This window comes from Nycticebus coucang, chromosome 1, assembly GCF_027406575.1.
Source record: "Nycticebus coucang isolate mNycCou1 chromosome 1, mNycCou1.pri, whole genome shotgun sequence".
Taxonomy (NCBI): domain Eukaryota; kingdom Metazoa; phylum Chordata; class Mammalia; order Primates; family Lorisidae; genus Nycticebus; species Nycticebus coucang.
In genome coordinates, this window is record NC_069780.1 from 188805780 (window position 1) to 189382495 (window position 576716).

At 42.1% G+C, this 576716-nt stretch overlaps 1 protein-coding gene, 1 long non-coding RNA gene and 2 other non-coding genes across 5 annotated transcripts; 2 read left to right on the forward strand and 2 right to left on the reverse strand.

Annotated features, from left to right (window-relative positions):
• Positions 1-4974: 4974 nt before the first annotated feature.
• LOC128589842 (uncharacterized) lies at positions 4975-8034 on the reverse strand. Its single transcript, XR_008381139.1, has 2 exons — positions 7739-8034; positions 4975-5160 (listed from the first exon to the last, which is right to left on the reverse strand). It is a non-coding gene; the product is annotated as an uncharacterized LOC128589842 (long non-coding RNA).
• Positions 5240-5309, reverse strand: LOC128593447 (small nucleolar RNA SNORD123). The gene has a single exon (XR_008382357.1). It is a non-coding gene; the product is annotated as a small nucleolar RNA SNORD123 (small nucleolar RNA).
• Positions 8035-8199: 165 nt separating the features above from the next.
• SEMA5A (semaphorin 5A) lies at positions 8200-483731 on the forward strand. Of its 2 annotated transcripts, none has more exons than XM_053593046.1 (23): positions 8200-8641; positions 134367-134465; positions 189820-190019; positions 235966-236065; positions 250196-250241; positions 319277-319339; positions 328916-329014; positions 331669-331882; positions 343937-344222; positions 348911-349046; positions 354582-354786; positions 383662-383869; positions 398855-398972; positions 409056-409237; positions 412483-412626; positions 419937-420084; positions 451904-452129; positions 453745-453963; positions 462029-462199; positions 464464-464619; positions 466499-466546; positions 473108-473319; positions 475993-483731. In XM_053593046.1, exons 3-23 carry the CDS (start codon positions 189896-189898, stop codon positions 476110-476112), a joined length of 3225 nt encoding a protein of 1074 aa, XP_053449021.1. In that variant the 5' UTR covers positions 8200-8641; positions 134367-134465; positions 189820-189895; the 3' UTR covers positions 476113-483731. The 2 variants fall into 2 exon arrangements, with proteins under 2 accessions (XP_053449021.1, XP_053449030.1); XM_053593055.1 differs by lacking the exon at positions 8200-8641 and adding an exon at positions 8739-8758.
• Positions 209495-209601, forward strand: LOC128592484 (U6 spliceosomal RNA). Its single transcript, XR_008381883.1, has one exon. It is a non-coding gene; the product is annotated as a U6 spliceosomal RNA (small nuclear RNA).
• Positions 483732-576716: the final 92985 nt, after the last annotated feature.

A 576716-nucleotide genomic window follows, 5' to 3' on the forward strand; every position in this document is an offset into this window, starting at 1 on the left:
ATCTTAGCATTTCTCAATACTTGCTTCATATTTCGCTTTTTATTTTAATGGAAAACAGAACTTGCAGGTGATGTTGGCGGCCCCGTCGAGCTTCCCACAGTCCTCTTCTGCACTCCTTCCTCACATATCTAAAACATGAATTTAGTATTTATCATTTCTGTGCTATCTTACTACTGTGCATGTAGCCATAATTTAGATAGTTTTTTTTTTGTTTAAGTATCTTACATAAGTTGTCACGTCCCTTCTGCAACCTTGTCAGCAAGGCTGTACGAAACGTACATTTTCAACATTGCAAGAGTGACCAAAATGCTTTCCCAAGTGATTGCATCAATTTACACCTCTAAGGTTTCCCTTGCCAAATTTTGAGAACAGTTGGTGTTGTCATCAGACTTTTTCATTATTGCCAATCTGATTGGTATGAAATGAGGCACCCTGTTTTAATAGAATGTCCATGACCATTAGGGAGGCTATGCTGCATTATTGTGCCTGTGGGCCTTAGAACTCCCCGTTTCACTTGCACATTTTTTGCTGTGTCCCTTTCCAAAAGATTTGTAGGCCTTTGAAAATACATTCTGCCTACCATCCTTGTTCATTTATAGGGACTAAACATCCTCCTAGCCATGGCTTGCTTCTAAGTTGTATATCATCGCATGAACGTTATAAACTTCAATGTTGTTTATTGTATTGATTTTTTTTTTTCTTTATGGCAGGTCTTTGTATCTTATTTTAAGAACTGCTTACTCCACCCAGAGGTCATATAGACGGCTTCTTACATGTTTTCCTAAGTGTTTTAATGTTCTGTTTCTCACTTTTGCTTTGATATGCTTTTAAGTTATATCTATGAAGGGCTTGAGGGAGTACCTCCTTCAGGGTCTTTACCTATGTAGTCAGTTGTCTGAGGGGCATTCATTAGGCGACCTCTCTCCCCAAAGAGCCACCAGGCCAACTTTGTCCCATGTCCAGAGGGGGGTCCATGTGGGTCTGATGAGGGATCTGGTTATGCTGTGCTCTTTGTCTCCCTCTGGGCCACTATCTCAATGCCATTTTTTCTATAGCTTTATGAACAATATTGACATGATGCCTTCCACCCTTGCTCACAATCTATAGAAATTCCTCAGCACGCCTGTGGAAATTTGCTTTTGCTTTGCTTATACATTTTAAGATCTTCTTAAGTTCCATAAAAAGGCAGATGAGATTTCGATTAGATCAGCATTGTATTGAAGGATGAGTTTGGGGAGCATGGATATTTCTGAGTGAGTATTTTATATTCACTTATAGACTGACTATATATATATATAGACTGAATATATATATTCACTTTATGATTCACTTATAGACTGAATCATCTCATGCATAAACGTGGAATAGTACAATTTATTTAGGTCTTCTTTATGGTAATTAAATCTAGTGTTATATATTTTTTACAAAAATCTTTTGAAACTATCCCTTCATTCTGATTATCTGTAAATTTTCTTTTTTTTTTTTATTGTTGGGGATTCATTGAGGGTACAATAAGCCAGGTTACACTATCTGTAAATTTTCTTAAGTGTTTTCCATGGAAGACAGTTACATAATCTGAAATTCACAGTTAGTTTTCCCCTTTTTAATCATTGTTTCAGTGCTGATGTATCTAAAGGAGAATGCTCATCCTAATCTTCTCTTTCACTTAAATGCCTACAACTTTTCATCATTAAATGTTAAGTTCCTTATTGATTTTTCGGATAGTCTATCAAATTAGGCAGATATGCTTCTATTGCTAATTAGCTAGGAGGTTTTAAAAATGACACATACATATTTAATTTTACCAAAGCATATCCTACAACTGTTGAAATGATCATAGATTTTTTTTCCTTAAATCTGTTGATGCAAGGAGATTTTTATTAGTATCTTTTGTAATGAGAAAGTGTCCTTGAATTTTTCAGATTTTTGGCCTATGATTTTTGCATTCAGTGAAATATCTTTCATAAAATAAGGATTAATTGTGCCTCGACTATTTGGTATACTTTTTCTAGAAAACCATGTGGGCCTGTTTCCTTGTGTATTTATTTGGTTATTTACTGATTCAATTTCTTTGGTGATTGTAAGTTTATCTGGGTTTTCATTACATCTTTAGTTTCTAAAGCTAAGATTTTCTAGAAAATTATGTACCTTGCCAGTGGCATGTCTGTTTTATTACTACATATATTTTTAAAAAATGAAAGATATGGTATTGTTAGTTCTATTGTATCCTTATGGCCTATTCTGTTAATATGTGATATTAACTATGTTATTTCCTTTTGCTCTTTTTCTGACTTTTTGAGTTATACAATTAGCTCATCAATTTCAGTTCTTTCTTCCTCTCGTCTCCTCCACTCATCCTCCAATGCCATTTTTACAACGACGCCTCTCCTGATGACCCAGACTAAATCACACACCTCTGTAATTTGCCTTCATAGCACTGATCATGGCTAGTAGTTACATTTCTGTGTGATCCATAATTGATCCCTACATCCACAAAAGACTCTTGAAAAAAGGCAGGGATGGCCTTGGAGTGGCTCTTCATCCTATCCTTAATGTGTGGCCATGTGCCTGGCACGTGATGTGCAACCCACTTGGTGGCCAGTGGAAACTCAGTGGGGGAGGGAAAGAGCAGGTGGGCTGCTGGAGCCATGATGTTGAGGGGTGAGCCTGCAGGAAAGCCACAGGGGAGCAGCTTCATACCAGTTGGTCAGGAAGTGCATTCTCCTGCTAAAAACAAAGCAGAAATGATGAGCGATAAGGCAAAAGGGTAAGTTTCTTTCTTTTTTTTTTTTTTTTTCTGGTCTTCTGAAATCTGGGATTAGGCAATTCAGGGCTGAGGTGGGAACTCTACAGAGTCACCAGGGATTTAGACTACTTTTTATCGCCACCATCCTTGGGTCATGGCTTATATTCTCAAGGTTACTTTAGGGTTTAAGGTAGTGGCTGGAATTTCAGCCACCAGAATTAAGCTTGAGGTGGGAGAAAAGGGCAAGGAAGACCAAGCCAGTGAGCTATCTGCTTGCTTTTACATAGCCTTTCATGAAATCCCACCTAATGTATATCTTATTGGTCACAGTTGAGTTTCATGGCCTCATCTAGCTGCAAGAAAGATTTTATTACCGAGTCGGGTAGTTTGCAATTCAAATAAACCATGTCTGCGTTATTAAGGATGATGTAGTGGGAAGAAGTGATGCTGTTTGGGGAAAGACATGGGAGGCAGGGAGACAAGTAAGGGGAGGTGTTGGTATTTTGGGTGAGAAATGCTAATACTGTGAATTATGTCACTCAGAAGGGAGATTTGATGGAGCGCTGACAAGAGCCATGGGGCTCTGCTTCCTACTGATTTGCTTCAGCAAATATTTTGCCTATTTTGCCTTGGTTTAATTTCACTTAGTAGATAACCTTCACAGAGCTCAAGGTCATTCTGGGTTAATCTCCCTGGTAAATGATGAAATAAACCAAGACAGAGTAATTTTTGTTTCTAAATCTAAGCAGGATGAATATTACTTTTGTTTGCAGGAGGAACTTATTTTCCTCCAAAGCTCCATTTTCCAAGGCAGAAGGGTTTAGAGGACATTGATTAATACATATCGAACATATCTTTTAATAAAGTACAGCCGTTCTTTTCTTATAGATACTCGAGATTCATATAAAGCTCAATGTCAGAAGATGACATTCAGGAGACCATACGGAGGCTTTATCTCGTGCCACAAACCATCTGCATCTCCTTTTAGGTATTCCAAAAATCTCTTAAGCTTAGCATTTTTCACTTTCCCATACCATACTTACGAAAGAGACTTGGGCTGCATTAAGCACACTCATTTTATTTTAAGGAAATTGGGTTGCTAGAAAATGCATCTAGAAATTTAACCAAAAAGACAAGGCAAAACACTTCCAGATTTGTAGAACATTTTGGTTTTTCTGAATTTATAGCTGAGGTAAAATGCAGCGTCTTATTAAAGGCCTTTACTGACAGAAGAATCACGAAAGTCTTATAAGGAAAAAAACTATTGCACTGTCCCTCCCCCAGTTATATCTGGTTGAATATATGCTCTGGCTGGTGTACCCCTGAGTTACTGCTGTGGCTACCGGGCATTACTTAGGATATTCCCTTGAATATGACTGTGAAGTGGGGAAATGTGGGTCTTCCTCTAGGGATGAATTCAAGAGAGCTCAAAGGTGAGTAGAGCTCACCTGGGCGGGGAGGGCTAGGTCCTTCTGTGTCAACCTCTGTGGACCAGCTGGCAGTGGCAAAGTACAAGCCTCTGACCAGACATGGCAGCGTGAGGAAGCCTGGGGTGCACTTGGTGGAAACTTAGCCTGCAGAGAAGGAAGCTTGATGAGTCCCTAGGGTCCTACCTGGCAGGCAGGGTAGATTGCTCTGGTCCTTCAGGAAACTGTTCTTTGTACCATGCCCATTTATGCTCTATTTCCCACGCCATAACTATTTCCTTTGTACGTTTCTGGGCTGCTCTTTTAAAAATAAAACTGGTCTGCTTAACTCTACCAGGAAAGTTGGCTGCCATGCTAAAGAGCATTGAGTGTTTCTTGGGGTAAAATAACCCCAAAGATGTTATGGTGAAGCTCAAGAGCTGATAATCCCCTGAAATCTTTTCACTTAGAGATTCTTCATCTGTGAAGACTTTGGGAAGCATCGCAGCATTGCCTGTGGACATAATCTTGGGTCTTCCAAATACTTGAAAAGTCTGGGAGGAATTTGAACCAAAAAGACAATCTTAGCCAGACATCAAACCTCACACCTCTGCACCAGTGATTAGCCATGTTAAGAAAAAAGACGATGGGAGTCAGCAGGTGAACTGGCAGTTTGTCAGTTCTTAAATGCCATGGATTTAAAATAAGGAAAACAGAGGAATAAAAAGAACATTTGAAGATGATGACCGTTATGTGTCACCTGGCTCATGGGTAGGAAAATCTAGGTAAGATACAAATGTCAAGAGGCTCAGATTTCCAGACTGAGGTTTTCCATAATTTTAATACAATCGATCACATTTTAAGGACCACAGAAATCTAGATTTCCCCTGAAGGTCATGCGTGACCCACAGCCAAACCCTGGTCTCTTCTAGGGTAACTTCCTCCTCAGCCACCTCCTGATCCTCTGGTCTGAGATGCCAGTTTAGCCAAGTTGCTGAAATTCAAGTGCTAGGAAGGAAGTAAAGACAAGACAAAACTGGTTAGTTAGAGACATAAGAGATCCTTTCTATTTCTGGGCGGAAATTGAGGCGAATCAGGAAATGGATGGCGTTTTTCAAGTCACATGAATCAGCGCCCCAGAATTCATCATTTTCACCAAGCGTTTCATGTTTTTACATTGTGAGCACAACTCACCCTCAAACAGTTTAGAGACAGCTGTACTTTTAGTTTGAAAAGAAGTAAACATTTTGATCACCTTCGTTTTACAATGTGATGAGAAGCAGTTGAACGCGGTTAGCTCTTTAGTGAGCAAGGAAAAAACCACAGAAATTTCATTTAGGAAAAGGAAATTCATGTGGCTTCATTAAAATAATCCTATTGACAGAGAGCCTCTCCTGTGCTGGCCCTGCCTGTGGACTTTACACACGTCACCATCTCACCCTGTTAAAGTTTACAACTGACTTCCGTGCAAGGCAGGTTTGTTTAAGTTCTAGATGAAGTTGATTGTAGCTCAGAAAAGTTCAGGAACTTTCCTTAGATCAAAAGGTGAAATTATGTCAATGTATGTTCATTTGGCTTTAAACTAAAGATATGCTGTACATAATACGTTGGTTTCTTTCCCTGATTATTAGCAATGTGTAACTCATTATCACTCAAATATCTATCTTCAATGGTACTTTGGTATAGTCTGTAAACAAGAAAATTGAACACCCCTCCCCGGATACACACACAGTTACATAATTTATCAAGTTAAAGCTTACTCTATCAGCCTCCTTGGCAGCGGTTCTCAACCTGTGGGTGGCGACCCCTCTGTAACAATGAAAATACATCCTGCATTATCAGATATTTACATTGAGATTCATAACAGTAACAAAATTAGTTATGAAGTAGCAACGAAAGTAATTTTATGGTTGGGGGTTACCACAACATGAGGAACTATATTAAAGGGTCATGGCATTAGGAAGGTTGAGAACCACTGGGTTATGGTATAGAAAGCTATCTTCCTCCCCCCAGCTTAGCTCTATATGCTAAAAGATTTAAAAAAATGTTTTTAAGTGTTACTTGCCTTTAACTGCAGTGTTGAGAGGCAAGAACAAGAATTAGTTGACTACATTTGGGTTCTAGTTTCTGTTTTCCTTACCCTGGCTACACAAGCTCTGCAGGTCCATCCAGGGGCCACAGGGTTCAAGCGTAATAAGGCAGCCCCCCCTCAATAAAACTAGAAGCAGCCAGGCAAGACCTTGGCCAGCCTCTTGCTTCTAGAAGGTGCCCTTAGGTTTCTAAGCCACGTAGGCAAGGGAATTAGAATGGCAGGGATGGAGCTAGGGGCCCGCGTGCCAAGCCCGGGAAGGCAGAAGTGATGGGCTTTTCATTCAAGTTCCCCTAGGCTGGCAGCTGCCATCACCAGGCCCGGAGACCCTCCATCCCCCACAATTCACGGAGGAATGTTGGCCAGGCCCGACCAACTCCTGACACTTCCTCCCAGACCTCTTAAAGGAAATCTGAGGAAAGCCTGAGTACCCGAGCCTCACCCGTGGGAGAGAGTGGACACGTGGGGATGGGCTGAGCTTCCAGGGAAACCTTTAGAATTGTTTTCACATAGTTATTTTATTTATAGAAAAGGTGTAGAAAATAAAGACAAACTGATGGCAATCTGTATTTCCATCGTCCTCGATCTGTGTGGCTTCTGTATGAGCTATGGCACACTCCAGCCAGTGATGAGTTCTTTGTCTTACGCATGAGCTCAATGGAACTGTTCCGGACGCAATGGACCCTTGGCAGTGTCACTGAGTCACACCAACAACCCTCACTGGCTGCAGAAGCCCTTGTGCCACTGTGGGCTGCAGGGGCAGCCTTAAGTCTCTGAGGTTAAAAGGAAGCATTCGGGCGTTTCCTTAGGCAAGGGCATCTTAAAGCCTCCCTCTGAGGTGCAGATAGAGAAAGGAGGGCCCAAAGAGACTGTCCGCCACCGCCATTCAGAGGGAGAGGGGCAGGCATGGCCTTCAGGGCTCTGAACCCAAGTTTTACGCATGACTTATACTCCCGTAACTTTACCATTCTCTCTTTTCGCAGTGTTTGAAAACCAATGAGGCTGACCCCTTTCCAACCCTTCTTGCCTTTTTAGAAGTTGAAGAGTTACAACCAAGTATGAGGATATACGTATCTTCAAAGGAATTTTATTTGCTTTCCAGTTATAAACTTTTCACCTGAGTGCAAAAGCGCAACAAGTAATATTTGCCCCAGAATTAGACCCGCCGACTTTGTCTAGATGGGCGTCCTCTGTTAACGCTCAGCGCGTCTACTTGGGAACCCCTTCACCTGCCTCCCTGGTGGGGGAGACGCGTTAGTTTCCCTGATTTTACACGGCTGACATCGACCCGACCTAGCCGGGAGGCCCACCCCCAAATCACTCCTCTAAGAACCCGCAGCGACTCTCTGGGGTGGGGTCTTCTTTCAAGGAGTTTCCCTGTCAGCACGCAGGAGATTGTCACAGAAAAGGAACAAAATCACAAACTTCGAGTTCCGGAGGACCAGACGACCCCCAGCCCTCTCCCAGGCCAGATTCAGCCGCCGGACGCGCACGTACCTGGAGCTGCGGCCGGCACGGCGGGAGCGCCACGTCTCGGGTCCGGCCCGCGCAGCCTCCGGCCTTTTATACCCGCCCCCCAGAACAGCCACGTCCGAGCCTCGGGACGCGGGCAGGGGGCATAAGAACGTCTCTGCGAGGCGGGGAGGGGAGTCCGTGAAATGTCGACGCTCCGGCGAACTCGGGTTAGGGAGGCGGGGGCCAGGCTCCTGGGGTGCGGTGGGGCGCTGGGGGAGCCGGGCCGGGGGTCAGAGAAGGGGCGGGGCTGGGGGTGTGGCCCTGGGAGGTCAGCGCGGGGTGGGGCGCTCCGGTCTCACCCCGGCCGGGAGGAGGAGGAGGAGGAGGCGCGGCGGCGGGGGCGGGGCGCGGGCGGGGCTAGGCGGCCCCGCGTTCCCCGCCCGGCGCTCCGCGCTCGCTCGCCCCGCGCCGCTCTACTAGCCGGGAAGGCGGCGCCGGCGGCGGCTGCTCTGGCTGCGCCCACTCCTGCGCTCTGTACTCCCGCAGCCGGTGGGCTACGCAGCCCCAGGGCGGCCGCGGCCCTCCATCTCCAGTCCGGAGAGGGGCGGCCCGGCCCGTGGGGCTCATCTCGGGTCGCTCCCCTCTCCCACCCGCGGTTCCCTGCGTAGCTAGCTCCAGCACCTAACTTTGCCACCTTGCCCTTCGTCCCTGCTGGGCGCAAATCTGCCCACCCGCTGGCTGGTCGCGCGTCCAGGGACTGTGCGCCTATCAGCGGAGTCGAGCTCCCATCCCGGAGCGCTGCTGCTAGGGGCGACTCCGGGGAAGTGGCCGGGGTAACAGCGGCTGCTGCCTCGACTTCCCTAGCCAGCTGCAGAGGAGGATCCTCGGAGCTGCTTGGGCTCCTAGCCGCTGAATGACTGCCACGGGGAGCGTGCCCCGCACCTGGTGAGCGACCCCCTGCCCCACTCCTGTGTGGCTGTGGTTGGAACCCCTGACCGAGCTGCGCCTCTGGTTGGGACCCCCGGACGGCAGAGGTCGACTTGTGGGTGATGTTGATCTTGGGTGCGTAAGCACCTGGGCGGGGGTTGCGCGTGAGGTATTAGTACCATCATCAGTGCGGGGGCGCCCACAGTTTAGCTAGTGCTGGGGTTGGAAGTTTCTGTCCCCGCCTTTGTTGAGGTCTGAGCCTGAGGTAAGGAGCCGGAGTGTCTCGGTGGGCTGGACGGGACCGCTGCCCCACACCTCGGAAAGGTGCGCAGAGGAGATCCGTGCGCGCACTCGGCGCGCCTCCAGGCTCGCGTTGTCGAGAGCCAGGAGACCCCGCGGCCTGGGCTTGATACTCGGGGAGCAGTCACCCCGCAGCTCCGTCCGCCTGGGCAGGTTTTCCTGCTCTTAATACAGGGGAACCGGGAGGCAATGGGACTTGAGCTCAACTCCGCCAAGCGTTTTGGTTAATGAAGGAGACCAAGGCGGAGGATGCAGAGACCTGGGGAACCTCCTGCCGTGGGGGCTGCAGCCAGCCGAGCCTCTTGCCATTAGCATCTCTCTCGTGCTCCACGGATTTTGCTTACCCTGACGCAGGGTTTGGGGGCTGGAGGCAGATCGAGCTCTCAGGATGTGCGGGGGAGCAGTCGCGGAGGAGCGATGCCCCCGATCGCTCCCCGCGGCGCCGGATCCCTGGCCTAGCACAGCCTATTTCCGATTCCCCGGGCTTTGGCGGGAAGCGGGCTCACCTCCTCACCCTTGCTTTGTACCTGGATGAGCTGCCTGGAGTTGGGATTTAACTTTCCTGCGCCTGCGGCGTCCCGGGGATGCCCGGCAGGGGGCGCTGAGAGCGAGCGCTGGAAGAGGGTGATAGGATGTTGCAGGCAGCTGCTCTGTCCCGGGTGAGTGGTTGGTGGTCCCAGCTAACACACAGCAGGACCTGGCGGATCTGGCAGTAATTTCAGAGCGGAGACAGGGTAGGAGGAGAGCTGATCTGTTGACCACATAGAACTGTAAGCCTTGCCTGAAGAACAGACAGGAGAGTCTCTAACCAGAAAGGTCCCTTCCAGACACGAACGTAACTGTGCAGACTCTGCCTGTCTGCGCATCCTCCTTCCCTTCGCGACCATTGTATTTACAGAGAAAGAAAGCGAAATTAAGCGGGAACGATGCGAGTTACGCTTTTTGGGAGCACATTAGTTAAAGCAGCAGGAGCTACAAATGACTGTTGCAGCTTATTTTTAAGTAAGACAATCGCATGCCACAGCTTACACAGAACTCTGCCGACATGGCTGAGTTTGGAAACAACAGATATGTTACTAATTATAGAGTTGATCTTTTTGTAAGGACACAGAAAGAGAAAACCAGTCTTTAATAAGACAGATGTTTCAAGACCTAATTAGGATTGCTCAATGTATTGCTAATTAATGACAATTTCATTAGGCAGTAGAGGCTAAAGTTTATCATGCATGTGCTGTTTTGAGTGGACGTTCACAACGTAAGTTATACATTATGTTACTGAAGTAACTTTTCTTGTCCATGCCTGTGTTTATCTCAAAAGAAACATGGACTTTTTTCCTTTTAAGCTTTCTTTTTTCCATGATTGTTTTACATGGAAGAGCAGTGCTAAATGTCATTGTTTGGTACACTTGAAACTCAATTTTTTCCCTTAAGTTTCTTTCTCATAAAAACTTTGGGGAAAGCAGCTCATTCATAATGTTGCAGTCACACTGAGAATTTCTATACTCATCAAACTGTGGAGTTGATGAACTGGCACCTACTTTTACATGCTTCTAGCCAATAAATACTTTTTTTTAACAGGGAGGAGATGGATGATGCTAATCATTTTATGCCTTTTACTATTGTACTAACTTATTTTACTATTTTATGCCTTTACTGTTCACTAACTTATTTGGTTATTTTTAATGGCAAACAGCTGTGAGATCCCTGCTGCGAGCAAAGGCTTTGGTCTCCTGGGTGGTAAAGCTTGTCTTTGTCCAAAGGAAGTTTTTGAAATGTTCAGAATTTGGTAAAAATAAATCTGTGTTCTTCACTGCTGTTTCCCTTTCAAGTAATGTTTTCACCATGTCTGGAGAGAATGAAACATAGAAACTTAACAGCACAGAGGCTGGTAAAACTTGATGGCCATGGGAACCATAATGAACACACGCACATTCAAACACAATTTTTGTAAAGTTTTAGAGGATTAAGGGCTTTCTGGAGCCCCATCCATTTCATCCAGCAAGAAATTTTGCTTCACGATCACTTCAACTTCTTGCTGGGAGACAGAAGTTAAAATTTAAAAAGTTTTCCTTCCTCTGTGTGGTAGTTGCTCAAGATAAAAACTGCCATCTCCTTGGGGACTATGTCAACTGCTCCTGATATTGGAGAGAGCTGCCTATCTGAATCATTACATAATTTTAATTAACTTGGTTATTATTTTTAAGAGTCCTGAATGCCCCCCTTTTTGACAATAAAGTGATTGAAATAGAGACTTTGCATCTGATATACACTCAGGAATACGTGGGAGGGGGAGCAGAAGACGTTTGCTCGCAGCATCCAACCAAAAGTGTAAAGGCATTTCATGATGTGGACAAGGGATCGTGAGCTCTAGAATTACCTAAGATCAGAAACTAATCCCAAGGAACAGGTTTGAATTACAAATCAGATGGTGTGCAAGATAGAACAAATCAATTTATAATATATGTCAGTCAAGGAATCTTTTGTTGTAGGATATGTGCAACTATTTGAAAAAAGCAGTCCTATATCCTACATTAAATCCTCTCTAATTCTTTATTCTAAAATTATATCAACTTTGTATTTAAAAATGCTTCTGAAATTGTTGCTATAGTTACCCAGACAAATTGCTTAGGGCATAATTATAATACCAAGGTGACAAGTTTTTATGTTCAGCATTAACTAATGTTTAAAATGTAAATTGTGGTGTCAAACAAATTGAGTTACAACAAAGTACAAAGTGTCTAACATGAAACCTTGCACATTTCTGCTCACCTGGGTCTATTTGCCAACTTTTATAGAGAAAGTTAACTGTTTTCTTGAATCCTAACCATGAGTGTGTGTAAGATCTTGAAGTTGCTTATACTGTCTTGAGTACTGTTATTTACAAAATAGACAGATTCACATCTGTTCTCAGCATCCTTTTCAAATTGAGATGCAGAAGTTTGGTTGAAAATTACTGTTTTTTTTTGATAGCCTACTTTTGATTTCTGCCCCGCAGAAATGATCTACCATAGATTAGGAGCCGTCTGCTGTTTCTAATTCCTGCACAGATCAGGGGCACACAGGGCATAAATTCAGTAGGTGAAGAGTGGTTCCTGAGTGGTAAAGTTAACTATTATGTTTCTGATGAATCTTTCAGGTACTGGTCATCCAGATGTACAAAATCAATTTCTGATATTAAGAAAATAAGGAAGAAGCAAACTTACAGTAAGGTAGAATATACACACAGTTTCACTTTCAGGAGCCTACTCCAGCCTTGCTTTGATTCAGAATTAAGCCAAACAGAACAAAATGAATGAAAACTTGACCCAAGAGAAGGTACTAGATATTAAGTAAGTTGTTTTAACAAACTGGTAGTGACAGAACTAATCTTTGCCATCTGAAAGATTCTAGGGCTACGGAAACCTGGCTCTCCATTTCACAGAGTCTTTTGAAGCCAGGCATCTTCAATGACAAGTTATATTTCACCTTGTCCATGACATTTGAAATAGGATTAACGCAACAGTGGGCTCAAGAAAACAGAAAGTTTTCCCAGAGGAATTGTTCTTGTCTTCTTGTTCTTCTCTTTCTTTTTTTGTCCAAGATTAATGGTTGTCTGACAAGAGCAAAGACAAGCATATTTTATTTCCCTGTCCTGAGTTGTAAAATACATTGGCATAGTAGGGCAAGTTGCATTTGGAAAAAGTAAAATCATTCCATGTTTTAAACTTTTTTCCTCTTGCATATTAGAATTTGTCCTGATTAACACGGAAATAAAAAAAAATAAACTACTATAAGAGAGAATGAGAGTATTTAGAAGATGTACTTCTTTTATTTTTGGAAGGTCATGAACCCGCTAATCTTTTATCTTCTCATGTCCCATTCATTATTTGTCCCTGTGTTTCTGTGGAATTAGCTAACGTAGAGTTCCTGGAGAGTGATGAGGAAGTGTAATTCACTGGAACAATTTTACTTTATGTTGCATTTTTATGTACATTTGGGAGTAAATCACACTACTGCAATAGGTAATCCAATTACAGATATATATGATAAATAACCAGGAGAACAATGCTATCAGAAGCCGACTCTATTGGAGAAATAATACTGTATTTGCTGAGATGTGAAATTAAATAAGTTATAGGCGAGTGACAATCAGGATTGCACAAGGACAAATTGTTCACAGAAAATAGAGCCTCTTTCAATCAGTTCAAATTTACCCAGTGTTTGGCAGCGATGTTTGATGGGCCCAGGGAAACACAAGCAGAGTCAAAGAAAGTAATTAAGAAAAAATGTGCTAAGCAGTTTCTTTGGATTTGTCTGCAAAATCATAAAACTGAAACTTCTATTCACCCAAATCACAGGAGAGGTGGATTCCTCACAAACTGATTCTAAATAAAATTCCACACAAAGAGCTTCTCTTTCCATTAAAACACACTCATGCACATACACACACGCACACATACATACATGTAACAGCTGGGCGAGATGGCTCAGGCAGGTAATCCTAGTGTTCTGGGAAGCCAAGGTGGCAGGATCACTGGAGACTGAGAGTTTTAGACCAGCCTGGCAAATATAGCAAGACCCAATCTCTGCAAAAACTAAAAAATATCTGGGCATGGTGGCGCCTGCCTGTAGTCCTAGCTACTTGGGAGGCTGTGGCAGGAGGATTGCTTGAGCTCAGGAGTCTGAGGTTGCAGTGAGCTAGGCTGACACCAGGGCATTGTAGCCCAGGCAACAGAGTGAGACTCTGTTTCCAAAAAAAGAAAGAAAAGAAACCACCAACAACCGCCCTAAAAGCTGTAGATGTGACCCATCTTGGAGAGAGCTCCCAAAGCTGTTTTGAGCCAGATACCAAGGATGCAGCTGCCCTCCTGCCTGCATCCCCAGTCTCACTGTGGAAAGAGTGGGCTGGGGATGTTCATGGTCAGGCACCCTGCATAACCAAATGGATTTTAGAATCAAAACTGGTTTACGTGACTTCTTTTACAGGACTGAGAGTTTTAGATTTGCTGTAAAACTTTACTGATTATAAAGTTGAGAACAGTGTTTGTAACTGGTGGCATAAAGCAAAAATAATTGCTCTGGTGGTTAAATTTTCCTTGTCCAGCAGGTATTATAATTAAGCCATTGTTCATGCTGTCTGACATATGAATATAAACTGAATAAAGATTTGCCTCTAAACATCTGTCATTTAAATTTCTGTGTGCTCTAGCTGTGGACTTGACATTAGGAAGAAAGTTTGACTTCTAGAAAAACAGGATGGGAAAATTAACCAAACCCATTGTTTAGGAGAGACGCTTGCCTGATTGGGCAGGGCAGTCAGTGGGAGAAGCCGCCACCTTGACTTAAGTACATACTAGCGGGGACGGGTGCTGAGGGAACCTCCCCGACTGTGCTGGAGAGATGTAAGCAGTGGTGAGCAGGTCCCTGGCCAGAGAGGCTGGCAGCTGGAGATGGGTGGGAAGGGTGGGACACTTGACAGGGGTATAATTGTCCCTGTGTGACTCATGGGGTTAGAAGCTCTGTGAGGACCCTAAGTGGAGTGCTGTGTGTTATCCACATGGACTTGACCATGGGCAAGAGCCAGTGGTGGGTCAGAATCCTACATCCTCATTGGGTCTGTGGCTCCTCACAGAGCCGGGTCCTCAGCGAATGAAAAGGGGAGGTGAAGATGGCAAGGGAGGGCAGACTTCTCTGAAAGACTGAGTGTGTGGTTCCCAGGGAGGGTCCTTGGGAAGGAAGAGGCAGGATGCATTAGCAGAACTAGGCAGGAGGTGGAGACCTGCCAGACAGAGCAAGACAGAGGTCCAGGAGTTTGGATGCAAGCCACAGGACCCAGCGGTGCGACTGGCTGCCTGCTGAGGGGGTCCTCAGTTGGCCGTTTGCGCTGTTCACCTGTTCAGGGTGGATTTGCAGCGGCGACCTTCAGTGGGGGGGGGGATGGGATGCTTCAGTTGGGGGAGGCTGGGAAATAGAGAAGGTACCGTGTGATCACAGCTCCGGGGCCAGCCTTCACCACTGCCCCTGTCCTCGCTCCTGACTGCAGGCCAGTCCACCTTCCCTCCATCCGCCTGGCCTTTTCACGTTGTCTCCTGCTCGCAATGCTTTCCAGTCACTATTTGGGGACGCTCGCTGCATTCAGGTCGTACCTTTTTGAGGTCCCTGCTGTAGTGTCCCCTCTTCAGAAAGGCATCTCCAAATAGTGCTACCTAAAATAGCATCCCCTCTCCTTCCTCCCTCTTTTTCCTCCATGGCGTTTTGTACAACCTTCAGCATCGTATTTATTTCTTTAAGTCTTTTACCAATAGAGAATGTGAGAGTAGGAGGCAGATGAGACTTTTGTTCATAGCTGTGTCACCAGTGGGGTCTAGAGTAGTACCCGGCACACACAAGGCTCTCAGGCCACAGTGGGGGAGCGAGTGAGTATATGTCCTTACGTATTGCACATGTAGGACAGGTGGCAATAGAGTATCCTAGGGAAAGGACCGTGGCTTAAACAAGACTTCTAGGGAATAATCATAGATACTAAACACTATTTTTATGATTAATTCAGATAAAAATGTCTCATATACCTCTAAACTGATTTTTTAGCAGTTTTGAAATACAAATATTTTCCTAAGCTGGGGAAGGGGGCAGGCTGTGTATTTCCTGTATCCTAATACAAGGCTATTTGCATAGTAAATAGATGGTTGTTGAATGAATTGATGACCTTGCTTGACTTAGGAATTAGCACAAATGTGTGTAGATGGATTATTTCTAATCCCAAAATCTAAACTCTGAAATGCTGCAAAATCTAAAACTTTTTGAGTGCTGTCACTTAAAGGAAATATTCATGTACCATCCCCAATCTGAAACACTTCTGGTCTCAAGCGTTTTGGATAACAGATGTCCAACCTGGATTAAAACATAGTAAAATTAAAATTCAGGGAGTTCTTCACTTTTTAAAAACAGCACTCCCCTCCACAAATTCCAAGGAACATATTGTATCCTTATTACATATTTTCACACATTAATGAGATTTTAGGCAGTCTAGAATTTTGGAAATATGGCAGGTTTTCTTGTTTTATTTCTGAGATTAGGCTAATAAGCCTTGTCACTTAGCTGGATTTATAGGTTTAATAAGCAGAGACAGAAGAATGGATAAAGAAAATGTGATGTATCAGTACAGTGGACTACTACTCAGCAATAAAACAAATGAACTCTTGATATGTGCTGTAATATGTGTGAGCCTCACATTATGCCAAGTGAAAAAAGCCAGTCACAAAAGGCCATATTCCTGAAGATTCCGTTTCTAGAAATGTCCAGGAAAGGCAAACCCATGAAGTCTGCTAGCAGATTAGTGGGTTAGACTGCAGGTGACTGCTAATGGCCAGGCTGGGTCTTTTTGGAATGATAAAAATGGTCAAAAACTGGATTGTAGAGATTGTTGTACAACTCTGTAAATGGACTAGAAATTGTTGAATTTTGTTTTTATAATGAGTAGATCTTATGGTATGTAATTTCAACCCAATAAAACTGTTAGAGAAAAAAAGAAAATACTGGATATCACCTCTTAAATTAGAATAAATTAGGCTGCCAGGGGCCTAAACACAAATCCTGCTGCGTTTACTGGGAAATGCATTCTGTGTGTCCATTACTTTCACAAAGTTTTGTGCCAGGGCCACTGACACTTGGTGGGCAGCATTTCTTTGATGCTAAGGCACTTTCTTCTGGGAAGCATATCTGAGCTATGATTTCTCTTATGACAACGAGCAATCTCAGGTTGCTTCTGTATGAAACCTCATAACCAGAGTAAATCAATACATTAAACTGATCAGCCAGCCTAGCGACTAATTGCTTGGTTCACCCCAATTCCAGTCATGTGTTAGAGTTTGTTTTTCAGCTGGTTTTATTGTCTGGTCGGCATAGCTCAGGGGAACCTCTCTGACAACAGAGTTGGTGGTCTCATTAGAGCCGCCGAGTCTGAACTCCAGCATACGGCTGGGCTTGACAAATGAGCCCGCTTTTCTTTGATGGGGACAAGTTCACAATGCCGGCTTCTGTGTCCTGGCACAGTTTCTTAGCAAGGCATTTGCTTAGGCTGGTGAGTTAGGTAACTCCTAACAGCCAGACCCAGTAGCAGAATGCAGATTTTTAAATGCTCAGAGCCTGAATACTCAAAGGTGAGTATGCGTTTTTTCCATCTTAGAAAGAGAAGAGTCATAGAATTGCTTCTGGCTTTTTCTGCTCTGCGTTGGCATGCTTTGCTGTTACAGTGCAAAGCTGCAAATAGGTTATGGGGAGAGATACATTCAAATTGTCTGTAATTTCCTTGCTCTTGGATTGTTGTCTCTGGGTGGTAGCGAATGTCTTCAGCTTTCCCCTCTTGTTTATTGCGACTTCCATCTGTTTGCTGTGTTGGAACCCTCTCTGCCTCCTGCCATGGGGCTTCCTCAGCTCTCTCCTGGGCACCTTGCTTTCCCCGCACCAGTTGGCTGCCACGGGGTGGCTTTCCGTGGGCGTGTTTACTTTGGCACAGGTGGGTCCTGCTTTCAGGATCTGGCCCAGGCTGGGCAGCCTTCCGAGCTTGTGGGCAGCTCTCCGTTAGTAATAGAGGATATTTATCCCTCCCGGTGATGTTTGGGGGAAGCATTTTCAGTCCTTGCAGTTAGGAGTGTGCAAAACTGAGATGGGAGGTTCTAACCTAATGCAGTAATGTCCTTGTCATCCTGGCAGCGGCACTTCTAACTAGCTCCTGGTTTGCCTCTTCCCAAACATGCAGCTCAGCCTAGAAGCACAGTAAGAGTAACACTTATAAAATGATCATGTTTTTCTATTGCTAATCCTAAATGATTAGTCACTCTCAGGGGGGATATAGGAGAGAGCATTAATATTTCTGTCTCCTCATTAGGTGGCAAAGGAATGGGTGATTTTTATTTTTGATATCACTTTTGATGGTTTTAGTTGATCAATAAAACCCTGTTCAGGTACTTTTTGTTGTTTGGTTTTGTTTTCTTTCATTTCCAATAAGCTTCTGTTCTCCAGATTTTAAGGTTATCTAGTTAGTTTTCTCTTACACAGACTGGTTACATGATGGGGAAATTTCTGTGTTGCTAGGACAGATATTTTAGTTTTGAAACAGAAGGAATGGGAAAGCACTGCAATTTTCTCTTGTTTGAAAATCTCCTTTAGAGTAATCATAGGTTTGTATTGATTCTGATAGCCTGAGTTGATCATAATTAAAGCAGCTCATGGTGTTATATACAGAATTATGTCAAGATGTTTTTGTAAGTGGGGAAAATGTATTAGACCATTACTTTTGATGATTTCAACTTTTTTTTTATAACTATTTAGTTTTTTGAAAAGCTTCCAAATGTTAGCATCCAATATTGATTTTGGACACTCTAAAATGTATAGGATTTTAATTTTATTCTGGCAGGCTGGGATATAGGGAAGGGCCTTCACTGTTCTCTTCCCAGCTGGGAGGGTGAATATGTTTGGCTTTTGCACCTGTGGGTACCTTCCTTTCTTCTGTCACTGTTCTGAACTTTAAAACCAAAATGTCTTTGCCAATGTGTCAATAAAGAAAAATCTTATTAAAGTTTGAGCTAGGAGTTAAAGGTAGGAATTTTATTTATATGTTTAATATTTACCAGCTGTTAATGTAAAAGGAAAATTATGTTTTAGAGAGCAGACATCTAGAAATACAGAGCCTTTGTCCAAGGCCAGACAAGCTAAGCTGGAGAGGAGGGCTCTGGACTGCGGTTTCCTGTCTTTTAGTTTGGGCTGTTCCCCAAGTGTCTTCAGCGACTGTTTTCCCCTTTTTCAGAGGGATCCTCTTTTTTCCCCTCTCCTTATCATTGTCCTCAGCTAACCCAGCAGAACTGTAATTATTATCCCCCTTCTTCACCAGAAAGTTTTGGGCCAAGCCATGCTCCCCTCAGCCCACGGAAAAGGGGACTTCTCTGATTTTGCCCCTCTGTCTGTTGTCTCCAGCATCTGGCTCCCTTGCTGGGGGGTCTAGGGGCTGCTGTGACAGGGAGAAATAGTGACACATTCTTTGGCTCACAGTCACATCCTGGGCTGCTTCATGTTGGCTCATATCCATCAGACCTTATCTACTGCGTCAGTTATGAGTATGACAGGAATGTGATGGCCACTCGGTCACATCCGGACTTCTGCGTCTCATGCAATGGTGTTCTGGAACTGGGAAAAACCAGTGTCTGCTCTTCAGGTAACTCCTTCTTCCCTCGCTGCAGGGCAATAGACACTCCCTCCTGCTCCTTAGTCCCACTTCCTAGTGGGAAAGACCTGGGGCCTCAGGCCATCCTGAGGGAGCCACCGTCCTCCACCTGGGAGCCACTCACTTCTGCCTCTGCTGGGCAGGTGGGCAGACCTGAACCCAGGTGGTTGAGTTGAAATTATTCCCACTCTATCCTATTTTTTTAAGGCATTTTTAAAAGTGAAACCATAGCTGTGTACATTAATGCAATCATGGGGTACAATGTGCTGGTTTTATATACGATTTGAAATATTTTCATCGAACTGGTTACCATAGCCTTCATGGCATTTTCTTAGTTATTGTGTTTTTAAACCAGCATTTTTCTAAAGCTTTCTACACCTAAGAATGCCACCCCAAAGGAAAGTTGTGTGGTGGTTGTGGGTGTGGCTCTTGAGTTTGGGAAGAGGGGCATCCTAAAGCTAGCGGTGCAGGTCCAGGCTGGCGCTGCTTTCCAAGCAGACTCCCAAGTCAGGCCTGGAGCCAAATGTACTTTCTGCCTGCCAGCAGCGATGGAATTCCTAGGTTCCAGCACCAGCTTGTGAAAAGAAATCATTCAGGAAACTGCAAGCTGGCGAGTAAGAATTGCAGAGATTCATTCACTTGAAAGCTTATGCCTGTAAATGTTATTTAACTTTGAACTATTTCTGTAGGCCACCTGCTGAGTTTCCACCTCCTGGAGGTGTGTCTTGGTACAGAGAAGAGCCAGTCAGGGCTTACAGCAGGGAACTTACCACATGGCTGACAGGTGGGAACAGCGTAAGGGCCTTCAAAGAAGCCCCCCATCTCAGCCCTGACCCAAGAATCTCTGCCCTCAGGTTCACTTTCTAGAACTTCCTGGAGGAAGCTAAAAGCGTGGACTTTCCTTCCTGACTCTGTAAACAGACAAGTCAGGACAGCAGTCACTTTTCACTGTGGTCATGCACCCTCTCCGTTAAAATACCTGGAAGACATTTTTAAAGGCATGTTTATTGACAAACTCCTTGTTTGTTGAGGTCGGCTGGGAGAAATTAATGCTTTGAACTTGGACCAGAGCTGAGGGAAGATTGACTGGCCCAACCCAGGGACGAGAATCCACAGGGCATGGCACATCCTAAGTTTTTGATGAGGGATAAAGGTATTTCCCAATTTCTACATCATATTTAAAAGGGATGGTTTTCCTCGTATGTAGAAATTAATTATAAGAGAAAACCAAACACTCCAGATTCAAAGACTGTTCTGAGGTTTATTTGATGTGTTTGCTTTGTTTCATGGAGGGAAGCAGGAGGGGTTTAGAGCGTGTCTGAGAAAGGGAAGGCCTGGTGATTCTTCATTTGATCTTTGTGACCTGGAGAGCTTGATATTCCAGCAAAGTCTCAGTCTTTCTCCTAGTGGTTGATTACTGGGTTCCTGTCTCTCTGGAAAGGAAAGAGGCCTCATGGCTCTCAGGCTTGGAGGGCAGACACAGGACGGGGCAGGTCTTTCTCTGCTGTTCTCCAGAGTGTCAGTTCATGCACCACTGAGGTCTCCAGCTGCTCAGCTCGCTGGGTCTCTCCCTTCATGGGGAGAAGGAGAAAGGGACATGGAAAGGGGGGGGATCTCCCTGAATTAAAGAGGGTCCCCCTGAGTGTTACCTCCCTCCTAAGGAGTCCTCATTGGTTTTCCTGTTCCTCCTCCTGAGATGGCTTGTGACCTACTGAAGAGCCAGGAAACATTACATTCCAGTTTGGCAGGGGGACACAGCTGGGGAACGCCAGCCTGCCCCTTTGAGTGGGCTCCACTGTGGCCCCCATGGTGTCCCCTCATGATCTGTTACTAAGAGCCCCTTTCATTAGCAGTGGTCTTAAGTGAACTTTAATGTGGTTTTGAATTTGTTGCTAAGTGCCTTTCAATAGGCTTTTAAATTTTTGTTTTTTAATTAAAAGTATACATTCTCTGAAAACCTGGCTTTTCGGCCCAAACTTCCTGCCTCCCGGTTGTTGGAGATGGCTCTGAGAACAAGGCTGGCAGCTTGGCGGAATCACCTTAGGAGCCTGACAAAGGGACAATTAGTGAATTGCTCCTAATGGGGACTCATGTGGGACACCCTCAGGGCCAAGAGGCCTTTGTGGATGCTTCTTTAATTGCACTTTTGAGGGAACACAGAATTGGCTAAGGGGTTTAATTAAGCCTGCAGGGCTAAACCATGAAAACAAATCAAAAGCATGTTAGGGAAGGCTGCTTTCTTGAAAGTTTGTGGGATTGCTTGCTTATATCTACTCTTTTTCAGGCTAGTGTGTCTTTTTTTTCCCCTGGGATTAATATAAGAGTACATACAAGTAGTTTGCTTTGTTTGCGTCCATAAGGAAAAGTCCCAGTGGTAGCTGAGTGTGTCTTTTTAAACCCAGCTATGGGGCTGGCTGTGACTTCTTTCTGCTAGTTGGCCCTTTGGCTTGATAATTGCCATGTGACCCAAATATGTTCCAGTTCATGCCAGATATTTAAAAACTTGGTGGAGGGGGGCATGAGTGCCCCCTAAGTTCTTCTTTTGTGTCTTTCCTATATGTGGGAAGAAATAGGTTTTTGTAGATGTATTTATATAAAATAATGTGGCCTTAGACTTTTAAGAATTGGTAGCAGGCTAATGGAATTCCTTTAAAGACATAATTAGAGGTACGTATGAAACTTGTAAAGTATATGTGTTTGAAATGCTTTGCTTTTCTGAGCAATTGGGAGTTTATTAGCTATTTCCTTTTCTCATATTAACTTCCAAATGATTAATTGAATGTGTTTAATTCTAGGCTCCATAGTCAAGTAGAGTGAAGACCCAGGGAGTATTCTGAAAATAATTATCGGTTGTTTCATATTGAATTTTTTAGATGGATATTTTATACCTAAAATATACAACATGGTCTGTTTATACTTATAGAAAAGACATTAAAGCCTGTATTAATAATCTTTTACTATTTACCCTTCAGTTCTAAAGTGAACAATCTATTTTAAAAATCTTACGGCCTCCCCAATTCCGTATCATGAAATTCTACCGCTTTCCTGTATTCCAGAGGAACCAGCCAGTTTTGTCACTAGAAGCACTTCTCTGTTGATGCCATAGTAAGTTTAAATGTTTGCAGGGGTAGCCAGGCTATTTTTATCAAGTTCAAATGTGTCCTGTGGTGGACTGTTTCCAATAATCCAAAATTAGTACTGGTATCTTGGACACCAAAGTGTCATGGCCTAAGACAAGTGGGCACATTCAACCTCTTCGAATTGTCAACCTACTTCTAACACTAAGATTGATGGCTTCGTTCAAACACTTCATTCTTTGGAGAAAACAAAAGGACAGCCTGTAATTATGAACAAAGAGGTCAGAGGGTTTGGAATTAGGTGCTCAGCCCAACGTGGATGGCTGTATAAAGGTGGGAGAAGTTTCGGACGATCCTCTGGGTAGTGAGGAGCCTTCCTACCTAACAGTGACATTTTTATCATGTTGGTAGGGGACAGGAAGGGGAACAGCTGAGAGTATTTTCCTCTTCTGTTTTGTTTACATGAAAAAGGGCCAAAGGAGAAGCCTGGTGGAGAAAGAGCTTGGTTTTCACAGCAGCTTTTCATCTGCAGGGAAAGTGAAGATACAGTTACCCTCTGTGATACAGATACATGTGTGGCCCCCAATCATCCCAGAGACAAATGGCTGTTTGTCTTTGAACGAATTATGTTTGCATTTCCCCTCGTTTGGAGAAATCTTCATTATTAAACACACATGCAGGACACAGCTGTCCCTCTGCAGCGTCCATTGACTGCTGTTTTTCCCTAAGTTTTTTTTTTGTTGTTGTTGTTCACTTGTAAGTAATCCATAATTTATAAAAGGATAGGCTATTTTTAATAGCTTTATTCTGATAAATCTTTTCTGTTGTGCTAATTCAGACTGACATGGTGGATGGGGGTAGGGTTGAGTCTAGGGAAGGGAAAAGCATTTGGTTGAATTACTGTTCCTCACTCCTGAGCGTCGATGGCTTTCCGGTTGGCAGGACCCTGCCACGGGATTCTGGAGTCTGGGAGGCGCTGCTGGGTGGTCCAGTTTATCTTCTTGTCTCCAGGTAGTTTGTCTCCAGGTGTTTCCTCGGCCTTCACAGACACCTGGTGACCTGGTGTGTTCTTCTGGAGGGGCTGACCCTGAGTCCGGCTCTAAGCGGGACAGTCCTTTGTCGTCTTGTTGTCTAGCTCTAATGTAGCATTTGGAACTCAGGTCCTGCCCTGGGAAGACAGTGTTTAGGCCCAGAGGCGGTTTTGTTCTCTTGGTGTCTGTTTTCTAGTCTGGTGTCCCCTGTCCTGTCCTGACTATGACTTTCCTTAATGTTCCTTGAGAGTCTGAACTGATGCTGCAGGTTTAATCAGACATGGAGGCTTCCTGGGAACCTCCCGCAGGGGTGCAGCAGGGAGGGAGAGAACTGGGTGTGGAGACGGGGAAAGACAGAAACAGACCTCTGCATCTACCTGCCCGGACAGGGCTTCCTCGCTTGCTCGGGCTGGAGGGAGCTTTGCTGATTTAGAAGGTGCATGCCCAGCCACAGGGATCCACTGTTGATTCCCACCGAGAACCGTGGAGTGACCGTCCTTCTAAGGGTATCCTGATGTGTCCATCAGGCCATATGTAGCCAGCCCGTGGTGTCTGCAGATGGAGTTCTCTGCAAGTATAGGTGGCCTGAAAATCAGAAGTGGCTTCTAGATTGCTCAAAAAAAGATAGAGCTACTCCCAGGCTTCCTTCTCCGGATCACAGACAAGTTCAGAGCCGGCTGCTTCTCTGAGACGTTGCCCTGGGGGCCCTTTCTTTAGAGTGCTGGACTTAGAGCCCTGGGTCTCTGACATGCTCAGGATCTCTGAGGTGCACAAGGTCCCATATGTACGACATGTTTTCTGGTGTTTTTCAGGGACAAAACCCACCTTATCCACCTTCGTTGTAGAATGGTCTTTTCTTGTGTCTAAAATACTTTGCAGTTGGGATAAAGAAGGGGAAGCCGACCTTCCCAGAAATGGAAGAGCCTCAGGACGTGAAAAAGAAAATTGGAGCTGGAGAGTTAGATAACTAAGCCACTTACCACCGGCTTCTGAGGAGCCTCCCCGGGGGACAGGCAGCGCTCCAGCTCCCTCTCTTTCTGGCTTCAGAGCTCCTCAGCAAGGACTGTGGATTTCTTGGAAAGCTCCTTTTTAAAGTGATTCCAGTGTGTTGATCAAGATTCCCTGATTAGACTCTGTGCTCTGGAGAAGGATCATTTCTCTCTCCTGTAAGACCCCTGAATAGCCTAAGTGCTGCTCTTACCTGAGATGAGTGATCAGAATGCAAAAGATTTTTTACATTTCTCAAGCTGCCAGCAAATTCAGTCCATTACTCACTCCTCATCATATAGGCGTTGGTGAAACAGAAGAATTAGCTAACTCCCATTCCATTTTCTTCCTTTAGTCCTTTTATGTAAACTTGAAAAAGTAGCACCTTGTTCATTTGGGGATGCGTTTTGCCAAATGTGAAGAAAAGGATATTAAAGGAGTTTGTTTTTGTTTTCTTTTTGGGTCAGTGTGTTGAGACCAGAAGAGCTTATAAATTATGCATCTGTTTTCTTTTTTCTTTTTGAATGTTTAATTTGGATAAATGTATTTATACTGTAATTATCCATCAAGTTAAGTGCAACCTCAAAAAACTCTACACGTGCAAACTGCATGTCAGTCTACATGGAAATGCTTGAACTCTCCTCCAGTCACCAGCAGCCGTGTGTGAACGTGAGTTTTACTTATTTAACATATGACCTGTCCCTTCATGACATAACCCAGAACAGCAAAGAATTGCTGGCTTTGCTTCTGATATACAACTGTGGAAATGTTTGATTCTATTATGAGATCTAGTATGGTAAACAACTCTACCCCATGTGAGCAAAAAACACAAAGTAGGGGGTGGGGGAAGACGGGAAAAGGTTTGGGGACCTCTCACCTAATGAGCACAATGTAGGGTATCTGGCCCACCTCCTGGGTGCGGGACACAACTGCAACTTGAACTTTACCTTGAACAAATGCAAACAATGTAACCTAAAAATTTGTACTCTCATATTAATCTGAACTAAAAAAAAAAAAAAAAAAATTAGAAGGCCCAGAGAAGGTAGCCATCCAGAGCAGCATGGGGGGTTATGAATAAATGCCTGACACTAGCGAAACCCCTGCACCCTCCTTGACTTTGCCCTGCAGAGGCCGCACTGGGTATTAAGCCTTGTTGGATAGTAGTGAGTGAGTCTTTTTGAACGGGACACTGTTTGCATTTTCTGGCACTTAGGTTTCAGATGACCACTCTGAAGGCTATAGTTCTACATGGTGCAAGGGGGAGTAAAGTGGGGAATGTGTGTATTAAAGCACAGAAAGACAATTTAGCAGTAGCTCAGGTTACCAAGAAGAACTTTTATTCCACATTTCCTGTGCCCCCCACCTGACCTCTTGCTGAGGAGCTTTGAAGAGAATGAATGAATGATGGGAAGCTGAGTTCATAGTTACTTTCAAAAGCAGCTATGGAATTTTATAAGGATTTGAATCCTAGGGAGAAGCAAGTGTATGAAAGCATGTTACTAGTTTATAATGGGAAAGAAGAAAAAAATTTCTGGCCCCGGTTCAGAAGATGTCTTAATACTCTTGGCAGAGGCCTATAGGTCAATGTCTGAAATATTCCTGGCATAAAAACATTACATATTTTTATTTTGTTTTAATTGAAATTTATTAGTGGTAATTTCGGTTCAGTGCTCAGCATGACATAAAGGCCACAGTCCAGTATCCGGAAGCTGCTAGGAGGAGCTGTGCAGCTGGTGGTGACCAGGCAGGGGTGAGCTGCCCTCAGCTTCCCGGGCAGGGGCAAGCTGCCCACCAGGGCTGGCCAAGTGGGATCCTGACCTCTTGGGAAGATGCTGACAAGCCAGAGAGAAGGCCGGGTGGAGGGTGGCTTTTGCTTCAGTCATGCAGGGTGGAAATGGCATGAGGCAGAGCTGGCGGGAGGAGGAGGTGGGAAGCCCTTCTCACTGAGCCTGGCCACCATCCCTAGAACACACGGTTGCAGGGAGGCGGTGGTTCCTCAGACCTTTGATGGAGCTGACAGCTGGTGGTGCTTTCAGAACTGGAAGGGATGACTTGTAATAACCAGAACCATCTGGATGTAGAGCTCCCACGGGCTGGGAATTCAGAAAAGGCAGCTCTTCTGCTTAGTCCTAGGGATTTTTTTCTAAGTACCAAGTCCTGCAAATAAAATCACTGTGTCCTAAGAACAACTTAACTATGGAGCCAAGTTTTTCTCAAACTTTCTAGTAATGGTGTCCAACCTTTTTTACTTTTCTGCCACGTACTGGGAGAGTTGTCTCAGGGCACACATTTAATACAGAAGGACTTCAAAGACTAACAAAAGCAAAAAAAAAAAAAAAAGTTCTGTGCATAGTTTTCGTGATATTTGACACCATGGATAAGCAAAAAGTCCTCATAAAATCAGCCGGTCAGCAGGTGGACTGTGGGGTGCAGACTGGACACCCCTGTTCCTGGATTCTGGGTGAAATTAATTTTTTTTACCTGGGAATGTAAGCAAACAATGTGGTTCTCTTACTTCCAGCTTAGGGCTCTCTTTTCTCTCTCGTCAAAAGAAAAAGACATTCAATCAGTAAACTTGTTTGTTCTGTGGATTTCTTTTTACACAGAAAATTATCCCATAATTTAGTGACTCTAAACCACAATTTGCTGTGTTCCACCATTCGTTGGGTGGACTGGGCTCAGCTGGGTGGTTCTCCTTGGGACTGTCTTGCAGCTGTAGTCATGTGGTGTCCACCGTGAAACCTCACTCATATAAATACATGAGCTTCAAGAGACGGGAAATGAAAATTTCCAGGCCACTTTACACCTGTGTCCAGAACTGGTACAGAACCATTTCCACTGTGTTCTATCCAGAAGAGAAGTCCTAGGACATACCTGGATTTGCAGGGTTGGACAAATGGTGGGCTTGCCTTAGGGCAAGTGGCAAGGCACACTGCAGGAGAATTCATGGGAGGGGAGGCTATGTTGCAGTCATCTGTAGAAAGTACCACCTGCTGCACCATTCCTCGTGTTCCGGGTGCGTGGGAACTAACAAAATGAATGTGTGATCACTTGCCTAAGTCAATCCTACTCTATTTCTATGAAGAAGGAGCTTGGAAACACACATGTGGGCACTTGTGCAAATGCGACATGCAAATGTCAAAGGTAGACATTACAAAACGGGCGATCCTTTTCACTCAAGTGAACTTTGTTACTCCATGAAGATCAGTTGTGGGATTTTTTTTTTAAATATCAAGGTCTTCTAGACCTTTTCATTATAATTTACAAGTCAGCGTAAGGAGTATGGTGGTTATGAGAGTAGCTTACGGAGTTAGATCCTGCCAATTCCTAATTGCAAGGACTTGAGCAACACCCTCCATCCCTCTGTGCCTCCCTTTCCTCAGTTCTGAAGTCATCAGAGCAGTCCCTGCGCATTAGGAGTTTTATGCGTGTTAGAAACTGTCAATGCAGATGGACTGCGTGTTTCGTGGTGAACAGTCTGTGATGTTAGCAGGCATTACTGTTGCGATGATTCAATGCATAGACATTCCCATTGTGAACTGAGGTGTGGTTTGGTCTGTACTCAGAAGCGCTTTGCAGGGTGCAGTTGGAACGCCTCCTCTGTTTGGTCACCTGCATGGGAATGGCCTATGCGGAGAGGGAATAGAGGTGGAAAGACAAAGCAGAAAGCACTGAAAATGAAGCCAGGGCTGAGAAGTTGTTCCACTTTGCATAAGAGCAGCTATCTCTTCATGGTAGGAAAAGCTAAAGAGAGGTTAGTGATGTCCTGTCTGTGTATGCTGGGCGTCTTCTGCTTGTCCTGTCAGATCCTCCGGAGCCTTCTCCAGGCTCTGGATGGCATCAAAGCTTTGCTAGCCTCCTGCTTCTGCTTGGCTTTGCCCCTGGGGTCTGTGGATAGGATGGGAGGCAGGAGGGCTGTGCCCTGGGGATTCTCTAAGGCCAGCAACCTCCTTCCACCCAAGGCCTCAGCATGCCCTGGACCCACAAATGCTCCCTCCTTCTGTCCCATCAGGCCTGGAGGGGGTAGCTGAGTCCACTGTGACCAGCCCTGGCTCTGTGCTCCCCATTAGCCTCCTCTGTCCACTGTGACCAGCCCCGGCCCTGTGCTCCCCATTAGCCTCCTCTGTCCACTGTGACCAGCCCCGGCCCTGCGCTCCCCCTTGGCCTCCTCTGTCCACTGTGACCAGCCCCGGCCCTGCGCTCCCCCTTGGCCTCCTCTGTCCACTGTGACCAGCCCCGGCCCTGCGCTCCCCCTTGGCCTCCTCTGTCCACTGTGACCAGCCCCGGCCCTGCGCTCCCCCTTGGCCTCCTCTGTCCACTGTGACCAGCCCTGGCCCTGCGCTCCCCCTTGGCCTCTGCTCTCAGGGTGACACTCTCTTTACCTCACCTACATAGAGTATCCCGTCCACCTTACAGGTCCCTGACAGATGCCTGTCCCCAGGATGATCAGCAATAATGTTGACTTTCAGTTAATTTTGTGATGGCAAAGCAGAAGAATGTGAGACATCAAAATCCACTGTGTCTTTTTACTAATGCATTATTTTGTCTAACACAGATAAGGCCATATGGGGGATAGCTTCTCTGATTTGGGGGTGGTCATCTAAAGTTCAGGTGGGGGAAGCAGATCATGTGACTATGAGTGCTGACACTGGGACCAGAATCCTGGCCCTCTGGCTGCTCCCTGCAGGCCCTGTCTCACCAGCCACCAGCAAGGAGTGAAGCAGGGACATGAACTTGTAGCCTGAAGCCAAGCTGTCATCCCAGGGCTCTCGTGACTGTAAGTTACTGAAAAGATCAGGGGAAGAAATCCCTGCAGTGTAACTAAGTCTCAACACCTTTACAATCTCAGGAGCAGCTGTCTTCTAGGTCAGCCTCTCTGAGTAGGTAAATTCTTATTTTTTAAGCTAAAGTCTTTAGTGGGCAGGAGACGGGTGGTTTACATAATTAACGTCTCCTGCTAATTATTATGGTTTTGATAAAATCAATAAACTATATTCCCCTATCATAGCCCTCATAGATGTGGCTGAAGAGACACCTAATCTCAGGCATATAAACATGCAAATCTCTATTTAGCTATCGGTTTATACACAATACATCCTGTTTGGCTTTCTAGCTTAATCCTAAACTTAAATGTTTATTATTACCAGTTTTAATAAAATGCTTTTGGATAACTGAAGTGAATGGAAAAGAAGGAGGGTCCTCCTGATTCAGGCAAGTTCTCCTCTGCCTTCTATATTTATATATCCCTGGGAAGCATTTGGTAGCAGGAACTTTGCAGGTCAGTGACAATGGAAGCTTTATAGCAGGTCATGATTTGGATGTAATGTGTGGCTTATTAATGAAGAAGATTACTTTTCTTTTGATTACTTTTCTATTTGATAATAACCCCAAAGGGGTTCCCAATTCTCTGGAACTCTATAATATTTTCAAATTGAATTACTGCAATCATTGGAGTAATTATTCCTCATGATACAACCCTGGAAAGGGCCACAAGGACAGATATTTTAATACAGTTTTTAGCTCAAGACTCAATTATTTCATGTCTATCAGAAATTAATTTTCTTAATATACCACTTTTATCATACTGTTCACACATCCCTCTATTGATTGATGCTTAAAGAAGAAACATATACTATTTACTCAGTCTGGTGTTCAAAGAATTGTGATCTCTCTGAAACCTTATCAAACACTTTTCATTCCAGCTCTGCTTCCTGTGAGGCTCCGGCAGGGACAGGGCCTGGACTCGAGGGGGTGCGTGTGGTTGTCCTAGTGGTGAGGTATTCCCGGCATTTGGGGCCAGAGGCCACCACAGCCGTTCTCATGGTCTTTCTCCCTTTTGGCCTTGGCTTGGAGAAACATTTACCCATCAGAACCCAGCTTCTCTCTAAGTCCCAGGTTGTGTCTGAGCTGTCTGATGGACACAGAGGTCAGGACGCTTTTTTCCCCCTGATTTGCCTGCTTCTGAAATCTGGCTGCCAGTCATTTGATACTGTGTGAAATTAGAGATCAGCAAAGTTTTTCTGTGAAGAGCCAGATAGCAAAGTTTTAGGCACAGAGGGCTGCGTGGGCTCTGCTGTGACTACTCAGGCCTGCTGTTGTGGTGTGACTGCAGCTCCCTAGAGACTGACTACACACGTGTAGGCTTGGCCACCTGCCAGTAACGTTGTATTTACACAGACAAGCAGTCGGCCGGATTTAGCTGTAGTTTTCTTTTTTTTTTTTGCAGTTTTTGGCCGGGGCTGGGTTTGAACCCACCACCTCTGACATATGGGGCCGGCGCTTTATTCCTTTGAACCCCAGGCGCTGCCCTTAGCTGTAATTTTCAACCCTTGACCTAAACCATATGAAATAGCTGTGTTTGGAAGTTCAAAAATAGTCAACTATTGGTGATTTTGTCTGATTAAACAAATACATTGTCTACTTGGTTATAAATGTCAGTATCGTGTGAAATGTATCACATCTATCTGGGAAAACATCTGAATGTAAAATGTAGAGCTTCTTCCTCTACATTTTATTAACTGGTTTTAGCCTCCCATGGTGTCTAGTTCAAAGTGTTGAATATTTTGGGGCATCCAATAAATAAATATTTAGTATATAACTGACAGGTAGAACCCTAAGCTCAAATCTCTTCACGAGAAGGGGCTTCATTAAGTATTTGCCAGGGTGCCCCAAGAAGTATGTGTGTGGGTGTATATATATATATGTAACATACATACATATAATAGACAACTTTTAATTGCACAGGAACTTTATGGACACCCTGTATATATATGTATTTATTTATAATTGCATTAATAATGGTTGTGAATTAAGTCCTTACACTGTGACCAAGGGGATTTTCATTACCATAGTTGTGGTCATTGTTACCATCTACATCTAACGAATTACTACCTGAGAAATTTAGTCTTGAAGTTCTGGAGCTCAGAAGTCCAAAATCAAGGTGTTTGTGGGTTGGGTTCTTCTGCACAAGGCTCTGACAGACAGTCTGCGCCAGGCCTCTCTCCTGGCTTCTGGTAGCTGCTGGCAGCCCTTGGCATTCCTTGGCTTGTGGAAGCATCATTCCCGCATCCACCTCAGGGGTCACACAGGGTTCTCTCTCTGTGTCTCTGTATTTTCCCTTGAACTTCTTTTAAGGACATCAGTCATTGGATTAGGGTCCACGCTAATCCAGTATGACCTTGATTTAACTATTTGCATCTGCAAAAGCCCTATTTCCAAATAACATAACATTGTGCAGTTTCGAGTAGACATGAACTTTTGGGGGACACTATTTGACCCAGTACACTATCGATAAGGGAGTGGGGTACAGAGCCTGAACCTAGAGGTGGCACCAAGCTGGCAGAGGCCTTTTCTGCCCTGAGGAATCTGCCTCCTTATTTGCACTGGAGCCCTACAGAGAGCTCAGGTAGATGGAGCATGTTAAATGCTCAAGAAGAATTTGCAGAGTTTTGTTTGCCTTGTGTCTCCCCCTCCAGACCAACTGTTGATAAAAGAGAGTTCACCCAGAAGGGTGATTCTTATGTGGTGATGGATTACTCGCTGCTGTGACACACAGTCCCACTGCCTTCCCTCTGGTCCCTCTTTATATCTTTTTATACATTTTATGATAATTTAGGGACACTTAGATTGTGTTTATTGTTTAGATTTTTGAGCTTTTGTAAGCAATTTTATACAATATGGAGTGGTTGCAATTTTAGCTCAAATGGGAAAAGCTATATTTTTTACCTTAAATGCTTTTTTTTACTTTTACTTTTTACCATTCCTGCATTTTTATAGGATTCACGAGCTTCATTAAGTTCGTCATTTTAGAAACTGAAATCACCCCCTTCTACGGGAGACCAGGTGCTTACCTCTCTACCAGGACTGGGAGAAGACGGTGCTCTGCAGAAGAAGGTGGAAATTTAAACATTTAGAGGGAAGCATGGCCTGTGTGGTTTTGTTCAGTTTCTTTACTGGAATGACACTGTCCTCCTATGTATGTTTTCTTTCTTGATTTCATTTTTGTCTTGATTGGGTGAATAAATTCTCATTTTTCTCTAAATAAAGAACAGATTTCCTCAGTTGATATTAGGTACCACTTTTAAATACTCTCATTATCTATGCAAATCAAATCACCTTTATCACTTGCTAATTGCTTTATTTAAAATAAAAAAGAAACCACTAAAACTCAAAATATGCATGTGCATAGTCATCTGGAAAAGAAAAGAGTGATCCCAGAGACAGGGTTTAAATAACATTAGGAAAAGCTCTGAGAAGGGAGGCCACATCTATCCCTGTGTGTAAAAGGCTGTGTGGGATCGATTTCAGCTGAAGACCATGTCCTCCAGGAGCTGAGGGTCCACAGCTAAGACATAAATGGGAGGTGCAGAATCATACTTCTTGGAGACCAAATTTATGAAATTTTAATTTCCAATAGGTATTAGTTCCATAGTCATCATGGCCCTTAAAGACTTGGTTTAAATTTCTAGGTTAAAATGGTTTATTTCTAAAGGTGTGGAATTAAAAATATTCAGGAGTGAAGAATCATTCTCTTCACATCTTTTATTTGCAGTTGTCTCCTTGACTTTTGGTCCTTTTCTTTCTCAGATGTACAAGCCAACTGCTCCTGAGGGGTGAGGTCATTTTGCATTAGCCCAGTCTTGTCTTTCTTTGTGGATGCTGGAAGTTGTCAGTGTCTTTTGTTGAGGAATCTGTGGGTATTGGTGCTGGGTTAGGCTGCAGAGATGGCAAAGGAGGGAGGACGAGAGGCCCGATGAGCAGTTCAGTTCATACAGAGGGTCCTCTTTGATGGGGAGGCTGCCTAGGGCCCTGTCTGGAGGTCAGGATGGTCGGAGCGCTTAGGAAGCAGAGAGCCAGTGAGGGAGGTACCAGGGACAGGTGTGGCAGGCAGCCCACTGGAGCATCTCCTCAGATCTGTGGCCTGTGTGTATACCAGGCAGGTGCTGTCACCTCTGACCCTTCTCCTTGACAGTTGTTCAGGCCACCAGCCTGGAGACACACCGTGGACACTCAAGGCCATGCAGGTTGTGGGTGAGGGAGGCTCAGAACCCAGCACAGAGCATGCTTCAGGAGAGCCCTCTGTGAGGGCTTCTGGGTCTGTTATCCAGACTGTTTCCTTGCGGGACTGTTGGCCAGACTGTTTCCTGGTAGTCTGTGGGCCTAGAGGAAAGGACTAGAGCCGATGGGGGAAACACAATTATTTGGAGTCTCGAAGAAGTGAAATGTCTGTCTGGAGGGCCCAATCGATTTGGTAACCCACTCAGCAGGGGTGGAGGGGGAGTGTTAAATCCTCAACTCTTCACCTCTCACCTGGTTTCACATCCATTTTTCTTGTTTGTCTACTGTAATTTTATTTCAGAGCCATTATTTCTAGACAGAAAACTTTTCAATCTTTTTAACAAAATATTCTAAAAACATTTTAGACTAGCCTGTCTTACTTGTCGAGTTCCTGCACGCCTGTGCCCAGACTCCCATTGCTGACTCCAGGTATTAGCGGGGCACATTTGCATGGTTACTGATTAAAGGCCTTCTCCCTAAGACTTTCTCAGTTTTTCCTTCATGCCCCTTTTCTGTTCCCAGACCCCACTGGAGACACCTCATTGCATTTAGCTGTCCTGTCTACTTAGGCTCCTCTTGGCTCTAACAGTTTTCTCCTTGTTTTTGATGACCTTGAAGTTTTGAGGGGGTTCAGCATGTACTTTATAGAATGTGACTCAACTTGTATTTGTTCAAGTCTTTTTTTATGACTAGAGTGGAGTTATGGTTTCCTGGAGGAAGACACAGGAGTTAAAAGCCATCATCATCTGGTCATATCAAGGGTGTGTGCTGTTGGCAGGGCTTGCCTTGATGGTGTTGACCTTGACCATCTAGCTGGGGCAGCTACAATACAGAATAGCGGATGGATCCCACATTTTCAGCACTCTGTGAGCCCTGCTCTCTCCCCTCTCTGCTGTGATCTCTTGTCCCTTCCCCACCTCACAAAGCCCCTTTGGCTCCGCCCTCATCAGCGCTTGTCCCCAGTGTCCGTCTGGGGAGGCTGTCATTGCCCGTCTCAGCCACCTTTCCCAGGCTGTTCCCACAGCCCCTTCCTCCTCTGTTCTCTGTATCTGAGTCTACTTACCTGTTCAGTTGTTTGCTTCCTCCCCAGTGTATAGGCCCCAGGAGGGCTGAGCCTTTCCAGGACAGTGCCTAGCACATAATAGGTGCTCAAAAAATACTGAGGGGAAAAAAAAATACTGAGGAAATGAATGAGTTGCAAGAGGAAAGGTCACAGCATTTGGAGCATTGCTATGTACATCTGAGGTTATGATTCCAGTGAGGCAGGGGCTTTCCTGAGGTGGCACAGTGGGGACCTACCACTGGGCTCTGTTCAGCCATGTTTCTCACACATTTACATTGTGAGACTTGTGAGGTTCAGTGACACTCTGTTTTCTGCTTTTCTAAATAAAGACCTAAAACTTCCAGTGGTTGTATTTGTTGTGACATTTTTGCAGAAGCACACTAAATAGGCTCAGAAAGATGCATCTGGATTCATCAGAAACATGCCCTTATCACAGAAGGGAGGGGAGGCTGATGCTGTGAGGGAGTGGACTGAGACACAGTGTGATGCTGGCCTGACAAAGCGTCTGTGGCGGGCTTAGCTGTCCTGGCTGTGCTGGTGTGAGTGCTCAAGTGTGTGGGTTTTGTAATGGTTTGTAGATACAGCTTCCTGGTTCCTGGCTTTAGCACAGGCATGGGGATGGAAACACAGCTAAGGAATTTTTCCTTGTGCTAAGGCCTAGAGTGCTCAGTGGCAAGCCTGTGAAGGACTTCCTTCAGCATTAATTAGGTGGTTAGAGAAAATGAATGAGCAAATTAGAGAATTAGCACCAAATTAAAACAAAGCTAGAATGAATGCAGCAGCCAGTTCAGATAGTTTTTGCATTTTGGTGATGAAAAGCTTATTCTTGTTTTGTAAACTCAGAGTTCAATAATGGAAAGCTTAGGGATATTCTTCTCTTCTGATGTCACATTAAGAAAATAGTAATAAACTTAAAGTTTTCTTTAATCTTGGTCAATCTGTCAATGATGTGCTATGTGTAAAGTACCATTTAATTTTGAAAAAGGTTTTAGAATTTTTTTTTTTTTAGATTCTAGTTCAAAGTGGGATATTAAAAAAAAAGTCATAACTAGGATGGCTTGGCAAACATCAGCTTTTATTTCCAGTGTCAATGAACAATAACCCATAATGATTAGTAGTGACATATTTTACAGAGAAAGGAAGAAAACCAACACAAACACACAGGATGAAACAAAAACTAACATAAATATGCTAGGAAGAGTGGAGCTCAAAATTACATTTAAAGCTTTATAATATGCCAGAGTTATTAATTTAACCCTGAGAGTAGTAATTGAAGTAGTAGTTATCCCCAAATGAGCCTTCACTTGTCAAGCTTAAAATATATTTTCTTCTGTAGCTTGGAATGAAAAAAAAATAGGTGAAAGATAAACGTGGCCTTCTGGGCTCTAAAAATATCCTTGAGCCCTTCTGACTCTACAGAGCACTGGAGCAAGTCATACTTGAACTGCCAGCAGACCCCTGCTATCTAGTTGCTAGAGACCTTTTGAACTCTCCCACTTGAGACTGGGTGCTGACTGGGACAATTGATTTGGAACTCTTGACCTGAGCCAATCACCTGAGGACCATCCAAGGTGGTACCATGGTTGTGTTGTTGTGGGAAGGTTTGATTTTCCTTTTCCAGTTGTTGCTTGTGGGGAACAGGGCGTCTTAGTTGGTGGTATTTCTCCATAGCTGAGAGTTACTGATTCACTAGGATTGGAAAGAGACCAGCTGAAAACAAGACAGAGCCACTTAGCCCCACCACACCAAGCAGGTCCCCAGTGTCTCAGGCTGCAGTACTGTACGGGTCCTTTGCAAAACTGTAGGGGAAAACCTGCAGTCACCAGTACCAGCTCTTGGGCACAGGGCTGGTTAATCTTTACTCCAGGAGCCCCCAACCCAATTTTACATTATCTGCTTATCTAGCCAAATGGTGAAAAATAATCATGGGGCAGAATCAAGGGAAAAACTCTGGCAACATGAATAATCAGAGTAGATCAACTCTCCCAAGGAACAACAAGGCGAATATACCAGAAGATCCCATTCATAAACAAATGGCCAATATGTCAGAAATTGAATTCAGAATTTGGATTGCAAATAGGATTAACAGAATGGGGGTAAAGTTGGAATTAGAAATTCAAGGAGCATTTCAAAAGTTGTCCTAAGAATTCAATAAATTCCAAGACAAAATCACCAAAGATTTTGACCCATTGAGGCAAGAACTTGCAGCCCTCAACGATCTGAGAAATACAGTAGAATCCCTTAGTAACAGAATGGAACAGGCTGAAGAAAGGATTTCAGACATTGGAGACAAAGCTTTTGAATGCTCCCAAATGCTCAAGAGGAAGAGAAGTGGAGAGCAAAAACAGATCATTCTCTCAGAGAAATCTGGGATAATTCAAAGAAACTAATATTTACTATATAGCAATTCCTGAAGGCAATGAGGTTGCTTCAAAAGGTCCTGATGTTCTACTCACAGAGATAATGGAGGAGAACTTCCCAAACAAGGCAAGAGATTCTGAAATTTATATAGCAGACAGTTTCAGAACACTAGCATGACTCAACCCAAACAAACCATCTCCCAGACACGTTATAATTAACTTCGCCAAAGTTAATATGAAGGAGAAAATTCTAAAAGCAGCAAGACATAAGAAAACCATACCTACAAGGAGAAGAATATTAGAATGACTGCAGACCTCCCTGCTGAAAACTTTCAAGCTAGATGAGGGAGATCATCGACCTTTAACCTCCTAAAACAAAATAAGTTCCTACCCAGGGTCCTGTATCCATCTAAACTGAGTTTCATTTATGATGGAGAAATTAAATAGTTTAATGACATTCACATGTTGAAGAAATTTGCCATAACTAAACCAGCTCTCCAGGATATTCTCAGAACTATCCTCCATAATGACCAGCACAATCCTCTACCACCAAAGTAAACTCACTCAGAAACTTTTGATCAAATTGCAATTTACACAGTGGCAAAAGGAATAAAAATGTCCATTGGACGTTTGAAAAACTTGATACCCAAAATACTACCAGGTTTATCAATATTCTCTATTAATGTGATTGGCTTAAATTGTCCTCTAAAGAGGCACAGGTTGGCTGACTGGATACAAAAACACAGGCCAGATATCTGCTACATACAAGAATCTCATATTACGTTAAAAGATTAATATAGACTCAGGGTGGAATGGGCATCTGTAATCTAGGCAAATGGAAATCAGGCAAAAACAGTTGTTGCAATTTTATTCACAGATACAATAAGCTTTATTTATTTTTTATTTTATTTTTTTATTATTACATCATAGCTGTGTACATTAATGCAATCATGGGGCACCATACCTGGTTTTATAGACCGTTTCATACATTTTCATCACACTGGTTAACATAGCCTTCCTGGCATTTTCTTAGTTATTGTTTTAAGACATTTACATTCTACATTTCCTAAGTTTCACATATACCATTGTAAGATGCACCACAGGTGTAATCCCACGAATCACCTTCCCTCCGCCCAACTCCCCCCTCACTCCCCTTCCTCTCCCCCTTCCCCTTATTCTTAGGTTATAACTGGGTTATAGCTTTCATATGAAAGCCAGAAATTAGTTTCATGGTAGGGCTGAGTACATTGGATACTTTTCCTTCCATTCTTGAGACACTTTACTGAGAAGAATATGTTCCAGCTCCATCCATGTAAACATGAAAGAGGTAAAGTCTCCATCTTTCTTTAAGGCTGCATAATATTCTATGGTGTACATATACCACAATTTATTAATCCATTCGTGGATTGATGGGCTTTTTCCATGAATTACCAATTATGAATGGGTTGCAATAAACACTCTGGTACAAATACCTTTGTTATGGTGTGATTTTTGGACTTCTGGGTATATACATAATAGAGGAATTATAGGATTAAAAGGCAGATCTATTTTTAGATCTCTAAGTGTTCTCCAACCATCTTTCCAAAAGGAATGTATTAATTTGCATTCCCACCAGCAGTGTAGAAGTGTTCCCATTTCTCCACATTCACTCCAACATCTCTGGTCTTGGGATTTTGTGATATGGGCTAATCTTACTGGAGTTAGATGATATCTCAAAGTAGTTTTGATTTGCATTTTTCTGATGATTAAGGGTGATGAGCATTTTTTTCATATGTCTGTAGGCCATGCACCTGTCTTCTTCAGAGAAGTTTCTCTTCGAGTCCCTTTCCCAGCCTGCGATGGGATCCCTTGTTCTTTTCTTGCTTATACGTTTGAGTTCTCTGTGGAATCTGGTTATTAAACTTTTGTCAGATTCATAACCTGCAAATATCTTCTCCCATTCTGAGGGCTATTTGCTTGCTTTACTTACTGTGTTCTTGGCTGTGCAGAAGCTTTTTAGTTTGATCAGGTCCCAGTAGTGTATTTTAGAAGCTGCTTCAATTGCCCGGGGAGTCCTCCTCATAAAATACTCACCCAGACCGATTTCTTCAAGGGTTTTTCCTGCCCTCTCCTCTAGTATTTTTATAGTTGCATGTCTTAAGTTTAAGTCTTTAATCCAGTGAGAGTCTATCTTAGTTAATGGTGACAGGTGTGGGTCGAGTTTCAGTCTTCTACAGGTTGCAAGCCAGTTCACCCAGCACCATTTGTTAAATAGGGAATCATTTCCCCACTGAATGTTTTTAATTGGCTTGTCAAAGATCAAATAATGGTAAGTTGCTGGATCCATCTTTTGGTTCCCTATTCTGTTTCAGACATCTACTTCTCTGTTTTTGTGCCAGTACCATGCTGTTTTGATCACTATTTATTTGTAGTATAGTCTGAGGTCTGGTAGCGGATTCCTCCTGCTTTGTTTTTATTTCTGAGTAATGTCTTGGCTATTCGAGTTTTTTTCTGATTCCATATAAAACGGAGTATTGTTTTTTCAAGATCTTTAAAGTATGACAGTGGAGCTCTAGTAGGGGTTTCATTAAAATTGTATATTGCTTTGGGTAGTATGGACATTTTAACAATGTTGATTCTTCCCTGACATAAGCATGGCATATGTTTACATTTGTTAACATTTTCAGCTATTTCTTTTCTTAGAGTTTCATAGTTCTCATTATAGAGATCTTTCACGTCCTTTGTTAGATAAACTCCCAAATATTTCATCTTCTTTGGCACTAATGTGAATGGAATAGAGTCCTTAACTGTTATTGCAGCTTGACCATTGTTGGTATATATAATGGCTACTGATTTATGAATGTTGGTTTTTTAACCTTGGAGGCTGCTGTATTGCATGATCACTTTTAAAAGTTATGTGGTAGAATCTCTGGTGTTTTCCAGATATACAGTCATATCATCTGCAAAGAGCAAAAGTTTGATCTCTTCTGACCCTATATGGATACCCTTGATCACCTTTTCTTCCCTAATTTGGTGGCTAAAACTTCCATTACAATGTTAAAGAGCAGTGGGGACAATAGGCAGCCTTGTCTGGTTCCTGATATTAGTGGAAATGATTCCAATTTAACTCCATTCAGTATGATATTGGCTGTGGGTTTGCTGCAGATGGCCTCTATCAGTTTAAGAAATGTCCCTTCTATACCAATTTTCTTAAGTGTTCTCATCATGAAGGGATGCTGGATATTATCAAAAGCTTTTCCATCATCAATTGAAAGAATCATATGGTCTTTGTTTTTTAATTTGTTTATGTGCTGAATTATACTTATAGATTTATGTATATTGAACCAGCCTTGAGACAATGGTATAAAACCGACTTGATCATGATGTATAATTTGTTTGATGTGTTGCTGGATTCTGTTTGTTAGGACCTTGTTGAATATTTTTGCATCTATATTCATTAGTGATATTGGTCTATAATTTTCTTTTCTTGTTGGTTCTTTTCCTGGTTTGGGGATCAGGGTGATGTTTGCTTCATAGAACGTGTTGGGTAGACTACCTTCTTTTTCTACATTTTGGAACAGGTTGAGTATTATGGGTACTAATTCCTCTTTAAAGGTTTGGTAGAATTCTGATGTGAAGCCATCTGGTCCCGGGCTTTTCTTTTTAAGGAGATTTTGTATGGTTGATGCTATTTCAGAACTTGATATTGGCCTGTTCAACATTGCTACTTGATTCTGGCTAAGTCTTGGAAGGTGATGTGCTTCCAAGTATTGGTTAATTTCCTTCAGATTTTCATATTTCTGAGAATAAATTTTCTTGTAATATTCATTAAGGATTTTTTGAATTTCTGAGGAGTCTGTTGTTATTCATTTTTTTTTTTCTGATTGGTAAAATTAGAGATTTTCTCTTTTTTCCTGGTTAGGTTAGCCAAAGGTTTATCTATTTTATTGACCTTTTCAAACAATCAACTTTTTGATTTATTGATCTGTTGTATAATTCTTTTGTTTTCAATTTCATTTAATTCTGTTCTAATTTTCGTTATTGCTTTTCTTCTACTGGGTTTGATGTTGGAATGTTTTTCCTTTTCCAGTTGCTTCAGATGTCCCATTAAATTGTTAACTTCCTTTCTTTCCATTTTCTTGAGGAAGGCTTACAGTGCTATAAATTTCCCTCTTAGGACTGCCATTCCAGTATCCCAGAGGTTCTGATAATTCATGTCTTTATTGTCCTTCTTTTCCAACAATTTGGCAATTTCCTTCATAATCTCATCTCGGACCCAGCTAGCATTCAGCATAAAGTTATTTAACTTCCATGTTTTTGTATGAGTATACAGATTCCTGTTGTTACCGAGTTCAACTTTTATTACATGGTGGTCTGAGAGGATGAAAGGAATAATTACTATTCCTTTAAATTTACTGAGGTTAGGCTTGCGACCTAAGATGTGATCGATTTTGGAGTATGTTCCGTGGGCTGATGAGAAGTATGTGTATTCACTTTTGTTGGGATGAGATGTTCTGTACATGTCTGCTAAATCCAAATGTTGGATGGTTATGTTTAAATCTAAAATTTCTTTGCTCAGCTTCTTATTGGAGGATCTATCCAACACTGCCAAAGGAGTTTTAAAATCTCTAGCTATTATAGAGCTGGAGGAAATCAAGTTACTCATGTCTGTTAGAGTTTCTCTTATAAATTGAGGTGCATTCTGGTTGGGTGCATAAATATTAATAATTGAAATCTCTTAATTTGAGTATTACCCTTAATAAATATGAAGTGACTATTCTTATCCTTCCTTACTTTTGTTGGTTTAAAGCCTATTGTATCTGCAATTAGAATTGCAGCACCTACTTTTTTCTGATTACCATTTGCCTGCAATATGGATGACTATCCTTTCACCCTGAGTCTATATTTATCTTTTAAGGTAAGATGTGACTCTTGTATGCAGCAAATATCTGGCCCTATTTTTTATATCCAGTCAGCTAACCTGTGCCTCTTTAGAGGACAGTTTAAGCTGTTCACATTAATGGAGAATATTGATAAGTCTGGTAAAATTTTGGGTATCAAGTTTTTTGAAAGTCCAATGGACATTTTTAATCCTTTTACCACCATGGAAGTTGGAGTTTGATCAAAAGTTTCTGAGTGCGTTTACTTTTTGTGGTAGAGCATTGGGTTGGTCATTATGGAGGATAGGTCTGAGAATATCCTGAAGAGCTGGTTTGGTTATGGCAAATTTCTTCAACATATGAATGTCATTAAAGTATTTAATTTCCCCATCATAAATTAAACTCAGTTTAGCTGGATACAAGATCCGGGGTTGAAAGTTATTTTGCTTTAGGAGATTAAATGTCCATGACCACCCGCTTCTGGCTTAAAAAGTTTTAGGTGAGAGATCTGCAGTCATTCTAATATTCTTCCCTTTGTAGGTAATGGATTTCTTACATCTGGCTGCTTTCAGAATTTTCTCCTTCATATTAACTTTAGTGGAGTTAATTATGATATGCCTGGGAGATGTCTTATTCAGATTGAGTTGTGCTGGGTTTCTAAAACTGTCTTCTATCTGAATTTCAGAATTTCTTGGCATGTCTGGAAAATTCTATTTCATAATTTCATGGAGAAGGACCTCTGAGCCTTGCAAGGCCACTTCATCACTTTCAGGGATTCCAATGAGGTGGATATTACCCTTCTTCGAATTATCCCACAGCTCTCTGAGAGAATGATCCATTTTTGGTCTCCATTTCTCTTCCTCTTTGAGTTTTGGGAGCATTCAAAGGCTTTGTCTTCAATGTCAGAAGTCCTTTCTTCTGCTTGCTCCACTCTGTTACTGAGGGATTGTACTGTATTTTTCAGATCTTTGAGGGCTACAAATTCTTGCTCCAGTTCGTCAAAATCTTTGGTGGTTTTGTCTTTAAATTTATTAAATTCTTGAGACAACTTTTAAATTTCTCCTCGAATTTCTAATTCTGGCTTTTGAATTGCTCCTTGAATTTCTAATTCCAAATTTTCCTTCATTCGATTAATCTTGTTTGCAATCCAAATTCTGAATTTGATTTCTTACATCTCGGCCATCTGTTTATGAATGGGATCTTCAGTTACATCTGCCATATCTTTCTTGGGGGGTGTTGATCTATTCTGGTTATTCATGTTACCAGAGTTTTTCTGCTGGTTCCACTGCATGATTGTTTTACATCATTTGATTTTTGCCCTGGAGATTTATCAAGGACCTGTACAGTGCTATGGCCTGAAAAACTGGGGACATGTTTGGTGTGGTGGGGCTGTGGTTCTGTCTTGTTTTCAGCTTGTCTCTGTTCAACCCTAGTGAAATAGTTACTCTGTGTTGAAGTCTCAGTTGTGGAGAAATACCAGCAATTAAGTCACCCTGCCCCCCACAGGCAACCATTGGAAAAGGAAAATGAAACCTTTCTTGAACCACACACCCCGGGCACCACCTGAATAGTCCTCAGGTGATTGGCTCTGTTCAAAATGTCCAAATCGATGGTCTCAGTTAGTACCTGTCTCAGGTGGGAGAGTTTAAAAGGTCTCTGGCAACTGGATCACAGGTGTCTGGTGACTACTCAGATATGGGTTGCTCCGGTGCTCCGTGGAGTTAGGACGACGCACTTAGCAAATAGATCGGTCTGGGAAGATTGATGCCTTCTTCCCCACCTTGCACCTCTGTTACACCTAGTCACTGATAGCGCAGTGGGGCTCTGACCCAGTTGCCCGTAGTGAACAGATACTCCAGGGGTTTACACCTGCCTGAATCACAAGGAAATCTATTTCTGCTCAGCCATGCCGCTGTGCTCTGCCTCTATCTAGCAAGGGGTGGTGAGGCCTGAATACGTCGGGCGCTTGATGGAGGCTGGGGTGTGTTCACTCAGTTCTAGCCCTGCCCCGATTGATGTTACTAACAGAACAGAACAGAACAACTTCGCGGGAATTTGTTTCTGTCCCTGCTAAATTCCCCTGCAGAAGAGAAGCTGTTTTGAGTTCCCCAAGCCTGCGCCTAAGGCCCTGTGTTTGCCCCTGCAGGTTTGCATTCAGTTACCTGTCAGTTCTAGCCTCCTGTCTTCCTTTGTCTATAGGCTAATGATCCCCGGAGGGCCGGGTGCATCTTAGGCTCAGTAAAACAGTCCTCTGGGTCAGCCCCTTCCTGGTAACTTCTTGGCTCTGCACGTGCATTTCTAGTCCCCACGCTTCACTCAGGCTGGTACCGCCTTAGGCAAACCCTTTACTCACGGGGCCTTCGTTTCAGTCCCAGATCTGTTCCGTGGTGGTTGCCACCTGAGTACATGCCTGGCCTCCTCTGGTTGCCCAGGGAGACGGGGTGTGGCTTCGAAATATCCTGGAGTGAGCCCTATTGTTGCCAAAAGACAGCTGCTGCTCGTGCCTCGGGACACCGCCACTCTGGCATGGTTCCCTGTCAGTCGACTGTCCTCTCCTCACTCCCATGCCACAGAGTCAGCAGTGACCAGCTGCAGTTTAGCCCTTGTCCACACCCCTCAAGAAATCATGCAAGAATCTGGACTCCTGGGAGACAGGCCTGTAGACCTCAGAGTGAGAGTGGAGGGGAGTGCTGGGAGCTCAGAGTTGTAGGTAGATAATATATACAGTTTTATACAGTTTTATGCCTGGCAGTAGAATGCTGTAGCACCCTAGTAGGGGAGGTATGTTCAGGTTTTATAGGGTCTGTCCTATGGAGTGTAGTTGGACAACCTTTGAACTCTGCTCATGTGTTTGTGGGGCGCTCCGAGCCATTCTCATGGTGGTGGGTTCTCCCGTCCGCTTAGTGATGGATTTTGTACCTTTTGTTTGTATCCTCGGGGTCACAGCTCACCTCAGCGGGGTTGATGTGCATTCTTCAACCTTCTCTCATGGTGCAGTTCTACTCCACCAGGTTACTTGCTAAATTTCTGAACTTTAACTCTTCCTCTGGATGGGAGCCTCTGTGGAAAGCTGGCTTCAGTCAGCCATCTTTTCTCCACCCCATCCATCGATACAATAGGCTTTAAATCAACAAAAGTAAGGAAAGATAAAGATGGTCACTTCATATTTGTTAAAGGTAACACTCAACATGATGATATTTCAATTATTAACATTTATGCACCCAACCAGAATGCACCTCAATTTATAAGAGAGACTCTAACATGAGCAACTTGATTTCTTCCAGTACCATAGTAGTCGGAGATGTTAACACCCCTTTTGCAGTGTTGGATAGATCCTCCAGTAAGAAACTAAGCAAAGAAATGTCAGACTTAATCTCAACCATTCAACAATTGGATTTAACAGACATGTATAGAACATTTCATCCTAACAAAGCAGAATACACATTCCTCTCATCAGCCCATGGAACATCCTTCAAAATTGATTACATCTTAGGTCACAACTCTAACCTCAGCAAATTTGAATAGAAATTATTCCTTGTATCTTCTCGGATCATCATGGAATAAAAGTTGAACTCAGTAACAATAAGAATCTTCATACTCATACAAAAAACATGGAAACTAAATAATCATGCTGAATGATAGCTGAGTCATAGACGAGATTAATAAGGAAAGTACCAAATTTTTGGAACAAATGATAATGAAGACTTGAATTACCAGAACCTCTGGAATACCACAACGGCAGTCCTAATAGAGACATTTATTGCATTACAAACCTTCCTCAAGAGAATGGAAAGAGAAGAAGTTAGTAACATAATGGGACATTTCAAGCAATTGGAAAAGGAAGGACATTCCAATCCCAAACCCAGCAGAAGAATAGAAATAACCAAAATTAGAGCAGAAATAAATAAAATTGAAAAAAAAAAAAGAGGATTATACAATAGATCAATAAATCAAAAAGTTGGTTTTTTGAAAAGGTCAATAAAGTAGATAAACCTTTGGCTAACCTAAACAGGAATAAAATAGTAAAATCTCTAATCTCATCAATCCAAAATGGCAAAGACAAAATAACAACACAATTCTCAGAAATTCAAAAAATCCTTAATGAATATTATGAGAGACTCTATTCTCAGAAATACGAAAATCTGAAGGAACTAGAAATACTTGGAAGCATGCCACCTTCCTATAATTAGCCAAAATGAAGTAGAAATGTTGAACAGGCCTATATCAAGTTCTGAAATAGCATCAACTCTACAAAATCTCCCCAGAAAGAAAACCCCAGGACCAGATGGCTTCACATTAGAATTCTACCAAACCTTTAAAGAGGAACTAGGACCTATATTACTAAACCTCTTCCAAAATGTAGGAAAAAGAAGGAATACTACTCAACACATTCTGTGAAGCAAATATAACCTTGATCCTCAAACCAGGAAAAGACCCAACAAGAAAAGAAAATTATAGACCAATATCACTAATGAATATTGATGCAAAAATATTCAATAAGATTCTAGCAAACAGAATCCAGCAACACATCAAACAAATTATACATTATGACCAAGTGGGTTTTATCCTAGGGTCTCAAGGTTGGTTCAATATACGTAAATTTATAAATATAATTCTTTGCATAAACAAATTTAAAAACAAAGACCATATGATTCTCTCAGTTGATGCAGAAATAGCTTTTGATAATATCCAGCATTCCTTCATGATCAGAACACTTAAGAAAATTGGTATAGAAGGGACATTTCTTAAACTAATAGAGGCCATCTACAGCAAACCTACAGCCAATATTGTATTGAATAGAGTTAAAGTGAAATCATTTCCACTCAAATCAGGAACCAGGCAAGGTTGCCCATTGTCTCCACTGCTTTTTAACATGTAATGGAAGTGTTAGCCATCACAATCATGCAAGAAAAAGCGATCAAGGGTATCCATATAGGGTCATAGGAGATCAAACTTTCAGTCTTTGCAGACAAAATGATTATATATCTGTAAAACCCTCGTGATTCTACTACAAAACTCTTAGAAGGGATCAAGGAATATAGCAGCATCTCAGGTTACAAAATCAACTCTCATAAATCTGTAGCCATTATATATACCAACAATAGTCAAGTTGAAAAAACAGCCAAGGACTGTATTCTTTTCACAGTAGTGCCAAAGAAGATGAAATATTTGGGAGTTTACCAAAGAAAGGATGTGAAAGGTCTCTAAAAACAAAACTATGAATTGAAAACATAGAGAAACATTATTTAGTCACAGAGGAACCAAAAAGATTAATGGTAAGCTTTTCTTCAATATGCTTTGACTATCTTACAAACCAACAGAGTAAAAGTGAAAAAAACAAAGACAATTTCATCACTCCAATATAAGGCAGTAAAGAGAGGTGGAAGGAAGAAAAAAGGAAAGAATATGAAGCTGAATATATAAAAGAAGAAATTGCAATAATTTCAAATATAAGAACTTCATTCTTTTTTTTTTTTTAGAGACAAAGTCTTACTTTGTCACCCCCCCCATCAGAGTGCCATGACATCACAGCTCACAACAACCTCCAGCTCTTGGGCTTAGGTGATTCTCTTGCCTCAGCCTCCCGAGTAGGTGGGAACACAGGTGCCTGCCACAACGCCTGGGTATTTTTTGTTGTTGCAGTTTGGCCGGGGCCACGTTCGAACCCACCACCCTCAGTATATGGGGGCAGCACCCTACCCACTAAGCCACAGGAGCTGCCCCTTTTCATTCATTCTATTGTGCATTTTTAGCATGTTATGCTGAGCTGCATATCTATTTACCAACTATTTTTACTGAAGTATGATAAATAGCTCTGAGTACATATTTTAAGTGTACATCTTGATTTTTACAAATTAAGCATATGTGTACTTGTACTCAGATCAAGATATAGAATATCATCAGCACCTTAGAAACCTCCCTTATGTCCGCTGTCCTACATAGTTTTCTGTCAAGATAACCACTCTTCTGACTTTTATAATATAGAGTTTTATCTGGTTTTAAAATTTCAGATAAGTAGACTCATACAGTGTCTGGCCTCTGTTGGTTAGTGTTATATGCCTGCAAATTTGATCCATTTTATCATATAAACTACAGTTAATTTTTTTCAGTACTATATAGAATTCCATTATAAAAATATATCACAACCAATTGGATCCATTAGACTGTTGCTTAATATTTGGAAGGGGTTCCAAGTTGGGCTATTATAAATAATCCTCTTATGAATGTTCTTGCAGTGCCTTTTAGTAAACATACTTATATATTTTTGTGAATATATACCTAGACGTGGATTTGTACACATTCCTTCAGCTTTAGTAGAAAGTGCTGAATGACTTCCCAGTCTGGTTCTATCACTGTGCACTCTGTCCAGAAACATCTGAAAGTTTCAGTTGTTTCTTTTCCTTCTCAGCACTTGGTGTTGTCACCATTTTTATTTTGGCCATTCTAGTGGATATCCTGTAAGTTTTATGTGCAACTTACTGGTGAACAGTGTGTAACAAATTTCATAATGCTTGTTGGCTTTTGGACATATCTTTTATGAAATGCCTATTCTGTCTTCCCACTTAAAAATGGAATGCGTTAGTTTTTCTTACTGTCTTGGAGAAGATTTTTCAAATAGATTTTGGATATAAATCCTTTGTTAGACACATGTATTAAAAATATTTTCTAGAAAAAAGAAAAAAAAAGAAAACTGTGAAACTCTAAAAAAGATATAGCTGAAGATGTTAACAAATGGAAAAACATACCATGGCTTCGAAGAATCAACATTGTTAAAAATGTCCATGCTACCCAAAGCAATATACAATTTTAATGCACTCCCTATTAAAGCACCACTATCATACTTTAAAGGTCTCAAAAAAATATAGTTCATTTTATATGGAATCAGAAAAAAACCTCGAATAACCAAGATATTACTCAGAAATAAAGACAAATCAGGAGGAATTACGCTACCAGACCTCAGACTATACTATAAATCGATAGTGATCAAAACTGCATGGTACTTATACAAAAATAGAGAGGTAGATGTATGGAACATAATAGAGAACTAAGAGATGAACCCAGCTACCTACTGTCATTTGATCTTCGATAAATCAATTAAAAACATTCAGTGGGAGGGCGGCGCCTGTGGCTCAGTGAGTAGGGCGTCGGCCCCATATGCCGAGGGTGGCGGGTTCAAACCCAGCCCCGGCCAAACTGCAACAAAAAAATAGCCGGGCGTTGTGGCGGGCGCCTGTAGTCCCAGCTGCTCGGGAGGCTGAGGCAAGAGAATCGCGTAAGCCCAAAAGTTAGAGGTTGCTGTGAGCTGTGTGATGCCACGGCACTCTACCCGAGGGCGGTACAGTGAGACTCTGTCTCTACAAAAAAAAAAAAAAAAAAAAAAAAAAACATTCAGTGGGAAAAAGATTCCCTATTTAACAAATGGTGCTGGGTGAACTGGCTGGCAACTTGTAGAAGACTGGAACTGGACCCACACCTTTCACCATTAACTAAGATAGACTCTCACTGGATTCAAGATTTAAACTGAAGACGTGAAACTATAAAAATACTAGAAGAAAGTGCAGGGAAAACACTTGAAGAAATCGGCCTGGGCAAATATTTTATGAGGAGGACCCCGTGGGCCATTGAAGCAACACCAAAAATACATAAGTGGGATCTGATCAAACTAAGCTTCTGCACAGCCGAGAACACAGTAAGTAAAGCAAGCAGACAGCCCTCAGAATGGGAAAGGATATTTGCAAAGGTTTAATAATCAGAATCCACAGTGAACTCAAACATGTTAGCAAGAAAAGAACAAGTGATCCCATCTCAGGCTGGGCAAGGGATTTGAAGAGAAACTTCTCTGAAGAGGACAGGTGCACAGCCTACAGACATGAAAAATTGCTCATTATCCTTAATCATCAGAGAAATGCAAATCAAAACTACTTTGAGATATCATCTAACTCCAGTAAGATTAGCCCATATCACAAAATCCTAAGACCAGAGATGTTGGCATGGATGCAGAGAAAAGGGAACACTTCTTCACTGCTGGTGGGCATGCAAACTAATGCATCTTTCCTTTAGGAAAGAGGTTTGGAGATCACGTAGAGATCTAAAAATAGACCTACCGTTCAATCCTTCAATTCCTCTACTAGGTATATACCCAGAAGACCAAAAATCACATTATAACAAAGATATTTGTACCAGAATGTTTATTGCAGCCCAATTCATAATTGCTAAGTCATGGAAGAAGCCCAAGTGCCCATCAACCCATGAATGGATTAATAAATTGTGGTACATGTACACCATGGAATATTATGCAGCCTTAAAGAAAGATGGAGACTTCACCTCTTTCACGTTTACATGGATGGAGCTGGAACATATTTTTCTTAGCAAAGTATCTGAAGAATGGAAGAAAAAGTATCCAATGTACTCAGCCCTACTATGAAACCAATTTATAAACACCCACACTTTCATATGAAAGCTATAACCCAACTATAGCCCAAGAAGATGGGGAAATAGGAGAGGGAGGGGAGGGGGAAGGATGGCTGGATGGAGGGTAATTTGTGGGACCACACCTATGTTGCATTTTACAAGGGTACAAGTTAAATATACTAAGTGTAGAATATAAATGTCTTAAAACAATAACTAAGAAAACGCAGTGAAGGCTATGTTAACCAGTGTGATGGAAGTATTTCAAATTGCATATAAAACCAGCACATTGTACCCCATAATTGCATTAATGTATACATCTATGATTTAATGAAAATAAATTTAAAAATTGCATATAAAACCAGCACATTGTACCCCATAACTGCATTAATGTATACATGTATGATTTAATGAAAATAAATAAAAAAAATCCTTGAGATCTGTATTTTTTTTTTTTTAAGAGACAGAGCCTCACTTTATTGCCCTTGGTAGAGTGCCTTGGCATCACAGCTCACAGCAACCTCCAACTCCCGGGCTTAGGTGATTCTCTTAGGCAATTCTCAGCCTCCTGAGTAGCTGGGACCATAGGCATCTATCACAGCGCCCAGCTATTTTTTTTGTTCCAGTTTGGCTGGGGCCAGGTTTGAACCCTTCACCCTTGGTATATGGGACTGGCACCCTACTCATGGAGCCAGTGGTGCCACCCCAGATTCATATTTTTAAAACAATTCTTTGCTCCTTTCTGTTATATCTTCTGTTTTTAAAACAAAGCAGTCATTTTCTCATTTTCTCTTTATGGATCTCTGTTAAGCATGAAGCAGCTCATGAGCTTGTCTGAAGGAAGTGATGTCTGATGTGAAGCCAGGGAGTGACGATGGCCTCAAAGGCTAAGCAGCAGAGTGCACAGGGAAGCCACTTACTGTAGCAGAGGTGGGAGGGATGCTCTGGGGAGCGAGTAGGTCGACATCAGTTGAAGTTTTCCTGCTTTCCTTCTCTCTGTAAATAACCTGTACATTTATCTTGGTCTTTACCCAGGAAATCTAGAGGCCCAACTTAATAAACATGCAATTGCCAGGATCCTTAAGATCATTTTCATGTTCCTTAGGTATAAGTTAAATATTTTAGAAATTCCTCAAAAGCATGTGCTTAGGCCGGCTCAAGCGAGAACCCGTTTTATCATCAGAACACATGAAAATGTGGGTTTAAATTCAGTCACACTTAAATACCCCAATTGTGAAAACATGTAATTTAAATCAAATGATTTATGGTGGTGCCTGAGTAAACACTTATGTTACTGTCTTCTGTACATTCAGCTATTCCTGGGAAACGTTTGGGTGGATTTGCCCATAGTTAATTTTTTTTTTTTTTGTGGGTAAAACAGAGTTGCTCTGCCCTCTGTAAATTGCAAGTTATTTTTGAAAATTTTGTCTGGTTTCCATAGTTACTTCTTAAGCTTTTGGAAGAGATAGCAAATATGTCTTTTTAATGCAATGAAGGAAATCATTGCTTCTCTTTGGTCTTTTTCACCTGTTGCTGCCATAAACCATTACCCAAAGGGGGAAGAATTGTTTATGTTAGTTTTCTGCTTTTTTTGCATTCTAAGCCTAGAGATTAAGTTTCTATGGTTACAGGAAACCAGATTGAAGGATATCAGTTCATTGGCAAGGTGCAGCCCTTAGATTCTTTTGTGACATTATTTCTCTCATAATTAGCTAGGAAAATAATCTTCATAAACTTTATAGGTATAGTGATGCACAAAAAATGACCATTTCATGGATTAATTATATTTATGTTAAAAACCCATCTGTTAAGGGCCAAGGAAGGGGAAGGAAGGGGGGAGGTTTTGGTGGAGGGAGGGTAATGGATGGGGCCACATCTATGGTGCATCTTAATGTACACAGCTATGATTTAACAATAAAAATAAATAAATTAAAGAAAACCCATCTGTTAGGCAAGGAATTCCAAATCATTTCTAGTTGCATTAATCATTGAGATTAATTATGATCAATAGTTTGAAAAGGTGAACATTAAGTAATTTTTTTTTGGGGGGGATCTTATTTTCATTTCTTCTGTTTGTCCCATGCTTCTCCCACCTAAAGATACAGAGCCTCTGGGCAGTCTGAAAACGCAGGTCCTGACTCAGTGGGCCTTGGGTATGACCCCAAATGCTGCATTTCTAGTCAGTTTCCAGGTGATGCTGGTGTTGCTGCTCTGCGGCCCCACTTTGAGTTGCCCGGATTGAATCTCCCCAAAGTTTCCCAGCAGCTAAAACCTTAAGGTTATTTTTCTTTTCTTCCTACATAGACCTTTAGTGAATGGACTTCAGAAAATTTAGATTAAATCTCTGGTTCTTATGAGGGAAGATGTGGTTATTAGCAGGCTTCTGAGAACCAGCTTCTCCATTAGAGTTTTGCTTGCTAAATGGTCACCCCATAATGGGCTGTCTTCCCATTCCCCTCCTCTCCAGACTGGAATTTTTGTTTGTTTGTTTTGGAAAGGAGAGATTGTACTTTCTTTCTATGGATGTTCCTGTTAATGTCACTGAGAAGGAAGTAAGTACTCTGGAATTGATATGACCGTCATGAAGTGAGCTGTTTACATTGACATTTTCTCTACTTCTTTCCAAAGATGCCAGTGTGACAGCACAGGGTTTGGTGGGACTGAGAGCTTCTTCTCAGCATAGGGGTGTTACTTTGTCACCGTTGGGGTGGGATGCATGTTGCAGAGTATAATGGGGTGTGTTTACCAGGATGTCCATGCGCAGGTCCTAAATGCATCTCAGGGCTTCCTGTGTGTCCTGGAAGGGACTGCCCAGTGTGGCTCCATGATAGCCCATGTCCCCTGCTTTTCTGACTCTCATTGCCTCTGCCTTTGCATTTGTCCTGGGTGGGGAGTCAGACTTCTCTCACCCAGCCTGACCGCCACACTCCCCATGGGTTTTCCCCTTGTGGGGCTCCAGGATGCTTTGAGGAGGCAACGTCTTAGGAAATGGCTCATTCCTTTTAGATGGTGACTCATCTCTCCAAACCTGCCTTTCTCACATTGGGGGTACTGGGGTGGGATGAGAGGGGATTCTCTTTGTCATACTAAAGTAAAGACAGTTTTCTAAATTTTAAAAGTTTTCCAATGGGGACTATCACATACACAACCGAGCAGGCGGGCTGATCGCCGTGAGAGGGTGTGGAAACGATGAATGAGAGGAGTCTCCTTTCCTAGAGAGTAGAAGTGTTGGCCCCAGGCTGTGGTGCTCCAACATCTCCTGCATGTGTAAGCAGGTGTCGTGGGTGGCACGGTGTGGTGAGGGGTGTGTGTGTGGTGTGTATGTGTGCAGGTGTATTGTGCAAGTGAGTGCCTGTGTATGTGTGTGCGTGTCTGAATGTATGGGTGTGACACGTGGTACCTGTGTGTGCTGTGTGTGTATACACATCTGCACACGTCTTTAAGCACAGGGTTCATGGAGAACTCAGCTTTACATCCTCTGCAGTGCCCTGCATGATGCTGTACACATAGTAGGCACTCAGGAAATTCACTCAATTAAACAGAACTGAGTGCCTGAGTACTATGCTGCATTTATTCAGTCAAGCAGAAGCGATTGCTTTCATACTGATTTCATAAATGTCGGATGACTGTATTCAGAAGTGAGCAAATGATTTACTAGGTGACAAGAGCTCCTGCCACCAGCTCCCTTGAGGTACCATGTGGATTGCAGTCCATGCAGCAGTGGGCCGTGCAGGTCCCCACCTCTGCTCCAGGGAACACAGCTGGAGCCTTAGCATTTTTTTAGAGGCTGAAAAACTAAAATCACGTAATTCAGTAAATCTCAGATTTTAGAGTGACGTTACTTTATTTTCTTTGCCCTCTCTATCATGTAAGCTGCTCCTGAGGAGCTGGATCTGAAAAGTGGCAATACCTCCCTGACAGCTGCTACTCCCGGGTGCTGTCAGCTCAGCTGCATCACACCTCTCGTTGGCCAGGGCTGCGATAGGCATATCTGTCGTTTGTCAGCACCTGTGACCTCTTCTGCTGTGTAGTTCTTCGATGGTCTAAAACTAACAGGGAACGTTCCACACTCTCCCAGGCTATCTGCTAAGACTTTTTTTTTGCTATCACCATACAGGGCATACATGTTTGCACCTGCTCACATTTTAAGGCTCCTAACCCAAGTTTTCTAATGTAATATAAACTGTCCTCTATCAACTTTTTAAGCAATTTCTAATGTTCAGTTGTATGATGGACAACATTATTATTGTTGACTTTACCATGGTGGAAAATGATATGTATTCAGTAGAAACCATACTTTGAATTTTGAATTGTGGTCTTTTCCTGGGTGAGTGACACCTGGCAGGTGCTGTGTTGTGATGCTGGGCAGGGGCTGGACGCACGGCTCTGTCAGTGACGAGATCACAGGGCACACGACTGATGCTCCACAGGGGACTGGACTGCCAGGGGATTTCCCCATTGCAGCCAAATGGATGTGTCCCGAGCAAGTTTAAAATAGGCTCAGCTCTGCTCCGATGCTGAGCCCTACTAAGTGCTGTCATAGAAATGTGACTCGAAACTTTCTAAGGCATATGACTTTAAACTTTTTAATAACTCTGTTGGGAGAATGAAAGAATCCTGGGTTCTCATCCTGTAATTTTTGAAATTTCGTAATTTCTTTCTCTAAAAGGTTCATCATGCATAGAGTTAAGGTTTAAATTTAAGTAGAATACATACTAATCAAAAAATTTTCAAGAAACTGATCTTTTGGAAGGAATTAGAGAAAGCATATTTTCATTTGCAAAGTGATTTTGAAATATGGTGAGTCCTTCAAATCCATGGATTCCACATGCCTGGATTCAACCAACTGCAGATAAAAAGTATTTTGGAAAAAAATAGTTTTGTCTGTACTGAACACATGTGGATTGTTTGTTTCCCCCCATCATTATTCCCTAAAAAATATGGTATAAGAAACTCTTTGCATAGCATTTATATTGTATTAGGTAGTGTAAGTGAACTAGAGATGATTTAAAGTATTTGGAAGGACAGGTATAGATTATTTACAAATATTAAGCTGTTTTATATCAGGGATTTGGAATGTGCACGGATTTTGGTATGGGAGGGCCCCAAGGAACAACTCGGATTCTAAGCGACTAACAGTAAGAAGTCACTTACTCTGCTTTTGTGGAGGGCAGAAAAATGGCCCATGTGACTCTGTGATTTTTTTCTTTTAAATTCTCTTTTATTTTCCTAAAAGGTTTTAGTGGGAGAATTCACATCATAACTTTGCACTTACTTTAATCCTCAGTTTGCGTCTTTTTCTTTTCATGTCTTCCCAGTGCAGAAAGGCAGAGCAGTGTTACGACTTGGATTTGGCTCCTTTTCATTCTCCATATTCATTAACGCGTTTCTTGCTTTGGCACAGCACAGTATTTGCTTCCCAACACTCTAGGGAAAAAAGGCTTCATTAATGAAAAACTTTGAAATGCTGGAAGAAAATGCAGGGGAACATATTTGTTCCAGTTAAGTTTATATGACTCTCAAAAATAGAGAAAAATAATCTGCAGCTAAACCAAATTAGTGTTTTCATTGAAAAGATTTGGGTGTCAGTGGGACAGAAAGAGATGGTACCTAAGGCTTCCTTTAATTTAAAATGCTTTAAAAGGAAAAGCAGGGTGAATAACAGAGCTTCTGCTGGCTTAGGGTCAGGCTCTGCTTGAGATCTTTCCAAAACACTCCGCACGGTGCGGCAGAACTGAACACGGATGTGACTTTTCAAACCACTCTGTGTGCGTTTAGGGGTTCCCTCAGTTACTGCGAACACCTAATTTTAAGAAAAAGGAAAACGGAAAAGACAGAAAGATGACTCTGGATTATGAATTAGAATTTCTGCCTTGAGCCTCACTTCTTCCCACTCACATACCATCATAGGAGTCTCCTCTGTGCCCTGAGCTTCAATTTCTTCATTAGGAAAACAGTAATACCTACTTTGTTTCCCCTTCACAGGGTTTTGGAGGATCTAGAGATTAGAGGTATGGAAACAGTAAAATATGTATAAGTAGGAAATGCTGAATTACAAAGATATTTTGATTATTGCTGAAGTTCTAGAAAAGTAAACTTGCACACTTATTCCTTTTCTGGGTGAGGGTGAAAAAAGTCAGCTCTGCTCACACATTGTAAAAGAAAGGGGTGAATCAGGGCTGTGCCAGTTCCTCTGTCCTCCAGGAGCCACAGATGTGATTTCGTTAACCGTCAACCTCAGGAACATGACACTCGTGAATACTTTGCTACTTTTATTTATCCCTAAACTGCAAAAGATATTTGCAAGAGTCTTCCTCTTTATTCTCTGGGCAAGAGAGGATGAGATTTCCGTACAAAAAGGAGACAGTTTTCTCAGGATAGTATTGTCTTCACTGATGTTGCAGACCATTTTACAAAACTTTCCCCCAATTATTTGTTTCCAGGTTATTCACAGGGTAATTTAGCATGTTTTAATTTTATTTATTATTTGAAATTGATGAATGAAGAGTGTGTATATTGATGGTAAACAGCACAATTTTGGGTGATGTATGTGTACTTTGTGGGATGGCTAACTTCATAATTAACATTGGCATTACCTCAGATACTTATATTTTGTAGAGGAAGCACTTAAAATTTATTGTGTTAGCAATTTTCAATTGTGCAACAAATTATTGGTAACTGTCTTCACCATGTTATAGAATGTACCTGGGACACGAGTACTGAACAAATCAGACTGGAATATTGCAGGTCAGAGAGGTCTTTTAAGAGAGGGAGAGATGCTCTTGGGTCCCCTCATCAAGACTTTTGCCTTCAGGGTATCAGGATATCTCCCTTGGATTCTGAGTAATATGGAATGATACTGCCTAAGAAATGACTGCTCTGGTTAATTTTTAGCCTCATAATTTCCTCCTGAATTAGCCATATGAAAAAATTAGACTCTGTCATAAAAAGAATATATCTCTTTACCTTAAGGCAATTTAAGCTGGGAATAGGACATATTCCTGTTCCATAATGAGTAAGAGAGATAACAGGAACATTCTATTACCACTTCATGACATCTCTTGAAGGTGACATGCTTGTGACAAGCTCAGAAGGGCTATGTTTTGCACAGAAGGATGGTCCCTATAAAAGTCATCCCTCTAAGAGTTGAAGAATACATTGTAATTATTCATTATGAAGGAATTCTGTAAAAGTTACCGGGAGAATTCAGAAAGTTTCTAAGTCTTAAGACTTCAGATGCCAGGAAACACAATATTTGATACTCATGGGCATAGAATGTAGACTCATGTTCTAATGACCTAAGACAACAGAGACTTTTCATCAGGGTCTGTTGGGATTGGTGTGGTAGAAAAGGTGATCGTGATTCGGGGGATTGTGAAATTGTGATGATTTTGTGTCTAATTATTATCACCAAAAATATGCTACAAACTTGTTAAACTAAGTTCCTTGAATTGTTATCTGAAAGTGTATTTTAAAGCAGTTCTCTCCTGAGGGATTGGAAAGATAGTATTTGATTGAAATCCTTCTACTCTGGAAGTAGATGGAGGGAATTCTAATATATACTAATACATTCAGTTGTAAAACTTGCATTAACTTGGGAGAAAGATAAGACTATACCTTATTTTAAGAATTTATTAACTTCTGGGCGGCGCCTGTGGCTCAGTGAGTAGGGCGCCAGCCCCATATGCCGAGGGTGGCGGGTTCAAGCCCAGCCCCGGCCAAACTACAACCAAAAAATAGCCGGGCGTTGTGGTGGGCGCCTGTAGTCCCAGCTACTCGGGAGGCTGAGGCAAGAGAATCGCGTAAGCCCAAGAGTTAAGAGGTTGCTGTGAGCTGTGTGACGCGCCACGGCACTCTACCCAAGGGCGGTACAGTGAGACTCTGTCTCTACAAAAAAAAAAAAAAAAAGAATTTATTAACTTCTACTATTTTCTTTTACTATTAGCTTTAAATGGAATAATATTAACAAGAAATTTCTTAAAAAGATTTCTATAACTCAGATCTGAAACTCCTTTGCAACTAAAAATACTAATATCTTAGATTGATAGGTAATAAAACATGTCATTTATCTCCCAAGAGTGTGTATTTACCAATCCAGGAAAAAAAAAGTCTATGAGTCATATGAAAGTGCCATTTTGTAGATCAAAATCTATCAAATATGAGAGGTTTTAAATTTACACTAACTCTCCCAGTCCAGCAATACACATTTGTTCTATTTTCTTACTTTTGACCCCAGTGCCAGGTGTCCCATACACCTCAGTGATCCTTTATGGAAGGAATGAATGAGATTGTAAAGGAACAGAAAATTGAAAGAGTGAAGGGATGATACTTCTAGGCTGGGAATTGTACCAGATGCCCTGGGGATTAAAATGGCTTGGGTTTCAATCTTAAACATTTTTTTTTTAATACTCTTTCCAGCTTCCCTGGAATTAATTTTCTTATTATCTGGCCCCTGGAGGCTGCTCATCAGAGCCCTTCCCTGGGGCATGCTATCTGAAACAATGCAAATGTGTTGCTTCGTCTTCCGCCTATGGTTTCTTCCTGCCTGTTATCATTATTTGGAGTAATCTGAGTGTGCTTTCTAGTTTATATGTTGTTTCTTTTCTGTGTTCTCCTATAACGTCCATGAGTAGTGGAACCTTGTCTTGTTCAATAATGTCTCCCCAGTTCCTAGAAGAGAGAGTGGCCTATGGTAGGTTTTTAATAAATATTTCTTGCATGAATGAATGGTTTGTAGAGTGTCTAGTGAGATTAGCTTATTTGTCAGTGGTCTAACCCAGAATTAAGATAAAATTCTGAGACTTCTTATAGAGTCTAGAATATTAGAATGATATAACTTCCAGCCCATGAGGCTGAGCTGACACCACAATGTTATGAGGACTCCAAAGCTGTAGAAATAAGATTCATTCATTCCATAATTTCACGTTGAATGTTTACTAAGTATGGGACAGGGGGTACTTAGTGGGTCATAGAAGAAATGCGCAGGTGAAGTTCTCAAGTCCTGTCCCCCCGTCCCATTGCTCCCGTCCTCAGTCCACACGCTCTCCTACCTTCCCTTTGTAGTAACGTTGTCCTGGAGAGTGGTAGCAAGCTTGCTTCACCTGGCACTCACTATATCCTTGACTTGTCTAGAATTGGTCACTGGTTGCAAATTACACAGGCTGTCTTCTCTTTCTGAGGCATTGCTTTGTGAAACACTCTACTTTCTCTGTTAGACCTGGCAAGCTCTGTTAAGTATCCTTAAAGTTGCCTCATTGCACATGTGTCCCCTGCTGAGGACTTACTTCTCATTGATCGTGTTTTGAAGTGTTTCTCTGTAACATTATTGGTAGTGGGAATGCAGTTATGGACAAGACAGACATGGCTGCTGAGCTCACAGAGCTGCGATTGTGTTGAGGAAGATGGGTCCTTGCAAAATAACTGTGGTGAAGTGGGAAGAGGGTTGAGGAAGGGAAGATGGAGAGGAGAAGGCTCTGGGCTCACGGCAGCGAGTTCTCAAAAGGTCTTACAAAGGAGACCCTTCTCTGCACCCCTGAGAAAGAGAGAAGCCTATCTCTAGAGGGAGATACATTTTGGAAGGCTGAAGGACTGGAAACGCTGTGTCTGGCTCGTGTCTGTGCTGCAGTGGCTGTCATGCACTGATGGGAATTTTATAAACTACTTTTTCTGTAGTGTGGATGTTGGATGGGAGGAAGGCAAGATCAGGTGCAGGGAGAGCAGTCTGGTGGTGGTGTTATATGAGCAGTAGTAGGGGGGTGAGGGCGCGAGGCCCCCCAACAGGTAGATAGAAGGCTTGCCTGATCCTCAGAACAATGGGCTCTGTAGTCTCCAAGGCGAGAAACAGCAGTGAAGGCAAATGTGGGTGAGGGTGCTGGGGTGTGGGGAGATAGATTGAGATCTCTGAGTCTTGAGAATCAACCCACTCGCTGTGACTCATCTGTCCCCAGTGGCTTCGATCCTGATGATCATGTTCTGGAAGCACTTCCCTGTGTTGTCTTCCTGAAGCGCCTATTCGTCGGAAGCGTGCTTTCACAGAGCACCTTCTAGGGGAGAACTTGAGATCTGCTGGGTCACTGTTTGGCATTTGCAGATGCCTGTGTCCATCCCTCCTACACGGACTGAGAATTTGTCTCAAAGGCCTTAGAGGAGACTACATCAAATATGGAAGCTGAGACACAAGGAGAGACCTCAGGAGTACAGTATAGCCTGTAAGGAGTAATAAGCATTTAGAACCATATTGTGTAGAAACCATGGAAAAGCTAGTTTGACAAGAGAGCCAATTTATTCCTGAAGAAGGTGATTAAGGCATGTGTGGGGAAAACAAAATGATGACATTCAGATAAACTGTTAACGAGAAGTCATACTGCACCAGATGGCGTATTCTTTTAAGACTGCTCACATCCCCTCTCTCTAAGGAACTAGTTAACATGTAAATCTGCATCACATATTCTGGGAAGGTTTTAACCTGAAAGTGACTTGAAGATAATGGAGACAGAGACCTGTGACTTCAGGGCAAGGTGAAAACTCAATCGCTGCTTCCATGGGAGCCCAAGTACTCCTTTATGACACAGATAAAATGTGATTAGATCTAACTGTGAAGGAACGCACCCAAGTAATTTATTAAAATTATTTGATTTCTAGTAAAATAATATCTATGCTACCCTCCTAATTTCATATCTTTTTCTAACAAGACTAAACATTGTTTTGTGAGGAATTGATGGCCATTTGATTTTATTATGGGTTGAAGAAAACTTCAAAGAAGATCAGATTTTGATAAATACTGGGTCATTATTTAATTTTAAAAGTCATGTTGGCACAAGCTCACCCTTCCTGGTGGTTACAGAGCAGGGCTCCACATGAGAAGCGCAGTGATGCTGGGCTGGCACGTGGAGGGAGGTATGGCTTCAGTGTGAGAACAGATTCCTGGGGGCTGGTGATGGTTGTGCTCCGGGACCTACTCTGGCCTGTGCTCTTCTGGAAGCTCCCATTGGCCTTGACTTTCAAAGACTTTGTTTTGATAGATTACATCTCCTCTCAATGTGTCCACTTGCCATTTTTGGCCACAATTGGTAAGAGGTGGAATGAAGTCACACAGAAATGCCCCACCCCTGTGAGCTTCTTATCCCTTATTTTGATGGTGCAAGAGACCCATCTCTTTTCCTTTCAACCCTACCCCCAGGGGATACATTTAATGGTTCATTAAACATGGCTTCCTACTTAAGTGAGATCATTAGCAGCAGTCTCCCTGAACTTATAAACTAACTGTCTGGACAGTTATTTGCAGCCAAAACTAATTTTTTTTTTTAATAAAAAAGATGCCTTACATTATTTTTTTAAAAAACTTTGGAGTCACTTTGACAATTCAAGCTGTTTAACAAGTATGTATGAATACATTTTATAGGAGCTAAATGTAGACATGAACAAACTAAACAATCAGGTAACTAACCAATGGTTTGAAGTTAAAGCAATCTTCATAGCCTGCTAAAACAGTATGCCCATTTTAGCTAATGTAAAATTAAATTTTTATAACTAAATTGGCCCTTGTCTGATGCTAAATCAATCTTCAAACAATTCTAAGTGGAAGCCTGAATTATCTGGTCCTTTCTATTTTTTAGCTGTCTGCAGTCATCATGGAAATGATTCTGGGCAGATGTGTTTTTTTTTTTTTTTTTGCAGTTTTTGGCTGGGGCTAGATTTGAACCCACCACCTCTGGCATATGGGGCTGGCGCCCTACTCCTTTGAGCCACAGGTAGATGTGGGCAGATGTGTTAATTTCATTATCCTTGAAGGCTCCTCATGGGGTTGATGACTGCCAGGTGTCCAGGGTGCTGTTTCTCTTGATATCTCTACTCCCTCTTTCTGGTTTTATTTTCTACATATTTCATCTGTCTCTGTTTTTGGTGAATGTAGAGAAAATCTGCTTGGGCGACAGTTCACCGACTGGGACCATTGTTCTGATTGTTCACTTTGAGACAGTTCTTATCATTGATCATGGAAATTATATGCTAGGAAATCAAAGACAATGAAGACAAAGCATGCTACTGATCCATGGGTCTGTGCTGTGGTTAGAAATACATCACTGTCTTAGCTGTAGAAATCTGGTCTTCCTCCTGAGAAAGGCTGTAGGTGCCACCTGCTGAGGGTCTCGTTCAACAGAGTTCTTAGGTCTTAGGGACTGGGGTGATTGTGTTGAAGCCTTGGTGCTCCCCTGCTCTCCTTTCTGGAAGAGAGAGATTAACTTTCCTCAACCTGCTGCAGGGATGTCACAGGGGCTAGAGGTGGTCTAACAACTTCTGTGCAATCAGAACGCCTTCTGATTGACAATCTGTGGAGCTGTCCCTGAAAGGAAGACGAGGAGGCCACAATCCAGCAGACTGTTTGCTGCTCCCCAAAGCATCTGGGCTGTGTCTGAGATCACCCACTGGTAATTAGTGAAAATAACTGGTGAAATATGGGTGTGGCTCAAAATTTGGAGTCATAGACATGTGAAGCATGCTTTTAAAAACGTGAAACTAAATGGATTTCCTCATTGGATAAACTAAATCCAAATGAGCTCTGTGTTGAAAGCAAAATGCTTCTGCCCTTTGCCTTCTGTGAATGAATAAAATAAAGGTTAGATCCAGGGGGAGGAAATTGGGCATCATACCCTTGGCCTCCTCAATCGTAATCGGTTAATCCTCACAGTATTAATACTAGGTGTTTGCAGAACACTTTTTGTTTCACAAGTTATATTTTTCTGCCCAAATGGAAAATAACTAATGTAATTGAATTACACTTTCAATTCTCCAGGGTTCTTGAACTTTGTTGCAATTTTGGTCAGGAGAAATTATTTCAGTTAAAGATAGAGTTGTAGGACTGCTAAAGATGATTGGTCAGCATCTGTTAGACCAGGCACAGGTGATTATAAAACAGGATAAACTGACAAGTGAGGATGTGATTTAAAGGGAATCTTGTGCATGACCCCTCATCATTCAGTTGGCATCAGGGGGTAATGTGGTCGTCGGTGTGATTTGGTCACCTGATGTCATCAGTGTCCATGTGGTGTCTCTGCTCCTGGGATCCCCTGTGCCAGCCACCCCCTAACCTGGCCTGGTCCCTTCATTGCTCTGGTTGCTGTTTTCTCCCATGCACCAGTCCTCCTGCCATAGTCCCAGCCACACTCTTCCTTGAGCAGCCAGGCGTGGCCTTGGCACATGCCCTCCATGGTTTAGCTCTTTCTCAGGAGTGTTCCTGTGCTAACGCCATCCCCTTAGGGGCAGCTCTGCTGACCACCCCGTCTAAAGCCCTTCCAAGCATCCCTCTGTGCCACTCAGGATGCTGTGTTCTTCATAGCACTCACTGTCACCTGCTGTTATGTTACAGAACTCTGTACCCAGTGCCGTGTTCTCTGTCCCCTCCCCCGAGTCTATTCTGAGAGAGTGGGGACCTTGTTCTGCTCCCTACGGCATCTCTAGAGCTTGCAGAAGTTTCTGAAAAATAACGGATGCTCAATATTTGCTAAATATTTTAATGGAAAGAATTCAGGTTGTCTTTTGTGTAAACTGAATTTGTAAAAATAAACATTTGTGTTTTCTTGGTTGCATAACATCAGCAAGGAGAAGATTGCAATTCACAATATGTTACCAGTGACACATCTCTAATGATAATTAAGGAGAATGGTGAATGTCAGCCTCCATTTATTAAAGCACTCTTTCTGTGCCAGGCATAATTCTGAACACGTACATCTTAAGTGATGCCAAGTGTTTGGCTTTTAAAGAAATCTATGACTAAAAATTAATCTTTTTCTCATTACAAGAAGAAGTTTATAATATACTCAGTTTTGGGGAAGGGAGCTCCATGAACTCCGCTGTCTGTAAGGAGTGAAAGTGTTTACAATGTTGACCTTCTTCTGTGACATGGTGTCCCATGTTAGATGTGCTGTCTAAATTTTGAACACAGCTTTCAGATGCTGTGTGAAATACATGGAGAGGGTCCCATGCAAATTTCAAGCCATCCAAGGTCTACCCCAGTGTATGGATGAGTCTGCTCAGGAGCACGTGGTCATGGAGTGAGCATAGGTGTTGTGACCCCAGGCTCCTGTGTTTGGCTCTGAAGTTCACTCAGTGGGAGCTGTTCATGGAAACACAGTCTCAGCCCCGTACCCCATTTATGGAGTGGGCTGTACCTATCACTCTGCTGTGAGTGTCCATCAAGCTCCATGAGTCTAGGGGTTCTTTTAGATTTCTCTTCTCCGCTGAAGTGTAAACTGAGCGTCCACCCCTCTGTGTTAGTCCATTTTGTGTTGCTTGTGGAGGCACAGCTGAGGCTGGGTCATGCCTAACGAAAAGAGGTTTATGTGTCTCACAGTTTTGCAGGGTGTCTAAGAAGAAGGGCCCCAGCATCTGCTTTTGGTGAGGTTCTCAGGAAGCCTCCACTTTGGAGGGAGGATAGAGAGAGAGCAGATGTGTCACAGAGCCAGAGAGAGAGCAAGAGGGAGAGAGAGGAGGGCTGCCACACTGTTAACAGCCAGCTTTCTGAGGAGCTTACAGAGAGAGAACTCGCTCCTTACCACAGGGAGGGCAGGGAGCCATTCCTGAAGGATCTGCCGTTATGACCCAACCACCTCCCAACAGGCCCCTCCTCCAACTCCTGGAATCAAATTTCAGCATGAGGTTTGGAGGGGACAAGTATCCAGACTACAATCACAGTCTAAGTTTCTAAGAAAAAAACAGAAGTGTCTTCCATACTGTGAGTGAAGATTAAAAGTGCCCCCTTACGCGTACCTATCCCTACAAATGAGCGAGTGTGTTCGGAGGATATCTTGAATTCAATCTCTCTCCCTCTCTCTCTCCGCTCTTTTTCTTTGTTTCAGTGCTAGAGAGGCCGGTGGTGACTCTGTTCCCCTCACTGACAGCTTTATCCCTGTTATTCACGTATCCCCATGCTATCATTATGTAAGCACAGTGCAACATCATTAAGAAAATACCTTCTCTAGAATAAAACTTTGTAGCCCTTGTTGAGTCAGATTTACTGTTCTAGTGTTTCTTTGGGAAAACATGCAGGAAATCGAAGAATGGAACAAAACTTGCTGCGCGTGACCCTCCCTTCCCATCTCTGCTTTCCTTCTCTCCTTCCATCTCCTTCCCCCTGTCCTCGCACTTAGAGCCCTTTGGGAGAGGATATTTCATTGTAGGGTGGCTTCTGTGTTCTCTGGCATTTGCCTCTGATGGGCTTTGAAGGCTTGTTCTTCTCCTTGAAGTTGAGGGCCTCCCGCCAGGACCATGCTCTGGTTTCGCTGGGAGGCTGCCAGGTGCCAAGTGACAAGCTGGGCGCGTGTTTCCTTGGGTGAGAGTAGGCTGGCTGACACTTGAGGAAGCCCATGCAACCCTGTAAGCCCGAGCTGCAGGATGTTCAGAGATACCACAGCTGAAAGTGACCCCAGACCCCAGATTTCTGCTATCTCTGGCATGAATGTTTGCTGGACTACTGTAGTCTTGTCAGAGATGTGTCGGTTACTTCAAATCACAGGTGCTCAAAATGTGACTGTCAGAGCCCAGCATTCTTACCATGGGCCAAATGGTGCCTCTGCTATGTACATATATCAGCAAACTGATTCTTTCAGTGTAGTCAGGGCAGCTTGGTTCATGTTGCAACTGGGAGGCTGTTTCTTCTTTTGTTTAAATTCCAACTATGTGCAGAATTTTTCCTGTCCTTTATCTTAACTACTACAGAGCAATAAACTCTGCCCTCAAGGATAAATAATTCATGTTGAATTCAGGAACGTGTTATATTTCCTCAGTTTATTTTTAAAGTTTTTTTAAATATGTATTTTCGAGATAGGGTATTGCTCTGTTGTTCAGGCTGGAGGGTGGTGGCACAATCAGTCACTGTAGCCTCCAACTCCTGGGCCGAAGTAATCTTCCTGCTTCAGCCTACTGACTAACTGCAGGAATGTGCCACCACGCCCAGCTCATTTTACAAATGTTTTTGTAGGGATGGGTTTTCTGTGTTACTCAGACTGGTCATGAACTCTTGGTCTCAAGCGATTCTCCCACCTTGGCCTCCCTAAGTACTGGGATTCTAGGTGTGAGCCCCTGCGCCCGGCCAGTGTCTCCTCAATCCCAAACCTGATCCTTTAGCTGCTTCCCCAGCATTGTTTTTATTTTTAGAAAATGTTTATGGATAAAGAATCAGATTCAGAATTGATTCAGAATGGTCAATATCAGGTATTTGTCTACTTTGGTTTCTTTGATAGCTTTGATCAATTTGAATTTTATCCCTATGCCATACAAAGACATACATACATCTCAATTCCATTTTACAGTAATGACAAAGGAACAATTCAAGACATTGGATGAGTTACATTTTCCACAGGTGCATTCATAGATAGTTCTGAATTTCCCATTTTGTAACTGTTAGGGCACTGTGCTGCTGCATTTACATGAAAACTCAGTTTATGACAGATTAGCCAAGTGAGACCTGTGTTCTCATGCATTCAGAGTCCGTGGGGCACCGTTGGGGTGACAGAGCCCAGGATCCTTTCCTGTTTGGCTCGGTCATCTTTGGTGTGTGGCTTTTGTATTCATGCTCACCAATTAGAAGGTGTGAGATGGCTGTTCCCCCTGCAACCCAGAGCCCCTACTCCTGCAGGAAGAGGATAGGGCAGCAGATGAGAGGTTGTGCAATCCCTGCCTTCCTCCTCTTGCGTGGGGAGAAGGGGTTTTGAGGAGGCAGCATTGGTGTCTGCTCCAGGTCTCCGAACTCTTCAAATTGCTGACTTAGCTTTGGTGCTTTCTCTTGTCCACTAATATTCTACTTTCAATCTGTACTTAGTAATAAGAACAGAAGAATGTATGTGTGTACATTTTTGTATAGATACTTAGTATTTTATACATGTACACATAGAGACACACGTGTGTATGTTTTGATATTTGATTTTAGAGTAAAGGTAATTCATTGGCAATTTAGGTTCTCTTATCTCATTCAATAAGAGGTTAGAGATTAAATTGTGTTAGCCGCCATTTTGAAAGTTGTTATGAAATAGCTAATCACAAGATATTGTGATTCAAGCACATTTTAATTGGAGAAAAGCTTTCTTATGAATACTGTTAATTCTTCCCATAGTCTTTCGATTAAATCATTACAAATACCAAGAAAATAAGCAACCTGGCCTGGGCCAAACTGCAACAAAAAAAAGCTGGGCATTGTGGTGGGCGTCTATAGTCAGCTACTCCGGAGGCTGAGGCAAGAGAATCGCCTAAGCCCAGGAATTGGAGGTTGCTGTGAGCTGTGATGCCACAGCACTCTACCAAGGGTGATAAAGTGAGACTCTGTCTCTAAAAAAAAAAAATAAAAATAAATGATTTAAGTAAAAAGAAAATAAGCAAAAGAACTTCTAGCCTCACACAGTGATCGTTAATTATGTCTAGATTTCTTTTTCCTGTTAACTGCAGGGACAGTTAATTCTTTCACCAGGGTATTAATTTAGTTTCATCTTTAATTAACAGTTTAGTTCTGAAGGTACCAATGAGAGACTTTTAGGGAGTAAAGGCCCAGTTTAGAAGGGATGTATTGGCAAGCTCCAGTAAGGCAAGAGGGAGCAGGTGCACTTGGAGCGCCATCATAAACATACTTGTCTCCTAAAACAAATCCAGTGTGGATGGTGCCCAGGTACAGAGCACAGCCTGGAGCTCTGCATGGAGGCTTGCTGGAGGTAGCAAATTCTTTAGGATAAGTATATGCCATGTACATTGCATGGTATATAGTTACAGTTTATAGTTTATCGTAAATGCAAATTGAACCTGTATTTTATCTGTATGCCCTATTTGCATAGCATCTCTATGTGGGCCATTAAGCCACCTCAGCCTGGATCAGTCAGCTCAGGGTGGGCCTTGGTGATGGAGGGGGATGACATCTGGGTCAGTCAGGAGAAAGTGAGCATCTTGGCTGTATCACAGGACACTCTTCCATTAAAAATGCACACATCAGGAGATAACGTGTTGAAAACCTTTGGAAGGTTTGGTGTTTTGTCAGACATTTTTTATTTATTTATTTATTTTTAATTTTCTTTTTTTTTTTTTATTGTTGGGGATTCATTGAGGGTACAATAAGCCAGGTTACACTGATTGCAATTGTTAGGTAAAGTCCCTCTTTTTAAACATGTTTCTTATGACCAGAAGTTTTCTTGTCATTTAGAGAGAATCTTGCTTCTGAGGCCCCATGGGGGTGACATCCGGCCACTGTCATGATCGATATATGGTGGATTTATGAACAAGTCCAAATTATGCTCTGCATTTAACAATGCATTATAACAACATAAAGTGATCTAGGGATTAATCAAAACTTTATAAACTGCTGCTACATTGACTTAGCAATTTACATCTGGCTCTGTGTGGTCAGCCTGTTGACAATAACTTATCTACAAAAAATTGCACAGCCATTTCTTCATAATTACACAGGCTGCACTGTAGAATGACACATGAGCAGCAGACAGATGCTGGCTAATGGAGCTTCAGAGCCCATATATTTCCTTATTGCTTTCTGTTTATTTATAAATCTATTTCTGTTTCTCGGGGCAGCCCCAGCTTCAGACTTCTTTGAAATACCTTTTTTTTTTATTTTCTTATTGCCATGTAACCGTGCTCTCTAATCCATGCAGGGGTGGTTTGTTTGTTTGTTTTAAGTTAGTGGATGGAAGTTAATGATAAGCAACCAGTTTTGGACCCTCGGAAGGGAATGGAAGTAGTTGGGTAGTGAAGATTGTGCTTTTGCTGTTTATCTCCCTGGCATCGTCTCCTTGTCCTGATAACAGAGTGATAACAGAGGAGTGAAATTCTGAAGAACTGAAATGTTCCTTTCTGGCCCCTGAGAAAAGGTGCTGATCATCAACCTTTTCGCTCCTGCATCAGCTTACCGATGGAGCCTCCTCTGTATGTTCGGCACTGGCTTGTGGTCAGACGTAGAAGATGTTGCTCTGGCTTCAGATAGCTGGCAGTGTAATGAATGAGGAAGACATATATACAAATAGGTCAGTGAAGCATCCATCGTGTTCATGGGACACTGGCCTTCTTTGTACCATCATTAATAGCGCAAAACCTGGGACTCTGGCGTGCATTCATTACCAAGTACACCCGTCATCCTTAGCCATTCATTCCTTGCTTTTTATGTTATTTGGCATTTGGTGGCACTTCAAAATACGGGGGTATTGACTTAGCTGGGGGTAGAAAGAAAATAAAGACATCAAGCTATTGGATGCTTGCCCTTAACTTAAAGCATTGTTTTCTCCAACACTCCATAAAGGTTTGTGAAGTTGTAGCCGCACGATGCTTTAGCTTCTTGTGAAATCTTCCTGGGCTGGGGCGGGGTGGGGGGCGTGCAGAGCAGTCTGTTTTTGGTACCCATAGCTACTGGCTCCCTCCTTGCACTGGGTGGCACCACAAAGAGGCCTGGGCCTCCTCCTCACTACGGGGACATGGGGACGAGGGGACCGCGCTGCGCCTGTATTTACAGGTGCTCTGCCTTTGCTCATTTAGCTGTGGCATTACCATAATTGCTGTGTGCATGCATTTCCCTTCAGTTCCTTATAGCTCCCGGTAACTAATGTATCTGTGTGATAGAGTGAATTCTACCCTTGCTAATTATATACACAGAACAAATAAAATAAATACAGATGAGAACACATGCTAACCATTCCAAACCCAAGCCAGCCCAGACCGCGCGGAACGTTGCCTTATATGTGCATGGTGTGGGTTTCACTCCGGGCATCCAGTCCTGAGTCATGATGCCCCAGGCATTATAGGTTACTGGGTCAGGGCTGAGTATTGTGGTGCTTGGATGACATACCTGCGGGAGGCAAGCAAGTAGAGAGAGCGTGTGCTGAGAATTTGTGATCGGGGGCTCATCTGCGCTTCCATGCTGTTCCCTGCTGGGCTGGGAGGTGGACCTTGGGGACCATCCCTCCCACCCCCATTTGGACGTGCCTCAGTGGCAAAGCACCTTCCATGTAGAATCCATACAGTAATCTGAGCAAGTCGAAGAATAGCTACCACTTTGTCTTTTTAAAAATGTTGCAGCTTCCAGAAATTTGCATTTCTAAAGTTTCTAAAATGTGTTTCTGAACAGAAATCAAATATTACAAAGTTTGGTATAATTTTCTCCAAAGAGGTGGATGGGTGGTGAGTGAAAGTCTTATTGCCTCTTGGTAAGTTGCCCCCTGCAGACTCTTTGTGTTCATACATGACGGTGGTATTCTCAGGTATGTATTGTCAGAACACGGTTATTCTAGGAGCTCGCGTTTGTACTATAGGTCTTTGAGCATGGACCTAGAGCAGGCATCCTCAAATGTTTTAAACAGGGCGCCGATTCACTGTCCCTCAGACCGTTGGAGGGCCAGACTATAGTTTAAAAAAAAAAAACTATGAACAAATTCCTATGCACACTGCACATATCTTATTTTGAAGTAAAAAACAAAACGGGAACAAATACAATTCACACATCCGCATGTGGCCTGCAGGCTGTAGTTTGAGGACCCCTGACCTAGAGTCTCTGTGAGCTATGATTGCACCCAATCTTAGCAAATGCTTTCCTAATTCTGGACAGATGGATAAGGTATTTCATCAGGGCTAATTTCGTATTGACCATTTTCAGGTGTGCAGGTTGACAGCTCACCACTTAGGAACACCTGACTCCCTTCCTGAGCCTCTGCCATCTTGCAGGTTCTGGGGGGAAATAAGGCCACAGAGCCAAGGGTGAGTCCAGGCAGAGCATTTGGCTGGGCCTATGCCCCCTTCTCAATGTAGCCTCCACACTTCTGTCTCCAAACCCTGCATTTATTCTCTTTCCTTCCTTCATCCCCAGCAGGAATAAGGCAGGATCACCCGGAGAAAGATCTGATGGGAGGCCAGGGACTCAATCCCAAAGTAGGCTAGGCTTCCTTCTTTCCTCATGACCCTGAAAACCTCTGCCTGAATCTTGACCTGAACCCTTCATTGTGGAGGGGAGGAAGACTCAGAAAATGGGACCCCAGCGTACGTGAAAGATGCAAAAGATGTAACAGACAAGCTGGCAGCTCCCCAATGCCCAGGTCTCCTCTGGCTTAGGGCTGGTGCCAGGCTTCCCAGGCTGGCGTCTGCCTCTGTTCAGAGAGGAACCCACCCAGAGCTGGTGGCCTGGCCCTCTCCCTGGCAGATGCTGTCCCCTTGTCTCCCCGGGCCCCTCTCTTCATGACCCAAGGGAGGAGAAGCACTTCACAGAACATAGCCTGGCATCGATTTCCTGGGGTCACACCTGGGAACCCGAGTGCTCCTGAGCAGACTTGGGTCAGTGCAGGCAGAGAGTCCCCAGCCAGCGTCCCTCATCTCCATCTAGCCTCAGCCCTTTCCTGACTGAGCAGTCAGGACAAAGGGCATCCAGGAGAGCCCACTGCACTTATGAGGCAACTATGAATCTCCTGTGACAGCATAATGGTGAAAATGGTTCTCCCTGGCTGTTCTAGTTACACACTGCTGTGGTTTGAATGTGTTCCCTCCAATATTCAGGTGTTGCCAATGATAGTATTAAAAAGGGAGATTTTTAAGAGGCCACTTGTCCAGGAGGGTGGCTCCCTCCTTAATGGGACTAAAGCCCTTTTAAAAGAAGTTTTCTGCCCAGTTTGGCCACCTTCTTCTCTGCACTTCTGCCACACAAGGCACAATGTTTGTTCCTTTTGGCCTTCCACCAACCCCACATGCAGGCACCGCGAGAAGGCCCTCACTCGATACCAGACGCGAGTGTCTTATCTAGGACTTCCCAGCCTCCAGGACCGGGAGGAGTAAATTTCCGTTCTTCGTAAATTGTTCAGTTTGTGGCATTCTGTTATAGCAGCCCAAATGGTCAAAGGTGCACATCAACATTAAAAAATACAATGTTGGTCTGGGTGTGGTGGCTCACGCCTGTAGCCCAGCACTCTGGGAGGCCAGAGCGGATGGATTGCCTGAGCTCAGGAGTTCCGGACCAGCCTGAACAAGAGCAAGACCCCATCTCTAAAACTAGCTGGGCATTGTGGTGGGCGCCTGTACTACCAGCCACTTGGGAGGCCGAAGCAAGAGGATTCCTTGAGCCCAGAGTTTGAGGTTGCTGTGAGCTATGTCACCCCTGCACTCTATTGAAGGTAACTAAGTGTGACTCTGCATCCCCCCCAAAAAAAATTATATATATATGAGTATATATATAATGTCAACAGAAAAGCATTTTTAGGCAGTAGTAATATATTAAAGACCCAGAAGTTATTTTCAGTTACTCGCCAAGTTTAAAATCAGCTATCATCTTTCAGCTGAGGATAATAAACAGGCATTTCAATAGCTCCTTTCACGTGGAGTTTAAAGGGACCCGAGTGTCTTGTATTCTTTTATGAGATGGTCAGTCAGGCATGGTTGCAAAAGGAGACACAGCAGCAGCTCAGGAAAAAGTGTATTATACTGACAGGTCCTCTATACAGGAGACAGGGCCTGCTGGGCAGGGCCCAGGGCAACGAGCCCTGTGGTCAGCAGGAGCTAGAGGGGACACAGGGGAGGGTTTAGGCCACGGCCTGCTTTGGGGGTTCCCAAAGGGAAATGTGAACAGTTTATGAGTGGCTAATTTAAATAATTTCAACAGGCTCTGGGTTGTAGGGCTGGTCTCCATGTGCCTGGTGCCTAGCCTTGGGAAGATCCCAGTGAGGCTCCTGGGCTGCACGGACCAGGTGGAGGAGGTGTGGCTGTGGATTGCTTATTTGCATGTCTGAGAAGCCTTCAGGTTGGGCCTTTTGTTATTTTAAAAGAAGTTGACTAGCCCAGGGAGGAGCAATCTCTCCCCAGCCAGAAAGGTTTTTTTTTTTTGCAGTTTTTGGCGGGGCCTGAGTTTGAATCTGCCACCTCCGGCATATGGGGCCCGTGCCCCACTCCTTTGAGCTACAGGTGCCTCCCCAGAAAGGGTTTTTAAGATATCAAGAATGGAAGAAAAAGTACCCAATGTACTCACACTTATTATGAAACTAATGTAGGACCTTCACATGAAAGCGATAACCCAGTTACAACCTAAGAATAGGGAGAAGGGGGAAAGGGAGGGGAGGGAGGGGGGAGGTAGGTGGAGGGAGGAGGATTAATGGGATTACACCTGTGGTGCATCTTACAAGGGTATATGTGAATCTTAGTAAATGTGGAATGTAAAGGTCTTAGCAAAATAACTAAGAAAATGCCAGGAAAACTATGTTAACTAGTGTGAGGAAAATGTGCCAAACAGTCTTTGAACCAAGTGTATGGTGCCCCATGATCATACTAATGTATACAGCTATGATTTAATAAAAAAATTAAAAAAAAGGGAGAAAGCTAAGCCAGGTTAAATTTATGTCTTGGTTGGGTGTATATAAACTACCGATGCTATAGAATTTATATCCTGATTGCTTTTCTGCGTGATTTGCTTCTCTCCTATGAGAGTAATAAAACAGTTTCTATATGAAAAAAAACATCAAAATATCATAATATACAGAAAATTTACAAGTATTTCCAATACACGCTGTTCCATGCAGGGTCAGGTAGAATGCCTTAGGGTTAACTTGGCTCTTTGTGTCTATCTCTGCACACAGCTTTACACGTCTCTAGGGAGTTATACCTCATTTACCAACTTAGAATATGAGAATGTGCCTCTGGCTCTACGTGCCAGCCACAGGCCCAGCCGCAGAGCCGGCAGAGGATAAGGACAGAGACGAATGTGCAGTGTGCGGTTACAGGGAGGGATGAATGCAGGCAGGTCAGGCAGCCAGCGTGGTTACGAGCAGGGGCTTCATGGCCGAGTCCCTGCTCCACTGCTCACTGGCCGTGCTGCCTCGGGCACAGGGACTGACATCTCTGTGTCTCAGACTCCTCATCTGTAAAATGAAGATAACAACAATACTTCCTCATCAGTTTGTTTGGAAGATGAACCGTTGCTGGGTGTGATGTGCTTAGATGCCCTGCATTTTGAAGTATAGGCTAAATATTTGCAAACACAGTCTTTAATTTGTGCCTGTCTAGCACCATTCGACATCAGGGTCTCAAACATTGTAAGGCGTCTTTCCTTACAGAGATTTGCTGCAGAACAAGTATCTGAAGCTACGGCTCCTTCCTCCACCCTCACCACTGTGTGGTCTCTAGTCTAGGGAAGGGGTCTGAGCATGGTAGACTCTGTACTAGAAAATGTCCTGGAAAGGCAGTGGGCACACACACAAAGGAATGGATTTTTTTTTTGCAGTTTTTGGCCGGGACCGAGTTTGAACCCACCACCTCTGGTATATGGGGCCAGCGCCCTACTCCCTTGAGCCACAGGCACTGCCCAGAAATGGATTTTTTTAAATAAAAAGATTCTTGAGCATCATTTCTGATGTGGTGTGAGCAGTGGAGATACTTTTATTGAGAAGGTGCTGATGTTGTATGTAGGCCAATTACCCAAAGAAACTCATCATTCCCTGTCAACTGTGAAAGCTGATCGTCTCCGTGTCACTGTGCCTTCACTGGCTCCCAAGTGTTTCCAAGAGAAATATCAAGTCCTGTAAATAAGTCTCTAAAACACTCAACCACAGGGAGAAAGCCCAATGCTATAACATGATACTTTGTCTAATAGGCATTGCATTTGGAAGACCACACCAGATTAACCAATTTAAAAGATAAATATTGGCTTCATATGCAAGGCTATTTTAAGGCCTTTTTATTCATGCATATTAAAACACAAATGAACGGTGATTATCTCAAATAGCCTGTTCAGAGCTTTGTTCCTCCTGGTAGCTGGTAGCAAGTTATACGTGTGGTTTTATGGGCTTTAAAAATATTCTTATAGAATATAAATTGAGGAAATGTATACCTAAAAATTAAAAAGTGAATAATCAAGGCATGTGTTATAAGAGCCCAGCCTTCCTTAGGTCATTGATTGAGTCCTCCAGGACAAAGACTGTTCCTTGAGAGCAGGCAGGCAGGCTGGGGACTGAGTGGGCAGACCTTACACCTTACATCCCACCAACTACGAATTCTATATTTTGACCCTGCCACGTATTAGCTGGGTTAAACTAGGCATATTTTCTGATGTGAGAAATGGCCATGGCAAACTTTCTTTTGGCTTTATTGCTGTGACTTTGTTAGTGGTAGCTGCTTTAAAACATTTTCATGGCTTTTGCGGACTGTCTTGGTGGAAGTTTCTTTTGCTTCCTTATGACATAAACCTCTATTAGTGTATCATCCTTGAGCTTCATCTAAAATGCATTTTACTGGGTTATCCAATTGTACATTCTTCATTAATTGATCTTAGTCAAATGCTTATCCAAGAAATATTGAGTGGCCACTGTGTTCCAGGCATGCTGGGGATAGAACAGTGACAAAAGGTCTCTTTTCTTATGAAGTTTACATTTCAGAGTGAGTGGATTGGGGAGGAGCAGATCATAATGTGTAAACAGACAGGTATTCAGTCTATCAGGTAGAAACAAATTCTAAGAAAACAATTAAGCAGGCTAAACGAACACCCCTTCCTCTCCCCGCACCTATGACAGCAGCACCTTAGAAAACCCTGTGCTCCAACCTGTCATCCTATTGAGGTGAAAACTGGCATGGGACAGTTAATAAAATGCATTCTGGATGTTTTTGGCGGAAGAACATACAGGAGTAACTCTGTAAGCTGACCACTCGAGGGACTGTAGCAAACTGGTCAACGTGAGGAGGTGGTTTTCATAAGGAACGTGTGGTGCATGTCCAGTCTAGGAACAGTAGATCAACTTCAGGAGGTGGTCAGTGTGGGGAGGTGGTCAGCTACGGGGGTTCTACTATATTTCTATCGTGTAGGGTGAGAGTCATCACGTTTTATGTCTGCCTCTACAGGACTCACGGGGTTTATTATTAGGCAGATATTAGGGCATGTTAAGCAAACCTGACGTCAAAGTTTTCTTTTGCCTTGAACATTATAAAAGGATGAAATTATGGAGCTGCGTAGTCTTCACATATAGTTTACTTTTAACACAATGATAGTTTGTCTCTGGCTAAAACATCTTCCACATAATGTTACAGATCTCGTTTATACATTTTCACCTCAAACTTTCTTTTACCAAATTTGCTATGGCTTAAAATCTGAGAAATTTGCATGTTGAGCCAATTTGCAGGGTGAGCAGGTGGGAAGGGACACGTTTGGATTGAGCTGGGTGGCATTTCATCACGTGGTACCAGGAGGGTTCAGTCTCTGTCCTCACAACCGTGTGCTGAAAGGTCGAGGGGGCTTTGTGTGGGGCAGAATCCCAGACCTGTGAATCACCGAGCCCCTAACGGAGTGATGACTTGCTCTTAACTCCTTGTTCTTTTCTTTTGAGGATGTTTCTGTGGCCATGACTCGTAGAGGGGCTGTGTGGATCAGAGAGACACTAGAGACGCAGTCCAAGGACACCCTTACAGTGTTCTCTTTTGAAAGCCTATAATCTCTTAGGAAGCCCCAGCCACTCTAGAAGATAGTCATGTACGTGTATAAGATGGATGAGTCTGTCCAATGCCCTCTGCCATTCTTACACAAAAGCTCTCTTCCTTTAAACCAGATGGATTCTTTTGGTATAAAGAAAAAGTGGTGCTTTGATATATAAACCGGCACACTGTGGGGGAAAACATTTGAAACTAGTTGTGCAGCTCTAGCATTTCAGTGCAAAAACCAGGAATATTTTCCAAGCACCCACGTTATTTCATTTTTGAGTATCAATGGGGGATATGTTGAGTTCCAAGTGAACACCAAACAGAGGGAGGCTTGGCGTTTGTTGCCCACAAGCGGCTGTTTTGCCAACCATAGTTCTCTGCATCTACGCAGCATATTGTTGTGCCCAGAAGAAGGGAGAAATGATTTTTTTCAACCTGTTTCTCTTCCCTTTTCAGGAATTTTACATCCCTTAGCAAATATTGTGTGCTAAAACTCTTAGGTAACATCAGTGAAAAATAATGACTCAAACATGCTTTATCGTTCAGCGGGTGGAGAAGTGATTTGAATTAGAATCCCAATACGGGCATGCCTCTGCATTTCCAGACCACCAAAATAAAGCAAATATCACAGTCAAGGAAGTCACACTTTTTTTTTTTTTTTTTTTGTTTCTCAGTGCATATAAATTTTGTGTTTATAATATACTATAGTCTAATTAATGTGCAATAGAATTAAATCTAAAAAATGTACTTGCTTTAATTAAAAATACTTAATTGCTGAAAAAGTGCTAATGATTATTTGAGCTTTCAGGTGTAATCTCTGTGCTGGTGGAAGGCCTTGTCTCAATGTTGGTGGCTTCTGACTGGTTGGGAAGGTGGCTAATGAAGGTTGGGAGGCTTTGGCAGTTTCTTGAGATGGAATAATAATGAAGTTTGCTGCATTGATTGTGTTTTTCACTAAAGATTTCTCTGCAGCATGCAATGTTGCTTGGTACCATTTTACCTACAGTAGAATTTTTTTTAAAAACTGGAATCAATCCTCTCAAACTCTGATCCTGCTTTATGAACTCAGTTTATGTAATATTCGAATCCTTTGTTGCCATTTCTGCAGTGTTCATCGCGTCTTTGTTAGAAGTAGATTTTATCTCAATAAACCACTTTCTTTGTGAAAAAAGCAGCAGCTCATCTCAGTTACATCTTCAGGCTTCAAGTCTAATTCTAGTTCTCTGGTTGTTTTCACCACATCTCATCCTCTTCCACTCAAGTATTGAACCCCTCAAAATCATCCAGGAGGGTTGGAATCAACTTCTTTCAAACTCCAGTTAAATTTTTACCTCCTCCTATGAATCACAGCATTCTTAATGGGATCTAGAATGGTGAACTCATTACAGAAGGTTTTCAGTTTACTTTGCCCAGATCCAGGAGAGGAATCACTCTCTATGACAGCTATAATCTTACAAAATGTATTTCTTAAATAATAAGACTTGAAAATTGAAATGACTTCTTGATCCATGGGCTGTAGAAGGCATGTTGTGCTGGCCGGCATGAAAACAGCATTAAGTTTGTTGTACGTCCCCATCACAGCTTTTGGGTGATCAGGTGCGTTGTCAATAAGCACTAATATTTTGAATGAATCTTTTTTTTTCCTGAGCTGTAGGTCTCAACAGTGGGCTTGACGTATTCAGTAAACCACGCTACAAACAGATGTGCTGTCAATCTGGGCTTTGTTCCATGTACAGATCACAGGCAGAATAGATTTAGCATAATTCTTAAGGACCCTAGGATTTTTGGAATAGTAAATGAGGATTGGCTTCAACTAAAAGTCACCAGCTGCATTAGCCCCTACCATGGCCATCAGCCTGTCTTCTGAAACTTTGAAGCCAGGCGTTGAGTTTTTCTGTCTAGCTATGAAAGCCCTAGATAGCATCTTCTTCCAAAAAATGCAAAAGACAAAGGCCTCTGATGCCATTTCTGCAGCGGCCTGTCCGCCGTGGTCCTGAGGTGGGCAGAACACGGAATAAATGCATGTGTGTCACGTGTTTCTACATTCACATTTTAAATGCATTTCTCTCATTTTTACTCTGAGAACATATTTTCAGTGAAAACTATTCATAAAAATCTTTGCAACTTGAATTTATACTGCTTTTGAAATGTCGAGGTGGAAATTTTCAGTAGGAACAATTACTACATTTCAATGACCAAATAACAAGTCACATGTCTTTTACCCATTAACTGAAGAGCTACAAGATTATATTCAGAAATGCAAATTGAGATAATTACATTCAAAGTTTATTTTCTAGTTCTTATAAGTAAGAGTTTAAGTAAAAGGAACAAATTGCTAAGCTGAAAGAATTAAACATGAACTACAGGAGACTGACTCATTATTTACACATTACTGCCCACTTTTAAACGTAAAACAAATGAGTTGTCTTGTGAAGAGCTGCTTTAAAAACCCATGACCATCCTTTGAATGTCCGGGCATGGGTGGTCCCCATGGTCCTGCCGTCACCTCATGCACAGGCCCCTCATGTTGATGGTACCTTGTCTCACTGGAGCAATGTTGAAGGGCTGATGTCAACTCCGTCACTGTCGGGCTCAGCCATGTTCCAGGGCTTGATCCAGGGCCTGGCACTTCATAGTGCTTAAATAAATGTATATTTAGCAATGGAACAGACAGATTCTATTTCCAAACATGGTCCTTACTACAAGCAAAGAAGCAAGTCTTCTTCCCTGCACGGGGCTTATGGAGTTAGGAGGGGCCTACAATGGTCAGCTTCTCACGCTCAGAACATCTCCAGCTCCAGGTCATCTGGTTGCTTTCTCTCCCATGAGTGCTCTTCTCTGGTTGCTCCTGAATTCACTGCTCAGTGATGTTGATATTCAGACTTTGCCTACCTGTTGACGCCAGTGTTGGCGGTTTAACCCCAGACTGGCTGGGTCATCTGTCATCTAGGAGGCACCCAAGTGCACTCCAGATAAGACTGATGACATCAAAGCCTCCTAGTTTAAAGGGAACACAGATTTGTTTTATCTAACATAATGGCACTGACCAGGTAGGGCACCCCCAACTCCATAAGCCCTTAAGAAGAAGACTTGGTTCTTTGTTTGCAGTAAGGACCTGTCTAGAAATTGAAAGGAAGAAAAAATAGATTTTAAACACTCTGACATATATCCTACCTCTACTTTGGTTTTGAAATTGGTTCATGTATATAGGTACAAATAAAGCTTTCTTCCTAATATTTCTAGTTTTAACTTTAGAATGAATATTTTCAACTATACGGTTGAGTCACATGAATTTTAAAATAAAACAAAATGCCGAAGAGTACATTTGTTATTTCTTAGCAAGAACCTTGAACATTTTAACTGGGTACTTTGGGAAGTATGACTTTCTGTATGTGAATCAAGGCCACTAATAACATGCTGCTCTAAAGGATAAGATGCTTGTTTTGGAAATATCACTGGCCTGGTATGTAAATTTGACATGTCACACAGCCTGTGTTTTCATCTAAAAGATGGCAGTAATGACCTTGCCCTGGATGAAAAGTTAGGAGTATCAAGGGCATTTTACAAACTGTAAACAGCTATGCAGATAATAGGTAGGTGGGGAGCATTGAAGAAGATGGAATTGTCAGAAGCCGGCTGGTCAGTGACACACTAGATCACAAGGCCAGAGGCTGGGAGCTGGGCACAGTGTGGTCAGAAAGCGTTCCTCCCACCTGCTTCTGATGAGCAGCTCAGTTAGGGAGCCACTGACCCCGGGCTCTCCGTGTGAGTCCTGAAGAGATTCTGTTGTGATCAATTGTCTGATCTTTGGAAACTCATCTGAAAAGCAGAGATTATGTTCAGAAGTAAAAGCAGATCTACTTCTGTTATTATTTACCTTGTCCATTTTTGCATGAATATTATACTGCCCTGAAGTTATAATTCTACGTCTAGAGCAGTGGTTCTCAAGCTTCCTAATGCTGCAGCCCTTTAATACAATTCCTGTTGGTCACGACCCACAGGTTGCGAACTGCTGGTCTAGAGTTTGAGAGTTAAAAGATTGATTAACTTTGTTGTGTCTTTTTGGTCTCTCCCTTCACCCCCATAAAAAAGCACCTTGAGGGGGTGGTGCCTGTGGCTCAAAGGAGTAGGGCGCTGGCCTCATATATTGGAGATGGTGGGTTCAAACCCAGCCCTGGCAAAAAAACTGCAAAAACAAAAAAGCACCTTGAGATCAGAATCTATATCCCAAATTTATAAAATTTTGTTATTCCCATAACCCCTGGCTAATTATACGCAAATAGCTCTATGAATAGTTGCTGATTTAATTTGGTTTTATTAAAAAAAAATAATTAAGCTCAGTCTGTATAGAGGACATTGGAAATAAAGAACCAGGTAAGAACATGGCCCACTATATAAAAATGTACTTTTAAAAATTCAACTAAAAATATGCATAATAATTATAGAGGCTAGAAATATTATAGATACTACTTGTTAAGGGTATAGTAACCTCATTTCTGTTGCTTTGAACCTGGGCATGTTAAGATATAGAATCAAACAGATAATTTGTTGGCTCATGGCTGGAAAACATTCTTTCAAAACTTTCCATTTCTAGAAAGGTCAGTTTTGAGGGGCTGCTTATGTGTACCAGCTTGCATCTTGTGGATAGAGTGTTGGAGAAACCATATTGGTTTCTTGGGCGCCACAGAGAGTATAGGGTAGAGCATGTTACCTACAGGGACATCGCATGCTTTTCCAAGAAGAGAAAGCACCACAATCTTGACTTGACTTTGCATGTTTGTAGTCAGCAGGAAAGTCACTTTAATCCCATTATCAAAGGCTGTCAGGCCCTAATTAGACTTTTCTCTTCTTGTTCCCTTGTTCCTTGGCTTTCATTTCTGGTTTCTAAATAGATAGACTGTACTGACATTCTCTCCACAGAAAGACGTAAGTTAACAGTTAATAATTCATGTGACCAGGGCACCATTCTTGAGGAGTCTTGCAGTAATCAAACAAGGCATGGGTAAGAAAGATAGAGGGAAGCCATTTTGACAAAAGTTGAACTGTAGGATTTTGTAACCTTTAATAAACACCAATACTGTGATGATGGCATATGATGTTATGTGTGTATTTATATTATTTATTAACTAATAGGCTTTACTTTTTAGAACATTTTTAGGTTCACAGCAAAATTGAGCAGAAGGGTACAGGGGGTTCCCACATACCCTACGCAGCATCCCCCACTAGAGTGGTGCATTTGTTACAAGTGACCAACCTACGCTGATTCTCATTACCACCCCAAGTCTGCAGATTTACAGTAGAGCTTCCTCTTGGTATCGTATATTCTATAGTCTTGGATGAATGTCTGGTGACATCTATCCACCTTGGAGGTGTCCTGCAGAGGAGTTTAACTGCCCTAAACATCCTGTGTGCTCTGCCTGTTCATCCACCCTCCTCTCAAGCCCTGCAGCCGCTGACCTTTGTCCTGTTCCTGTGGTTTTACATTTTCTAGGATGTCATGGAGGTAGGATCATATCGCAGGCAGCCTTTTAGACTGGCTTCTTCCACTTGGTGTTTCTGGCTGGTGAGCACATGTCTTCTGAAGCACTGAGTGATGGCCCATGGGCTGGTGCACCTTGGTTTAGTCCTTCACCTACCAAAAGGCACCCTGGTTGTTCTCAGATATTGGCAGTTATGGATAAGACAGTGTGCTTTTAAATCACATTTCTTTTATGCTATTTTATTAAAAATAAAAGCTTTCTGTAAAAATGAGAAGCAAGTGGAATTGGACTCATGCAGACACCAAGATGAGGAGGAGCGTGGGTCTGGTGAGGGCAGTGGGTGTCCTGCTGCCTCATGTCCAGTCCTTAGGTGCTAATTTCCTGCTCAGGCTATAGTGTGTTGAGGACCTGGGTCCCCCGTTCTCCTGGGATTGTTCCAGTCTAATCAGGTAATGACTAGACAAACTCTCTCTATGGTGACACACCTATGTTAGCATGTCCCAATCCTGTGTGCTTAAGCAAGTTGCTTGATCTTCTTAGCGTCAATTTTTTCTTCTGGAAAAGGGGACAGAGATACTTTATTGGCAATGTGTGTTTTTCTGGTGCAGAAAAAATTGTCAACAAGTGAACACGTTCTCTTTACCACTTTCTGTCTTATTAGTACATTTACGTATGAGTGTTGTGGTTTGTCTTTCTTTCCTTACAAAAAATATGAACTTCTAGAGATATGTTTATCTGAGTGACCTACCAGTGGATCCCCAGTGCCTAGGAAAGTGGCTGACACACAACAGGAACTTGGTAAACAGCTGTTGAGTGAGTGAATGAACATTCTACGTGAACTGACAGATTTTACAAAAGCTGTTGTTTGCCTTCTGTCTATATTGCAGGAAGATTGACCACAGATTTGCCAAGGAAGAGTGAAAATAGTAGCAAGTAGTGTTTATCTCTGGGTGACCACTACTGGGGAATCAGTCAAGTTCATCTGAGGGTCCTTCTTTTGGTGTGTGTATTGGATAAGGATGTCCACTCACGACTGTGGAAACACCATTTAATCCCCAAGGTGTTAGGGCACCATGTCTCTTTCTGATGGGTAAAATGGCTATAAAAGATTTTTGCTTTTTAATTATTATTTTTGTATTTATTTATTTTCTTCTTTCTATTTTAACATTATTTTGGTAGTGGCAATTTAAAGTGATCTGATTAAATCAAACATTAAAGTTGATGATGGAAATCTAAGCCTGACTATAACTGGCACATTTGCTAATGCTTGTGGCCTGTTACAAACTTTTACCTCCTTAAGTGTTTTGGCCGCCCTTGCATCTGTTGCTGTGTTGGAGTTGTGTCCAAGCACAGTGTGTAGAGGTAAAGTAACTAAAAGCTGCTGGTGCTGGTTGGGTAGGGTGTTGTTGAGGGGCTGGCGCTAAGAGCCACTCAGAGGCCATAGCTGTCCGATGAGGTCTAGTGGAGGAAACTGAGGCAAAGGGGTAGTGTCATGTGAGTATGGCCTCCTGTGTCCACAGCTGAACTTGAAGACACTTGCTGGCTATGCACCATAGGAATCCAAGGAGGAAGCCTGTCACCGTGGGCAGCAACTCCTTGTTGCCAATCTGCTGATCTGCCACTGGGTTGGGATAACTTTGTGGCTTAGTAACCCCTTGAAGAGGCTCAAAAGGAAGAACAGGTGGAGTGTCTGATGTAGTCTCTTTGTGTGTCTAGAAGGAGACACAGTGGGGAGGCAGGCTGTGTGTGTCCCTGGGGATAACCCAAGCATTGATCAACTGCCATTGTACCAGCCCTGAGTTAATTTTTAAAAAATAAGTCAGATTTGAGGCTTCCAGGAGGGCAAGGTCACTGCCAAGGACACTGTTCTCCTGGGCAGGTCCCTTTAGACCTCCCTAAGTAGGTTCCTTCCAAGAAGCCTCAGGGGTCTGTCCTGGGAAGAGGGCCACATTCTCAGGGTGAGATGTGGGATTAAGCATTAGCATCAGAGCTTTGCAGATCAGTTATTTGAGGAGCTACACATGATCCTCCAACTAGCTCGTGTGAGTACAGTCACTAGATACTGCCCCGAGAGAGGAGTACACTTATTTATTTATCATGTATCCACTTTAACATGTGCTTTTGATATCATAGGAAATAAAATACTGATGGCTGAGGCATAATTTTAGTGTAAGAATTATTTTAGAAGGTTCTTTTCCTAATACAGAGAAAAATAAATAATGGATTCTATGAAAGAGAAACATGATCTTCCATATTCCTCCTTCTCTTTTCTAAACACCTGATTTGTAGTCTCCAAAAGCTGCTGTGTGAGGATGGGTTATGCCCAAAGCTCATGTCAATTTAAATAAGATATATTATGCTCACCTGAAATTCTCTTTTCTGCCATGTGAGGCCTTTAATGAATTCAAATTGGGCTTTTTAAAGTGTTCTTAAGTTGTAAACGCTGCTCTTTATCTTTATTTTTAAACAAAGGTGAGAGGAGGGAAGTTGACCCTCTTATTTGTTAAATACTTTTATTTGGAAGAAATTTGCTCAGACATTTTGCATTATTTTTTGATTATATTGCCTACAGTCTCACTGAGGAATACTTTGGGGAGCAGATGAGAATCTTTCCTTTCTTTAGTTACACATCCCTGTGTATTTATTTCAGATAGCCTGCCAATTGGTTTACTTATGTATGTTTTCCATGATCACATAGCAGGAAGAGAAACACCGACAACAGTTTGGGGCCACAGGCACGGGAGGGTAATGTGGGGCCAAAGAAAATTCAACATCACATAGATAAAAATAAGAAATTTTGAGTGATACTTGAAGGCCGTTGTACTTAAAGCAAATACTCACTCGGGTAACCTATTAGATGGAAATTTGCACTTTGAGTGGAATGGTTGATAATGTTAGAAATAATCTCTTTGCTGATAAAGACGTTTATAATAGCCATTCCCTTCTAGAGCCTCCGCCAAGCCTCATTTCAAGAACACTTTTGTTTCTGAAGTGTTAAATACCTACTTTGCTTTTAAAAATTCTATTTGAATCATTTTGACAATGGTATTTGAAGAATGATTTTTTAAAAAGATTTCTGATACTTAAAGTGAGTATTACAGATCAGACATTTCACCACATAATCTACAACTTCTGAGTCCATCCAGTTGTGGCAAATACAGTTACGACCATTTCCTTGGACTCGCTGCCTACTTCACAGTCCTAGCCTGATGAGGCCTGTCTCCTTGGAGAGATTCCCAAGATACATGTTTTATGGAAAGGCTGACTAACATCTTGTTCCCTGTTGTCCAATTTTAATTAGAAGTAAAAACCCCTCATACCTAGAAGTAGCACAGTACCTGACATTTACTAAACCTTCTGAAAACTGGTTGAGAAAAGCTAATATTTTGTTCTATTTTCAACAACTTTGACTAATGCTAAGGGAACTCCCCGTCAGCTCAGTTACGTTTCTTCTATTGGGCTGACCCTGCTGGAGGACGCTCTTTGGGTATGAACAACCCTGTGTGTCAACCTGCCTGTCGGAATGTTAAAAAAGCCTTTGAGAAAATATTGTGTGAATCTGGCTCATGATTTCAGGTTGTTCAAAGAGGCCTGATAGTCATGAAAATGTTAAGGCATTTCTCCCTAGAGCCAACCATGAAGTAAATAAGTAACAACCAGAAACCAAATCAATCAAACCAATCTCCCAACATTTCAAAAGATACATTTGAGAAGAAGATTGTGTTAATGTAAAATGCAGAATAACACAGGAAAAGAATTCATACTAAAATTTACTCAATTCGGAAGGAATTTCATAGATTTCCATTCTCTTGTTCAAACTTTTTAAACCTGATGGTGGACTTCAAGTAGACCTAACTACCAGTCTGTTTTGAGAAATGACCTGAAATGGGAAAAATGTATTCTAGCATACAAAAAGTAAAGGATGTAAGTAAATACTTGTGATAGGGGAGCACAATATGCTCCCATGTAAGAGAGCATAGGCCATGTCAGTTAGGAATTAATTAACTTGAGGACAAAGTCTAGTGTAGTTGTGTGGCAGATATATGCCTCACGCAGCTATGACAGCGAGCAGATACAGGGTTGAGATTACTCATTGATTTTCCTGACCCGAGGACAGTAATGAATAATATGCTTGTAGACAGATAGTAGAATGGAGTGACATTAGAATACGACAGGTCAAAATGAATGTTCTGAGTTCTTTCACAAAAGCTGTACTTGTGGAAGGCACCATCTTTTGCATCTGGAGTCATTTTATAAATGCCACTTAGACACTAAGCAAGATGTAAAATGCCAGAGGTGTGATCTAAGAGAGTGGTCACTCTGACCTCGTCTCAGGTCATGTGCAGATGGACATGCTGATCTAGGCAGATTTCGTCTGTCCAAGGATGGATGAAAGACCTGGTGATTCAACCTGAAACTCAGCCCCCCGCCTCCCAGCCAAGGCAGGAATGGGGTTGCTTCATAGGCAAGCACTGGTGTTCAGCAGCTCCTGTAATACCTGCCAAGGTAGAACATGAACCACTCCAGGTCCCCTGGGAAATGTATGGGGTAACCAATTTCTTCCCCTTAAAGGTGGGAAAAAGTTAATAAGGAGTTATTATTAATCAGCTACCCCAGCATGATTTAATTCAATTGGATAAAAAAGGAAATAATAAAATATGCATGTTGAAATGGAAAATAGTAAAATTATTCTGCATTTTGGCCTTCAAAACACAAGACAATTACAAGCACTAGAAGAAATAGGAGTTTAGGCTGGGCACTGTGGCTCATGAATATAATCCTAGCATACTGGGAGGCCGAGGCAGGTGGATAGCTTGAGCTCACAGTTCGAAACCAGCCTAAGCAAAAAGTGAGACCCTATCTCTACTAAAAACAGAAAAACAGAGGCAAGAGGATAGCTTGAGCCCAAGAGTTGGAGATTATTGTGAGCTATGACACCATGGCACTCTACCCAGGGCAACCGCTTGAGACTTTGTCTCAAAAAAAAGAAAAAGAGAAAAAGAAATAAGGGTTTAATAAGGTTATGAGTTAAAAAAATAAATGTGCAGAAGTCAGCATTTTTCTATTTACCATCGATTGTTGGTCGATGACAGCGCAGTGTGACACTAATGGCAGCAGAAATACTAAATACCTAAGAATTCTGGTGAGTGGCGTCAAAAAAGACAGGAATAAGTGGAGGGATGTCCTGTGTGATTTGGAAATTGTATATTCCATTTCTATGTTAGAGATAACACTTAACACATGTTTATGGTGAATTTCACCCTCTTTATCCACATGTGGAATTGTTATTGAATTCTACCCCTAAGCAAAACAAGAACGTTTCTCTTCCAATTTCATTGCTCTTACTCTTTCCCAGCACCCTTCACCCTTCTGCCTATAGACAGCTGAACTCAGTGGTTGCCTGGAGTCTTGGGAAGCAGATATCCAAGGTCAATGTCTTGCCTCAGCCCATAGCTTCTTACTTCTATGACTTTCACTGAGGTTCTAATTTTCCAAGCTTCAGTTTCTCAATCTATGTAATGGTGATAACAACAATAGTAAATGCATCTTTGGGTGATTGTGAAGATTAAATGAACTAACATGTAGACAGAGAAAGAACTCAGGACAATGCCTGCTGCAAAGTGATCACAGCAAATGTTAGCTTATTATTTTTCAGGGGTTTAATTCCAGACTGTTATTGCTTGATTTGCAATTATCCATAGCTTAGCCTTAAATAAAAGTTTTCCTGGTTTACCTATTTTTGTTACTTTTGTATGTTACAGTACTTATAAGACTGGTTTGTTTCACTTGTGTAATTTTCTAGTAGTTTTATTTTTTTCAGAGAAGATTTATGGTTGACAAATTCGATGAATACTTGTGTATCTTAAAATCTTCCATTTGAATGCCAGTATGTGGAATAAGGGTTTGTAGGGTGAAAGTCAGATAATTTTTCCTTCAAAAATTTGAAAAATGACTCTTTCAGCTTTCAGGGTGGCCAATGAGAAGTGAGAAGGGAAGTAGAATATTGTTCTTTGTAGGTAAAGTTTTCTCCTCTCCCCCTTTTTAGATCATTTTTCAAATCTTCTCAGGATTTCATTACTTTTCCTGTAGTTTTTTCATGCACTCTGCCTACCCTGTTGTAGTCTAAAGCCTCCATTCTATGTATTCTATTTTTTTCCATTTCTTCTGTTTTTTTCCTTGAGTATTGTCTCCACAGATTATCTTTGTTTTCCACTCTGGAGCTTTTACTCAGTGGTGTCTGAAGCTTACACTTCTTTCCCGTCTCCTTGTCTAGATTCTGTCTTCCAACTGATCAATTTATCTTTGTTTGTTTGTTTTTGAGACAGAGTCTCATTTTGTTGCCCTGGGTAGAGTGCTGTGGCATCATAGCTCACAGCAACCTCGATTTCTTGGGTTTAAGCAGTTGTCTTTGCCTCAGCCTCCCAAGTAGCTGGGACTGTACATGCCTGCCGCCACGCCCAGCTGTTTTTAGATGCGGGATCTCGCTCTGGCTCAGGCTGGTCTCGAACTCCTGAGCTCAGGCAATCCATCCACCTGGGCCTCCCAGAGTGCTAGGGTTACAGGTGTGAGCCACTGCGTCCGGCCATCAATTTATCATTCAGCTGCCTTCATTTTGCTATTTAACCTATGGGGTTTAGTTTCAATTGCCAATAATTTTTTTCCTCAGATTTTCCTCCACTGCAGCTTGTAACCTTTTTCTTATACGATATGATACTGTGAACCTCTAAGGATATTAATTTCACCATTTTCAGAGTTTGACAGTGGCTGCCGTAACTCTATTTCCCTATGCATCAGCTTTCTGGTGCTTCTTTGTCTTCACATGTGTTTTCCTAAGATTCTTGTTATCTTGAGAGTCTGTGATCTCCCGTCTGTGGCTGCAGCTTTGCCTCTCACATAGCTGGGTTCACTGCCTGAGGATGCTGGAGCTGATGCCTGCAGAGTGTCAGTGGTCACTGGGCATCTCCCTGCAGCTTCAGCCCACTCATATGGTGGCCCGGTCCTGACAGCCATGCCTCCCGCTGCTTGCTCCAGGATGGGTGGACAGGCGTCTTTGCTTAGTGTTTCTGCATGTGGTTCCCCAGGGAATCGTAACTTCTCTCTCTTGCTCACTGAGCTGATTGCCTCTGAACTTGGAGGAGTCCTTGTACACTTCCCAGCAACCTCTTTAGTTGAGCTATCTTTTTCTTTCAGGGATTTCTCAAGATTTTTGACCCTTATGACACTTCCTCTTGGTCATCTGTCACTTTCGTGAATCTTTTCTTTTAAGTGGGTCCATTCTTTGTGTCATTTTGGGGGCCCACGGGTGGGAGAAAAACAGGTACATGTGGTCTGAGGGCTATTATGGTCCCACTCAGGGATAGATGTCTGAACTATTTAAGGGCACACACAAGCTCCTCCTGGGTAGAGTTGCCAGATAAAACACAGGGCATTCAGTTAAATTTAAACTTCACATAAACAATGAATAGTTGTGTTAGTATAAAGCTGACCTGTCTCTGTGCTAAAAACTTGTGAGTACATTATCTTCTGTTTATCTGAAATTTACATGTGACAAAACTCCCCCTGTTGTTTATATCTTGCATTTTTATTTGTTAAATCTGGGAACCCCACCCCTGGGTGTCTGTTGAGCAGACGCTGCACTGACTGTGGGGTGCTTGTGTGGTGGAAGGTAGAAATGAGGGGAAAGGAACTAAACATTTTGGACTCAGAGGCACAAAACTCTGTAGAACCCCAACACTGCAGACCCATTTGATACCTTCCACCCTGAGAATGGATCAAATGAAATCCTTCTTCAATGGAGACTGACTTGCCTGGTATCAATTGGGCTCTTTCTTAATTAACATTTTAAAATTAACTATATAAACAATCAAAGTCAGCAGTTCTCAACCTGTGGGTCATGACCCACAGGAACTGTCTTAAAGGGTCACGGCATTAGGAAGGTTGAGAACCACTGATCTAAGTAATAATAACTGTGAATGAATTGCTATATGGTCTATATATAAATGACATTTCAAATATGCTACTGTAAAGTCTACCAGGTTGTTTCTGATACTTTCCTTGAAATGTAAAACACTTTCTCACTAGCATTATTAAACCGTGATCTGTAATTACACTTCTAGCATTTCCATTTAGTATCACTGACTTCAAAGATGTTGAATGTTGTCTGTGACAGCCAGCTAACTATTTGCCCACAGCCTTCTGATGACATGCTAAATAAGATTCAGTGTACAGAGATAGCATAAGGAATAGTTTTTAGAGTATTCTGACCATGGGAGGCCAATGAAATCATATTAACAGCTAATCATTGTCGACATATTTGTCAAATGATGGCAAGAACTATGAACACAGCTTTCATTTTTATTTAGCAGAGGAATGGAGAACACATGCTTTCTTTACCTTAATCTCTGGAATTGAAGTTCTTTACAAAGTTGTCTACATTTTAATGGTTTCAAGTTGGAAATCTGCTTTTTATCTTTTGAAAAATCTGTAGATATCAATAATTCATTTTCCCCTTTCTTAGTTATTGTCAGGTGACAGAATTTGATTTAATACTTCCGAAGACCCCTGTCGTTTAGAATATGATTCTGCAAATAAAGAATTAGCTCCTAGTGGCCATCTGATTTGGAGTCAGATTGCTTCCTATCTGTTTATTCACATATTGGCCACACTGCCTGTGTCAGGCAGAAGGAAGGAATCAGCTTTGATGTTATCTGTATCTTTAATGGGTTTTTATTCATTGTGTAATCCATTCAAACAGCTGCTTTTTTTCTTCTACTCCAAGGCTTTGTGTATTTATTTATTTTAAAATTGCACTCATTTTGTAACATAAACTATCTAAATCTTTGGATCTAACTTACTTTTCTTTTCTGGACCTTTTGATATATAAGAATGTGTGATTCAAGGGCTTGGCTGGCACATGTACCAGGGTGAAGGGAAACCAAAGAAAAGAGAATTACAACTCAGAATTTTTACTGCAGGATTTTTCTGCTGGTTAGTAATTTACTTCCTGGATCTATATGTCCCTTTTGGGACATAACATGAAGTCCGTATGGGTGATGCGTGGTGCCCTAATGTGCATGCAGATTCACATGAATAAATGTGAATCTGTTCAGGCTTTTATTAGGGTAGGTATCTTGTTGTGCCCCTTCCTGTCAGCTCCAAGATCTGGTACATTACTCTTTTAGAACATGATTGGAAACCAGCACCTGGAGCTGCCAGGTATCTGGTGCAGGTAGGACTAGAAATCTTGGCCTCACTGAGAGAAGAGTGAGGAAGAGGTGGAGGGCAGAGGTGGAGGTGGAGGGCAGGAGGAGAGGAGTTGAGAGTTATATATAGAGAGACTGGAGAAAAAAGATGGAGAAAAGATGGAGAGAGATACGTGGTGGGAGAAAACGGAGAGAGATGGAGTGACAGGGGCAGTGAGGGGAGACGGAGAATGAGGAGCTGAAAATCTTTGTCAATAAATGCCCGTAACAGGAAACCACTTCGTCACTGGAGCAGTTCTGAATCTCAGTTATTGGCATGATGATTTCATGCAATACTTAACACAGTGGGGTCATAATGGGAGAAAAAATGAATAGTTCTTCGATGTCTGGATTTAAGTCACTATGTACTTTTCATGAATTTTTAAATTCCTGGGAATGTCATAAGCAGAATTGGGAGAGAGAAAGGAAGGAAGCTTTACTCAGTTTCCCAGAAACAATGACCAGTAAAGCCCCACGATGTCGAGATGAAAGCCCCCGACAGGGAAAATGTCCCAGTGTAGGAAGAGGGTCTGCAGGGCCCAGGCCAGGCCTTTGCCAAGGCTGCTTCCTGCGGGAGCTGTTCTCTCATCTTGAGAGACCCAGTTATGTGTGTCTCTCCCCAAGTCCATGTTCCGTTTTCAGTAACATCCTGCTGGTAGCTTGGAGTCGGCAATAAATTGTGGGAACATTTACACCGTGGGAATTGGCAAACCCTACAAACCAGGGCCTGCCCTCCCTTTCCCAGAGAACTGATCACTAAATGTGGAGCAGCACACCACTTCCAGCCTGCAATCCCTTCCAGGGACCTGTTACTGGATGATCACAAGGGACTGTTTCCCCTCCCACCTTCACCCACCCAGGGCATTGGCCTCTAGGGCTACCTGTTCTAGGTAATGTCTTGTGTTTTTGATTTTTCTCTTCCCCTCAATCAAAATGTATTTGGCCTGAGTTCCATTCCTGTAAGCTGCTCTCTGCCTCCACTCCCGTAATAGTGACCCCAGGATTGTGCTGAATTAATGGGATGTGTTTTCTCCATGCCGCATTTGAACACGTGCCATAGATCTCCTGGGTCTTCTGCAATGACGCAGATCCATGACTTAACTGGTGGGACGTCAGGCAGCGTTCAGCCCTCCGCCCACAGTGTGTTCACTGGTGTCCCACTCTCTACATTAAACCAAAGCCACATTAAAAGAGAAAAGGAAAAGTATGTTTGGATTGAAAAAGATCACTTTTAGGGTCAGTGAAATTTCCTGGGGAGCTGAGACTCTTCCCCTCGGTTTAATTTCAGTAAAAATAAAAGAGGACTGGAGATGTGATTTCCACTCTGTGCTCTCTTTGGTGGAACTTGACTGGCCCCATGTCTCCAGGGAGGCAGAAATAGGTGTGTGTGCTTTATAATTCCTTCTCCCTGTGGTGAGGACATGCCAGTGAGAAGGGGCATCCTCTCCCCAGAATCTTGGCAGGGCCCTTTCTGTGGGGTCCTGGAAAGCCTCAGAGCTCGCAGCCACCTCTAATCATTCTAAATTCTGGCCTCAAACAAGCGAATGGAACCAAAAGATAAAAAGGACAGAGAGACAGGAAAAGGAAGTGAAATATAGATTAAAATGGAAGAGCTAAGGTTATAAATGACTAAGGAAAAAAATCTCTAACAGCTTGCTTAGCTAGAAATCTCTAGAATTTTGAATGATTTGTTCCACTGAGCAGAAGAACTAGGTAGGTTGAGATATTCTTAGAAGTGATGCTTTTTTATTTTCAATTCCAATTTGGTCATCATTATCTGTGGGTTACAAGTTGACTCCCTGTTGGCCACCAAAGGGTGACATGGACACTTTACGTTGTGATCTGGGCCAAAATAAGCCACCAAAATAGGTCTACTGCAGGGACACACAGCAGATTCCGTAATTGTGAGCAAAGTCTAACTAGGAAAAGTCTTGTATCTGCGACACCGGACATTGTCTTGCACCGAATTTTCCAGTCTCTCTGTGGTTAAGATAGGCTGGTCACTAACGACAATAAACTGTGCATGCGCACGCCAGAGGCTCTAAATTTTACCGACCCGATTCATCCCTGTCTGGCTCTGGATTGTGGTTGGAAAGTGAGATGGGAGAGGAGTAGCCAGGCCCGAGGCTAATTTACACACCATCCGGTCCACGCCGCGCTAAGCTGCGAGTCTGCTGCGCCCCCAGCGGCTCCCTGGGGAAAGGCAGCAAGCGCAGATTTGCCACGTACAATTTTCCTGATTAATTGAAGAATACACGTGATTGTTCATGCTCGCAAAAGCAGGGCTGCCACCAAAAACGGATCTAATTGGGCAGATAAATAACTCTGGGGTCTCATTGCTCGCAGCTTTCCCTTTATTGAATTATTAATGCGCCCTCCCCTCCAGAGCAGCGGCGGCTAATGCCCAGTTTGACTCAGGCGGTTAATATTCTCCAATCCGTTGTAAATTGCCCTGAGGAGTTACTTCGCTAACTTCCAGCTTATATTATTGGCTCAACTTTCAAAACAGTTTTGGATTCAGGAACTTGGTAAACATTAAGCTATTTTCAGCACAACTTTTTTTTTTTTAATAAAGAAAAAAATTGGGGTTTCCTATAGTTTGCATCAGTGGCGTTTAACTGGGGCCTCCTTTGTCCTCTGATGGACATTTGGCACCGTCTAGAGACAGTTTTAGTTGTCACAGCTCGCAGGCGTATGTGCTATTGGGGCTCAGTGCGCAGAGACCACGGATGCTGTCAGTCCCCCTACCGCGCCCCACACTGCCCCAACGACAGAAGTACCCGGCTACAAATGCCAGTAAGGCTGTGGCTGAGAACTTCTGGCTTAAGCTGACTCTAAAGGGGAATAAAAAGAGTATTTATCGGGGAGCTTCTTGGCTGGGCATCTCATGCATTCTTTTATTCAAGAAGTATTTTGTGCATCACTGTTACACTTACCCGTGGCCTCCACTCCCAGGGAGGTGTTGACCCTGGCTCTTGCAGCTCACTTGTCAGCCATGTGGTGGCGCTAGTGAGGGAGTGGCCTTTCCCCTTCCTGCCCCACTTCCTGAGGAGGGAGGAGAGGAACAGGTTGTCTTAATGATTCATGGTAGGGAAATAAACATTCCTCTGGTTTTGAATTCCCAGTGTGAATTGTGAGAAGTAATATCTGAAGAAGGATTCTGCTCCCTACGAGGAATGCCCCGCCTCATTGCCAACAATAACCACTTCCGTTTTTGGACTATATTAAAGATCAGGACACTGTATGTAGATATTTTCTACCCACAAAACCCTTCCGTGGGTTGGTGTTTTGTGGGTAGGCTCAGCAAGGGTAAGCCCTCATCTGGCACTCGGAGCTGAATGCAAAGACTGCCCTGCCCCCCACCAGGCCCCACATCTGCAGCTCTGCAGCATCCTCCACACTAACCCAAGAGCAGCTTTGCTCTTTCTAATGACAATGAGCGTTTTGATTTTTGTCTGACTAGCTGTTGTTATAAAAAAAAGTGATAAGTATATCAACTGAAACCATGAACTTGCGTAAAAGAAAATAAAGCATGTTGTCCAGAAGCAAGGTCAGGGATGAGTTAGGCCAGAGAGGCCACGCTTAGAGGGGCTGGGACTCTGCACGCTTGAGGGCCCTGACCCCCTCTGCTACAGCTCGAGGCGCTGTCAGTCTGCTCCGTGCCTGGCGTGGGGGCCTCAGTCTGCCTTAGCTTTTATCAAGAAATACAGGAGCCGGCTCACCACATGAAAAGCTGTTTGGTTGCATTCAGAATGGAAGAAATTTAAGCTACAAACTATTTTTCACCTATCGAATTGGCCTAGATTGGAAAACAGGTGGAAACCCCCATGCGTGCCGGGGATGCCGGGTGGATGGGAATGGAACAGCCTTGAGTGCATTTGAAAGTCCCTAGCACCTTAACTGACCTGCCCATCTCATGTCTAGGAATTTACCCTGGGAGTTTGTCTGCTTAACTGTGTCGTTGAAGATGCTCAGTGCTTTATTCTTTATTTTTAACAGTGGAAAAAGTCCTAAATGCCCAAAGAAGGGACCTGGTTAAATGAAGCATGGTGTAATATACTGCCTTTAAAAAGAATGGGATGTATCTATTTTTGCAAACCTGGAAATGTAGTTATGTTCTACTGACTGAATGAGGAAAGTTACAAAACAGTATGTCTAGCCTAACACCTTGCATATGTGTTTTCCGTCATAAATGCATGGAAAATATCTGACAGAGTATACATCTACTTGTTTTCTGGATTCTTCTATAAAAAGTTGTACTGGAATGATGAATGGGAGATTTCCTCCTCACCTTGTATAATTGCTTTAAAGAGAACTGCCATATATTAATTTAAAATAGAAGAAAATTTTAATTGAAAGTGCATTTATTGAGCACCTATTAATTGCCAGGTGCTATACTTAGCATGAATAATACAAACACAAATGAAAGAGTTTTGTTTTTTGTTTTTTTTTTTTTCTATGAGAAAGTCATATCTAGTCAAACTTTTGCAAATACCTCTTGGCCAAAGTAACTACATTTTCCACTTTTGGGTCTTTAATTACTTTGTTCCTCAAGACCATTATTAGGTTAAAATAGAAATAATGTCATTGGGTACTGTGCAGATGAATTATTCTTGTATATTTATATGAATGAAAAATTTATTTTAGAAGGTACATTTTTCATTAAAACTCATTCAGTGCATATGCTGGTCTGATATGTTGAAACTGGAGAATGGATTCACAGACACCGACTATGTGATATACACCTGGGACTAATAAGTCCCTGGTCCTTTCTTTGGAAAGTCTATTTGAGGAAATAGAAAACAAATATGGAAATAAAAACATGAATATATAATTAAACTTGAGATAAGGGCTTAGGGGACGTCAGGTTTATAAGAAGATGGGAATGCTATTTAACTTGAGAAGTTGAGGCAGGAGGATTGCTTGTGCTCAGAAGTTGGAGACTAGCATGAGCAACGTAACGAGACCCCTCCTCAAGAAAATAATAATAATGATCAAATGAAAATGTGTGTAAAGAGTAAAGAAGAACAAAAAGTATGAGAATGGGGGCAAGTTCCAGTGTGTGACATCTCAGAGGCCAGAAAAGGCTTACAAATTTAAGACATCGTGAGTGGTGATAGTTGGCTGGAGGGAGGCAGTGTAGCCAGAGCTATTGGGGTCAGAGAAGGCACAAGAGGTAGGCAGGGCCTGGTGGCACAGGGCGTGGGATGGCGGGACCCTCCTCTGTGTTCATGTGCAGGCGGCCGTTTCTCCCCTGGTGCTGCAAACAATTCTGGGATCACAGGCAAACTCCAGTTTACCCTGAGGTGGAGGAACACACAGGCCACAGTGCCTGCACGTGGTGGATAGTCCTCTTTCTTTTTTTTTTTGGAGTTACAGACACATTTATTACAGATACTGACCTCTAACCTTATTTTATTTTTTTTATTGTTGAGGATTCATTGAGGGTACAATAAGCCAGGTTACACTGATTGCAATTGTTAGGTAAAGTCCCTCTTGCAATCATGTCTTGCCCCCATAAAGTGTGACACACACCAAGGCCCCACCCACCTCCCTCCGTCCCTCTTTCTGTTCCCCCCCCATAACCATAATTGTCATTAATTGTCCTCATATCAAAATTGAGTACATAGGATTCATGCTTCTCCATTCTTGTGATGCTTTACTAAGAATAATGTCTTCCACGTCCATCCAGGTTAATACGAAGGATGTAAAGTCTCCATTTTTTTTAATGGCTGAATAGTATTCCATGGTATACATATACCACAGCTTGTTAATCCATTCCTGGGTTGGTGGGCATTTAGGCTGTTTCCACATTTTGGCGATTGTAAATTGAGCTGCAATAAACAGTCTAGTACAAGTGTCCTTATGATAAAAGGATTTTTTTCCTTCTGGGTAGATGCCCAGTAATGGGATTGCAGGATCAAATGGGAGGTCTAGCTTGAGTGCTTTGAGGTTTCTCCATACTTCCTTCCAGAAAGGTTGTACTAGTTTGCAGTCCCACCAGCAGTGTAAAAGTGTTCCCTTCTCTCCACATCCACGCCAGCATCTGCAGTTTTGAGATTTTGTGATGTGGGCCATTCTCACTGGGGTTAGATGATATCTCAGGGTTGTTTTGATTTGCATTTCTCTAATATATAGAGATGATGAACATTTTTTCATGTGTTTGTTAGCCATTCGTCTGTCGTCTTTAGAGAAAGTTCTATTCATGTCTCTTGCCCATTGATATAAGGGATTGTTGGCTTTTTTCATGTGGATTAATTTGAGTTCTCTATAGATCCTAGTTATCAAGCTTTTGTCTGATTGAAAATATGCAAATATCCTTTCCCATTGTGTAGGTTGTCTCTTTGCTTTGGTTATTGTCTCCTTAGCTGTACAGAAGCTTTTCAGTTTAATGAAGTCCCATTTGTTTATTTTTGTTGTTGTTGCAATTGCCATGGCAGTCTTCTTCATGAAGTCTTTCCCCAGGCCGATATCTTCCATTGTTTTTCCTGTGCTTTCTTGGAGGATTTTTATTGTTTCATGCCTTAAATTTAAGTCCTTTATCCATCTTGAATCAATTTTTGTGAGTGGGGAAAGGTGTGGGTCCAGTTTCAGTCTTTTCCATGTAGACATCCAGTTCTCCCAACACCATTTATTGAATAGGGAGTCTTTCCCCCAAGGTATATTCTTGTTTGGTTTATCAAAGATTAGGTGGTTGTAAGATGTTAGTTTCATTTCTTGGTTTTCAATTCAATTCCAAGTGTCTATGTTTCTGTTTTTGTGCCAGTACCATGCTGTCTTGAGCACTATGGCTTTGTAGTACAGACTAAAATCTGGTATGCTGATGCCCCCAGCTTTATTTTTATTACTAAGAAGTGCGAGTGAGTAATTCTTTGAAACATATGTGGATCCTCAGATGAAATACCACAATGTCCCAAACAAAACAAAACGAAACTAAACAAAACGTGATTCTCAGATTGCCCATTTCCTTCTGCGTCTTTTTCAAGCCAGACTCCTGTGTCCTGGTGGGAAGGCTCAGTCCTTGACTTTGATTCATGTGTGTCCCAGCTGGTGTGTCCCAGCTGGTGTCCCCAAGTGTGTGTCTGACTCCTCCGGGAGCCCCTGTAACCCCGCAGATGTTTTGGTTTAGCCTTGGCTTCAGACTCAGTCCCCTCCACGTGACATGTTCAAACTTGGCCTCAGACAGATGTGGGATGTCCAGGGCAGCTGTTCCCGGGATATTCTGCCTCAGTGTAAGGGGCCTTCTCACAGCGCAGCCCTTATCAGCTCCCCCTTTACCACGTTCTCTTTTAACTTTCTGGAGTTAAATCTCTGTGCCGCTGTTTTGGGGGTGGCCGTCTCTGATCTATGTTTTGCGTGCTGCATAACAAATAGCGGCATATTGCATGGAGTGGCCTTCGCCCTTCTGTTGAATGACCTTGCTATCTGCTGGCACCTTTGGACTCCATTGTCTTTTATTTATTTATTTATTTATTTTATTTTTTTTTATTAAATCATAGCTGTGTACATTGATATGATCATGGGGCATCATACACTCACTTCATAGACCATTTGACACATTTTCATCACAATGGTTAACATAGCCTTCCTGGCATTATCTCAGTTACTGTGCCAAGACATTTACATTCTACATTTACCAAGTTTCACAAATACCCCTGTAAGATGCAACATGGGTATAATCCCACCAATCCCCTTCCTCTACTCACCACCCTCCTCCCTCCCCTCCCTTTCCCACTTCCCCCTATTGTTAGGTTGTAACTGGGTTACAGCTTTCATGTGAAAGCCCCAAATTAGTTTCATAGTAGGGCTGAGTACATTGGGTACTTTTTCTTCCATTCTTGAGATACTTTACTAAGAAGAATATGTTCCATTGTCTTTTAGTCACCTGTTCCCAACTCTGCTCTTCAGCTCTTGACATCTGGACCCTGCCCTGCTAATCTGACACCTTCCCTCCAGCTCAGGAGAGCATGTCAGGTCTCCAGCACTTGGGGGTTGATGTCCCAGTACCCCTGTGACCCTCTCTGGCAGGCTGCAGGCCGGGCTTTTCCCAGGAGTTCTTTTGTGAGCCCATGAAAGCCCTACAGGCCGTCTGCTCCCCGCCCATCTCCCTGCTCTTCCTTCTCCTCCAGTCCTGTCCTGCCTGACTCTCTCTCCTCATTTCCTCCTCACTCTTCTCTCTAGTTAATATATTGAGCCCTAGGTGTGGTCAGAATTTGGGGGTAAAATCTTTATGCCCCGCCTGCTCCCTTTCTTGCTTGGCGACCCGGTCTGGCAGCCTGGTCTGATCCCTGAGTCCCTGCAGAGTTTAAACCTGGTCACAGCGCCCTACTGTTCTAATGGTTTCACTGGCTTATTGGCCAGGTGGTGGTCCTTAGTGTTGCCAGTGACTTCCGCATTCAGCCAATTGGGTGTATTAATTAAAGCTGTATAATTTACGGGCAAAACCGTGTTAAAATAGAAGTTAAAATTTTCTTTAATTATTTTAAGTTATTCACATGATAAGGTGATGGGGCAGTCCCTTCTCCTGCTGACTGTTACAGTTCTCGTTTATCGTGGAAATTGACAAAAGACAGAAAAAAATGCACAGTTTAAATTCAGAGTCAAGAAATGACACCAGCCGGGACACGGTGGGATGAATAGTGCTGTATCCGTAACACGAACACCAGGCAGATGTTAGAAGTTCTGCTTTTAGAGGATTTCACTTCACATGCCTGAAAATGTATCCTCAACATATCTTAGTCAACATAATTCTATATCAATGTTTGTATTTTATGTTTGTGTATAGACTTCTAAAATAATTATATAGAGATAGAAAACTGCAAAGATGCATAAAATAATACTGATTTTCTCCTGGTGGTCAGATTGTGAATGATTTTATTTTTACTTTATTTTATTTTTCTATATTTTCTGTAGTGGCCATATGCAGCCCACCCGATGAACAAAAATAGAACTATGAAAATAATGATAAAAATATCTGGACGTGAACAGAAATCAATGTTCTGCAGCTTTCTCTGGCTGATCTCCTCCTCTCCTCCCAACACTTGTATCCCCCCTCAGGATCTGATGTTTGAAACAGTTTGTTTGGCTGTTGCCCCAGACTGGGCTCAGGATTGTTTCTGTGACTATAGAGCAAAACTGGGAAAAATCCAAAACAGCCTCTGTAGAACTCTGTTCTTTGAACACAGAGCGGGAACGTTTCATTCCACACCTCACTCTCCCAGCATAGAATTGATTTCCAAAGTCACGTAATGCTATCGGGGGTGCGGTAAAAGAACAAAAATCAAAACAGAAGTCTTCCAGAGCTCTATATGATGTCTTTTCTACGTTCAAAACTGTCGAGAGGCAGATAGAAGGAAACAAAAGCAAAAACAAAACCACACACTGCCAGGCTTTTAGAGAAAAAGTGGAGGGAAAAATTTCCCACAGGACAAATGCCTTTAGTAAACATGACCAACTGTATATATTTTGAGAGAGAAAAGCAGTGGGTTGATAGTCAATGGCTTCTTTTATTTAAAAAATGGATAGCCCTGTTTTTAATAATTTGCATTCTAGATCTTACACCATAAAGAGCATCCATTTTAATAAGAGTAGCAGGTTGTTAGTTTTTCTACTTTTCTGCATTCTTTCATCAAACAAAATTGGAAATAAAACATACCACAGAGGATTTAATTTTGAGTAAATGACTTTGCTTGTAACTATTTCGTTCAGCTAGATATTTAATGAATCTTGTTAAAAGGGGACACATACAGACTCACTGGGTGAGAAGACTGTTAATAGCAATATTATTCAACATAATAAGCAGGGACCTGTAAAACTTAGTTATGATGCAGGTTTTGGATCTTAAAATAAATCTCCTTTGGTTATTTTTCTAATCAAATCAAAGACTGGTTTACTTTGGCAACAATCTCTTTGAATTTTCCTTAAGTCATTATCTGGTCCTAAGTCAAGTATTCTTTTTTCTACTGATGTTATACTGAAGAATCTTCAGTCTTTCTGGTGGGTTCTGGCTGTTATGATGTTTTGTTGAAGCCACCTCATTCTTTTCCTGAGTCAGTTGGTGATACAGAAACCTCTGGAAGGGGGTGTGTGGATACTGGGCAGGAGTGATTCTGTTCTGTCTCTGTGCAGTAATCCCTGGTAAGATTTCTCCCCAGATGCCCACCTGAACAATAATGCAGGGCGATGCACAGGTCCTGCAGGGACCAAGATGCCAGCCCCGTCATTTTGAGATCCCATTACTCATTTGTCCTCAATGCACTCATATCCTTCCTTGTGGATTTAAGGCTGTGATAAATGGATGTGAGGGGAATTGTGTTCTCCTAATTCCTACATCAGACATGGCCTCACTGAGGCCCTAACATTATCCAAGGGAGAAAGAAGAGTCTTTCCCCAGAGGGTTTACAACAAAGTTTCCACTTTCAACTTCCCATTGCCTTTTTCTTAGCCACCCATTAGAATTAAAGATGCCCTCATCATAGCAATTGCTATTAATGTTACGTTCAAAAACCGAGATCTCTTTTCCTCCTCTACTGAACTAGGCTGTTAAATTACTCATGATAATATCTGCATCATTCCCATGGGTCAGGTTGCAGGGACACCCCCTGCATTTCCTTGCTTTGAACCACAAATGTCTGTTTCTCATTCATGTTTCAGGTGCATCGGGGGTGGCTGGAGGCAGTGTTCTGAGTAATTCTCACTCTGGGTGGCAGGCTGATTGAATTCTGGGGCCGCTGTCACCTTTGATGTTGGGGGTCCTTGTGTTAGGAGGAAGAGAGCAAAGTAGATGGCCATTGACAGGCTTTCACTCGGAGGGGGCCGGGTCCTTCCTACTCACTTCTCATTGGTCAGAGAAGCCACATGGCTATGGCCAACCTCAAAGAGATGAATTGGAGGAAGTTGGAGGAAGATGTTGAACAGCACACACAATTACTATAATTCTAATTAGCTTCTTTGTATTTTATGTGACGGGCGTTGTTATGTTTGCTTTTACGTAGGAGGTTGAACAATTAAGTTGGCAAACTCATCCTAGAAAATGTGCCGTATGCCTCATTGCTGAATATCACTAGAATCACCTTCACAGTACCCCGTCAATAAGCTACGCATGGAAGCCAGGGCCTAGTCCACCCTTCAAAGCAGCTTTGGAACTCTTTTCCTGGAATGGTCATCAGAACTGTCATCATGCAAAGTCTGACAATTAAGTTTGTGAACTCATCCTAGAAAAATTGCTTTGATGGGTGGACTAAGCATTGGAGTCAGTGCACAGCTTCCCAAGGGGAGTATTTTAAGATGACTTTCATGTTATTCACAATGAAATATGTAGTGCTTTTTGTAGGATGAGTTCACGAACTTATTGTCTGGCCTGCTATGTAGTATTGTTGCATTTACTTCTCACAGCAGGTGGGAGCTGTGGTGATCCTTTTGTAATGCACGTGACTTAGAGAAGGTGCGTGCACACGGCTGTGTGATGGTACCTACCGTGCAGAATTGTGTGTGGAATCTAGATCTGTGTTTCTCCAGGGCCGAAGTTCTCAGCCCTCGCCCAGTATTGTTGCATGGTTCTTTTGAGACACACACCACAGGGACAAGGAATTTGCCACTCCTGAAATTTCATTTTTTTATGTCTCTCTGGGTCATGTAGCCCAAGAAAGTACCCTAAAGAGAAAAGAGTTTCCAGTGTGGAAGCTAGATCACTTCCTGTCTCCTGCATCAAATACTGGAGAATTCTCCTAACATGGCCATCTTAAAAGCTGCTGTGGCTGGGGATTTTCCATGTTCAGATGTTGGGATAAACCCTCTTCAGCCACTGTCTCCTTCAATCCTAATGCTCCTTCATTTCCCACAGGTGCAGTGGGCTTGCCATTTGGCGCTTGCCCAAAGTCATACACACCCCATGTTGCACAGTCAGGACTAAAAGCTACGACTCCGTGGCTCCGAGCTTGCCCTCTTAACCATCTGTGTTTCAGGATTTAAATAGCAGTACCCTACATACCCGAGGTGCTTACAGAGGATTTTCAATACACATTTGTTGGGAACTCATTACACGATGAAGGTTGCTTTAGATCAAGCATCACAAACTTTTATGCAATTGGTAATTTGGAAGAATAGGAAGGGAAAGAGTAATGAACAAAAAGTTGTCTACTCTGCTCAAGGTCCCCAGCACTTTTAGAATTCCCACTTATATCCCCATGGGATGGAGCAGACAGCTGAGGGCAGCATCCTGGTTCCATCACTTATGAATAATGATTTTGGCAAGTTGGTAAATCTCTCTGGGCCTCATTTTTCTCAGATGTGGAGTGGGGGCACCTACCTTGCTGGGACCTTCTACATGAGTTATTTGTAACAGTTGCTTAATGGATGGTGAAGGCTCTTTTTCTTTATTCCCTGGTAGGCCTCACCAGCTTCCCCAAGTAAACATTCCACCTAAGTAAAATTTATGCGTCCTTTAAACTTGGCTTTATGCCAAATACACTAGCCATAAATTACAACCTGTTACTGCTCTGAAGCCCCACCAATGTAGAAATGTTGGAAGGGTCAGAGAAATTAATCTCTTTAAGCAGGTAAAAGGGAGAAATTGATAGAATATTCTGGAGAACAATGAGGCAGGATGCATGAAAAGCTTTAAATATGTATGACCCATTGACTCCATGATTTGTCTTCTAAAAATTTGAAATACCCAGAAAGATGTATGAGCAGGAATATTTATCTGGTGTTGTGAACAGTAATTGGAAACCACTGAACGATCCAGTGGCTGGAGATGGGCTGAGTGAATGAATATCGCCTTTGGATGGATTGCTATGTAGCCATTTAAACCAGATTTTTAAGTAGTATTCAAGGATTTGCATGAAAATGGAGTGCTCCCAATTTTATGTGATATGAATTTTTTACATACATAAAGTTTACATGGAGGACATGCCTCCAAGGTCACCAGAAATCACAAATAATACACTAACGAGATATAATTCACTATCACTTGCTTTGTACTTTTTTGTACTTTCTAAAATTTCTTCACATGCATGCATAGTTTGAAAAACATTATTACTATTTTTTTTTAGTTTAAAGAAGGATAAGAAAACCCTCTGAGGAATGTTTAGTACCCATACTGACAGTTTTTAGGTTACCCTAGAAAGCTGTAGAACGCAGGAGCCATTCCCAAGGAGGACCCCTGGGAAGCTGGTCCAACTCGGAATGAGATTTGTCAACATCTCCAGTCTACATGCTATTAGGGGAGGAGTCCTCTTAACATCTTAAGTCAGACATTTCTAAATTTGCAAAATTACTGTCATTTACTGCTATTACAGCTACCAGAAGAGACAATGCCTGTCACTTTCCCAAGTTCTGCTCTGAATACTGAGTCTTTCCCTGACCTTCCCCATGGTTTCAGGGGCAGGGTGAGTCAGTGGGGCAAGGGGCAGCCTGCCTTTCTAAGTCTGGACTTGGTAGTTACCTCGATGTGAGTAACACCCATCTCCGAAAGCCCCAGCAAAGCTGCTTACCTAGCTCTGCTCTCCTCGTAATGGGGATAATAATACTGATTTGCTTACCTAGCTCACTGGGGTGTTGTAAAGATTAGTTAGACTTTGCTAGTCAAAGGTCTTTGAAGTTTTAGTGCCCTGAATGGTGTTATTACTAAGAAACCTGTGAAACTTTCATCTGCACCGCTGCCTTATTTGTACCATTTAAAACTTCAGTGCGGGGAGCCAGTCTCCCACTGCGCCCGGACGGGCTCAGGCCTGCCCAGACCTTCCGCCCACCCCTGCTCCCACCTTGAGGCGCAGAGCTGCCTCGGCCTGCTCCCTGCCTCAGCCTGACTCTGCCTTGTGCCTCCCGGTGCTCATTCATGAAATTGTGCCAAGGCAGAAAGACACCCTTACGTTGCTGACAGTCTTCTGGCCTGTGCTAGGAAACAAAGCCATTTTTTTTCTAGCTGTGGCCACTCGGGCAGCCATGGGGTTTCTCAGCATGACATGGCCAAACAGAAGCTTGGAGACCTCTGGCCCATGCCCCAAAGTTCCCACCCTTTGGAAGTAGAAAGTGCCCAGAGTCACGGCCTGTGAATAAGTAACTGCTCCCCTGGCTGAGAGCAGGTCACACGGCTCCTCTCACTGTTCCCAGCACCTGGATTGTTTTGCTATTACAGGATTAGAAAGGCTGAGCCTTTGAGGAAGAACACTGACTTGGACAATTATTTATGAGGAGGCCTTTGCTATCTTCTACTGCTTACTAAGAATAATGAAGCTTGGGCGTCGCCTGTGGCTCAAGGCGCCGGTCCCATATACCCGGGGTGGCGGGTTCAAGCTTGGCCCCGGCCAAAAAACTGCAAAAAAAAAAAAAAAAAGAAAAAAAAATGAAGCTCATCTCTGCCTTGTTACTGCAGAGGCTCTCCTTGTCCCTCACACCTGCCCACTCCTGTGATAAATCTGAGACACACGGGTACGAAAAGGCATCTCTCCTTTGGCAGTGACTGTGAATAGTAGTTTAGAAATGTTTATTGGGAGTGGATGCCAAGTATTTAATGCTGAGTGGGAAGAGGAAGAATGAGAAAAATCAGCCAACTACTCAAATGAAACCAAGCCCAGGTCATTAGCACCGAAATATTTATCAGAAATATTGAAAATAAGAACTTCATAGCAATGTGGGACATACTGTCTTCATCCCGTGACTGTCAGGCAGTAGGATTTCCTTATCTAAAAATACATTTACCTCTTTCCCAAGTTAGAAATTTCAGAATCAGGCCTAACAGGCAGTGTACCTTCTTCAAACCCATGGAATATCCCCTAAAAATCATTTACTGTACCCCTAGAATCACCCACATTTCTCCATCTCCCTTCCCCTAAATAGCAGGGTATTTAGCTATTTACCTCATTGGGATATTGGGCACTCACTCAGGGATTCTCTCCTATGTGCTAATAAATTTGTCAGCCTTTTCTCTTATTATAAAATAAAAACCAAAATAAAATAGTGTCTTAATATTAAAAAAAATCCAGAATCATTTTAAATTCTAATTTCTTTCAGAATCCGTTTCTAATAGTCAGCTCCCAAATTCTCTGTTGTAAGCATCCCCCAATGTGAAACAGCTTTTTAAAATTTTTATTTATTTTGTTTTTTTTTTCAGTCATATACACATAGATCATGAATACATTTATGCATATGTGGGGTACAATGTATTGATTTGTTTATACAATTTGGAGTGCTTCCATCAAACTAATTAATATAGCTTTCGCCTCATTTACTTGATTATTGTGTTAAGACATTTATGTTCTATACTTGATAGATTTGACTTGTACCCTTGCAGTATGCTCCGTAGGAACAGCTTTTTTATCCAGTCTTTTCAGCCACCTTGACGGTGTGAGGCGCACTTTCCTCAATGGCCTGGTGACTCCTCTCACTCCTCTGGTTTAATTCTGCTTCCCAGTGTTCCCTATTTGGGTACCCCGCTTTCAGATCTGACTGGCTTCACATTGCCCTTGATGTAAAGTAAGAAATAGACTTTACTTATATGCAGATTCTTTCTATAGTGTCAAAGAAAAATTGCACTGGGCGAGTCAACAGGTAAGGGAGACAGTGAAGACTATTACAGTAGGGCTGGGGACATTGCCACGGGTGGGGGTGGAGGGAGACTGAGCTCAGCTGTGCTCAGAGCACAAGCAGGAGGCTTCTAAGCACTGTGCTGCGCAGGGGAAAAGTGCTGGGGGGTGTCAGGGGAGGCTGGCCAGTGTGATTAGGCCATCTGCCTTTGCTAATTGATGCTTATCAAAATTAGGCTCTGTCTTAGTCCATTTTCTGTGATTATAACAGAATACCAAAGATGGAGTCATTTATAAAGTAAAGGCATTTATTTTTAACAGTCAGGGAGGCTGGGAAGTTCCGGGTTGGGGGGCTGCATCTGGTGGTGGTCTTCATACTGCATGATAATGTGGTGACACGGCAAGAGCTGCCCCACCTCCAAATACATAGACACCTGAAATTTGGGGGACACACGCAGGCCACAGCAAGCTCTGGGCCTCCTACAGAGACTAGGAGATGGGGTGGAGGGATCTTTCTTGATCATTACATCTCACAGGGCTGGCTCCCACATCCTTGAGAAAGACAGAACTGGGGTGTCAAATTGGCAAGAGGCTGGGGGGCGATTCACATCTCAAAGGGGCAGAGGAAGAATTATGTTCTTACCCTCTCCCTTCAGGGCCCTGCATAGTCCTCTGCATGCTTTGAGATGTCACCTTGCCATTCCAGACAGTGAACAGTTCTTTTGCCGAAGGACCCCAATTGTTGTAAAGCAATGAAATACCTATGTGGCAGTCAACCCCGTGGACTATAATGAGCATACAGGGGTGGGGAAACTTTTCATGTTGGAATCCATGTTAATTTAGCTGTGGTTGAACAAGGTGACTTCAAGAAACTTCAATCAGATATACTTAAAAATGTACATTATTTTGTAAAAATCTAACTACAACTTAATAATTAAGAAAAGAAGAACTGTTAGTTAATTTTAAAGTTTACTACCCTTTTAATGACTTTGTCTTGTCTGCTTTTTGTCGGAAAACACTTGAATATTTGTTTGCAGCATGGAGCTGGGCAGTTTCAGCTGATCCTCTATAAGGGTGTCAGTCATCAGTGACCCTGAGGGTGTCTTGATTTGGGTTAGGAAGGAAAAGGTAGATTCACAGCAGTAAGTGGTTGAAAAGCAAGAAAGCATTTTGGGAGCATGTTGTGGAAAGTGGGATATTCTGCTGCATTTGTCCATATTTCAAAATTCGATCTTTTCGTTATCAAACAATGAGTTTAAAATGTCATCTACTGACAGTCAAGTTCATCTGTAGTTCTTTAGGTGCCTTGGTCATATGAACAGATGAGGCTGAAATGCTAATTAGAATGTGATGTTATGATTCTCAAAGTCATTGAAACTTTTATTGCATTCTCCAATTAATAGTTCTATGACAGCTGTGTACCCTTGAAATGATTCACATATATCATCCTGCTTATCAATGACCTTTGCTACCTGAAAAAAATGTTCATCCAAAATTTCCTTTTGAAGAAATGTTCTACGTTTTTTTCAAAATGCTAATTTTTTTTGCCACATTCATATGTAGACTTAGTTTACCTTGCAAAGAAACATTCAAGTTGTTTTGACTTGACATGACATCACACAGAAATACTGTGTTTTTATAGAAATCTTTCAGTAATTCACATTGCTGATTCTGCTCTCTTAAAACTTAATGATCTGTTTTCACAGAGGTAAAATATGGCTAACACACCTGTCCCTGTGATAGACAACACACTTCAGAAGATACAGCAGATCCACCCTGAGTATGTCACCCTTCAACTTTAGAATGTTACCAAACTGACGGTGCATGTTGCATTTGGAAGAATATAGTTAACAATACTTACAACTTATTACAAAGTGTCCCTTAAAACAGTAGCACAGAGGTTTTGCTGATGCAGGATAGAATGAAAAGAGCATCTGGTTCTATTCATACTTTTTTATCTGTGCAATAAACCCTTCATATTTTCCTGTCATGGAAGGTGCACTGCCTGTACATATACTCACTAAATTTACTGAATTTAATCCAACTTTCATGTCATTTATCTTAAAAGTTATTGAATATAACCTGTTTCCTGTGTTTTGCTTGCTAGAGTGCTCAAAGTGAGTAACTCTCTGTAGTAAAGAAAATCTTCTGTTATGACCCAAATGAAGAATAAAACATGCTCTGAGTCAGTAGTATCAGTAGATTCATCAAGAACAGTCAGGTCATATGTATTTTCCTTTTGGAGTATTGCATGAAGTTGTTTTAAGGTGAAGGCTAATTCATGTCACCGATCAGTTGTGGTTCTCCTTGAAAGAGGCAGTTGTTTGTACTTTGAAATGTTGTCGGAGTCTAAGCTTCCCAGACTTCAACAGTGCATTCTTTCACAATTTCTACAAAAAGAAATGTCTTCCCTTTTTCCCCTGCATATAAACTACTTTATAAGTTGCCTCAGTGGTATTATTTCCAGGTCTTATTGCTGCTTGAAAGAATTGTCTTTGCTTTTGCTTATCATCTTTTAATTTCTACAATACAACCTTTCAAGCTTCTGCCCCTAATTTAAAGTATTTGTGGTCCTTGTGAGTTTTGTAATGCTGGTGAGCATTGAATTTCTTTAATGTTGATATCGGAGTGTCACAAAGCAAGCAAATCATCTTAGCTTTAGCAGAAACAAGGTAATACTGTAATTCCCTGTCCTCATTAAAATATCTGTTCTCTTCCTTCAGTATTCCCCTGATCTTTGACATGAAGGGCTGGCTGTTAAGCAGATGGAATTAGAAAATACTGTTGAGCTGTGCAACTTTTCACAGATTCCACTTCAAACCAAGACAAAGTGTCCCACTGTCAAAGTTGATAGTGGACCTGCACCCTTGACTCCCATAAACTCTCACTAGCCAGCCTCCTGTAGTAGGCACCAGTTGGGAGGAGAAAGTTGGAACTACATCATGAGCTTAGTGGCCGTCAATTTAGCCCTTATAGCTGACTAATGTTCTAATTGGGCTGGTCAATCTGGAAGGATTATTTCATTAAAACTTATTTTATTCTTTTGTATTTTATTTTATTTTAGATAGGTATTATTTTTATTTTTTATTAGGTCATAAGCACATAGATCATGTATACATTAATGCATTTATGGGGTACAATGTGCTGATTTTAAATACAATTTGGAATGCTTACATCAAACTAGTTAGTATAGCCTTCACCTCATTTACTTAATTATTGTGTTAAGACATTTATAGTCTATGCTTAATAGATTTGACATGTACCCTTGCAAAATGCACCATAGAAAAATGTCCATTTAAAAAATAAAAGTATATAAAGAACAAAAATGTATTAATAAGAATAAAAGGATTTGTTATGTAAAATTTGGATTCAGCCAATAGGGTACATTTAAGGATCTAGGGCCCCTATCACCCCGGAGTATACAGTTGTCCCCTGAGTATCTGCGGGGTTAGTTCCAGGAGTCCATAAATACTGAAATCCATGCATGCTCAAGTCCCTCAAATAAAATGGAGTAGCATTTGCTTATGACATTCACACATCCTCTCCTGTACTTTAAACAATCTCTAGTTTCCTTACGAAATTGAATCCAATGCCTGTATATCACTCTGTTGGAATGGATTCAACGTCATGCTCGCTATGTGACAAATTTAAGTTTTGCTTTTTGAAACTTTGTAGAATTTTCTCCCTGCATCCCACCCCGCAACAGTTTTGAGCCATGCATGGTTGGTTAAATCCATGCCTGTGGAACCCGGGGATTATAGAGTATATCCCTGACTGTGTTCAGCATATTGTGGCATATCACGGGTGCTTAAAACACTCCTTTTTGGTTTCTCCCAATAGTTTCAAGGTTGACATATGTGGTCATTTTTCTGAAAATTGTCTAAATTTTAACCCTTATGAGAATCATATATTTTACATAAGATTATGATTTTAATGTGAAAATTAAAAAACAATTCAAATGCAGACTCACAGATAAGCTAGAAGTTTCATAGGAATCATCTGGTCACATGTTAAGACTATAACTCTGAGGTCCTGACTTAGGAAGCCCAGGGCAGGTCCAGGACCCTGCTTTTTGATATTTTTTAGTGATTCTGGTGGGGAACCAGGACCCAGAACTAAATGACCTGGTGTCATACGTGTATAGTTTCATAGCTTGTGCTGATGACTGGAAGTGGGGCTCCTCAAATCAGCAATGCGAGGAAGCATTGTTAGGGGATGACTAGAAAATAGGTGTGGGGGAAGAATGCAGCAAAACTCCCACCACGGGTGGTGTAGGCAACATAGGACTTGCTGGCAGCTGTGAAAGGAAACCCAAGTGCATTTAGGACTAATGATGTTGTTACAGGGCTAGAAGATCACACAGGGAGCAATCATGTGAGCACTTTCATCACTTTCTCACATTTTCTCCTTGTTCCCACTTCAGAGAGGGTATGATTGTTAATTGGCTTCAATGCCAGGGTCAAGGCTGCTGCCGGCCAGGATGCCATTGGTGCCTGGGTCCCAGCTCCCTCAGTTTGCGGTTTGGAGATCCCCATTTGAACTCTGATTTGACTAGCCAGCAAAACAAAACATATAGTTTTTGTAAAATATATTGATCACTTTTAAAAGTAAAGAAAGTTTAACAATTTTTAAACATGATTGAAACAGAGTGCACGGATTTGGTAAACAGTTCAGACAGGGGAAGTGTGTGAATGTTGACGCCCTCCCCAGTGGCCAGCACTGTTAGCAGGGTCTTATTGTTTCTCTACAGAACTTTTCCAAGCAGATGGAAACATCTATGTAAGTATATATGCTCCGTATAAGAAATGGGAGCTTAGACCCTGCTGTGGCTCCTGCTTTATCATGTAACTATCTTCCAAGTAGTTGTAGGGCAGCAAATGGATTTACCCTACACTTTTCAAGGCCTGCGTGAAAGTTACTGTTACCTGGATCTAGTCCAGATGTTCTCTATCAGGGCAATTTCATTTCCTTGGGGATATTTGACAATTTCCCATATTTGAAATGATGTTTTGTTGTCACAATTCAGTGCAGGGCCTCTCTAGAGAGTAGAGGCCAGGGACGCTGCTAGGCACCCTGCAAAACAGAAGAAGGACGGCTTCACAACAGAGAATTATTTGTCCTCAAGTATCAGCAATGATTAGTAGGGAAATCTGATAGAGCATTATAGATTTTGAAAGACTCCTATGATTTTGCTTTTAGAATGTAGCTTATTAACCAATAACAACATAGGTAATATTCTTCCAAAGCCACAAAATGTGCCCATTAAAAACACCTTTTGGTGGGGAGTGAACTCCTTTTCCAGCAGAGTTACGTGGTGAGCATATTCCTGTCCACTCTGATTGTTGCAGCTCTTGCTTTGGAAACAGTTTGGTGATCTCACTATTTCCTCCCATAATATTCACTACCCCTCGCCATTTCCTACCGCTCAGCTTCCTTGGACGAGATGGAGCCGTTTGGGACAGAGGAAAATCGTGTTGGCAGCGAAGGCCTCAGTGGGCCGGAGCACCTGCAGAACCTATAATTTTGCAGCAAAATAAAGAGTATCCATTTTTAGCACCAGAGGGTTTTTTTTCCTTACGGTTTTGATTTAGGCGTCTTTATTTTCGTAGTCAGTCCTCTGTGTTTACTCAGGCCCAGAAAAAAGTCTGCTCTTTTTAAAATAGAGTGATTGCAACTGACAAAGTTTAGCAAAACAAAAACTGGAAAAATCATACTTAATTTTTAAAGACCTTGTCCTGACCTCCTGCCCTTTCCTGGAGAGGCCATGGACAGGCAGCTTTCAGAAGTCAGGTGATGCTCGAACAGGATGTTGGGTCTTGTTTCTTTCTATATCTGACACAAGTCTGTCAAACACAGTTTTTCACAAAATTCCCCTCTTCCCTTCGATTGTTTCCCTGCCCTTTACTTGGCACTGTTGGCTGTCAGAAGCTGCACTTGGCTCTTGAGACTCCCCTGTCTGTTATGTTTTCAGACTACGTCATTCCCAAATATGACTTTCTTGTTCTGAGTATAGAGGTCCCATGAGCTGCGTCTTCCTGAGAGTGTCCATCTAAGGTGCATCCTTATTTTTCCAGACGTGGTTTTGGGGAAGATTTGCTGAGCATGTCATTCAGACTGGGGGTGCAGGTGCTCTGAGTCCTAGAATTGGGGAAAGTGTGAGGGCTAATGGGGGTCATAGCTGCCTTCACTATGTAAGCCCAGGTTGTAGGTGGTGATGCCTCCTTTCTCACGATGGGAGCACATAGGGCAGTGACCAAGACATTTGTGTGTTTTGTCTCTTATGTTTGCAGTCCCTAACGCCCGAGCTGTGGTCAGTACTGGTCTGAGGGCTGTTAGGAACTGGGTCCCACAGCAGGAAGCGAGGCAGGCGAGCCAGTGAATCTTCTTCTGTGTGTGTAGCCCAGGCGTCCTCAAACTTTTTCAACAGGGGGCCAATTCACTGTCCCTCAGACCGTTGGCGGGCCGGACTATAGTTTAAAACAAAAAACTATGAACAAATTCCTATGCACACTGCACATATCTTATTTTGAAGTAAAAAACAAAACGGGAACAAATACAATTCGCACGGCGTCATGTGGCCTGCGGGCTGCAGTTTGAGGATGTCTGGATAGCCCCTGCTGATGGCTCCCACCCGCCTGAGCTCCGCCTCCTGTCAGACCAGCAGCAGCATTAGATTAAGGGCAAAGCCTACTAAAAACCACGCACAGGAGGGATCCAGGTGGCGTGCTCCTGATGAGAATCTAGTGCCTGGTGAGCCGAGGTGGAGCTGAGGTGGTGACGCTGGCGCTAGGGAGCAACTCTAAGTATAGGTGACCATTAGCAGAGAGGTGGGACTGCACAGAGGCCACAGTAAATCAATTGCTTGCACAGTTATATCAAAACCAACCACCCCTACCTTCCTCTCTCCCACCATGGAAAAATTATCTTTCATGACACTGGTCCCTGGTACCAAAAGGTTGGGGACAAATGGTGTCCCAGTTCCAGTGTCTCTTTGATTCCTGCTTTTCTGGGTAGGAAGGCTGACAGAATGGAAGGCTCCCTGTTTCCTCCGTAACAGTTGTGTAGTGAGGTATCTCTTACTATACCACTGCCTGGAGATGCTTGTTCGGGGGCGGGAGGGAGCAAGGTGTGCTGGGGGATGCCGAGGGGTGTTTCTGAACAGGTGTTCGTGACCCCGGGTTTGATCCTGCCATACAAGCCAGGTAGCAGTGGGTCTCTAGTTGGAACACTATCATTCTCTGCGCCCTTCTACTGTCAAGCCCACCATTACTTGGCAGCCAGGAATTGATTTTTCAGATTCTAACTAAAGACCTTGTCTTCCCTGGGCCATTAGTAATGACATGGACAGGCTGAGGTTTGCACGCAGCTGGAGGCGGCTGCTGTAAGCCTTTCCCTTTGATGTGAACTACATCTGAGCTCTGAGCTGGCTCTGACCTTTGCTTTGTTGTAAATGGGAATTTTACTACCTCCCAGGCCTCCCAGATACTCTGAAAGATTCAGTGAGGATTCTCCTGTGACCCTCGAGGAGAACAAAATCAAGTCTATAGGAATATCTGGGATTCAGCCTTCCCATCTTCCTGCTTTACCAAAATAGTTTCCTAACTGATCTTTACCAGGAGCTTCTAGCCATCATTTCTGTACTAGGAAATCTCTACCCTGAATGCACGTATGGGAGAAGCCAGGGACTAAGGAAAGAGGCATTTCCATGAATGATGTAAATTACAGTGGGAGTATCTGTAATCAGTTTTCTTAGCCATTTGGGGGGTAAGGTCCTAAGAGAAGCCATATGGTACTTGCTAAGCAAGGTTTAGGGAAATTTAAGTAACAAATTGAGGAAAAAATTGGCAGCTTGCCCGTTATAAAAATGGCAAAGTAGATACTAGGTTAACCGAATGTAAGTCCGAAGGTAACAAATAAGCTGACAAATTTTAAAACCTAATGACAAAGGTTATCATAGTTTCTTCTCAATACATGCCTTTTATGGAATATTTATTTTCGTGTGATTATATTATATACTATCATTAAAGGAGAATGGATTTTATGAGACAGCAATTCCTTAATATTTGGGAATTACAAAATGGAAATCTAGAACATTTAGCTCAGTTTCGAGTTGATAAGCATGTCAGAACATGGAAACATTTTTCTCTACCCACAGAGAGTAGTGAGTGAAACATTTGGCTTTGTGTAGCAGAATTTTTCTAGTTAGATATCTAAGCAGATTATATTTTATTATATGCATTTTTAAATCTTTAACAACAGACAAAGTGAAGTAATTTATTTAAACATATCAATCATATTTAAATTAACTCATAAACATACTTTCAAAATATGCTTTAATACCCACATAGACATTTTCATGTTTGGGGGATGTATTTTTTAATCTATAGGATGTATGGAAATAGATTGCTGCATCTTTGCTCAAATATATTGCTTTGTTAAAAATGTTTTGTTCTCTGTAAAAACAAAGAGCCGATATTCATGGTGATAGTAACGTATTTTCTGGTGAATTTATTGATAATCATTCTATTCCATGAGCTGCTAATAGCACACAATTTAGCAATGTGGTAGTTTACTCAGGCCTGGTCCAGATTTTTCATTTATATTATTGACAAAAATCTCAATAAACATCTTCTTGAGTGTTCTCAGGATGGTTTATGTGAATTCTCAGAATTCTGAAGTTAAACATTAGCAGTACCTGCTGTGGTACTGTGTAATCATCACGGGTCAGAAGGGAACTCTTTGTTGTTGGAAACTAACGATAAAATGTCTCGATCTTATGTTATTTTGTGTCTTATGTGATTGAGGCCTTCATGTCTTTAGAATTATTGCAGAATTGTGAATGGAAAAAGACTCAGTTTTGTGCTGTAATTAAAAAGTAATCTTACTAAAATCAGGCATTTAAGATACATATATAATATATATCATTTATAATAGAACAGTTTCATTGAATAAACTATTATAAAGGAAATTACTGTTACTCTACATTTAACAACTTGAGATTTAATAGCCGTATCAGTTACCTATGAATATATAAAAATATAACAAACTTAGTGGCTTGAAAGAACGTATGTTTACCCCCTCACCATTTCTGTGGTTTGGGTGTCTGGACATGGTTTAGCTGGGTTCCCCGCAGGGCTGCAATTACAGGCACTTGGCTGGGGCTGGGGTCTCATGTGAGTGCCTGGCTGGGGAAGACTTCATGGTTCATTTGTGTTACTGGCAGAATTTGTCTCCTTGTCGTCAGAGGATCCAGGGCTAGTTTTCTTGCTGGAAGATTCAGCTTCTAGAACGTTCCCACAGTTCCTAGTCATGCCGACTTTTATGACAAGGCCATTTGATTCCAAAAGCCAGACAGGGAGGAAGAGACTCTGGAAAGCTCGTTGCTGCAATGGACTCTAATGTCATCTATAATCGTGCCTGTGTGTTTTCTTTGCTTTGTTCTGTAGGTAGAAGTGAGTCACAGGTCCCACGTACTCTCGAGGAGCTGGGTTATGCTAGGGCGTGAGTACAAGGAGCAGGTATCAGGGAAGACACCTTAAAGTCTGCCTGAGACATGGTCCAGTGATGGCTTTTCAAGAAACATTGCTAGTTTTTCAGGAAAACAGTGTAATTATGTACACATTTTTAAAAATGTAAGAGTGGACATTAGCTATTAACTTTATGTATCGTACATAGTATGTAACATACATTTTTTTGCTACTGGGATTGATAAAAATCTTCCTGGTTCACATTTGCTTGCAAAAACAGATCAGAGCAATGGCTAAGCCTTCTTAGACTTCTTGTATCAGTTTTCATCCAACACAGGTTACCTTTTTCTAACTAGAGCTCTTAAGTCTTCTATGGGGGCTTTAAAGATTGTCATTTGATACAAATCTGATCATAAAATGTGTAGGTCTTCGAGACTCCTTCCTGGGAGCCTCTCTGCTTCTCTCTGCCTGTTAGGTTCCTGAAACATTGATGTTCCCATAAGCTCTGTGGAGTTGACACTGCTATTCATGGCAATTCAGGGACTCCGGTGATTCATTTCACAGCAAACTTGCCTTCAGACATGGAGACTGGCTCTCAGCAGGATCTCCTCACCTGCCCTGGGAGCCTCAGTGCCTGACTCCTCAGGAAGGCCCCAGGGCAGTCTGCAGCCGCCTTCCTGGGCTTGGTGGTGGCAGTCTGACCACGAGCCACCTGTGTCTCCTCAACTGGTTTATTCCTCACATACTTCCAGGGTGGAGCAGCTTAGAGTCTGAGGAAAGGGCATCCTTGGCAAACGCTGGTCTTAGTTTCAGGTTTATACTTTCTAAATTATTTTGAAAGGTGGAGAAGGAGTGCAAAATTGGATTACGTTTTAGAGGTGAGCAGACCTGGAGATTTAGATGAGAACCAAACCACTGTTACAGGGCAAAAAAGGGGACTATTTGTCATCTGCTCTTTGTGGCTTTAGATTTTGTGGTACGTAACTGCTTTGCGCCAACTACAAATAAAAGGAAAACTGTTGATTATTTGAGAATAAATTTTCTTTCCTTTTGTACCTCATATGAAAATCTGCCCTGTGACCTTTTCATAGCATGTGGCTCCAAAAGGTATCAAATTGATGTATTTAATGTTTTTGTTTGAAAAATTGCTGGGAGAAAAAAAATGTGTCCCTGAAAGGAATTGTATGAGTCTTTGCCATTCAAATCAAATCCCTAGATAACTAGATATTCTAGACATGAAATAGGCATTAAAAAAAAATCTTACAGGGTTCATTTTTTATATTAGGCTGTGAGGCCCTGGGAGGTAAAGTGTTGGATACAAGCTCAGAGAGTGGATAACTCCAGCCCTCTTGGCTGTCAGGCCTTTGGAGTCTGAAGCAATTTTGCCTGCTATAATGATAGTAATATTGAAGAAACCTTCAATGAGAGCGACTTTGAGCCAGGAACTTGGCACATACATTTTTGAAACCTCAATATGTACTACAACCTGGTTGCCCTCTATTGCAGAAAAGAAATCCAGAAAAGTTAAAAAAGAAAAAAAAAAAAAAAAAAACAACCCATTAATGTGAAAAGCAAACATGTTCTCTCTACACAGGTAGAAAGTGGTGGGTTGCCGTGACATTTCTGCTCCTCAGTGAAGGACGTGTCCTGGGCTTTTAAAAGTATTTTGGGAGGTTCTGGGCTATACTTTGTAAATTCAGGAATTGAATTTAAAAGCAGTAGGGTTTTTAGTACAGACAGGGAGACCAATTATTTCCTAAAAGCTCTGAAATAGACACACACTTGGGTTAATTTGATGGGTGTGTCCAACCTGTGGCCCACATGCAGATGTTTTGCTTATCTGTAGCAGCAGGTGTCACGAAAATATGTATAGGTTTTTTCTTTGTTTTGGTCGTCAGGTTTCCTTAGTGTCTGTGCATTTAATCTTTGGCTCTAGACAACTCATTCTTCCAGTGTGAGGCAGAGAAGCCAAATGATGGCGGTGGTGGTGGGGTCGTGGCGTGACCGTGCTAGGCTCCTGGGGGCTTTGAGACACCTCAGGATGGAGGAAGTTTTCCTGGAGAGGTGAAAGTTCCTTCACAGAAGGGTCCGATCAGGGGGGGGGCCCTTCTGACGCTTCTCTGCAGGCCTCTCGGGCATCATTTAAACCCTTCATGAATGGCGATTTCCAAATGGTTTTTCAAAATGATGTCTGGTAAGATCCAATGCTTCTTGAAGTTTTCCCCAGTGCACTGAGTGCCCCCCCACCCCCCGCCTTGAATCAGTGTTTATTTTTAAAAGCTTTTGTGGTTCCAGCCTTCTGCCTCTGTTATTGCAGCTGGATGGACTCAGACTTCCCTTTTCTCCTCAGCCCCTTTGTGGTTTGGGGTCCCGTGGGCTGCCTGAGGACTGGACTGAAGGGGTGGAGTCCAAGACCAGGGACGCACATGCTTTCAGTTAGTGCCTAGAGTCACAGGTGACCTTGACTGCACGCTGCCTGCTCAATGAAACCTCCCTCTCTTCTCCGCATCCTGCCTCTCTGTAGTCCCCTCGAATTTCCTGGAAGGTGAGGGGGCATTTTGTTCTCTGCTTCTTATCGCCCTTCCCCTTCTCTAGCCAAATCCTGATTCTCACCCACACTGTGAGCCTGACACTGTCTTTTCAGAAGTGGCCCAGTGCAGAAGACAGGTTAAACTTCCCAGGAAGGCAGGCATGCGACTGCCACACACAGTTCCCTCCCTGGCCTGGCTGGGCACACAGCAGCTGTATGTCCAGCTGTGCAGCCAAGAGCTAAGGCCCCCTGAAAGATGAAGCTGGGGAGTGGAGATTCTGTAGGGAACCCAGGAGGACTTACTTGGGTTAGAATTTCTGTCCCAATGCAAGTCCTATAAATGCAGGCCTCTCGGAAACAAAGAGCTGGCCCTATGGTCACTGCCAGAGACTTGGTTCTTTTTACACCCCTCGTCTGCATTGTCCTACAACTGTACTGATCACTTTCTCCTTTTGATGGAGGGGAGGCTTTGGAGGCTCTCAGATAACTTGTCTCCTGATTCCTGGATGGAAGGATCTTCTATAAGTTTTAGTCAAATCTCAACCATTTTTTGGTTTTCAGTTCAAAATTTCAATAGGGCTGAAGCCTTGCTTTCATGTTGACACTGGATCTCTTTAGAGAGCCCAGTTTACTTAATTGCACACACATCCTTATTTTCACATCAAATATTCTGAGCAATCGGGGAATTTTTAGAATCACATTTGGCCAAAATGACACTTAATGGTACAGTCATTGAAAAAAATGACACTAAATGGCAGTCATTGAAAAATAATCACAATTTCTTACTATAGGATCACTTGATTCCAGTTTGAAACCCTAATCTGTTCTGGCGCATTCATAAAGGCACACTGCTTCCAAGTTTCGATGTTTTCTCCAGAAATAAACTGTCATATGTCAGCTAACTGGGAAACTGAGAGAGATGTGGTTAGTTTACGACCCCTCAGCTTCAGGGACGGCCCATCTGATGTGCTGGAATGATGAGACCAGAGACTGAATCCTGCTTTTAACTGTTGAGTTTAGTTTTTCCCTCATCCACGTTATTTTGATTTTCTTTATGAATGCATTTACGCAGCCCACCAACTTACAGTTTTGTGATCATGATAGAAACTGCTGTTTCTTGAATTTGGAAAATAGTATGCGCAATCCTTTATTAACACACCTTCTTAATCTGAGGATGAACTGATTCTCTTAGTTTTGTTCACTTTCTTTTGACAACTGACAATATGGAAGTAGAGCTGGTGAGAGAGAGACTCAGTATTTTTCTTTTATCATAAAGGGAGGAGCATGATCTAGAAGGAAGGCGATTCCATTCCAAAGGATGATGCTTACAGTTCTTAGGATTATAATTCAGCGGGAGACGCTGCAAGCTGAGAAGAGCGTAAGGTTGTCAGGAAGCAACAGAGCAAGGGCTTTGGACCTTAGTCCATGACATTTAAGAATTGTCTTGTCCCAGCTACTCGGGAGGCTGAGGCAAGAGAATCACTTAAGCTCAGGAGTTGGAGGTTGCTGTGAGCTGTGTGACGCCACGGCACTCTACCGAGGGCCATAAAGGGAGACTCTGTCTCTACAAAAAAAAAAAAAAAAGTATATGAAGAATTGTCTTGCTTTTTTTTTTCAATGTTAAAGATCTCAGAGGAGTATTAAAAGTGACTCAATTAAATTAAGATACCTTTCTGGACTAAAAAAGTAAAAATAATAATAATAAAATAAATCAGTACTGGTTGTTCTGTACAGTTTAACTTTTTTCTCCTTTGCATGTTTTACAGCAAGAAAACCTTTTACAATTCAAACTTAACAGATGAGCTTAACAGATGAGACTGCATCGAAGGGGCCACTACTGAGTGTGCTGGCGTTTGTTTAGGGTTCAAGTTAATAGCCTGGATCAGATAGCCGGGTCGTCAGGAATATATTAGCACAAGTGTAACGAGACACAGTCAGCTCTTCAGGCTGTAACTGTCCCTTGGGTCTGGAGAGCAAAGGTCACTGCCTGATGAGAAGACGGGGATCTGGTTCCCATTATAGAATGAGGCCAGTAATGGGTCTGGGAGACCAAGGAGAGCCGCCGATCAGGGGCTGACCTTGGCCACCAGCCTATTGCCCTGATACCCATTCATTGTCCAGCTATCTGTTTCAGTTTCTGAGGGGTCTAATTTTCACTCTAGGGGGACTTCAGAAAGGTCTCTGCCCATAGTAGTTAGTGCTAGACAGTCAGGCACCAGGGGCTCCCCGCTTGCAGTTAGCAGGATGAGTTATGTGCACGGCCAGGCGTTTGCTGTCAGGAATAACTAGATAGCTTGCCAGTTCCTATTGGCTGACCCCAGATCTCCTTCTGTGGAGCTGGTTCCTCTGCTGAGTGACCCTCATGCTGCTTGCCCATTGTCCTTCAGGTCAGCCCTGATGTCCCCATGTTGAGCCAGGAACCCTGTGAAGGTATGTCTGATGCTAATGTACTTGAGTATTTTAATCTGTTCTCCTTTTCCTCTACAGCGGGGGTGTCCAACTTGTGGCCCATGTGGCACATGCTGACAAGACTGCATCAAAGGGGCACTCTGCATCGATGGCACTCTTTTACTATTATTATTTGTGCTGTTCCTTTGTTAGGGTTTGTGGTATTTAATGTCTGGCCCAAGGCAACTCTTATTCTTTCAATTTGTGGCATGGAGGAAAAAAGGTTGGCCACCTCTGCTCTCAAGCAGGTGGCACAGTGCTCTGTAAAGTCCCCGCACACGCTGATTAGTGACCCTGAGCCCCGGCTCCTAGTGGAAATGTGGGCTTCAGTTCCTGTGAGCCTCTGGCCCCAGTGCTTCTGTTAGCTGGTCAATAACTTTGTTTTATGTGAGTTTTTGTTAAAAAGCACCTCATTCGATATGTACGTTGGTTCGTTAGCATTGAACTATGGTCAGTAGCACTGTCACGGATGCCTGAAAGCACATTGAACACACACCTGTCCCCAGGAGGCGCATTACAGCCTCCCTGCACTTGGAACCAGTGGATAGCACTCCAGCCCTCTGCGTGGGGCCACTGTAGACAGAGAAGTCACCACCAAAAAGTACAGAAATGCAAATATGTAGCAGTAAACAGATTGCGTGGCACTTATTTACAATAGGACAGCTGAGACAAGAAGGCAGAGAAGGGCCGTGCTGGACCCCAGCTGGGAATGGACACGCGGGAGGCTCACATTTCCACTGGTCTGCACGTGTCTGCACACGAGTGACTGGGAAGTCTCGGTTTTGAGGTTTCAGATGCCCTTTAGCTAGTAGGTGAATTTGCCAATATGGCATCTGTGGGTAATGAGGACCAACTGTCTTTTCTTTCTCTTTTGTGAATCTCAATGAGCATCCAAAAGAAATAATGTCCAGCTTTATCTGACTCCTTTTATACTGCGAATCCCTCGGTGTAAAGCAGTGTTTGGACGTAGGATGAGGCAGGACTTCCAGCCCGTATCAGTAAGTTTCCTGGTGACTGCGACATCGTTGGTGGGCACCATGGAGGTGTCGCCCTCTGACTGACCACCCCTCTGCAGGACCCTCTGACTGTCTTTTTCTCTAATAATGAATCGGACGTCTGTGGGAACCTTAAAGTGAGCTTTCCTGCCTGTTCTGGTGGCATTATTGCCCCCAGACTTCACTGCTTCCCCATTGACCTGGAAAAGAATGGGGATTTTGGAGCTTTCATGATAAATGGCAGTTTGAACAACAAATTGGGTAAGGAAACCAAGATTGCTGCTATTTTGCTTTAACACTGCTTCTCATTTTTGTTTTATTTTGTTTGGGGAGAATGTAGCTAGAAGCTTAAAAGAAAATTTTGTTTGGTCTAGGTTAAACCCTATTTGTGAGAGTCACTGTGAGTTTTATCTTAACATGACCTTGAAACTTCTTTCCCAAACACAATGGCAGCCTCTGTGCCCTGGTAGGAGCAGTCAGGGACAGGGTTGAGATACTCTGATGGGGGCTGCACTGTGCTTGGGAGACCGTGCACTGCCAAGTGACAGGGGATGCTGGCTGTGACTCCCCAGTCAGTTCCTCCCCAAGCGGTGACTTCTGTTGACTAGGCCAGGACAGCTTTGGCAGCCTGTGCACACCTAGCTCTGGGTAGCAAGTCACTTCTTGACAGCCAGGTGTCTGTCAAAGCAAATTGGAATGGAGGAGAAGGGGGCTCCTTCTGTTGACTGCAGCCAGAATGAAGATGTCATCTGAGCCATGACAGCTTTCGGAATGGGTGTCATCTGGGAATAAAGCACATGTCACTGTCCCTTCTCTGCTCTTCCTCTCTTTAAAGGTCTGTCATGGCATTAGGAGACACAGTCAGGCCAATCTTGAGCTGTAGGGCTGAAAAATGGAAGAAATATGGTGGAGAAGGTGAAGGAAGGGTGCGAAGGGAAGAGTCTGTTTCTACATCGGAGTCTACCATGCAATGCTGGGTGGATTGGGATGGAGCTCAAAGCGTTTCATTATTCAGATCTCCTTCATGATTGTTTGCCATTTCCTCTTCTCCTGGGTGGCATCGATGGAACTGTTGTCTTACTTGCTGTTCACACTTTGTTAGGTGGACGTGCCCTGTCTGCTGAGGACTGGTGCCATCTGTAATCCTCGGCCAAGGGAAGAAAGATGCTGAGGAAGCTGGTATTTCCCCCAGTTCATAGCAGAGGGAAATCAGGAAACCGGGCCGTTTCTCACCCTCCTCCTCCTGTCAGGGAAGTGAGGATCAATTTGGATCTTTTTAGTTTCTAGTAAAAGAGCCGCATGTACTCCAGAATATGGATACTGGAGAGACCTAATGTGAAGGGGTAGGTGGTAGGTTTTTTTTTTTTCCCATCAGAGAATGGCAGTAAAAACACCATATTATTGCATCAAGTTGTGGTTCGGTGGCTTACCTTAGGAGTCTTTGAGATAAGCAGTTGTCACAAACATTTCATGCCACTGTTCTGACTACAGCTCTTTGACAACATTTAGACATGGGGCGTGACTTGTGAAATTGTCTGTAAGGAATGAATAGCTTGTCCCTTATTCCAGTGCAATCTGTGGTAAGGGAAGAAGCAAACGGCAAAGAGGCAAGGCGTTTTGTCCCAGGTCTTGTCGCCTGGCCTCACAACGCTATCAGCTTCCCATTTGAACGAGGTCGTGCTTGTTGTTTAATTTCCCCAGCGTTTGCAGAGGCTGCCACGTTGATAGGACATGAGAGGAGAGAGAGAGAGACAGACTTTATATTTTATATACTGAGCTGGGCTAGATGTCTTCTAGGCCGAGAGAGGGCACGGACGAGATGTTTAAGGTGACAAGAGCTTCGTTTTAATGCTTCAGACTGTAGAGTTTGGGGAAACATTCCCAAAGCAAGGATGGGCACTGCTATCGTTTGACTTGATTTCTGCATCGCTCTTTCGTCACGTTCAGAGTTAAACGCGCCTCTTTAAAGTCTGGATTCGGCCACTAGGCTTATTACTCGTGTGGGGTACCCTCATTTCTGTAGACCTGAGAAGCAGTTGATGAGAATTCTGTGAACTAACCAAGTAAAACCCATAATAAAGTTGAAATTAAAATGCACATTTTGAAGTCAAGCACGAAATGCCACTGAGAATATATTGACTTTCGGGCGCTGAATTCACTAAAACGCTCTCAAGTGTTTTTCAATGCGGCCGATCAATCTCGCCATTATTCCAGTTTTATTTTAGCCAGAGCACATTCATGTTTTCTGGTCTTGTGAAAAACAGAAAACTGGGCAGCAAGAAGGGAGATCCCTCTAACTTTTCTTTCTTCTGTGGCTAACTGGGGAGACAGGACCGAGGGGTCCAAGGGGAGGGTGTGGGCAGGACGGGCAGCCAGCCCAGCCCCAAAGGGCTCAGGGCCTGGGTGTGTGAAGGGGCCTGAGGCCTGAGATTACAGAAGGAGAACAGAAGCCCAGGAAGCAAGAAGAAAGACGTTGTTTTAATCAGTGACGGCAGAATTTTTAAATGGTAAATACTGTGGTTGGACTGAACATTATTAATTTGGTGCTGAATTAATTTTTACTTTGGAAGTGTCCTGGTATCTGTGAAAAGTGGGTTTCCTTAAGATAGTAACAGTTAAAAGCATGCAATTTACAAAGATAATCCTTACATGTGGGGTTATTATGAAAAATTTGAGATACACGGAAGTCAAGAAACAAAATCCATGAGGATGGAGACTAACGAAGCCTCCCAGCGACACTGACGAGCTGGGAGAGCTGGGACTCGCAGGGGTGAGTCAGAAAGGCCGCTGCCCACTGTGTTTTGTGGAAGTGAAATAAAGGACCATGACACAGTCTGTCTCAGAACTTTCGCAGTGACCTGTGCATTACTCTCTGATCCCTGGTGGACACTGGGTCAGCCTTCTTCTCCCCGCTTGACAGTGTGAACACCTCCTCTCCCCTGGCGACATCTCAGGGGAAGAGACTGGCTCTCCATGGCAGTGGAGGCATCTTCTCCAAGGCAATCTGTAGAGGGTCCAGGTCCAGGTGAGTCAGCTTAATGGATGAGAAGAGGGGAGAGAAACAGTGGGACATTTGGGTAGGGTTGTCTGTGCAAAGTTGGGATTTTGTGAGTGTAAAGAGGATGACCAGCCAAGAACTTGTAATACGGGGGGTGGGGGTGGGGTATTAGCCCTGCATGAAAACCTCAGAGAGCTTCTTCGGAAACTTGCAAACCTTCTAAGGAGGGGTGGAAACAGGATTTTATTTTGAGCAAAGATGGGGCTAAGGGAGGCCTAGAGCTCCTGGCTGGGAAGCTGTGATTTTTCTTCCCTCCTTATAAGTGGCTGCCATCTGCACTGTCATCCACCATTTCCTAGTCACCTGCTATGGGAGGGGCGTCTTCTAGACCTGCGTGAGGATTGGACCATCTCTAGGCTCCACCCAGGCTAACTTTCCCTGTACTTCTTGGTGATTTTCACTGATGTCAGAAAGTCAGAGCTAGGATCGGATGAGATGACATCAAATCAGAAGAGAACCTCCAGAGGCTGAGGTTAGGGACGACATAGCCCTGCTCTGTCACTGTGCACGCACACCCTGAGGTAAAGATGAGAATTTTCATCAAACTGTCATTCTTGAATATGCTCTGTTACTTAGGCCTGTCCTCAGGGATTCAGAGTTGGCTGGGACAGGTGCCTGCCCTTGATGGAGAGTCAGACAAGTAAACAGCAGAGCATGACTGGAGAGAAAAGACAAGTAGCACGTGTCACAGAGGAGAGGCAGCTACACTACTGGACCACGGGGTGAGGGTTTCAGAGAGCCTGCAGGAAGGACCGTTGGGATTGACAGCTTCAGTGATGACACCCAGCCAATAAGATGGAATTAAAAGTCATGACACACAGACTTACGGATTTTGATTCATAAACAAACTTAATAGGTACCTCCAGGTAGGGGAATTACTGTCTCAGTGGCATGTCGATTAAAAGGTGAAAAACAAACCAATATCAGTGGCCAGCTTAATACTGCTCATTCCAGAAAGGAGGGGGGACTTGCCTTGACTGCTCATGAAGAGAAAATGTCAACCCAACCACACTATTGGGGTTGGGATGAGGGGCCAGCCAACCCTCCCCGGGAGTTCCCATTGGCCAGGCACTGCCCTGAGTACTTTCAGTGGAAAATAATGAAGCATCGTTTGTAAAGCAGGGTCTGCATGCCTGGCTGGTCCTGTCTGTGTCCCATTTAGCTCTGCAGAGTGACCGTTATTGAATGTGATCGTTAGCGATTGGCTGTGGCTCCTTTATGAATGAGTGGACTCAGAAATTTCCTGAGATTACTCATGGTTCCTCTTCCAAGTGATATTTTAGGTTTTCCTTGTAGCTCATCAAGGTTGGGGAGAGGTACAAAGGTCCAGGCACTTGAGTTCCTGGGCTGAAGTTTTGAGGGTGTGTGTTGACAAAAAAATGGAAGAAGCCTCATAACTCCCATGAAGCTGTTTCTATTTCCCCAGCAGTGTCACATGAGGACGTGCCCAGCCTTCTGGCTCTGGGATGTGCGAGTGGACCGGGTCAGATGGGCTCCTGGATGGAGGCTGCACAGTGGGCGGGGTGACATCGTGACTAATCAGAGGCAGCTAAGACGGGTGACTTTACACATTAGTGGGGATGTGCAGTGTCTTCATGAGGATGAGGTTTCAGTACAGTTCGTGCTGAAATGGGTGACATGAGTCATTGCCACATGTAAAAAAGGTCTGCTTATTCCCACCCCCGTGTGTAAACGCTCTAAACACAGCAGGGTTTATGGGAAGGTAAGACACCATCTGGTCTGCTGCATAGTAGCTTATTTTTCTTATTTTTATCATTAATTTATATTGAAAGGATGACAAATAGAATAGAATTAGATTTGGGGTTATGCAACACACTCAGGGATTCATAGAGTGTTAATTCCTCTGTCAAACACCAAACACACGCTTAGGTGGCTGACTCATTCCCAAGCTTCCCAAGCAAGTTACCTCCAAGCAGAGATGTGAAAATTAGATGCCTTTTTCTTCTGCAGGCCCCGGTGCCCTCCTCTGATGACATGAGATCCAACAGGTCATCGGGACTGATTTCAGTCTTGTGTTTTTCATGTCTTCAGAGAGAGGAACATTTTGAAATGACTTTAGCGCATTTTCTGGATGTAAGCCAGCATGCAACACCACAGCCTGTCTTTTAAGGCAAAACGTAATTTTCCTGGCCCACATCATTGTGTTCTATGTAAAAACAGAAACATCAGGGTTTTAGGCACATAAAATAAATAAAAGCCCAGGCAGTTCAAAACTGACATGGTCCAATATGCCCGAACTTGTACTAACCTTCTTCCCCTTACTGAGTGGATGGGGAGCATATTTTTATTTCCCTTCACTAAATTTTTAGCTAGAAACTTCTAAAAAATTCTACTTATTCTATTTTTAAGAAAATATTTTTTTCCGAATGATTTAACCAGTTGCAGTTTCATTATCAATTCATTGTGAATGTCACAGACAGGACATTTTTCAGGGATAAATAAGCCCCCTCCTTCTTGACCCTCCTGTAACAGACCTGTCTGCCTTCACTCAGCCCTGTTCTAAGGGAGTGTTGTCCCAATTACGGTTTAATATGAGGCAGACATGTCCTTCTTGTCCTTTCTGCTTTAACAGAGAAAATTAAGTAACTGCAGTAGTTAAATAATTTTCTTAGAGTTAAATCTTGATCTTAGAATTAAATCTTGAATTTATATCTGGAGTTAAACTTTGAATCTCCTTTGTGTGGGCAAACGACTGCTTATAGGGTAAGTCTTGTTACAAGTGTTACCCTGGATGAGTGAGAATTCAGAGACCACATTTTCCAAAGGGCCTCAGACCCCCTTCTCTCTCTGGGGACTGAGATTGTCGTCTAGAAAGGATGGATCGATTTAGCTGTCAGAATGAAAGCTGAGAGGCCAATTAACCACTTGTGTAAGCTCTTCGAAATTGCCTGCATGAAAGGCAAGCTTGCCATTGGAAGATTTGGCTCACGGTGGCCCAAATAAGAAAGTATTCACTATTCTGAGAGCGTGGGGAGCTGATTTGGGGAACTGCTCATTTTAGGCAGTTCCATAGTTTTTGGCAACCTATTTGCTTTAATGACGAAGTCGTTTCTGCCCCTTTCTTCTCAGCCTCCCAGGCCTCTTTGCAGCTCAGACACGTCACTGTCTCCTGTGGGAGTAATGGCACAGCAAGCATTTCTCTCCAGCTCTATTCAGTTCTGGGGGCAACATACTGGTCTTGGGGTCAGCAATTCTGACTGGCTTCAAGTATCCACTGGAGGACAATCTGCATGAGGACTAAATGGAAAACAACTGGATTTCTTTCTTCCCGAAGTCGTTAGGATTAGTCAACACTTTGAGAAAAGGAATTCTCTTGTCCTTTGGTTTCCTATCTTTAATGTTCTAGACCATCACATTTCGGTGACTAATACCTGGTGGAAAGAAGGATGGGAGGCCCAATTTGGGCATAGGGACTCCTCGGGGGAGGCTGATTTCTCTTCCATATGGGTCTCACTCTTTGAATACAACTTTTAGAAGTGTCTCTCTTCTGCACAGTGAAGTAGGATTTGTCCCTGACGGTCTCAGAGCCAGCTGTTTGCATCAGTAAGTGACCCACGTGTGAGGTCATTGTAAAGTCTTTGCAAGGGACATGTTATCCAGGAGGACTTGGCCATCTTTGGGGCTGGTCTCCAGGTGTTCCTTTGGTCCTAAGAGAGCCAGAAATTTAAGGAAGAGAAATCTCAAGACCTGATTTTTTTTAAGGATTATGAGATGATTATCAAAGAGATTCTTAATGATGTGGACAGTAAGGCAGAGTGTTTATTTGCTTTTTGGGTTATGACATTATTGTGTTGTTACAACTTTTGAGATCAGGTTTTAAATGTTTTTTCCTGCCTTACATACTTGCTGTATCACACATTTTTTGTGTATGATGTCTAACTTTCTACAGCCATAGCTGTTTGCATCGAGCTTGTCCCTGGGGAAACACCGCTTCGTCCAGATGCTGTTTGTCAGTACTGAGCTTGACTGGCGTCCTGCTCAAATCCCACAGGCTAGAAAACCTTGAAGTGCGGGGAAACCTTTAAGAAGGAAAACACGTAAAGAATTTTTATTCTTTAGGACATGGGCCCACCACATTTCATCCTTCCTAAGTCTGCTGTCCTCATGTAAAGCTCACAGTGTCAAGCAGTGTTCAAGGTTTAGGTAATGAAGTTGAACCAAATCCAGAGATCTAGCTTTAAAAAAAATACTTTGTCTTTCACGTAAGTACAGACCCTTACTTGAATGTAAAGTGGTCCACAGTCTGGTATTTGGGAGTCCAAATGAGCTTGCTCTTTGGACGCCCCTGCGCCCGGCCGGCAGAGGGAGGGCGTGTGGTGCTCCTCCAGCACCGTCGTCCTTCATCCTCAAGCTTTCCACGCATTTTGCTTTTCTTTCTCAAATTGTGTTCTGGAATACCTGCTCAGGGATGTGGGGACAGGCGGCAGCTGAGGTTCCGCGGGGGGAACGAAGAGCCTGGAGCTGCCCTTCGTCCCCCCAACCTGAGCCCCGCCTGCCTGCGCTCACCTGCTTATGTCCTTTGGAGAGCTGGAATGCACACGTGGGAACTCTAGTGACAATTGTACAGGATTTTGGATTTGGATTAAGGAAGGAGATTTTGGTTGCTCTTGTCACACAAAAAAGTGACTTTGTGACATGATAAATACGCTATTTCGCGTCACTATAGTAACCATTTTACTATCCACGTGTACCCCATAACAATAGTCTGTAAACCTCAAATAGACATGAAGCATATTAAAGCAAAGTGAAACAATGAAGGTATATTTTATAACGGTAAAGTATACACCATGTTTGTAAAGGCTGTACCTTTTCGAGTATCCAGCCATCTCTGCTGCACCTGAGTTCCCGCCCTCCTCTTTCTTTTCGCACGTTCTTCCTTCCCCACCTTGCACTTTTGCTTCTCTGTGCTGCCCACACTTTCTGTTGTCGAACGTCTGCGGATGACTCCCAGCTCACGTGCACTGCCTGTGGTGTGCAGACCCCACCATTCCTAGCCGGCATGGCCAGTGTTGATTTAGGGACTGACAGAGACCGTTGGAAGTGACAGCCTTAAACCATATCGCTCCCATAGACTATCTTCATGACCTATAGCTCCAGAAAAGCAGACTCTCATCAGGCAGGACATCCCAAGGGCTTAGAGGTGACCTCCAGCAACTGGGACCTAGAGGTGACCTCCAGCAATGGGGCTAGGGCCTGTCTTTTCCTTGGGATGGACGAGGTTAATCCTTTACTACACATCTCCTTGGAATTAGAGTTCCCTGGTGACAGCTTCTTGCCCCACTTTCTGTCCTCCTTATGCGTCCCCTGTAGAGCTGCCCCATCGATCCCCTGAGCACTCCACTCATCCTGACGTCCTACTGAACCTTCGGCACCTCTCCCCTCCTTTGGGTGAAGTCCCATCTCTTTCTCATGTTCCCCACGTTCTGTGTGTCATCACTCAGCTGCCTGGAGTGGCTCCTTCCAGCCTGCCAGGCCTTTGGCCTTCCTGGGAGAGGCCTTGTGAGCAGGCCCTCTGATACATGCCCCTGGATTCTTCTGCTTGGAAGTGACCTTGCTTCCCTCCAGTTTCAAAATATTCACTAAACTACGAGGCGGAAACATCACACACTATCTTGTGTGAGCTCCTGAGAGTTTAATTGGTTCTTGTTTGTCTTCTAAGCACCCAGCACGTGTGTGTGTGTAGAGGTTAAGGGACAGACTGGTGGTGAGATAGAGGCTGGCTGTGAAACTCCGTGGCCACCTGAAAACCCTGGCCCAATAGCGTATAGGTTTCTCCACCCTACATCTGGTGGGGCTTCTTTCCATTCCTAAACTTTATAATGCCAGGTGGTCTCGTTTGTGTCATTTTATTTCCAATGTATGTTCACTGTGGACAGTCTCCAGGTTGACCCTTAAGATCAGCCTGACGTGTTAACTTCTTGCCTGTATCTGTGGGTGAAGACTCCCCTTCAGGTGGCCTGTGATCTCTGCAAGAATGTTCAGATCCACAGATCACTTCATATTGGGCCACCAGAAATCGCAGATTTTAGCAGAAAACCATGTGCTGAAGGGCACTAAATAAGTTTTAATGCTTTAATCTTACCCCTTGGTTTCTATTTAGAGATAACTCGAACATCCCATGAAAGTGACTTCAGGGTAAAACTTCTGGGAAAAGTGTATTGTTTATAAGTTGAAAGTGTCCTAGTGACAGTTCCATACATATAAAGGACGTTTTTAAAATGGGTATACATTTTTTTGGCAGCCTCTGTATGTATGTTCATGGTGGCAGTTTTTCTGGAGAAGAACTCTGAGAATTATGACATCAAAGATTTGGGAGGTTGTTTGTACCAAGGTTAATGCTAAGCTAAAAGAGGGAAGAATAAGGTTAATATGGAATTGGGTCAAACAGGGAAATTTATATGTTAATAAAACATAAGCAGTTACTTACTAAATGGGTAGTTAAACATCCGCTTTAAAATTTTCCCACTTCCAGTCTGGATTGAGCCTCTGGGGCTTTGTAGTTTCTTTCCCTTTGACTTTCTTCACAGTTTTCTAGGGAATGGGGCAGTGATTTATGATTTAAATAGCAGCTGATTGATGACCTCACGGAGGCAGGACAGGAGAGCCCGGGTCTGGGCCTGCAGGAGACTTCTTCTGTTCTTTTGGCTTAAAGTGTCTACCTGTGGCTGTGGTTTCCGCCCTTGGGTCTGCTCCTGGGCACACGGGGATGTCCCCTTGAATGGCCTGTCTTCCTGAAGAGGGCGGAGCTCCTACTCAGGCAGAGCTGACTCTCTCTACTCTCAGGAGTAGAAAGTCTTGTCAAGTGCAGGCTGGTAAAAAAAAACCATTTTTTGGACTGTTGATGTAAACACAGGCATAGTCAAGACCCTTTAGGATGCCCCAAACCCTGCTGCTGGGATTGCTTTCCTATTTAGACATCAAATTCTACCAAGCTGTGTTCCCCCCGGGACACACGGTGTGAGCGCTGCCTTTTTGGAAGGGAGGGGCTGGGATTTGAAGGCTGGGGGTTGGGCTGGTACTGTCCAGCTGTCCGGCTGCGGGCTGTTCTTGCTGCACTGGTCAGGGATGCTCCCTCCTGCAGGTTGTGCTCTCTGGTTGCACTGACCCTGAACTCTGAGGGTTGTTTTTTGGCACCTGTCTCCTCTGCCAGGTGAGAGGATGGCCCTGTGCTGCAGGTGTGGCTTGGATGTCCATCTGAGCGGCTATTTCAACTAACTGGTGACCTCACTAGGATAGAAGACCCATCAGCCCTGATTTTAATTTAATTCTGACCTGTGGGGGTTCCTAGACATATCCAGGCATTCATGGCATCCAGTAGTGGTTCTGTCCAACTTCATTACCTAAGTTTCAACAAAGATCTAAAAAGTGACCAGGAAATTTTAGTAATAATGGTTGTAAAGCAGATTTCAGGGTTCAAGAGAGGAAACTACCTCATGTATTTAAAACTACCATGAAGTAAAGAAGTTTTTTTTTCCTTTTTCTTTTTTTTATTAAATCATAGCTGTGTACATTAATGCAATTATGGAGTCCAGTGTGCTGGTTTTATATACAATTTGAAATACTTTCGTGAAACTGGTTAACATAGCCTTCACCACATTTTCTTATTGTGTTGAGACATTTATGTTCTACACTTAGTAGATTTAACATGTACCTTTGTAAAATGCACCATAAGTGTGGTCCCACCAATTATCCTCCCTCCACCTATCCTTCCCCCACCCCTCCCCGCCCTAATTCGTGTGTCCTGTTGCCACGTCCAGGGTGATCTGTTATGAGTTTTGTGAAAAAGAAACTGGCCGCTCTTAGGAACATTGCTCAGCCTGAATGGACTTCCCTGGCTCCTCTTTTGGCCTCAAGGATTTGCATCTGTACCTCACCCTTTCCAAAGGATGATGTCATGAACTTCCAAAGACTCAGCAGGGATGGGAGAATTGGCAACGATGCCCAGCCTGGGCGCACCTGCGCTCCACGGTGGGCGCTTCCAAGCGGGGCACCTTGGATGGCCCCTTGCTTCTCAGTGACCCACAGAAGGCTCTTTCTGGAGGTGGGATACCGCACAGAGGCAGCCTCACCTTGTTCTACTCCATGGCCCCTGGCCCCTGGGCCCAAGGACTTCCGTTAGGACTGATAGAAAATTTTCATACATTTTCAGCTGCTGGAATTTAGTTATTTTCTGAAGGCAGATGGTCTTTAGATCATTACTGAAGTGGACCCTGTGGGGATCATTGCCCAGAGGAAGAGCTGGAATGTTCTGGAAAGTTCTTTCTGTTTTCTGGTCTTTGTTCTCAATGCTCCCTGAGAGCAGGGGTGGGGATGTAGAACATCAGGGCGTTTCAGATTCACAGCGGCCAGAGGAGCAGAGTGGGAAGGGAGGAAGGAGAGGACCCAGAAGAAAAGGCAGGAGCTCTGAACTGCGGTGTTTGAAGCCACAGGCGCCCTTCACTGACAATGGCCACGTTTCTCGTGCTGATAACACAGAAAGTCACCTGGTTTTTCAAGTTCCAGCATACGTGTTTCTATCCACTGATAGCATCAAGACTTTGGAATTGTTATATTTAAAATTGAATGAAGAGATGGGGCAGGTTTGTGTGGTTTTGGTAAAGTGATTTTTTTTAAATTATAATATAATTCTTTTTCCCATAAATTCTCACAGGGCTCGGTGCCTGTAGCACAGTGGTTATGGCGCCAGCCACATGCACCCATAAATTCTCACAATTGTAGTAGACCTAATAAATTCATAGGCAAATAAAAATACAAACTCAAATTTCTGGTGTAGTTTATTGTACATGTACTGCCTTTTTCTCCTGTTTTTGAAATGTTTCCCTGATGGTATTCTGCATTCCAAAAAATGAAACGGAAGGGCTGTCACCCACTGGGTATATTCACACAATCAACCTGAACTTGAGTTTCAGGCTGTTTAAAGTGATCCTGGTGGGTTTAAAATAATAGTGCTTTTGGATTCTTCTGAGAGTAGTTTTCCTCTGTTAATAGCATTTGAGGTTCTAATTCCTCTTTTTCTGAAGAAGGCAGGGTGTATGTGATAGTAAGATAGAGCTCTGCGATTTGTGGTTACCAAGCCGGCCTGTAGCACTATGCTCTGAGCCTGGCACCGCGAACGCAGCTTTCCCTGGTTCTTCAGGGTATTACTGAAACTTTCTAGAATTGATGAGCAATGAGCCCATCCTCTTTCAAAATGGGTTAACAAGATTTCTCTCTTCTGTTTCTTTTGTGAAGCATTGGTGTGTGAGAACCGGGCTGGAGAGCCCACGCGGCTGAGGAGTCTAAGCGAGATTCATGACTGAGGAAACGCAGCCTCTGCCTCATCTCTCCTTGGTAAGTGTGACATCTATATAGGAAGAGAGGAAATAAAAAAAATTATATATTGAGACACTTTGATAGCTTAGAGCTTTACTTATTTCTGCTGCTAAAAATGGCAGTGAATGAGTAAGCTTTCAGAAAGAGAAACGTTAAGAACTCTTCACGAAGGAAAGACTGTTCGGAGCTAACCCTGCTGAGCACCACCGAGGAACCCAGAGACATGAGACAGGGCCGCTGAGTCTCGGCATCTTCCCGCCCCCATGTGGTTGCCCCTGGTGTCAGCTTTGTCCCTCTGCAGTCCCACCTGGGCGCTGCCCGGAGTTATTTGCAGTACACCCTACTGTCACCCCCTTTGTTGTTTGGGGGGTTTCTGCAGGCCCCCACACCTGCTGGGTGAGCCCTAAACTCCTTTGATTGCCCTAAGGGATCCTCCTGGTCAGGCCTCCACATATTTTCATAATTCCTTTGGCTCTTGGATGAACAGGGACCCATTTGCTCTGCTCCCGCCTGAAGGCTGGCTGAGCTGTGCTGCTTCTGCCAGGTCCTTAAGCATCTTAGGGCACCTCAGACTGAGGTGTTATATTCCTCTCTTGTGGCACCTGTTGCCAGCTTTTGGAGGGACTGGAAGAGAGAGAGGGGCTGAAGAGGATCGGGGTGGGGCGTGGTGGGAGGGACGCGTGGCTGAGAAAGTGAGAGGGACAGAGCTCGTTACATCCGCTAGTCACTGAAAACACACAATGTTATTTCACTCACTTATTTTTCTCCCTAACTAAATTACCATCTTGTCACAGGCAGGGTTATGTTTGTGCTTGGTGATTATAGGTAATCCAGAGATATTTTCTGTATAATGGATGACTGTTCCAGCCCTGGGATTTTTGAGTTCCCAGCCCCCCATTTTCTTTTACTCGGAAGGCGCTAAATGAATTTTGTAGTCAGCCATGCTCAGCTGAGATGGGAGGTTCTTCCACCGAGCCCTTACATTTCACAGAAGAAGACATGGAGGGTCTCCATTTTATGTCTTTCTTTAGCCCACATAGATTCAGGGTCACACTGTGACTGAACTAGTGCTGCACTAGCCCTGGGGGGCTCTGTCCACCCGGCCCTGGTGGGGGCTCTGTCCACCTGGCCCTGGTGGGGGCTCTGTCCACCCAACCCTGGTGGGGGCTCTGTCCATCCAGCCCTGATAGGCTCTGTCCACCCAGCCCTGGTGGGGGCTCTGTCCACCCAGCCCTGGGGGGCTCTCTCCACCCGGCCCTGGTGGGGGCTCTGTCCACCCAGCCCTGGTGAGGGCTCTGTCCACCCGGCTCTGGTGGGGACTCTGTCCACCCGGCCCTGGTGGGGGGCTCTGTCCACCCGGCCCTGGTGGGGGCTCTGTCCACCCGGCCCTGGGGGGCTCTGTCCACCCGGCCCTGGTGGAGGCTCTGTCCACCCGGCCCTGGGGGGCTCTGTCCACCCAGCCCTGGTGGGGCTCTATCCATCCGGCCCTGGTGGGCTCTATCCACCCGGCCCTGGTGGGCGCTCTGTCCACCCGGCTCTGGTGGGGGCTCTGTCCACCCAGCCCTGGTGGGGGCTCTGTCTACCCAGCCCCGGGCGGGGGAGGCTCTGTCCACCCAGCCCTGGTGGGGACTCTGTCCACCCAGCCCTGATGGGCCTCTGTCCACCCAGCCCTGGTGAGGCTCTGTCCACCCAGCCCTGGTTGCGGCTCTGTCCACCCAGCCCTGGTGGGCCTCTGTCCACCCAGCTCGGTGGGCCTTTGTCCACCCAGTCCTGGTGGGGGCTCTGTCCACCCAGCCCCGGGGAGGCTCTGTCCACCCAGCCCCTATGGGCCTCTGTCCACCCAGCCCCGGTGGGCCTCTGTCCACCCAGCCCCTATGGGCCTCTGTCCACCCAGCCCCGGTGGGGCTCTGTCCACCCAGCCCTGGTGGGGGCTCTGTCCACCCAGCCCTGGTGGGCCTCTGTCCACTCAGCCTTGGTGGGGCTCTGTCTCCTGAATCTGAGGGCTGGAAGGCACGGGAAAGACCACAGGAAGCCTGTGCTGGCTTGGCCATTGTCATATGAGAAGAAAGGTATTAGCTCGGTCATTTCTCACTGTGTAATAGGCCCTGTGCTGAGGGATATATGTTCAATCCCTATAATAACTCTTTGAGGTAGGTGCTACTATAATCCCTACTTTATAGATGAGGAAACTGAGTCATAGAGAGCTTAAGTAAATCCACCCAAGATTCCCAAGTAGTTGGAAGCAGAGCTGAGACTTGAATCTATTTTATTAACTGAAGCACAATACTACCTCTTAGACCTAGGAATACATTTCTAGAATAAGAAAAGACATGCACTATTTTTCTGCCTTAATGGAAATACTCAGGTCCTTTAAGAAAACTCAGAATTAATATTAAGAAACCAGTTTTTCACTTAGTAATATAAATCTGGAAATAGTAAGCTATTTCTCAATGTGAAGGAGTGAATATTTTAGAATTTGCAGGCCACAGAGTCTCTATCGAATCAGTTTACCTCTGCCATTGCAGCAAGAAAGCAGCTTCAGACAATTTGTAAACAAGTGAGTGTGCTCGTGTTATAATAAAATTTTATTTACAAAGACAGGTGGCAGGTTGGATTTGGCCTGCAGGATGTAGCTTGCTGAAGACGGATCTACACGATCCTTGGCATGCTCAAAGATCCCATTGTGTAAGGATGGGTGTATAATCTTTTTTTGTTTTTTTCCTGTTGCACATTGGGAAAAGAATTGTCTTGGGTCACACATTAAAAACACAAACACTAATGAAAGCTGATGAACAGCAACAACAAAAAAAGAGGTGCATGTTTGTGATATCAGGCACACAGATAAGCAAAACAGGCTTCAAATAATCTCCATGTGCCCATGTGCTGCAGGTTGGACATCCCTGGACTGCAGTGTGTGGGTGTGTTTCAATACACAGTGCATAATAAGTATGGGTCCCTTAACAACTACTGGCCTGGATGCTCGGGATTTAGTCATCAATTTTCATGATGTCTTATTTGATGTACACACAGTGTATACATCCCAGGTGCATTAGCCCTGGTGCCCAGACTAAAGCTTTGCCCAATGGAGGGCCTGATGTATACGTATTATTCCCTCAGTTAGCCTCGTTAATAGAAGGTGTGGCCCATTTATGAAGTAAGCTCAGATTGTATTTCCTCCTCCTTCCCTGTTCATATACTGTAGCTGCTAAGTGTGACAGCGTTAGTTTGTCTCCTTATACAAACTGCTCCTTGTACACATCAGGGCAAGTATGCACTTAAGTTGGGTCATTTGACCCATGTGACCCAAAGTGGCCCAACTATTTTGTTCAACGGAATATTCTGGTGTCAAATATTCCTTCTTTATTATAAGCAAAGATAAAGGTTTGACCAGGATTGACATAATTTATGAGACCACGTAACGATACCCTTTGCTACATACACCAAATGAGGTGTGGTTTTTCTTTTCTTGTATTTTATTTTTTTCTTAAAAAAGGATAATTCTGATACTCCACATCCTATGTGGGTCTGCACTATACATCTTAAGATGGGCCAAGAAAATCTGAACACTAATAAATACGTGTTTCCTTGGGGGAGCTGAAGCAGGAAGCTGTTCCGCTCATCCTTCCGTCTCAGGAACCTGACCTGCAGACACGCCTCTTCCAGGGGCTACTGGTCCTGAGGTACTATTCCATGCATAATGGAAAACTGTTCTTCACTTTGACAGCAAAGACTTAAACAGAAAATTCTTATTATAAAAGTAATGGAAAGCTATCTGTGGTACCTTATGAATTGAAAAAAGAAAATTACCAAACAGTATATTTAATGTAATCTCATTCCTCTTCAAAATACATAGGCACACATATTCTCTACACGATTTCATGTCTGTTAAAAAGCCTACCAGGATGTATATTAAGATATATAAATCTCTGAACAGACATTGTCTCTGGGGTTGAGGGTGTTTGCATTTTACTGGCCACGCATTCACTAAAATTTCCAGCAGATTGTTATTTTTGCGATTTAAAAAATAAGAAAAAACAAGTTCATGTAGTGAATGCTCATTATTGAAATACGTAAAAGAAGGGAAATCACCCACAAGGCCTCCACTTAAACAACTGCTGTTGGCGTTTAATGTGGTCTTTTTCTTTGCATAGTATATTCTTGATATGCAATTTGTGTAGTTAAAATAATGCCAGACGTAAACTTTTTCATTCTGCTTTTTCACGTGGTGCAGTGTACATGCCTCCTCAGATTGTTGTAAATCCTAAATAAGCTGCATTTTAATGCCCATGCAATATTCCGTCATGGAAAGGCACTGAATGCAATTTACTGCTCTCTTTTGCTGGACATATATAGATTTTTTCTGTAACAGAAATCATAGACTGAATGCAAATTAACACGATGAGAGGATGTGGCAGGCATTTTACACAGCTGGGTTCCAATCCCACTTTCCTGCTTTGTGCAATCCCAGGATCACCCCTGTCTTGTAAAGAGGGGAGATCTGGTGCATGAAGTACATGTTTCCCAGACGGTAGCAGCTGTTATCATGAAGCATGCTTTTCTTTTAATTGAGAGTTTATTCATTAGATTAGAATAACTATGGTTGATTTACTGTGGAACATATTCTTCTTAGTGAAGTATCTCAAGAATGGAAGAAAAAGTATCCAATGTACTCAGCCCTACTATGAAACTAATTTATGGCTTTCATATGAAAACTATAACCCAGTTATAACCTAAGAATAGGGGGAAGGGGGAGAGGGAGGGGAGGGAGGGGGGAGGATGAGCGGAGGGAGGGTGATTGGTGGGATTACACCTACTGTGCATCTTACGAGGGTACATGTGAAACTTAGTAAATGTAGAATATAATTGTCTTAACACAATAACTAAGAAAATGCCAGGAAGGCGATATTAACCAGTGTGATGAAAATGTGTCAAACGGTCTATAAAACCAGTGTGTGGTGCCCATGATCGCATTAATGTACACAGCTATGATTTAATAATAATAATAAAAAAACTGAAACCGAAGAGTCTTTGATGAGACTGCCAGCTGGCTTTATAACAGCGTAGGTATTTATACTTTACTGATAGTATGTTGGAAAGTTTGTTTTGCTAAAACCTCATTTTCATTGAGTATTGTTTTTAGCTTTTTGGCAATTTGATAACATCCATTCTTTCTCATATATTTTATTCTTGATTCATTACCTGATTAATTTTTTTCAAGTGATAATTAGTCATTACTCTGAGAAGAGGGAGGGAGAAGGGGAGAGGGGGAGAGGACGGAGGGAAGGAAGAGAGAGAGACACCGAGAAAGGGAATGAGACCTAGGTGTGTGAGAATTATTCATCCAGATTTTGCAACTGTTTAGCTACTGGGACTCAGATTTTACGACTTGATTTTTAAGGCTATTAACTCTTTCTTGTCATTGTAGTTTCTCTTAATTTGTTTATTAAACATTATCCTTCTGAAAAGCTTTATTTTAGTGCTCGGATTTTTTTCTCACAATTATTTTAATCGGTGTTAGAATTTTTCCCTTTACTTTCTTCTTAACTGATTGAAATATTTAACTCTCTAATTCAGGGACCAGATATTTAAAAATAGATGTTGCTTTTCAAATTGTTCTCAATGTATTAGTCTGCCTCTCTCCTTTTTTACTGATAAAAAGTAATGCCCAATTTTAATTTAATAGGGATATTCAGACAAATAAAGTATTTGTATAAATGGGACATAAATCCTGGCTGCACATTACTTCTTCCCACAAACAGAGACTTAGTTTACAGCAAGACAACTGAAATCCTGTTGTTTTATTATTCATTTCTCTTGGTTAGAGAAAGGGTAATGTTTTAGATGTGCTACAACCTATTTTTTTTAACAACTATAGTTTAGATTTTCTTAAATTTGAGGGCGGTCAACCCATCCTGTTAAACATCATTAACTTGTTATCACAGTGCTTTAATTCTGTCTCCTTGTTCCTACTGTGTGGTGTTTACATCAAATGTTGAGTGGTAGGTTTGGGAGACCCAGCTAAGTCTGGGAAAATCACATAATTGCAGGCTGACGCTCACATCGTGGAGTTTAGAGAACTCACCTAAAATATTAATTTGTTGCGATGTGCATACAATAATCTTTTCATGAGTTTGTAAGTCCCCAAAAATAGAATCTAGATCTCTTTTTCCCAGATCCAGGTTAACCTGGCTGTGAACAGATTGCCCCAAGACTCAGTGCTCAATCTTTTCTTGTTTTTGAAAGGTTCCTATATTGTAAAGTAAGGAAAATGAGAGGACATAGATTTGGGAGTGATTTTGGGTAACTGGGTTTAAACTAGACTGAGTTTCTGGAGACAAAGAGACTAACTCTGATGGGCAAAATGCTTGCTGAGTGGCTGACAGTGTCTCTTTTGGGCCACTGCCCTGATAGGAATCTTATTTTGTGACATTTGCAGTCTGTTTCTGTGCATGTTATTGACACAAGGTACACACTTGCTTAAACTTGCTGAGTGGTAGTATCTGGGGAGAAAGATTTAGCCTGTCCATCTTGGGAATGTCAGAAATACTAAAGCTGTGGATTCCGCTCCTTGCTCCTGCCCCATCGTCTGGTCAGGCTGACGGAACAATCTCTGGGAGGCCATCCGGAAAGGCCCGTGTGGGCCCGATCTGTTTGTTACATGCACTTTACTCCGCTTCCCCGAGTCCACTTTCGGGAGAGTTGTCTGCTTCCATTATCCACTTTACAGGGCTTTGGCCTTCGTGTCCTGGAGCTTGGGAAATCCTGCCTCTGCCTCTGCTCTCTTCTGTTTGGGGCTTGGGCTTGTCCCCTTTTTTGTTTAGGTGAGTGTCTGCCAACATGTTATCTCTCCAAAGGTCGCCAGCTTTATGACGACTATAAATATTTGTGAAACACAGATGTGTGGTGAGGTTCATTTTCTTTGCTTAGTTTTGTGTTTGAGTCAGGCTGGGGAGGGCGAACGTGTGTTGTTTATTCCCAGACACCCATTAGCGGGGCCGATGTGTGTGGGGTTAACTGCTTGGATTTGAAGGTTTCCATGTGCATGGCAGGATACCGCGCCCTTGATTAAACTGTGTGTATGATTATTCTTGGCAGAACTTTGCCGAGGGCATAAAAATGACCCTGTGTTTGGATCTTTGGATGTCGTGGGACTTGGATTTGGTTTCCCTGTGTCCTGGTCTCCAGATGAGAGTCTCGGAGAGGCCCCTCTAGCTGAGGGCTGCAAACTTAATCAGTTCATGCTTTATCCACCAGAGATTTTCATGGGGATTTCATGTGTGTTTGTGTCTCTTTTAGCCTCCCAGGCCTCAAAGACATCAGAGTCATTTTGCTTCATTTGCTTTTGTTTGAAGCCTGAGCAGTAACCATGATTGGTTAAACCAAAGGAAAAAAAGAGTAAAGGTTGGAAAGATGGTTTGGAGATTCTGGGAAGTAAATACCATGCCTTGTTTTCATATAATAATATCTAAGAATAGTGAGTAGCTCTTCCATTTTTAGTGCTGAGGAATTAGATGGGTGGATCTAAGTCACTTGGCATAGCTCAGATTTTCTTTTTTTCTTTCCTTTTTTTTTTTTTAAAATCATATTTGTGTACATTAATGCAATCATGGGGTACCATGTGTTGGTTTTATATACAATTTGAAATATTTTCATTGCACTGGTTAACATAGCCTTCCTGGGCGCGGAAGTGCAGGGAATTTTGTGCACAAAAATCCCTAACATGATTTTATTTTATTTTATTTTATTTTTTTTATTGTTGGGGATTCATTGAGGGTACAATAAGCCAGGTTACACTGATTGCAATTGTTAGGTAAAGTCCCTCTTGCAATCATGTCTTGCCCCCATAAAGTGTGACACACACCAAGGCCCCACCCCCCTCCCTCCTTCACATGATTTTATTTTTAATACATATGAATTGGAGTTCATGCCCTGGTCAGAGCTCAGGACCCACATACCTTTTGAGAACTGCTCCTCCTCCTTTCCTGATAGGCCACCTCCTTGCTGCAGTGATGGCCTGAAGGTGAGGCTGCTGCCCAAGCTGGCCAGTGACAGCATCCTACCTGGCGGCCACTCTGATTAGTTCTGGTTGAGGCCTGTGACCTAAGCCTGAACCCTGACCTTTTCCCTCTTGCATCATCAATTTTTCTTTTCCTCTTGCTGCTGTGTTCTGTAATAAGCATAGAAATGCCTTCCATCTTAGGAAGAAATTGACCTGTGCACCCTACTTACCCCTCCAGCTACATCCTGTTTCTCTCTCCGTTGCAGAAAAACTACTTACAAGGGCCCATATCAGTTACCCTCAATCCCTGTCTTTCTGTTTCCTCTGTTTCCTCCTCTGATCACTCATTCCTTAGTTCTGCCTGTCAAGTCACCAGTCACCACTATGTGGCTAAATCCAGTCGTGGAGCCTCAGTTGTCATCATATTTAACGTCAGCAGGATTTGAAGGACTTCTCCATCTGGATTTAGGACATCTGTTCTCCTGGCCTGACTGCTGTACCTCTGGCCATTCCGTCTTAGCCTCAGTAGCTCAGTGCCCTGCATCCGCCCACTCGTTTCCCACTGGAGGGTTCAGTGCCTGGGCCTGGGGTCTTTTCCCGCCATTCCTACCATTTGGGAGTCTCCTCTGCTCTCCGGCCTTTGCACCATTTACACACTGATCACTCCCACGTGTCTATCCCTAGAATTATATATTCAACTTCTTATTGGAGTTCACGATTTGGATGTCTAATTTGTCTTTGAATTAACATGTCCATGTGGTTCCTCTCTCCCCTCCAATCCCTAAGGATGCCCTTCTGTAGAGTTCCCCATTTTATTAATGGCAAGTTCATTCATCAACTTGCTCAGGCTGAAGCAGTTTAAATAATACTTGAGTTTTCTCCTTTTCTGTCAATCTACTTTCCAGCTGTCAATAAATCTGTTCTTTCCCCAAATCTATTCAAAGTCTCAGCACCTTCACTGGCACCTGCCTGGTCTGAATGCCTGGTGTCTTGGCCTCCACGACTGCTGGTCTCCTGACCACCTCCCAGTGTAATCCTTGTGCCCCTCCGGCCTGTTCCCTACACAGTGGCCAGAGGGCTCCTGCTCACACTGCCCTGGGGGCTGCCATCTCATGCAGATGGAAAGCCAGCATCCTCTGTGGACTGGAAGGCACCCTCTTCGTCTTCATCTCTCCTTGTTCACATCACTTGCTCCAGATAAAGTGGCCTTCTCACGCTCCCTGGAGTAGAGCAGGGGCACTCCGGTCACCGTGCTTCACAGCAACTCCTTTCTGGGCCTGCTGCCCCCTTTTCTCCCATCCCCGACCAGAGCTTCGCACACTTGCTATAATTTCCCCACATTGTCCAGCAGGTGGGTATTTGCCTGTTCTCTTCTCCATCTCCCAGCTCGTCTTCCCTCTCCATGACCAGATGAAATCATTTGCATCTCCAGTCTCTGCACTTCTGTGCACATCCGTTCAAAGGCAGTCTGGGGTGGATTCACTGCAGCATTTGGTGTGTGCGCATTGTCCACCCTCTTCAACCATAGGAGCTGGCTTGCTGGCCGTATTCGCCTTCCCAGTGCTCAGCGCTGGCGTGTAATAAGCACGGTACATGCATGTGCTTCCTAATGGAGTGATTCACATTGAAATCTTGTAAAATATAACTTCTCTAATGGTTCTGAAGAATGTGATAAAAGTGAGCTCCTTTAGCCTTCTGATTGTGCTAATTTAATGTGAGATGTTTATTGCATAATTTTATAATTTAATTAAATAATTATATTTGCTGTAGTTATAGTCCATCTCCACATTGTCCAGCTAGGCCATTCATTTTCCTGCCTTCTCAGACAGCCTCTGCTGTTCCTAGTATACGGGAACATCAGCTATAGTCTGTCAAAGAAGGGAAAGGCTCTGAGATGTTTCTCACACATGGTTGTCTATGAGTTGGGAAGAGAACCACAAAGACAGTGAAGTGTTCAGATAGCGCGTAGAACAAAACCAGCATGGCCCCCTTCCTGCACGGTGGGCTCCAGTGTCGACTCCTTCCTGGAATTTAACCTTTCCTAAGTTGGGCATTTGGATGACTGTCAGCCAGCATCACAGTGGAATTCCATCAGTATCATCTTCAAGGAGTACATTTCATTAAAGATAGCAAGAGCACAGCACAGCGTGACTGTTACATCATGGGGGCAGTCAGGCTCAGACCCCTGAAGTTGTATTTCCTGTAACATAGTTATCTGGATATATATGTTCTCTGGTCAGCTAAATAAAAAGATAGATAAATGTATAGAGTTGAATATATATATATATATCTTATATTGCAGACAGAATTGAACAGACTGATCAAAAGCCAGAGTGATCAGACTGATCAAAAGCTAGATATTATATTATATTGTAGACAGACTGATCAAAAGCTAGAGTGTCTATCTATATAAGAATTGTTGACTATTTATAACATAGAGATGGGTAGGGAGATACAGGTATAGCTAGATGGGATGTCTGAGTGCACTGGGACAAGGGTACAATCAGTGAAGTAAATGTCTCAACTATGTCCTAAGGTCCAGCTATGCATTAACTATGAATTTGTTGGTTATTAGTTTAGAGGCTGTGGAAGGATGTACCTGATAGGGGAGCACTACAGCTATGTAGCATCTTTTCAATAAATCTATCTTACTTGGTGCTATGTCCACACACACACTATGGACAATTGCTCATCTTTACCAGCCTTCCTGGGACGTGTAACTGCCTTGCTGCTGACAGTGTTTATGGCTGTGAGCTGCAATGTGTCCGCCAACCTGGAACACACAGGTACCACCCAGGGTGGAAGCACATAGCGGAGCGTGTGAACCACAGCACGTTTCCTGTATTTTTAGTGCCCACTCGGAAGCATTGCTACTGAACCCAGCATATGTTTAGGTAGGCAGGTCTATTTCTTTTCTTCCCAATACCTATCCCTTTTCTATGTTTGTCTGGAATTCCTTTCTCCTTAATTTGGTGTGCAATTATATACTTGCCAGCTTTATCATTCTGCTGCCGTGTTTTCTAGAAATTGGCTTAATTTGTTTCATAAGTTTCTATTTAATGTTCTGTGTTATATTCTCTTAATTTTATTTTATAATCAAGGTGTAAAAAAGGTCTCTATGAAGGTCTCAGAAGTCTCTTCTGGGAGGCCATAATAATAACAACAATAAAAAAGTGAATTACGATAGTCAGATTCAGTTCTGTGGTTATAATTTGAAGGGTTTTGTATGTTTTCTAACTTTGATTCTTATTATCTTGTTCATTTTCTGTCTTTGTAGAAGATCATGTACAAAGTAGTTATAGTTTTTTTGAAAAAAAAAATCCTAAATGATCAGGCATACCTCAAATTACTATAATATTTCTAATAACATGTGTGTGGTTTGTGAATATTATTGCTACCCCTCTGAGGATAGAGAACAGATATTCCTTGCTCACCTCCACCTGCCTGCAATGGTCAGCTACAGTTGAATCCCAGGAAAACTTGGACAAAATCACCAATGAACGCCATTGAATAACCCTTTGTAATGTAGTAATGATGATGCAAGTTTATTAAGGATTTTCCAACACTTCAAAATCTGAAACATTTTATAAACCACTAATGATAATCTGGTAATAATTCATAATCATAGCTCAAATTATCTGAACATCCCTACATGCCAGGATGCTAGGCACTAGTGAATTTGCTTTACTGGCATGATTTCATCTTCTCAACAGGCACAGAGCAAATTCTGACATTTTCCCAGTTTAAAGGCGATTGAACCGAGGTGTGGAGAGGTTAAGAAACTCACCCAGGTCACCCCGGGGTCTCCTGCAGGGCTGAGCCCTGTGGATAATATACAACTTCTTCATCCAGAATGCGTTTCTCCCTCTTTATTTTCCAAAGTCCCCCAAGGGAGCCCCCATGGCAGAATATGACAGACAAGAATAATAAAGCAATAAAACCCATCTATTTTAAATTTTATTGTGAAACAAAGCAGCTATAGGTTTCCTCAAATAGTCTTGGTTTTATTTCACTGAACTAGCAAATATTCTGAGGGTTGGAACCCACCCTCACTGTGTAATTTCCTTGTAGAAAACACATGATTGGTGGTTGATCTCAGACAAAAATCCCTCAAGGACGAACATCTGTATAAACAAATGGAGCCTCTGAAGCAGCATCTCTTCCTAAACATGGGGGTCACCAAGGACTAACGGGTATCTCAATGTCTGCTTGGAAATCATGGTTCTATTATTGGCACAATACAATAACCACTTGTCTTGAAAATTGCAGTCAAAGTGACAGTGAGAAATAACCTGTATTCTCCTATCTCCCTAAATGGATATTTATTGAGCACCTGCAGCATGTGTGGCTCTATTTTTGACACTGGGATATGCTGGTGAACAAGATGTGTTGGTCCTAAGTCTCGTGGAGCAGATGATTTCTGTGGCAGAGCTGGGCCAGAAGCAGTAATTACATTCACAATAAATAAGAAAAGTGTCATGCAGTTGGTAAGTGCCCTGTAGGCAAGTCACGGAGTCCCATGATGGAGAGGAACTGGGGATGACGGTGGGTAGGCTGTGTGTAGGGGGGAAGCGGACAGGGGCATGGATGGAGACTGCAGAGGTGGGCAGGAGTTAGCACATGTGTGGCTGTGTAAGCCTGGGCACAAAACTGCAACGTGTATTATGGGTGTCGGGAAGCCTTGGAGAAGCAGCAGGGGACTGAATTTTCATCTTCAAATTGCTATTTAAATGTTTGTGGTCACCGCTGGTGATGGGATGAGTTGTGATGGTGGCACAGATGTGGTGTCATTAGTAGAGAAGGAGCAAAGTGGACGGATTTGACAATCTTTTTTTATTTTTATGTTTTATGAGACTGGATCTCTATCTCTGTTGCCCAGGCTAAGTGCAATAGCCTCATCATAGCTCACTGAAGCCTCAAACTCCTGGCCTTAAGTGGTTCTCCTGCCTCAGCCTCCCAAATAGCTGGGCCTACAGGTGTGAGCTACCACTTCTGACACATTTTCAAGTGTTTTGCAGAGACAGGGTTTTGCTCTTGCTCAGGCTGGTCCCGAACTCCTGGCTTCAAGTGATGCTCTTAGATCTGCTATCTTACTATTTGGGTTTACAGGATTGAGTCACCCTGCTCAGCTTGGATTTAACACTTTTGGGGCAGAGTCTGTGGTGCTCTGAAAAATGGGCACTAGGGGAGAGCGGAAGAAAGAGAAGAATGAATTGGGATGAGTAAATGAGTGGACGGGGGACAATTTGCTGAGACAAAGAGGCCAGGCACTGGAAGAAAGAATGGAAGAAAGAATAAGAATCTTCTAAGGCCCTGTTAATTTTGAGTTGAAGGAGTCCATTGGTCATCCAGGTAGAGGTGTTGGAGGTCAGGCATATGAGTTTGAACCCTCAGAAGTGATGGCAGCTAGAGCGATGTATTCAGGAGTCATTGCCACATTGCCAGTGTTTGAAGCCAGGACCTCTTATCTAGGAGGGGAGTGGGGAGCCCAAGATGGAAGGCTGGCCTGTCTGGGGGAGGGGATGGCATCTGCTGGAACTCTTCATAATATTGAATTTGATACACTACTGCTTTGATACTTCAGAAGGGAAAGTCTCAAAGTTGATTCTCCTCTTGAGGGATTTTATTCTGCACTTCAGTAGCAAAGTTCTCCCCTGTTGAAGTGTAAAGGCTACAGAGAATTAAGGTCAGACTCTGATGGTGAGGTATTCCAACTGAGTTCCTTTCATTGTTTATTTTGCTTTTTTCTCCCAACCAGCAGTTCAGGATCTGATTCTCTTCCAAGGCAGGCTCTTCCAAGTGAGTCTTGGGAGGCACAGGCAAGGTGAGACATGGCTTTTAACAGTCTTGCCAAGTTTCCCTGGTTACCAAATCACTATGTTCTGACAATAACTATTTCCCATGCTCTTTCTTGCTCCATACTGCTCTTTAAATTGTTGTAATTCTGCTTTTTCCAGGGGCCTTGGGCTAGTGGAAGTTCATTGTTTGAGAGTCTCCCCGAGAGTTCTGGGTGGTGGGGGCAGGTTCTCCGTGCTAGTCCAGCCGCGTGGGCATGCTTGTTGACTTGGTGACTTTTTATGAACATTGGTGATGTGATGGATGAGAGACTTTCTGACACACTGCTAGCAAAATGCTGCTCTCAGTTTGGCCAGCCAGGGGCCGTTTGTGTTTGATCCCTGCCTGGATTTTACTTAACCCACTTGAATTGTTAATGTCTTTTTGGGGAGGACCAAACCTATGAAGCTTGGGATGTCACCAGAGTTTAATCAGTGGCCTAGAACTTTGATTTTCTATCAAAAAGAAACACATTATACCTCTTAATGGCAAGTTGGAAACTTCCATTTCTCATAGTTAATGAAAATAAGACTTGATATTGGCTGTTAAGATTCCTTAAGGTAGAAGTTTTCCCTTTACCTTGAGATGAAAGGCTGGGTATTGAGAAGTAGTGGGTAGTGAGCTTCCGGAACCCACACCTAGACCTCTGTGAAAAGCATGTGTCTAATTTCTAAGGCACAGTGACCAAAACTTGTTAAAACAGATGAGCTCAGGACCAAAATGGATAACTACAGAGTCAAGTTGTTTTTATGCATGGGATTGTTTCATTGGTCAAATATCATTCTAGGTAGTAGTTTGTAAATAACCCCAAAGTTCTCGTTTTAAGGATTCATGCTGGCTTTGGTGATTGAGAATCACCTTTGAAGAAAGAGGGTCACTTGGAACAAGTCAAATGGCGAGGTCTTGAAGTCAACCTTCAGCGCCCTAGGTGGCACTCAGCCTGAGTTTTAAATCGATGCTTCCCCTTCTGTGCTGCATGGTGGCATTAAGTTGCAGATAACAAATCCTTAGATGAAGATGTGGAGCTCACTGAGTGCTGCAGTGAAATAGAAAGATAGAATTTGTCTGAACTGATCAAGGCCTTCAATGAAAGTTTGCTAGGGGCTCTTGCAACTCAGAGAATGGATCCCCTGTGATAACAGCTTCTTCACATGATTTCCCCGTTAATCCAGACTTTGGATGTGAGGGAAAAGGGATTCCACTACATGCTTTTACATTTAATTTTATTGCACTATTTTGGGGATTGGAAACATCATCAAATATTTTCTTGATTGTTGATATCAATAATAGTCTGATAAAACTTTTAACAAGATTAAAAAAAAAAAAAACCACCACAATACTGAGAGATATTTGGAAGGAGCAGCTAGAATGATAAATACCATTCTCTTTCTAGCCACCTAACTAAAAAGTCTCTGCTTTTATCACTTGCAAAATTACAGGAGATATCAGATCTAGAAAAGAGAAAGCCTCCATGGAGATGTAGAAGACCAGTTCTCTGGTTGACTGCGTCCCGTCATCAACCTTCTTTCAGGTTCCTGCTTCTCCTGATGCTGGAGATGGTGTCTGAGCTCAGAATGATATGCAGGGTCTATGTTTTTGTTCTGGTCAAAGAATTAATCCTAGGAACAGCACCGAGTAGTATTTGTAGCTGAAAACTCCCAATCCAAATCTTTTCCCACATTGAACAATTATGGAGAGAGACATGCTAGTGATAAATACCCCCAGCAGAGCATGAGACCAGTCACATTGCTGCTTCATGTGTGATCACTTTCTGATGAGCCATGGCAGGGTTAAGATGGCATTTGCGTTAAAGGTGAAGAAGGCATTCTTAAACATGAACTTTTGTTTATACTGGGTCCTTTCCAAGTTTGTATCTCACTTATCTTAGTTTTAGTAGTTGCAGAGTGGGGGTTTTGTGATGATTCTCTCCCCCTTCTTAGCAATGTAATTTTATTGTTATCAAAAGAAAAAAAAGTCTCTGCTAAAAATGACAAAAGCAATCTAACAAAGTCTAACATCACATACAGATAATATTTTAATGCATGTGGTAGGCAAATGATTAATATACAAAGGGGTCTTCAAAATTGACAACAAAAATGCAGTCAGTCCATAGTCAATGGACAAAGGTATAAATAGGTAATTACATAAGAGTCAATCGAGGTCCAGTAAGAGGCTGAAATGATGTTCAGCCTATTAGGCTAATGCAAATGAAATGTTGTTCTTTTGACTGCCTGAAAAGAAAAAAAAATTGGAAAAAAAAAGAAAACACCTACTTCTAGTAAGGATACTGATTAAAGGGGACTCTTACCCATCACTGGGGAGAATATGAACATTTGGGGGGAAAGCAGTCTGATAGTCCTTATTAAAAACATGCAAACTCTTTCACCTAGGAGTGCCACCTCTGGGAGTTTGGATTGTATGGATAAAGACAGAATGTGGGGGAATATAGATTATAGAATAAGACTACCAGCATACATGTGTTGTGGTATGCATGTCTGGGGTTTATATGTGTAGAAACACTGTTGTTAATGTTTCCTCTCCTCCTCCTAAAAAGTCTACCTCACATATTAAATATGTGTCGATAAATTATAGATTATGAATCAGATTGTAAGCATGCCTCAGATGTGGTTAAAATTTCATTTAAATCACTCCTGGTTACTTAGGAAAGACTTTCATGATACTATGGGAGAGTAGTAGGTCCTATTTCATCAAGTACACGCCCTATGTCTGCACACCCATTTTGTATGTGATTGCATGAACATGAAGACAGATCTAGAATGCTGTCCACAAGAGCGCTGACACTGGTCATATGGGCATATTAACTAAGTTCAAAGAAATGGCCTTGAAGTAGACAGTGAGCTCACAAAAATATGAATATTCAGGAAACTAGGGTCCATGAATTCGAATCCTACTATTTGGGACATGGCAGAGACCTGCTGACAAGTAAGACTGTCAGACAGCTGTTTGTAAAGGGCTTGCGAGTCTCCTATATGAGATACGGGCTCTCTCCCAACTCTCTGCTGCCGTTTCCTTCTGTTAGGAATCATATTTCTGAAAAAGTTCATTCTGCTTTAAAAGTTCCCCTCTTAACACATCAACAGTCACCAGCAGTGGATTAGGAATCCTTAAGTCTGGCCTCAAGCAGTTGATGTAAGATATTTAATATTTCCCCTTCTCTGCAGCACATGAGTAACACCAGGCAAGTCCAAAAGGCGTCTCTGTCTCATTTTCCTCCTCTATGAGTGCAACCACCATCGTTCTCTTGGGTATTATGGGAGTGACAAATGCTATAATTATGGCAAATTATAACGACGCATGCCTAACTCTTATTCCAGAGGTATTGCATAAACAGAAAGATTGAATGTAATACAGCCCCAGCACCCCTGTTGCCCACTGCCCCTGCTATCACTTATAAGGCAGGGGCTTCCATGAGCTTCCTTAGGCTCTCTGATATGTTTTTGAAGAGCTCCTGTTTCTTGTATGTGGCTTATGATGGAAGACAGTGTGTGTGTGTGCACCAGTCAGCAGCACAAAGGAGAAATGAGATGGCTCTTCCCTGGAACAAAGGCCCTGCGCTATTTGAGCTGCATCTGGAACCAATATGGCCACCGAGGGGCCCAGCAGAGCACATCCTGGAGGCAGTGATTTGGCTGCAGATGTATTAATGGGGCTTTTGGGATGTACATCAAAGAGTGTCAACTCCAGACATAACTTCTGCATGTGACACCACAGGCAAACAAAAGTTGTTCTTATTGTCCTTCCGAAACTTGATTTGTTTTTGCCGATTATGTGTTGATTTAGGAGAGTTTTACCATAACTTGTCATGCAGTGATTCTGGAGGAAAAATGAAATGCTCCACAGATGAATAAACAGAAGCCATTTGGATGTCATTTGCAGAATGTTAAATCTGCTTCATGCACATGCAGCCCTAGGAAGAAGAGAATACCTCCCATTCTGTGACAGGACACTCTCAGGGCCCATCTCATGGTGACTTATTAAGGCTTGTGCACCATCAGAAGAGGTTGCTAGCTGTGTGCATGTTTGAACTCCATACTTAGGAGGTGCAGCAGCCCATAGTCACCCCCCAAATACCATCATCACCTTGTCCCCTTTGATGCTGAGCTCAGAGGTGCAGTTTTTCCATATTGAACACGACTGCCATGAGTTTGCATCCCCCCTTCCTGGCTCTGCCCTGCCTTTCTGATGTTCTGGCCAGAACATTTTCCATCTGCTCCTTACTTTATCCTAAACGGTTAAGAGGTCTGCCACTCGCCTGAGCTCTTCTCAGCACCAGCAGGTGTCTCTGGGCCCTTTCTATGTCATTACTTGTCCTTCCTGGCATCGGGAGATATTTAGTACAATCTGATTACTCTCGGTGCGTGGCTCGTGCCTTTCAGGAGTTTAGCGTTCCGCGTTTAGTGTGTGCTCAGAGTCTGTGAGCTGTGAGGGCAGTTGTCAGTTGCAGAGGGCAAAGAACTCTCCTACTGAGTGGCAGGAATTGCCAGCAAGTGGCACGGCTTTGATTGCAATTGTGGGAGAGGACATGATGGTTAATTCCAAAATCAAATGCTGCTGCTACTGAGGCAAAAGGACTTTGAAAATCGGGTGTGTGCCCTTATCTTTTCCCAATTGTATATAGGGATGTTTGTGTCCTCTCAAAATTCATACGTTGAAACCTTAATGCCCAGTTTGATAGTGCTAGAAAGTGGGGTCATCGAGAGGTAACTGGGCTGTGAGGGTGGAGCTCTCAGGATAGGAGTGGGGCCTTTATAAGAGGCGCAGGGGAGCCCATGTCTCTGCTCTCTGCCATGTAAGGACCCAAGAGAAGGCAGCATCTTATCTTGGACTTGCCAGCCTCCAGAACTGTAAGAAACAACTTTCTGTTGTTTAATCCACTTATTATTGTATCCTGAACTGACTGCGACAGGAGAGATTTAATACATGTTAAAAACTGAAGTTGGCAAACGGAATGGCTGGTAGACCAGGAGTGTGCACTTCCAAAGATTTATGGTGATAAAAGCAAGGCACAGACATGAGGGGGAAAATGTCTCAAGAGCAAAGAATGTAATTATGGAATCAAGTAAATTGAAACTTTACAAGAATTGTGATCATTCTTGTTCTCAGAACTTTGAAAGCTACCAGAAGCGGTAGTCTGTTCCTACTTGCAAATTATAAATGGTGCCAAGGAATAAACGGGGATTGGTCTGTTCACTAACAACTGGTAAGCGTAGTTGGGAAGAAAAATGTACAAACTGGGATCCCATTTAAGGCTTAAATAATGTGGATTTATGTGAGAAATTTAAAAATTTGGCAAAACAGATGATGTGTGTAAGTAGAAATTGTAAATATATTTTACGTGTAAAATCCAGTGGGATCACAAATTAAATTAGAAGTTACAGCTTATATAATGTTAAAAAATACTCTTTGGAAAAAAATTGTCAATGAGTTGTGTCCAACTGTTTTTATTTATTCTAGTAAAACTTCTTATGGGCAAAGTTTAAAAGCAAAAGCATCTTAAAATGATGCAGCAGAAAATGCAACTGCTTGCTATAAATTGCTTCTCTTATGTTTTTGCATGGCAGAATAAAAAGAAAATCTGTATAGGATATAAAAGATAATTAGAAAGCTGTCCAATGACTGTCCCAGGCATCCTATTTTAGTAGTTGAGAAAAGGTTCAGTGGTAAGAGTTTCTGGTATTACTAATTTATTTTCTACTTATAGGGTATTATAATGTTACCTAAGTTGAATTTTGTTTTTTCAGGCTAAAGCAGAGTTTTTTAAACTTAGCACTGTTGACATTTGGGATTGGATAATTCTTCTTTGGCGGGAGCTTTCTGGTGCATTATATGATATCTATCAGCATTCCTGGCCTCTACCCTCTTAGTACCAGTGGTGTTGCTCCCTTGTGATAGCCAAAATGGTCTCCAGATATTCCCAGATGTTTCTGGGGAGGGGAAGGAAAGTCACCCTGGTTTTGAACTGCCTGTTTGAAACCACCCTCATAAATTAGAAGCAAGAGCAAATGTAATTCATGAGCACATTGTTTGTGTGTGTGTACTTGTGCAGCCATAAATCTGTGAGGGCCAGGTCTTGAACTTGATGCACTACACTTTTCACATTGCCTTTGATGATATTGCTGACCTTACACCAATTGGTGGCACCCAGTACATGGGTGGAAGTGAGGTAAGCAGGGCCCAGGCTGGGACCTCTGTCCTCCCTCCCTGGGAGGCTCGTCTCCACCTGATCTAACTGCTGGGAGTGAGACCTCTGCCTTTGGTGGTTCAACCTTAGTTACCAGGAGTCAGAAGTGGGTTGGAGGGCACTGTCCACTGTCCTTTCTGACCTTCCATCTCTGTAGCTCCTGTCACTTTCCCCCCTCATTTATGTACTAATGGTGAAAAAAATGGAACAAAGACAATCCAATCCCTCAAAGAAAGATTGGAGAAATTGGAGTAAGTTTTTCTAGAAGAGTTTTGGCAGTTCATTTTTTTTTTTTTGTAGAGACAGACTCTCACCTTATGGCCCTCGGTAGAGTGCCGTAGTGTCACACAGCTCACAGCAACCTCCAAATCCTTGGGCTTAGGCGATTCTCTTGACTCAGCCTCCCAAGTAGCTGGGACTACAGGCGCCTGCCATAACGCCCAGCTATTTTTTTGTTGCAGTTTGGCCGGGACTGGGTTTGAACCCGCCACCCTCGGCATATGGGGCCTGCGCCCTACCCGCTGAGCCATAGGCGCCGCCCGGCAGTTCATTTTTGATCCAATAACCTACTACCCTTATTCATTTGCTCCCTTATTTTTAGTAGCATCTCCCCTAAATAGCAGAAGGGTTGGCATAAAATGTACACTTGGAACAACAAGGTGAAATTCTTTTGGGAGTTATCCTGGAGACCCATGAAGCTTATTGAGCTGAGTGCAGCTTAAAGCTGCCTTTGAAAGGACACTTTTTTTTTTGAGCTGCTCAGCTCTCTCAACTGTGTCCCAAATAAGAGAGTTGTCCAACACTGAAAGATTTTGCAGTCTCTATCTTTCAGCTCAATCAGAGACCCGATGCCAGCTCCAGCTCTGCAGAACATTATGTGCCTTTGGGAAACTCTTTGAAATAGAGTTAGGCTATAAAGCAGTGAGTGAATTACAGCAATGCAGACAGTAGTCATTTTGATTTGATAGGTGTTCAAGCGGGGCTTCTATTACATACATTTTCCATTTTATTTAAAGAAAAATTCCACCCAATTTGCTTAGACCAACCATCTGGAAGTACTTTGTCTCTTTATTGCATTTTGACACTTTGCCAGCTGAAGGAGAAAAAGAAGATGAGAAAGTTATAAAAGATTGATTTTAATGCAATTAATCTTTAAGGAAATGTTCATCTTTCTTCTTCTAGCACATGCACAGAGTTACGTTCCCCTCCCCCCCCCCCCACCAAGCCTTCTTTGGTGACTATTTGTCCTCTGGTCTGTGTGATGGAGCCTATGGATTCCTATGCTTCTAGCACTATCATTTCACATCCCCAAGGCCCAGCACCTCCCGCCTGCTCTGCGCGTACCGATCACAGCTGCTTTCTTAGGAAGGGGACAGAACTGAGAATCCCCAGATGCTGAGCAGTTAAGTTCCCAGCAATGGTGCAAAGCTTTCTGTATACTGCCCAAAGACATGTTTTCCTTTTTGGAATAAAACTTTAAGCAGTGTTTCTAAAGGGTTGTCTTAAAAATAACTGCACATAGGAAGTGTTTGGTAATAACCAATTTGTTATTTGAAAAATACAAGCCTTTGATTATTTTGAGTCAAAGGTCTATGTGGTCCAATATCAATCCTATCTCCTGGTGACCAAATCTTTTCTTTTCCTTTGTGTCCAGCAGACTGGGACACAATGAGTCACACAAAAATTGAGACCCACCTATGAAATGGTATAATATTTATAGAGAAGCCAGCTATGAAAAGGCATGATAGTTATAGTGGACCTGCTACATGAAGGCACGGTCCTAGGTTTTTCTTTTTTTTTTTTTTTTTTGGTTTTTGGCCAGGGCTGGGTTTGAACCTGCCACCTCTGGCATATGGGACTGGCACCCTACTCCTTGAGCCACAGGCGCCACCTTGGTCCTAGGTTTTTCGTATGTCATTTCAAAAGTCATGATGGGAACCCTGCAAAGTAAGGGGCTCCTGGTCTCATTTAATAGATAAAATCAAGATGAAGAAGTCATATCACTTCCCCAAAGTAGAATAATGAAGCTGAGATTTGTTCCCATTTTTCCATCTCAGTGAAAGATGATTGAGGTTTTCCTTTTCTCAGTTGTAAATGATGTCAATGATTCATATTTCCTTTTGATGAGTGTATCTTGTAGGTTTCATTAAGGTTTTGGATAAGTTTCTTGTTATATTTACATGATCATGTCTAGCAAAGAACCTTAAAATGTTTTTATATTGTTATTGAAAGGAAGTAGAAACATTAATTGTGCCAGTGACTTCTAATCATTTGCAAATGGACCTACTTTCATTGTTAATATTTATTTATGTAGGAACTGTATTCAGAGCAATGACTGTAGATCTATATTATAAACTTATTCAAAGGAAATCTTTTGATTTTATGCTCACTTAGTGAGGCTATATTGCATCAACATCAATAAAAAGAGCTAGAGAAAAATCTGTCCTCTTCAATGAGAAATTTTTTCTTATAGTTGAATCGCTAGATCTTGAATACAACTGAGTATTTTTCCATATCTTATGCTTCATTTAATGTAAATGAAATTAATTTTGTTCAATGGCATCCTTTAAAGTTTCAAATATTATTAAAATGAAATATGATGATTATAATAATCTCTGTTTATGTATGAATGTGTGTTTTCCTAAAATAATGACATGTTAAATTTTCATTTCACAGTGACAAAAGAGTTGGGTATACTTTACCTCATACCCTGCTGGGTGAGAAAGACAATAGATGAAAATTATGAATCAGATCTTTCTAGACAGAAAAAACATACGGAGATTTCCGCCCCCCCCGCACTTTCTTTGAGTTTTATTTACTTTATAAAGATTTTGCATGCCTATTTTGATGCACACCTTGCTTCTTTTCAATGAAATCCATTTAGAGGACCAGTGACCAACTTTGTAAATGTTGGGATATGGGAGAAACTCAGAGTATAGGAATGTTTCAGACACATATAGATTATTATGGCTTTTCAATCTCACCTTTATTGAGCATATGGAGCTTTTGTTGTCTATGTGTAATGAAAGCATTGTGAAATAATATGACATGTGCCTTCCGTATGCTGTCACTATGGTGTCTGAGAAAAATTCTGATTGTGTTTTTTTCTCTGTTCTCACACCAACACAAGCACAATCAACACGGAAGGCTCCTGTGACCAAGTGTGTGTGTGATTTTCCCCAGACACCAAGCAGTGGACCCCAGCTGGATGTCCGTATAATGTCTATCTGGAAAGAGCATCAGATCCCACGGGTTGAGGGCTCAGTCCCAAGAACTGACCCCTTTCCAACAACGTGGCCTCTACAACTTCCAGCAGACCATCTTTGAGTTGGGGTTTCCATGACAACCTCCTTGGGTTTGAATAACTTGAGGGAGTGACTGAGAAAGCTTTGGGAGATGTGTTCATTGGTTTGTTATAATAAAAGGATATTACAAAGGACCACAGCTGGGAGGTGCATAGGACACGGTATTGGGGAGAGGCACAGACCCTCCTTGCCCTCCCCAGACCCCTCACAGTGTACAGTCACCTGGAAGCTCTTTGAACCCTGCAAGCCACAGACATTGGTGACCCACTTGACCTGGGGTCAGTGGATAGGGTGGAAGTCCCAACCCTCTAATCCTGCCTTTGTGTTTCTGGTAACCAGCCCCATCCTGAAGCTACCAGTTGGTCATCAGCATATATAAATACAGCACTCTGGAGATTCCAGATATTTTAAAGACTGCGCATTAGGAAACTGAGATGAGGACAAAATCTACATTTATAATGTCACATATGGATAATCAGTAGGGTAAAAATAATAGCAACTTTATTAATTTGTGCAGTGATTTCAAGCATTTATTTCTACCTTCTCTTCTCACCTGCTCTCTTCTAGCCCCTCCCCCAGCCTTCCACCTTCCTAGCTGGGCCTTATGTCACTTTTTCCAATTCATACTACGTAAGGTTTAAGCTTATTTATGAAGTCCACCTGGAATATTCCAGAAGGCTTTTCCCACTATATCAGTTCATGCCAGCCCATTGATGTGAGTCTAGTACCACCTTACACTCAGCCTGCTGATTAAGCTTTGGATGCAGTTGGCTTAAACTTTCAACATTTTGCCAAGGCTCAGAGGCAGTTGGGTTTCTTCTTACTCTTTTCATCCTATGGTCATTGTTTCTGGCTAATCTCATTATGTATCTAGTATAGATGCCCATATCTGCAGTCATGAGTGATCTGTGTTAAGTAATGCCCTTTCTCCTGCCCTAGACCATTCCCCTGACAATTTGAGAAATGCTTTTGTCCACTGCTTCATCATTGGATAATATTATTTCCCATTTTCCTGGGGAGCTGCCCATTGTTTCCTAAGTCTTATTCACTTTTGAGCTCTAAAAGTCCAATGTCTGGCTTCCTAACTTTGTACCTTCAGTTGGGTATGCAGTTTTGTTTTGCCTCCTTTCCACAAACATTTTATAGCCTGGGATATATGGAATGGTAGACACTATGGGTCAAACACCAGATATTGCTAATGGATGCCTATAGGAGTGAGAAAGCCTCTTCATACAAGGAAACATAGGTCAGCATTGCTAATCTTAAAGTCCTAAGTCTAAAATAGTGCAAAATCCCAAACTGTTATGGGCACAGACATGAAACCACAGATGGAAATTTCCACATCTGACCCCATGTGATGGGTCACAACCAAAACTTTGTTTCATGTACAAAATTATTAAAGACACTGTATAAAATTACCTTTAGGCTATGTGTATAAGGTGTATGTGAATCATAAAGGAATTTCATGTTTAGACTGGGGCCCCAGCCCCAGGATTTGTATATGAGGCCCCATCCCCTCATTATGTATATGCACATATTCCAAAATCCAACAATATCCCAAATCCGAAACACTTCTGGTCTTAAGAATTTTGGATAAGGGATGCTCAACCTGAAATAAAAATGGCAACTATTCTGCACAGAAATTTTTTTTTAAAAGTAGTAGGAGAATAACAATAACATCAGTTCGTAGTTTTTAGTTTATATGTAGCCCTGGTCTGCAAGTCTAAAGAATATTCCACCTCAGTCAGGTAACCATTCCAAAGACCTTCATGGATAGTCTTTTAGGTATAGGATAACCTAGAAAGTAGTAGAATATGTTTTGTTTTCATAGTATTGATTCTCTAGGGCACAATTAGACCAAAGAGAAGTGAGTAGCTAAAGGAAAGGGGCACCTGAAACCCATGACAAGACTGATTATTCTGCCCATCATTTACCGAAACAGGAAACCACCTTTTAGGAGGAGACAGAATCTTTAATTTCAGGGAACATCTTGCATGGATTTAGCTAAGACCCTCTGTCTCTAATTGTAATTCAAATTTAGAGTATATTGTGTCTTTCTAATACTGGCACAAAATACTCTGAGCAAGTCCTTCCAGATTCATTGTCTGCAATGTAAATCATCACCTATTCTTGGATGTATCATAGATTAAACTGCATTTTAATGAATGAATGCTCTGGTGCTAACAGAATATAATTTGTCTTTAGCCTCAGTTTGGCCTCCTTTAATTGATAAAATTGTACATGTAATGTAAGTTTTTCTGTTTGGTGGATGCGACACTAGTTTTTATTTCCTCTGTCCTCCATCACTTCTCATTGGTAATTCATGACCACAGTTTAATTCGTTGGACGGGGCATGAGCTGTCCTCCTGGCAATGGGAAAACCTGGTAATGACAGGACTGGACTGTCAGCCTATGGGTGACAAGAGAGCAGTGTTCAGAGTGTTCCAGTTGGGAACCCCACACGTGTAGGGGAAGCTTGGTGTGCCTCTCCAAAGCGCAGGCGGGGGTGCACTTCTGCCTCCCTTCAGATAGCATGCTGGCGCTTGTCTGTGGGCTGAGATGCCCTTGAAATGGCTGACTTCAGGGGACACCCCCATACAGATAAAGTTCAGATGCAAAAACGTGCTTCCACTTTGCTCTATAGCCCAATGGCTGAGCTAAATGATGTTTAGCTTTATTATGCTCTGAAACCTCACAGGATAATCAGTGGAACAACAGAGAACATGCTAAAGACGTGATATTTTATTTCTACCTGACCCATCTAACCCTATTTTCACCCCCTACTGCAGCCAGAGTAGAACTCCTAGCGTAGTATGCATGAAAGTTGAGCTGAGGATAATTTCTGGCGTGATATAGTGGTGCTGCAACCTATTTTATTTATGGTTACACCATATACATAGTATTCATAGTTTTTCACATTATCGTAGAATGGAACGAGAAATGCCTTAAAAAAAAAAGTCCAGATGGAAATTGTCATTGGTTGTAACTCAAGAATAAATATAGTGAGCAGATAAGAGAATGCTCTGTTGTAGAGATGTAGGCAGATTGGGTGACTTTTTTCTTTATTCGTGGCTAGTTTTATTTACTTACTTCGATATGTGAAAAGAGTAACCTGGATGTTTTGCAAGATTAAAGACAAAGGAAATGAAAATCCTAATACTGGAGAGATTGCGAAGTGCCCAGGGAAATCAGGTGGGAAAACAGCTCTGGGAAAATGTAACAAAATGCTTTGAAAAGGTGAATAAAGAAAGGATGTAACTACTTGGAGCCTAGGTAACGTCAAAGAAAATTTACTGGTTGTATATACTATATTTCAGTGCATTGTTATTTTAATTTTTCATTTTCTTAATAGACCCACATGATCAAATGATTTTTAAATCTGGTTATTACAGGGGTAGGTGTACACTGCTGTTCATGAGGCCTGTCCAGAAAGCATCTAGCCATGTATGTTTCTAGTTTCATATTACATGGCTGGATACTTTCTAAAATGTCCTTTATACCCGTTTCTTGTATTCTCTTTCTTTTACTTATTTCAAACAAATTAAAGATACTGGAAAATATAACTTTTAGCATGAAGTTTTATTATTAGTTTTTTTTTTTTTTTAGCTGTAAAGTCATTTTGTTGGGACCAATGATCAATGGTAAAGAAAATAAGGGAAGAAGTTAACAATGACGTTTTCACATATTCAAAATACGTGTTCATCCAAATGAGAAATTTGGGCTGTAAATAAGGTAGATGGCGGTGCTAATTGAAGAGAAACCTTTTAAATTGAATGTGTACATTTTCCCCATGTATTTCTTTTTTTAAATTTCAGATTAATATAAGGGTACCTACCATTAGGTTACATTGTTTGCATTTGTTAGGTAAAATCCAAGTAACAGCTGAGCCCTTCACCCAGGGAGTGTGTCGTATACCCTACATTATTCCTGTGAGGTGGGTAGATGAGAGCTCACCACTTCCTCCTTCCGTCCTCCCCCTCTTGATTCTAACTGTGATTCTAACTGTGTTTCTGTGGGTATGTATGTTCATCTACTAGTTTCATCTCAGTATTGAGTATATTGGATGCTTGCTGTTTCATTCTCAAGATACTTCACTTAAGAGAATGTTCTCCAAATCCTTCCAGGTAATTACAAAAGATGTGAAGCCTCCATCTTTCTTTATGACTGGACGGTATTCCATGGTGTACATATAACAGTTTATTCATCCATTCATGGGTTGGGCACTTGCCTTGTTTCCACATCTTTGCGATTATGAATTGAGCTTCTATAAACATTCGAGTGCAAATGTCCTTATGGTAAAATGATTTTTTTTCTTCTGGTAGATACCTAGTAATGGGATTGCAGGATCAAATAGAAGGCTTATTTTTAGCTCTTTGAGGATTCTCCATATTTCTTTCTAAAAAGTCTGTATTAGTTTGCAATCCCACCAACAGTATGTAAATGTTCCCTTCTCTCCTCACCCACAGCAGCATCTGCAGCTTTGCTGAAGGATTTGAAAGAGGCTTTGGAGGGGTTTCAAAACACAGTAAAGAGTCTCAGCCACAGAGCAGAACATGGAGGAGAGTCTCAGGACTCAAAGACAAGACTTCCATCCAGCATTAACTCTCGATTAACAGTTGCGTAGAATGAGAAATTATCATGCTAAAACAAAAGCTAAAAGAGATTTCCCTCATCTAATTATTTGTATACCTATCTTCAGAGTAAGATACACAAAAATATATTCTATTAGGATTTCATTTATGCCTGGATATAGAAAAATAATTCCCAAATAAAACACAGAGTATCATACTTAACATGGAACCAGAGGACAGAGGGGATTTTTCTTGTTTGTTAAAACCACCAATGTTTCCAAAGTCTTTTTCTTTACCTGGAGGCTTTGAAACTGTGTAGCTGCAACAGAAACCACCCGGCCATGCTACAGCTCCCCCACCCCCAGCACCTGTGTCTCAGGTGCTTGCTCTCCGTGGCCAGGTGCAGGTCATCCCTTCTCAGCCCTCCTCAGGAAGAGAAGTATACTTTTCCACTGGGAGAAACTTAGTCACAGAAAGGTTTAAAATGTGAAGGTCTGAAGTTCAGTCAGTAAATAAGTTATAGAGCCACAGCCAGGAGCCTCCTGAGCACCCAGGTAAAGGCCCCTGCACAGCTGTGGGTGTGGAGGGGCGGCCAGGGCTGGGGGCGTGCTTTGGAATGCAGATGGACACACCGAGGAATTGGGAAGTTGAGTTTTAGTTCTTCCTTGTCCATGAACTTAGCCTAGAACAGTGGTTCTCAACCTTCCTAATGCCATGACCATTTAATACAGTTCCTCATGTTGTGCTGACCCCCCAACAAAATTATTTTTGTTGCAACGGAAATAATTTTATGGTTGGGGGTCACCACAACATGAGGAACTGTATTAAAGGGTCACAGTATTAGGAAGGTTGAGTACCACTGGCCTAGAAAGTCACTAAAGTTTTGGTTATGTGGTTTCTATCTTGTCAACTGGGTCGATTACTTAGTTGCCCGGGGTTGCCGGAGAAGGTCTTTGGACTGCTCAGGTGAGAGGCAAAACCTGAATCCCACATCACACATGGGATATTAGACTCTGACGGTTTAGAGAAGGAGGTATGTTTGGGTGAATGATTATCTTTTGGCTTTCCTGGTCAATCATTTCCATGTCTCTTTAGCCATGTTCCTTACCAGCAGATAAGAGACTGCATTTTTATAAGGAAAACCAATTAATGATCAACCAGGGTTCCACGGGATGACCAAAGAGCAAGTGGGGGCATGGGACTCCTGTGTTCTGGTTTCAGCTCTGCTGCTAAAACGCTATGATTGTTGGGCAAACCATGGACCCTCTTTGGGTCTCAGTTTCCATGTCCATTAAAAGAAAAGATTACAGTAAATTCAGTGGTTTTTAAACAGTATTTAAAATGGCTCCAGATTTAATTCAAAGTGCTCTCAGAGGAGAAAGAGGTTGGGCTCAAGAGTCTTAAAAATGGAGTTTTGTTGTTAGAAAGGAAAGTAGTTGAAAAATCAGGAGAATAAATGTTCTGGGAGCTCTTTTGGGCTATATGACATTTATTTAAAAAAATATGACTTAAACATAAAACTTGCCTTGGAACTGTTTTCAGTTTCAAGTAGGCACAAAGGTGGCATGTTCAGAGTTCCAGGAGAGAGCACTGCCTGGGCTCAAAACAGCCTCTGCCATTTACTAACTCTGACCTGGGGCTCCTTTCTTAATGTCCCTGTGCCTCATATAAAAGTGAGGATGATAATAATAGTAATCCTCTTATGAAGACAAATTAGTTGATAATGTAAAGTACTCAGAATGATGCCTCACACCTATCAGCTCTATGTAGGAGTTAAATACATAGATGCCTGTCCACTAGAAACCTTGTTTCATAACTTGGAGGGAAATCCTATAATTTGGAAGCAAATTGGTATTTCCTGTGTATCCAGTGTGTTTTAAATTTTGACTTAATAAGTTGGTAAACTAAGAATTTATGTAGAGGGGGCATCCTAGGCTAAGAGAGCAAGTTGAACAAAGTTTGGGATGTAGAACTTCCGTAAGTAGAGAAGTCTGGGGTGAGTTAAGAAGTTCATGCTCCAGAGTTTTGTGGGGCTTATGCTGTAGTTTTAGGATCACATGCTGTGGAGGGTGAGACTTCTGGCCAGCTGGGTGGTGGTGGTGGTGATGGTGGTGGTGGTGATGATGATGATGGTAATGATGGTGGTGGTGGTGATGATGGAGGTGACAGTGGTGGTGATGGTGGTAGTGGTGATGATGATGATGATAATGATGGTGGTGGTGGTGATGATGGTGGTGGCAGTGGTGACAGTGATGGTGATGGTGGTGATGGTGGTGGTAGTGATGATGATCATGGTGACGGCAGTGGTGGTGGTGGCAGTGGCAATGTTGGTGGTAACGGTGGTGGTGATGCTGGTGGTGGTGGTAGTGATGGTGGTGGCAGTGGTGACAGTGGTGGTGGTGGTGGTGGTCGTGATGATGATGGTAATGGTGGTGGTGGTGGTAGTGGTGACAGTGGTGGTGGTGGTCGTGATGATGATGGTAATGATGGTGGTGGTGGTGGTGGTAGTGGTGACAGTGGTGGTGATGATGGTGGTCACGATGATGGTGGTAATGATGGTGGTGGTGGTGGTGATGGTGGTGGCAGTGGTGACAGTGGTGGTGGTGGTGGTGGTCATGATGATGATGGTAATGTTGGTGGTGGTGATGGTGGTGGCAGTGGTGACAGTGGTGGTGGTGGTGGTCGTGATGATGATGGTAATGGTGGTGGTGGTGGTAGTGGTGACAGTGGTGGTGGTGGTGGTCATGATGATGATGGTAATGTTGGTGGTGTTGGTGGTGGTGATGGTGGTGGCAGTGGTGACAGTGGTGGTGGTGGTGGTGGTCGTGATGATGATGGTAATGGTGGTGGTGGTGGTGGTGATGGTGGTGGTAGTGGTGACAGTGGTGGTGATGATGGTGGTCACGATGATGGTGGTAATGATGGTGGTGGTGGTGGTGATGGTGGTCATGATGATGATGGTAATGGTGGTGGTGGTGGTGGTGGTGATGGTGGTGGTAGTGGTGACAGTGGTGGTGATGATGGTGGTAATGATGGTGGTGGTGGTGATGATGATGGTGGTGGCAGTGGTGACAGTGGTAGTGATGGTGGTGATGATGATTACGGTGATGGCAGTGGTGGTGGTGGTAGTGGCGATGTTGGTGGTAACAGTGGTTGTGATACTGGTGGTGGTGATAAGATAGGCACGTACACTCTCCCCTTTCCCTAGGTGACTTTTTCATTGGATACTCACCACCCAGAACGTAAGGGCATCTTGCAGTCTGCTCAGTCAATTGATAAGAAAAGGCTCAGTTGACTCAGCAGCAAGGGTGAAGAAGCTGGAGGGTAGCTGGGGACTAAGGAAGTTTTCTCTCTTTCCATTCTTTGTCACTGACCCCTGGGAAGGTCATGTCCCTCTTCCAGAGGTGAACCCTCGGTTTGTAATCCTGTAGCCACCTGCAAAGCAAAACAAAAGCATCCAGGTAGCTTATGGGACCAAACTACACTTCCCTAGGAGGCTTGCGGTGGTTTCTGTTTCGATTTTGGAAATGGGTTATGCTGGCTTTGTTTGTAAATGTCAACAGTGTTCATTTCCTTTAATGACTGTGCTGTCCTTGTTACTGTGGTAACAGAAGCACATTTGTCTGGTCCCCATTATATAGCTGATTTGTGAAACCCATGTTTCATTGTGGCACAATTGTGTGTAGCATTTCAGGCTAGTTTTGATTAGTATGTGTATCAATTTCTCTAAGATCTGATTAGCATAGTAAGTAGAGAAGAAAACTGAAATGTGACAAGTGCAATCAGGTCATTCTTTTTTATGTTTAGTTTACTTGTTATGTCTTCTTCTTCTTATTTTTTAGAGATTATTTCTTTGTAAATAGTGGTGGTTCTCAATGAAGGAGTGAAAGTTTGTCCTCCCCTCCCTGACAGGACATTTGGAAAGGATGGGAGCATCATTTTGATTGTCATGATTGTTACCTTGTGCTGCCAAAATCTCATGGACAGAGTCAGACAACACTGCTAAGAATCCTCCAATGCCGTGGCCCCAGCTCCCAGGCTGCAGACCAACACTGGGCTGTGGCTTGTTCAGAACTGGGTGGCACAGCAGGAAGTGACAGCCGGCTTGCAAGTGAGGCTTCACCTCATTGCTCAGATCCCTGCCTGAGCTCTGCTTTCTATCAGGGACATTAGCTTTTCATAGGGCTGCAAACCCTACTGTAAACTGTGCATGCAAGAGATCTAGTTTGTGTGCTTCTATGAGAACCTCATGCCTGATGATCTGAGGTGGATATGTACGTAATGCAGTTGAATCACCCTGAAACTATCCCCACCCTCCATCCCCCAGTACATAGAAAAATTGTCTTCCATGAAACTGGTCCCCAAAAGGCTGGGATACCTGCTCCAAGGTATAGGACAAACAACCACAACAAAAACTTATCCTGTCCCAAATGATGTCAAAGCGGAGCTAAGAAACTCTGGTATAGAGAATTTATTCTATAAGAAATTTAATAAAATACATTCTCCATTCTAGAATTTCTTCCTTTCCATTTTCCCTAACAATCATTGTCTACTTAAATCTACTTGGATTGAGTGAATTTCCTTTAATCCTTTAATCATTTTTGTACATTCTACTTACAGATATTTTATGATTTTAATTGTGATATTTTATCAGTTCTTATAAATTGTCCTATATCTTTCTTCTTTCTAAATTTATTTTAAGCTCCTTGATGCTTGGTAAAATTTCTTTGCAATTATTCTTAAAATGTGTAGTGTGATACATACTTTACATATTGAATAAATACCACTTAAATTCAGTGTTTGATACCTTTATGCAAATATAAATATTTTCTTGATATTCATATTTCCTTTCATTAAGGAGAGAAATCAGTGGTTTTTTCTTTCCTGAAGCAGAAATATATTCAAATCTTGTTGCATTTTAATATTGACACAAGGGCAGTTTGCTTTATGTTTGAGTAAATAATTCTTGCTTTCTAACTTTTCTGGGCTTTAATTATTATAATTTTTAATAAATTTAGGATAGGGTATTTATGAAATTATTCCCACTGGCCAACTTTTTAGAAGCCTGTTATTTTCTTTATTTAACACACTCTAAATTTATATGGATGCCTTTTTTGGACTTAACAGTGAGTAATTGCCATTGGGAAAATGTTTGTATTTGGACAAATGTTGCTATTACGCATGTGAGGTCCTTTGAGACAGAGCTAATTTGGTGGTGTCATTTTAACCACATCTGTTTATTTTATTCCTAACAAGTGCTTTCCTCCGTGTCTATTTCTCTGACTACATCAGGCAGAAGACCAGTGGTAGCATCGTTCATGGGGAACTGGGAGCTCAGTCTTTTCATCTTGGTGGGTAAAGAGAGGTCCCAGTAGTCATCATTTTCATCATACCTAGTGGCCAGTAGGTCCCTTTCTCTGTGGCCCTGTGTGAGGATATAAGATGCACTTGGCTAGACCTGCTTAGCATGGCTGAGTTGGTAACTTCTCGTCTAGACACTTTACCAACATCCATCTTCCGATTCAGTGATAAGGGCTACCAAGTGACAGGGGAGAGAATCCACCACATTTGAAGTCTCCCCTTATAAAAGGGCATGAAATTAATTCATGACAGTTGACCCTCAGCTGTCCCAGGTGCTTGGCCAGGCTTCGTGCAGATTAGCTCCTTTGCTCCTTGCTTCCCCACAGTGAGGTGGCCAAAGAGCTGAAGAACAGGGCCGAGACTTGACTCCGGCACTGACTCACATCTGTCCAGCCTTCGGGACAGAGCTCTTCTCAGATGGTCTCCCCACCAGGGTGGGGTGGCTTTGACTCTGCTTCATTCAGTTCAGGGAGGCTGAGTGGAACTGATGTGTCCTGGGCCTTCTCAAAACTGTACTCTAAATTTTCTTTAAAATTATGAAAGGTGCTGCCTTATGACTGGGAAGTTTGGGAAGCCCTAAGTGAGATGGAATTCATGACTGCCGATGATGATAGGAATGGTTTTTTTAAGAGTATAGTTGACCATCTATGTGGTGAGATTCCTGTGGAGTTTTGCATCTCCGGGGAGTCTGTCTTTCTGCGAAGCCGTTTGTAGTTGTTATTCACATTCTCAGAGAGGACAGAAATGCTGTGACAAATAGGGTGTTCTGAACACTCTGTTTTGTTTCCTGATGTGCATGAACCAAGTCTCAGAGAATGTTCCTGGCGTTGGCTTGCTCGGGCCTGTTGTTTCATGGTGGGAAACAATAACAACTTTCTTACTTGTCTGTAACTCTAGATGTAACTGGGAGAGAGAACATGCGCTGGAGAGCTGGTTACCTTCTGTCACCCCTTTCCTTGGGGGCCGGATAATCTCTTATGGAATCTAATACCTTTTCAAAAGGAGGGAGACGTGTAATGGTTCAACACTTACTGGTTTCTGGTTGGTAAGCCCGTATCTTCCTTACATGGGTGAGCCTTCAGGGCACATGAGAAAGTCCGCCTGGAAGTTCTCAGCGTTTTCTCATTCATTCGTGGCTATTTTTTTTCCTGTGATCTCAAGAACTAGCTATCAGAAGTTAGTCTAATTATAATTTTTGCCCCTAAGAAGGGGAAATTGTCTTCAAATTATCTGTCCAATGGGACATGAGGATTGTGTTTCATAAGAGGAAACTTCTAATCACTTATCATTGCAAATATACATTTCAAAATAATTTGCTTAATTAAGGAATCTAATGATAGAGCATTAGAGACTTGAGGTCTGTTATCTAGTTTGTAAATGGTTTGGCACTGGTGGAAAGATTTATTGCTGGTCTTAGAAGGTTATGGGAACCCCAGTTGCAATTTGGGTCTAATTTTCTCTTATACACACACACACACACACACAATGTTATATGTGGAGAGGATTATTTGAAACCACTTGACTTTACAACATTGATTAGAAAACAATCATTAATGTATTCTGTTTAGATTGACCTCATAGCATGCCACTAATGAAAGCATGTGTCACTGCAATTCTGAGAAATATGACAACTGAATTTAATAGATGGGAAAATTAACATAGAAATCACATGCCTTTCTTCTAAGAAATGATTCCCAGGAGGATGCCGAGTGTGGCTTAGAACCTGGGTATAAACACCCTGGAGTTATATGCCAAGACGTTGGCCGTGTGTCTGATCTGCTCCAATGGCAGAAAAAGAGAGCTGTGTTTGTTTAGTTTCTGTTTCTCTTTTTTCTCATTTTCTTCTGTTTCTTTAAGTTGTTTGTTTCTAAGGCCTAAGCCTCTGAGCACTGACAAGGAATCTTCAGCAAAGAGGATTGGCCTGTTTTTCATCAGGATATGAGATGGCTTAAAATCAAGAGTTCCAGTTTTCATTTTGATGTGACAGCAGGTGTGTGTTAATCACTGTATGCTAGTCAGGATGAGATGATGCATGCAAAGAATTCAATGTTATAATCTCATGCAGTGCACAGGGAAGGCACAGTTGATAGTCTAGTATATTCTAGTTGTGTAATGAGGTATTTGAGCCTGGGACATATGAAGTAGCCTACTCAAAGTCAGTCAGACTGCAAGGGGCAGGGCAGGGACTTATACTCATGGTGCCTGATGGAGGAGCTGGCTGCCTAATCTTTCCTCCTGCTTCCTCATTTGTGTTAGGAACATGGTGCTCCTGCCTTGCATAAGACTCTACGGTGCTAATGGAGTGTCTTTGCCTATTTTCTTGTGTTGTATGAGGGGAATTAAGTTCCTAAACAGTCATATCACTTTGTATGTGGAATAATAAAGGGGACATACAATGGGTTTTGAGTGCAAGGTGGAAGAAAGAGAGATGGGCCTCCATAAAATAGAAGATGAAAAGTTGTAGTTTGGAAATGGCATTTAGAGCATGAAGAGCAGGGGGTGTGTAGGTGTGAAAATGCTGGGTTTCCAGGGGCCGGATTATAGCTGCATGGTGGACGATGAGGCTGGAAGGGGGGTGGGGGGTGAGATTGGGTTGTATCTTGCTGGCCAGGTTCAGGGATCATCATAGGATCAAGTCCAGAGGATTCTGAGAGATGCATTAAGCCATGTTGAGAATGAAAAGACAAAAAAGGAGAACAGAGACAGGGACGATTCAGGACACTGGGGGGGTGGGAGGGCGACAGAGAGATAAGAGCCTTTACCAGGTGTCAAATGGGCCCTTGGATGCAGGCCAGGTGGTAGCTTGGGGACATTAAAAGCGGGAGATGTTGGTCCTCACAAAAACCTTGACAGGTAGATGGTGTTAGTATTTTTAGATGGTCCTTTTAGATGTACCATAAATGGTCCTTGAAAGGCACAGAGCTAGATGGTGGCATGTATTTCAAACTCACATCTGTCTGATTCCAGACATAACTGAAAGGACCCATGGAATGGTCACATCTGCAAGGTGGAATTGTAGATGAAGTTATAGCCATCTCTTCAGAAATTGAGGGTCAGGTTGAGACACGCCGCTTCCAAGAAACATAGAAGTGTAGAAAAAAGCTGTCTGAGTCCTTTCAGCTCTTTGGCTGTGTATTTACAATGGAACTAATTTGTCCTTTGTCGCAACCCGTGTTTCCTTATTAGCTATAAGAATATATGTTTTGTTGATCCTCCTTTATGGATTGGCATTAGGTGAAGAGAGTGGACCAACAGAGTTTGGTGTAGACGTGTAGGCCTTCTGTGTGCGTGTATCTGTGTACAGATAGCAAACACGGGCATGCTTTTCTCTGGTGTAAACCAGTGGAGACAACTGCAGCAATTTATATGGAGAGCCTGATTCGACTGGGACAAGCTGCATTTGATTTATTGCAGTGTGCTGAAGACGGCGTCCTGGCCTGCTCAGAGACTCTGGTACGACGGAAATGGTGACAGTCAGGACAAGGGGAAGCTGTTTGTTATGACTGTGTTATGCTGAGCTAGCAACTCTGGGTCCATTCTCATCTCTGAAAGTCCTTAGGAAAACTCCCATAGGATGAAAATCTTGCACAGAAAATCCCCATAACATTAGAATCTTGTCTAGTGGTCAAGGAAGTAATTTGTAAAGAGATGCTTGCTAAAGATTTGTAGAATTGTGACTTGGGAAAAACAGCTATTTCATGACCTGAAATACCATTTGGACAGTTTGTCCCATGTTATAACGCCCTGGTGTGGGAATAGTGGAGTGACAGATGATTCTGCTCGGAGCTGGGAGAAGCCCACCAGGGGCTGTTGAGTGAGTCCTTGTCATTCATAGGTGTCACAGGACAGGAGTTTCATGTTAGGGGATGGGACATCTGGTCTCTGGGATAGTTTGAAGATTCCAGGAAGAATTATTTAATAATCAAGAGTGGACACAGAGGGACACATTGTCTTTGGCTATAGATGGCAACTAGACTGTTGGTCTTCATTGAAATGTAATCCTCTGTGCAATGAAATGACCAGGCATTTATGGGTCCTGCGTCGTGGAAGTAACAGGCCCAAGCGCTTGGGCGCATCTGTAAGGCTATCGCCTGTCTGACCTCCTGTTCACTGGTTCTTCCATCTTGCTCTTCTCTAGGGAATGACTAATACCAAGTAAAGTTTATTTCAGCTATTTACCTTCATAGCTTTAACACTGGGAAAAATTCTGGGAAAATAACAGACGTTTCTGTAAAGCGAGCGTGGGTGAAGAAGTGTGTGCACAGTCACTCAGGGTAGTGGAGCCAGGGCTATACCAACACAATTATTATGTAACTAGTGGACATTAGTCATGTGAATTGTGCTGTAATTTATGATAGAGAATATAAATTTAAAAAGTAATGTAGATAATGTAAGGTAAAGTAATTTTAGAGTTGATGGCTTTGTAGCAACAAGATGTTTAGATAGCTGATACATGTGTGAAAAAAAGGTGCTTTGGGCTTAGCCCATTGAAGAAGCGTGTCAACTTTGCATTTAGTTTTTATATATACCAGGGGCTTGTCCCCCTGTGTCATCTCTGTCAGGCTAATGGGCACCTGGCTATGAGAATCTTCACATATGAAGACCTCTCACCTTCCCTTCTGGCATCCCCACTGTCGCTGTGAAGCCCGCCTTTCCCTAAACAGAGTTTCCCTAATGCCCCGCGCCCCCCGGGAAGTCAGCCATGCCCTGACATCCTTTTCTCCTCCACCTCCTGCTGGGACCATCAGCTCAAGAACCTGGTGGCCTGAGTTTGAAAATTTATTTTTAGTAACAGCTTTATTGAAAATAGGAGTCATGTAACATAAAATCCACCCTTTTAAGATTTTCATCATTTTTCACCTATTCACAGAGCCATGTAACCACCCCCATTATCTAAGTTTAGAATATTTTGATCACCCCCCAAAGCAAAACTAACCCCATGAGCAGAAACTCCCCCTTCCTCCTTCCCACAGCCCCTGGGGCCCTCTGTGGATGTGTTTTATGTGAGTGGTGTGGGATGTGGCTCCCGGGCCTGGTTCTTTCACTCAGCACATGTTCGAGGTTCATCCATGGGGTGGCAGGTACCAGCATGTCCTTCCTTTTTCTGGCTGAATAACACTTCCTTGTAGGATAGACCACGTTTTCTTTATCCCTTCATTTGTCGATGCATGTCTGCATGGTTTTTACGTTTTGAAATATTTTGAATAGTTCAGCCATGACCTTTCATGAATGAGTTTTTGTGTGAACACATGTTTTTATTTATTTTGGCTATATCCTAGGAGTGGGATCGCTGGGTCATTGGAATTCATTTTTATAGAAGGACGAATAATTTAGCACTATTTTTATGTGTACAATGTAGCACAAATAGTACAAAATTTTAAAGTGTGTCATTTTCAGGGGTGATGGTGTGTTATTTCTTGCAAAATTATTGGGCTACCCCAAACCATCAATCTTTATGCCACCAGTGGCATAGGATTGCACAGTGGTTTTTGAATCAGAGACATGTGAATTCAAGTCCTGGCACAAGCATTTTCTAGATTGCTGATAACCTGGGGCTGGAAGGTTCTTGAATTGGTCTCTTGTCTAGGATTCATCTTAGGTCTGTGATTATCAAACTCTCATAGTTTTTTCTAAAGTTTTTCATGTCATTGCATGCAGAAAATGGTGATATTTGTGTGGGTATATTTGGCAAGGGGAGGAGAGGTTTCCCCTGCAGGGTTGAAGGGACTGGACCTGGCACACCGGAATTGCAGGTCTGCAGCAATCGAAGCCGTGCTGGCCTCCTCTCTGCTGTGGCTTTCTATTAGCAAATCATTTCCTCCGTATGAGTGCAGCTCTGTCTCTTACTATAAACTTTCTTGTTCCAATCTGTAAGAATCACCATTAACTGCTGGAGGGAAATATTGGACACTAAACTATGTACATTTTTGAAGGGTTATGATCTCATTGTATTTTATCTTCTGTATGTTATATGGGGAAACTAATCAGATAGATGAAGGTGCCGGCTATTGTGTTTTAAACCCTTTGGTTCTGACTTCCATTTATAACGTTGTGGCTACCTGCCACCAGGGCACTTATTGGATCCAGAATTTGATGCTACACTGGAGTCATATATTTTTCTAGCCTTCTGGATATCATGGTGTTTTTCCTGACTTGTGTCTTTCTGTTCTCATCTCAATCATTCGTCTTTTGTCAGTGTACTCCTTGGGTAGAAAGTATAATTTAAATTCTCATTCCCTCCCATGAGAAAAACCTTTGGCCATGTGTGACTTACTCTAGAGAAGTAGAGTGTGCCGTTTGGGTCTATTTTATTTTTCTCTGTAGATAACAGTGTGGGTTAGCTCTCCCTGTCAGAACAGGCACCACTCAGGTGCCAGCTGTAGAGTACTGTGGCCAACACAGTGCCGTTGAGTTGGGTGAGAGTTATTGGGTGGTCATCTAACTCTGACAAGATAAAAGAATTATGATCCTTTCAAAAAATCATTAAAGGTTGACTTTGACACCATCTTTCGTATTCTTGGTGGCATCCTCACACATGACCACACATAAAAAATTGATAGAGGCTGGACTGCTGTGGTCCTCTGGAGATACAAATTAATCAGAGAGGGCTTCAGTCTCCAAGACATCCTGATTCTTCTGTGTGGCATTTTCTTAGCAAAATAATATATTAAATTTAAAAAAAATCACAATCATCATACATGCCCATTCACAAAAAACTTGCAAAAGCAGTTGCCCTTCAAAAGTATTTTAAAGACTGTGCAGAACCTCATGTCTCAGGACACTCTGGTGACTGGGTGCATTTTCCTCCTGCTGTTAATCATGCAGTAAAGATCTACATTGTCATGGCTAACAGTTATTGAGTCCTTGTAGAGGGACCGGCATTGTTCTAAGTGCTTCACATTGATTAAATCATTAAGTCTTTACAAACCTTATGAGAAAGGCACAGATATTATCCCCACTAGGAGATGGAAATAGAGGCCACGCAACCAGTAAGTGGGTGAGGTGGAATTTGCACCTGGGCAGTCATATTCTCTGAAGCAGAAAAGCTATCTATTGCTCTTGCATATTTATGCTTTGATAGGAAAGTGTGTGTGTGTGTGTGTGCGCGCGTGCGCGTGTGCGCGTGCACAGGAGCACACGTCTGTGGGTGTGCTCCTGTGTGAGTGTGAGCATGTGTGAGTTTGTTTATATGCTGCACCAAGTGTTGAGTTTCGGGTTGATACTCTTAATGTTATATCTTGAGCATATGTCATTAAAATTTCCCTTAAAAGTAATGTCTTGTTTTCCTAATGTACTTATTAGTATAGAACTATTTCCTTCTCCCTAAGTAGAAGCTTCCAAATCGCGGTTGTAACACCTAATAATCAGACTAACACAAATATATTTCAATTAAATCTTCATTGAAATTTGTGTTAAAATGCACCCCCTATTTATTTTAATCAGGGATGGCAAGGTAGGAAATACAGAAGCGGTTGTCATGAGGGAAGACATTTATACTCCCATTGCCCTGGAAACAGGAGACTCTGAAGGCCTCACAGGGAAGGAGCCGGGGAGGGGCAGGGAGGCAGGAGGGGAGAGGGCAGAGCTTGCCAGACCGGGAGTGGGGGTTAGGGTTCTCTGGGGAAGGGATGGGTGAGGCAGGTGGTGGGGACACTGAGGATGTTTCAGGTTCTCGGGTTTTCTGGCCTAAAGGGCAGCCCCTAGTGGTGAGGGGCTGGCGCTGGGTGCTGCGGGCTGGGGAATAGTGGCTTGGTGTGTGAGAGTTTGATCAAGGAGACGGTGGGAGGGAGGGTGCTGGTTGGTTTGTGTGGCGAGGGCGTCCTCAGGGAGTAGTTTTCTAACTGTAGGAATGTGCTACCCCTGGGTGGAGCAGCCTCTCTGGGATCAGGGCCCCAGTGCCAGAGGATGGAGAACACACAAACGAAGAAAGTATATTGAACCACAGTAACTCTGATGAATTCTTTCAGAGAACATTCCAGAGAAGCACTGATTAGGCAAAGTGTATGAATAATTTTAAGCCCCTTAATATGAATTTGTGTGTAGATTAGATCAGAAGAAAAGCTTCGATTGAGCACCCCCAGAAGGGGGTGTGTGAATTTGTGTGTAGATTAGATCAGAAGAAAAGCTTCGATTGACCTCCCTTGTGTCTCACTGAAAAACAGCAGCCTTTCAAGCAACATCTGATTCTACAAGTTGGAAACCACCTTTTTTCCAGATTTCTCTCATGGGTAACTTTCTTCCGGAGCGCTTCAGTTTGTTACGATGCTTGGGGCTGGTTACACGCTAGATAGGTCTGTCTGCGCCCCTCAGCAGGTCTTCAACTGTGAGGCTTGTGCTTGAGAACCATCTGACCTTCCAGAATGAGGTGCCTGTTCGCTCCAGCCCAGCACCACCTCTGCTTTCATCTCTTTGGTTAATGAAGTGTTTCTCGTGTGGCTGGGGTCCTTCGTCATCAGAGAGAACTGCAGGGATTTTCCTCAACAGTGGGATTAAGCGTAACATTTGCCTCCTACATGTGATGTGAGAGAAGGTACATTACTTTTGTCTGCTCCCTGATCTAGAAACACAATGTGTCACTTAGAGAGAAAATAAACACGTGTGCTGCCTTTGCCATAATGAATTCACAGGAGTGTGCTATTTGCCAAGCTAAAGGGGCAGCTCTGAGGACCAGAATGCAATATGGCCATGTAACAATGGGAAATATTCCATAGTGTCTGTCGCCTGAGCGTTTCTTCTAAGTATAAATTGAGAGCTTCACATAATAAAGTTTATCTGTCAAGACTGATAAAACTAATTTCATTTTCTTTGCAGTCCCCACAACCTCCCAGTAAAATGAATCTAGTGAGAAAGGAATAGGAGGCTCCGGTTTTAGAATTTCTACCATGGACTCACAGTTTACCCCTGTCTGCCATATAGTCCCCTGAGAAGGATTCTCCATCCCCAAATTCCTTTGAGAACAGTAGGGATTTCCTGTGCTGTTTGGAGACCACCTGCAGAAGGCTGACCTCTGTCCTGTCCCGGTGATGCCTGTGAACCCTCTTTCTTCACACCGGTTCTGCGTTCTGTTCTCCCTGCAGTGATGGTCCTCTCCTCTCTGCTGTTCTCTGCTCACTCAGGCCTGGTAGGTCAGCCCGGAACTGAACCTACTACGTGCTTTGGCATTCAGTCTTGTTAGTTAATCCGTAAAACCAATCTCACATTACTCCTTTATTTTAAATGTAAATATTCTTGCTCACTTTAAATTACAAAATTACTGGGGTGGCGCCTGTGGCTCAAGGAGTAGGGTGCTGGCCCCATATATTGGAGTTAGTGGGTTCAAACCTGGCCCTGGCCAAAAACTAAAAAAAAGGAAGGAAATTACAAAATTACTGAATGCTTATTGTTAAAACTTCAATATGGAAAAATATTTTTTAAAAATACTTTTGCTACTTAGGAGTAACTACATATTTTTTGCACCCACAAACATAAAAAGTATAGAAATTAAGTGGTTTATTTTCATCAAAAATTGGATTTTTCTATCGATAAACAAATGTCTACACTTTATTTTTTTCCACTCAGCATTCTTATTGGATCTATATCTATAGGATAAAGAATTTTACTATGTTGGTTTTATAAGCTGCATCATATTTAATACTGTGGCTGTGATCTTAGTACTTGTAACTTTGCTTTTTTTTTTTCATTTTAGACAAGAACATGCACGTGGTAAATTCTACCCTGAACATTTATTCCATTTTATTTGCACTTTATTGACATAATTCCCATGGTTCTACCACCTCATCCCAGATTGGCCATCACTTCTTTCCACTATTTGTTGTTGGTCGGTTGATTCATTCAACAAATAGTAAGTACTTTCTATGTGGTGGGTAGTGAGGGGCCTTACTATGCAGCAGGGACGCTATGTCACAAGCTTGCAGAAGCCAGACTCTATAAACAGAGCCTTCTGAGGGCCACGAGGCACAGTGTGTCCTGAGCAGGTGTGGGGAAATGGTCAACCATTTCTCAATGGGGGAGCTGGTGTTTGATATGGGTGTCAGATGATGGATAAGGTTGTACTAGAAACAGTAGGGAGTGTGTTAGGCATAAGGATGGGGCTGGGAAACCTTGGGGCCCAAGAAGGATTGTGATTTGAAGGTTTTGATCATGGAAAATACCTCTGTTCATACGCCATTTATGCATTGTCATATTAGCATATTGTGAAGTTTCCATTTACTTTTCCTTGTTTATTTATATAGTTTTACCTATTTGAAGATATTGTTTAATTTTGGTTGTTTTTTAAATTGGCATTCAATCCTGGTTTACCATCTGATGTATATATTATTCTTGACTTTTTTTCTCTCAACATTGTGTTTCTAATAATTATGTGAGTTGCATCTTGTTGTTGTCCATTCATTTTCACTGTGATATGATGCACCGTGAAACTGCCATTCTCTCAGGGGACACCTGTATTATTTCTAATTTTCCTGCTATTGTGAACAGTGCTGCTCTGCGTGTGTTTTCTGTATTTCCAGGGCAGATGTTGAATTTTCCTAGGCTAAGGCAGCTCTCTCACAGCGCTTAGTAAACAATGATTTGCTTTTATCATCTCTTTTTCAGCAGGCACTAATTTGGGGATTTTTCTTCCTACCAAATTCATACAGCATTATTCTTTCCCCCCATAATCCTTATGCGTTTATAATTACCAAAACATTTTAGGGCCTCCGAGTAAGTGGTCTACATTCTTTCAAATTAATGCATAATAATTTTAAGCTATGCTTTTTATCTCCATGACACGGATGATGGGAAGTGAAGCATGAGGTTAAGGGGGGCTTATGGTAGGATTGCAGCAGTGGGAGTGAGAGGAGAGGGGGGTTGGTGTGCATTGTGAGGAATTAATGACAGTGTTTACTGATGGTTTTAGTGTCCACTGGGGAAATTAGAGAAATCAGAAACAATTCCAGAGGTGACAGGGAGAACACAGGCAGAAGCAGATTTGGGGAAGGACCATCAGTGGTTGGTAGGGTCCATGTTAGAAGTGAAGAAGCAGGGGAAAGTTACAGTTTGAGGCACAGGTTGGAGCCAAGATGTGGACTTCTATCCTCAGCCTATAAATGCTATTCAAGTCATGGGGCTGAGTGAGGCCCCAGCAGGGCGTACAGAGCGCACAACACTGCCAGGGCCCGTGCGGGTTCTGTAAGGGATGGATGGTCCTCTTCTTTTTTTGGAAATATACTATTTTTTTTTTTTATTAAATCATAGCTGTGTACATTGATATGATCATGGGGCATCATTCACTAGCTTTACAGATCGTTTACCAAGTTTCACATATACCCTTGTAAGATGGAAGGGGGAAAGGAAGGGGAGGGAGGGGGGAGGTGGGTAGAGGGAAGAGGATTGGTGGGATTACACCAGCGGGATGGTCCTCTTCTAACTTGCGTTGGTTAATGAAGTCTCTGGCCCCAGGATCAGTGAATGATGCTGCAGCAAGTTACTTAGTGAAATTTCTGTCCCCAAGGAAGTACATATTCAGACCTAACAGGAAGTTAGTTGGCAGAAATAGAAATAAATTCTTGACTTATTTCTTTAGCCAGACACCCATGTTATCAAGCACATCTCCCAATCCCCAGGCAATAAACAATCATTGCAGAAACCATGGATGGTATCTTCAAGATAGTCAGGTCTTTGTGGGAAAAGTACTCACCTGTTAAAACTTTTACTTTGTCTACATAGCTGTGGGGCCTCCTTAAGTCTTGTTTCTACCTCTGCAGAATGAGTGAGGAATGATAATACTCATCTTACAGGTTTGTTTCAGGAGAATAAGAATATTGTACACAACGTAATTTGTATTTTATACTTTACTATTCTCCAGTTAGTAAAATCTTTGATTTTGATATGACATATCTTAGTGATTTTTATTTTAGTGTGGATTTCTGCTCTTGTTTTTAATATACTCATCAAAAAAATAATAATTAGTGCTGTTAAAGTTGAGCATTTTTTTTTAAGACCAAAGATTTTGACAGATTTGAATTAACTCAGATGCATAAACTTTGACACATCTGGTCCTTGAGTTTAAAAGGTATTATAAGATATACTCATTCTTAATCAAAATCTGAAAGCGCCACATCCGGACCCTTTTCACTAGTCTAGTTTTTCTAAGTTTATTAGCTATCTATTTTTCATAAATGTATTTGATAATATATCAAGGCATTTATATTTTTCAACCTCAAATAATTAATTTAATACATTTCTGCCTGCTCTGAATTGTAACATCCTCATTTTTTTGTCCTGTGACGTTTCAAGTGGTTCCAGTGAATTATGTGTGCTGGAATAACTTACCCGAACCCCTCAGGGTTCATACATTTGGTTTTATCTTCCATCTGCTTTCATGTTTCCAAGCCCAGGAGACCTCCTTTTCTTTTATCCTGTCTGCCTATCCCTTCATCCCATTGACCATTAATTGGAAAATTATGACATATAGAAAGGATGTTTCTCAAAACCATGGGAATCCTTGTATTTGGAACAGATGGTAAGAGAATTTTAATAGAGAGATAAAACATCTGTGATGATGAGTAGTGGATTCATGGAAGAAAATGGAACTAGAATAGTCTTTTAATGGTCGTATAAATATTGTACGGAAGTAGAGTGGTGCCCGCGGATTCGCCTTCTTTTTCTCTGTTAATTCATGCCTCAGGTTCTGATTGTTTGTCTATGTCCAGTACTGTCCAGAGATGGAGATTTTCACAGCCTTGTCTTAGAATGAGGCAGATACACAGGTAATTGTAGTTCAGGCTGATGAGCTCTGTAATAGACATGAGTGTTAATGCACAGCGTGACCAGGTGGGGATGGGAGAAAATGGGACAAGGAGGCTCCTTGGAGGAGGCTCCTTGGAGGTGATGCCTCAGAGTTGAGACTGGAGGCAGGGAACTCACAGAAAGCAGCTGAAATTGCAGAAGTAGTAAAACCAGGAAGCTCGGATTCTAAAGAGGGGGCAGGGAAGGACTACCAGGAAATAGGTACTAAATGAGGGGCGAGTTTTGGGGAAGGCAGCAGGGGAAGGAATGGTGGGTGAGCCCTTGGGTTATGAGTGTGCTGTCTGAGTAACAGGTAGTTAGCCGTGAGAGGAGGCAGACAAGAAGGAGACAGCTGGTAAAGACAAAAAACGAGGTCCCTGTAGAGCAGAGACCTCTGGCTTAGTTACGTGAAGACACCTGTTTTGAGTATGGTTGTAGATTACATAGAGACGTGTGGGAGAGCATTGCAGATCTGGGAGTCACTGGATTTTAGAAGGTGTGCAACATCATGTGAGTTTGAAGAGGAAGCCCCCAGACTAAGAGTGTGTAGACTGACAAAAAATGGACAATCCGGAGAGATTGCAGTGCACCTGCACCTAAGGGGAAGCTGAGAAGGTAGAGTCCTGGATGCAGAAGAAATGCAGGGAGATTGAGAAGTTAATCTCAGTTAGGGAAGACAGATCTGGAGAGACATTCAAGGGAAAAGATCAGTAGCCACAGACGCCCTGGAGATGTTCAGTTGCATTCGCTCACTGGATTTGCTGATCAGGAGGTGACTGCTGGTGTTGTCCAGAGCGATGACGATGGACGGTGTCTCCGTCCCTGCTCTGGCAGCTTGCTTTTGCTTGGTGGACTCTACACCTTATAATGGACAGGAGAGATAACGTCACTCCCAGTGCTATCCGTCTCCCTAAAGACACCATCCGTGTCATGCACAACTCGGTCATTTTAGTGTGTCCATATGACTTTCCTGCCTCGAGAAAATGTCTCTAGGTAAATCCTTTATAAACTGTCCCATTTAGCTTATGTTGCCTTGAAGGCCCCACTATTTAAGCTCTTTTTCTTTTTTTCTTAGAAAGGGCTCTTGTTGGTTTAGCTGACACAGAAGTAGATTGAACAGACTTTCGCTTAGTTTAAAACCCGCTGACAGATAAAATTAATATTGCCTTAGTGAAAATAATAATTTTATCTAATGGACTTCATTTATTTTTATCTTTCCTCCAGGCAATCTGGAGCCAAACAAGGGGAAGAAGGCAAAAGTATAATAACAAATTCTCTTTGAAGAGAGATATAAAGTAAGGTCACGGGAGCCAAACCATTATTGAAATGTATAAACTAGTTTAATGTTTTCTTTTCTCCGTTTTATATTGTGAAGTCATTTTATATGGCCATAGAATTCCATCCCATCTGAGTTCGCATCTGATGGAAGTCTGTGGGTAACACAGCCAACTTCTCGTTCAGTTATCTGAAGGTGGCAAGAAACCTGTGTCTGGGCTCAGGAATCATTAACACACACCTAAAAAAGGCTTCTCTAATTAATTTATGACAAACCACTTTTGGCTGTATCCTGGCAGTCTAGGTATATGGGTGAAAATGTCATTAAAAGGTTATGATTTATGCTTCTCCATTCTTGTGATGCTTTACTAAGAATAATGTCTTCCACGTCCATCCAGGTTAATATGAAGGATGTAATCCTATGTACTCAATTTTGATATGAGGACAATTAATGACAATTACGGTTATGGGGGGAAGCAGAAAGAGGGAAGGAGGGAGGTGGGTGGGGCCTTGGTGTGTGTCACACTTTATGGGGGCAAGACATGATTGCAAGAGGGACTTTACCTAACAATTGCAATCAGTGTAACCTGGCTTATTGTACCCTCAATGAATCCCCAACAATAAAAAAAAAAAAAATAGTAAAAAAAAAAAAAAGTTATGATTTTTTTTAAAATGTACATAAAAATGGAAGATCATGGTATGTTAGAGAGCATCCTGATTCCTTGTATAGGCTTGATACAATAAAAAGGAAAAATTTAATTCACTGTATTTCCTAAAGAATAAAATATTCAGTTACTGTTTGGGGAAAGATTAGAAGAATCTGTTTCACCACCATGCATAAACTTAAGTTGACTGTCTTACTGATCTTCATTGGATCCTATTTCCTGCACTGTCCCTAGAATACCCGATTCTGCGGAGAGGGAAGAGCATGGATTCACTCCGCACATTCCTTCCAGCCTTGAACACACAGCAAAGGCTTCCATTCTCCTGTTCTCCTGAATTGTGGATTGCTCCTTCTTTGAACACCTCAACTTGTGCTCTGCAAGAACCACAGATTTTGTGTTCCTGCATTCAGAGGGAGTTCCTCCTTCTCTGTTTCTGGACTTTGCTTCTATTTCTATTTCTTAATTGTTAAGAATAGATTTTCACTCGTTTGACTACTCGGAGCTGTGGCCTGGAGGTGGTGGGGCTATCGGAGGCTGTATTTTGGCCACGGATGACATCCTTCCCTGTGGCTGCATTAGAGACACCTCTAGAGACACTCCCTGTTACTGTGCCTTGAGTTCCTCCCTTGTTATTTACTCTGGAGACAGCGCTGTGTTCTGAGAGTGATTCAGGCCATCTGGTCTTGTGGTCCTGAGAGTGTGATTTTACAAGCTGGAGCAGGGAGGCCATGTTGTGGAATCGCAGGCACTAGGGCTAGCAGGGCCCGTCTTGCTGTGGCCTGCCCTGCACACTTGACTCAGCTTCAGCCTCCTCAGCTGCAAGACAGGACTAGATGATTTTGACCTCCTCCTTCACCTTCCAAATTCTGGGAGTCGTTGACTCATTTCTTGTCTCAGATGAACCAGGGACTAAGCCACCCACAATGGGGCTTTCTCAGGGGAAAGGGATGGGTGAATTCCAGGACATTGGCCCTGTTATTTCTGATTCATTTGGGCGGCCGAGTCAGCATGTTGGTGCGTCCAGGCTTGGCACTGCAACTGTGTGTGGATTGTTTATAGTAAAAAGGAGACCAAAACCTAGTCAAAACTCAGAGACATAAAAGGCTATGTGTTTATACAAGGCCCCCTTTGATGAGGAAGCGGGGAGGTGGCAGCCGCTGCAATCGTCCCATCAGGGCTCCTGGAAAGGAGCTGGCGGGCTGGCTGGAGTGGGCAGCTGCTGCATGCAGATGTGCAGATAGAAGGTGGGGTGCGTCTGGGTGGGGAGAGGGGGCCTGGCAGGTATGGGGCCCACAGCGCCAGCAAAGGTGCAGATCTGTGTGCAGGTGGCATCCTCTGAGGACCTGGGTGGGCCGGGGTGGGGAGGGGACTGAGCTTTACCTTTCAAGTAGTGAAGATGGGATGACCAAGAGGTAACTCCTAACAGTTCCTGAAAAGGCATGGTTGGTATTTTCTTTGGAAAGCAAAAGAGGCATCCTAAGAGGTTTTGAGCAAGGTGGGGCTATTTCCCTGGCAGGAGCTGACAGTTGTGCCCCAGGCCTGGCTGTGCTGGGTGCATAGATGAGGGGTGTTTTTGGGTGGATGGCTCTATGGGGGTTCTGCTGTTGTCTGTCTGGGTGGGGATGCTAGCCTCTAGGTGAACAGTTGTCTTCTGATCCCCTGGAGGAGGCTGAGGGAAGGAAAGAGCTAATGCAAATACCAGTGTTTGAGAAGTGATGTCCCCTGCCTGTCCTGGCCATTTGTGTTTCTCCTGTTGCAATAAACTGGGTCTTCTCGTACTTAAGAGACACATAAGCAGTGATCATCTCTAACACTGGCTCTGAGGGGACTGTCCCACTGTGGCACGAGTGGGGCATGGCTTCCTGAGACCTCTCTGGAGGTGACCGCACTGGGTCACCTCACCCATGGGACTTCTTTGTACTCTCACCAGTGGAAGTCCTTGGTGCCATGAGGAGGGCCTTGTGGACCCTGAATTGTACCAATAGATGTGGTCAAATGTAACTTTACTAGGGGATTACGGCTGAGAAGAAACCCTGCGTCCCTTGAAAAGAAGTACATTAAGCTTAAGTTAGATCTGTTTGTGTTAATAACTGGTTAGATACTATTCCCCAAGCAAAACTCCTTGTGTACACTTTCGATCTTTTGATTTCTTTAGCTGACAGCATTTTATTTTATTTTTCTAAAGGAACAGTTATTTTCTGTCCTCAAAGCCTATTCAGTTGCAGCGTGGGTGTGAATGGGAAATGTTATTTATTGCACAAACACTTATATACAGAGTTGTATTTATTTAGATCAGGCTTATAGAGAGATCCTCCCACATAAGGAAACGAAATGGTCTCAGGATTTTGAAGTAGATGTGACAAAAATGCTCATATTTTGTAGCCCAAATTGTCCTTCTGTAATAAATTTCCCCCCTGGTGAAATCGTTGCTTTCATATTAGCTCACCTAACACAGTTTTAGTTTTCCAGGGCTGGTAGAGTGGTGGTAGGACAACTTTTATTGAAATTGATCCTTTGAAAATTCCTTTACAATGTAGTTCCCAAATTTAGCAAACAGTTATAATTAACATGACTTTCATTTTTATTGAAATTTTGCTGAAAATGACTCAATGCAAATTCAGTTGGCTGATTTATACGAGCATACTTTGAATAATCTTTCAAGGGACGGTAGCTTATTTAATTTCTAAGATGGGAGAGGTATTTTGATTTGTATACAATGTAGATCAGAGGTTCTCAACCAGGGACAATTTGGAGATGTCTGGAGACATTTTTGGTTTATGCAAATGGGGGGCATGTTTGCTCCTGGCATCTAGTGGGTGGAAAGATGGGATGCTGCTGAATGCACAGAACATCCCCCAGAACAAAGAATTATGGGCTAAAATGTCAACCGTGCTGAGCTGTACACTCACAGCCTGGTATAAATGTGCTCCTCCCACACAACTGATAGGCAAGAGCTCTGTGATTCAGTGGAAGATAGAATTGTGGATTCCAGGAAGGAGGGACCTGCTATTTAGGGCTGAGACTATTTAGAGTAAAAGCCTCTTCCAGGCATTAGCCATGCGTGCGGGGATGCTGTGAAAAGCCCACATCTTTCCATGAAGACTGTTCCTGCTCCTTTAGGTCACCTAGCCAGAGTGACCATTTATAGTACCTATATTTTAAGAGAAAAGGTAACATGTTTAGTCTGAAAATTATAAACCTCTAAAAATTACCTGTTCTAATTAAACGTGCCTCTCTCACATGGCAAACATATAATTTTACCTCATTACCCGGGAGCTACGTGTTCAATTTTAGCTGTCCTTTCTCCTAACGTGGCATGGCCTTCTCTAACCGTCACTTTCCAAATCCCGGGGAAAGGATGTCTCAGGCATTTGTGGTATTGTCCTCTTTCTTTCATAGAGGACGTGAAGGTGTCAGGGCAGGGACCAGAGTGGCTGGCTCACTGTGTACAAAGGACAGTCCCGATGGTGAGTAGCTCTGTGTGGCTGGCTTGCTGTGTACAAAGGACAGTCCCGATGGCAAGTAGCTCTGTGTGGCTGGCTTCATGGTTAACAGGGGAATTCTGTGTTGGCGTGGACCTATCACATGGAGACAGTCAGCTCAGGAGCTCAATTTTGAAGCTCAAGATGCAGAAGTTTTCCCAGCCTCCTCCCTGCTGGACTGCTCTGTGGAGAGCAGGTAGGGGAGGGCTACTGCTCTGTGTGGCTGCCGGCTGCCAGGCCTGGGCGTGAACTTTTGGCATCATAGCGGCCACAGATGAGCATGTTCTGAGGGTTCACTAGGACTTCTGTCATCCCTCCTATATTATCTTTATTATTGATGATCTGTTTTGATGTGGAGCTGTGATAATCTACCTACAGCCTTCCCAGGGTGGACTGGTATGGGTCCCCCAAACCTCCCTACCCTTAACAGAACTAAATTATACCTAAAACACCTCTAACAAGTGTTATTCTATTTTTAAACACATCATTTGATTAAATTTTATGTCTTACATCTCAGATCAGGAAGATGGACTCTTTCATGTGTAGAAGACACTGGAGGGTTCTAGACTGGAGGTCTAGAGTGGCCTCGAGGTTCAAGGTTTGTGGACGGTGACTCCTTTTCCAAGACTGGAAATCATACTTTGAATTTTATGACCCAGAACAATGAGCACTTATGCATCCATTGTCCATCATGGCACTCTGTGTCTGGGAAGGATCACGGACCATTGGGTGCATGGGCCTCTGGCCCCTGGTTTCCTCTCCATCCCCCTGATACTGAGGGTCTCTTGCTTCTACAGAAACTGCACACTTGCCTTGTCCTGAATTGCAGTCCCTTCACTCTTTTTCTGCCCTACCTGAACATTTTGGCCAATGAGAACATTCTAGAATCGCTTATGTTCTCAGGGACCCCCAACCTTCTACCTGCTCTGAGGTTCTTGGTCCCGGTGAGTCCCATGTATGCCTCCTATATCTATTGTTCAATTCCGCTGCAAATTCATATGTGCATGGAGAGGTGGGTATGCAGTTGGCCCTCAGTGAATACTGGACGAGAGAGACTAAACTCAGATGAATCTTTGAGCTTCTGGTCAGGTTTATTCATATTCAGTCAACTCCTATGAAATTCACCCAATATTTTTCTGCTCTTATTTAAAAATTATGCCATCACTTTTTTCTCCTACCTTTCCTTATGCCCAATTCAAAAAATACAGACTGTGAAACGTGATGCACCCCCCAATTAATGCTTTCTCCATCTTGAAATCTCTCCCTGGATTCCTGAAAATGCTCCTTTTTAAAGGCAGATCTCGTTCCTCTTGACTTTCTTTACTGGGACATCAATAGCTTCTCGCTTCAGTTTTTTCGTGATCTTTTCCCATCTCCTCCCCTCTTTAATATTCAGTCTTTTCTTCACTAACCACTTCTCAGAAAAGAAGCCACTTTTTTTTTTTGCAGTTTCTGGCCAGGGCTGGGTTTAAACCCACCACCTCCGGCATATGGGGCCAGCGCCCTACTCCGTTGAGCCACAGGTGCTGCCCAAGAAGCCACTTTTAATTATCTATTTTCTCTATACTAAAGTTTTGCTAACTTTCATTTTTTAGTGCTTATCTGATTTCATTTCATTTTCTTGGTCACTTAAAGTTAACGTTGGCTACACACATTCTATCCCACTACCTTCCACTCCATTCCTTCTCGGTCCCTTGCTATGTGGATTCTGTTTTCTCTTCTGCTGAACGTGCTTGCCCCAAGATGACCACTGACTGTTGAGGGAAGCCAGTGGTCTTTGCTCTGCTTTGTGATGGTACAACTAGCTGGTAATCTTTTTTAAAGGTGTGACTTCAGTCCTCCACCCTAACTTGATCGCCCTCCCTTGACACTCCCATCTCTGTTCTCTACTCTCGTTTCACTGTATTCACTTCTTCATTTAATAAAATACCTTTCTTTAGTCTTTTTAATTTTTTTTCTAATTCTCATGCTTCCCCTGGGTACATGTCAACCACATCTACACAATATAAGGTAAACATTCCAAGCAATGTAAGATACCTCTGAAACTTTTGTTGCTGAGCACTCAACCTGGGTTTTCAACAGTTTGCTGCATTTCCCTGAATATTCACTCAGAGTCTGAAACTTAATATGCATGAAACTAAATGATCCTATTTTCATCTACACAAAATCCATCCGTTGATTATCCTGTTCCCAGGAATGGCATCACCATCCTTGAAGTCACTCACACGTCTTGAGTTCATCTGTGCCCTTTTTGTTGTGTGTTTTCCAAATTTAGCAGATTCAAATAGTAACCATTTTATTATATTTTACATTTTTGAGGGGTCAAGAATTTGGAGAGGGCTCCACCAGGCAGTATGTACTAAGGTCCCCCGGGGGCTTTCACCTTCACTCAGAAATCTGGTGCCTTGGCAGGGATGGACGTGTGAGGAGCTGAGAAAAGTGCGACCCGCCAGCCACATCATTTAAAAGCTTATTGATGCAAGAAGTCTCAGGGTAGTTGGGCTTCTGATCTTGTGTCTCCATGTCCCAAAGAACGTGTTCTAGAGTGGGGAAGTAGAAACTGTCAGGCTCATCACAGAGCCTGGGCTTGGAAACTGGCATAGCATCCCTTCAGTTAAATTGGATGAAGCAAAGCAGTCCCAGAGCCTGGGGGTGTGTGTGACAAAGACCCACCTCTCAGTCAGAACCTGTGGTCATCGTCAGTTTTCCAGATTTCCTTTACCCGCATCTATTGCATCCTGTGTTTACTTTCTCATTCACGGTGATGCCCCCCAGAAGTCACAGCTCCATTTGTTTCTCTATTGAACAATTGCGATGGAGTCAGGTCAATTTCTCCACCTTTGTGCTCTTCTCTACCCAATCTCCGGTTGCGAGAATGATGTCGATAATATTAACAAAGTCTCCGGATGACAACTCACTATGGCAGCTTGTTGCCTAAAAACAAAGACCTCACCTCTTAGTGTAGAAACCGCACTATTTGCCTTTATGTCTTCTGGGGTCTGGATCGTGGGCAGTAGACCGTTCCCAAGTCATGCTGCAGACCCCTGCTGTTGCCCCTCCAATGTGTCTTTCCACCTCCCTCCCTTGGTGTGGAACGTCCTTCCAGAAACCTCCATCTTTTGAAATTCTCTTTCTCCTCCAATATTAAACTTCTCCATAGACCCATCCTTGAGTCACAGTGGTAGTTTCGGGTAACTCCCGCGGCACTCCTGTTCTTTATAAGGTTTGCTAACAGCTTGGATCATAGTTATTTTTACAAGCCTATCTTATTTTAATGCCTGTTAATCTTTTAAATTGTCCATAATCTTTAAAGTCTCGCTGCTCCCAGCACAGTGCTTTCCCTTCACCCAGTAGGTGCCCAATATACATTTTATTTGACTCACATTTGATCTCTAGCCAGAAATTTTGCTGGCAGATCATCTACAAATTTAACAAAGTTAAATTTGGCAAATATGGATGACTTTTAAAAGTTGGGTAGCACACTATTAATCAGGTTATCGTAAAAGGCATTAGAAAGGGATGGGGGGGATTTGTAGGGCTTCCATATGGAGATCTGTGTTTGCATGAAGGGGTGGGAGAGTTGTCTAAGGGAAAAACCAATAGATCATCACAACTTTTAATCTGCATTTTTTAGGGGTGACTATGATGACCCTGTAGAGCTTAACCTTGAATGTTTCTCCTTTTATAATAATTAGACTATCTCATAAAATTATTGGCTGGAAGAGAGGTACATATTGAGATATGCACACACGGTCTGAAATATTGCCCAGATAAAGATGTTGGTCTAATCTCTCAAGCTCTCAGTCACCTCCACAAACCTTAAGGTTAGTGATGGAGATTCACCAAAACACCAGCCCCCACAGAATCCAAACTCGCGGTCACCCGGTGCTTCTTGTTTGTGTGTTTTAGGCACTTCCCACACATGAAGGGAAGACACGCTTCTGTTTAGAAGACAAGCACCCAGAGGCAGAGCCCCTCACCCACCATGAGGGGGACCTGTGTCATCGCCTGGCTTTTCTCAAGTTTGGGGTTGTGGAGACTCGCCCACCCAGAAGCACAGGGTGCAGCTCAGTGCCAGAGAGCTGAGCACCCTGTCATTTCCTACAAAGGTAAGGAACGCGCGCTCGCTGACACTGGCACATTACACGGAGCAGGACAATAGGATCACTCCTGCTCTAGCATTTTGAGACTCTTCTCTTAGGCATTGCAAAGGCAAAGCTATAAAGTTCTCTCTTATAAGAATTTCATATCCAGAAACAGATCACTACCCCTGGAAGGATCTCAGACAGGGATGGCCACTGGTAGAAAAATCCCATTATTTGAGGCCGTCTTTACTTAACAGGGGCTGCAGGCCTCCTGTGCATTTGCACTGGGGCATAAAAATGTGACGCATACAAATAACAAGAAAACCAAGTAAAGCACCAAGTTTTCACTTCAGCATTTCCTCCAAAGCCTGTCTTGACACAAAACCTAGACTTTGGTCTATTCAGCATTGGATAGCAGCAGGGTTGATTGAACGTCTCCAGTATTTCCCCACCTCTGTAGGATTAATTACGTAGTCTGTATATCCACTCCTCTATTCTCGCGTTCATGGAAATGTATTTAGCTAAGGTCCTTCCCACCCCAGCTACTAGGAGCATTTAGAGTGGGGGAAAAAAATGTAGCCTTTGTCCCCAGAGTCAAGGAGCTTGCAGTTATGTTATCAACCTAAATATGATTAATCAGATATGGATTTTGACAATTCATACAACAAATTCTTTTCTATTTTGTTATTTTTTAAACTTTGTATTTCAAAAAATGACAATATATATGAAAATTGAGAGAATAGTCTAAGGAATACCCAGTGCCATATTTATTAATTCATGACCCATCATTTTTTTTATTTAAATCCCCACCCGTGCTCTATCACATAACCAACAAATTATTTTGAAGCAAATTTAATAAATCATAATTTTCTTTATCATATTTCAGTTTATAACTCTTACAATAAGGAATTCATGGTAGCATTATTACAAAGGATAAGATGTTCTAATTTTATTTTCTTCATTGAATGGTCAGGATACATCTATCTAAGCTAACATTCTTTTATCAGCTATTTGAACATCCTGAAAGTACAGCTCATGTAGCTACTTCTAGGTGGTTATTTTTATTTTTAGAGAGACTAATAAGGTAGTTCTCTAACTTCCAACTGGTCAAACTTTGGTCATCTAAGGGGGATGAATAAGATAATTACATTTGCTTTATTTATTTTTATTATTAGTCATTATCACATGAATTTCCACATATTTGATATATTTTAATGCATGTAGCTTTTGTCCTTCTAAATGGTGACATTGCGGCATTTCTAGCCCAGGGGAGCTTCACGAGTTTTGCTTTTGAGTTCTTCTGACACCCTCAAGCTCTCATCTTTGAGAGCTTCTTACCCTCTCGGTTAATGGGCTGTTCCCACCCCTTTCACCTATTTGCTTCCATGGATCTGGGAGTCACCCATGTCTGGCTACTTTGAGCACTAGAGGTGTGCACAGTTAGGCCTTTGGGGTAGATAGTGCTAAGAAAAACATGGCAATAAACAAAATGCACCATAAGCCTCTTCTGTGACTTCCATCCGGTCTCCAGGATTCCAGGGTGTTCACCGCTCTCATCTCACATCTCCATGTCCCTGTGTCTCCCTTGCAGGGTTCCGAGTGTCTGTAGGGCAAGCTCACTCTTACTCTGCCTCCTGGGGAACTTGCTCAGTAGTTTCAGGGTAACAGTTCTCTGCAGTCTTACTTGTTTATGATTACTGAAAACCCTTTCAGATGATGTGTTGTTTCTTCTTTTGGTCCTCAAAGTCTACATTTCACTGGGGAATTCAAGAAAAATTACTGCTTTAAAATCACTTGCAATAATTTTCTCCTGTGTTGTTATGGCACCAACCCCAAACCCAGTTAATTTCATTTGTTTAATTTGGCTTTTAGTTTTTAGAGGTTCTTAAGATTTACATTAAGTTCCAAAGTAGTGTTCTAAAGCCAATTGATTGAAACAGGAGTGTTCTGAGGGCTCTAGCTTTGCTCCCAGGTTTCTTTACAACGTTCCTGTTCTCTGCACTTAGCTGACCTCTTACTTAACACTGTGGTTTAGGCATTTTTGTAATATAAACCAAGCAATACACAGGCATGTACCTCCAAGCGTGTATTCATACTCTCTCAGATAAAGGGATAAACTTGTGTCTATGCACTGTTTTTTAGCATGACGATATGTCCTGGAACCTCTTCTATAGGGCAGTAGTGAGACTTATGTCATTCTTTTTCCATAGCCACATGCACGCCACCATGTGACAAACCCTAGTCTATGAACAATCCCCTGTTGAGAGATGCTTAGGTTGGGTGGCGCCTGTGGCTCAAGGAGTAGGGTGCCGGTCCCATATGCCGGAGGTGGCGGGTTCAAACCCAGCCCCGGCCAAAAATCACAAAAACAAATACAAAAACAAACAAAGAAACAAACAAACAAAAAAACACCCAGAGAGATGCTTAGGTTATTTTCTGCCATTGGTGACCATAGATAGTGTTTTAAGTGCAAACATCATTTAATATTTTTGTAAGGGATGAAACCTGCTTAATCATGATGTATGACTTTTTTGATGATAAGCTGTAATTTATTGGCTAGAATTTTGTTGACAATTTTTGCAGCTATGTTCATTAGTGCAATTGGTCTGAAGTTCTTCTTTTTAGTTGGGTCTTCTCCTGGGTTGGTATCAGGGTCATGTTTGCTTCGTAGAACGTGTTAGGGAAGATTCCTTCCTCCTCAAATTTTTGCAATAATTTCTGCAGTATGGGAATAAGTTCTCTGAAGGTTTGATAGAATTCTGGTGTGAAGCCATGTGGACTAGGGCATTTTTTTTTTTTTTTTGTTGAGAGATTTTTTATTGTTTCTTTGATCTTAGTGCTTGAAATTGGTCTGTTCAGGAGATCTATTTCTTCTGGGCTAAGTCTAGGGAGAGGGTGTAATTCCAAATATTGATCCTTTTCCTTCACATTGTCAAGGTTCTGGGCATAGAGTTTCATATAGTATTCAGAGATAATCTCTTGTATCTCTGTGGCATCAGTTGTTATTTCCCTTTTATCATTTCTGATTGAGATTACTAGAGATTTTACTTTTCTCTTTCTAGTTAGTCTGGTCAAAGGTTTATATGTTTTTTTTTATTTTTTTCATAAAACTATCTTCTTGTTAATTTTTAATTGATTTTCTGAATGATTCTTTTGTTTTCACTTTCATTAGTCTCTGGTTTAATTTTGGATATTTCTTTTCTTCTGCTGGGTTTAGTCTTAGATTGTTCTTCTTTTCCAATTCCATAAGATGGTGAGTTTGTTGATGTGCTCTCTTTCATCCCAGGGATGCAAGGCTGGTTTAACATACACAAGTCCATAAATGTTATTCACCATGTCAAGAGAAGCAAAAACAAAAACCATATGATCCTCCCAATAGATGCAGAAAAAGCATTTGATAAAATACAGCATCATTTTCTAATTAGAACACTGAAGAGTATAGGCATAGGTGGCACATTTCTTAAGCTGATTGAAGCCATCTCTGCATTGGCTTCAATCAGCTTAAGAATTTTACTGAGTGGAATAAAACTGAAAGCTTTTCCACTTAGAACTGGAACAAGACAAGGTTGTCCTCTATCACCACTATGATTCAACATAGCGCTAAAAGTTCTAGCCAATACAATCAGGCAAGAGAAGGAAATGAAGGACATCCAAATGGGAGCAGAGGAGGTCAAAATCTCCCTCTTTCCTGACGATATGATCTTATACTTAGAGAACCCCAGAGACTCAACCACAAGACTCCTAGAAGTCTTCAAAAAATACAGTAATGTTTCAGGATATAAAATCAATATCCACAAGTCAGTAACCTTTGTATATGCCAATAATAGCCAAGATAAGAGGCTAATTAAGGAACTACCTAGGTGTATACCTAACATAAGAGGTGAAGGACCTCTATAAAGAAAATTATGAAACCCTAAGAAAAGAAATAGCATAGGATATTAACAAATGGAAGAAGATACCATGTTCATGGATGGGAATAATCAACATTGTTAAAATGTCTATCCTTCCCAAAGCAATCTACTGATTCAATGCCATCCTATTAAAATACCAACATCATGTTTTCAAGACTTGAAAAAAAACGATTCTTCATTTTGTATGGACCCAGAGAAAAACCCATATAGCTAAGACGGTTCTTAGTAATAAAAACAAAGCCAGGGGCATCAGCATACCAAACTTCAGCCTGTACTACAGGCCATAGTAGTCAAGACAGCATGGTACTGGCACAAAAATAGAGACATAGACATTTGGAATTGAATAGAAAACCAGGAAATGAAACTAACACCTTACTTTCACCTAATCTTCGATAAACCAAACAAGAACAGACAGTAGGGGAAAGAATTCCTATTCAATAAATGGTGCTGGGAGAAGTGGATATCAACATGTAGAAGACTGAAACTGGACCTGCATTGTTCTCCACTCACAAAAATTGATTCAAGATGGATAAAAGACCTAAATTTCAGGCATGAAAGAAAGCATAGGAAAAACACTGGAAGATACCGGCCTGGTAAAGGACTTTGTGAAGAAGACTTCCCTGGCAATTGCAACAACAGCAAACATAAACAAGTGGGACTAAATTGAACTGAAAAGCTTCTGTACAGATAAGGAGATACCAACCAAAAGAGATCGACAACCTACACAATGGGAAAGGATATTTGCATATTTTGGATCAGACAAAAGCTTGATAACTAGGATCTATAGGAAACTCAAATTAATCCACATGTAAAAAGCCAACAATTCCATATATCAATGGGCAAGAGAGATGAATAGAACTTTCTTTAAAGAAGACAGAAGAATGGCTAACAAACATATGAAAAAAATGCTCATCATCCCTAATTATTAGAGAAATGCAAATGAAAACCACCCTGAGATACCATCTAACCCCATCACAAAATCTCAAAACTGCAGATGCTGGCGTGGATGTGGAGAGAAAGGAACATTTTTACACTGCTGGTGGGACTGCAAACTAATATAACCTTTTTGGAAGGAATTATGAAGAACCCTCAAAGAACTCAAGACAGACCTCCCATTAGATCCTGAAATCCCATTACTGGGCATCTACCCAGAAGGAAAAAAATCCTTTTATCACAAGGACACTTCCACTAGACTGTTTATCAATTTACAATTGCCAAAATGTGGAAACAACCTAAATGCCCACCAACTCAGGAGTGGATTAACAAGCTGTGATATATGTACACCATGGAATACTATTCAGCCATTAAAAAAGATGGAGACTTTACATACTTTGTATTAATCTGGATGGAAGTGGAAGACATTATCCTTAGTAAAGCATCACAAGAATGGAGAAGCAGAAATCCTATGTACTCAATTTTGATATGAGGACAATTAATGACCTAGTACATGGTGGGGGATGGGAGAAGGTAAGAGTAGAGAGAGAGAGAGAAGGAGGGAGGTTGGTAGGGGAAAGGAAGAGTGGGAAGGAGAGAGGGGGCTGGGAACCTTTTGGAAACAAGACACAAGTATAAAAGGGACTTTACCTAACAAATGCTATCAGTGTAACCTAGTTTCTCATACCCTCAGTGAATCCCCAACAATAAATAATAATAATAATAATAATAATAATAATAATGATAAATTTTTGCAAGAGAATCCTTTGAGGAGATGCCTAGAACTGGGATTTCTGGGCCAAGGGGAAAATGCCTATGTGGTTTTGTGAGATGATGTCCAATTCCCTGTCAGGAAGGTTGCAGCGTTTTATATCCTCTTAGGCTGGGTGTGAGTATCTGTTTCCCTGCAGAGTGGAACTTCAGACTTTGGAGTCTGGACAAAACTCCTAGTTCATAAATGGTATCTTAGTATATATTTCACTTACATTTTTACATTTTGAGTGAATAGTCAATAGACAGTTAATAGGAACCTATTACATACAGGGTCTGTGCTAAATAATATTGAGGTAGTTGAAGCAAAAAGCATCATCCCTGTTAAAGGGACGTAGACTGTTTTGGGACTGTGAACTAGCAGGCCATTGCATTATGTCCTGCCAAAGGTCTGTGTCTCCCAGGGTGTAGGTCAGGGGTTCAGGTACACTTCTAGGATGAGACCATGTTACAGCAGAGTCCCAAATGGTTGTTAGAAGGAAGAGCTGTCATGAGGGAGAAGTATTTAGGGACAGAAAAAGAGCAAGTGATAAGCCCTGAAGGGAGGAAAGGGGCTTCTCAGGTCCTGGCCAGTGTCACGCACAGCAAGGCTGGTGCCTTATATTAAGTTATAGATGGGGAGGCAGAGAGCATGAGGCTCACCTGGTCAGTGGCTCATGGGGACTCAGTATTGCGTGGCATGGGAGGCATCCTAAGAAGTTCTCCCTGTATTTGGAGGATGGAAAATGAAGGCAGGTAGAGCCTACCCTGAGGCTGCCACTGTGATCTGAGGGAGGAAGGAGGGGCTGAAGTGGAGAGGGTAGAGGGAGCAATGTGGAGAAGTTGGTGATTCTAGACACTTGGAGGAAATGTTGCTAATGATCCGTGGGTGTGGAGCAGGAGGGGGAGTCAGGGCCAAGTGCTCCCCATGTTCTTATAGTTGTTCCCTTGTGGAGTTGGGAAGAGAGAGCAGACGTGAAGACGTGGTGATTTTAGATTGAGAAAGCTGAGCTCCCAGGAGCCATCATGTGGAATTATCTAGTTGAGAGGAAGGCTTCATAGGAACCAAGAAAGGGGAGATTCTCCAAAAGGAGATGGCCATTAAGTATCTGATGATGTGGAACATTCCCCATAGTTGTGGGCAGGGGGTGGAACAACACGCTTGTCTTGGTGTGCTTGGGAATTTCCCAGTTTTAGCGTTGAAAGTCTGTGTGCTTTGAAAACTGGGATAGTTGATCACCCTCCCAGAAATTCTGTCAGCACTGCTGTGTTAGCTTCTTCAGGCTGCTGGAACAAATGGCCACAGACTGGGTTGTCTGAAATGACACAGATGCCATCTTGGACTTCAGGAGGCCAGGAGGCCAAAATCAAGGTGTTGTCAGGACCTTGCTTTCTCCATGTGCTCCAGGGAGAGTCCTCTGCGCTTCCTCCTGCCTTCTTCATCCGCAATCCATGGCATTCCTTGGCTCGTAGACACAGCACTCCAGTTTCTCAGCCTGAGGTCCCCAGATGTCCTCCCTGTTGGTCTGTATCTTTTGGTCTCCTCTTTTTATAAGGACATGTATCATATTGGATTTAGGGCTAACCCAAACCCGTGTGACCTCATTTAATTCAACTGCAAAGGTGCCATTTCCAAGTAAGTTCTCATTCACAGGTACCTGTGGTTAAATGTCATTATACCATTTGGTGGGGGAAGAATTCAACCCATATCAGAGAGCATTTATCAGAGAAGTTTCAGGGAAGTGTTGGGCAGAAGAAACAAAGTGGAGATTGGTAGGGAGATACGTGCAAGGTGAAGATAGGAAAGAAATATGCTCTCAGCCTAGCTGGGACCAAGGACTGGGTACAGCTTTCAGAAGAGCATTATTTAATTGTCCTCAAATGGTAATGGAAAGGAAGAGGCTGAGTGGGAGAAGTAATTGGTTAGGCAAAGTCCCAGGGGCTGTAGGAGGGATAGGATATTGGGAACAGGTGGGGTTAGGTGGTAGGAAGCTGAGTCCACCTCCAGTGGGCCTGGAGGGAGGGAGGCCAGGGCACCCAGGATGCAGGACAGTCAGTGGGTGGGGGCGGAAGGCAGGGGAGTTCCTGAGGACCTCTGTGTTGCCTGAGGAGGAGGAGGCAGGCGACAGGCCAAGAGGATGGGGGCTTTAGGAAGGAAGTTCTTCTCTGAAGAAGGGATAAGACGGTTGTTCAAACATATACACAAGATTCCCTGTGGTTGCCCTGGCCTCAAATGGCTCATGTTACAGCTGAGCTGGTGGCTTCTGTTCATCCACATGAACACTTTTTTGTAAGACAGAATTCTATAAGAAAGTTTGAGACCGTAGAATGAAACACTGATATAGGGAGATAAAGGAAGAACTGGATAATCTTGACATTTAAAATCCTGATGTCTATGTACATTTAACAGTAGACTCTAGAGGCATCTGCACAGAAGGCCGGTAAGAGAGTGGACCAGATGCTAATGTAATGCTTCCTGCAACCTCGCATGCTCGGTCAAGGTCTTGGTCTGATTTACCTGGCTGGGCCAAAGATGCCCAGGTAAAACAGATGCCTGGTAGGTAAAACATTTGCCACTGTGGGCTCCTGCTGTCTGGCGGAGTTCGTTGCACAACACTGTCTAACAGCTTGCTGTGTTTGCAAGGTGACTCCCTCGACTGCATGTTCTGGAATATTTATCCCTGGTTGTGCAGTGGCTGCTAAAACACCGTGACCCATAACAGATGTCCCGTTCTCACTTACGCCTTGTCATTGGCTTATGTGTCTGTTCTGCTAGAGAGGGAAAAAATAGACCCTCCAAGACGCATGTGTCTCAGCATGCTTACGTGGTCTCACAACCGTCTCTGAAATCAGTTTTAAAGGTTTAATGTCTACTTAGGGCAATGGTGCCATAGTCTGCTTTTGTTTGTCTTTTGATTAAGGTTTACCCAGCATGCTGGCTATTTAGAGAGCTGCTCCTGTTACAGGAATTGGTTTGCAGGGAGCGACTTCACTTTATGCACAGAGAAAGACCACCGGTGGGTGAGTCATGGTCTGTCAGGCTTCCTTTGCCCCAGGGCTTTAATATCATGACAGTCTGGAGGGCTTTCTTCAGGGTCTTAGCTGGCAGGGTTTCCTGTTCATGACTAAGATGACCACCTCCTGCAGAGTCAGGCAGGATGCTATGGATTGGGACTCCCAGGTTCTGGGGTCTTTAACTCCTTGGTCTTCCCATAGAGTGTCTTCTTACTTAGGCGTTTACTGACTGGCCCCAGAATTGTTCTGAAATTCAAGGAAGAGCTGTATGGACTCCTCGTAGATTTTCACCATTTGGCCTGAGGCATTGAGGACATTGAAATGACTCTTCCAGCTTGGGCTGGGGGTTCACCATTGGCTCCCTGCTGCCTTCCCTAAGGACCTGGGGTTTAAGTAGCTGCCTTTATCCCCACATGCAGTCTTCGGTGATTAAAAGAGCCTTGATTGTGAAGTATCCAATTAGGGCTTTAAACTTGGACTCTGTTCTTTCCAGTTGAAATGATTATTTTTCATGAAATGTTGTATTTTTCTTCTGAATAGTATCATTATAATACATTCTATTGATGTGTGTGTCAGAAACATGGCATTGTTAGCTGAAGACAATAAAAATATGACATGTTTTGTAACTCTGAATTGGTTCTTTTTCACGTGAGCTCACGGTGAGTCCCAGCCTGCCGCGTGCTCTGCAAGGCTCTCTTTCTACCACTCTCCAAGGTGGCCACCTGCCTATTTCATGTTGTCCTAAGAACTGCCATCCCACCTGTTCTTTTGCTGCTTGGCGCTCTCCCCTTGACAACTGTGCTGTTCCTTGGCCCACTGCCGCTGCTCAACCTGCCATGTGCTTCTCTTGGAGCTGTAGAAGGAAGGACCTGGGCGTGTCAAGGCTCAACAGTCACCCTTTAGTTAGAACACTAGGGCAGGGTGCAGGAATGGTGAAAAAGTCGTTTCTGGGCTGGGCTGCACATGTCCTACAGCTGCATGTGTGTCTCACAGGTGCACATGGGTCCCATGGTTGCATGTATGTTTTATGGCTACCTCTCCCGTGGCCATTGTGTGTCTCCTGGCTGCATATATGTCCCACAGGGCTCTGTTTCTTCTCTGGGTTTGCCGGTGTGATGCCAATGCCCCGAGCAGTCCTGTGAAGTCACGACCCTGGCAGAATTTTCACCTCTCCCTTAGCACCCAGGACCCTCATTGCCCAGGAGGCTACAGTAGAGGATTCCTACATTCCCTGTAAGATTTCAGAGTGCCGCACCCTCGGCACCAAGCCGCAGTGAGGTGGCGCTGTCCGCGTTGTAAAACGACGGAAAGGAGGTCTGTGCTCCCCGGAGCGAAGCCCCCAGCACCCCCAGTGTGCGCAGCGACAGAGATGTTGCCCAGCATGCTGTTTTTTGTCGCATTAACCTAAGGGTATGGCTTTCTGTTACAGTGTATGTATATGTTAAGCTGAATGTCTGTTTGTCCTGATAAGTAAGCAATAAGTCCTTGTCAGAATGAACCCAATGATAGTTGATCCAGAAACAGCACTAGAAGTATGACTGTGCCAGACTCAGTGGCTCCAAGTAAGCCTGCACAAAAGCAAGTCCCCACCATAAACGCCAGTGGGCTAAGACAATGCAGGCACAGCAAACAAGATGTTCCAACACGACATGCACCATCACCACCCACAGTAAAACTTTCCTTAAAAAACATCTTACTTCACTACATTTCTTTTTTTTTTTTTTTTTTTTTTTTTTTTTTTATTGTTGGGGATTCATTGAGGGTACAATAAGTCAGTTACACTGATTGCAATTGTTAGGTAAAGTCCCTCTTGCAATCATGTCTTGCCCCCATAAAGTGTGACACACACTAAGGCCCCAACCTCCTCCCTCCATCCCTCTTTCTGCTTCCCCCCCCCATAAACTTAATTGTCATTAATTGTCCTCATATCAAGATTGAGTACATAGGATTCATGCTTCTCCATTCTTGTGATGCTTTACTAAGAATAATGTCTTCCACTTCCATCCAGGTTAATACGAAGGATGTAAAGTCTCCATTTTTTTTAATAGCTGAATAGTATTCCATGGTATACATATACCACAGCTTGTTAATCCATTCCTGGGTTGGTGGGCATTTAGGCTGTTTCCACATTTTGGCAATGGTAAATTGAGCTGCCATAAACAGTCTAGTACAAGTGTCCTTATGATAAAAGGATTTTTTTCCTTCTGGGTAGATGCCCAGTAATGGGATTGCAGGATCTAATGGGAGGTCTAGGTTGAGTGCTTTGAGGTTTCTCCATACTTCCTTCCAGAAAGGTTGTACTAGTTTGCAGTCCCACCAGCAGTGTAAAAGTGTTCCCTTCTCTCCACATCCACGCCAGCATCTGCAGTTTTGAGATTTTGTGATGTGGGCCATTCTCACTGGGGTTAGATGAAATCTCAGGGTTGTTTTGATTTGCATTTCTCTAATATATAGAGATGATGAACATTTTTTCATATGTTTGTTAGCCATTCGTCTGTCATCTTTAGAGAAAGTTCTATTCATGTCTCTTGCCCATTGATATAAGGGATTGTTGGCTTTTTTCATGTGGATTAATTTGAGTTCTCTATAGATCCTGGTTATCAAGCTTTTGTCTGATTGAAAATATGCAAATATCCTTTCCCATTGTGTAGGTTGTCTCTTTGCTTTGGTTATTGTGTCCTTAGCTGTACAGAAGCTTTTCAGTTTAATGAAGTCCCATTTGTTTATTTTTGATGTTGTTGCAATTGCCATGGCAGTCTTCTTCATGAAGTCTTCCCCCAGGCCAATATCTTCCAGTGTTTTTCCTATGCTTTCTTTGAGGATTTTTATTGTTTCATGCCTTAAATTTAAGTCCTTTATCCATCTTGAATCAATTTTTGTGAGTGGGGAAAGGTGTGGGTCCAGTTTCAGTCTTTTACATGTAGACATCCAGTTCTCCCAACACCATTTATTGAATAGGGAGTCTTTCCCCCAAGGTAAGTTCTTACTTCACTACATTTCTAATCAATCAAATCACAATAGAATAAGCACATATGATTAATAATAAGCACATAATAAAAGTATATATAACCAAGATTAACTTAAAATTTATATATCTAATAAGAGCCTTAAAACAAATTATGCCTTTACTATTACTTAAACACAAATGTAAAGAATTACACTATACTAACATTCCACAGATAAGATGAAGCAAGAGGAAGCAAGTAGTTTTCGCTGATAACCACTAACCTTTGTTCTCCTTAAGGGCAGGATATTGAAAAATAGTAATGGATAACTACCCACGTTTGCAAACTTAAAATATAACTTGTAAAAGTCAGCAAGTTGTAAAAATACTTTGTGTAACCTGTAATGCTTTGTGTAAAATGTATAAATACCAACTTCTGAACTCAGTAAAACGCAGCTGCATACTTCACCAAGTGCTGTGTGGCAGACTGTCATTCCTGCGTCGACCTTTCAACCAACCTGACTCCGTTTCCCTGCTTTCCCTCGGACTGAAGCCCACCGACAGGGTGGTCCGCAGCAGGCATATTGCTTGCCTGATATTCTGTGTTGTGTTACTGTTACCATGTCTTATTCGATGTCTGTTTTCTTCTGTCAATACCATACGCCAAGAACTCTTTGAAATGCATTTCAAAAACAAAAAAGGGGGCTATGCCGCACCCTCGGCACCAAGCCGCAGCGAGGTGGCGCTGTCCGCGTTGTAAAACGACGGAAAGGAGGTCTGTGCTCCCCGGAGCGAAGCCCCCAGCACCCCCAGTGTGCGCAGCGACAGAGATGTTGCCCAGCATGCTGTTTTTTGTCGCATTAACCTAAGGGTATGGCTTTCTGTTACAGTGTACGTGTATGTTAAGCTGAATGTCTGTTTGTCCTGATAAGTAAGCAATAAGTCCTTGTCAGAATGAACACAATGATAGTTGATCCAGAAACAGCACTAGAAGTATGACTGTGCCAGACTCAGTGGCTCCAAGTAAGCCTGCACAAAAGCAAGTCCCCACCATAAACGCCAGTGGGCTAAGACAATGCAGGCACAGCAAACAAGATGTTCCAACACGACATGCACCATCACCACCCACAGTAAAACTTTCCTTAAAAAACATCTTACTTCACTACATTTCTAATCAATCAAATCACAATAGAATAAGCACATATGATTAATAATAAGCACATAATAAAAGTATATATAACCAACATTAACTTAAAATTTATATATCTAATAAGAGCCTTAAAACAAATTATGCCTTTACTATTACTTAAACACAAATGTAAAGAATTACACTATACTAACATTCCACAGATAAGATGAAGCAAGAGGAAGCAAGTAGTTTTCGCTGATAACCACTAACCTTTGTTCTCCTTAAGGGCAGGATATTGAAAAATAGTAATGGATAACTACCCACGTTTGCAAACTTAAAATATAACTTGTAAAAGTCAGCAAGTTGTAAAAATACTTTGTGTAACCTGTAATGCTTTGTGTAAAATGTATAAATACCAACTTCTGAACTCAGTAAAACGCAGCTGCATACTTCACCCGTAGTGTGCCAGACTGTCATTTTCCTGCGTCGACCTTTCAACCAACCTGACTCCGTTTCCCTGCTTTCCCTCGGACTGAAGCCCACCGACAGGGTGGTCCGCGGCATCAGAGACTTCAGGCTGTTTGAATATATAAAATTGCTTCTGTCCCCTTCAGCTCTGCCATTTTGACCTTTAGAAACCATAAATGTGTGCAAGTGCACGTTAATGTCCTCCTTTCTCCAGGGGAGGAATCAAGGAAATTTATTTTAATTAAAAATAGATAACATGAAATTACTTTTAACATTTACTTTTAATATTTTCACATGATCTGATTAAAATATAGCAAGATGCCATTAACTGTGGAGAGCTGTCTTGAACTCAACACTTCTCTGTCAACCAAAATTTGCATAAACCAAGTACGATTCTCCCTTGTTTCATTCCAGGATGTAAGTTGTCCTCCGAAGAGTTTACTTGGGCAGGAAAAGCATTGCTATGAGTCCTTAAAAACTCATTCGTTACATAAATAATTTTTCATGCAAAGGCTGAACATTTCTTGTAATGTCCAAATCACATGGGTGAAATATTTGTACCTATGTGCAAAGGAAACAGCTAAGCACACTGCCTGTTTCTACATTAAAAACTGCCTTGAGGGAAACATTCTGATTTTAAAGTATGTTGCAGTCTTCAGGAGAAATGTAGTATTTAAAAAAAAATACAACTTTTCAGCCCTATAATATAGGTAGGTATATAATGACTTATTCGTGAATGAGTGCACAGAGGTGTTAGAAGAAAACGCAGCATAAAACCACTGTTCATTATTAATAGAGAGAACTGGTTCTGATGCCTAGATTGGGCTTTTATCTTGTTATTGATTGTTGGCTGATGAGAGCTGAGAGGGTCCCCATTGTGTGTTTTTTTATAAACAACGATTAGGCTCTGATAAAAATGATTTATTGAATTTTAAACATTCTTACTAACTTTCATGTTGTTTTTGCATTCTAGAGCCACTTACATGATTGGGCATCTATGTTTTATCTTCAGATAAAATTTCAATTGTTTCTTGGTTGGTTTGTCTCCTTAGGGAAATTTTTTTTATTATTATTTTAAGGTTTCCAATGAATTGCTTTATACAAGAAAAAGCACAATGTGATTGAATTAAACCTGGAAACTGGAATTTATAAAGTTATTGTTGGCATTCTGATTTAAAACAGTCGTTTCATTTGGCTTCAATGGTATGTTATTATATTTTATTTATCTTTAAGGAGGCATTAAAAGGCCATTTGTCCATTTCTCACACTGAAAGTAGACAAAAATCTTAGCGTTATTGTATGTATGAGGGTAGAGTTAGAGATTAAATGGAGGACAAGTAAAGCTTCCATCAGGCTGTCTTTCTTTCTTTTTGATTATGTTCTCTTGTCTTACCCAAATATCAGCGCAAGGTGAGCCACTGTGGTCGCATCTGAGAGACAAAGCTTTATGCAAACTGCAGCAGACAGTAGAGCTGAAATTTTTCTCTTACCCATATGACAGAGAAAAAACTCTACGGGAGTTACTGAATTTCATTTAGGTTGTCTTTTAGGTTGACTTAAAACTTTTATTTTTCTTAATAGTTTTTAGCATGGAGTGATGAAGGGCCAGAACATAGAATCTGGCTTGAGGAGGAATTATTCTTTAATTTTTCTCCTGCTCACCACAGTCCCTCATGTGACTCGGGGCAAGTCCCATCGTGCCAACCCCCTAGACGTGAGTTGCACTAGGCAGGAAGCATCTTTACTCATCACCAAGCTCTGCTGGACTTGCAATGCCACAGTCAGTGTTGTTGTGAGCCAAGCTCCCAAATGAACAGATTCCTCCCATCCCAGCTATAGCAAAGTCGGGGAACACTGGTTGACCATTGTCACCTTGCAGATACCTCAGGGTAGAGCATTAGATGGCCTGCAAACCCCCTTAACTCAAATCAGTGAAGGAACTGCCAAGCAGACTGCTCCTGGTCGCCCGAGAAGTTGATTCACGATTGTCAATTGTCATTCTTATTTGTATTTTGATTTTTATACCACTTGATTCTCTGGCCTGAGAATCCAGAGCATTTTAGCTTCTGCTTGCTTGAAGATAAAAGCAGAGGTCCTGTTCATTAATAATTTAATCAATATTTATTGAGTGCATATTACATGCCAGAAATTGTTTTAGTAACTGGAGTTACCCCAACAAACAAAACAGATATAAATCTTGGCCCACACGGAGTTTACATTCTGTTAGGGGAGTCAGACAACAATAAGATAGTATGTTATGAGGTGAGTTCCATAGTGATAAGGGCTGAAGACATTGAAAGCAGGAAATGGGTTAAGTGAAGAGAAAGGTTTGAGATTTTCATCAAGGTAACCAGGTGCATCTGACAGCTACGTGCTGCCTGTGGCCCCGTTGTTCTGCTCCACTCTGCAGAGCAGTATTGGAAGCTTTACACTGCTAGAACTTATTAGTGCAGTGTCCTGACTGCGCAAGGAAAAGTACAAGGCAATAAATACAACAGACACCAGACACTGGAGATTTTGTCAATTAATTTTCAAGGATGGGTCCATGATAAATCCATGAGGAAATGGTAGTATCTTCAACAAATGGTGATGGGAAAATTGGACACCTTTATGCAAAAGTGAACCCTAAATGCTGCTTCACATAGTGTACAAAACTTAATTGACGTAGATCTTAGACCTAAAGTTCAGAAAAAAAGTTATAATACCTCTGGAACAAAACGTGTGAGAAAAAAATTGCAAATCATTGAATTCGGAAAGATTTCTTAGGTGGGATCCGAAAAGGAAACACCAGAAAATTTGATAAATTGCAGCATGTAAATATTAAAAACACTTGTTCTTCAAAGGCACCATTAAGAAAAGGGACAAGCAAGCTAGAAGTCGTGTGGAAATGTTTGCAAAACATCTATTTGCTAAAGTTTTGTGTCTATCCTATATAAAGAAACACTTACCTATTAATTACAAGAAACAAATCCAATTTTTAACAAGTGGGCTAGAGATTTAGGCAGTTTACCCAATATTAACATCAAGTAGGGAGGATATCTCTATGCATAGCCAAGGGACGGATAGTAGAAAGACTGGCAATTCTGAACTGGAGTGCTAATGTGTTGTGATGGTGCAGACACTTTGGAAAACACATTGTTTCTTTAGAACTTAAATATACACTTACTATAAATCCCAGCAATCACACTCTTAGGTATCTCCCCAAGATTAATGAGCTATTGAATAATGTTTATAGAAAAATTTGTGCTCACGTGTTCACACTTGCTTTTTTTTTTTTTTATTGTTGGGGATTCATTGAGGGTACAATAAGCCAGGTTACACTGATTGCAATTGTTAGGTAAAGTCCCTCTTGCAATCATGTCTTGCCCCCATAAAGTGTGACACACACCAAGGCCCCACCCCCCTCCCTCCTTCCCTCTTTCTGCTTCCCCCCCATAACCATAATTGTCATTAATTGTCCTCATTTCAAAATTGAGTACATAGGATTCATGCTTCTCCATTCTTGTGATGCTTTACTAAGAATAATGTCTTCCACGTCCATCCAGGTTAATACAAAGGATGTAAAGTCTCCATTTTTTTTAATGGCTGAATAGTATTCCATGGTATACATATACCACAGCTTGTTAATCCATTCCTGGGTTGGTGGGCATTTAGGCTGTTTCCACATTTTGGCGATTGTAAATTGAGCTGCAATAAACAGTCTAGTACAAGTGTCCTTATGATAAAAGGACTTGCTTTGTTTTTAATGGCCCCAAACTGTAAACAACTCAAAAGTTCATCAATGGAAATGGATAAGTTAAGTATGTAAAATGGAGCATTATTGAGCAACCTACTTATACAGCTAACAAACCAGATGAATCTCAAAATTATTATCCGAAGTGAAAGATTCCAGATACATAAGACTGCACACTACTACATTATTTCATTATGTTAAAACCTTAAAGACAATCCTGGGGTAACAGAATACCTAGTAATGGTTGGCTGGGTACGGGAAGAGGGAAGGAATTGGACTACAATGGTGCATGAGAGAACATTTGAGCAGATATTTTATATTGTGAGGTGGTGGTGACAGGTTATGCATATATACATTTGTTCAAAGTCAATGAATTTTACATTAAAATAAGTAAATATTATTTTACCTAAATTGCACCTCATGAAGCTAATTTAAAAAATTATGTAAGTTCCAACTCTAGTGAAAAGGCATAGACTTGTCAGAATGCAGAAACCAGAAGTCACATTGCTTACAAAATAGCCTATTTGATAGAACACAATGACATATCTCCTTGGCACTAAGGCCAAATGTTATGTGAGATTTCTACATTGAGAAAGATAATAATGTGTTATGTAATGTAACAAAAGGTGTGTGTACATGTATTAGCAAAGCTACTTAAAGTCCAAGATACTCAGTCTCTAATGCCAACCCACCATATAGACTGTATTATTGTAAGTAAAGTTTTTCTCCCAAAATTATTTGAAGGACTAAGAACTTTACAGCTCAGGTTAACTTGGTTTCAGAGAGGTAGCGTATTATCTAGGGAATTTCTTCCCCAAACACTACATCACTCAAAGGTACTCTTGGGAGGAAAATATTTCTGACTTCAGTGTATTTTCCAAAAGTGTCATCACACCTGAGAAATCTTGGCTTGTGGGGTATTTCTGGATTTAGGTGACAATGTTAGTAGCTTCTGAAACCACCGAGAGGAAATGAGAAAGGTGCATGCATAGGTCTAGCCCCGGTGCTGTTAGTAGTAACACATGTGATACTTCTTTCTCCTTTTCAGGGGAAATTTTCTACCTTAAAAGGTAGAAAGGTGATCCTTCCCTTCCTCCTGTTGCTACAATTTGAAATGGAGCAATAAGAAGACTTGCGCTTTCAAAGCAGTGCTTTCCACTGGAACTTTCAGTGATGAAAGAATTGCTCACTCTCTATGCTAATGTGGTAGCCATTAGCCATGTGTAGCTGGTGAGGATCAAATTGTTCCTACTAAAGTCATGAATTTTTAATTTTATTTTGTTTTAATTAGTTAAATTAAACTGTAGGCATCTATTGCTGGTGTCTGCCATATTGGATGGCACAATTGTAGACCTTTGGCTTCTGGCACTACTTAATAAATATTAATGTTGGCTGTTGTTCCTCCACGTGGATGTTCTTATGCCCTGGCTTCCCTCTGAGTCAGTTGTTTGGAAAGCATCATGGTTCAAGTTTAAAGAGTACTGGACTAGAAACAGGAAAACTTTGTAATTCATAGGCTTTTGGTTTCCTAACTAGAAGTATAGAGATAATCAGTCCAGGCCTGGTTCGGAAGGTTACGGATGTCAGGAGAGACCCAAGCATGTTGTTTCATTCCATCGTCCTTACAGAGTTGGCGGCTGCTGTGGTTTGCATTTGATGTTCGGATGGCTCTGGCAGCATTCAGAGGTAGACAGTGGAGGGAGCTTGTGGGGCAACTAGGTTACTTACTCATCTGCTTCATATCAGAAGTCAGCAACAAAAGCATAGTCTTTTGTGGGAGCTATGTGCAGAATTGTTTGGATGGGGTGGCCAGAGCTATGTCACTGGCTGCCCCAGTAGTTGTGGGTGGAAAGCAAGTGTTTGGCAAGAGAGAATGGGAAAAATCACCATCTAACTTTTAAGTCCAGCAGCCTGGCACCAGATAGAGGTAAGTGAGTAACTGACTTCTGGTGCAACATTCAAAGGGTGACAAAACAGGCACTTAAGATAAATAATATATTGATGCAATATTTTTTAAAAAATCTGAATATCAAAAACTCCATGGTGAACAACTACCTAGATTTTTAAGGAAGACAAGATCAGTATAGTCTCTTTCCAAGCTCTCCTGAAGCTCTGATGTCTTTACTTGAAATGTTGATAGTTTGCTCACCATGGGCTTTTTATTTTTTATTTTTTTCATGAATTTAGAATATTACATTAATGTATCATTTACCATGCTTACTGAGATTTTTGGACTTTGTACTCTAAATGAGGTCTTCAGGCTGGGCACGGTGGTGCACGCCTGTAATCCTAGCACTCTGTAAGGCCGAAGCTGGAGGATTGCTTGAGCTCAAGACTTTGAAACCAGTCTGAACAACAGTGGGATCCCATTTCCACTAAAAATAGAAAAATTAATTGGGCATTGTGGTGGGTACCTGTAGTCTCAACTATTTGGGAGGCTGAGGAGGCAGGAGGATCACTTGAACCCAGGAGTTTAAGGTTGTGTGAGGCAGGTTGATGCCATGGCACTCTGGGTAACTGAGTCAATCTCTGTCTCAAAAACAAACAAACAAACAAAGAGGTCTTCACTATCCTTGCTGTTGTCCCTAACCTAGGTGTTTAAGAAAATTGGGTTCTGTGCTCCCTTGAGCACCACGTACACTAAAATTGGAACAATACAGAGAAGATTAGCATGGCCCCTGTGCAAGGATAACATGCAAATTCGTGAAGCATTCCATAGTGTTTTTTTTTTTTTTTTTAAAAAGAAAGAAATTGGGTTCTGTTACCAAGAAGGAATGATTCTGGGGCGGCTGATCTTGGCTCCACAGCTGTGTGGTTACTTCTGTGTGTTTTCTGGTGCCTCTGCCTTGGCCTCTCTCTTTATAAAGCCTGCTGGGTAAATGGAGCATACATTCTTTCTCGCGCTTTCCATGAGGGCTCCATCTGAACAGTGAGTATTCAATACATCTTTTAGGGAATTCCAACTAGGCTTTCTCTTAACAAGAAATGGAAAACTAAACCCAAGGAGATTATTCCCAACCAAATCTGAGATGCTCAGAAGAAAAGCAACACTTTCTCATGTATATTTTCTCAGATTTTAAAATAATGTTATTGAATACCTTGAAATTCAAAAGAAGATTCATGAAGAGTTTGGGAGAATAGTTATCTATTTTGTGCTTCTTATCCTTCTTATCCCCTTGAGATGGACAAGGGGAATTTGACTCTCTTTGAGAATGGCTAAGTATGTTCGCAAAAATTCACGTCATAAAATTGTGAAGATTATAATTAAACGAGATGGAAGCTGGTACAAAAATAATCTACCTTTCCTGTACTTTTAATTTCCCTCTATCTTTGGTTTGACTAAGTACTGTTTGATGTTGATAAGCTGTTTATTTGAAACTGTTTAAGCTCCTCCATCCCCTTACCCAAGGGGCAGGATAAAAGCAAGCCAGCTCTCACCAGGAAAGCTTTAAAATTCTATTAGAATGCTCCCTCCCTGAGCTTGCCAGTGATGCTCCTTCATTGAAAGTTTTACATGAAAAAAATGTCATCTAGATCCGAGAAGGCTGACTAATATAGATATGTAGTAGGAATTACATTTCAGGTCTATAAAATAAGTTTGTATTAAGGGCCGAATGCATTATTCACACCATTTATAAGATATAAGCTCTGCAATCTCAAAGGTGTCTGCACAGAATTGTTCAGCGTCTGCTGTGATTTAATTCAGATTTTAAAAGCTCTTGAGGGCAATCTTTGGAATTTAGGGGAAAAAAAGGGAAGAACATATGGAAATAATAAATTTACATAGTTAGTTGTTAAAGATGCCTGATATGAGAAAATTTAGCTCGGGAGTAAAAAGAAAGAGTGGGAAGATTGTAGTGAGCTTTGCATGTGCTTATCATTACTATTCTTATTTAAGACTTCCCCTTCCTTCTGAGCCAAACTTGAACACCCTGGTGTTTTTTTAGAAAACTTTTTTTAAAGCAACCAATGAAATACTGTGTTTCTCCCAACTATATCCTGCCTCCTCCCCTGCCTACTTCCATATGCCCAGTTTCCTCTGGCCACTTGAGGTGCCTTTTTAGTTTATGCTTCTGTGATTTAGCCATGCCCTGGCATGAATTAAAAACAGTTTTACCTGCAACTGGGCACCTGACCCTTTGCAGCTCTGTATCTTTTGACCAGGGCTATCCATAATATTCCATTTTGGGTATGTTTTCTAATTCTCAAAGTCTCCAGTTTCTTTTACCTCCATAATTGTGTGACGCTTCAGTTGATATCACCAGGAATTTAACATCCCAGGTGAGAGCAGGGTATCTGCCAGAGGATGTAGAACTCTATTATGTTGCAGCCACTCTTTATATAACTTCAGGCCAAGTGAAAACATCTGCTAGTTCTGGAGCTGTTTTTCAGCCAATCCTACCATCTTGCCTTCTAGAAGTTCTCTCATCTGGGCAATTTGTGTTTGGCCTATTCCTGCCTTACTGTAAAAGTGTGACCCCCCCTGTTCTACTGTGGTTGCTGGAGGCAGTGGCCGTTTTCTGTTTCTAAATGCAGATCTCTTACCACCACATCTGTCTCCCTGTTGTTTCTTTTTATCATCTGTGGAACATTAACTGGCCATTGTGCACAGATGAGGCAGGAACCACCTTCAGATGGAGTAAAAGAGGAAAGATGATGTCAGCACTGTACAGTGATTTCCTGTGTGCTGTATCAGCCCAGGCGTAGATTAGAAGGACTCACGCCATTTACAGTCTAGGCCAAGCTCCACATAGCCACACAAAGAAATGTCCAAAGAACCTAGCTTGGTTATAAGATTTCATAAAACATGCTGGCCTTATGACAGCACTTTAATGAGTGAGTTTTTCTAACCCTGTTAAAGGAAATAAAAACTCAAAAATAAGATGTATTCAAAAGTATCATGCTGAAATGAGGAGGCTGTCATTGAGAGACCCCAAAGGCTCCCTGGGGCTCCGGGGTGAGGTGCTGCATGGTCCCAGGAAACCTGTCCTGCACTTTGCACATACAAATGAAGACAAGAGTTGGAGGCTAAAGAGGTTCTGCTTTAACCGCCACTCCTGACTGCTGAAATCATCTCACATTTGATATTATCTAGCCTGGGTGCATACTACAGCGATTAGGAAGTGAGTGGGGCAGTAGATCAACTTTGTGTTCACTTAAGTTTGTCTGGGCTCCTTTTTTGGGTTATAATTAATGGTTAAATGAGATTTGTCTTAGTAGTTTAAATTCTATTTTTGGATTGCAGATGTAAACTAGAAAGGAGGGACTTAAAACTACCTATCTCTTCTCTTAAGCTTTAAGATGTTCATATTTATTAACCTGAAAAAGTTGGCAGGGCATTCAAACTAATCTTCTCTGTCCATTTGGGGGAGTGTTACTCGTTACTCTGGAATTGATGTAAAAACATAAAGAATTCTGTTCTTATGTAAGATTTCCAGCCCAACAGTGGACTGAGTTGAGGGGAGAAACCCCTCATCTTCCTACAACAGCATTAAAACAGAGACCACACTTAGGGCTTTGGCTCAAACAGTGCAAGAGCAGTTTACATAAGCAAAGCATCTGCACCCCTCTAATATTCTGAAATTAAAAAAAAAAATAGAGAGCAGCTCTGAAAGGACGAATGGGAATGTCCTAGGGGACAGAAATAATTAAAAAAAAAAAAAAAGAGAGGAATCAAGTGTGTAATCCTCAGTAAGGACCTGGGTCAAAGGGTCTTCAGGGCCAGGGCTTCAGGACATGCAGAACTCAACTGAGCAGAAACTCACCTCCCTGCATAAAGCTACAGGCCACCCTGGGCTGCCTGAAGTCAAAGTTCAGAAGAACTGCTTATCAGCCCCCAGGGGATGGGACAGAGCTGACAGTGGGCGGAAATCCTCTCACAAAGGAGAAATGGGAATACCGAGTATGCTCAGAGGGCTCCTGTGAGCTTCCTAAGGGAGTTTGTCCCTTCACGGGAGGAGCAGAGCACCAGAGCTTAGAATCTGCGGGCACCCTCTCATGTTCTTCCCCCTACAAGCCTGGATCAGGGACTTCTGACACAAGTTTAGGTCAAGAATAATTCAGAGTCATAGCAGACGCCCTAATGAGCTAATGATGGTGCTGAGAGTTGGCAGCCACAATCGGTATAGGACTCATACCCCAGATCCACAAATAGACCAGCTCCCAACAGAGTGTGAAACATTTAAGAGATACATGGGGTGGGGGGACGGGTGGCGCCTGTGGCTCAGTGGGTAGGGCGCCGGCCCCATATACGGAGGGTGACAAGTTCAAACCCGGCCCCGGCCGAACTGCAACCAAAAAATAGCCAGGCGTTGTGGCGGGCGCCTGTAGTCCCAGCTGCTCGGGAGGCTGAGGCAAGAGAATCGCTTAAGCCCAGGAGTTGGAGGTTGCTGTGAGCTGTGTGATGCCATGGCACTCTACCGAGGGCCATAGGGTGAGACTCTGTCTCTACAAAAAAAAAAAAGAGATACATGGGGGAAATCAGCGTGGTCAGAGCAAGAGACCCGGACACAGATGAGACAGAGACTAGACATAGTAAGAAAGAGTATTACATGTTGGGAGAACGTCCTGAGAACATCTGAGAGTGTGCTACACAGAGAGGGACAGATTTACCCCTACTGGAATTCAGAGTAGGAAATCCACTTCACTGTTCATCCAGAATTCATAACATGTAAAAATGGAGGACTCAGTCCTCCATCACAAAAAAGTGGAAGCCGCGATGTTGTCATTTCAATCACTTTCCCCCCTTCTCCATCACAGAACCATATATTCTTCTCTTGTTTTCCAGGAGGAATGGAAAGTATGTGATCTTGTGTAGACTTGAGCTTTAGAAGAGCAGGATTCCTGTCTTATTCATTGTTGTGCCCCAAACAAGTACTTCATAGATGCTGATTGAGTGGCTACGTATTTATTCCTCTTCTGTCAAAGAATTTATTACTCTCTCCAAGAGGATGAAAATTAATAGAAAACTAGGCATTCAAAATATAAACCATAGACTGATAATTATCAAATAAGAAGTGTTTATCATTTGGGTTCCTTTTGCTTTTTATCCCTTAGCGTTCTAGTTTTGTTGCACAAATAATGTAAAGAATAATACGTGGACTCAAGGCTTTTTCAAGGATTCAGGAATGTATACGTAAATACCGTGTTGCTCAGCTGAGTGTTTAGGATACTGTATATACTCAGTATGTGCTATCATTGGTGTGATTATTTTATTGCAATTTTCATCATCATCTGAAATAATATTTCTCAAGAACATGTACACATACTTCATCTCTTTTGGAAGCCATTGTCTTGTTAAGAAACGCAAGGTACTGGATTGAATAAAAATGCATTTGCTTTGGGAGACATTATTGAGATTGTTATTCTCTGGGGTCATTTCTCTCTCTCTCTTTTTTTTTTTTTAATTTATTTATTTTTTATTTTTTTGTAGAGACAGAGTGTCACTTTATCACCCTCGGTAGAGTGCTGTGGTGTCACAGCTCACAGCAACCTCCAACTCCTGGGCTTAGGTGATTCTCTTGCCTCAGCCTCCCAAGTAGCTGGGACTACAGGTGCCTGCCACAACGCCTGGCTATTTTTTGTTGCAGTTTGGCTGGGGCCGGATTTGAACCTGCCACCCTCAGTATATGGGGCTGGCACCCTACCCACTGAGCCAGAGGCGCCGCCCCATGTCTCTTAATCTACTCTCTGTAAACTGGCATTTATTTTCTCAATTGAATGTGGTTTGAAAATCATCTTTACTGATTTTTTAGACTATTAAAACATTGTCCTTTGAAATATGTCAGTCTGTCATATTTTTTAAGATTCTGCTTGCTGCTTTCCATCAGTGTTACTAACAGAATCTAATCCCGTTCCTACGTGTAATGCTCTGCGTGTTACCTCCAAGGGTAGGCACATACTTGATATCAACTGCTTTTGTTTTTTAAGTGGCTTTTATTTATTTATTTATTTTTAGTTACTTAATGGTCTTTGCTTTTGTTTAATTAGCTTGGTCCTGAAGATATGCTACTGCAGATTCTAAGCAGCTGATTTTAGATTGATGTGAGGGTAAAAATGATTGGGTTACTTTATTTGCATTTCTTAGGTCAGGAACAGGCAATTCCATTTATCAGTTGGCAAGAGACTTGAACAGAACGTTCTCTGAAGAAGACAGACGAATGGCTAACAAACACATGAAAAATGCTCATTGTCTCTAATCAACAGAAAAATGCAACTCAAAAGTACCCTGAGATATCACCCAACCCCATGAAAATGGCCCACATTACAGAGTCCCAAAGCTGCAGATGCTAGCATGGATGTGGAGAGAGGGGAACACTTTAACACTGCTGGTGGGACTGCAAACTAATATAGCCTCTAAGGAAAGAAGTATGGAAAATCCTGAAAAAGCCAACTTCTGATTAATTAATGAACCAACATTATGGGTGAGACAGAATGACCCACCACAGAGGTGATGGTATTGCATTTGGGAAGTAGTTCATGGAACTACCCAAAAAGTTCAAAAGCCATTGTTGAGGGATAATGTCATAGTTGAAATTTTTATTTATCCTGAATTTAAAAATAAAAAACAACAACAACAATTTCTTATTATAATTCAGTACAATGATAGCAAAAGTCCTAAATCTGTTACATAACCTTAGGAGAATCAACAATTACATGTTGTTGCGGAATAATTTTCTGATCATTGTAGTTCTGAATTCCACGTTATTCCGCCTCCTTTGCTCCTGTGGTTTTGGATCTTTGCAACTGGGTGGATGTTTTGCCTTTTAAGGGTAACTTTTTCCATGACTTTTTGTTTGTTTTTCCTCTTGGCAGCAGGAAAATAATCATTTGAGAGTTCTGCTAAAGAGTTCTGCTAATGTGGATACTCCCCTGTCTAGCAAGCCAACATGATATGGTGCCAAATATAAAGACGGAATAAGTTGGAATTGGTTACATTTTGAATTGTTTAAAAAGGCGGAAAATTAGGTGTGGAGGAATAATTATTCTAGGTGTAAAATTTATATCATGACCTCGAACAGAGAAAAAACTGACTCAGATTTGATAGATGTCAAATGTGTCACTCAACTCAGACTCATCCTGCTGTGATGTTTCTACTCTGGCCAGCCCATTCCTCTGGCCACTGTGTTATAAAGGGAATCGAATGGAGAAACATGAGCACAGCCCAGTACAGCAGTGTCAAGTTCCAAGAATGCTCCACACTGTAAAATAACACAACAATGAGTATTTACCAGGTGCCTTGCATAAAGTATGCCATTTAGGCTTTATACAAGTTGTATAAAGTGGCTATCTTTTGCCTCTTTATATACGGCTAAGGAAGCAGACTAAGAGGTCAGGTAACTGGGCCACAAGCCCATGTGCTTATGAAATGGAGCAGAGACTAGAATCCAGACTCTAAAATTCTACAGCCTCTAGTTGTTGTGGGAGGGAGCTGCTAGTATAGTGTCCTGAGCTCGCATGCAGGCCTGTGTGAGTGTGTTTGCCCGTGTGGTTTGGGTTCTGGCACCGAGCATCTGGGGGCCTTCCTGGGAGGGAAAGTGTGCTGTGCCCTAATGAACACCTTTTTCTGGTTAGCAGGAGTTTTTTTATACCCTTGTGGGTGACCATATTAACATGAGGCCTGCAAACTGGTGCTTTCTCCTTGAATCCAAAAGTTTTGAAGGAAAACTATCCCATCATGTACCATAATGCCGCAAAGTTGCCTTTTCTAGATTGCAGGAATATTCATATGACGGAGGACAAGAGGATTCCAAGTGTAGTTTGAAAAGCTCTCATTTAATGTCTGAAGTTCTGTCTTATTTTCCAGTTTCATCTCTTTCATCACAGAGTGGATACGTAGCGACTAACGTTCACTCGTCCGCCAGCGCGTCCCATTCAGCCACTCATTGAGCTGGCATCATTCATCTGCTACAATGCTGTGGAGAGTCTGCATTGTGGCAGCCTTTGCGTTAGGTGCTGGGAATGTAGGACATGGCACCCCCGGCCCTTTAGTGGGGAGATAGATACGCAGGTAAATTGAGCACTGTGTCCCAGAGCCCGAGAGGGCAAAGCAGGGCCACTGTGTGCACAGGAGTGGGCCCGTCCTCTTTCTAAACAGACCCACAGAGGGGCTCTGAGAAGCTGTCATAGCTGAAGTCTGAATGACAGGGAGCAGAGCGTCAGGTGAGAGAAAGGAAGTCACAGAGCTCTGGATGGTCCCTGGACCAGAGGGCCTTGTTGCAGCTAGCAGCCACAGTGCATGTCGGATGGCCTTGAGGAGCAGGCTGCAGGCAGGGAGAAGCAGTGTGGTTCTTGGTGGTTTGGGTTTGTGAGCTTTCATCTTAAGGATGCTGATGGGCCCGAGTCCAAGGAGCAGACTGTGGGCATGGAGGGTGAGCAACGGTGGGACAAATCCCATCAATGTCCCAAGCCAAGAAGAAGGCAGTGGGGGTGGAGGGAAGCCCGCCCACAATGGGGAAGCTGTGGTCTCTAAATGCAAGCTGGGGAGAGCATCACCCAGACACATTCCAGATGAGCCACTGTCTCAGTCTAATTCAACTAAAACCCAATGAACCTTTCTTCTTTTTATGCAAGGTGTCCCAAAGGTTGCCGTCCATGGGAAAAGTGGGAAGTTGTAGCGACATGTACCTTTATTTACAAAATATTCATTACAAAATTTTATAAAGTATTTACAAAATAGTCATAATTATTCATCAATACTGTACTATGTGACATGTGGAACTAAATCATTTTTGTCTTAAATATTTTCAAATATGAACGATCCAGACAATGTCCTCGTCTTTGCCAGGAGCATCAGATCACTCCTCTGGTCTCCTCAGTACCAGCCCCTCACACAGCCAGGAGTGGACCCTCCCTGGGGCTTTTCTATCCAGTTAAGTGTCAGCTTCTGGGGTGACAGTTCCCCCTGCCCTCCTTGGCATCCCAACTCAACATTTTAAAGGAGGTTTGGCAATATTTCCAGCATCTCCCATCTCTGGGCATCTTTTATGTAGTAATGTTTATGTTTTGGAAAAAGTAAAAATAGAAATGTTTATAACTGGTGGGGGGTGGGGAAGGAACTGCAGCAAGCTGCAGTCATCAGCTCCAACTCTGCTGGTCCTGTTTGTGAAAACAATTCTTGCTAATTACAGCCCTTTAAGGAGGACAGTATTATTATGCTGACCGTATGCAATTAACTTGACTTTTCTGCATCTGCACATGAAAATAGAACAAGTTGCAGCTTCCCCCTCCTGTATTCCACCAAGGACCATCCTTGGGTGGAAGCAGTCCACAGTCCGGCTTTCGTCTTTTCTTCAGGAGTTCTAAAATTGCTGTGTGGCATTAAATTTAATAGGCCTAGTATATCAAAAATAGGATTATAATTATGAAAAGTCAGTTAAAAGGAGGGTGAATGGTAAAATGAAATGAGATTTTTAATGGCTTGCCAAGAGTCATAATTAATGAGATGGAGATTTGACCATGTATGTGACCTTCAGGTAGGAAACAAAGCCCTTGAGGACGGAGAACGTTTTTTCAGGAGAGTAGGAGTCTCTACCTCCCACCAGCAGCTGTCTCCCCATCTTTCAAGGCTTTGGCTTGAAGTCAGGCTTGTTAGGTGGTCACATCAGGTGGATGAGAGCATCCCTGGAAGAGACTAAGCAATCCACATAGTGGAACCTGGAAGAAGGGTGTCCCACATCTAGTCAGCACCCTCTGTATTGGACAGGCCACTTGGAATCTTGCTCACAACAAGTAGCTACTTTCATGGCAGTGTTAACTCGTGGGTATGATCTACGTCCGTGTCTGGTTTGCACCGTGAATTTCTTTGAACACTGGTTGCAAACAAAGAAAGGAGAAAATAACCCAAGTGCATGCTGGCTTGGAAGACTATACCGTCCCACTGCAGGGCTCCCTCACCCCACCCCACGTGGGCTCCTGAGGCTGTAAAAATTGTTTTTGTCTGATTAAACACAAGTCCCTTTGAACTCAGTGGGGGTTCGTTCTTTTCTGCTTGCACTTTCTTGTAAGCTGTGTGCAAAGTCTTTTTGTTTTGTTTTGTTTTTTGGATTTGGAATCTAAAGTGCCTACAAGCCAGCCCCCTCCACCTCCTCATCCTTTCCTTAAAGCATAAGGTGTTACTGTAACATCTGTTATATCCCATACCCCAAAGCACTGGACAGGCAGAACGAAACGTCCTTCATGTGTATGCAGGTACATATGTGCACACACACCACAAACACACACACAGTCATCAGCTCCAGCTCCACCCCCACACACACACCACACACACCACACACACAGTCATCAGCTCTAGCTCCACCCCCACACACACACCACACACACCACACACACAGTCATCAGCTCTAGCTCCACCCCCACACACACACCACACACACCACACACACAGTCATCAGCTCTAGCTCCACCCCCACACACACACCACACACACCACACACACAGTCATCAGCTCCAGCTCCACCCCCACACACACACCACACACACCACACACACAGTCATCAGCTCCAGCTCCACCCCCACACACACACCACACACACCACACACACAGTCATCAGCTCTAGCTCCACCCCCACACACACCACAAACACACACACAGTCATCAGCTCCAGCTCCAATCCCCCCCACACACACCACACACACAGTCATCAGCTCCAGCTCCACCCCCACACACACACCACACACACCACACACACAGTCATCAGCTCTAGCTCCACCCCCACACACACCACACACACAGTCATCAGCTCCAGCTCCACCCCCACACACACACCACACACACACACAGTCATCAGCTCTAGCTCCACCCCCACACACACACCACACACACAGTCATCAGCTCCAGCTCCACCCCCCCCACACACCACACACACACACAGTCATCAGCTCTAGCTCCACCCCCACACACACACCACACACACCACACACACAGTCATCAGCTCTAGCTCCACCCCCACACACACACCACACACACCACACACACAGTCATCAGCTCTAGCTCCACCCCCACACACACACCACACACACAGTCATCAGCTCCAGCTCCACCCCCCCCACACACCACACACACACACAGTCATCAGCTCTAGCTCCACCCCCACACACACACACCACACACACAGTCATCAGCTCCAGCTCTACCCCCCACACACACCACACACACACAGTCATCAGCTCTAGCTCCACCCCACACACACACCACACACACCACACACACAATCATCAGCTCTAGCTCCACCCCCACACACACACACCACACACACAGTCATCAGCTCCAGCTCCACCCCCCCCACACACCACACACACACACAGTCATCAGCTCTAGCTCCACCCCCACACACACACCACACACACCACACACACAGTCATCAGCTCTAGCTCCACCCCCACACACACACACCACACACACAGTCATCAGCTCCAGCTCTACCCCCCACCACACCACACACACACAGTCATCAGCTCTAGCTCCACCCCACACACAAACCCCCCCCACACACACCATACACCACACACACAGAGTCATCATCTCTAGCTCCACCCCACACACACACACCACACACACACACACACACTCAGTCATCATCTCTAGCTCCACCCCCCGCACACACACCACACACACACACACATACACACACACCATACACCACATACTCACAGTCATCAGCTCCAGCTCCACCCCCCCCACACACCACACTAAATCTCTTTTTTCTGATATACAGGAAATGAGTTGACTGGAGGACAGAAGCAAATCAGAACAAATATCTAGTAACAAGGCCTGTTAGTTACCCATCTAGTTCCCACCACAGGAGCCTGTTTCTCAAGGCAGCCCATGGAAGCAATGTCCCCTCCCTGGTGGCCGGGGCTTTAAACTCGGGCGATCAGCTTTCACTTCTGAGGAAAAATCAGGGAGGGAGCAAGCTGGTTAGAATTTACGTCACTAGAAGCAGGATCCAATTCGAAGACCTTTGAAAGCGTACGTAGATAAATGGCTCCCTGGTATCAGGGATGGGGTTATATCATCAAATTAATTCTAAGAGCAATACTATCCTGACCTGTGCTCTGAAATTCCATGGGGAACTGTAGGAGTTTTAGACAGGTGGGGAGGGGTAAGATCTCCCCATTAATGGAGAGCGTGGAACGCGTGCGTGCGTCGTCTCTGAAGGCCGGACATACAGCATCTAGTGCCTTTGGTCAACATTTCACGCACCTTTCGGACTCTTAGACTGGGGAACTCCTTTCATCTCATTCCCCCTCTGTGTGTCCCGAACCTTATTAAACCTTATTAAACACTCTGTTTGCTGAAGGCTACTGAACCTTTACCCTATGCCCAGCCATTCCGAGTACCAGGACTATTCTGATTCTCCACACTCCTGTCTTCCCTGGAGCTTCTCCACTCAGACATCTGCGAGAGAGTCACTGTACTGTCCTCCATCTCTCCCATCTCAGAAATTGCCCCCTAGTTTGAGTTGCCCTGGTAGTAAACCTGTGTCACTCTCAATTCCTCATGTTTCTTTATTTCCCTGCTCAAAACACCTCCGGTACGTGCCCCCTCGCCCTCATGGCCACTGGACTGCTGTGGCATCTCACTTCCTGAATTCCATGTCCTCTGGGGTCCCTTCCCCATGCAACAGCCATAGGTGCTTTAAATGTGCCAAGCAGCTCATGCGTCCCCTCCACCATCCTGTGTGCACACCTCGGCTTCCTGGTGCCACAGAACAGGGGACAGCAAAGCTGCAGCCTCAGGCCACGTCCAGCTCCCCACTTGTTGTTGTGAGTGTTGTCTGACAGGAGCCCACCATGCCCGCTCAGCTGCACTGGTCTGTGGTGACAACAGCATACTGAGTATTGATGGCAGAGACGATAGTCTTCCACAAGGCCTAAAATACCCTCCAGCCCTGTCCAGCGCGAGCTCGCCAGCCCTTCCCATACAGTAAAATCCACGCCTTACCTTGACTTGCGAGAACGGAACTTGCTTCCCCTTCTCAGCTGCCTTCTTGCCGCTCTTTGCAGCCCCGCCCTGTTTCTGTCGTGTGGCTGCTCCTGGGTCCTCCTCACCCGGGCCCCTCCCCAGTCAGCCGGGTCCCCTGAATGCCTCCTCCCAGGTCTTGGTAGAGTGCTTTCTCACTGCAATGTCACCTCCACAGAGTGGCCTTCTCTGTGACCTCTGCATCACATTGCTCCAAGTCACCCTCCAGAAAGTCATCCTGTTTTATTTATATCATGATTCCTGTCATTTCTTTTATTGATTCAGCCTCCCTTGCTAGGATGAACATTCTGGGGGAGGGGAGGACCTTCTCTGCTGGTTTTCCTGCAGCATCCTTGGTTTCAGAGCTGGGCCAGGCGCAAAGGGAGCAGGTGTCTGTTGAGTGAAGGCTTGAATGAGCGAGTAGCCATCGCTTACCCGGGGCCAGACGGTCTGGTGAGGACATTTTGAGGAGTCAAGCAAGTTATTAGAGTTGTTTGCAAGTGCCCTGAAAATTTGGCACAGAAAAGGGAGGGTCCCTGAAATCATGTGGGTGACAGACATCAGGAAAAGAGTATATGTGCATGACAGGAAAAGCTGGAAGCAAGGTTTGAAATGTGCCCGCGACACAGAGTTCACAAGTCTCCCCAGGGAACTGCCTGGGCCTCAAGTCCAGCTTCTAGTTCATCCATGCAGTGGCTTTCCTTCTTGTGTTCTGGGAAACGAGAAGCTAAAGGGCGAAGCAAAAGGAGTGATGTTTATTCTCCTCATCTCCTTGTGAACCCGTCTTTGCAGAGGTTGGTGGGACAGAGGTTTAGAGCGCACACAGTTCTCTTGGGGTGGGAAGGCCATGGCAGAACTCCACCTGTGCTGGAAATAGGAACCCTGAGGCCATAAATCCCAGCTTTTGTGTTTTCCTGTAAAAACATGTTTTTTTCCTTTTTTTTTTGTCGTCTAACATCTGCTTGACTTAGGACTGAGGGTCCTTAAACAAACCTGGAAGAGAGACCTATAGCTTTTATAGAATCTTAGATAACATTAGTTGATTGGCTGTGCTAGAAATTCCAGAAAGAAGGTAGGTAGGTAGGTTGGTTGGTTTTCTTCCGGAAGAAATGGAAGTATAGTAATTAGCTGGTGCTTCAAAATGATTTTGCATGAAATTGAAAACACTCAATTTTTGTTTTTGATGAGAATAAAGATTTTCTGCATGTCTTTATCATTTTTGTTGAAAAGTATTAAAGGCTATGTCGAAATAAGAGGCTAAAATTTTATAAAAATGCTAATATTTAACGGTGCCGTGTGATATATGATAAATTATATGGATGGAGTGATGGGGCTCTTTCTTAACCAGTCTGGGAAACACCCAGCTGGGTGAATTTCAGCAAGCCCCTTACTCTTCTGGATTCTTCGATTAAGGGATTTGAGTACACGCACTCACAGTTTCCTCCTAACTTCAAGGCTGTATTTTTTTTTTTTTTGTCACTGTTACTAAACGTTTATCTTAATAAATATTCATTGAGCTTTTTACTCTATGATCTTTTTTTCAATTTATTTATTTTTATTGTTAAGTCATAGCTGTGTACATTAGTGCAATCAAGGGGTACAATGTGCGGGTTTCATATACAATCTGAAATATTCTCATCAAACTGTTCAACGTAGCCTTCATGGTATTTTCTTAGTTATTGTAAGTAGACATTTGTATTCTGCATTTAGTAAGTTTCGCCTGGACCCATCCTAAGATGCACTGTAGATGTGGCCCCACCCATTACCCTCCCTTCACCAAAACCTCCCCCCTCCCTTCCCCTTCCTTGGCCCTTTCCCCATAGTCTTGGTCTATAGTTGGGTTATAGCCTGCATGTGAAAGCTATAATTTAGCTTCATAGTAGGGCTGAGTACATTGGATGCTTTTTCTTCCACTCCTGATACTCTATGATCTTCTAAGGACAGGGTTTGGCATACTTCATTTTTTTTTGTTTGTTTTTTTGGTGAAAGGTAAGATAATAAGTATTTTAGGTCTTGCAGGTCACACAGTCTGAACTCAACACTGCCAATGTAGCACAAAGTCAGCCACAGAACACGTGTAAAGGAATGGCATGGCATGTGATAAGACTTTCTATACCGAAACAGGTGGTGGTGTATCACTTAGAGTCTGCTCACATGAATACTTACCATTTTATTAATGTTAAATGACTTCTTTTAGTAAATTTCAATATTATTTGGATATAAGAAATTCCACATACAACAATTAGAAGCGTGAATTGATATACTTCATAAGCGGGATCTGAGCACAGTCAGAAGTCAAGTGTATCGCATTGGCAGTACCCAGCGGATGCAGAGTGGGGAGAACAGTAAGTGAGGTTCCTAAGGAAGGGTGCAGGTGGCATCTGTGACCGCATGGTGCCTCCATGTGCCCAACATTGTATTTAATGCACTTTAAGCCCTATTGCACTAGGTATGAGAACCTGGATATTAATAAACTTCACCCCACTCTTTAAGTAGCTCCTGCCTATTGTGTTTGTTAGAATTTGAATAAATAGAGAGTAGGCAGGAAGATGATTCAGACAGGATGAAATCAGAGGGGCAGCGCAGATGAGAGCGCATGAACTCAGTGTTACGGCGGGCAAACATGTCTCTTTGGGGGAACAATGGAGAAAAGTGAAAAACGGATGAGTTTGAGAGATTGCAGTCCAGGACAAGGCAGGGTGGCCGGGTCCGCAGACCCTCCCCAACTGGGGGAGGCAGGATGAACAGAGCGCAGCTTTGACTCGAGACTGGCTTCCAGGGGCTGTTAGTGAGTCCGTCCGGCTGTGGGGAGGTCCCCAGGGGCCCCAGACTCAAATGAGCCTTCCTCTGTGTGTGTGGATTTCACAGTGAGCTGGGGGCACGCATGACGCTGGGTCTGACTTTTCTTCTTTCCAACTCTCCTAAATTATCTAAAGCAGAGAGCATTTTGGCTTTCTTCATTAAATAGGAGTGCTGTTTACTCAGAAGAATAATGAATAATGGAATGGCATAGTTACCAATTTTTGTTAACTTACAAAATTTTTGTTGGGAGAGTCCAAAGTAAAATATGTTAAGAAACTTCTTAGGTTAATTTTGAAAATTAAAGTGAGTAGGGGGTACAAATTAGGTGAAGAAATATCACAATGAGCTACACTAATTATGTGTACGAGTGGCATTCTCTGGTGTCCAGCCATACGCCTGCTACATCTCATATAAAGGAATTGGTAAGCTTGGTCCTAGGGAAGAAGTGTTTTTTGGAAAAGCTGCAGACTGGCCACCTAAGACATTCTGAGGCTGGTCAAGGGGTCTGAGATCTCTTCATAGATCAGCAGGTTAAATAATCCCCTGACAAGGTGGGAGAGTGACTTCTGTGTATTTCTGACCCTTACAAGTGTCTGTGTCTAATTTAGATTTTATTATTTTCTGTCCTGTGATTGCCATCACTGGAGGGACAGGCTCTGAGTTGGAGGTCTCTGAGACCACACTCACTTCAGTGATTCATTAGAAGTACGCACAACACCCAGAAAAGCTGTCATCCTAACAGTTACAGTTTACTGGCATAACAGGATAGAAACAGATTAAAATCAGCAAACACAGAGGCATGTGGGGCAAAGTTCAGGGCAGAACATATACAAGCTTCTATTTCTTCTCTCCCTGTGGAGTCATTTGGGCAACACTGCATTCTCCCAGAAATGGCATTTGACAAAATGAAATGGACTGCTGTCAAGCACAGAAGCTTACCTGGATGGCCTTCCTCTCCAGGGATTTACTGAACATCTGTCACACAGGTAAAACCCTGTTTCCCCGAAAATAAGACATCCTCCGAAAATAAGACCTACTTACAGGAAAGATAAGACATCCCCTGAAAATAAGAACTAGCGCATCTTTGGGAGCACACCTTAAAATAAGACACTGTCTTATTTTCGGGGAAACAGGGTAGGAGTGTCTACCTGGCTGACCTCTGTTAGCCTCCAACCCTTCCACAAGTTGAACTGATCCAATGTGGCCAAAGGTCTCTACCACAAGCCTCTTTGTTAGCACAGGGTATCTATCTGGTGTGGCTGGAAGCTCCCATGGAAAGGAAGACACCCTTATCAGGCAGAATATTTGAAGGGCTTAGAAATTATGTCCCAGAAGCCAGTCAAAGGCTAGACTTTCCTTTTGAATGTGCTTGATTTGCATACCCTAATTCTGGTCAATCAAATTAACTCCTTACTAGACAGCCTCTCGGGTGATTACGACAGCCCCACAGGAAGAGAACTCTGCACTTGAGGCGCAAACCCTCATCACCCGAACCCCCAGGAGGACCGTGTTACTTTTCTTAATGTTGTCGGGGAGTGGACGACAGCCGTGTGGACGACAGCCGTGTGGCCGTCGGTCTGTGATCCGGTTTTGCTGACCTCCACGGCAGCTGGCTCTGAGAAGACGCAGAGCTAATTAATTTTTTCAGCCCTGGGTGTAACAGAACAAAGCCTCTGTGTGACCAGGTCACTTGTTCTTGACACCTTGCGTGTGAACCGTCCGGAAGGGCAGCCGCTCCCCAGGTTTGGCTACTGAGCGATTTTAACACCTTAGAACACACACATGAAATGAAGATAGCACAATAATTTAAATTTGGATAGAATATTGAAGTATTTCAGATTTGGGGGGGATAAATAAATGATACAACTCAAAATTACTTTCACTTATTTCTTAACAGGTTTTTTAAAGTAGCTACTGAAAAATTCAAAATTACATGTAGAGCTGATATTATATTTTTATTAGATGGCAGCGCTTGAGAGAATTTATCACCTTTCTGCTTTTCCTTGAAATCAGATGGTATTTATCTTCCTAGTTTGGCTCTCTTGTGCGCGTAGCTCATCTTCTTAGCTACATGATACGTGTCCTGAAGGCAAAGGTCCGTCCTATATAACTTGGCATTCCAGCCAGCACCTAGAGCTGATTCCTCCAGGCAGCAGGCTGCCCCGAAATTCTCAGCGCAGAGCTCCTTAATGCTTAACCCTAAATTTCCAAGAAAAACTGGGATGTGCTTGGAAAATGTGTCCTGGTTTTAATGTGTAGACAGCATCTGTACTTCGGAGAGGCCGCTTTGGGACTTATTAGCCCTTTCTTCAAGCAAAGAGACCACGTTGCTGACCCTGGCTTCTCCCCTGAGTTCTCACTGCCTCCTTCACCTAAATGGAGGTCTTCAGAGGTAGTGGCTTAGGTTAGAACATAATGATTTTCCAGTGGTGAGGGGACAAAGAGGAAAGTATGCCTGCAGCGGGAGACTGCTTTAGCTTAAAACAGTCGCATACCCACGAGCTGGGGCTTAGGGATGGTTTCTTTTTGCATGTCCCCAACACCCCACTCTCCCATTAATTTTTGATTGTTAAATTAAACAAGTGATTTATTTTCTTAAAGCTCAGGTCTAGCATTTCCTGAATATGCGGCAGAACTGAGGGTCCAGATAGTTTAAAACCCGGAACCGTAGGCTCTAAGAATACCTGAAACTGTCCCCCATGATCTCTGTATGTACCTAGGAACAAACTTCTTTATTTTGTACCCAGAAGTCTTCTGGGGATCACTGTTTACGCAGCGAGCACTGTGACCACTCCTGGAATCATCTAAGAGCCCACTGAATAGAAAGTGCTCATTTTTATACTTTGTAGCCATTTTAACATCATTTGAAATTCTGAAGTTATAAATCTGAAGGAAATTACTTTTTAATGTCCTCTGGCACAACATTAAGATTTTGAAATTAGATTTTAAAGCTTATGGTTATATGCTGCAGGCCACCAGTCAAAACTGAGACCCTTTTGCACTAGATAAAGCTTCCTGCAGGTGACACAAGGTATTCTGAAGCCATATAAAATATAAGGCAGGAGTAGGCTGGGCACCAGCTTCCCAGCCTGAAGGACAAAGTGGATTACAGTCCAGGAGTGGGAGGGTCTTGCTTAGTTTGCATATGAATTTGCATAATCTTTTAAATGAAAACAAACTGTCTGTCTTCCTTGATGAGTGAGTAGATATTGCTTCTTGTGAGTTATCCAATTATCCAACAATAAAATCCAGCTGTTGATCATCTTGCTTCTTATCTCCTGATTAATTGCTGATGATTTAATAAAATAGGAAACTACCCGGATCTTGACGGTCATAAACAAAAGGGAAGGGAAGTTCCAGCCCACAGGCATGTTTTGAACGCAGCTTACTGGTGATTTGTCTCTTTACACCTTGCCTGGTGTGCCTGAGGCAACCCTTGACTGACTCAGAATCACTGAAGCCAAAGTTGCAGGGACCTCACTGAAGACTGGCATTTAGATCCTGAGATTGAACAAGTAGTTGTGGCATGGCCAGAAAATCACTCAAACAAATGAAAACTTGGGGTGACAGTGGAGTTCATGAATCTTTCCGAATGTATCGATGCCAGTATTTATGTATCTAGGTGTACACGTGTCCATATGTTTATATATATATGAATTAATATATTGACACCTTTATCTAGATATAGATCATTTTGGTCTTTTGGGGGAAACTTTCATCTGCTCAGATAAATCTGACCGGGACCACCCCATGCTATTTCTACTTGCATACTGGTAAAGGAGTCACAGGACTTGGAATTTTCTACCATGCTCCACATATATGACCTTGGACCAGGTTGTATAATTTCTCTGCCCTAGGTTTTGTCAACTATCAATTGGGCTGGACTGCAAGACAGCCAAGGCCATGTCCTGCTATAACCTACTTTTGGTTCTACTAAGTCTCAGGTAGGAATTATACTGAAAATAACAGAGGCCCATACATTGGGAGAAAAAAATTGGCCTGATATTTTCCAACCTCTCTAGAAAGTGCAGGTATGTAAGGTCTAGAGCATCTGTGTCTTTCTGAGTTAGCTTGTGTAAACAGGATTCAGTTTTTTCAATTTGGAAAAAATTATAATGGAGATAAATTTTCTGCTACTGAGGTCTTCATCCCCTTGGGCCCCTCACTGCCTGCAGTGGACCCTGTTTCTTTCTGTTTCTCTCTGGGACCCCCAGCCTGGGCTGGGACATTCCTGTCTTCCATCTGGAAATTACCACTTTCTCGTCTTCCCAATTTTGTTCTTCTTTGGCAGGTCCAGCTACCATTTCTGATAGACTAATCCATGCTGATATATGCCTAGGTGCTAGGGATTCATGTTCTTTATACCATCCTTGGAAAATTGATTTTCAATTTGGACCTTATGGAAATAGGACCTTAGTACTGTTCTGGGTTTAAATTCCAACTTAACTGTTTACCACTTACATTACATTTGGCAAGATGTTAAACTTGTCAAAATCTGAGGGTTTTAAAAGTTTTCTGTAGCAAAGACTATAGCTCTAACTTCACGTGGTTATCAACAGTTAATGAAATAAAAAGTAGTTAACATGTAGAAACATCGAATACAGTTGCTGGAACCAAGTCAATACTGAAAATATAGGCAGTGAAAAAAAAAAGCACTGGAAAGCAACGTCACTTATTCTGGACATGTTTTTCACAAACATATTTTAAATGTCTTTGAATGTGCTTGTTTCCTCCCTATGGAGTATTTTGCACTGGCCTGCAACATGGCAGACACAGAAAGCTCTGAGACTGAATCTGTTATAATCGCCTAAAGAATTTCAGAGAGGGCCTTGGGAGCTGGAGGCCTGGTGCCTCTTGTTTTAGGGATGACTGTAGCTTTAGGGTGTTGCTGGCTTAGTGCTCAGAGGAGTTTACCTTGTTCTAAGCAGGAGGGAGCTGGGTGCAGGCGAGACACAGCTTGGTCACCGGCACAGACCTGTCTTCTTGTTATGGCTTTTCAACCCCCAACTCCTTTGTTTTTCAGTCAGTTTTGGCTCAGATTGCCCAGAGAGGATGGTTTACGTAACTCACTGAAGCTGAAAATAAAGCCCAGGGAAGGGAGATGGAGGCCCACTTTAAAGAGTAGCAGGTATCTTTGGGGGGAAGACAGTTCTTTTTACAAATTGGGAAAAGGTCAGGAAAAGAGAGCTTCCAGAATGTTCTGTAGAGAGTATACTGTATACTTCTTCTCCTGCCTTGCCAACGGGAAAGTGCCCTTCTCAAGGAAAATGCTTTTACATTTGTAGTACATTGTCCTTGACCCCTGGACGAGAGCTGAGTGGTGTGGACGGCTTAGAATCCCACCATCCCACGCTGTTTGTACCCTCCCTGCCTTCTCATTCCAGAGTGTTCTTCACCACAATTAAGCAGATTGGTCCATGGTTGTCATTTTCTTCCTCCATATGTACATGAAGACACCTGGATAATAAAATATAACTGGTGAAAATGATGCTTCCCTGTAGACCTTAACCGATGTGTGTGGAGATGATCTTCTCCTGTACAGACGTCAGCAATACTGGAAGTTGTCTATACAGGTTAAAGTGGTAGCTGGTTTGGGGACTCTCGGTTTTCTGTGGCAGTTCACTTTTCTCTAGTCTATAGGTGAAAAGTGAGTGCGCCAAAATTTTATTTACCAGTGTATCAGTGGGGAATAAACTCACTTTCAAAGTGAAGTGGTTGCTGGTTTTTCTTTCTTCTTGTTACTTTCTCAGTGTGATACACAGAAAGCTCAATTTTATATTTGTTGAAGTTTAATAATATAGCAGAGTGGCTAAAAACACAAAAATGTGGCTGGTTGGATTTGTATCTCACTAGCTTTTGGTCTTGGTAGATTCAACATCACTGTGCCTCAGTTTCCTCACCTATCATAGGGCAGGTGTGAGCAGCGTGGTACTAATAGGTCTGACGTGCACAAAACAGCACCTAGTCTGCGACATTGATTGTGTCACTGTGAGCTGTCTTGTGCTTTGGAGACGCTTTACTGATAATCAGATTATGAGCGTTAGTGTTAATTCCGTGTGTAGTATTAGGTGCAGAATGAGCTAATATGGAACTCCATGAGAGGCAGAAGGCGTGGGCTCTGATTGCACTTTGATTCTGAATGCTGTTCTGAGGTATGTCATGTACGTCACTGTCTGCACTTTTCAGCGGTCTTTACCCTACAGTAGTGTGTAACTCAGTGTCTAATGTGAGTTTCAAGTCCCGATAGAAGTGTTGACATCGTGCTTTCTGAGTTCCTTAACTGACTGAAGTTGGAGGCAGAAGGAATGATTCTGGACTGCCTGGAGCCCCCTGTGCTCTGCACAGGAGGTTTCCCTGCTCACTGTTTGCTGACAGTCGGTTTCTGGACTGTCAGCGCTGCAGGCTTCAGCTTGTAGAAGCGACGTCACTCCAGTGTTTGGAATGACTGTCATGTTTTGGGCAAATGCTATTCTACAACAGTAGAATCTCTTTGTGGTTCTATTTATCAGGTTTTGAAAGATGTTCTTGGCTTGCAAACATCATTATCTTAGTTATCTTTAGAGTATTTGCTTTTTATGAAAATAGTGACTGTTTCCCCTTTTTCTTTTTTCTTTTCATTTCTCTTCTCTCTCTCTCTTTGGGAGGGAGCTCTAACTTGAATCCCTTCAGCTACTTTCTAGTTTATATTTGCCAGTTACTTTGGACTAAATGTATTAATACTCGCATTCATAAAGGTAATTATTTCTTAAAGTTGTATGATTGTGTTCTTTTCAAACCGGAATCATTACACTTGTGCTAAAACAATGTCGTGGGAGCAAATGGAGCTGTAAGAGAAGACGAATATGAATCAATAAACTTAATTTTGCAGCAGAAAATCATTGCTGGAAACTATAATTCAACAATCACGTTCCTATAAAGATTGGATTACCTAGGATGATTAATATCAAATATTACAAATTACCAATTGGAATTACAGGTTTTATGTTATTACCTAACTTTCAAACAATAGTTATCCTGGCTGCCATATTTAAATGCCAGTTCATCTGATGGTTACTTCAGCAGTACTAGGAAAGGAACAGAAGGAAAGAGGTAAACCTGCTATTTGGGGGAAATGAACATACTAATGTTCAATTTCCAATAGGAAATTATTTGCCCCCACTCATCACGTGCTATGGGCCTCTCTTGTCTGCTCACTTTCCCCAACCTTTCTCTGACACCTGGTTTGCCACCAATTGACTGTGTTTAGGCTCCTTCCTCTCCTGTCTAACTTGGCCTTGAACTCTGCTAGCTCTTCTATTTCCACAACAGTTCATTTTCTGGTTCCACAGAAAGCAGTATCAATAATATCTTCTGGCTACTATGGAGATCTGTGGTGGTGAATTGTCTTGATACATTTTCTGATGTTAAGCTTGTGTTTCTAGAATAAGCCGTATCCTGTATGAAGTATAGTGTGTTTATGGGCGTGTGTGTTTGTAAGTGACAGATATGTGTCACTGGCTAATACGTGTGTTTATTTAGGAGTGTTTTAGCTATATTATTAAGTGAGATAGATCTATAAGTTCATTTCTCAACGTTTCCATGTCTTGTGTTACTATCAAGATCGGCAAGATTATTATAACGTCAAACTGATTTAGAAGTTTTATCTCTGTGTCTGAAATAACTTGTGTAAAGTTGAGATTATGTACTCCATATGGATTTGGTAAAACTTACATGGAAAATTGATCTCATTATCTTTTTTTGTTACCTTATACTTGGGAGTTTATTATGCTTGTTGTCTGGATGTTTGAAACTGTAATAACAACGATGTGAAAAGATATATTTTAAAAGGATTTAAAAAATGGGGGACATGTGTATTCTTGTAGACAAGGAGAAAGGGACGTGGTAACATTTGAGATTTTACAGGAAAAAATGGGCACTTTAAGGAAAGAGTTAAAGAAGAGAGAAGAGATGGGGTCGAAGTCATGTCGAGGAACTTGTGAGAGGGCAGAGCACCGTCACTGCAGTCTACTGGGGATTAATGCAGCCTTATTTTTAGGTAGAAGATGGGCTGCTGTGAGACCTTTGCCCAAGGCCCTCCTGGTGTCAGTAATTTTTATGGGAGTCCATGTACTATGCAAAGTCCAGATAGGCATATCTTCTGTAGGAAAATCAAAAGAAAGAGAATATGCAGATTGCCCAATTGTGATCTACCGTTAGCCATAAAAGAATACAGTTTTATTGGAGGAAGTTCATTCCATTTTTAAATAAGGAACAACAAGCAGCATTGGCAGGAGCATATGCTATTAACCCCTGTCTTCCTCTGCACATGTCCCCTTTGCTACTCCAGGGCACTTCAGGAGGTGGAGTAACTTCCTCCTGCTGCTCAGTCTAGGAACCGAGACCTGAAGTGTGTCTCTCCGTCTGGTTCCTGCTGGACACTGTCTAAAGGAAGGCGAGTGCATGGTGAATGACTGGCTTGATTTTCCTGGGGTGTCTTTTCTAGTTTTCTCTTCCTGTTTGTGCCTCATCTTTCCCTCCCCTAACAGGAAGGCCAGCCCTCAGGCCTCTCTCCTTCCCTCTCACATTCTAAAGATTGTGTGCGCCTGCCGGGGCTGTGAGTTGTGCACCGTAGAGCACACAGCCTGTGCTCGGGAGCCCTGGACTCCAGTCCCAGCAGGGCTCCCTGGTTGTGCATTTCTCATCTGAATGATGAAGCTTTTGAGCTGGAATGTCCTTATGGGACATTCTAGCTCTTAGTGACGCTTAACAATGGCTCTGGGGCTAACCTGCCATTGGGAATTGCTTACAGTAACTTTCTGATAGTTGCACTTGAACCATTATCTTTCTCTAAATCCTCCCCAACCTGCTGACACCTGCACCTTAGTCATCACGCTTTTCATTTCCTCTAGATAGAAACTGTTTCATTCTCTTTAACTTGTTACCCCTGACTTCAACTCCAATCAGTGGTCTGGCCAATCAGACGCTCCCCATATTCTGCCTTTTCCATTTTCATAGCCATCACCTAAATGCTATGGTTTTTAGGGTTTTTGTTTAATCCAACATTTTTTACCTTTATTCTCTACTCTTCCCAAACCATCCTGCTTATGAGTGGCTCAAATGGGCGGCGCCTGTGGCTCAGTCGGTAAGGCGCTGGCCCCATATACCGAGGGTGGCGGGTTCAAACCCAGCCCCGGCCAAACTGCAACCAAAAAATAGCCGGGCGTTGTGGTGGACGCCTGTAGTCCCAGCTACTCGGGAGGCTGAGGCAAGAGAATCGCTTAAGCCCAGGAGTTAGAGGTTGCTGTGAGCTGTGTGAGGCCACGGCACTCTACCGAGGGCCATAAAGTGAGACTCTGTCTCTACAAAAAAAAAAAAAAAAAAAAAAAAAAAAATGAGTGGCTCAAATGCTTGCCTGAAAGCTTGTCAAAGCTGGGCCATCACAGATGAAATCAAGTCCAAACTTTTTAACCTATGAGTGAATTTTCTACAATTTATATTTAAATACACCTTTCAGTTTCCTGTCCTAGTAGTTTAAACTGCTGTTAATTTATTTTCTTTTCTCCTTTCCCTTTCTTTCCTGTTTCCTTTCTTGTTTAGTTTTTCCTCTATTGTATTCACATCTCATTATTACTCTTTTGTTTCTCTCAGTTTCATCACCTGTCTCATTCATTCAGGGTGCCGTGTTCTGCTCTGCAGCAATGCAGGGAGTGACCAGGGGTCAGGTGGTCCCGGTCCCGTCTTCCCCCAGGATGGAGACTCTATGAAGATGTGTTATATCAGTTTAGGCCACAGGGGGTGCTATGATCCCCCAGGTCACTCTTGCTTTGTCCCCCTTCCCTTGGACATATGTCCTGTCAGTCTGGTCAAATCTTTCCTTTTATTTTACCTAAACTCACAATCATCTCTCCTTTCTATGTATGACTAATTCGTATAATCCTATAGCACCTCTAAACCCCTTGTATTGATAGATATTATGTTTAATGAAGATATTAGTGCTATTTTGCTGACTGAATTATAAACCCCTAGAAGGACCATTTATTAATTACTTTTTATAGCTCCAATGCCTTGTATATACTTTGCTATATTTTGTTTTAATTGACTTGGCTATAAAACTGAATACATTTATATGAAATACTAAAAAAGTATCAAGATATCATACACATATAAATTTCTGGTCTCTGTGTAGCTCAGCCCTAGTTTCCTTTAAGCAGAAATAATACCATTTTACCCCAATAATTGATAGTTGAGAAAATAAAATTATTATCCAAAGCTATTCCTTAAAAGGAATCCATCTTGTTCACACTAACAAGGCTGTTTCTGTAGGACGTGGTACAGGAAAGGAGTGTGTTGCACACTAGCTCCATTTCTAGCATCAGTGCTATTGAAAGAGATTATGGCCCATGCTATACACTTTTTCCTCAAACCAATAACTTTATTGATTTGATATTGTCACCCGCCTGTTTAAGCAGTATGATATTGTTCAGAATACTAAATCCAAGAAAAATATACAATCAGATAACATGATTAATTGTCAAGGATGACAGTAAGGTACCCCACAACTGGCAGGCAACTCACTGAATACTTTTTTTGGTGTCAGAAGCTAACGAGAGTTGCAGAAATGCCTCGTGAAGTAGCATTCTATCTTTCTTCAAATCCTATCATTTATAGTAATTGGACTATGGGCTGGAGTCTGTCTAATAGGAGTTAACAGTGCTTGTAAAAGCCTGTCTCTATAGAGTGGGCTATTTCCTGATTTCCCTTAGAAAAAAAATGCAAATGAGGACTGAAATAACTGTGGGTTTCTAGGTGGGTTTCTCATCTAGAAAGGACTGAATGTGTTTAATCAGTCTAATCGTGGGACCAACTAGGAACCGGAGGACAGGGAAGAATTTGTCTAATTTGAAAGAAGGCAAATGGTGCTCGTGTGTGTGGACCCTGCTTCCAAGGAACCTTTTGTCATTTTTCAAAGTCTTTGGCTCTTTGCAGTCAAGCTGCACAGGAAACGTTCTTGCTGGTGGTATTGAGCGCTTCTCTGATAAACCATGTGAACGTTGCTGTTTTCTGCCCAGCCCAGAGCCAAGAGGCAAATGCAGTTGCGCCTCAGAAATTGCAACAAGCATCCATGCCCAGCTGGCTCTTCACTGGGTGGTTCTTTACATCTTCTTGGTGTGGGGTTATGACATTGCAAAGAAAACCTCCAGTGGCCCCTAGACAGTCCAGCCAGCGAACCTCCAAATCCTCTCTGAAATGTAATGGTTGCTACCTGATGTGCACTCACTGTGGTCCCCATAGGGGAAAAAAAAATCGTTCATCTTTATCTTTTTATTTATGTTTTTCTATTTAGAAATTGGCCCCTGGTTACGGGAGTTCCGAGCGGAGGACGCTGTGGACTTCTCGCAGTTAACATTTGACCCCGGACAGAAAGAACTTGTTGTAGGAGCAAGGTGAGCAATTGCTACGTTCTGCCACAGAAGATATTTTCGGATTTCATTTCCTATCTATGCAGTTACATGTAAGCTTCTCTGCCGAAGTTGCAGGGGGCTGAATACTATTATTTTTGTAAGAATGGCCTGCAGTGTGAGGGCGGTGCAGTCTGCCCCTAATGGGGTGACTGCTGCTCTGTAGGGCAGGGACCGTTCTAACACGAATCAGCTCATTTGTTTCTCCATTCAGACCTGAGAGGTAGGTACTCTCAGTATCCCTATTGTAGAGGTGAGGAACCTGAGGAAGAAAGCAGATAAAGAAATTTCCCAGGTATATATGCCTAATAAAGATGGACCCGGGTTTCTGGATAGGAGGTTTGATTCCAGACACCCTATTCCCAGCATCTCACTATCCGCTTCAGTAGATCTCTGGAGATCAAGAAACCCATCATCACTGTTCTTTGCGACCTTGATTAAGTCTTTTGCCAGTAAATTGAAAATTTAAGGAAGTTATCCTTTTCATTCCTGTTCTTAAGGGAGTGTATCTTGCTGTATTGCCTCATTCTCTGCACGTGGTTGGCTGTTGGTCAGTGACTTGAGATTCTCCCAAGGGATGTGAGAAGCCACAGTGCAAACAGGGGATTGTGAGAGATGCTTTGTGCTCCTGTCCTGGCTAGAGACAGCAGCTGGAATTGTTCCAAGTGGTCCCTGTTCCTGGAGGTCTTCATCCCAGAGTCCTTACAGGTCTTGATTCCAAGGTACCTAGTCTCTTCTTCTGCATGTCCCGGGGGGTCTCTCCCCGAGGATCCCTGTGGCCCCAATCCCAGCGTTTCTCTAGTTAAGAGACCCTGGAGCTCTCCGTCTATCTCCTGTCATCAAGGTCCCAGCTCCATCCTACTGAGAGCAATTGAACTATACAGTTCACTGAGTCACACTAGCTTGCCATGTAGCGTGGTGGCCAGGGACATGTAGGACTACCTGGATACCCAGTTAAATTTGAATTCCAGCTAAGCAGCATGTAATTTTTTATTATAAGTAAGTTCCAAATATCTGGCAATCCTACCAGTATTTTTCTATTCTAGAGCTCAATATATCTTAACATTGTAGATACTTGATAATAGCAGGAAAAAAAGGGTGGATTGGCCTTGCTTAATTGAGTAACCCCAAGCTAGGGTGATTTCAGAACCTAATTTTCTCATCTTTAAAGTTGATATAATAATTTCCACCCCCTTAAGCTGTTGTGAGGTTAAATGAAATAATCCAAGACAAGTGACTGTCACATTAACAGGTCACCTGGTGAGCCTGCAGCCTCAGGGGAGCTACGTGTGCATGTGTGTGTCAGGCAGATACTGCTGAAGGAGGAGAGGGGCAATTCCACCTAGGAAATTTCATGGGATAAGGTTCAGAAAGTTTGAGAGGGTATGTGAGCCTGATATAAAACTTTAAAAATAACCCAGCCCTCAGCTTCCTGTTTGGCAAAGTCTGACCTCTCAAAGAAGTTTAGGTAACAGGTGATATTTCAGAAAACAGTAATGCTTTAAAAATATGAGCTGTGGAAAAATAGAGCGAGGCTATTTCTTTGTTCATAGTTAGCACCAGGCGTTGTGAAACCGTTGTTGGATGGTTTCATTTTATATCGGTGGTACTTTATGTTCCTGAAATTGGATTCAGTTAAAGATGCTTTGTGCTCTTTGATAAAGGAAATTCATTGTGCTGAAGAAGGATAACTCATCTTTAGGCCATTTGTGGTTGGAGAGTCCTGGAATGTAGTTGGATCTGAATTCATGCGATTTCTGGAAGGATCTGTACATTTACCATTTCCAAGATGCACATTATTTTTATATTATTTTAATTGCATTGGCATTCATATCTTGTTTAACCAAGACTTTTTAAAAATTAATAATATTTGTGTTTTCAATGATGAAATTTAGGAATCTATATTTTAGAAAATGTGGAAAATGCAGTAACACATAAATAAAAGAAAACAGCTTCCCAGGTGATCACGGCTCACCTTTCAGCTATTTCTCAGTGTTGACTTTTCTTGATTTCTACTCTTGGGATAATATTTTTTGGAATAATTGTGTCCTTTGTGACAAATTCTACTAAAATTAGTTTCCATGGTATAAGACAGAAAATATTTCAAAATGAAAAATTATTTTATGGCTAAGAAATTTTGGATAGATAATTATAAAAGTAATGACAGCAATACTACTCCACAAACTCGATACAAGAATAAGCTTTGCTGCGGACAGAATTGTGGCAACAGATGCAAGAGAGGGTGATTACATTTTTATTTCCCAAATGAATTAATTCATCTTTAGTGTTTCAGGTTCATTCGAAGGGTGGCAAGTGATTCCATCCTGAATTATCTGATGTGTATTCCATGCTGAATTCTAGTTTATTCAGAATGGCAACTAACTTGGTCCACACCCGAGGCAGCGTTTGACTGCTGTCAGGGCATTTACAAATTAGCCCTGTTTTAATAGTGCATAAAGCCTGCAGTGCTAATGAATAGGCGCTTATTGTCAAAGCATCTGTAGCAGGAGTCTTTGCCACGGAACTATGAGGAATGTACCACGGCACTCTGTGTGGCTCTCTAGATAACTTTTCTTCATAAAGATGTGAATTTTCTAAATGGAAATAATTTTTAACATATATCTTAGTTTCTAAAATGTGAGTTTTCATACATGTGTTTGGTTTGTTTTTTTCCTTGGTATTTCATTTTTTTCTTCCCCTAATAGGATTTCAGATTCCCTTGCTCTGTTTACATATAAACACATAAATTGAAGGGCACGGTCTCACCACCTGTGCTGTGTTAGTAAGGCTGCCCACCTGTGAGCACTCATACCCACCCCTGTGAATGTCACTATGACTCCATTCCGGAGTGTGAGTGCTCACAGGTGAGCAGTGATGGCCCAGTCGTGTGCTGTGAGTAGGAGGTGGGACTGAGGCTTACAGACCCCGTACTTGGGTCAGGTGATGATTTTAATTGGTGACAAGTATAATGATTTATGTCTTTGGAAATGTTTGGTTTTAATTCTATCAGAATTACATCACAAAATGGGAACGTTATTAACATACAAAGTTAAAAAAAAAAGACATTGGGATGCCTGAGTCTCCTTGAACACCTTACCCAATGTGCCAGCCCACACCTGTATACCTCGCACACCCAACCTGACGTACCAGCCCACACCTCTACACCTCACACACCTGACTTGATGTGCCATCACACATCTGTATACCTTGCACACTTGACCTGATGTACCAGCCCACACCTGTATACCTTACATACCTGACCATGTGCCAGCCCACACCTCTATACCTCACACACCTGACCGATTTGCCAGCCCACACCTGTACACCTTGCACACCTGACCTAATGTACCAGCCCACACCTGTACACCTCACACACCTGACCCGACGTGCCAGGCCACACCTGTACACCTCACACACCTGATCTAATGTACCAGCCTACACCTGTACACCTCGCACACCTAACCTAATGTACCAGCCCACACCTGTACACCTCACACACCTGATCTAATGTACCAGCCCACACCTGTACACCTCGCACACCTAACCTAATGTACCAGCCCACACCTGTACACCTTGCACACCTGACCCGACGTGCCAGCCTACACCTGTACACCTCGCACACCTGACCCGATGTGACAGCCCACACCTGTACACCTCGCACACCTGACCAGATGTACTGGCCCACATCTGTACATCTCGCACACCTGACCCTAATCACTAGCCCATACTTGCCTGGATACCTTGCATAGCACTCCTGACCCGATGTGACAGTGTTTCTAAATATCAGAACATATTTCTGTACATAAGTCTGTACACCAAATAGTCTACATTTTTGATCAGCATGTTTGTTACTAAAAAAAAAAAAAAAATTAAAAGCTGAGTGCTTCCTAGGTAGGGCTCAGTCTCCTTTATTGTCACAACAAACAGATCCGGTGAAAAGTTTTATAATTTTGAACCATTTGTTTTGCTCCTGGTTTGAATCTATAAAACTAAAGATAAAAAAGGAAAGATTAATTTTCTTTTATTATGCTGGGGCTCAATTTGCTCGAAGTATTCAAAACCCTTAAAAGTTAAACGTCTGCATATTAAATTTTTAATGAGTTTATTTGAACATTCAGTGATTCAGGAATCAGGCCTCCAGACCAGCAGCAGTTCAGCTGTCTGCTGGAGGTGGGCATGGCAGGAGACCTTCCTCTTCTAAGGTGTTCTGCCAGGGAGCTAGATAAAGAAAATAGATTTGACGGGTTAAAGTGGAAAGTCTCTAGTTGGAGGTTAGTTGGCAGTTTTTGATTGGTTAAGCTGGTTAACAGTTAGTAGGCAAGTTTTGACAGTTAAGCTGGTTAACACTTTCCTTTTACTGTTACATTGAGCTGAAATTTGGACACTTCTCAGGCTTGTGGCCTCCCAGTTATCTCAACAAAGCATGTATTCTCATAAGATCACATTGAATAAACAGCAGGCAGGCTTCTATTTAATTAAAATGAGTTTCTTCTTTTAAAACGACTTTGCCATTGATTCTAAACAAGGGGAGGTAAATTTAGATTCACATCAAATTTATTTTCTAAAATAACAGCCAATATCATTCCTTTTTAGTGGTTATAATTCCTCTTTTTACTTTAAAGTTTTATCTTAGGATTAATCTGTTGGAGACCATATATAATTAAAAGGAAAACTGGAGATGTTTGTGAGATCAGTGATCCTACTTCCAGTAGCCAGGCTTCCTCCTCTTCTCCAAAGGATATGTTTTAGTGAAGTTCACACAATTAAAGGGAATGCCTGCTGAGTGACTTGAAATCAGCCATTAGGAGTGAATCCAAAAAGCAATAGTAACCCCCCTGCTGGGTGAGGAGATCAGAGGTAATGTTCCTGTTGAAGTTGTGTTTACATTAATTATGGCTTAGGACAAGCAGCTGGATGGAAGGGGACAGGGATGTTGCTTTTCATTCATTTCTCCCTTCCCTTCTCTTCCCTTCCCTTCCCTTCCCTTCCCTTCTCCTCCTCTCTCTTCCCTTCCCTTCCCTTCCCTTCCCTTCCCTTCCCTTCCCTTCCCTTCTCCTCCTCTCCCTTCCCTTCCCCTCCCTTCCCTTCCCCTCCCTTCCCTTTCTCTTCACTTCTCTTCCCCTTCCCCTTTCCCTCCCTTCCCTTCCCTTCCCTTCTCCTCCTCTCCCTTCCCCTCCCCTCCCTTCCCTTCCCCTCCCTTCCCCTCCCCTCCCTTCCCTTCCCTTCCCTTCCCTTCTCCTCCTCTCCCTTCCCCTCCCCTCCCTTCCCTTCCCCTCCCTTCCCCTCCCCTCCCTTCCCTTCCCTTCCCTTCCCTTCTCCTCCTCTCCCTTCCCCTCCCCTCCCTCCCTTCCCCTCCCCTCCCTTCCTTTCTTCCTTCCTTCTCCCCTCCCTCTCTTCCTCATGCTTCTCCCCCCTTTCCCTCTCCTCCCTTCCGCTTTCCTCCCCTCCCCTTCCCTTCTTCTCCCTTCTCTTCCCTTACCCCCTATTCCACATGGAATTAGTTTGAAGCTCCACATTGGGGTTAAGTGTCTCCTCCCTCCATCCCTTTCCTTCTCATGCCAGGCCTGACTCACTTGGAAGAACCTCCTGGCTTCTTTCTGTTTCTTCCACCTCTTTTCTCCTTTCTTCTTTAGCCTACTTGATTAATAAACCTGCTCTATATTAAAAAGTCTCCTCTTTGTCTGCCAGCTTTGTTATCTTTTGTCTCATAAGCGGTTCTCAACCTGTGGCTCTTGACCCACAGAAACTGTATTAAAGGGCCATGGCATTAGGAAGGTTGAGAACCACTGGTCTAATATTCACCAAACATCAGTGCTCCTAAGTATCAGCTGAGGCATTCATTAAAAATTCAGATTCCTCTGCCCCCTTCTCCCAGCTCTGCAGGTTTAGGTGGCCCAGGATATGGTGTGCACTTAACTAATGGGTGGCCTGGGGACACTCTTGGGAAACACTTCTAACTGTGTGTTACTTGTGCTGTTGTAAAAAAGAAAAATCTATATTTTATTTTCTTCTGGAGCTAGGAGAAGAGCAGCCTGGCAGAATAGTTTTTTTTTTTTTTTTAATAGATAAATAAGTAAAACACTCAGCCTTCCTTGGGCTCCCCATCTGCAGATTCAGCCAACCTCAGATCTAAAATAGTTGGGGGAAACAATACACCAAAAAAAAAAAAGTACAACAATCAAAATAATAGTAATAAAAAACAACACAGCAACTATTTTGTGTAGCATTCCACATTGTGCTAGGTATCACAAATAATCAAGAGATAATTTAAAATATATATAAGGTGGTGCCTGGTTAAATGCAAATACTACACCATTTATTATGCATTAGGGACTTGCGCATCCACAGATTTTGAGGATTCTGGAACCAGTCCCTAGGGGATACCAACATATGTCTGTAAATAAATAAATAAATAAATAAATAAAGTCTCCCAGTATCCCTCAAAGAGCCAACAAGGGGAATATAAGTCTCTTTTTATGTGTGTGCTGCCAATTTCACATGTTGAGAGCTTTTTTTCTGTCCAGTCTCACATAGAATCTATCAGAATTTATAAGTTCATGTAGTTATTCTGCCAAGACTCTTCATTCATTAAATATTTATCGCACCTATTGCTTTATTCCAGGAAGTATCTTAGGCACAGGGGAAACAGAAATGAAGCATCTTCTCTACCGGATAAAAATGTATAGGCCATTGCAAGAGTCAGATAGCCCAGCGTCGGCCCCCCTGCTTTTGTAAAGCTTTATTGGCCCACAGACACATCCATTCACGGGCACATCTTTCTTCCATGGCTACTTTTAAGGTAACACTGTAGAGTCACATAATTAGGACAGAGACACGGAGGCAACATATCTTCTTTTAGGCACTTTAGTACAAACTTCTTTGATCCTGGCCTAGTGGTTGTGACCAGGGCACTTGCCGTTAAATTCTCCACGGGCAGCCTGAAGAGTTAAGGGAATGAGAGTGTTTAGTACTGAAGATGCTACACCGGGAAGGCTCTCTTCCTGCTGGTTCTTGGAGACACCTCAGGAATCTGGCAGGCAAGAGAGAGCTGGGTGGGAAAAGTCCGAGATTCTGATGAGGGTGCAAAGAGCTCATCCTGGGGGCCTGCTGGTGCTGACAGGGGAAAGCAGATGCAGATGAGGCCCTGAGTGCCAGGGGAGGCTGGATGATAGGGGAGCTGGGGCTCAGGCTCCTGGGCAAGTGACTCCAACTGGGGCAGGCTTGACAGTGACCTAGAGGTCACCCAGAGTGACAGTACCCTAGGTTTCCAGGGTACAGATGCCTGGGCCTCTCCCCCTGTCATCTCAAGTGGACTTTCTGGAAGTAGTGGCAGAATCTTTGGTTTAGTCAGGCTCATGAAGCTCTGCAGGTGTGGCAAATTTTAAAATCTCTGCTAAAGGCATTGAGGAGCTGGGCAATTTCTAAGCCTACATGTTTCTATCTTCAGGTTAGCATTAGGGAAATACTCCCACCATACTGTGTGCAGAATGTGCCAGAGTTTGGAGAATTTAGAGGTGGGGCAGCAGTTGGGAGTTCTGGATCCAGGGAGAGCAGAGAGTGTTTAACTTAGGCAATGGTGGTAGCAATGGGGATGGGAGGGTAGGTTTGAGCAACAGTTCAGAGCTGGTGTGAGGGTGGTTGACAGCTAATAGAATGGGTGGCTGTAGGCAAGGGTCACTTCAGTAAGATCTGAAAATGGGACTGGATAGCAGTAGCTGGGATTGATCGTGTGGGAGAATGAGCTGTAATATTCTGATTACTTGAAGGTACAGGAGAAAAAAATCTCAGATTTTACCAACTCTGAAAATAATTCAGAAGAATAATCATATATGAGGATAATTAGGAAGGCGAATGTTCTTAGGAAGTCACAGTTTAAAGGAATCATAGAAATACTCAACTGGTATTTTTTCAAATGAAAAGTTATCTATGTTAACTGAAAAAAATGGAAATGAACAAATCAATACCCCATGGACTCATAAAAGCAGAAGTTGCAAGTTAAATTAAGAGCAATAAGTCATCGTCTGCAATCCTCAAAGCATTTAAAGATTTGCAAAGAATATTTAAAGCATAATGAAATTTAAATTACTGGAGTGATAACAATATTGATTCATAACTTCTGCCCTAAGTAGACTTGTGGGAAAAGATTTTTCTGATGTTATATCTCTTAGATTTGCTAACAGCATTGTTCCTAATTATTGCACACCATTAAAAGTTCATCTTTGTTCTCCCTAAATAATAAGAAGCTATCCTTTCAACCGTAGCATTTAAAAATCTAAGCATGCTATTAAAATGGTGTGATCTCAGTTTTTGTGTGTTCCTTGAAACTTACTTCTAATGACTGAGACTTTTAACGAGCTTAAAATACCCTTTTTGGGATAGGAAAGAAGTAAGTTAATACAGTTGTGGAAAGTAGGTACTATACACCTATGACAACAACAAAAATTAAATGAGAATTATTTTTTAAATATAGCTTAAGAATATATTTTTACTATTTTTGAGGAGGGCAGGCAAAATTTTGACTGAAGAGGTAGCTAGCACATGACTGTATTATACATTTGCCACCATATTTTTTTAGGGTGGTTATAACCACAGAAAAATAAAAGCCCCTAGAATTTCCCTACTGTCCAGGAGCATAACCCAAAGTCTTGGAAATTGAAATGACAGCTAGGTTGGTGAACTACATGAGTTGGCTTACATGGTTATGTTAGATATTTATATGTCTTAAGCTATTGATGTATTTGAGATATTAACTGAAATCTTAGATAATTAAAATAACTTTATAAAACATTTTATGTATTAAAGGAGGTAGTATCTTCCCTAGATTCAAATTTGCAAACATATCTTTTAATCTTCGTAAGTCTTTATGTCATTGAAAATTTGGGCATTGTGTTGGATGTCACTGTTCAAGCTCTGTCTCAGTTAGATATGGACAATAGTTAGGTTAGAACAGTGGTGCTCAACCTTCCTAATGCCGTAATGCATTTTCATTGTTAAAAAGGGGTTGCAACCCACAGGTTGAGAACCGCTGGGTTAGGAGGAAATCGCAGTGATGAAACTTGGCAAGAAGGAAGCTCGGGGCACAGGTGGGCCTGGGTTTCAGTTGACCCCGGCTCTCAGACTGAACCAAATCGTGGAACTCGTGGGCAGTGTGTGTTTTATCTTCAGATTGTTGTACGATCAGCCTTGGTCTCACCTTTTATTAAACAACAACAGAAGTGTCTGTCTTCAGATTGTTGCATGATCAGCTTTGGTCTCACCTTTTATTAAACAACAACAGAAGTGTCTGCCGCCACTGTTGAAACATTTTTGTAGACTTACTTACTTTCCTATCAGCATTTTCTCTTCGTGTAAAATGCAGGTCTACCCTCCTTAATTACTGTCTTCTATTCCTGAGTTAGAAGCAAGCCTCTAACTCACATGTCCAATAAGAACTCAGAATTTTTTCTTTGATTTTATAGTCATATTCATCAGAGACCAATTGAGTTATTCTAAGAGAATGCCATTTTAAAACACCTGTGTCTTTCATAATTTATGGAAGTCAGAGTTAAGTTTTATAGAGTTGCTAGATAAAATGAGCCATTTAGTTAATATGCTCATGATGGCTCAACCTTTTCTTTAATGCCGGCTGCATTTTATTACTTTACATGAAGATACAAATGAACTTCATCTATTAAGAACCCTCACTGTTCCTTAGAATATATTGTTGTGCTTAGTGATTTGCTGCTAATAGGCCACTGGGGGATGGGATGGGACCCAGGAATGAGTTATTCAATGCTAGAGTCAATAAGAATAAACTCCAGTGAAGAAGACAAAACCCCACTCAGATGTCTAGTGGGGAAAGAATGAACGGGCTTCAATAGTATCATGTTGTATGTGCCAAATTTAATAGCTTTGTGATTTAAATTATTCAGTCTAGTGGATCTGTGTACTCCTCATATGTTATTACTCCTAAAAGGAATAGGGTTTATTGCATTTGAATGTTCAATGTCAAATTTTACTCTGAGACATGTGGAAAAAAATACTAGATCCATGCCAAGGGAAGACGAACTCATATTTTTACTTACTGTAGTCATAAAACTGAACTGTCACACCTGGGCAAACTCTCGCTTTGTAGTGTCTAATGGGAGGAGAAATGCACAATTGCTCCCTTAAGCTGCGCAACTAACACTGCCTGAGAATCTAATCTCTTAACCTCTGGTACCACTGCTTTCTTCCCTGAAGAAGGGTGATATTCCTTATTGCTACCTATTTACATCTAGGGGTGTTATGAAAATTAATGAGACCACTTAAATGCTTTGGGTTGTTCAAAGCATTACCCTCTTAGAGAAACTGACCCTACCTGCAACATTTGGTTAGCATTCCTGCTTGGCCGGGAGCCATGAGCATTATTCCTTCATGTTGGAAAGGTTGGTGGCCTTTCTTGTGAACCTCACATACGTTGTTTACCGTCCTCTGGGCTCTCACAATTACAAGATAAAGTGGTTACCTCTTTGGTAATACCGCAGAGAGCAGCCCCTTGCAGCGTACCATAGGTCTTACTTTAGTGTGTGAGTAACCCCACGTCTGGGAATATCAATTTTTTATTCCCTTTAGAAGATTTTCTTTCATTTTGTAACCTTTCACTTCATAGGTCACTGGCCTAAACTGATAGATCAAGCTGTCTGGAGAGATTTCAGGTCTCTGGTGTTGCCACCTGGACGGAATTTTTCTTACAGTAGAAATGCATGTAGAGTTGTACTTAGAATCAAATAGTCGGAGGGAAGGGTGTTGAAAATAGTAGAATCCACAGTGTAGTTGTCCATGATCTGAGGTTCCAGGGAGGTGATTAGGGAATTACACAGAAATTTCATTTATGATTCATCTTTTATGATACTTTAAAAATGTTGAAAATTATGATAAAGTTAGGATTAAAATGCGTAATACTGCACATTTCTAACATGGAAAGGTCCGGCAAGTCATTTAAACTGACGGCTGGGGTTTTGCATTGACCATACTCACTTACTAAACACACAGAGGGTATCCCAAAGGTCACCCCGGAAGTCACCATGCATATGGGTAATAGGAAATTGTATCTAAATGTACCTTCATTTACAAAATATTACAAAAATCTGGCCAACACATACAGAATATTTTGTAAATATTTTATAAAATTTCATAATGAATATTGGGTAAATAAAGGTACATTTAGCTGCAATTTCCCATTTTAGCTGTGGATGGCAACTTTAGGGGCGACCTTTGGGATATCCTGTATTTAAAAGCACCAACCAACTCTCTGCCATAAAAAATCAAACTAATAAAATCAGCAACAAAACCGATCAACTGCCATGGATATAAACATTAAATGCAAGACTGTCGCTAGTTCTGATAACCCCAGTTTTAAATTTTTTAAGTGAACTTCGTCAACTGACTTTATGATTAGCAAACACATATTATTCATAAGTATTTATAAATAAATTTATACTACCAAAGAACTATTTTAATTATTTTACATGTTGAGATCTCCTTTAATATTCTGTTGAAATAATTTACTCAGCTACCAAAAGTAAAAGTGCATGAAAAAGTACTTGCCAGGAATTTGCTCAAATTGTTCACAATAAAAAGATTTTTGTTAGATGACCACTTATTTATCCGGCTCCATTGGGCATCTTACATATTTAAACATGGCCACAGCCTTTAAGGAATTTGTGCTATTTAAATGCATTGACATATGTTATAGTCTAGATTTCTTATTTCATAAATGAAGAAATAGGGCCATCCTTAAAATTAAGTGCAGGCAGGCAAAATAACAAGAAGAGAGACACCATTTAGTTACCTAGACCCGTAGACTCAAACTGGTCTCTTCTTCATGTCCTGAAGACATAAGTCCCAGCCAGATCACAGTTACAGTCGTGAGAATCGATTGCCTGAATTCAAAAATTGGTTATTAGCAGTACTATGGCTTGAATTGCCAAGTTATTAATGGACAGTGAAGAAATAAAATCATTTGTTTGTGCCCCTGTGCATGTTCAGTGCCGGTGAAATCGGGAAGGGGACATTGAATGATACATTGGTGAGGCCAATGGGACAGGGGCCACCAGTATTTGGGAGGCTTGTTTTTAATCCTAGGACTTCCTCTGAAGCTTCATAGCCTTGATTAGTCCCATTGTACCTCTAATTCACAGCTGCAGCTTTTGCTCAGATGTCCCTAACCACCAGGTAATACTCTGTCCCGTAGTAGGAGGGACACATCCCGAAGCCAGGAAGCCAAGAGAGTACTATGAGGACAGGGAGCTGAGGTGCTCACAGAGGGAATGGGTGCACGATGGCCAATAGTGGCTTCAGGTGCCACTCATAGGCTCGTCTGCCGAAAGACCTCTCTAAGTGTGTGTACATTTCTGACTTGCGTGGGGGAGGGTGTTGTTTTGTGTCTCAGGTGAGAGCTTGGCAAATATTTCAATGCTAGCCAGACTCCAGGGGTGCTGGCCTCATCAGCTTGACCACACTCCTTCACACATGCACTGAGTTTGAGTTCCTTCCCCTGGAGGTGACATTTCTGCTGGGAAACCTTGCCTCGTCACGATGCCATATTCATAAACACAGACCCATATGCGATATTCCATCCCCTCAAAGCCATGCTTAATCTGGTTCTGCATAGAGGCTGATGGGTCAAGTGCAGCAAAAGACAGAGGAGGTTGTCCTGAAATGACTTTGTGGGGAAAGTGGCCTGTGCCAAGCAGTGCTTCTGGAAGCTTCTCTGGAGTGTATCAGAAGTTGAAGTGGACAGACAGAGGGAGTGTGGTGAAGATGCTGTTGTAGTTTGGAGGAGACCATTTTGGCTCAGTGCAAGGTGGAGGTGCACTCACAGTTGGGGAGGCTTGTTAGAAATCCCAGTGCTGGGGAGGCAATGGCTTCATGTGAGGTCACCCAAAACGTGGACCTGGTCCCTGCTCCCGCTCAGCTATGTGTGCCCGCGTGCTGCTGAACATCAGCCTCCAGGGTGCTGGACCCTCCCGAACTCTGTCCACAGCCAGAGTTGTTTCTTGGTCTTCTTAGGACAGTCCCCCTGGGCTGGCTGTGCTGTCATCTGTCACTTCAACTGGGAAGATAATCTGTTTGTTTCCTACTGATGCTGGGATGTTTGTCTTAGTGCTACAGTAGTAACCTTGGGCTAACCCATTGTAATAATACCATTGGCTTCTTGGAGATCCCTCCCGATGCCCATTTGTATCTCAGGGCCCATTTCATCCTGTGCCAGTTTCTTCCTGACGACACTGTTTCCACTTGGGCTGGCTTTCTTCTGCCCTCCTCTCTGGGTCACTGCTGCCTCAGCTTCCTACCCACACAATGGTAAGGGGTCACTTGCAAATTCAGCTAGAGGCGACCTCACTGTTTCTAAAGCTATGGCAATGTAGTTCAAAGTCTAATGTAACCAATATTAGTGTTTATTTTCCCCTGACCTCTGCATATTTCACTGTTCTTCCCCTTCCTTGTTGAAAAATTGATAGTTTTCTCTTCTCGAATTTCCTGTTTTACATTTGGGCGCAGAGCTCACTCTTTCAAACTCTTGATGGCAGCTGTTTGTTAGAGAGTAGACTGGTAAGGTCATGCTTCTAAACTTACTCTCCTCTGAATTCATCCCAAAGAATCAAGCACTCTAATGGTCAGACCCCGGGTTGAATTTAAAATGTTTGAATATGAAACATGATGGATGTGAGTGATGAGTAAGAATAAAGTCTCATAAGAACAGTTTCACATTATCCTAAGTTTAACTCAGTTTCAGAATGGAATGCCTTGTGTTTCTTCCATAAAGCTCAAGAGAGCCAATTAATAACCTTCTCTTACCTTAGTCTCCATTCACACACACACCAACACACACTCACACCCACACGTACTCACACACTCATACACACTCACACACACACTCACACACCACTTACTCCTTAACATTCTCCCCAATGTCAGATCCATGGTTGTTGATGCCTTCTCTGAGGTCCAAGAAAAACTGTGTTAAATATATTCTTTGCAGAAGGATGACTTTGAAGCCAACATTATTTTTTGTTCCTTTTTTCTTGAATTCTTTATACACACAACATTTTTGGATCTATTAAAAATAATTCTCTCTTTTGTATTTTGTAGAAACTACCTCTTCAGATTACAGCTGGAGGATCTGTCTCTTATCCAGGTAGGTGCAATTTCTTTTTTCTCAAGCTTTCGTTTTCCATCCCAATTAACTCACTGTCTGAGGGGATGAAGACAGACGTATGTAGAGACATTACTCAAGAGCAAAGGGGTTTTCATTTGCTCAACGGGTCTGGCCACGGGTCTATCATCTGCTGTATTGGATATGACTCAACACCTTCTTTAATTCCCAATTAGCCTTTTCCCCCTGCCTTGTCACCTTCTTTGTTTTCACAGGTATAATCTTGATTTTCTGTTCCTTGGGTAATAGATAATTCATGGAACATTACCTCAAAGTCTGGTAGCATTCCTTTCTCCTGAAGCCAGGATATTTACATAGTCTCAAAGTACTAATCTATATGACATGTATTAATTATAAGAGAAAAAGAACCCTGGCACATACCCCATAACAAAGTAGCCAAAAGTGGTTTTGTGAGTGATGGGTCAATGTCCAGTGATTGAGATTCTGAGAAGGATACGGCAAGATTTTCATGACACTCTAGCTAGAAATGATAAAATTATAAGCAATAACCTCAGCACAAGAACTACCAGATAACCTAAGGACATAATATAAAGACCTGGCCTCTTTATTAAATGTCACAAAGTCACAAAAGGTATCAGAAAGAATGAAGAGTTATTCTATCATAAAGGGAACAAACAGACATGATGATCAAAGCAATACTTGATCCAAATTTAATCTCGGAGCAGAAAGTTTTTTCTTGCCTTAAGGACATTATTGAAACACCTGGTAAAATTCGAATGTCTATAGATAAGATAGTAGAATACATAAATATTAATTTATTGATTTTTTAACATGTCATATGGTTATGGAAGAGAAGATCATTCTTCTTTTTCAAAACCTACTGAAATATATAGAGAAGTAAAAGGTATTGTTTTGGCAACTTATTCCTAACTGATTTAAAAAATCACTATACACGTGAATAAAGCAAATGCGATACAGAAGGAATCCAGGTGAAAGGTTTATGAGACTCTATTCTTAATTTCTTGCAAATCGTCTTGACACTATGTTAAAATAAATAGATGCATAAAAATGGGTCATGTTTCTGCCATTAGTACGCATGCATGATAGTGTTGTGAGAGACAGGAAACTATTTGTATTTTTTGTCATTGCTTTCCTTTGTCAAGAGGCTGCTGTTGGAAGTCAGGTTCTGGTTACTGATGGAATTGAAGTGCTCTTACTGTAGGATAGAAAGCAGGCCAGCATCCCCACCTGCTGAGAGTTCAGTCTGCTGACACAGGGCCAATTAAGAAGACAGCCACTTCCTCCATGGTGGCTTTGAAAGCACAGCCCTGACGACAGATGTCAAACATCGCTGTACTGTTGGTGCAAGGCAGTAAAACGCTCCTTTTTCACATTCTGTAGTTGTGGGCACAGTTCTGTAGCCTACTGTTTACTTAGCCAGGAAAAAGATAAAGCCAGCAATTCTTCATGACATCCTTATTATTATTCCATATTGAGGTCTTGTTGATATCTATGAATATTTCATTGTAATTTAAATGGCTATTTCCAAAGGTAACAAAAAGGAATAAGCTCAGGGGTAAACAAAGGGCTGTCCTGGTGTTAGAAATAGTACCGTCGAATGGAAGCATAACGTGAACCACACAGGCAAGTTAAGATTAGCTGGTAGTTGCCTTGAAAAAAGCAAAAAGCAGCAGAAGAAATCACTTAAAATAGTATATTTTATTTACTTTATTATATCCAAAGTTTTGGGGTTTTTTTTGACATGACATTAGTGTAAGAAATGAAGGCAAGGCAACGTCTGGCAGTGAAGTTGGTGAACTTGCCGCCATGGGCTCATGTTGGCAGCACTGTGCAGACAGCTCATAGCCTTGGTGGGTCAGTGTCTCTCGGCTGTGTTCATGTCACCGTGTGACCGTGTCCTGTTCATTATTGTTGCATGCTTTTGTGTCCCACCTCAACAATGTCAGATTGAAACGAGCACATTGTACCCTTTGATTCCACTAATGTACACAGCTATGATTTCATTAAAAAAAAGAAGTATACAAAGTAAAAGCAAAAAAAAAAAAGAATAGCAAACAAACTTGTAAATTTCTCATTAAATGTGGCAAGAATGGAAGTAAAATCAGGGAAGAAAATGACACTATACAAATAGATTAAGCCTTTTTTTCAGAGGGGAAAGAAAGTGTCACTGATAAAGAGAGGTCCAAGTGGCCAGTGACGAGCAGAGTCGGTGAAAACATGGCAAAAATCCCTCAAATTGTGTGTCAAAATTGTCAACTGACTATGAGAAGCATAACAGACCAAGTAAACATGGATAGAAAATCAGGAAAATCTTAGCTGAAAATCATGGCTTTTGCAATCATGACAATGCACCAACTCTCATGGCATTGTCTGTGATGGGATTTTTAACTAGTAAACAAGTGCACTGGAGCACCCTCCCTGCTCACCTGATCCAGCAACTTTTTTTTTTTTCCTCAAAGATAAAGGAAATATTGAAAAGAATATTTTGATGACATTTAATAACAACAGTGTGGATGATCATTCAAGGAAAAGAGTTCCAAAATTGCCTTGAGGAGTGGAGTAGGCTTTGGCATCAGTGCGCAGCTTCCCCAGACTTGTGCTCTGAATGCGACTGTGGTGAGACTCAGCCACGAGGTATTTAGCACTTTTTCTAGGACGAGTTCGCAAACTTAATTGTCCGACCACCGATGTTGTAGTCCATTTTTCATTTGTTTTCTTTGGTCCTAAGCTTCAAACCTGGGGTGTCCTTCACACCTCCAGCATGTTTCAGTCTAGACTCTCCAGAAGGAATTCCAGTGTTCCGCGTGGTGGTGCTGCCCTACTGGCCAGCGCAGGTACCGGGGACAGAGCACGGATGACTGTTTCACTTTGGTTATTTCATAGAAATAGTATTTTCTAACAAGGATAATCGGGATTAATGGGTGTGTCTCAGGCTGATAAAATTCTCCCTTCCTCTCTCTTTCCAAAGATAAAACATTACTGTATAAAAATCAAAAAACTAAGATGAAAGACGACATCCAATTTCAGGGAAGTGTAGAGAATGAGGGTTTAGCGTGGCTCAGCCATGGCCGTCATTCAGCACGGGAGGAGTCTCCCTTGGATCCCGTCCCTGGCAGGAAGGCACAATGTACCTGCAGCTGGCAGCTGGTACTACCTGTCTCTCCCGCTCCCTGGGGGCACTTCCTACCTGGCCCCGCAGTGTGGAGCTGCTCCTAGTCTCCTAAACCGTAGGCTACTCCCACCTTTCAGCACTCACTCTTTCTGTCCTCTGTTGAATACCACTCCCTCCTCCTGCAGACTCGTGAGTTCCACTTGGAGCATCACCTCTTCCCAACCCATCCTGAGCCTGCATGGCTGATGACCCTCTGAGACATCGCACAGCCTCCTGTGCTTTGTTTCTGACTAGTACTTTCTGCTCATGTTGGAATTCACTCTGTGTGTTGCAAGAGTGTTTTATTTTTCTTTGCATTCTCAATATTGGAGTATTAGATTAGGTTACTGGTAGGTGGTAGAGTCAAAAGAAATGCTTGTAGGAGTTTTAATCCCTTGGTACTTAATAACATGTTTACTCTGTCTTAAAATCCTTTTTATGGATTATGAGGTAAGCTTCAAGTTGTTATCCCTAAATTCAAGAAAAAGAAAGCAACATAACCCTGAGACTACAGCCATGAAAGATGCTTTCTAAAAGATGTACCCTAAAACACTCTCACCTGAGTGTGCACCCTGGGCCTACACGGCCACTTCCCGACTCTGACGGGCGCGTTTACTATCTGAGTACCAGGCACCTCTCTTGTCACCTGCCCTGTGTGCACACCGGGTTAGCATCAGTGGTGAGAAGCTGCCTTTGAATAATGGTCCCTTTCCCTTGTATTCAGTGAGCTTCAGAGAATTCCAAAGATCCCACTGACCCCTCCCTTGTCAGCTACCCAGGGATCCGATGTGTTATTCATGTCAAGCAGCTGGTGGGGCAGACAGTGATGCCCCCTTCTACAACCTCCCATCTTCCTCTGTGTCTCGGTTTGGAGAATTGAATTTCAACTTGAATTTCTAGACAGCACTGAGGGCCATTTTACCCTCTGGGAATATTTGGCAGTGTCTGGGTATGTTTTTAGTTGGCCAAAGTTGTAAAGGAGGCTTCAAGTGAGTGGACTAGTAAGTGGACACCAGGGTGGTGCTAAAGGTTCTGCAATGTAGGGGGCAAAAGCTTAGGCAGCTCTGAATGGTACTAGTGCCAAGGTATTAGTGCTAATGAGAAACCCTGTGCTAGATGATTGCTGCCTCAGTTTCCACATGTTTCTAAGAAGCTATTTTTCTAGTTTGTGATGTTAAGATTACTCAATTGCAGCCAGGTGAGGTGGCTCACATCTGCCATTCTAGCATTCTGGGAGGCCCAGGTGGGTGGATCGCTTCAGCTTAGGGGTTCCAAAACAGCTTGAGCAAGAGTGAGACCCTGTCTCTAAAAAGTAGCCCTGGGTTGTGATGGGCACCTGTAGTTCCAGCTACTAGGGAGACTGAGGCAAGGAGATCACTTTAGCCCAGAAGTTTGAGGTTGCTGTGAGCTATGATGGTGCTGCGGCTCTCTACTGAGGGCAACAAAGTGAAACTCTTATCTCAAAAAAAGAAAAATGATTACTTGATTGTATTTATAAAACCTTGATACAGTTATGGAATTTTCTCTTTATATTTATTTATACACACACACATATATATACCCACACATACATCCAGGGTGGACATAAAATTTGTGTGCAATTTAAAATAGTTTAAAATAATAAATTGCATGCAAACTTTATGGACATGCTGCATATAATTAAACACATATATGAATACTTGGTGGTCATTGCTAAAGAAGCTGCTAAGATTTTTAAGTTTAAATTACTTTATTTTATTAATATAAAATTGAATTTAAAAATAAATTGAGTCAATTTGTAATACCCTGTCTAATGGCTCGTCACATTGTAATATAACTACCTTCTGTTGGAATTCTTATATATAATTTAAAGAATGATATATTAATTAATAATTAAGAGTAACTATTCCAATGAGATATTCACATTGATTAATTTTTTAAATTTTGTTTTATATTTATTGAGCAGGGAAAGACTGGTATCTCCTGTAGCTCTCATAAATATAATTGTAAATCTTCTTTTATTTCTTTTTTGCCTTTCTTTATCCTATGTTGCAGGAATGGAAGGTTCAAAATTATCTTTATCAAAACCTTTCTGAGTCAGCAAACTAAGGTGGTTGGATCACAGTTAAAATTTTATTTATTTATTTATTTTATTGTTGGGGATTCATTGAGGGTACAATAAGCCAGGTTACACTGATTGCAATTGTTAAGTAAAGTCCCTCTTGCAATCATGTCTTGCCCCCATGAAGTGTGACACACACCAAGGCCCCACCCACCTCCCTCCTTCCCCCTTTCTGTTTCCCCCCCCATAACCATAATTGTCATTAATTGTCCTCATATCAAAATTGAGTACATAGGATTCATGCTTCTCCATTCTTGTGATGCTTTACTAAGAATAATGTCTTCCACTTCCATCCAGGTTAATACGAAGGATGTAAAGTCTCCATTTTTTTTAATGGCTGAATAGTATTCCATGGTATACATATACCACAGCTTGTTAATCCATTCCTGGGTTGGTGGGCATTTAGGCTGTTTCCACATTTTGGCGATTGTAAATTGAGCTGCAATAAACAGTCTAGTACAAGTGCCCTTATCATAAAAGGATTTTTTTCCTTCTGGGTAGATGCCCAGTAATAGGATTGCAGGATCAAAAGGGAGGTCTAGCTTGAGTGCTTTGTGGTTTCTCCATACTTCCTTCCGGAAAGGTTGTACTAGTTTGCAGTCCCACCAGCAGTGTAAAAATGTTCCCTTCTCTCCACATCCATGTTAGCATCTGCAGTTTTGAGATTTTGTGATGTGGGCCATTCTCACTGGGGTTAGATGATATCTCAGGGTTGTTTTGATTTGCATTTCTCTAATATATAGAGATGATGAACATTTTTTCATGTGTTTGTTAGCCATTCGTCTGTCATCTTTAGAGAAAGTTCTATTCATGTCTCTTGCCCATTGATATATGGGATTGTTGGCTTTTTTCATGTGGATTAATTTGAGTTCTCTATAGCTCCTAGTTATCAAGCTTTTGTCTGATTGAAAATATGCAAATATCCTTTCCCATTGTGTAGGTTGTCTCTTTGCTTTGGTTATTGTCTCCTTAGCTGTACAGAAGCTTTTCAGTTTAATGAAGTCCCATTTGTTTATTTTTGTTGTTGTTGCAATTGCCATGGCAGTCTTCTTCATGAAGTCTTCCCCCAGGCCAATATCTTCCAGTGTTTTTCCTGTGCTTTCTTGGAGGATTTTTATTGTTTCATGCCTTAAATTTAAGTCCTTTATCCATCTTGAATCAATTTTTGTGAGTGGGGAAAGGTGTGGGTCCAGTTTCAGTCTTTTACATGTAGACATCCAGTTCTCCCAACACCATTTATTGAATAGGGAGTCTTTCCCCCAAGATATGTTCTTGTTTGGTTTATCGAAGATTAGGTGGTTGTAAGATGTTAGTTTCATTTCTTGGTTTTCAATTCGATTCCAAGTGTCTGTGTCTCTGTTTTTCTGCCAGTACCATGCTGTCTTGACCACTATGGCTTTGTAGTACAGACTAAAATCTGGTATGCTGATGCCCCCAGCTTTATTTTTGTTACTAAGAACTGCCTTAGCTATACGGGTTTTTTTCTGGTTCCATACAAAACGCAGAATCATTTTTTCCAAATCTTGAAAGTACAATGTTGGTATTTTGATAGGAATGGCATTGAATAGGTAGATTGCTTTGGGAAGTATAGACATTTTTTTTTTCTCAGTATGATTCTTGTTTATTAATTCAGTTAACATTTTGAGGGCACAGAATGCCAGACATCACACCAGAGGTGGGAGATACAGCACTGACAAGAATGCTTGCTTTTGTGGAACTCATATTCACTAAAATAAGTGCAATTTTAGTGCTACATACAGAGTCCCCTTCTCCAGAAAGGGTAAGAACACTTGACTATCTGGGGAGTCTCAAACACTGCTTCTAGTTTGATTCCCACCTTCAGCAAGTCTCATTTTAGTATTTTTACTTCTTCTTTTATCTGAATTTTACATCTATAGCTTCTTTTACACTATGTATTTTTCCTAATAAATAAGTGTTTCTTTTATCCCCGTATATATTTATAAAGTACTTGGAGGTTGCACGTGCTATAATTCTTTCTGTAGATTGAAAAGCAACTTAAAACCAATGCTAAGAAGACTTCTGGTCAGATTCTACTAATTAATCAGGTATATTTATTACTTATCTTTATTCTATGTATCAAATACAAAGATATAAAATCTTTCAGTGCACAAAACCAAACATTAATGAAAGTGGCTATTTAAAAACAACAACAACATATATATATAGGTTAAAGTAACAATAATTGGACATAAACTAAAGGCCAGCAAACATTTTGGAAAGATCCACAGTGATATAAAGGATATTTGGACATCACAGTTGCTTTTGCATTAAAAAAGAAATCTCCTCATAATTTCAGCAGATTTCTTTTTTTTTCTTTTTATTTTTATTGTTGGGGATTTATTGAGGGTACAATAAGCCAGGTTACACTGATTGCAATTGTTAGGTAAAGTCCCTCTTGCAATCATGTCTTGCCCCCATGAAGTGTGATACACACCAAGGCCCCACCCACCTCCCTCCTTCCCTCTTTCTCTTCCCTCCCCATAACCATAATTGTCATTAATTGTCCTCATATCAAAATTGAGTACATAGGATTCATGCTTCTCCATTCTTGTGATGCTTTACTAAGAATAATGTCTTCCACATCCATCCAGGTCAATACGAAGGATGTAAAGTCTCCATTTTTTTTAATGGCTGAATAGTATTCCATGGTATACATATACCACAGCTTGTTAATCCATTCCTGAGTTGCCAGGCATTTAGGCTGTTTCCACATTTTGGCGATTGTAAATTGAGCTGCAATAAACAGTCTAGTACAAGTGTCCTTATGATAAAAGGATTTCTTTCCTTCTGGGTAGATGCCCAGTAATGGGATTGCAGGATCAAATGGGAGGTCTAGCTTGAATGCTTTGCGGGTTCTCCATACTTCCTTCCAGAAAGGTTGTACTAGTTTGCAGTCCCACCAGCAGTGTAAAAGTGTTCCCTTCTCTCCACATCCACGCCAGCATCTGCAGTTTTGAGATTTTGTGATGTGGGCCATTCTCACTGGGGTTAGATGATATCTCAGGGTTGTTTTGATTTGCATTTCTCTAATATATAGAGATGATGAACATTTTTTCATGTGTTTGTTAGCCATTCGTCTGTCATCTTTAGAGAAAGTTCTATTCATGTCTCTTGCCCATTGATATAAGGGATTGTTGGCTTTTTTCATGTGGATTAATTTGAGTTCTCTATAGCTCCTAGTTATCAAGCTTTTGTCTGATTGAAAATATGCAAATATCCTTTCCCATTGTGTAGGTTGTCTCTTTGCTTTGGTTATTAGCTGTACAGAAGCTTTTCAGTTTAATGAAGTCCCATTTGTTTATTTTTGTTGTTGTTGCAATTGCCATGGCAGTCTTCTTCATGAAGTCTTTCCCCAGGCCAATATCTTCCAGTGTTTTTCCTGTGCTTTCTTGGAGGATTTTTATTGTTTCATGCCTTAAATTTAAGTCCTTTATCCATCTTGAATCAATTTTTGTGAGTGGGGAAAGGTGTGGGTCCAGTTTCAGTCTTTTACATGTAGACATCCAGTTCTCCCAACACTATTTATTGAATAGGGAGTCTTTCCCCCAAGGTATGTTCTTGTTTGGTTTATCAAAGATTAGGTGGTTGTAAAATGTTAGTTTCATTTCTTGGTTTTCAATTCAATTCCAAGTGTCTATGTCTCTGTTTTTGTGCCAGTACCATGGTGTCTTGAGCACTATGGCTTTGTAGTACAGACTAAAATCTGGTATGCTGATGCCCCCAGCTTTATTTTTGTTACAGAGAACTGCCTTAGCTATATGGGTTTTTTTCCGGTTCCATACAAAATGCAGAATCATTTTTTCCAAATCTTGAAAGTACGATGTTGGTATTTTGATAGGAATGGCATTGAATATGTAGATTGCTTTGGGAAGTATAGACATTTTAACAATGTTGATTCTTCCCATCCATGAGCATGGTATGTTCTTCCATTGGTTAATATCCTCTGCTATTTCCTTTCTGAGGATTTCATAGTTTTCTTTATAGAGGTCCTTCACCTCCTTCATTAGGTATACTCCTAGGTATTTCATTTTCTTTGAAACTATGGTGAAGGGAGTTGTGTCCTTAATTAGCTTCTCATCTTGACTGTTATTGGTGTACACAAAGGCTACTGACTTGTGGTCATTGATTTTATATCCTGAAACATTACTGTATTTTTGGATGACTTCTAGGAGTCCTGTGGTTGAGTCTTTGGGGTTCTCTAAGTATAAGATCATGTCGTCAGCAAAGAGGGAGAGTTTGACCTCCTCTGCTCCCATTTGGATTCCCTTTATTTCCTTGTCTTGCCTAATTGTATTGGCTAGAACTTACAGCACTACGTTGAATAGTAAAGGTGACAGAGGACAACCTTGTCTGGTTCCAGTTCTAAGAGGAAAAGCTTTCAGTTTTAGTGCATTCAGTAAAATATTGGCTGTGGGTTTGTCATAGATAGCTTCAATCAGTTTTAGAAATGTGCCACCTATGCCTATACTCTTCAGTGTTCTAATTAGAAAAGGATGCTGGATTTTATCAAATGCTTTTTCTGCATCTATTGAGAGGATCATGTGATCTTTATTTTTGCCTCTGTTAATATGGTGGATAACGTTTATAGACTTGCGTATGTTAAACCAGCCTTGCATCCCTGGGATGAAGTCTACTTGATCATGATGAATGACTTTTTTGATGATAAGCTGTAATCTATTGGCTAGGATTTTGTTGAGAATTTTTGCGTCTAGGTTCATGAGTGATATTGGTCTGAAATTCTCCTTTTTGTTTGGGTCTTTTCCTGGTTTTGGTATCAGGGTGATGTTTGCTTCATAGAATGTGTTGGGGAAGAGTCCTTCTTCCTCAATTTTTTGGAATAATTTCTGCAGTACAGGAATAAGCTCTTCCTTGAAGGTTTGATAGAATTCTGGAGTGAAGCCATCTGGACCAGGGCATTTTTTGGTTGGAAGATTTTTTTTTTTTTTTTTTTTATTGTTGGGGATTCATTGAGGGTTCAATAAGCCAGTTACACTGATTGCAATTGTTAGGTAAAGTCCCTCTTGCAATCATGTCTTGCTGGAAGATTTTTTATTGTTTCTTTGATCTCAGTGCTTGAAATTGGTCTGTTCAGGAGCTCTATTTCTTCCTGGCTGAGTCTAGGGAGAGGGTGTGATTCCAAATATTGATCCATTTCTTTCACACTGTCGAATTTCTGGGCATAGAGTTTCTGGTAGTATTCAGAGATAATCTCTTGTATCTCTGTGGGATCAGTTGTTATTTCCCCTTTATCATTTCTGATTGAGGTTACCAGAGATTTTACTTTTCTATTCCTCGTTAGTCTGGCCAATGGTTTATCTATTTTATTTATTTTTTCAAAAAACCAAGTCCTTGTTTCATTAATTTTCTGAATGATTCTTTTGTTTTCAATTTCATTGATCTCTGATTTGATTTTGGATATTTGTTTTCTTCTACTGAGTTTAGGCTTAGATTGTTCTTCTTTTTCCAATTCCATAAGATCTCTTGTGAGATTGTTGATGTGCTCTCTTTCTGTTTTTTTTCGAATGTAGGCATCTAAAGCGATGAATTTTCCTGTCAAAACTGCTTTTGCAGTATCCCACAGGTTTTGGTAGCTTGTGTCTTCATTGTTGTTATGCTCTAGGAAGTTAATGATTTCCTGTTTTATTTCTTCCTGCACCCATCTGTTATTCAACAGAAGATTGTTTAATTTCCATGCCTTTGGGTGGGGTCGAGCATTTTTGTTAGAGTTGAGTTCCACCTTTAGTGCCTTATGGTCTGAGAAGATACAAGGTAAAATTTCAATTCTTTTGATTCTGTTGATATTTGTTTTGTGTCCCAGGATATGATCAATTTTGGAGAATGTTCCATGGGGTGATGAGAAGAATGTATATTCTTTATCTTTGGGATGGAGTGTTCTATATGCGTCTATCAAGCTCAGTTGTTCTAGGGTCTCATTTAAATCTCTTATATCCTTGTTTAATTTCTGTTCAGAGGATCTGTCCAGCTCTGTAAGAGGAGTGTTAACGTCCCCTGTTATTATGGTATTATCAGATATCATATTGCTCAGACTGAGTAAGGTCTGTTTCAAGAATCTGGGAGCATTTAAATTGGGTGCATAGATATTTAGAATTGAAATGTGTTCTTGTTGTATTTTTCCCTTGACCAATATAAAGTGACCATCTTTGTCTTTTTTGACTTTAGTTGCTTTAAATCCACATGTATCTGAAAATAAGATTGCAACTCCTCTTTTCTTCTGAATTCCATTTGCCTGAAAAATTGTCTTCCAACCTTTGACTCGGAGCTTTAATTTGTCTTTTGAAGCCAGGTGTGTTTCTTGCAGACAGCAGATGAATGGCTTGTGTTTTTTAATCCAGTTAGCCAATCTATGTCTCTTCAGTGGGAAATTCAAGCCATTAACATTTATTGCGATAATTGATAAGTGTGGTAGTATTCTATTCGTCTTATTTGGTGAGAGTCCATTGCTTAGTTTTATCTTTTGCATCAGTGTGGAGGTTAGGTTCTGTCCTTTAATTTCTGAGTTCTTACTTTGCTGCTGATCCATTGTGGTGGTCAGTGTGCAGAACAGGTTGAAGTATTTCCTGTAGAGCTGGTGGTGTTGTGGCGAATTTCCTCAATGTTTGTATATCCGTAAATGATTTGATTTCTCCATCAATTTTGAAGCTTAGCTTAGCAGGGTACAGAATTCTGGGCTGGAAATTGTTCTGTTTAAGTAGATTAAAGGTAGATGACCATTGTCTCCTTGCTTGGAAAGTTTCATTAGAGAAGTCTGCGGTCACTCTGATGGATTTGCCCCTGTAGGTCAAGTGGCGCTTACTCCTGGCAGCTTGCAGAATCTTTTCTTTTGTTTTGACTTTGGACAGGTTCATCACAATGTGTCTTGGACAAGCTCAGTTAGAGTTGAGGCGACCTGGGGTCCTATATCCCTCTGAAAGCAGTGTGTCAGAATCTTTGGTGATATTTGGGAAATTTTCTTTTATAATATTCTCTACTATGGCTTCCATTCCTCTCGGGCATTCTTCTTCCCCTTCTGGAATTCCTATAACTCGTATGTTGGAACGCTTCATAAAGTCCCATAATTCTGACAGTGAATGTTCTGCTTTCTTTCTCTTCTTTTCTGCCTCTTTTACTATCTGAGTTATCTCAAAAACTTTGTCTTCTACCTCTGAAATTCTTTCTTCTGCATGGTCTAACCTGTTGCTGATACTTTCCATTGCATCATTAAGTTCCCTGATTGACTGTTTCATTTCCTTCAGCTCTGCTATGTCCTTTTTATGTTCTTCATATCGTTCATCTCTTATTTGATTCTGTTTTTGAATTTCCTTTTGGTTATTTTCCATTTTATTAGCAGTTTCCTTCATTGTTTCCATCATTTCTTTCATTGTTTTCAACATGTGTATTCTAAATTCCCTTTCTGTCATTCCTAACATTTCTGTATAGGTGGAATCCTCTGCAGTAGCTACCTCATGGTCCCTTGGCGGGGTTGTTCTGGACTGGTTCTTCATGTTGCCTGGAGTTTTCTGCTGATTCTTCCTCATGAGTAATTTCTTTTATCTGTTTCCTTGCCCTAATTTTCCTTTCACTTCCTCTTGCTCTTTAAGTTCTCGTGCCTGTTGACTAAGGGTTACTGGAGCAGAAGGGCGAGAAGGTTGAAGAGCAAAAAAGGGATGAAGGAAAGGAGGGCCGAGTGATAAGAAAAAAAAAAAAAAGAAAAATAGAGAAAGGAGAGGGGGTGGGTAAAAGGAATATTGACAAAAAGAAGAGAGGCACAGAAAGAAGGAGACAGAGCAATATAGGTGTACAGTAGGGTACTTTGATACAACCTTAAAAAACAAACCACCTTCTGGGGGTGCCCAGGTGGGTGGTTCCCTTGAGGTCAGCAGCTCTTTGCTAACCTGATCAGACACAGTACCCCACCTCCACCAAGTAGAGAGGAAAGACAAAAATGCTATAAATCAACCAAAACAAGCAAACAGAAAACTTTATGGGATAAAATTGGGTGAAAAACCAAATAATAGCAGTAGAAACACTAGCGAAAATGAAGTTCTAATTATTGAAAAAAACAGCAATGCGAAATTATAATTAAACTAGAAAAATTGAGAAAGAAAAAGGATCTGTATGGGAAAGGTTGAACTTATAAAACAAGACAACATCAACGACATCAAAATAAACAAAAAAACCCAACCAAACCAAAAAAAAAAAAAAAAACCACAACCAAAAACAAAGCAGTATGTATATTTTATTGAATATTGTCTGGGCATCACGTGGTCTTCTGGGGTATGAGATGTTAATCATAGTTCTGATACGATGGGAGGGTGCTGATTTCTCAAACCCCAGCAGGTAGACACCCTAAGTCTCTCTTCAGCCCCCTTGAAAGGCAATTTGAACTTGTTCACTTGCTGAGCACAAGCTTTCCCAGGAAAGTGTTTGTCACTGGAATCACTGCTGATGTGGCTATCCACTTACCCAGTGTGCCAAAACTGGTCTCACTCTTCCCCTGAGGGTTAGGGCTGCAAGGCGGCTCAGACCCCGCCGTTAGGCTACTTGGTCACTGGGTTACCAGCTCCCACCCAAATCTAGCTCTGCGACTCTGAGGGCGGAGCTTGCCGGGGCAGATCGCTCACAATGGCTCCCTGTGACCCACCGCCAAACACCATTAGCTCCGTCTGGCTCAGCGGCTCAGACTGGGGCCCTAGACAACGGCCAAAGTTCTCCGCACTCCCGCTCAGGCTCTCCCCAAGGCAGTTCAACTGAGTGCCAAGTCCAAAGACACCAAAACAGTTCACAGGTAAGGCCTTTCTGGTTTGCAGTCTCGCTGCTACTGAACTTACAGGTGCGGGCGGGTTTAGACCGATTGAACACACGCCACCACTTGCCAGTTTTCCACTGTTTTAGTCCTCCTCTTGGGGTCCAGAAGTCTCTCGCTGACTCCCTGTATCCGCGCAGGGGTGATGATAGGCAGATCCCACCAGCCAGAGATGCCCGGAGTTCTATCTCCCCAGACTCACAGTGCCCAGATGCAAGAAAGCTGTTACTCGGCTGCCATCTTGCTCCGCCTCGTCTCTAAAATTTTATTAAAACACAACTACACCCATTCATTTGTGTATTGTTGGCTTATGATCATAGTTAATAAAGTTTTATTGGAACCCAGGCATATTCACTTTCTTCACATAATGTGTACGGCTGATAATCAGCTCATTTGACCCATCGAACAGAAACTATCTGACCTATAAAGGCTAACATATCGTATACTGACCTTTCTTTTAAGAAAAATATTGCGACCTATTATGGTACTCAGTACTTAGCAAGTTGTCAATGATTATTTTCTGCATGGATGAGTGGGGGCAATCTGATGCAGTATATATTTTTTTTAAGTTTATCAATGTTTGGTTGATGTGTTTATTTGGACTCCCTGTTCAATAATTACATGGGCCCCAGTAGACTTTGAGCCATGTATTAGAACCTAAGATAGTGTAAAGATTTCTTTTTACCTTCTGGGCTTTTACATCTGCCCTCTTGGTGAAAATTTCCTGTTGAAATCTCAAAGTTCTTGTATCTATCCACTTATTCAAACACATTTAGCTCCCTTTTCTCACCATTTCCCAGAGGATTTATAATTGCTCTGTATATTTTATACACATGAGGACTGAGTTATAGTTGAGTTCTAGTCTGAGTTGCTAGTTCCAGAGACTATTAGTCAAATTGACTCAAGTGCCACTAAAACAACTTAGCTAAACATTCACATAAAAAGGTCTTATTTCTCCCTCACAGGACAGTCTGGTGCAATGTCTGTGAGGGCTCAGTTCTGTGCTGCCATTCAGGAATCCAAAATATTCTATCTTGTGGTATCCCCATCTTCACCCAATGCCTCCACGAGCAGGATGGAACAAAGACAGAGTTGAATGGAGGGTCACACGGGAGAAGATCTATTTGGTCCATGGCAGGAAGTGATATATCCTTTCTGCTCAAATTTCAGTGCTCACAATTTAGTCCCATAGTATCAACCAACTACAAGGCAGGCTGGGCAATATGGTTTGTCTGTGCACTCAGGAGGAAGGGGGAAACTTGGGCATCCAGACAAGGGTGGCATTGACATTACTTCCCAGATGGTGCTGGTATAAACAAGATTGGTGCTCGGGGTGCACTTAACTGCTCCCTGCTCTCCACTCCCCCACTCTCCCATTCTGTTTCCTACACACAGATTTATTCATGCCTCTAACTTTTCTGTAAATAAGAAGGAGGGATACTTTGAGCAAAGCACTTAACCTCTCTGGACCTCAATTTTCTCTACAGCGTGTTTTGGAGGGGAGAGTCAGGAGAAGGAGTAGACTGGATTATCCCTAAAGTCTCTGTTGGCGTTAAAATTTCAGGGTATATCATCCTTCTGCTCACTCCTTCTTCTGCTGTTGTTTAAATGATGCCTTGATTCCTATTCCTTTAAGGAAAACTTTCCCTACTAATTTCAAACATGGCCTTATGCTTTCTGGATGTAACTTTAATGACCTAATTTCTCTGAAATAATGACGACAGCAGCAATTATAATAGCAGGTGGTGTTCATGGTGCCCTGACTCTGTTCTTGGCTCTTTACATCAACATTTCAGTTAGTTCTTCAGAAGTACCAAGGAGAAGGTGTTATATACAATATTCTATGGTGGAGAAGTTGAGGCTTAGAGAGTTTATGTGATTTAAGCAAGATCATCCAGCTGGTGTGTGGTGCAGCGATGATTTGGGCTGGGGCGTGCAGGGACCCAGAGGACGACAGCTCCCTAATCACTAACCAGTATGTTACTTCATTTTTCTCATTTGCACTGGCTGCCATACCACCTACACTTGATATCTAGCTTAGAACAAATATAACTGGTAACTAATCATTGTAATCTATATACGGGTTTTAGGTCACATGTCCTAGAAATATTTTGAGACAAGGGTTCAGGCTCACCTGCTTTATATAAGGCAGGTTCTCAGGAGATAGAAAGTGAAGGATATAACAGAGAAAGAAAGGAGATAAGGATTTGTCCTCAGCTGGAGTAGAGCCTCAGCCTGACCCCATAGGCAGCTGCACAGTGTGAATAGAATCATAGTTGATCCTTTTTGGGCAACAGAGGTGTCAGTTTATACCCAAATCTCCTTTGTCCTTTGGTCATTAGCTATGGGCTGCTGAATTTAGAATGTTTGGTGACATAACCTGGAGAGGTGGCTCTCATTAGCCAAGAGCCATCCTCCAGAGAGGGGGGCAGGTGGGACCTGGGATCAGCCAACAGGTACAACCCAGCAGGTGGGAACTAGGACAGCAACTAGGGATGGGGTCCTGTTCTGTGAGGAGGGATGAGTACCTCTCAGTAGTTTTAGGTATCTTGTTTATGCTTCCCTGATGTTCCTGACTCTAACTGTACAGATACTGGTCTTTACCACTGAAGAAGTAAGGTGTTTTTATATCTTTGAAAGAAATGTAACACTTATCATTATTGAGCATGCTCTGTTGTTTGTACATACCTTAATTGCTAATAACTCCTTTTATTCATTTCTGAATTTCTCCTTTACTTGTGGCCTCAAAAACTAAATTAAAGATGCATGAATATTTTTCTTAGTGATATTTTTCATATATCACTTCATTTTGTGAAACGAGGTCAGGAAATCTCTGTAAGCCAATAGCAAACACTGTCTGGCAATCACAGGCTTCTAGATGAATAGAGAAGTTCATTTCATTTATCTAAAATGTAATTCTGCTTCTATTTCAAAATGGCCCCAGTGCCTGCCACGGCTGCTGAATGATGGGCATGCTCTGAATTCTCTGCACTGCTCCCATCTCCCTTACCGTGCACCCCTCCAAAACACTGACAAAGGTAGATAAGCCGACATACTAGGAAAATTCTTCATTTCCAATTTAAGTAATGATGTCTTGTTTGGGCAAGAGATAATTTGTTTTGTTAACTAGTGTCTCAATTACCTTGGACACAAATGAAAATAAAAAGCAAAGGAAGAATATACATTTAGAAAAAAGTGAGTAGAATTATTCTATTATTCTCTGGAGTAAATAAACTGAAATTCTTGATTTGGTGCCCCTTTCATATGTGGGACATTTGAATGTATTGATACCCATGGAATTGGGTGGAGTCACCATGGATAGAGCTGAGATGGGCAGTGCTCTTAATAAACGTATGTCTGTCGAACATCCCTTTCACTGTGCTCTCATAGAGACCTTTAAGAGTCTCTATATTAGTTCTTTATTAGATCCCAATGTTTAATCAGTTTACATCAATTTTACTGGTCTGCAGCCTATTCTACCCTTCTGAAAAGATACTACATGATCCCTGCAATGATTTTGTATGGGTTGATTATATAGCTTAATTTTTGAAATTTAACACTATTTTCAACTTTTAAGATTACTTCCTTTTTACTTACTTGGATTCTAGATCACACAGCGGCAAGTTGCTCGTGTGTTAAGTTCCCTCTTAAGAGCAGTTTGTATGACTATAAATGGAATTATGTTAATATTTGAAGTCCAGAGACTTCATGCAATTCTTTGCTTAAAAATTGTCAAGAACCATTGAATAAAAGAGTTTTGGAATTAAGGGCAATTTTAAATTACAAGCATAAGTTTCTGGTTCAAGAGAGTGAAGAAAACCTGTATACGGGTCTTACATTCATCAAAAACAAAGTACGGTAGAAACTTTATAAGCCAACCACCTAAGGAACTATAACAAACTGGTCAACAGAGGTGGTCGACATAGGGATGAAGTGTACTATGCTTACTAGTGCGGGTGGTACATGTCTGGTCTATGAAGATCAGGTCAAGTTAAGGAGGTGATCAGTGCAGGGAGATGGTCAACTATGGATGTTCTACTATTTTTCAATTAAAATAAAGTTATATAAAAAGAAAATATCTGTGAACACAGGAGAAAGCCTCATTCCTTAGTAAAGGATAGAAGATTAAAGGCTCATTATAACCTCACCTCTTATCTGATACCCATTCTGCAACAGAAAACAATTTTTAAGTATTATAAGCCCATAAGAAAAACAAATAGAAGAGAAGATTAAAACTATCAATATGTTGTGCTCAAATACAAGTGAAGCCTATGGTATATGGCTGTTGCTCATAAAGAAAAACTTGCTGATGTTTGGCAGTCACAGAGAGTGCAGTTGCAAATTAAAGAGTTTGTGAAGGTCATGGGCTTCAAACACATAACCAATCTTCTGAAGATGTTTGCCAAACTTTGAAGTTGTATAGGTCATACAGTTAAGTTCCTAAAATAAACATCTGCAACATTCTTACAGGGTCGAGGAGATAGATACCCAATGGGTTCCTGCTTGAAAACCCTGAAAGGTCATGACCTAGCAACCAGGGTGGATCAGAAGTACACTGAGTCTCATCAGATTCACCTCACCCTTGAGTTAGCACAGTCCTTGAACTGGTTGACTTGACTGAGGCCTATCTTTACCCTCTCACACCTAGCCCTAATCTATGTAATAGAATCAAAACATACCTCTCCCTAACCGAAGACTCTTTGGTGGAAGAACCACAAGTCAGAGTGTCTAGAGTTCTTTCACGCACAGTTCCAAGTATGCAGTAAAATGCTCTAAATATCAGAAAGGCAGAATCTCATAATAGATAAATTAGATAAAAATAGGCAAGGGCAATTTTAAATTATAAGCATCAGTTTCTGGTTCAAAAGGGTGAAGAAAACCAATATACTGGTCTTACATTCATCAAAAACAAAGTACTGTAGAACCTTTATAAATCTGCCACATTTAATCCCACAGATGATCCAGGAGTATGTGACTTTAAATAACTGTGCTTAATGTCTCTAAGAAAGCCCAAGAAAATTTGGACAGAATTTTGGAAGGAATGGAGAATTTTACTAAAAATTTAGAATTAAAAAAAAAAAACCCAAATGTACATTCTGAACTTTTTTTTAAAAAATGTGAAATATGTAACTAAGTACATTACTTTCATAGCAGACTAGATATAGCAGAATATTGGATTAGTAAATTGGAGGACCAGTCAGTGGAAAATATCCAAATTGAAATACGAGGAGAATTGGAGGAAGAGAAAAGAGTAAGAGACACATATGATACCTTCAAAACTCTCACTCACATGTTACTCAGGTCTCAAAAGGAGAGAGGACAAAGAGAGAGAAGAAAGTGGAAGCTACATTGCTGCAACTTTTCAGAGATGACAAAAGATATTAGCCCTCAGATTAAGAAGCTCAGTGGGCCTCAAATCTGAGGAACACTCCAAAAACACACATAGGCATGTTATAATCAAACTGCTGAAAACCAGCGAGAAAAAGATGTATCTTAAAAATAATCCAGAGTGGCTGAGAAAGACGTATAACCTCCAAGGATAAAAAATAAGACACACAGCTGATTTTTCCAGGAAAATTATAGGTGCAGGAGACAATGTCAGAACCCCAGATATTCCTTCTCTCTCCCTGTGTACTTCAGTACGGCTGCTCCTGTGCCACGCTCAGAGAAGTCAAGAGTTTAGTAGTGGGAAATGACAAACCAGAGTCAGTTTAATTGATATCTAACCAGCCTACAGCTAGAATCTCAAGGATATTGACATTGGTCATCAGTCCAATACAAAAAATCTGATTCAGAGCAACAGTCACTGATGGCTAGTCTGCAAAGCAATCTGTGTGTCTAGTTTGAATGCTCTTATGGTGTCCATTATGAAAACAGATAGTGACTCAAAGTAAGCAAGGAAACAGAAAAGAAATGATCAAAGTAAGAGAAGATATTGCACCCATGAAACAAGGAAAAAAGAAACGGTCAATTTGTTAAAAAGCCTTCATAGATTATTTAAAAATGTATGATCATCAAAATACCAGTGCCAGTGGGAAATTAGCAAATAAATTTCTTAACATCATCCAGAAAGTTGAATAAAGGCTAAGAGATGGAAAATGAAGAGAAATATTAATGTGTGAATAGTAGATGATAATAGTAATACTCAGAAACTAGAGGTTCCATGCAAGAGTGAGGGAGAAAAATATTCCCAAGATGAGGGCAAAGGGAGGTAATTGTGTGGAACAGCCTTGGGAGCGACCATGCAGGCTGGATTACATGGTATGGTGATGGCAGACATCTTTCCAGGAGCTTAACAATAATAGGATAACCAAAGGGTTTGAATGCATTTAGAGAAAATGGTCATCAGAGAAAAATAGGTCATAACTATAACTACCTACAGAAAGAAACAAAAAGAGACAATTATTAACTCCAGGACAACCAAAATTATTATAAGGACCTAAATGCAGTCATATCTTAATTCATGGCCCATCTGTGAATAGCATTTGCACAGTCATAAATACATAAACACTACGTACCCAAGCAGAATCATGATATGTTAATATCAAGGAAATGGATACGGGGGAATGTGTTTGAGTTGATGGAAGAGCTAGAGAGGTTTGAAAGGAGCCAATAAATAATATTTCTAATTAAAAAAATAGTAGTAAAACCTTATTGTATAGAAATCTAAGAAAAATACAATAATAAATGAGCAAAAGCATTGAAAGTTCTCACTTTGAACAAACAGGGTATGGGCTTACTTTATGTTTTTTAAATCCTATAGATTTCTTAATCAATTGAGTACATGTTTAACTTTAGTTAAAAATGATACAGCGATGCTATTATATCCATAAAGAATGAAAAAGGCTGACACGGAGAAGACAAAACAGATCAAGAACGAATTCATAGAAAATAAGTTGTCATGTCTCGAGTCTTCAAAAGATATAAAGAAGCAAGAAGGAGAGTTCCATAAAAATGGCTTATAATAAAGTAGATATTTTTATACAAATCAGAGAAATTACAAGGATAACAATGAAAAAGAGGTAAATGATATGAAGATTACTTTTATCAATAAGAAAAAATAGAAATATAATTAAAAATTATATCAAAAACAAAGGCAACCATTTTTTAATTTCGTAGTATGTTTTGGGAATTTTTTAGGAGTTGATATATGTGGTGGAGAAATAAGAAGTTCAGGTATTCCTTCAATTTGTTCTGAAAATCTTTGTATTTTTTTATATTTAAGTTAAATTTACTATTGAAGCTGAGTCAATTAGCAAGTGGCCATCTTTCATGTGGTGAGTGGTTTGAGTTTTCCTTTTTACATTTTTCTGTAATTTCCCAAGTTGTCTGCATTTGTCTGCATTATTTATCATTTCAGCCAAGAATCATACATCTGAAAGATTTATGGGAAAAAAATGGGAAATTTTAAACCTGTTTCTGAAACTTCTTTCTATATTACAATGTGTGTTTATTGAGGGGGGCTCTCTCTTCCTCTCATCTAGAGCCCAGGACAGGCCAGGGAAAAAGTGCTGAGTGAAAGGATATGTACCGTTTCTCTCACTGTTGACACAGCTCCCTGCTACATCAGCATGTGACCTTTACAGCGTCTGGTTTTATGTTAACTTCTCAAGGCTTGGCTTTGTCTGGATGTGTCTAATATAGATGTGTCTAGTCTCAGGGCAGCTTTTGATGCTTCTACTGTGAGGCTGCCATCAGCGATCACGGCACGGCTGTTTCTCTGTGCAGATGTGCACAGTGATCTGCACAGAGAAACAGCCGTGCCTGAGGGAGGTTCCTGAGCACCATGAGCGTGAGCGTGGACGTGAGCATTAAACGAAACAAGCTGTCCTACGACCGTCTATTACTTAGCCTGCCATAAAGGCAAAGGAGGCGTGAACTTGAGCTTGGCTGAAGTGGCAGTTCAAATCTGACTTCACTGTACTTAACTGAGGAACGTCTGCCATTGCCTCGCTTGTTTGTTTTCCTTCTGGAATTGCCAGGACCCTACTTCTTGTGATTTAAATAGTATTGTTAGTGACATGGGGGACAGGCTGAAAACTAGCTCTCCATAAAGTATCTGTTCCTGAACTCTGGATCCCATGAATGTGACCTTTTATGGAAAAGATGTGATTATGTTGAGGGTTTTGAACCAGGGAGGCTATTCTACATTATCTGGGTGCTCCTTAAATATGATCACAAGTGTGCTTATAAGACAAGCGTGCAAGGAGACTGCACAGCTATAGACGAGCAAGCTGCGTGAAGATGGAACTCAGAGAAATTGGAAGAGACTGGCCTTGAAGGTGGGGGCGATGTGACCACCTGAGGGAAGGTAGCAGTCACCGGCCATCTGAACAGGCTCGGAGTGGGTGCTCCCCGGACCTTCCTGAGTGAGCGTGGGTGATCGGCCCTCTGCCCTCCAGAACTATCAGGGAATAAAGATAAACTGATTGAAGCCACTGAGCTTATGCCCATGTCACTGCAACCACAAGGAACTAATGCAGGTGGCTGCTATTTCTCTTATCTTGCAGGTGGGCAGGTGACCAGAAAGCCTATAAAGAGTACTATAAATGGCCCAAGTGCAACTAAGTAGTGGCCTTAATGGCATTGCAAAATGCCCTGAGAGAAACCGGGCCAATCTCCTGTCTTTGTAGCCGTGAACACAGGGTGATGTCAACTGCAGGCTACTTGCAGCCATCTCTTCACTACTTAGAGCCGGCCCCCAAATGAGGCCTGGCAGAGGTCACTGTGACTGGAAACTGGTACCACAGAATTCTTGTGGTGTACTTTCAATCTCTGAGTTTGTCCATTCTTGCATCTGCTTCTCTCATCTTGTGCTTTTCTGTTATAAAATATTCAAAAATTTTGATTTTGGCTTAAGCCAGTTGGAATTGAGTTTTTATCACTTACCAGAAAGTCCTAAGGGCTTGGTTAATATGATTTAACTTCTGTTGCTCACATTAGAATTTCCAAGGCAGATTCTAATGCCATTGTAGGCCTTGAGACTCCTAAAACTTATGAATTTTCTGCCTAAAATTTACCGGGTCATTGAGAGAAGGGGCTGCCTCTGAAGACATGTTGGGTCTGATACATATACCAAATGTTACTTCTTCTGTTTAAAATACTAAATATTACTGTTGGTTGAGGGAATCATTTAGCTCATGAGAAATACACTGGCTTATAAATACAACATTCAAAAAAATTCATGCAGAAGTCATATTTAAATCACTCAGTCTACCCATTAGAAAGAAATGAAGTCTGAGCATGTTGCCCGTTGGGCAGTAGGTTAGTTTCTTGGGCTGCCGTAACAAAGCGCCACAGATATAGTGGCTTGAAGGAAATGGAAATTTATCCCTTCATAGTTCTGGAGGCCAGAAGTCTGAAGGTGAGATGTGGAAGGGCTACGCTCCCTTGAAAGGCTTCAGGGGAGAATCTTTCCTTGCCTTTTCCATCTTCTGATGGTCCGGGTGGTCTTTGGGCTGTGGTTTTATGACATCAGCCTCTCCTTGCGTTTCACATGGCCTCTCTGTGAGTCTCTCCCTGGCCTTTCTCCTTCAAAGATGCTTCCCATTGGGTTTAGGAGCTACCAGGATGATCTAGGATGATCTCACCCAGCCATGATTTAATTTCATTTCCAAGACCCTTTTTCTAAATAAAGTTACATTTCTAGCTTCAGAATACATGTATCTTTTGAGAGTCCACCATTCAAGCTGTTGTAGACAGTACTCAGGGGGCCCTTAGGAGAAAACCTTCCTGGACCTATGCATCTATTTTTTCTTTTAAGAGATCCTATACTTATGTTGACATGAGTCTTCTCCTTTCCGTAAGACTGTAATATATTTTTTAAATGAGCCTTCTTCCTTTTTTCTATGTCAGGGTTTCTTAACTTCAACACAGTGGACATTGAGGTCAGATATTCCTCTGCTATGGAGGGTCATCCTGTGTGTTGTGGGATGTGGGACAGAGGCAGCTTCTATGACCTCTGTTCACAAGAGGCCAGTACCTCCTTCCATCCCCCACCACTATGGCATGAAAATGTCTCCATACAAAGCCAAAGTGTGCCTTGGAAACAATTAGCCCCTCTTGATAAGCAGTGCTTTCCCCCTCACTGCATAACTCTGGATGGTTATAAATGTCTTCCGGCAGGAAGGCAGAGAGGAGGAGCAAGGAAGGGATGGATTTTCTATGGAAAACCAAATGGATGCAGTGCATGTGTGAGGTCTGAATCTCCCCCACCTGGCTTGGTCCCCGAGCCATGGACTCAGGCATCCTTGTGGGGTGATGATGCCACAGCCTGTTTGTTTCAGAGTCCTAGAAGACAGCACCCTGAAGGACCAGAAGATGACCATGGCTGGTGTGGCCCTGCTGCACTGACAGATGCTGCACAGAGTCCCCACGTCCCCAAGGCAGTATCTGTGCCTACCTTTGGAGTGAAGAGAAATGGGAGGGCGAGATTGCCAGTTTTCTTCCCAGTCACACTTTGACTGTCACTTCAGCAGTGTGTTAATGTCTTGAGGTAGCAGAACTGGGAACCTCTGGTTTCCATCTGTCCTCATCCCTGACAGGTGTCATGAAGTCTTCCCCTCTTGTGTTTCAGCTGCATGTGGACATCTGCGGCCCAGCACTGTCAGGGAAGGAGGAAATGTGAATGTGAATTGTGGCTCTTTTTTGTGCCATTTATTATAATCACTGCCCAGTTTTTCTGTGATTTTTTTTTCACATGTTATAGTTTCAGTTGGGAGGGCAGAAAAAGGTGCTACACATTTATGGCCTCTTTCCAAAAACCTGTTCAAATGACAGATGTTTGAAAATGATGAAATTATGCCCAAGGCAATGCTTTGAGGGATGCTTGACCTTGACATCTGAGGCCAACCCTGCCAAGGTTGAAGTGGGTCCCTGGTGGAGCTTTCTGCCCTTGCTGACCCTCACCACTCCCCTGGTCAGCACTCTACCCACCTAGGAAGCTGGTGCAGATGCAAGGTCAGCCCTGAGCCACTCCTCTGCACAGGATAGGTGTGAACTCACCATTCCCCAACCTGCCTGCCTCCTGGGTTCTTGCTGGATTTCCTACAGCTGAATTCGGCCTCCCATCTGTGTTCGTACTTGCTGTTTTTCCTGGTCAGACCCCACCATCTTCTGTCTGTACTTTCCCTTAAATCAGCTCCTGGCAGGGCGTCATTTTAATCGTACCACCTCGATAGCAGGCTGTGTCTTCATCTGCTCCACCCTGTATGTGACTCTGCCTCTCCCCACCCCAGCAGAATTAGGCCAGATGGATAGATGATCTTTAAGGCCCCTTTGCCCTAAGATTATTGAGATTTTTCAGGTGCAGTGGGTATCAATGCCCCCTTTTCTGTACAGTTGAGTTCACCAACAATGCTTAATTAAATATGTGTATTGAGGGTGCAACAAATCTAACTGATTCTGTGCTTTTAATGGCCTGTTAACTGTGGGCTTGGTTTATCAAGCCTGTCCAAATGGCTAACTGGGTGGCTCTCATGCTCCTAAAAGCTTCATAAGGGAAGAATTTACATGGACTGATGGCTTCCTTTCAACAGTGGGCAGAGCTAAAGGCTGTGACAGCTCATTACTAAATTATTATGATAATAATATTGCAAAGTCTTGCAACAATGGGGCCATTTTAAAGTGTTTGAATGTTACTAACCTTCTTCTCTAAAGATGTCACTCTGTATATATTTAAAGCTACAAAAGTGTCAGCTCCTATCATAGTCATGAAATATTTGCAGACATTTTCTATCAAACCACTTGTTCAAAACTTTATGCCAGAGGACAGACCTTATATTAATATTCTAAAAATCTGAATTATCAATACAGCACTATAAAAGTGACCTGTGTGAGTTTTAAAAATTATTTCTTTTCTTTACTTAGGAAAAAACTGTTCCAAAACTTAAAACATAAAAAGAAAAGATGGGATTGTTAGTGGATGGATTATGATGTTTGTCTTCTAGTCATCTGTGTTAGTTCCTAGGGAATGCTGTAACACAGGAGCAAAACTGGGTGGTTTAAAACAACAGCAATTTATTGTCTCACAGTTCCAGAGGCCAGAAATCTGAAATAAGGTACTGACAGGGCTGAGCTCTGCTCTGAAGCTCAGGGAGAGTGTTCTTCCTTGCCTTATCCAGCTTTGGGTGGTTGCTGGCTGACCTTGGCTGTCCTTGGCTGTCCCTGGCTTATAGACACATCACTTAGTTTATCTGGTTATCTTCTCCCTGGGTATCTTCACTTCATCTTTCCTCTGTGCTCATCTGTCTCAGTGTCCAAATTTGCCCATTTATAAAGACCCTGGTCAGGCTGGGTTAGGGTCTAGACTCATGACCTCATTTCAGCTTGATTACCTCTGCAACAACCTTATTTCCAAATAAGATGACATTCTGAGGTACTGGGGTGAGGGTAGGACTTCAACTTTTGAGAGGGACACAATTCAATCCATGATGCCATCAGGATAATTTTTAAAGACTAGAGGCATTTTGGTTGCCTGAGTTTGGAGCTCTATATCCTTTAACTCTGTATGTTTAGTGTATTTGAGTTCATTCAGGTTGTTCTGACAAAATACCCTTGTCTGGGTAACTTACAAACAACAAAAATTTGTGTCTCAGAGTTCTGAAGGTTGCAAAGTCCAGGATTAAGGCATTGACAAGTTCAGTGTCTGGGGACCACTTCCTGGCTCGTGGCAGGTGCCTTCTGGCTGTGTCTTCATATGGTGGAAGTGGTGACTGGCAGAGCTCTGTGAGGCGTCTTTTATAAGACAATGATCCTAATCTGGAGGGCCCTACCCCCATGTCCTAATCACCTCCTAAATCCATCACCTTGGGAGTCAGAATTTCAACCTGTGAATTGGGGGGTGGAATAATAGTCATTCAGACCATGGTAGTATGTGTACATGCAAGCAGAACGCCCCCATTATGGAATGTTTGAGTTGGTGTGAAATTTAGGGAAAGAATACGTGTACATGTGTACGTGTGTGAATGAATGAGTGGACTAATAAATAAATAACTTCAGCTCTTTTGGATTTTCTAAGGTGGTCAGCATGCCCACTGTTTCACCTTCCCCCACCTCCCTTGCTTTGTCCGGGTGGAACGCACGTGGTGCTGGCCGTCCGCTCTGCGCCTTAGCGGCACCTGTGCTCTTTTCCCATCATGCATTGCTTTGGTTGTCTCCCAGAAAGAGATTCTGAAGCTTGTGCTCGTAACTTAGTAATTCCATGAAAACTCCCTAGGGAGATGCATTTATGTTTTTTTTTTTCCTTCTACACACAATTTTTTGGAACATAATATCTTGCATCCGGGAAATACTCTACCCTTTCTGTCCCTGTGATTACTGCCTATGTGAATCCTGAAATTTAAAAAATACAACATATCACAGAAGGTAACTTTCTGAAGGATACATTTATTTTTGGTGCAAGACTTTTTAAAATATTGATCTCCTTTCTACAATCAGAGAATAACAACAGGTAGACAAATTAAGCTGGAGCGTAAAAGGTATAAAATAAAGAATTGACAGAAGACACATAGGCAGTATAAAACATGAGCACATTCATTGTTAAGAAATACATTTGTGGAAAGATCAATATTTCAAACAGAACACAGATGTTTCTATTTTTATAGAAAATTCATATTTCATAGTTATAAAGCATGCCACATACATACAGGTGATGCTGGGAGGGCTCTGTAAAAATATATCAAATCAGTGGTTTTAGAAAGAAAACAGTGTTTTTTCCTTTTTTGACGCATCTCAGTTTGCCACAGCTGGTTAAATAGAACCAACATATTTGAAGACTGATAAATTAACCTCAAAGACATGATAAGCCTATAAAGGGAAGGATCGATGGTAAATTATTTATACATTTTATAGTCTGGTAACCTTTTCCCTGACCTTTTAAAATATCTGATATCTTTAGATTCTATTCCCCTTCTCATGTGGGTTTTAATTCTCTATTCCCTTGCCCTAATTATACATCCTTTTTAAGGCTAACATGGTAGCATCTATGGTTTTAAGTCCTTAAGTATCATTTATCACATTAAGAAACCTTTTAGATGATAATTACCTGTTTGTTCCACTGGGTTGATCAAGGTTATTTGGCAAATGGAGACGAGCTATCTTTTTTTGCTCATTCTACCAGGAATCAAAGAAAGCATGATGTGGGATCTGCATGATGATGATTTCTACTCAGATCTGCATATGTGCAGTGTAACTTTCTGAGGCTATTTAACATGATAAGGAGGTTAAACTTTCCTAAGTGTTATGGATATAACTATGGTCATAGTGAAAATGAGTCATTATTATGTATCCAGGCCTGTGCTAAGAGCTTGGCAGGCGTTATTTCATTTAGTCTTACTAATGCTTCTGTTGGATAGGTCCATGTTTATCCTGATGTTACTTATGAGGAAAGTCTCCAATATCAGATCTCTAGCCTTGGTGCATTTCAGAGTAAGTGTCAGACCAGCTTGTCTCAGCCTCCTGCTCTTCCTTCTGCTATAAACACTGAAGGGCAGCAGTGCCTCTTCCTATCTCCTGATTGTTACCCTTCCCCTTCAACCTGCCCACATCCCTCTGAACCATTATACAGTTGTGTCCAGCCTAAGATTCCAACATGTACTGTGAATTATATGGCCTCTTATCTTTCTCTTTGTTCACTTAATTCTGAAAAGTAGATGGGCTTTGCAAACCAGAACGCCAGCCCACAGAGGCAAGCTTATTTCTGTGCACTGGCTCTTTCAGTAGAGTCAGATTTACAAAGGGTTGTAAGGACAGTGGACTTACTGCCTTTTGTACCCAGTGGTTCCAGAATCTGTTGATCATCAGATTCACTTGAATAGACTTTTAATAATGGAGATTCCCAAATGCTCTCTGTGCCTACTGAATAAGGATTAGGAGTAATGTGAATCTCTGCTCTGAATGTGAACCCTGGCAAAGCAGAGTCCTGAAGCCTGTGGTCAGCCACACTTCGTGAGAATGGAGCTGTACGCGAGTTATGAAAATAGTTCATCCCGTCACAGAAGGGCTGGAGAGTGAGGAGCTGGGTGTTTAGGCCGACTGGGGTAGGAGACAGGAAATTGTGCTTTGGGTCTAGTGACATTGGTGACTGGGGAGGCATTGAGTTGAGCTATCCAGGGGGCATTTGGAAGGGCAGTGTAGAGTCCTGGTAGGGGAAGAGGAGGGAAACAGAGCAAGTGAAAGTGAAAGAGTGAGAGAAATGAGTGAAGGAATGATGAATGAATTGTGGAACCAAGGAGGTCTAGAAATGCGGATGGGTTAATCGTTTGTTTGGAAGCCATTCTATATTGAGCCTAAATGTAAAGGAAGAATGGGCCATCTGCTCTGGAGGGAAGTGTTTAGGGGTACAGCATCCCCGCACAAAGCATGTGACAGAGGCAGTGTTTGGGATCCGGGAGGCTATGCAGGTGCAGTGCTCAGTGGATCCATGAGGAATTGTTTGTCAAGGTGTAAGGGGAGCACTAGGTATTCAGATATTCCCATAGGCAGTTCCACACATTAAGTGGTGACATGAAGGAGGCATGATATTAATCCTTGGGTGAGAACCTTCCAGGGAGACTTGCCTTGTCTGGCAGAACTGTGACATCCAAGCCCAAGGAGAGGGTCCCCTTCCATGGATTTGACAGCTCTGCATGGAGACTGTCACATGGGTATGTGCAGCTGCACAGAATGATGCAGCTTCTGGGTGCAGGGCTCGTCCTCCAGACGTAGTGCTCCGAGGATTCACAAAGCTTCTAGTCCTAAACCCTGAGCAGCTATAGTTGAGCTGAGCCGGGAGATGATTAGATAAGGAGGCCCATGCATTGCAGATGTGTGGCAAGAAGCCCAAGTGCCCTCTGGCCATTAGTTCAAAGACAAAGAGACAAGATTTGGATGGAGATCATCCATTGCTATGTGTGATCTGAACTTTTGTTCCCCATTTCATTTTCATGTCTTTCCTCTCCCTTTAATTAATTAAAATCCAATGTGTTTTCAACTCCATTATGCCACTGTTGGCAGAGGGACTACCGTGTGATAAGACACAGAGGTTAACTAGATGGTCTGTAATTGTAAAATTGCAAATAAAGAAACTAATTACTCTTTCCTTCTTTTCTCTGTGTTAGTATACACCAAACATGGCCATCCACAGCATTCATCTTTTTACTTAATTATTAATTTTTGCAAGAAAGACACAATGTCTCCACCTATAACCTGAGTATCATCACTAATTTGGATTAGTAATTTCTCAACTTCAAATACTGGGGTTAGGATAAAACTAAGCATCTGGAAGATCAATAATTGATCTAAATCAGCTTCAGTTTTGTAGAAGAAGAAAGAAAAGTGAAAACGAAATTAGATCAACTAACACAAGAGTGGAAGACATGAAAGAAAAATTACACAGAATATGGCAAACTGAGATCAAGAACCATGCAGAATTTAATGATATGCATTAGATTGTTCTCCCTGCCAAAGAACAGCAATTACCGATCGTCCATACAGTGAGCATAAAAGCTGTAATGTTGACAATTATGTGTTCAAGTAAAAGTTGAACAAAGTTCAAGTTTGTGTTTCTCTTGTGATAACTTTTCTCTTGCAATTTAAAATGAAAGTTTGTTTTTCATATACCCTTGGACAAGGAGATGGCTTCTTAAACTCTTAAGAAGTAAAAGAAACTTAAGACATTTTCTGAGAAGGAAACAATTATCTGGATTGCTTAGAGTCTTTCAAGTATTCGAGAAATTAGAAATTATAAAGTAAATGGTACTGACAGGTAGATAGTGGGTGCTGACACCTTGCCCTGCCTTCTGCCAGGAGACTCAGAGAGACCTGAGAGCTCCATGGACGTTCAGGATAAGATTCATGGACCTGAAAAATGGATGGGTAGTGATAGTGCCGTCACAGGGCACTCTGTGATTAATTACTAGTGTGGAATATAAAATAGTGCTGGAGGAGCTCCAGCAGGCAGATGAAGCTGCTCACAGCAGGGCTGGTCAGGGGAGGACAGGGCAGAGATGGATCCTATTCTAACCAGGGGGTTCCCAGCCTGGGCAATGTCGATGTTTTGGACCAGATAATTCTCGGTAGCGAGTGTGCTCTACATTGTAGGATGTCTGTCGGCATGCCTGGCCTCCCCTCACACTAGTTATGACAACCAGCCGCATCTCCAGACATTTCCATACGTTCCCTGGGAGGCAGCATCACACCGGGAACCACTGGTCTCCACCAGCATGGGCCTCCCCTTCTGAATTACTGACATGATTCCAGCAGTTCATTTTTCTTTGTATAGAACAGAATGTCTATTTTCAAACAAATATTCTATTCCATGCCAAAATTTGTTTAATGAATTACCATGAAGACTTGATAGTTTAAACTTAGAATTCTAGAATATTTAATATTTTTACAAATTCCCTTTTGATTTATAGAAATACAACAAAATTTATTTATCTTACAGTTTGGCTACAATTCTTAAATTAATAACTGGCAGTGGGCACACTTATAACTTTAACTCAAACTGTACAAAAGTAATTTATGTAACCAAAACATATGTACCCCCGTAATATTCTAAAATAAAAAAGAAAATTTAAATGTATACAAATTTTCTTAAAAAAATTAAGTTTTAAAAAATAACTGGCAGTAAAGAAAGTGGGGGAGTGGGGGTGTATTGTCTGAGTGCCCACTGCCTCAGCTGGCCAGTCATGTGGCCTTGGGCAAGTTACTTAAATTAACTTATGTTTCCCTTTCCTCCCAGGAATAGTGAGAAGTTTTCCTTTAAGGTTTTATGACGAGTAAATGTATTATTATAACTGTGACTACAAAAAATCTAGTGTTTGCTGGTAAGAAGTTGGGAATTATTTGATGCAATTTGAGATAAATGGGCTGGGAATTCACAGAACTGGTTTATAAGCTTGGGACGCAGAGAGAGGAGGCTTCACCACTCACTTGCTTTGAGAAGGCGTGATGTTAATAATGTTCGGGTCTTCTAAGGCCGTGCTGCCACTGCTCCTCCAGTGGTTCTGACTGGCTGAGCACAGTCAGCCCCTCGGGCTCGTGGGGCAGGAGGCAGAACATGGCGGGTTTCCAGCCTGCAGCCTCCACATCCATCTAAGGTAGGGGAATGGAGCTGCTGGCGTGCACGCCTGTGACCCTCAGGGAGCCGGTGCAGACTGACATCTGAGACCTGACGTGCAGAGTCACAGCAAAGTCATTACTCCAGGTTTAGATTATTCACGGCTGCCTAATGAACCACCAGCAAACACGATGGTTTAAGACAATCGTTTTTAATTCATTATTTTGTGAATCAGGAATTCCAGGAACCCTGGGCTGCAGGGTTCGTTCATGACCGTGATTCCTGGCATTGGATGCAGTGAGGTTCCATGTTCAGGAAGGTTTACCTGCTCACTGGGACTGCGTGTCACTGCTCCGTGGGGTCCATCCGTGCACCCCTTTTCTCTCTCTCTCTTTCTCCAAGTCTCTCTTTCTTCTCTTCTTGTCATTTTACCCCCAGAGTCGATCTATTCTTTGTCCCCTAGGATAGTGGTCTCCAGATAGTTGAACTTACATGACAAGGACCTTCAAGGTCCCTCACTGGACCAGGCCTGGGACCCCTTCTGTTGGTCACAGGTCTGCTGGGATCCAGGGTGGTGGAGAACTAAATGGACAGTTAGAAGGGCCTGGGCAGGGCCATGGTGTGGGGTGGGCTGTGCCCTGCACAGTCTGCCCCACCGGAGCTGGTTTAAGCTCTGGGTTCTGTGACTCCACTTCCCCTAGAGTTTTACCACATTGACCAAGAACTGCCATTTGTAACTCATGCCCAGAGGAGATTCTGATGCATGGACTGTATTGCTCTGGTCAGTAGAGGTGATTTCTAAAATGGGTGGGAGAAAGTACTAGGATTTCTTTTTCTTGTATGTCTATGTAACTGCTAGTGATGTAAAATTTACTAGGATTAGTATGTAAGTGCACCCTGGAGCCTCCCTTGCTCACTGTGCCAAGCTGCTCACACATGGCAGAGTCAGTTTCTGGGGCATCTTGAGGGAATTCTGCACATACAGAGAAGGGTTTTGGTTTACAGGTGCCAGCGAAGTGAAGTTTTGCATGATGTTATTTAAAAGGGTAGAATATTTATAATGTTTTGTAATGAGGTATGAAAGAACCATCATTCTTGTTTCCATAGAGAGGTTCTCTTGGTATCTAATGGCAACATATTTTAAAAGCTATCATTAACTGAACATATTAAAAAACTGTCAGACTTAATGCACGCTGTGGATGTCTATACTCATATCCGGCTCTATTATCTATTTGTCTGTTTGCCATTTTAAGAGGTAAGGGGCCCAAAGTTGCTGAACTTCTTGTGATTTTTAATAGCATGATAAATAGTTAGTACCTGTATGTGTGTGTGTGTGTGTGCGAGAGAGAATATAATCATTTTATTTCGCAATTATTGACAGAGTAACTGCGTTTCAAAAGAAATTCATGCAATAGAAAAGTCATTTTTAATCAGATACTTCAAACTTTTTCCATTTTTATGTGAATTAGTTGATGAAAATAGCACTCAGTATCATGATAGGAATAATCTCATCTATACTATACTTTAGATTTAGAAATCTATAAAATTATTTTTTCAAAATTTTTATTTTATATTTTGATAAGATACTGTTTCATTGTGCTATCCAGATTGGACTGTGGTGGTAAGACCACAGCTCACTGTAACCTTCAGTGCCTGGGCTCAAGCGATTCTCCTGGCTCAGCTTCTAGAGTAGCTGGTATATAGGTGTGCACCACCACTCCTGGCTAGGACTTTTTTAAAAAAAAATTTCCCCCAGGTTTTGGAGAGACTGGGTTTCCCTGCATTGCCTAGACTGATGTCAAACTCCTGGCCTCCAATGATCCTCCTGCTTCAGCCTCCTAAAGTGCTAAGACTACAGCCATGAGCCACTGCGCCCAGCCTTCTAATGTTTTATATATACTTTAACCTCGTTTTTTAATTTTTATAAACAAAAGGAAACTTCTAAAAGGAAGGTTTCAGTGTATTTTCAACACATTCTTAAAACCTTCTGGTAATTTTTTCTTTGTTGCCCTTGTTAGAGAGCTGTGGTATCACAGCTCACAGCAACCTCAAACACTTGGGCTCAAGAGATTCTCTTGCCTCAACTTCCCAAGTATAGGTGCCTGCCACGATGCCTGGCTAATTTTTAGAGACGGGGTCTCACTCTTGCTCAGGCTGGTCTCAAACTCATGAGGTCGGGCAATCCACCCACCTCAGCCTCCCAGGGGACTAGGATTATAGGCGTGAGCCACCGTGCCTGGCCTAACCTTCTGATAGATTTTCAAGCACAAGATTTTGACATTGGTAAGGATGGAAATATGCTGGGCAAATTCAACAAAACATTGGTAGATAAGATTGAAAAGTAACATATCAAAATTTAGTTAACAACACCCAGACATGCTATTTGATTTACATATCTGTTTGAGGAGTCTACTTTAGTTACAACAGTTTTTAAACTCAAAAATCAAAATAAATTGAATAGAGAAACAGGCTTTCTACCTAGAATTTTAAATTGCTGTAACACTATAGCATAAATTATTGAACAAACATTTAAAAGCTTTTGTTAACTTCAAATATGTAAGTAACATTTATTTTATCTTTCGTTTTATCTTTATGTAAGTCTTTTAAAATATATACATTGTATTTAAAATATACGTGTAGACATAGACGAAGTTGTGTTTGTAGTATATAAATGAAGAAATATAAGTTGATTGGTAGTAAATACCAAATCTCATTGATAAGAGTCTAGAAGAAAAACATTCTGGGAAATACTGGTGGAGTCATAGTAAAGATGTTTTGTCAGCATCACAAAATTGTCTCTACTAAAACAATTGATGAAAATGTCACTGGGCTAGGATTCACTTTCTGGAATAAAGGCATTTAATTTATAAATAGATTTTAGAGGAAAAACATTTTCGCCTTTGTTTGGAGGATGAGATTAAAATGTTTTACTGCTTTTCATTTGTTTTGCTTCTTCATTTCTACTTTTCACGTAGTGTCTATTAGCTCCAGCTTAAAACTGGTATTAATGTATTCGCTACTGCTGGGTTAATCTTACTAAGAGTACCTTTTGTTTCTAGCTGCTTCATCATATAACCAGTGTTTGGTAAGTTTGTTTATATTTTAATGATGGAGAAGAGAATCATCCCTAACCTTATCCTAATTGTAGAATATAAATTTCATTTATGAGACTGTAAATGCTGAGAAATATGGAAACCATGCAAAACCATTTCACATTTATTTTCGACCATTATCAGTATCCTTGGAAAAAAAGTACTCCTGCTGGTGATCTTGTCTTGTCCCGGCCACATGCTTTCCTCCTTCTCTACTGGGAAACCCTGTGACTGCTGCCACTCACCCTTCAAGGGCAGCTGGACTTTCCCAGGGAGAAGGCCCTTGGAAGCCCTGTTGGAGGTGGAGGAGGGAAGTCAGGTTGTGAGCCCCGCCATTGGCCTCTATAGGGTCACGTCAGACTGGCTGTGAACCTTGATCAAAAGCCAGCTTCCACAGAGACTCAGACTGTGTAGCTACACCTGGCTGGCTCTCTCTTTGTGTTGTTGTCCCTCTGAACCCGTCGGAGCCAAGGATGATCTTCATTTCCCCCGCCTTCCCTCGACCTCACTGTTAGATTTGTTTACAGTCCTTTTTTAAATTATGGTATAGGAAGATGTCACATATTTCTTGTAGGAACTTTTATAAAGTATTTAATAAATACATTTTTAAGGCTTTCCCAGCTTTTGGAAGTGATTTTAATTCTATTTAGAGCACAGTATATATGTCGTGTTTTTCTTTTAAATTTGTCTTATATTGCTTGCTTATTCTCTTAATCTGTCAATGGTTTTGAAGAGAGACAGATATTCCAAATCAATACAAAATAGTTGAGTTTTGTTGAAAACAATGGCATTGAAAAAAAAATTTTAATTGAGGCTTGAGGAAAAAGAATTTTCAAAGTACTTTGCCTTATTTGTCTAGACGGGGTTGGCAAACTTTTTCTGTAAAGGGGCAGATAATGAATTGAGGTTTTGCAGACCATGTGATCTCTGTGTAGCTAATCAGCTCTGCACTGAGGTAAAAACCAGCCTTCGACTGTAAATTAGTATAAATGGCTGAGTTTCAGTAAAATTGTATTTATAATAACAGGTGGCAGGTCCCATTTGGCCTGCTGGCTTCAGTTTGCAACTTGTATACCACAGTAAGACAATATTAGAAAGTGGATATAATTTTTAAAAGAAGAGTGGGTATAGTTTCTTTCATTCAAAAGTATAGAATTTTTAAAGATATATCAGTGATAAACCCTTACGATGGATGAAATTACACAGTCTTTGACATTTAGATCATATTTAGGGGAATCTCCTAGTTATATTGCTCCAAAAATAATTACAATGTACAAAGAAATACTTGGCTATACGAATTACGTATGTATCAAAAAACTTAGCATCTGTTCTGTTTTAACTGAATAATAGTATATTATATTTATGTGATGCCTCAAATAGGATTTGATATTTTTGCTGATAGTGAAATCACTTACCAGATATTTAATTAACCCTAGGCAATGTTAACGCGGATGGCATTTTCAGATTAAGCTGGTGCCTGGGTTAGTCTAAAAATCAATGTCCATGTTCATCTTCACACGTGTGTGTGGACACATGTCTTTCTGCATGTGGGCTCATTGGCCTGTGTCTCTGTAGGAAGTGTGGGTGAGTGAGGCGGGAGGGGGTGGTTAGTTGACTCATTAGCTCCAAGTCCTCTGCAGGTAATAGTTATACTCATTTATGGGGTACATGTGATATTTTGATACAAACATACAATGGGTAATGATCAAATGTGGATAATTGGGATATACATCACCTCCAACTTTTATCATTTCTTCAGGTTGGAAACATTCCAAATCTACTCTTTTGATTACTTTGAAATATACAATAAATTCTTGTTAGTACAGGGTTTCTTTTGCTCCCTGTGAAACAGCATGGAGCAGAGCACCTGGGTCAACTTTCCTTATGGAAGGCCAGCTCCACAGGCTGAGACCAGGGTCTTCACCTCACGCTCCAGAGATCAGTCCTTGGATTTCCAAAAGGCACCAGTGCCTGTCAGCAGAGGGATAATTGGTAGAGAGATTGATCAGGCATCTGGAAACAGCTATTGGGAGAACTTACGTGCTGGTGTTTAAGTTTGGCTTAGAAAATGGCCAAGCCTGGCTGGTTTTAAGTCCAGTGACTGAAAACCTTTCACAGGGCAACTATGGTTTGTGGCAAACAATTTACTTTGGATGTTACTATGTTGAGGGACAAAAGATTTGCCTGTCAATCCCCCGTTTCCTTAGGGTGAGCTCCAGGCATTGTCAGCCTTTCAAACTGACTCACAGAGACCACTGTCTTGGTTCTGTCCCAGCCCAGTGGATCGATTTCCTCCAGGAACAAGGAAGGGGAGGTATTCATTCTTCCAGGAATAAGGAGGGGGAGGTATTCTTCGAGAATACCAAGATGGTTTGCAGAATCCTACACTGTACTGTGGAGTTAGTCAGTGGATTTATAGAATGCAGGCATTTTGTGGACAGGATCATTTTTAAGCAAGAAATGTTAGATGTGCCTTCTAGAGTAGAAGACTTCCAGACAGTAGTGGGGAGGGAAAACAGACAATGGAATGATGTTGAAATGCTTCTAAGAGGGAGGGACTTTGCAAAGCGTTGGAGGGTGCGAGGAATTTAGTGCACAACTGCAGATGTTTCTTCCTCTACTTCAGGGCTATTATAAGACTAGAAGGATGTGAAAGTTTTCTTGCTGGGCCCTCGGCCCCAGACTGGCAGCTTATCTGGCTGGCTAAGGGGCTTCCCCTCGCTGTGCTGTCATCACATTTCCTATGCAGGGGCCTGGTTGCGAGGACCGATCCGTCTCTCCCGATACTATGATAGAACAGAACTATAATTGAAGCAATGTGCAGTGCATTGGCACACAGAGAGCTGTTTATTAAAGCTTATCCTTTTTGTGCTGGTAGGCTTCTTCCAGCTACAAACTACAAGAACGAATAAGAAGGCTACTGCTCATGCTACATAAAAGCACCCTAGCTCTGCCCTGGCCCATGGTCAGAGAAGCTGTTTAATTTGCAATTTCTGCAAAATTTTACCCTAAGAAGAATTCTTGCGTTAGAAAATAAAGGGAAAAATTCCATCATTAGTGATGGTTAAAAGTAATTGATAAATTGTGTCAAATTTGAGCCAGCCCTATCTATTATGAGAAAGGGATAGAAGTAATTGTATTCTCATCTTTCCTTATTCTCTAGCTCATTGCTAACTCGCAAACGGCCACTTTCTCTACATAATGCATTCGGGATGTGTCTACGTTGATACTTCCCAGGGAAGCAAATCTGGGCTTGAGTTTACATTATGAAAATGAAGGTATTTTGCTTTCTCCTTGTCACTATCCGTCTCTTTCAGAATTCTCTATTAGCTACTGTTTTATAGTCTGCTGAAAATTACTACTGTGTGAGATATTCATTGCAGGATGTTTTCATTTGGAATTGGAGTGCTCAATCAAGAGAATACATTTGGCATAGACAAAATCTATCTTTTTTTTCTTTTTCTTTTCTTTTCTTTTTTTTTTAGTAAGACCATGGATTGTGTGCGTTGAGGTATGTAGTCATTAAGTCCACAGACCCCAGTTTCTCTGTTACGTACAATGACCATGAAATCGAGCTTGATTTTGAGCACTCTTGGGACTAGGAAGAGCCAAATGGAGACAATGTTGGGAACAGTCACCCGAGGGAGAGACACACTCTCACTTGCACATATTCTGTCTAACACAGAGCATGTCGGTGGGGGGGTGGTGGTGGTGGTGGTGCATAGAACTTACTACGTTCAGGAATTTGATTAAAATAAATAGAGGAAGGTGGCAAAGTACTTTGGCCAGCTGAGGAGTGTGGTGGATGAAATTCCAAATGGCCCCAGGATCCTGTCCCCAGCGGATCCCTCTCCCCAAGTGTGGCCAGGACTGAGTGTAGTTTACCTTGTATGGTAAGGGGGAAGGGATTTTGCAGATTAGTTAAAAACTCTACTCAGTTGAGTATAAGTTAACTAAAAAAGAGGTTATCCTAAGTGGACTTGACCTAACCAGGTAAGCATTTAAAAGGTCTGCAGAGGGTGTTCTTTTGACCTTGAAGAAGCTGAACTTCCATGTTGTACAGAGAAGCACTTGAGGGGAAACAGTGGGCACCCTCCAGCAGCAAAAGATCTCAGTCCTACAGGGATCTGAATTCAGCCAACAACCAATGAGTTCAGAATAATATCTCGAATTCAAAAAGATATCTCAATCCCAGGCCAGTAAGATTCTAAACAAAGGACTCCATCAAGCAATGACTGGACTACTGACCCTTGAGAATTGTGAGAAAATAAGTAGGCATTGCTTTCAACCTCTAAGTTTATAGCCTTTGTTAGACAGCAAGAGAAAACTAAACAAGAGATTAGCATTAAACATTGCTGCCTTTAACACATTAATCCATGCCGAGTGGCTTAAAGCAATGCAAATTTATTATCATACCTCTTTGGGTGTCGGATGTTCAAAATTGGTCTCACTGTGCTGAAATGGAACTGGCGGTAGGAATGGTTCATTGTGGAGGCTCGGTTTCCTTGCCTTTTGCAGCTTCTAGGGGCCACCTGCACCCCCATCTCGTGACTCTGTTCCATGTTCAGAGTCATCAGCCACGTTACTCTTGCCCTTGTTTCCTTTGTCACATCCCACTTCCCTGATAAGGACCTTTGTGACCACATTGGAATCACCGGATGATCCAGCATCATCTCTGCATCTCAAGATCAGTTGATTAACAACCCTCATTCTATCTGCAACCAGCACTGCCCCCTTGCCATCCAGTATAACACAGTCACAGCTTCCAAGGCTTAGGATGAGGACATGTTTATTCTGCTTAGCACTAGGAATTCCAGGCTTATGCTGCTGAATGGGGAGGTACCCGTGGGACACGATGGGACATTTATTTTAGAAGGAGCATTCTGATGACATGGCAGTGCCCAGCTGAGAGTCCCTTTCTCTATCTAGTTAGCTGTGCCTGCCAGTAAGTGCATGATGTTTCAGTGTTCGTAGGGCACTTTAGATTCCACTATTTGAGTTATTTCCTGGAAATAGTATTAATTAAAGGGATTTAGCTATAAATATATGTGTGCAATGCTGCTTTCCCTTCATATCCATTTTGCGGGGGAGGGGGGTGTCATTTTGTACATTTGTATTACATCAATTAAAAGTCTGGGAATGGTGCACTGAATTGTTTCCTAGTAACCACCTTCAGATGTTTCCGTGTCCTTTCCATTTGATTGCTGAAGACCATGGGGAGAAACCTAAGTCCCCGTCCCACGTTCACAGGACTCTGACTTCATCAGTTCTGGCCTCAGGTCTTTCCAATGCTAACTTCCTCTACACTTCATTTTTCTTACCTGTTTTTCTTTTCTTTTCTTTTCCTCTATTTCATTATTTTATTTATTTTTTTTTTTGTAGAGACAGAGTCTCACTCTATGGCCCTCGGTAGAGTGCCTGGCCTCACACAGCTCACAGCAACCTCCAACTCCTGGGCTTACGCGATTCTCTTGCCTCAGCCTCCCGAGTAGCTGGGACTACAGGCGCCCGCCACAACGCCCGGCTATTTTTTGGTTGCAGTTTGGCCGGGGCCGGGTTTGAACTCGCCACCCTCGGTATATGGGGCCGGCGCCTTACCGACTGAGCCACAGGCGCCGCCCTCATTATTTTTTTTTTAAATGTGTTTTGCATGAATTATTTACTGTAGGGATTTGAACCTAAATTTCTATGATACTCTGGGGTCACAGTTGGGAAGAAATGAGATGTGAACTCACCATCTCGCACGTCAGAGGCGCCCATATTCTGAAGAGGTTAAGTGTTGACCAATGTTCATCAGCTGTCCACTCCCATCTGGAAGGGCAGTATATCTTGGTTCCCCTTAATTAGGTTTCTTGGCTCTGTTTACTTTACCCTATTTGGTGATCTGGAAGTCTATGAGAATCTAGATATTCCTCATTATTCCTCAAAAACTCTGTGAGTCAACAAATAAATAATAAGATATGGATATAAGACTTACTTTTCACATAAACTGGGACTTTTCAACCATGACACGGCTGACTTCTTAGGCTGGTGACTCTGTTGTGGGGTGTCCTGCGCAGTGTGGGGTGTGCAGCAGCATCCCAGCCTCTACCTACTGCACAACAATGTCACCCTCTGTTAACCACACGTTTCCAAATGTCCCCTAAGGAGACATTGGAGACCACTGGGATAAGCATATCTGAAAATTACAGGGAAAACGTTTTTAATAGAGCCTTTTTGACCGGATCGAATTAGGTACAGGAATGAAATGAAGGTATTTTAATTCTAATAGAGAAAAATTACGTGCTAGAGGGACAAGGGGAATTTTATTCCCATAGAAGTAAAAGCACATTATCAAAGTATGATAATTTTTCTATTGTTTTGTGTATTTAAGTCCTACCAATATCCTCAAATGCTAGAAATTAAATTTTGATATCTCACCTTAATTCAGTAATATTTTATTTAATTTCTCATCTATAAAATGGGGATGATATTGTTCTCACAGCAGAGGGTCATTGTGAGGATTAAATTAGACTTTTAAAGTGGTTTTTATTGTGCCTAGAAGCTCTTAATTCATGTTAACTAATGTTATTAATGAAGAATTGGGTTAGGTTAATGAAGGAATTATTGAAATTATATGCACACAAACCCATTGCATATAATTATTTTTATATTTAAAAAACTTTCACCTTTTTTTAGTAATTGGGACAATTTTTTTCTAGGTCTGAGGAAGACCACTGGATGAATATTGTGACCAGTGATGTTCTTATCTTAGCAAGCTGGTTCACTTGAGAATTCTCACCCTAAAACTTACTGGTTTGCTTTTTAAATTCTTCTTTCTGCTGATTTCAAAGACATCCACTTGCATGACCACTAAAATAAGGGAAATAGTGAACATTGCCTGTATTTAAAGTCAGCAGCTAGGCACCAGGATAGTGATGTTTAGATTGTCATCCCTGATATAGTTTGAGGCTGGGATCGTGGGGCCCTTGTGGGCAGAGGCACTGCCCGGGGAGCTGGGTGCTAATGTCGGGTTGTGGGGAAGGGTCCCCACTCTGTGTGGCTGTGCAGCCTGAGCCCAGTCCTGTGTTGAGGTTTCCTTCACTTTCCCACCTGTGCAGGATGATGCGGGGCCCCTGTCGTGAAGGTCCCATCCCACTCTTGTCTGTGCCATTCTTTCCCTTCCTTTTCTCTGATCCGTGAACAAGATCGATGGGGATTATGTACTATTTGTCGTGCCTGGTCTGTCTGTTGACAATGACATTGAATGCATTGAACACAGAGACGTCTGTCACAGTAGATGTACAGTAAATATCAGGCTCCTCAAATGGGGGCCCTGGATTTGTCAGTATACAAAGTGCCAGTAGATTTGCTTTTGACATACGTACTTGTTTTTCTTACTTCTGAAATGGAATGTGTCTGAGAAAAAATACCTGTTAAAAGAAATTGTTTCAAAACCTCACCCCTGAGGCACATGCCTGTCTGCATCAAGGTTCAGTCACCTCTTTCTTGTAAAGGGGCAGATAGTTAATATTTCAGGCCTGTAGGCCAAGTAGCAATAGCAAAGGTACTATGTAGGTGCTCCTATAGGAAAAAAATAAAAATAAAACCAATATCCATGCATACCTTCTTGGCCATGTAAAAGTACAAAGACCATTCTTAGCAAGGGGGCCTTCTGAAAAGAGGCAGTGGTCGGCTTTGACTGATGGGCCACCTTCCTCCCCGCCAGGAACAGTAAAGACGTCTGTCTGTTAGATCTCAGTAACATGATGGCTTGCGTTGGGTCTTTTTTTTTTCTTTTGTGACCAGTAGTTGCAGATAAAATGAAGCTTTCTAACTGGTCCTGGAGAAGCACCCTCTCCTCCAGTACATCTGGGCTGCTTCTCTCCAGGTGTATACTGGAAGCAACTTCAGGAGGCTCCGAGGCAACCTGAGAATTTGCTTCCACAGTGATCCGTGTGCTCCTGAGCAGCCCTGACTTCCCATAGCCACCAAAATCACTTCACGCTGCATTTTTGGGCCAGAGTTTAAAGAGAGTTTTTAAACTCCATGGACTAACAGAATATTTCTACTCAAGTTTTGGGCCATCTATTTCTTAGAATTTTCACTTCCATATAGATTTTAATGTTACTGTGTCAGGAGTCTCAAAGATCACCCCCAGGCTCAGTAATTCTCTGGAACTCAAGGACTCAGCATATATACTTAGGCGTGGCTGTGATTTATTATAGTGATGGCAACAAAGAAAAATCAGCAAGGGAAGAGGCACATGGGAAGAGTGTGGGGGAACCAAGTACAAGTTTTCAAAAGTCTTCTTGCAGTGGGGTCACATTGGACGCACTTGATTTCTCCACAGCAAACTATGACGACAGGAGGAAGTGTTGTCTACCAGGGAGGCTTGGTGTCCAGGGTTTGTATATTGGGCTCTGGTTTCATAGCACCTCTGTCTGGAATGGATTAAAATTCCAGACTCCTAGAAGGAAAGCAGATGTTGAACACTAATCACCTTGCTTGCTTGCACGAATGGTTTAGGCAAGAATGGCAGGGAGCCCTTCTTAATGAAGAATGGGGGAAACCTCCTGACATTTGAGCTGAGGCCAACTGATGACAGTCTCAGGCCTGCTCTGCTGATTCCTCTGTGCAGCTATGAAAGGGGCCTGGAGTTCATTGTCGTATGGTATTGAATAGCCCTGGTTTCCTAAGTGAGAAATGACTCTTAGAACTAATCTTTATTTTTTGCCCGCAAAAAATGATAGACATTTATCATATTTTAATACTGCATATATATAGAAGTAGAGAATATAATTAGATACATGTTATAATTTTTTTGTTTTCAGACAGAGTCTGTCTCCCTGGGTAGAGTGTTGTGGCATCATAGCTTAAAGCAACCTTAAACTCTTAGGCTTGAACAATCCTCTTGCCTCAGCCTCTTAACTAGCTGGGACCATAGGCACCCGCCTCAACATCCTGCTAGTTTTTCTATTTTTTGTAGTGATAGGGTCTCACTCTTGGTCAAGCTGGTCTCAAACTCCTGAACTCAAGCAATCTACCTGCCTCAGCCTCCCAAAGTGCTAGAATTACAGATGTGAGCCACCACACCTGGCCCATCTTATAAAAATTTATAGAAGCCTTAAGATCACGCTTCACCATATAAAATTTTGCATTTTGTATTTTATGCTTATTTGCTACTACTACAGGACAATGTTTCTATTGTATTTTAGTGTTCACAGGAGTATTTTCAAGAACATTATCTTCTTTGTACTATATATTATCATTTTTTGGTACAAGCAATCCTTTGGTTATGAGTGAGATAGGTTCTGTAGGTTTGTTCTTTAGCTGAATTTGTATGTAAGTTGGAACATTTGCCCCTTTCTTGTATAGCCTCCATTCAGAAGTGTGAGCTGTACATCATTTGGATGTTTATAACTCGGGGAATGCCTCTAAATGGTACAACCTTCCCATGTATTTGAGCTAACTTAGACAGACAGTTGCATAGCTTACCAAAGAAAGCCAGAACATAAATTTTGTTCTTGTATTCTTTATGAATCCCAGAGCCACCTCTTACTGAGTCAGATACAGGTCACAGCTCCAACACAATTAGCTGTTATTATTAATATCTACTTTTGCTGCTTCCATGCCTACAGGACATCATGTATTATTTACCTGGCTCTCTCTTTCTCCACATCTGCTGCTAAGGTGTCTGTGATGGAGCTGGAGGAAGAGGGGGATGGAGAGTTCTATTCCCAGTAATTTGTTACCGGTGAGGACTTCAGATCATTCAGTGTGACAACAAATTAGGAGCATGAAGCTCTCGTCTCCATGCCGTTATTTTCCTCTCAGAACACAGAGGCCTCCCTTCCTGGGCCATATCTGTTGTTTCAGAGGAATGCACTTCTGGAACTCCTAAAACCTGAGTATCTTACAACCTAGAAAGAAACGGATTTTGCTTAGCATCCCAGAAGATAATTCTCTGGAGTAAATGTGAAATGGCTTGCCACCTTATTTATTTTAACATTGTCATCTTTTCTTTTCTTTTTTTACTGTTGGGGATTCATTGAGGGTACAAGAAATCAGGTTACACCGATTGCATTTGTTAGGTAAGTTCCCTCTTACAACTGTGTCTTGCCCTCAAAAGGTGGGGCACACACCAAGTCCCCACCCCCCTCCCTCCTTCCCTCTCTCTGCTCTCCCCTTCCCCCACTCCACTGTATCATTAATTGCCATTAATTGTCCTCATATCAAAATTGAGTACATAGGATTCCTGCTTCTCCATTCTTGTGATGCTTTACTAAGAATAATGTCTTCCACTTCCATCCAGGTTAATACGAAGGATGTAAAGTCTCCATTTTTTTTAATGGTTGAATAGTATTCCATGGGGTACATATACCACAGCTTGTTAATCCAGTCCTGGGTTGGTGGGCATTTAGGCTGATTCCACATTTTGGCAATTGTGAATTGAGCTCCAATAAACAGTTTAGTGCAAGTGTCCTTATGATAAAAGGATTTTTTTTTTTTCCTTCTGGGTAGATGTCTAGTAATGGTAATGCAGGATCAAATGGGAGGTCTAGCTTGAGTTCTTTGAGATTTCTCCACACTTCCTTCCAAAATGGTTATACTAGTTTGCAGTCCCACCAGCAGTGTAAAAGTGTTCCCTTCTCTCCACATCCACACCAGCATCTGCAGTTTTTAGATTTTATGATGACATTGTCATCTTTTCTAAAATAAATTGAAATATATATACTTTAAAAATAAATTAGTATGTTTAAAACACAGATAAATATGACTTGCCCCCCAAATTATTAAGCAATTACCAATCAAACAGTTGGTGCTAATTATTTATATACAAGATAGCATTTTAAAAATGTATGATAAATTATAGCAATCTGTCAAAGTGTTGAAAGTGATTATTTATTAAGTGTGATGTAAATGAAATTCACCACCATGGAAGGAAAATGAATTCTTTATTAACATCTAATTATCTTCCTCTCACTCTGGATTCAATATGGCTTACTTCTCCATCAAAGTGCGGAGCCCAGGGGCAATGATATTTATTAAGATAGCATTTTTAGTTCCATCATAATTAAGATTTATTCGAATTCCAGATCAGTATTATAACATTACCATCTACTAACACATTCTGAACTTGGTTGCACAAAAAAGGATTAAGAAATAAACTTTACATTTCTTTCCCTGAAAGTCTCAGGACCCCATTTTCTGAGTTTTTCCTGTTGAAGGAGGGGCCCTATCACTGTTCTGTCATTCTTCTATGTGGAATTGCTAATTGTGTGTCTTCCACATGTAGAAAATTCATTCTATATACTTTTTCACATTAGCCTGTCTCAACATTTTTATCAATATGCTAAAAATATTTGTGAGTCATCCAAGTGAATCCATTGATTGACAGCTTTAGTGGTCCTCTGGCTCTTAACAGATGAAATCTACGAATGTAATATTTCAAGAGCATATAATAAGCCCTGCAAATGGAGTCCAATCTATCACCAGTAAAACAAGAACCAACTGCACTTATCAGGAACGGGAAGTAGCATAGGTGTTTCAGAAAGCATCAATTATAAAAACAATCAATTTTTTTATGTATAACATTATGATATAGGATATTATGACTTGGCTTCCTATAACTTCTCCCATGTCCACCCCTAGCCAGAGATTGCTCTGAAGTAGATCTCAGAACACATGTCAATTCATTTTTACCTACTATAGTTAAATTCCATACTTTGGAGTTACAGCCAATCAGAAAGCAGAGAGAAGTCGGGGACCAGGAGGGTCAGGGAATCGGATGCTGTGTGATCTGAGGAGTGAGAGGAGAAACACTCCCTTTCAGGAACACTGGTCTGGAGAGAAGGAGATCCCTGAGGATTTCAGGGTCTATGAACAAGAAAAGAACAAGGATGTGGGAAAAGGTTAAGAATTTATCTCTACGTATTTTAAGGGATAGAACCAGAACTAAGGAGTAAAAGCTGAAGGGTGATAGATGTTGGCTCAATTTAAAGACGTGCTTCCTAAGGTTGAGCGGCCCAGAGTTGCAATGGACTATCACAAGCAATTGATGCTGATTTTTTCCAGCTCTCTAGGGTTTTCACGCCTCTAGGGTGGTGTTTTTCAACCTTTTTCTGTCTCACAGCACACACACTTGAACCAAGAGTTAAACTTCTGTGACACACCTAAATTGTGTTAATTTTAAAATAGTTAAAAAAAAAAGAATATACTTATTGTCCTTTGATGTCATTGGAAAATAATTTAATTGACGAGCTTGAAAATTTTTCTGCACACCTAAGATCCTCTCATGGCACACCGGTGGAAAATCACTGGTCTAGAGCAACAGCTTGGCAGAGTGTCATGGGGGTCAGTTTTCCAAGAGCGTCGCGTGAGATTTCCCGTCATAAAGCTTTTTATAACCCGAAGTGCCTGTGATGTCTGACTGATTCTCAGGCTCTTCTTTGTTTTTATGTGATCCAAGAATCTAATCTTTTCTGAATATGAAAGTCAGGTAAGAGCTTTATCCTACGTTTTGCGATGTGGGCACAGAAAGTTGTGGAGCGTTCTGAGGGCTGTGAGTCAGCAGCCTGGGGACTCACCTCCATCCTGCAGTTCTGGGCAGAGCCTCGTGGGTTACACACCTTCTGTAAGTCTCAGGCTTGATATCTGTAAAACTCCCCGAGTCGAATTCTCTTGTGTGAATCTGCAGTCAGTTGGGTGTTCGGTTTTAGATGTTAGTACTTACTGTTCAGATTTCTAGAGTCTGCTAAACTTTCTATGTCAATATTGCTTTGAAATAGGTGAATTTATATGCATGTGTTCAGCAGTCTGAACTGGCCATACAATGATGAATCATTTAAGGTCTACTTAGAAGTTGGCTAGAATTTGGTGGGCCTTTTGGGATGGATCAAATTATCTTCACTTTTCTAAGAGAATAATTTAATCATGCCAACTTCCTCCAATCAAAAGAAAACAATTACAATTATGTCATTGCTAAAATCTTTCTACATTTTTTCTCATGAGGGTGGGAAGAAGATGCTTACAAGAGAAAATAGTGTTGCCTTAAGGGATAAAAAGTTTCCACTAATGGCTTATTCAACCAAGCATTACATCATTCTATTGGTAAAGACTTTGAAAATGTGTAATATCTAGTCATGTAGGGAGTCACAGCCCTGCAGAGATGGTCACAAATAACAAGACCCCCCCCCCCAGATCTTATGTTTCTATTCATCTTTGTTATTAGTAGTATTTAAAAGGAAGACTATGTCAGTAGACCCTGTGCATAAGAATTAGAAAGTTCAGAACTCATGTGTGCTTTCAGACATGCCTTGGCAAACTCTGGCATCTTGTGTTATCTGAAACATCGGAGCCACACACAGAGCTGTTGACAAGACTGTCCTCTACTTTGGAGACATCCACCTATGTTCAGAGACCTGGACCATCCCTGCTGCCCCAAAGTGCCCTTGGAAAGACACGGAGCCCCAGCAGCACTCTGAGCCCAGACAAGGTGGCCTTGAACAGTGATGTCTTTTGTTCACAAACAGATGGGGAAGTGTGAGATAAGTGGATTTTTTTTGTTGTGGTGGGAGAAGACGTGGGAGAGATTTGGAAGCAGGGGAGCTGCAGGGCAAGGAATGTTGGAACATAGCAATTGCTCTTTGGTCTTCCTCCACAAAGCACTGCCCTTCTCCCAGCATTTTTCACATGCCAGGCCCTCAACAAGAAAACACGGTGGCATGCCCTTGACCTTCCCAAGAGCGCCTGGTAGCCGGCCAGCTAGTCCTCCTCAGGCCCTGTGTCTGAAGCCCGCAGGTGCAGGGTGAGCAGAGAGAGGCCTTGCAGCGGCCCAGCCACTCACTGAACTGGGTTTAGTGCAGCCTAAGGGTGACACCTGCTTGCATTACCTTCTTTTCATCCCATTCCTGGGGCTGTCACAGCGTCATAAGGATAGCCAAACACAGGACCGTTGACACCAGACAGATGAGCAGCTTATGAGTCGTAAGTGTTCATAGCCTGCGAGAGGAGGACGCCTCACCTACCCCAGGGCACGGGATTGTGGGAGCAGGCTTTGAAGTATCAAGAGGGTGGCCCCTAGTCTGAACTGAAGGGCAGGGTTGACTTGTCTGAGTAGATTCCATGGGCTGGCAGGGAATGGAAGCAGTCAGCAGGGATCAGCAGGAAATGTGCTTGGTCCGTTTATTGAGGAGGCTGCTTGTCCAGAGGCCCTGACCCACAGGAGCTGTGTCCGGAGGGAACATGAGGTCAGGCCCTTCTGAACTCTCCCAGTTTCTCCCAAAGGTTGAGGAAGCACTGAACAGTGGACCTTAATTTTTGGTTTACAACATGATGCCTGTGGAAAATGCGATTATTAGCATTCACAACATACCACTCACTCGGTTCAGTCACCCGGCTCACATATTAGTATCGTTCCCTAACTTTCCGTTCATGAATATTAACTGCATATACATTGTACTGAAGAATCCCCCCAGGAAGGTTAGAGGGAGCTGCAGATCACAGACAATCTTTCTTCTCCTCTTTGGGGTTGGAAGCCAGAGATGCCTGACTTATTGGTAAGGAAACTTGGCTCCTGCCTCTGCCCACCCTGAACATGGCAAACTTCTGAGAAAGGTCCCGCATAGAAAGAGATGGATGTTTGGTGTTCTTGTTATTTAAGAGCTATATTCATTTTTGAGTGGGAAGGTGGGTTTTTTTTTTCATTACCTCAAATATGACATAAAAATTATAAAACCAGAGATTTGCTTCCTCTTTTGTATTTGCATCCTCAACTGCCAGGGTCCTCTGGGGACACCCTGGACGTCGTGCACAGGAGACCTCACCGGGGCATGTCCACATGAGGATATGCCCATATTGCCAACAACCTGGAATCTCAAAGCTGAGAGTTTTTGAGTATTTTTCTACTCCCAGGATTCATTTGGCATTAATTCTACCTTCTTTTCTTTATAAAATGGCTCCCGGGATGTATGGCTATATTTTAATTTCAAGTACATTATTCTAGGATTCGCTTTGAACGTTACTGAGACGATAGAAAGTGTTGCTTACTGGGAAGCCGGGAGGTCATGTCTTTCCCTTTCCTTGTCCTCTCGGCCAGCCTGTTTCCTGTGGCTGTGCTCCTTTCCCCCAGCCTCTGGCCTTCTCTTTGCTTTTTTCCCTTCTTTCTTGGTTCTGTTTCTTTCTGTTTATATTCCCACTCCAGAAGTCTGATTCCTCTGGGCTTATACAAATGTGTTTCAGCAAATGCAAAATGTTCTTAGGAAATAATAGATTTAAACTGAAACTAATGTGATCTATTTTAATGCTAGGTTTTATTCTTTTCCTATCTTCAGTCTGATTCCCCCAAATAGACTTGAATTTACATTCATTTATATCTTTCTTTGTGGATTCATATTTCCTAAATAAGATAGGCACATAGCCTTCATACGAGAGTTTCCAATCCTAAAATTAGTGTAATGGCAACAATAAAAATAGATTTGCCAGTGAAATCCATCTCTGCAGGAAACATAGGGAGAAATGAAGCAAGCATGTGTTTGAGGAAGGATAAACCATCCTGGAGGGTTGAGGTTGCTTTCCAAATGGAATGAACATTGGGAAATGCCGAAGGGGAAGAGGGAAAACCCAAGCTGTTAGAGCCTCTGCACAGTAGCTCGTGTACTTAAAACTCCAAATGAGATCAAGGAGAATTACTTATCTTTTGCCATGTAATCACATGGTGAGTTACCGGGGCAGACCACAGGCCTAAAAGACCATGTTGCCTTTTGTTTTGCAAGAGCCTAAATTCATGTCCTCGATAAAGGTCAAAATCTGACAATGCAAAGGAACCTGGAGAACAGGGTTAAAAAGTATGAGGTAGTTTTCTTTCTTTCATTGGTGATAAATTCTCAAAAATTCTTAATGCACAGTACGGTTCTAGCTTTCTCTGAATGCTGCAATAAGCGATTTAATATTCTGAGCAGTTTTTTCGTTGGCAGACATCTGTATCATTTTTTTTCCTACTGACTGAGTGGGTTTAGATTTCCCAATCATTTGGAATTCCTTAGGCATTTATTTGAAATTTTATTTTTAAATCTCCCCCAAAGCAAAGAGTAATTTCTAGTGAACATGTAGAGAAATATTTGCTACTAAGAACCTTTTAAGAATATTAAAAGTAAATTTTGCCCAGCAGCAGTTTTTATTTCTCCCTGCCATTGTCACTGAATTTCCAGGGTAAGGACAGATAACCGAAGGATTTGAATGGGATTAAAAAGGATTTTTCTTGAAATAATGATACGGTTAAAAAATGTATAGGCTGACTATGTGCAGGAACTGTGCTAAATGGCATTTTAAAATATTCCTTAGTGGTGACCAAGCACGAGATCCTGCTATGGATTGATGGAGTAACCAATGAGGAAAAATGAGGGATACATAGCCAGGATCCAGCCCAGTCTCCACACCCCCGGTTAGAACCAGGGTGATGAGAGCAAGACTTCTTTCATTGTGTCTTATAGGCATAGACAGAGGGACCCAGGGACACAGAAGGCGGGGCCTCAAGTGGGGAAGACAGACTGATAGACCCATGGTCTCTCTCTGCCTCCTCCATCAATGGCCTGCCTGAGGGACGAACGTAAAACCAAGCCTGAGACCCAGCAAGTTTGATCAGTACCTGCTTAAACCAATAGCAACATTTTTGGGGTAGAGAAATGGAAGGATTTGGACTTCTATGTTTGTTACAGTCAACAGGATTTGCTCTTGGGTTGGATGTTGGCAGTGAGAAAATGAGAGTATCAAGGGCGATTTATGGACTTTTGACCAGAGCAACTAAGCATGTGATGACATGAGTAACTCTGGGGCAGAGTCAGGGGAGGCAGAGAGGGAAATCGTGTGTGTGTGTGGTGGGGGAGTTGGATAGATTACATTTGAGAGGGTTTTGGACGTGCCAAGGGAGGTGTGCCGGAGAGACTTGGAAGAACTAGTAGTTTCCAGCAGTGGACATGAATGCAGGTGCAGCTTGGTGGTGGTTTCACCAGAAGATGCTCTTCAGGGAGGAAGAGTAGAGAGACAGGAGAGGGACCAAGGCAGATGCCCAGGGGACACCACCACTGAGAGCAGACCCAGCACCGGAGGGCCTGGGAAAGGAGGCTGCCGAGGAACAGTGTGTGATGAGAAAGAAAACTTAGACGGGATGGGTATGGACCATGGGAAGACAGTGGTCCCTCCAGGAAGAGGCATCAGTTCTTTCTAATGTTGCTGGGATGTCTGCAACAAGGGTTGATATTGTCAGATCTATCATGGGCATTTTGCTGTGGGAGAAAGAGCTGGAGTGAGTTTCCTTCATCCCTAGGCTGTGGAGCTTGAGCAGTGTCTTCCTGTCAGGGGCATTTCACATCAGGGCCTTGGGTTATCCTTAGTCACGCCTGCAGTATGGCCAGGGCCTGTGTCTCTGCCTCATGTTGCCTTCCTAAACTGCGTATCTGATCATACTTGCTTTCCAACCTCAGGCAGTTAGTTGTTTGAAACACTCTGTGCCTCAGGTTCTCCTGCCTCATACTACGATTCCGTGCTTTAATACATCCAAAGTCTACTACCTTACTGCTTAAAACCATTAAACGTAAAAGAAAACACAAACAAAAATAAAAACAAAAAATCCTGTTCTCAAACCATGTCATGTGAGAGACGTCCTAGTCTCTGACCTTTCTTGCCTTTTCAGCCTCAATATCTGCTCATTCCCCACCATTCTTCCTGGGCTTCACCATACACATTTCTTGGAATTCCCTGAGTGTGAGATGTTTTTCCACTTCTCACAGATTTCACACCTGTTTCCAGCAAGCATCTACCTCTTTCATCTACCAAAAGAGCTTCCCCATTCCCTGAATCCTGCCCCGATGACTGCCGGGCTGGGAATCTCTGTGTGATCCTCTGTTTTATCTATGCATGCATTTTTCTCTCTGTGCTCTTCCATGTTGTATTATAATTTTATTGTTGTTGACTTTATCAGGCTGAGAATTTCTAAGATAGTAGAAGCTTTAGAAAAGCCCATATTAGACCCCCAATTCTATCCCATAACAGGTTCTTGGTAAATATTAATATTAGTTGAAGACGAATACAAGTTAATCTAGATGGCATAGGCATGCTGGATAGTTACCACTGACTGCTTTGTGGTGTGTCTTGGCATAACACCACTCACATGATTATAGATGGTTGACACAGAGTATTGTGTGTATGTATTGTGACTTTATTAACATTAAACGTAGAGGAGACTCAAGGAATATCTTTAATATTGAACGTGAGGGCAACAAGCTTTACTTTTTCATCTTTGGGATATTTTGCTGTTTTGCTTGTCACTGATGTAACGATGATATAGAAACTGTTTCCTAATGCTGAGAGTTTTTTTCACCACTATTTAAGGGAAGAGTAGACATTGGCACAGATGCCCCAGGGTAGAGTGCTTTGGTAATGGCCAAGGTCAAATGTCTAGAAAAGGTGAGATTTTGAAACTTTTTTATACCACATTTAGTTTTGCTATATTCATAATTTTATAGGTTCAATTAAAATTGGGTAATTAAACATTATGTGTTTGCCAAATCAACTGGATTGTGTATGAGAATGAACATAAATCTAACAGGTTATAATGATATTTGTCAAAATCGTGAGATATAGACCAAGCAAAATGGTTATAAATAGACTGATAAAGTCTTACTATATGGAAGAAAATGATGAACATATTGGGGCCAGAGATAATTTCCAAAACCAGAAACCATTCCTTAAATTAAAAGGCGATTAAATATTTTATAATTGTTTGAATGTATGTGTGTGTGGCTTCATTTTCACAGCTATGATAATCCTAAGAGAATAATTAAGAGACCTAATTATCCGTTATCATAATCCATTAAGTCAGTTGTCCTTGAGTGAAAGCACACGTAGAAGTATATGCAAAAAGTTATACTTTGAAAAACAGAGAAGAAAAAAGCAACTTTTCTTAATTATTCAGCCTAATCAGATCTATGGGCATTAAGAAATAAGGGAGACAATTCTGTTGGCATTACTTATTTCAGAGATATTAAAGCTCTTTTAGGGTATGATTGTCCCAGAAAACAATAAACTTAAGATGTGGCATTTATCCAGGCATGTGTGAAAGCTCAGGAGGAATGTTTAGTTCCTCTGTTAATTGTCGCATTATTGTTCGCCCTGGGACCCTGTAGGGAGACTCTTAATGGGCTGGGAACGGTAAGGAGAGGACAGTACAGGGGATCATGAAATTGGGAATAAGGAAGAGTGAGGCTGTAGCCGAGCACAGGTCAGTGAGTAGGGAGCTGCCCCTGCAGGGGCGGGAGAACCTGAGAGCAGGCCAGGCCCTGGGGCTTCTCAGCCTCGCCTCTCCAATGGGCCTTTAGCCCTCCCTAGATGGGAGAAAGGGCAGGGCCTCCATGTCACATGTAGGAAGCTGAGGACCTCTCTTTCACTACAAGGAGGGACATGGAACCTTAAAATCTCAAATTGGAACTTCAAGTGCTCTTTCTTGGCTGTGCCCACATCATGGATGGGTTGGTCATTCCATCTTTAACACACAAGGGCTTATTGACCTCCATACTTAATAGTTTGCATGATAGCTTTGTGGGATCATTTTTATTTTATTCTCAGTAATCCACCATGAAAAAACACTTTGGGAATATAACCTAGTTTTAATTTTTATGTAGAATAATAATTTTTACCCAATTACTCTTTGTCTTGTTCCTTATTATTATTTCAGGTGAGTATGGGTAATTACACAGAATTGCAGCTTCATAATCAATTAAACTTACTTTAGCATTTTCCAATGCACTTTCAGAACTCGCATTGTGTGTTGGGAATGGTTGAAGCTTTCAAATGGATGAAAATGTTTGGAATCACCATTGAAATCATAAGAATTTAGTCAAAATCTAAGAGAGGAAGATGTGAAGAGGCGTCCTCTTTCTGGGTAAACCATTCTCTTCCCCTTTTCTCCACCAAGATTCTTTTTGCCTTTTACTAGAAAGAGAAAGCAACACACTTTATTTCTTATGACAAGTTCAAAGCAAACAAATCCAATATGTCAATAGGACTTTGGTGAGATAGGAAGGGGATTCCAGGATGTCCCCCACCAACTTACCTGCTGAAAGAAGAGGCTGTAACACACAGGTTAAGATCATAGACTACAGAGCCAGGCAGCCTGAGTGTGTAATGCCTCACCATCCATTTAATACCTCAGTAGTCTGTGGTAAGTTACTTGCCTCTTTCTACCAACTGTGAGATGAATGTAATAGCGGTGCCTGCACTCTGGGTGGTGGCAGGGAGGGCACACTAAACTTTGGTGGGCAGAAGAGTACCAGCCCTCTTCTCCATCTGAGCATATTATGTACTCCAGTGGACAAATTTCCCCAATATATCTTGCTGACAACTCTTTCAGGGTGTTCTACTGTCAAATATGGTTTGATTTCTGGTTTCTATTGTTGCTTTGCTCCATTATTAAAATGTTACACTTGGAACGTTGTGTCTACTCCAGAGTGATTTATGTTTGTTTGTTTTCAGCACATCTTTATGTACTGGCTCTAGTTAAACTCACAATACTGACCTAGTGAGGTAGGTAGTGGTGAATCATATACATAGTCAAAACTTGAGAAATCAGAGTGAGACCTAAAGTATTTCTTAAAACTAGCACTGACATGTTGCTGTCCATATTGACACTTATAACTGAGACACAGACAGCTGACGTTCTAAGGTGAATTTTGAAGTTGGCGTACCCTCTTCTAGGTTGGAGACAGAATGAATATTACCTTTTATAAAAATTTTGAAACAGAGTCTTACTCTGACACCCTGGGTAGAATAGAATGCTGTGGTGTTATAGGTCACAACAACCTCAAACTATTCAGCACAAGTGAGTCTCTTGCCTCAGCCTCTTAAGTAGCTGGGACTACAGACACCTGCCACAACACCTAGCTAATTTTTTTTTCTTTTTTTTTTAGAGATAGGGTCTCACTCTTGCTCAGGCTGGTCTGGAACTCCTGAGCTCAGGCAATCCACTCACCTCAGCCTCCCAGAGTGCTTAGATTACAGGCATGAGCTACTGTACCTGGCCCCATGAATATTAGCTTTCAATAGAATGTTTCTTTTCAGGAATTTTCTGTGTATGTAATATATTAATTCTTTTTATGCTACTATAAAAGGATGCTTCAAGCTAGGTAACTTACAAACAGTAGAAATTTGACTTACTGCTCTGGAGACTGGGAAGTCCAAGAGCTTGGTGGTACCATCTGGCAAGGATCAACCCTTGGCAGAAGGTGTCACACGGTGAGAGAGCTGGTGAGGCAGAGGACACCAGCCCAAACTCAGTCTTTCGTCACGTGCCTGCTCTCCTGATCATGGTATCAATCCACTCATAACAGTGAAGTTTCCACCCTAATAACTTCTTAATGTCTGCCTCTTAATACTGTTATAATAGCAATAACACCTCAACATGAATTTCAGAGGGGATATTTTAACCACAGCATGTGAAACTCTAAGAGAAATGTAAGACCAATAAATATGAAAAACTTAATTTACTATTTTTTTTTTTTTGCAGTTTTTGGCCGGGGCTGGGTTTGAACCCACCACCTCCAGTATATGGGGCTGGCGTCCTACTCCAGGTGCCCACACGTGCCAATTTCAACTTCTTTTTAGCTTTGTTAGATGTCCTGTAAGTCACGCGTTGTAAATTTTCCCTCGTTTTTTTAATTTCCTTCTGTGTCGTTTTTTTTTGTATCATCTTATTTGCTTGACTCAGGACATAGAATTTCAGACAAATAAATCATTGTAATATGACTTTGGAAAAGACATTCTTGTGCTGAACTACTTCAAATTCCTGCAGTGTTAGAGGTAACGTTCATGTGATAAATGAGATTTTCCTTTTTTGGCTGTTTTTTGTTTTGTTTTGAAAAATGCCAAATTTATTATCAATGAACTAAAATATTTTTGATTTGAAAGTGTGTTGGTCGAAACATTGTATGAATTTAGTCTTTCTTCTACAACTATTTTGTTATTTTGGAAGTAGATTTAGTGTAGTTATCTTTCTTTTTTTTCTTCAAACAGGATTGTAAAGGTAGTTTTTTTTTTATATGGTTAGAGTTACTTAGGTGGGTGGAAAGAAGGCAGTCCAGAATTGTACAGGGCGATCAGTTCAAACCCAGCCCAAGGAGTGGGTGGGGATTGGTGTCATATTAAAGATTAGATAGAATTAAACTACTGATGCCCATCTACACATCTACCTTTTCAACAGATAATGCCCTTCCCACTGCAAAGTAGCTGGTTACATAGTCTCCCTTCCACCATTCTGTTGTCCCTGCTTATCTCAGCCTCTAACATCTGCCTGCAGGTTGCCAGGGCCTCTACATCACCCTCCTGATATTCACTCCTATATCTCATCTCCATGCTTGGACTTCTCATACCCCTAGAGAGGTCTTTTCTCAATTACTAATATCACCATGCCAGTATCTAGCTTAAAATCATATCTGTGGCTTTTCTTTCAGTCATGAAAGGGAAAAAAAAATCTGAACTCCCCGGTGTGGTTCAGGAGGCCTGTCCTGAGCTGCAATGTCACACATGTCTTCATTCCATCCCAGCCACATTCCAGGCTTTTGCACTGGCTGATTCCCTTGCTTTTCATGAACATTCACCCCTCCAATTACTCACTCACTGATTAGTTTTTTCACGACCCAACTCTAAGAAACTTTCTATCAGCCACTTTCAGGTCCCCACATCTGGGTCCAGTGTTCTCCTTCATTAATCCCAAGATCACAGCATGCTTCCCCCCAAGAGCGCCTTGTTATCAGCAAAAGCGTCTTTCATATTTATGGTATAGTGGAGGAAAACTAATTTTCCTTCTACTCCTCTAAGTTCTCAGCTGGAGCCTTGTAACAAAAGACATATTAATGAAAGAAAAATAGAATTATTTAATTGTTTATTTCACATATATGGAAGATATGTAGGGAAGTGAGTGAATCTCAAAGAGGTGGCTTAGAATTCAGGCGTAAATACTGTCTTCAGCAGAGTCAAAGAAAGAAGGGTGTGGGGGAGGTAAGTTATGGGATGGTGATCAGGAAAAGTACATAAACTAAGGGCAAGGTTTGCTGAGCAGATTTAAGTGAGTGTCGTCTCCACTGATGAGATTCTGTTGTGATCTCTCCCTGCCTGGCATACTGAAAGAGACACCCTTACAATGGTGATCTCCTTTATAACTACCAATTTCTCTTAGAAAAAGATAACTTGTGCTCTGCTTTCAGAGCTTCTCCTATGTCTACCCTTTCTCAAAATAATCAGTTCAAAACAATCCTTTAACAGAATGGCATATTTTGGGGTGGCATATTCTGGTATCTTACAGTGGGGACTGGAACAGATGTCTGGTAGAAATGCGGAGCTGATCGCACCTACGCAAGGACCCTAAATTCATTTGTGTATGAAAGTGTCCATATGCACAATTCATGTGTATGTATGTGTGTATCAGCCTCTCATAGCTGCTGTAACAACTTACCAACAGTTAGGGTGTTTTCTGGTCATACATTGTTTGACTTCTGGTTTCTATTCTTGGTGGCTTAAAGCAAAAGAAATGGATTCTCTTATGATTCTGGAAGCCAAGTGTCCAAAACTCTTTTTATGGGACTAAAATCCAGATGTCCTTTGGGCCGGACTCCCTCTAGAGGTTGTAGAGAATGATCTGTTCTTTGTCTCTTCCATCTTTGGGTAGCTGCCTCCTTCCTTGACTCATGACTGCATCACTCCAATCTCTGCCTCCTCTGTCACTTCTCCTCTTGGTTCCGCTGTGTAAGGATACATTCAGCTGTGTTTTGATCCCACCTGGCTAATCCACAATAATCTCTCATCACATGATGTTTAATTTAATCACATCTGCAAAACTCTTTTTTGCCATATAAGGTAACATTCACAGGTTCCAGGGATTATGGTGTGTATATCTTTGGAAGGGGGAAGCTTTATTCATCCTATCAATATACCCCACCCTCAGATGAACACAAATTTGTGTTCATAGATGCTACTTAAAACTATGGAGCAAAAGTAATTGCTGGAGGCAACCAATTTACTTCAAAAATCAAACTCCTTTTACAAGAAATTGGGTAAAGGTGCAACATTTGCCAATTAGTTGCCAACCTCAGCTAATCACATAAGAGCTGCTTAAAAATTGCTGGAAGGGAGAGACTGAGAGATGTTCTTCATGTTTTATTGTAAGGGTATAATAAAAAGCATCCATTTTTAATAAAAATATCTAGGACATTACAAACATCAAAAATTTACCATTTCCTATTGCTCTACTTTTTTCCCTAGATAGAGTATTTTCTAATTTAAAAGATTTTAGTAATTGCGATGACAGTATTTAGGACTACCCCTGGCATGTGAGTATATAAATTATGCTATAGCTGAGAAACAAATGTTTGGAAATATAAATGGCAAAACCACACAATTTCGGCTTAATGCTAAATTATTTATTTGCTTTAATAAGGTCAAACATATATTCATTAAATTATGAGAGTGATAAATGCTAACTTATAAATGAATATATCAATGATGTTCATTCAATTTCTGTTTGGCATTGTGATAATATTGTAAATAATATGTTTCTTGAACTTAAGTATATCATCCCATTGCCCATTTAATTTAAACTGAGTGAAATCTGACTGCTCAAATGTACAGTAGAAAAAAATATTAATGCTCATTTATCTTAGCCAAAAATAAAAATGTACAGAAATGATGAATAAGACTGATGAAAAAAAGTTTTCCATTTTTATTTTCTTGAAATATGGTAAATAGATCAATATGTTCTTGAGCTGGAAGTAAAGTTAATATTTGTTGTGTTAGGAAGCATTTCAGGAAGTGAGCGTTTGTAACTTGAAGAGTAAAGAAATTCTAAGTAGTTCAGTGAGTGAGAAACAATTCTCCACTAAACATCTGCAATCTGGGCTTCCTAAGTGCTCCAGAGAATCCAGTGCACAGGTTCTAACTCTGAACTGCGGAGAAAGTTATGAGGTCTGAGGTGTCGTTTGTTTTCATAAAGCTGGTTTCAGAATAAAAAAATAGAAAAGATATATTGAAAAGCTGAAAACAAACATTCATATATTTACATCTGTATTAGCTATTAAGTCAACAATTTGTGGGACATGTCTTTATTCGTCAGAATATTCAGTAACAGGATTCAAACTGATGATCCCAATACAGGTGACTTCATATTTTAAGCAAGAGAAATCTAATACACAAAATCAGAAATGGGATATTCCTCTTGAAAACATAAACATATTTTATTAACATCAATAAAATAACATTCTAAGCCAAACAAAGACACCCAGGGTTTCTGTACCTTCATTCGCATGCATGCTGTGATTGTTGGAATCTTTTTCTCTATATGTTTCATGTTGTTGCCTCAAAATGAAAGTATTGTTCTTGTGTATTAGTTGTTAGATGTAGCCTCTTTGAACCCTTTACTGTATTCCCAGATGCAATCTCATCATATAGCTGGGAAATTCATTTTTGTATTAGGGGCAGGATGGTTTATCTTCACTTTTACCAGGAGGGCAGTAATGAGTTTGCTAGTTGTTAAACGGGGTGTACAAGAAAGCTTTGGACAAAGCCACACCACGAACTCAGCCTTGTGAAGACATTTCCAAGACAGGCTTCATTATGCCAAGTTGTTTGTCCCCAGTGTTGGTCAAGGTTTTGCAAAATATCCCCTGCCAATATATGGCTTCTTTTATTTTCTTTCAATTATTATTTTGTAGAACCTCATGTCAGAGTTCCATAAAGTCTTCAAACAGTCTTACGGTCAGTTTGGTCTGATATTTTTTGGACTTTATGTAATTAACTTATTCCTTGGGAGGGGGGTACCTATGTGCATGTGTAGAATAAATAACACATCAGATAAAGCATCTAATTTTAACTCCCTGTGTAGATCTATTTAATTTCTAGCAAAATCACTATTTCTATTGGATGTGGTGTTTGATGGCATCATCTGTGTGATTTAGGAATATAATTGTGTGTTTTCAAAGAGAAAAAAATGTGGAATGAGAAACAATGGATTTGAGAGATATTAAATCAGGCAAGCTGCTCCTTGGAAAGTCAGTCCACACGAAGCCAATGCTTTTATTTTTTATTTTGTTGTTGTTGTTGTAGAGACAGAGTCTCACTTTATTGCCCTCGGTAGAGTGCCATGGCATCACACAGCTCACAGCAACCTCCAACTCCTGGGCCTAGGCGATTCTCTTGCCTCAGCCTCCGGAGTAGCTGGGACGACAGGCGCCTGCCACAACGCCCGGCTATTTTTTTTTTTGTTGCAATTTGGCCAGGGCTGGGTTTGAACCCGCCACCCTCGGCATATGGGGCCGGCACCCTACTCACTGAGCCACAGGCGCCGCCCTTTATCTCCTTTTCTAAAAGAGTCTGCTTATGAGGGTAAATAAACACATCAGCTGGCAAAGCATGAAAATGTTTGCCCTGGTCCTTCCCCTCCCCTCTTCATAGAGCGACTGCCTCCCTGTTCCCCTTCCCACTGCCAGGGCACATGGAAGTGTGTGGAGGAGAAAGCCTAGAGGACTGTTTACGCCAGAAGTGCATCACGCGTGGGTGGGCACCCCACCTGCCCAGCCCCAGGGCCCCAGAGATTGATGTGCCCTTTCTACATGGGGTTCTAGGAGAACCCCTCAGAACCACTTCCTGAGGGGCAGAGAGATTGGGCTTTCTGTATCCATTTATTTGCTCAGCAAGTATATATTGGGTGTTTTTGTGTGACAGGCCCTGTTCTAGGTGTTCCAGATGCCTAAGTGAACCAAGGACCAAAACTTCCTGCCCATGTGCAGAGGGGATAAATTGCAAGTTTACATGGATGTCTACGGACAGCCCACGCGGGAGACAACACTTGAGCAAGAGTGTGTAGGAGGCACAGGTGTTAGCTAGGTGGGTATCAGGAAGAAAGGTATTCCAGGAAATGGGATCAGCTGGTCCATAGGCCCCATGACCAAATGAAATGTGCCTGCCTTGTGCAGGGGCCATACCAAGGAGCCCAGGCCATCTGGCATCTAGGAAGGAAGATGCTCCAGAAGACTTTGGCTTTTATTCTAGGCAGAATGAGGGGCTTCTGGAGGTCTTAGTGTAGGAGTAATGGGACCTTAGCATTCATTTTGAAATTAGAACATTGCTTCTGTGTCAAGAAAAGACTGTATGCTCATATTCAAGGCATTTAATTCACAAAGGCTTCTTAAAGTCCTTATATCATACCCTGAGCATGTAGTTCTTGACTCTGGAGTCTCATTAGATGAATCATGGCTCCTTTATAATCGATACTAGGGCTGGGGATGGGTCCAGCAGCTTTAAAAATGAATGCATCCCATGACAAGGGAATCGATGGCTTTTCTGATTAATACTTAACTGAATGCCAGCAGCTCTGAACTTAGATGTGCACAGGTTTCTGTGCTTATAAGATACATATTTTTCTAAATTATGGGGAAAAGAAACAAAGAAACCATGAGACTCAGGTAAGAAGGGGCCTTTACTTGACAATTTTGGTAATGTGAGAGTGGTTGAGGGAACTGACTGTAAATCCGAGTTACAAAGTTCCAAAGTTGGTTCTGCTACTTAATATTTTGGGGCCTTTGGCAAGTTATTTAGTGAATGTCCTCATCCAAAATCTGAAAGTAACATGTAGTAGTGCCTTTTATGTTAAGTGAGATAAATGCCATGGTGTTTGTACAGGGTTGAACGGTGCCCCTCTACAATTCATATAAACTTTGAAATTATATGGGAGTAAGGTCTTTACCTGTGTAATTAGTTAAAGTTAAGATGAAGTCATTACTGGACTAACCCAATGACCAGTGTCCTTGTAAGATGATAGATATTTGAACAAAGGGAGGCACAGAACACCACGTGAGGCCAGAGCAGAGCTGAGTGTGTCCTGCAGCCCACAGAGCACCAGAGGCTAAGGGACAGGGCTGGACAGGTGCTCCCTCAGAGAGCCCAAAAGGAGGCAGTCCCTCCAACAAGCCTCCAGAACTGTAAGAAAACATTTCTCTCATTAAAGCCACCCAGTTTATGGTAGTCAGGACGGCCCTAGGAAATTAATAAATTGTTAACTCTCCATTGAAAAAAAAAAAAATGCTCAATACATTCAACAAACCGGGAGCAGCACTCTGCAGTTGCGAGGATCAATGCAATGTTGATTGGTGAAGAAAATCCTAGGTTTTAGTAGAAGGATGTTAAAAACTATTACAACACACTTTATGGGAATAGCTAAGGTTAAGATGTTTCTCCTAACTTTGGATGATGTCAGTGTAATGAGAATAAAAAAATAGTAGTTAGGGGATATGACTGGAAGACTCCTTCAAATACAGTAGAACTTGTGTAAGTTGACCCCCCAAGGGACCATAACAAACTGGTCAACATACAGAGGTGGTCAACAGAAGGAAGTAGGCCACTCACAGATACGTACATGTGATGCATGTCGGTCTATGAAACTTAGGCCAACTGTAGAGGTGGTCAATGTAAAGAGATGACCAGCTCTGGAGGTTCTACTGTATTTTAATTCAGAGGTTACCAGTAGAAACGGATTGGAGTTGCCTAAAGTTGACCAGGGACACCAAGGCAACTAGACTTCAAATTAATGGAAAAGTCAACAAATGAACTTAATACCTACTAAGAAGTAAAGGGAGAGCGGAAAGATGGATAAATTCTTCCAAAATTACCAGAGTATTTTCTGCTTAGCGTCTCCCCATGCACATCCTTCTGGGTCATTTTTATTATTTTTGACCCTGACATCTGTGACCCCAAAAGCTGATTAGAAAAGAATGGTCTCAGCAAAGGATGACTCTATTGACATTTCATTCAAGTCACATAAAAGCCATAGTCGTTTAGAGTTTCAGCCTGTTTGCATTTTGCTTCTGTTTTGAACAAAGATACAGTCCTCGCTTTCCCTGACAATTTGTCTGTAATTGCCATGGCAATGTAGCATTCTCCGGAGTGCCACAGAATATGTGACATCAGAATATGAATACAAGCATATGAAAGAAAGCCCTTAGGTAGTTGTTAATTTCTGGCGTTGTGTAATTAAACTAGTTTTTTGAATGTTATCTTTTGCCAGTATCTAATTAGCAAAGCCATCTGCTGAAAGACTAGTGGCCCATCTGCCTGGAATATTGTTCTCTTCATATTTATGAAATGTGTCTTCCTTGGCTGGTCCCTATCTAATTAACTTTTCTGGCTGTGGAGTGTGATAATACACAGCTTTGTTTATATACTTCTGAGAACTGTGGATTTATATGTATAGAATACATAGATAAAAAGAGCCAACCTCCTTTTCTTTCCTACATCTGACTTACTCCTGAGATGCCAGTTCCATTTATCATAAGTGGGGCTCATCTGTGTACAGGGCGTTCCGGTGTGTGCTGCCTGGTGAAACCACAGGAATGTCACTGCATCCCCGGGGTTCCTGCAGATGTAGAGGGCTTTTTCTGTAAGCCACCTCTCTGTGTTTGTTTTGTTTTGTTTTTAGGTCTATTTGTAGCACTGTCATTTCTTGAAAGTTGATAATGTTGTTAATCAGCGGACGTGGCTGGTCTGAGATGAATCTACTGCACCAGTGAAAATGAATAATGTTGATGTCTCAGATTTGCTGTGATGCTGTACAGCTGGGAATACATGTGTGGTGTGTCTATTGCAAATTAATATTTGATGTATACAAATGTTATCTGTATGTTTTTACTTCCATCAGTAATCTGAAGAGTGTCTTGAACTTGGTAGGTACCCAAGGAATATTTATTAGATGAAAAAGAGAATTAATGCATGTCCATAAAGCTAGACGTCTGTAAGTTGTTCTGTAAGTACAGATGTTATCTGCATGAATTTAAGGAAAAAATGCACCACAAATAAGCATCTTTGTGTCTTTTAAAATGTGGATGTTTCAAAATCACTGCCTATTATAAATCATCTCTGAATATCCAAGTAGCTAAACATTATTGCTGTATCACTGTGGGTGAAATATATACTGCAAAATAAGTGTGGAATGGAATAGAAAAGCAATGTTTTTTTCCTACAAGGCCAACTGACAATGGAAAAAAGAGAAAGGTGACAGAAATTAAGTATTTGTAAAAAGGACACTCTGGAAATAAGAACATGAACGTTGCATGGAGATCTGAAATGTAGAATACCTTAGCATTTGTTTTGACAGTTTAAAGATAAGTTTGGATGGGTAGGAAAATATCTTAAAATGAATTTGAAGGCAAAAAGATGACTTCTCAAATCAGTAGTGAGATTTGCTCTAAAATCATGAGCCATGAAAGATCAGTCTTTACTAAGAAGGCTTAATTAAAAGGCATTTAATTAATTAGAATGGATCTGATAGAATAAGGAAGTTGTGACCAGGTTAAGAAAATATGTAATTTCACTCAGAAATATGGTTAATTTTGAGAAATAAGATCTGTATCAGGAGAGTTCCACTGATGTTCATATTTGTTTCTAAGGGAGAGTTTTTTCTGTTTTTTCGTTGTTTTCCTGTTTGTTTTCATGTCTGCCAAGTAATCAAATGTCTAGTTAACCTACAGAGTAGAAATACCACTGCAGGATTAACCTGGGACACCCCATCCCAGAGTAATCTGGAAAAGCTACTTTCCCCACCTCATTCCTTTTCAAATTGTGCTTTATGTAATAATATGTATTTACTCCGACTGTCTTCTGCACTAAGTAAAGTTCCATTATTAATATAAAATTTTCTTTTATCCTGTTCTCTTTTCTCGTAGAAAGTGAATCAACAGAAAAGCTATACAATCGTGGTCTTTAATTAATTCTGGATTTGAATATTACAGGCAAGCTAGTGATACTGTAATAAAAATGCCCCAGGAAAGAAACTTTCCTAGTTTTAATCTTTAGAAAAATCCGTAAGATTTATTTTATTTTCTGTTAGTTTAATGAATGTGTGTAAGCAGCTTCTATCTTTCAGTATATTGGGCAAAACAATGAAATATTTTTGAAAACTTTCACATTCTTTCTTCTATTACTTTTCCTTTTCAATCCTTGGCTAATATTTGTCTTGAAAATGCAAAGCCTATTTGGATACTTGGTAGACTTGTTTGTTTACCATTTCAGCAGTAGGATCTGAACAATTTTAATGGCATTTGGTAAATATTTTTGTTCTGTAACCCTGGGATTAACCCTGGTACCTACTGCTCTTATTTTTACTGAAGGGAGCATTACTATTTAACTTTTACAAAATTGCTAGATAAGAGACATGGTGAATGCTTCTTTAAAGTATTTCCCTGTATAGTTTTCCTAGTAATTGTATGTCACTAATTTTTCTTTGTGATGCATAATAGTAAATTCACTGATAATGTAAAATCAAAATTATTAGGGGTCTACTCCGCTAAAAGAATTTATCAGAGCTTATCAATTCTATTTCCATTTTAACTAAAGACCGAGACATGAACATCTATTTAAATAAGAAAAAAAATGCACCTTGATCTTTTGTAAAGAGGTCTGAGGAAGGCTCATTAGAAGTCAAATCAAGCACATTTAATTCTAATGTAGACTTTAAAAGAAAAAATATAAAACTACCTATAACTATAAAAAATGTTAAAATATCTTAATGGCACGAACTTGTGACATTAATAATGTAAAAGTAGAGTTGTTAAAGGACAGTTTTGTATACAATTGAAGTCTACTTAAAGTATAAGGTGTTTTTTATGTAAGCCCCAAAATAACCACAAAGAAAATTCTATGTTCTTTCAAAATTAAAGTCAGTCTTCTCAAACTCTAAAAAAAAAAAAAAAAGAAGTCAAATCAGATTAACAACAAGGTGTGTGTTATCATTTGTTTTATCTGTACTTCGTGGAGATTTCTAGTTATGCAACTCTATGCAAAGCTCCTTTCTCTGGAGGTATCATCACTTTGCATGAAAGTATTTGTCATCCTGGTTTGGAGTCTGTGTCCAGTGTTTGCATCAGATGATGACTCTGACTCGCTGTGACTTTATTGTCCCCATCAAGCATTATGAGTAGGAAAACATCACAGAACAAATTAACAAATTCTCTTATCAGATGTTGGCGCTGAGAGAAATCTCCGAACAGCACCAGGAAGAGCAGTTCGACTATTGTTTATGTTTAAAAGAAACTAAAGTGGTTCTCTCCAGAATGCTTTTCTTACAGACTTATATTTGCCAAGTAACATAAGTTATGCAAGACGCAGTGCTTTATGATTTAATCTCTGTTATGTAACATTCTCAGAAGAGCAGCAGATATCAGAGGATTGTGTAGGCCTCATTTTGTCACTGTCTCAAGTTTAGGAGAATTAGAAAAACATCTTCTTACTAGAAGTAAGGGTGAAACCATTAGTTTTTCTTTATATTATTTGATATCAGCTTAATTTTGGTGCGCGTTAGCTTATTATTTGGTATTAGTTCATTTAAATTAGCAATAAATAAATAAAAAGTATCTACTTCAGATGTCTTTCTCATAATGATTTAACTGCTTCACATTCCTGCTCCTTCTAAATCTAGTTCTAAAATAATTGGAATATCAGATATGGTGAATGGAAAAGATATTTTACATTATAAAAGTTCACACTCTTCCATATAATAGTAGAAAAGAAGAACAACTCAGAGGCTTAAACGTCTTTTAAAAAAATGATTCACACTCTCAGCGTATAGGTCATGAATATCTCGGTGTTCACAGAGTGCTATCTGTGCTCTGAACTAGCCGCTGTTCTATGTGGGAGTTAGAATCCGATGTGGAAGTACACACATCAAATTAACCAGCATGAGTTAGATTTGGAAAATCTGAGAAAGGAAAAAAAATAGTCATGAAAAAGATGTGGCTCTGTCCCAGGAGCAGGGGCTCAGGCCTGTAATCCTAGCACTCTGGGAGGCCACAGCAGGTGGATCACTTGAGCTCATGACTTTGAGACCAACCTGAGCAAGCATGAGACTTCATCTCCAAAAATAGCCAGGCATTGTGGTAGGCACCTGGGATCTCAGCTACTTGGGAGGCTGAAGCAAGAGGATCACTGAACCCAAGAATTTGAGGTTGCTGTGAGCCATGACGCCACAGCACTCTACCCAGGGAGACAAAGTGAGACTCTGTCTGGAAAAACAAATAAATAGACAAAATAAAAAACATTAAAAAATAAAATTTGGCTCTAAATATTTAGTCAGAGCTTATCACAGTATGAAAATTACTAATATTGGGAGAAAACAGTAGCTGCATATTTGCATGACTGTGAATTCACTGACTCACATTTGCGTGTGTATCTTTGTAGTAAGGATATGGAAAATCCTTCTTACTTTGTTATCTATGAATATTGCTAAGTAGCATACTCCTGAAATAGAAATTTTAAATGAATATTTGGATCATTTGGTTTCCAAGCTTCACCTTTAAGCCTCCCCTAGACGTGTTCTGTGGTTTCACTGAGTGACAGTTTTTTGTTTTTTGTTTTTTGCAGTTTAGGGGCAGGGCTGGGTTTGAACCTGCCACGTCTGGCATATGGGGACGGTGCCCTACCCCTCTGAGCCACAGGCGCTGCCTTCTGAGTGACAGTTTCTGCAGACAATGCCATAGTCAACAACGCACTGTGTTTCTCTAACAGTGACTAGACCTAGATCTATCATTATCACTACTTAAAAATAAATAATCAGAGGCTGAGTCTTTATGCCTCAATTTTAAAGCTAAAATAGAAGCCTGTGACTGAATTCTATGCATTTGCTGTAAATTCTCTGTGAGTCTGAACACGTCGGTGGCAAGCTGTACACGTATTTCCTAATCTGATTACCAGTGCCTTATTTATTTTTCCCTTTTATTTAGTTCAAGCAATGACATTTATCGCATTTTGGTGTTTTTTTACAGGCTGTGGAGTGGGAGTGTGATGAAGCCACCAAGAAGGCCTGTTACAGCAAAGGCAAATCCAAGGTGAGAAGGAGGCACCTCCACCGTGTTTTGAAGGACTGTGTATAAAGCACTTTCCTCAGAAGGGTGTATCTGATTATGACACCACATGAGGAGAAGAAAGTAAGATTCAAAATATGTCTACGGTAAATTCTCAAGTTTTGAACCTTAAATTAAAATTTTCAACAATACACAGCAACCAATTGCTACTGGCAAGGATCCAGAATATAAGATCTGATCTAATTTGTGAGGCCAGTCATTAGACTGAAACAATTGACTATGATACCATTTGCAAAAATACGGGCCTGTATTATAAAAATAGTATTTTAATTTTCTTCTTTCATACTTCCTAGCTAACTGTAGGAAGTATAATTATATGATAAATAAATTATATTAAAAATAATTTGAGAATTATCCTTTATAATTTACCTTAACATATCCTTTACAATAGGCTCTCTCTGTTTCCATACTAAAATCTGCACCCCTAAGTTTCTATGGAAAGTGCACTTTGTACCTAAGGTTGGACATGCGTGTCTCGGGCAGCCGTGCCTCTTACAAGCATGATGCTTCGCCTTCCCAGGATGTCTATGCATCTTTGAGAAAATTACACATGATCAACTGGAGGGAATTCCTCTGTAGCTGGTATACAGGCTCACTCCGTCTCATCCTGTTAGTGTTTTGTTTTTTGTTTTTCTTCACTGGAGCGCAAGCTTTTCCAGTGGTGAATTACACTTTGGGTGACGCAGCAAAGATACCCTCAGGGCTTGCACAGGGGGCTTGCTGTGTGAAGTTGGTCCCAGGGCCAAGAGTTTGGGGACCTAGGTAGCAAATGCAGGGAGGATGGCAAAAGATCCTCCCACCATCTGTGTTTATAAAGGAGTGTGATGTACCTTATTTTACCCGATTTTATTTTTCCTTTTAACTGAACAGTTCTGAGAATCAGACAGTGAGGCAGGCCGTAGCCAGCTGAGCCATTAGGTTTCCTAAAACTTAATAGAGAACTAGAAAGAGGAGAAGGAAGAAAATGCTGCCTTAGCCAGGGAAACAGAGACAAAGGAAAAATAAACAACAGAAATGGATGAAGGTTATTTTCTAAAAGATATTTAAGTTCAGAAAATGCCTCTGAGATGAATCATCAGAAATGCAGGAAGATTTAAACGTAACTCCACACGGCAAAGAATCAGAGTATAGTGTTTTAGACTGTCCCCACAAATAAAGAAATTAGTAAAACATAACCTAAACCCCATACATCAGAAATCTCTGCAACCTTTCTAGTGAGTTTGTAGAAATTTTGTATAAAACCTTTTCTTTCCTACCAGGTGTGTCTCGATGTGGTGTGTGTGTGGCTGAGCTCTTGTCCTTCAGAAAAGACCACCTTGGCTGGGGATGGGGGCGCGTAGTCAGATTCACATGAAACGGGCAGCAGAAAGATGTTTCTTTCCTTCAGCTCTTCAGATTACCTGGTGGAAAGCACTAGCTATTCTCTGCCCGGTTCCAGGGCCAAGGTCGTGCCTTGCCTTGTGGGGCAGGTGCCTCCCGGGGCCTGGCAGGTGCTGGCTGAGAATTGCCCGTCCTTTGGCCTTTCCTCTATTTTCCTCTCCCATTTCTTACTCTCTTCATCCTCCCTCCAGTACGCTGGCTCTTCCCTCCGCTCTCCCCTTTTCCTAGGTCTTCTGGGTTCACTGCTACATATATTTCTGTTTCAGGAAGTCCAGCCGCAGACTGTGTGAACAGATGCCTGTCCCATTGTTTGGCTGACACTGGGTGTCAAAGGTTTCCCTGACAGTGCTAAACCTTTGAGTTTACTCAACTGCTCCCTTCCTCTCCCGAGTCTCATGCTGTGCCCTACTCAGGCCTAGTGCTCCCCACCGGCCATCCTCACCCATCTCCCAGGACTCAGTTCCAGTTTGTAAAATCCAGTCAGCATTTGTACTTACCTGACTTCACGTCTGAGTCACCCAGCCCTGGATTAGAAGCCAGCCAGGCGTCCTCTCGCTGATCCACACACCCTCCCTGAGCCCACGTGGATCCGCCGGGCATGTCTGACGATGCTCTGTTGAACAGGGGCGGAACAGGTGCAGCCCGCACCAGGCAGGGAGCATGAGCTCCGGGTCTCTCTCCTCTCACCACCCTTGATGCTGGGTCAGGGCATTCATGCCTGTGGGGTTTACCCTGGGCGTTGCAGCTTCCCTGGTCTCTTCCCTCCCAGGCATTACAACCCCAAATAACCCCATATGTCTCCAGACATGAACCTGGTTGAGAATCTCTCCTTTCCTTTCTAAACTTGTGACTACCGTGGCAAATTTCACATTGTTCAGTTTTATTTTTGTTCTTCCTGGGAGTGCTTCCATATTTCATCAAGATCACACATATTTATTTGTTTCACAGACTTAAAAAAAAAATAGCTGTTAACTCCCTTGCCCTCTCTGCCCTTCAGTCTCCCTGTGCTCCTCATGTATTCAAGGAAAGCGTTCGATTTCTTCATCCACCTGGGGCGTTTTCCTCCTTATAGTCTCCAAGGCCTTAAGTTTAAAGGCATCTGTGTGGTTGTCTGTTGCTGTTAGTTCCCCAGGGGTTGAAGCAGTTCCCCTGCTTCTGCTGAATCAAGACTGGCCCACGTTTTGCCTTAAGCTGTGACCATTTGGTACTTAAAAATTAAAAAGTGAAAACTAGAGAAAGGATAGAAGAAGGCCATCTTTCATGCCTAATAGATAATATTCCCTTGATTCGCGGAAGAGACCAGTCCTTACTACACTTTATTGAATTTTCTTGATACACAGAATGAAAATGAAAACAAACATTGTCAGATAAAAATCACACATTTCCATTTCCATGTTTTTGGTTTTAACAGATACAAATAGTGACAAATCCTATTAATTGTAAGTTGATGCAAACGGTATTTGCGGATGGATTTTTTTTTAACGCTAATATGGTACGACAGATGAAGATGAATGTCCAGAGCCCTGTACAGGCAGTCCCCAAGTTACAAACATCTGACTCACATACAACTCACACTTATGAACGGAGGCTATCACAGTAAGTCCCCAAGTTACAAACATCCGACTGGCCTTCGACTCATGCTTGCGAATGGAGGCTAGTACAGGTAATAGGTAAATGTATCGGTTCCAACTTACATACAAATTCAACTTAAGAATAAGCCTACAAAACCGATGCCATGCGTAACTTGGGGACTGCCTGTACTCAGAGAAAGACAAATCACATGTTATTTTAAGTAGCATTAAGTATATTGGTAAATTCATGCACAGTTTTAAATAAACCAAGCTCCCTAGAAATAGAATCCTGCTCACAGAGCAGGACTGTGTGCACTGAAAGTGTGTGTGCAGAACGGCAGGGAGCTTCCCAGAGGTGCAGGTGTGGGCAGGGCTGTAGGCCAGGCCCCGAGTGGTGAGAGCAGAGGGCTCAACGTCCCCCTTTCCAGGTCGTCTTTACTAGTTTATCATCTCTCCTGCCTCATACCACGGTGGCCGAACAGTGACAATCAGGCAGGGGCCCCAGGAGCTACTCTTGGATGACAGAAAAGGAAGGAACAGAGAAGTCCCAGTGAATAGAAGGACCCAGAGTCAGCACAGCCTGCCGGAGGACGGCCGCTGAACTCCGAATGCAGACATCCAGGGCTCCCGAGCCTGACGTTTCCTGGGGGCCAAGTCACATAACATTTTCACAGTCAATTCGATTGATATACAATGCTTTTGTGGGGAGCAGAATGCAGACTATTTCTGGTGGTCATGAACTCAGAGAATTCAACTATTTCGTATTTTTTGCTTGTGTTGTAGTATTATGAGAAGAACTTGCAAAGAATTACAAAGTTTCCTTTCTCCCTGAAATAAAAAGAATCATGTAAAATGTGACATCTCAAAAATGAGAGCAATGCCGGCCATTTTAATTGCACTTGTTTGTTGTGTTTTTTCTTTTTTTTTTCCGACCATAAGAAAAGTGGTCTGTAGCACAGACTGCATTTTACTGCAGGGTGAGAAGCAGGCTGGAATGTGGTGCGTGGAAGGGGGCGGTGGCCTGCAGGGGCTGCAGCCTGCGCCCACTCGCTACTTTGATGAGAACATTCCTTAGCTGGCTGCGGAGTATGGGAAAGTAAAGTGGACAGATTTCCTCTTGTTTCCCGGTACTGCTGTGGCCAGACACAGGCATCATTTTTTGTGTAGACCATTAAAATTTCAATTTAAGAAATCAGGGCTAAGCACTGATTTAAGATGAGTTCAAAAAGAAGGTACCATTTTGAGATTCTGAGTTCTCTGCTAGGTTTGAGTTCTATTTTATTTTATTTTTTTTTTTTTTAGCTAACTTTGGAGAAAGGGAGTGACTTGCTTGCAATGGCTTAAATATTCCATGTAAAAAGGAGGGGAAAAAAACTGTTTTCATGGATTCAAACTTACTATGAAATCTGTTGCATTTAGTTGTTTTGGAAATAGCATTATAGAAATCAAATACTAGAATTACATAAATATCCTTTACACAAATGTTATTTTAAACACAAATAGTCGATTCTCTCATGATCTAACAACAGTGCCTTGTCTGTCTGGAATTATGTCTGAACCAAGAGTTCCTCCCACCCTGGCATTTAGGAACGCTACAAAGGAAACACAGCTGATATTAAGGGCATGAATGCCCTGCTTTGTGCTTTTGTGACAGTTTATCATTTTCAAAAGTTTCTCCTTCATGATCTTATTTCAGGATTTTTGACACCAAGTTCCTAGAATGATTTTGCTAGTTAGTGGGACAGTTTTGATTACAGTCGAAGGCTCTGTGTATTGTGGGTCCTATTGTGTCCTGTGGTCCTGTTTTTTAAGCTATCAAATTGTACTAATAAAGAGGTAAACTCCTTTTGATTAAAAAGAAAAACAGGGCACCATCCTGCTATGGAATCAGGTTGTGCAGGGCGGGGTCTTGACATTTTTACCTGAAGTCTCAATATTTTGAGAGCTGTGAGTTAATCACTGAATGCAATGCCCTACCTTCCTGGTGTATAATTGCTTTAAAATCAAGTATACTTTAGGATAAATACCAACAAGCTGTGCAGATCACACACACGAAATTTCAGTCTTTTAAACAGAGGGGCCCAAACCAATTTCCCATGGAGTCAGCTCAGTTGAAAATCATCGTAGTATATAAATATATACAGTAGAGTGTACTTTAATATATTAATGTATTGTACATTACATAACAAGAAATATATGTTTATATTTGTGTTTACATATTTCATTTGTAATCTGTATTACACAGACACGTATGTGTGTATGTAATTATGTGTGTGTATATTTTAGATACACGTGCCTGAGGGGATGGTAGAGGTTTCAAGAGTCACCTGGTAATCATGCCTCTGGTTGGTGCACATTCACCTCTTAAAGGCTGGTGCATGTCCTGGACGTTGCTCCTTTTCAGCACTTTGGAGATAATCATGGAGCTAATACATTAAGAGAAGGCTCAGGGCGTTCCCTGGGAGGCCAGCAGGCTTCCAAGCCTCATCTCTTCTTCCCCAAATTGATGGGTTGGGCCACGGGCAGGTGTCACTGAGGAGACCCCGAGGGATCCACTCTGGCTGCCGCTCGTCTTTCCATGAGGTCATGTAGTCTGTCTTCAGGCGGAAGGCACCTGTTTGAGAAGGAAATGACACAATGGTACAAGGCAACACAAATTAGTACCTGAAGAAACAGGTGCTGCTTCTTGTGGGTCAGGGTCCTGTGTCCTGGAAACCAAAGGCATTGGCGGCCTCCATCTTAAAGCCCTTTCTATGAGTTGGTAACAGGAACCTCGGCTATCAATTCCAACAGGATTGCCTGGAAATCAAGGGCAGGTTGATCCAGCTGCCCATTGCATGCCCATGAGGGCCGTTTTAATGGTCAGGTGCTGCTATTGAAACTTAGATGATGACTCTTGTTATCAGCCACAGAAGCCATGTGGTGAGCAGCTGGTGGCCTTGGGGACATGTTCTGTGACTTCTTGTAAAATCGAAATTCATTAAATCCCCTCAACCCATTTTCAAGGTACAGAAATGGGATAAAAGAAAAAAATTCTTAGATAAGAAAAGGGAAATTATAGACATTTAAGTATGCTGATTTATAAGAGAAACCTTTAAATGAACCTCCTGTAGGGACTTTTACCTTATGCCTGTATTTTACAATAGGTGGTTCCCAGCAGCCCTTCAGGCAAGCTCAGATAACCAAGGCCATGTTTGTAGCAAAGATTGACAAAACAATTTACCAGCAGATCTTCCGTAGGAGATTTGGGGTCTTAGATTCACCATGAGGAAGAAGCTAATTATTACACACTCTAGAAATCCAGGCCATTTTTTTCTTTCCTTCTTCATTTTGACTCTCTGATTTCTAAATGTATCACCAGCTTAAAAAATGGACCTCCCCTTCTTCCTTTTCTGTTTTGTATGAACTTGCCTCCATCTCTCTTTTAAGAAAAAAGTTATTATAGCTTGGTGTTGTGGTAGGCACCTGTAGTCCCAGCTACTTGGGAGGCTGAGGCAAGAGATTTGCTGAAGTCCAAAAGTTAGAGGTTGCTGTGAGCTGTGACACTACAGCACTCTACCCAGGGTGACATAATGAGACTCTGTCTCAAAAAACAAAAAAAAAAAAAAGAAAGAAGTTATTTTTAAAGGCTCATTAGTAAATCATTATTATAGAATCAGTCAAAGCTGCTTGCAAATTAAATATCCTGAAGCTTCCAGGGGAGTGAGAGTAGAAAGGATGTGAGATCCGTGGGGCCAGACAGTCGGGCAGAGTAGTTAGGAGGAAAGACAAACCCCACCTGCCTCCCCACGTCCTTTGGTAGGGCCCAGTGAAGGGGCCATACCCGGGCCTCGCCTTACGCTGCCTTCCTCATTACCCTCCGCTTCCCTGGAGGCACAGAGACACGTCCAGCCTCCCTCGGGTTCTGCTACTGTCTCCTCGGCTGGCCGTTCTGATTCCTCATGTCCAGAACATGCTCTAATATTCTACTGTCTTTGAAATAATTCCGTGCCCTCCCTCACTGACCTTTTTTGACTTTTTTACACTGCCAGTTGTCTTTCCCTTCCCCTCTCTGGCACACTCTGCATCCCAACTGTCACACTAGACACCCGACTTCCACTTTTCCACAGGCTGTGTTGGCCTTCAGGAATGCCGAGAACCTGCAGTCTTATTGGCCCTTTGTTCCTCTTCTGGGAGATGACAATAAACACCGCAGTTATTATCTTGGTTGTCACCCTCTCCCTAAGTGACTACAGGCACTTGCTTTCCGTCACCAGGGTCATTGAATTCTGCTGCGACATCCCATCTTTTCAATCCAGATGATTCTCTGGGAATAACCAACACTTCCCCATGTTACCCGTCACCCTGTTACTGCCTTTAGCCTGCTTATACCTTGTGGCAGGCTCTTGCTTAAAAAATAAATAAAAAGTATTTTGCATGTTGCCTTGCTCTTGAAAGAGTTCCAAAAGCAGCAACAGAAAATAAACAGCAGCCCCTGCGCCCTCCACCCTGGGCCGTTTCCATCCCAGTTGCCACTGAAGGCCGGCACGCCCACCCCGAGCTGCGCTCTGCAGGTGTCTCTGCGCCCCTCCTCTGCCTTGTCGGCCTGGAAATGGCCATCTGTGGGATTCTTTGAAGTCTTCCATCTTATTCTTTCTCTTTCCAGCTCTCCTGCCAGTTATCGAAGTAAAGGACAAAATCACACAGGCCTCTCCATCTGGGGACTTTCTCAGCTACCCAGCTACTGTCCCTGATTTGTACTCATTCCTTAATTCTTTTGGTAATTAACATAGATCCTCCTTTTCTCCCCCGCTCATCATAGCAGCCAGTAATGTGTTGAAAACTGTTAGTGCTCATGGTAGGAGAATCATCTCCCTTTGGGAAGCAAATTCAGGTCTCTCAGTACTTTTCGTTGGCACTGCCAGGCTATGCGGCAGACCGGGCTATGGCAAGGCAACATCGTCAGGTGGAGGGGGGTCCGTTGGGTTGAAGAGGGGACTACTGTACCACTCAACCCAGGCTGCCCCTATTTTGGACGCTAAGCAAATCATGCCCTGTCTTCTAGTCTGGCTGGCTGGTCGGTCACTGTGGCCTGCATTTGCCAGATTTTGGTTTTCTCCTCGCACACTGACCACTTGGTCCAGGCACAAAATGGCAAGAGCCTGAATTATGGAAGTTGTTCCTCCCTTCTCCCTCACTCTAGTCTTCCTATCTCCAGCTTATCGTCCCCAATGGCTTCTGAGTTGTCCTTCCATAGCAGACAGGAGATCAAGTTGCCACCTCATGTAGTAAAAACAGCGACTGGTCGCTTCATGTTCAGAGTAAAATGCAACGTCATTGGCCTGGCTCACCCGCCCGGTGTCCGGCCCCTTGGCGTGTCTGCTGCCCTTCTGTACACCGTGATAGCACCGTGCTTTCTCTAGCCATGGAGTTTTGGCACAGTTTCTTTCTCTTGCCTGGATGTCTTTTCCCTCTTTTCCTCAGTAAAGTCCTACAGGTGTCCTATCATCACTTCCCCAGGAAGACTCACTGAATCTTACACTTTCTTTAAAACTTAGCTTAGCCATCAACTCCTCCAGGTCCTACACCTCTTCCCTCCCCTAGTCGCTTGTAGCTAAGTCATGCATCTTTTCTTCTGCGCGTCCTTACACAATATGGGGACTGCTCCACGCGAACTGTTATGAACTTGAATTTTAATTTTTCTGCCAAGGGCTTGGTTTGTGACTTCCAGCACAGTGCCGAGGAAAAATACCCCAGAATTTCTTTGAATGTTTTGCAACCACAAGAAATACTCAAATCTAAGTAATCCTTCAGCATGAGGTTGGGTGCCAAATGTTCCAGACGTCCTTTCCTTATTCGTTACATTTTTACCTTGAAATGAATGAATTAAAGTATTTATAGATTAGATACTTTCAAGGCCATAAAGTAAAACTTGTTGCAATTTGTGTAGACCACGTCACAAGTGACCTCTGTTTGGAGAAGAGTTTGAAACATTGTTTTCAAAGTCTCAGGGAAGATTTCCAAGGCACTGTTTCATGGGCAGCATCTTGATAGGTTCTTTTGATTTATTTTACTAACACATAGTTAAGGCAATTTAGAGTTTGTACTATTATTGGGTACAATTCAAAATAAAGCCATATTTGTCAAAAGAAGACGGATGTTCTGAGAATGTAATTGAACATATATTTATCTTTGTAAATATTCTCTATTTAACAAGGTACAGATACAGGATGCCAATTTATTTAATAAAAGTTAAATGACAGTAGAATCTCTATAGCTGACCACCTGTCTACACTGACTACCTCCTCAAGTTGACCTAATTTTCACAGACTGGACATGCACCACATGTACATATCAGTACAGCAGGCCCAGTTCCTTATGTTGACCACCTCACGTGTTGACCACATGGACAGTTTGTTACCATCCCTCGATAGTCAAATTATAGAGGTTCTATTGTATTTAAAAGCATCATTATTTTTGGTCAATATCAATATCTGAAAGAGTTTCTTATTTTGTCACTTTTCATTAGCCAGATGAAATGGATTCATCTCATCAACCCTCCTGAGCTGAGACCTTGTTGATATGTTTCTTGTGATATCCTTTGTTTCAGGAGGAATGCCAGAACTACGTCCGGGTGCTTTTGGTGGGTGGTGACCGGCTATTCACCTGTGGGACCAACGCTTTCACACCTGTCTGCACCAACCGCTCGGTAAGAACTTAATATCAGAAGAAGCCAGATATTGTATTAAAAATCCTAGCTTTAAAGGTTTCCAACCAACGTGTGGCTCTTCAATTTAAAAGCATCTTTGTCAAATTAAATAAATATTTCATTTACGAATTCATTTCTAATCATGACTATCAATTATAGAAAGAACCAGAAATTATTATAGCTTACATGATTCATTTTAAACATATTTCTAAACCATTTCAACTAGCATTTTCCCCACTAGTGATTCTAAATGTCAATCACAAACATATTTTTTTGTTCTGTTTTATGGTAGAGATACTATTGAGTATTAAATGGGTCTAAAATCACAATCCAAAGGAAGAAAATCTAACCTACAAATTAGATAAGAAGTATTTCAGTTAAATAAAACAAATAAACAAACGAAAGTAACCCTAGGCAAATTCAAGTTGTAACGGACCCTCTTTCTGTTCACAAGCTGGTGTCCTTGACAGAAGAATTTTCAGCTACGCACGTCTATAGACAGCAGTACCCTACCAGGGTCATCACAGCACATCCAGAATCTTCCTAAGTCAAAACAGTAACGTAATTGTCCTCATGGACCATAATGAGGAAATATCATTATGTTAATTCCCTAGTTGCATAACTTCTCCCCAAACCTTAATTTATCATCTGTGTTTACTGTCACTTCAAATTAACATTCGGTTATTTAAGTAAAGGCGGGAGGACGGCAGTAAGAGGCGTGACGCTTACAGAGAGCTCCCGGGCTCCCTGCGCCCCACCACCTCCCTGCTCAGCACCTACCCAGGAGCTAGTTACTCCTGGGGCCCCTTTTGTAAGAGAAGAACCTGAGGCATAAGAAGTGTTAAGAAGGGACCACATAATCTATGGAGGAAGGAACAGGGACATTCTTTGCAGAGAGACAATCTGCAGATGCGGCTTAGCCTTGGGAAACTGAAAGCTCCTGTCTAAAGAGGGGAGAGAGAGAGCAGCATTTCTGTCCTCCGGGGACTTTCTTACATGTACAGGCTTGGGAGAAATCTCGGAATATTTGTGGGGGAAGTCACACACATGCACTGTGGGCGGCATGTGTGTGATGTGTACTCTAAGTTCACCTTAGGGTGGAGTTTTAACATGAACACGGGTGAAATGCAGCTCTACACATCAAAAGCTGAACCACAGGACATACAGGCCTTCTGTGTGCAGCCTCACTGCTCTGTGGCTGTTTATAGGGAAGGAATGTTTGGAGGGTGTGGTTCTGTCTTGCTGGCAGGACTGAAGGCCTGGCAGAGGGTAGTCATGTTGGCTGGGCGGTCTACTGGGAGTTGGAAACTCCCAGTTGTAGTTATTTTGCCAATTTCTTTCTTTCTTTCTTTTCTTTGCTTTCTTTCTTTCTTTCTTTCTTTTTTTTTTTTTGGAGACAGAGCCACACTTTGTCACCCTTGGTAGAGTGCTGTGGCATCACAGCTCACAGCAACCTCAAACTCTTGGGATCAAGTGATTCTCTGGCCTCAGCCTCCCAAGTAGCTGGGACTACAGGCATCTGCCCCAATGCCTGGCTATTTTTTTTTTTTTTTTTTGCAGTTTTTGGCCAGGGCTAGGTTTGAACCCACCACCTCCGGCATATGGGGCCGGTGCCCCACTCCTTTGAGCCACAGGCGCTGCCCATGCCTGGCTATTTTTTGAGACGAGGTTTCTCTCTGGCTCTGGCTGATCTCCAACTCCTGATTTCAGGGCAATCCACCTGCCTCGGCCACCCAGAGTGCTAGGATTACAGGCGGGAGCCACCATGCCCACAGTTTTGAAAATTTCTTAAAGGACTAGTTTCTTTTCAGTTACAGAAAAGAAGACCTTTATGGCAGTCAGTAATACAGGGTACCTGCTGTGGCCAGTTAGTTCTGCGCCCGGTGTGGCTCATCTTAGCCATAGAGTGCTCATTTCCTCTGTCTGCTGCGGGTCTATTTTAACAAGTGTTTAGGAAACTTACCCAGCCTGCACCCCCAGTGGTAAAGTCAGTTGGTCAGCAGTGCACTTGGTCTGTGTCTGCCCAACTGACCCTTCTGCTCCAACACATCTCAGGTAAAAGCGAATCAAGTAGAGATCCTGCCAGCACCCAAGAGCTTTTCTCATTCTGCAATTTGTTGGGAATCCAGCATTAGGGAAGCCATGACACAGCAGCATCTCTCTGGAAATGTGAACTACACAGCACCAGAGAGCCACCGTCCTCACATGGGAACACAACATTGTTTGGAACTATCCCTAATATTTATATTTTGATGCACTTATACTGATAACATTGTATTAAATGTACAATTCTTTATTGTGCTTTCTAGCTCTATTAATGTTGAAGTTGGTTTCTTTATTAGAGTTGAAATATAGGCAACACGTGTGCATTGTAAATCAAAGGCACACACCCAATAATCTTACTTTATATTTTGTGAGTGCCCTGGGGTATGAGGTTCAGTAACTCTAAAGGGCTGAGACAGACAGACTGATTGATGGGCTCTCCAAGCATGACCACAGGGGATATTTTCATCAGCCAGAGTTTTCATGTCTTATCAGGAGTCCCGGAGAGCTGAGGGCACGTGCTTCACTGCCGTGGAGGTGGACGCAATCCATTAGTGCTGCTCAGGGCCGTCCTCAGGAGATAACTGCTTTCTCTCTTGTGTTTGCCACAGCTGAGCAACCTGACCGAGGTCCATGATCAGATCAGTGGCATGGCCCGCTGTCCCTACAGCCCTCAGCACAACTCCACAGCCCTGCTCACGGCCGGCGGGGAGCTCTACGCTGCGACGGCCATGGATTTCCCAGGCCGCGACCCTGCCATTTACCGGAGTCTGGGCATCTTACCCCCTCTCCGCACGGCGCAGTACAACTCCAAATGGCTCAACGGTAAGGCTGCCTGCCGCTCCTGGCTTCCGGGTTCATTTGCTAGTGATGCCTGGTTATTTGGTGCTCAAAGCAAAACTGTCACACTTTGCAAATGAAAACGAATTCTTTAGTTTCTAAAGAAATCAAAATGTGACTTTTTTAGGACTCATGATAGGAAGGACAAAAAAAAAAAAAAAAACCTCAGTTCCCAAGGGTTTAATTTGTTTGCAGTTCTTGGAATATTTTTGTAACTCTTTGCTTGTAAGAAACCATTTATAAGCAACTTTACAAAATGGACAATAAATAAAAATGGAGTAAAAAAGGAAAAAAAAAAAACTAGGAAGAGAAATGATTTGCACACACTGTAGAACCTGAGACTAATAGAACTAGTCTCTGAATGACCTTTCATCAAAGGTAAGCTTTTTTTTTTTCTGTTATTGTTTGAAGTCTAGAAAACCTGAAGTCTTATCACAAACTTGACGTCTTGTCACAGATATGTGTAGACTCATGTGCGTTCTTTCTGAACTTCCCTATATATTTAGAAATGGAAATTACTCATATCATGACATTCAGACACTGTGTAAAGCTGTGATTGGTTAGAGGTCACTCTAAATAAACTGACAATTAATAGTAAAAGTACAACTCACATACCTGTAAGGTGTAGACATCCTCAGAGTTTATCAATTCAGTGCCTCCGCAGTTAGGAAAGACTCACCTCCTGTCATGCTGTCTCTGCCCAGGGATACGAAACGGGCTGCTGTAATCTCAGGTGTTGCATCTGCGTGTGGCAATGTCCACTGGAAGAAAAGTCACATTCCTGAGTCATATTTCTTTCTTTCTTTCTTTCTTTTTTTTTTTTAACAAAAGAAATCAGGAAATTTCCTTCACTTCTGGGCCCAAACTTGGTCCCCCTACTCACCCAGCAATCAGAATCTGGTGCCAAGCATTGGTATAGAACAGCGGTTCTTAACCTGTGGGTCACGACCCCTTTGGGGGACAAACAACCCTTTCACAGGGGTCACCTAAGACCATCTTGCATATCAGATATTTACATTGTGATTCATAACAATAGCAAAATTTCAGTTATGAAGTAGCAACGAAAAGAATTTTATGGTTGGGTGTCAGCACATGAGGAACTGTATTAAAGGGTCGCGACATTAGGAAGGTTGAGAACTGCTGGTGTAGAGATTAGCTGTGGACAGTGTTCTGATGTGTGAGTTGAAATCCAGCGCGCTGTGCATGTGTGCATGTGTGTGTCGGTGTGGACACACACATGCACACACAGACGCAGTGCATACGCACCGTGTGTAATCCATTGAGGCGGCAATGGGGTGGGAGGTGGTTGGTGTTTTGCTTCTGGGGGAGTGCAAGGGAAAGTCCCCCCTCCGCAGAGACAGGGGTGGGGGAGTAGCTCACCTCCAGCTGTTTTGGCTTCTGTTCCTGGCTGGCCTTACTGAGTGACAGCAGTCTTAACTCGTGGCCTTCAGTCCCTTCTTATCTTCCCTGCCCTCCGTGTCCCAACATGCCACACTGTAGCCACTTTCCCAAACACTACAAGTCCAGTTATGGCCCATGAGGACTGACGTACAGCCACTACCTGACCTCTCTTCTTAGAAGGATTAGCATCGTTGCCTGAAAGCTTCTTAAAAAGCTCATGCAGCCCCAGACTTAGCTGACTCATGCTTTGGCATCACTATCTCCTAAATCCTCAATTCCCTACCTAAAACTGGTCCTTAAGCCTTTTTGATCCCCAGGGAATCCGTCCTCAACCCCACACTCCTCCTCACTCTGTACCCTGTTCTGAAATTCCCATCTCTCCCAGAGTTGTAGCTACCCCACCCCACACCACACTCCTGTCCACTGAGAACCAAGGTCACTTCCCACTGGACACTCCCTGGGGCACTTCTGGCTCAGCATGTTCTATTCCTGCTCATTGCTTTGTCTCCCATTCCTGGCTACGGGCTCTCTGTCATCTGCTGCACCTGCTGTGAAGTTCTGGAGGCTGGAAATGCAAGATCAAGGTCTCGGCAGATTCCTCCGGAGGCCTCGCCCTTGGCTTGCAGACGGCGTCTCCTCACTGTGTCCTCCGTGGTCCTCCCTGTGCGTGTCTATGCTGAGCGCCTCTTCCTGAGTGCTCTCGGTCCTGTTGGATTGACGCCCTCTCTAAGGACCTTGTTTTAACATAAGTATCTCTGTAAACACCCAGTCTCCACACACAGTTACATTTGGGGATATTGGGGTTGGAGTTTCAACACATGAATTTTGGGGAACACAACTCAGCCTGGAGCATCCCCCATGATTCAGCCACTTGTCTGAGCTAGACCCCAGCACACTCAGACCCTTCCTTTCCCCAATTCCCTGACCCACCCCGCAGGTCCTGCCCAGCCCCCATGACAGTGCCGACCTGGGTCCTGCCTGTTTTCCTTCGGGGTTTCCTCAGCCTAGCCTGAAATGCTGCTTCTGACCCACAATCCACAGAGCAGCCAGGATGGTCTTTAACAACTGTAAGCCAGATTGCCAGTCCCAGGCTTCAGCACCTTCAATGCCTTCCCTTGGCCAGAGGAGATGTTCAATCCCTTCTGCGTGGCACAGAACCCTGTATGACTTGCTCCACGGCCTGTGGGGCCACATCTCTCTCCTCTTCCACACCCACTCTTCCCGCAAGACCCACGTCCTCTCTGTCACTGGCCTGCTGCCCAGGCTATCCCCACCGGGATGCCCTCCCACCAGACCTCTAGGGAGATCCAGGTCCAGGGTCTCCTCTTCGGAGAAGGCCTCTCAGATCACCCTGTGCAAGGAGCCTCCCAGGGCCTCTGCCCCATCCCCCTGCAGCTTTCTGAGCCTCCCAGGGCCTCTGCCTCTCCCCCTGCAGCTTTCTGAGCCTCCCGGGGCCTCTGCCTCTCCCCCTGCAGCTTTCTGAGCCTCCCGGGGCCTCTGCCCCATCCCCCTGCAGCTTTCTGGGCGTCCCAGGGCCTCTGCCTCTCCCCCTGCAGCTTCCTTCCTGGTAGGAATCAGTTTGTCACCCCTCGTCCATTACTTACTCTCTCTGGGAAGCCAGCCCCGCATCAGCTCTCACAGCACTGTTCATTCCTGGGTGCTTACAGGAGTCAACAAGGGACTGCATGTGTACCTGAGGCTGGATGGGTGGGTGGATGGTCTCCCATCCATTCCTGGTGACGACCTTATTATGAACAGAATGACTTTGCTGAAATCAGAATCTCATCAAGTCCAAGTTCTTATTCTTCTTTCTTTCTCTCTCTCCTCTCTCTCTCTCTTTGTTTTTTTTTTTAAGACCGAGTCTCATTTCGTTATCCTCAGTAGAGTGCTGTGGCCTCATACTTCACAGCAACCTCAAGCTCTTGGGCTTAAGTAACCCTCTTGCCTCAGCCCCCCAAGTAACTGGGACTATAGATGCCTGCCACAATACCCAGCTAGTTTATTTTTAAGAGACAGAGTCTTGCTCTTGCTCAGGATGGTCTTGAACTCCTGAGCTTAGGCAATCCAACCACCTCAGCCTCCTAAAGTGCTAGGATTACAGGTGTGAGCCACTGTGGCAGGCCTCTCTTCTTCAAGTCTTTATAGAGTCTCCCACTGTGTGCAAAGAGCCATCCAGGAAGCAGGTGTGGACAAGAGAATGTGCTTGTGAGACAGGTGTCCTGTGGTCCACAGCCTCAGAGTACCAGGGCCAGGCCAGAGTGGTCAGGTCATCACATTTTTATAAAGAATCAGAAATGTGAGGAATAAATATTTGTGTTAATAAGCTGCCCAGTTTGTAGTATTTTTGTTATATGAGCTGGAACAGACTAAGACAATGGGCCAATGGGCAAGGAGAATAGAGCACTTCTTCCCTGCTCATTTATGAGTTCCTGGAGGGCAAGGACCCCACATCTCATCTGGTGCCGGAGTCACAGCTGAGGGGCAGTCGATGTCTGTCTCAGGAGTAAGAGATAAGCATACTTCACAAATGAGTTTATTAAACAAGAGAAAAATGTGCTGTTTCTTGTGCCCAGAAATAACAAACAACAACACAAAACAGTTAAGTTTGAAACTGAATCAGTTATAAAAATTGGCCTGCTCTTCCTTTTGAACCCTCATCTCCTTTGGCCCCCACTTTCTGCCATTGCATATTCAGTCAGTTATCAAAGGCCGTGCAATGGATCAGATGAGGCCCCGGAGGGATTGGCAGCGTGAAGTCACGTGTTTGATAATGAATATGTTTGAAAATCAGATTTTTCCCTGTGCCAAAATAACTCTTAAAACAAATTTATGGGTTTAGAGAAATACCTTAACAGCCTTAATGCATTAAAATATTAATCGTTAATAACCATATTAAACGATTACTGTAAGGCAGCATAATAAATGTTTAATGGGTGATGCTTAAAATAGAAAAGCAATAAAACTTGCCTTCGAGAAGCTGGTGGTCAAATTGGGAAAACAATAAAATCATGAAAGGGAAAAAATTATATTCTCAAATTAATAATGTGCAAATTGAGTTTGTGAGTTGTGAGACTTGTGCACAGAGTAAAATTTCAGTAGGAACTGGGAAAAACCAACTCCTAACTGAGGCTGAATAACTCAGCACAGACATCTGCAGGACATCCTCTTATTAACTCTCAGGCCCTGAGCACTGTCCTTCTCTGGAGGGAACAATTGCCCATCCCCCTGGCTTCTCCCAGTGAACCCTAAGGAATCGTCCATTCTCTGAGAGTCCAGCTGGGCCCTCACATTGCAGCAAACTCATTTGAAATCCACCAGTGTTCTTGTTTTATCATGTTTTATGAGCTACTATAATTCTAGTTTAAAAAAACTCTTCTGGTAACAATGTTAAATTCTACTGGTTTAAAATACATTGATGGTGCTACCCAAGTGTTAAGTAGACTCTTGAGATCTTTAAAATGCAATTATTAACCTTGTAATGATTGAAGATAATTTACTTGGAGGAAGAGATCTCCTGAGTGCTTAACTCAAGGAGAAATTCTTGGTGCTTTGCAGAGCTCAGTGCTTCTCCGAGGAGCAGGTGCTAACTCCCAACAACCCCAGTGCAGCCAGGCTGGGGTAATTTTGTTGGGCTCTGGGGATGGTGAGAGCCTCTTTGGCAGGGTCCACGCAGAGAAGTACCCAGGTGTGACTTGTCTATGCAAGGTGCTACCTAGGCAGGTTACATTGGCTGCAGCTGGGATTCATAAAGGGCAGTGGCTATCAGAGCACAAGGGCAATGAGAATGAAACGTATTTGGGTAGCAGAAGTAATTACAGTATTTATTAAGGAAAAGCAGCAGCTCTGGAGAAACAGAACAAAATTAGGATTACACAGTCAACAGCCTAGTTTCATATTTTATCAAATAAGTACTTGGGAGATGCTTAAAAGGGTATAATATGTACAAGGCTGGGGACTGATATGTGACTCTTTACAGTTTAGATTTGCTGGGGTGGGACATTGCAGTATGTCCAGTAAAGTCCCTGGACGTGTGGCAAGGCACGATGAGATACCCTTTTCTAATTTTCAGGCCATAACAGACCTCTTAGAAGATACTGGGCAGTTTGTCCATGCCATGTGAAATTGACGTATTTTGGAAATTGTGCTGCAAACCTTATCTTACTATCTTCATACATCAGAATTATTTTAAATAAATGACCCCCATGTGTGTCATCTACCTGTCCAGGCACCATTTTGTCTCTGTTACCTCCAGTTATTACACCAGATGCAAAGAAGAATCAGAATGGCTGTTTATGGATGGGAGATGGGAGACTCCAAATACAAGTCCTCTGTAAGCCCCCCCACCAGGGATGGTGCCTTGTCCTCAACCCACAGAAGAGCCCTCTGGGGCCCGGATGGATTCACCCTCTGAACAGGGTGGCATCCGATGTGCACCTGAACGGGTATTTGAAACACATCCCACCCTAGGGCTCCCCCCCTTCCTCCTTCATTGCTCCCGGCCCCTCCTTTGTCAGCACTTTAGGAAACACCAGCCCTAACCAGCCCCATCTCTCTCCTAATGTTCACACTGTTATCCATGAGCTGCCATGGAAGAGGGATATGGGGATTTTGGAAAAGGTTCAGAGTCTTTTCTTGATTGTTAAAAGTTTTGCATAAAGGACATAATAACCTGGGATTATGAAACCCAAAGCAGAAGAGCCCTGGGGTAATTTTACACCAAAAATATGCGTGCAAATATGTGTGGTAAGTGACACACAAATGACTTCTGATGGCGTCATGCTCTGTCCTGGTCATTGAGCACCAAGAGCTTGAACGTTGGGGAGCCTCAAAGCCCCTTCCAGTCTTATGGTGAAGTCTCTATTATATTTGCCAGTCAGTCATTTATCACCTTTGGACCGTAACTCAGTTGTGTAAAAAGAGAATGGATGGACGAATGGACTCTCCCTTTGGTTACCAGGGTATTATGAAGACAAAGACGTGAACTGTATTTTCTGGGTTACATGGAGATGTGCTTAAAAATGAGAAGGAAGGGGGAAGGGGGGGAAGACATGATTGCAAGAGGGACTTTACCTAACAAATGCAATCAGTGTAACCTGGCTTATTGTACCCTCAATGAATCCCCAACAATAAAAAAAAAAGGAAAGAAAGAAAGAAAAAAATTAAATAAATAAATAAGTGCAAAGAAAGTGTGCTTCCCCACAGAGAACACAGCACATTGTATGGCCATTTACCACTACTGATATAAAGCACAGGGAACTGTTTCAGTGTTCCCTGTCTAGAGAGCACACCAGTTTCCCAGTGACAGTTTGGGGTCCCTGCTGACGTCTGCCTCGATTACCAACATCACTTCTTTCCCTCTTGGTGGAGCAGAGACCATACTATTGTCATGTTTACAAGACTCCCAGCTCTGTGTGTTTCAGGGACCTTGTCTCTGTATTGTATTATTAAGCTTCTTGCTTCCCCCCATCAGCGGGGAAGCCTCTGATGCTTTTTGGCCCTGGCTGCCTGTGGTTCTGGCCTCTGTCTCCCTGGTCCAGATCAACTCCGGAGACAAACCTGGAGGCCTCACACTGGTTTCCTTATTCTCTTACAGCTATCGTGGGAGGAAATTGGATATCAATGGAAGGATGTGGCAGCTCAGTAGCTTCTTTCAGTGAAATCTTACATGATTTTCTTTCAGTCTTTTAAAATATTTTTAGGCATTAAAATACTTTTTTAGATCTTTGAATTCAAGTTAATATTCTCATGAAAAAACTCATAGGTGTTGATTTATGATTTTGCAGATTGGATGAAGTGAGTCTATACATTTAAAATTATCAGGGAAAAGCAAACATGGCAGATAAAGATTATCTGCTTTAAACATGTTCAGGAATATTCCTGATGTTATTTATAACTCGGGGAACCTAGGAAGGTGTGATTTGGCAGAATCTCATAGGGAGGAGGCTTTGTGCTTAGAAAGGAGTAAAGGGACTAGACACCAAAGTCTTTGTCACCAGAACATTTGCACAAATGTCCCCTTAATAAAAGCCCCAGTAGACATAAGGACACGGGGAGTTCTAGGTGTGACTTTGGGCGTGGAGGGCACATGCTAATAAGATGGCCATTCTCAGGGAGAAGCCAGTGCATGCCCCCAGGGCGCAAATTATTCCTTCTGGAATCAAAAAATCCATGTAAACAATGCATTTTCAACAGGCTCCGTTCCCCCTGGAAGAGACAGAAGAGATTAAATGAGCTCGAACCCCATTTTCAGCCCCATTGCAAAGGTCTTAAAGTAGCTCTCCTCCTGTTGGGGGCTCAGCCAGCAGCCCACCAGGGGACGGGAGGCTGAGAGTCTCAGATTGCTGCATAAATGTTACCCAAGGTGTGCTAGGCCCCAGCCCCTCACCCCCACCACACACCCACCACACACCCAGAATCTGAATCACGAGCTCATCTTCAAAGCCATTTGGTGTCTCTCCATTGGCATCTGGCCAGGCCTGGCCTTCCCCCTCCTGTGCTGTGGACTCCAACACTGGCTTCATTCCATTCCTGTGCCCTCAGGCTTTCCTCTCAGGCTGTTCCTTCCCCTGCCCAGGGCTTGGTAGCCCCTCCCCGCCTGCCTGCCTACCCATCAGGCAGCTGCTGCCAGAGGGTGCCCTGGCCTCTGAAGTTCCATCTGTGGCTCAGTCCCTGCCACCATGTTTGGTCCAGGAGGGCAGACCCTAATGCGATATACAGAGTGCATTAATTAATGCATTGATTAGTTAGCTTGTTAATTAAATGCTGATGTGTTTACCAACATGTGTGTTTATATTAATTTGTATAGTGGGAGAATTATTTAAAAAAAAAGAACAGTGATCTATCCTTGGATAATTACCAGTCAAGTGTGAGGCACTGGGCATGCATTGCCTTTGATTCTCACAATGATGCTGTAGTTGAGCATTGTTCTTTCCATTCTAAAAGGGAAAGACGGAAATTTGCTGGTACCTCGCTTGACGAAGTTCACACAGCCAGCAGGTGGAAGTATTGAGCCATCTATGCATATACCTCAGTACTACACGTTTGTGGTACACACGGACGCAAACGTGTACAACAGAGAGAGAGAGAGATGCATATCTCATCTGTCATCTGTCTGTTGTCTGTCTTCCTATCTTTTAGAAGAAATCTCAGGAAAAGAACTTTAGCCCACCAATAGCTTTTAACCTACATTTAATTTAATTTTAGGTGAATTATCCACATTTAATGAATACCTAGATGAAATTGGATTGTCTTTGAAAGGCTCTACAGTACATTTTCATGCAGCCGTGACAACCTACACTGTAATGAGTGGACATAAAATGCAGGAATGTATGTGGAAGTGGTTTTATAGTGACTGACGCCAATGATTTAGGGAACAGACTACCTCGGGCCATGTGTCATGGCTAAAGATTGTTTCCATTGACTCACTTTCTTTGGGGAAAATAGCTCACTACTTTAAAAACTCAGCATAGCTGTATTTCTGCTCCTCAAAGTGTGATCACCTTTAAGTTTGATACACACATCTTTGCTTGTTCATTGTCATAATGTGAAGTTCTGTTAAGTAGAAATTATTCTCAGGGACATCCAGAGAAAATCATAAGGTAATAAAATAGCCATCATTTATTGGGGCCTCACTATGTAGTGGTCCATCTAATCATAGCCTTACCAAGCACGTCCTTATTCCCCCAGTTGCCATGTGCCAGAGTCACAAGTTTCATGACCAGTTGTTTTCCAGCTAGACTAGAAATGGCAAGTGTATTTATAAGGGGATTTTTATTGTAAAATGATTTATGATAGATTTTGATTCTAGTAAGATATTTATGCAGTTGGCAAATTGGAATTCTTGTGTGCTTTTAATATCCATGCTTGTTGATTCAGGCAAATACAGTCAAACCTCAGTAGTTGACCTCTCACCTTGACCACCTCCTTACGTGGACCTAATTTTCATAGACTGGTCATGCACCACACGTATCATCAGTACAGCAGGCCTAGTTCCTTATGTTGACCACCTCTGTGTGTTGACTGATTTGTTACAGTCCCTTGGCTGGTCAACTTACAGAGGCGCTACTGAATTTCTATCTCAAGAGCCTTTCAGTGATCTGGTCAATAATGAGATTGACCCATTTGAACATGGTGCGCTCTGAGCATTGAGGCAGAGAGAATATTGAATGGAAAGTTTGAAATGTTTCATTTGCATCCTCAGCATTGAGCATTTGGTTTTATATGGTCAAAATCTTTTGAAATTTTTTGATTCTTTTCTTCTTCTTATCACTTACAATTTCTTGCATTGTGCTATTCGCAGCACTCCCATCTGTATGGTCACTGTTATGTAAGTAAAGATGTAGAATAAAAATTCTTACACCATGAAGCATAATTCTACTTATGCACATAACATATTTTCTACAAGACTCTGTAATCCATAACTCAGTATGTTTTGTAAACATGAAAAAAAGCAATTTAGTCAGGCATATAAATATATGCCTGGCATTTAGCCCTGGCTGTTTTTATTCCGAGTTAGTCAGTAGCACACTCCAGATCTCTCTCACATACACACAGATCTCTCATAGACTAGAAGGCAATGCCTGATTTCTAACTTGTTCCGTTCACTCACACGTGACAGATACGACTTTGCAGTGAATTGCATTTTTAAGAGACAGAACTTAAATAATAGAAGGAAAATAGCAGGTATCTTATTATACTGCCTGGCAAGATGCAATTGTCCCTTACCTCCAAGTTTTTATTTATAAATGTAAGAGATGTTTGTCTTTTTAACAATTCTTTTTTTTTTTTTTTACTATCTTTTGAAAAGGAACAGGATGCTGGCTGATTTTCAAGAGGCTCTGCTTTCCAAGAAACAGAGCTTCCAAAGTTAACAGCAGGTCACCCAGTGAGGGACCTGCAATTGCACTTAAGGGTCACCACAGGGCTGTAGAAAGTGTTTGCTAAGTGATCTCATTCTATGACTGACATGTACGAGGCTGTGGATTAGAGAACATCTACTAAACACTGGACGCCAATCCCCCCATCCCCCCCGTTTTCTCAAACGAAAGGGAAAAGTGCGTTTGAACATTCTACCTAAAATGCATGTTGTCCCCTGATGGTAACATCAGTCCAGGGGGACGTGGAGGGGGAGTGGAGGCTTTCTGTGGAAAGGGGAAGGCCTGGACCGGTCTGTTTGCCGTGACTCAGCATTCCTCTTATCTGAGAAACTGGAATGGGCTGGCATGGGTGGTGGACATGGATGACCCAATATTTATTGGCACCCGCTATGATGGGTACAAATAGCCTCAAACACTATCTCTGGAGCTGGATCAAACACTTCCCAGCAATATTCTTGTTTAGTAAGTCCTTGAATTGTTGGCTTTTTTCTCTCACTTTTCTTCTTCCTGCAACACTCCTGATGGCTCTGATAGCTGTAGGTTTTATCTGGTTGTTTATCTTCCTTTCTAGTTGATTTTAAAATCCCTCTCAGTCTGTCCTTGTCCTTACCACTGAAAATGGAATAGGATGACTCTCCAGCCAAGGGCTTACCATTCTGGTTTCTAAAGCTTGTCCAGAAATGCAAATCCTGGATGTTGCTGTGGTCATGTCCTTCCCCTGAATGTGAATACCATATAACTGCACCAGTTCTGTGCTTGTTGACTGAATGGAAAGCTCTTAGAAAGAGAGAAAAAGACTAAGGCTGAAACCTGGTTATTAGAGGTTTTAAAGGCAACTATCTGGGTTCATCTGTGTCTGAAAGGGTTTCATGTCTGCTATTGATGGTCTCAAATAGGAAGTTAGGAAGCGAACACTTTAAATGCTATCTGTAAAATTCTGTTTACAACCAATACTCACTAAATTCCCGATGAATTTGGTAGTTAGATAAAGGGTTTTGCTGTAATTTTGTTACTTGTGAATTCCATTTTAAGCTAATTATGAAACCAGAAAGCTACAAGGCAGTGTTTCCATCTTGATGCTCTTCCCTGTTTTAAATGTATCTCCCAACAACCCAGAAATAAGAGAATAAGAGTTGATTCTCGTGGTTACCTGGTCACCATAGTCATGGGATTGCCAAAGTTAATTCCAGGCACTCACATTATAGTTTTAGTTTGTTGTGTTAATTTCCACTAATGCAAAAAAAGAAAATTAAAGTCCTCAGGAAAAGCATATAAATATGTTAAAATCATATCAATGAATATAAATAAAGTCAAAAAATTTTATTGTCTTGAACACAAGCAGGATAGTAGGTTCCTCTAATTTGAATCACATTTCATCTCTTTAACTTTATTTTTCTCTTTCTGAAGGTTGTGTAAGACTTTGCAAATAAAGTAATACACATTGCTTTAAAATATACTGCAAATCTTTGCTGCCTGCTTTTGATGGTATCAAAATGTCACATTCCCTTGAGCCCTGATTTACTTCAGGACACATGAGGGTGGACTTACGCTGGTAACTGCTTGTCATTTAGATCTTGCATGTGACGCTGAGTTTCCTGGTAGTGCAGATCATTAAGCTGCCCGCAGGGCCTCCCATTTGTCTTACAAGAACCAGGTGTTGTCTAAACAAAATCAAGTCACTTTGGAAGGAATACTGAACGGGCCAGAGAGAAAGGATTGATGGATGGGTGTTGAGATTTTTCTTCTCTCCTGTTGTTTCCAGAACCAAACTTCGTTTCCTCTTACGACATCGGAAATTTTACCTACTTCTTTTTCCGAGAAAATGCTGTGGAGCATGACTGCGGGAAAACCGTGTTCTCCAGAGCTGCCCGGGTCTGCAAGAACGACATCGGCGGGCGGTTCCTGCTGGAGGACACCTGGACCACGTTCATGAAGGCGCGCCTGAACTGCTCTCGCCCTGGCGAGGTCCCGTTTTACTACAACGAACTGCAGAGCACTTTCTTCCTGCCCGAGCTGGATCTCCTCTATGGCATCTTTACCACCAACGTGTATGTAACTTGAAATCATTTCTCTCCCTGCTCTTTGACTCATTCTGAATAAGTCTTTTGTTCTTTGACCTTTGAGGTTTTAAAGTTGCTTTAAAGGAAATCTTTCTTATTTTACTGGGCTAGCAGCCAAAAAAAAAAAAGACTTTTCACTATGAACTAAATGTTAGGCAAATGTTAGACAAAGAGATGTGATTTGTAAGACTTGTGTTAAGAAAATAAAGTTAATCAAGAAAGTTGTGCTTTATCTTTCGGAAACAGGAATATCAAATCATTCTCGTGTGAATTGCCCCTTCCTGACTGGCCAATGTGTTCTGGGCACTCTCTGAATTGCTGGTTTATACTAGATGTATGTTTTGTGCTGCACACAAGTTACGCATTTACACGTAATGAAGGAAGTGTTCTCTGGGGTGTCTGGTCTACGAGACAACACAACCCTGACCTCATGTGATATGCACCTCGTCATGTTCCTGTAGCTGCATTTTAGACCATCCTTCTCCAAGAGGGCTAACGTGGGCACACATTTTGTAAATGACACTTACCCTAGTAAAATATTTTTGAAAAATGTATTTTTTTTCCCTTTGAAGGAGGATATTTCTAACTTCACAACGGTCGGTTTTGGACTGGGTGAGCCTTTGAAGATTGCTGACCACCCATTCATGCTTCCCCTGGTGACAGTTTAATGCTTAGCCAGTGTCCTATGTAGGACATGACAGCAGCTCACCCACGCCCCAGGAATTAAAGAACACGTTGAGGCTCTGAGCTCCGCTGTCCTCAACAGAGGCAGAGCTAATGATGAGTTCGCGCTACGGGTTTGGGTCGTCTTTGAAATATTATGTGTGGTGATCTAATACTTTGGGCAAAAGCCAGCTATTTGTATCCAAAGTAAATGTGCCCAATCTGGATGGGTCAGATGTGCTGATAAATGGTTTGGATGACCAACAGTCTTTGTTTGTCTGGGATCCTCCCAGGGAAACTCTATTACAGGGTGATAGCCTATTGTGTCTGCTCTGCTGCCTGAGTATTTTTAGTTTACTTTTTCATCTCTTAGGCATCAGAGGCTTGATGACGAATTGAGTATGTAAAGAGTCACTTTACCTGCCTCGTATTTCTTGTTAATCTTTTCTCGTTGTTCTCTTTGCTGCTCCAAGTGTTAATATTTGCTTAATAATGTTTGCTCCATAATGGGTCTTCTTTCTGACATGAAGTTAGAAAAATAAGGCTAATACGAGTGGCTCTATGCCTAATCCCAGTCCACTATGACCATCTTTATTGTTGTAAATCTGCTCTTCCACCCCAGAGGTTATTTTCCCTCTTTGATAAGTTTCTTTAAAAAAAAAATCAATTTACAGTTTCTGAAGTTGATTTGCTTTTCAAAACCTAGTTTAAGAAATAGTGTAGGCTGCAGAAGATAAATGTGCTGTTGCTCAGCTGACATCAATTTTACACACAATGGGAACTTGGTTTACTTAGCTGTTCATTCCCCTGGCTCTGGAAAGAACACAAAACACCAATTTCAAAAGCTACATAAGTGCCGTGTCTCAAACATTCCAAGATGGTGGGTGGTCAATTTAGATAGTCACAAAAGTAAGTTTCAGGCCATGCCAGAATATTTGTTTTGTGTGGCAGAGTCCCATCATGTCAGAAGTCACCCCAATGTGGCATCTTTACTGGCAGATGGGAAATGGCCATGGCTCCCCTTTCTCTATGAAATAAATATTCTTACTAAGGCTTGGGATGGATTCTAGATATGACCCTTTTATTCCAACAATACACTCATCCCACCACTCTGCCCTTTCATGACAGTTATTTTTTTATTGTTGTTGTTGCAGTTTTTGGCCGGGGCTGGGCTCGAACCCACAACCCTCAGCATATGGGGTCAGCACCCTACTCCTTGAGCCACAGGCACTGCCCCTTATCTTTTGTTGTTGTTGTTGTTGTTGCTGCAGTTTTTGGCCGGGGCTGGGTTTGAACCCACCACCTCTGGTATATGGGGCCAGCACTCTGCTACTTGAGCCACAGGTGCTGCCCATGACAATTATGTTAATCCTTAGCTGGTATTCTGTGTTATGTCTCAGCCTTGGCGTTCTCAAAAGATGCCACATCCTTGATGAGATTTGCTTCAAACTGAAGGAAAAGGAGGATCAGAGATGTCCAGTCTCTGAATTAGTTTTGGGTTGTTTCTGTGTATCTGTCTAGGTTCTTAGCACTTGGAGAATTGGCAGAAAGGTAACCATTCTGACTTGTTCTGTCTTTAGGACTGTGTAGTTTTCTCAACCACTTCTGTGTGAGTGAGGTGGGCTACAGAAATGCTATGATGCTGCAACTGAGTCTTAGAAGGATTGGCCTCTGTTATTTTTTGTTTTTTGGTTTTCTTTTTTTGATAACTAAAAATGATGGGTCATCATTATGGTATAGACAGCACACCATATAGATAGTAAAGTAGGTACAAATTTGGAGACAGCAAAGTAGTGAGTTGGGTGGGAGCTTCGATTGCCCTTTCATCCTAAGGAGATAAAGAGCAGAACACAGCATTCCATGGAGGCGTGAAGGCACATCAAGACCTTGACTGCTGACGGTGGCCATCATGGAATGTATGATTGCAGGTATTTTGGCCAAATGAGTCTGTTCGGGCTGATCCCAGCTTCAAGCAGATTCATCACAAGGTCAAGATCTTTTAGACCTAGGCTGCCCTCACTGCCCCCCTCCACAGGATGAGATGGTGAATGTGGATTTCACTTCACGTGGACAGCTCTATCCCAGGAAGGGGTAGTTAGGAACAGGGGAGATGGAGGGGGACAGTGGGGTCACACCTGCCCTTCCCTCTCCCACAGAGCACAGCTACTAAAGGGTTCATGGGAATGCTGCACCAGTGATGCTCACCAGGGGTTGGGAAGAAGTGCCCCCCTACACCTGTGAGGGGTGTTCAGACCAGCAGGGTACCCAGGGGCGTCTCCAAGCTGACGCCAGAGCCCAGAACAGTCCCATTCAGAGAAGGGGCGTGCAGGGAGCAATGTGCTGTCATTAGGAAGAGATCAAGGGTTTCCCTTTCCCAGGACGTAGAATGGCAATGGGGGTCCAGGTGGGTACTCTGGGGCCCCTCGAAGCCCTGCGTCCCTTCCCCACAGCCTGTATTACTCAGGTTCAGTTACCACGTTTGCAGATCTGTGCAGTCAGCATCTTCTCAGGATCCATTGTTTCTCTGTGAGAAATTAGGTGATCTTTACCACGTGCTTAGCAGGGCCCAGGCTGGCATCTCTCATTACTATTATCAACCTCTCTGCCCACCCACCACTGCCCCTGGTGCCTGGCTGGCCCGTGGGTGGAGTCCTCCTGTGTCTGACCATTCTTTCTCCAGCATAGTTGGTTTTCTTATTCCTACTAAAGTCCGGTCACATGTTAAAGGCTAATTCTTCCCTGCACTTGTGTTTTGATTTATCTTATTCCTTTCAGAGGATAAAGAGCAAAAAACCACAATATGAATCAGCTCCTGTTTGACATGGGGGGCTGGTGCGCTTCTTGAGGAAACACATCTCTGCCTTCAAGGCCCTCGCCTGCCTGTGGAGATGTTTAATGCTGCCTGCTCACACATTCAAAATCCTGCATGAGGTTCAAGTCCAGCTCCCCCATTTAGTAGCTGGGAGAATTTGGACGAGGGTCTTCTCCTTACCCTGCCGCATTTCCCATGTCCGTGAATTTCCCTTACCTCATGAAAATTAAAGGAATTAGTAGTAATAAAGCCTTTAGAATAGTGTCTAGCACCTATTTAGCTTCTGTGTTTGTCACATAAAACAAATATAAAGTAAGCATTCCAGCTTTAGAGTTTCTTTAATTTTTCCTTGGATGCAGATAGAGCAATTGATGGGATGTGTACCCGCATTGTTTCAGAGCGTTACGGTGCCAAGTGTATGGAAGACCCTCCTTTCAACTATGTTCCCCTTTGAGAACCCAGGCTGAGCTGAAAATGCAGATTCATTTCACCAAGGTTATTTTGTTGTTCCCAAGCCTGGTCTAAGACAGGGGACCTTCTGAGAGTCCACATCTGTGACTGTCTCCACAGAGCTCAAATCATGAATGAAGGGTTTAGGATTTCATAGGTCAGTGCTGTTAAGTTTTTCTCTCTGACTCTGATTTTAAAATCCCTTTTAAATTAAAAAAAAAAAAAAATGAGGGGCCAGTCACTTTTTAGAAAAATACTATGAGGTGGTTATTTCTTTAAAGGAGGAGAAATAAACACAAATATCTAGATTTTTTTTTTTTAAACAACAACAACAAAATAAAATAAAATAGAGAAAACCCAAGTTTGCTGTGCTTCCAGGTGAAGTAGCTGTAAATGCCTCAGGAAGGGGAGCCATACAAGTCAGAAAAGGAGCTCCATCCTTTTCTTCCAGAATTTAAAAGGCAGCACGCAGCTCTGCGGAATCCCCACCGCGCCTGGGGCTGAGTGAAGGAATCCCGGCTGGCAGGTGGCGCGCCCGGACTGCCCGGGAGCCTGGCTTCTGTACCAGGGCGTTGGTTCGCTCCTCCGCGGGACATCACTGGGGGCGTCTCTGGTCCAGCTCCATTCTCCTGGGATGTCTGGGAGACAGTGGGCTGGAGGAGTCTGCCAGCTGCTCAGTGGAGGTCAGCGTGGTCCGCGGTCACTGCGGGGTCCCCTGACCGGCCCTCTCCTTTCTCTACTTGGCCCCCAGGAACAGCATCGCTGCATCGGCCGTGTGCGTCTTCAAACTGAGTGCCATCTCGCAGGCCTTCGCCGGGCCCTTCAAGTACCAGGAGAACTCGCGCTCCGCCTGGCTGCCCTACCCCAACCCCAACCCCAACTTCCAGGTAATTTAGGGGGCACTGGGTGCTGTGGGTCCCCCGTGAAGAATGCTGACCCTGTGTAGACTGGCAGGGGAACTATGGGTGCGTGCAGTTGCCGGGGCCAGTCCTGCACTCCTCTGGGCTAATGTCAAAAGACCCGGGGCCTTCTGTCAGTGGTGGCGCCTGGACTCAGAAAGGGCCTGTTGTCTGCGGTGAAGCCTGAGACCGGACTGAAAAAGGCCAGCCTTCTGCTGCAGGTCAGGAATCCAGGCTTCAATTAGCCCTAATGATGCTGAGCTTTGCATCCGTAATCTCTAATCCCTAATGAATGACGTTCTAATGAATGGGGTGCAGAGCACTGAGCAGCAGAGACCGCAGATAGGATTAGAGCTCTAATTGGCAAATGTGGCTGGATTTCCTGTTGGGGAGGGCAGAACGCAATGGGGGCAGCTGGAGGAAAGGGAAGGAGGGAGAGGCCGTTCATCTATGGTCACAAAAGTGCAGGGCGCCCAGCTACCGGGGCCTGGTGAGCCTCCTGCCTCTCAGGGCTCAGAGACACGGACAGCCAAAGAGATGATGGACTCACTCATGTCTGGTCAGTGAGCAGGTATGTCCATCTGCTTGTGGAGCTACAGCGAAACACCACAGAGTGGGTGACCCAAAAGAAAGACACTTACTTTCTCACAGTTAAAGAGGTGGGAAGTTGAAGGTCAGCGTGTGAGAAGCGGCTCTCCCTGGCTTATAGGTGGCCATCTCGCTATGTACTTGCGTAGTCCATGCAGAGAGACATCTCGGGTGTCCCTTCATCCTTTATAAGGGCAACTTTCCCACTGGGACTTGGATCCACCCTCATGACCGTATTTATTTGCACAGAGGCCCCATCTCCAAACACAGCCACCCTGGGTGTTAGGGCTGTAACAGATCATTTGGCAGAGGCACAAACATTTGGTGTGTACGTCAGGCTTCCCCTGAGGGCTTCCCGACAGCATTCCCGTGATCGCCATCCTCACTTATTGTCCTACGTACAGTTGTCAGCACCAGCGAGTGCCACTGTGTGGGGTGCTTAGGGGACGTCACCTCGCGTGCTGGTGGCAGTTCTGAGATGGGCAATGAGTTTTCTACGTACAGACAAGGATGTTGGGCCGTGGGGCAGATCATCTGACTGAAGCAACACAGCTGATTAGTAACCACACTGGGATTCCCAACCTTGGTCCTTAGCTGCAAAATTTCCATCTACTCTGACTAAATGACAGGGAGTTCCCATTACTCCTCAGTGGTAGTAGTGGGTCCTGGGTCCAGGACTCCAAATTCTCCCTGGGCCATCAGCAAAGCATAAAACTGAGAGTACGGGAAGATTCAGTCATTTATACTGAGACTGTGTGAAGGAACATTCAATTAACATTGTTTTGAGAGCATTCTGGGTTTTTTTGTTTTGTTTTTAATTTTTTGAAAGAGCATGGGGTTCATAAGATGACGGGTTAACATGTCATCTTCACCATTCACGTCCCATCTACTGCTTTCTTTACGCAAATTATTTGTCATTCTTTATCTTATCTTCATCAATTATATGAGGAACGAGAGTTATAAATTCATGGGAATATTTTAGGAGTAAATTTTGACAACATTGATTCATGTACATTGAGTATTTGATTAAAATGACTCTCAGGGACAATTTATTTGATGCCTTCTGGGCCCCATATGTTGGGTAAATATACACTCTGTCTCATTTTCTTCTCGTATACATCATTCCTTTTAAGAAAGTCCTTATAAAATCCTCAAGGTTAAAAAATTAAAGCTGCTTTCTACATTTATAGTGCACTTTCAATTCTTGATGTTTTTATAACAAAATTCTCACAGTGAACAGAGTGACTTATACACTTTGTAATCCCTTACCTCTAGGCAGTGAATAACTTTTTGCAGGTTCATCTGGATACATTTGTAGCACATAGCAAATCCCCTCATTTCCTAAGGCCAAGAGCATCTGGTTTTATAATGCCAGCGTCACAAGGAAGGGCTTAGTCTCCTTTATGAACTGAGAGTGTGTCCGCACAGCCTAATGAATGGAGCATGCAGAAATGTGGTGCATTCCAAGCCATGAGCTGTGGAGCTGAGCTTGTCTTTTTGGTAGAATGTAAGACTTGCAGGGACCCAAAGTTACAGATGATAGTGGTTCTTTGTATAAGTCCCAGTGCAAATAAGTACCAGGTGTTTTCTTGTTTACTATGTTTGATAGCCACACTGGCATAGGGGTCCTGATGGACATTCATGAAACCATTCAGATAGGCATAGAACGGGAATGCATGTTGAAGGGTCCTCTCCACTAGACAGTCCTATATTTGCAATAACTGATAATAAGAAATTTTCGGACTTTTTAAATTCTAATTTTTCTACCGACATTTAGAATTTTTTTGCAGTTCTCTATGTATCATTAATCAGAAGAGCAGACAGGGAATTCAGGCTCAGGAAAAAGAATGGGTTAGGAGTGACAGTGCATGGAATTTCAACATGTAACATGGAAATCTCAATTGAAAACAATAATGAAACAGCAAAGACTATTTAGTATAATGTTCTCAGTTGTAATCTAGAAACCCACCCTAGGTGGTGGTTCAAAGCCCACCCTGTTAGGACTCTCGTCATCAAAATTATCCAAACTCTGAGCCTCACTGAGAAAGACATCAGTCACCAAAATTCAACATCATCTGGACATGGTACAGGATGGCAGACCCCAGAACTTTCTGTGCAGTTTTAATTGCCACTGATCAGGATGAAGCCAAAAATCAAAAACATAGATGCTTGAAAGTGGCCAAGTGAATGAGAGGCTGTTGCTTGCAAAGGACCAAGGACAGAGATGTGGTCATGTCCACCAGGACTCCTGGATACCCAGCACAGAAATGTTGGCAGCAAGGTGCACGGGAGCAAGGACGCAAGTGAACAGAGGGGGCGCTAGACTCAGGTACCCTTAGCAGAAAGTTAGGTCATTGTGGGCTGCACCACCCAATTCAGGGATGCTTTAAACAAGTAAACAAGTTTTTAATATTATTGCTTTTAAAAATTAGAGTTACTGACCTTGTTACTTAAAGAGGTGTTGGCATGACAGCCCGTGTGGCTCTCAAGTCCCATGAGGACCAGTGACTGTGTTTTTATTATTTTCCTCTCGCATGGTGTCCCCAGAGTGTCACAGAGTGCCCCACACAGACACTGCAGAAGCCCAGCCTGGAAGGCTCAGCTGCAAATTACGCACGGGGCTGGAGGGTGCGGGGGCGGGGAAGAAGTGGGGTGCTTACGCTCCAATGAACAGATCCTGGAAATCTGAATTTGAAACTGAATCTTTGGGTGTAAATTTCATTAGTGTCTGGTGAAGGAAACCACAGAGTGTCATTCTCGACCATTCAAACAGATGATTTAAATGAGTCACAGCCTTATGAGTGGCCCTGTCACATAGCCCCATGCCACTGCAAACTCCCCTGATCGTCCTCCTGCTTTTCAAAAGAATCAAGAGCTCCTTCTTTTTACATTATGCTTTCTGGTGTTCATGATGCCAGTTTTTAGAAAAAATGCCACGAGTATGGTGCATGGGAAATGTCACTCAGCAGGCAGATAGCCAAGGTCCCCTGTGCCTTAGCCACTGCTTTTGATTTCAGGAATATAAACCACCAAATGCAAAGGCCCCTCAGAACTAGAACTCAGCTCTGTAAACTTCAGGTCCAGCCCAGTGGAGCTCCTTTTTATTTTTTAAAACACGGGTTGCCAGGGTATATCCCTGCCTTCCAAGTGTCACTATTCTGTATTATAATGATAGAAAATCTCCTAGCACTTTCTTCTTCCAGGCCCCGGGAGCTACTTCTCATGTATTTGCCCACTGACTGCTTCCCTCCTTTGTTTATTCACTCATTTCCTTCCAGCTGCTGAAATTCAGTGACTGGACAATTGCCGTCCTGCTACAAGATGAGGCATTAACCCCTCACCACTGGTGAATGGCTTCTCAGGGCCAGGCACAGTGTCTTGTCCTGTAGCATTTACACATGCTCTCCACTGATTATCTCAGCTGGTCTCCCAATAACCTGAGAGGTGAACAGAGTAGGCATTTTTCTAGCCACTTTGCAGTGAAGAAAAAGAAGCCGAGAGGGGAGGCCATATTGAGACCTTGCGACAGGAGTTACCCCTCATCTGAGACCACTCAGACCATAGGCCAAGCCCTTCTGCTGAACTCACATGGGGTGCACAGCAAGGTGTTGACATGAATTAAGCTAAACATGGACTAGACACGTGAAATCCACTTTCCTTTAAGATTATCTTAGTTTGCAATCAGCCTATCATTTCATGGCATGTGGATATTTTACCAGATGCTACAGAAATATCATGTACTTTAGGAAAAGCAATTCCCATCTTACACATTTGAACTTCTATACTATTATAAAATCAAGAATTAGAAATGACATATTATAAACAGTAGTTTCCAGCGTTATGAGCCCAGGAATTTATTTCCAACAAGCGTACTTATATGAAGTTCTGCTGAGGATCAGTCACTGTTTGTACCAGGGTTTAATGTTTATAAAAGACACGAGAAGAGTTGGTGGTAAAGTTCTGACTGTGAATGTGGCTCCAGAAAGCCCGACTTTCTTTCCTATCCCTGTTTGGACCTTGTCCTTGCTGGAGAGTGTCGTAAGTTAACACCAGCCAGCCTCCCTGAAACACAGCTCTGAATTTAATTCTCAGCAATTTGCAAGCCCAAGTTCGCTCTTGTATGTGCAACATGTGTAGATAGTGATACACGGAAGCTTGGTGTTCACTACGTCTGAAAATCTCTTTCCTTCCTCCTTCCTCGCTAGCTTCCTTTCTATTTTCTCTCCTTTCCTCACTTCCAGTATTGTCTCATCTCTCTTCTCATAAATTTTCCATTTTTGTTCTTAGATTTCTAGACTCTAAATATTTTTTAACTTCTTCTGGCTTGGAATACAAGCACAAAGCAGGAAGGCCAGCACAGTATTTTTTACAGCCCATGTGGATAATATCAGAGTGACGTTACAGGGTGTACAGATTAAAATGGCACAAAGCTCCTGCCATGGGACCCATGTCTTCCTCACAGAGCCACTGCTGCAATAGGAAAGCAAATAAGTCAATATCACGTCCTTGATTGCCACGTTGTCAATCCAGGTACCTGATTTTCCATCAAATATAATCATAGGCATTTGGCCAGGCAGCTCCCAAGTGACTCCTCAGGAGAGGAGGAGTTTCTATGCTCCTGTTTGAATTGAAGTTAGCAGTAACTTCCACTTTACTTTTTTAGCTTCTGATCAGTTCACTTATGAAGGTGTTGAGAGACTCCCCACGTTAGGTGTGCTCAAATGTGAAATGGGAGGGATGCTGAGGACCAGGGCACCGTGAAGAAGCAAAGACATTGGCACACTTTGGGGCCTCAGGGAAATGGAGAGCAAAGACGTTTGAACACTTCAGTGACACACTGTGGCTTGTTCATGTTCCAAGTCACCCTCTGCCTGAGGTGGCCCCACCAGCTGCGAATGTCCAGCGGCGGGTAACATGGCCTGTCTTCCCTTGCAGTGTGGCACCGTGGACCAGGGCCTGTATGTCAACTTGACGGAGAGGAACCTGCAGGATGCTCAGAAGTTCATTCTGATGCATGAAGTGGTGCAGCCAGTGACCACTGTGCCCGCCTTCATGGAGGACAACAGCCGCTTCTCCCACGTGGCTGTCGACGTGGTGCAGGGGCGCGACACGCTTGTCCACATTATCTATTTGGCCACAGGTAGGAGCCCTGCCCTCCTCTGAGGAGTTTTCTAACTGTCTTCTGGTGTGTTTTAAATTCTAAACACACAGCTTCAATCTCAAGCTCTGGGTCTGTTTGATTTCTTTGCAACCAGCAAACCCACCATGCTCACCTATAGCTTCCTCATCTACCGCCCATCTTTTTGGAAATCTTAATTTCACATTCTTTGTTTACCATTTTAGTCATAATTTTAACTGGGAAGACAGTGCCTTGTTTCTTAACTATCATTCTTCAACTGTTCATAAGGTAAGTCTTTTCTTGGCAAGACCATTTTCATTTGGGTAATTTACGATGATGGAATGCTTTGTTAGAGGACATTGCTGGATAAAATACTGTCTGGGGATTGTCATGGGGATTTCTAATTGGCTCAAAGACAGTGTTTCCTGAAAAATTATCTATGGATGGTGATACATGGAAGCATTCAAAGAATATGTTTTGTGCATAAATAACAGAATATTTCTCAGCAAATGTAGTCAACAATGTTTATCATATCAGAAATAATAATGAGAGCTCTTCAGTTTCCAGAGTAACTAGAGTGTGGAAGGCACATGCCATCCCATCTCAGTTTATTCCATGGACAGTTCAGCATGTGCAAGGCCAGCCTCAGGGACCAGTCTCAAGTCTGCCTACATGTCCCCTCTTTCCAGCCTTCAGGTCCACAGACAGAAGCAACCTCACCTTGGAATCTGTCTCCCTCTTTCTTTGTTTTCCACATAATTGGCATTTTCTGAAGCACAAAGAACTTCTCCATTCATAATTATATATTTATTAATTAATTTTTATGAAGTTGCTCTTACCTACTGAAACTTTGCTGTCCACTGGATTCATTTGAAGCACTGCATAGTAAATTGGTGAACAGGCTGGCACTGCCCTGCAGTCCTGGAGCTCACTTACTAGTGGGGACAGCAGATAATAAACAGTAACAGACCAGCGAGGTGATGACAATTGGATATCCCGGAGCACCAGAGTCTGGCTCTGCCAGGAAGGAATTTCCAAGCTGACTGCTGACCACACAGGAGAAGGCAGCCCCGTAACCAAGGTTGAAATAGCCAATGCTGCAAGATGCAGGCTGGGACAGCTGCAGTGGTGCCACTGAGTGTTCAAGGAAGATGAGGACAGGCACAACCACTGGAAGAGCAGATGAAGGCTGCAGGTGCCTCTACAGCCAGTCTGGGGAAGGAAGGGAAAGAGAGGGAGCATGTGGGGAGAAGTCAGCTGCCCAGAGCAGCTTCTCCCAAAGTGATTCCGGAAAAGAAGTCAAGGATTGATGTGGTATCTGGAGGGGATGGAATGCCAAGGAAGGGATTATTTTCTATTGTTTATTTTAAGAGAAGCAAAGGGAGTCTTGCATTGTCTTGCTCATAAGGATGCAGATGGGAATTATGCCTCATTTTTACCCTTAATGCCCTACAGAGTGCCTGGCATAGAGTAGATATGTAGAATGAATGAATAGGACCTTTCCAAAAGTATTCATCATAAATGTTCAGACTGATGCCACAGAGAAGAGGGCTATCTCCTTGCAATCCTTGGAGGCAGTTGAGGTCCTCATCAATACATGGGGCAGTGGATGTTGGGGAATGGGGTTATCCTTGGATGGCCATTTGTGGGTCAGCGCAGAGCAGCCTGATGTCTCGACCTGAGCCTTCTGATCTACCCTCCACCTGAAGCTGCGAGAAGGTGATGGTTGGTTGCTTCCTTTGTGTTTATACTTATCTATAGTGAATTTCTGATGATTTATAATGAAACTCTTCTACTTTTATTCTGATGAATGTCAGATTGTTGTAACAAATTTCTGGGTAGCTTAAACAATAGACATTTATTTCTCACTGGTCTGGAGGTTAGATATCTAAGATCAAGGCACGTGATGCTTTGTCCTTGTAAGGGATCCCTTCCAGGTTTGCAGACAGCTGCATCCTGACCAAGAGGAGAGAGAGCACTTCTCTCTTGTATATTTTCTTATAAGGGCACTAATACCATTCATAAGGGCCCCATCCTCATGACCTAATCACCTCTACATGCCTCACCTCCAAATAAATATCAGTAGGGATTAGGGTATCCTCAACATATCAATCTTGGGGAACACAAATATTCAATCCATAGCTACAGGCAACTTCCACTGCTATTTAAAACATGCTCACAGGAGTAAGGTATGTGAGGATTTTTTTTTTTATTACAACAAATATATTTGAACAGAATCCCAATCAAGTCAAAACAGACCTATTTAGATAAATTATAGATCTGAGATGACATTACAGTCAACGCTCATTCTTTGTAAACAGCATGGATTCTAGAAACTTGCTTATAAGAATTCTGTTTTGAGTGGTTTCATGCCTGGCCCACCACTTCCTCACACCTGCCCTCTTCACTAACTAGCTCAGGCCTTACCAGCTGCAGGGTCTGGAGGCTGCCTGATGCTGTCTCCAGGTTTGCAGATCTGATTTCGATAGTGACACACTATATGTCATTTGGCAAATGAATCTTACAGAGTTTCAATTTATTGTTCCACAGACCTGCCTTTTTGCTTTTATTTTAATCTACTACTCATTTACCAACTGAGTCATGATGTGCATCAGATATTACTAATTTGAATCACAGGTCAGGATTATGGGTGAATATGCTGTGCATAAAACTTTTCCATAGTTCCCAATGCTGGTTAATTGGGTTGTTTGTTAAACTCCAGTGGAGGAGGAGTTTGCTTTGCAGTGGATATAGGCACGTTCCAGCAGGAATAATTGTAGTTACCCTGAGTTCTGAAAAAAATCCCTGCTCCAAATCGTCTGTGGTGATTCAGGACAAGCCCTTAGAAATTCTGCTTAATGCTGGTTTTTAAGCTTGTTTAGACTAGCAGGATAATTCTAAATACATCACTCTGAAAATTATAAATTTCGTGTCTCAACTATCTTTTCATTTAACTCTTACTGTTCAATATATTTGGAAGTTATATCTTCTTTTGAAAATTGTCATTCCAAATAGTATTTAGTCTTAAGGAATATCATGTTTTTAATGATCTACTATATAATCTTCTTTATTTCCAAGGAGTTGAATACTAGAAAAAATACCCCCAAATGACACTCTGTCTTAACTAAACCTAGTAAAAGCTGAACGTCTGACAAGTAAGAATGTTAAGGGTTAGCGTTCTGACTTTTCAAATTCAGAAGCCTGATGTTTATCTGGTCTCTTTTTTGGAGATGTCACTCTATCTTTCCCCAGTAGAGTGACATCATGGCAAACCAGGAACATCCATCTCCTTATCAGTATCAGTTTTAATATCAAAAATCAAAATAGCAAAAAAAAAAGTATCAAATATTAATATCAAAATATCAGTGCTGTGCTTTATCCAGGAATTAAGAAGCACCCAAGGGATTGAGAAAGTGCACTAAGTCCTCACTTAACGTTGACTGTAGGTTTTTGGAAACTTCAACTTTAATCCAGACAATGTAGAGCAGGTCCTTAGAATAATGTCATTTCCTTCAAAGCCATTTCCTAATAATATTGATAAGAAGAAAAACATTGGCTTTGATCTACATTGTTTCACTTAAAATCACAGTTTCAAAGTGGACGATGTCAAGTGAGGACATGCTGTATTTACACCCGTAACGAATGAGTGTGAAGCGACAGTGTTTGCTGTGGTGAATAGAGTCAGTCTGGCATCTTAGCTCTGGGAATGCAGGTTTCGTGCTATGTGTTTTTTCTCCCATTTTGATTTCATTTGAATAAACAAACATAAATAGGAGAAAACCTGCCAAATTTCAGTTGAAAAGTTGGTTTAATTAATTTGTGGGTATTATCTAAGAATCAAAGTGAAATAAACCCCCTTGCTAGGGCAATTCACTCTGCACCTTTCTGTCCACCTGTTTCCCTGCTGCTCCTCCCCCAAGATGAGTCAGCAGCAGCTTTTCCCAGGTGCATTCTGGGTTTGCTTTCATGTTGCTCCCTGCATCTCTCCGTTTGGAAAGTCAGCCAGGACTAAGCACAGTATCTGGGCCATGACTATGCTGATATTTTGTAAGTTATATTTTCTAAGGTCTTCTCAGAGCAGAACCCTAAATGACAAGTGGTACTTAAACTCTCCTTCAGAACGTTTATGATTGAGCCTCATATCCAAAGAGCTGCTGATTTTTCTTTGAAGAGAAAATTAAAGTCATATTGAGAGTTGTGTATTCCGCTAATCCCTTCCTTGCTTGACTTTGGAACACCGTGTCTCCTGGTTCTTTTCCAGATATTTCTTTGTGTCCCATGTACTCTGTGTGGTCTTTATGGGTGGCTGTTGCTCTGGATCCTGCCCAAGGCCAAGGTGTTCAAATTTGATGTCCCCTCCTTGAAAGTACCGGTCGGTTTCATGGTTCTACTTTCCCTCTAGGCTGAGATATGTTTTATTTTCACTTTACCTCAATAGTAACGTGTCTTATCCTAACCTTAAATTGTACATAACCTTAAAGTCTTCAAACCTTATATCATGGAGATAGTTGCACAATTCAGAATATACTAAAAAAAAAAAAAAATCAGTGCATGAATTTCATGGTATGCAAATTATGTCTCAACCAAGATTTTTTTTTAAAGAATGCTATCTTTTCTTGTGACTTTCTGTATTATATTTTTAAAATAATTTTTTCAGTTAGAGAATGGTTCACCAAGATTTCAATAAAACCTTTTGTTTTATTTAAAGAAACATAAAGAAAGAGGGTTCACACACATGTACACACATACATGTTTGAATCATTGTTTTTCATTTTGAACTTGAGAAATTCATATAGAAAGATCAGGGCAGATAATAGATGGAGACAAAGTTCACAGATTGGTTTATAAGTTTTCAGTTCACTGAACTGACAGGGAGCTTGTACCATATTTATCACCTCTGCACCAATCTCTTCCCCTACCTCCAAGGTGGATTTTACTCTGGAAGAAAATATTTATACAAGTCTCAGAACATAGAGGAGATGTGGGATCTTCAATAAAGAGAGAGCCTGAGCTGAGCCCCCTTTCCTATATCCTGTCCTATTTCTTCATTCTGTATAAAAACAAATACAATCGGATAAATATCAGAAAGAAGATTTGCCACAAAGTTATTATACTTTGCTTAAAATAAAGAGAACATGAGTAATGTCAGTACCTACAGTTGAAAGGGTAGAAAAAAATGAGATGAAAAGGAAGTTCACAGAGATTTGGGAATAAATAGAAAATCAGAACAAATCTCCATTCAAAAGTACTAATTAAATTAGAAACTTTATGGGAACAGAAATGATTAAATAAGTAATAGAGTAAATGTTTGCAATGTTTACAATGACAAATGTAGAAATAAAAGGAAAAGATTTTAGATATGAAAAATCCCACAAAGATAATGGAACATGAGAATGATCTGTGACTTTGAGCCAATAAACCCCACATATAGAGGTAAAAAACTGTTCCTTAAGACACGATTGAAGAAAATTCCTATGAAATAAAGAAAGAATTGGGTCTGCAAATTTCAAAGCATACTACATTTGAGTAATATTGATTCAGGAGGAATAAACTCTATTTATATTCAGGTTAAGGTTTTAAATTTCAGGGGTAAAGAAAGAATTATTTATGAACTTGGGAAGAAAAGTACCTACAAATTGGGAAAAATAAATCAGGTGGCTCCCAGATACTATGGAGCTGCATATATCTGTGAAGCATGGACTGGAAAGTTCTGAGAACTCTGAGTTTTAATTTGTCCTTTGAGGCTAGGTGTGTTTCTTGCAGACAGCAAATAGATGACGTGTGTTTTCTTATCCAATCAACCAATCTGTTTCTTCAGTGGGGAATTCAAGCCATTAACATTGATTGAGAAGAAGAATATGTATAGTCACCCATGAATAAAGAAAACAGGCAGACATTCCCCCAATATAAAAATCTCAAGCAAGAGGACACCAAACATGAAATGAGACTAATTAGTGACTAAATTCCTCCAAACAAATGATGGAGACAATTTGAGAAAGAAAGAAAGAAAGAAAAGAAAAGAAAAGAAAACTAAACAAAACAGAAGAACATTCAATACTAGTTTCAAGTAGAACAATATATATTAAAATTGAAGGAAATATTAAATGTGATAGAAGAATTTTATTCTAGGCTAATCTTTCTTGACAAAGGAACGTGGCAGCCCTGGGGAGGCTGAGTCAAGTGACCCTCCAGTGTTCAAGTCTGCAGAGCAGTCATCTGGCCATTAGCAACCACTGCACTGCAGCCCAGGCAATATAGGGAGGTACTCTCTCTCAAATATAAATAATTTGATTAAAAAATAAAGGTATGATAAAAATTTAGCACCTGTGAGATTCTTACTTTGGAAACAAAAATAAACCTGGAATTTTTACCAAATAAGAAAATCAGAACAAAAACTTGAGGAAAGAGAAGAAATCTCAGAAGGAGTATGGGTGATGCTCTAAGGCTGCACTTTAATATCTGATGAAGAAGCAGCCGGGTGTCACCTTGGGACATGACTGTAAGCAAGGCTCTGGGGTACGACAGAGCATAGTGGGGTAATAAATCACAGAGCATTATTTCCCATCCTCTTCTGCTCTGTCTCCCCTTTCCCTCCCTCCCTCAGCCCTGGGATTTTACCCCCAGGACGTATCAGCACTTCATCCTTGCTTTACGCTTCATAACCTAGGCTGCCACAGTAAGAAATCCAATAATGGCTGGAATTCACACAAACCTATAGAGTTTCAGGGCTATAGATATGGGCAGGGATAGATAATATATGCCATAGTCATGTTAAGAAATGAGGATTTTAGTCCAAGCATAATAATAATAATAATAATAATAGAAAATTCTGTAAATAAAGGAAGTTACAGGAAGTAATGTATGTTTCCAAAGATTACTGTCTGTAATTCCTGGAGAATGAATTGGAGGGTAGCAATAGGAATAGAAATGGGAACATTTTGGGTACAGTTTCTTTCTATACTGCCAATAATCTTTTGCTGTAAGATCCTCAATTACACAAAAGTAAGTAGGCATCATAGATGTCATTATCAAGGCTCTTTCAGTCATATTCAAAGTCTAGAAGGTAGGTGCGGCCAGCAGGTGGGCAGGGATCCTACGGACTCAGATGTGCACTGTTATCTGGGTGTAAAATATAGTTGAGCCAGTCATTGTGGATCATGCCTGTAGTTTCTACCATTTTGGAAGGCAGAGTTGGTAGGATCACATGAGGCCAGGAGTTCAAGACCAGCCTTGTCAACATACCAAGATACCTTCTTTATAAAAATCATTAAAACCATAGCTGTGCTTGGTGGTATGTGCCCACAGTTCCAGCTCTCAGCAGGCTGAGGTGGGAGGTTGCTTAAGTCTTAGAGCTCAAAGCAAAGGTGGGGTATGATCAAACCATTGCCCTCCAGTCTGAGAAACAGAGTGATACCCCATCTCTGTAATAAATTATATATATATATTTAATATGTATACACACATATATTAATTTAATTATATATATGTATGTATGTACATGCATATATATATGCCTGGCCCAAATATATTTTAAATATAGAATATGGATGTTTTATTGTTACTTGCTAGTAATCATTATTAAAATTCTAAAAGTCAATATGACTTCAGAATGAACTCCTAGAAAGACAAACAACATTCTATTTATTCTAAAAATTTCTTCTGTGAAAGTGACAATTGACAACTAGCTCAACAAATGCTAAAATCCCATTCCTGACTTTCTCGTCTCCCTGTGAATTTTTCCTCCCAGCAAAACCCATTGTTAAGCCTTTCAGGTCCCTTTGGAAAGAAAGACGAGGCTGAACAAAGGGCAGAGCTTGGAATTCTTTTTGACCAACATCTGTTAAGACTTCAGATTCTCCCAGGAGATCCTTTCTGCTGCTAAAAATTAATCAACAGATTTACTGTTCCCATCATTCCTTGGAATTATCTCCCTCACTGTGTATAAGCAATTTACAGCTACCTAAATGTCACAAACAAGTATTAACGTACAAAAAGTTCTTGTATTAATTTTTTTATACTCCAAACTCTGTTCTTTTGACTAGAAATTGCAAATCCAACCATAAATTTGGCTTCTTTATATGTGCTAATTTATTTAAGGAATTTCCATAGTCTAAAAGGGAACATTATATAATTTGAGGATTTATTAGATGAAATGTAATAGATTTTCAGTTTATTAAAATAGAATAATTGCAACAAATAATAGAAATGTAGGAAAAACCCAGTTATGTGGTACTAAGGGTTAAACTGTGTCCATTACAAAAAAATAAGTTCAAGTTCCTAACCTTTCAAGGCCTCAGAATATGACCTTACTAGGAAATAGGGTTTTTGAAGATGTAATTAAATGAGAGTAGTTCCTTCACAGGGGGAACCCTCGCCCAGTATGGGGGGTGTCCCTATAAAAAGAGGGATCCTCAGGGAGAAAGCCTTATGGCAGTGAAGCCAGAGACTGGAGTGATGCAGCTGAAAGCAAAGAAACCCAAGGAATGCCTCCCCCATCACACGGCAGGATGACACAGAGTCCCAAGACCTCAGGCCTACTGGCCCCTGATTCCAGACTCCCCACATCCCGGAGTCCTCCAGAATGTGGTGTTTCATCACAACAGCCCCAAGATGCCAATATACCTGTGACAATGGCTCCCCTTTGCATCTGGCCTTACATCTGGATAAAAAGTGTAGCCAGGCCCTCTCCTGCACCCTGAACTCAATAACAAAACTGGTTCTTCAGTGTTCATTTATCTCACGCCTAATTAATGTGAGAAAGTCTACTGTTGAAAACAGTTTAATGGGTGCTAAAACACTATAAAGTCAACTAATGTTTTTGTTTGATTAATTATAGGAGCACTGGTCCTTATATTTTCATGTATTTTGTTTTTTACCATGTTTTCTGAATAATGTTAGTAGCTTATGCCTAGCTTCCAAACCACAAAATCATATGAAGTGGTAAGCTCTGAATTAGTACATATTCTAGCACATTCTAGAGGGTTCGAAGGCTTGATAGCGCAGCTGATTTTCCTCTGTCCTTAGTCTCTGGCTCCCGCTGTGCCTTGCTTTGTTTGGGACCCACATCAGGCAGTCAACCTTCCTCTTTCTCATTTCACGTGGTTAGTATTGATTGAGAGTGCCCTAGGCAGCAAATATTATGGTCTGTGGACAAATAAATAAATAAATAGAGTAAAGAAATGTAATAAAATAAAGTGGTTTAACTTTACCTTTGTTCATATGGACGCTGCCTGATACTAATTTTTCAAATAACCCCATTAGGTTTAATGGCACTCATTGGAGGTTAAGCACAATTGTTCCCAAACCTGCTGTCCTCTTGCTCACACAAAAATGTAGTTAGTATGACTGTGTCTGTGTGAGAGGATGATGTCATAACTCCAGGGTTTTAATAAATGTAATACAGTGCCCCAGGTTTTCTTGTTTTGCTAAGTCTAAATCTCAGCAGAGGAACTCTCACCCCAGTCTCCACATGGAAGCTTTGCGAGGCACATCTAACCTAGAACGCCAGTTGCCAGACCACGTGATTTAGGCATGTGCTTAAGAATTTTTAGCAGATACTTTTATCCTGGATAATTCAGTCAGGAGACAATCTATTTTACTGCTAGTTTAATAATGAATCCATAAGTGTTAAGATAAAAGGATTTTTCTAGTTGATCTTAAGAGCGTGGGTCACCATAGGTAATGGGGACATCCAGTTAAATGGCTCCTCTGTACCCATCCATATCTTTGCTGTGATGAATTATAGTGTTTGCAAACACTTATTAATGATTTCTCTTCATACAAAATGCTGACATGTCTCAAAGCAGATCTTATCCAGTTATTTTCCCCCACTTGGGGTTACTAAGATAAGATCTGAGTGTGCAAATTGAATACAACTGAAAGTGCTAACTGTTCTAAGGAATCAGATGAGAGTATTTCTTAAACAAAAATTCAAGGGAAGAGATTCTACCAGTGTTTCAACTTCAGTAATATGGTTCTGATATTATTTTTCCATTTTATTTATAATTAGCATTTATCAACCAAAAAAAAAAGAAAATTATCTTTTAAGCAATAAATCGAAGTTCTGTCACTAGAAGACTATCAATTTTGTTAGTTTTGAATGAGTCCGGCTCCAAGTTCCGATTTATCTGATTCGCCCTCATGTCTACTCAAATTTATTATGAGTTCCCCTAGACTGTTTATGGATACTGGAGCTGGAACTGAAAATTACAGTGATTAATATATAAAAGCTAAGTGCTTAAAGCCTAACCCATCTCATCTGCTAGATGGTGAGATGTGACGTTTGGCCCTGAGTGGCCTTACTCAATCTTCTCATACTCATTTTTACTGTTCTAATAGGGTGCTTGGGTTGGGTTTGAAATCAAACCCACACAAGCATTCATAGTGTGAGACCGAGAAGGCCAGCAAAAGGCCCAGGCCTGTGTCTCCTGGAGAGCTCCGTGCCCCGGGGTGCCCACCTAGGCAGGACCATGAAGCTGAGCCTTGTAAAGCAACAGTATCTGTCGGCAGTCCTATAGTTACCAACAAGGATTGACGCATCAACCTTGAAGGCCAAGTCAAGGCACCAGCTTTGGAAAATGCACACTTCAGGAAAACACAAGTATATCTCCCCCAGAATGAATGAGGCCCTGCAGATTTCAGGCCTGAGGGGTCAGGAACACAGCGCACCTGCACACCAGGGCCTCAGGCAAGTTGGTCCGTGCCATTATTTCCTACCACCTCGTGTTCCAGCTCCAGTTATAAGAGCATCGGAAACTACGTCCCCATTTAAAGGACTCATCTTGATCTTGTTCTCTGCCTTCATCTTGTGTCTCCTGCACCCTGAACTCAGATCCGTGGCGTAACTAACCAGGTTCCACGGAGACACGAGCAGCTGCAGCTTCCCTGGCACTCTTGTTTCCCAGTGACTGTTCGGCTGGATTAGGGAGGTTAAAACACGGTTACCCCAGTCAATCAGCTGCCGTCATTGCTGTTCCTTCTCTCCAAGTCTGTTTACAGGATCAGTCCTGTCATTTCTGGGACAGTCCAATCACACCGGTCAGCAAGATCTTCCTGACTGTCAGTACCTGATATTTGGTTTAATGTGAGTTGGTTTCCTTTGGTGGTGAGGAGGTCCATGGGTCGCCTCAGGCAATGGGATATGTTTGAGAGATACATGTTTCCGTTGCCCCGCCAGTGGTCACCCATGTCTGCATTCCTCATCCACTTTCCCAGAAAGAGGTCTGGCCTGTCTGCGGGGTCACCGTTCCCTCGGATGTGCAGAGCACTCCAGGCTAGGTCATGTCCAGGCCTGCTACCCAGCTGACAGAATGACCACTCTCAGGCCAGGGGCCCTCTTCTGACCCTGTCCACTGTGGGAATGGCCCTGGCTTACCTACTCTAAGACAGGGGCCCCTTTACTCAACAGGAGCAAGACCTTGGGCTTCACACACAGTTCAACAAGTGGTTAAATAGGACATTCAGAAGATGTGTTAGTTTTATATAATACATTGTTGTGTAACATTAGCAATTTAAAGCAGCCTACATTAATTATCTCACAGTCTCCATAAGTCAGGCCTGCTCAACTGAGTCCTCTGCTCATGGTATCACCAGGCTACAGTCAAGATGTCAGCCAGGGCTGCTGCCTCCTCCGAAGGCCTGACTAGTGATGAATCAACCTGATGAATCTGTTCAGGTATCCACCAAGGCCCAGGCCCACATTTAGGGGCTTTTACCCAGTTAAGTCAGGTCCATGCAGGATCACCCAGCTCTTGATTAAGTCAAAGTCAACTTCTTTGTGATCAATCTAATATCTGCAGAATCCCTTCACTGTTGCCATATGACGTAACCTAATCACAGGAGTGTCACGCTGTGACATTACAGGTCTGTCCAGTCCCAACAGGGCTGCGCAGAGCATAACACAGAGGATGGGACTCCGGAGACTGTCTCAGAAATCCACTCACCTCAGAAGGATCCTTGGATGTCCCCACCCTACAGACACAACCATCCCCTTCCCCCAAACCTCTAAATAGGTTTAATTTTGAAAGTTTAAAATTAAATACATGTTTCTCCTTAGGACAAACAGCCTCTACGCAATTGTTAGCACTGTTTTATGAAAGGAAAAACCAGTCCCTCTGGTTTGCACTGCAGAAGTAATCACATTAATTACTTGCTCTCTGTCTGGTTGTGCAGGCCGGGCTGTTGTGCTTGTGGCCAGTGAAAACTTTTCCATTTCTGTAGTCCTCCATAAGCAAATACCTGTATAGAAAAAAAATTCTTGAATGTAGAAGAGGAGAATGCCATATATTTTATTGCATTTAATGAGTGATTTACCCAGTAAATAAAAGCAGAGGAAGAAATAAAGTCCCCACCTCTCCATCTCTGCTTATATCCTCTGGTTGCCTCCTGTCTGTTCTTTCTACGACCCAGATGTGTGTCGGTTTCCTGGCTGGAGGCATAAACTCACGCTCTGTGGGCAGCAAGCGTCTGCGTCTCTCCCCCACGTGCCTCTCGGATACCCCGTTCGTTATTCCAGGACCACTGCAGGGAATTAAGGATGCCTAGAAGAAAAACTAGCCACTGCTTGGGGTTGATGTGACCCTCCATGAACACATAGTTTTTGATTCCTTTGGGAATAAAAGGAAGAGAATTTTAGGGCTCCACTTGCTGGTGGCCATTAGAATAATCTGGGAAGTTGCTGTCACCTGGCTCACCACACTCGTTCTCTCAGCTGTGAAATCAGAAAACAAAATTCTCAGAACCAGAAAATCTGAAATAATCTGATTCTGGTATTGTGTGCTAGTAAATTGACTTTTTTGCTTGAGAGGAGAGCTCTCTGATTCTGCTGTCAGATCACCCCAGAGCTGCTGTCTCTCGCCCCATGAAACATCTGCGCAGTTTCTATAATCATCTTTCAATAAGGATTTAGTCTAAGGCAGGTGTCCTCAAAGTGCGGCCCACGGGCCACATGAAGCGGTGTGATTGTATTTGTTCCCGTTTTGTTTTTTACTTCAAAATAAGATATGTGCGGTGTGCATAGGAATTTGTTCATAGGTTTTTTTGTTTTTTTAAACTATAGTCTGGCCCTCCAATGGTCTGAGGGACAGTGAATTAGCCCCCTGTTTAAAAAGTTTGAGGACGCCTGGTCTAAGGCATAGGACACGGTAGCCAGGGCTTTCTGAAGCAGTAAGGAGCCCTGGGCGCTGTTCCTTGGCACAAAGTGGACCTGCACCTAATCGCTGCAGCCAAATTACCTGTAGGATTTTTTATGCCTTCACTTTGAATGTCTGCTGCTTTTATTTTTGATCTAAGCACATCCTGTCATCCTTGTTAACTTATATATATAGCCCCTGCCTGGCAATAATGACTAGCTATTACTAAGCACATTTGGCCTTGACCTCTATGTAATTAAATTCTAAAGCTGACAGCCGTGCTCTCGGAGGGACAGGGAAGAAGCAAGTGCATTCTCCAGTGTCTGATGGAATAGCATTGATGACGGCGTTATCAACGGACTCTCCTCCAGGAGTGTCACACAGCAGTGACTGGGAGAAAAGACACCCTAACACCTCTTCTCAAAAAATCCTTCCTAGGAGAGATAAAGGTAGAAGGATCCCTTAAAGAGTAGAAGGAAGAAAGGAAGAGCTTTGGCAGGTCTGGGATAAGAGAGCATTAAGGAGCAGAAGGGAGGGGGCTGTCGACATTGCAGTTCCCACCTGCAACACATTAGCAGAAGCCAACTCCCCCCAAACCTTCCTGGCAAATTAGCACCTAGGCCATGCCCTTCCACCAGGACGTCTGCAGCAAGCTGTGATTTGGGTAAACAGCGTGACAGTGGCGTAGTTATTGACAGTGCCAAGGATAGCAACAAACCCAGCCTGGATGTGAAGAAAATGGTATTTGTCACTTGTAAAAATGTCAACATCAGAATTTCTTTTAATTTGTTTGTATAAGGAAAAAAAACATAAATAGGTTTCTGTTCCTCTCTTCTTTTTAATGATGTTACATTTTCATCCCTCTTCCCTTTTGAGACACAGAGATGGCCAAATAAAAGATTCCTAAGAATGGCATTTTATGGTTTTTAGTCAGATTTGTCTCTACCAGAAGATTCTGTGGAGGTTCTTAGTGACGAGGCTGTGAATGGAATGATGTGTTGAGCTGTGTCCTCAGAGGCAAATGCTGCTTGATGCTGTATGACTTACCCCCGCGAGGTCAATATTTCCTGGGAGAAGCTGAGGACGTGACATTTGTTCATGAAGACTTAAGGCAGCCAGACCTAACCAGCCCTTTGCTATGTTCTAAGTGATTGTGACCCCTCCAAATCTGTAAGCTGAAATCAATACCTAATGGGAGGGCATTTGGAGAAAGAAATGATTAGGCCATGAGGGTAGAGTCCCCCTGAATGGGACTATAAAAGGGACCAAGAGGAAGCCCTGGCCCCTGCCACCATGTAAGGACACAGAAGGCACTGTCTGTGAGGGATAGGCCCTGAACACACACCAAATCTACTGGCACCTTGATCGTGGACTACCCAAGCCTTAGACAGTGAGAAATAAATGTCTATTCTTTTTATAAGCCACCCCATCTATGATGTTTTTATAGCATCCTAAAAATACTAAAGATACTTCTAAAGTTATCGAAAAGACCTGAAATTATAATTATGTAGCCAGTTATTCTTGACTTTAGGGGCATTGTTAGCCAAAAGAAAAATGATTGTGACGACACTGGACTTTGCCTGTTTTATGGTATCTGGCCTGAACGAGTGCTAAATAACTCTGAATGAATGAGTTGATGAAAACCAGCAAGTCATTGGCCCCCACGCCTTTCCGCCCTCACCACTGTCAGCATCATTATTTCAGCTAACCACATACAGTAAAAGAAGGAACATTTGGTTTTTGTTTTCCCACTTAAGAAAATTCAATGCAAATTAATTAACTTTGTGATCAACAGAGTACTTACCACCACTTTTTGGATTTTGAAGACTATAAGAGCTTAACCATGTTTGAAAGTTTTAACAATTTGAAATTAAAACGATGTTCAGTAGACCAGTTCTTGTCACCTATTTTTATTCAAGCTCCTATGTTTCAACTTAGTGTAATTAATCTGGTTAAATATATAATATCTCTATTTGAGGAATTAAAATTGAGTTGAGAGAAAGCTGAGAATATTTGCTGAAATAACTGAAGATTTCTTTTTAACCAAAAAGGATGTGCTAAGTGTCATTCTCATGTGCAACTCAAGTTGTCTGCAATTAGTAAAAGTCCTTCCAAGTGGCTGGTAGTTACACCCAGTGGAAGTTGGTTTTCACACCCTCAGAGCAGTCTCAACCTTTTCATAGGCTTCCATTTTCATGTAGTTGTGACAATGATAAAAACCCAGTAATCTGAATACTGAAACACTCTTGTAGGATTTTGAAAAAAAGAAAAATCTCATCTTTGGTGTCAAAAGTGATCTATGTCTAAGATTTTCAGGGAAGGGTCTTCATTTAAGCCTTCAGTGATAAGATCATTTGATTTATTTTAAAAATCTGACCTTGCCCTTAGCAAAACAACACTAGTTCAAAGTGAAAAGCAAAACAAAACAATGGTTTGAACCACAAAGACTTTGACTTGTCCTTGGCAAGTTGTCTTACAAGGCAGTCTTCCCAACAAGCTGCTGCTCTTTGACTTAAACTCTACTTTTTCCTTTAATTAGAAATCAAATTGTTAGTGCAATGTTGGCTTTTGTTAATATCTCTGAGCAGCATTCATTTTTCTCTGCAGAGATTGGATGTAAGCCACTTGTCTTGGGTTTTATGGAATTGCTGAGCTGTGGAAACTCACCTACAACTTGTCCTGGGGACCTTCTAACTCTCACAGCTGGGGTCGTAACTGAGAACTCTGGGGCCTTCCAGGCTGTAAGCACAGAGCAGCCAGGGGACACAAGGGCTCTTCTCTGCCAACTCAGCTCCAGCCTCTCACCCAGATTCAGCAGCCCAGCCTTTAACATCTTCTCTGTTGATTCTGGGATCAAATCTTTGCCCCAGTATCTGAGCTTCATCCTGTGTCCTAGGACACATCCCCAAATCAAGAAACAGAGGTCTGACTGCCTGGTTCCCTGTGGTTGGTGCCCACTCACTCCTCTGCCATCTCTAGTCTCTGGCCTTTCATCCCCTTGGCTCTCTGTCTCCTGCTGTCTGACTGGACACCTGACCACAGCCTTCATGGTTGCAAGCTTCCCCTTAGCAAATTTCAAGCGTACAGTGTGGTCTTATGAACGGTAGACTTCAGACTCAACTTTATATCTCTAGGAATTTTCCCTCTTTCATAATGGAAACTCTCGGTCTTAACTTCCTGGAGTTTACAGTTTTGGCAGAGGGGACTGAGGCCTGTGAAGTCATTAAGGAATGAACCAAGTCTGTGTTAGATGTCACTCTTCAGATGACAGCTAACGCACTAGGAGCTCATTACAGGGATGAGATCAATACATAGGAAGTCATTAGAAAAAGATGAAGCAACCTGGTGTGGGGGAACATAGGAGCTCTCGTTCTGGACATATTTGAGTCAAATATTTCTTCTACTTCTTGTAAGCCGGGGGGCGTCAGATAATCCTGGGTCTTAGTTTTTGCATCTGTTGAACAAAAATTGTATTATCTACCACATAAAGTTTTTAATTGAACTGGAAGAGGAGATGAATGTTCAGTCCTGCAAGACCTTGCCTCTGCCCACCACACCCCTGCTCGCTGGCTTTTGTAGGAGGCCTTGAATGTTGATATTTGGGAAGAAGAACATCCAACGTGCGTAGCGTCCTCCTCCTCCTCCTCACCAGCTTGGCAATGGCGATGAAGCTCAGAAAGTGCTCCTGTGACCCAAGCTCTACATCATTTGCCTAAGGGCTTTAGGAAGTTAAGTAACAGCCACAAGGACGCAAAGCTCGTCCATCTCTGACCTCAACATTGGTACCTTGGTGATGTGGACTAAAACTGACAGCCCATGATTGTTGTCAAAGGATCATTCTTGACCTGCATAGAATCTTGTTAATGATGTTGGTCCCCAGATGCACGGCAGACCTCCTGAATCCCCATCTCAGGTGCTGGACCTGCACAGTCCATCCCAGGCCTGCCCCCGAGTGGCCCCCAGTCACAGAGGGTGAAGCCCTCTGCTGTGCCCAGGGCTCCCCCAGCCTTATCTCCCTTCTCAGACCCCCACCCCCAGCCCACCTCATTCAGCTTCTCACCTCTAGGGCAGCAGTGGGCAGTCAGGGGGGAATAGACATTTAGGGGTGACCTGTGTGCTCTGGACACCTCAAATGGTCAAAAAAAGTGATGGGAGTTTTCATGTGATTATTCCGCCATTCCTTAGTGATAACCCAGAAAACTGAAAGGTAAATTTCAACCCTGCGCTTAAAGATTGACTTCCGAGGCAAGCCTTTAGAATCCTGAAATCTCTGTGTATTTATTCAATAAACCTGATCCACGTCCTGCTTTTTTCTGAGAAAATAAAAGTCAGGATGAGGGTGACGTTCACATGTAGCACCACGCAAAGCTCACATCAGATGAGAAAGGGAATGTTCATCCTGCGGTTTGCTCAGTGTACCACCTTCATGGCAGGAAGCTGAGCCCTCCATGAGCCAGACTTGGGAGGTCAGAGGGGCCCAGGGCGGAGGCCTGGGAGCTGGCTCTTAGAAATTAGGAATCAGAGGGCGGATTCCTGGTGGGAGAGGCACAGGATGTGCAGAATACCTCAGTATAGAAGGGCCCAGGGTGTCTAAAAAGGGTGAGACATTTAATTAGCTGGAGTTTTAGGTAGAGAGACAGGAGGTGAAGCTGAAAGGTAGGAGTGTTATATGGAATGTTTCCTCCTAACACAGGAACTCAGGATTTCAGGTACATGGATGGATTTGGTCCAAAGGGGAGACATTGGGTTCCATTTTGAATACACTGTGTTGATAGGTATGATGGTTGGAAATCTTTCTTTGAAGGCAGTGAGAAGGTTTGAATCGGGCATGGAGACCTCAGAGTGTCTTTAAAGCCATAGAAATGGGTAATCATCTCATCTAAATAAAGCTCATAGACACTCAAGCTACCAAACAGTTTGAAACATCAGGTACTATCATAATAGGTAGCATATCACAACTCAGAAAACTGACAAAATACTTTTCTTATTCCATTGAGGTAGAAAGCACTCTTTTTTTCTTTTGAATTAATGTTTCAAAAGTACAAAAGTGCTTAGCATAGATTTTTCTCAACCATCTCAATTGACAACTAATGGGACCAGACACAATATAATTTCACCACTGGGGGTGAGCAGGTAATTTAGACTCTGGACTCCTGCCTGGTGACTGTCAGAGAAGGGCTGCCAACGTTACCAACTGGGTGGTTGTTTTGTAATTTAGATATAATAAATCTAAGGCAAGTAATTTCCTTTTAGAAACTTGAATTGCTTCCTTAACAGAATGATTGGAGTTATATTTAAGCTGTGGGTTAGATGAGAGTTTAGAAAGGATACCCAGAGGACTCTATTAATTGCACTCTTGTTTTAAATGTAATATGGTTTTAATTCACAGGAAACTCCAGCGGTAACTGTCCCATAAGCTCGGGCTTACGATTTAGAGCACTGAAAGGGGCCTTTGAGGTTTTATTCAGCGAGGCCATCTAAGCCACCACAAAAGACATATCCTTTCCTCTCCTGGCTATGTGCAGGCAACTGCTAGTGGAGGCTTAGACAAAACTTGGGTGGGATTTATCATCTACAAGCTAAACAGTAGCAAGAAAATAAAAATACCAAATTCTTCTGCAATGAGGTCTGAGTGCCGGCCAGTGTCCAAGCAGACACACAGAGAACCCCACAGTGGCTCAACCTGGGAGCTGGACACCAGGGAGCTGGAGACGCTGAGATGTGAGTAACCTGCTCTGGCCACATAGCCCCTAAGTGTTCCAGCTGGGGTCTAACTTGGGCTGTTGGGCCCCAGGATACACACATTGAGCCATGTGCTCTGTCTGAGCACCTGCTGAGTACCCAGCTCTGCTCTGGAAGCCACTGAGATCAGAGAGACCAAGACTGCCTATATCCATATAGCCTGGAACTCTCTGGAACTTACATGCTGAGGGCGGGACACAGGATCTATGGTTTAAAATAATATTTTGTTGTTAAAGAATGTTGCATTTAATTTACAACTAGGAAAGATTAAACTGACTATTCCTTTTGGGAGAAAATAAGCCATTAGTTGAATCTGATAACCGAGTTAATTAAAATTTCCTTTTCCATTATCCACTAGCCAGCAAGACCTGTTTTCTTCTTTGAATTCCCCTTTTGTGATATAAATGTAACACTGAGCTCCCAATGCCAAGACTAATTTAATTAATTTGCTCATTTACAAGTTAAGAGAAAGAACTTGGTAACATATTAGCTGTCTGCTGCTTTGGGATAACGACCATCTGAATTGATGAACTTTATATAATGATCTGTTGCTATGGCGACGCGCTGCCCAGTGAACACAAGCAGATATTTCATCATTACCTCATGGATGATGCCTGGAACAGTAACAGATGCAAACACAAAAGCTTTTCTTTTACTCTGCAGGAACTCTCAATCAATGAGACACACAGTAGAAATGCCTCTCTGATAAAGCAGCAGAGAATCAGATAGAACCAAATGCGCAATTGGAAATAAAGTAATTTAGCGTCCCAGGTGAGTGGCCTGGGCGTCCACATGTATCTCCAGCTTTGTCACGTTGTCAGGGAGGCCTCTTTCACAGGTTTAATTTTGGTACTGGATTCAGCCCATGAACATTCCCTTAACACATGGTGAAAGCTGAAGAAGTAATAAAAGGAGAAGGAAATCCGGGAGGGAGAGCGTTCGCTGCCCTCTGCTTTGCAACAACTCCTTTGCTTTTACATCGCACTTTCCTCACCTGTTTCATGTTTCTTTGTTGGTATCTACTTTGGTTGTTTTTATACAAAACAAAAATATTTATACCCATCAAATATGTTGCAACTTCACCTGTTAAACTTTTTATTGCACCTCAGAGGAAATATGTTTTGATCCGGTGTTATATGGAACTGTTTTTCGATGCTGTTCGTAAGACAAATTAATTTCTCTGAGTCATTCTACATTGCTCAGCGTTCTCAGGCCTATCAGGGCCTGGCCACTAGCCATATGAGACACAGTGGCAGCCAGGAATTATTATTATTTTTGGTATTCAAGTTGTAATCATTTGCAGAAGCCTGTCATCACAATAGTAAATGTTATTCTGGGGCACGGTGTTTCTTTCCCCTTCTCTGTCTGTCCTCTCCTCCTTGTTTCCCATTTTTCTTGACAAATATTCATTTGTATACTTTTTTGAAGTATTGATGGTACTGAAATTCTAGAAATTCTCCAAGAGTAAAGTCATTAGAATCAGAGGACTTTTCCTCAGATACTTGACACTTCCTCCTGGAGCGCTCACTTCATTCGCTTTGATTTTTCCCCAAATATCTCAGAGGCATTACCCAAAAAGTCATAAACAGAAGCATCATTCACACGATATTATAATTTAAGTTTTATCAAAATGCTTCAACGTAGCGAAATGTTACCTATCCTGTGTCCTGCATGAAACGTTTCTAGATAGGAATTGTATGTATAGGTGGTTGAATGAAATAAATTGGAGTTTTCGAAAAGAACAGACAGTAGTAGGAGTCTTATGATCTTACAGGGTAAAAACAAAATCAAATTTAACATACGACGTATAACACCGTTGTATATCTTAGATAAAAGTAGAAAAATACTTTGAGGTTGAGTTGTGAAATTGCTCTAAAAAAATTATCTAGATGACAAAATGTATTATTTATATTTCCTGCTTTTGATATAGAGATCTTATACTACTTTGCTAGGGCTTCCATAACAAAGTGCCACAGATACGATAGCTTAGACAATGAAAATTTATTTTTCATAGCCCTAAAGGCTGGAAGTCCAAGGGCAGTGTGGCAATGTCGGATGTTTGGTTCCTCCTGGAACCCCTCTCCTTGGCTTGCAGGTGGTGCCGTCTGTGTTTTCACTTTGCCCTTCCTCTGTGCCTGTGTGTTTGTATCCTAAGCTCTTCTTAGAAGAACACCACTTATATTGGGTAAGGACCCACACTGAAGACCTTATTTCACCTTAATTAACACTTTAAAGGCTGTGGTGCCAAGGGCCAGGACTTTTGGATAGATACAATTGCACTCATAACCGTCTCTATAATACAGGGTATCATAAAGTTCATGTGCGATTAAATTGTACATGAACCATATGGATACCCCGATAGCATATTCGCCTACCAAAAGAGTGATTGTTAAACTTGGACTCATTTAAATTGACTGTTACTGTCAAGATGCAAAATAGAATTTTGTTCAAACCGTTCAATCCAGGTTAGCCACTTAAGCATTAACAATTAGAATATATCAGATATTTTTCCTGAAAACCAAAAATATGGTCAATGTTCAGTCACTAATCATTGAATTATTAGAGTTCACATTATGTATAGACATAACGATATAATGGTTTTATTTTTATGGTCAATTTTATTGTTTAAGCAATTTTTTTGTGACCTTAAATGTCCACTTTTTGTCCTCCAGAATGCAACTGAAATAGAAGAGTTTTTCCATCAGCTTATTCTTGTTTGCTTCATGAGTTCATAGTAACAGGAGCCTGGAGCCTGGGAGACTAGTCACATCTGATCTGGGCTGGATACCTCGTAAACCTTCATTTTTTGTATAGTGAAGGATGCGATAAAACAAGCACATGTCTGGAAACACAGTTCTACCTTCATCTTGAGTAACAACTGCTACTTAATGTACCAGTTTATTCATTTACCTGCCTGTTTAGCAGCTCATCAGTTATACCTCGCGGACTCCTGAGACTCTATTATAGAGACTGCATATCACACATTTTATATTTTCAAAACAAAAATGCCTTCCAGAATTCAAAAACCAGCACTTGATCCCTATAAAAAGAATCTAAATTCTGTCCCAATAGTCTGACCTTAGGAACTGGACCCTTCCTTTCCTCAACTGTAAAATTCTAAATATTATTCTAGGTCACTTTGAACCCTAATGTTCATAATGTCCTCTGACTGGTCAAAAGTTTAATGTAGAAATATAATGGGTTTGCATTTAGATGGTTTGCATTTAGAGATCGCCAACCAAGGGGGTCACTCCTTGTCTCCCTCAAGAATTTACATTGTTGGATTAAGAAAACTGGTGTTTCTTATATTGGGAAAAAAAGATGGTCTATATTTTCTATCATTTTTATTTGTACATCTTGCTGGATACTTGTCCTTTCCTTATTAGCTGAATTTAGGGATGAATATATCACGGTTGTTTTCTTCCCTGGTTTGCATTGGCTTTAATATGTGTGTTATTCAGGCTCTCCCTGATTAAATAAACCACAGGGCCATACTGTTTCTGTTTGGGAGGTCAGTCGGGGCCATTAACAAAATGATACAGAAGCTACACTCCAAAGAAAAGTAGGGACCAACCTGACCTCTAGGCAAATGGAAAGCCCTATAAAACTAACAAACAAAATACAGAGAGAGTATTCGGTAATGGTTGTGATTGATCTATTGTCAGATCATTTCATAATTTCATGGATTCTGAAATGATCTGACAATAACTGCGTTCAGTCTCACAGGGCATCTGTCACCTGCCTGTAGGCAGGTTGCCAGCAGGTAAGGCCAGGTGCCCACGTAAGGAGTTAAGAGATCAGATTCCATTCTCCTGACTGCACTCTCCGGCTGTGTAGCCGTGAGCATGTTAATTTTACCTTGTTGAATCTCCATCATCTTACCTAAAAGAGGAGAGGGTTGGCCCAGTGAAGGGATTTTTAAACATTTGTAGAGAAGGAACCCAACTCTTTATTCAAAGAAAATAATATGAAACACACAAAAGTGAAGTTCAATATGTGAAACGCACAAAAGTGAAGTTTGTCATACTGTCATACTGTGGGTTTGGCTCTGTCTCCTGTTTTGGATTTGTGGGATGGGGAGGGGTTGGGCATCTGGCTTTACAGGGCAGCACAGGGATGCCTCAGTATAACCCCACGTGTCCAATGCCAGACTCCCAGCTTCTTGAGATGTGGCTAGAAATGGGCAAAGTATAAAGTATGCTCAGACTTAAAAGACAAAAGGCAAAATATCTCATTGAAAATTATATATTAATTCTACATTGAAATATTACATATTGCGTATTATTGGGTTAATTAAGAATATATAGTTAAATTAATTTAGCCATTTCTTGTCCCCCCTCTTAGTAAATGTAGCTAGTAGAAACATTTTAGGTCACTGATGTGGATGGTGATATGTGTTCACTGCACAGTACTGATCTAGATAACCTCCTTTGTCTCCCACCTGCTCCCACTGGTGCATGGAGGTTCCCTGGGTATTTCAATCCTTGTTGCTTCTTCCCCGTCCCGTATGCGAGTTGCTCTATTCCCATGAAGAGCATTCAGAATCGGTCCTGGCAGCTTTACCCACTACCACATTCTGCTCTAAGAACAGTATTTAATTCAAACCCTATTTTTTTTTTTTTTTTTACATTTCCTGCTGAAAAACACGTTTTTTCTTTTCAGTTATTCTTCCCTTAGTGCTTTTTGTGACTCCTTTGTTCCAGGACATGGAACATTAGTTCCTCTCACCCTTCCCTGTGGGTGAGAGGTGGTGAAATGAGCCTCCGTGTTTCACAGATCATTTCTCGTGGCTGGGATTCTTTCAGGGAATTTCTTCTTATCCTTTTTAAGTTACACCCAAGTCTTTGAATAAGTATTGCATAAATATTTCTTCCCCAGTAGTCACATTGAAAACTGAATTTACTACTGTTTTATGTGCAAACTTTACCTCTTAAACCATTTTCATTTATTTTCTTTTTAGTTTGGTCATTTTCTCAACAGCTCAGACCGCTGGGGTTGAGGGGCCTCTGTTACTGCAGTCTTCCAGTTTTACCTCCGCTTTTTCTACACACCACCACTCCAGGTCTGCCTCGACTTCAACAGTCACCAGCAAAAACCTGATATTAAGGAGCGTTTAGACGCATGAGCTGGTGATCTGTGCCTTGGAGCGTCTTCCTCTTTTCCGTGTTCAGGGCTGGCCTGGTGACAGTGCCCTGCCTGGTCCTTAGTCCATTTTTCTTATGCCCAGAAATACTAATGTTTAAATGTGCGCACAACTCCCGCTCATCTGTGGTTATTTGAATTTGTCTTTGCACATCCCCCTCTTTGAGCAGACGATGTAAGGGAGCAGGGACGGTCATCACCGTTTCCCCGAGAAATGGGGTCTGCCCTGTGAGTGGGGCGAGGTGCAGTGGCCCGGAGAGCCGTCATCTTCCCATGTGATGTGCCCGCTTGACCTCCAGATGAGCAGCAGACGGCACTTCCAGTGGCCCAGAATGCTAACTTCCACCTTACTCCCTAACTGGGTTAGTTTTATGATGTCTAGAAGAGGTCATGGAATAAAAAGAAAATGTTCCTCTTCCGTGTTGGGCTTCTTATAGTTAATGTTTGCTCTGGAGTTTGTTGCTATAATGTTTTATCTTATTCGCCAACACTGGAGCAAAAAGTAGTTTCATGTCTGATGCCCTTACAAAATTTTGGAAGTATAGCTCATGGGAAACATGTGTCGGTTCTACTCTCTGAGACACAGTGGCCTCTTCTGTGAAGTAGGAAGTCAGTACGGGACACATCTCCACTAGCTTGCCGAGATGATCAACTGAGATGGGACATAACGGGGCTGTCAGGTTTGGCAAATACCAATACAAGATACTCGTTTAAATTTGAATTTCAGATAAACCATGACCGATATTGAATGGGACATCTGAATCCTAAAAAATTATTCATGGTTTATCTGAAATTCAAATTTAAGTGGACGTCCTATATTTAATTTGGCAACCCTAGGATATAAACAGGCTGTTTTGCTAAGATGACACACACATTTTTCAGCATAATATTTAATGATATTTTCATGTAATTATAATGGTTCATGTCTTTTGAACAACTACACTGTCAGCTTTGATCAGTCTTAAAGTCTCCTGTAGCCATGCCTCTGTCGTGATGAAGAATGAGACTTTTCCGTTTATGAGATAAGCTACAAATGCATGTCCGTGACCTAAGTAGCAGTGGACATTTCCACAAAAAGGCACATGTGTGCGTCAGCTCCTAAGTGGTGTCCACTCTGCGGGCCCTTGGGTACCAATTCTGTGGTTCCACCTGGCTTTCTCCTCCTCTCTGCTTCGCAACTGGTAGGAAGTGGCAAATTTTTCATGTTTTTATTTTTTGCTGATCTCAGAAAGTTAAAGAATGAGTAAGGTCTTCTGTATTCCTGGCATATATTTTTTCTCGTGAATGATGTTGATGAGAGTATTGAATTTCAGATGTGTAGCAAATCGTATGTGGCTTTATTTCCTGTGGCAAGTCTTCAGAGTCAGTATTATTGGATGAAACTAATTACAATAATTTTCTTTTTTTTTCTTTTGTTGAGACAGAGTTTCACTTTGTCACCCTTGGTAGATTGCCATGGCATCACAGTTCACAGCAACCTCAAATTCTTGGGCTCAAGTGATTCTCTTGCCTTAGCCTCCCACGTAGCTGGGACTACAGGCACCTGCCACAATGCCCAGCTATTTTTGGAGACGAGGTCTCGCTCTGTGTCAGGCTAGTTTCAAACCTGTGAGCTCAGACAGTCTACCTGCCCCGGACTCCCAGAGTGCTAGGATTACAGGTGTGAGCCACTGCACCCAGCCTACAGTAATTTTCTTTATTCATATTTAGTTCATGAAACTTTGGGTTGAAATCCATCCCTATTAGGGAAATAAGTGTTTCTTGTTTTATCTTCATGCTGACATATATCATAACTGTAGCTAAAGATCATGATGAGAAAAGTATTACTACAACATGTTTTAGTAAGCAGGAGTAACAGTGACATTCCCATTCCAGGTGAGGGCGGAGTCCGAGGCCAACAGGGGCCAGGTCCAGCTCGGCCCCTGGGTGGCACAGGCCTTGCCCTGACCTCACAAGGAGGGTTGGAGGCAGGAGAGTGGGATCCTTAGATGTGTGTCCCGAGGCTGACTCCAGACTCCATGGGGGAGAGAAAAGCAAGTGTTCTGGAGAAGTCCTGGTGGGAAAAGTGCTCCAAACTCAGGAAACGGGAGTGAGGGTGGCGGGCGGGGGCTGGGCGAGGACAGGAGGGCCCGGTCCACAGCACTGGGGTTAAGATGCTGCTGTCCCCAAAGAGAGGTCACAGGAGTGGGGCAAGGTGAGGGCAGCAAAGAGTCCCACAGGCCTGTGGAGTTTGTGGCTCCCCATCCCCTCCCTGGGGTTCAGCAGCAGGTTTAGGGACCACACTCAACAGTGAGACCCCAGCTGTGAAGACAGAACCCCCACCTCAAGGGTCCCTCTTGGGAAGGTGGGAGGACTATGACACAGGGTCTATGAGATCAGAGCGATGACGGGGCACAGGCAGGGGAGGCTGCAAGAATGCAGGGAGGGGCCCCAGGTGCTGAGCCAGACGCCCAGGGAAAGGGCTTCAGCAGAGCGTGGGGGACGCCACAGCGTGGGAGGGAGACACAGGCCCGGGACCCACACTTCTCTAAAGTGCTAATTCCTGCAGCTTTGCTAGATCCCATCACCGGGAGAATCGGGTGTAGGGTGTGCAGAAATATGCATTCAAAGTCTGTGACCAATGTTGGATAATTCTGTGAAGTTTATGGAAGAGTCCATTTTAATTGAACTTTTGAAACTTGGTTCCTTTCACTATCACTGAAGACTCTGCAATGTGTGTGAGCACATTGACATTGGATTATTGTCGATTTGGGCAGGTTTCTCAGAGGGATGGGTCAGCAACAGAATAGACAGCAGGGGCCTTTGCTAGACTCCCGCACAGGGGAGTCCCCTGTGCTTCCCGGCCACACTAGGCTGGCAAAAATGCAGAGCTGGGCTGCTGGGCTGCCCACCCCACCCCCTGCAGTGTTATAAAGCTTCTGCTCCACCCCAGGATCTCCCACAGAAGGTCTCACAGGATCCTTGCCTTTTCTGAGATAGCCCCTGGGAGAGATTGAGATTGCCACCACGTCCCAAAGGATGGCCATCGGCTGTGTGCATGTGCCTGCAGGAAGGCTGACACCTCCATCTGCTGGCACACTGTGGAGACTTCCTCTCAGGGCCTCGTGACGGAGACACCTGTGCTGAGGTCACATTCCTCAGCACTTCTGTCACTGCCTTGGTGCCCTGTCAGCTTACTCACGCTTTGCCCTTCCCTGGGCAGGAAGACCCAAGACAAGTTTATGAACTGTGATCTCCACATCAAAATTAAATTGAATTATAGAATAAAGACATACATTTTTTTCTTACACTTTTATATCCGTGAGCTGTGGACTGGCTAAAATATTTGCTGACCTACTTGACGGCCACCCCTTTCTCTCTGGCACACAAGACACTCCTCCAAGACTGTTCCCAGCACATAGTATCCTTTAGCGTCTGCTTTTTTAAAAAGTAACATATTTAACCAGTTAGCTAGCTAATGTGACATTAAGCAATTGTTTGCTAATACTGTATACACAATTATTCAGCCAGTTCTTAATTAATGAAAATTCATTAGAGATCTTTCAGATATACATTTTAATATATTCAGGCTAATATATGTCTGTATATGTACACTCTCTTTAAATGTATATAGTAGCCTGAATCTCTAAGGACTTTCAAAGTATTTTCTATCTTTTGCAAGACTGATTGACTAATAGAAGGCCTTAAAGCCAAAGGTTCTTGAATTTGCTTTTGGTTTTATAATAACATCTTAGCCTCCTTTTCAGTGTTTGCCACATGGTATTTGTGATGTTTTGAAATTTGGGACCACGGTGGGATTTATTCAGTCAGTACCTTCAGGATTACCGCAGGTACCTGGCCATGGAGGGCAGAGGTGCTGCTGTGGGGCTGGGTTCACTCCCTGGATTTTCAGGCTGGCGGGGCTCAGGGCAGGGGGTCATGCCACAGGGGATCTGGGAGAGCAGCCCACTGCGAGCTGAAGGGGCTCCATGTCCACAGCTGTGTGTCTGCGGAGTCTGCAGGGACGTCCCCTGGGTGCTGCTGGAAGCCCCGCGTCTACCCAGCCTCTGTCAACAGGGACCAGGCACCTGCAGCAGGGAGGCTTGGGGCAGGCAGAATCCAATGTTCACAGTGCAAAAAAGATGAATCAGAGAAGTTGAGACCAAGAAAGGCCTCCCAAAGGGCAAGCTGTAAAGAAAACATAGACAAGAGGAGGAGGAGAGATGGGGTGAGATTGGGGTGCACTTGGCCTGCGTGCAGTTGCCTGTCACGCTGTGTCTTCCCTGCCTGGTCAGAAAAGTCAGCTCCCACACTACTGGGACTCCAGGACAGTCCGGTGGATTTCCCCTCCCCAGGTACACGTCACAGAGCTCACTTCTTTGCTTCCTCAACCTCTACCAGGGGTCCTCAAACTGCGGCCCACAGGCCACATGAGGCGGCGTGATTGTATTTGTTCCCATTTTGTTTTATTACTTCAAAATAAGATATGTGCAGTGTGCATAGGAATTTGTTCATAGTTTTTTGTTTTTTTTTTTTTTTGGAACTATAGTCTGGCCCTCCAATGGTCTGAGGGACAGTGAACAGGCCTCCTGTTTAAAAAATTTGAGGACCCCTGCTAGACTTTAAACTGGAAGAGGCAGATGGCAGGTGATCAGTCCTCATCCCCACTGGCTGACAGCATCACTGGAGAGCTTTGGAAAGTGCTAGTAGCTGGGCTCCATGTGCAGAGCCGCTGGTGGGATTAGTCTGGAGTGGAGCCCAGAGTCCTAGTTTTGAAAGCTGCAGAGGTGACTTCACTAGCTGGAGACCCATCCTCAGCTGCATGCTTGGCACACTGTACAAACCCAGAGTGGCCCGTGAGACCTGCTGACCTCATGTCCTTCTCTCCCCCTGGCCTTTGCAGACTATGGCACCATTAAGAAGGTGCGAGCACCCCTGAATCAGACCTCAGGCAGCTGTTTGCTAGAAGAAATTGAACTGTTTCCAGATGGGCAGAGGGAGCCGGTCAGGAGCCTGCAGATCCTCCACAGCCAGAGCGTCCTGTTCGTGGGCCTGCGGGGGCACGTGGCCAAGATCCCCCTGAAGAGGTGCCAGTTCCACCGCACACGCAGGTAGGGTTCCTGGGCACAAGTGCGCTGGGGCGTGAGCTGGGGCCCCCAGACAGAGGGCGCATGCAGTGGGCACCAGATGCCCCCGGCTGACTGGTCTCGGGACTTTCCTTCTGTGAGCTCCCTGCCTCCCACCACTCAAATTTCTGTGGCTGATTTACTGTGATAAGAATAAACCACCAGTTGGTGGAGGACGAGCCACATTTGAACTTGTGTAAGCCATTGTCAGGGTTTATAAGAAATAATTCAGCGCATTAGAACACTTGGTCACAACCGTGGTATTTGGTGTTCCTAAATTAATGTTAATCTGGCACTAGTTTCTATTTTATTTGTGTATAAGTATCCCAGAAAATATCATAAAATGTGTATTCTATGACCTAGGCCAAAGCTTTTATGCTGAAAAAACCCCTGAAAAGAAGGGGTGATGAACATTGATCTGCAGGACCCCCCTTTTCCAGGCATTTCCACACTCTTCTCCTTGAAGCACTTTTCTTGGGGTGCTGCAAGGGGGAACTGTGAATGGCCCCCCAAGTGGTCCCAAGTGACCCGAGTGCCATCGTGCCTTCCCTCACCTCTGGGCCAGCCGTCCCATCTTCTGTGGGGTGTCCACTATTGACCACAGTGGTGTTTGGAGTTTAATTTGGAAACACACAAGCCCCTTGCTTAGGAAACAGAAAAGTACTGTATATATCAAACACTTGGAAGGTACTCTAATATTGGAAACTGCATATATAATCTGGCCCCTGACGAAAGATTGCCCTTGGGAAAATCATGATCTCAAATGTTCATAGGGAACAGTCTTCCTGTTCAACTCCCTACAATAGTGCATAATTGCAGATTTGGTGTAGAAATGGTCCTTTTGACAATTCACTCACAGATACTTATCATACATAGACCACTATTTCTCTAAATGAGGCGCCTGATGTCCACTTTGGAATTCAGAAGCTGGAGTTCATGGTACAGTCCTGTTCTTGGTATTTCTTGGTGCTAGCCAGTGACTTTTAACACTTCTGAATTCCCCTTCTCACCTGACACACGTGAATTGCTGTAGAATCAAATTGGATATGGAGAGTGTAAAATGAAAAGCACTCTGCAAAGTTGGTATTCTTAGGGAAAAAAAAAGTTTTATGTGTAATCACCACAATATACCGTCTGAGATGATTCTAAAAAATGAAATGTATAATAAAATGCCTCCTTTGGTATGAGAGAAATTTGGAAAATGTTGTTAGGAACTTCCCAGCTAATAATAGTGCTGTTGTGAACGTTAGTAATAGACAGTGGCATTTACTAGCAACCATCTTTTACATGTGTCTGCTTCCTAAATCTCACCAATGGCTGTGGAAATTGTTCTGGTTTGTGTTCCCTGCAGTTACTGAGTCACTGATCGTCCAGTGGTGGACAAGGGAGGGCTGAGGTCTAGCCAATAGGATGTCACAGTGGGAATGCGTGTGGGAGGGCACAGGCCAGTAAACTCTGACTTCTACAGATGACTTCTTGGGGATGACTCAAGGCAGCATGCGGGAGGACTCAGGCTGGCCTGTCCAGAGGGTTTCTGGTGCCAGAATGGGAGCTTGTGGCTTGCAGAGCCTGCAGGGATTCAGCCTTTTCACTGTTCCCTGCTTCACTGAGTCCGAGTTACAGAAGCTCCACCCCTCACATGTGTGACTTAGGAAACTCAGCCTGCATCGGGTCAGGGAAGAGAGGCCTGGTGTAGCCTGCCTGCCTCACGCCGCTGCACCTGGCCCCATCATGAATCCCCAGGAGACAGTGCCACCAGGCACAGAGGCCCCCGAGGAGTTCACAGCTTCCCTTTTCTTTCAAGGAGAACAAGCCCTCTTGTCTGCCATCATCGGGAGCCCGAGAGGAGAGAGGTTTACATTTACATCTGAGCTGAATCTCCCTGCTGTTCACCCGTCCACCTGCTCAGAGGAGGACAGCAAGAGATTATAACCTCATTGTCAACCACAGACTGTGGTCTTCTGTGTGCCCAAACTCAGAGGGGCTTAGTTTGTGTTTGGCCCTTTGATATTCCATTGCAATGGAGAAAATCTAAAAATTTCTACCCACATGTTCCTCTGAATTCTTTCCAATGTTTTGCTCTACCATCCTTCTCCTATAGGAGGATGGGAAAGCCTCCATGCTTAACACTCCCTGCAGAAAAGAATCTGCTTTTAAAAACCGAATATCTGTATGACCAGTTTTTCTTTTTAGTGAATTACAAAGAAAGACAGAAGTGATTTTAATTTTCTGGAATTATGCTTAAAGACGTACGCCTCGTAGAAAGAGGACAATGATTGGATAACCACTGGGTGCTAATTTCTTCGCCAAATTTCCACAATAGACTATCAGCAGTTATATTTATTATTGAGAAATCAATTTTACAAATAAATTTTAAGGTATCTAAAAAGATTGAATTGATCATAATTAATTAATTAAAATATTTAATTAAACATTTAATAAGATAAAATTACTTAATGAAATTAATTCCATTTCCTGTTGCCTTCAAAAATCACATTTACGTTTTTCATTTCTTCAGTATCTGTTTTTCATAGGCAATACATAATGGCATCTAGTAAAATGTTTATATAGTATAAAAATTGCACATTTCACAAATTTTCTTTTACATATCTGTCGTGGTACCAGATGTCATCTTTATTTTCCTGACTCAGTACGTCAGCCCCGAGGGTGGAGTAGCACAGCCTCTCTGTTGCTCAGATGAGGAAGCAGCAGCTCAGGTTTTCAGTGGCCTGCCCAAGGTAAGGTCACACGGTTTCTGAAACATTAGACTCAACCAGAGCTGAGACTCTCTGGCCCCAAGGCCCAAGCTGTGTTTTTGGTTTGATGTGCTGCCCCTGGCAGGGAGGGTGTCCACTCACTGGTCAGATTTCCGCGGGGATCTCTGGCTTGATTGCATTTTCCATGTGTGCACATGGATGGGGCAGCAGGTTCGTAGCTGGGCAGGCAGAGGTCAGGTCTCCGGACAGCTGCTCAGGGCCCCTTGCCATTAGCTGCTGCTTTATTCTGCCTGCCCTCAGCCTGGGTCAAACAGATGCGAAGGAGAATTTGTGCCATTTCCCTAAAGCTTTCTAGAGGAATCCCCATTCTCCTCTTATTTTTGAGAATATCCTGGGACTGTAGGTCTCTGACAAAGCACCTGCCCGCACTGGCCACAGCACCCATGCACTGTGACTCTGAATGAACAGAGTGTTTCCGTGGAAAGTTATTTTATAAGAACAATATTTTAAAAATTTTATTTTAGTCAAGTTTAAGCTCAAAACCTTTTAAAAATTTGTTTTAATGTTAGCATTTGTTGGCATAGCCACTTAATAAATAGGATGACAAAATTATGCAAATGGAATAAAGCCAACTCATTGAATTGATGGTGGCTACAGGAACGTGGAGTGCAAGACCACCTGTTGCCGCTCAAGCTTGTCCTTTTTGACTCTAGGGCTTACTAACATTTCATAAAGTGAGTTAAGCTTTGCTGAGCTTTGAAGACTCTGGGCAGCTGAGGTTGGAGCACCGTGTGTGACGCGGGAAGGCTGGTGGGCTGACTTCAACCTGGGGACCACCTGATGTGAACCTGGCTCAGTCCAGGCTCTGTAATTGCATCACATGGCTGTAAAGTGGGAAAAGGTCTCCATAGGGAGGTACCAGAAGGGATAGCCTGGAGCAGCCACTCACTTAATCCCCACCTGGTGGAAATATCAATAGAACCTGCTACTTGGAGGGAAACTAGAGTATGGTGAAGAACTCATCTCACTGTTTCAGCAAGAAAAGAATGACCACAGGACCCTGGCTTTAATTGTGTCATGTCGAAATATCAGTTTGTTCTCTTCCTCCCAGGGAAGTATCTTTGGCCTCCTGGTGGTAACTGATTGTAGCTCTTCTAAATCTAGGAGATGGAAGGGTTGGCAGTATGGTGATGGGAAGGCTTTTGACATTGACTTTTAAAGTCATTTTATGGATTGTGTGCTAATTGAATCAGTGGGTCAGCTCATTTTCTCTGCAAAGAGCCAGGTAGAAAATATTTTACACTTCACAAGTAGACAGTCTCCGTTGCAATGACCCAACTCTTCCAGGTAGCGTGGGAGCAGCCGCAGACCGTATGATGGGCATGCTTGGGGGTCAGGAATGCTGACAGATTCATCCGCTAAAGATATGAAGATCGTCTATCAGATTCAGAAAGCTTATCACTTAGACAGTGAAAGAAAGAGCAGAAAAGGTGTCAGCTCCCCACATCCTCTGTCCCATAAGGTGACGCTAAAACAAAAAGGGCCAGATGGCAAAGCAGCAGGAGGACAGGAGGGCCAGGGTGCTGTGCTGCTGGGAGCTGACCTGGCCCTGCAGCCCAGCAGTTTGGAGCTGCAGCTATACCTGAGTGGGGCGAAGGTTGGGCAGAGCCTCAAACTCCATCAGAACCTGGGAAGCAATGGGCAGCTCTTTCAGGACAGCCTGTCTGGGACATAGGGAGGCGGGAGGTATGGCCCTTGAAATCCTTCCATGTTCCAAGGTGGGAAGGGCCATGGGGTGTTCTGCCGAAGCTTAGGTCAGCAGTAGCAAAGCTGAAAGCCTGCCCTGTGGCCTCTGTGAAGTCATGCACGGTCTCCAGGGTGAACACCCCCAGCCCTATATTTCCGTGGCCTTTCAGGTGGCATCCTGGAGTTAGCCAGTTGGCAGTAGTTTGCTGACTTTCCTACCTTTTGAATGAATGAATGTCCTTTAAATATACACTAATTTATAAAATTGCTATTAAATTTATTATTATTAAGTTACACCAATTAACTTGATACCCTAATGTTTTCTGAATATCGTACAGTGTTCTATTCTTTGGATATTTATTCAGGTAGTCTTCATATTTTTATTTGACATTTATCATAATTCATTAGATAAGATAAACCTATCAGATTATAGAGTCAACATTTATATATGAAGGATTGATCTGAATTGGAGGGAGAATGTGCAAACAATCTTCAGTTACAGAACAGAAACTCGAATTCCAAGTGTCACCTCCGAGCCCCAGCTTCCTTCAGGCTGTGGGAAGATGAGCTCCCCACAGCGGGGCGGCTGTGTCTGTTTCCCTGTTCTCCGTGGCCCCAGTGTGGTGCCCAGTGCAAGACAGGCTCAGGAAATGCTTGCTGAATCAACAAATGGACCTTCCCCTTTCTCTGCCTTTTTACTTTAAACCGGACAAGGAACATATAATTCTTATTAAAAATTAATACTCCCCTTGTAGAAAATCATAGTAATGTAAAACAGTAGCAAAAAAAAGGAAACCCTTGGATCTTGGGTGTTTGTTTTGTTTTAGTTTTGCTTCATGAACAAATTGGAGAGAGTAGAAAAGCTAGGAACAGGCAGAATCATAGCCTAGATACAAAACAAAAGAGCTACACCTTTCAAATTGTGCTTTATAAAACTAGAGAGAAAGATGGGGCTAATAAGAAAAAGATTGGCTCCATTTGAGACAGTTGCTTCTGGCCATTCTTAACTCTGTTAGCCTGTGATAATACTATTATTTAAAAACACACAAATCATTAAGAAAAGTAGTACAGAGATTAAATTACTACAGGACATTTATTGTTTTAAAGGGCAAAGTTTTAAAAGGTGGAATTAATAGTTGGCACCACAATTAATTAAATAATCTTCAGAGACAGCATCTGGCCAATGGGAAAAGCTTACAGTGGGTAGAGAGCAAGTGCATGGTCCCCACGTGGTCCCCAGCAAGACAGTTTCAGCCATTGTGTTATTAATCATATAAACACTCAAGAGGAAACTTTTATATGTATCCTTTTTACAAAGTAAACATTCTCCCCTAAAAATGAATTTAATATTTTCTAAATCTCAATGTCTTGAGTTTTTGTTTGCATTGGCTTTGGTTTCGCCTCTAAAGACTGTGAATTTTCCTTCGTTGATCCCTGCATAGTAAATGTACTGAATCTATTGCATGCCAGACACCAAGCCAGGGCCTGAGTGTAGGGTAACACATGAGGCATCCCAGATTCAAAGCTCACGGGGCTCAGAGTCTAAGAAGAAATTCTCCCATGAATAAAATCTCCTGAATATTGCAGAACGGAGCCAACGGTTGTTGGAGTTACCCTAGACTTTATTCCAAAACCCATGTGTTGTTAAATTCTGATCCTGTCCCACACTAGGACCCAGGCTTCTCACCTGCTGTGCCCATCCAGGTGAGCACATCTGAGGTTGTATCTGAGTCTTAACCAGAATTCTAACTGTCCATTTCCAGTAGCAAAGGAATTAATTACCAGTTATGATACATCCATTGAATGGACTGTTGTCTCGGTGGGTTATTCTGAAGCCCCTGTATGATGACTGTGAGGACATCTGTGTTGTGTGACAGTAGCTGAAGACAGTGTGGCAGCATTATGTCACCATTATCATAACATTTAAATACCAAAAAGAGGAACCATTGGAAATACATGCTCCAGGATGCTCCTTAGGACTGGGACGAGCACACAGAGTGAGGGGTCTCCAGGGGGAGACCCTGGAGAGATGCTGCTGTCTTCCAGTGCTGTTAGAAGGTGACAGCCCTAACCCCAGGCAGGGTGGGAAGTGTCCACACAGGAAACCATTTGCTTTCCTGAACAAATTTATTTTCAGACACTGAATGGAAATCTGTCTTTTGAACAGTTACCAGCCTCTTGGACTTCAGTTGAGAATCACAACTAAAACAGCTCATATGGAAACGTTTCATTATTTAACAGCTACTCACAGGCCTCCTGTGTTTAACCTCCCAGATTTCAAGCTCTGTGAAGAACTTCATGGGAAAGCATGGGCTGAGACAGTTCTCCTGCACCAGGGCCTGGCACCAGAGGTGCCCCAAGCAGAGGTGCCTGTGCAAACCCTGAGATGTTTTTAAGCACCGCATAGTCCAGTGAATTCCCATCTGTCCGCTGGACAGCTCTCACATGGGAAGAGGCTGGGCTTGGGATCAGCCTTTTGCTTGGAGCATGCAGTATGAGTGAATCAATCCCTTAGCTTCTCTGAATATCTTTCCGTGGCTGTGTGGTCCATATTAGTGGGCAACCAGAGACCAAGAGAGGTTATGCAGTGTGTCTGTAGGAACTTAATCTAAGACGGTCTTGAGTATTACAGTCAGGCCTGCAGGTCCTTCTGAGCGGCCGTGCCTGTGAACAGTCTTTTTGACTCACTGCACACTATGTTGAAAGCTGAGCTTCAAAATCTCCTTCTGTCCTAGATGTAAGTCAAAATCAAAAATGCATAAATTAACAGAAAAGATAAAAAGCAAACTGCTCCTCCCCGTGTGGCTTGCCCTCTGCCCAGCTTTGCCTCACTTGCCTCTGGCCAAAATGAAGCAAACTGACCTGCCACGACTTTGCTGCTCTGCCTTTCGGCACCCTCACAGCCTCGGACATGCACTGGGCCCGTTGGGCCGGATCCTGCTCTTTGCATTACGTCATTCACCTGACTCTTGTCTGTCTGGGCAAATGAGTTACAGATGGTTGTTGAGACCCTGCCATGAGCATATTGTATGCTCGGTGAGAGATGTCAGCAGGACCTCGGCAGTCAGTGGAGCCTCCCTGTGTAGACATTTGTGAGTGATGTCAGCGTGACCTCGGCAGTCAGTGGAGCCTCCCTGTGTAGACATTTGTGAGTGATGTCAGCAGGACCTCGGCAGTCAGTGGAGCCTCCCTGTGTAGACATTTGTGAGTGATGTCAGCAGGACCTTGGCAGTCAGTGGAGCCTCCCTGTGTAGACATTTGTGAGTGATGTCAGCAGGACCTTGGCAGTCAGTGGAGCCTCCCTGTGTAGACATTTGTGAGTGATGTCAGCGTGACCTCGGCAGTCAGTGGAGCCTCCGTGGGTAGACATTTGGTGAGTGATGTGAGTGTGACCTCAGCAGTCAGTGGAGCCTCTGTGGGTAGATGTTCGGTGAGTGATGTCAGCGTGACCTCGGCAGTCAGTGGAGCCTCCGTGGGTAGACGTTCGGTGAGTGATGTCAGCGCGACCTCAGCAGTCAGTGGAGCCTCCGTGGGTAGACATTCGGTGAGTGATGTCAGCGCGACCTCGGCAGTCAGTGGAGCCTCTGTGGGTAGACATTTGGTGAGTGATGTGAGTGTGACCTCAGCAGTCAGTGGAGCCTCTGTGGGTAGATGTTCCGTGAGTGATGTCAGCGTGACCTTGGCAGTCAGTGGAGCCTCTGTGGGTAGACATTCTGTGAGTGATGTCAGTGTGACCTCGGCAGTCAGTGGAGCCTCTGTGGGTAGACATTCTGTGAGTGATGTCAGCGTGACCTCAGCAGTCAGTGGTGCCTCCGTGGGTAGACATTTGGTTAGTGATGTCAGCGTGACCTCAGCAGTCAGTGGAGCCTCCGTGGGTAGACGTTCAGTGTTTCTCTTTCTCACATGAACGTGTATCTATCCAGACAAGAGCGGCTGAGATGCAGGCGCTGGAAGAGGCCACACACACTCTGTCTCAAAAAGAAATATTGAAAGTGGAATTAAGAAAAGCCACTTTTCATAACTGCTTGATTACAAACCCAGGATTTAATACATAGTGTCATTAGGAGATGCAACATCCAAAAAGAATAGCATGTGATAATCATGTTTCTTAGGGTATAATATAAAATAAAGGTGGAGTTTCCATTAATTTTGCCCGTGGTATAAAGTATTTTGCATGAGAAAATTGTATGTGTATATACATGGTATCTTTATTGAATAGGCATTTGTCTTTGTGTAGAAGCTTTAATATTTTACGGGATAAGTGGAATGTTAAGAACATTCAGAACCACTGGCATTATGGGAAAGAAGAGATGTTATTACAGGCAGCTTTTCATTTAAAACAGCTTAAAATACTTCCCTCTAACACTGTGCCATTGTTTTAGGTCTCCAGGTAGCTTTGCAGGGGGAGCCTAGAGTAAAGTAACAGAGTTTGTGGAATTTTTACTTATTTGGAAATTTAATTTTACCTAATGACCAGGTTGCTTAATAAGAAACATGAAAAGGAAGTCAGGCCTTTGGAATGATTCTCTCACATGGAGCTTTGAGCCACCAAAGTGAAAATGGGTCAGATACAGAGAATTCAGATCTATGATGCTCTCCGTGTCATTTCATCAGTAAGAAATTACTCTCTGGGGTCACCAGAGGAGCCACAAACATGAGTGTGTGCCTCTGGCTAGCTCAGTCAGACAGGGACATCCAGGAGAGTTTGCTGCAGGAAACAGAAGGGCCCTGAGTGCCCCCCTCATCCAGTCTGTCTCATAAGTCCACATGAACTGTCTCCACGTTTTCAGAAACTCCTGGGTGTTATTATACAGAACAATGCTGCATATGCAAAGTCACTCAGGAAGAGCTGGCCAACCTCCGACCTTACTTAGTAGATACAAAAATGTGCACTTTTTACTGGCTTACTCAGTCATTGTGATAGTTCATTTTCATCTTCCCTATTCCCTGCCAAAAAGAAAATCAATTGTATGTCTGAAAATGGAGAAATGTTGTATGTGTTTTGTCTAATAGAAATACAAGTCAAATTCCATTCAATGGAAGTGATTATTGAAAGGAATTTCTATTTAAAATAGTAAATTATTAGAAATTATATTTCCCCAAACTAGAGATTTTAAAAAGCTGATGCTCACTCTCTTGTAAACTTGCATTTGTAAAAGGTGTCTTCTGAATTTAATAGAAAAAGGAAAAAGAAAGTGTACCCACTTCCCTCATTCTTACCCCTGACACTTGGGTCTGTGTTAGTGTGAAGTCTGAGAAGTTTAGATTTTAAAACACTTATGCACAAATGACTTTCAAAATTTTTTTGAGAAAGAGAAAAAAAGGAGAGTTATGAAAATGCATTTCAAATAGAGCCACGGTAGGGAGGCCAATGAAAAAATATGGTAAGAGAATTGGTAGAAATCAGTGTAAATGCTTCTACAATCTTTAAGTAGGAAAGATCTTTCTTAACATGGCATAAAATCTAAATGGTAGAAAGGCAAATATTTACAATTTTTGCTGCATAAAATTTTATAACACAGCTGTGTTTCAAAAAGGATTTAATGTCAAACAAGAAAAATATTACTCATACTGGGCTATATTTTATTTCAAATTAATATGATGGCACAAATTTTCAGGTTACATTGTTTTCAATTATAGCATAAGGTTCAAGTTGTAGTTGAGCCCTTCACCCGAGGGGCTTGCTGAACCCCTTCACATTGTGCACATTAGGGGAGATCCCGCCAAATGCCCTCCCTCCTCTTCCCTTTCCTCTCTCTCCTCTCCCCCCACTCTCCTTCCTTCTTCCTCCTCTCCTCTCTTCCTTTCTGGACTAAATTTATATTTCATCATTCCTGTGGGCATGTAGTTGTCTACATATTAGTTTCATATTAGTATTGAGTACATTGGATACTTTTTTCCCATTCTTTAGATACTTTACTAAGAAGAATGTATTTCAACTCTAGGGAAACATAAAAGACGTAAAGTTTCCATCTTTTCTTATGGCTGAATAGTACTCCATGGTATACATAGACCACAGTTTGTTAATTCATTCATGGGTTGATGGGCACTTTGGGGGGCTTCTGCAAGTTGGCAATTGTGAATTGAGCTGCAATAAACATTCTGGTGCACATGTCTTTGTTATAAATAATTTTTGTTCTTCCAGGTAGATACCTAGTAATGGAATTGCAGGATTAACTGGAAGCTTGATTTTTAGTTGTTTAAGAATCCTCCATATTGCTTTCCATAAAGTTTGTATTAGTTTGCAAACTCACCAGCAGAGTAGAAGAGTTCCCCTCTTTCCACATCCACACCAGCACCTGCAGATCTGCAACTTCGTGAGGTGGGGTAATCGCACTGGAGTTAGGTGATATCTCAAAGTGGTTTTGATTTGCGTTTCTCTGATGATTAGAGATGAAGAGCGTTTTTTCATGTGTTTGTTGGCCATTCATCTTTCATCTTCAGAGAAGTTTCTATTATAAGAGGGTGAGACATAAGAGCAATGGGCTAAATTTTAATACAAAAATATCCCCTTCTAATGATCTTATAAAAAAACCAATGGCCCATAAAAGGTACCAAAGCCGGAATTGGACATATATGGGAGGTTTACACAAAAGAAATACAAATGATAAAAGATGCACACAGTCACGCTAAGTTGCAATCTAACCCACAACTGAAAGGCACAGATCCAGGCAAAAATAGGGCTGAAATGGGTGGATCACTGGAGGTCAGGAGTTCAAGACCAGCCTGGGCAATATAACAAGACCCCATCTCTACAGAAATAAGGATAGCCAGGAGTGGTGGCATGCACCTGTTGTCCAACAACTCAGGAGGCTGAGGCAAGAGGACCACTTTAGTCCATGAGTTTAAGGTTGCAGTGAGCTATGATCATGCCACAGTGCTCCCACCTGGGTAACAGAATGAGATCCTATCTCTAAACTAAAATGGAAGGAAGGAAGGAAGAAAGGAAGGAAGGAAGCAAGGAAGGAAGGAAGGAAGGAAGGAAGATGAAGGAAGGAAGGAAGGGGAAGGCAGGAAGGAAAGGGAAGGCAGGCAGGAAGGAAGGAAGGAAAGGAAGGAAGGAAGGAAGGAAGGAAGGAAGGAAGGAAGGAAGGAAGGAAGGAAGGGGAAGGAAGGAAGGAAAGGGAAGGCAGGACGGAAAGGGAGGGAGGGAAGGAAGGAAAGGGAAGGCAGGAAGGAAGGAAAGGGAAGGAAAGGGAAGGAAGGAAGGAAAGGGAAGGCAGGAAGGAAAGGGAGGGAAGGAAGGAAGGAAAGAAGGAAGGAAGGAAGGAAGGAAAGGGAAGGCAGGAAGGAAGGAAGGAAAGGGAAGGAAAGAAGGAAGGAAAAGGAAGGGAAGGAAGGAAGGAAAGGGAAGGAAGGAAAGGGAAGGAAGGAAGGAAAGGGAAGGAAGGAAGGAAAGGGAAGGCAGGGAAGGAAGGAAGGAAAGAAGGAAGGAAGGAAAGGGAAGGCAGGAAGGAAGGAAGGATGGAAAGGGAAGGCAGGGAAGGAAGGAAGGAAAGGGAAGGAAGGAAGGAAAGGGAAGGCAGGAAGGAAGGAAAGGGAAGGAAGGAAAGAAGGAAGGAAGGAAAGGGAAGGAAGGAAAGAAAGGGAAGGCAGGAAGGAAGGAAGGAAAGGGAAGGAAGGAAAGAAAGGGAAGGCAGGGAAGGAAGGAAGGAAAGGGAAGGCAGGGAAGGAAGGAAGGAAAAGGAAGGAAAGAAAGGGAAGGCAGGGAAGGAAGGAAGGAAGGAAAGGGAAGGCAGGGAAGGAAGGAAAGGGAAGGAAGGAAAGGGAAGGCAGGGAAGGAAGGAAGGAAGGAAAGGGATGGCAGGAAGGAAGGAAAGGGAAGGCAGGGAAGGCAGGAAGGAAGGAAAGGGCAGGAAGGAAAGGGAAGGCAGGGAAGGAAGGAAGGAAGGAAAGGGAAGGCAGGGAAGGAAGGAAAGGGAAGGCAGGGAAGGCAGGAAGGAAGGAAAGGGAAGGCAGGGAAGGAAGGAAGGAAGGAAAGGGAAGGCAGGGAAGGAAGGAAAGGGAAGGAAGGAAAGGGAAGGCAGGGAAGGAAGGAAGGAAGGAAAGGGAAGGCAAGAAGGAAGGAAAGGGAAGGCAGGGAAGGAAGGAAGGAAAGGGAAGGCAGGGAAGGAAGGAAGGAAGGAAAGGGAAGGAAGGAAAGGGAAGGAAGGAAGGAAAGGGAAAGCAGGGAAGGAAGGAAGGAAGGAAAGGGAAGGCAGGGAAGGAAGGAAGGAAAGGGAAGGCAGGAAGGAAGGAAAGGGAAGGCAGGGAAGGAAGGAAAGGGAAGGCAGGAATGAAGGAAAGGGAAGGCAGGGAAGGAAGGAAGGAAGGAAAGGGAAGGCAGGGAAGGAAGGAAGGAAAGGGAAGGCAGGGAAGGAAGGGAGGAAGGAAGGAAAGGGAAGGCAGGAAGGAAGGAAAGGGAAGGAAGGAAGGAAAGGGAAGGCAGGCAGGCGCAGGCAGGAAGGAAGGAAGGGAGGAAAGGGAAGGAAGGAAGGAAGGGAGGAAAGGGAAGGAAGGAAGGAAGGAGGCAGGGAAGGAGAAGAAAGAGAAAGACCAGGGAGGAAAGGAGAAATTGACTAGTAAATTCTGTTTTTTCAGGTGCATGTTAAAAAATACAAAAATGGTAGCAATGATAGCATCTAGTGTGAACTGGTGGAGTCAATAATATCCATAACTTTTAACTCATTATTCCACTTACAGTTTATCATGTAGAAAACCTATGCAAAAATAAGCATTGCACATTGCCTTTAAAGAAGAAATTTAAATAAATGTTGGTACATCAAGAAAATGGAACATTATATACCTAAAGAATAAGATACTTTACCTAACAAACACAATCAGTGTAACCTGGTTCTTTGTACCCTCAATGAATCCCCAACAATAAAAAAAAAAAAAAAAAAAAAAAATGAAAAAAAAGAAACAAGGCCAGTGGCATTAGCCTATCGGACTTTACACTGTACTAACCTTGGGGGTTTTAAATTTAAACATAATTGATGCTTTATATCAAAGAGTGAGTTGATGTCATTCTACTATAAAGATAAATGTTTACCTTATATACATTGAAGTGTAGATGATGATTCATTTGTTAATAATAAATTGGGTGAATAAAAAAAAATAAGGTAGACCTTATTTATAGAGAAGAGTAGTGCCTCCAATTGTGGACTATTAAGTATAGAAAGGAAATGTGAAGCAGTGTGTACTCTGTACAATCACATTTGCATGTATTCCAGTCATAGGTGATATGTAATGGTATCAGTCATACAATTACATACAAACAACCACACACAGAATATGTATAAACAGGAGAACCTCCATAGTTGGCCTCCACCTACACTGACCACCTCCTTAAGTTGACCTAATTTTCATAGATCAGAACCTTTCGATGTGTACCATGTGTACGTTGTCAGTACAGTAGAACTAGGTCTTTATGTTGACCAGGTTGTTAGAGTCCCTTGAGTAGTCAACTTACAGAGCTTCTCCTGCATATGTGTGTGTGTGTGTGTGTGTGTGTGTTCCCACACCCACAAGCATGCTTATATGTATGGAGATAACATCTCCAGAATCGATAAGCTACTATAACATTACCCACTATTGGGAAAGAAAGGCTTTCACCTCATCCTTTATATCTGTCTCTTTGAATTGCTGACTAAAAGGGGCATAGCATGTGTATGCGGTCACCTATCAAAGAATTCTCCTGAGGTTGCAGGGACTTCATCTAAAAATGCTCATGTTATATTTGAGCGCTTTCATGTAGGCAAAGCTAAAATAAAATGTCCCCCCTCTATAATACGTCTGACATAACTGTTGGATATGATAAGCACAAATATATGAAATGACTATTGAAAATTTTAATGTATTTTTAAGTTCCAATACACAAAAGGAAGATGTTCCTATTTTATTGGACTTGAACTAACTTACCCATCAAAAGGTTTTACATGTACCTGATTATCTTTAGGCCAGTTTCTCAAATTTCCTGTGACTTAATCTTTTCATCAGTAAATTGGTGATGATGGGGATGATGATGATGACGATGATGGTCAATGAAGTGAATGATGATGGTCAATGAAGTGAAAATACTAGAACCTGCCTGGTGAACTGCTTGATAAATGATACGATGGCTTGCATCTTAGTTAATACCACAGGAGATGTTCAACAAGTGATTAAGGGGCTGATGGTGGTGTTGGTAATAACAATTATTTGTGAGCTCTTCAAAAAATTCTGACTTTAGCTCTATTGATAACACCAAAATGTTTATGTTGGCTCATTTAGTCATCTGTCCTGTATGTTAGATAAAATAAAGAGTTTTCAAAATACCTACCAGAATGATTGCATTTGAATCAGATCCTTACTGGTGCATGCAGGGAGCTATGTTCTCTAGCATACAAACTAAATAAATGCTGTGTTCACTGCCCTGGTTCTCATAGCAGGCTCCCCTGCCCACCCTGAAGGACAGGCTTGCTGTGGCTGCCATCTCTCTTACTAGGTAAGGCTGCCTTTCTGTTGACCCTTTGGTGTGTGTTTGCAGCGCCTGCATTGGGGCCCAGGACCCTTACTGCGGCTGGGACCTGGTGAGGAAGACGTGCTCGAGTTTGGAGGACAGCCTGAGCATGACGCAGTGGGAGCAGAGCATCGCTGTATGTCCGGTGAGTGCACGCCGCCTCCCCTCCGCACTGTGCCCGAGGGAGCCCTGCCCTCCCGGCCCCCCTCGCCCAGACTGCTCTGGTGCCTGCGCCTTTTCAGATGAGAACGTTTCTTTTCAACCTAGACTGTGTTTTCTAAATGCATTTGATTCTTAGTTCCCATGAGGGCCACCCCAGTTGCTGTTATAGACTTTGGAGAGAAATGTGTCTTAAGAGAAAACAGTGCTGGGTTGTTAATGCCGTTCCCTGTCTCTGTTTTATTCTTGGATTATTTCCCCCCAAGAGTTTGGTGTGGACTATTTTGCCCCTCATAGCACTAATAAAATAGGAACTTCCACAACCATAAATTTCCTATGGGAACTGTAATTCCAGAAGCCCACGTAAGGGAAGATTTGAAAAGAATGAACTAAAGGATAAGACTCTGACCCCCGTGGGGCAGACGTGCAGAGCCTGCTGGGGGTCATGGAAGGTCTGAGAGACGCACCCTGGTGTGTCTTCCCACACTGAACCCTGTGTGGGGTGGAGAAAATTGACTGTTTTTAGAGCCAGACTCTGGATCCAAGAAAAGCAGATTCCACACTTTCCTTTGCTAATCTATGTTTTTGAATCCTTGCTCCTTGCTTGTCAGTTGGGGGATTTTTTTTTTTTTTTTTTTGCTTTGTTTTTGTTATTGTGGCTTTTCTGTTTTTTTTTTTTTTGTCTTTAGAATCCTTCATCCAGTAGCCTTTGTTCACACAGAGTGTCAGCAGCAGGTGGGAACTTCCACATGACTGAAAAAATTGAAGTCATGTTGCTGTTGGCTGATGCCTGCCAGTCAGTCCCAACTCATCTCAGGGCAGGGCGTGGGGTGTGTGGCAGCTCAGTCCTGTGCAGACCTTGTGGTTTCTGCCTGAGGCATCTCAATCATCAGTCTGCCTCCCAGCAAGGAGCCTGCTCCTCCCTTATCTACAACATGCAGATCCTCCAATTTACAAGTGGGAGGACCAGACTGAGTGACATGAGGAAGGCGGGGACCACTCAAGCCAGGGTTGTTCTTCCCGCATTAGCGCAAGATCCAGGGCTCTTGGCTGCCGAGACACCCACACCATCACGTTCAGGCTCTGGAAATCTTCCCTGTACAGTCCACTGTTAGTGCTTTGGGTTCTATAACTTCAGATCTATGATTTTAGAAGCAAACCTTCCTGCGGAGTTTTCTTGGTAATGTTCTTTGGTTTTGTAATGACCAGAAAAATGGCATTGTTTGTGCTAAGTCTCTTCTCATTTCTCAATAGCACCGTAAGAGCATGGAGGGGTTCACATAGAATTCTTTGCAGCTTGATCAAACATGCTGTGCAGTATCTGAAATGTAGTCTTAACACAACACCCAAGACGATGCTGTGAAGACTATGTTAACCAGTTTGATGAAAATATTGATTGCATTAATATACATAGCTATGATTTAATTTAAAAAATAAAATAAATAAATAATTAATTAAAATAAAATGAAATGTAGCTCCAAAGTACACGTGTGCACTTGGGAAGAATCAGCACATCTTCTTTGGAGGTCTTTGAACTTGTGTTTTAAATGATAAAAACAAAATAAAGAGAGAGAGAATAGCTGTTCCTCTCAAGCAATGAGGTCATCATCTAGGACCCAGAGCTGCTTTAGTGTCTATCTGACAGATGCTAATTATGTCACTCAACTATTTGTTACATACAAAATATGTCTTGAATATTTCTACAAGAAAAAAAAATGAAGGCATCCCATGTTTTAAGAAGTGATGAGAAGTTTGTCACTAAAGTTGTTTCCTACTCCTGATGGGAGAGTTTCTGTTAGAACTCAGATAGGGTCCGAGGGCAATGGGGACCGGCCCTGGTGCTGGGCCTCCCCCTCCACCACCTTTGCTTTAAAAATACGGCTGAGATGTGATTCCTGGATCTTGTCAGTAAAACACAAATAGCAAGGTCTATTCTTCTGATAAAAGGTGGCTTCATCTCGCAAAACCCTCCCTTTCTCATCACCCAAAGTATTTTCCTCACTTATCAAGATATACTTTTGATAAGTTAGGAATATGCAGTGAAGCCAGCGAAAGAAGATAAGTTATGCCATTTTGAGCAAAACTCAGGAAAGGAAACCACATATTTTTCTGATTTATGAAGATATTATATAGAAAATGGAAAATATTATATTATCCAGTACTTTAATTATATATCTCTTTCTAAAAATCTATTTCTTAGAGAGAGATGAGCCAGATGACAGTTATTGGCATTAAGACAGAGCAGTCTTAACTTAGACATTTTTGAAAACTGCTAAAAATGTAATTTGCTTCCTTGTTATGTTTCATTTTCTTTTTCCTGAAATAGAAGAAAGGCTTAATTTTCTTGGTCAAATGTGCCGTATAGCATCATTTCTGATAAACTATTGGCTGTAGAGTGCACCACTGCTTTATGTGTTAAGAAAAAGAAAAAAATTGGCCAGCGCCTGTGGCTCAAAGGAGTAGGACACCGACCCCATATGCCTGAGGGACGGGTTCAAACCCAGCCCCGGCCAAAAACTGCAAAAAAAAAAATCTTCTGCCATAGATTTCAAAATGCTAGCTGCTTTCAGAGGTGAAACAAAGGATCTAAGGATGAATTAATACTTCTATGTCTTTACCTACATCTACGTACATTTGTATAAAGAAGTATATCTCTATCCAAAAATTAAGTTTTGTAAGCTGAGGGATTTTTTTAATGAGAACAAGCATCTCATATCCCATGTAAAATTGCAAGTTGCATAAAAGTTCAAGAGGCAATTCTGTTTCTTTGAGCTCACTAAGAGGTAGAGGATTGTTGTAAATGATGAGCTGACCCCAGACCCTCTTGTGTGACCTTAGCGTGTAAATCTTCACAAACGTTGGGCCAATGGCCTGGCACAACTGAGTTCCCTAGAGTTAGTGTTCAGTTAAACCTCACTCAGTGCCTGAGACTCATGGCTGTCTTAGACCTTTTGTGCTCTTGTAACAGACCAGGTGAGGCTGCATAACTTAAAAGTAACAGACATTTATTTCTCATGGTTCTGGAGGTGGTTTAGAAGGATTGAGGCACTAGCCTTTGGTCTTGTGAAGACTGCCTAGATGCATCTTCAAAATGAAAGAAAGTGGAAAGGCAAGAGAGACCCACTCCCTCCCTGCAGCCCCTGGACCCATTCCAGAGGGAGGATCCCTCGTGGTCTAATCACTTAGTGAAGGTCCCACTGCTTAATACTATCACATTGCCAAGACCTGAATTTTGGGGGGACACAGTCAAGCCATAGCAGTGGCTTTAGACCCCTCTGCTTCCCAGAGAGTCTGAATTGGAAATGAGACCCCAATAAATCTTTCCAGGGATTAGGGACATAAAGTAGACTTATTTTCCATGAAAAGGTTTCTATTTAATAATGTTTATGGTTTTCCATAGTCCAGAAGACAGGGCAGGAGTTTACTGACATATTGATTAACATTCTGTTTGCTTACAAAATTGTAATTGAAAACAGTGCTCTCAGTTTAAGAGATTTTGAAGTGCTTGAGGAAGCTCTAAATTGGCATATCTAAACCAGTCATAATAATATATATTTATGTCCTGCATAATTTGTAATTTTGTTTAGCAAGGGTAGCATAGTCTTAAGAATCTACTTGGGCTTTATTTATGCATGAATGCCATTCATATCCCTGGTGGGTACCTGGTTGCCAGGATACCACATCCTAAAGCGAATCCCTATTCCAAAATGCATTGTGTGATAGCTACAAAATAGCATAGATCAAATTTATACCTAAGGGTCTCTCAATAACAGGATTCTTCTCTTCTCAGGGCAAGTGTATAACTAGCTTTTTAGAATGAAAGAGGACATTTGCATTATAAATATAAATAAAGTATAAAGCCTTCATTTAGATTGGAGTCTAAAGGGTTTATTCAAGGTTCTAAAATTGCACTGTGAAAGAAAGCGGGATTCAAATCCAACATTTCTAACATTATTCCTAATCTATAGGATAATGCCATCCCCAGCTCTAGACATCTTCATAAAGCCGTGGCCAACAGGTGGACCAGTGACCCCTCGCCCCTGACGATGCTGATGATGAGCTGCTGAGACACTGTCTCTGAACGTTGTAATTGAAAATACCCTAGGAGGGAACAAAGGGGCAAAGGTTGGATTATGTATGTAGACCATGTGCTCAGCTTTCAGTGGATTACCTCACTGAATGTCATAGTGACCCCATCATTGCCTTATTGCTTCTATTTCATGGATGAAAAGCCTGGGACTCAGAGACGTTAAATAAAGATCACCACTACTTAACCCTCCGGCTAGAGGCCGCACAACACCCAACTCTTTGGAGATGCTGTCTCGCTTTGTAATTCATTTATAGAATTAAGGTGAAGGGTGATATTAATTAAGTTGATGTAAAAACATGGACAAGCCTTCCTGAGAATTGTATTCAACATCCTGTTTTGTTACAGTCTCTGGCAAAAAGTACATGAAATTTGGAAATAAATAAAGGGTGATATTTTAACTTCTGAACAAATACCTGAATAGGAAAAAACAAAAAACCTTCACTGTACTCAGACAAGCATAAAGGCTGGAGTCAAGTAAAGATCTAAAGATGTGCTCCAGGGACCTCTCAACTCACCAAGTGCCTCTACGTCCTGAATGAGTCGAGAATTAATAAATTAACCGTGACGCTTAGACTTATGAATGATGCTTGTTCATAAAAATTGGACCTTCCGTAGCTAGCAATTGGAACGGCAATAACGGCTAGCAATTGAAGGAACATTTGCTATGACATGGTTAGAAGCAAAATTATATGGAACTTTCTTTAAGACTCTCACCCAAGAAGGATCTAGGAATCACATTGCAGAATAAAGTGGCTGAGATCACAGGGTCAGGACTCAGCTTATTTGGACGGATTCTTGGGATTTTACAATGAGAGCGACTTTGAGAAATTTGCTTATTCCAGCTGAATCTGTTTTCCAATCTGAAAAATGAGATATAAACAGTAGGGATGGGGTAAAGATTCAAAGAATTAATGCAGGTGAAGTGCAGCGGCTGACATGCAGGGAACGGCTGGTACAAGGTTTATGTTTTCCTGATACTTAACATTTAATAGTATAAAACATATACCCCACGTTGGAAGTCATTTAGCAGATTTCCAAAAGAGCACATTTGTAAGAGCATTTATTCTAGATAGCTTCGTTTTTGATGTCTGTTTAAGGAGAGTTTATATATATATATACACACACACACACATATATACACACACACACTTATCCACACGAACAAGTAAAGCAGCAGAACTTGAACCATTTTTCATGGATCTATTCCCAAGGCAGATTTTCAAACTCAAGGTCAAAATGAGCATGTGGTTAAAGGCAGTGCAGAAAGCCCTCACCCAAATGCTCATGTGGTTTTTTGAGGACTGCAAGTTCTCCTTGCTCCCAAATGTCATGGACCCAGCTGCAGTGTTCCCAGACTGAGAACAGTACTCTCAAAGTCTGCAGCTACCCTAGCCCTGGCCCGAAACTAAAACCCATAGTCACATCCTGCAGAAGCCACTGTGCAGTGTCACTAACGCCCTGCAGAAGCCACAGCCCGCTCTCACTAGCTACCTGCTCGAGGGATCCCCTTCCTTTCCAGCACCCACCGCTATTACTGCCTGTCAGCCACCTCATCCTCTTTATCTTCCCTTAGCCTTCGCTTAGCTCCAGTTCTTCCTTGATTCCCGTATGTCACTGTTTCATCTTTGTTTTTCCCGGGTCAGGGATAAGACGGCTGATCCTTGCCCATCCATGTATGTCGTATTTGGAAACAGAATATTTACGGCATGCACCTCTTTGCTTAGGACCCTGTTATTTCAGGTCAGATTAAAATTAAAAAACACCACACACGCAGACACAAACAATGTCAATAGCAGTGGTTCTCATTAGGGGAAAGGTGACCCCAGCGACATTTAGCAACATCTGGAGACATTTTGGGTTGTCACATCTTGGGTTGATGGGATATAGGAGTCAAGTGGGTGGAGGCCAGGAATGTCACTAAATGTCCTCCAAGGCATAGGGCAGCCCCCACAGAATGAACTGTCCAGCCCCAAATCAATAATACTGAGGTTGAGAAATCCTTGAGAAGTGGAGAAAAGGAAGACCAGTGCTTCAAACTGCAGCTTCCAGATGACTAGGTAATCTTTATCTTTGGCAAGTTAAAAAATGTCTTTGAATCTTAGTCTGCTTTTTATGAAAAAAAAAAAAAAATAGCGTAAAGAGATTAAATCCTCTAGGACTACACTTGTCTAACAGCAATTGCGTCCCCTGAGAGCAGGACCTTTGAGCAGATGGTTTTTATCCTACAGGGCACTGGCAGGTGTTGGTTTCAGGGCTGGTTCTCCTGCCCAGTTGAGGGAGGACACCAGGGAACAGTGTCTGATTCCCCGGACCTTCTCCTCTTGCTCACAAGATGGCATCAGGAGCACCAGCCATCATACCTACACAAAACAGTGTCCACAGCAGGTAGGACTAGAAGGAGCAGAAAGTGTTTTCTTTTCTTTCTTTGGAGGAAAATAATTTCTAGAAGCCTCTTGCAAGTTCCTATTGAGTCTCATTGGCTAGAATTAGGTCACATGTCCATCCCTAGACCCTGCACTGGCCCAAGTGAGGGAGTTGCCATGACCGGCTGGCTCAGACCAGTCGGGACTCATCCCTTGGCCTCCAGGACATCCAGTTCAAGTTCAAAGGAATGGCTGGTGGTGCCATTCCAGCCTACCACAGATTCCTATTTCTCCCAACCCCTTAATGGCAAGGAATAATTCCCATAATGAACACAAAACCCCTCCCATTCAAACTATTTTCTTCATAAAAACCCTTCCACCTTGGCCTATTCTGCCATGAGCTCTTTGGAGTTAAAAAGAGTAAAAAAGTGAAAGAAGTCTCAGGTTTCCTCCAGGACGGGAGATTTGCTCTGAGAAAGTATGTGAACTGGAACTCTGTCTCATCTTTATCTGTCTGTCACCACCGTGTTGTATTAACAATTTCCTCTCACCTCACAATCTTAGATTTTCTATGCTATCATGAGTTTTGCATTTCCTCATGACCTTCCTTAGCAGCGGCAGTCCTAGCAAGCTTCCAGCTCATTTCCTTCTCATTTGGAGACTAGAGGAGCTTGAAGAGAACTTTCTTTGTCCCGTATCCTTTAATCTGCCCCGATTATGGCCTCAAAAGTTTCTGATTAATATTGAGGGGATTTATAAACCTTCCAAAAATCACAAATGCATTCTCAACCTGCATTATTCCTCACACCTTCACAGAGAAGTGAGGCGGACTGCTTGAGGGAAGTGACCAGATGTCTCTGAGAGCCCCTTGCACTCTCTCTGTGCTGGTCAGCTCCCTTCCCACTCCCCAGGCGTTGTCTGCCCCAAGGGCCTGACTTCCCTATGTGCAGATGGCCCCCTCCTTGGTGTCTTCTTGTCTTTGATTCAGCCAATAGGAGGCGGAGCAGCAGTGGCTGGGGTCTCTCTCCCTCATCCCTCTTTAGCTCAGGATGGCTCCAGTGTGACTGTCCCCTCCCCATCTGCAGGTTTAAGGGATTCTCAGCTCCCCTGAGGGATTCATCACTCTTCACAGTTTTCTTGAGCCAGCCCCCACTTCTGGCCAGATTGCCCTCATCACATTCTCAAAATCCCACAGATTGTGACTTTTTTGTCCCGTCAGGGACATGACAGATGTGTATACTTAAGATACAGACCCCTCTTCTTTGGGACCCGATATATAACACAGAGCTGTGTTATTTTTGTGTTACTGTATGCTTTTTAACTTGTGGGTCTTCCTTTCCTGACACTACAGTAATATTCTTCTTTTTTTTTTTAATCTTTACTTTTTTTTTTATCCTTGGGGATTCATTGAGGGTACAATAAGCCAGGTTACAGTGATTGCATTTGTTAGGTAAAGTCCGTCTTGCAATCATGTCTTGCCCCCAGAAGGTGTGGCACACACCAAGGCCCCACCGCCCTCCCTCCTCTATCTCTCTCTCTCTCTCTCTCCCTCTCTCTCTCTCACACTAAACTAGGTTGGATATTTGTAGATAAACAGGACTGCAGATGAGGAGGAAGGGGTATTTTATGCTAAATAAACATTTATGTGGATGTTAAAGTTCTTAGTAAGTATTCTTATTTTTCTATGTTATTTTGCTTTTTAAATCGCTAATTTTTAAGCCCCTGAGGTTTCTGCATAATCTGGATAAACTGTGGCACATTTTTTTTAATATATATGTTTGGCACCTGCCTCCGCATCACATGTACAGCAGCCCCGTGGTGCCCACTGGCACAGCCCATCCCTAGCTCTGAAATCCCTTCTTTCCACGGTCCATGAGATCTGCAGGAAATACTTTATATCCTGTACAAATCTAGCTGGTGAGCCTAACTTGGCAGTAATTTGAAAAGAAATATATAGTGTTGTCAATGCGACACTGCCCCACACAATAGCAGTGTCCCTTTTTCTTCTCATCCCCAGTGAGAATTCTTGTCCCCAATTTCTTCTTTTAGCAACACTCCCCCTCATGTCAGAGGCAGATGGGAGGACTACAGCACGGGGAACTGAGTTCCTTGTCATCCACCTCTGGATCTTGTCTGGCATGGGAGGTGTCATTTGAAGGTCACAGACAGAAGGTACGCGGTACCTTAGTTGTGTTTGTGGAACCAAAATGGAACTTGGCACCATTTCCACATGGTCCATCTAACAGGCTGACCTTCCATTAGAGCCTCTTGCTGACCACTTGACAAGCTTTCAGCCGGCATTTCCTCTTTCCCCTTGGAGGAATCTTCCCTGGAGGAGAGAGGGGTGGATCAGCACGAGAGGAACGGCTGGTTCTACAGGTCCCAGCAGCAACCTTTCCCCTGCCCCAGACTGCCAGCACAGCACATTCAAACAGCAAGTGTCATAGGCAGTGTGGACAGTTAAAATAGTGTGAGCCCATACTGTGCAGCTACTACACAAATATTCCGTCTGATCACAGTTCTGAGCAGGTGCTGGCTCTTTGTACAAGGGACGTGAGCTTTTTGCAGTGAACAATGATGGCTGTGTTTGTGTCGCGGGCAGGAATCTGAGTGTAAAGGCACGGGAGGATTTGTGGGCGCAGGTACAGTGCGGGGTCACAGCCCAAGTGGCTGCTGATGGCTTCTCCGCTTACCTGGGAGTCCTTAGGACGGAGGCGAGAGGAAGGTCTGACGAAAGGTGGAAGAAGAATATTGAAAAGCCCCAACAGAATCCCAGCCTCGCCAGCTCCTTTACCGAGCCCCTCCTTTGCCCTGTAAGACACAGGCCCTTACTGCTCTTCCCTGGCCCTGGGAGCTTGTCACCTGTCCCCTGCTCTGGGTTCATTGCTGGACTTTGCACATGGAGCAGCCATACATCTGGCTCCTCCTCACTGGCCCCCGAGCTCTCAGAGGGAAGTTAGAGCCAGGCTGGACTGGGGGGTCAGAGGGAAGTTAGAGCCAGGCTGGACTGGGGGACTCCTCCCAGACAGCAGAGCCGTCACTTAGCAGACACTGCCTTAAATGGGTTTTGGATTAAGTGTTTCAGTTTGAGATGATGTTAGAGCCAGCCCAGTCATTCCGTTTTTAGAGGTCCGTAACCCTGCTTCAGAGCTGTGCAGCTGGTGGTCACTCAGCTGGTGTTCTTGTTTGTTAGATTTCACGCATCCGAGGGTAATTCTGCCATATCTCCATCACTCAGTCCCTGGAACCTTTCTCTCCCTCCTCTTTGCCAGCCTTCCTCCTGTCACCTGCTCCTGTCCCCTCCTGCCCCTCCCTCCTCACCATCTCTCCGTCAGTCAGTCACCTCCCCAGTGACCACTGCTGCTTTGCCTCAAACACTCCCTCGTGTGTCTCTACCTGTAACGAAAAACATTCCAGGGCAGCGCCTGTGGCTCAAAAGAGTGGGGCGCCGGCCCCATATGCCGGAGGTGGAGGGCTCAGACCCAGCCCCGGCCAGGAACTGCAAAAAAAAAAAAAAATTCCAAGGGGGTTTTGATGGTCTTTTGAAAGGTCTCTCACTGTGTTATGCTTCCAGCTCTCACCCGTCCTGACAGCCTGTCTTGGTTTTGCTTCGTAGACCAGGAATCTCACTGTGGATGGACGCTTTGGTGCATGGTCTCCATGGACGCCCTGCACGCACACAGATGGCAGTGCTGTAGGATCTTGCCTCTGCCGAACCCGCTCCTGTGACAGCCCGGCCCCACAGTGTGGCGGCTGGCAGTGCGAGGGCCCCAGCGTGGAGATCGCCAACTGCTCCAGGTATGACCCTCAGGACACTCAGATTCCCAGAGATCTGGGAAATCGTTCGTAACACAAGCCAGATTTACTTCTGGATATAGAAAGTTGGCAAAATGACAAGGATATTTACCACTTAAAAATCACCTGTGGAAGAAAATTGTAAACAATAAATTAGATTATAGATATAAATCTGCTCATATTCATTGTTAGATGAGGAAAAATATTTCTAATTTGCACAGCATGATTGGCTTGTTCAAAGAAAATATCTGTGTTAGTTAAGAATCTTCTTCTAAAGTATGTGCATTAAGAGTCCCTGACTGGTAGAACATGCTACATTAGTTAGAAGATAGATGAAGCCAACTCTCTGATCAAAAACATCTCTGCTCTATGTAATGTATGAACTCAGGACCCCCAACTCAGCTAGCAACAGGCACTCAGTGACCGGGGACAGTTTAGTAACAGCACAGAGTGGGTTTCCTGCGTCCTTTGCTTACGGTCCTGGCGACCGTTGGAGTTTTATCATGCTCTACGCAGCGGGCCCTTTCCCTTCACCTATAGCAGGTGACCCCAGAGATATTTTAAGCACAGATCAGGAAAGCTTCTGAAATCAGCCTCTAAACTACCTCCTCACTTGTTCATTAATTTAGGAAATTCCAAAAAGTACTATCTTCTTTCCATGAGCCTATTGAAAATGGGAAAAATCTCAGGGACAGTAAAATTCAGACTCGGTGATCAAAGCATATGAGACCCCAGGGCGTCACTAAGAGGGGGAGGGAGGCCAGCCGAGGAAGTGTAGGTGCAAAAGGCCGACTCTGTCCTCTGCTCCCATTCTGCACACCACACCCTGGAAAGGAGCAATGCCTGGCTATGGAGATGAGGCTGTTTTGCATGACAGAGGACATGGGCCTATCAAGTGTATTACGCATTGCCTACATTCTGTAAAACTAGTAGTTTCCACTGATGCCTGCTAGAAACTTAATAACAGCTATCAAACTGCTACTGTCGGAAGATTGCAATAGAGTACCTAATACCCTCTGTGCGTTGTTTAACGGATGAAGGCTTACCAAGTGCTTTACTGTGCCATGTTTATTGATACATCTTCCGTTCTTGTTTTAGTTGGAACGTCATTCTCTGCAGAGCTGCAATACTGCAAGTGGTTATTTTAAGATAAAAAATTAAATAAGCGAGCTGCTTTTAGTGATGCTTTAAATACGTAAGGGGATTGCCTTGTGCTGACAATTACAAAAGTGATCCGCCTGCTGACACAGGCTTCCTTGATGCTCTAAGCAGCACGGGGAAGGGTGAGGGCCCAGGTCCATGTCATGAATTCAGACATACACGATTACATTCATTTAAAGTCCTATTACTTATACATACTTTTTATTTATTTCCTACCTTGTATACAAATTCCATATATTATAAATTGACTATATCATAAAATTTTATGTTTGTTAATGTTGGAAGTTCTGTTTTCTGCATTATCTCTATTTTAGTCAGCTATTTTAAATTGCACACAAACTTTATGGACACCCTATATAGAGAGAAACTTTAAAAGTAAAAATGTTATTTTATTTGCGTTGAAATTGCTATCTAAGTTTTGGATGTAATTTAGTGACTAACTTGGACATATTTTAAGATTATAGGTAACAGAGTTTAAGGTAGTAGCTAATTATGTGGGAGGACTTACCTTATTGTAATTTTAAACTGTCAAAAAAAGCAGCTTTACTATACTATCATACATACATATATATTTTACTTGTATCACTAAGTTTTAGTAAATAGGTCTTTTACATATATCACTAAGTTTCAGTAAATGAAGTAGGGAAATACAAAATATACTAAGACTTTTTCCAGAGGAAGTTTTCTTTTTGTTTTGCAGTTTTTGGCCGGGGCCAGGTTCGAACTTGCCCAGTATATGGGGCCGGCCCCCTACTCCTTTGAGCCACAGGCACTGCCTCAGAGGAATTTTTATTTGAAATTATTTTTAAAATTGTATAATTAACTTATTACTTATACTTGGATCTTCAATGGCACCATTGAGAACCTACATATTTTTACAGAATGCGTAAAGTAAAACTGAGAAATAATATTATTTTATTTTTTCTAAGGGACATGCAAATGGTTGTCTGTCTACTAGGTAGATGGTGAGAGTACAGGTATCCATAGAAATGTATATGTTATTGCAGATGTAGAAAAAAAATTTCTACATGGTTTCCACAGACCATCTCTGTGCAGTTTGAAATCTACAGTTAATAAATATTTTAACACGTTAAATTTTTTTAAATACCTATAACTTTTTTTTTTAATAGCAGGGAAAAACTGCTAAAGGAGCTATTTCACTTATAAACAGTCTGAATACAGTCACTATAAGGAAAAAATACAATACTTAACAATACCTCCAGTTATCAGTAATGATTTGTTTATTTTATATGCCACTTTTTACAAATTATTTCGTTTTTGTTTTATATTTATATGCATCTACATTATTCCATAGGATAACATAAATACACGTCCATATATTTATAGACAATTTTTGCTTCTTATTTATGCTCTTTAAAGCCTTGTCAATTTGTGTTAAAATAGCCAAGAGTCTGAATTTGAAGTTCTTTCTTTAATTTTTAACGAAGTTTATTTTAAACCTTCAAACTTTACTTGAACATTATAGCACTCTTTGTCAATATGATTACTGTCAGCAAAGTCACTGATTTTCACTGATGTTAATAGATTTTAAAAGAAAACGTTATATACCATTTTAGGTGGTCTTTTATTCTAAGTCATACTTTTCTTTTTTTTTTTTGGCCGGGGCTGGGTTTGAACCCGCCACCTCCGGCATATGGGACTGGCGCCCTACTCCTTGAGCCACAGGCGCCGCCCGTAAGTCATACTTTTCATAAATTATAAGTGATATAATACACATCAAAATATCATTAGTCGACTCTAGAGGTTTAGGGATTCATTTCTAAATGCTATTCAGTGAAATAGCATATTCTTCATTAGTTTAATATTTTCCTAACTCAGGTTTCCTAACAGTTTCTGATATAGCCCATATGAAATTATTTATAGTGCACTAAAAACTTTATTCCTAAATGTCCTCTCTTGGCTATAAACTGGATGCCGGTGGGTGGGGGACTGACAGTAATTGGGATTTACAGGGCACAGTCCCTCAGTCCCAGAGTCAGATGACGTCCTGGGACAGTGGGCTTGTGACAGTGGGTGCAGACTGGAGCTGGGGTGGCTGAGTGATCACATTGCTTACTCTCCCCCAGGAATGGAGGCTGGACCCCCTGGACGTCCTGGTCCCCCTGCAGCACCACCTGCGGGATCGGCTTCCAGGTGCGCCAGCGCTCCTGCAGCAACCCCACGCCCAGGCACGGGGGCCGCGTGTGCGTGGGGCAAAATCGCGAGGAGAGGTAGGTGCCCGCTCTGTGCCCGGCGCGTGTCCACTCTCCGCTTCCGCCCGTTCCAGTCAGGCCTGTTTCCCTGCGGTTATGGTTGAATCTAGCTTAGCTTCCCTGTGGCGCCCCTTCTGTTGAGCTGAATCGTCCTCTTCTTTTCCTGACATCCTTTCGTTGTGACCAAAGCCTCCTGTTGACAGCATCGTTAGGCTGCCCTTGTGCTGCACAGTGGGGCTGACTCAGCTGAACGGTCTCCCAGGCAGTGGTGACCCAGGGACCACAGGCACCCCTGTGCTGGGCTGCTGTTGAACGATTGTTCTTGTAAGAATTCAGGTAGACCAGTCTCAAAAGCTGCAACTCCAGGGAGGACCTACTAAGGTTCCGTGTCCAAGCGGGGGTGGGAGGGGGGTTGGTCTGAACTCAGTTAGCAGCTGGAGTGCAGGAGAGGTCTTCTCTGGGTGTCAGTTGTGTTTATAAAAACTGCTCCCTAGTCTGTTGGTAAATACCCTCAATGAAGCCATAATACAACTGAAAGTGGGAATTCTTTGCTGCTCTATTTTAAGCTTTTAAACACATCATGGCACCATTTCAGTTTAGTGTTGGATTTAATAACCTATTTCTTTGTATAGTATTAGAATTTGGTTTCTGCCTCAAAACCTGAAATTGTGATTTTTGAATCTTTCTTGACTTTTTTATGTATATTCCAGTTTATCACTGGAAAAATCTTCAACGGGGTGAATTTCACAGTGATTTTAAGATTATTACTCTGCTTTACTGATATAAACTGGATGGCCTGCAGTGCCTTTTCATTAAAATGTAGTAGGCTTGCATTCAGTGACGTGAATTCAGTGGAGCCTTTTATAGAAATACTATATGTAGGTATTTGCTATGTGATTAGTTATATGTAAACAAAATCATCACACCTACTATATATATATATATATATAGGTCGCTCTCTACTAGGTATTTATTTTGACCTGAAATCAACTAGGAGACTTGATTTGTTCCTTCCTCTCTCCACTGTGTGCTTCATTACCTGTTCATCAATTACCTGTTCATCCCCCTGTTCATTAGTTTTCATTCCTCTTGAGTGAGGAGGAAATGAAGATGATTTGTACAGAGCAGGGTCTGTCATTTTTGAAGTAGTCTCCTGAGACGGTCTGTGCAGGCCTGTCCTCTCCTGTCTAATGCCAGTTAGTAAGTGGGAAAGCTTAGGATAGAAAAATCATCTCTGTGCTGATTCCAAGCCTTCTATAATTTAAAGTTGGTTAGCAGTTTTTAAATGCTATAAATTATCACATGGTACAGGTTGAGCACCCCAATCTGAAATCCAAAATACTCTAAAATCAGAAAGTTTTTGAGCACTGAAATGATGCCAAAAATGGAAAATTCCAGAAATGATCTCGTATGTCAGGTTGCAGTCAATATGCAGCTAAAACTTTGTTTCTTGTGCAAAATGATTAAATACATTGTATAAAATTACCTTTAAGCTATGTGTATAGGAAACAAGTGAATTTCATGTTTAGACGAGGGTCCTATCCCCAATATATTTCATTATGTATGTGCCAATATTCAAAAAATCTGAAAAAAAATCTGAGATCTAAAACACTTCTGGTCCTGAGCATTTCAGATAAGGAGGACTCACGCTATACAACCCATTCAGGCAAAATCACATCCACGTGTGCAAAGGTGTCCCCAGAATTGAGGAGCTAACATAAAACCCAGCATGTTATTACCTTTCCTGGGCTGAGCACACACATGTGAGGTTAGCACACGTATGTTTTCTGTACCCACATGATTTTTCATAATGCTAGGTTCTAAAAAAATGATCCAGCAAAATGAGGCATAGTATGTTTGGGGGAATATAGTTAAAATGTTCCTTTTCTGCAAGAAAAATGTTCACGTGTAGATTAGCATTTGGAGGAAATTTTGAATTTAAGTAATAAAAAGATCGTAAGAACAGCGACTGTGAATGATTTTTATGAAATTTAAACCTCCCTATTGAATAGTCTTTCTAGGGGGCTACCATGCGGTTCATGAAAACTAGCAAAACCAAGTTCCTGATGTTTCTTCCTTGGCCTTCATAAGCAAAAGACTGTTCGATTTCTCTGCCATGTTAAAAGGAGGGTCTTTCCCTCTGAGAAATATAAAAGACACACCACTGTGATTTTGGCAGTGGAGATAGTTGAAAACTAAACTCAAGATGAAAATAGACCTTGATCTTCATGGGAGAATATGAAAGACCAAGGACTGGGCACATGGAAGCATTAATGTGTCATGCTATATCGTGCCACTTAAACCCTGTCAACCCTGAAGATATTATAGGCGGCTACAAGTAAATGAATCAATTCTCCCCAAAGATTCCTGGCATTAACATCAGGATTATACTTAGTTACTTCTCATCTGGAATGAAATTTCCAGTATGGACAGTAATTTCATCAGAGCTTTGTTGCAACAAAAATATCAGAGATATTCACATCACTTTTTTATGAAGAAAATCTGGCTTATTTTCACATGTACTTTAGAACCTACAGACACTATGTTTTTTGTTCTGGAATTTCCTTGAAAATGTTTTCTCAAATATCAAGTGGCCTCCCAAAGAGGCCACCAATGAGGAAGAAGTTATCTTGGTGTCTGTAAATATCAAGACGCAGACATTGCTATCTCTCAGTTTCCTCCTGCTTAGTAACAATGGTTCCACGACCCAGGAACAGCACAGGGTCACTCTCTCACAGTCTGGGTGTCAGGAGCCTATGGTGCTTCACTGGGTCCTCTGCCCAAGGCCTGGCCAGGCTGTAGTCAGAACAAAAGCCAGAGCCGTGGCCTCACCTGACCCTGCACTGGGGAAGGATCCACTTCTGAGATCACATGGTAGTTACCACTGTTTTCAGTATTCAGTTGGTTCCTTGTGAGCTGTTAAGCCGAGAACCTTAGTTTCTTGCTTAGTTGTTATCCAGAGGACATCGGCAGTGTCCTGCCAAATGAGCCTTCCCAACACGGTCACTTGCTTCCTGCAATAGAGCCAGGAAGCCACCTCATGAGATGGGTGTTACTGTCTTACGTAGCACACTCATGAAAGTGACGTCCTGTCACAGTGAGCTACACATGGATATTTTATGGGTTGGATGCCTACTTTCTGTCCATACTCAAGAGGAGGGGATGGTGCAGGGTGAGAAGTCAAGAGGTGGGATTCTTGGCTCACCACAGAGTCTGTGAGCCACGTTGGATTTTCTGTGACCCAATCATTTCCATCCATTCCCGTGTGAAAACGCATTTCCACTACTCCCACGGTCCCTATTAAATCATCGCCTAATCCAGAACCTTATCATTTAAATCAGGCCCAGATGTTGATGAGGCTTCCTGGGATGTAGTTCCCCTGTGTCAATCTCCAAAACAAAGGAGCCTCATTATCTGCCAATGACACTCTCAGTGTGCAATGGTGGGGCAGGCCAAGGATGATAGCAACAGACTTTCTGTTCAAAACTCAGGGAGATAGGCATGACAAAGGAAGCCCTACTCAGTGCGGCCCTTTAGTCTGGCTGGGCAGCTCATTAGGTGACTGAGTTTGGGGGTCCGGGCATGATGCTCCACGGTTCTCAGTTCTGCCTTCCGGGCTCTTAGTTCTGCTTCCTGAATCACCCTTCCCTTCTCGTGAAGGCGGCGTGGGTTTGCAGTTGGGCAGTTTAATCAGCCTCCTTCCTTCCAATAGAATTGATTGGGGGGTGGGGGGGGGCAGAAGCTTTCCCTTTGCACTTTTCTCTGTTCCTTTCAGTTCAAGCTGGTGATATTCTATGGAAAAAACTTTCTGGAAAACTGTCTGGGTCTTCAGTGGATTTCTCTGGGGTCCACTGAACAGAAGGAGTCCACCCTTATAGTCCTTTACAGAGTGCCCTTCTCTGTGTTGGGTCCTGCTGAGGTGGCCGAGGGACACCTTCGAGCTTGCTGGTGGCCTCTGCTGTCATGCAGAGGAACTTGTGAGCACACACTTGCTCCCGGAAGGACCTTTTTTATGACTTGATGCTACTCTGATTCTTTTACCTTTCTGAGGTTGTAACAAAAGGCTCGACAGTCACACCCTCAGCTTTTTCCTCTGTGTCCACCTTCCCAACAGTGCTTGGCACCTGTTTCCACACAGAATTATGAAAGACTATTATTTTCATAGAGACTAGGTGTGCAGAAAAATGGATAATTTATGGAGAAACAATGGTGGTTTATTCATTGGCTGTTAAAGGCAAAATGAAAATGAGCAGTCATGGGCAAAATTAAAATCCTAATTATTAATGCATCGTGGAATGCATCTGTGACTTCCGATGCTTTAAGAGACTAGAAACTCAAGAGAGACAATAAACTTGCAAAAACATTTAGCTCATTATTTGGTCAAAACAAGCAGCGTGTTGAAGTGTAGAGAAGGAGGGGCCTTCGGCTGGCCCAGCAGCTTGTTTCCCTCGAACTTCTCTTGTTAGAAATGCTTCCATTGCAGAGGGTGACACCCTAACAGATCACGTTTTATGGTCTACTGTAGAAGGAGGAAAAAAAGGGAAAGGCAACTTACTGACAGCGTTAAAATGCAGCCAATAGGTAATTTGTTCCCAGTGGTTGCAAGTTCCGTGCCACATGCACAGATTGGAGTCAATTTTTTACTACAGTAACATGCTGGGCACTTCCAGAGGCGGCTCATTATAGACAAACATGAGAAAGTGTTTGTGCACCATGATTTTTTTTTTTTTTTTGCATGAGGAAAATGGCACCTCAGCTGCTGTGCATTTTATTGAAGTTGGAGATTTTATAAACACATTTATAGTAAAGTTTTCCTTTGCTCTCCTTCCCTTTTTTGTTTGGGGGTTTAAAAGCTGAGATTTGGGTTAAGTTGTCTAGAAAGTCTCTGCCTTTCAAATGTCAGCGAGTCGGTTTGAGATGGAAGACGACCTTCTCTTTCTCATTTTACTCACCGTGAGCTACACGTGCATAGTTTTATTTAAACGCTGAAAGTTCTGCTATTCTGAATTTTCTCGACTTCTTCAAAAGGTGTTCTCAAAACAAATGCCGATTTCCTCCTGGGACCCTCCATGCATCAGCGCACCTGTTAATATTTACTTACTGTAACTCTGCACATGTGCACACACTTCCTAAGGTCAAAGTCTCTTCATCTGTTGCATCCTCATCTGAGGCTTGGTGCTTCTGTGCAGGGGCCATGCTCTCTGAATTAGGAGTCTCCTCCTTTCTTCTGCTGGGCCGAGCACATCCACTGGCTGAGTGCTGAGTACTTAGGAGACTGTAGCTACTACCTTCAGAGGGAAACTTACCCCTTTTCTGTTGTCTCAAAAAATGGACAAGATGAAGAAGAGAGATTAAGCGTTCCGTTCCAGTCACTGTTCTTATATTTGAACGTTTAGAGAAACTAAACTGTTTGCCTGGTTTGTTCTCAAGTATCTGGAGGCTAAATGAATAGCCTCCGTCTCCCTCCCTCCAGATTGCTGCAATCCAGGCCCTTCTGGCTGGTGTTTGCCCCAGCAGCTCTTTCTTCTGGATCCCCCTGCCCCCATCTGTGGAGGTGCAGACCCTATTCTGAAACATGGGGGAGTTCTTCAAATCTGAGGGGCTCTGGGCTGCCTAGTCCTAGTCATCACCCTGAATCTGATGATGTTATTATATCTCGAGAGCTCTGTGGCACTTTCTTGATTCCTTACAGAGTTCACATTTTCCTCCCTATTTGGTACAGATAGGTCATTCCACAGCCTGTGGCCTTTTTCTTGTTTTGTCTTTTCAAAAGAAGAAAAGGCCTTTCTTACTTCACTCTTCCCTTTCTCACCTTCCAGGCTTTTCTGAAACCCTCCCAGGTGCTCAAATGCCTCATCCTCTTGGCGGCCTTCCGGTCGGCCTGCCCTCTACCCCTCACTCTGTACCTGTCCCCTCCATTCCCACTAAGTTTGTCCAGCTGGGTGGAAAACAGCTCCGTCTGACAACAGGACAGTTCTACCTTATCTTGCTGTCAGGAACCAATGCTCCCATTTCCTTTTCCTTCCTAACACCCACCTTGATTCTCTACTGCAGAACGGATCCCCTTTTACTCCTGTAAGTACCGTGATGCCACTGTATATTAAGATACTATTTTCTGTCCTGCACATTCTGAGCTGTTCTTGTTTCACTGTTTGTCTTTGGTCGAGAACGCCTGTGACACTCTGTGATTCTCTTTACATAGTGCCCTGCAGGGTTATGATGGCGATAAAGGTGACTAGCTCAGGCTACCAAGTCAGAACCTTTGCCTCCTGTGTCTTAAGGCAGATGGCCCTGCCAGGGAGGCAGACATGAGAAAAAGTCTTACGTTCTATTAAATACTTAATAGTATTCTTTAGAAGCTAAATTTGGGCTTAGTACACAGACTATGGATTTTAGGAAGTCCTTTAAATGACCACGTGTGACTCACCACTTTTAGCAAAGTTCAGAGTAACTTCTTCCTTCCTGTGAGCTGCAACCTACAGCTTATAATTACAGAGACTTAGACTGTTTCCTTCTCATTTTTTGTTTGTTTCCTTCACTTCACTTCACTTCATTTCACTGGTAGTGTTAAAGAGTCAGCAGAAAGGACAGCCATCATAGGGCTAAAGGAGGCTGTGGGTATTTGGCTAAAAGTTGGCAAAATGTATATGTATATAGAATACTAAAGTTTGTTCAGTCACTGCAAAATAGGGCTGATAATGGTAGAATTGTATAGCAACTCAATTATTTTTCAATAATGGATGGTATTTTAAATTAATATTGTTTACTTCATTGTGAGAATCTACACACCAATTTAAAAATATAAGGATCTATGGCCTATGTGGTGTGGACCTTCGTGTTAATCTCATGCTTTAACTGTTCTTTAACTTACCCTGATATAATCCTAGGACTTCCTGATTCAGGAATGAGAGATGAATTCCAAATAAGGCTATGCCGACTTTGTATCTGTAACGACTTTCTCGTTTGATGTTATGTTTAGAAGATAAACGCCCTACTTGGATATTTTGTGTGCTCTTATTTGTGGGTGTCTGTTTGAAGGGTTTTGTTTTGTTCTGTTTCTCCTTTACTTGGCTGCACAGGAAGATCCATCCTGCATTGTGAGTTCAGCACTCTCTGCACCGCCCGCCGCACATCCCATTGTCTGTGCACACGCAGCATGGCCAGCGCCACACCCGCCTCCTGTACTGTGCAACCGCTCCGAGCACAGCAGCCCCTCACGCAGAGCATGCACATGTGTCCCGCATCTGGCACAGGGTGGAGAGCGGAAAGGTCAGCGACCCCAAGTGGCACTAACCGGTTTCCTTTTCTTCTCCGTTTCCTCACTCCAGATACTGCAATGAGCATTTGCTTTGTCCGCCACACGTGTTCTGGACAGGCTGGGGTCCTTGGGAGCGGTGCACAGCGCAGTGTGGGGGTGGCATTCAAGCTCGCCGCAGGACCTGCGAGAACGGGCCCGACTGTGCAGGCTGCAACGTGGTGAGTAGCCTGCTCCTCTCAGGCACCCTCGGGAATTCTCTCTGCACACTAGCTAAAGCAAGGTGCTCTTCAAACACTTTACACTCTGCAGGTACCAAAGGCTTAGACATCAGTGGTCCTCACACAGTAGGCACCCCATGGGCCCAGATGCTCTCCACACCGGCTCTTCCACAAACATGAGAACCACCAGGGACACTCGATGGCCTGCACACAGCGAGTGTTCTGTGAGCACGGCCCGGGCAGCCACCCATGCTCTGCATGTGGGACGGCCAGGGAGGATGTCTGAGCTAGATGCTGGGGATTCAGAGCCTGAGCTCTTCTTTAACAAAGTATTTACATATGGGATAAAGCATGCTAGGAGCTTTTCAGTTCCGATTTCTGAACCATGATGACAACTTCAGCCTGCTTAACTGTGGTCACTATATTTGGTTGGGATGTGGAATAGTGGAATAACGTCCCCCCACTGTGTCCCCACCAGGCAAAGAATGCCCTGGGAAGAAACTGACACTAGGAAGCGAGAAATTAGAAGGAGCCCTGTTTGGAGTGAGTCTCTGCCAATTCAGAGCGAATAGAAGAGAACTTCTGGTTTTGTTTTTCTTCTGCCTTGGCAGTTTGTATTTCTTTTAACACTTTCAACTGTCCTGTAAAACTCCACTGACTCCCACTCTTTCCTAAGGCCCTTCCTGTGTAGGAGCAGCGGAGGCTGACGCCTGCCAGGCATTCCCTCTTCCATTTCTCCCTGGTTCTGGCACCACAGAGGGACACAGGCAGCAGCCAGTGTTGCAGTGGGGAAACCCAGTATGAGCAGGTCCAGCCCAGCGTCCCTCCTGGGCCGATCTTTCCCATTGGCTTGTGCAGCACTACTGTCTCTTGGTTTATGAGGCTGAGTGATATTTCTGTGCTGCTGTACAGCCTGTTTCTGTGAGATGCAAAAAGCACACAGCCCAGACAGCCTTGGGGAATATCAGGAGGCAAGAACGTTATGAGACACTTTGTCAGATAGTACATGGGGCCCAGGGAGATATTTTTGTTGGGATTTGCAATTAGATTTCTTCCTCTTCACACTAGCAAAGATTCGATAATATCTCTAATAGAATTTATTATTGATTATAAAGACCATTCTTTCTAAGTCAGCCGGAACAACAGACTATGAAAATTTTAGTGTAGAGTTTAGGATTGTGTATTATTGACATTTCAGATATTGAAATTTAAAACTATTTGTTTTAAATAATTTTAAATAGGTAAATCTATGAATACTCACGTTTTCTAAACGAACATTCAAAGGAGGTAGTTTTATTCTTTACTGAAGTACATCACCTTCTGTTCCTGGTGGTGTGAAGTCCGTCCCCCGAGTTCTGCACTCCCATATCAAGGTGTGTTTCACCTGCTGGGCACCCAGAGGATGAAGTGTCTGAGTTGATTTTGCACTTTAGGTTCTAAACACCGTGTAGATGGAGAATTCAGAAAACAGTTCACACCATTTGTTTTCACATTGAAAAACAGTTCAATGAAAGTGTTATGTTAACCAAGAGTGTATCATGTCCTATGTAGTTACTAGGATATGTGTGTGTGTGTGAGAGAGAGAGAGAGAGACATTTGATTATAAATGCAAAAAGTTTTCTAAAATGTCCATGTATTTATTGCTTTATTTATTACAGAATTATGGGTTATGAAACAAATGTAATCTCAGCTTTAAAATCCAAATAATATCACTCTTGTCTCCAGTGAGATTACTGTCAGTTTTTAGGCAATTTTGTTGTTTTGCTTTCCTTTTTGTTTTTCCCACCAAACTTAATCTACTCACAGTCTATTTTCAGAAGGTGTAATTGTGGTACACAGGAGCGATGTGCTTCTTGATGGTAGAAATACTTTTATTTTTACTCAGCATGCATTTCATTTCTTTATCTCTCTCTCTCTCTCTCAAGATGGGGTCATGCTCTGTTGCTCAAGCTAGAATGTAATGATGTGATGGATCACAGCTTACTGTAGCCTTGAGCTCCTAGGCTCAAGCAATCTTCTCACCTCGGCATCCTGAATATATGTGTACTGCCACACCACCCAGATAATTTTTATTAATTTTTATTAATTTTGTAAAAACAGGCCTCACTATGTCACCCAGGCTGGTGTCAAATTCTGGCCTCATGTGATCCTCCCACCTTCAGCCTTCCAAAGTGCTGAGATTACAGGCCTGAGCCTCCCTGCCCAGCCAGCGTCTGGGTTTCAGGGCAGGAGTGCCAGCCCATGCCAACTGAGGAACATAAGCAAGATGAAGGACCTGAAGGACCTGCTTGGTTTCTTTGGATGTCTTAGAAAATCTTTTATACCAATTAAATTCTTACAAAATTTATTTACAAATCATCGTTTTCTAACTAAAGAACCATTTTTGTTCTTCGTATTCTAGCTACAATTTATCAATCTTTGAACACGAAGTATGTTTGTTTTAGATGTTCTTTTATCCAGACAATAGCTGCTAACTTTAGGAGACATATTGATTTTGGGGTCATGAAGTGATCACCTGCTAGCCAGTATCTACGTGAGCAGCAAGGAGGTGAGATTTCAGAATTGCAGTCTCCTCTTTGGAGAACTAAAACTTCTTGAAGATTTCCCCAGTTTTACCTGTGAAATTTGTACATCCTTTGACTAAATCACCAAGACTTTATTTAATTCTCAACAAAGGAAGTTTAGTTCGGACAGCAAAGGACCTTTTCCAAGAGCACCTAGTTCTCTGAGTGAAATCTGGCATGTCAAGTTCCCTGGGTAGAAGGCTGGAGGAACCTGCTTGTGTTATTTTAGGAGCGGAGGGAAAGGCACAGAGGGAGGACCTGGATCTCGGGCTGCCACTCAGTTGTGTGAACCTGAGACCCAGTCTCTGCCCTTGGGATTCCTGTCCTTTCCCACAAAGTTCAGGGCCAGGTCCTCAAGTCACTGATTCTGCGACCCTGGCATCCCTTCTCTGGACCCTGCATACATGCCTTCAGCTGGCTGCCATTTCTAGCAAATGTCCCTCTGTGATATCTGAGACCTCTAACGACTTTGGGAGATGAGACACACCAGAACTACTAAAGAACAGACAGTTACTCTCTACTTCCAGGAAAGCACATGAGTCCTCTGGTTGTCACTGCCCTCCCAGGTCGGCAGGTCATCCCTGCCCACCTGTGGCTTCACAGAGCAGGTGGAAGGACCAGAACAGCGGGTCAGAGAGGCCCTTGCCCTGAGCGTCCAGCAGCTGCGCCCAGATGTTCTGCCTTTCCAGGTCAGTGTCTGCACATGGACCATGGGCATGGACACCTGACTGGCATGGCTATCTGGAAGATGACGTGACTATGTGATGATGACATACTTCCTAGCCCAGCACCAAATCAAACCTTAGCTTCATAAAGTAGAAATTATCACCATCATAGATCCTGGCATTGACGTATTCCAGGAAAAAAAAGTTCTATCCTTTTATAATGTAACAACAGAAACAATAGCATTTTATATTTTATTACATTTTAAATTATTTTATATTACTATATTATGTATAGATGTTTATATAAATATTTATATTTTACATCAATTATCTTTGGGATATTACATTTTATTTTTAACTTTTTATTTCAGGTTAATGTGGGTACAAACAACTAGGTTACAAAATTTGCATTTGTTAAATAGAGTCTCTCTTTTTGATTAACAAACTGTGGTGTATGTACAGTACACCACAATATTATTCAGCCACAAAAAACAATGGAGACTTTGCATCTTTTATGTTAACCCGGATGAAGCTGAAACACATTCTTCTTAGTGAAGTATCACAAGAATGGCAAAGCAAGTATGCAGTACACATTTTATTTTTAACCTGTTTGGTAAGAGTAGCCATAACGATACTTATCGGGTATTATTTTGATAACATTAACCATAACAGTACTTGTTAGTCTTGCAAATCCCCATTTACTGGGTAATGTCAAAGTAAATATTGGTGGTTATAGTTATATCACATTGTAACTACACATACTGGACTTATTTAGGCATGTTACAATAGCCTGAAATCCATGCATATTAAAACAATTAACTTTTATTGAGTACCGAGTACACGCCAAGCGGGCTCTTAGGGTAATTAAAATGTATCATGCTTATTCTCCCTGAGACCCTGCAAGCAGTTTTCATTATTACTTCTACCCGGAGACGGGAAAACTCAACCTGAGAAAGATTAATGAACTTGCCCAGTAGCAAGCAATTTGCTAGTGGGTATGGACCAGGATTTGAGAACTGGTTCACTGGGTACAAATGGAATTTAATGGCATAACTCTCTTTGCATATGCTATTTGCTCGGTGTCAAGTGATAAATGATGATGCCTAACTTCCCTTTACTTTCATTTAGGTTGAAGTATATCTTAAGAGAAAGAGGAGCTTTTTGTCTTTTTGAACCTCTTCTCTTGTTCATTAGCACCCTTGATTTTTATGATATTGTCACTTTCTTTCTTCCAACCATGAGAGTACCAATGGGTGATTGTCATGAGCAGGGAAATTCATCCTAGTTAAGCTCATAACACAAATTGTAACTCTGTGTTTGGGCTGAAAATTACAGCACATAAAAGGAAGAGGGGTAGAAAAGGTTATGTTGTATGTATGGGATTACTTCTTCAATTAAGGTAACAAAATTCCCTGGAAGGGTTGGCAGGTGCATGAAAGAGCAGAGCAGAGGCAGCTAAAATGATCACAGAGAGAAACAGAATTAGTATTTCCAGCACTCGATTTCTTACTGAAATATCACACAAAGTATAAAACAATTGACCAAAAGCTATGATTTAAGATATCAACAGGGAGCATAGGATAAGAATTTATTTCCTGGATACAAAAGAACCGGAGCACAGAAGGCCTGGAAAGGTCAAGAAAAAAGGCAATGCAATCGATCCGCGCTGTCAAAGGGTTCCGTGAAGGTTAATCCGAGTTGATATAATACGCGGGAATGTGTGCGTGGGGAACAGTGTCACGAGGAGTACATTTAGCAGCGAGTGAAACCTGGCGATTGGACGCTTAAATAGGTTGTGATGTATAAAAATAATAACAGTGTCACAAAATACCACCCTTTGGTGTCACGTGTTAGGGTCTGCAGAATGCTTTGGGGGATGCTCTGTTTTGTATTCTTGATTTTTCAAATAAGAAAATCAAGGCCTATGGAAAACTGGTTAGGTAGCAGCAACCCTTCAGGATCAAGGGTCTTTTGTTCACTTGAGCGTCCTAAATAGACCCAAGATTCTGTGACTCCTCAGAAAACAGGGGTCGTCAAGCAGAGTCAGGTAAACAGGCGAGAGCAAATATCCCACACCCCCAATACTAATAGATCGTTAAAAACCCCAAACGGGGGCGTTTGTATTTGTTTCTTATTTCTGAAAAATCTCAGCCGAATTTGCCTCAGGGCAGTGAGTAATACATGAGAAAGCTATATTTTCAAGGGCCTCACTAGTAGAACAGAACTTATTTAAGTTCAAATGATATTAATTTTTTAAAAAGCCTGATGAGCCAGCATACAGCCTCGTCTTAATATTACTGCTCTGATTCAAAATGCAGCAGGATTCAGGATAACAACATTCAGGATTGTTCTACAAATCACTTGTTTTGGGGGGTATCTGAAAATATTTTTGTATAATTTGTTTGTAAATATATTCTTAATTTGATGATATTTTAAAGGATACCATAGACAATTTTTGTAGTTTTATTTCAAGAAATTTTTAGATCTCGACTTCTGACAACGCTAATGTTTCAGTAGTATGAATAATCTACTGGTGTAAAATATATCTTACATTATATTTAGTAAAATATTTTAAGCCCCCTTGTAGTCTATCTTAGTAGACTCTAATAGAATTTTGTTTTCTAGGACACTGGCATCTATTAGTTCCTTATTTTTCCTGTATCATGTGAACAATATTTTAATGTTCTGTGGACAATTTGTACCTGTCGTTTTTAGGAAAAACAATTTCCCTTCTTTCTAGATTGCTAATGTTATCTCTAGTTCCCCATTTAATTTTTGGTACTAAAAGTATTTTTGTGCCTCCAGAGAATAACCACCTGTCTGCAATGGTATCTAACTATATTGAAATGGGAGGGCTGATGTCTCTCTCTTTTCATCATAAAATACAGAGGGAAGGAAATCAGGGGTACACAGAGGTTTTGATAATTGAACAAACAATTTTAAAATGGGCTGCTTGCTTGTTTGTAATTGTTAGTTTCCTTTGAACTCCTATTTGATGTTTCTTCGGTTTGAACAGTGGTTTTCTCAGAGATCCATAGTCCTGTCTTGGAGGGTGGGCACATTTTTATAAGGAGGCACATTGGAAAGTTGCCTTTTACTCACTTATTTTGTTTGCCTTTATACAATGCAACCTCAACATATGCCAGCCTGCAGGTCCTTGGAAGGCTGCCAGCTATGCTAAATTATATGCTTTAGTATGTGTTGTTATTTAATTCCAGCCTAGATCTATTCCCAAACATTTACTTACTACCCCTGACAACACCCTATGTCCCTCCCCACTGACTCAGCCCCTCCTGCCTGGGCTCTGGGCTCTCTTGGGGCTACTTATTGATGTGTCTGAAGCTGTTCTCTATTTCATGAGCCAGTTGGGCTGATTTAGATAAAATGAATTTTTTTTTTTTTTTTTTTTTTTTTTTCAGTTTTTGGCCGGGGCCATGTTTGAGCCCACCACCTCCAGTATATGGGGCCGGTGCCCTTCTCCTTTGAGCCATAGGCACCACCCCTAGATAGAATGATTTTTATCCATTGTTTCTGAAAATACCATTTTATAATTCCCCAAAGCCAATTTTCTTAAAAATAATAAATAAACGGAATAGTTCATTCTAACCCCATTGAAAACATACAGAATTTTTATAGATACAAAGAATATTTTTTTTTATCATCATCACCATCATTATCTATCAGGATAAATGCTACATGCCAGGCATTATTTAAAGTACTTCTTAGGGGGCTGGGCACAGTGGCTCCCACCTGTAACCCTAGCACTCTGGTATTGCTTGAGGTCAGGAGTTCAAGACCATCCTGAGCAAGAGTGAGAAAGTGTCGCAACTAAAAATAGAAAAACTAGCCAGACATTGTGGCATGCACCTGTAGTCCCAGCTACTTGGGAGGCTAGGCAAGAGGATTACTTGAGTGTAGGAGTTTGAGGTTTCTGTGAGTTATGACAGCATGGCATTCTACCCAGGGTGACAGAGTGAGACTCTGTCTCTAAAATAAAAAAATCATAAAGTAATTCTTAGGGATTTATTATTTATTCTTCTCAACAATCCAGTGACATGGCATTATTTTTAGAGTCGTAATCTCATAGATGATAGTGGCTTGGCATGAAGAAGCAGAAGGCTCAGCTCCCGAGGTGCGGCCAGCCAGCCAGGGCAGAGGTTTGTAGTTGCAGCCTGTGTGTTTCCCTGCCACACTCTGTAGCCGCCTCTGAAATTCAAAAGGTAATTTAAAAGCATAAATAATACAGCTTTTCTAATGATCCCATTAGCACCAACACGCTTATATTATAGAAATTTGTGTTACCCAGTGGAGTGTGACCCACAGCAAATGTGGTAAAGTGGGTCATCTGAGCTAAAGGTAGATGACAGCTGATGGTTAGTGGCCTCCCCTGGGGTGCATGTAACTGAGGGTCCAATGAGAAGAGAAGATTCTTGGGAGAGCCCCAGATAGTCAGATGTGCCCCTGCCAACCCCTGTCCTCTTAAAGTCACTGTCTATACGGCACCCTGTTGAGCAGGTTGTGCCCTCAGAATTCTAAGGGGCTGTCAGGCATCTGGTCGATGTGAGAAGCACCTGTCGATACGCAGTGCACCCTGAGTGCCACCAGCCCTGACCTGAGTGTGTGAAAACTCAGTTCTTCAAAGCACCCCTTCACTGTGGGTGGGGCTGGGTCAGAGAGAAGTAAGCCTGCCATGTTTAAAGTAGAGCTTGAGACCAGACAAGGGCTTAGAGCACCTAGTTAATGTAAGAGGTGGAAGGGATGAGAGGAGTGAGGTGGGAAAGATGGAGCAGGCCCCACTAGGGTCTATTCTCGAGGCTGTGGGCAGCAGGACTGATTGACTGAGAAGCCTGCAGGTGCCTCCCAGGAATGCCTGACTTCCTCGGCTCTCCTTAGGGGAGGAGTATTCCCAGGCTGCAGGCTCACAAGTACTGCAGTCTCCTGAAGCTTCAGAGAAGACCCCATCATGAAAATCCACAGGAAGTGAGGTGTGTGTCACAGGTGAATGTCCCTGCCTTGCCTACAGCTGGGACTTCAGGGGGCTGAGAGGCTGCATGGTCCCCAAAACATGTACCACAGTTGTTTCATGACAATAAATCCTGGGCACAGTAGAACAGATCAGTGAGGACAGGATTTCTGAAGCTGCAGTCCAATAACTGGGGCTAAACACTGCCTGGGGCCCTCCCATCTTGCAGGGTTCTTTAGACTCTTGGGGATGTTCCAGCCATCAACTGGCCATGGACACTTACCTTGGCCGGATTATGCTCCTTCCCTGTCAGGCATTTTTGTCAAGCACAGCGCTCATGCACCAGTTTTTGTCTTGGACACATGAAAGAAAAGCCACGGGATGTCTGGGAAAGGTCTCCCTGTTCCTTGGAAAGAGATATAAAAAAGGAAGGCTCCTCTCTCCCTCTGGGTACTGACATATCCAATTGTGAAACTGGAGCCCACTTACCAGCAGTCTGAGGGTCCCCTGGTCAGGAAGAGAAAGCAGGGAGGAGGAGCTGGGGGGTGCGCTTCCCCTCGCCGGGCTGAGGGGTGAGACCAAAACCTCCTGGTGTTTGCAGCTACTTTGAGCCTGAGTCCCAATCATTCTAACAGCTTTCTCCTTCCCTCCCCTTTCACGGAAGCTGCCCTTCAAATACTATTTAATAATGGGCATGAAAAGTCGTCTTCTTCCATAACAATCGCTGCCTCTGATAAAGATGATCTAGGGATTTTCGTGTGCTCCATTAGCAGGAAAGCTAAACAGATGACCTTGGTCTTCATGAAGAAGGTCACAGTCTGAACTCTTCCATTGAACCAGAGTTGTAAAATGCATTCACATATATTTCCAAATATTCTTCTGCGAGGGAAGTGATTTATCTCTCTAGCTGAAACTTGATATTACATTTCCATGGGAATGCAGAATTTGCTTTCGTTATAAACTATCTCAGCGAAGAGCTTGCAAATATGAAAGATTGTCAGAGTAAGAATGCCACGCTTTGTTCAAAGAGGCTTGAGCATTTTGAAAAAGTTAGTATCAGTACACAAAATCAAGTGGTACAGCAGATGGCCCCCCAAATAGGAGGTTTCTAAAATTTAGCGCTGAAAGTTTGGCAATCGAGTTTAAAAATGATGTATGACACAGACAGAAAGGAAAGAAAAATGATGGATTATAGGAATTAATCCATCAAGAGTCTGCCTAGGACATATAAATAATCATCTACACTCTCTGGAAATTGCAATTGGTGTGGAGATCCAGAATATTTCACAGAAATGTTTCATTTATAGTGTTGGAAGTGTCTGTTGTACTTTGGCTTTAAAAACTATGACTTTTTTATGCTTACAAAAATTCAAATTCAGTGATTGCAAAGTTAATTGAAAGAAGTTTCCCTGAAGAGAGGTTTTCTGCTATAAAAATGACACATTTTTTCTTTATAATTTTCTACTAAATTCATAATAAATATTCTTCAATACCCGATGATTAAATAGGTAAAATTTATATATAGAAAGATAATAATAGCATTTTCAGTCATAATGATTTCTACTAAATGTTCATGATTTAAAATTTTTTATAGGACCACAGGAATAAATAGTACGTGCAAAGTTAACATTTTCTTTTAAAGGTATAACAAATACTCAGCCATAAGAAACCCACATTTTCTGTTTCTAAAAATGTCCCAGTTTTTAACTGTTATAAATGAGTACTTTAAAAACTGAAAGTCTTGATAGCAGTGTCTTTAAAAATAATTAAGTAAATGAGGTGAGGGATATATTAACCAGTAGGATGTAAACATTCCAAATTGTATAGGAAATCGGCACAGTGTACCCCCTAAATGCATTAATGTACACGTGATCTACCTCCTTTTGATTTAATGAAAAAAAATAAAATAAAATAAAAATAAAAATAATCAGAGAATATTCTTTTCCCAAACTGACAGTTTTGGGCTAATCATGGATTATCCATAGAAAACACTTTTGGGGTCTTTTACTTGATTCAATGTCCCCTTCAAATTGGTCACTTAGGTTTGTTCAATTCCTGTACTTCTGGTTGGACCAGGCACTTGCTACTGAAATTAAAAGGCAATTCTCTCTTCTCTCTGTGGCAAGAACAGCTATCATGTATTTGTTTAGTGAAATTCCTTAATACGATATACTGTTGATGGTTCTTCTATTGTACGTTAGATCTTTCAACCTGTTCATCATATTTGCTGGTTTGTGTCATTTGACTAATCTCTCCCTACATTCTCCTATTCCTCCAGGCTGAACTGGTAACCACTGCTTTATTTTCTATTTCCATATATTTGACCTTTTTTTCTTTAGTTTTCACCTGTAAGTGAGATCATGCAATATTTTCCTTTCTACGTCTGGCTTAGGCTTCTTAGTGAAATGTCCTCCAGGGCCATCTGTGTTATAAGTGGCAGGTTCTCCTTTTTTAAGGCTGAATAATATTCCACTGTGCACATGTGTGTGCGTGTGTGTGTGTGTCTCATGGTTCCTTTATCCATTCCTCCATTAATGGGCACCTAGATTGTTTCTAAACAAAATGGCATCCTGTATGCTGGGGGAAAATATTTGAACCATATATCACATAAGGAATTAACTAAGATATATAAAGAACTTATACAATACAATAGCAAGAAAAGGTACAACCCAATTCAAAAATGGGTAAAGGACTTAAATACACATTTCTCCAAAGAAGACATACAAATGGCTCACAGGTACCTGGAAAAGTGCTCAACATCACCGATCACCAACGAAATGCAAATGGAAACCATGGTGGATATCTGTCAGGACAGGACAGCCATTATCAGGAAGGTAAGTGATAACAGAGCTGGTGGGGGCGTGGAGAGTGTAGACCATGCACTGCTGGTGGGGATGTGGACTGGGACAGCCAGAGTGGAAACCAGTGTGGAGATTCCTAAGGAAATTAAAAATAGAACCTTCCACGGGAACTAGCAATCCCTCTTCTGGGCATATAGCCAAAGGAAATGAAATCACCACCTCGTAAAGATATCTGTGCGCCCAGGTTCACTGTAGCATTATTCACATACATGCTGTACTCTGAATACTGGTTTTCAATTAACAAGGATGGGGTGTGCTGTAGGAATAGTTCACATGTTTATGCAAATGCAGCAAGAGGACTTTAAAATCCGTTCTGATCACATGACATTTGTTTTGGTTTGGTTCATGGCAGACCATTCTTCCTTTATTTAGCAGTGATGTATATACTTAATTATATCAACAATACATTTTAATTTATGTTTTGCTTAAGATTTGCATTTCTCATTTTTTAAAAATTATGTCGTCTGAGGGCCTTCCATGGTATTGTTGAACTTGGGTAATTTCAGTTGTCAAAACAATCCACATGCTTAATAATTTTCAGAGCAACTTGTAATTAACTAAAGAAATAAACAATAGATGTTAGAGTGTGAAAAATGATTTAAAACATTGAATATTTTTGCACCATGGTTTCTCTCTTCTCCATTACTATCCCTTTAGTATGACTAAAAGTTTGTAAGAAGGAGGGTCTAGCGCGGAAGTCTTCTGTGTGAATACAGGAAAGGATAAAAGCGTCTATTGCTATCTTAAGGGGTTTGGGGGGTTAATATTTCTAAATTGGAATACAAGGTTACATTTAGAAGTCTTCAAAATTTATCAGTTGAAAAATGCCTAAGCTCTCTGTAGCCAACCTCCCTGGGCAGCTGTTTCTTCAGCCCCCTCCCTGGCACGTGTCTATTTTTACAACATCTGTTGGACTTGCAGGATCTCTTGAGATTCTGCTGTGAGAAAACTAGTTGCAAGGAAGACCCTTGGAGATAGCATTGATACAAACCGTATCACATTTCTTGCATTATTTTAGAAGCCATGCTGCGTGAGAAAGCGACATCCCACACACTAGTATTTGGCATCTTGCTTCTATCACGACGTCTGACATTTCCCACATCTGTTCCAGTAGAGCCTAATCCCTTGAAATTGCCCAATTTGAGACGATTAGACAGCAGCCCTCGAAGGAACTCTCATATCTATGTTGGGAGAAAGAAATGACAGCAGCTGAAAGAAGGAAGCTGTGGAATCTGCCTTGTGAGACTGAAATCACTCCGTCTCTGCACATGAAACCAGAAACTCAGGAACCTGAGTCTCCCAAACTCAGAAAAGAGACAAAGATAGCAGAGGCAAGCAGATGGAATCCAGTCCTCAAAAGGAGCCCTCTGACCCTGCCAGGCAGTTTTCACTGTGAAGTTTATTTCATTGATTTCTTTTCTCCTTGAACTGTTAACAGCTTTTAGTGATAAGGCCTTGGTGCCTAAAAATGAAGAGGAAAGGAGCTCTGCCCATTTCATGCGTTTCTTTGATAATTAATTTTTTAATACTGGGTGAAATCTCACATGATACTGTTCGTTTCTAAATAGTTTTACATATACGAGGAAAGAGCATTCTCAGTGACTTCAGTGACTGATCCATGTCTTCCTCTGTACTTTGCAAAATTTTAAGACCATGCATTAGTCAACCAAAAGTGTGACTAACCTAGGGTGTGTGAAGAATGAATTGGTTGGATGGAGCCTCTGCAGATGGACCCAGAGCAATTTCTCAAGGAGCCTGCTTCCCAACTTAGGAGAAAAAATACAGTTCAAATAGCTAGAAATAAAAAGAGAGAGAGAGAGAGAGAAAAGTCCCAAATGCCGAGGAAACAGTCAAGAGAGAACACCGAGTGAGACCTAGAGGAAGAGGGCGCTTCTGGCTGGCAGGTCAAGCACCTCACCAGGTGTGAGCAGGTCCTGGCTGTGTTGAGGCGGGGTTAGGGGTTGGGCAGGTCCTGGCAGTGTTATGGCCGGGTAAGGGGCCGGGCAGGTCCTGGCAGTGTTGAGGCGGGGTTAGGGGCCGGGCAGGTCCTGGCAGTGTTGAGGCGGGGTTAGGGGCCGGGCAGGTCCTGGCAGTGTTGAGGCGGGGTTAGGGGTTGGGCAGGTCCTGGCAGTGTTATGGCCGGGTAAGGGGCCTGGCAGGTCCTGGCGGTGTTGAGGCCGGGTTAGGGACCTGGCAGGTCCTGGAGGTGTTGAGGCGGGGTTAGGAGCTTCCCCTGAAAGGACGCGTGTGCAGGCTGTGGACTGGAGGGTGGGGTTCACATGGGGCCTATGAGCAGTGTCACTTGTGGACGAGTGGAGAGCTGTAGCAAGACACAGATTTAGATGGTGAGTTGTCATCTTTTCTGAAAGATTTTAAATGCTGGCTGAGGATGCGTGGCCATTTGACTCTTCTTAACCTGCTATTGCAGGTACACAATTAGAACTGCACTTTTTTAGATTAACATTTTCACAGTATAATTCCAATAATAATTTCCAAAAATATAAGCTATATCACATATTATGTTTCCCTTATAGAGGAAAAGAATCCTAGTGATTTTATCATCTAAAAAATAAGCTGTCTAGTTGTATCTGTACACATAATACTATGTGTACAACATGTGCATGTGAGCAGCCCCACCCTGTTGTCTCACAATCATTATTTCAACTTTAGTTGCAATTTCCTTCTTTGTCACAGTTTACTTATTTCAATAGGTGCTCTTAAACTTGAAAAACTTAAATTTGAGGTTAATGTTTCCTAAAAACATATTATATAAACTAGAATTTAGTACAGTTTCAAAGAGGGAAATTCCATTAACAGTGCAATAAACTTATTTGTTTTTAAACTTACTAATACCAAAAAGGGTTGTTTTGTGATTTTAAAATCAGGGACAGTATTTTATCCACTATTGTTTTCTCAATACCTAGCAGAAAGGATAGTGAATAAATGCACCTAGTTATTAAATGTATGCATTAATTTTCTAAAGACAATGGCCATTTGGGAAAACACTGTCACCACTTTCCAAACAAAGTGAATATTCTTGTGTACTGTAGTGACCACTCATCTAGTGATTCTTCACACCAAAATGGAGCTGCTCTTGGTCCACATTCAATGTTTCTTTCCATGATATTTGCTTATGAACATCTCATTTCTTGTTCATATCCTTCAATTATTTCAAGTTATTTCCAATTAGCTCCACAAGGCTGCTAAATTTGGCACTGAAAACCAGTATGCCTGTAGTAATAGTGTACAAAGTTCATTAAACTTGCTTTTGATATGAGCTTATACTTGGCAGTGACCTCCCAAGACCTTGTCAGGCCTCCATAGGCCTGGGCAAGCTGGAGTACATGTAACTACTTCAGAGCACCTCATTAGAAAAGAAAACGTGACTTCAATATTTTAAAATGGCATGGATTCCGATATTTGCTCTTTCCTGTGTAAATAAAAGCATGAAGACAATGGCCTTTTCAGCCGCATCTCCTGTGCTCATCAGATGCCTTATTTCCCTCCATGCACTTCACACTCATCAAGCCGGCTCTACTTAGTGCCGTCCCTCAGCAAACAAGTCTCCCACAGCTACCAGCCTGGGGCCTGCCTGGGCTGCAGCTGGGTGGAATGTGAACCTGGGAAACAGGCTGTGTATGCTCTCAAGGAGCTGTCACCCTGGAAGAAGAAAGAGACCAAAGAGCAAATAACATGGGGGCCTAGCAGAAAGAAAGTGTCCTAGTTGAATGCAGGCTGCAGGTGTTTAAAGAACAGAAGGAGTCAGGCTGAAAACTTCAAGTCCCATATATACGTGCTGGATTTCGGTGACAAAGCCCCTTGTCATCATTTGGGTGTCATCATTTACTGAGATTTAGGGAGACCAGTGCTCATTGGGACTTGCCATGTGCTCCAGCAAAAGGGTCTGGCGCTGGAATTGTGGGACTAGAGGGGGTCTGGCATTTTACTAGGGTGTGGCAAGTGGCTTGCCTCCGGCCTTGCAGGTTATGAGGGCGCCCCATCCTGTCCATGGAGGACCCCTCACAGTTCACACTGCAGAATGCGGGTTTGTCTCTGGGTCTTCAATAGCATTGTGGTGTTTTCCTGTGTACTGCAAAGCTCATGGAAATCAATGAGTCTTTTAGTCTATAGCTGAAGGTGGAAGTGTAAATACTTATGACCCATTGGGATTGATGTTAAATTTTGGAAACCAGGATTCCTGGGGCTATTACGGCATGTGATTTTATGTGTGTTCCCCCAAAGGCATTTGGCAGGATTTCCCTGGGTGCTGAGATCCTGCAGGACCCTCTCGTGGCCTCTCCTGCTCCCTCACTGTCTGCTCTGTCGTCCTCAGCTCTGTTCTTATTGTTCTCACGTGTGATCCGTGGGTCACAGCACAATGACAGCAACCTGCAAAAGGGAAACCCTATTTTACCCTGACACAAACTTAACTTAAAAACATTCTGGCAGTGGGCATCTACTTTTTACCAGTAATTAATGAATCTTGTAACTTTTTTCTGAGTAGACTTTGCTCCTTATTTCTTGGCAGAATTTGAAAGTTCCTTTTGCTATATTATCACTGTTATTGGTGTAGGAGGCCTCTGAGTAGGGGCTGCTGTGAGTCCCTACGTTCTTAGTATCACAAAAGAAAGTTTCAGAAGCCTGGCACTCAGCCAACATTTTATTTGCACGTCAGTGGAGGAGAGAGATTTGCTTGGCGCGGGTGTAACTGTGAATCGTGCCCTCAGCTGCACCAAGGGAAGTCCCTGGCAAGTGTGCAGTCAGGGAAAGCCAGGTGGTGCTGTGGCCACCATGTGCTTGTCTCCACCAGAGACTTGAAGGCACTCTGTGGAAGAGGTCATGAGATTCCAGCCCCCAGCGGCAGGTGCACTGGCTCTCCGGTTCACCATAGCGCATTCCCGGTGCTGGGCGCAAAGTAGCTGCTGCATGAGTGGTTTCTCAGGCATCTCGTGGGAAGCGTGAGCAGCATTCAGACAGAGAGAAAAGGGCATTTGGGCCCAGCACTTACCATTCTCTGCAGAGGTCCCCAAATAGGCATTGTGTATTTGTAAGGCGGCACGCAGAGAAGAGTTCTTTCAGCATTTTAAGCTGTATTTACGTTTTTTCCCCTCACATTTTTGGAGGCCCTTTCTCACAGCTGCCTATTGAAGTAGAGAGGCCTCAGAAGTTTTGAGGAGCTGGGGTGCTAACCGTTGCAAAGGCCAGTGGGGTTCCCAGCAGTGGACAGAGGGAAAGTTGTTCGGAAGCCGGGACTGCTGTAGCAGGCTCAGCCAAGCTAATGTGCCTGGTGCTTAAGTTGCTTGGTAATATTGGAGTCATCCCCGAGGATTAGAAAAGGATGGGAGCCAGAGGCAGTGCTAACCTAAAAGGTGCCTTTGTGGGAATCAGCACACGTTTCCTCTGCAGAGGGTCACAGCACCTTAGGCGCAGGTCTTGGCAGACAGCCAGTATGTTCTTGTGCAAAAAATGGGGCCCCTTCCTCTGGGCAGCGTGGCCCACTGCCAGGGCTCCTGGGTTAAGCGATGCTCTGGCTGAATTTCCACCCTCTGCACCTCGACAGGAAGATTTTCTTTGGTGCATTGCACAGACTGTAAAATCTTGTACCACGTAGATTCATCCAGCCTTAAATATAAATTATAGACACGTACATTTCACTTATGCATATATTCATATTCACAATATGATATTTATGATACCAAGTGAGGAATCTCATAAAAAATACATATTATATTAATAACATTAAGATAGAAAATGTTACAGTCATTTCAATAGATGTAGAATAAACGTTTGATAAGATTCAACCCTCATTCATAGTATGAATTACGAGTGAATAATTCATAGGGTGAATGGGAGCTGCTTTAACTTTATGAAGGGTGTCTGTTAAAACCTTCTGGCAAACACCAACTTGTATAGTAGCAAAAGGTTAGAAGCCTTTCCATTAAAGTCAAGGAAAAACCAAGGATTCTGACTGGTGCTGCTGGCGTTCAATGTGGCATGGTGCTGGAGATCACAGCCAAGTCTGCACCACAAGGTCACGAGCGGGGATAATTGATCCCAAGGATCCCTCCAGCTCTCTTACCTGTGTCGCGGTCAGAGGCTACTCGTTAATGACTGGTCATTACATGTATGACAGTCTCCTGTCAGGGTCTTGGGTGAACGTCTCACTGTGTACCTGCGGGTGGCAGCTGCCTACGAGCTCCTGGCGCTGCCCCCTGGAACCACAGCATCTTGCCTTTATTTCTTTTTATCTTAAAAAAAATTTTATTGATTAAAGCATTTTTCAGTGTTTTTAGAGATTTGGAAGACCATTGAAAACAGTGAACAGGAATCGTCCAAGGTATTGTGGCTCGTTTTCTGATGCGGAGACCACAGGAGCCCTGTGACTGATGCGGAAGGGCTGTGAGGGCTGACACTTGCCAGGTGCCTGCTGTGTGATAAGTGGCAAGTGCGCAGAGCTTGGCTGGAAATAGAAAAATGAGCAAAGGTACTCGCCGTCTTCATGAACCTCACACTCTGTAAGGGAGACACCTGCCTGTGCACACTGGCCCCTGGCTGTCCAGCCGTCCTCGGTCACAGTCTGTGAGGGAGACACCTGCCTGTGCACACTGGCCCCTGACTGTCCAGCCGTCCTCGGTCACAGTCTGTGAGGGAGACACCTGCCTGTGCACACTGGCCCCTGGCTGTCCAGCCGTCCTCGGTCCCAGTCTGTGAGGGAGACACCTGCCTGTGCACACTGGCCCCTGGCTGTCCAGCCGTCCTCGGTCACAGTCTGTGAGGGAGACACCTGCCTGTGCACACTGGCCCCTGGCTGTCCAGCCGTCCTCAGTGCGAGGGCACAGTAGCAGTACAAAGCAGGTAACAGTGCTTTTGGGGGCATTTAGGAGAAAGGGATCATCCAGGAAAGGCCACAGCATATGCGGGTCTCTGAGACTGTGCCATCTGGTCTAATATACAGATAATGGGGGTGGATCAGACATTTCCAAGTAGCAGAGAAGCTAAGAGCTTTGGGTTTTATTCTGCAGGTAACAAGGAGCCATAGACACGCAATTAATACTACTTAGCCTGGTGTTCTTTGAAGCTGGCATTATAATCTGCCATTCCAACCCTCTTGGAGCCCCTACATTTCCTGTTGTGATTACAATTTCGTGGAGTTTCTTACATTTATAGAGAGACTTACAAACTAGGCTCCTTCCGCCAGTGTCACTACCTCCTGCCCTCACCATCTCCTGTAGAAGCTTCACATCTCACCCCGCAACATTTTATAATGTTCTGAGTATGAGTGAGGACATTCCATGGTGTAAAAGAGCCAAGTAGCCTCTAATACTGAATAACGATCTGAAAGAAGGAAAACTGATTTGTTGTTGTTGCAATACAAAAGAAAACTTAAATGTCTACAATCACCCCGACAGACCCCTTATTTTCTATTTTAAATAATTATATCTGTAGAAAAAATATGTAATTTAGAGATCCTTTAATCATATTTTGAAGAACAGATATTTTTATGCAACCACCCTATGATTTTTTTTCTAAATGAAGAGTTGCACTGTTTCCTAGAAGAGACAAATAAATTGAAAATTCATCCACAGTACAAAGTTGTAAATATGTTTCAACTGATGTAATTTCTGTAGTCCTGAAAGATGGCTTTGAATAAGAAACACCTCTATGTTATTAAAGCAACATTTTAGAATGGGAGATTGGCAGCTTTATATATGAACATCCAAATAAGTAAGCTCCATTATAAGTAATTATATTTTAATACTTAAAAGAGTATGTGTGTGTGCGTGTACAAATATATAAAATGAGGATAGGGAGAATTATTTATATAGCAAAAAACTAAAAAGAAATACAACATGCATTAGTATAAATAAATATCTTGACTGAAAGTAAGGATTTAGAGGGGGTTTAGACGATTAATTATTTAATCACCACTTTATGTTTTGGAATGTATGAAAGAATGATTTTTTAAATCGTATTTAAGCAGGTGATAATTTGTAATATAGAACAGTCTTTAAACATTTATCTGAACAATGATTTATCTTACAGGACATTTCAAGATAAACTGTTTTGTATCATTACCATATATCAAGTACTTTCAAGTGCAGAAGTGTTTAAGTTTCTCTTACAAATTTGATGTCAACATCTTGAGGATTTCAACTGCACTTCAGTCTTCATTTACGTGAAAACATCCTCGTCTGCCCTGCAGTCAGGGTCACAGTGAAGTTTAGGAAACAGAAATGACAGGGATTTTGGTGACCCCAACCGCGCGGCAAAGATTCGGATGATGTCCTCACATCCGGCCATCTGGGGCTCCCTCTGTATTATCTCTAATCAGCTTAACCTTGACGTTTCAGTTTATCACGCCACGGAAGTGGAATGGCATCCACGGATGTGGGCACTCAGAAAGCAGCCCACCTGTCCCCCGACAAACTAAAACTTAGGTTCAACAAAAAAATTGAAGAAAATGGAAGAAATGTGTTTATGCAGTCGTCAAAAAAGGGGGAACAAAATTATATATATATGTATTAATCATGTATTCCATATTCAGTGAATTTAATTATAACTCCAAGACCTCAGTAAACCATTAAACTAAGTTCTGAGAGAGAAGGTCATAGATCTTAGCAATGAATTCTTCAACAGTTGCCATAAACAAAATATTGTATATGATATTTTCACATTATTTAGATAAAATATTTGCTTTTGTGGGAAAACATCTCTTCTGCTGGTAGACTAGGGAGCCTCATTCACCTCATTCACGCGGTGTCAAGCAAAAAGTCAAGAGAATCATGACTGAGGAACAAAGAGCCCCCCCAGGCTGTGCCACCCAGGCCAGGGGCCTCGGAACTGACCTTGGCTGGCAGCTGGGACCACATGTTCTGGGAGATCAGTCTCGGGCTGTTCTCTTCTGATTTGGACTTCTGGGACATTATTCACACATATTGAAAATCAGAACTACCCTGGTATATCACTTAACCCCAGTGAGAATGGCCCTCATCACAGACTCTCAAAACTGCACATGCTGGTATGGATGTGGAGAGAAGGGAACACTTTTATGCTGCCAGCAGGACTACAAACTAATACAACCTTTTTGGAAGGAAGTATGGAGAATCCTCAAAGAACTCAAATTACACCTCCCATTTGAACCTGCAATCCTGCTACCAGGCATCTACCCAGAAGGAAAAAATCCTTTTATCATAAGGGCATTAGCACTAGACTGTTTATCACAGCTCAATTTACAATTGCAAAAATGTGGAAACAGCCTAAATGCCCACCAACCCAGGAATGGATTAACAAGCTGTGGTATATGTACTCAATACTATTCAGCCATTAAAAAAGATGGAGACTTTACATCTTTCGTATTAACCTGGATGGAGGGGGAACACGTTATCCTTAGTAAAGCACCACAAGAATGGAGAAGCAAGATCCAATGTTCTCTATTCTAATATGAAGGCAGTAGATGAGCTAATACAAGGGAGGTAAGGGAATAATTAAGTGGGGAGAGGAGAGGAGGGGGCTGGAGGGATGTCATGGTTATGGCGCACCTCTCGGGGGCAGGACACAATTATAACAGGGACTTTATTTAACAAATACAATCAGTGTAACCTAATTCTTTGTACCCTCAATGAATCCCATACAATAAGAATAAATTTTAGGGCAGCTCCTGTGGCTCAGTGAGAGGGCACTGGCCCCATATACCAAGGGTGGCAGGTTCAAACCCAGCCCCAGCCAAACTGCAACAAAAAAATAGCCAGGCATTGTGGCCGGTGCCTGTAGTCCCAGCTGCTCGGGAGACTGAGGCAGGAGAATCGCCTAAGCCCAGGAGTTGGAGGTTGCTGTGAGCTGTGACACCACAGCACTCTACTGAGGGCAGCCAGGTGAGACTCTGTCTCTAAAAAAAAATAAAATAAAAATAAAAATAAATAAATTTTTAAAAAGTTAAAAAAATAAATCTTAAAGACTAAAAAAAAGAAAATAAGCAATTATATGGGGGCCAGGAATGGTGGTTCACGCCTGTAATCCTAGCACTCTGGGTGGCCGAGGTGGGAGGACTGCCTGTGCTTAGGTGGAAAAAAACAAACAAACTGGGATCCAAAGAAGACTTTTAACCTTTATTTAAAAAAAAAAAAAAAAGTGCACCTGACTAATTTGACAATTTGCTATTTTAACTAGTGGGTTTTTAAACTTCTTTGATGAAGACTTTCAACTTTTCTTCAAGTGACTGAGATCATACTAGGGTTTTCCTTTTGTTTTCTGTTAGCGATGATATTCCACAATTTGGGCCTAGATCATTTAGCCAGAGTGCTCAAGACAACTCGAATGTTGGTGTGCTGCACCTCTGGTGCTATGAGAGGAAGAACAATGGCAACTTTGTGTGAAGTGGTCAGTCTGTCAGATGCAGAGCCCGGGGCCCAGTGCCGGTCACTGTGTCCTGCTGTGGCCTGACAGCACATCCTCCTGCCTCTTAACTCCTTCCTGGGTGGTTGGTGTGGGACTTTCAGCAGTTCTGTGCGTCTCCGTTCAACATCATGGGACTATTTTCATCCCTGGTGTCTGAGCTTTCTGGGGTGCAGCTCAGCATCTCATGTGTGGTGCGCCTGCTCCAGCAGTGAGTACTGAGAGGTGATGGGTGTGTAGCAGATGGACGGGTAGGAAACAAGATGCTTCTATTTTTCTCACTTTGTGTGAATGGAAAGCATCATTTAGGCAATATCATTTTGACTTTTGGTTTCAACGATATGGATGTTTAAGGTATTAAATTCATTACCCCTAAATTCTTGTTGGAATCAAATTAAACAACATGAATAATAATTTTAAAAGCTATTTATTTATTCTTACTTATTTATTTTTTCGAGACAGAGCATCAAGCTGTCACCCTGGGTAGAGTGCCGTGGCATCACAGCTCACAGCAACCTCCATCTCCTGGGATCAAGCAAGTCTCCTGCCTCTGCCTCCCAAGTGCTGGGACTATAGGTGCCTGCCACAATGCCCGGCTAGTTTTTGGTTGCAGCCATCATTGTCGTTTGGCAGTGCCAGGCTGGATTTGAACCCGCCACCTCAGGTGTATGTGGCTGGTGCCTTAGCTGCTTGAGTCACAGGCACCAAGCCTTAAAAGCCATTTAAATATCCTTATTTAAGGAGAACATAATTAATTTCCCATAGTAAACTGTCAAAAGAATAGCAAAAAAAAAATGCCATTCCCTAGGATTCATATTATAGGAAAAAGATGTTGATACAAAGTGTATGTTTTCCATTCCCAGGATCCATTAAATGCTGGGATCCAGTGGAGAGAGCCAAGGAAACACCCCCAAGTCCCAATTATTTTCATACAATGAGATGAAATGTCAGAAGGACTCTGGCCTCAGCTGTGACTGTGAACATTCCAAATACATCATTCCTGATGTGGAAATTTTAGATTACCCAAATGTTTCTACCACTATCTTTTAGGGCATGAAATCTTAACTCATCGTTTAAGGAATGTGAACTGATAAAAAGACAGTTTCGTGTAAACTCAGATAAGAACAGTTTTAGAAAATAATTTTCCACTCGGTTGTCACATCACAGAAGGAGAGAAACAATACGTGTGGAAATTTGGATGTAAGTTAAACAAACTTTGCCAGTTATGACAGGCCATGCTGCTGTGGTAGGGTGATTACAGGTCACTGTGACCATCTGCATTTCTCAGGGACCATCTTTGGAGAGTCCCTGACCCTTCACTTTCTGCAGCTCATCTTTGCTCGCAGGGCTCTGTACAGACCAAAGATGCCACACACGCCATGGTCTCGGCTCATCACTGCCAACGCGTTGTCTCATTTAAGGAAACCATGATGTGTTTTACTGTTATTTTATTTTGTTTTTACGGAGACACCATCTTGCTCTGTCGTCCAGGCTGCAGTGGGGTGGTGCGGTCGTAACTCAGTGTTACCACAAACTCTCGGGCTCAAGTAATCCTCCTGGTCAACTTCTCAAGCAGTAAGGACGACAGGCAGGTGACACTGCACTCAGCTGATTTGTTTATTTTCTAGTAGAGATAGAGTCTCACAGTGTTGCCCAGGTTGGCCTCAAACTCCTAGCTTCAAGTGATCTTCCCACCTTGGCCTGTCAAAGCACCGAGATTACAGGTGTGAGTAATCTGGCAGAAATTAAAACAAAAACAAACAAAAAGGCTGGCATCCAAATGATCTAGGAGAGAAACATGGTATTTAAATTCTGTGCAACTAACGGTCAAGTAAAACCAAGCTGGCATATGTTTATTAATACTGTCACTCAGATTTCTGCTTAGTACATTGCTCAAAAGCTCAATACTTTAAAAGTTTAAAAATAGGGTGGCGCCTGTGGCTCAGTGAGTAGGGCGCCGGCCCCATATGCCGAGGGTGGCGGGTTCAAACCCAGCCCCGGCCAAACTGCAACAAAAAAATAGCCGGGCGTTGTGGCGGGCGCCTGTAGTCCCAGCTACTCGGGAGGCTGAGGCAAGAGAATCGCGTAAGCCCAGGAGTTGGAGGTTGCTGTGAGCTGTGTGACGCCACGGCACTCTACTGAGGGCGGTACAGTGAGACTCTGTCTCTACAAAAAAAAAAAGAAAAAAAAAAAAAAGTTTAAAAATAAATACTAACTTTTGATAGATTATTGCAAACTGTCAATGGCCCAGGCTGCTAAGTAATAGCTTTTAATGAAATAACTTACTTTTTTTATCAACTAGATGGTTTGCCAAAGGCATAAGAATATGATTTAGCTTGGTGTATGCTATAACCACTCTGTTATTATAATTTTATTTCACATTTTTTGTGTCAAGGACAGGGGCCACTTAGACCCACACAAGTGTGATTTTGTGGCTATACCCATTTCATACAAATCCTATGATTATAGGGAGTATTTATTCTCTTGAATCTTGTTTTTCTTATTGTTGTACAAGTATGCCTGTGTGTGTGTGTGTGTACAGCAAGAGTGCACTCATGTGTACTCAGGATCCCACATCATTTCCTAGTAAGAAAGCAGACCAGTATTTGTTGTGTTTTTTTTCCTTAAAAAGGTCTGGGCAACTCCCCCCATGCATAATAATATAAAACAAGTCCTATGAGTTAGTCCTTCAAAGCCTTAGTCTTAACAACCTCGTTTGGATTTTTTATATTTATTCTAGTCCTTCCAAAATTCCTCAGGAGAACTCTCAAAATCTCTACAAATTATTATAATTTTCTCAAGCAAAGATACTTAAACATTTTTCCTTAAAAAAAATGAAAGCACAGACGGAAAGGGTGGATTTCTCTGCTCAAGGTCACCCCTTGAATCGTTAGATTGAGAAGGAAATTATTTTTTCCCTAAGGATAGGTATTGGCTTCTAAATAAAAGTGCTGTCTCCTCTCATTGCAACATATTTGTGAGAAAAAAAAAAGATGCATGAATTCTTGACTTTGGCTTTCAGACAGGGAGAATTTAAAGGCATTACACGGAGAGAATAAAATAAATAGATGGGTCTTCTCATTGGAGATGTAAGTTTATGGAGGCAAAGGTGCCCACAAATCACAGCCCCTGTAATGACGATTTCCAGCCATAGCACTGATTTTCTTATTCTCTTGGGCTTTCCACAGTGTTTTAAAAAAGAATTCCTAAAATAATGTGTAAGGAGGAAAGCCAGCTCTAATTTAGTGTACACATATACGCATACAATCTAGTGCACACACACCACATTGCTGATTTTTATTTTTATTTTTATTTTTCAAGAAAACAGAGTGTTTGCTTTTCTGTGCTTAGAAGAATGCAGGCTGACTGCTGGTTGAACATTTGAAAGCCTCTGAGATGTTTGGCTCAATGGCGCCCCCTTTAGAGCCTGCAACGGTGGCAGTTACCCAGTGGAGAATTTTCATCAATCCTGGATTTTGCCCTTGAGATACTTACAGGCTTGGGACACCCCCATGCAAACAAGTGTCATAGTAAAGGGCTATGACATGACAGAATGTGCAGAGTCCTGCAGCTACTCAGAGGAAACGTGCTAAAATGCAAGCTGTTACTACATAGAACAGTGGGATTATGGATGTTTTTACTTCAAAATATTCATTTTTGGTTACAATATTTTCTCATTTTTTGAAAACAATTTCTCTTATATTCCCATTGCACTCTTCTAACTAGTAAAAATAGTAGACTAGTAACAGTTGTAGAAAGGAATTAAGAACATTGTTAAAAATGTGCAAATCCTCAGCCTCTCTTCAGAGTAGCTAGTGTAAACTGGGTTTGCCTTGTAGCCATTTTGAATATCCAGCCTTTGCACTTCCTATCAATCTGAAAGTTACAGAAACTTCAAATACATGCATGGGGTATTTGGGACAGCCAACTTTATCCAAAGCAGCATTGTGGATCGCAAAGGTTTTTTCTTGGTGCTAGAAGTTCGTCATGTCTATCCCAGGCGTTGAAAGATTATTTGCAGAGGGTTAGATGGTAAGTGTATAAGAAATTTCCCTGCAGGGCGAGTTCTTCCAACAAAGCGCCCCGTGGCTTGCACACTTCTTCAAATCCCATGGAAGGTGATTTTAATTCCTTCTTGTTCAAAGGCCTGTTCCACCATGAAAATGCACTGCAGCCAAAGGAATTGATTATAAGGGAAAGAAGTGATTATAAAAGAATGAGGAACATACACGTGCTATCCACATGTGTACCGTCTGCAACATGTAGCTGCTATACTGGCAGGCGGTGTGACAGGGAAGAGCATCAATTCTCTGCCATATGATGACAAGTAATGTTGGGCTTGATTATTCATGTTTTGTATTTATGAAGCATTCATCTACAAATACTTCATGGTTATATTTCCTCCAAAATATCTAAATATCCAAACATTAATACCATAAAGAAGTACTGTAATTTAATGCGTGCAGAGAGGCACACACTTCCAGGTGTTTGGGGCATCATTGCTAATGAGCAAGGAAGCCACCATATATTTGAAAGAGGCTTTTTCTCCTTTGACCATACAATCTGAATAGCTTTGTTGAGGTGTGAATACACATGTTGAAAGTATAAAATTTGATAAGTTTTAATATATGTGCATATCTTTGATACCATCAAAACAGTCATGATAGGGCGGCGCCTGTGGCTCAGTGAGTAGGGTGCCGGCCCCATATGCTGAGGGTGGCGGGTTCAAACCCAGCCCTGGCCAAACTGCAACCAAAAAATAGCTGGGCGTTGTGGCGGGCGCCTGTGGTCCCAGCTGCTCCGGAGGCTGAGGCAAGAGAATCGCTTCAGCCCAGGAGTTGGAGGTTGCTGTGAGCTGTGTGAGGCCATGGCACTCTACCAAGGGCCATAAAGTGAGACTCTGTCTCTACAAAAAAAAAAAAAAAAAAACAGTCATGATAATGAACAAGTCCCTCAACCCAAGTTTCTCTGCTCCCCTTTGAAATCTCCCCTCCAGCACCCTGGCCTATGATCCCAGATTCAGATACCCAGTGATCAGTTTCTGTCTTTGCACATTGTTTGTTTGTTTGTTTGTTTGTTTATTTTTGAGACAAGAGTCTCACTTTGTCACCCTCCATGAGCGGTGGAGTGCTGTAGCATCACAGCTCACAGCAACCTCAAACTCTTGGGCTCACAGGCATCCACTACAAGACCCAGCTATTTTTAGAGACAAGGTCTCTCTCTGGCTCAGGCTGGTCTCAAACCTGTAAGCTCAGGGCCATCCACCCGCCTTGGCCTCCCAGAGTGCTGGGATGCACATTAGTTTTCATATTCCCTAATTTTGTATGAATAGAATTGTACAATATCACCTCTTTGCTGGCTGCTTTCACTCAGTGTAATTATTTTCAGGTTCTCCTGTGTTGTTTTGTATATCAACAGCTCATTTCCTTTTTTGCAGAATAATATTCTGTTCTATGGATATAGGGTGAGGCACTTCAATTTGTTTAGCTATTCATCTGCTGATGGACACATGAGTGGTTTCTAGTCTTGTGGCTTTTGCAAATGAAGGTGTTTTTTTGTTTTCTTCTTTTAGCAGTTTTGTCCGGGGCTGGGTTTGAACCCGCCACCTCCAGCACATGGGGCCAGCGCCCTACTCCTTTGAGCCACAGGCGCCACCCTGCAAATGAAGTTTTTGTGAACATTCACACACAACTGTACTTGTATTTCCTTCTCTTGGGGGGTAAATATCTGGGAGCACAATGACTAGTTTGTGTGATAAGCGCATTCTTTTTACGAAGGAGTCAAAGAATTTTCATGGAGACAATTTTCCGGGGACTGGGCCATTTCACTTTCCTACCGGCAGGGTACAGAAGTTTCTGCCAGTCTTCCCCACCCTCATCAGCATTTGATTCTGCCATGGGTTTGGGACTTTGAGGGGCTTTTCTGTTTTTAGTTTTTTGGATTTTAGCCATTCTAAGAGGTACACATACGTAGTCATTTACTTGTGGTTTTAATTTAGTCTTTTCTAACAACATATGGTATTATGCTACTTCACATGTGCTCTCCTGCCAACCATCTATCTTCTTTGTGGAAATGCCTACTCACATCGCTTGGAAGTTTTTATATTAAGTTATGTTTTATTGTCAAGCTTTAATTTTTTTTTAAATATATAGCAGATGCAAGGCGTTTATCATATATCTGATTTGCAAATATTTTCTCCCAGTTATGGCTCCCCCTTTATTCTCTTAACAGTGTTTTTCAAAGGATAGAAGTTTCTGATTTTCATTAGTTCACCTTATCAATTTTTCTTTTATGGATAATGCTTTTGGCATTTTATTTAGAAAATCTTTGCTTAACCTAAGATCGCACAGATGTTCTCTCACACTTCCTTCTAGGACCTGTGTGGTTTAGATATTAGGCTATGATCTAGTTAAGGAAATTATCATAGATGGAGCAAATTAACGATCAAAATTCATGCCTTTGCATATGGATATCCTCTTGTTCCAACACTATTTGCAGAAAAGACTATACTTTCTCCTTTGAATAGCCTTTGCATCTCTATAAAAAATTAATATACCATAAACATTTGGGTCTATTCCCGGACTTCCCTTTGTTTTCTCTTGCTCAGTCTGTATATCTTAATGCTAAGACTGCGGTGTCTTGCTATTGTAGATTTATAATGAATCTTGAAGTCAGGTAATATAAGTCCTCCAACTCCGTTTTTTCCTTTCCAACATATTTTGGCTATTCTAGATACTTGGCATTCTGTCTGAATTTTAGAATGAGCTTATTAATTTCTGAAATTATAATTAGGATTGCATTGATCCAACGTCCTGTCATTGTAAGTCATGTACATTTATGGTCAGATTTACTTTGAAGTCTTTCATAATTTTGATGCCGTTATAAGCAGCATATTTTATTGTAATTTTAATTGCTTGTTGCTAGTACATAGAAGTGAAATAATATTTTATATCGATGTTATGTTATGCAGCTTTGGTAACATTACTTTCAACAGCTTTTTTGTAGATAACCATAGCACTTTTTGCATAGATAATCATATCATTTGTGAGTGAAAGATGATTGCATTTTCCATTTGACAGCAATTCCTTTTGTTTCTTTATTTTTTCCTAACAGCACAGGCTAAAAACTTCAACATAATCTTATGAATGGATGTGGTCAGTCCAGACATCCTTGCCTTGTTTCTGATCTTGAGAGCAAAATATGTATGATGCTGTCTGTATGTCTTTAATAGATGTCCTTCCTGAGATTTAGGAAATTCATTTCTACTCCTACTTAACTGAGAGTTTTTGTAAAGAATGAATTTTAAATTTCATTCAATAATTTGTTTCATCTATGAAGATGATCATTGGGTTTACTTTCTAGACAGTTAATTTATGGTGAATTACACGGATTTAACACAGCCTTATATGCCTGACATAATCTCCACCTAATCGTGACGTTATTAATCTTTCTATGCACACTTTTGGTTTGATTTATTAAAGTCTTAGTAAGTGTTTTAGCATCTAAGTTCATGAGGAATGCTCATCTGTAGTTTTCTTTCCTTCTAATGCCTTTTCGGGTTTTGACATCACATTAAAGTTCATAGAATGAATGGCGATGTGCTGTCTTGTTTACAATTATCTGCAAATGTCATGTCTATTTCTGCTGTTCTGTTACAGCTATTTCTTCCTCTTCTCTGCCTAATATGTTCAGCCTTCCTTCTAGCTCCTTGAGCTCATGAGATGCAGTTTTGATGACCATGTTGATGTTCTTGACTACAGATGCTGTCATCTGTGTTATTTCTGCTTCAGTTTCAATTGACTGATGTTTCTTTTCCTGTCAGGTTGGGTTTTCTGGCCTCTTTGCATACCTGGCAATTTTAAATTGGATGCAAGATGTTGTGAATTTTACCTGGTTGTGTCCTAGACATTTTTTGTTCTAAAAATCTGCTGGGGTTTCTTTGGGAATGTGATTAAGTTATCTAAAACTAGTTTGATGGTTTGGGTTCTTGCGTTGAGGCATCGTTAGTTGAGATCAGAGAAGAATCATTCTATGGAGGGAAGTTGCTTCTTGGTATGTAACCAGGTCCCTGTGAATTATGAGGATTTCCTCGTGCTCTTTGGAGCCAGCACCACCACCAGCCCTGCACATGTGATGCACACTCTTCTCTCTGGTCTTTCACATGGATCTTTCTCCCATCCCTGTGTAGTTTCTTCACACATATTTGCTGATTTTTTTTTTTACTCAAAACATGCATTTGTTGATTTTTTCTCTGGAATTTTCTCTCTCTGTACCTCTCCCTTTGTGATAATTCCAGCCACCCTGACATCCCCCAGCTCCCATCCTGTCTCCTCAGTCTCTGGTCTGTGGACTCCTGTGCTGTGGGCTGGACCCTTCTAGCAGATGTGGGCTGTGACCCTGCAGGTACCCCTCATTTGTGTTCCATCACTCGGCGATCACTGGCCTCCTTCCCTGAAGTCCAGTGTCTTCACGACTGCTGTTTCGTTTTCTTTAGTTATCTTGATGAAAGTGTTAGTCCTGTTTCAGTTACTCCACACTGGTGGGACACAGAAGTCGCTCTGTAAGTCCACAGTTCTGAATCCACTGCCTTCTTCTGTGTATTGCCCTCCCTGGGCTCCTCTGGACTAATTTCCAGGACTTCCCATCAATCTTTTCTCTGCTTGCCGTAGGTTCCTGGGATCACACTCAGCTTCCAGGCACGCCATGGAGCGCTTTGGCCCTTTGCAAGCACAATTGAGTTACTTGGTCACTTCCTTTATGCAGAATGGCGTTCTGTCTCAGCCTGCCAAGCCTAGTTACCGAAAAAGAACTTGATAAATACATATGGAAACCATAAGTGTTTCATATGAGAATACATTTAGTTTACATATTCAGCCACTTTAAGGATAATTTTTATAACTTGTGCTGAGCACATGGTATCAAAATTCTGCTTGAATTATCTTCATCTCTCTGTTTCACTTTCAATCCATGAGATGTAAGATATTTTAGTGTTTTCATAGGAAAAATAAACAGCAAAATAGGAGGCCTCACTTAACCATCTAAATTTGTTCCTCAAATTTATGCAAATTTCACTTGAGTAAGTTTATTGGTTATTTCACCAATGAGATTTATCCATTTACCAAATGAATAGTGTTTTTGTGCTTGTGTTTGGTAATATAAAATAAATATAGGGAAGCTCTTGTTTTGACAAACTTCCCAGAAATATAAGAATTATAGAATTACAAATAGGCAATTAAACTTTAGTGAAATGCATATTTGGCTCTATGAAATAGAGCTGCAGTGATGGTGGTTGAAACATTAGTAACAATCTGTAAAAGAAGGTCCATACCTAGGTGTATTCAGTGTTGTAGATTTTCCCTCTAGTACAACATCCTTTATTGCCCAAAGGGGGAATTGCAGTGCAATCCTACCTCTATGGTCACCCTCCTATGCCTTATTTTGGGCTGTTTCTGAAGCCATAGCATTTAGAATTCTTGTTCAATGAATCAGTCAGTATTCCAGAAAGATTTTGATAAACTTAGTCTTAAATGTACCCCTCCATCCCAACACACAGCATGCTCCCCTAACCAGACTGCCATAGCTACCCCATGCTTAGCAACCCTGGGCCTCCCTTCTGGGAGTCCAGGAAGGAGGAGAAGCTGGGAAATACGGTGGAGATGTTAACCGTGGAAATGGTGGTGAAATTCTTACAGACTCAGAAGTGCCGTCTGTTGTGTTATTCTGTGGCTACCCTATCATTCTGCACTTTGAGTCTCTGATCCCAGGGCTTCTACATGGGTTATTACAAAAGTTTTCAGACAACACAAAAATTAACATATGTAAAATCTACACAGCAACAAATAAAGCCCTCCCAGCAAGACTGGCAAGCCCGAACAAGTTGAAACTTGAACAGGTGAATCAGAAAGCACTCTGAGGACTGTGTTTATTGGAAGTGAAATAATGGATCATAACATGGTCTGTCTCGAAACTTTCATAATGACCTATGTAACATCCATTAGTATCAAATGAAATATTACAAGGTCTAAAAAATAGTTTCATAAATCGGTTAAGCCTAACATCAGAATAAATAGCATCTTGGGTTACATATTAAGTAGAAAGATGATTTTCATCAGAGCACCATTTTTTTCACATGCAATTAAGTTTATTGCGTTCTTCTCTTTGTTTACGCAGGGGAAACTGTGCGGATTCCTTTGGAGATGACTTGGATACCAAGCATTCTGTTAAATACATAACTTAACGTAGATGCTGTTTTAATTCCATAGAGTGTCTGCTGAGTGACCTAGAATCTGACCCTCATCTTTCGGTCCAGGCAGGGCGCCCTTGGGATACTGCCCTGTGTGTAGCACAGTAATACCTGCCGTGTGTCCCCCCCAGGAGTACCAGCCCTGTAACACCAACCCGTGCCCTGAGCTGAAGAAGACCACACCCTGGACACCCTGGACTCCTGTGAACATCTCTGACAACGGTGGGCACTATGAGCAGAGGTTCCGATACACGTGCAGAGCCCGCCTGCCCGATCCAAATTTGCTGGACGTGGGAAGACAGAGGATAGAAATGCGCTACTGTTCCAGCGACGGGACCAGCGGCTGCTCCACGGACGGTGAGCAGGGATTCCATAGGAAGGTCTTGGTTCTCATCTCTAAGGGTTATAAAGAGCAAGGAGAAAGCTATCTTTTTGATTATTTACCGATCTCCATAACAATGACCCTTGTAGAGAAGAACTGACGTCATAGCGAATTGAAGGAAAAGATCTCACTGTGAGAGTTTTTCCATGTAGTGTATTGATGTGGTCCCTGTGGGCTCATTTCCTTCTTACCACACAAAATAAGGCTTAATTGTACTTAGGTATTCTTCATTGATTAACCACCAAATCCTGGTTCATCACAGGAAGAGACTTTACTTCAGTTTCTTTGAACATATCCTGCCTACCTTGTAGAGAGGGTCTAAGTAGGCAACAGATTTTCTCAGCAGCTAGAGCTGTTGGAATATTTGTTTTCTCATGACTAGGATGCCCTAGAATTTCATGGCATATTTGGAGAGTTATTTGTTAAAACTTGAGTGACACTGCTGCCTGCATTTGAGAAAATTATCGACTATTTGTAAATATCGTGAGTAAGCATTTTTGTCAAAATAAACACAAATTGTGCCTATGGCTAATTAAGTAACAAGTTAAAGTACTCAGAGTAGACTTCACACACAACACAGTCTTCTAAGACTAAGCCACAGTTCCTGCTAAGACAACCTTCCCACCCCACGCCCAGCATCCCACCTCCTGCTGCCACCTCCATCAGCTCCTGGAGGAGCTGTTTTGCTAGTAAGTGTGCCCTGAACTTCACAGGAGCTTTTGATATTTGGCAAGGTCATTAGGGGATGTGTTTGGTTCCAGGGCATGAGTTCTCAGGAACTATTGACTTGGCACCTCTTAGCAGCATTAATTCATTTCTTAAAGGTTAATAGGCATGGAAACAGGTTTAGAAAATGTACCAATCATGTTTCCCTCTCTCCAGACAATGTCCGTTAGGACATCACTGCCCCATTGTATATGAGGGCAGTTTGTTACAGAATTCTCAAGGGAAGCGAGAAGGTTGTACCTTCTTTGTCAGAAGAAGCTATAACCCAGTTACAACCTAAGAATAGGGGGAAGGGGGAAAGGGAGGGGAGGGAGGGGGAGGTAGGTGGAGGGAAGGGGGATTGATGGGATTACACCTGCGGTGCATCTTACAAGGGTATATGTGAATCTTAGTAAATGTGGAATGTAAATGTCTTAGCACAATAACTAAGAAAATGCCAGGAAGGCTATGTTAACTAGTGTGATGAAAATGTGTCAAATGGTCTATGAAACAAGTGTATGGTGCCCCATGATCATACTAATGTACACAGCTATGATTTAATAAAAAAAAGAATAATAATAATAAATAAATAAATAAAATAAATGAGCTGCAAAGATAAGGCCTAGTCACAGTATAAGGACTTCTCCATGTTCATAAATGGAGTTCTTGTTTGCATGCTTATTCGATAGCAACTGCAGGAAAGACACTTGAGTTATAGGAGGTCATCACTGCACTGAGGGAAGCTTTAGCTGTGAAGTGTGACAAGAGTTTGATTGAATTTGAGAGGGGAGTTTTGTACATAAAGCAGACAGCTGACACAGAGGGAAATTTGGCATGAACTGTGGTTACCCCAACAGATTTACCCTTTAGCCGTTTTCTTATCAGGGCTTTCTGGAGATTTCCTGCGTGCTGGGAGGTACTCAGCCCACACCGTCAACGGGGCTTGGTCGGCCTGGACGTCATGGTCTCAGTGCAGCCGGGACTGCAGCCGGGGCATTCGGAACCGGAAGCGCGTCTGCAACAACCCGGAACCCAAGTACGGGGGCATGCCCTGCTTGGGGCCGTCCCTAGAATACCAGGAATGTAATATTTTGCCATGCCCAGGTAAGTGAATCACGTAATCTGGAGAAATCTGAAAGGCCTTCTAATTTACTAAGGTCCACTTAGTGTGTGGCATTGTGTTTGGAATCTCTGTTCTTAATAAAATTCTTATGTGACATCACAATGGATCAACCCAGAGGGAGAGAAAGAAAAAGAGGAATAATAGAAAGGCTTCAATTCCCAACTCACTCTCGACAGCCGACCTGAAGCTAAATTCTAAATCACTTAAGCCATTAGTAAAACTCTTCACTCAGCCCTTTTTACAGCGTACAGAATCAGTTTTCTACACAGAACCAGTCCAATGGGCAACACCGGAAGTGGTCCCTAAGCACATTTGTCTTCCATCAGCTCCCGTCTCAGCTCCTGTGTCACCTCCTGTCTCACCTCCCGTCTCAGCTCCCGTCTCAGCTCCTGTGTCACCTCCTGTCTCAGCTCCTGTCCCAGCTCCCATCTCAGCTCCCGTGTCAGCTCCTGTGTCACCTCCCGTCTCTGCTCCTGTCTCACCTCCCGTCTCAGCTCCTGTGTCACCTCCCGTCTCTGCTCCTGTCTCACCTCCCGTCTCAGCTCCTGTGTCACCTCCCGTCTCAGCTCCTGTGTCACCTCCCGTCTCAGCTCCTGTGTCACCTCCCGTCTCAGCTCCCATCTCAGCTCCCGTCTCAGCTCCCGTCTCAGCTCCTGTGTCACCTCCTGTCTCAGCTCCTGTCCCAGCTCCCATCTCAGCTCCCGTGTCAGCTCCTGTGTCACCTCCCGTCTCAGCTCCCGTCTCAGCTCCTGTCTCACCTCCCGTCTCAGCTCCTGTGTCACCTCCCGTCTCTGCTCCTGTCTCACCTCCCGTCTCAGCTCCCGTCTCAGCTCCTGTCTCACCTCCTGTCTCAGCTCCTGTGTCACCTCCCGTCTCAGCTCCCATCTCAGCTCCCGTCTCAGCTCCCGTCTCAGCTCCTGTGTCACCTCCTGTCTCAGCTCCTGTCCCAGCTCCCATCTCAGCTCCCGTGTCAGCTCCTGTGTCACCTCCCGTCTCTGCTCCTGTCTCACCTCCCGTCTCAGCTCCTGTCTCACCTCCCGTCTCAGCTCCTGTGTCACCTCCCGTCTCAGCTCCTGTGTCACCTCCCGTCTCAGCTCCTGGCTCAGCTCCTGTCTCAGCTCCTGGCTCAGCTCTCCACCTGCTTCCATAGCTTTTTCTTCCATCTTCCCACTTCCTGCTTCCATGTCCAGAAATGTCAGAGGGTCTTCAGTCCACATGACTTGGCCATCCCTCATACTGGTCAGTGACTGTAAGATGCCACCTTTGACTTTTGTCTAAGAGAAGCTTCATGAGGTCAGAGGCTCCTGTGATGGTCTCACTCCTGCAGTGACCTCAGCCCCTGGCTGGAGCCTCACGCATGGCAGAAATGCATGTTAGTAATTGAATGACAGGGAACAAAGAGTTGCTTAATGAACCTTCTTTCATCCCATATCTCAGCAAACATTTCTGGATAATCCACTGTGTGTTACTCACGGTGTATACAAAGAATAAGTGGGCTTGTCTAGATCAGAAAGAAATTCATAGTTTAGTGAGATGGCCTCCTGTGAATAATGTCAACCAAGCATGGTCACCCACTACTGGGCTGGTGACAAGATGTGGCAGTGACTGGACCAAAGACCCATGGAGCCAGTCCTTAGGAATCACGGAAGCTACACTAACCAGGCTGCCCTTGAGCTGAATCTTGCGGGACAAATAGGAGTTGGTCAAATTGACAAGCAGAGATGGGAAGATGGATCATCCCAAACTCTGGATATGAAATTCTCAAATGCTTACAGGATGTCAGCATTTACAGTAGATGTAAGCAACTTTCTGTGTTCTGTGAACAAAGCTGGTTTGTAGCAGGTACTCGGTGGGCACTGGTTGACGGGTAGATGGAGAGATGGATGACAGGTGGATGATGGATTATGGATAATGGATAGCTGGATTAGTAAACACGTATATAAAACTGCAAACACACAGTTCCTGGCTTTGTAGCTGAGGCTCCCACGGATGGCCCTGCTCCTACAGCTGTCTGAATTTCTCCATCCTCAGGAGACTCCTCCTCTGACCACCCAGTTTTCCCAGCCAAGCTGATGCCGAGAGTCTGGGAAAGGTCACAGAGCCATTTTTTTCCCACAACTCCAATGGAAGGGTTCTTCCCTGGGGGGCTGGGAGTGAGGCTGTGGGTGACAGCATTAGATGAAGGTCCGTGCTGGAATGAGGACAGTCAACATGGGAATGTCAGGGGCTCTGCTCACCCCTACCTCTCCAGCTTCCAGATTCAGTTTCTTGTTTCCATCAGTAGAACATGCAGATTCCTCCAGATGCGTGGAGGCTGTCCTGCTGGCTGAGTGCAAAGAGTCACCATCTCAGAGACACTCCGTTAAGATGTGATATGTTGGTTATTTTTATTTTAGTGGATTTACTGGTCAAGCTGATACCATGTATATGTGATATTTTGAAATAGCTCTGTCTTCATTTTCTTTTTAAAAGCCAAATTCCATAGAGTGACAAGGGTCACTATGGGATTATTCATGGTGACCCTTGTCACTTTCCACTAGGCTGTGGATGAGTTCAGGGATGAGTGGTGCAAATGTCGACCTTCTTTCCCACCTCTTAGAAAATTCCTAAGCGTGTGACAGTACAACTCAGCAAGGAAGTACTGGGAGCTTTCAAGGGCTTGGGTGCTGAGTGGCCAGCCATTAGGAAGCCAGTTGGAGGCTGTTCTTACCTCAAAATGACCCTCTTTTCCCTATGAATTTACTCCTCTTTAACCCTATTGGTTCATAGTGGTCAATGACACATATTTAAAAATTCATTTTCTCATTTTTTATTATATGTGAAAACAAATCTAAACAAAGTAAGGAAATGTAAAATACTTTTAAAATTAAGCAGTGAAAAATTTGATCTCTAATTCCAATGTATACTATAAGCTTTAAATAAGGTTTAAAGTCAAGACCATGTTAAAAATGATCATTTTTTTTTTTTTTACCTTCTGTGTTTTTATCTAACTGATCACTTCACCTACATAATTTACCTCCAACTCTGAGGAGTAGCTAATTCTTCCCTTCTCACTCCTTTTCCTCACTGCCTTTGAATTAGGTTCTAAAGACTCTTGACCTGCTAAGGTACAGACAGCAGGTAGTTTTTTGTTACCAAGTAATATTCAACTAAGATGAAAGCAGCCCCGGTTATACTTAGACCCCATAAAACAGAATTCAGTAAACATCAACTCTTCTCATCAGATTTAACTAAGATGGCTCCGTTTTTGTCTTTATTCTGCAAACAATAATTCTGAAAGAGAAGGAACTTGGAGCATCTGATGGAGGGGTGGACTCTGAGTCCAACCTGAGAATTCTGGTATGTGTCATAAAGATAAATCTGTTAGACACCTGTGCTGCGCTCAGAACGCTCTGCTCCTTCCAGCCACGGGATCCTGGAGTCCACACTTTGGAACAGAGTGAGGTGGGGGAGTTGGTACAAGAACATTATGGTAAGATTTTTCTTAAGAGGAGCTGAGTGCAGACATGCTTTGGTGCACGGTTTTGTGGTCCAGACCTTAGGATGCTGGAGAATCAATGCATGTGTGCTCACGCCCTGAGGGGCAGTGAGTAGAGGACTTGATTTCTCTGACCACACAGACATGCCTGCCGTGCACACATTAGTTATTCAGCTGTTTCTTTGCTGTTGGATCAGGAGTCATGGCTGTTGGCGTTGTTTTTATTTTATTGTAGTAGGCATTTAGCTAGAACTCCTAGAATAAGAATTTTTCTCTCCTTCTATCAAGTTAATCTATAAATTTTATTCAATCAAAAATAATTCCCTACAATTAACTGTCTTGATTTTTTGAATGAAACATAAATCTGAGCTTGAGTAGGTTTGCTTGATCTTCCCATGAGCCTGTCTTCTGGGGGCTAAATTAGACGGTGGTTCAAACAAGGAGACTCCTGTGTAATTTGCAGCAACATGGTGAGAATTATGTGAATCTCCAAACTGGGCCACGTGTCTGGTTCTGCGTAGCCGGCCAGGACTCCAGTCCCAGGTCCTCATTCACTGACATGGTGACCTAAGGACTCTGGGGGTCATTAATTTCTAGAATACCTCTGAACACCTCCGGAGACGTTTGTAAGGATGAGGTGGAATGTTGAGTGGGTTTATTATTATTATTATTACTAATGTTGTTGTTTCATTAATCCAGTATAGTTTATACAGCAGAAGAGATTTTTACCTCTCAGCCTTACTGAGACCCCCGGCTGGTGACAGGTTTGCTTGGTTCCCTGGGCCACCCGCCCCCCCAAGTCCCTGCTTCCCCCCAGGTTCCATATACTCCCCCAGCGGGTTCTGCATGGTCCCCCTGGGGGACACTGTTTCAGTAGCCTTTATATTCTTTAATTTCTTTTAGAAACTCTTTAGCCTTTCTGGGATGAACTATTATTACAATGGTCCGTATCCTACATCACTCCATTAGAGTAATCGAAATGAGCTTATTTAGTCTTTTGGCTTCTTTTTTAATGTTGACTGTGATAAGAGCACTTTACATGAGATCTGTCCTCTTCACGAATTTTTAAGTGCACAATACAGTATTGTTAACTACAGGTACAATGTTGTATAGCAGATCTCTAGACCTTATTCAGGTTGGATAATTGAAACCAGTTGAACAGCAACTTCCCATTCTCCCCGCCCCAGGAAACTCCTTTTCATTGTCTCTCTCTCTGTGTTTGAATCCCAGAGGTACCTCCCGTAGGAAGAATCCAGCAGCACTTTCCTCTGTGTCTGGCTTATTCTACTTAGCACAGCGTCCTCCAGGTTTACCACATTGTTGTAGATGGCAGGATTTCCTCTTTTTAAGGCTGAATACTGTATTTTGCTAAGTATAAAGCATACTTTTTGCCAAAACTTTTGAGAGAAAAGTAAAGATAAGCATTATAGGCTCAGCGCCTGTAGCTCATTGAGTAGGGTGCTAGCCACATGCACTGAGGCTGGTGGGTTCGAACCTGGCCTCAGCCTGCTAAACAACAATGACAACTGCAACCAAAAAATAGCCGTGCATGGTGGTGGGTGCCTGTAGTCCCAGCTTCTTGGGAGGCTGAGGCAAGAGAATCGCCTAAGCCCAAGAGTTTGAGCAAAATAATACCCTACAATACAGTAATTGGTTTTGTTGAAATTACAACAAACTTGCAAGGAAAGCATTTTCAGCTGACAAAGAGTGAAATAGTTCTCTTTGTACACTTTAGGTGGAAGCTGGCCATCTAGCTGATAGTTTTAAAAATTTCCTTTATAATATAAAAAACAAGTACTTAAAGATAAATGAGTATAAATTTTATTTATTTATATATTTTTCAGATAGAGTTTCAAGCTGTGGCCCTGGGTAGAGTGCCATGGCGTCATAGTTCACAGCAACCTCCAACTCCTGGGCTCAAGTGAGCGTCTTGCCTCAGTTTTTCTATTTTTAGTAGAGACGGGGTCTCGCTCTTACTCAGTCTGGTCTTGAAGTCATGAGCTCAAGCAATCCATCCACCTTGGCCTCCCAGAATACTAGGATTACAGGCGTGAGTCACCGTACCTGGCCAAACAAGGGTAAATTTTAATTAAAATATTAAAACAAAAGACTTTTTTCTGAAATTTTGGACGTAGAACATGGTGCGCATTACACAAGGGAGCCCCTTCTACGCGGTCGGAGAGGGTGTATTCCCCTGTATGTCTGCCGTGCGTTTTCCTTCTCCAGCCGCCTGTCCGGGCACATTGTGGTTGTTTCTGTGTCTTAGTCATTGTGAACAGTGTGCTGAGCTAAACATGGACATGCAAATATCTTTGGGAGATCCTGATTTCAGTTCTTTTATAAGCACACCCCAAACGTGGGATTGCTTAGGGTTTTACGTTTTTTAGGAATCTCCATACTGTTTTCTACATATTCCCACCAGTAGTTACAAGGGCTCCAGTTTTTCCATAGCCTTACCAACACTTATCTTTTATTTTTGTGATAATACCTTATGCTATCCTCGCAGGTCTGAATGGGCTTTATTTGCATGTTCCTGTTGATGAGTAATACGGAGCATCTGCTAGTGTATCTGTCCACCATTCGCCCGCGAGTTCCTCAGGCCAAATAAAACCCAGGGACCTTAAGAACACTTGGGTGGTGCCACCTCAGCTTTTACACCATCTAGAGGACACTTTAGTGGTTCTCAATCTTCCTAATGTCACAACCCTTTAATACCTAACCATAAAATTATTTTCATTGCTACTTCATAACTAGTTTTGCTACTGTTATGAATCGTGGTGTAAATATCTGATATGCAGGATGTTCTTAGGTGACCTCTGTGAAAGGGTCGTTCGAACCCCCCAAAGGGGTCATGACCCACAGGTTGAGAACCACTGCTTTAGACCCTTCTGAGCCCTGGGCTTCCTTGTGTACTTTTAGACACCCAAGCTCTGCATCTTATCTTTGCCTTAGTGTGTGGATGTGCAAGGATACCCAATGGAGACTAAACTTCACTCAAGTTGCAGACAGAAAAATCTGCCAGCAAATGTTCTGCCAGAATAGATATGAGAGAGGACTTAGAAACTGTTAAAGTTCTAGGCAAGAACATGCCTCCCTTCTTAATGCTGGTAATACAACCAGTGGCAGACATCTAATTCCTCCTAACTTTATTAACTACTAGAGAAAATATTACTGAATTCTGAATGTTTGTATAAACTGTTGAATCCCAAATTTTCCAGTTTAGGTTACTAACTCATATTTAAATTAGGTCCAAACATTTTTGTTTTATATTTTACTTTTTATACATTAAAGTATCATCATAAAGATGAGAGTTTTGCCCAGGCTTCTCAAAAATACCCTCTTTTGACCTGTGCCATTATTTAAGAGGAAATATTATTCAGTAAAGATGGATTACATCATGGTGAACAAATTAAAATGCAATCTAAGTTATTCCAGCTCAAACAACCTTGCGTTGTACACGATTCTGGCATCCACTTGTGGCGATTGATTGTATTTCTTTATGTAATATAAAGAGAAAATAAAATATGATTCTATTTACATATAGCAATCGTCAGTCTCCCATCAGCTTCTCAGTTGGGTTAGCCATAGTTTCCATTGTTTTCTGCCCCCTGTGAGGGTCTAATGCCGTGTTTGACGAAGTCCTCCAGCTTTGTGAGGGCACAATAGTGGGGATGCAGGACTGGCCAGCAAGGGGGAGACTTGGTCAAGAGTCAGGCAAACAGCAGGTCAGATATGATTTCATCACAAACCCAAGCCACCCTGAGGTCTCAGTTTCAGCAGAATCAGCTCAGGCAGGACTAACCCTGAGGTCCCCCAGACCCAGGTGGGCCAGCCTCACGCCAGCATTCAGTAGGCGCATGTGCAGGTGTCAGGGGCCCAGGGTAGGATTTCAGGCAGAAATGTGCTGTGGGTGTGGAGGAATCATGGAACCAGTTCCATAAAAGGGTCAGATTGTAAAGCTGCGGCCTTAATACCTAACCTGATGTCTGGCTGCAGGTTTTCCTATTCCCTCGTTAGTCATTCTTGGGCGATGTCCAGTCTGTGTGCCGTGCTCATTTGGTCATTTAGTGCCTGGATTTACTGAGCGTCCTTCACAGTTACCTTCCTCGGGGGGCCTGTTAGCCTTTCTTCATCCCACTGTCAAAAAGCAAACCACAGTCCAATTAGTAAGGACGGCTGTGGCTTGAGCTACTTATCCTTGGCTTTAAGTCTGGTCAGCCACCTAGTCGGTGCAGATAGCAGAGGTGAGAGCTGCCTGGGGGCTTCATGTTAATAACCCACAGTGGTTTGTGGCTGTTCTCAAGGACAGGAATTTTGTATGACACGTTGCACTCCTTAGCAATCTTTGTGCTGGGATATTAGGTGCTTGGAAATATTTTCTGGAAGAACAAATAAGGGGCACTGAAAAGTATAGAGAGGAATCTTCAAAGTTGGTTCCACCACCAGGAGGGGCCTGTAATCCTGTCAGGACGTGCACGTGGATGCCCCAGCGCGTCCTGGGGTGCAGAGTTCACTGCAGGACACTAGACTGGCTACATCTGGATTTCTCTCTGCCTTTGTGTCCTCAGTGGATGGTGTGTGGTCTTGCTGGTCGCCCTGGTCAAAATGCTCGGCAACCTGTGGCGGTGGACACTACATGAGGACGCGCTCCTGCACCAATCCAGCCCCAGCCTATGGAGGGGACATCTGCCTGGGGCTGCACACGGAGGAGGCGCTCTGCAACACCCAGCCCTGCCCAGGTGAGCGTGCCCTGCTCATTGCACCATGCTGGGACAAACTGGCCTCTTTCCTCCACTTAGCAATGGTGACTTTGATGATATCACATCACATTAAGAGGCATGGGAAAAACCATTGCCACACTATCACCCTGAAGTGACTTCATACCACAACGTTCTATATTAAAGTAGTTCTTGCTGTGCTCTGCGATAGATTCAAAACTAGTAGATTTAGCACACCAGCGGGAGTGTATACATTTTATTATAATGTCCAAACTCCCCACCCAGGAAGGATCCCAACTTGGCCTTGACCTTTCTAATTAGCTGTCATGACTCCCAGGCAGCACTTTCAGGACTAAAATGGGAAGAAACCAGTGTTTGTAGAGCCCCCTCCACCCTGGACCCTCCACCCAGGTCACTGCCTGCTGGATGCAGACAGACATCTTTCAAGGATCCATCAATGATTTATAAAGTGTTACAAGGGGCACCTGGCACTCTGGGAGGACACTTCATCAAGGTCAGTGGGCTTTCCTCCAGAGGAAGCACAGTTAGAGAGAACAAAAGGCCAGATCTCAAACCAGTTAGTGGAGGAGCGGAGGAGCGGAGCCAAATAAACAACAGAAACTGGTCCTAACAAAACATTCTCAAAGAGTGTAATTTGATAATGGGGTCTGAAATTTTACTGTTGCAGCCAGGGTGGGCAGCAGGGATCCCTTGCAAAGTGAGCCTCACAGGTACGGGCCTCGGGGGTGTTGGAACCCTCAGCTCTGAGGTCCAAGGCCAGTGAAGGGGCCCTTCCATGCCTCAGTCACCACCCCCCTCCAAGCAAGCACTTGAGTAACATGGAGCAACCACCTGGGATGAAAATGAGCCAGTCTTTTCTAACTTGGACGTGATAACTCACACTTTTTAAAGCTTGCTCCTGTAGTTCATTCTAGAAGGTTTTATTTGTATTTAAAAGTACCTTAAAAGCAGATTCTTACAGTTATTAAACAAACAAACAAACAAAAAAAAACCCAGCACTTTCCACACTTCTAAGAAAACATTGTACTGTTTACCTGGATCAAGGCACGCTTTGATTTCCAAATGTTCCCTGCCTTTGCGAAGGTGATACTTAAATTTTCAAAGGGGAAACTATGGAATATATATTCTTCTCATCAGCACATGGGAAAAATATCTTTCTTATAATGATTAATATTTCATAAAAAATACTGAAAGTTCACCTTTTTAAGGTTCTTACTTACATACGACGATGATTGCTCTCTTTTTCCGCATCTGCACACCTGGCGAGTCTAAACCCAGCAACCCTCCCATTGGAGGGGGCTGCGTCCATGCCCTGTTCATCTCCACCTTTGACCCGAGACTTGGCCTTATGCTCTTCAGGGACTGGACTGTAACCCCAGATGAAATGAGTTTCTCCCCGAGGGTAGCCTGGCTTTGGTGCGTTGCCTCTGCAGAATTGTTTTTATAACAGAAGGAAAAGTACTTCCGGTAGCTTCCAGACTGCCTTGCACCCTCTGGTCTCTCTCCTGAGTGCAGTCATTTCTCTTGCCCGGAGATTTTTAGGAATTTTTCAGGAAAGCGGGTGAGGGCTGCTCTTTGCAGGAGAGCCTTACCAGTTAGGAAATAGAGTCCGTGTTGATGTTATTGGTAATTTCTGCTCCCCCACTCGTGATGGTGTGCATACTGCTTGGTCTTAGGGGGTAACTTACTGAGTGTCTAAACACACAGTTACTTCATAACAGTAAGACAATGTGGGTTGTGGCTTGGCACCCATAGCTCAGTGAGTAGGGCGCCAGCCAGATACACTGAGGCTGGCAGGTTTGAGCCTGGCCTGGGCCTGCTAAACAACAAAGACAACTGCAACCAAAAAATAGCTGGGCATTGTGGTGGGCACCTGTAGTCCCAGCTACTTGGGAAGCTGAGGCAAGAGAATCACTTAAGCCCAAGAGTTTGAGGTTGCTGTGAGCTGTGACGCCACAGCACTCTACCAAGAGCAACATAGTGAGACTGTCTCAATAAATAAATAAATAAATAAATAATGTGGGTTTTATAGAATTTATATTAAGCACATTATATTGATCAAAAATATAATAGTAAAGGTACTTTTATTCTTCCTGTGGTGTTTGTTTACTGGCCGAGTTAGAAAATCTGACCACATCGTATTTATACACAGAACCGTTTAAAACCTACTAGTCAGCCTAAAGCATGAAACTTGGTGGTGCTCTCAGGATGGTTGACCTCAGTGGGTGACTGTATCCCCATCTCCCCTCTTCTGGTGACTGCAGAGAGCTGGTCGGAGTGGTCAGACTGGGCCGAGTGCGATGCGTCCGGCACCCAGACCCGTGCCCGCCAGTGTATCCTCCTGTTCCCCGTGGGCAACCTGTGTTCTGGCAACAGCACAGAGAGCCGGCCGTGTGTTTTCGACTCTAATTTCATCCCAGGTAAGAGCAGAGGTGTTTATCAGCATGAACAAAGTCATTTTCAACATTTAGAGAAAATGACTCATAGGTCAGAGTTTTATCTGTTATTTCAGGCCCTATTTGGTGAAATGGAGATGACTCTGCCAACTCCATGTGGTGTCAAGGGGATTAAAGTGAAGATTTACAGATAACTGCAAATTTAGACTTGAATTAAGTTTGTGAATTTAAAGCTCCTTAAACACCCTGTCTTCCATAGTTTATTTACAAAAATGCAATCAAAAGGTTTTGCTCTAAAAATGAAAATCACTTATATTAGGTTATTAATATTAGGTTAAATGCTTTGGCAGTGCTGTGTGTAGTGTGTTTGCACAGAGAAAAAGGGGCATAGTCTTTTTTTTTTTTTTTGCAGTTTTTGGCCGGGGCTGGATTTGAACCCACCACCTCCGGCATATGGGACCGGCGCCCTACTCCTTTGAGCTACAGGTGCCACCCAAGAGGCATAATCTTTATCAAACCTTTAATATATTTGGGAAACCCATCATTATCCTCACCTTGGAGAACAGGGTGGCTGGCCCTCTTGACCCAGGCTTTCTCACCGAAATCAGTGCTGGTCACTGGCTGCGTGCTAACCCTGAGTAAGGTGCGAGGCAGGTATATAAACTTTTTAGCTTACACCCACCAGATTCCTCAGGCTGTGATGTGGGCCAAAGCAAAGACCAAGACATTATGAAAAATAATAGGCTTCAATTCTATGAGCCAAGTTTGCCTCTATTTGTGGAAAAGATAATACTTAAGAGAAAACGGTTAGCCTCAGCCTACAAGGCACCTCCATCATAGACGGTGCTGAATTATGAGTGCTTGTTGTTATCATTTCCCTTTTAACCACAGACATATTTTTAATTCTCATTATATAATGAAAAATCAATGCAAGAGAGAACCATGTCTCTGGACTCCTAAGGTAGTGTAATATCCTTGGGTGTTAAAACCCCTAGGAGGTCTGTCCCCTCTCTGGCACCTTGGGGTAGATTTCATGTGTGGCCTGGAAAAGAGCAAGAATCGGTGTTGCCCAGGGACCTTACTTGTTATGGAGATTTCCTTGGAGCACTGGTGAGTCGGTCCCCACTCTGCAGGGAATGTGGCAGCTTTGACATCCGGCCTCTGAGGAAGGAGCACCCCAGGCCTGTGTGTGTGTGTGTGTCAGAAGGGGGGCATCCCCAGCTGGCAGGACACAGCACCCTGTCACAGAAAATCAGCACCCACCTGGCTTGCAGCCCGAGGGATCATGGTATTTTCTTTCTGTGAGAAGGAATCCCTGTCTTTCCCCATCAAGGCCACTTGACAAAGTCCACCTCGGTTTGGTTAAATGAAGAAACTAATATCATATTTTTGATAATTAATTGGGCTTTTGAAACTTTGCCTCACATAAATTTCAAAAATCATTTAGACCTTGGGAGGCTGAGGCAAGAGAATCACTGAAGCCCAAGAGTTTGAGTTTGAGGTTGCTGTAAGCTGTGATACCACAGCACTCTACCAAGGGTGACATAGTGAGACTCTGTCTCAAAAAAAAAAAAGAAAGAAAAGTCATTTAGACCAGTGTTTTTCAGCTGCTGTTCCCTGGCACACTGGTGTGTAGTGAAAAGAGCTTAAGGGTACTTTGATAATTTTTAAAGGTCACTAATTACATTATTTTCAAAAGAAGTTCAAAGCACAGTAAGTATATTCCTATTTATACTCTTTTTTATTAATGAACATAATTTCAGGGTGACACGGAAGTTTAACTATAGGTTCAAGTGTGCAATGAGATTTAAAAAAGGTTGAAAATACTGATTTAGATACATCAAATGTGAAGTTCATTCCCAATGCCCCCTTATGCATTGTAATTGTACTTTCATTTTTCCAGAAGTTTCTGTGGCAAGATCCAGTAGCATAGAAGAGAAAAGGTGTGGAGGTACGTTCTGCCTTTTAAGTCATATTTTTTAGATTAATATGGGGGTACGTGTGATTAGGTTACGTATTTGCTTTTGTGAGGTAAGAATGAAAAGGACCCTGTAGCTGTGTCCTCACCTGGGAGTGTGGAAAATGCCGTGTACCCGTAACAGGTACTAGTTGGGTGGGAATTTACTCACCCCCCTGCCCTCCCCCCACTGGAATTTAATTGCCTTTTCCTCTCCTATGAGCCTGCAGTTGTTGATCTGCTGGTTCCAATTCAGTACTGAGCAATGTGGTGCTTGTTTTTCCATTCTTGTGATACTTTGCTTGGGAGAATGTTCTCCAAATCCATCCAGATGGCTATAAAAGACATAAAATCTCCATCATTTTATGGCTGAGTAGTATTCCGTGGTATACGTAATACCACAATTTACTAGACCTGCATGCATTGTACTTGGTATACTCATGTATTCTAACCATTTTTCTTCCTGTACATTTTCTAAAATATTTTTGCTGTTGGCCAAGAATAAAACCCTGAAGAACCTGCTGGGCCCTAAACATCTAATACCTTGGCACAAATGCTATTAGTTGGTAATTTGACATGTGCCTCGGTGGGGTCCCTAAACCAACAGCTTTGGCACCACCTGGGAACTTGATGGAAGTGCAGATTCCCAGGCCCTGCCTCTAAGTGGGCCCAGCAATCTGTGGCCTAATAAGCCCTTCAGGTGATGCTGATGATATAAGCTTTACAAACCAGCTATCCTGATATTAGCCATAGCTGCTTTCCCTTGAGTACAGTGAAATAGAATTCAAGCAATGTTCTTCATATTTGTAGCACAAATCCACGGCAGCTAGCCTCAAATCTCCAGCCCACTGCAGTGACTAAATTGTGATAAGGCATAAGGTTATACCTGTATCACTAGAGAGATTTTTAAAACACTTTGCCACTACATTCTCTGATTTAAGTCTGTAATAACTTACATACATAGCACAAAATATTTGTCTGTGTTGTAAACATGTCTGGATGGAGAAGCTCCAGGGGCAAAGCACAGCTTACATTCACCTTTGAGAAATCTGAGCCAGTATCTACACCGAGACCTTTGCTGTCACACACGTGATTCCTAACATGCAGACGGCCATTTTGCCATAGTCCACTCCATCAGGGTGGTCCCAGGGAGCTCAGCACAGGAGCCTTTGGCCTATGCTTATGATCTAATGGAATGCAAAGCCTCACATACATGTGTCAAGGATCTACGTACCCTTATTAGCCATGTCCGTCAAGAGCTCATGTTACATTCTATCTGCTCAGTCAGCTATCAGTTCATTCATTCATTCATCTTTGCTGAGCAAACTTTCCTGTGTCCATTTCATGAGAGGCAATTAGCTTACAGTGGGGTCTGAATATCCCCCCAACTACCCAGGAACTAATCATCGGAGACCACAGCACCTGAGGAAGGCAAGGTCCGATGTGCAACCTAAGGCACTTGAGTGAGTCTGGTGACTGGACGCTGCTAACACAAGATCCAGCTACAAGATGAAGATGCCTTAGTTCACATAAAAAACAAACAGCCATTAGTATCCTTTAGCATTTTTACAGCTGTCACTCTGTGCCAGGCACTGCATTAAATGTTCGGACAAGAAGTCTCTCTCTTGGTTCCTACATGGAGCATTCACCGCAGTGCATGGTCCCCAGTTCCTTACGCAAAACCTAGTCTCTCACTTGGTTCCCACACAAAGGGTTCCTACATCGCAGTGCATGGTCCCCAGTTTCTTAACGCAGCAAAGAGCATTCACAGCAATGCCATGGTCCACAGTTCCTGACGGAAAATCTTTGAAGAGAGAGGAGGGTTTTGAACTCAGCAGTTCTTAGATTAAACTAGAGGAATGTGGGGGTGAGGCTGTATTTTACGCAGCAGCCCTCGGGGGCTGGCCACCCCCACCGTGAAATGTGGGCAGACTGAAGAGGCCCCTGTTACTTCTAGTAGTTCTGGTCAAGTCACAACGTGCTGCCAGTTGACTAATAAAAAATCAGTCCTGAAAGATGTTATTTGGGAATTATAGAAAAGGGACAGTGGCTACGTATGTCTTATACTCTACTCTTCATAAATGGGGACCGTGGGGCTCAGAGAGCTGAGGTCGCTGGCCAAGTCCACGCACCTGGTAGGCAGTGGGCCAGGGATGGGATCAGGCAGGGAGATGCAGTGTGAGTGTTAAACCCAAACCAGCACAGGAAGAGGGTCCAAAAGGATTGTGTCCACGGTCAAGCCACAACAGCCCAGTTACAGGATGCTCTCGGACAACACCAGGGTCCAAGGCAGGCTGATGCCCTGAGGACAGTGTAGGCCAGGAGTGAAACAGAGTTCAGTGAAGGAGGGAGACCAGGGCAGATCTAAAAATGGGGTCAGACAGCTGATGCTGCTGCAGCGTTGACTGGCCGTGTCCAGCTCCACAAGGGGCTCACCACCAGCTCCCCCTTCCTAGGTTGCTCTGTGGGGGCATTAGGGCCAGCAGCACCCCCGGGGAACAAGGTGCATAATGGCCCCTGTGCATCACACAATGGCACATGAGCCAGAACCGAGCCGTGACAAGCTGCGGGTTAAATCACGGAACTTTAACAACAGTATTCCAAAGTGATTTTTTCATTTTTAGATTTTTAGTCTGCTGGCATTGAACCAAGTAGAGGCAGTTTATGTGGCTCTTGTTATGGGGCTAACAGGGGAAAACCATCACCTTGCCAGGATGTTTGGGGAGACGAGATAGACGTCTTTCTTCAGTTTGTTGAAAAATGAAACTTTGCACAGGAAATCAACCAATTAAAGCGTCTGGGCAGTTGGTCTCTATTCCATCTTTACTGACCAAAATCAACAGCAAGAAAAAAATAATAAAAAACTGGGTGGCACCTATGTCTCAAAGGAGTAGGGCACCGGCCCCATATACCGGAGGTGGTGGGTTCAAACCCAGCCCCGGCCAAAAAAAAAAAAAATGGGAAAAAACCAAACTTATTCAGTGGAAAGAGCCCCACTGAACAGATTTGAAAGAGGTTTAAAAGGCACTATTTTTCTATATGTAGAAAAAATGTGCTTCTACCAAAATTTTTCATCTTAGCTATTTTTGGTTGCATAGCGCTGACTACATAATCATCATAAAGCTGTCGCTAGCCCTGCCCTCCCCAGGCACCTGCAGAAGTGACTCATCTGAATAATGACAGAGCATCTGCCCGTGGACAGCGCCGTGCCCCTTGCATGTGTTGAGTGAATATGAGTTAGCAGAGCAGCAGGGAGTATTTTTATCAGTACGTGGCATTGACCCTGGGGAGTCCTAGGAGCTAACGTACAGAGAAATGAAACTCATGTGAAGTCAGCTCTGGCTCACCTTCAGTACAGCGTCAATGTCACAATAAAAGATTCCAGTGGTGGCAGGGGGAGCACGCCCTGGGGGCTCGGTCCAGCGCACAGGTGGGAGCTCTCCGGCTCTAGAGGCTTCGTGACAGGACCAGGAAAGGAGGAATATTTGGGAAGTCCTTGCACATCCTTATGCCATTGACCAAATAAGCAGGAAGGAAAAGCCAAGGTGTTGTCAGGGAGAGGGTGGAGTGTGTGGGTGCTCCAGTCACGTCCTCCAGACTATCCCTCCCTCAGTGCTGGGGGCAGCGCACACCTGTATTGGGAATCGCGTGTTGTCCGCCTGATTTCAGTGTGTTTAGGGGCCTGCTATGAGTGTGGCTGACAGCAAACCCCAGGGAAGGCGGCCTTCATTCCCTGTGTCCTGCACCTCTGGAGACAGGTCTGTCTCCTAAGTCCTGGGTTTCTGGAACACAATGTCTGGGAGCAGTGAGGGACACAGCATAGAGGGAGGGGCTGAGGGTTTAGGGACAATGAGGGATGTTCAACCTCTGCCTGGGACGACAGCTGAGGCCTTGATGGCATCTACCGACCCACAGCCTGGCTTCCCATGGGCCTTCTCATCCCGTGCAGGGTTATCTGAGGTTTAGAAGGACCCAGAGCCCTGAGTCCAAGCTCTAGTGGGCACTCTGTCGATAGTGACCGAGTGGCCCTCTGACACCAAGTGTTAGAGCCCCGTGGGCTGGCACTGGCCGGATAGAGTCCTCCCAGGTGGTGAGTGTCAACAACAGGCATGGGGAGCACAGAGCTCAGGGAAGGGGGCTCAGAACTTCCCAGGGCAGGAGGCTGGGCAGGTAAGAAGCAAACCCCCTAGGCCCAGTGCGGGGGACAAACCTACAGGCTCTTGTGTTCATCCTGGGAGCCTGGAAGGCTCTGCTCTGTGGCCAGGAGGGCTCAGCTGGTGTCCACAGTGATACCCAGCAGGCATCTCCAACTGTCCAACCCAGGTCCAGGGTTGACCAGTCAGGGGAAAGCATCAGTGTCAATGTCCCCAACAGTGGCTTTGTTGTGGCTGACTTCCCGGGGGTTTGCTGCACTGCCAACACAGTGTAAGAATATCAGGCATGTTCTGCTCCACCCAGTTCTCGCTAAGCCCAGCCCCACAAGCACTGCCCAGGTGTTGCCTTTGTTGTCGCCTGATCGCGTGTTGTCCGCCTGATTTCAGTGTGTTTAGGGGCCTGCTATGAGTGTGGCTGAAAGCAGTTTTGTGAGCACACAGCAGCGAATGTCTGCTTTTTTTACTGTTCCTGCTCAGACATCATGCAGGTCTCGGTGTGTGCCCCAATGTCACTTGAACCAAGATTTAAGTCCACATAGGCTCATTTTTTGAAGGCTTTGTATCTTTAAGTCAGAGAAAATAACCAAAGAAACAGAAGAGATGCTGTTAAACAGAAAAACATTCGACAAGACAGGTCATTTTATAATGGTTTGAAATATCATATTTTATTCTTTTAGCACAAACCCTTTTATTTCTTTGGAGTAAACCATTTTTTTGATAAAGTCTCCAAAATACAATGTAAGTGAAAAATGTACACAGAATACTATTCACACACGTCCACACACATGCACATGCACATGTCCACATGCACACGTGCACACATGCACATGTACACATATCCACATATGTACACATTCACATGTCCATATGCGTACACACACATGCACACATACACACATACACACGTCCACATATGTACACATACAGGCACATATACACATACACATATGTACACCTACACATCCATACACATCCATATACGTACACACACATGCACACATACACACATACACACATCCACATATGTACACATACAGGCACATATACACATACACACATACACATAAGTATACATACACATCCATACACATCCATATACGTACACACACATGCACACATACATACACGCGTCCACATATGTACACATACATGCACATATACACACATATACATATGTACACATACACATCCATATACATACACACACATGCACATGTACACACATGTACACACATACACACTTCCACATATGTACACATGCACACATCCATACACACATGCACATAGACACACGTACACACGCGTACACACACGTCCACATATGTATACATACACACACATGCACATGTACACACATACATATACACACACATACACACATGTGCATGTACACAAGCATACGTCCATGTATGTACACATATACATGTACAATTACTACACATATACATATGCACACACACAAACACACATACATGACACTTATGCCACACACATACACACACAGGTGCATACATGTGTGAAATATCTCTGGAAGGCACCTGAGAAATAGGTTACATGTTCATCTCTAGAAAAGAAGAAAGAGTTATTTTTGCTGTCTGGGGTGCCCACATTCTTTCCTTCTTTGCCACAAATTGGAAGAGGAAGAGTTACCTTGAGCCACATAGGAAATATGAACACTAACAAAAGCTGATGAGAGGTAAAAAAAGGTCTGTATATACTTTTCACGATATCTGACGCCACAGAGAAGTAAAACAGCCTCACCAATAATCAGTGTGCAGCTTGAGGGCTGTAGGTTGGACACTCCAGCTAGACCCTCTTGCACTTTCTAATATGATGCACTGTATGTATATATATATAAAACATCCAAAAAATGTAATGAAAAACATAAGAAATTGTCTAAATGAAAAATATTTTTAAATAAAATGAAATTTAAAAAGAGAGGCCCTGGGCTTGCGTGCAGGTGAGCAGGGAATGGGAGCAGGAAAAGCCTTCTGCCCTTGTTCGTGGGACGTGGCTGTGCCGCATGCTGGGGAGCCGGGCCTGTGCGGAGCAGCTACAGGAAGGTCCGGGGAAGCCCCAGAGAGCACAGGTTATGCTACATAGGAAACAGCACAAACCTTTAAAAGTATCACTATATAAAAGCTTCTGCTAGTGTATTAAGGTTTCATTTATCCCCCAACAGGCTGATTAAAATCCATGAACTAAAAATATACCATGATCTCCGTGGAGAGGTTTCTCGGTGGCCATGACATTTCAAGAGAAAAACTTAAGCATTCGGAATCCTCTCACTTCAGCATGGGTGCGGGGCTTTCCACGCTGTCACTCTCTCTCGTCTGAGCGCTTCGAGCAGTCAGGTGGCATGCTTTTCTCAAGTGTGGCGTCCTTCCCTCTGTCCCCCCAGAGTTCAACATGTTCCACATGATCGCCGTGGGGCTGAGCAGCTCCATCCTCGGCTGCCTCCTCACCCTGCTGGTCTATACCTACTGCCAGCGGTACCAGCAGCAGTCCCACGATGCCACCGTCATCCACCCCGTGTCACCTGCCCCTCTCAACACCAGCATCACTAACCACATCAACAAACTGGACAAGTATGAGTCGGTGGAGGCCATCAAGGTAAGGAATCTGTGGCACCCGCTGCGGCCAGATGTGCAAAGAAGGGGGGTGTACCTGGGACTGCTGGCAAGTTGGCAAGACTTGCGGTGGTGGCTCTGGGGACAGGGCAGGGGTCCCCTTATGAGGAACCACCTTTTCAGCTTTGCTGTGCCTGTGAAAAGGTGGCAACTCATATTGGGAATGTAAGTTAAAAGGGAGACATAAAAGCAACAACAAATAAAATTCTGGACGATGTTGGGTTGTCGGCAGACTGTATCTTGGCTTTGTCTGTGCCTCTGCTCCTGGAGAGTGGTCTTGTGACAGAGAAGGCTCCTGCCAAGCCCTAACACACCTGGACAGAGACACCAAGGACCAGGAGTGGCAGCCAGAGACCCAGGTCCATTTTAGGAATCACCAGCACAATGGCATCCTGAGAAAACTTTTGCATTATGAAAACTGCCATAACAGGTGTGGGGTGACTTTTTTTTTATAAATTTCACTAATGGGTAATGAATTCCATGTTTGGCCCCCAAATTTTGAGTATATGGCCAGTTTTATTTATACTCTAAGGAAGAAGGTATGGAAAGGGTCCCAGCTTTGTACCTGACAGATCTGGCTTCCAAGTCAACCCCAGCCTCTCCCAGCTGGGTAGACTCCAGCCAGCTATTCACACTTACTGAGTCTCCAATTTCTCCTTTATATATATATTATTTTGGGGGATTCATTGAGGGTACAAGAAACCAGATTACACTGATTGCATTTGTTAGTCAAAGTCCCTCTTGCAATCGTGTCTTGCAATTTCTCCTTTTTTTTATATATTGAGATAGTGATAATCCAGTGAGGCATTTATATAAAATGCTTTGATTCATGCCTGGAAAAATAAAAGTGTTTTTTTTTTTTTTATGCATTTTGTGTCATGGTTCAGAGAACAAGTTACCTACTTCTTTGAACCTTAGTTTCCCCATCTTTAGAATGGGTACAACAATACATGCTTTCATATTGCTGTGAGGTTTAAGTGCTCTAAAGTTCATGAAGCCCAGGGATGTAACTGCAGGGCTCCTGACCTCCCTCATTACCTACAAGAATGAGGGGAAGTCTTCTGATCCAAGTTTAACTAAAATTTCCTATTCCTCTTAAGATTGTGGTTCCCTGTAAGGTTTATAGGGGGTATTTTGATGCCATCTCTATCATGATGGATTCCTTTGAAATCAAATCTCCCTTCTATGTGAGAAGATGAAGTGTCTTCAGCCCTTACCTCTTCAGGTGGTTAGAAGATCTTATGGCCCAGGAGCCACAGAGTCCTCACTTAAATCTTCTCGGCCACGTGGCTTCTTTTCCCTGCCACTTGGGCAGAGACACAGACAACTGACTTTTCCCTGGCACCCTGCTTAAACCAGGACCCATTAGCCACTGACGCCTCCCAAACCTTGAAGGACCCATCTGGAGAAGGAAGCAAAACCCTGGAATTAAGGACATGCCCCTCGCAGCCTCCCTGAGTAGAGAGGACTGCGGAGCGTTAGCTCCTTCCATGAGTCAAAACCTGCCCACCAAACCTCCGGGAGCCCAGAGGGCAGCTCCTTGGAGCAAGACTCCCACAGTAGCAGCTTGTTCATCGCGGTGACTGCTACCTCAGATTTTGTCTTGTTTTCCCGCTTAAGAGTCAGCAACCATTTTTTTGTTTTGTTTTTTGTTTTGTTTTTTTTTATTTTTTTTGAGACAGAGTCTCACTATGTTGCTCTTGGTAGAGTGCCATGGCATCACAGCTCACAGCAACCTCCAATCTTGGGCTTAAGCGATTCTCTTCCCTCAGCCCTCCAAGTAGCTGGGACTACAGGTGTCCACCACAACACCCAGCTATTGTTTGATCTGGCCTGGGCCGGGTTCTAACCCACCAGCCGTGGTGTATGTGGCTGGTGCCATAACCACTGTGCTATAGGCGCCAAAGCCATCAGCAACCACTTTTAAGATAATCAGAAATGTTTCTGCCATGAAGACAAAGAAGCTTGTTCTTTAATGACTTCTTCCAGAACTTTCTTCCAATACGTTGCCCAGACTGGTCCTGGCAGTTGCCTCGGCCTCTTCTTCTTTGTCCTTACTTTGGTCCTCTCAAGGTTTGCCCTCTGCCAGGTGTGGGTTGGGCTCTTCAAAACTGCAAGTGGCTTAAATAAACTGTGAACGAGGAAGGGCATCTGGGTCACAGATAGCTACAGTTGTCACCTTCTAAAAAGTGCCAAATGAGAGGAAATTAAGGCATTTGAAATCTGATGCATGTGTTTAAGTGAACTCTGTTGAGGTCTCTGATACACGGACCTATTAATGGTAATCTGAAAGCTGTTTACTCATCTATTTGGTTTTATGTGATAACAAAGTGTCCGTTAATTTGAGATCATTAGAGTTTTAGGTATACTAGAGGTTTAGATTTAGGTTTTCTAACTCTCCCTCCTTCTCTTGGAAACTTCCTGACTAAAGTTCAGAAATAAACTGAAAGATTCCCCAAACTGCCAGCTGGGGCGAGCTAACTGGCTGGTCCTCAGTGATGCTGTGTACACCTGGGGGAGCAAGACAGTGAGAAAACACGTTTTAAAACAATGGTGCCTTGGGAGAAAGGTCACACCCAGCTGAATCACCCTCCTGGTCACGCCTTTCTGAATGCCACTTACTGAGTATTCTTAAATCTTTTTTTGTATTTTACAGGCATTTAACAAAAACAACTTGATCCTAGAGGAAAGAAACAAATACTTCAACCCACATCTCACCGGAAAGACCTATTCCAATGCCTACTTTACAGATCTCAATAATTATGATGAGTACTAATAGGTCTTAGATTTTTGGCTTCTTGTAAATCCCCAGTTCCTGAAGGCCTGAGCTCCATGACTGCCCATGTTTTTGAGGCTTCAGAGATGAAGTTTGGACACACGTCAAGAACATTTCAAGCCACAAGTGTCCCACTGCTGCCAGAAAAGTACATGTCCTTAAAAGCAACAAAACTCTGGATATGACATGGTGAAAATCTGCTTTATGACACTTGGTCATTGTTGAATGAGCCATGATGGGAAATTTTTAATTGTGTTCAGCCCATTTCTCTAACAGGTTCATGTTTTGGTTTTTTTTTTTTTTTTTTTTTTTTTGAGCTTTATTTTGTAAATGTGCCACCCAAGTTTGAAGGAGTCTTTAGATATATGAATGTCTTCTTGCTTTTGAGCATAAATCTTCATGATGTTTTAATTCAAGAAAATAGGCACTTTATCTGAGAGTCCTCCCCCACCCAAGGAGTGCTTAAGTCCATCATATTTGATAAAATGAAGAAAATGAATGTGGCCAAACAATTATTCATCCTCAATCTCCTCCCCAATAGGGATAATACTGTGGATTCTTGGAAACCATCTTTGTTTGGAAGTGGAATGACTCTTGCCTGGGGAAGCCCAGGGACCCCACCTGCCTGCACCTGCAGAGGTGGCGGTTGGTCACAGTGAGGCTCCACCGTGGTCCTGACGCCCTTGCTATGTTGTCACTGGTGGAGGGAGTGCACAGAGCAGAGCCACAGACATGGGGAAGCTGCAAAACCAGCCTGATGCTGACTGTTGCATTTCATGGCATTCCAGGGAGCTCCTGGCCATGCTGTTGGCCTGGAAGCCACCTGGCCTGGTCCACTGTAAAGTCCTGAAGAGCCAGTCTGTAAATAACCACCTGTTTAGCTTTTGGATTGACGGCACGTCTCTCCCTGCGAAGAAAAGTTTTGAAGATTTATGATGCCAATTGGGGAAAGTATTGGAAGTGTTGAACTATAACTGAAAACATTTTATATTCCGTGTTATGGAAAGCAGTGGAAGAACTGACATTAATGAAAATCAATTTGTTATTGTCTGTCTCCCTGGTATAACCAATGTGTAGCCATCAGCCCCCACCGAGAGCATTAACGATGTGTGAAGCTGGCTCTCTGCAGCCCACTGTCATCTGTGTGGGTCCCTGAGCAGTGCTATTGCTAAGCCTGCTGTCACCTGCAGGGTGCTCAGCTCTGGTGCCTTCCCTTCTGCCCACCCGCCTGGTGCACCCAGCCCTACTTCTCCCTCCATAGAAGCAGAGGTATTTTAAGATCAGAAGTCAGGGTAGCTGGAAGTAAGGTTTTATTGAACACCGTTGTCTCAACATTGATCACTGATAAGCATTTCAGAGTGTTATAACTCCATTCATAGAGGACTCCAGGAAATAAATAAGTTTCTCACTAACAACCAATTGATAACATATGGCAGTTGGCTGAATATTGAGAGTAAGCACAGGACTGAGGATGCTCATCTAGTGCCTGCGCGCATCGTGGTAAAGGCCTGGGAAGATGAGGAAACATGTTCTTATTGAAAAATGAACCTTCAGATATGTCAAAAATCTATAGTAAGGGTGTTAAAGAGCACAGTATTTTATTAGCATATATGTTTTTACTCTTTCCAATTTAAAGAAACAATTTCGGAAAGTGTTGGAAAATCCTTATGTTTAAGAAGGAATATTATTGATATCAAAATATTCTCCTAATAACCTGAATGGGCAGCAATGACTCTGTATTTATAATTAGAATTAAAGTGGTAGGAGAGCTCTGGAAGGGCTGTTAGATTGTGCATGGATGACGTCCAGGCCTTCTGCAGGGACTTTGTATCATGTCTCAAGCATCTCTCCTGTGCGGTGTGAGGGTCCTCTGTGTACAGATGGACACTCAGAGGCCCACCCAGTAGGTGAAATTTAGCTAGACAGGTTCCTAATCGTTCCTGGGTTTTCCTTGGATACTTCAAAGCATCTCATCACTCTCCTGTAAGGAGAACCATCCTCACCGGGTAGCTCATTTAACCGGTATTTTAATCCACACCCCCATCACCCAGTATCTTCTAAGCTTAAAAGGAGATTTTATCTGTCTGGGAAAGAGGATGCTGATTTTTCAAGAATGTGTCACTGGATTGATGAAAAATGCTTTCTAAATGACATCCACGCTGATCTTTCATCAATCCTACGCAATCACTGTGGGAAACACCCTCCCCCCACCACAGAAATTTCATGTTGCTGATTATATAGACCTTCAAGATTAGCACTGCAAAAATCCCCTAATTTTTGTTCCCTCACACTATCACTCTACCCCAAGGAAAATTCTTTTTCTCTCTCTCTCTTTTTCTTTCTCTCTCTCCAATAGAAGAATGATGGGCTCAGATCTGTGAACCATGATGTTGGCATCATCTGTAAATGACTTTGGGTAGTGAGGACATTTCGACAGTGCTGATTCTCCCCATCCACAAGCATGATAAGTGTTTCCATTTGTTTGCGTCATCTGCGATTTCTCTCCCTGGTGGTTTGTAGTTCTCCTTGTGGAGATCTGTCCCTTCCTTGGTTAAGTATCTTCCTAAGTATTTTATTTTCTTTGTAGCTCTTGTGAATGGCATTGAGCCTTCAGTTTGGTTTAGAATATCTTTAGCTGTGTTCGGATTATTTTAACCTGCGGTGGGATGGCTCTTGCTGCCCCTCGCTGCGTGGCGTAGCTTGTGCCTGCGGGCCTCCCACACCAGGCCTCTGCTCGCTACGCAGCCCTCGCCCGCTGGGTTTGTGCCACAGTATCTGCTGCCTCTGCTGAGCCCCCCTCGCAGGCAGCGCTTCCTGGGGCTGTGCAGTTTGGGGTCCTGCTAAATGAAACCTTGTGGGTCGTATTCTAAATTCCCGCATGACTTTTCTTATCTTTTTTTAATTTTCCTTGCTTTCCTCCTTCCTTCTTCCTTCTGTCCTTCTTTGTTTAAGGCACACCTATAGGAATATGAAGTAAAAAGACATTAGTTACCATTTAATTCCTGCAGTTCTCTCTGGCTGCACTTGAGGTCTGGCTGATTTCATCAGGAAGCTGGCTTTTAGTTGTACGTTTAAATTCTTTGCAGGAGACACCGGTGCTGCTAGGATCCCTTCTCTAGATTAGACTAATCACTATCTATTTTCAGTTCTAAAAGGCTGGGACCTTTGACAGGAGGAAGATCAGAAGTTACACATGTGGCTTTCCCATGGTTTGAAGGACAAGTGGTTTTGATGAAACTGGGGGCTGTGTCCTCTCTGAATGGTGTGGACTCTGTGACTTCCAAGGAGCTCTGGGGCAGCCTCAGCTGCATGGGAGGGTCACAGTCCCCAGACACCTGGGCATGTCCTCCAGAACCCTCCACTTCACCCTGAACTTATGTCTATGCTGTTGCCCCTGTGACTTCCATGAGGCATCTGAATGTCCCTGCTCCTGCAGAGATGTTCATGTGAGTCAGCTCAGGTCAGTTCTGACTAGAATTAGCATCCACATTGGGGTCCTACAGAGAACCCTGGTGCATGTGGAGAGGTGGGCTGGGATTCTAAAGGAAATTAACAGGAAGTGACGTGAGGATATCCCTGCCATGGAGAAACACCTGTCCCTAGGGAGGGTCAGCTGTGGGTGGACCGGGAGTCTGGCCCCACTGACCCATGAGTGGTGCCAAAAAGAAAAGAAGCAATTTGGGGAACAGGTGGGAGTGGGTGATGTGAAGTGGGGTTCTGGTCACCCCAACACTGAGTCTTGTAAGGTGGTCCCCAGGGGGATCATAACCCACATGCCGAGATGTGTGGCTCTGGGTCTTGGACTCCTCCAGGACCAACTGCCCAGAGTGCCAGATTTTTAGCCAAGTATCCCTTTATTTCCTTATTTATCTGCAAAAGGTAGAAAACCGTGGGATTCAAAGCCTATTTCACTGCCTGTCTCCACTGGAGTCTTTGGTAGAGTGAGAGGGGCATGCCGTCCGAGTTATGGACAGAGTGTCAGCAAGGGGTCTCTGTGTCTCCAAGATGTCATCTGAGGGTGTAGATTAGAGTGTACTTGAATGTCCAGGGAAACTTCAGATTGTAAGTGTAATTTTTATCATATTTAGACTTGATACAAGTGTATCAGTTCTGTGTTCAGCTGATCACCTTTTCTAAACAGACCCTTCATCGTGTTTGATTGAAAAATATCCCTATGCTTCTCTATAGTAATTTTTTGTTGTTTTTAGAGTAAGTCAGAAATGTTTTCCCAACACTGTCAAACTACTTCCTTATCAACCCTCCCCCCCAGGCCATCAACTTCCTTTAGCCTCAGAGCGTCCTGTGTGCTTTTGGTGGCATTTTCTTGTGTGGGACATTTTGTGTTAAGAGTAATGCCAATGAATTCAGCATTTCTGTCTCTAAAGATGGCTCTGCAGCACCTAACCACAGGCAGAGGCCCCGGTGGTTGCTGTAATGCACTGTGCCTGCATCAACGCAGCCCTTTCCCACCTGGTGACAGGAGTGTGCCTGAGTCCCGCAGCTCTGATAGTCAATTCCCATGAAGGCATTAATGACCAATGGCAGATGCTCTGTCATTCTCTCTGATGTGGTACAAACTGCAGTTCACAGATGGTGTTGGCCATGCCCAGCCATCCATACGCCCTAACCTCTGGCTCACTCCATGGTGCCCCTGCCTACCTGTTATGGGAGATGAGAAGCCTTCCTGAGCCCCCAGCTTCTTTGGACAATGGAGGTGAAATGGGAGAACATGGAGTTATATTCACTTTGTACTAAGAAATGCACAAAAGGGAATGCCTTGCATACCGTGTATTTTACTTGTAAAATAAAATAACTGGAGGGGACCATTGTGGAATTTGATTCTGCTATTCTTTCCTATTGAGGTCATTGATAATAATTGATTTAAAGACGTTTTACAACTTCCAAAATACTGAGCCAGTGCATTCAGGTTATCTATATTGATAACCTGATAAAAGGAAATGCATTGCTTTCATTTTGCTTCTTTTCTGTCTTGGAATCTGAAAGGTAGTGAATGAGATGTCACATTGGACTAATTGGTGGGGATTTCTAAACTGGCCCCCAGACCCCATTTTTATGGACTTAAGATGCATGTCACATACTGTTTAGCAGATGAATCAATGTTTTACTCAACGGTCACCTCTTGTTTTATCAGAAATTTGGTACCTATCACAGAAGCATCAGGAATGACCTCTTCTCCTTTGAAAATAAAGTTTACCCTGCAAGTGACTCCTGCAGCCCCCAAAATCAATCTTAGAGCCAGGCAAAAAGTGCACAGTTCCTAGTGAATGCCGTCTCAAAACACAGTCCTTCTTGAGAGATTGCTTTAGTTCTGCCATAGATGGCAATCACTCGTATTACTGGCAATTGAGGCAATATCAATTCTCATTCACACAGACGTCTTTAACGCATCCTACGATGGGTGTCACTGTTCAGGGAGCTTTCAGACATGGGAGGAGAAAGGCAGATGTAGAAAGTCACTCTATGGCATTTCTTTAACTGAAATTACAGGCAGGCAAGAACATTTATCCCACCTCTTCCTGTTTAGTCAGAAATCTAGGGCCAGTCGTTCAAATGTGATCCTATTTTTTTTCAGCTTTTTGGCAATTTGATGCCAGATGGTCCAAATGGTGGATAAACGGCAGTAGGGATACAATGGTTCAAATGTTAGATAAATATACGCCAGGTGCAGAGTCTGGGAAACTTTCCAGAATCCCGGAAAAGCAAAGCAATTTTATATTATATTGGTAAAAAGAGAGTGTGGTTAGTTGCCCTCTATGTAAGTGCAGATAGTTTAATTTCCTAGAAGAAGTTGCTAGTGCCTTGTTTAAGATGATGATTTATTATTTTACCTGAATATTAACGGTTCCAATTGGACTCAGAAGATTGGTCAGATGTACGTTACAGAAAATCATTCTTATATGCCTCTTTGAACTCAGGAATATGAAATGACCAAGAAGCACATCATGTTCCGATGTGATTTTTGCCCTACTGGGGATGTGGCACCAGAACAGGTGCAATGGTGTGTTCAGAATAGAGATGAACCCAGTCTTGGCCTTCCAGAAACCAACATCACCTAATATTTACATCTTCCAAAGAACAGCTTAGTGTCTGTTCCATAATAAGAATGTCGATGTGATCCCAATAGAAGTCAGAAGCCTTTGTTTCTCTTTAGGCAGGTCCGTGCATATAGAAAAGTCAGATACAGCTGAGAGCTGGCGCAAATACGGTACATATGGACGGAGAGCTGCCTAGAACACACCTATTATTATTATTATTATTATTATTTTTAATCAACATGAAAACTACTTCACAAGTTCACAAGATTTGTAACTCTTAATTTGTATTAAGAAAGTTAACAGTATTTCTCTGCTAATAGTGATTAATTTTCCCTTATATCGTGACTGTTGGCCTGAATCAAGCAGGGACTTCTGCACATTGAAAGAAAGCACAGTATGAACCTTGAAGGCCAACACCCAGATCCACGCCTGAATCCATGCCCTATGCAAAGAAAATGCACAGACTTGGTCCGATGTAAAATTCATAGAAAATGCGTAAGAAAACTTGTGTTATGACACTTGATGTGACTTGACTTTCAAAGCTATTAAGAAATGTTAAATGCCTCATTCTGTATTAATTTGCTGGTTCCTGTTTTGTGATACAAAATAAACATTTTTGAGATTTCTTTCACTTTTTTTCATGAACCTTTTCCAAAGCCAACTTCGGCCCTTGGTAAACTTGCAGTTACAAATCTTAAAATTAATTTTTAATAAGAATTACAAATCATAATGGAGCTTCTTAAAGAACGCGATAGCTTTACATTTCCCCCTCACATGAATGAGGAAATGGATTTTTGGATGCTTTGTTGGGAGGGCTGTGGATTGCTGGGTATTTTCTTCTGGGGCCATAGGGTGCACCATACTTTCCATCCTTACATTTGGTTGTCAGATTTTCTTTGCAAGCATCTTATTAGATATATGTGGTAGAAATTTCCAATCACCACTTCTTTCGTCTTTTCTGCCCCTCAAATCTCTGGTCTCAAATGCTCCCTGAGAGCTGTCTAGCTCTATATCTCTGATTGTTGCTGCTGACAATGAGCAGATACCTGGTTTTCAGAAATCAGTTAGAGACACCAGTTGCAGCCACCCGCTGAGGGAGCTCAGTCCCTGCTGCACTGGGTCACTGATGGGAGTCAGAGAAGGAAGGGGTGGGCAGAGGTTACATAACCAGTGAGTGGGACTTGACTCGCACCTGTTCTGAGCCTCAGTGCTAGGACAGCAAACATGTTTATAAGATAAAATTAGCTATTTCTACAGAAGCAAAAGTGCTGTGCTCACAGCTCTTGGTGCATTGCCAATTTCTTTATCTCAATCTTCTTCATCTTTTTTAAAGCAATTCATGAAGGATGATCCTGAGTGCGGCTAAGAGCGCACCAGTCCCCCTTTCACGGCAACCCTCTCCTTTCCATTTCTATTCACCAACATTTGGGGGTGGGGACAAACTAAGGGAATCCTAATTATGTACAGTATAAATTGTATTATATATTTTGTACTTATGTTTTATGTAAATAGTTTGTCTCATTCAATTGTATGTGAGCATTGAAATAAATCCTACCATTTAGGAAACACTTTGGTGGCATTTTTCTTTGCTTAGCCTCAACGTGCTCCATCTCCCCATACATGCTAAGGCATGATCACCACTTGGCAGAGCGTGGGCTGTCAGAGCAAGACCCTGGACAACTCCCGGCTAAGCCCCCAGCTGACGCCCAGGCAGTCTTCAGCTCCTCAGGTCTGTTCAGTGGTGGGCAGGACAGAACCAACCAGCTCCATGATTATATAATAAAGAACTTTTAGAGCTATTTCCATGGGCAACAGAACATGTGTGACAAGAAAAGCCAAGCAGGTTTTCCACTTACAAGAAGTTGGTGTCAGGTCCTGGTAATGAACTATATATTGAATTTAAGATACCCTCTCTTCAGCACAAGTTGCATAAAAAAAGGTTTTTCTTGAATGGACTGTTATAGGCAGCATGAACAACCAAAGATGCTTGACCCAGTAAGACCACAGAACTGAGTGAGAGCTATATTCTAGTACTCATTACCCATTATAAAAAAGGAAAATGTGTGTGTGTGTGTATTTCTGTATCTGACATACGCACACCCATGAATACATAATATATGCATGTAATTGTTTTATATATTGTTTTCAATTGACCAAACAGCTGAAAACGCCCACTTTAGTGAGACCAAAACTTAATATAAGAAAATAAAACTGTACAAACATAGGACTGGTGAAGCATATTTTAAAGATTAAAGTATTTTTTAACCCCAAGCACTGAAACAAGCCTTTAAAGCACTCCATGAAGAACCTATATTGGTCATTCATTTAGGAAGTAAATGGAATAAGTAGTGTTGCATCGTGATTTTGTCTCTTGCAATATGTAGGGAAATTGCTCTGTGACCTTGATCGTAGGCTCAGTTTCTGCTTGAGAGACCCACCGAGTCATGAGGATGGCATGAGAGTTGTGTACATGCGGAAGAGCAGAAAACTAACCAGCAAGAGAGAATGTGTATGTGAGGTGTGGCAATACCAGGCCAAAGGTTCTGGTAAAGACTCTCTAGATTCGAAAAGTCTCTTTACACTGGAGGCAAAGACTGAGCTTAAGGTCTGCGGTTTTGCAAAAACAAAGGTGGAGGCATTCCATCTGACCTCCCTGTCCTCCCTACCCCTGCTGGTGTGCGAGAAGCAGCTTTGTGTACCCTTCCCGATTCATGACGGGGTTTGCTAGAGAGGACTTCTCCCTGGGCTGCTCAGTCCCAGCACAGACTCCGTCAAACCGCTTCATTCTTCGTGCCAAAACCCTTCAGCAGTCGTTTTGGGACCCTCTGTAATCAATTGTAAACACATTCTGATATTTAGAAGGTTTCATACGATGCTCTTGTATCCACGCCATCCTCTTAGAATCTTCATTTCCTCTTACAAAGGAAAGTTGAAATACGACTTAGAGTATCTTTCTGAACCTATTTGAAACATTTGATTTTCCACTGAAACGGTCTCCTCCAGCCCAGAGGGGTAGTGAAGATGACTGGATGGCTCACCACTCCGGATATTTAGTATAAGAGGGCATTGTCCTTAAAATCTATCTGAAACTATTACCTTTCTGAAATAATTCTTTTTATTTTTTGAAGTAGGTATGTCTTTGTTTAGAAAATCAAACAAAAAATGTTCCCCGAGATGGCTTCGGTGCCATTTATCCTCAGGGCGTGTGCACATCTCCCTCCGGGTATTTGGAGCCCTTGAGTCCCCCCTGCAAATCACAGGGAGAACCTGTCCTCAGAGCAGCGTCATCGCATTTGGTGAACATGGTTCTGAGGATCGCGGAGAGTTGAAGACTTGTAGCTGCTAAGAAGAAATGAGGCTGGATAATTCTTTTGAAAATTCTTCCTCATAGAAGACACAGGGCCTTGAGCTCTTTACCTCCAGTTTGAAAACATGCTGTTGAGAAAACGAGTCTTACCCTGGAAGACACAGAAAACTGAATGCAGGATTATGATGTTTAATTCTTAAATTATATGGACGTAATCACATTAGTTGGATGGAGGTCTCTGATGGCCTTTGCCTGTGGTCAGTTCTTCATCACAGGGATGGTTTCATGAGTCACGTTCCCTCTGGAAGGGCAGCCTGGTGAAGGCATCAGCGTTTCTTGTTCTCCTCCCCTCTGGGTTCCTCCCTCTCTGCCACCCCAGACTTGCTCTCACCCCCTTCCTGGTTTCCTGTAGGGGATGAAGGTTCAGGGTCTCTTCACGCTTCTTCTGAGGCCCTGCACCCCTGGTGCTCAGGCCTTGCCCTTCCCTGAAGAAGGTCACCAGTGGCAGCGATGTGTCACCCAGAAAATTGTTGGTGATAACAACAGACCAGCCACATGACAGCTCCCAAGGCCTCCTTCACCCAGGACCACCAAACACACTGTCCTCCCTTTTGCCCCCCCAATCTATTTGTCCTTCTTGCTCTGTGTCCTTTCTAGCTGTAAGTCCCATGAAACTTGGTTTTGTGAAAAAGGGAACTTTCTTGGAGCATGGAACTATGTTGAGATGAAGTAGTGGTAGTTACATCTCCTGATTTTACATAGGACAAGGGTGCCTTGAGCATCCCAGCAAGTGCAGGCAGGTTCAAACCCAGCTTGAAAACTCCCAGCAAGACTGCTTACCCTCAACCTCATCACTGCATAACTCCTTCACTTGGACAGAACTAAGAGAATTGCAGACTCCTGTCCAGGAGAATCTCAGGGACACTGTTAATCTCTATAGGATGTTTAAAAAGTGTTTCATGCTAATTCATTTGTCCAATTCCTCTGCCCCATTCTTATTCTAACTCTGGAATTATTATAAAGGAAAACAAGACAGAACAAGGTATTCACATGTTCAAAGATAGTTGGAAAGCTTCCAGGATTCTGCTGCTGTGCTAAATGGCAGGTGGTATGGCCTATGCCCTTTAAGTGGCTGTTCCCTAGATGCATTGAGTGTTTTTGGAGACAGAAGTTGAAGTAAATGCGTGATATTGGGGAGGAAATAGCAAATGCACAATCTCCTGTGGTTGCCAGTTACCTTGGACTGAAGATCATCTGGTGGCCCCGAGTGCTGTAGGGATCAAGTTAGAAAATGAACCAGGAGAAAGGCCACGCTCAGCTCCTCCCACACTGCTTCTCCCCATCCAATTATGTCTCGTCCTTTCCCCAAGAAAAAAAAAATCTGTTTCTGGTTAATCTCTTTCCTGAGACCAGAATATATAGGATCTAGGCTTGATGGGCCCTTCTCAAAAGAAAAAAAATGGCATCCCCATTAGACGTTGTCTTTTCACAAATCTTGGCAGTTATAATTCAGTGATGAAATTCATTGACTCATACCTATTTATTGTAAATTTGGAGAATTGAGACGGAAGCCTGGTGTTTTATTTCAGTTAATCCCATGAATGTGGAAAATACTCATCTTGCTTGAAGGAAAGACAAGTGGACCATTTTCAGCAGCAGCTGGTCCACCCCAGATACAGAAAAAGCCCATTGAAACCGAACATGGACAGTTACTAATGAGACGTGCATGATAGGGCATGAAAATTAGGGTTGCCATTCTCCTCTTTCTGAAAACAGTTTTGTTGCTTATAATTAAACCATAATTATATGGAAAATTTTATTAAATTAGACATTTCACAAAATGAGGGTAAATTACAAAGAATTTGCTGTGTTTTATTTGGATATCTGATACGTGCATGACTCTCTCATGAAAGGAAGATTTTTCCCTTATCAAGAGGAATTTCCCTTTATCTAGTCCACTGTTTCAGATGGACAGAGAGGATGAGAGAACGGAAGGGGAATAGGAGCTTGACTTCAAAACCATAAACTGGATAATGCCTGTAAATCCAGAAGTGAAAATTGATTGACCCACATCCCTTCCTTACCTCCCCTCCCTGAACTTTATTCTCCTCATCACCATAGGGCAGGGATGGCTATTACGGAAGACACCACTGATGCTTGACAGATAGTAGGCTCTCCGTACATGGCGGTGTGGTTGTTATTATCACGCAGGAATCCACACCATCAGCGTTCATCTTGCTTTCAGGAAAGCAGCATAGGCCATTTCCCCTCTTTAGACTCTGAAGTTGTAGGTGAATGAATTTTGGAAATTAATATTAGTGACTACGGAGGCCTTCGAGCCCTGAGTGGCATATATGCTCCACACAAATGAGGATAAGGTTGGTAGGAAGCCCAGGAGTAAATTCATGACTGCAGTTAACAGTCAGGGAGGCAAGTGATCATCTCTGGAAGTAGCAATACTGCTAACCGAAATGAGAACTTACAATTTTTTCTAATTTAATATTTTACAGATCTGTGGCTGAGGAAATTAACCCATGTGAATGCACATAGGTGTGAAATGTGCCTCATTTCTGAAGACATAAGAGATTTTTCCTTCGTGGAAACATGGATTAGACTTTCACTGCCTTCTTGCCTGCAGAGCTCTGGCTTTGCTTCTAAAGCAACCTGCTCGGATGAGAGAAATGGCAGCCCCTTTGAGGAATAACTATGTAGTATTCTGTGTCACCCCTGGGGAAATACAGGTCTGATAAATGGAACCCAGCAAGCAACCTGTCATAAAAACCAGGGCTCCAATGTTTCATAAGAAAGCCTAATTTATTGCCTCCTGAGGAATCTTACTCTTGAGGTTAAGAGTTAGTGTATCAAGTCCTCATACTGAAAAGTGATCATTAATAAGATGGAGAAAAAAATAATGAAAGGTCAGAATTACAATTGCCTAATGATAGCAAATATTTCCTATTTAAGTACAACTATTTTGCTCTTTAATTTTGATAGATTTAGGGGTACAAGTGATTTTTAGTTACAGAGATTACTTGTGTCATGGTGATATCTGGGTCTTAAGGTACCCATCACCCCAATAGTGTTTATTGCAATCTAGAGGTAGTTTTTCCTCCCTTACCCATCTCCAAATCTTTCCCCTGTGAGTCTCCACTGTTAATAAGGCACAATATATGAGCATGCACACCCATACTTTAGCCACTTATACGTGAGAAGATTTGGTATTTGATTTTCAGACCCTGAGTTACTTCACTCAGGGTAATGGGCTTCAGCTCCATCCAAATTGCTGCAAACCATGGCTGAGTAGTATTCTGTGGCTGTGTGTGTGTGTGTGTGTGTGTGTGTCTGTCTGTCTACATCATTTTCTTTATCTACTCATTAGTATGTTAGTTCCATATCTTTGCAATTCTGAATTGTGCTGTAATAAACATATGGGTACAGGTGTCTCTTCCATAATGCAACTTCTTTATCTTTGAGTAGATTCCCTGTAGTGGGATCACTGCATCAAATGGTAGATCTACTTTTAGTTATTTAAGAAATTTCTGTATTGCTTTCCAAAGAGGTTCTGCTAATTTATAATTTCATCAACAGTATATAAATGTTTCCCTTTTACTACACGTGTGCCAACATCTGTTGTTTTTCAATTATTTAATATATGCCATGTCCATTCTGACAGGGGTAAGATGGTATTTCATTATGGTTTTAATTAGCATTTCCCTGATGATTAATGATGAAGATTTCTTCATGTTTGTTGGCCATTTGTATATCTTCTTTTGAGAAATGTCTGTTCATGTCATATGCCTGATTTTTTTTTAAAATTAAATCATAGCTGTGTACATTAATGTAGTCATGGGGTACAATGTGCTGGTTTTATATACAAGTTGAAATATTTTAATCACACTGGTTAACATAGCCTTCATGGCATTTTCTTAGTTATTGTGTTAAGACATTTATATTCTACATTTAGTAAGTTTCACATGTACCTTTGTAAGATGCACCGTAGGGTTATTTATCTTTTTCTTGCTGATTAGACTTCCTTGTAGATTCAGGATATTATTAATAGTTCTATGTAAGATGTATAAGCTTGCAATACTTTCTCCCATTTTATAGGTTGCCTATTTACTGTGTTAAATTAAACAATTACTATTTTTAATTAATTTATTTTTTTGCTATGCAGAAGCATTTTAGTTTAACTAAGTCCCATTTATTTTTGTTTTTCTTGCATTCACTTTTGGGGTGTTAGACATGATTTCATTGCCTAGGCCAATGTCTGGTAATATCAAGTTATATTTTATGTATGGTGAGAGGTAGTGATCCAGCTTCATTCCTCGGCAGATGGATATCCAATCTTCCCATCATCATTTACTGAAAAGGTGTTCTTTTTCCAGTGTATGCTTATGTCTGCTTTGTTGAGGATCAGTTGCTTGTAAGTATATGATTTGAATTCTGCATTCACTATTCTGTTCCATAGATCTGTGTGTGGATTAATTCTTTAATACCAGTTCCATGCTGTTTGGTTACTATAGCCTTGTAGTATGATTTGAATTTGGGTCCTGAAACTCCCCCAGATTTGTTCTTTTTGCTTAGGATTGCTTTGGTTATTCAGGTTCTCTTTTGGTTCCATATTAGAATTGCTTTTTCTAGTTCTGTGAAGAATGGTGTTAGTATTTTAACAGGAATGGCATTGAATCTGTAGATTGGGGTAGTATGTATATTTCTACAGTAATTATTCCTTTGATCCAAGAATATGGGCTGTTTTTCCAGGTTTTTTTTTTTGTGTGTGTTATCTATTATTTCTCTCTCATCAGTTTTATTTATTTATTTTTTTTAGTTCTCTTCATAGAGACCTTTCACTTCCTAAGTATTTCATTTTATTTGTAGTTATTGTAAATGTGGTCAAGGTCTTGATCTGATTTTTGGCTTAACTGTTATTGGTATATAGCTGTTCTGGTGATTTGAGATCATTAATTTTGTAGCCTGGTAAAGCATTTATCAAATCTAGGTGTCTTTTGGAGGCATCTGTATAGTTTTCTGTGTCTAAGATAATTATCATTGGCAAATGGAGATAGTTTGTCTTCCTTTTTTCCAGCATAGATGCCCTTTATTTCTTTTTCTGACCTAATTGCTCTGGCTGTAACTCTAGAACCTCTAGAACTACGTTGAATAGCAGTGGTGCAAGTGGGTATCCTTGTCTTGTTCCAGTTTGTAGAGGGAATGCTTTCAACTTTTCCATATTCAGGACAATGTTGGCCGTGAGTTTGTCATATATGGCATTTATTAATTCAAGGCATGTTCTTTCTATGCTTAGTTTGTTGAAAGTTTTTATTATGAAGGGATGCTTTGTCTGTGTCTACTGAAATGATCATACAGTAATCAGCTTAGAATTTTATATCCTGCAAAACTAAATTTTACAAATGGAGGAGAAATAATGTCTCCTCTAGATAAGCAAACGCTAATGGAATTTGTCACCACTAGACGAGTCCTACAAAAAATGCTCAGTGGCATTTTAAATTTTGAAACAATAAGTCACCGTTATATAAAAAACATGAAAATAAAAGTACAAAGTAAATAGCAACCAACACAACAACTGGAACAGAATCTGACACAAGGCTATTATTGAACATAGATAGTCTGAATTCCCTACTTTAAAGATATCATTTTTAATGTGTAAAAATAAAATAAGCCAAATGCTTGCTATCTCCAAGAGATCCCCTGAACCCACTAAGATTCTCATAGACTCAAGGTTAAGGGGTGAAAAAACATTCCACATAAATAGAAAGCTAAAGCAAGCAGGAGTCACTATTCTTGTATCACATAAAACAGACTTTAAATTGACAACTGTAAATAACGACAAAGAAAGTAATTATATAGTGATAAAGGGATTGATCCAACAAGAAGCTATAACAATTTGAAATATAGATTCACCCAGCATTTAAGCTCACAGATTCATAAAATAAATACTACTAGACCTACGAACAGAAATAAACAGCAATGCATTGATTGTGGGAGATTTCAATACTCTACTGACTGAATTATACTGATTATCAAGCTAGAAAATCATCAAAGAAACACTGGACTTAAATGGGACTCTAGAACAAATTGACCTAACAGACATTTACAGAATATTCTACCCCCAAACTATACAATATAAATTCTTCTCATCAATGCATGGAATATTTTCCAAGATAGACCATGTACTAGACCACAAAAGAAGTCTCAAAATAGTTTAAAAAATTGATATTACATCAAAGACTTTTTTAGACCAAGTAAAATTAAACCAGAAATCAAATTTCAAGAACTCCCCACATCTTATAAATACAAGTAAATTAAGCAACCTGGTGTTGAATGATCTTTCAGTCAATGATGAAATTAAGATGGAAATTATTCTTAGAAGTGAATGATAATAAGAAAAACACAAGCTACCGAAATCTCTGAGGCACACTACAATCACTGTTAAGAGGGAAGTTTATAGCACTAAAAGCTTCTTGTTGGATCAAGTTTATAGCACTATCAAGGAGACAGAAAGATCACAAATTAACAACCTAATGTCACATTTCAAGGAACTAGAAAAACAAAAACAAACCAATCCCAGAGCAAGGAGAAGACAAAACATAATGAAGATTAGAGTGGAACTAAATGAGATTTAAAAAAGAAAAAGAAACTTCAAAGAATCAATGAAGTAAAAAGTTGGCTCTTTGAGAAGATAAACAAAACCCACAGACCACTAGAAGATCGTTAAGAGAGAGGATTCCAATAAGCTCCATTGGAAATGAGAAAGGAGATATCTCAGCTGCTACCACAGCAAGACAGAAGATCCTCTGAGACCACTCTGGACACCTCTGTGCCCACCAACTAGAAAATCTAGAGGAAATGGGATTACTGGGGGAAGCTTACAGCACCTCCAAGTGAACTCAGGAAGAAGCAGAAATCCTGAACAAACCAACAGTAAATTGTGAGATTAAATGAGTAATAAACAAATATCTTCCAACAAAAAAAGCCCAGGATCAAAAGGATTTGAACAGCCATTCGCAGAAGAGCTGATACCAGTTCTACTGGAACTGATCTAAGAAGGCTGGGAGTGGTGGCTCACACCAGTAATCCTAGCACTCTGGGAGGCCAAGGTAGGTGGATCAACTGAGCAAAAGCAAGACGCCATCTCTAAAAATAGCCAGGCATTGTGGTGGGCACCTGTACCCCCAGCTATTAAGGAGGGTGAGGCAAGAGGATTGCTTGAGCCCAAGAGACTGAAGTTGCTGTGAGCCATGATGCCACGGCAATCTACTGAGAGAGATGAAGTAAAACTCTCACAAAAAAAAAAAAAAGCCAAGAAGAAGGAAATCCTCTCCAACTCATTCTACAAAGTATCATATTGTTACTAAATCCAGAAAAAGGCACAACACAACAGGAAAACCACAGACCAAAATCCCCAGTGAACAAAATGCAAAAATCCTTAGAAATACTAATAAATAATCCAATAGTTGGGGCGATGAGTTGTCCATCTATGGACAAATTCTAAAGACTATCATGGGCTTTCTGGTAATTGCTCTATAGACCCTGACAAAGGGCATTCCAAGATGTCTCTCACTGGTTTTATATGAGATCTGCCAATTCAGTGAGAAGTGGAAAGCTTACAACAAAATAGGACAGTCTGAAAACACTAATGGGTATGGCTAGTCTTAAGCTTTAATGTCAAAAGGAGCAAGACAAAATTGACAACAGAGAAAAGCAAATCCCTAACCAACAGACATAATAAAAACAGAAAAATTGAGTGCTGATGTTTATAAAAGTAGTATGTCACTGAAATCAGCATAATAGTCCCTAAAGGCAGCCCAGGACATGTGATATACTTAGATGTGCAACGTTTTCTAGGACTGAAAGGGTTTTGTTTACACCCTCACAGAGACGAAAGATATGGTCCATAGTGACAGGCAAGAGACAGCATGAGCTTTATGAAAGTGTAAGAGGGGGAAGCCGAGTCTAATTGAACAACCGTGCCTAGACTGTAAAGGTTAATAGCTGCACTTACTGGGGTGAGCAAGATTGGTGATGCCAGTGCCTTGTCTAATGACCCGGGAGAGAGGACAGGTTTCAGGGGGGTCCAGCCTGCTGAGGGCACAGTGGTGTTTTTGACAGAGGGAACTAGGGGGAAGAACAGAAAGGCTCCCCGAAACCCAGTTGTAATCCAGGGGGCATGTAAGTGATTACAGAATAATCACACCACCACATTGATGCATCTGAGAAGGCGTCCTCTGTGCTGGGTCAAGCCGGGCCCACTCAACCAGTCCCCCCCCCACAAGGAGCTCAGGACCTGGCTGGGACAGCTTATGACAGCACCTGGGAACCATGCATCTGTGGTTAGAGACAGGAAGAACAGAGGTTGGTTTAAGGAAAGAATAATATAGAAAAGAAGGCCAAATGCTTGAAGCAAGACCAGCATCCGTCAGTTAAGAAGCCTGTGCCCAGCTCTGTGTCTGAGTGTTTTTTGACCTGAATAAATCTGGGGGACTCTGCAAAGCCACTTGTGCCAGCCAAGTGCCTGAAGCAGTGGAAATGGGGATACACGCAGGTCTCAATTTGAAGTGAACCTACAGTGCCTCCTCTGATTTTGCCAACCCAGCTGTCACAGACTGTATCTCCTCTGCCAAATTCGCATGACACTTGAACCTCCAGTGGGGCTGTATTTGGAGGTGGGACCTCTAAGGAAGTAATTCAGGTTAAATGAAATCACAAACAAGGGACCCTTATCCAACAGGATTAACGCCGGCGTAAGCAGAGACGCCAGGGGCTCATTTGCAGGTTCTCTCTCCACGCTGGGGAAAGAGAGCCAGTGAGAGTATCTTCACCAGAAAACAATAGGCTGTCATTTAGGTCATGAACTTACAGCTTCCAGAACTGTGAAAACATAAACATGCAGTGTTTAAAGCCCCCAGTGGGGTGTTTGTTATGGTCACACCAGAAAACTAACATATTGGCCAGAATCAGTTCACAGCCACAAACTATTTTATGAGTCACAGTGACAATACAAAGAGAGAAAGGCTGAAATTCTCTCCCCACAAGAAGTTTATAATAGATTATAAAAGGGAGAGATGCTAAGAATTAAACATAATGGAATGTCACTGGAGTCGCAGCATTTCTCTGGGTGATCCATGAGTCAGGTCCCGTCTTCCATAGCAGGAGACCCGGGAGGGGAAGAACAGCCTCTGCCTTTCTTTTCTTTCTGTTCTGGGGCCTCCTGAAAGTCCTGCATCTGGACAGTGCTCAGGGGAAACTTGCTAAATGGGCGAGAGGAAGAACTTACGGACACAGCCAGAGGGGATTGATTCTGCATCAAGAAACTGCTCCAGTTCCCTCAGTGCAACAGGTGGGTGCACAGTCACAAGTCAGTGTGACACTCCAAGAGGCTCTGCTGTGGACCAAATGCCTTCACCCCTCCCAAATTCATACTTTGAAATCCTAAGCCCCTACAGTGTTAGTAGGTGAGACCCGGGAGGTGATGAGGTCATGAGGATGGGGCTCATATAAAGGAAACCCCAGAAAGCTCTCTCTGCTCCCACCATCAGTGACACAGGGGGAAGATGTCCCTCCGAGTCAGCAGTGAGTGGTCACCAGATATGACTCTGCTGGCGCACTGTTCCTGGACTTTCCAGACTTCAGAACTGTGGTAAATAAACGGTTAAGCCAGGGTATGATTTTTAATGGTTTCTTTCTTTCTTTCTTTTTCTTCCTTCCTTCCTTCCTTTCTTTCTTTTTCTTTCTTTTCTTCCTTCTTTCCTTCCTTCTAAGGACCACTAATGTATAGCTTGGTGTTGTGATGGGCACCTGTAGTCCTAACTAGTAGAGAGACTGAGGCCTGAAGATTGCTTTGAGCCCAACAGTTTGAATTTGCTGTGAGCTATGAAACCACAGCACTAGGCACTCTATGCAGGGTGACAGAATGACACTGTCTCAAAAAAAAAAAAAAACCACTAATGTGACAACTGTCTTTCTAATAGTGACACCCGGAACACCCATAGAGTGTTCCTTGTATTTGATTCTATCTTGAAAAAGTTGAAGCCCCAGGTAGCTCGATCTTGTTTTTTCAGAAATTTCAACAGAAGATAACACAAAATCTGTCTCCAAGGTCTCAGAGCCCAGCGCGGGCTTCTGAACAACATACAGGGCCTATGGTCCTCCGGGTGTTTCATGCCATGAAGGGCAAAGTGTGGCTGGAGGGAGGCCATAGATTTCAGCCCATGAAGGTATCTGACCAGGACATTGCCCTGATCCAAGCTGAGTTCCAATGACTGGGAATATTGAAGAAAGAGATGAGACAATTTACTACTGATAGGAGGTCCATTTGGACCCAAAGCTCAGAAACATGAGAGGCAGGACAGTCAGGCAGGGGCACAGATAGCACTTTTTTTGGGAGGGAGGATCAATCTGAGGAAAACTGTTTTCCAGAATATTTTACAGGTAATTGTGCAGTTTTTCTTGGAATAGCTCTTCCTTCCCAGGTAAAGGCAATCAAACCATTCAGAGATGTATTTTCCCAAACAGTTGTCAGATACTTAACCCAGAAAGAGCTTGTGGAATTAGTACACTAACAGAAATGCCTATTTTTTTTTTTATTAAATCATAGCTGTGTACATTAATGCGATCATGGGGCACCATACATTGGTTTCATAGACCGTTTGACACATTTTCATCACACTGATTAACATAGACTTCCTGGCATTTTCTTAGTTATTGTGTTAAGACATTTACATTCTACATTTATTAAGTTTCACATGTACCCTTGTAAGATGCACAGCAGGTGTAATCCCACCAATCACCCTCCTTCTGCCTCCCTCCCCTCTCTTTCCCCCTTCCCCCTATTCTTGGGTTATAACTGGGTTATAGCTTTCATGTGAAAGCCATAAATTAGTTTCATAGTAGGGCTGAGTACATTGGATACTTTTTCTTCCATTCTTGAGATACTTTACTAAGAAGAATATGTTCCGGCTCCATCCATGTAAACATGAAAGAGGTAAAGTCTCCATCTTTCTTTAAGGCTGCATAATATTCCATGGTGTACATATACCACAATTTATTAATCCATTCGTGGATTAAAAATGCTCATCATCTTTAATCATCAGAGTGCTAAAACACGCCTTTTGATTTTATTTTAACATTGCATGCAACAGTATAATGTCCTGTTGTGTGTGCTAATTCTTGTTGGGAGGCTGATTGGATAGAACAAGTGCACGTCTTGTCTCTGAATGCACAGCTTACATGGTGGTAGAGGTAGTTTGTTGATTTCCTCAGTAAGGTGCATGCTATAATTACATCAATAATTAAGGCTGGGTGAACACACTCAGTTTTGAACTCAATATCAAGCATGGTCTGGGAGCTCAAAGAAATAAATCTGAAATAACTAGGAATTATGTGGTATATTTTTTCTTCTATTCAAACTCTGTATTTTCTACTTTTTCTATAGTTTTAAGAAAAACTAATCCCATATTTGAGCTTAAGCACATTGTTGTTATAATGACTTTAAAGGAAAGACTATATTTAAGCATATTGTCTGAGGAGGAAGGCAATTTAAAAACAGCTCATTAGCAAAAAGAATGTTAACAAAGACATTAAAGAAACATTTCAAATTATTAAGTGCATTTATTATCTCTTAAATTATAAAAATATAAAAAAGCCAACTCATTGGTTTTCATATGGCATCATCAGTTGTTATGAATCACTTAAAGATCAGGGAAAGTGGCCATTACTAAAATGGAAATTAAATTCGGATAACCTTTAAGGAAACGTTCTATGTGCATGAGCACATTACATTTCCTTACAGGAGTGTGTTAATATGTCTTAGTTTGTGCATCATCTGCATGATTTCCAATCCTTCCACTACCTTGGGAAAAATAAATTTTTATGCCCTTTCTAATATAAGATCATCTTCTTTGCTTTAACATTTTATTGATATGGGTATGAATTTGCAAAAACAAATGGGTCAAGGTCAAAGATTATTTAAACCCAATTATTAAGTGATCTGTCCTTGGTTCCTTGCTCCCTTTCCTTTAGAACCATGTTAAATGTTCTGTTGGTTTTTCTTTCCTGCAAAGGTTTTCATGACTTATCTATTTATAATTTCTTTGTGTTGGGGGATGAGGGGGTGGGTGTTCCATGTTATCAAATTCAAGGAAAAAAATGTCTGGAACCTATGATACCGTATTTTTCACAATTGTAATCGTCTATGTAAGGTTTGCTATTTGGTTTTCTCTCATAAATTCAGACAATGCTATTTAAGAATTTAGATAAATTCTGCATTCACAAGGCAGAAAGCAGAGCAAGACACGACATCAGATAGGGCTTATGGCTAGCGGCGTTTAAACTGAAAATTCCCGGACTGCTCTGCAAAGCATCGACTTTTTTGTTTTTGCTTTAGAGAAATTCAGGAAAGTACTTTTGAACTTTCTGTAATACATTTTTTATCTATTAATTCATTTATTTATTTTTCTTAAAAGCAAAGGTCTTCCCCGGGTAAAATTCAGCAGATATGATGAATTGGCTCACCAGAATGCAGGCCTGTTCTCTACTAGCTCTGGAATGTACATTCTACAGATCGGAAGGAAAGAACGTCTGTCACCATGAAACCCTTAGTTAACCGCTGAGATCTTTTTACTAACTGACTGGCTTTGAGAGGTGAAGTTTAGACATTGCTGTTGTTACCTGGGTGATCATGGTTACAGGGGTGTAGAGGGTGCTGGCCATTACTCTTGTTACCTGAGTGATCAATGTTACAGGTGTCTAGATGGTGCTGGCCGGCTGGCTTGCACCAGGGCAGCCCCTGACAAGTTCAATGCTGCTAGTCGTGTGCTTTCAGAAGGGTGACCTAACCCTGCTTTGATAGCTTTAAAAACTGATGTCATGAGCTGAGTTGTCATTGATCTATTATATGTGATTAAAACTGTGTCTGGTGGTTAATTGTCATGGTTACAGGGCAATCCATCTTTTCCTGAGAGTGAGGGAACTTTTTTCAGAATGTTCCCTTTAGTTTATCTCTCATCCAACTTTGCAGCCAAAGATGATGATTATCTGCGACATTGATGTATAACTTGCAGAACTTTGATTTGTACTGTGTTTCATAATTCCTTCTTATGTTTGCTTTTGAATCATTGTTGAGGAATTTGGTGTAACATATTTTTACTTTCTTCTCTATTTTTTTATAGCTCTGAACATTTAGAATTTTTTGTCATTTTTTTAATAGTAGATAGGATGTGTGAATCTCATTGGGGATTTGATTTGTAGCATTCCTACAAAAGGAATATCATGAACAATCATTGTAAAGAAAGTATGATCAGGTTGAGTTATGGTTTTATATCAATAAAATTATAGTCACTTTTTCCTGAATGTTTATCAGTTTACCACCTGTTAAGGATAATCACTGATTAGAATATCCTTGATAAAGATATAATTGATCAGATTCCATTGTTATCAGGGTCGTTATTTGAGTTTTCCTTAAGAATTGGCAAGGGGTAACAAGCTATATAATCCTTAAATTTTTTTTGTACTAGCAATAGCTTAGGATATCTGAATTACAAAGTTGAGGTGGTGGTGATTGTAGAAAAACATAGATTTAAACAAGTTATTATTAGTCGAGAAACATGATGCTTTGAGAGAAAAGTGGACAGTATCAACTATTTAAAAAAAAATGATGAACAGGGTGGCAGCTGTGACTCAAAGGAGTAGGGCGTCGGCCCCATATACCGGAGGTGGCCAGTTCAAACCCAGCCCCAGCCAGAAACTGAAAAAAAAAAAAAAAAAGATGAACAAAAGAAGTATGACTGGAAGGACTCCTTAAACTGTGATTCTAGTCAGTGTCCCACCTTACAGATTCCTCATGAATTTATCTGTCTATTCTATGGAATATCCCTGAGTAAGAGCAGAGGGTTTAGTTCCTCTAGCTCACTGTGTGATATTCAGGAAGACAGGATCACATCCAGACATCACGTAATATTTAAATATTTTGGTGCTTTTCATTGGGGTGCCTTAGGAAGTTAAGAGCATACGTTTTGATTCCATAGCATTCTGAAGTCTAGAGCTACTTCAAAAGCATATCAGTTATCAGTGGATATATTTGCCATTTTAATTTTAACAATTTAACATGCCCTAGGGAAGGCCATAAATTCAGCCCTTTCAGATGATTCGGCATCTGGTGAGGGATTGATTGTGTGAGAGGATCTGTAATGTTATAGAACAAACCTGAAATTATCTTTTTAATTTTTTTTCTCTTTTTCATTTTTAAGATAAATCCCATAAGCAAAGCAATATTGTTAGAATTTTGTATGGAGATGTCCAACACACCTGTTACACAAGGGGACACATCTCACATTTCAAAGACATGGTCACAGTCATAAGATTTCTATGTTGCTGAGCTGGAATAACTAGAGCATAGTGTTATATTCCTTGTGATATGCAGGGAGAACCTGGGAAAATCGCGCTGGTGTTTAAGGAATCTTCTACAATTAACCGTCTATGTCTAAGAAGTCTATTGTTACAGTGAGTCCAAGCTCCTGGACTCAAGGAAATCCTCTTTCCTCAGAATATAACTTTTACTTGCTTATGTTTTCATATGTAACATGGTGCTATTAATATTTAGAAGGGCTGTAATTTGCCCAGGTAAAGGAGAATTTATAGGTACCTCTAAAATTAGTCCTTTGCAGTTCAATTTACTGGTTGCTTCCTTTGCGAGTAAAGCTCTACTCATGAAATGTTGTAGAAGTTGTGCTTTAGAGATCTCTTGTACTCTTCTGATAAAGGTCCCCAGATGACAGTTATAGTTTATGCCAGGAAGAAGGGATTGTTACAAATTTCTACCATTTGTGTGATTTTCAAATTCCAATGAGTCTGATAGCCTTCATCATATTTTAAAATTTTCTGTATTTGTGATGTTTTGATATCTTTGGGGGGCCTTGCTGGCTAGGGAAAGACATTCTCTTTCCGAGGCTGATTAATTTCTAGAGACAGTAAACAACTGTTCAGTGATTTAATATACAACTAACTGATCCAAGTCCACACCCCGAACACCTCCTTTCTCTGACTCTTACATACCCAGCCAATATTTCTCTTGCCCTAAATCAACCCAAGGCCAAATAGCACTCAATGAAGGACAGTCCCTGTGTCCCAAACCCTGCCAGCATCACTAACCCTGCTATGCCTGTGCCCTGCCTTCCCACCAGACTGCATGACAAAGGCTCTGGCCTGTGCCTTCTCACTCTTTTCTGCCAGTGGCTGACACTGGTGTCCCCTGTGGTCCTGTGTGGTCTACTGTTCCTTTTTCCCAGGAGAACTGTAAGTGACATTAAGCTTTGCTTTCAATAGTATTGACCTTCCTGTGTCAGCACTCTGTCACCTTTACAGGTTACGACTTGGGCACAGATTACTGACATCTAAAATCATCATCAGTCAAGGTTGATGGTATGTACAGAGGCACCCAGGCCAACAAGAACGTCATGTTCTTTTATACTTGGTTTGTATGCTGTTTTACATGATATGAGGAAGAAAATAAACATAGAGGGTGGGGTGTCAATGCCTCCTTGGCAGAGCATCTTCAGAAAGATTCTGGAAAGATGTCCTCTGTTTCTTAGACTGACCCTGGTCCTTCTAGTAGCCCTTGTGCTTTTTTTTATTTTAATTGTTTTTGTTTTGTTTTAGATAGAGTCTCATCCAACATCCCATGTAGAGTGTAGAGATGTCATCATAGCTCACAGCAACCTCAAACTCCTGGACTCAAGGAAATCCTCTTTCCTCAGCCACCTGAGTAACTGGGACTACAATTGCCAGCATCATACTCAGCCACACCTGTCTAGGTTTTCTACTTAGCAGCGATGGGGGTTGGCTCTTGTTCAAGCTGGTCTCAACTCCTAAGCAAAATCAATCCTCCTGCCCAGCCACCCTGAGCGCTGCTAGGATTACAGGTTTGAGCCAGAGCGCCCAGTGCCCTGGTCCTTTTAACGTATACACGTGTGCTGATCCAGAGACTGCTAATTTTGAAAGAACACACCTCTTGTCAGTCTTATTTTCATTATGGGATCCAGGGATTTTTTTCTTTTCAAACATGGAAGGCAATACATTTTTTTCTCTTTAGCCTGCTTACTTTCTAGGACATTTTTACTGTGGTAAAGTGTATATGAAATAAGATTTATCATCTGAACCATTTTGGAACGTTAAATTCAGTGGCATGAAGTGCATCCACACTCCTGTGCAGCCACCGCCACTATTGGTCTCCAGGATTTTGTCATCAGCCCAAAGGGAGATTCTGTGGCTCTTAATGACTCCCCATTGCTCCCTGGCACACTGGTGTCCATTAGGATGTTTTTTGTCTCTGTGAATTTTTTCTTTCTGGTTTACTCCACTTCACATAGTGTTTTCGAGGTTCATCCTCATGGTAGCAGGTGTCAGAATTTTGTTCCTTTTTAAGACTGAATAATATTTCATTGTACATATGTACCACATTTTGCTTATCCAGTCACCTGTCCGTGAACCTTTGGGGTGTTTCCACCTTTTGACTCTTGTGATGCTGTTGACTTTCAGGTACGATTATCTGCTCACATCTCTGCTCTCAGTTCTTTGGGGTTATATAACTAGAAGTAGAATTCTTGAACCACATGGTAATTCTGTGGTCAGAATCGGGAGGAAGTGTCACACTGCCTCCCACGATAACTACACATTTTATAGACCACCAGGAATGTATGGGGGTTCCAATTTCCGAACCCTGGAGGACAACACCTGTTCTTGTCTATTTTGGGAAAAATGCTATTCTGATGAGTATGAAGTGGTAACACATAAGGCTTTTAATTTGCATTTCCCTAATGATTAGTGACACTGAGGAGCTTTTGAAGCACCTAATGGCCTTTTGTATATCTTCTTTCGAGAAATGTTTATTTAAATACTTTGCCTATTTTTTACTTGGATTGTTCATTATGTTCTTGTGGTTTACAAATTCTTATATATTCTTAATAACAGTCCTTTATAGATACATAATTTACAAATACTTTCTAAGGCTTTTTGAAAGTGTTCTCCCGTATATTCAAGATCTTCTGAATTGGAAATCTCTAATTGCATTTTTACGTCCTCTTTTTCATATTTTAACCCCTTTTAAAGAGGAACAAGTCTCTATTTACTTCAGTTCTTTGTATATCCCAGAGCATTGCTTGAACTGTTTCTGAAGCCTGTTTTTAAAACATATTCATTTTTCTTTCATTCATTTTATTTATCATTTTGTTCATGTATTTGCCCAATCTGAACTTTAAGGAAAGGTTTCATAAGTGGCCTACCTTTCTTTTAAAAACACGCTCTGGGGCGGTGCCTGTGGCTCAGTCGGTAGGGCGCCGGCCCCATATGCCGAGGGTGACGGGTTCAAACCTGGCCCCGGCCAAACTGCAGCCAAAAAATAGCCAGGCGTTGTGGCGGGCGCCTGTAGTCCCAGCTACTCGGGAGGCTGAGGCAAGAGAATCACTGCAGCCCAGGAGTTGGAGGTTGCTGTGAGCTGTGTGAGGCCACGGCACTCTACCGAGGGCCATAAAGTGAGACTCTGTCTCTACAAAAAAAAAAAAAAAAAAAACACGCTCTGAAAGACATTTTCCAATTCATGCACAGCTAGATCATTTAAGTCTTCCTCTGGCATTTTCCACTGTGCCACTTTTGTCATTTTTCCCCATCTAAGGACCTAAGATGAAAGGTATTCATTGGTACCTAAACAGTGCTCCAGGACGATAATTATCTAACAAAGCCCTGAATTCTGTCACTGATTTCTGTCTGTTTGGGGAAACATGCATATATATTTTTAAAAGTTAGGATAGAGCTCTCAAATCATCTTCAGAGCAGGGGTTCTGAGTTCTTCTTTAGAGCCAGAAAAACACAGGCAAAATGTTCAATGTTATTTTTTTTTCATGTTTAATATAGAACCAGAAGCAGAACCCTGAGGGGAATGCAGCAACTGAAACTCAGGAAAAGGAGCAGAGGAAGGAAGGGATGTGAGAGGGCGGGGGAGACAAAGCCACGTGCAGGAGGCGCTGGAGGAGCAGGACCCGTCTCAGGGGACCTGGGACGCAGTCAACATTTTTCCCTGGCTTCCACACAGGGCCTTTGAGGGAGGCTTAGTGGATTTTTTTTTTTTTTTTTGAGGCTTCATCATGTGATCGTCTGTTTGATATTTTATTTGTTTACTCTCCTAGAGTTGTTTTTAAATGTACCTTTCATATAACAAAATATCTCTTTTTTTATTAAATCATAGCTGTGTACATTGATATGATCATGGGGCATCATTCACTAGCTTCACAGAGCGTTTGACACACTTCCCATCACACTGGTTGACATAGCCTTCCTGGCATTCTCTCAGTTACTGTGACAAAATATCTCCATAATGGCTGTTGCAATTCTAAGTCTTCCTCAATAAACTATTAGCAATTATCCAGCTAATCATGAGGACCATTTTGAGAGGACATGAGAAGGAGGGCGTGGTGCAGACAAGTTCATGACAAGCGCAAATAAGGCTTTACCTGGTCAAATCCAAGCAAGTGGATTCCATCTTGGGTCCCAGAAAAATATAGGAGTAATTGTCTGATCTGTACCCTGACGAACAAACCCCAGAATACGTAGTTAGCAAAGGGGTCTTATTTCAGGATTTGATAAGACAAAGTGTGTCCTCACATTGATTTAACTGTTGGTGTGAAGGCAGAGAAGACCCAAGCATTATGAACAAATTATCTTTGTACAAATTGGCTACCAGTCATCAGTCTTAGGGACTGGCTTGATTGAAAGCTTATGTAGCCTCTGCCGCCTTCTCTTTCCAATGCGTTTAACAAGCACGAAATACAGTAAAACAAACCCGTGTGACATGATTTAGTACAAAGAGAAGAAAGCAGTAAAATAATAAGATTAACAGTAAGCATATTAACCAAATAGTATATTCTTCTCCAAGAAAGACAATGTCCTTTCTAAAAAGGTATTTTTAAAAATAATCATAGAACAAAAAATAGATTTAGTAATGCAACCTTAGAAATAAGCCAGATCTGATATCATTGTTGAGAAATTCATAGGAAAATTTTATATATATATATATATATATATATACATATATATATATTTCCTATTTGCTTAAGCAAGGAGGAGAAATGCTTGTTAAGTTCAGTCTTTCTTACAGAGTTTGACAGGTTTTAAAGCCAGAAGTAGTTAGGGGTTAGCATCCCTCTCACTATGAAAGTGGCATTATGGTTGTTATTGATTTATTAAACAACTTATGCCTTGGACATGAGTTCCGTTGAGTACTTGTTATTCATAAACAATACAAATGGTCTACAAATGACAATGAAACAATGCAGAGTACAAGTTGACTCTTAGTAGATTCAAAGTAAGCAGTAAACATGATTTCATTGATTTAGTCCTCAGTGTCTGGCGATGTATTTCTTCTGCATTTCCTAAAAGGGTCAATGTGAGACTCACATTGATTGACCTGATCGCCCCTCCCCCAAAGAGCTTAGTGACTTGTGAGCAGGAGACACTCAAAGAAACCAATCCCAGTCCTTTCTCAGGGGTAGAAACTGACACTATGGGAGAGAATCTACCTCCTCCCGGGGCTGCACCACCTGTAAGCTGAGCCTTTCCAGTGCCTTCTTATCTCCCAGGTGGGAAAGGGTGTGTGAGAAACACCAGCGGGATGAAGGCGAACCCAGAGACGGAGGAGGGGGGCTCACATGGGTATATCTCAACTTTTTAGTTTGGGGAAATGTTAAACTCTTTTATGATTAAAAGATCTCAGTTGAGTTTCTTCCATTCCTACCCCTGGTAATTCCCACTTCCTTTCAGTCTGTCTTCCCAAAGAGATGCTGAACAGGTAAGCCTACAGGCTCTTCCAAGTTACTCTCCCCAAGTTTCCTATTTAATCCATCACTGTCTCCCTTAAATACTGCCAGTGACTCTCAATTCCCACAGACTAAATTGTTAAATCCAAGAAGAGCAGCGCACAGAGCCTTCCTTTCCATCCTCTGACTGCGTCTGTGCAGGAACCTCAGCCCTGGTCCTGCGGGTTGCCGTAAGTAGACTGAGCATCCTTTTGATATTATATTATAAGCTGAATTTTGACATAATGCTTTTGATTTGCCTTCTTGCATCTTTAACCACAAATTATCCTTTCCCTAAGCTGCTATGATGATCTTTATCCCATTTTTATCATAAATACCCATGGTTAGATCCAAGGACTGACATTACTGCAGAAATTTAGAGAAATGAACAAGCTAACTGAGAAAGGAGACAAAATAAGGAAGCATCAGTCTGTTGGATATTTATTTTCTCTCCGATAGCACCCACTATTTCCTCTTTCTACTTTGTTCTTTATGAATAAAAATATTTCATGTTCCTTTTATATCAGTTACATTGGATATGGTCTGTAGAACACAGCAGGTCTTCTCTGAAAGCCAGATTCAATTTGTTTTTTAAAAGTCAGTAAATTAATAGGAGAATCTTCATTGGTTTTACTCTTAATAATGGCCCACTCAATATGTCAACATCATGGTATAAGAATTCCTGACTCCTATATGTTCCCCGCCCTGTTCCATAAATCTATATTTCTGTTTTTTGTGCCAATACCATGCTGTTTGATCACTACAGATTCGTGGTATAACCTGCAGTCTGGATGCCTCCAGATTTGTGCTTATTTCGTAGAATTGCACTAGCTGTTTGGTGTTTTTCTGGTTCCACAAAAAACGTAAAACTATTTTTTAAGAGCTTTAAGGTAGGCCGTTGGTATTTTAATGAGGGTTGCAATGAATCTATAGGTTACTTTGGGTAATTAAGTCTTTGTGGTCGGAATGACTCTATGTTTGTCTCCTGACCCAACCATTTCCTGGTTCTCTGTCTCTGAACAAATTATTTTGTATCTCTAAACTTCATTTTCTTCATCTGTAACATGGGTTTAATAATTGTACCTATACTGTTGTAATAATAAAATGAAATGTAGAGTGTTTAGGACAATGCCAACAAAATGTTACCAATATACCTCGTGGTGGGCAGTTTCTCGTCTTTTATAAATAAGATGTCATATAGTCATGAAAGTTTGTCACCAGATGTTCATTGAATTGAAGAAAAAGAAAAATGGTGGCAGAAAACAGATATGAAAATCTAGAAGATTGGAGGAAAGTTTTGCTCATTTATCAGGAGGGTAGAACTGTGTAACAACAAAGTGGTTAACTTGTGAGAAGGAATGCTGCCCCACTCTGAAAAGAACTATTTACAAAAAGAAGGACACAGTCAGGCATTAGATGAAGCTTCTCATCCCATCACACGTTTTGGAGAGTGAAAAGTCCGGGCTGTCCTGACACCCAGGGTAGCTTGACTCACTCCATCTTCCTCAGCCTGATTAAATTTCCAAGGTTTTCACCCAAATCTTGTTGTATATTGCTGTTTCTAATAAATCACGGTACAAAGGAATTAAGCTGGGCTCTGCAGAACCTGCCAGGACAGTAATTCTCACACAGCACTAAGATTTACCCCCTGGTGTCTGCTCTGAGTCTGTGCCTCAGGCTGCTATCTATGAAAATGCACGCTGGACAGCTCAGGTGAGGAAATCAAATCTACTGGATTCATGGAGTCAGTGAATGAGTGATAGATCTGGGTCTAAAGAAAATAATGCAAAGATACCATCCAGAAGAACAGCCACAGTAATTGTGGTTTGTGTTGCCTTTTAGACGAGTGTATTATTGGTGTCAGGAAAAAGGGCATAATGACAAAAATGCTACATGATTCCAATGATACTAATTTATTCATAGAAATAAGGCTAGCCAAAGAACAGTTTTTAATAGGTCTTTAGATGACAGTGGAATTTATATAAAAGCCTACTTTCAAGTAACTTAAACTAACCCCCCCCCACTCGACCCCCATAATTTATGTATTCAGACTAGAGTTCACTTTCCATACATCTAGCTTCTGGTTCATTTGGAAGGGGCTTAGACATGTCTTAGAAATTAACTTATTTTGATGATGTGTGTCTATGGGTGGATGGTGGTGGGGCTTCATTTTGGGGCCGGGGTGGACATTGCTTCAGGAGCTTGGGAAAGCAGAAGCGAATTAAACCTTGAACTTGAGAAGAATATGGGAACAGGTTTGAGCAGAAACACTCTCCCCACCTCACCCGCACCTAATAGATATAATAAATCTTAATGAAAAATTATTCTAAGACATCCCAGATGTGAAAAATGCCCATAATTTATTTATGTAACGTTAAGTAGTACATATATACTGAGGAAAGACACCAAAGAAAAAGGGCAGTGGGGCAGGGATGGTGTCTCCTATTTGTATTATTCCCTAAGGAAAATAAAATGTTGAGAAAAAAGTAATGTCTATAATTTATATTCTTGTCCTGAGCTCCAGAGGCCAAAATAAATAATGCTCGGTAAATTCTGAAGAGAGAAATTGTGAAAGGTTCTTAAAAGTGCCTCGCAAATACTCTGAAACTCAGTGGTATAAAGCAAACATGCATGATGGTCAGCCGCTGTGTGGGCACGGATTTCAGACAGAGGACACTAGAGACAACTGTTGTTGACAATACCCAGTTCCTCATGGGGAAGATCCCAAGATTTGTTCTTTCACCCTGAGGCTGGCTGATGCTAGTTTTTAGAGGAAGACTTCATTTCCACTGAAGGTAGATCTGGTGGCCTCTGTTGTGTGGTATAGTCTGGGCTTTCTTATAAATGGTAGCTGTGTTCCAAGGGCAAGCATAGTGGCTGGATGACAGAGAGATAGAGCGATAGAGACAAAGATAGATGGAGAGAGAGAAAGATGAGTGAAAGACGATGACCAGCCCTGCAGGCCACCAAGTGCCATTTCTGCCCCCTCTATTTTTGTCAGCATCCATGAGACACCCCCATGCTTCTTCTGCAGGAGAGTCAGTAACATTGTGAAAGATTATGCAGATTGGGAGATAGTGGTATGGTCATCTTCCGATAAAGAAATCTGCCTTCAAGAAATGGTAGCTAGCCCCAATTCCTAGGGCACATGGGGATGGGGGTAGATTTTGAAAATCTACCTGTATTAATAAGTCTGTGTAATGAGCTCTTAGTCCATGAATATCTGAGATGTTTGACGATTCAAAGATGTTTTCGTTTTAGTTTGTTTATTGTATTGTTCTAATGCCCTTTGTAATGATTCCAAGAGAAGTAACAGAGATAAATGCCTGTGAATGGCATCAAAATTTTAAGGCTCTATCCCCAGGGCTGACTAACTGCACTCTCCCCCACCCTTGGCCAAAGGGATCCCTAGAACTGAGTTGCTAGCTCTGAGACAGGAGATCAGACATGTCTTACCATGTCCCTGTCCCTTCTTAGAGATAGCCTTTGTGACTCACTAATAGACCTAAGGCTATGCAAGACCCACCTGCCGGTCCTCAATACACACAACAAACCTCTTGGCTGTGGGCATATGTCCAATAGTTAGTTTGCCTCTGCAGATCCTTATCTTAACTCAAACATTCCTTTTCAATGATTTCTGGTCTTTTAGATAGTACCTGATTCTTTCAGCCAATTGTCAACTGAAAAATCTTTAAACCCACACATAACCTGTAAGTCCCCTCCCACCCCAACCCTCCCCGGCTATGAGATGTCCCACCCTTTCAGGCCAAACCAATATGCCTTCCTTGTAGTGATTTATGACTTTACTTGTAATTCTTGTCTCCCTCCAATGTGTAAGGACAAACTGTAACCCCACCCTGAGTCTACATGCTCAAGGCTTCTCGGGCATAGCTCTGGGTCATGGTCCTTAAATTTGGCTCAGAATAAATCTCTTTAAATTATTTTACCAAGTATGGCTTCTTTTCCATTCTATGGCCTATTCCCTAGATATACTCGTAGGTATTTATCTGTTTGACCTGATTTTTGAGAGTGTTTGTGTCTGTTCTTTCTATGTATTTGAGTGGAGGAAAGAGTGCTTTGGGTATACTCTGCTCTTTTGACTAGAAGTCTAAATCTTTATCAGAAATAATGACTCATTTTGGAATACAGATACAGGAAAAAAAACTGGCTTTTGAAAGGAACCTAAAAAAAAAAAAATCCTTAGGGGTTGATTAAATTTTCTTTTTTCTTTTTTTTTTCTGTATTTTTTTTTCTGTATTTCCTCCTTTAAAATTGTCAAGGATATTTCTTGTCCTATTGTATGATAACATGTATGGATTAAAAGATTTGAAGATTCAAGGACAATTTATTAGCAAAACTTTTGTTAAATAAACTAGAGTAGTATGCTTAATGACTTAGAGTACTGGTCAATCCATTTTTAGGGTTTTGATTTTGGATACTAAAAAGCACAGCTGTGTGAGTTTAGACATGGGCTTCTTACCATATATATAAGTGAAAACTAATGATAGCTAGAGTATTGGGGTTTGTTTGTTTGTTTGACAGGGTCTTACTTTATTGCCCTCAGTAAAGTGTCCTGGCATCAGCACTTACAGCAACCTCAAACTCTCAAACTCGTGGGCTCAAGTGATCCTTCTGGCTCAGCCTCCAAAGTAGCTGGGACTGCAGATTCCTGCCACAACACCTGGCTATTTGTAGAAACGGGGTCTCCAATGCCTGAGCTCAAGCAATCCACTGGCCATGGCATCCCAGTATCCTAGGATTATAGGCATGAGCCATGGTGCTGGGCCCTAGCCTGGGGTATTGTAAATGGTGATCCACATGTGTATTATAAAATTGTATTATTTTCCATGTTTTGATGACATAGACATAATAAAATACCCCTCCACACACATACATGTGTACAACTCACACATTCTCATTTTAGATCAACTGGATAACTACATGATTTTGATGCTTGCATTCTGCTTACAATTCTGGGAGGGTCAACGCTCATAATTAATTACAGCATAATGAGTGAAGGCCAAGTGTCATAATTTAACTTTAAAAAAACAGAGGGAAAGCAGTCAGGAAAAGCTATAAGAATCTTATGTCAGTACGCAAAATGTTAGTTTTTATTTTTTGGAAGATGAATTTCTGTTAGACAATAATGAATTTTTCCAAAAGAAATGAAAAATAAAAAAAAAAGCAGTGGCCACCTCTGTTCGCTTTTCTTTGCTCTCAGCAGTGCACAAAGCAGTGGGAGAAGGATGGCTGACAGGTGCTTGGATTATTCTGGGATATCAGAGTTTATCACCGAGTAATTTCAAATCGGCTTCCATGGGTCGTTTGTCCCGTGAATGAATGACTGATGGATACATCTTAAATGAGCACAAGCAAGGAGGGGAAGCAGGCCCACTTGTAGCCAAGGGTAAGTATGTGCCATTTGTCTTTTGAAATGTGTAACTTTATTTAATTTCTTATCAATAAACAGGAATAGGAGGATAAGATTTTAGGAAGATTAATAAATCGAATTGGAAGTGAACGTTATAATGATATATATGTTAAAACCCCAAGTCAGGAGGCCAGGCACAGTGGTTCATGTCTGTGAACTAAAATTAAATCTTAAGGCTTCCCCCTCAGCGACTGACTGGACCCCCTCTTGGCCAAGGGGATCCCTAAAAGTGAGTTGCTAGCCAAGAGAAAGGAGATCAGCCAAGCCTCATCATTTACTTCTTAGAGATCCTTGGTGACTCACCAACAGGGCCAAGGCTATGCAAGACCCACCTGCAGGTCCTCAATCTACATAACAAAACACTTGAGGCTGTTAGATACTTGTCTCCAGTTAACAGACACTTTATCTTCAGCATCCTTTCCCCTGACTCCTGGTCTTTTCTAAATTTCAGTCAATTGTCAGCTAAGGAATCCTTATTTTTTTCTCACTTATTTAATTGTTGTGTTAAGACATTTGTACTCTACTCTTAATATATTTGACGTGTACCCTTGCATTATGCACAATAGGTGAGGTGTATGCTAAAGAGTCTTTAATCTCACCTGGAACCTGTAAGCTCTGGCATCCACACGTCCCACCTTTTGGGGCCAAATTAATATATCTTTTCTACATATTGATTTATGACCTCGCCTATAATCCTTGTCTTTCTAAAATGTATAAAACCAAACTGTAACTCCACCACCTCGAGTTCCCTTGCTCAAGGCTTCTTGGGTATGGCTCCAGGTCATGGCCCTTTAATTTGGCACAGAATAAATCTCCTTCAATTGTTTTACAGAGTGTAGCTTCTTTTCTGCTGACACGCTTGTAATCCTAGCACTCTGGGAGGCTGAAGTGGGTGGATTACTTGAGCTCAGGAGATTGAGACCAGCCTGAGCAAGAGTGAGATCCCGTCTCTACTAAAAATAGAAAAACTAGCCGGGCATTGTGGCAGGCACCTGTAGTCCCAGGTACTTGGGAGGCTGAGGCAAAATGATCTCTTGAACCCAAGAGTTTGAGGTTGCTCTGAGCTGTGACACCACAGCACTCTGCCCAGGGTGACAGAGACTCAGTCTCAAAAACAAAGCAAAAAACAAAGAAACAAACAGAAAAACTTTAAGCCAGCGTACATATGGCTTCGAAGACAGAATAGCAAGTATGGACTGAGGACAAATATTGTCTATTATGCTCACTGAAGTACCTCTCTCACCTGGGACTGCACTTGGCATCCAGTAGTCATGTAATAAAAATTGCATTTAATGAATTAAGGAAACGATTGGTGGAAGGATGCAAGGCTTTAAAGGACACAGTGCCGGGGCTCAGACATGGTACAACGTTGACACTAACCAGCTGTTCAGCCATGCCTGTGTGCTACGCCTTCTGGGACTAATTTGTGGAAGATGAGAAGAAATCAGATGATCTTCAGGCTTCTTTCAGCCCATATAAGGAAGTGCTTAGAGGGAAGGCCTGGAGATAAATGCAGGCGATGCACCATCTTTGACAGACACAGGGTCGCCCTTCTGCTTCGTTCTTCAGAAGTCTAGAGAATAAGCAGCAGCAGCAACAACGCTCAGAAGTGGTTCCCCAAGGGTACCTTAAACGTCCTGTATCATCAAGCCCGAGAAAATTAACACAAACTCACCTAACTAGGAAACAAAACTGCTTTTCCCTTCTCTTTTTGAGCGAGGCCGTCCTTGTCCTCCCCTCTAATAATAAAGGGTAATGTGCAAACTGATGAGGGTGTGGACCCTTGAGAGGTGACCAGTGGGTGCCCCGAGGCCGAGGGCTCCGTCTCACGGCTTCAAGCCAGAGAGCCGGGCAGTTCTAGCTGAGCATGTTCACTTATTCTCACTTTCTTGGCTGAAACCTACAGGGAAGCAGTCTCCCTGGACGGTCTGTTCTCGTGAGTACGGGTTCATGCTGCTAGTTTCTTTTGTATGTCTTGCAAGATTGAATTATGCCCTGGACCTGAGACACCAGGAGACTGTGAATTTGGATAGATTTCCCTCAAAGGGATGATTTTTTTTCTTTTTTTTGACATGCAGTTAATCTGACTAAACTCAAAATTTCTATCCCACTTCCCTGGAAATGGGCAGCAGCTCACACCCCTGCTCTTTTAGCATTAGCTGAGCTTAGCTTAGTTTGTCCTGCGTGTGGGGAGTGCAGGGTCAGCCTGAGACGTGGGCGTTGTGTGTGCAGGGAATTTGGTGCCCCTCCTCCCTGGCCTTCTCCCTATCAGGATTGCCTTCCTCACTTCCCAGCTGCCGTGTTCCCTCCACCTCTGTCCTCTCATTGCTAAAACCTTGTGTTTCTATCTGAGTTTCACCCACTGGCATGTCCTTGACTGAGTGTACCCTCATTAATATAAGAAATCACTCAGGCTTCTTCCCTTTTTCCAAGTTTCCATTCGCTGGTCCTGGTTTATCTGAAATCTCAGCCATTCACAAACAGATTAATCTAAGAACTGAAGCACCAGATTTTCCTACACTTCACATAGGTCCCTGTGGTCTTCATGCTTTTTTCTTTTTTAATCTCAAAGATTTTAAGAAATCACTACTTTATGCGAGGATACTGTTCATTTTACCTCTTCACTCCTGCCCCAACTCACACATACTCAGGAGGAGGAATATTTGGATCGACTGTTCTGAAGGTGAGTAGAGGCAAGACACAGAATGAACTTACAAGGTTTTTCATCCAAATTTGGCCACTTTTTAGGATGAAGAAAGGCTGTTAATAATTACACAAGGGTAGGCTTGGCGCCTGTAGCTTGGCGGCTAGGGTGCCAGCCATATACACTGGAGCTGGCGGATTCAAACCCAGCCCGGGTCTGCCCAATAACAATGACAACTACAACCAAAAAATAGCTGGGTGTTGGGGTGGGTGCCTGTCTGTCCCAGCTACTTAGGAAGCTGAGGCAAAAGAATCGCTTCAGCCCAAAAGAGTTTGAGGTTGCTGTGAGCTGTGATGCCACAGCCCTCTACCGAGGGCTACATAGTGAGACTGTGTCTCAAAAAAATAAAAATAAATAGTAATTACAGCAGAATAATCAACGTAAACTGGCAATATCTTCAGCAAGTGAGATGCATGATTATTACACTGGGATTAGAGGTTCACATCTACTTTTTTACTGCGTTAGTGTCCTAGGGCTGGCTTAGTAAACTACCATAAATTGGGTGGTTTAAAACAGTAGCATTTGTTGTGTTATGATTCTGGAAGCTAAGAGGCTACAAGCAACGTGCTGGCAGGACCTTGTTCCCTGTGAAACCCTAAGCAGACTCTGTCCTCCCCTCTTCCTGGTTTCTCATTGCTCCCTGGCCGTCCTCGGCACTCCGAGGCTTGCAGGTGCATCCTTCCAACTCAGCCCTTCCTGCTGGGTTTCCTGAGTCTCTCCTTCAGGTGGACACCCTCTGAGACAGCTCTACTTCTTTTTATGTCTCCCTTTTCAACTTGCAGTAGACCACTGCATGAATTCCTGTACTAATTTGCTAGAATAAGCCATAGACAATGAAGGGCAGATCAAGTCCAAATTAAAATTTATTCCTTCCAAGACAGTAATTCCTGGTGAGTCTTTACACTGTGAGTGTTATGACCTCAAGGTGATCACGGTACCAACAGCAGGTCTACACTGACACTGCACGTTTGTGTTGTGTTTGCCAACTCTGTGAAGTGTACTTCAAGGCATCTTTGATTCATCCCTATAAGTAGAATGTTTCACAATTTGAATGAAGATAAAACTATTAAGAGTAGAGTATAAATGTCTTACTACAACAAATAAGTAGGTGAGGTGATGGTTATGTTACCAACTTTAATGTAAGCTTTCCACGTCGTATGTCAAATTAGCACATCGTACCCCATAAATGCATTAATGTACACAATTATGATTTAATAAAATTAAAACATAAAAATAGAATTACGAAGAAAAAAGTTGAATTATAGAAGAGCAACTTCTCAACTTTTCTCAGTGAATAGGCTGCAGAATAGATGCAAATGTTCAAGTAGTTTGCTTAAGTTAGGTATTACATTATGGCATCCTTAAGTTGTTATTTTGAAACAATACAGATTGTAGACATTGAATGAGGACAAGAACTTGACCTTTGAAAATAGAATTCCATAATAGCAATAACATTAAAAATGCAACTCATTAAAATATTCATACCATTCAATTTTTATTGCTTTACTGCTCAATATGACAGCTCAATTTTGTTATTTTATTTCAGTAGTTCTTTTTTTCAATTTTGCAAAAGAATTCCTACCTACAATGTACTTATTTAGAGCATTCACCAAACTGTCTCAATGTCTGGATCCTCTTACCTGTGTTTTCAGCAAAGTTTTAACTGAGCACTTATCCGATTGGATTTTCCTGCAGACATGAGAACCTGGGTCATAAACCCCTGCCCACAATTGCCATCTGGACTGCACTGCATGTTATAACAGGGAGTTTGAATCCCTGAGTGTGTGTGTATGTGTGTGTTTGGATATAAACTTCTCCACTCTCATATCCCCTTATACTCAAGAAACTCACACATTTAGATCACCTGCCTGGCCCTGGTGATATTTATGTTATGCCCTTGCTACAAAAGTTTATTTAAATATTTTGAGAGAAAGACTCTCTTGGAGGGAGCATTTTTAACAAGTCAAGTCAAGTCTCTAGTAGTATCAGAATTAGAGACTTTGATTTCAAGATACTTCTCAAGGTTTAAATTCCAGATAAGAAGCAATGGGAGTTCAGGATACAGGGCCTCCCAAAGACTCCTGGGAATAACACTGAACAACGGTTCAGAGCTTCGCTTTGAGGTCAAGAGGACCTGACTCTGATCACTGACTCCAGCCCCCACTGGGTGTGGGTCAGACACACTATGTGAACTGCAAAGCCTCAGACCCTTCCCCTGTAAAATAAGAAGGTGTGACATCACCATTGTTGGGATTAACTGAAATGATGCATGTCAAAATCATATAGTAATGTTCTCCTGGCAGTATCAATAATAGTGACAAAATAATGAAATGATTGAATGAAATAAAGACAAATGATGATAACTAAATAATTAAGGGTCCCGAGGACAATGTCCCATTAGAATTATATTAATACAACACAATCTATGTTTTCTATTTTACTTGATTTTATGAAGTATTATGGTCATTATTGATACCCTTTTCTTAAATTTGTTTTATTTTGCACAGTGTTAATTTTTTTGGTAAATCATTGATGTAGATTTGGTTTCTGTTCTCAGTGTATTGGTTTGAGGGAATGGATTTGCATTTTTATTGTGGATTTGCATTTTTCTCCTAAGATCACAGGGACAGGGAGAGCCACAAAAAAGAGACAGTGGCTTTCAACGGGGCAGGATGTCTGATGCTGCCCTCTACCCTTTTTTTTTTTAATTTTAAGTTATTAGGGGGTACACATGTTTTGCTTACATACTTTGTATTCTTCCAGATTGAGTCACAGTTTTAAGTGTGCCCTTCACTTACACGCTCCCCACATCTTTCAGGCTTGTCAATACACTGGAGGAAATTGGTTTGGGTTCTTTAAGTTCCTTACAAAGCTATGTGAATTTTTTGCCAAATCCTCCATGTTGGTGGAGGTTTGTAAAAATTGATTATTTGGTGGCGGTGCCTGTGGCTCAGTGAGTAGGGCGCCGGCCCCATATACCGAGGGTGGCGGGTTCAAACCCAGCCCCGGCCAAACTGCAACAAAAAAATAGCTGGGCATTGTGGCGGGCGCCTGTAGTCCCAGTTGCTCGGGAGGCTGAGGCAAGAGAATCGCGTAAGTCCAAGAGCTGGAGGTTGCTGTGAGTCCTGTGACGTCACAACACTCTACCGAGGGCGGTAAAGTGACACTCTGTCTCTACGAAAAAAAAAAAAAAATTGATTATTTGGTAATTTATTCCAGTATTTATATGTGTTAGATTTGACTATTTTTGCCTGACTTTTCGAAGAATTTTATTTTAGTCATTTTTCTTCTCTTATGAAAAAATGCATATGTTTCTATGCTTTTGTCTTTTCATTGATCTTGCTTCCTTTTTCAAAGGTAATTAATTTCTGGATGCCTCACAGGCATGTCCTTATTGTCACACTTCCTGGCATACCCGTTAGCAGACGTCTCCTCGGGGGTGCACTGAAATCCTCACCGCCGTACACAGGTGAAACACGGATGCACACATTCCAGATGATGCTCAAATGTGGCCATTTCCACCCTAAAATACACTGTCTACACCCATGTCAAAATGACCTATCAACTCAAAATAATCTGTATGGCCTGACCCCTGACTAACCATATGACACCCCCCATGCTAGCCTTCACCCTGGGAAAGAAGGCCAAAGAACTGTTCATCTGCCTACAATATTTTCTACCCCATAAAAGCCCAGAGAAAAACAAGAAAAAACAAGTCACTGAATGCTTAATCATTGGCCCTAAAAGCATCAATTTAATGTTGATGATTGACAGCAGCAATTCCGTGGTCTGGTCCTTAGCAATCGCTGCAGAGGGGGTTAGAAGCGAGTTTTTGCAGTGTGGCCTGTAAGTTAGCTTTGCTGCTGGTCTAGGGAGGGGCTGAGTGCTACTGCACAGAAGTCGGGTGGGGGAAGAATGTCTGGTCAGAAAGAGAAGCTGTGAGTATGTTTGTGATGACTAACTGGAATTTGAGATTTGTGTTCTTTCTTTCTTAATTACAGGTGTGGGAAAGAGAGAAGGGAGACCATTGTATCAAATTTAAAATTCTGGAACATGCCAGGTGTGGTGGCTCATGCCTGTAATCCTAGCATTTTGGAAGGCTGAAGTGGGTGGATTGTTTGAGCTCAGGAGTTAGAGACCAGCTTGAGCAAGAAGGAAACCTCATCTATACTAGAAATAGAGAACTAGCCAGGCATTGTGGTAGGTGTGTTGTCCCAGGTACTTGGGAGGCTGAGGAAAGGGGATCACTTAAAGCCCAAGAATTTGGGGTTACCATTAGCTATGATCCCACAGCATTTTAGCCAGGGTGACAGCATGAAACTCTGCCTCAAAAAAAAAATATATATATATATGTATAAAAAGAAAATAAATTTCTGGAACATAATGGAAATAATTTTGCAAAATTAGTGAAGGAATAAAAAACCTCAACCTCTATTTCCAGATGTGTAAATTTACTTGCTCCCAATTTATGCAGCTAAATTGCCTTCTGAAGCATAAGACTGGCTATTTGTGTATGGACTATGGACTATGCATATAAACAGGTGATTTTCTTGTCAACATGAAACATGGATAGTGAGTCTCAGGAGTTACAGGGCTTCTAAATCGACACTTTAAAACAGAATAAATTGGCTATATTTTAAAGTGACTGTCCAAAAGGGCACAGGGAGAAAGCTGGGTTTATGCTCACAGTGGAGTAACAAAGAGAAATAGGGCCTTCCAGTGGTCTCAGCGGGAGAGAAAGTGCTGCTTGTAGGATATCTCTGTAGCAGTGGGGGGTAGAATACAGGATTGATCTGACCTGATCTTATCAGGACTATTATTCAAAAGAAAGTTTGTCTGTGTTTTCGTGGGTTGGAAATCAATTTATTTTTCTGAGGCAAAACAATTGGCAATTATCTGAGAATATCAACTACCTAGCAAAGCATCCTAATTTATCTTACACTGATAATGATATGCAAGGAAGACAAAATGAAAATAAATTATCTGTAACATATATTATATATAAATATATGTAAATATATATGCAGAGAGAGAGAGGGGTATAATCAGCCTTACTTAAAGTTTGCTGATTTATATACTAATCACATCTTATTGATGTGAACTCTACAGAACTTGGAGACATCTGGAGTGGTATTTAACCCTAGACGAGGTATCATAGTGTTTTGAGAGCCCCCAGACAAATCGGGGTTCCAGTTCCTCAGGGAGAGGTGTCTCTAAGTTCTTATCCTGGCTGCTGGCTTAAGCCATTCAGGTGTGATGGGAAACTGCAAACTGTCTCAAAGGCACCAGAGCCCTATTTCTGACATGAGAAAGTTAACTTTATATTCAAAATAAAAGGCAAAATAAAATTATAAGAATACACTATACATAGCCTCGCCTAGTTGTCATGTAAGATTTATCATCGGAGGGGAGAGATGGGGAGATAGAGGTACCCCTGACCTTGTGTGTCAGGCCCTCAATCCAGCCAGGGCTGCAGTTTTCTGATCTGGAGATCTAATCTCATTCTCATTTTACGGTAAACTCTGTGATGTGGGTTCCCACCGGGACAAGAGTCCTTCCAGCTACATTCAGTAACATCCTCTTGCCCACGCTTCCTCTGAAGAGCCATCTGTTCTTACACATGGGCGATCATGTTGTGGAGACGAGGAACAGGTAATGTTCACCTACAATAAACAACCGGACATGTGCACAAGTACACACGTGCGAGAGACCTGGCCATGAAAACACTGGGCCTGCAGGGGAGCGCAGAGCTGAGTTTGAAGTCACATTTGGGAACATTGATTCATACTCCTTTTAAATGTTAAATAATTTCCTTCACTTTCTCTTCATTGCATCTCCTGTTGGTGCTTTTCATGGGTCTGGAACAACCAAATGTGACCCCACAGGCCCTTGTTGGAGAAAGAAACAGAACAAGACAGATATGAAGTAGTCGCTGTCTGTCCCTACTGCCTGTAAAATCACCCCGAAAGCGTTTAACTTTCACACTTCACGCGCGCACACACACGGACATACAAACACGCCCTTACACATAAGTCAGGAGAGGCATTTTTCACATTTTCTATGATACAATAATTTTACTGTGTTTTACTCTATCTTATGACTTCAAGTTTTACATTTACTAGAAGAACTGTTGGACGAATATAGTAAGTTTTATGCCGTGTTCTCTTTTTAGGGAAATCAAAGAAGAAATTATAAAATACCTCTATGAAATTTTGTATTTATCTCGACATGGGAAAGAATACACTTTCTAAGTAGTTATATTTATTGCCAAGCAGCTGGACGGAATGAGTTTTGTTTTCCTTCTTATAGGAAAACTGCAAGGATCAGTGAATATTGATAATTGAGGCATGAAATGGAGGCCATTTTTACCTGAATTATCCATTTGGGCAATTATTATCTTTCACAGTAACGTAATGCCATGATTATAAAATTTTCTTCTCAATTTGGTCTGAATAATTAGACTTCCTGAGAACTCAGTATGAATTTATTTATGTGAATACAAAGTTTATAAATGATTCATATCTTAAACCAGCAAACAAACATTTCATTGGTATTCTATGAGCTACCGTCACATAGGAACTAATCAGAATGATTTTTGCGTGCAAATGAGTTAAGCAGTTTTTGCCATTTTGAAAACCACGTGAAGCAGACATGAATGGTTTGACCTTCCATTTTTATTTATACCTTTCTCTTTTCTGAAATTCCTGTTTGAGGCAGAGTGTGGAACTGCAAATTGTTTTTTCACCCTGGTATCGCAAACTCAAACCCTATTCACAGAACAGACATGCAAAATGGGGAAATTAAGAATTGAAGACAAATAGCTGATGACCAAGAACGTCGAGCTACGTACCTTACTTTGAAGATGTTACTGGCTTGGAGTGTCTCAAAACCAGAAGGAACTTTTTTTTTTTTTTGTAGTTTTTGGCTGGGGCCAGGTTTGAGCCCACCAACTCTAGTATCTGGGGCCAGCACCCTACTCCTTGAGCCACAGGTACCAATCAGAAGAAACTTTTCTTGCAAGGTTAACACTGCCTGAAGATTTGCTGAATTATTTAACACAGAAACAAAAAATGCAAAGATACTTTGGTATTTACATTTTTAAAATAAGATCACACATAATATAACGACATAACAGCAAGAGCTCCTACTTCTGTACTTAGTTGAGGAAAGCAAGCCCATGGCACCAGTCACTGCGTGTCGCCTGCCTGTTGTTCACTTTGGCATTTTTTCTTATTATTACAAATCTCTTTCCTTTGGGGTTGGGTACAAAGGTTCCCAGCTAACAATACTCAGCTATCCTGCTGGTGTGGGCCTGAGAAAGCCAGAGGCACACTCTCAGACAGCGAGGAGGTCCTGGCCCAGTGGACTCGTGGGAGATTCTCGAGCATTTTGAGCATTTTAAAATGCTGATGAGGAGAAAAAGCTGGTGAGGACGAATAGAGAGCAGAAAAAAGATACTTGCTAGATCTGGGCTACTGAGAAGCTAGGAGGTGGTGGGTGGAAAAGCGCCCCACCAAAGCCTGAAGTACCTGTTCCCCACTGGCAGGCGGGAAGAAATATCACGAGTTTGAATGAAAGTTGGTGAGTGCAGCTGGTGAGAACATCTGAGTCTGTGTCAGTCACGCTTACAGGCTCAGAGACGGCAGGGGCAAGGGCTTTTGTAGACCTGGAGGTGAAATTTGTGAAGCATAGAAAATGCTTGTAATAATCTACAGAAAATGGGCAGGTGAGTTGGTTAGTTTTAAATTGAAAGGGAATAAACTCTAATTTAATTCGGAGATGTAATTTTAATTGGAAGAGAGCTACTGCATGGTTGCCATCTTTACTGTAATTTTATTTATTTTATTTTATTTTTTTTGCAGTTTTTGGCTGGGGCTGTGTTTGAACCCGCCACCTCTGGCATATGGGGCCAGCGTCCTACTCCTTTGAGCCACAGGCACCGCCCATCTTTACGGTAATTTTTAAAATAATAGATTTTGAGTTATGATTTTGAATAAAGGTAGAAACTCCCCTCTGAATATGATGTGGCTTCTGTGGTTATTGGTTATATCCAAAAGCCCAGGAGGTTCATAAGACAAACACCTAAGAAATAAAAACTGAACAAAGCAATAATACAGTTTACTTCCTAGTTCTGATATGGATAAAAAGCTTTTCAGTTATTTTTATTCCACATCCTTTCATATTAAAAAATAAGGGTGAGAAGAATGTTTAAAAGAGTAAGGAACAACTAACCTTATAACATTTTACTCATAATAGACTAATGAGAACTGCTAGGACTTCCATATATTTAATCTTTTACATTTTACTAGAAATATTCACAATTTTAATACAGTTATAATGTATTAAGGGAACTCATTGTCATTGAGCATTGTATTTCTTGGGTATTGTTCTATGGTGAGTAAATTTCCAAAGTGAATAATGCTCCTATTATCATAAGCATGAACTAGACTATTCTAATGTATAAATTTAGTTCTCAGACCTTTTTCTTAACATATGCCAAATGTATTTTAACGTAAAGGGTTTCAGAAACACAACTTGAGGCCTCTCAGGTAGGAGGTTTCCTCTGCACAAGGTCCGGCTCATGCAATCCCGCTCGGATCCTGGACTGTCCCATTCACTTCCTGCCTTCTCCCCTCCAGCACCCTCGGGAGATGCAAAGTCTCAGTGTTGGGGAACCCGAGGTAAACTCGCCTGCAGGAGTTTAACAAAAGCAGCAGTTTGGGTGTGGCAGGGTCCAGCCTGGCAGAAAGTCTGATGCCTTTTGGAAAAGGTCACTCAATTTTACTTTTGGAATCGGGGCCATGGATTTTCATTACTCGCTGGTTTTAAAGACATGTTTGCTCTATTTTTAGTGGAGTACATTATATGTCCAGAAAAAATGAAGAAGCCACAGGCCTTTAACTTGATTCCTTGTCACAGCATGAACACACCCTGTGAACATCACTCGTGTCACAAATCAGAGCACTCCCAGTGCAGAGGGGAAGCCTTCTCTCCCTGAGTTGGAAAACACTAACTTCTCTTCACCTGCTCTAGTTGAAGTTTGACCATCTTTGTAATTTTTATAAGAAAAATCATGAAGTGCATATTCTGTTGTCCCTTGCTTCTTGTGTGTTTGTGAGATTAATTTACCTAAGAATCGATAATTGTATCTGTTCTTATTGCTGTTACTCTGCTGTATGAATGATTCGACTGCACTTTTTTTGGCAGTCTATTATTGATGAGTATTTGAGTTGTTTCCAGCTTTTTTTTTCTATTTCAAATAATGTTGCTACGAAATTAATATATGTCTATCTTTTGGTGCCCCATGCACACCGAATCTAGGTGTAAACTTGCCAATTGATGAGGCATGTGCACATGCTCATAGTTTTTCTCTAACCAATATTACCGGGTACGCTCAAGCCAGTGCCTCAACCTCAGGCCTGTTCACATTTTGGGCTAAATAGTATTTTTTGGAGGGAAGGTTATTTTTTGCAATGTTTAGTAGCATCCCTGGCCTCTACCCAACAGATGCCAGAGGCAAATTTCCCCTACACAACCACAAATATTTATAAAAATGACATCTTCTGAAAGGCAAAATTTTCCCTGAGTGATAACCACTACTCTGGAATTTGCAACATGAATGTGTAATGTCTGCTTTTACCACATCACGGAACTCAAAACAGTTTACCTCTAGATACTTTCTTTTCATATTTTTTTTTTATTAAATCATAGCTGTGTACATTAATGCGATCATGGGGCATCATACCCTGGTTTTATAGACCATTTGACATATTTTCATCACACTGGTTAACATAGCCTTCCTGGCATTTTCTTAGTTATTGTGTGAAGACGTTTATTGTCTACATTTACTAAGTTTCACATGTACCCTTGTAAGATACACCTATGCTGCTGTATATGTTAATATTCTAGATATTTAAAACTCAATAAAATTTTATAATTGTTTCAAAAAGTAACATTCGTTAGATTTTTCTACATATTGTTTGTTCCCTTGCTCTTTAAACATCCTGATATCCATGTTCTCCTTTATGTAATCATTTTATTTATTGTGGCGTTTACAAATTCTACCATGATTTTGTTGTCCAAAAATGTTATTTTATCTTTTGAAATGAATTACATTTTTATGAATATAGCATTCTAGGTTAGTGTTGATTTCCTTTTAACATGTTGAAAATTTGATTTGCATGATTTTGGTTAAGTCTTCCATAAATTTTTTTTTTCTTTTTCAGGATTATCTATCTATCTATCTATCTTTCCCCCACCCCAGAAGCTTTTCTGATTTTCCATTTGTCTTCAATTTTAAGAAATTTTACCCTAGTGGGTATTTTTTTCTTCATAATAATTGTCTTAGTACGTGTCATACATTGTTAATATATGGTTTGATGTTGTTCATAAGTTATTGAAAATTGTTGGAATTTATTTATGTAATGCTTTTTCTTTCTCTTTTTTTCTCTATTTTTGGGACTCCAAGTAAGCCTACATTATATTTTTTTCATCATGTACTATATTTCTGTTCTGTTCTTCACTATTTTTGTCCTCATGTTTTGTGTATTTTCTTTGGCTGTGTCTTCCATCTTAATAATCCTCTCTTTAACTCTCAATTCTATTGTTGACTCTTATTCTATTATACTCTTTAAAATTTATGATGTTTTAATTTCATGCTTTTAATTTAACTTTTTTGAAACAGAGTCTCACTCTGTTGGCCAGGCTAGACAGCTATGGCATCAGCCTAGCTCACAGCAACTTCACACTCCTGGGTTCAAGTGATCCTCCTGCCTCAGCCTCTCTAGTAGCTGAGACTACAGGTGCCCACCATGACTCCCAGCTAATTTTTTTATTTTTAGTAGAGACTGGGTCTTGCTTTTCCTCAAGCTGATCTTGAACTCCTGAGTTAAAATGTTCCTCCTGCCTTGGAGTCCCAGTGTGTTAGGATTACAGGTGTGAGACACCAAACTTGGGCTTTATTTTTTCTTTGTTTTTTTTTTTTTTTTTAGAGAGACACTGGGTCTTGCTCATGCTGGGATACAAGGGGAATTGCACTGCAGGTGTAATCATAGTGTACTACAGCATTAAACTATTGGCCTCATGTGCTCTTCCAGCTTCTGTCTCCTGAGTAATTGGGATTGTGAGCATGCACCATGTCACCTGTCCTTAATTTACTTTTATGGTTTCAGTTTCTCTGCTGATAATCTCTGATTTTCCATCTAATTTATGAATTATAATAATATATGTATATATAATCTAAACTTTGCATTTTATTATGTGACTTCAATAGTGTATTTCCCATAAGCCTACGTCTTTTTATGGTATTTTTCTTTGTTTTCTATCATTTGATCTTCTGGAGTGTTACAGAACATTTTATTTAATTCCACATGCATATTTTTGAAAGTTTTTTTTTTTTTTCTGAGACAGAGTCTCAAGCTGTCACCCTGGGTAGAGTGCCGTGGTGTCACAGCTCACAGCAACTTCAAACTCTTAGGTTTAAGCAATTCTCTTGCCTCAGCTTCCCAAGTAGCTGGGACTACAGGCGTCCATCACAATGCTTGGCTATTTTTTTGGTTGTAGTTGTCATTGTTGCTTTTTAGCTGGCCCAGGCTGGGTTCGAACCCACCAGCCTCCATGGATATGGCCAGTGCCCTATCCACTCAGCTACGTGCCACCCGTGTTTTATGGACAGTTTGTTACTGTTTTTAGAGAGGATCTATTTTTACTTCTTTAGAGCATATAATTCATGACTAAGCATTTGTGAATTAACAAATCGGAGTCTGTGGCTCAGAAGCTAATCATAAATTTAGTCTGATCAGGAATTGTCATATTAAAGGTTAGGAATTATTCCATTTCTATTTGCTCATATACATAGAATGTAGTTATTTAGGGTGACCATTGCATGCCCGGTTAACTACCAGGTAGCCTCTTCTTTACTGGACCTGAAATCCATTTTAGTTTCTGGTAGAATTCAACTCCTGGAAGCTGGGCTCACCTTCTTCACCTGACAGCTGCGGCCTCCGGATTGACTGCTGAGATACTGGAAACTGGCCTTTTAATCCCCAAGGGGCTGACAGGGAAAATGATGCTTATTGGAAATTTACCTCTCTAATACCTTCTTATTCTGGAATTTTGACTTCTACTATCTCGGAAATTCTGCAGAACCTTCAACCCGTCTCTAGTAGAGCTTCCATAGTTGGCCACCTCCCTACACTGACCACCTGCTTGAGTTGACCTAATTCTCACAGACTGGACATGCACCACATGCTTATGTCAGTCCAGCAGGCCTAGTCCCTCATGTTGACTACTTCCATACGTTGACCAGTGTATTATAGTTCCGTGGGTAGTCGTCTGACAGAGGTTCTGCTGTATTTTCTTATTTAGTTTCTCTTGGTGTGAGAAACTAAGCTGCCATTTTCAAAAGAGTAAAAATCCACAGATATGTTATAAGAAACCTAGCCAGACCAACATTGTATGATTGCATAAAATTACGTACTAATATCGTTCAAATACGTGGGATTATCAGGTCCCTTCTTTCCTTAATCTGAAAAACATTTACATTAATCTCCTGCCCCGTGCACTATGGGCCAGTGCACAGTAACAGGAGGGAGGAGACTCACTGCAGAATGAGACCAGAACTGAGGGTCAGGCCCTTGGCTCCACTCTGGCTCTGTGGCTTCCAGATGTCAAGACCTTTCGGAAATCACATAGCTTTTCTGTCTAATCTTCCCCATTGTGAAAAGCAGTGAATAACCTTCCCCACAGCACTGGTCTGTGGATAAAATAAAATTGAAAGACTGATATGAGGCTTTTGTAAACTTTCTAGACTTACAGAAAAGGATGTTTTAATTTGCATCTTTAGTAGATTTCTTACTCCACTGTAAGGCAAACTACACACAGTTTCTCCTTGTTACTGTGTGGCACACACAGCAAAGAGGACAGAGGAGCAGTGGGAGGAAATAGCAGGTTTATTTCCTAGGTATTTTTATATAGCTAAGAACCAAGCCTACTTGGTTGATAGAGCCTACCTGCTCTATCTTGACACTCAGTGTATGAAATTACATTAATTTTAAGGACTCAGAATGAATGTAAACACAGTTGGCACCCTGGATCCCAAGCACGGTGGCTTAAGGTTCTGTTGGTTCTAACCAATCTGAAAACATCCAAGAGATGTTAAAATCATTTATAATCTGTTTATTCATCTCCAAGGGTGTTTCTCATGGAGGGCATAGTGATCCAAAAGGCCGTGGGTTGAAGCTTTCAGGAATTTGGAAGCCTCCTTCCCCTGCCCCTTAGAGGATTCATAAGATTCAGAAGTGGGAAATCACCAATCTCCACGGCATTAGATGATTCTTAATTATTTACTCCTTTGGTCACATTTTTTTTTTTTTTTTTTTTTTTTTTTGTAGAAACAGAGTCTCACTGTACCGCCCTCGGTAGAGTGCCATGGCGTCACACGGCTCACAGCAACCTCTAACTCCTGGGCTTACGCGATTCTCTTGCCTCAGCCTCCCGAGCAGCTGGGACTACAGGCGCCCGCCACAACGCACGGCTACTTTGGTCACATTTTAAAGTTTTAAGACACATGATGCAGATATAAAACTTTATTAATGCTGCTGTGGCTATCAATGTATCTCCTATAAATCGCTGTTAGGCAGCATCTGCAGGACCAGCAATAGCAGACGTGGTGTACTTGTTACTGACGCCGTGGAGCAAACTGCTGGCTATTTTATAAGTGCTTACGTGGGGGCTGAGATGCATCACAGTTAGAATCAATCACAGGATAAGTTGAGAAGCAAGGAGGGTGGGAAAACATTTATTGTGGGAAAATCGCCGAGGGATGAGCAGTTGTAGATGCTGCCTCGTGCGAGGCAGCATGCGTCCTCCCGCCCTGCCCATCTGACAAGGGGCACGGGGAGCACACGGCTGCAGGAGAGATAAGGTCCTGCTTGTTGATAACGCAGAGGAGATGACAAGCTTACATATAGTAACGACTGAAACCTGAAGATGTGTCCGCCTGATGCTGCTGGCTGCCTGGTTTATTGTCCAACTCTGAAGGATTTTATTTATGTACCGAAGGTGAGAAGCTCTCCTTCCTCACTGCCTTCCTTGGCAAACTAGTCATGATGCTATTTTTATTGTAGCAAGGTTATATAGAAGCATCATCCCGCATATTTTAAAAATAGCTATAAAAAGCTGCCACTTCTTATCCATCACAGAAAGCAAATTTTTAAAAAAAAGGAAAATAGGATGAGAATAAAAGCAGAGGTGTGGGTAACATGTTACAGCACACTCAGTATATTGAAAGGATTAACATATAAATACCTCTATAAAATGCACATATAGGGAAACATTAAAAAGTGTAAGTGGCAAAAAACATGTGATATTGCTGCTGAAGTATAATAACAAAACTTTATAAAGATAAAATCATGACGAGTTATGATGATGGAAATTCAGCATTTGGAAAAATAAAATGACAAGATTGAGTAAAGCAGTAGGGACCTTTTCTCTCAATATTACCCAACACCTTTCTGTAATTTTGAAAAATTGCCAGAGAAAAAGAGGAAGAAATCCAAACATTTCAAATCATATTTGCAAATAATATGCAAAAACCATTAGCCCAGCAAAAGTGTTTATTAAAAAAGGTTCATGTTATTTCCTGATGTTTATGATATTTTCTTCTCCACACGGGCTTCACTGTGTGATCATATAAGCAGCCACACCTGACCGTTTTACCTGCAAGATATACCTTGAATCTACCCACTTCCCTCCCTCCCTCCAGGTCCAGGCTTCTGCCTGCATCTCCAAGTGGCTGGAATGCTGTTTCCACTCTCACATCCCAGGATGGAGAGTCTGTCCTCCCCTCATCCCAGTAGTGAGACGCTGTCCTCCCTCCTCCCTCGCAACCCAGTAGTGAGACGCTGTTTTTCTTTCTCCCCACTCATCCCAGTAGTGAGACGCTGTCCTCCCTCACACCCCATGGTCTAGGTGCGGTCCTTTTTGATCTCCCTGTTTCTGTTTGCTCCCCTCCTGTGTGCTCTGTGCAGGGCAGTCAGAGTGGCCTTCTCACGCTGTTTCTGGATCCTTCTACTCACCTGCTGACAGCCGTCCATGGGCTCCACTGATCGTGAGTTAATACACAGTCTACCACACACACCTTAAGCCCTACGTGCCTGGAGCCCTGTGACCTTTCTGATCCGAGTCCTGGCTGTTCTCCACTTTGCTCTGTAATGTCCAGCCGTGGTGGCCCTTTCTGTGAGGATACTGGCATGCGCTTCCCCCTCTCTTGAACTGACACTCCCCCCTCAATCTCTGACTTCCATCGCTCCCTACAACTCACCTGGAAGAGGGTGCCCATAGCTGCAGTCTAAATCTGTCTCCACCCCAGGTATTCCTTTTCATAGCTGCAGATTGTTATATAACTTACAATAAAATATATATTGGTTTTCTTGTTTGTTTAATGTTTGCATTTTCTGAAGGCCAATTATATTTTTTATTATTTTTATTTATTTATTTTAGAGACAGAGTCTCACTTTGTCGCCCTAAGTATAGTACAATGGTGTCACAGCTCATAGCAACCTCCAGCTCTTGGGCTTAGGCAATTCTCTTGCCTCAGCCTCCCAAGTAGCTGGGACTACAGGCACCCACCACAACACCCGGCTATTTTTTGTTGCAGTTTGGCTGGAGCTGGGTTTGAACCCACCACCATCAGTATATGTGTCCGGCACCCCACTCACTGAGCCACAAATTATATATTTTTAATTTATAAAGATGGACACCCTGCCTAGCACAGAATTTGCTGAGTAACTGTTTGAAAGGATACGTGATAAGGTGCCATCGGTAACTAGGTTCTTAGCTCCTCAGGAGACTATAGTGGAAATAGAGAAAACATTTCTATAGTATGCTGGCATATTTTTCTTTTGTGTTATAATCTAACTTTTTTAAAATCATTGTGTGTGTGTAATTCAATGTGCCTTCATTTATTACATTTGAATTTTAAAGACATCTTTGTGGGAAAGCAGAAAGGATAATTATGTCCATTTATATAAATGCCTAAAAGCCAATTTGTGTGTGTGTTTATGTCCAGTAATATTCTTTGCAGCAATAACCTGTTTATTATTATATACTATTGTTGTTTAATCCATCCTTTGCCCTTAACACAGAGCAATGGCAGTCTCTAGAAGCCTATGACAAAAAGAACAAAACAAAACAATATGAAACAATAAACTCGGGATTCCTCTGCCAAGTACTCTGAATACTACAACACACTGAGCTCTTTCAACTATGCATAGAGGTGAAAATATTCTTTCTATAGTGAGAAAACAAGAGGCTCAGATAAATCATAGAATTGCCCATAGCCATGTAAATAATATATGTGAAGGTTAGAAGTTGAATCCTAGTGCCGGTGACTTGTTCCAGTATGCAGTGTAACGTCAGGCCTGTGATCTCCGATGCTTCTGAATCACATAATTGGAATAAATGTACTGACAGTGAATCAAAGAAAGCTTTAATTACGCAGATACCCCATTTCCACACGCACTATGCCACTATATACTTTAGCAGCGCCTGCTAGTTTCTGTATATTAAATTAGTGGTAACAATATCTTATTTAGGGGAAGATGATCAGTTCCAACATGATGGAAAATAAGCTCAAAACGAGGCCCCCAGACAATGCCTTCTGACGACTTCGTTTTATATAGGTACAAAACGCGACCTTCATAAGGCTTCTTATTTTATCAGAGTCTGGATGTGATCTGATAATTTTGCAAGTTAACTGAAGTTCCAAAGATTGTGCTTCCTGAAAGTTCACATACATGTAAAAGTTTATTACTCACTTAAAGTATTAAAATTATAGTTGTTACTTATCTCTTCTGTCATTATATTGAACTTGGATTATAAAAAAAGAGTGATGTGACTCTTTAATCAGATATTTTTACACATTATTTAAAAATAAATATGGCTCAGTGCAATATTTTAATTATTTTTAGTATGACACTTTTATACAGCCAGGAAACTAATAATAGGAAGGTCATTTTGTTTCTACATTATCTGATGATAGTCCGTGTTATTAAGAAAATGGTTTCATTTCAATTCAGGAAATAGGATGTCATCTTATGTCAAGTACTGTGGTACCCGTGTTCACAGGGGGCAAAGAAACATATAGTCATAAATCTATATCAGAGGAACCGCAGATGTAAGTAAGCTCTATCGGTAGGAGGAAACACTGATTCCAGCTGTGAATGGGACTTCCTGACAGAAGTGAACATGGGTGCTTCATTTCTTTATTGACTTGTTTATTTATTTGTAAGGTTTAATTTACAATTAAAATTAAATGCATTCAAAGATTGCAATATCATGACATAATATATGTACACATCGTGTAATGGTGACCACATTCAGTTTAGTTAAACAGCCATCATCACCTATGCGTATATTACATTCCCAGAACTTACTCATCTGAAAAGTCAAAATTTGTACCATCTACCCAACATCTTCCCATTTCCCTCACCCCCTGTTAGGAGATATCTCCTCATACTATTATGAAAAAGATAAGACAAAAAAAGGTGTGGAGAAAATGGAATCTTTGAACACTATTGGCGCAGATGTAAATCAGTGGGGACATTATGGAAAACAGCACAGGGGTTTCTCAAAACATTAAAATTAGAGCTACAGTGGGATCCAGCAGCCCCACTTCTGAGTTTATATCTAGAGGAAAATAAATCAGTATGTTGAAGGGAAACTTTCACCCCCCCCCCATGTTTATTACAACTTGGTCATAAGAGTCAAGTTGTGGAATCACTGTGTCCATCAACAGATGAGCAGGTGATGTCGTTGTGTTGCGCACAGACACCAGGGGCTACTACTATTCAGCTTTAAACAGAGAAGGAAATGCTGCTATTCACAGCAATGTAGATGAACCTGGAGGACATGGTGCCAAGAGAAATAATCCAGGCACAGAAATGCGTGTCATTTTAACTGGGTGGAACGGGCATGTGGAAGAGCATGAAGCCAGGAATGGGAAGAACCAGGTAGGGGAACTTACTAAGTCTGTTCACACAATAGTGGGACCTCTATTGAAGAAACAGGGACCAGGCCATGCCTGGAAAGCCCTGCTGAGAATTCTCAAACATGAAGTTTCTGCTCTTCTCAGAAATAGCTTCTGTTTTTGTTCACTCTGGGCTCCAAAATGTTGGTGGCAAGGAGAGGATTCATGAAGTTTCACTTTGGGGTAAACTTCTCAATATATGGCATACATATTCATTGTCCAAGACCCTTGTGAATAATCACTATTACTATTCCGATACCGAAGATAAGGAAACGGGCAGTTGGCACAACTTGTCTAAGTCCCAGGACGGTTATGGATCTGCAGAGCCAGGACGCACATCTACGTATCTCTTATTGTAGCACAAGCGGCCCTGGTCCCCTATGTTGCTGGTCAGCCCAGCTTCCCCTTGGCCAGACTGGCCCCCACTCATCCAGTGAGGGCTCGTCTTTCTCAGCTCGCAATGTGCTGGTCCAATCATGTGTATGTTCAAATGGCTCTGTGTGAAAAGTGTCTCTGATGGTGACACTTATTTCTAGTCCCTCCTTATTTAAGTGCTGGTGAAAACCCTTAGCCAAATTTCAGTAGGAAAATTATCTTTATCAGGTTGGCCTGACCAGGATTTATTTTTCACTGTTTCTATTTCTGTTTTCCTGCAACAATGCACTACCCACGTTTTCTGAATTTTGTTTGTTTGTTTCTAGACTCTTCGATGCTCTTACCAAATGTAATCTTCCCAAGGGCTTTTGTTTACGTATTAAAATTATCACTATGTGCCATGTTAAGAGGCACACCAATCACATTTGTGGATGCAACCTCCAGACTCAAAAAACATTGTGAAAGCACCAGGAAGCCCTCAAGCTCTAGTGGCGGACTGGGTATTTAAAAATTCTAATTTCACTTGAAAGCTTAAATTTTGTCACTGAGAACAAACACTTTCAGCAGTTTGTCTTGATGCTAATGGCTGACTTTATTGAAATAAAGTATCTGCAGAATCTGTGTTTGAATTATAATAGTTTTTCTCTCAGTCATTCTATGAAGTATAAAAGATATTCTATGAAAAACAATGGCCAGTACAATTTGCAACTCTAAAAATCATACAAGTGATTTTATATCTAGAGGAAAAGGAAAAGTGATTTATGTTTAGATAAATCTGCATTTTAATGTGTGAAATATTTTTTTAAAGGATGAATACTAAAGGAGTAAGATCAATACTGTTAATTTTTGATTCTTCATCGAGGGCATTCTTGAAAATAACATTTTTGTTTAGTTTGTCGAGGGGGTGTGTGTGGTGGGGGCAGCGCAGTGGCAGTGCAGTGTCACGCCCTGGTTCCTGAGCCACCATCGCTTTTGCCTGATCAGTGAAAATGTCAGCATGGTTTATTCCAGAATAAACCAAGAGATCCTAAGTAGTTATTCGATATTTTCGATATTTCAGTACCACTTGATTTTTGTATTTAATACTCACATAGTAGAAAGTATTTCTGAACAATTATTTGGTATCCATATTGGATCAGTGCAAGCCAATTAGCAAGCCCTGTCACGTGTGTAGATTTAGCCATTTGAGAGCAAAGTGCGAGTCTGCTGATGAGACATTCACCTGGGCTTTGGATTTTCAGCAATGTTTTTTAAGTCAACACGTTGCCGTATGGTAGGAAAGTGGCTCTGGGTCTGACAGTGCGTCTTCATCCAGCAGCCAGCAGCAATTTGTGCCTCAGTTTTCTCGTGTGGTCCTCCAGCCAAGCGATGCAATAACACTCTGGGAGGTGCTGCCCATCTTTTCATTTCTGGTTTGAAAGTCTGTAATAGTTTGTGGATCTTAAAGAGCTCACTGTATCTCTGAACGGTGCACTCACACACTCGGCCCCCTCTGAAAATGCTGCTGTAACTTAATATTGGTACCATAATATTATTAAAATCCTGGTACCAGGATTAATCCTGGTACTTAATCCTGGTACTTAATCCTGGTACCATAATATTATTAAAATCATCTACTGCATAAGATTAAATGTAATAAATTACTAATATCTAAAAAGCCATCAGAAAGATAGTTTTATCATATTTACTTCTTATGCATAGTTTTCACCCCTTCTTTTGGGCAGCGTCCTTCCTGTCACAAGTTAGGGGACTCTGATAAGTCACCGTCATCTTTCTGAGCATCTTTAGACGTAGTGGTACTGCTGTGGGTTGAGGAAGTAACCCTTACAATTCCTTCCACAGCCAGTGATCAATTCTTAAATAGAAGGAAAATACAATGTATATTATCTTCATTTTAGAATAATATATTAATAAATTCTAAAATAAATAACAATGTAAATAAGATATTAGCATTTAGATATATTTTCAAAAAAATACATTACAAAAGAAGACAAAACATTATACTTGTTTCCTTTCATGTTTCTGAATACAGCTAAGACAAGTTTCTAGATTTAAAAATATGAATAATTATTTATTGAATATGAGGCTAATAAAAATGTAACAGGTGTTGAAAGTAGCTTCTACCAAACAGTAGAAGTACTGAGAACAGACAGACTTCATTATCAAATTAAATATTTAATTTAAACATATATACTCGTTATTAAATATAATCCTCAGTTTCTGTTGTAATTAACCCTTGACCTGGCTGAAGGTATGTTGTAACAAGAGGAAGATGCGATCCACGCATTTGGCCAACCTCGGGATCTGGTGGAGTGCAGTGGACCAAGTCCTTACCTATGTTTTATGATCTAGTCCTATTTAATTCCTCCTATGCCTGAGAGAATTATCTCTGTGTAGGCATTATCCCGTCCTAATGTATAGGCCACTTAAGAATAACCAAAACTCTTTGACATGTATGTCCACCAAGAAACCCAAAGATTGCAGAAAATTCTTCATGGATGGCAGAGAATATCTTGGCAATCAAAACATTGCGATTTTTTTAAACCACCTCATTTAGCCAAGCCCACGAATCGTTTGCGTAGCTGAGCTCTACCTTCCTTTCCTTGAGATACACTGAAGATTAAATGGGGCATCACGTAAGACCTTCCACACGAGGTTTTTCACATGCTAAGTACCTAAGTTCTGAGCATGTTTCCTAAGTCACTTTCATGAAGGTGCAAAGGTTAGTGCTCATCTGCCTCCAGGGAGTCAGCAGGATTTCTGCATGAATTTCACAGAAGGGGTTTCACATTTTCTGTGTTATAACTTTACCTCCCCAAATGTATCTTTATTCTTCCTGTTACCTGCTATCTCACACCCTAGATTAATATTTAAACATACAAAAAAAAATATTTAAACATACATGCTTCAGTGGCATACATCAGATTCATTTCGTTTGGAATTTATATTAAGCTATAAGTATCGCCTCTGTGAAACCACAATATTCCAAAAATTGGTTAAAACATGTATGCGACAATATCCTATTGGTCTTGTGTTTATTTTTGCCATCTGTGAGAACATTCTCAATACCTTCAACTGAAATGGATCTACATAAAGAGTTTAATTACCAATATTTAGTAATAATTATATATGGGTAACACCATCACTTATTGATTTTGATTTGTAAACCATCTTGGGGAATACCATCTAATGATAATCCAAACTTTCATTGTATCTTACTAAACCAGGACTTCTGAGCTTTGCTAAGTTATAAATTATTATACTTTTGATTCAAAAGACTTATTGATGCCAACAAAGGCACAGTTTATAGAAGATAATTTAAATTAGAAAGTACTTTTTTCCATAATAGTATACTGTCACAATATCTAGAATAAATTTAGTTGTTCTATGGTAAATGTTGATGTGAATATTATTTAATTATCCAGTTTCTTTCCTATTTTCTATAGTTTCGAATTCACTAAGTGAACATTTCTTTTGTTCTTTTTGTTCCTCTACAGCAATGAAAAGGAAGATTGACAGTAAAGAGATGCTTTTATACTAAGAAATATTTTGGCAAAGATGAAGGCATGGCATATGGTGAAGGAGACAGTGTTTTACCAGGTGAATGGTTTGCCTGAGAGCCGGTTTTATTAAAACCATCCCCTCCTATGGGCCACCTGTCAAGTCATTCTGAGCTGCAGAAGCTGGGCATCCACCAGCTGGTTCTCATTTCTCTGGTGGCTCCATGTCATTGAAGAAGAGAATGGTAAAAATCTTCACCGGGAGCGGGGAGACTCCCTTTGTACATTCCTGCAGTGTACAAGCTTCGCAGGTCCACCAGGGACCATCCCACCTGCCCTCTTTTCTCTCATGGCCAGGTGACCGAGTACCGGGAGGTGGGCTGGTCCCCTCCTTTGCTAGGGAGATGTAGGGTCTTGAGAAAGACCAACCACGAGTTGTGAATCCTCTCTGTGTGACTATGGGAAAGTCACTTAATCCCTCTCTATTTTTTTTCACAGGAGAAACAAAAACCCCGTGTAAATAAGGGTGGTGCTGGGAGAACTCTACTGCCCTGGTGCAGAAAGACTGAACTGCTCCCATGTCTCTGCAAAGCCCTTGGCTGACCTCAGGAGAGTCCTCTGCTTTGCCTAAGATTGGTTTGTTTTAGGTTTTGGTTTTATGTCTGGGTCTGCTATTTCTGTCCCATTCATCTGTGTATCTGCTTTTAAGCCAGGCCTGTGCTGTTCTGGTTAATACAGCCTTGTAGTGTAATTTGAGGTCAGGTAAGATGATGCCCCCAGATTTGTTCTTTTTGCTTAAAATTGCTGTGGCTATTCTTTTTTGTTTATGGTTCCATATGAATTTTAGGACCTTTTTTCTAATTATATGAAAAAGGACATTGATGTTTCAATAGGAGTTTCACTGAATCTGTAGATTTCTATGGGCAACATGGTCATTTTCATAATAATGAGCTTTTCTATCAACAGTGTGGGATGTTTTTCTATTTGTTTATGTCATTTACAATTTCCTTCTGACATCAGTGTTCTGTAGAACTCTTTGTAGAGATGTTTCACCTCTTTGGTTAAGTATATTCCTAGGTATTTTGTTTTATTTTTCAGCTATTACAATGGAATTGAATTCTTAACTTGATTCCCAGATTGTTTAATTATTAGTGTATAACAGTGTTATAGATTTACATATATTGATTTTGTAACGTGAGACTTTCCTGAATTCATTTAAGAAATCTAGGCGTCTCTTGGAGTCTTTAGGATTTTCTAGGTATAAGATTATATCACCAGCAAACAAAGGTCGTTTGGCTTTGGAACAAGAAGACATAAACCCTGGGAAAGGGCACCGTATTCAATACCTGGTGCTGGGAAGGTTGGACAGCCACATGGCGAAGAATGAAACTGGGGTCTTACCTCTCACCAGGAGCAAAAATTAACTTAATATGGAGTAAAAACGTAAATAAATGTAACATATGAATGCATAAACATTTTAGAAAAAAAACATGGTCCCCTATAACCATCCTACCAATATAATCCCAGGACTGGGGAATGATAAACATCTCTTTAGGCAGGAACATATAATAGATGGGAAACCCTCTCCAGACAAGAAAAAACCAAACCAAACAAAACAAAACACCAAAGTGAAAAGAAGCAACTTTCATTGAAGGCAGAGTGAAGGTCAGAGTAAGAGGATGCAATAAAAATGTTCGGGTAGGAAAGAAGGGTCCTGACACCCTACGTGTGACTGCGGGTTTCTGTCTCGAAGCTCCATACTCAATATGAGGGTATTTATTAGTTCCTATTCCAGTTGTAAAAAATTACCATAGACCTCAGTGGCTTAGAGCAGCAAAATATTATTCTATTATTGTCTTACATCCTTGCATTCTAATAATATTCTTCTGTTATACAGAGCCGGTCAGAGAAGAAGCTCTGCTCAAAGTTTTATACAAATTAATATGTTGGAAGTGCAAAATTGTTAAAAATTGGTAGATGCTATGGTTCAGTTCATCTCCTCCAACATTCATGTGTTGGGACTTGAGTTATTAAGAAATAGTGCCTTTGAAGGAAGTAATAAAGTCAGGAGACCTTCACCTTCAAGAATGAATCAATGCTGCTATAAAAGAAATTTGTCCCTTTTTACTCTACCTTCCCACATGTGAGGACATGGCATTTTTCACCCTCTGGAGGACACAGCAACGTGGTGCCATTTTGCATGCAGAAAGATCAGTAAACAACAAACACCACCAAATCTACTGGCGCCTTCATCTGGGACTGCTCGGCCTTCACGACTGTGAGAAATAAGTTCCTATTATTTATACACATGGAATCTTATGTGTAAGGAAACACAGAACTAGACAACAGGCTGTGTCATGGCCATGCACCTCTTGATGCCGTCTCTCCTAGCATGGGGCATCCCACAAAGTCCCACTGCCCAGGGAGGTGCGGATGGATGAGAACCCACACACGGGGGTCTCAATGACATTGTCCCTTTATTCTCATTTAGTCCTTGTCTACTGTGATGGTTTGTTATTTTATCCTATTTCATAGACAAGGGAAGAGAGGTCTGGGGTATTAACGAGCTCTGACTTCCCTGGTGAATTCTCTACTTTTGCAGAAATACCACATAAACAACAGAAAGAGTGGCACTGCTCAGCTGTAGAGTCCCACCACCTCCTGCCTCGTCCTCAGGTAAAGAGGACAGAACCCCACAGAGGTGACTCTCCTCTTATTCCAGTGCTGAGTGAGGAGAAACCCAAATGGGTATGGGTCACCCAGAAAGAAAGGGAGAGAACTCAATCTGCAGTGAAGTTTCTTAAACAATTGTTGAGTAACAGTTTTCTAGCAGACGCACATGTACTTTATCTGTCATTTTTCCAGGGAGCATTGGCATGAATACACATAGCTGTGTGTTGGGTTCTTACACACAAACACGCATCTCAATGTTGATTCACTAATAATTAAAGAAGATTGGAAAAGAAAAAGTCCACATTCCATCTTACTATCCAGTTTGATTTAAAAGTGATTCTGTAAAGCCAACACCATAAGGAGACTAAAGTAACCACCTCTCCCTTTCTGTAAATGTTGAACAGTTGACACTTTGAATACATGTCACCAGGAAGATTTTAATTTAAACACATTAAGTTCTGTTTCTTGATAGGCCTTTCTGCTGCTATTGTTATTTAAAGTTCCCACACATATTTCCCACGAAGTATTTCAATCCAATCTCTCAATACAGACATGCGGTAGTGATAGATGGTGTTTCATTTGTGTTGCTTTAAATAGACAACAAGGCTTTTGAAGAGAAATTACTTATTCTGAGGCTCAGGCCATGTGACCAGTAATTTTTCATGCTGAATTTAGAGTCCAGGTTAATTTTTTTTCTACTAAAGCTTGATGTATAGATTATATAATGTAATTAAAAGTAAGAATAGTTGATTTTTAAGTTTTCTAGAGGAATCTAGTAAATTTTTCATGCTGAATTTAGAGTCCAGGTTAATTTTTTTTCTACTAAGGCTTGATGTATAGATTATATAATGTAATTAAAACTAAGAATAGTCTGATTTTTTTTTTTTTTTGTAGAGACAGAGTCTCACTGTACCGCCTCAGGTAGAGTGCCATGGCGTCACGCGGCTCACAGCAACCTCTAACTCTTGGGCTTACGCGATTGTCTTGCCTCAGCCTCCTAAGCAGCTGGGACTACAGGCGCCTGCCACAACGCCCGGCTATTTTTTTGTTGCAGTTTGGCCGGGGCTGGGTTTGAACCCGCCACCCTCTGCATATGGGGCTGGCGCCCTACTCACTGAGCCACAGGCGCCGCCCAAGAATAGTCTGATTTTTAAGTTTACTAGAGGAATCTAGTAAATTTTTCATGCTGAATTTAGAGTCCAGGTTAATTTTTTTCTACTAAAGCTTGATGTATAGATTATATAATGCAATTAAAATTAAGAATAGTCTTGTTTGTTTCTCAGTTTACCAGAGGAATCATGTCACTAATTAAAATATAAAGTAAAATAAATCAAAGGGTATTACACGAAATATAAAAAATACAATGTACTGTTTTTAATCTCCATTGTTTTGGAAAACTATTTGCAGTGAACGGTGGGAAACTGTGAGATTTTGTTTGAGCCAAGAGGGGCCCTGATTTCCAAATTTTTCCCTCCTTCTTCCCTATTTGAGAAGGTGGTAAGCCGTCCATGCGTGGGCCCTGAACGGGAGGGTGGAAGGTCCCTGTCATTGCACCCTGAAGGGACATGGGAGGTGGGCAGCTCCACACGCAGGGTGCTGTTCAGAAGGCTTCGGGCTTCTTCACTCATCTGATTCTCATGTGCACAAATGTATATGCTAAGTATTATCATCATCCTATTTTAAGAATGAGGGTCTGAGAATTATGGAGGTGAATTAAGAAACTTGCCAAGGTCACGGGACTAGTAAGTGGCAGAGCTCAGTTTTAAGCCCGGGTGTTCTGGGTCCACAGCCCACCTTGTTAACTTTGATGCTACCCAGCCGGGTCAACCACAGCTTGAGTGCGAGCACGTCCACACCAAGGCTGGGTGTGCCCAGACACCCCGTTCCTCTGGCTTCTTGTCAAAACGAGACTATTGGTTCTGAAGCTATGCCAATTTTGATCATAGATTTTTAAGTTTGTGATTCATAAATATACAGGCTCAAATTAAGAAAGGCATTCTCTTACTCTGTTATGTCATATTTCATAAAGAAGGTCCTGCTCAATTAGCAAAGGAGGGAGGGAGGAAAGGAGAGAGAGAAATTTCTTTAGTCTCCCTTGGGGGACGAGGTAGGAAGTAAAAACATCAGCAAGCAGAAAGAGGCCCCCACACCTCTGTGGCCACTGGTGTGACAGCAATGCACTGTCCTGCCCACCAGAAGCCTAACGTCTTGTTGATGAAAAACCAGACACCTGGACTTGAGGAACATTCTGGGACAACAGGTGCCGGCTGAGACAGCCTCTGAGGAGGGCCGTACGCGGACAACGTGCCCCACAGTGAAAGGGGACGGTAAAAATGCCACCGTGGGGGGCGTGTAGACTTTTTGGTGCATCTTACAAGGGTACATGTGAAACGTAGTAAATGTAGAATACAATTGTCTTAACACAATAACTAAGAAAATGCCAGGAAGGCTATGTCAACCTGTGTGTTGCAAATGAGTCAAACTGTTTATAAAACCAGTGTATGGTGCCCCATGATCGCATTAATGTACACAGCTATCATTTAATATTAATAATTAAAAAAAGAAGCTGGCTTCAAACTGTGCTTCTGAGATCTGAGTCTGCGGGGAGGAAGAGTAGTGAGGACAGAGCTGCAGATGGGGGTAGCGATGTGCAGTGAGGGAAGGCAGCGCAGAGGTGGCTCCAGAGAGAAAGCGGGCCTCATTAGAAGGAAAGGTGAAAATAAGGTTAAACGTTAAAATGGAGCCCAGTTAAGGGGAAGCTTCAATACTAGAACTTAGTGGACATTATATTTTGAAGTTTGGGAGTAGCTAAAGAAGGAAGTAGCGATTGCCCGTCTACTATGAAACGGTCACAGTACTGAGCGTTACAAATATAATCTCATTTAATCCTCATGAATCTGAAAAGAGACAAATCATCTCCATTTTACAGAAAAGGAGACTGAGGCTGAAAGATGTCACTGAACTGGCCCCTGGTCCTTGCCAGTCGATGAGAGCCACACATTTCGAACAGCACCATTGCCTGACTTTTTGCACCACTAAAAATTCAGAGACTTCTTCTGTGACTGTGGGAAGATGTGTCTTAGCTCTACAAGCGCCTTGGAAATGTGGCCAGGCAAGAGTCAACAAATTTGGATGAACTGTAAAAACATTTTTCTTGAAATTTTGCTGATGCAGAATTTGAAAGAGGCCTATGAAAAGGCCAAGTTATTTCATTTCCTTGTCCTTCTGCAGGGGAGCTCCGCTGGCAGGCTTCCAAATGGAATGCATTTTAAATCACAGCTTCTGGCTAACCGTTAATAGTGCTTCAAGGAAAGGAGCTAGAGACCAAAATTCTATTCTTGAATTCATTCAAACTCGTTTGACAACTTACCTTGCCATCATAAATCAGACCAAGCTGGAAGCATGATAAATTTAATTATAATTGACTTTGTGCAGGTATTGCCACTCATTTGCATATTTACCAAGTCCTGTGAAATAATTTTTCTTACCTACTAGAGCATTAAGGCTGAGGAAGGGCCAAATCATGGAAAGGGGAAATAACAAATTTGCCTATAATGAAAGGCGAGCTGCTTGCTGGGACCAACTCTCCTACCTAGAGTAAACTGCCCAAACTTAGTCCCCTGGGTACTTCTCTTTTTCGACTCACATTGTCCACATAATTAGAAAAAAGCTGATTTCTTTTAGGTTGAGGGCTTATGGGACACGTGGCAGTGTTTCCAGTGGACAGAAGACAGAACCTAAGCCTCTCTGCATGGTGAGGAAGAAAGGAGGCCCCTGGGTCACAGGCAGGGGCTGAGATGCCGCTGGCCTTGGTGCTGATGGGTCCTGTTACTCAGCTGGGTCATAGAGGAAGATGCCTCTGTCCCTTCAGTCTTTGGTGTACCATCCAGCTCCTCTCAAGGCTGATTCCCTGAATACGAAGTTAACAGGACTGGGAGTTCCAGACATCCTCATTCACAACTGGCGATGCAGAGAGCCCCTGGCCATCTCCCAGGGAAACAGCAGGAACATCTCTGAAGTCTATGGCAAAACTCTTTACATTTCACTGGCTCAGATGGTGCCGCATTTCTGGTCTAAACACTGGCAATGAAGATGGTCTGACATTGGCTGCCTTAGATTATTTGGGGGAGCACTCCTACAGATAGGAGTGAGTTATTGAATTAATACTTAAAAATAATAACTGGAACACATTAAGGACCATGGGAGGGGCTGCTAAATGAGTGAAGGAATAAGTCATTAGAATATGTTTATTATAAATCACTGAATTTAATGGCCACAGGAATAAAATCATGGTTCTGTTAGAAGCAATAAAATGAGAAGGAGATGCTCAGTGTGCGGCAGAGTGCACATATGTACGTGGTCTGTCTGCGCATGCAGGTGCCCCAGTGAGTTCCGAAAGAGAAGGAGAAATAACTAGAGTGGTTTATTTAACTGCTTTGGGGGTGGGGGGTGGCAGGCGAGCCAGGGTTCCACTGGGGAGGAAGAAACCCACAGCAGCCCTGAGTTCTGCCTCATGCCTCAGTGGCTCCCATTCGGGTTCTGAGGGGCTGAGGTTTGGATGGAGGGAAGACGCAGTTTCTGTGTCTATGGCCCCTCAAAGGCCACTATCCTGGGTTTTCTAGAACCGAGGTGGCTGCACAGAACTAAGACAACAGAAATGGTGCTGATTCAGGATGGGGAGCTGGCTGTCCCTGAACATGGTACATGAGCTGAGTGGTGGGTTGTGAAAGTTCTTCTGAGATGCTCTCTGATGGTGTGGACATAGGTGGGGAATTAGAGGGGATTTGACTAAAACCCTCAGCTGGCATAGAGAAGGGAAACCCTGGATTGTGATGGACCACAGGGACTTGGTTTGTGTCTGGATCTCTATGAAGCCACCGTAGGCTTAGTCAAGATCTGTCCCTGTGTGAGTCTCAGGGCTACACCAACCAGAGACCTTGCCAACTGTACAGGGTGGGAGCAGGGGGCAGAGAACACTAAGTGTGCCTGAGTTGAATTTCCTAGTCACCAGGCAAGTGGGGTTCAGAACAGACTTTTTCTGCCATTCCATGTGTTGCAAGACAAAAAGTATATGTAACATGTCTTATTCTGGGTCCAGAAGACTCATCCTTAGTTCTAAAAAGAAAAGTATTCAATGTTTGGTTGGGTGCATCCCCAAGACTCATATTCTAAACGTAATGGCTCCAAATCTTACAAAGAACTTTATTGTTGTCAAAATAGTACATCATCTTATTTGGTTTTCAAAACAATTATTATAGGGGAGTAGATAAAGATACAGTATTTCTGCCTTTTTTTTTTTTTTGTAGAGACAGAGTTTCACTTTATTGCCCTCAGTAGAGTGCCATGGCGTCACACAGCTCACAGCAACCTCCAACTCCTGGGCTTAGGCGATTCTCCTGCCTCAGCCTCCCTCGTAGCTGGGACTACAGGCGCCCGGCTATTTTTTTGTTGCAGTTTGGCTGGGGCTGGGTTTGAACCCGCCACCCTAGGTACATGGGGCCGGCGCCCTGCTCACTGAGCCACAGGCACTATTTCTGTCTTTTTTAACTAGAAGAAAGTTAAAACTGTGCTTGAGTGATTTGTGCCATTGGCAGGAGTGAGATTTGAGCTCGGGTGACTGAATTCCAGGTCAGTGGCCTTTCTCACTGGCATTTCTACAACTGTATGAATGTGCTGAAACTCCTAACATAAAACAATATGATTACAGAAATAGCTCCTGGAGATTCATTTTTACTCCTTGTATAGTTACAATGAATGGCCTTATTACTTATGGCTCCCCAGATGTACCACTTCCACACTCTAATAATTAAAAAATTTGCTTTTATTGTTGATAAAGGCAAGGTGTGTTAGATACAATGATCACTTGAAAGGATAAAGCAAAGTGACCTCTCTTACCCCACAGTCAGGTTTTTATGGTTGTTTTATTCATGACTCTTAGCCTGCCATGCATTTTTCATTTTTACCTAAGTAATATTCATTCAATGAATGGTCCACCTTTTTTTTTTGCAGTTTTTGGTCAGGGCTGGGTTTGAATCTGCCATCTCTGGTACATGGGGCCAGCGCCCTACTCCTTTGAGCCACAGGTGCCGCCCGGTCCACCTTTTTTATAGTATGAAACGTTAGAAGGCTCTTTCTAAAAGCAACATCATCTTAATTTTTCCTAGATTTATTAGTATATGTATAAATTGCTCTGGGACATATTTTGATCATCTTTTTCTCATCATTTGCAAAAGATGCAGGTATTATAATTTACTCTTTTACATCAAACTAGATGAAAAATACACATCCCATGATGATTTGTTGTTCAAATCAGTTGTCTTCATGCAATTTTTTAAATATACCTCAGTGGTCTTTCTCACTGGCATATCCACATCTGTATGAATGTACTTAAACTTCTACAGGACTATTTAAGAATTTGCATGAAGGCATTGAAGGTAGCTGAAGCAACAAGTTAAATAGAACAGCAACCAAAACTCCTCCACCTTCCAACACACACAAATGTGCCTCAGAGTTTAGACTGATACAAACACTTTTTCATTAATTGGAAGAAGAAGGAATTTTGTTCCATACACGGGGGCAATATAGGAAATGATCTTGTCACACAGGCTTGGTTTACTTGGGAAGATTATTACATGCTGTCCTAAGGCAATAGTAATCTGAAACAGTTTCAGTACTTCTAGGTAATGTCAAGGATACCTATGTTGACAAACTTGCAGCCAGGGCAAGAAAGTACTTTAAAATCGCATTATTTACTATGCACCAGCATAAAGATTTCTTTCTGGAGTGTGAGGTGAAGAGAGTAGGATACAATTAAGAATGGACGTGGGAACAGCGCAGGCACCAGAGGTCATGTTTTCTTCTCCAGGGTCTCAATGCTAGTTGTTCATTTTCTCAAATTTCCTGATACTTGTCTGCATTTAGTACATTTTAGTGCACTGAGAGCTCAAATAATTTGATACAAACCGAAATACTTGGTATGTTGAAGGTCTGTGATGTTTTTAATTACCAATTACAAGAAAATTATAGGTGTAAAATTATATTACAGGTTAGAGATCTAAAATTATAATTATATAATTATAGATACAGAATCACATCTCCAGCTAAGGAATCTTTATTAAAATGGAGATAAAAAAAAATTCAACGTTCCAGCACTTACAGGAAACCTCCCCTACATGTACTGCAAGCCTCTCCATCTCAACACATGCAATCTCTCCGATTGCACTGCTGCGCCCAAATAATTTTTCCTTCATTAGCCCTTCATGGGATAATGGCACCTGTATTCACTTCTTCTTGCGAGCTTTAGACGGGAATTCCCAGGGTTATTTAAGTCTCCCTTTTCTTCGCAGATACGCCACACCACCATGGCCGGCCGATTCTGCTCTCTATGGTCCGTGAGCCTCTTTCTCTTCTGCACCTTGGTGGCCGTGCCTCGTCCTGGTTTGCCTGCCCATCATCTCCCCACTGGACTGTCTCAATGAGCTCCCAACTGTTCTTGCCTCTAGTGCACCCTCTACCATGCCACTCTGTGCAAGAAGCTTCCAAAACTCATTCCCCATCATTTTGCAATTCTGTTGACAATACTTCTCTTAGTTTGCAATGTAAAATTTTAGTTTAGCACACATTTAAAATCTTTTCATGACCTGGTCTAAGCCAGTCACCAGCCACTGTGTAATCACTGGTCTTGTCCATCAATTCACTTAGGAATTTTCTTTTCTTTCTTTCTTTTTTTTTTTTTTTTTTTGAAGTTTTTTTGGCCAGGGCTAAGTTTGAACCCGCCACCTCCAGTATTTGGGGCCAGCACCTTACTCCTTGAGCCACAGGTGCCACCCACTTAGGAATTTTCAATATACTGTGCTTATTTTTTAGTTTTAAAAAAACTGTGTCATAATTCACAGATCATAAAATTTACTACTGTGAAGTGTGTGTATCCATCATTGTTAGTGTAGTCACAAGGTTGTGCCACCATCACCACAGTCTAGGGCCAGAGCATTTTCATCCAGCTCCCTAAAAAAAAAAGCCATATTCATTAGGGGTCACTCCTCATTGCTCTGCCCTTTGTCCCCTGGTGACCACTAACCTACCCTGTCTCCATGGAGCTCCCGATCCCAGACACTTCACAGAAATGGGATTGTACAATTGGCAGCCAGGGCATCTGTTTTCTTTAAGCACAGTGTTTTTGAGTTTCATTTATATTGTGGCACGTATCAGTACACTCTTCAAACTTAAGGTCTCAATAATATTCCATTGTATTTGCAAAACATATTTTTAAAAACTCCTTCTTTACACTTCAGTTGATTGACATTAGGGTTATTTTCACGTCTTACTACTGTGGGTGATGCTTTCAGGAACACGCGTGTACATGTCTTTGTAGGAACATGTTTTCACTTCACTTGGGTATATACCTAGGAGCAGAATTGCTGGGTCATTTGGTAATTCTATGTTTAAATATTTGAGGAATTGCTAAACTGTGTTCCACAGAAGCTACCACATTTTACATTCAGCAATGTAGCCAGTGATGTATAAAATTTCCAGATTTCTCCACATTTCTGTAACACTTGTTATTTTTCATTTTTAAAAGTTGTTATAGCCAGCCTAGTAAATGTACACTGGTATCTTATCATGGTATTTATTTGCATTTCCCTAATAACTAATAATGTTGAGTATCTTTTCATGAGTCAGCTATATAATCTTCTTGGAGAAATGTCTATTATAATTTCTACTCGTTTGAAAAGTATTTCAATAAGTTTTAATAATAAACCTTCTTTTATAACCATTTGATATGCACAGGAAAATGGAGCCCTTAATACAGAACGTTTCCATAAGTGATTCCCCCCACCCAGCTTTGCACACAATATCCCCTATTATAAACATCTTACATTAGGAGGGTAAATTGTTTTCAACCAAATTTTATACATTATAATAACTAAAATCTGTTATATTTTCAAATTTCTTTAGTTTGTATCTAATTGTTTTTTTTCTGATCTATGATCCAGAATACCATGCTACTTTTAATAATAGTGTTTGCTTTAGCTTGTCTTGGGTGTGACATTTTCTCAAGACTTCTTTGCATTTGATAACCATGAAAATCCTGCAGAGTGTTGCTCAAGTACACTGAAGGACATCCCTCGGGTACACTGAAGGACGTCCCTCGGGTACACGGAAGGATGTCCCTCTAGACTGGGACTTGTCTGATGCTTCTCTATGGTTAGAGTGGGGGGAAGATGACAGAAGGAAAGTGCCATTTTCGTCGTATCAAGAGTGATATGAGTGATACTTTAAAATATCAAGTACTTTAGAGATGAGGCTGGTATTGCCCTTGACTGTTCTGCGGTGTAGCATTAAGCAGTTGCTCCATTGTAGAGTTACTACTTTCTTTCTTTCCATCCTGCCATCTTTCTTCCTTCCTTTGGAAGGAAGTCACTGTAGCCAAAATTCAAGAACTGTTAAGTCATGGTTCTCCTTCTTCAGAGTGGAATATGTATATAATTTATTTGAAACACTGATTAGAGATTTGTATCTTCTCCCCATTTATTAACTGGGAATATTGGACTGTAGTTTTGTTTTCTTGTTATGTCTTTGCTGTCAGGGTGAAACTGGCCTTATAGAATGAGGCAGATCATGTTCCTCCTATTTTTGCTAGATTTTATAAAGTTTTTGTGTTAATTCTTTTAAAATATTTGGTAGACTTCAGCAGTGAGGTCATCTGGTCCTGTATTGTTATTTTTATTATTACTGGTGTAATAACTAATGCGATCGTTTTGACTTCCTGTATGCCTGTTGAGATGTTTTAATTCCACTGGAGTTAATTTTAGTAGTTTGTGTTTTCTAGTGACTTGTCGATGTCATCCAGGTTATCTAATTTTCCATATGCAGTTACTTGTCACAGTCACTTATGATCATTTTTGTTCCTCTAAAGTCAGGGCTAATGTCTCTTTCATTCCTCATTTTTATCATTGGACCTTTCCTGTTTCTTGGTGAGTCTAAGTGAATGTTCATCATTTTTGTTGATTTATGTCAAAGAACAGAATAAACTTTTGGTTTTATTGGTTTTCTCTCTATTGCTTATGTCTCCATTTGGTTGTTTGGCTTCTTTTTCATTATTTTCTTCTTGCTTTTGTCTTAGTTTTCTCATCTTTCTCTAGGTTCTTAACATGAAACAGTAGGTGGCTGATTTGAAATTTTTTTATGTATGTATTTATTTATTTTTCTATTTTGTACAGTGTTTTTTAAACATTTCAGATTGATATGAAGGGACAAATGTTTAGGTTATGTTGTTTTTGTTTCTATGGTAAAGTTCGAGTTGTATGAGTGCATCACCCACGTCGTGTGCTGTATACTTTACATGGTGCACATTAGGGGAGAACTTGCTGATCCCCTGCCCTCTTCCCGTTTCTCTTTTCCCCTTTCCTTTCTCTCCCCCTGCCCCTCACTAGAATATATTTGTGGTTTTCTTTGTTTATTTATATACTGGTTTCATGTTAGTGTTAAGTACATTGGGTATTTGCTTTTCTGTTCTTGTGAAACTTTACTAAGACGAATGTGTTGTTTCCAATTCAGACTGGAGTTCTTAATGAGGCCATGATGTATTTGACCAGAAATTGAACCTAGGTCGTGAAAGCATTGAATTTTAACTTCCAGATTACAAGATGGAGGAAGCCAAAGGAATTTTTGAAATGTGGCATGACAGTGAATGCACAGGCAGGGGAGGAAAGGTTTGAAAGAATATTTTAGAAGGTGATGCGATTATTGGTAGTGATAAGGTGAAGTTAGGACTTTTGCAAATCCTTTTTTTTTTTTTTAATGTAGGTGTTTACTGCTATAAATTTTACTTTAAGCACTGCTTTTATTGATTTCATATATTCCCATGTGTTGTTTTTTCATTTTCATTCATCTCAAAGTATTTTCTAATTTCAGTTGTGGGGAAAAACAATATTTTTATTAAAACGGTGCTGAGCAAATTGTATATCCACATACAAAAGAATGAAATTAGACCCTTATCTCACATTATATACAAAAAACAACTCAAACTGGATTAAAGTTATGGTTTATTTTTTAACCCATTGATTAAGAGCATCTTATCGAATTTCAATATATGAAAAAAATTAAATTTTTCTGGTATTGATTTATAATTTTAACCCAATGTAATTAGAAAATATACTATGTATGTTTTTAATCCTTTAAAGCATTATTTCAATCTTTCTAAATGTATTGGGACTTGTTTTTTTTTTTTTTTTTTTGTAGAGACAGAGTCTCACTCTATGGCCCTCGGTAGAGTGCCGTGGCCTCACACAGCTCACAGCAACCTCTAACTCCTGGGCTTAAGCGATTCTCTTGCCTCAGCCTCCCGAGTAGCTGGGACTACAGGCGCCCGCCACAACGCCCGGCTATTTTTTGGTTGCAGTTTGGCCGGGGCCGGGTTTGAACCCGCCACCCTCGGTATATGGGGCCGGCGCCTTACCGACTGAGCCACAGGCGCCGCCCTATTGGGACTTGTTTTATGAAATAACATTACTCACTCTGTAGGATGTTGTATGTATGCTTGGGAAGAATATATATTCTGCTGTTGTTGGATGAAGTGTCCCAGTGATGTCTATTAGATCTAGTTGGTTTGTAACATTGTTCAAGCCTCCCTTTGCTGGATGACCTCCTCTGAGGTTGTTCTGTGCATTATTGAATGTGGAATATTGAAGGATGAGAGAAAACATTTAAGGAAGGAACGAGCATGGAAGTCTATCCACTCAACCCCCAGGCCTGAAATTTAGATCCTACTGATGAGAATATATCCGTGGCCCACAATACACTTTCTCAAATAACAAAGGGCAACAGCAACCATCTGCTATGAGTAAAGTGCCACCAACGGGTAAATTGGGCAAACAGGAATCTCCTGGGGTGCACATAAAATTCACTAGAGGAGGTTTGCCCAAGGTAGCTGTGTTGTGGGAGCAAGATGACACCCCTTCTTCTAGCAGTGACCTCTCAGTGTCCTCTGATACCGTACCAACTGACAACAAAAGACGTGTTTTCAGGGTACAACTCCAGCATCACAAGAGAAAGCAGAGAAGAGTAGGTTTGAGCTGAGGGGCAAAAATACAGACTCTTCCCTCGGATTCTCAGCTTCCATATACATTCCAACTTCTATACAACAACAGCACTCTATATTTCCACCTAAAAACTTACAGCTATTCTTAATATAGCTAAGTTCTCATTACTTCCCTAATGAGGAGAAGTTCACAGTCCTAACAGTCACTGGGTCCTTTTTGGCTGTGTTAATTGCTCCTCACATTCAGTTATGATACCATTAAATATTATTACCTAAATACTATATGCTAAAGTTTTTCCAACAACTTATAAATAAAATAAAAACGGAAATAAATATATGCAAATAATATAAATATGAAAATGTTACTATCATCATTGTTTTTGAAATTAGCAACAAGACTGTAGTTGATATATGTGGGTTTTCTTCTTTTACTAATTACTTCACATTTCCCATTCCTTCAGCCATGACCTTCAAAGCTGGTCAGAGTTCCCTCTTTGGTGGAGCTGCCCAAACTCTCCTTCCTGTATAGTATAGTATGGATCTGGAAGAGTTTTGTCATTTTGATTAATGTAGTTTTCCGTTAACTTTTAATAGTGAGTATGGAAGTACTGAGCATTAGGGCTGAGGACCATTATAGGTTCTAGGCACAGTCTTTTTTACCTTTCATTTTGTAACAGCAGTGAAATTTTTCCTCAATAATAAGGATACATTATTCCAGCAAGCAGAGTAACTTCATTTTCTGTCTGTTGCTTCAATGGCACAAAATGACCAAAATGTCCCATGCTGGTCTCATTTTCCAATTCAATGAGCCGTTGTTGTGTATCCTGGCACAACAGTTACTCTTTAGGAAATAAGGCCTCAAAAACAGCAGATCTCATTCTCTCAGGAACAAAAAGCAAAGCCTTGGTAAATTGGCCATTAGGAATAATTTCGAGAGGAGACCTGTAGCCCTCCCTCCTTGATTCCTAAAACAACATATTCTGCCCCTGGGGAGAGAGCACCATATTTGTGGTCTCTGAGTCAAAGAATTCTCAGGTCCTCTAAGGTAGAATATCATTCTCTTAGAGCATTTTGTTCAAACTTGTACCATAACTGACTCTCCACTAAACCATTCTACCATTCGATTAGACCATCTGCTTCCAAGCAGTGGGTTCTGTGATAAGACCAGTTAATTCTATGCACATAAGCCTTATACCGTACTGGCTGTGAAATCAGTTCCTGATCAGAAGCATTCTTCAGAGTACCATGTTGATAATAAAGATACTGTAAGTCTATAAATGATGTTATTGGCAAGAGCAAATCAATATTCAGACTGTGACTATTCCAGTGAGGATGCATGTATTATTAGGCATATATCCATATTTTTATAAATATGGTGTTGAATAATTTTTAACATGTATTTCCCTGTTTTGACATTTCCCTGTTTTAACATGTATTTCCCTGTGTATGAATATTTCCCATATGATAAACTGTTAGTTATTTATTCGTCATGAATTTTAGTGGCTCTCTAGTTTCCGGTTGGGACTGTATAATTTTTTCTTCCTGGGAAGTTAGGTGAATTCTAAGTGTTGTTACTGCAAACACTTGGAAACATTCCCATAAATGAAGTTACAGGGTCAAAATTTGGCACATCTTTGAGGCTGTTGATTTGATTGCTAAATCACTCTTTGAAAAGATTATCACAGTTTATACATCCAACCCATTTCTAAATACCTTCACTAGTAGTAGAGGAAAACTGCCTTTAAAAAATGTTAGTTTTATAGTTAAAACCCTCATAAAATTGTGAAAGATACTTAGAACATGTGCTTGGTATATATTTACTTTGGAGAAGGCGAGGCCTGTTACAGAACCCCAAATTCAGGCTCATGTACCTGGTAAACTGACACCAGTGCCCGGAGAGAGAAAAAAGTTTATTTGATTTGGACAAAATGAGAAGAAAGAAAGACAAATTTCTCAGATCTGTCTTGCCATAGAGACCAGGAGGATTTTATGTGGGGTGAGAGTAAGGTAAGGGGAAGTCTATGTTGCTTTTAATCTTAGACAACACCTTGAATAACTAGATTCCTGGTTGTCAGCAGCTAGTCACAACTTTCTCAGGACCATTCACTCATTCATTCTGCAAAACAAACTCATAGGTTCTCTCCTGCCCCTGGAGTTACCACTTCTTGCTTGACAAACAGGATCAACAGTTAATTGTGGTAAGAAGAAGGGGTAACGGAAATGAAGTAACCAAGAGACTAGTCCAATTGTACATTATTTCAATCATTAAAAATGCTGACCCAACTCTCAAGGGGTCCAGCTATATGCTTATCATATGAGTGGTGTAAAATGCCTCAAAAAAGAGATTTCAGGGTCTGCTCTTGGGACAGTGACATGGTTGTGTAAAATAATGATGTAGTAAGTAGCCATTGCATTGATAAAATTACTTCTGTGTTACTGAGGGGGCATACACCCTTTGCCAAGTGGTTCCCAGTTATTTGTGGGAGTTTTTAGAGGGAGCCTTGCGTGTTCACATAAACATAAATGTATGTTGCTTTTTCCTTCTCTGTAGGTGAATTCTCACTGGTCCATGAGCTCTTCCTGCAAAGTCCCTGTTGAGCCCTTCTACCTATTCAGCCTCACAAGAACACCGAAGACCCATTGCACGTCTCAGAGCACTGGGGCTTCTAGGTTGTATACAAGTGCTGTGAAGAGGCTAAAAGGGAAAGGGCGCCTCCCCCAGCAATCATAGGTGACTTAAAAGGTCAGTGGTGAAAGAAAATTATCCAAGGGGACCTGTAGTACTTTAGCTATTGGCTTTCCAGTGCTACCAGAATACTGTGAGTATCTATTTGGATGCAGGACTTGAGTCTTTATTTTTTCCTTTAAATGGTCATAGGAATTGCCTCAGGAAGCCACAGGAACAAATGAAGGGAAAGGAAGCAAAGCAATAGAATCAGTGATTCTTATCTACCTGCTCATAGGACAAAATTACCGTGAAAATTTATTACCAAAATTTATGATAATTCATTAAAGTATGTGGAATATTCTACAGTCTAACAGAAAAAGAGAAAAAGAAACAAAAGGAAAAAAATCCTGTGGTCAATTAAAAAAAAATGATTACAAGTGAGCTACACAAAACCAGTTCTTTTAAAATTAATTACCTAAATAGACCCAATAATTAAATAGAAAAACATTATACTTATCTAATTAAACTGAGTCTAGATGGATCATGTAAAAATGAAACATTACATCTATGAATAAAAAACTGATTAAGTTCATAGTTTATCTTTAATGGCTAAATCAGCTAAAGGAAAACCTGCAAGGAAAGAAAAGAAATGTATACCTCTTCTCAGATGTACAACAGAAATTTCCTTCTACACCACTCCATGAGTGCTGGCAGCCCGGTGACCTGGAAACACATTTGAAGGAAGGGTTAGTTCTGTTTTAGGAAGGGCAAAAGACTTACAATTCAAAGGGCTGTTTGAAGAACATTTGAAGATAAATGCTGATCTCATTTCATATATTTTGCAGGCAGTACATGCCCTTTAGCACCAGTTCACAGGAAAAATAAATAATTCATGTAGATATCTTCCTAAGTTGGAGAGTCACAAACAACAATTATCAACAAAATTCATCCTGGAAGATAGAAATGTCCAAGCACTAGGTTAGTAAGCCAATGTTACCCTAGTTGTAATTGGAATAGGAAGAAAAAAAGAGGATCTCATCATGGAGAATTTTTATTTTTACTTCTTTTCATAGGATTACATTTGTTGGGGAAAACAAGGTGATGGGGTGATTCTCTAGTCTTTCTAATGCAGATTATCAAGAGGCTGATTATATTTGATGTTTCTGGTTCGAGGAGTTTGTAGCAGAATTCCAGTTTTGCCTCTGTATGAAACTGATGGTTTCCAGATAAGTGAAGTCCATGTTCCCCTTGGGCACCTTTTCAAGGATTAGGTCTTGTGACCCATTCTGGTTTCCTTGTTCTATTTGTGGTTGTTCTGGAAGCAGTATGTGAATTCTCCTATGACTGAGAGTTTTCGGTTTTGTAAATGGCCTAGGAATCATTCAACTGCTGACTTCTTTTTAAATTTATTATAATATCTTCAGATGTTTCTTTTGGTCTTGGCAAGAGTATATAACTTGCTTTTTCATAAATTTGATTTAAGTGTCCCTGTGGGTGTTTATTTTACAGATGTTGGATCTTCACTGCCACTGTATTTGTATGTGTATCCCCAATCTTGGCTGAAGACAATATTTACAGATTTAATTTAAAGTGCACAAAACAATATTTAAGACTTCTATTACCAAGGTTGTTGTTTTTTTCTATAGGGTAAGTTATTGGGTTTTTAAAGCAATTAATTTCACCTGAATCTTCAACCTCAAATACTGCAAGTGTGCTTATAGTATGCTTGTCATCTTGTTCTACAGTAGGAAGAGCTTTGTATACTGACGTCTCATTCAAGGCCCATTAATGCAGTTCACAGAAGGAGGGAACACAGTGCTGAACATTCCTGGTACTGCCTCTCTAAGGAAAAGGGGCCCCGAAAAATAATAATAACACAAATAAAAGGCATTTTCTCCAAGTTAGTAAAGGCATCAAATAAGTTCTCCTAGCTTTGCTTTAATAGAGTCTCAAAATCCAGTGTAAAAGTATAATACAAAATAGAATACCAGTGCCAAAGTGAGGTAAAAACCAAATGTTTACAAAGAATTCATTACATTCTGAGTGCTGTGATAGGCCCTGGAAATACATGGTGATTGTCTTAGCTCGGATTGTCAGGGGGCTTAAACAATAAACTTGTTTTTCACATTTCTGGAGGCTGGAAGTCTGAAATCATGGTGCTAGAAGGGCTAGCCCCAGGTGAGGGCCTCTTCTTAGCTTGCCAGCACAGCCCTCTCACTATATTTTCACATGATGGAAGGAGCGATCATGCCCTGATATCTTTCTCTTCTCAAATCCTTTCACTGTGAACTCATCAGACCTTTTCTTTTTAATTTCTTTCTTCTTTTTCTTTCTTTTTTTAGTCTTACTTTGTCACCCTTGGTAGAGTGCTGTGGCGTCAAAGCTCACAGCAACCTCAAACTCTTGGGCTTAAGCAATTCTCTTTTCCTCACCCTCCCAAGTAGCTGGGACTACAGGTGCCTGCCACAACACCCACCTATGTTGTTGTTGTTGTTGTTGTCATTGTCATTTAGCAGGCCCAGGGACAGGCTCAAACCCACCAGTTCCAGTGCATGTGGCCGGTGCCTTAACCACTGAGCTGTGGGTGCTGAGCCTCATCAGACCTTTTCTTTTAAATCCCATCATGGTGTCCCCATACTCATGAACCCATCTAACCCTAATACTTTTCAAAGGCTCCACTCTAATGCCATCACTTTGGGAGTTAGGGTTCCAATATATAAATTTTCAGTGGGTGAGACATAAAATTCACAACACTGTGGCTTCTCTCTAGGGAAGGGTGATCATGGTACTGGGCAGGTCTGAGTAGATTTCCCAAGAGTTCACAGAATAATGCGGAATGTGCTGTGCTGAGAACACAGAACAAGTAGAGCACTGAGCCAAAGCACACTAAGAAGTGCTACAGGGAATGCATTGGCCCAGTACAGGCACAGAATGGGGTCAGGCTTATGCATAGGTACATTCAGAGTGGAGTGTCTGGGAAAAGAGATAAGAGATGAAGCTGGAGATTTACCACCTATCAATACAAAGACTTTTATATTTGACCTTCTCATAGAAATTAAGAATCATTGAAAGGTTTTGGCATTGCAATGATTTTTAAGATTTTCATCATAGAAGAAAAATTCTGATAGAGAACAACCCTAAACAAAAATGCTGTGGCGGTTCCAATGAGAGATAATAAGAACTCAAGTGAGGTAATGATGGTGATTAATGAGTGAAGGAAATGGGGAGAACTATTTGGGATTGGACATCACCCAGCAAATGCAAGCAGTGTAACCTGGCTCATTGTACCCTCAATGATTCTCCAAGAAGAAAACAAAAATAAAAAATAAATATTGTACCCTCAATGAATCCCCAACAATAAAAAAAAAAAGAAAAAAAAAAGACATTTCAAAAAAAAAAAAAAGTGAGAGATTCATACTTCAACAAAATATAATTTAAACAAAATGGTGGGATTGATTATTCTATGGGTAGGGTGGTTCCAGGCCAATATCCAGGGGTGTGAATGAATTGCAGAAATGAAACTGAGGGAATGGAATAGAGTTGGGGGAAACAGGTTAAGGGAAAAGGCTTAGTTCTGGACCCGCCATGCTGGAGAGCCCCGTGAAACCTGCTATATATGTGTTTATATATCCCAAACAGACCAGAAATAAACATGTCTGCACAATCTCTCAAACAAGTATAAAACTATCACTGCTTATTCATATAAGTTTCAAAGTTAATGTTTCTGAGTGGGAGAAGGTTCTCTTTAGAGCCATGAATTAGGATCCCAACCTCCTATTTTCCTGCACCTACACCATTTCCAATTTGTGACTTCTATGATCCCCATACTTAGTGATGGGGAAAAAGAGAATAGAGAGGTTCATATATGTCATTTTTACAAGTGTCAGACATTGCATACACTCATTGTGCTATGGCTAAACTTTGGCTAAACTGCCATTGGCTAAACATGCCATTGGCTAAACTTTAATTATATGGCATACATAAGTGCAAAAAATGGTATAGAAAGAACACTTAAAAACCATGTGTGCCACTGTCTGGGGCTGCAGGTTCACCAACTGTTTGTCTTTGTCTGAGAAGCAGTGGTGTTGCAGCAGTGAGGGCAGATTCAGCATGTCTGTCTGTGGATTCTTCTCCTATAGCTATCAAAAGCAGGGGTGGGGGGGTTGAAGTGGGTGGGTCCACAGGTGTTTGTATTTTTGACCAGCAGTGATCCTAGAGCAATACTGTGACTCCTTAGGATTGGGTAGAGGGCAGGCTGGCATCAAGACAGAATCAGGTTGAGCTATCTCACCAAGCCAGCCCTCAGAGTCTCTGTGGACAGTACATATCTGAACAGGATATTTGTAAGGGTATAGGGGAAAAGCCATAATCAACAAGCTCCAGTTCATTGGAGAAGGGTTGATTATCTCCAGTTCTTGGGGCTTCCTGATCCAGTCTCACCTGCCAGATTTAATTGCCAAATAGGTTGGTACAGTGTTTCCTAAAGGTCTCCAATTTGATTATCTCTCCACAATTATTCAGGGACAATTATCATTTCAACTAAAAAAGCATAATTAACATGCTAGAAAGAAAGTTGAAAATACTCATGGGAAGGAACCAGCAGAAGAACTCTGGCAATATGAAAAATCAGAGCAGATCAATTCTCCCAGGAGATTACAAAGGACATATAACAAAAATACCATTTATAGAGATTGCTGAAATGTCAGAGATAGAATTCAGAGTATGGATGGCAAATAAGATGATTGGAATGTAGGAAAAGAGGGAAATAAAAATCAAAAAAACAGTTCAAATGTTGTGTCAAGAAATTAATGAATTCAGAGACAAAATCTCCAAGGATATAGACATAATGAGAAAAGAGATAGTAGAGCTTAAGGAATTGAAAAAGGCATTTGAGGAGCCTTGAAACACAGTAAAGACCCTCTCTAATAGAGTTGAACAGGAGAAGAAAAACTTTCAGAAATTGAAGTCAAGACTTTTGAACTCAAGCGTTCAAAGAGGCAGAAACAAGGATAGCAAAAACAGAATATTCCCTGAGAGAGTTATGAGATCATTCCAAAAGATCAAATATCCAAATTATGGGGATTCCTGAAGGAGAAGAGGATTGTCCTAAAGGCACAGATGTTCTACTCCAAGACATGCTGGAGAACTTCTTAAGCATTACAGGAAACACAGAAACTCAGACAGTAGATGGTTTCAGAAGGCCAGCATGACTCAGTCCAAACAAAGCATCCACTAGATACATTTTACTTAACTTTGCCAAGTTAATATGAAGGAGAAAATCCTGAAATCATACAGGTATAAGAAAAATGTTACCTACAAAGGGGAAAATTCAGGATGACCTTAAATCTTTCAGCCTAAACTTTTCAAGTCAGAAGAAAATGGTCATTGACTTTTAACCTTTAACCTCTTTAAAAGAAACAATTTTCAGCCCAGGATTCTGTATCCCACTAAATCTTATATTCTACTAAACTGAAGTTCATTCGTGATGGAGAAATCGAATATTTTACTGACATTCTAAGTTGAGGAAATTTGCCATAACTAGAGCAGCTCTACAGGGAGTACTCAGACCCATTCTTCATCATGACTAGCATGTTGATCCACCACCAAAGTAAACTCACCCAGAAATTAAAGAACAAAGTCTAGCTTCCCCAACGGTGAAAGGGATAAAAATAAATGCTGAACCTCTGAAAACAGGATGACTAAAACTCTACCATACCTATCAATTTTCTCAATAAATGTGAATGACTTGAAGTCTTCTCTAAAAAGGCACAGGCTAGCTGACTGGATACAAAATCTCAGGCCAGATGTCTTTTGTTTCCAAGAAATACACCTTACCTCAAAGGATAAAATAGAAGCAGGGTGAAGGGATGGAAAACAGTAATCCAGGCAATTGGAAATCAGAAAAAAAACAGGAGTTGCAATCTTATTTGCAGACACAATTGGTTTTAAACCAACAAAATAAGGAAAGACAAGGATGGACACTACACATTTGTCAAGGGAAGCACACAATATGCAGAGATTTCAATAAATTGATATTTGCCTACCTGAACACTCCTCAACTTACAAAACAAACCCTAACTTATCTGAACGATATATTCCTGCACCATAATAGTTGGAGATTTTAATACTTGTTTGGCAGTACTATACAGATCCTCCAAGCAGAAACAAAACAAAACAAAATAAAACAAAAAAAAAATGGACTTAAACATGACCCTAGAATTGATGGACTTAACAGAAAATTTCATCCTAACAAAACTGAATACACATTCTTCTCATCTGCCCATGTATACTCCTCCAAAATTGATCATATCTTAGGACACAAATCTAACCTCAATAAATTCAAAAGAATAGAAATTATTCCTTGTATCTCCTCAGACCATCACAGAATAAAAGTTGAACTGAAAAGCAACAGAAATCTTCATACTCAAATAAAGTCATGGAAACTAAATAACCTTATGTTGAATGACAGCTGGGTCAAAGACAAGATTAAGAAGAAGATCATTATATTTGTGGAACAAAATGATAAGAAGCCACAAACTATCAAAACCTGTAGGATACCGCAAGGGCAGTCCTAAGAGAGAAACTTATAACATTAGATGCCTTCATCTAGAAAACAGAAAGAGAGCAAGTCAGCATCCTAAGGGGCCATCTCAAGGAGCTGGAAAAGGAAGAATAATCCAACCTCATACCCAGCAGAAGAAAAGAAATAACCAAAATTAAAGCAATATTAAATGGGGTGGTGCCTGTGGCTCAAAGGAGTAAGGCACTGGCCCTATATACCGGAGGTGGTGGGTTCAAACCCGGCCCTGGCCAAAAAAAAAAATAATAATAATAATAATAATAATATGATAAAGCGGTATTAAATGAAACTGAAAACAAAAGAATCATTTGGAAGGTTAGCAAAACAAAAAGGTGATTCTTAGAAAAGATTAATAAAATTGATAAACTCTTGGTCAGACTCACAAGAAACAGAAAAGTAAGATACCTAATAACCTCAATCAGAAATAATAAAGGGGCCTAAGTGCCCATCGACCCATGAATGGATTAATAAATTGTGGTATATGTACACCAAGGAATATTATGCAGCCTTAAAGAAAGATGGAGACTTTACCTCTTTCATGTTTACATGGGTGGAGCTGGAGCATATTCTTCTTAGTAAAGTATCTCAAGAATGGAAGAAAAAGTATTCAATGTACTCAGCCCTACTATGAGACTAATTTATGGTTTTCCTATGAAAGCTATAACCCAGTTGTCTTGTGTTTTTTCACTGCAGTAAACATGTGTAGAGGGAACCTCACTCATCTTGAGTGCAGCTCAGTTGATTCCCTGCGCCTATTTACACACCTGTGACTGTAAAGCATTCCAGCCCCCTCACGTGTTTGAGTGCCCCTTCCTCCTCAGGATTCCTTCTGAATGCAGCTACTATGTTGACGTCTATTGCTAAAGATAAGTTCAAACCCATTTCAAAATATTCATTCAATAGTTATCTCACTTTTGCCTATATCTCTGCTCATAGCTTTAGAAAACTAGCTCTAATTAGTTTTTTCTTTATCGGTGTTCAAATCCTACTTTCTTTCTTTAGGGTTTCCGTCAAGTTTTATAGGCATTACATACGTGGCAATTTTTAATGTATAATATTTTGAATTGAAAACCTTTTCAAAAGAAGACCCACAAGGGCAGATGTGAAGGATGAGCAGAATAAGGCTGAAGGGTATTTAACTCAACCGTAGCCCACAAGTGCTCCAGGCTGCCAGTTCTCTGAATGGGAACTTGCCGAGTCTGTAATCCATGTTTAATTGCTTCTTTAAACTTTAAATGATCTTTTATATAAAATTTTAAAGTATCCTGCTTATTTGCTCATATATTTACCATTTCCTTGGCTCCAGATTTCTCTATGTATATACAGATTTCTATGTACTATAATTTTTCTTTAATCTGAAGAAATTCTTCGTCACATCTTGAAGAAAAGTTTGGCTAACAAGAACAACAACAACAACAACAACAACAACAATATCTGGCTGTTTTTGTTTGACTAAATATGTCTTCATTTCATCTTCCTGATAAAAACTTAGCTGGCTTTAGCATTCTAGGTGGTGTTCATTTGGTCATACTCTGTGGCCCTCTTCCAAGCTACCAGGAATGGTATTTGAGAAAGTCAAAGTGAACTTCATGTTAAGAAAAGAAGCCAGTTGGAATGAGAGAATAGATAAAAAGAATTAACTTGGTATGTAATTCAATGTGAGCATCTGCCCTTTTTACCAATTCATGGTCTATAGGCAGAAGTTAGAGTATGTCAAGTTGAGTTGTAGTATCAAGTTTATAATCTTCATATAGCATCAAATCTTAAAAACCTTTGTTCAACAGTCCAAAATAATTTTAACTGGATTTAAAATATGACTTGAGGTCAATGGTATTGTGTTTTTGAGAAAAAGATGAAGAAGCAGTTGCATGACCTTTCTATTTTTTTCCTGGCATTTATTCTCCCAAAGTGACATCGAAAAGCTTTATTAGAAAATTGTGATTCTTTCTAGAATGCCACATTATTATTATTCTGTTTACTTGGAGTTTGAACGTGAGTGTTTTCTTGGAAATTTTAAAGGGGACTGAACTTTTCCCTTTAGATGCTGACAACTTGGATGTTTAAGCAACAGATACAAACCTCAGAGTTTCCAGAAGAAAGACAAATTCACTAGGTAAAAAATAAATGGGACCTATTTACTACCATCAAACACCAAATGAAAATTACTTAAACAGTAAATGCAAACTACCTGTAGGACCTTAAGCTGTCCCCTTTAAAGGAAGCAATTTCTTGAAAGGTAGGTAGAAAACCAGGATGAAGAGAAAAAAATTCTAACAGATTACAAATTCATTTCAGCTCTATGTTCTGGAATTCTCTACTGATATCCACCCTGTTGATACTGGTTTTCCTAGAAAGGCTGTGGCATAAACCTGCATTGGTTTATGCCCTTTGACGTTTGCTGCCTGGGCAGATGCGATTTGCTGACAGCTCACATATCCCTGCCCTGAAGAGCTTCTCAGGCCTCTCCTTTCACTCCCAATGCCTTCTCGCTGCCTCTGTCCAAATTCTACTGAACCTTCACAGCCCAATCTAATGACCGGAACCTTCATGAAACTGTTCCATAGAATGCAGAAGCATTAGCGCTCTTTGTTCTTGGCAGTGCAAAGAATGTTGCTTTTACTTTAACCCCGTATTAGTTGGGTGGTCACTTGCCTGTGTCCCTCCTGAGCTGTACAAAGGGGTCCCTGCCAACACTACTAGCACATGGTACAGATGAGCATGGAGTTTCCTGAGGACGATCTTAGGATCAGAGAAGTAGCATAGCACACCCCACCCTAAACTCTCACTATCCCACACCTTAGTCTTCCTGCCCATGGTCAGCCTGCTGATCCACTTATTTACAGGGCTGGGGAATGGGGAATACTGTGTCATTATTACCAATGGAAACTCCCTGGTTTGAGAAGTGTCCTTATTAGGAAATTGAGTAGTGGCCACTATCAACCTGTTCTTTTATTACACTGATGCTGACATGCTAAGCCATTTTTCTACTGAATTCTTAAAAAAGAAAAGAGAACCTAAGCTTTCAGGGCCAACCAGATTTTTCTCCCTGAATAAAAAGGTCCTGGCCTTGTTTTCTATCCACAGTTCTAGCACATCGGTACACAGTAAATGTCCTTCATGAACTGAGTGAACACCAACACCAAAAGTAAAATTTACACCCTGCTACTGTGGGCAGAAGGACCCTGCATGCAAAGAAATACATTGGCTCATGTTTGAGGTCTATAAAAGTCTTTGACATAAACTTTCATCAGAATGTTTCACCAGATACCCCTTTAAGATTCCCAAGACCCATTGTCTGAACAACACAACAGGTGAGTGGCATGAGGCCAACTTGGGCTGAGAACAGTTCTTGGAACAGCAGCCTTCCGAGCCTCCTGTGTCCCGCCTGGCTGTGCCGGCCTCACTGCTCTGCACTCTATTGCTCCAACCTAAAGCTTCGGCAACTGCTGCCTCTTTACTTTTTTACGCTATGCTTATTCTCCAACGCATCCTTGCAAATATGCAAAAGAAGTGATGTTCTCCTTCGGTTGTACCCTGTATTTCCATTAAGCAAGTCTACTCTGTGGAGTGTGCTAAAGAGCAAGACATGGTTCTAGTCACTGGACAAGGTCTAGGCCCTGCTGGGACTCTGGCAAGTGGCAGTATTGTGGAATCCTCAGCAGAAAAAAAGTACAAACGCAGGCGTGTGTGTTGCTGTCACAGTGGTTATTCTAAAGTTTGAGTGCTGTTTGGGATTTTATCGCCCTATTTTGGAATGAATTAACCAAGAACAAAGATACAAACATTTTATTTTATTTTATTTTATTTTATTTTATTTTATTTTGACATACAGCCTCATTCTATCATCCTGGGCTCAGAGCAACCTCAGATTCCTGGGCTCAAGTGATCCTCCTGCCTCTGCCTCTTGAGTAGCGGGGAACACAAGTGCCCGCCACTACACCCAGCTAGGTTTTCTATTTTTTAGTAGAGCCAGGGACTCTTGCTCAGGCTGGTCTTGAACTTCTGAGCTCAAGCAATCCACCCACTTTGGCCTCCCAGAGTGCTAGGATTACAGGCATGAGCACAGCACCGGTACTCAAAAAATTTCATTTTTAAAATGACAAGAATATGGGGCAAAATATACTGACAACTTCTAATTCAAATTAGTACAGGATGGTATCAGCCAGAGGCCAAGCCTGTATTCCATTGTTATACAATCAGTGACATTTTTATTGCAATATCCAAGGTCCAGTGAAGATGTGCCTAATGTTTAACTGGGAATGATTTCTCCTGACTTTGTCTTGGTTTACCCATGGCTTCTTTATTTTTGCAGCCTCAGGTGCAAGTGCTTGTTCAGGATAAACTTCTTTGTTAGTAAAGTGTCTTTGTTAGCAAGCAGCTGTGGCAAATGAACCTTGCTATTTTAATTTTTCATGTGATTTTTATTTCTATAATCTCAGCTAATTGCCATCTACTGACTTAATGGCCACAAGAATAAGCTAACAACAAATCCCAGGCATGGGTTGCTAAACTCAAAAAAATAAGACCTCAACAGGGGGACTGACTGACTTCTTCTGAAACTTCTCTTAAAGGCTTTGTGGCTTTGCTGTCCAAGTTATTGACCACTACATTGCAAAACATAGCTCCTGCTGATCGTCAGTGCCTGTTCCCAAAGCCAGAGTCCTTAGAAAGTCTAATTGTTAATTCCCAGTCCCAGAATCAGAAAACTCTGGAAACACATCAAAATCTCTAAATCACATTGACCAAATCCCAGAAATTGCCAAATAAAGTCACAAGTGTGAATGGCGATATCTTTTTGGTAAGTCAAACACGTTACTCTGTTAGGCTTGTCATCATCATGTCGTGTTTTCGACCAAGTCACTCTCAATAGGGCACAAATCACTTTCCAAGTCCCTATGGGAGTTTTGGGAGTTAAGTTACAGGGCATTAGTCAGTAAAAAAGGATGGGATGCTGCAGTAAAAAAACAATTTCAAATCTCAGTGGTTTTCAACCGTTCAGTTTATTTCTAGTTTACACTGCATGGTTTGGCAAGGATACTTTGCCCATGTCAGTTGCTCCTCATCCAGACTAAGTAAGGCTTCATGTCAGTACAAGTTACCACAATTGCCACAGCAGGTAAATGGGTGTGGGACATTGGGCACTGGCCCTCACAGCTTCCACCCTGTGCGACCACATTGACTGCCACCTACCTGCCTGTCAATGTCAGATGGACTCACTGCCAGCCCACGGAAGGAAGGTCAGCCCTGTCATGTAAAGGGGAGAAGAGGACAAAACCAGGTATTTGTACATCTTTCTAATGACTATGACACAGATAACCTTTTGGTAGAGAATGTGGGCTCAGAGGGAACATCTTGGGGACCCAGCTTAATCCTTTCAGTTGGCGAGTGGAAAAACTGTGAGTAGTGGAGAGACTCGGCTCTCAAGTGTCCGCTCTTGGGAGGCCTCAGGGCTCCTGGCAAATTCATTAACTTTTTAGGATTCTGGTACATCCATACATTTTGTCTGGGTTAATTAAGGGAATCCCTGGAAAAAGAAAGGTCTTGGGACGTAATACACATCTCACTGAATCCAGAAAACTCATACCTCCAGAACTAGTTGAAAATTTGGAAAATGTATTTGAATAGAATTAGCTTATTATTGTTATTTTTCATCAACTTTCAAACTAAGTCTCAGAAGAGAAAGAGAATCTTTGGAACAACTGCCTAAAATTTAATTCTACCTTGCTTAAAACCAGGGATTTATAAACATAGCTGAGTTTTTATTTTTTAATATTTCATGTTCAGCACTGATCCATGAACAAGTAAACCAAAATCTCTGACGGTGTGGCCCAGGCACGGGAACAGTTTATCCCAATGTGGATTGTCTGTGTAAACTGACGAACTTGCTCTCTGTGATGTCTAGAAAAGGACCGAAACTGCAATAGGGAGAGTTAATGTTAATTGTCAGAAATGCACCAAGCTGACAGGTGGGCGATTTCCATGGCAACTGAGCCTCAGGCTCTGACTTCCAGTAGTGTCATGTTAGTGCTCCTGACTCAAATGTTTTACTACCCACAATGAAATGCGAGTTATCTGCCTCAACTGAAAAACTTATGCAGTAACTTTAAAAACAAAAATATTTTTCTAGAATGTTACTTAGCCTCTTGCAATCAAAAGGCTTACATTATTTCTCCAGCCAGAAGAGGTGCTTCTCACAGAAGGCACCCAGTTAGGGAATGGGTCCCTATGACACACATTCAACACATTGAAAAGCAAAATCAAAACGTTGGTATTTTTTGACCAATCAATTGCTGCCGTGACTTCTAAGCTAAATTCTATAGAAAAAATTAGAAAAGAAAGAAAGAAAAAACAGAATAGAGCCACTGTCCAATGGTGTGGCTTGCTGGTCCCGTCATCATCTCTAATAAGGGAGGGGGGTGCCCAGGTCCAGATAAGCCAGAAACATGGACCTTTTGTTGTTGTTTTGGTATTTTTAAATGTTTCTTATTATTTCAAGATGTTATGGGGGTACAAATGTTTTTTGGTTATGTGGATAGCTTTTCTTTCTCGAGTCAGGATTATAAACCATGTCCATCGCTCAGGTAGTGTTCATTGCACCCGCCAGGTAGGATTTTTCCTATCCTAACTTCTCTCCTATCCCCTGCTTGAATTCTAAACATAGCATATGCTGGGATGGATGCAGAGCGAAAGGGACGTTCACACACACTGTTGGTGGGACTGCACACTGGCACAGCCTCTGCGGAAAGTGCTCCGGAGATTCCTCGATGAACTACAAGAAGGCCTGCCGTTTGAACCAGCAATCCCTATCCCGGGTATCTGCCCAGAACAAAGGAAGTCTTTTTATCAAAAAGATACCTGCATGCAAATGCTTACTGCAATGCAATTCACAATTGCAAAGATGCGGAATCACTTCCGGAGTGGATTGGCATTTGTTTTCACCTTGACCAAGACACGCATCGGGCTCCATAAAACAGCCACCATAGTGATTCCAGGAAGGGCTGAGCAGCTGGGGTGTCCCTGGGTGAGGCGCCTGTGGCAGGTATTATCCAGGGGTTGGAACTGAGGCCTCTGCCTGGCCTGGGACCAGCATCCCTCGGGTGGCAGGGGAGGCTGCAGGGGACCTGGGGTCAGCAGCCAGCATCTGCACAGAATGTTCACACAGCTGGTGGCTTCAGAGCCTGAAGGTGAGCTGGGTTCTCAAAACACCGCACCCAGTGCTCACATCTGTAGCTGCAGGGAGCCTTCCGAGTTGCAGGCACACCACCCTTTCTTATGTTAGTTCTGCTCCACGGCCCCTGTCCCCTCTGTCCTTTCTCTCCGAACCCCCTGCAGTGCCTATTGCGCGGGAAGTCCTTCTGTCTGATACAGTTTGATAAAGCCACTTCCCTGGTCCGAAGCCTACACTGGCCTCCCCTACTTGTCATAAGAAAGAGAAAGTGACATATTTAGTGTTGCTTGAATTGCCAGGGGGATCCACCTCATAAAAAAAACAATCTTCTGCACAGCCAAGAGCACAGTAGGTAAAGCAGACAGCCTTCACAATGGGAGAAGATATTTGTAGGTTATGTTTCTGACAAGAGCCTGATAACTAGAATCCACAGAGAACTCAAACTAATCAATATGAAAAGAACAAATAACCCCATTTCTATGTGCGCAAGAGACTTGAACAGAAACTTCTCTGAAGAAGACAGGTGTATGGCCTACAAATACATGAAAAAGTGCTCATCATCTTTAATCAGCAGAGAAATGCAAATCAGAACTACTTTCAGATATCATCTAACTCCAGTAAGATTAGCCCACATTACAAAAATCCCAAAACTTCAGATGTTGGTGTGGATATGGATGTGCACATTATGACCTTTATGGAAAGAAGTTTGCAGAGTACTCAAAAAAAAAAAAAAAAAAAAAAGTAGACCTGCCATTTAATCCTGCAATTCCTCTACTGGGTATATACCCAGATGATCAAAAATCATTTTACAACAAAGACATTTGCACCAGAATGTTCATTGCAGCCCAATTCATAATTGCCAAGTCATGGAAGCAGCCTATGTGCCCATCGACCCATAAATGGATTAACAAATTGTGTTATATGTACACCACAGAATACTATGCACCCATAAAAAGATGGAGACTTCACAACTTTTATGTTTACCTGGGTGGAGTTGGAACATATTTTTCTTACTAAAGTATCTCAAGAATGGAAGAAAAAGCATCCAATGTACTCAATACTATTATGAAACCAATATATAATCACCTACACTTTCATATGAATGATAAAACAAAACTATAATCTATAAAGAAAAAGGGAAGAGGAGGGAGGGGTCAAGGACAAGGGAGGTATTTGGTGGGACCTCGTCTATTGTTCATAATGCAATGGTACATTTTAAAACTATTAAATGCCTTACCACAACAAATAAGTGAGGTGATGGTTGTGTTAATAAGTTTGATGTAAGCTTTCCACATTGTATATCAAATTAGCACATTGTGCCCTATAAATGCATTAATGTACATAGTTATGATTTAATAAAAATTTTTTTTTAAAAAAGAGAAAGTGCCTCTTTCTCCCCTTGAGGAGGCCGAGCATGCACAGTGGGTGTATTGGCAGGAAGTCGGCCACCTCTACATCAGTTCTTTTGCAGCCTCGTCCAGGTTTCCTGCAGGTCAGGGAGGGACCCATAACTAGCCAAAGGGCCCCAGTCATTCTCCTGGACAGAGAAAATGGAAGGGTTTGGTAGCACAAGATGAAGAAAACAACACTTGTAATTTACTCAATAATTTGAAAAAAATAATTGCCTGCCAGAGACACAGCCATGACGATTATGGAAGAAGTTAGAAAACACTTTAAAAATTCCCTTCGACAGGGTGTGTGTGTATGTGTGTGTGTGTGTCTAATTCATCACATGTGTGCTATAGCCAACATTTGGTTGGGGGCAGAGATAAGAGGCTATGACCACGGAAAGGGCTGGACAGGGACTGTCCCTGGCAGCCCTGGGATCTTCAGCTGGAACTGGAGCATCAGAACCCTTCATGGAACATTCTTAGCACCTGGAATGCTGAAGTCCCTTCCAGGAACCGATTGGAATAAGCACTTCTGGGGAAGAGATGGATTAAGGAGCAAACCCACCCTTGTGAGGTTTAAGTGCCATTTCTGGGAAGAGTTTGAGAAATTGCCTTTTCTTCCAAAGTCACGAGCATGTGACCAGAGGAAGCACCGGGAATGTGGGTGTGTCCTGAGGAACCTGAGGAGCCTCGGGTGGGTGCAGCTACCTGAGGTAAAAAAGCACTATGGAGGCGGGTCAGTCCTCCACCCTCCACCCACGGCCCTCCTGCCCACCAGACCCGAATCACAGGGAGGGGGGCTTGGCTCCTGGCAGGGCTTAGGAGGGGCTGAGGCAGGTGGAGAGGTGGGGAGGAGCCAGGCAGGAGCTGGAGGGAGGGAATCAGTGGGGGTGCGTGGGAGGGTGGGATGGGAGGGGTGTGAGACCTGAAGGGCAAGGGCCATGAGTGATCACAAACTGGGAGCTTGTGATATAAATTCTAGCCTCTTTGCGTTCATTACTTGAAGAGGCTGATTTCTGAAGACAGGGGAGGAGGATGCTAGGGTCAAATGTCCTTTGAAGGCTGTAGTCTTTTAAAGGGACTGTTAAGACTCTTTACAGCCTAAGATCAATTTGTAGCCCCACTTTTTTCCTACATGCCTGATCGTCGAAGGAGTTAAAAATTGGTGCTTTTCCAAATGCAGAATGAGCTTCTGTCTTAGACGGCTTTATTTTGTCTATGCCACCCATCTGCTCACCATTCGTGTCATCCATATATGGCTATTTGTCTCTCTGTGTCCCTCCGAGGTGCTCCACATCCCCTTCTCCAAGAACTGAATGCTCAGAGCAGGTTGTTTGCACCAACCTTGTGAAATGTGCCTTGGATGACCTTGTATCTGTTTCCTATCAGACCACAGCTCATTTCAGGTTGGGAACACAACCTACTTTTAATTGCCAATTGGGATTAGGAATGAGAGTTGTAAAGTTTAAAAAACTTTTGCTACAGAAGCTACTAAAATTGACATCATTTAACAGTGAGCCCAGTGTTTTATCCTTAACACCAATTCCTGAAAAAAAGTTGGGTTGTATCTTGCTTTACAATAATTCAGTGGTTTCCCTTTAGCTGTAGGACAAATTCAAATGAGGAAATACAACATGAATGACCCCTACGATGTGATTTCGTCTTTGTTTCCTCTGCTTCCTGCAGCCCCACATATTCCCACATTCCTGGTAATACTGAAATCCAGCATCCAAAGTGGTAGACCTCCCTTGCTTTGCCAAAGGCCGTGCTTTCTGGAGCCCGACGCCTTCACAGAGGAAGTTCTGCAGCATGGGCTTCTCCTGTCATGTCCTTTTCCTGCTGGAGAGGCTGACCCCAGGCTCTTGGCCGTGCAGACCTCTCAGGCCCCTCATCTCTCTTCTGTACTCACACAGGTGCTTCCACGCTCTCGAGCACAAGCTTCCATCTGCCTCACATTCCAGTCGGCTGTTTATATCGCCATGTCCCCTGGTAAGAAAAAAATTTTCCTTTAAGGAAAGAATGTTGTATCATTTTACTATTATTGTTTCTGGCTCAAAATTGCTTAAAAATAAAAGTGTTTTATATGCAATCTTAAATAAGGAGATAGACAGGTTTTTTTTTAATGCAATGTCTGCTGTTGATATGAGGAAATGAAGCAAGCTTTAGAGACTGATTAAAGATTTGAACATGATAAGCCAGGGTCCATGGCATGCGCTTGTGTTCCCAGCTTCTTGGGAGGCTGAAACGGGGGGATTGCTTGAGTCCAGGAGTTTGGTAAAGTGTGATGAAGTGAATGGAAAAATGGAGACCAACCTTAGCAAAGTGCACGACAACCTCTCAAAAAAATTAAAAAAAAAGAAAAGCAGAAAGAAAGTTGACAAAACACAAACAAAATCCTGCCAAGGGTGTGTGTTAGTTTACTAGGGCTACAGTAGCGAAGTACCAGAGACCAGTGGCTTACACAGCTGAAATGTGTTGCCTCTCAGGGACCGAGTCTGCGATCGAGGCCCTGAGGGGCTGTCCCGGCTTGCAGATGGCCGTCTTCTCTCCGTGTCTTCACATGTCTTCCCTCTGAGTGTGTGTCCTCATTTCCTCCTCAGTCATTCTGGATTAGGGCCTGCCCAACTGGTGCTATTTTAACTTCATCACCTCTTTCAAAACCCTATATCCAAATATCTCAGATTCTGAGACACTGGGGGTTAGGACTTCAACTTAGAAATTTGGGGGAAGACATCATTCAGTCCATAAAAGGATATTATGAAATTCTCAAAAAAAAAAAATTAAGTGATTAATTAAACAAAAAGCTAAACTTTGGTTCTTTCACATTATTTTTCATTTATCAGGTTAGGGGGAAAAAATGTGACTAACCCGTGTTGGCTTACCAGCTTGTAAGTTATAGCAAGATGCTGTTAGAAGAGGGAAGGGGATTGGTGGGATTACACCAGCGGTGCATCTTACAAGGGTATATGTGAAACTTGGTAAATGTGGAATGTTAAGTGTCTTGGCACAGTAACTGAGAGAATGCCAGGAAGGCTATGTTAACCAGTGCGATGAAAGTGTGTCAAATGGTCTGTGAAGCTAGTGAATGATGCCCCATGATCATATCAATGTACACAGCTATGATTTAATAAAAAAAAAAATAGAATAGGCTCCCTGAAAATTTGGAAGGAGTTTGAAATGATGCAAACTTTTGGGAGGGCATTTAACATTTCCTATGAAAAACCAGTCTGTATACACATCCATCTTCCTAGTCCATATACTTTCCTAAGGGCTAACTTAGTCAGTGCTATGATGTATATGTGAAAAGATGGGTGCTGGTATACTGTTTATTTTAACTGGAAAAAGTTGTCAAAAAAAGAGAGTGTAAGTAAGGATGTAGATATTCTTCTCAGTGAGTGTCATGAATCAATCAGGCAAGCAACCAAAGCCTACTGGTTTTGTAGTTACTGCACTGTTGTACACCTGCTGCCTCTGGGGTGCTGGCTCCTGCTGTGTGCACTGATGAGGGAGCGTCTGGTCAACCCCCTCCCCGCCAGGTACCTGGGCACGAGAAAGAATCAGAGCAGAGGGACCAGCCCATGCACACATATGTATAGACATGCATTTTATGTTCTTCACCAACACACGCACACGTTATCTCTCTCTCTCTCTTTTTCTCTCTTTCTATATTCCCCTGAATACTTTACTGAAGAAAAGATAAATTCTACTAATAGTAAGATTGTATTAAAATACCACCATAGATAATATTGCCAGTAGGATAGAATAAATTCATGCAATTTTTCTAAAATGTTATTTAACAATAATAGAAGTTCAAGATCATCATTACCTTTAATTTAATGGCCTTGCTCCATGCATTTATAATAAGGAATTAATTAGAAGTCGTGTGAAATATTTATGTAAAATATTTTCATTACACCATTAATAGATTAAAGATAAAAATAATTACATATTCTTCATTATGAAAAGGTTAAAATAAATTATGCTATAGCAGACTCTAAAATACCCCTGCACGACAGAAGATTTAGATAAATGGAAAGACACATTATGCTCTTGAAGAGGAAGGTTCTATAATGTGAATCCATTTATTATTTTGAATTATTCTATGTGATTAATAAAATTAATTCTCCAAAATCTAGGGGAAATTATTTAACTTGACAAGGTATTCTAATATTTTAGTTAATAAATGCACCTATGACATATGGTATCAGCCAGGATAAACTAACTTCTGCTCCAATGACAAGTGGCACTCACATCTCAGTGATGAAAACAGCAGATGTTTACTCCTCACTCAGATCAGTCCATCATATGCATTGCATGGTGATGATTTTCATACCAAACTCAGCCTGATACGACTCCAGCTGTCTATAAAATGATGAACACCAAGGCAAAGAGAAAATAGATCATGACATAATAGCCACTGGGACATGCAGCCATGTCTGGAAGGGTCACACATCACTTTCACTCATATTTCATGATCAAAAGCTGTCACTTTGCCATGTATGAGTTCAGGGAGTTGAGGAAGTGCAATTCTACTAAGAAAGAACACAGATAATTACTATGAAGTTTTGATCTGTAAAAACAGAAATAGAGAAAATAGGCCACTTGGTTATTAAAATTACATGAGTTTATATTACTTAAACCAAAAATAGGATCCTAGAAATTTGTGCATGTATATTGTTCTCTAACAACATCTATATTTACATAGGTATGTTATAATAATCCATTTAAATAAATGATAAAATATGTATATTTAAATATATACTGATGGGGGAAATAATCCATCTGCTTGGAAGATAACCTAGTAAGATCTGTACGTTAGAAATACCAAAGTGTAATATAAAAAATTGAATTACTAAATGCAATCAGTGTAACCTGGCTTATTGTACCCTCAATGAATCCCCAACAGTAAAAAAAATTGAATTACCAGAAGAAAAAAGGCAAAAAGTATTATTTATTATAGGTGATAAAGTCCTTTGTAAGCTATAAGCTGGGCATAAATTTTGTAATCAAAGGATATACGATGCAAGTTGCTAGATGTTGTCACATTGCTGTACATTAGAACTTCAGAATATACATTCTACTTATCTGAAACTTTATACTCTTTACCAACATCTCCTAATTTCCTGCCCTTCCATGGACCCTAGTAACCTTCATTCTACGTATGCTCTGTTTCTCCAAGTTTTAGATTTCATAAATAAGTGAGTTAATGCAGGATCTGCTCTCTGTGCCTGGCTTACGTCACTCAGTACATAGTGTAAGGCCCTCTGGGTCCATCCATGTGATTACAAATGGCAAGGTTTCCTTCTTTTTAAAAGATGAATAATATTCCTATTTGTGTGTATTACATTCTTTTTCACCCATTTGTTCATCCGAACATGCGTAGTCTATTGTGAATAATGCCCCATTGAGCATGGAAGTGCAGCCATCTCTTTTTGACATACCAATTATAATTTACTTGGAGACAATCTCAGAAGTGAGATTGCTGGATCATAAAGTAGTTCGATTTTTCATTTTTAAAGAACCTCTGTACTATTTTCTCAAATGATTGAACCAATTTACATTCCCACCAACAGTGTCAAAGGCTTCCTTTTCTCTACCTCCTCACCAACATTTGTTATCTTCTATCTTTTAGATAATAGCCGCTCTACCAGGTATGAGGTAATATCTGATTGTGCTTTTAATGTGCATTTCCAAGAGTGACATTGAGTAAATTTTCATATAGTGTTCACTTTGAATGTTACTTTCTGAGAAATATCTATGCAGGTCCTTTGCCCAGTTTTAATCAGGTTATATGTTTCTTTGGTATTGGGTTGTGTAAATTTTTGATACATCTTTGGATATTAACCACTTAGAAGATCGATGGTTTTAACTAAAATACATTCCTCCATCCCGTAGATGCCTTTACAGTCTGTTTATTGTTCCCTTTGTGGCAGAAGCTTTTGAGTTTGGTGAAATCCCCTTTGTCTACTTTTGCTTTAGTTTCCCATCAAAATACCATCGCTCAGATTAAAGAATATTTTTGCTTATATTTTCTTCTAGTAGTTTTATAGTTTAATGTCATACATTTACGTTTTTAATCCCTTTTGAGTTGCTTTTGAACTATGGTCTGAGATAAAGGTCCTATTCTATTTTTTTTGTCTGTGGATATCCAGCTATCCCATACCATTTACTAAAGTCATGGTCTTATCTCCATTGTTTATTCTTGGCCCCTTTTCTGAAGATCAGTTGACCAGAAAGGAATAGAATTAGCTCTGGAACCTTTCTCTGTTGTTCCACTGCTCTCTCTGTCTGTCTATGCAATAGGACCAGTTTTGGTTTCTGTAGTGAAATGTATTTTTAAATCAGAAATGTGTTCCCCACAGCTTTGTTCGTGTTCAATCTTGCTTTTACTATTTGGGGTCTTATTGAGGGAAGCAGTAATGAATCTTACCAGAGATATGGAAAGTAGGAAAAAGAACCAATTGCAAATTCTGAGAGTGAAAATTTCAACAACCTGAATACAAAATTAGACAGTAGACTGGAGTTAAAAGGTTAAAGTGTCAGTGAACTTGAAGACAGATGATAGAAATTATCCACTGTGTAAAATAGAGAGAAGCATATTGAAAAGAATTGCCAGGTTTTCAGGAAACTCTGCACAATATTTAAATGATCTAGCTTAAATATAATTAGTCCCTTGGGGCAGGTGGAAAGCATAAAATTAAAGCACAAGAAAAGTACTTAAAGACAGAATAGCCAAAACTTTTCACAGTTTGATGAAATAAACCACTTACTTACATATCCAAGAATTTCAGTGAGACCCAAGTAAAATGATTATTTAATGACCTATAGCTAAATATATCATAGTCACAATGCTATAAACCAAAGTTAAAGAAAAGAACAGAGTCCTGGAAAATAAACAGAGAAAATAGGCACATTATGTACAGGGGAGTAAGAAAAAAAAAAAAAATATATATATATATACACTCCACCAAGAAACTCCTAAAATTGATAAATAAATTCAACAAAGTCTTTAGTTACACAATCAATTTACACAAATCATTGGCGTTCCTATACAGTAGTAACAGTCAAGCTGAGCATCAAATCCAAGACTCAATACCATTCACAATAGCTACAAAGAAAGTACAAGACTTAGGAACATACTTCACCAAGGAGGGAAGAAATCATAGAGGACACAAACAAATGGAAAAACATACCATGCTCATGGATCAGTAGAATCAACATTGTTAAAAAGTCTATACTACTCAAAGTGGTTTACAGATTCGATGTGATCACCATCAAAATACTAACACTGTATTTTAAAGATCTAGAAACAATAATTCTATGATTCATTCAGAACTAGAAAAAAAGCAATCTTAAGTAAAAAGAACAAATCTGAAAACATCACATTAATAGACTTCGAACTATACTACAAGGCTATTGTAATCAACACAGCATGGTATTGACATAAAAGAGACATAGACCAATGGAATAGAACAGATAACTCAATTATAAAACCATCCACATACACCCAATTGATCTTTAGCAAAGCAGACAACAATGTACACTGGAGAAAAGAAGCTCTACCCAATGGGTGGTGCTGGGAAAATTGGACAGCCACATGCAGAGAATGAAATAGGATCCATAGAGCTCACCCAAGACAAAAATTAATTCAAGATGGATAAACAACTTAAGTGTAAGCCATGAAAACATAAGAATTCCAGAGGAAAATATAGGAAAACCTCTTCTAAATATCAGCCTATGCAAATAATTTATTACTAGGACCTCAAAGGCAATGACCACCACAGCAAAAATAAATGGAACTTGATCTAATTCAAAAGACTTCCACAGCTACAAAAATAATCAATGGAAAAATAGACTATCTACAGAATGGGAGAAAGTATGCATGAGCTATACATCCAATAAAAGGCAAATAACCTGAATATATTAACATAAAGAACTCGAGCAAACCAGCAGGAAAAACAACCCTATTAAAAAGTAGGCAAAAGATGTGAACAAAAGATATTCAAAAGAAGATGGACAAATCGCCAATAAACATATAAAATAATGCTCAACGTGAAGGAGTAACAATCAGGGAAAGCAAATTAAAGCCACAGTTAGAATGGCTTTTATTAAAAATTCAATAAACAATAGATGCTGGCATGGATGCAGAGAGAAAGAAACACTTATTCATTGATGGTGGGACTGCAAATTAATACAACCTCTATGGAAAGCAGCATGCGATTCCTCAAAGAGCTAAAAATGGACCTACCATTCAATCCTCAATCCCACTACTGGATATTTATACAAAAGAAAGAAGTAATTTTATTAAAAAGACACATGTACTTGAATGTTTATTGCAGCACAATTCACAATTGCATAGATGCGGAATCCACCCAAGTGCCCATCAATTCATGAGCAGATTAACAAAATGTGTGACATGTGGCATGGAATAATAATATTCAGCCATGAAAAGGATAAATTAATGCTTTTTGCAATAATTTGGAAGGATCTGGAGACTATTATCCTAAGTGAAGTCTCTAAGATGGAATTAACAAACACCACACGTACTCACTATTAAACTGGAACTAACTGGGGAACACACATGTGCACAGAGGAACGTCAAACTCGGTGGAAATCGCCCAGAGGGGAGAGCGGAGTAGGAGATGGGTGAAAACGTACCTTCCGAGTACAGTGAACACTATGTGGGCAGAGCAGCCAGACTCAAGCATTTCAAAAGTGATCCATGTAACCAAAAATATGTGCACCCCCATAGTATTTTGAAATAAAAGATAAAAAAATAGAGCCTTTATCTCAGATATCTGTACTTTCCTCTATAATATCTGGC

Coding starts and splice junctions, on each gene's coding strand:
- SEMA5A (XM_053593046.1), top strand. CDS start 189,896: ATGAGGGGGACCTGTGTCATCGCCTGGCTTTTCTCAAGTTTGGGGTTG. Junction 190,020..235,965: donor CCCTGTCATTTCCTACAAAG/GTAAGGAACGCG, acceptor TTTTCTATTTAG/AAATTGGCCCCTGGTTACGG. Junction 331,883..343,936: donor CAACTCCAAATGGCTCAACG/GTAAGGCTGCCT, acceptor TGTTGTTTCCAG/AACCAAACTTCGTTTCCTCT.